The sequence below is a fragment of the Saccopteryx bilineata genome, chromosome 2, assembly GCF_036850765.1.
Source record: "Saccopteryx bilineata isolate mSacBil1 chromosome 2, mSacBil1_pri_phased_curated, whole genome shotgun sequence".
Classification (NCBI taxonomy): domain Eukaryota; kingdom Metazoa; phylum Chordata; class Mammalia; order Chiroptera; family Emballonuridae; genus Saccopteryx; species Saccopteryx bilineata.
The window spans coordinates 362,447,073-362,938,267 of NC_089491.1; the positions used below are offsets into that span (position 1 = coordinate 362,447,073).

Genomic DNA, 491,195 nt, shown 5'->3' on the forward strand with positions numbered 1-491,195 from the left:
CGAATATAATATTTGTTATCATTTATTAAGTTAACCTTTAGTTAACTTAATTCTCATGCTAGTGGTTAAAAAGGTAGTAGTCTACAAAAATTTGCCCCTCTTGCTGACTAAAATCCCATTTGTATTTACAGCAAACTCTTCATAAGCTTGTTCTGAAACCATCAGGATATGTGGCTGTCAGTTTATCTTCAAGAACATTGTTCATAGAAATGTTGTTGTAAATGCCCTGAAAAGCCCTCTTCCCAAAACAAAACAAAACAAAACAAAACAAAACAAAAAAAATGCGTATAGGTTAAAACTGGGCATGGGGTCATCCGAGAGACGAGGACTGGTAATAACACTGCCTCTTATCAGAAAGGTTGGAGAGGGACCTCAGATCTCAAATTATAAAATGTTCAGAGCACATCACATTTTGTCAACCAAATAAAGAAAATGAAGTTTAATTTCCCAAAATTTTATTAAAAAATGGACTCTGTCATCAGATATTTTATTGCAAAGATGAAATCTCACAGCGGAGCAGTGGTTTGCTGTAATAACAAGCTTTAAATAAATATAAATTATTTTTGTAGTTCTTGAACTTGAGAGATTTTTGTTATTTCTTTTTTAAAGATGCTTTCTTTTTTCCATGAGTCATGGACAACATTTTCCTTAACTTTTAAGTTGTTAAGGTGTCTGTGTGTATATGGGGGGGGGGTGAGGAAGGAGAATGGGTGGTACTCATACAAATCTTTGAAAAATTAGAAAAATAATTCCCAGTCCATATCTTAAAATCTTTATTATTTGGTATTCTTTTGATGTGAAAACAGCCATTTTTCTAAATCCTCAGTCTTTACTTTGTACTTTAAGAGAATTAAAATAACTATCCAATCAAATGTCATAGTCTTATGGCAGATGCAGAGAAAAACTAAAAGGAAACTTCTAAATATATTCTGTAATATGCATTTAGTTATGGTTACCTTAACTGGATATTCAAATTTCTCCTTGGGTAGCACTTTGGTTTTAGAAAGTGCTAAGGTAAATGTCTAGGAGCAGAATGTTTCTATGTGGCACTCCTTTCAGGTTGAAAAAATTTTATAGTTAACAAAATTGTACATAACAAAAATATCCTAAATACAGCACCAATTCCATTATCATTTACCTAGAGAGCTTCCACCTGGCATTTTTGCATACACACAAGAGGAGTCAATCTTGGAGGGCAATGGGGGTGTAAAAGCACTATTTTGTTTTTTGTTTAGCTCTGTGAGAGCTAAACAGATATGTGACCAATGGTATAAGTACTCGATGACAGTATTACCAAATTTCCATACGTCGATTCGGGAATGATCTGCACGAAAGGAAAAAAAAGTTAGTGTGGATAGTTAGTTTTGTACTTCTTAAATTAAAATGTATGTTCCACTATTATGATGCAAATTCACTAGATATGTTTGGAGTCAAAACCATAGCAGAATATTGTTTATATATCTAATTACAGGAAAATGGGTTGAAAATTTTGGGTATATTCAGCTAATGGAATACTACACAGTATTTAATAATTAAACAACTAGAGCTACATATATCATGTGGATAAATCTCAAAAACACTATTGCACACAAAATAGTTGTAGAATAATATGTTCTTTAGATACAACTTTTTTAAGTTAAAAAAATTTTTTTAAGCTTTCATTTATTCATTTTAGAGAAGAGAGAGAGAGAGAGAGACAGAGAGAGACAGAGAAGGAGGGAGGAGCAGGAAGCATCAACTCCCATATGTGCCTTGACCAGGTAAGCCCAGGGTTTCAAACTGGCAACCTCAGCATTCCAGGCCCACACTTTATTTACTGTGCCACCACAGGTCAGGCTAAAGTTTTATTTTTAGAAAAAAAATTTAATTTATTGATTGATTTTTAGAAAGGAAGGGGGAGAGAGAAGGGGGAACATTGATCTGTTCCTGTATGTGCTGTGACTGGGGAATGAACCAGCAACCTTTGTGCTTCAGGATGACACTAACCAACTGAGCTATTCAGCCAGGGCTTTTTCAAGTTTTTAAAACCTGCAAAATAATATTATATTGTGTATGGATCATAAGCACGTAGTAAAAGTAATAAATCATGCATAATAAACATGAAATTCATAATGGTATTATCTCTAGGGAGGAAGAAAAGAAAATAGGGTCAGGGAGGGGTAGAAAATTTCAACTGTTCCTATAATGTTTTATTTCTTTAAAAAATATGAATCATGAAAAAAAATATGAATCATGCATAATGTTAAGATTGGAAATAGAATATGGCTCTATAATGATGACACAAGTGTTAGTTTCAAATTTCTATGTTGGGAATATTTTCTAATTTAAAATTATTTTTAAATATATAATTACTGCACACCATTATGATTCATTTGTTAAATTGGTAACTATTAAATTGCTATTTATAAAAGTTACTTTTTCCCAGGAGTAAATGACTAGTATTTAGATAGAACTGTTCAATAGAAAGAGAATATATTGTAGTTGAACATATCTGCGTTCCAATCTTGACTCTCCCCCAACTAGTCTTGTGACCTCGAGCAGGTCACTTAATTGTTTTGAGCCTGTTTCTTCTTCCATAAGACAGGGATAATGCTTCAGAATTGTTAAGAGGACTAATGAGAAAAGATAAGCGAAAATCTGTCTTAGAATAGCTCAAAAAAATATTAATTACCTTCCTTCTTTCCAGTGCCTCTCACCCTCAAATATATGGTTTTTTTTTTAATTTTATTTTATTTATTCATTTTAGAAAGGAGAGAGAGAGAAGAGAGAGAGAGAGACAGAGAGAGAGAAGGGGGGAGGAGCAGGAAGCATCAGCTCCCATATGTGCCTTGACCAGGCAAGCCTAGGGTTTCGAACCAGCGACCTCAGCATTTTCAGGTCGACGTTTTATCCACTGTGCCACCACAGGTCAGTCAAGTATATGTTTTATTCATTTTTGTTACTTCTAGTGTCTAATGCAATGCCTAACTGAATAAATGTTTGCTGATATGAGTTGAATAAACCATAAATGATACTTATAATTCAATAAGAGGTTTTAAATATCATCTTCTATTCATAGCTCTTTAACAATGACAATTATGTCACTTATGGATATCTCATAAATGACATAACAGAACATATTTTGTTTCCCTATTTTCTATCAACATGAAGGCACATAAAGTGTGGAAAAACATTCACAGCCTCTATTTTATTTATTTACTAAATATATATATATATATATATTTTTTTTTTTTTTTTTGGTATTTTTCCAAAGTGAGAAGCGGGGAGGCAGTTGGATAAAGTCCTGCACGCGCCCAACCAGGATCCACTCAGCATGCCCACAAGAGGGCAATGCTCTGCCCATCTGGGGCATTGCTCCGTTTTGGCCAGAGTCATTCTAGCGCCTGAGGTAGAGGCCATGGAGCCGTCCTCAGCGCCCAGGCCAACTTTGCTTCAATGGAGCCTTGGCTGCGGGAGGGGAAGAGAGAGAGAGGAAGGAGAGGGGGAAGGGTGGAGAAGCAATTGGGTGCTTCTCCTGTGTGCTCTGGCCTGGAATCAAACCTGGGACTTCCACACGCTGGGCCGACACTCTACCACTGAGCCAACCGGCCAGGGCCTCAATTTTTAAAATACGGACACAATGTTCTAAAATTCTCTTTTAACACATACACACCCAGGCACATACACACAGGTACTGTCTTTTCTTCCAATTTTAAGTGTTCAATAAATGTTAAACTGAAACAACATTAAATTATGGAATAATTAAATTAGGTTTTTCAAATAACAAGTCTTTTCACATTATAACTCAGTAACTTTAATGACAATTATGAATAAAAAACAAAAACAAATGCTGGTTATGGGAAGCACATTAAATATACCTGATTGCCCTGGCCGGTTGGCTCAGCGGTAGAGCGTAGGCCTAGCGTGCGGAGGACCGGGGTTTGATTCCCGGCCAGGGCACACAGGAGAAGCGCCCATTTGCTTCTCCACCCCTCCGCCGCGCTTTCCTTTCTGTCTCTCTCTTCCCCTCCCGCAGCCAAGGCTCCATTGGAGCAAAGATGGCCCGGGTGCTGGGGATGGCTCTGTGGCCTCTGCCTCAGGCGCTAGAGTGGCTCTGGTCGCAACATGGCGACACCCAGGATGGGCAGAGCATTGCCCCCTGGTGGGCAGAGTGTCGCCCCATGGTGGGCATGCCAGGTGGATCGCGGTTGGGCGCATGCGGGAGTCTGTCTGACTGTCTCTCCCTGTTTCCAGCTTCAGAAAAATGAAAAAAAATATATATATATATATATATATGCCTGATTCATCTCATGTTATGGGTAATACTAGACCAATCGACATACATAAAATATTGAGGTGCATTTGTTATAATTGATCCCTTTTTGTATTTATTGATTCCTGGAACAAGGTAATGCTATAGGCTGCAAAGATTACTTTATCTTAATGTTATGAATCTAAATTAAATAAAAGTTCACCTTAAAACACTCTAAAACCAGTTCTGATTTTCTGAGATGTAGCAGCTCTTCGGCTCCCCAAAGCTTTTATTCTCTCCTTCTTAAATCCCTATTAAAAGCTCTGTTCCATTGATGCCTGTCACAGTGTACTTATCTGACATCCAAATGAATAGACCCCTATCTGCAACCATTATTAAGCCAGTCAGACATCTCCATGGTGATTCAAGGACACGAGAATGGGGAGCAAGGTCGCTCCCTTTCACTAGCCCCTGTTGCTTATTTCCTGTCTTCTTGTTGCCAGGGACAGAAGCGTGGAACCTGTCTGGGCCATAGTTCCTGTTTCCTGCCCTTTCCAATGCAAGATTGATGCATTAACATCTGCTCTGATGATTCCTCTAATGAAGCCTCCATTGCTCTGTGGCAGCAATTTTCAACCTTTTTATCTCATGGCACACATAAACTATCAATAATTACTGAAATTCTATAGCACACCAACAAAATATAGTTTTGCCGCTCTGACAAAAAAAGTAGATAAAATTTTGATTGATTTACAAAATAATAATAATAATAGTTCCCTACATTTTTTGCTCCAAAGTGACTTGTAAAATATCAGGTGCCTATACTTATATATAAGGATTTGTGGTACCAAGAATAAACTAATCAGACCTTATTATGCAAAATGACCAATTAGTTGCAACTCTGTTATTTGACCTATATATTTATGGTTCAAGACAGGGCATTCACACCTGACAGCTAGCTATTGTTATATTGGCTACTATCATTTTTTTATTTGACAATCTAAGGCAGTGGTAGTCAACCTGGTCCCTACCGCCTACTAGTGGGCATTCCAGCTTTCATGGTGGGCGGTAGCGGAGCAACCAAAGTATAAATAAAAAGATAGATTTAACTATAGTAAGTTGTTTTATAAAGATTTATCCTGCCAAACTTAGCAAAAATTCGACATAAAGTACTTGGTAAGTAATTATTATTATATGCTTTAACTTGCTGTAACTCTGCTTTATACATTTTGTAAAGTAAAGTTACTTCCCTACTTTATAAATCACCATTACTGTGGAACCAGTGGGTGATTAGAAAATTTTACTACTAACAGAGATACATAAGTGGGCGTTAGGTATAAAAAGGTTGACTACCCCGATCTAAGGGAAAAGGGGTTAGTGCCCTTGACTAAATAGTCAAGCATTGCGTGTTTTAAAAATTCTTGCCATGATATAGTGACATTTACAACAACATGGATGGACCTTGAGAATGTTATACTGAGTGAAATAAGTAAATCCGAGAAAGCTAAGAACTGTATGATTTCACACATAGGTGGGATATAAAACTGAGACTCAGGGACATAGATAAAAGTGAAGTGGTTATCAGGGGGAGGGGGACATGAGGATGTGGAGGAGGAAGGGAGGGAAGGGTGTAAAAAGGGACAAATATAAGGTGACGGAAAATGATTTGACTTTGGGTGATGGGTATACAACATAATCAACAGTTCAAATGCTATAGAAATGTTTACCTGAAACTTATGTACTCTTATTGATCAATGTCACCCTGTTAAATTTTTTTTTAATTATTTATTTATTTATTCATTTTAGAGAGGAGAGAGAAAGGGAGAGAGAGAGGAGAGAGAGAGACAGAAAGAGAAGGTGGGGAGGAGCTGGAAGCATCAACTCCCATATGTGCCTTGACCAGGCAAGCCCAGGGTTTTGAACCGGCGACCTCAGCATTTCCAGGTCGATGCTTTATCCACTGCGCCACCACAGGTCAGGCCCACCCTGTTAAATTTAATTTTAAAAAAAATTATTGCAGTACACCAGTGTGCAGTATATGGCACCTGGTTGAAAATTGCTCTTCTGTGGTTTTCCCATTAACAATAATTGAGCACCACTGCCCTCTTGTGGTAAATAGATGACAGCTCTTTGCAGTAGTTGGCACAGATTTTGTAATTCTTTATAATAGATATACTCCTTTTTTTTTCTTTTCTAACCATAAGAAATTATGCGTTTTTTGCTTTGTGTGGATAAAGGTTATAGTAAATCATTTGAAGACAGTGAGCTAAAATAATTGCTGAGTCAACCTATTGATTTTGAAACAGATCCAAGTTTAATCAAATTTTTTTTTATTATTCATTTTTTTTTTAATTTTTTATTTATTCCTTTTTAGAGAGGACAGAGAGAGAGAGAGAGAGAGAAGGGGGGAGGAGCTGGAAGCATCAACTCCCATATGTGCCTTGACCAGGCAAGCCCAGGGTTTCGAACCGGCGACCTCAGCATTTCCAGGTCGACATTTTATCCACTGCGCCACCACAGGTCAGGCTATTATTCATTTTTTTAGAGAGGAGAGAGAGAGACAGAGAGAGAGAAGGGGGAGGAAGCATCAACTTCCATATGTGTCTTGACCAGGCAAGCCCAGGGTTTCGAACCGGCGACCTCAGCATTTCCAGGTCGACCCTTTATCCACTGCACCACCACAGGTCAGCTAAACTTTTATCTACATAGGAAATTTATTTTGCTGAAAACATTAGGATACTATGGGATACTTCTAATTAAATTTCCAGTATGGATATATCCTTTAACACTAGATTAAATGAAATTAAAAAAAATTTTTTCAGCAATAGAGCATGAACCCAATATGTGGAAGTCCTGGGTTCGATTCCCAGTCCAGGCACACAGGAGAGGCGATCATCTGCTTCTTCCCTCCTCCCCTACCCTTTCTCTCTATCTCTCTGCCTCTCTCACAGCTATGGCTTGATTGATTTGAGCATGTCAGCCCCGATCCCTGAGGCCAGCTCCCTGGAGCCTCTGCCTCTGGTGCTAAAAAGTAGTTCAGTTGCACCTGACCTGTGGTGGCGCAGTGGATAAAGTGTCAACCTGGAAATGCTGAGGTTGCTTGTTCAAAACCCTGGGCTTACCTAGTCAAGGCACATATGGGAGTTGATGCTTCTTGCTCCTCCCCCTTCTCTTTTTCTCTCTCCCTCTCTCTCTCTCTCTCTCCCCTCTCTATAAGGAATAAATAAAATCTTAAAAAAAAAAAGTAGTTAAGTTGCAAGTGTGGCCTCATATGGACAGAGCATTGGCCCCAGATGGTGGTTGCTGAGTAGATCTTGGTTGGGGCACATGCTGGAATCTACCTCTCTATCTCCCCTACTCTCACTAAAAAAAATAAAAATAAAATTTCTTGAGTTACCAAAGCTTGGATGGAAGTTTATTCCAGGCTGAACATTGAGTTCTTGGAAGTATATTAATTTCATTCTCATGTTAAGCACAACTTTGTACAAAATCACATTGTATTGGCTTTTTAAAATGATGTAGCTATAAATCAAATTATGGCTCAGAGTCATGAGGCTAGAGTAGAAGCCATTCCAAATAAGAACTCTAATCTTTACTCACATCGCTAATAGTCCTCATTAATTCATGTTAACTTTTATTTGATTCTCATCTTCTCTCTTATTCTTTAGCACTCCCAAACTTCTGGGAGTATCTCGCCTTCCCAGGCCAGGATACCTCTTTGTCTTCCGTGCGCTCTGGCTTACTGCTCCATGCTTCCCCTCTACTGCTTGTGTCTACAGACACCTTGAGAAGTGCCTAAGGGTTGCCTTTCCCTGCCTTGTGCCTTAGAGTCTCTCTGATTCTGAGCCTCTGGGCCTAATATAGGTATCACAGGAGTCCAGAAACCCTTCCGACTTGATCCAGAGTTTCCACAGAGAGCAAGTGAAGGGAAAGGGGAAAAGGACAGACAGGTTTAGTGAGCAATTTCTACAGAGCCATTTTCCCAATTAATGATTAGTTTTTCATGAGTAACAAAAAGGAAAAAAAATTGAAATTTATTCCTTACTGTTCCATTCACATAAATGACCTGAGATATCAGGGGGTGAGTAGAAAGAAGGTAATGTGCTACATAGGCAGTCACTTTGGGCAACACAGTAGATTATAGACAGTGTTCCTCCTTTTAGAAGACTATAAGCAGATCTACTGTATTTTCCCATGTATAAGATGCTCCCATGTAAAAGACACACCTTAATTTTGGGGCCCAAAATTTGAAAAAACTGTATTACATAAAGTTATTGAAGTCAATTCATCATAAAATTCATACAACTCCTCATTGCTGTCAAAAATCCAAAACTCCCATCCATTAGCTTGTCCTCATCTGTGTCTGGTAATGAATCATTGTCCTCATATATTGCCTCATCCTCAGTTCCATCTGGCATTTGAAATGCCACACTTCTTAAATGACTTGACAACTATCTCAATCTTGATATTATTCCAGGATCTTTTCACCTAGGTACAAACTTCTTTTATAGTTGGATTCTTCACTCTTCCTGCTGGTGTCAAATTGTCCCCTGAAGACTTCATCCATTGGTTCCATTCATCTCTCATGGCAGCTTTGAAGGGTTTGTTAATGCTGATATCAAGTGGTTGAAGCTGGGATGTCAAGCCTCCAGGTATAGCGGCAACTTTTGTTTTTGGCTCTATAGCAGTCAATTCTTGTTTTTTGTTATGTATGCCCTGCACTGATCAAGCACCATCAGGGCAGGTTTGCATAAGAGCCCACCTGGTCTCCTTCTCTAAACTTTCTCAAATCAGATCTTCATCCCATCCTGATCCATCCAACCCTGGTCATGAACTCCTCGAGGAATGTCTTCTTTTGGCATTGTTTTGCATTTGAGAATCAGCATAGGAGGCAGCTTGGTTCTGTTGGCACAACAAGTTAGAACAACTATATAATGGCTCTTTTCATGTCCACTTGTTTTCACAGTTACAGTTTTCACCCCATTCTTATCAATAGTTCTGTTACTTGGGACATCAAATTGAAGGGGGACTTTGTCCATATTTGCAATCTGTCCCAACTCAAATTGATGTGTTTTCTGACACTGAATGACAAAATAATGAAATTCAAGGACCTTCTGCTCATAGCTTTCAGGCATCTTTTGGGCAAGTCTCGTGCATGTATACATGCTTAGTCCATTCCATTTCATGAACCTGAAGCACCAATTGTGTCCTCCTTGATATCAGTAACTTTTTTTCATCAGCAATTCTTTTGCCTCATGCTGTGAACCATCTTTGTGGATTCAGGAATTCCAGTTGCCCTTTGCTTTTCAATCCATATCTTCAATTCTGTCTCTAAATCAGGCCATTCTGCTGATTTGCCTCTCATGGCCTTCTTCTGCTGTGGCATTTTGAGTAGGGTTTCTTTTTCCCTTAAACAGTCTTGGATTGATTGCTCAGTTGGAGGAGGACCAAACTTACATTCAGCAGCACAATTTTCATTCACTTTTGCCAACTGAATCACTTTTAACTTGAATTCAGCACTGTACGAAAATATTTTTTGAGCCATTTCTGGGCAGAATATGGCAAAATGTAACCTACTGTAATATACCAGTAACAAGTGAGAAACAATGAGCGCAAAGAAAACAAGCGCAAAAAAGTGGGAAATACAAAAAAATCTACAACTATTGTATAAGACGCACCCAGTTTTTAGACCCCCAAATTTTTTGAAAAAGGGTGCATCTTATACATGGGGAAATACAGTATTTTCCCTAAAAATTGAATTTGTAAAGTACTTTATTCAAATATCTCTTCCAATTGTGTTTTATTGTTGTTAGTATGATTTAGACCATAATTAAGTAGAAATTTACCTCTGAGATATTCATTAATGAGCTTTAAATTAACTTTCACATGCTTAGCTGTTGGATCAAAAGCACAGATTCTCTCAACGAAGCTTCTGTTAACATACTGTGAACAAAGAACAAAAGTTATAAGATCACCAGTGAGTGGAACTTGAGTACCCAATTCACCAATTTCATTTACAGTGTGTCCGTCAAGTCATGGTGCACTTTTGACCGGTCACTGGAAAGCAACAAAAGACAATAGAAATGTGAAATCTGCACCAAATAAAAGGAAAACCCTCCCAGTTTCTGTAGGATGATGTGGCAGCATGTGCGCATGTGCAGATGATGACGTAACACCATGTATACAGCAGAGCAGCCCACAGCCATGCCAGTCAAGATGTGGACGGTACAGGGGAAAGTTCAGTGTGTTCTGTGGCTCACTAAATTCAAATTCGTGACCAAAGTGCAATGTGAATATCGGCGCATTTATAACGAAGCGCCACCACATAGGAATAACATTACTCAGTGGGATAAGCAGTTGAAGGAAACAGGCAGTTTGGTGGAGAAACCCCGTTCTGGTAGGCCATCAGTCAGTGACGAGTCTGTAGAGGCTATACGGGATAGCTACCTGAGGAGCCCCAAAAAATCTGTGCGTGAGCCCACATCGAACTGCACTGAATAGGTATGAAACTGGGAGAGTTTTCCTTTTATTTGGTGCAGATTTCACATTTCTATCGTCTTTTGTTGCTTTCCTGTGACCGGTCAAAAGTGCACCATGACTTTACAGACACACTGTATATACATTTGAAAACAGGCAAAATCAATCTATGGTGTTAGAATTCAGGCTTCTGGTTACCATTCTGGTGTGTGTGTGTGCATGCGTGTGTGTGTGTGCATGTGTCTGTGTGTGTGAGAGTGAGAGAGAGAGAGATGGGAGAGGGTAGTTACAAAAGAGGGCTTTTGGGATGTCACTAAGGATCTGTTTCTTGATGTAGGTGCTGGCTACAAATGTTCATTGTCTAAAAACTCTTGTATTTGTACATTTATGATTTGTGCAGTTATGATACCTAAACCTGTGTGGGTTATTTTTCAATAAAAAGAGTACTTAAAAAATGTTACCAGTTTACATTTATCCCAATTTTCTAAGTCACTTGAAAATTCCAACTCTGGATGAATGAACAAGATAACTCCTGTCAGGATGTCACGGATTAGTTTTATGTTGGCTTCCAACTCCTGGGACCGTCTGTGTGGCAGAGATTTTGGCTCATTCTCATAGAGCAACAGTGATACAAAGTTCATGGAGGTAAGCAGCTGGAGGCTTTCCTGCAGCTCTTGCAGCATGATTCGGAAGAAGAGAACTCCTGCTCGCTGGACTTCTCCCATTTTTTCAATCTCTGAAATAATAGAATGACATCCTACATGGGTTGTTCAGTACATACAGTACATTACTTTTTCATAGGACTCTGAGCATAATACAGTAAACTTTTCTTTTTTTTTTTTTTTAGGGAAAAGACCATATATTATGGTTTTAAACAATCTTTCTCTAGGCATGAAATCAAAAGGCAGAAATGAAATTACACCTGGTGAAACTCACAGCAAGAAGCTTTGAGAGGGAAGGTGAAAATTCATGTTTTGGAGTTCGACCTTAGCTTGAATACCTACATTGCCCCTTATTAATTCTGTTGTCTCTCTGAAACTCCTCTTTCTTTTCTGTGAGAATGAGACAGATTCCCACTTCCCTGATAAGCTGTGGACATGAAATGAGATAATATATCTAAAAATGTTTAGTCTCAGCCTTATACATAGTGAACACTCAAAAGACGTGAATTTTTTTTTTCTTCTTATCCCACCCCACCCTATGTAATGGCTGTAACTCTTTCAGCTTAATCACAACACATGTGTTACTTCTATAATTCCATTAGGTCCCTTCTAGGTAGCCAAATGTTTTCATGATTTTTTCTTCCCTCCCTTTGCCCAAACTAGTTTTGTGCTAAGAGTAGCCTAATGGATGTGGAATCACAAGCAATGAGGTCTGGTCTTGGCTCTGTCCCTAGCTTGCTATTGGACCTTTACTTTGATGGGCTCTAGCTTCTTTATCTGTAAAGTGAGATGTTCTAATGAATTAACACTATATAACAATGGAAAGAGCACCCAAACTGGAGTACAAATCCAGCCTTCACCACTTGTTAACTATGTGATTTGGTGCAAGTTGTTTTGTTTCTGTAAACTTTACTTTTCTCACCAATAAAATGAAGCATCACCATTAACATAGAGTTATGGTAAGGACTAATTGAAATAATACATTTAAAGTACTTGTTCTATTCCTGGTCAGAGCACACAGGAGAAGTGCCCATCTACTTCTCCACCCTTCCCTCTCTCACTTTTTTCTCTCTTTGCCTCCTGCAGCCATGGCTTGATTGGAGTGAGTAGGCCCCAGGCACTGAGGATGGCTCCATGGCCTCCACCCCAGGTGCTAAGAAGAGCTCAGTTGCTGAGCAACAGAGCATTGGCCCCAGATGGGCAGAGCATCGCCCCCTAGAGGGCTTGCAGGTGGATCCCGTGGGGGTGCATGCAGGAGTCTGTCTCTCTGCCTCCCCTCCTCTTGCTAAATATAAATAAATAAATGCTTGGTATATGATGGGGCATTAAATAAGTGCTAGTTCTATATTGCATTTGGAGTTCTGCCAGTCCTAAAATCATGTGATTCTAGCCAAGAAAATGTGATTTCTTACCCTTTAATTCATAGGCCATACTTATCAGTTCAAGGCTGCATGAGGGGATTTCATGTGGAAAATGTATATTGCAACAAATCATTTTAGAAAACACGTTTTAGATTGCATTGTCTGTGATTTCCCCAAAACTTATTAAACCAATAAATCCAGACTGTCACCATATTCACAATACCTAAGACATGCTTTTTCTCTATTTCTCCAGATAATTCGCCCAGTATTTCATAGCAGGCAGCTTGGATCACCTTCATCATTTTCTGTAGATCTTTAAAGTCTCGATATAACAACATCTTACTCCTGCCAATGTTAAAATCGAGAGCTCCCAAAGCCTCTCCCGTTCTCTCACGAAGTGGAATTACAATGTGGTTCTCTCCACAGACAGAGGCCAAAACAACTTCTGAACTGTCTGTACACTTAAAGAGGAAATCTCTGAAACCAAAAACAAATAAGCATAAGGATCTAAAACATCGGATCCAAACATTTTGACCCACTTTCTTCTGTATTTACTACACCCCAACCCACCAGCTCTTGCTACTGTTTCATGTGCCTGGACCATCCACCCCTTGATTTCACAAAGCCCTCTCCCTCAGCTCGCTCATCTCTTAGGGAAGCCTTCCCTGACCACGAAAAGTAGCAGCACCTGAGTCAGGTTCCATCATGCTACTCTGCTTTATTGTCTTTGTTATACTTAAACTTATCTGAAAGGTATTCATTTTGTTGTTTGTTTGTTTACATGTTGTCCAGTGATATTGATGGAATGCCTGAAGGAACGAAGAGTGTACTAGGTTCTCTAGAAGCAGAGCCTGAGATGGGGAAATGATTTCTTGAGGGAGTGATCTCGGGAGAAACTTGTGAGGTTCTGAGGAAAGCAGGAGAGGAAAGGGAGAAAAGCTATATAAGAATGTGATTACAGGCAAAGTCTAACCTCAGCTGGATCTGGGAGGCAAGTTGTATCAAAATCCGCCCCACCTTCCCTGACCTGTGGTGGCGTAGTGGATCAAATGTCAACCTGGAAACACTGAGGTTGCCAGTTCGAAACCCTGGAGCTGCCTGGTCAAGGCACATATGGGAGTTGTTTCCTGCTCCTCCCCACTTCTCTCTCTCTCTCTCCTCTCTTAAATAAATAAATAATATTTTTTAAAAAATCTGCCCCACCTTGACGCTAGGAAGAGGTCTTTTGCTAGCTGTTGGCTCTATGTTGCTCTGGGTGGCTGGGGAGGGTGTTTATACAACTCTTAGGCACCTCCTGGTGAGAGGCTCTCATTCTCAAAGGCTCTCTTCCAGAGAAAGCTAGGGCGGCAGCAGCTGGCAGAAGATACATGAGGGATCTGGGCCAGGCATTGACAGCATCTGCTTGAGGGACCTGAGGTTTTCATAGAAATGTAGTGGCTGCTCCTTTCTCAATTGAGGTGTGGAACATCTCTTTTTATCTCTTTTCCTCTTCCCCCATATACACTAATATTGAGATGTCACACCTTTGAGTCTTTGTAAAAATGTTGGTGCTTTGCATAGCCTCAAAAAGTGCATTTATTATTCATAATTTCAATCCTATAATGACAGGTAAGACTGTCTTTTGCTACTCCCACCATTTTGTGTCTTTATGATAGCTATAGTAATGATGCATCATGGTAAACACTCGAGGCATAAGGACAGAGCTCTTGGGTCAACAGAGTTCCTCAAAAGGCATCTGCTGAAAGTTACTAACATGAATCTAATGTTATGAGTCTGGGTGTTACAAGGACTCCTGCAAAACTCTTGAACATTACAAGGAATTCGTGGAAAAGAGCTACTGAATGAACGTTCTGGTATGAGGCTAAACTAAAATTTAATTAACTAGGTACTTAAATATTAATTTAGCCTACAGTCTAAGACAAGTTATTGGCTATTTAGGTACACTGACCCCCTAAGAAGCAGTCGGCCCCTTTTGCAATAGGTGTGTTCTCGGTTAAGACGATACCATCTGTCTGCACTTTAATAGTGTTCCTTGTATTCCGCACGTGAGAGGCATTCGAAGTAACCTAGAACTGTATACTTTTTTTTTTTAAGATTTTACTTATTGGCCCTGGCCGGTTTGCTCAGTGGTGGAGCGTCGGCCTGGCGTGCAGAAGTCCCGGGTTCGATTCCCCGCCAGGGCACACAGGAGAAGCGCCCATCTGCTTCTCCACCCTTCCCCCTCTCCTTCCTCTCTGTCTCTCTCTTCCCCTCTCGCAGCCGAGGCTCCATTGGAGCAAAGATGGCCCGGGCGCTGGGGATGGCTCCTTGGCCTCTGCCCCAGGCTAGAGTGGCTCTGGTCACGACAAAGCGACGCCCGGAGGGGCAGAGCATCGCCCCCTGGTGGGCAGAGCTTCGCCCCTGGTGGGTGTGCCGAGTGGATCCCAGTCTGGCGCATGCGGGAGTCTGTCTGACTGTCTCTCCCCGTTTCCAGCTTCAGAAAAATAAAAAAAATTAAAAAAGATTTTACTTATTGATTTTACAGAGAAAGAAGGGTGGAGTGAGAAGTATCAAGTCATAGTTGCTTTTTTTTTTAAGTTTAATTTTTATTTTATTTTTTTATTTTTTTATTTATTCATTTTAGAGAGGAGAGAGAGACAGAGACAGAGAGGAGAGAGAGACAGGGGGGAGGAGCTGGAAGCATCAACTCCCATATGTGCCTTGACTAGGCAAGCCCAGGGTTTCGAACCGGCGACCTCAGCATTTCCAGGTCGACGCTTTTATCCACTGCACCACCACAGGTCAGGCTTTTTTTTTTTTTTTTTTTGTAAATTTTTATTTTATTTTATTTATTCATTTTAGAAAGGAGAGAGAAAGGGAGAGAGACAGAGAGAGAAGAGGGGAGGAGCAGGAAGCATCAACTCTCATATGTGCCTTGACCAGGCAAGCCCAGGGTTTCGAACCAGTGACCTCAGCATTTCCAGGTCAACGCTTTATCCCACTGCACCACCACAGGTCAGGCCATAGTTGCTTTAATTGTTCATTGCTTGCTTGTTGTATGTGCCTTGACCAGGCAAGCCCAGGGTTTTGAACTGGTGACCTCAGCATTCCAGGTCAACACATTATCTACTGTACCATCTCAGGCCAGACTAGAACTGGTTACTTTTAAAGACAATATTCTCACTTGACCAGGCGGTGGCACAGTGGATAGAGCATCGGACTGGGATGTGGAGGACCCAGGTTCGAGACCCCGAGGTTGCCAGCTTAAGCACGGGCTCATCTGGTTTGAGCAAGGCTCACCAGCTTGAGCCCAAGGTCACTGGCTCAAGTAAGGGGTCACTCGGTCTGCTGTAGCCCCCTGGTCAAGGCACATATGAGAAATCAATCAATGAACAACTAAGGAACCACAACAAAGAATTGATGTTTTTCATCTCTCTCCCTTCCTGTCTGTCCCTATCTGTCTCTCTCTCTGACTCTCCCTGTCTCTGCCACACACACACACACACACACACACACACACACACACACAATCTCTGACTCCTCCCCATTTTTTTCCAGCCTGTTTTCTTTAAATAAAATATACTTGCTCACAAGGTAGCTAGTATCAAGATGTGAAGTTTTGGTAAGTGGTGTGGATATATTTCTCTTAATCATGGTGGGTTTTGTTAAATTCCTTATTTAGGCCCTGGCTGGTTGGCTCAGCGGTAGAGCATCGGCCTGGCGTGCGGGGGACCCGGGTTCGATTCCCGGCCAGGGCACATAGGAGAAGCGCCCATTTGCTTCTCCACCCCACCCCTCCTTCCTCTCTGTCTCTCTCTTCCCCTCCCACAGCCAAGGCTCCATTGGAGCAAAGATGGTCGGGCGCTGGGGATGGCTCCTTGGCCTCTGCCCCAGGCGCTAGAGTGGCTCTGGTCGCAGCAGAGCGACGCCCCAGAGGGGCAGAGCGTCGCCTCTGGTGGGCGTGCCGGGTGGATCCCGGTCGGGCGCATGCGGGAGTCTGTCTGACTGTCTCTCCCTGTTTCCAGCTTCAGAAAAATACAAAAAAAGAAAAAAAAATTCCTTATTTATAAGAAAATCAGGCCCTGGCCGGTTGGCTCAGTGGTAGAGTGTCGGCCTGGCGTGCGGAAGTCCTGGGTTCGATTCCCGGCCAGGGCACACAGGAGAGACGCCCATCTGCTTCTCCACCCCTCCCCCTCTCCTTCCTCTCTGTCTCTCTCTTCTCCTCCCGCAGCCGAGGCTCCATTGGAGCAAAAGATGGCCCAGACGCTGGGGATGGCTCCTTGGCCTCTGTCCCAGGCGCTAGAGTGGCTCTGGTCTCGACAGAGCGACGCCCAGGATGGGCAGAGCATCGCCCCCTGGTGGGCGTGCCAGGTGGATCCCGGTAGGGTGCATGCTGGAGTCTGTCTGACTGCCTCCCCGTTTCCAGCTTCAGAAAAATACAAAAAAAAAATCATAGAAAATAAAACATCATCATGCTTAAAAACATGCAGTTTTGGCCCTGACCGGTTGGCTCAGCGGTAGAGCGTCGGCCTAGCGTGCGGAGGACCCGGGTTCGATTCCCAGCCAGGGCACACAGGAGAAGCTCCCATTTGCTTCTCCACCCCTCCGCCGCACCTTCCTCTCTGTCTCTCTCTTCCCCTCCCGCAGCCAAGGCTCCATTTGAGCAAAGATGGCCTGGGCGCTGGGGATGGCTCTGTGGCCTCTGCCTCAGGTGCTAGAGTGGCTCTGGTCGCAACATGGCGACGCCCAGGATGGACAGAGCATCGCCCCCTGGTGGGCAGAGCGTCGCCCCTGGTGGGCGTGCCAGGTGGATCCCGGTCGGGCGCATGCGGGAGTCTGTCTGACTGTCTCTCCCTGTTTCCAGCTTCAGAAAAATGCAAACAAAACAAAACAAAAAAAACATGCAGTTTTTTAAAAGTGAGAGTAGAAGGGATACAGAAACAGACTCCCAGGTGCACCTGACCAGGATCCACCCAGCAACCCCTGTCTGGGGCCAATGTTCTGCCCATCTGGGGCCATGATCAGAACCAAACTATTTTTAGTGCCTGAGACAGAGGCTCCATGGAGCCATCCTCAGTGCCTGGGCCCGAATGCACTAGAATCAATTGAGCCATGGCTGTGGGAAGGGAAGAGAGAGAAAGAGAAAGAAAGAGAGAAGGGGGAAGGGGAGGGAGAGGGGTGAGAAGCAGATGGTCATCTATCCTGTGTGCCCTGATTGGGAATTGAACCCAAGACTTCCACTTACCAGGTCGATATTCCACCAATGATCCAACTGACCAGGGCCTAAAACATGCAATTTTAATATGAAATGCAAATTTAAAATTTTTAACTTTGTTTGAAACTAGCCCCATGCTATGGGTAGACTATACACACTGTGAGGCCAACTTTAGTATTACTTTTCTTCCTTTTACCAATGAAATTTGTTTTAAAAAGGACTTGAAAGGAAAGGAGTTATGACCCCTGCAGTCAGATTTTCTCTAAAACCCAATTAGAATGAGAGTTGGAATATACTGTAAGAGGCAAAGCTATGTCTTCAGATCTATCACATCAGGGTGTGTGCTCTGGCAACCAAACAAAATGGACACGAAGAAGCTTCTCATACCTGAAGATGCATGTCTTCCTGAAGATAATAGGGGGATTTTTGTGGATTTCTGTTAGACCCAGGGGTCCTGTGACCATCATATTGCGTAAAACATAGTCTGCACCCTTGAAAAGAGGAAGAGATTTCATTATGAAGAATAATTAGCTCTCATATTCTCATTAAAGCTTTTGGGGACAGAAAAATATGAAACCTTTCATGAAGGTTTAGTCATCTTTTCTGCAATCAAAGATTGTAATGTCCTTGGCATCTCTCATTTTTTATAGCTATTGTCTATATTTTTATTCTTTTTCCAGATGAAGATGAGAATAACTTGGTCAATTAAAAAATCATGTAGGGATTTTTCTTGGAATTTTGTTAAATTTTGTAATTGTGTTCTTCCCAAACAGAGGTGTCTTATCCCATTCCACTTCACCCATATGATTCCAGTGGAGGTTGCCAGTTACTATAAACCCATCCTGGCCGGGGGCAGGCATAACTCAAAACGGATCAAAATGAGTTTTCTTTCTTGAGTTTTCCCAATTAAAATGGACAGGAAAGTTTCTTTTCTAGCTGCTAACCATCTGGCTTGTCCTGTGGAGAAAGCTCATCTTTAGCTGGAAGTATAAAGCCAAAGTGCAGAGGGAAGCAGCCATGAGAACTGGGGAGAGAAGGAACATGAGAGCCTGATGGTATCGAATCCCTGGATCTGGTCATTTTGGAAACCAGCTTGACACCCACTCTTTCTTCATTTCGGTCACAGGAGTCAATCAGTCCCCCCTTTTGCCTAAGGCAGTTTTAGATGGATTCCTGCCACTCATAACCAAAGGTCTTGGGTTGGGGTCATAGGAAATATGTTTTCAGTTGGCCCAATAGCTAACTAAATAAGATTCTAAAATATCAGCAAAGACAATAACATCTAGAAACTCTGTTACGTTACCCTGGGAAGGTCTAACACTGCCCAGCCTTGCCTACCTGCTCTGGGCTAGGCTCAATGAAGTACGTAGTGATGTTGGTAATGTTTGGGGTGAGTTCATAGAGCCAGCTGATGCCAGTGATCACAATGTGCAGGATGTGCTCCCGGCTGTGGACATAGTGATAGGCAGTGCTAAAGACATTGGCAACACCCTGTAAGACAGAACATTTTAATTGCCTTTTATTTTTGAAATAGAAAAATAATTAATAATGCATCAACTGATTATCTTTTTCATTAATGATAACCTACTTAATACAAATTATTCATCAGTTCTCAAAAGGCAGTGTTCCAGCTTCCTCTATGAAAAAAAGAATCATTGAGAAATCAAAGGTGTAAGAAGAGATCTACCATAAAATACACATAATTTATTAGGTTTTTTGATAATCATCCAGTGAAATTTGTGATGATATGTACAATCAGAAAACAGTGTCAGAAGAACAAAATAAACTTTGAAATGAGAAAAAAATGCTTGAAAACCAAGAACTAATGCTGGTCGTGGGCAAATGGGTAGGAACTGCCCTGATCTGATGTAATATATTAATGTCTGTATCTTTGTATGGCTGCTATCATCAGATCAGTAGTATAGGATGTGCTGGGTTTCAGGCCTGCAACATGCTAGATTACGTAGTCTTCTTATGGCACAAAAAGATTGTGCTCTATAGAGTAGCAATGGGAAGTCCTTAGAACTCACCTGTGGTCTTATTGTCAAGAAACTCTAGAAATCACAAATTCTTAAAAAATAAATGTATTTTGTATTAGGACCCAAGGTAGCTAAGGGTAACACAAGAGCTTTTACCTCAAAGACTAGAGAATCAGTTTATAATTTATTTGACACATTCTCTAATATTGTTCACCTACTCATAACTCCATACTCCTCCTTTTTTTTTTTTTCGGTGAAAGGAGGGGAGATAGTGAGACAGACTCCCACATGTGCCTCAACTGGATCCACCCAGCAACCCCTGTCTGGGAAGGATGCTTGAATCAACCATGCTATTTTTAGTGCCTGAGGCTGACACACTAGGACCAACCAAGCTATCATTAACACCGAGGGCCAGCGCTCAAACCAGTTGAGCCACTGGCTGCAAGAGGGGGGAGAGGGAGAGAAGGTGGAGAGGGAGGGGGAGAGAAGCAGATGGTTACTTCTTATGTGTGTCCTGATAGGGTAACAAACCTGAGACATCCATATGCTGGGCCTACACTCTATCCACCCAGTCAACTGGCCAGGGACCATTTTTTTTGTTAATATCTTCACATCATTATGTGATGATAGTGAATGTTACTATTAAAGAGATGTCTAGAGAAAAAGATTCTACTACTTTCCAGTTATTCATCCAGTAAGTGGGAAGAGAAATTTCAAAATAACGGCAAATTAAAAAAAAATAAATAACGGTAAATATACATAGGAAGCCAGGGATTTACAGGGTAACAAGTTTTAATGGCATAGCAAATTCCTGATCACTGCTACATCCAGTCCATTGCTTCCATAAAGGCTTTCAATCTTTCTTCATTGCAGTTTCTATCATAAAATTAAATTTAAATGCTATAGAAATGACCCAGATATTACATAGTCTTAAAAATACTTACACTTTGGCCCTGGTCAGTTATCTTGGTTGGTTAAGAGCATGCTCAAACACCAAGGTTGCAGGTTCAATCCCTGTCAGGGACTGCACAACTAAGTGGAACAAATGAATGTTTCTCTCTCTATCTCTATCTCCCTTCCTCCCTCTGTTTCTTTAAAGTCAATCAATAATAGAGATGCCTAAAACTTAAGCTTTTTTCTTCATTCTTCATAAAAAATTGTAACACTGATATTAAGAGCTGTAGCAATGCATATCATATGTAGCAGTATTTGTGGAAAGAGTAAAGGATTTCTAGGTATCATCACAATTAATACAACATAAATATGTCCATTCTAAAAGTTCATTACTACTATGAGTCTTAGTGGCCTAAGAGTTGGATTTTGGTTCTTCAGCATATAATCTGTTTCTAGGATTGATGCAGTGGGACAGATTAGTAATCTTCCCAGGGAGTCTGAGGCATAGATGTGCAACTGAGGCTGAGAGTTCTTTCGAGTGTAATGGGGAACCTCTCCAAAGACTGACACGTACACACAGGGAACTTGAATCAGTATGATGACAATATCTACATACATAGCTCATCTATGTAGGTTTTACTTTTTAAAAAGTATAGGAGAGGTCATTCTACCTTTGCTATTGAAGAATTCTTCTCTGACTTACCTGATAGAATCTGATCTCATGGGGCAAAAAAATGTTTATTTTCTGAGGATCTCTTAGGGTGTCAACAGCCAGGACCCCAAAGATCCTCATATATGCATCCTGAAGAGGCAGAGCCAGGAATGACCCATTTTGATCAGTCTTCTTACGGGAATCGTTCCAGAAGAAAATGTTCCCATGGTGCTGAACTTGGGGGACATGTATTGGCTTCCCTTCATCCACTACTGTAAAGCTGAGGAATAGAAATATGAGGGTAGGAGAAAGGCACAGGAGGGGCTTTAGGTTAAACCATACAGGAAACTAGATCAATTCTCCATTTATAATCATTGGTATTATATGTCAGAAAAGTGGATTCATAAAATTACCAGGTTGGAGAGTCTGACTTGAAAGAAAAATTTGAAAAACAAGCTTAGATTATAACAGAGAAAACATATAAACAGGATGCAAAAGATATAATTTATAGAGCAGGCAGAAATAATTGAGCTGATGTTGTGAAGCAGAGTCCCTACATGACAAATCAATGCCTAAAGTGAGTTCTAGAAACAACCAGGTGAAATCATCACCTCCTCACTCTAGAAGCATTGGTCACCTGAGGCATTTCTTTCTTGGGGCAGTTCTAACTCTAGCATTGAACTGTAACTAGGAGTTCAATGCTAGATTACTTCAGGAAGGGAATTATTATGTTTTTAGAAGGGTGAAACCAACCTTTTCAAGAAATTCTTACCTGATTCCCTTCATGTCCCTGTAGAGCACTTTGTTCAGTACAAGTGGAGCATCATCTAAAGTACAAGCTACGTTCCTTAATAGAACAGTCCCTCTATAAGGCAATAGTTGGTTTTCTTCTAAGAGGGAAATGTGAGCACTGATCATCTTATTTCCATGGGCTTGAGCATCCTGTAGCAAAATGTTTCTGATCATGTATTTGCCAATAGCTATTCTCTTAATCATGTTTCCCTTCATTAGCCAGTTTGTGCCTCTGACACCAATAATTTCATTTTCATGAATAAGTAACAAAGATATTACCATTCACAAACAGTGAGAAAAAGGCTGACACCACAGCTGTTTCCCAAACTTGACTTGACTGGTTTACAAAAAAAAACAACACAACACAAAAAACAAAACTCAACGTCTACTCAAATTTAGAAGTTTAAAACTTGGATCCTAAAAAAACCCCAAAAAACAAAACTTGGATCCTGTCCCAGGCCAGTTGGCTCAGTGGTAGAGTGTCAACCTGGCATGTGGATGTCTCAGGTTCAATTCCCAGTCAGGGCACATAGGAGAAGTGACCATCTGCTTCTCCACCCCTACCCTTCCTCCTTCTCTCTGTCTCTGTCTCTCTCTCTCTTCTCCTCTCACAGCCATGGCTCGAATGATTTGAGCAAGTTGGCCCTGGGCACTAAGAATGGCTCCATGGAGCCTCCACCTCAGGTGCTAAAAATAGCTCGGTTGCAAGCATAGCCCCAGATGGGTAGAGCATTGGCCCCAGACGGGGGTTGCTGGGTGGATCTTGGTCAGGGCGCATGCAAGAGTCTGTCTCTCTATCTTCCCTCCCTTTGATCTATAGTCATATTGTCTGGGCTTTATCTAGAAGTATTTATTTTAGAGAGCCGGGGCAAAAAGATGGCTTCATTTCACTCATTTCTTAACCATCTACCATCTACTATGATGTGAACATGGAAAAAATGCTCTCAAGGAATTCTTAACGTAGATTGGCTATGACATTTATGTCATTTTAGGAAAGTATTTCTTGGGGCCCCAGATTGCAGACTTTATGCAATTACAATTTCTAATTGAAATGACTGAAAATTCTCTGTACCTAAAATATTATTATGTTACTTATAACATTATGTATTAACACATATATTGAACATGTTTATAAACTGGGGGACATTAGAGACACTTTCCTTGATATTTGTCTCCTCTTTCTACATATTTGGATTTGCTTTTCATGCCTTTTTCTTCTGCCTTTATTTCTCTTTTTCTACATAAAAGATCTAGATAGTCACTAATAAAAATGTAGTGAGCTTTATCTGAGGGTACTGCAGATCTCTGAAGCAAGTTGGAGTAATACTTCTATTTCTTAATTGGTCTCCTGTTCCTAGTCACATCATTTCAACCTGCATTAAAAACTTCAGCCATTTAGGAGATGATTCCAATAATTAAGTGTTCCTGTTTAGCTGAGCCGAATGACATAGATGCCTGGGTCAATGCACTCCATGATATGTGTAGATGATAGCCATGCTATTTTCATCTGGGAGGAGCAGCAAGCCAGGAGTCTCTGAGGGGGTGGCAAAGCTGTGGACAGTGGCCCGTCAGGCCATCTGTTTTAAGTGACAGGATTCTGTAATAGTCTCAGCTTGTTTCTAGGCAGTGCTATGAAAAATTGTGTGATGTTGGATTCCACTTTATAATAACTTTATGATTTAAACTTTTTTTTCTTTAGAGAGAGAGATGGAGAGACAGGAGACAGACAGGAATAGACAGAAAGGTAGAGAGATGAGAAGCATCAATTCATAGTTGTGGCACCTTAGTGCATTGCTTTCTCATATGTGCCTTGATTGGGGGACTCCAACTGAGCCAGTGACCCTTTGCTCAAGCCAGTGACCTTAGGCTCAAGCCAGGAACCTTGGGCTTCAAGCTAGCAACCTTGGGCTTCGAGCCAGCAACCTTTGGGCTCAAGCCAGAGACCATGGACCATGTCTATAATCCCATGCTCAAGCTGGTGACCCCACACTCAAGCTGGTGAGCCCACACTCAAGCTAGATGTACCCACGCTCAAGCTGGCAACCTCAGGGTTTCAAACCAGGGTCCTCAGTATCCCAGGCCAATGCTCAATCCACTGTGCCACCGCCTGTCAGGCTAAACAGTTCCTTTTTGAACTGACTCCCAAAACATCGTGCAAGGGAAATGTAACTTGATCTGCTTGCACATCTCCCTACTGGTATTTTTTTTTAAATCAGTATATTTTCTGTTCTAGGTTTATCTGAGTCTCAGCACAAATTAAATTAGAAATCCCAAAATGTAATTCAGTCTTTTATACCTTTCCTCTATGCTTCCACTTTGCCAACCTGCAATCATTCCAGTTGCATCTTCCTAGGCTTTGGGCCATTGTGATATATTAAAAAGACTAAAACATCTATAGCAATACCCAGTAAATTTTAAGAGACTTTAGTGTGCTCCTCCTTTGCAACCATTGAACATAGCCTACTGTGAGGAAATTTTTCTTCGTATGTATTATTTTAGAAAATATACCTGTGTGAGGGCTTTAAAGGTCTCAGTGTACACTGGCTTCAGGGATACCCCGCTTGTCTTTGCAGCACGTTGAATTTGGTGCAGCCACTTCCGTCTGGCACTATTCCTCAGGCACTCGATATGGGTCCTTTCTAAAGTAGTCATCAGAAACTCCACCAGGCTGTCCAGTACCTGATCCTCATGGCCCCTGAGTTCAGATACAACCAATTCTATGTATTTCTGAAATTGTTTTGAAGACAACTTCACTTCATGATCAGGCTGTGGCTTTGGAAATTGGATGTGTAGTTTAGCTAAAAGACATAAACACAAAACCAAGTACTAACCTAAAGCTCATTTATCTGTGGGGGAAATTTTTGTTCTCTTACAGTGAACTGAAGTCTCTGACAACTGCCCTCCATGGAAAACCAAGGACTGTATATCAAAAACATCTCACAGTGACTTCTATGCTAAGCTCAAGATGACTCCTATGTTATCTCTACTTTTTTTTTGCTTTGTTTAGTTCTTTTTTTTTAATTCTACCACTTAAGCAGGTAAAATTCCAGGGTCAAGTTTGATTCCTCCCTACCTTTTACCTTCCATTTCCAATAGACCACTTAAGTCTGTCCTGTTAGTCTTTGACAACGTACCTTGTGAACATTGTTCTCCATTCCTACTTTCATAATCTCAAGCCACTATTAATCACTTTATAATTGGATTACCAATGGTCAGGCTTAATACATATTTATAAAATTAAATTAAAACACATGTGTATTATGCAATTCCCTGGCTCAAAGTTTTTTTTTGGATCCAGTTTATTTTCCAATATTATATGCCCATAGTGCCATATAGAAGCTGTGTTTCAGTATCCCATTTTACTCAGGATCCCTGACCATACCTTGCACACTTCTGCACCTACATCTCTCTCTCATTTTTTTATAGTACAATCATGTCCTACCACCAAATCTAAACATTGCCAATAGCTTGTATCTTCCTCTATGCCCCTGCTGTTATTCCACTCCATGCCTCCCCACACCCCACACCAATAACCTGAAATTTTGCTTTTGCTTTATCTTTTTCTTCCTTTTATTTTCCTAATAGCATTATTCTGTGTGTGTGTGTGTGTGTGTACATGCATGTATGTGTGTGTACTTCTAAACAATATATGGTTTAGTTTTGTCTACTTGTATACCTTAGAAAAAGGACATCATACTATATGTAGTTTTTGGGAATTTGCTATTTTCTTCCATATTATGCTACCAAATATATTTGTGTAGTTCCTATGGCTGTGACTTATTTATTTTTAGCACTATATAATATTGCCATTCGGTAAGTATCCTGCCATCAATTTACTTATTCTCCTATCAGTGGGAAAGCAGATTGTTTCCAATATTTTTCTCTTATGAACAGTGCTATGAGCATTTTTGTACATCTCTTGGAGCACATGTATAAGTGTATTTGATATTTATTATAAATTAATAAGTCATACGTACCTTTCTTTTTTTTTTAACTTTTTTAAAAAAAATTTTTATTCATTTTTAGAGAGGAGAGAGAGACAGAGAGAGAGAAAGGGGGGAGGAGCTGGAAGCATCAACTCCCATATGTGCCTTGACCAGGCAAGCCCAGGGTTTCGAACCGGCGACCTCAGCATTTCCAGGTCGACGCTTTATCCACTGCGCCACCACAGGTCAGGCCCGTACCTTTCTTTCTTAAAGTTCAAAATCTGTCCTTCCTCAGGAGTGCTTTCACTTGAAAGATAATAGCATTCATTCTATATAAATTATTTGACAATTAAAAAATATTGCCTCGCCTGACCAGGTGGTGGTACAGTGGATAGAGCATCAACCTGGGACACTGAGGACCCAGTTTCGAAACCCTGAGGTTGCCAGCTTCAGCATGGGATTATAGACTTAACCCCATGGTCTCTGGCTTGAGCCCAAGGTCACTGGCTTGAGCAAGGGGTCACTAGCTTAGCTGGAGCTTCCCAGTCAAGGCATGTAAGAGAAAGCAATCAACAAACAACTAAGGAGCCTCAAATATGAGTTGATGCTTCTCATCTCTTTCCCTTCCTGTCTGTCTCTCTTGCTTAAAAAAAATTGCCTCTTCCCTGGCCGGTTGGCTCAGCGGTAGAGCATCGGCCTGGAGTGCGGGCGACCTGGGTTCGATTCCCGGCCAGGGCACATAGGAGAAGCGCCCATTTGCTTCTCCACCCCCCTACCCCGCCCTCCTTCCTCTCTGTCTCTCTCTTCCCCTCCCGCAACCAAGGCTCCATTGGAGCAAAGATGGCCCGGGCGCTGGGGATGGCTCCTTGGCCTCTGCCCCAGGCGCTAGAGTGGCTCTGGTCGCAACAGAGCGACGCCCCGGAGGGGCAGAGCATCACCCCCTGGTGGGCAGAGCTTCGTCCCTGGTGGGCGTGCCGGGTGGATCCCGGTCGGGCGCATGCGGGAGTCTGTCTGACTGTCTCTCCCCATTTCCAGCTTCAGAAAAATACAAAAAAATAAATAAATAAAAAATTGCCTCTTTTAGTCATCTTATTATGTGAAAGCATCTCATTTTTGGAGTTGGACTTTTGTTGATTTTTGCTCTTTAGCATCCACTCATCTTTCTCCTGGTAATTGTATCCTAAATTTTGTTTTGGGGAAACGACTCCAATCCCACCTCAGGTCATATGTTTGAGTGAGGTTTCACCTGTGGGTCTGTGGGTCTGGAGGTGGAGCCTGCACCTCAGATCTATGCCAGTCAGGCCATTCTAGTCCTCTAGTCAGAGTAGTGGGGTTAGTCCAGGCTAATACGAGACTCTTTACTTGAATTATTAGGAAAAAGACATTTTCCTTCTTAGTCTTACTGGACTTGAATAAACCTGTGAGGATATGAGATTGAGCCTGATCACCAAAAGGTGTGTGAAAATGGAATTAACACACAGAAGAGAACAGGGCCAGACTGAATGAAAGAGAAAGAAGCAGATACTTGTCCTAATGTCATTATTTGAATTCCCAAATCTATTTGTGCTCTGAACTAGCACTGGACTTTTCTATCACATGAAGCAATAAAGTCCTTTTTTGCTTAACCACTTGGTGCTGGCTTTTTTTTTTTTTTTAATTACTTGGACTCAAAGGGTTCTAACTCATATAGTCTCCAATTAGATTAAAAGTAACTTATGGGTTCTTCTGCTTTCAGTTTTTCTTCTTCTTCTCCTTTCATTCCTTTCTTCTTGAACAATATGGTCCTAAAGCCATTAGATGGGGCAGAGTAAGGTAAGTGTCTGTTCCTGGTCAAGGGAAGCCATGGTGGTTCAGAGTAGAGTATCAGAATCCAAGTGGGCTAGGAGGGTATGTGTGCAGGAAGTGGCTGGGCATGAGGCCCAACAGGGTGAGGACATTATCCATTCACCAGTGCAACCTTAAGCCCAATGAGCAAAGAGGGTGGCCCCGTGGAAAGGCTGTTTAGTTTAGGGTATCAGAACCCAAGCAGGATAAAAGGGGTGTCCACATGGGGTGGATGTCCAACATAGGGTATTTAAGCCTAAGCAGGGTGAGAAGGGAATCTAAATAGAGGAACAGCCTGGCTTGGAAAATCAGAACGTAAACAGGGTGAGGAGTGTGTCTATGAGAAAGGCAGCCTAGCAGGGGGAATCAGAGCCCAAGCAAAATGAGGACTTCCAGGTACAGAGTGTGCTCAGCATGAGGAAAGTCACAAGCCCAGGTAAACTGAGGAGGGCATCTGCATGAAAAGCCTTGTCATGGAACGCCAGAGCTTAAGGAGTTGTGTGAAGGGCGTCCACATGGCAGGGTAGTCTGGTGGTGTTGGATCTCAGAGCCTGAGGAGAGTGAGGAGGAAACTGTGTGGGAAGGACCAATTGATAGAGGGTATTGGAATTTAAGTGTAGTGATGATATCAATGTGGGGGGAGAGGACAGTGTGATAGAAGATTAGTTCTACATAGAGAGACTGATCAGATAAATAGTTATTTGCTTCTTTTTTTATATATATAATTTTTTTCTTTTTTCTTTTTGTATTTCTCTGAAGTTGGAAGTGGGGATGCAGTCAGACAGACTCCTGCATGCGCCCGACCGGGATCCACCCAGCATGCCCACCAGGGGGCGATGCTCTGCCCATCTTGGGGCCTCACTCTGCCACAATCAGAGCCATTCTAGCGCCTGAGGCAGAGGCCACAGAGCCATCCTCAGCACCGGGCAAACGCTGCTTCAATGGAGCCTTGGCTGTGGGAAGGGAAGAGAGAGACAGAGAGGAAGGAGAGGGGGAGGGGTGGAGAAGCAGATGGCGCTTCTCCTGTGTGCCCTGGCCGGGAATCGAACCTGGGACTCCCGCACGCCAGGCCGACGCTCTACCACTGAGCCAACCGCCAGGGCCCAGTTATTTGCTTCTTGATGGCAGCGATACATTCTGAGAAATGTGTTGTTAGGCAATTTTGTTGTGTGAGAACATTATAGAAGTGTACTTATACAAACCTAGATGGTATAGCCGGCTACATACCTAGGTTGTATGGTACTGCCTATTATTGCTTCTTACACAGCATGTGACAACCTGAGATTAAGTCAAGCACAAGAGAAACTAATGCAATCAAGAGACACAGTAAATATGAGATGTGTGAAACTGAAACTATAACAGGCATTGTGTTTTAGAGCAAACGTCTTTTATAAGTAGAAAGAGTACACTCTAAATTAACAATAAAAAGTATAGTAAATACATAAACCAGGAATTTTATTTATTATCATTATCCATATATAATGTACTATATATAATTGTATGTGCTACACTTTTTGTTTGTTTGTTTGTTTGTATTTTTCTGAAGTTGGAAACAGGGAGGCAGTCAGACAGACTACCACATGCGCCCGACCGGGATCTACCCGGCACGCCCACTAGGGGGTGATGTTCTGCCCATCTGGGGCATCGCTCTGTTGCAACCAGAGCCATTCTAGCGCCTAAGGCAGAGGCCATAGAGCCATCCTCAGTGCCTGGGCCAACTTTGCTCCAATGGAGCCTTGGCTGTGGGAGGGGAAGAGAGAGACAGAGAGGAAGGAGAGTGGGAGGGGTGAAGAAGCAGATGGGCGCTTCTCCTGTGTGCCCTGGCCAGGAATCGAACCCAGGACTCCTGCACGCCAGGCCGAGGCTCTACCACTTAGCCAACCGGCCAGGGCCTGTATGTGCTACACTTTTTTCTTTTTTTTCCTGAAGCTGGAAACGGGGAGAGACAGTCAGACAGACTCCCGCATGCGCCCGACCGGGATCCACCCGGCACGCCCACCAGGGGAGACGCTCTGCCCACCAGGGGGCGATGCTCTGCCCCTCCCGGGCGTCGCTCTGCTGCGACCAGAGCCACTCTAGCGCCTGGGGCAGAGGCCAAGGAGCCATCCCCAGCGCCCGGGCCATCTTTGCTCCAGTGGAGCCTTGGCTGTGGGAGGGGAAGAGAGAGACAGAGAGGAAGGAGGGGGTGGGGGTGGAGAAGCAAATGGGTGCTTCTCCTATGTGCCCTGGCTGGGAATCGAACCCGGGTCCCCCGCACGCCAGGCCGACGCTCTACTGCTGAGCCAACCGGCCAGGGCGTGTGCTACACTTTTATATAAAGGGTGGTGCAGTAGGTTTGTTTACACCAGATCACCACAAACATGCAAATAATATGCTGTGCTACAATGTGACAACAGCTCTGATGTCACTAGAAGATAGAAAATTTTCAGCTCCATTATAACCTCATGGGAACATTGTCATATATGCAGCCTGTCATTGACTGAAATGTCATTATGTGATGTATAATTATAAATATATTTAAGATAATATGAGCAAGATCAAAAGGAGCTACAAAACAGGAGAAAACCAGAATGAGCCCTGTGGTATTAAATTGGACTTGGAGGTATGGGTGTGAACTTACGTTTTTAATATTAATAGATACTTACAGAAATATGTACAAATGTAAATGTTTGTGCATACACACCACATACACAAACATACATATCCCTATGAGAAACTTGGATTAAGGACCTAGAAGCAATAAGCATGTGGAGAACCCTGATCTTAGCTTCTAAATACCACTTTCCACGAAAAGAAACCAGGGAGAAGTGATTTCTGGGAGCAGGGAAAGTATAAGATGAACCTAGAAAATGTCATTGTGTCAGAAAGCAAGGAGATTCTCATAGAATGGTGAGTACATCTTAAAAGGACACAAGAAACTGGCAGTTTCTTATAAAACTAAAGATATACCTATGCTAGGGGCCCAGAAATTCTACTCCTAGGTATTTTATTGAAAAGAAATAAAAACAAATATTCACAAAATAAGATGATTTATACATGATTATGCCTAGTGTCTTTATTCATAATAACCAAGAACTAGAAACAGGTGTCTATCAATTGGAGAATGGATTAACAAACTATAATATATTTATACAATGGAATACTACTCAGCAATAAAAAGAAACAAACTGTTGGTAATGCAGCAAGCAAGGATCTCCAAAAAATATATGCTGAGTGAAAAAAGCCTTACTCAAAAGAATATATATATAAATTATCTCATTTATATGAAGTTCTAGACAAGCTAAAACTAATCTGGTTGTGGAAAACAACCAGAAGGGTGATTGCCTTGGGGACTGGGTGGTTAAGATTGAATGAAAAAGAGGCACAAGGGAACTTTTTGCTCTGCGTCTTGATAGGGGTATGGGATACACAGGTTACACGTTTGCCAATACTCAGTGAATGTACACTTAAAATTTTGTGTATCTCATGTGTAAATTTTACTTCAAAAGAAAAAAAAACTGTTAGTATATATTGAACTCTAATTAATGATATGCATGCTGAAGTACTTGGGGAGGAGTGTATTGATGTCTGTAATTTAATGTGAAATGCATCCAGAAAAAAGAGAAATATAAGGAAAGACAGAGGGATGGAGAGATAAATAGACAATAAAAAGTAAAGCTCCAGTGGCGCAATCGGTTAGCGCGCGGTGCTTATACGATAGACAATAAAAAAGTGTAGTAAAATGTTAATGATAGAAATCTAGGTGGTGGGCATATAAATATTCACTGTAAAATTCTTTCAGTTTTGCTGTATGTCTTAAATGTTTCATAATAAAATATTAAGACGGGAGGGGAGGACACAGGGACAGATCGAAAAATAAATAATGATAGCGTTGTGTTACGACCCACTGAATAAAATAGTATACCATGAATACATACTGTTATAAATGAATAAACAAAAGGTTTGACTCGAAAGGGAATGTTTACATGGTTTCAAAGTACCCATGAAGTAGCTATTAATTACAAAGGGAAAGAAGTGTAACTTTAAAACAGAGGAGCCTAACAGATATCATTATCATGAGATTTCTGATAACATTCAATGAGAAGAACACAGCCTCACTTATATATTCTTGCCAAAAATGAACAACCTTCATTTAATCATGAGGAAATATTACACAAAACTAAAAGGACAAATTACAAACAACCTGCCTATACTCTTCAAAAATGTCAAAGTATTGCCTGACCAAGTGGTGGTGCAGTGGGATAGAGCGTCAGACTGGGATGCGGAGGTCCCAAGTTCGAGACCCCGAGGTTGCCAGCTTGAGCGCGGGTTCATCTGGGTTGAGCAAAAAGCTCACCAGCTTGGACCCAAGGTCACTGGCTCGAGCAAGGGGTCACTCGGTCTGCTGAAGGCCCGTGGTCAAGGTACATATGAGAAGGCAATCAATGAACAACTAAGGTCTCGCAAGGAGAAACTGATGATTGATGCTTCTCATCTCTCTCCGTTCCTGTCTGTCTATCCCTCTCACTGACTCTCTCTCTCTCCGTAAAAAAAAAAAAAAAAAAAAAAAAGTCAAGGTTTGGAAATCAAGGAAAGACAGAGGAGTTTCTTAGTTTCCTTGTTCAAGAATGAAGAAACAGGCCCTGGCGGGTTGGCTCAGCGGTAGAGCGTCGGCCTGGCGTGCGGGGAATTCGGGTTCGATTCCCGGCCAGGGCACATAGGAGAAGCGCCCATTTGCTTCTCCACCCTTCCTTCCTCTCTGTCTCTCTCTTCCCCTCACGCAGCCAAGGCTCCATTGGAACAAAGATGGCCCGGGCGCTGGGGATGGCTCCTTGGCCTCTGCCCCAGGCACTAGAGTGGCTCTGGTCGCAGCAGAGCGACCCCCGGAGGGGCAGAGCATCGCCCCCTGGTGGGCAGAGCGTCGCCCCTGTGGGCGTGCCGGGTGGATCCCGGTCGGGAGCATGCGGGAGTCTGTCTGGCTGTCTCTCCCCGGAAAAATACAAAAAAAAAGAATGAAGAAACAGCAGTAATTTTACACAGACTACTTGTCCAATTTTCAGTTTCTTTAAGAAACACTCTGAATATTTTAGTGAAACTTTCTAAACAATTAAGAGAATATAATGACAGAATGATTCACCAAAATATTGTAATTTTAAGAGAGTTAAATGTCCTACTTAAGTAGAAGCATATATTAAAGCAAATAGAAAAACTAAAGGACATATCCAATAAATATTAAGAGTTACTCCATGGGAGCCCTGGCCGGTTGGCTCAGCGGTAGAGCGACGGCCTAGCGTGCGGAGGACCCGGGTTCGATTCCCGGCCAGGGCACACAGGAGAAGCGCCCATTTGCTTCTCCACCCCTCCAACGCGCTTTCCCTCTCTCTTTCTTCCCCTCCTACATCCAAGGCTCCATTGGAGCAGAGATGGCCCGGGCGCTGGGGATGGCTCTGTGGCCTCTGCCTCAGGCGCTAGAGTGGCTCTGGTCGCAACATGGCGACGCCCAAGATGGGCAGAGCATCGCCCCCTGGTGGGCAGAGCGTTGCCCCTGGTGGGCGTGCCGGGTGGATCCCGGTCGGGCGCATGCGGGAGTCTGTCTGACTGTCTCTCCCTGTTTCCAGCTTCAGAAAAATGAAAAAAAAAAGAGTTACTCCATGGGAAATAATGGGACAAGAGCAATTTATTTCCTTAAATTCTACAGTGTAGACAGGTCACATGTTCCACAGGTTTTTTGGGTTTTTTTTTTGTTTTGTTTTGTTTTTTGGTATTTTTCTGAAGCTGGAAACGGAGAGAGACAGTCAGACAGACTCCCGCATGCGCCCGACCGGGATATACCCGGCACGCCCACCAGGGGGCTATGCTCTGCCCACCAGGGGGCGTCGCTCTGTCGCGACCAGAGCCACTCTAGCGCCTGGGGCAGAGGCCAAGGAGCCATCCCCAGCTCCCGGGCCATCTTTGCTCCAATGGAGCCTCGGCTGCAGGAGGGGAAGAGAGAGACAGAGAGGAAGGAGAGGGGGAGGGGTGGAGAAGCAGATGGGCGCTTCTCCTGTGTGCCCTGGCCAGGAATCGAACCCGGGACTTCTGCACGCCAGGCCGACGCTCTACCACTGAGCCACCGGCCAGGGCTCCACAACTTTTTATATGGGATATATCTCTGCTCAAAAGATTAGGCTATATTAGACAGGAAGATAAAAGGGAAATTACAGGCTAAAAGTCTCAAGTTGCTCCTTCCATATAGAAAACTTCCATTTCAAGAATGCCAGCAAAAACATTTCTAGAAATTTTTAATTCTGTGACTTTATCCTACTTAAACCCCAAGTTTACATCCTGGACACAAAAAAATGGATAAGAAGTGTCGGGCAAAACAACAACATACAAACAAATGAGCTATTTAAAGATTTGCCAATCTGTTATTAGCTAATGTTTGAATTTAAAATTTTCTTCCTTTTTAAAGAAACAAAATCTGCCTTTCTTCTTCCATTAGGCTTCAGTTTAGCAATGCTCCACAGGCCAGGTGGCTGCCTGTATGTGTTCGGAGAGTCATTTTGTTTGAGCCTACCCTTAGAGAGAGGGATTTGTTCTTCCTGCTTGCAGACATGTTCTTCTGGCAACAGATTCTGCCTCCTCGTTATTTTCTTCATTCTTATTTGCTGGGCTTAACCCATTACATTTTATGTTTTCTACCTCTCTCTACTGCTGTACTTTAATCATTTATATTAGAACATCCTTATAACATCATCCTCAGGTTTCTTAAATTCTAGAATTCATCATGTCTAATCCCTTCATTTTACAAAGGAGGGCCTACCTGGATCTACAGAAGTTCAATAATTTGCCCTTGCTCATGTGACCATTTAGTGAAAGATCCAGTATTAAAACCCAGCTCTCCTATTATGTAATGCTCTTTCCTCTGTAAAACATGGTTTTAATTTTTTAGAACTAATTGTGTGTTGTGAAATTTGCCCATATTATAAAGCCACCTCATTATGCCTTTTGAAACTTCATTAAGTAAATTTTTTTTGGATGCAGTCTAAGAAAGTAGAGTAGTATAATGTAAAGTTTGCAAAAGACAGTTAATAAAAAACACATGATGCCTGACCAGGCGGTGGTGCAGTGGATAGAGCATCAGACTGAGATGCAGAGGACCCAGGTTCAAGACCCCAAGGTTACCAGCTTGAGCGCGGGCTCATCTGGTTTGAGCAAAAGCTCACCAGCTTGGACCCAAGGTTGCTGACTTGAACAAGGGGTCACTCGGTCTGCTGTAGCCCCATGGTCAAGGCATATATGAGAAAGCAATCAATGAATAACTAAAGTGCCACAACGAAAAACTGATGATTGATGCTTCTCATCTCTCTGCATTCCTGTCTGTCTGTCCCTATCTATCCCTCTCTCTGACTCTCACTCTATCTCTGTAAAAAAACAAACAACAAAACAAAACACATGACAATTGATAAACTTAAGGCTGAAGAACTTAACTAACCCTGATAATTATTTCTATTGTGCATGATATACTTTATTTTTTAAAAAAATATTCATTGATTTTAGAGAGAGGAGAGAGAGAGAACAAGGGGACAGGAAGCGAGAAGCATCAACTTGTAGCAGCTGCCTCTCGTGTGTGCCTTGACCGGGCAAACCCAGGACTTCCAACCAGCAACCTCAGCATTCCAAGTCAGTGCTTTATCCACTGTGCCACCATAGGTCAGGCGAATTATATACTTTAAGAATTGGAAATCTGGTATGCCAAAGTCACCAGACAAAACCTTAAACCCAGTGAAGAGTACAACCGCTTATATTGGGATCTAATCAAATGAGGGAGGGAATTTATTATATTGGAATAAGAGTTTCAGTGGCTTTTGATTGAAAAGTATTGATCAGAAGAGAAAAATATAATATAGAAGAAGAAAAAGCCATTTAGGAGAATTAGTTGAATTAGTAATTTCAGAAGAAACTTGCAAGCTAGCCAGACTTGAGAAGCAAAACAGATCTTGTAGAAGCAAAGAGATACAACAAGAAGAGAATGTTTAGATTCTGTGGAATGGTTTGGATTCTTTTAAACCAAGATTGAGGGTAGCCAGGTACACAGAAGGAATCTAACCATGTAGAGTGGAGATTTTGGACAAAGCACTCTACAACGTATTCTATTCCTGATTGCTCTGATATTTTTTACATTCCCACCAGCAATGCACAAGGGTCTCAATTTCTACACAACTCTCTCTCTCTCTCTTTTTGAGAAAGAAAAAGGCAATAAGGGAGAGAGAGATGAGAAGCATCAACTTGTATTTGTGTCACTTTAGTTCATTGATTGCTTTTCATACATGCCTTGACTGTGGGGGAGCTCAAGCTGCGCCCCTGACCCCTTGCTCAACCCAGCAACCTTGGGAATCAAGCCAGCAACATTTGGACTCAAGCCAATGACCATGGGATCATGTTGATCCCACACTCAAGCCAATGACCCTACACTCAAGCTGGTGAGCCTGCACACAAGCAGGATGAGCCCGCTCTCAAGCTAGCAACCTCAGGGTTTTGAACCTGGGACTTTAGTGTCCCAGATCAATACTCTATCCATTGCACCACCACTGGTCAGGCCAGTTTCTCCACACATTTGCCAACACTTGTTATTTTCCATTACAATTTTTTGATTAAATTATTTTTATTTTAAATGCCATATTACATAAGCAACAAAAGCAAAAATAAATAGGTGGACAACATCAAACTAAAAAGTTTTCCCACAGCAAAAGAAACAATCAACAAGATTAAAAGGCAACCTATAGAATGGGAGAAAATATTTTCAAATCACATATCTAATAAGCGGTTAATATCTAGAATATATAGGGAATGCATACAACTTAATAACCAAAAAAAAATCTAATTAAAAAATGGGCAGAAGAGCTAAATAGACATTTTTCCAAAAAAGACATGAAAATGACCAAAAGGTGAAAAGAAAAAGATGCTCAACATCACTACTTGTCAGGGAAATGCAATTTAAAACCATAGTGAGATATTACATCACACCTGTTCAAATAGACATCATAAAAAAGACAAGAGATAACAAGCATTGGGAGGATGTGGAGAAGAGAGGAACCCTTGTGTACTTTAATGGGAGCATAAACTAATATAGTCATTATGGGAAACAGTATGGCAGTTCCTTAAAAAATTAAAAATAGAGCCTGACCAGGCTGTGGCTCAGTGGATAGAGCATCGGACTGGGACATGGAGGACCCAGGTTCAAAACCCTGAGGTCTCCAGTTTGAGTGCGGGCTTATCTGGTTTGAGCAAGGCTCACCAGCTTGAATCCAAGGTCGCTGGCTTGAGCAAGGGGTCACTTGGTCTGCTGTAGCCCCCCGGTCAAGGCACATATGAGAAAGCTATCACTAAGAAACTAAGGTGCAGCAACAAAGAATTGATGCTTCTCATCTCTCTCCCTTCCAGTCTGTCTGTTCCTTTCTCTGTCTCTCTCTGTCTCTGTCACACAAAAAAATTTAAAAATAGAAGTACCATATGATTCAGCAATTCCACTTCCAGGTAAATATCCCAAGGAAACAAAATCACTATCTCAAGGAAATATCTGCACCCCTATGTTCACTGCATAATCGTTCACAATAGTCAAGACATAGAAACAACTTAGGTGTCCATCAACAAATGAAGGGATAAAAAAATGTGGTATATACAACGGAATATTACTCAGCCATGAAAAAGAAGGAAATTCCACTATTTGCAATAACATGGATGGATCTTAAAGACATTATGCTAAGTGAAATAAGTCAGACAGAGAAAGACAAACACTGTATTCCACTTATATGTGAAATTTGAAGAAGCCAAATGCATAAAAACAGTGTATAATGGTGGTTGTCAGGAGCTGGGGAAATGGAGAAATATTAGTCAAAGGGTACAAACTTAAATTATAAGATGAATAATTTCTGAGGCTCAAATGTACAGTATAGAGACTATAGTTACTATATAAGGATACTGCACACATATATAAGTATCAAATCAACCTATTATACATTTAAATTTATATGTCAGTTATATCTCAATAAAACCAAACTATTCACAGCCATACTAGCAGTTGTGAGGGTGGTAGCTCATGGTTTTACAACAACCAGTATTTAATGGTATATATGTCCACAGTACTGGGAAACTTGAAGCCAAGTTGTTAGCAGGACTTAAGTCATATTTTTACCTGTCTTCATAGATTCTTTTTCCATTCCATCCTTGTATGTATACAAGAGTTCATCAACTTCCTTCAGATCCAGGAAGCCTGAGCTATCATAGTCCCACATCTGAAAGAGGGCTTCTAGGAGAAGTCCTCGTCGGACCCAGGAAGTATTTCGTCTAGCCTAGGTTGCAAATAGGATAACAAAGCACAGAAGACATGTTGCTTATTGTACTAGCTGGCATCGTATGTTTATTCCCCCCAAAAGTGCAGTACTTATTATAGAAACAGCTTTGCTTGGGGACTAAATATGATATTGATGGGGAAATGAAACATTTTATTTTAATCTCTAAATACTGTTTCTCTGTTTCATCTCTAGTCCAAAAGAACATGCATTCTCTGCATTGGATTAAAACACATTAATTTAAGAAGAGGACTACACTCTTCAGGAATCTCTAGTTCATTCCTTTCCATTCCCTTGTTAGTGGTTCAGAAATGTGATAAACACAGGGGGTGCTCTGCCTGGCTTATTGGTGGGATGTGTTTTGTAGTGAAAGGGAATGAATGGCAGTATTCAAACAATAAAAAACAACTGTGTTCAAAAATTATTTTTTACATTTAACATTGACCTAACTTGACATTAATTACTTTTTTCACTTTTTACTAGAATAATTACATCAATTGGACAGTAATTGAATTAATACCTAGAAAGATTTAATTGCTAAAGGGAAGTGAATATATACCATTTGGTTAAATAGGGGGAACTGCAATTGAGGAAACAAAAGGGATATCAACTCTGGAATTGAGTTGAGAAAACTCATAAAGCTGATGAGATTACTGAATATGCCTGGTGAATCTAGTTTACATATTTTATAGAAGAACACATAAATTGTTTGTATCAGCTAATGTATGTGCATTTACCTATCACCTAAATAAGTAGTAAGTTTTTATGACATGTACTACCTGGGTGCAGTGCACATGAATAAAAATATATATTCAAACAATGATAACACTAGGTATGTGCACTTTTAAATGTACTCACACGGCAAACAAATAATGCACACACTCACACACATATTTTTGCTTATACACATATCTGCCCCTTAGAACCTGCTTTTCAAGACTCTGAAGGAAAAATAAAGCTGTACAATAAATAAACCATCTCCTGCCACCATTAATCATATTATTCGGGGAATGAGTTCTCTGGAATGGGATCTTAGAACATTTGACCATTAAAAAACCCCAATTATTTAATGGTCATGTTCTTTGAAATAGTGATAAATTATATATAATAGTGTAAATTTATAAAGAAGAGCCACACTAGGAACTGAAGGAGAGGTTTACTTACAATAGCGACCTCATTTGTTTCATTGAAACAACCACCAGTATTACTCACCTCTTCTAAGTTATTCATTTTCTCTTCTTTTGTTTCAGCATAGCCCCTCTTAAAAAAGGAGGTGAGGGTCTCGCTGACACTCAAAGGGGCATCTTCACCAACAAATGTCTCCAGGAGTTGCACAAACTGGAGTAGATTGAAGGAAATTCCATTGAAGCCACTCCTACCTTTCATTTCTTTGTAAGACTGAATATTTCTGATAATTGAATGTAGCTCTATCAAGCAGGAAACATACAAAACAGTGAAGTGAACAATTTTCTCAAAGATTAAGAAAAATACATTTGAGCACTTATTATAATGGACATCTGCTACTATTTTCCTGTCAGAAATCCATGCTGACTTCATGAGGACAGCACCATTCTTTTTTGACAAAACATCTCTTCCCCATTGTCGGTTTATATGATATAAGTGAGGTGGTACTTAAACTCCCAATCCTTGCCCCAAGAATGGCTAGGTGATATAGGCCTGGCCAATGAGTCACATATAATAGCAATATAATCCCCAATAAACCAATGAGAATTAGACCCAGAACTTCTCAGGGAATTGCTGGGGGCAGAAACACTCTTTTTTTTTTTACTCTGATTCCTGAACTGGTAGAATATATGCTTAGATATAATCTCATGGATGTCTCTGTCATACTATGGAAGAAACAACCTAAAACTGAAAGTTACACACAGAAGAACAGGACCTGCTAATGTTGAGTCCTCAGACTCAGTTGTGCCTGAAGCCAGCTGCAATCTGGGCTTGCCAGTTAGAGATAAGTCTGTAAATACCACCATTACAACCTCTCCCCCAAAGAGTCTTTACTATATTTATCTTGAAGCGCAATGTTATAACATGAAGCATATTTCATAAAACTTTAACCCAGTAATTTATGATTGATTTTTTCATTGATTTAATCATTAATGCCCTTATGGCTTCCATATGAAATTTGACATAACAAAAATAATCACCCATGCAGTTTTTTTAAAAAACAGTAAAAACAAAATTGAAATAAAGAAGTAAGACTAGGAAAAGAAGAACATGAATTAGCAGGCCACAGGAGCTTGACTAATGCCATGCATTTTCACCAAAATATTTTGAGGATAGAAAGTATATTATTTGACCTAGACTTATATAAGAAAATATCTGAAGATAGGAAGAAAATAATTTGATCTAACTTGTTCTACTATCTGTCAATGAAAGGTAATAAAATGGTATTGTAGTAAAATATGAGTACTTGTTGGAACAATCACTACTAAATACATGGTTTATCTGAGAGCTAGCTACTCTGCTCTCTCTGTTAAGTAGATCGTTCTTCTTAGGTCTTCAAAAACAAACTGTATTCTCACCTGTCTCACATGTTTGGATGTGAAACTACAGAGAGAGAAATAGCTGAAATGATTTGTACTGAGTAGTAACATCGACTGTCTGATTCCCTTTGAATACCTAAATCGTAGCTTCAAAGCAGCTGTTGGGCCACGTAATGATAAAAACAAGAAACTATACTAATGCATATGTATATGCCTACTACCACCAAAAATATTCATCTTGGATATGTTTAGACCCATCAATTCAGGGACAAAATAATGCAAAGTTGTTCATCCTGCTATTGTGTCTTGGCTAAGTCCAGTCTTTAGAATGAGTTACCATAATAAATTAAATTCATCAATCAGACTACGATCTATCCTTTCTAATTTTACTGTTAACATGTACCTGTGAACCTGGAGTTACCATAGATCAAATTCGCCTGTTCCTCATCTTCATATTTGGCATTATTCTTCCAGTTACAAGTCCAAAGTTCACCTGTAAAACACACATTCCATATCATAGGCAATTTAACTTCACTTTCACAATGTTTTTGTCCTAGAGTATAAATAAAAGGAGGATTAAATAAGTCACCTGACCATGGCTTTCCCTCTATTTTTTGGGACTTGGGTTCACAGGCTTTGTCTTTCTGAACTTCCTTTTTTGCAGTTTCTAAAAGGTGCAAAAGAAAATGCCTATGAGTTAGACATTATGTATTCTTAAGATAATGAATAAGAGAAATGCCTTGCACATACAACACCAAAAACTTTCTTTCAGGTACTTTCCCATATATGTTTTGTCATACTCAAGCACAATTATATCACTTTATAACTCTAGTTATTGAGAGCAGTTCTGTCACACAAGCTATTTTTGTACCCCAGTTTGGTCATGCAAAATGAGGCTATGTTTCCTAGCTTCCCTCATGGCTAGGTGTTACTGTATGCTTAAATACTGACCAGTGATATGTAAAGAGAAGTGATGTGATGCTTTATCCATTTTCCTTTCTCCTTAGCAGCTGGTCAGAATGTACACATGGTGGTGAGCCATTTTGAACCATGTATTAATTGGAGGAGAAAACACAATATAGAAAGAGCTTGAGCCACTGCTGAGTTTATGGGACTGAACTATTACATAACTTTTGACTTTAATATGAAAAAGGAACTCCTGTCTTGTTTAGAAATTTGTTATTTTGTTTTGTCTTTGTTTATATATATATTTTTAGACATTGTCATTTTGGACCACTGTTACACGTAGCCAAAATTAAGTCCTCACTAACATAACATCTGATTGAACAGTAACTGCACTAATTTTTTTCAGCTGCATTCCTATGTAAGGAGAGCCATAAATTAGTAGCTCTGTTTTGTGAAGAAATAAACATAATGCTCAAAAATAAATAAATAAAAGATTTCAAATTAGGCCCTGGCCAGTTGGCTCAGTGGTAGAGCGTCGGCCTGGTGTGCAGAAGTCCCGGGTTCGATTCCCGGCCAGGGCACACAGGAGAGGTGCCCATTTGCTTCTCCACCCCTCCCCCTCTCCTTCCTCTCTGTCTCTCTCTTCTCCTCCCGCAGCTGAGCCTCCATTGGAGCAAAGATGGCCCGGGCGCTGGGGATGGTTTCTTGGCCTCTGCCCCAGACGCTAGAGTGCCTCTGGTCGCAACAGAGCGATGCCCCAGATGGGCAGAGCATCGCCCCCTGGTGGGCGTGCTGGGTGGATCCAGGTCAGGCGCATGCGGGAGTCTGTCTGACTGCCTCCCCATTTCCAGCTTCAGAAAAATACAAAAAAAAAAAAAAAAAGATTTCAAATTAGTTGATGATAGTGTAAAATCTGGAACATAGGTTACCCATCTCTTGAAGTTTTCTTTGGGACTACAGAATTAAAGAGCAGAACTTTAAAAAAACTTATGTCTAACTGAGATCTTCAGTAGTATTGAGATTGACTATCTGAAAGGTTAGAATTTCCAAAATAGTTCATAAATTGGCATAGGCAATTCAAAGGAAAAGTCTTCTTCAGAAAGTACATTTGAAATGCAGAGTGCCTTCTGTCTTAAATATGACTTGCAGCAACTTTTTAAGAACATATATCTTATATATAACTGAGAAAAGCAAAATCCATCTTATAGTTGAAATAAAATAAATTTTCAAAAGTAGTTTCTTATATCAGATACCATATTTAAAACAAAAGGGCTTCTACTGCCTTTGCAGAAGTCCAGTGTAAATTTCTATATGAAACATTACCAGATTTCTTCCTTACAAGTGGGTTTCTAGTACAAAAGGAATTCTGGGTATATAGACAATGGAGACTTTCTGGTTTCCTTTTCTTTTTTTCTTGGAACTCAGTCTTAGTCATCATTATACTGTTGTCTAGACTTGGTAAATAGCTTAAGGAGTCTAATAAGGTTTTCAAACCTAACATAGCTAAAAACAGGGTCCCAATTCCAGGCCTCCCAGTTCTCTCTCATTGTTCTGAGCAATTCTATTCTTCTCCCAGTCTTTCCTCTTTGTGGTAGATAGCATCATCATCCATCCAGTTGCTCAAGCTGCAAATCTGGCTGTCTCCTCTTTGACTCCTCTCTTTATGGTTTGCATTTAATTGATTGTTCAAGGTTTAGTCATGCTGAGCAGAAAAATACACCTGAAGTTTGCATGACCTGATAGGCTAGAAAAGATCATAATTGTAATGACTATTTTCTGAAAAAACTTTAGAAACTACTCCACAAAACAGAGACATAACATAAGAGAACTGCATTATTACCTGAAAGATTGTTTCTATTTGATAGTGGTTCTTCCTCTTGCTCTTCAGCAATCATGAATAGTTCCCCTTCAAATAGTTGCTCCTGAGTATCTTCTTCCTCTTCAATGCACTCAAAGGGAGTAGCCTCCCTAGATTTTTTAATCTCTCTTAAGATATTACCTTCCCTTGATTGTGAAGTTGAATCCATGTTCTGTTCCTCTGGAATTGTATTTTCAGGTGATTCTTCTGGAATAGTATTTTCAGGTGATTCTTGTTCTTCAGTTGACCCTTTATATGTTTCTTCTATTACTGATTCTTTGCGTGATCCTCTGCGTGATGTCAACTCTCTGCGTGATCCTTCTTCTGCAACTGACCCTCTGTGTGATTCTTGTTCTGCTACTGATTCCCTGCGTGATCCTCTTTCTCCGGTTGACCCTCTGCGAGATCCTTGTTCTACAATTGACCCTTTATATGTTTCTTCTATTACAGACTCTTTGCGTGATCCTCTGCGAGATCCTTTTCGTGAAGTCGACTCTCTGCGTGATCCTTCTTCTGCAATGGACCCTCTCTGTGATCCTTGGTCTATTACTGACCCTCTGCGTGACCCTTCTGCAACTGACCCTCTGTGTGAACTTCGTTCTGTAGTTGACCCTCTGTGTGTTCCTTGCCTCACTGTTGACTCTTTGCGATGTCCTTGTGCTGGTATCGATTCGCTGTACAGTCCTGGTTCTGCAGCTGGCTCTATATCTTGTTCTTCAGTTAAAATTTTATGTGGGTCTTGTTCTGCAGTTGTTCCTTTCTGCTGTTCCGGTGGGCTTGATTTTCTATGTTTATCATGTTTAGGTTGATCTTCTGAATTTTCTGAAAATTTACTTTGGGTTTTGCTAGCATGTTTTTCAGACAGTAATGTATTTGTCTCTAACAACAAATTGTCAAAGTCTTCATAAATGTGTTTCTGACTATCCATGTCTCCCCAGAACTCAGACAAGTCTATCTCTTCAAATTCAATGAATGGCCCTAGTGCATAAAACAAAACATTTACCTAAACAATTGATCTTATAATTCAGAATCAGTAGTAGTAAATTACTGCAAAAAAGCATTGAGCACTGTGATTATAATATAGGTCTATTGCTTTAAATAAATACCAGTAATCTTTCCCTGCAGCACAGTAAAAATCAAAAAGGTATCCAAATGAACATAAAAGATGCTCACTACTGTAAATTGGAAAGTATCCCTTCCTAAAAGGTGTGGTTTTGAAATGACCATAATTATTCTTTTGCTACTTGGAGAGTTACTTAAATTGCCAGGGCAAACACAACTTATTCTTTACTTTTGGTCCTCCCATAATATGGTGAGCATGGGATGAGGAAGGAGACACATATCTTCTACCTCAAATGCCTTTTCAGAATCTGCAATATCAAAATAAAAGTATGTCTCTGTCCATGACAATCTTTCACTGGGCTATTTTTTTCCAGTGTTAATTTTCTTTCTCTTCCTTCTCTACTTTTTTTTTTCTTCTTCATCCCTCAATTTCTTTCTTCCACAACTTATGTGGATACCTGGCTCAGAATTCTAGGGAAAGATTGAATAGCATTCACCAGAATCCCACTGTTAAATAAGAACAATAATAACACAACACTGGTGTCCTGGACTACAGAGAATGGGACCATGCCATAAGACTGCTTCCCTCCCTTCTAAATCATTTAATATTTAAGCTATAAAATTATGACTCCCACAGTTTTACTCTATGTACATCATCCACAGATTTTTAAGTACCCAGTATTAAATTTCTGTACAGAAATAAAATATTGACATTCTTTGGAAAATCCATCCATTCAATAACTTTCTCTCTAAAAAAATAAAAATAAAACCTGTAGTCCTATGTGTTTGGTAGTAATAAAAAAAAATCACTGTATAAATACAGTAAAGTTATAAAATTAAAAATGCTCGGGAGAAGAAAACATTTTCCTTCAGAATCTTAGAATTCCAAGCTGGACATTAAAACTGGAATTACCAGCTTAATTTTTGAAAAATTCAGACTGTTGCAAAGATCTTTTCTATTAAATAAACTTAAAGTTGAGTTCTAGTAGAGTTCTAGCTTGACAACTTTTAATATTGCACTGTAGTGAAAAATACATCTAGTTATAATAAATAAAAACATGAATTTATGGGGAATGAACAACTAGATATAGCTATCATTATCTAAGGGAGACGTTATGTGAAGAAATCCCACAGGGATAGAATGACTTTGTATTATTATATTAGTGTAGTTCATCATTTCAATTTGAACATACTCCCTCTGAGTGGAACTTACATTGTCTTGGGTTTCGGAGTAAACTTCTAAGCGTTTTTGAACTTTGGTCATAGAATATTTCCAGCAAACTCAATGTTCTCTGCCGATCCAAAAACCCTACCTAAACAGAAAGTTTGTAATTAGTTGTTACAGGAGATCTGAGATTTTTATGTAGATGGAATATGGCTTATTGAAACGTTCAACACCACCACCACCATCATGTAAATAAAAACAGCAATGTCAAAATCAGGAAAGCTATATTTTGTCTCCTTAGGCTTATACTCTACTTCTTCATTCTGTGGCATGTCAAAATGCCTTGCACTTAATAGATGCTTAACAAATAATTGTTACTGACATAATTGCTAAATCCAATGTACACTGTTCAGTTCTTATCTAATCTGACCCAAATCTGAAGCTTAGAACAGTTATCTGCTCCCTACTTATTTGTTTTCGGGGGTTTTTTTGTTTTGTTTTTTTCCGAAGTTAGAAGAGGGGAGGCAGTCAGATACACTCCCGCATGCGCCCGGCCAGGATCTACCCAGCATGCCCACCAGGGGGCAATGCTCTGCCCATCTGGGGCATTGCTTGTTTGCAACAGGAGTCATTATAGGGCCTGAGGCAGAGGCCGTGGAGCTGTCCTCAGCCCCCGGGCCAACTTTGCTCCAATAGAGCCTTGGCTGCAGGAGGGGAAGAGAGAGAGAGAGAGAGAGAGAGAGAGAGAGAAAGAGAGAGAGAAGCGAGAGGGGGAGGGGGAGGGTTTAAGAAGCAGATGGGCTCTTTTCCTGTGTGCCCTGACTAGGAATTTAACCTGGGACATCCACACACTGGGTCAATGCACTACCGCTGAGCCAACCGGCCAGGGCCCCAATTTACATTCTTACTATTCCTGAATAAAGATGTCATTTCTCCATACTCATCCAGTATTTGATATTGTTAGAATTTATCATTTCTTTCCAATCTATGGATAAAATATGTTATCCAATTATTTTAATTTGCATCTCTTTGATTATTAGTAATATTGAATATGGTTGTTTTGTATTGAGGTTTTCTCATCTATGAATGGCTTTTTCATATCCTTTTTCCTTTTTCAGTTGGGAAGAGTTATCAGCTTCTTATTAATTTGTAATTTTTTTGCTTTACAAAGATACTATTAGCATTACATTTTCACCAAGAATGTTTAAGAAAATATTTTTCCTCTAGCTCTACCAGCAATATGTATTATGATTTCAAAATACTTTTGCTTGCCTGACTGGTGGTGGCACAGTGGATAGAGTGTCAACCCAGAATGCTCAAGTCCCCACTTCAAAACCTCAGGGTTGCTGGCTTAAGTGCAGAATCATCAACATGATTCCAAGGTCACTGGCTTGAGCCCAAGGTCACTGACTTGAAGTCCAAGGTCACTGGCTTGAAGCCCAGGGTCACTGGCTTGAGCAAAGGGGTCCATGGCTCCATTTGAGCCCCCTGGTCAAGGCACATATGAGAAGCAATTAAAGTGAAGCAACTATGAGTTGATGCTGCTTATATCTCTCTCCTCTCTCTCTATCTCTCTCTTTATCTCTCAAATCAATAATAAATAAAGTTATTTTGCTCATCTGTTGAATATATAATGATTCTATGAATTGTGTGTTCATATCCTTTGACCAGTTTACTTTGGGGGCTTCTTGTATACTGTCCTACCACCAGAGAAAGGGGGGCATTTAGTTCTATGCCAGCCACAGTACTTACTGACTCTAACCATATAGAGTTTATCCTACTGAGTTATTTGGAAGTTTTATTTTGTTTATGCCCATGGTTTTTTGTTTATGACCATAGTTTTTCTTGTCCCCCAACTCCAGGTGTCTTCTTGGAGGTACACTGAGAGCTTTCACTGCCACCTTCTCTCCACACCTACTCCCCTTCACACACAGGTATTTGAGAACACTCATCACCTTTCCTCTAGCCAGAGGAGTGGGACTAACCTCAGGCCCCCCTACCCAGACTCCTCCTTCTACAGTGGTTACTCTCTCTCTTTAGAGTCATGTTGGATTCAGGCCTTCTCTATTGAGCTTGCAGTCTCTGAGCTAAACCCAGGGGGAAAAAGCATGAGCCCTGTTGTTCTTAAATTTCTCCTCAACTTCCTTAGAATTTCCTAGAGCAGTCAAGGCACAAATGAGAAAGCAGTCAATGAACAACTAAGATGTTGCAATGAAAAACTGATGATTGATGTTTCTCATCTCTCTCTGTTCCTGTTTTTCTGTCCCTATCTATCCCTCTCTCTGACTCTCTCTCTGTCTTTGTAAAAAAGAAAAAGAATAGAAAAGAGATTTAGAGACAAGTTGTATGCTGCAAAATACCATGCCATGCAAGGTGTGGTCTGTAAACTGGTACAAGTCTGCGATGAGAAAGATACAGAAATTGAAAATAGCATCTGAGCCTGACCAGGTTGTGGTGCGGTGGATAGAGCGTCAGCTTGGGATGCTGAGGACCCAGGTTCAAACCCCCCGAGGTCGCTGACTTGAGCATTGGCTCACCCAGCTTGAGTGCAGGCTCACTGGCTTGAGCAGGGGATCATGGACATCACCCCATGGTTGCTGGCTTGAGCCCAAAGGTCGCTGGCTTGATGCCCAAAGGTCACTGGCTTGAGCCAAAGGTCGCTGGCTTGAGCAAGGGATCACTGACTCAACTGGAGCCTCCCCCGCCCAGTCAAGGCACATATGAGAAAGCAATCAATGAATAACTAAAGTGCCACAACTACAAGTTGATGCTTCTCATCTCTCTCCCTTCTTGTCTGTCTTTCCCTGTCTGTCCCCCTCTCTCGCTAAAAAAGAAAAGAAAAGAAAGAAAGAAAATAGCATCTGAAAAATTTTGTAGCAATTTTAGACACTAACAGATATTAAGTCATATTTGAATCTGATAATAAAATATGTGGATTGTATTTTGTATGCTCCCCCCACAGTAATCCATTTTCACTGAGTATCAGTCCACAGCAGATTAGAAATTAAAAACATCACCATCAACAACAACCTAAAAACTGGTCCTTTACAATAATAATTTCAGAAGCATAGCTTTAGGGGTTTTACTCTACCTTCCCACGGTCACAATAGAGGAAGAGTTCAACAAACATCTGCCTTTTCATATCAGTTTTTATGACCTCCCGGAATTCATCCGCACAGTGGCAAAGATGCTTAAGGAGTTCCTCAAACATATCACTTTTAAAGTCTGCAATGTGTGAAGAGATGTACTGCAGGGAGAAAGAGAATAAATGATTGATTTAAAACCTTGCTCCAGATTTTCCCAAGGATTCAGTTAACATGCATTAAATTATGGGCGGCAATCCCCCCCCATGTCATTTGCTTGCCACTTAAATAAAGCTTTTCACGTTAGCGCTAGTCTACAGGCTGTGCAGCAGAGTGAGGTGATCAATATAGTCCCCCAAACCATACACCAGTGGCACTAAATATTTTTGGAGCAATTTCTCTCTAGATCACATCAGCACCATATAGGGCAGATTTTTTACCTTACTGTATGAAATAGCAGCAGTCATAGAATGTTGCCTGCAAATTATTAGCTCTAAAAATTGAATGCAGTTTTTCTTTTGATGTTGAGCATATAAGACCATCTGTTGTCCAAGACTGGCTACATTTAATTATTAGAGTATAAGGGATGGGGATTGTAGGTGGGGGTTTTGTTTTTGTTTTTGTCTTCTGATATTGCAATAAGGTATTCTTTATCTATGATTTTCTTTTTCTTTTGCAAGTTTAGAGTCTGAAACATCTATGATCCTGGGCTATTCTTCTGGATCCCTATTCAACAGATTCCTGGAGGTGGGGTTGCCAGCTTAAAAGGTAAATGCATCTGTATTTTCATAGGTTTTCATGTCAGGCTTGTACTCTTTTGTGCTCCCACCACTAAATGTCTAAGTGGCTATTTGTCCTCAGCCTCACCATTAGTGTGTATTGCCTCCCAGACTTCTGCTAATTTGATAAGTCAAAAACATTACATTCTTGGTCCACACCTGATTATAATATCTCATGAGACAGGGAAATGGATCAAGATCTGGAAGAGTTTCTAGTGGACTTCTCTTGAGGTTTTAGCCCAATTCAGTCAATGATTTCCTTCTCTGCCCCAAGCACAGCAGTATCCAAATTTGTACTGAATAAACCATACTTCCTTAGCCATAAATCATTGGATTAGAGGAGGATACTTAAGGTAAGCAAAGCCATTCAGCATTTCTCTACTGAGGATTGGGAATTAGGAGTGGGGAATGGCCATTTGGTCTCTGAGGGAAGCTGGATGCATAAATGTAAATTTAAGAATTGGTGGGTGGGCCCTGCCTGGTTGGCTCAGTGGTAGAGCTTTGGCCCGGCGTGTGGAAGTCCTGGGTTCGATTCCCGGCCAGGGCACACAGGAGTGGAGCCTATCTGCTTCTCCACCCTTCTCTCTCTCCTTTCTCTCTATTTCTCTCTTCCCTTCCCACAGCCAAGGCTCCATTGAAGCAAAGTTGGTCTGGGTGCTGAGGATGGCTCCGTAGCCTCCACCTCAGGTGCTAGGATGGCTCCTGTTGCAACAGAGCAACGGCCTGGATGGGCAGAGCATCACCCCCTGGTGGGCGTCCGGGTGGATCCTAGTCGGGTGCATGCAAGAGTCTGTCTGTCTGCCTCCCTGACTGTCACCTAATAAAAAAGAAAGAAAGAAAAATATCTAATTAATTAATTAAATCAGAGAAAGCTGAGAAACAGACTCCTGCATGCACTCGACCAGGATCCAACCAGCAAGCCCCCTATTGGGCAATGCCCATCTGGTCCGCTGCTTTGTTGCTCGACAACTGAGCTATTTTAGCTTCTGAGGCAAGTCCATGGAGCCATCCACAGTGCTCAGGGCCAACTTGCTTGAATCAATCTAGCTGAGAGAGAGAGAGAGAGACAGACAGACAGACAGACAGAAGGGAGAGAGGGAGGGATGGAGAAGCAGATGGTCACCTCACCTGTGTGCCCTGACCAGGAATCAAACCTGGGACATCTACACATCAGGCCAATACTCTACCACTGAACCAACTAATTAGGGCCTCCATATTGCTTCTTGATTGGCATTTTCACTTGCAATTTTTTTCACCTATGGATGGAATGAACATTACTACGGGCGCTTAGAATATGCTGTTGCACAGAGGAATGCTAAAAAAGAGTAAGGTATGTAAATTTGTGATTTCCACATTAGGTGGCTGCCCAGACTCTCTAAGGTACACATTAGGTGGGTACCTTAGAGAGAACCCTGATTACAAGTGCCATTTTAACAACCGGTTCACTAAACTCAACAAAAAATTCATTATCAGTTCTGCCGAACCAGTGCAAACCAGCTGAATCCCACCACAGGCTTTATATAACAAACTATCTCTGTCTTGTGCCATAGAAGGAATCGTGCAGCCTTGAGCTACCTGCAGCATCATTGCGTCTTCCCATCACCATTCCAGTGGGACAACTACACATAAAACTATATGGAGAGTTTTATTCTTTTTTTTTTTTCTTCATTTTTCCAAAGCTGGAAACGGGGAGGCAGTCAGACAGACTCCCGCATGTGTCCGACCGGGATCCACCCGGCATGCCCACCAGGGGGCGATGCTTTGCCCTTCTGGGGCATCGCTCTGTTGTGTCCAGAGCCATTCTAGTGCCTGAGGCAGAGGCCACAGAGCCATCCCCAGCGCCCGGGCCATCTTTGCTCCAATGAAGCCTCGCTGTGGGAGGGGAAGAGAGAGACAGAGAGGAAGGAGAGGGGGAGGGGTGGAGAAGCAGATGGGTGCCTCTCCTGTGTGCCCTGGCCGGGAATCGAACCTGGGGCTTCTGCACACCAGGCAGACGCTCTACCACTGAGCCAACCGGCCAGGGCCGAGAATTTTATTCTATGATATGTATTCACCCATTCTCAATTCATTTGCTTGTATTTATGTAATCGCAAGACAAAAAAAAAATCTAAATGTTTGTTATAGGTAACTGGGAATGCTGATCACTAATGACAATCTGAGTCAATATTCTAGAGCCTAGAGTGAGTAGAACTGATAAGAAAACCACACACGGGAATGTAAAGTAGTACAACCATTATGGAAGAAAGTATGGTGGTTCCTCAAAAAACTGAAAATAGAACTACCTTATGACCCAGCAATCCCTCTACTGGGTATATATCCCAAAAACTCAGAAACATTGATACGTAAAGACACATGCAGCCCCATGTTTATTGCAGCATTGTTCACAGTGGCCAGGACATGGAAACAACCAAAAAGCCCATCAATAGATGACTGGATAAAGAAGATGTGGCACATATACACTATGGAATACTACTCAGCCATAAGAAATGATGACATCGGAACATTTACAGCAAAATGGTGGGATCTTGATAACATGATACGAAGCGAAATAAGTAAGTCAGAAAAAAACAGGAACTGTATTATTCCATACGTAGGTGGGAAATAATAGTGAAACTAAGACATTGATAAGAGTGTGGTGGTTACGGGGGGGAGGGGGGAATGGGAGAGGGATAGGGGGTGGGGAGGGGCACAAAGAAAACAAGATAGAAGGTGACAGAGGACAATCTGACTTTGGGTGGTGGGTATGCAACATAATTGAACGACAAGATAACCTGGACTTGTTATCTTTGAATATATGTATCCTGATTTATTGATGTCACCCCATTAAAAAAATAAAATTATTAAAAAAAAAAAAAGAAAAGAAAACCACACACTCCTAGAGAATAACCCTTTTAAAGGATTCGCTCTTCTCTGAGAAAGCTGTACTTTGTGTTACTTTGGAGGCACGAGTTTAGGGGATTAACTGTGAACCCATATCAGCAAAGAATATAACCCACCCCAGAGACAACTGATAGTATCAGTGGAAAAGGAAGTGTGTCAGTTTCTGGAGCCTCCAGAGGGGGGGGAAGAGGAGCTGCATTGATAAGAGATCAGCCTCCCTCAGTTCCTTATTCTGGGGTCTTTGGGGGCTCTCCTTTACCCGAGATCATCCTTACCCCTTACTCTATGAATAGTTGTCATACTAAAGGTCTTTCTTATATGTAATCATCACCAATGGCTTAGAGATAGTTTCCTTTCTCTGGTAGTGTATGGTGATTCCATCTTTTTCAGGTAGCATTTTTCCCACAAAAATAGCCACTCTAATTAAAAATTCTATTTCAGGCACATTGAAACCAAGGACCCCACCCACTATATAAAATATTATTCCTACTTGGAAAATGGGTTCCAAGTTCCAAACAATCAGTCAATTTGCAGAAACGTTTTTTTTGAGAGGGGCATATAGGCTTTTGTAGGACTGTCATTTAAAAATATGGACACCTGCCCTGGCTGGGTTTCTCAATGGATAGAGCATCATCCCGGCACACTGAGGTCATGGCTTGGATCTCCAGTCAGGGCACATGTGAGAGACAACCAATGAGTACACAACTAGATGGAACAACGAGTTGATGGTTCTCTTTCTCTCTCTCTCTCTCCCCTTCTCCTTTCTCTCCCATCCTCTCTCTCTCAAATCAATCAAAAATTTTAAAAATAAAAATTAAATTAAAAATTAAAAAAAATTATGGACACTTGAACAACTCCAGGTAACCTTTACCTTAAGACATACCAAGAAAAATTTAGACATGCTTCTCTTAAAGCATATTACTAGGAAATTCTTTTTATTTTTTAAAGAGATTGTTTATTGATTTTACAGAAAGAGGAGAGGGCAAGGGGAGTGAGAAGTATCAACTCATAGTTGCCTCACTTCAGTTGTTCATTGGTTCTTTGTTTTATGTGCCTTGACCAGGCAAGCCCAGGGTTTTGAACCTGCTACCTCAGCATTCCAGGTCGATGATCTATGCACACGCTAGACTTAACTAGGAAATTCTTTACAAAAACAAAGGGAGGCTCTAGCTGGTTAGCTCAGTCAGAGAGTCATACAGAAATACTAAGGTTGTGGGTTCAATTCCTGGTCAGGGCACATATAGAAAGTGACCAATGAATACACAGCTAAATGGAACAACAAATGAATGCTTCCCTTTTACTCTCTCCCCCTTCCTCTATCACTCTAAAATCAATAAATTAAAAAACAGGGGTCTGTAAGGCTCAAAAAGTTCAGGAAATTAAAAAAGAGCCCTAAAAAGTTAACTAAGCCTGACCTGTGGTGGCGCAGTGGATAAAGTGTCAACCTGGAAACGCTGAGGTTGCCGGTTCAAAACCCTGGGCTTGCCTGGTCAAGGCACATATGGGAGTTGATGCTTTCTGCTCCTCCCCCCTTCTCTCTCTCTCTCTCTCTCTCCCCTCTCTATAATGAATAAATAAAATATTTTTAAAAAAGTTTACTAAATTTCTTTTTTTAATTTTTATTGATTTTAATTTATTGTGTTTACATAGATTCAAGTGTCCCACTGAATATATCTCCCCCACTCCCATGTTCCCCTCGACATCCCCTTTGCCCCCTCCCCCCAATGTCTTCCTCCCTTCCCTCCAGGATTTGCTTTCCTGCTCTCTATAATGCTGTGTTATATATATATAATTTCACCAATCTCTTTTCCTTCTCTGATCCCATCTTCTCCTCCCCTTTCCCTCTGACTGCTTTCCCTCTGGTCCCTTTGATCCCGCCTCTGCCTCTATTCCGCTCCTCAGTTCACATTGTTCATTAGATTTCTCAAATGAGTGAGGTCATATGATATTTTTCTTTCTCTGCCTGGCTTATTTCACTTAGCATAATAGTTTCCAGGTCCATCCATGTTGTCACAAAAGGTAAGATTTCCTTCTTTTTCATGGCCACGTAGTATTGTGTATATGTACCACTGCTTTTTAATCCACTCGTCCACTGATGGACACTTGGGCTGTTTCCAGATCTTGGCTATTGTAAACAATGCTGCAATAAACACAGGGGTGCATTTTTTCTTTTGAATCAGTGATTTGATATTCTTAGGATATATTCCTAAAAGTGGGATGGCTGGGTCAAAATGCAGTTCCATTTTTAATTTTTTGAGGAATCTCCATACTGTTTTCCACAGTGGCTGCACCAGTCTGCATTCCCACCAGCAGTGCAGGAGGGTTCCCTTTTCTCCACATCCTCGCCAGCACTTATTATGTGTTGTTTTGTTAATGAGCGCCATTTTGACAGGTGTGAGGTGGTATCTCATTGTGGTTTTAATTTGCATTTCTCTAATGATTGGTATGTTGAACATTTTTTCTTCTGCCTATTGGCCATCTGTATGTCCTCTTTGGAGAAATGTCTATTCATTTCTTTTGCCCATTTTTTTATCGGATTGTGTATCTTCCTGGTGTTGAGTTTTACAAGTTCTTTATAAATTTTGGTTATTAACCCCTTATCAGACTTATTGTCGAATATGTTCTCCCATTGTGTGGTTTGTCTTTTTATTTTGTTCATATTGTCTTTAGCTGTGCAAAAGCTTTTTAGTTTAATATACTTCCATTTGTTCATCCTGTCCTTTATTTCACTTGCCCGTGGAGATAAATCGGCAAATATATATATTGCTGCAAGAGATGTTGGAGAGCTTATTGCCTATGTTTTCTTCCAAGATGATCATGGTTTCACGACTTACATTTAAGTCTTTTATCCATTTCGAGTTTATTTTTGTGAATGGTGTAAGTTGGTGGTCTAGCTTCATTTTTTTGCAGGTAGCTGTCCAATTTTTCCAACACCATTTGTTGAAGAGGCTGTCTTTACTCCATTGTATGCTCTTACCTCCTTTGTCAAATATCAGTTGTCCATAATGGTGTGGATGTATTTCTGGGTTCTCTGTTCTGTTCCATTGTTCTACATGCCTGTTCTTATGCCAGTACCAAGCTGTGTTGAGTACAGGGCCTTGTAGTATAACTTGGTATTAGGAAGTGTGATACCACCCACGTTATTCTTCTTTTTCAAGATTGCTGAGGCTATTTGTGTTCTTTTATGGTTCTGTATAAATTTTTGGAATATTTTTCTATATCCATTGGTATTTTAATAGGAATTGCATTGAATTTATAAATTACTTTGGATAATATAGACATTTTAATGTTTATTCTTTCTATCCATAAACACAGTATATGCTTCCACTTGTTTGTATCTTCCTTGATTTCTTTTATCAATGTTTTACAATTTTCCAAGTACAAGTCTTTAACATTCTTGGTTAAATTTACTTCTAGGAACTTTATTTTGTTTTGTTGAAATGATGAAGGGGATTGTTTTCTTAATTTCTCTTTCAGACAGTTCATTTTGGTTTAATTAAATTTCTTATAACCAAATTAGTGATGTTTAGATAAAATAATTATACCTGAAATGGTTATCTGTTTAATAAACAATGAACCAAACAGATAGTGAAATGAAAGGGTAGGTCCTCTGTAGGATAGAAAACTAGGAACTTCAGGACTGATCTGCTTATGAGTGCCTACTTATTCCTGGCCTCAACACAAGGTAATGCAGTTAATTTTGTATTGGGATCCCACTGAAATCTAAGACTTCCAATCCTTTTCAAACTTGTACAAGGAGCATAATATCTACTTGAACAACTCAATACCAATGTTCAAATGATACAAATCAGAAGTTTTGCCTCTTGGAATGAGTTGTTTATTGGGAACGAGAATGTTCTGAGAATTTTTTTTTTTTTTTTTTTTTTTTAACAGAGGCAGAGATAGACAGGGACAGACAGACAGGAACAGAGAGAGATGAGAAGCATCAATCATCAGTTTCTCGTTGCGCGTTGCGACTTCTTAGTTGTTCATTGATTGCTTTCTCACATGTGCCTTGACCGTGGGCCTTCAGCAGACCGAGTAACCCCTTGCTGGAGCCAGCGACCTTGGGTCCAAGCTGGCGAGCTCTTTTTTTTTTTTTTTTTTTTTTTTTTCTGGCGAGCTCTTTGCTCAAGCCAGATGAGCCCATGCGCGACCTCGGAGTCTCGAACCTGGGTACTTCCGCATCCCAGTCTGACGCTCTATCCACTGCGCCACCGCCTGGTCAGGCTGTTCTGAGAATTTAAAACAAGCCTGACACTCTCCCAAAATGTATTTCTTATGTGCCTACATATTCAAGTTATAAAACAAAACAAATATCTCAAAGAAACCAATACACTATATATTTTAAATTGTTTCTGTCAATATATAAATGTTTAAAGCAATGATCTGAAGGTTCTTTTTAAAGTAAGGAGACACAAGTTATGGCAGGTGAAAGAAATTTAAAACTCATGAGCACCAGATGAGTTTCCTGAAAACTGCCCCCCTGAAGTCTCATTTTCTTTCACTGTGCATCCTTTGGCAATGATGAATATAATAATTTATAATGTTCTGCACCTGTCATCACTGTGTAATTGTCTTTTTGTGTTGTGTGTTCTTAATTTGCTTATATTTTGATCCTTCCATTCCTTGGGTCTTATTCCAGTTCCATCCAGCATGTGTATGTATGTATGCATGCATGAATACGCATGCACACACACACAGACACAAATGCCTGCATATACCCACAGGCACACTCCCCTACAACAATGCATTATTTGGTCCTTAATGGTAAGAAATACAACTTCTAAATTTCACATTTTTCCTAGCATAGAGAGTAAATATTCTGTATATACTTAATAACCAAGAGACTAGAAATAAATATTCTAAAATAGTTACTTTTGGCCTTCATTTACTAGAATAAAGCAAATGAACAGTGAGAGAGAAGTTATAGCCAGCAGAAACATCACCACTGCCTGACTAGGCGGTGGCGCAGTGGATAGAGCGTTGAACTGGGATGGAGAGGACCCAGGTTTGAAACCCCAATGTCGCTGGGTTGAGTGTGGGCTCACCAGCTTGAGCGCGAGGCCACTGGTTTGAGCATGGGATCATAGACATGACTCAATGGTCACTGGCTTAAGCCCAAAGGTCACTTGGCTTGAGCAGAGGGACACTCGCTCTGCTGTATCCCCCCAGTCAAGGCACATATGAGAAAGCAATCAATGAACAACTAAGGTGCTGCAACGAAGAACTGATGCTTCTCATTTCTCTCCCTTCCTGTCTGTTCCTGTCTGTCTCTCCCTGTCACCAAAAAAACAAACAAAAAACACATCACTTGTTCATGTATCCATCAGAAAAGAGATAACACTAGAAAAGCAATATGCATATAGAGTCATCTGTGACAATTTGTATCCATTTGTCTTTCTCTACATTAATAATTACTCAATGACTTTGTTTTCTCCAAACATGTTCCATCTTGAGTATTAATTACAATGCAGATTATAAACTATCAAGGGAGCAATTGCATGGCATAGTTTTTCCACTAGGTGGCATCTGTGTGTAATATCTTGACTTATAGCCTGACATTTCATTTTCTTCCAGTTTCATTAAAAGAGTTCTGACAAAATAGCCATAAAGCAAGTCTCTTTAAAAGAAAGTATCCTAAAAGGCCCTGGCCGGTTGGCTTAGTGGTAAAGCGTCGGCCTGGTGTACAGGAGTCCCGGGTTCAATTCCCGGCCAGGGCACACAGAAGAGCCCATCTGCTTCTCCACCCCTCCCCCTCTCTTTCTTCTCTGTCTCTCTTTTCCCCTTCCGCAGCCAAGGCTCCATTGGAGCAAAGTTGGCCTGGGCGCTGAGGATGGCTCTATTGCCTCTGCCTCAGGCGCTAGAATGGCTCTGGTAACAACAGAGCAACGCCTCAGATGGGCCCACACTCAACCCAGCGACATTGGGGTTTCAAACCTGGGTCCTCTCCATCCCAGTTCAACGCTCTATCCACTGCGCCACCGCCTAGTCAGGCAGTGGTGATGTTTCTGCTGGCTATAACTTCTCTCTCACTGTTCATTTGCTTTATTCTAGTAAATGAAGGCCAAAAGTAACTATTTTAGAATATTTATTTCTAGTCTCTTGGTTATTAAGTATATACAGAATATTTACTCTCTATGCTAGGAAAAATGTGAAATTTAGAAGTTGTATTTCTTACCATTAAGGACCAAATAATGCATTGTTGTAGGGGAGTGTGCCTGTGGGTATATGCAGGCATTTGTGTCTGTGTGTGTGTGCATGCGTATTCATGCATGCATACATACATACACATGCTGGATGGAACTGGAATAAGACCCAAGGAATGGAAGGATCAAAATATAAGCAAATTAAGAACACACAACACAAAAAGACAATTACACAGTGATGACAGGTGCAGAACATTATAAATTATTATATTCATCATTGCCAAAGGATGCACAGTGAAAGAAAATGAGACTTCAGGGGGGCAGTTTTCAGGAAACTCATCTGGTGCTCATGAGTTTTAAATTTCTTTCACAGGAGCATCGCCTCCTGTTGGGCATGCCAGGTGGATCCCAGTCAGGCACATGAGGGAGTCTGTCTTGACTGCCTCCCCGTTTCCAACTTCAGAAAAATACAAAAAAAAAAAAGGAAGTATCCTAAATATTACTTCTGTGTCATATATCATATAAGGTGGCTCAATAATTTATTGATTACATCATTAAAATTTTTTTGTAAATATTTCTATACAAGAAATACATTCTTGATTTCTAACTGATGTCACAGCTCTTCTCTATAATGGAAGTGCCTGAATATGTGCTGTTTGCATTTCAGGAAGAGAAGTTGGAAAATGTCAGGAAAACTATTATTAATAGCCCAATTTACCCATTAAAACAAAATTATGTATATAGGTAAATAGATATCCACAAAGGAATTATATTGAATGCTAATGAATTTGTATCAAGTATTCTTAAAAATAACTTCACCTTTACCCATTTTCTCCTTTAATTGTATGGATATACATACATGCATACATATACACATATTACATATGGACATATACATATATGTATTCAATATAATATGTATATGTATATATTTGTTGAATTAAGTAAAATGAATGAAAGGGATAAAAAGTAAAACTGGCATCACACTTCAATATCAGAAAACAAACAATGTCTATATTGCTTTGGTGTAAAAAAAATGTGACTCAGTTACAGTCTACTCATTCAAGGTATAATTTTAGAAGCAATATGCAGACATTTTCAACATAAAAGAACTATGGTATCCATATGACCTTCCTGAAAAACTTTTTTACAATAAATTGAGCTAATTAAGAGAGGAATCAAAATAAATTGCCTATGAATAGCAAAGCCATTATAAAAGGACAGAAAGTGAACCTTGAATTCATTTAAATATTGAACTAAGATTAATTAATGGAATTGTAATGGCCGAAAAGAAAGAAAATGATTTAAATTGGGATAATACTGAAATTATAAAATCAAGAACTGAAATTGGAAATACAAGAAAAAAGATAGAAAGATATGAAAAAATATTAAAGAACTTTAACTTTTATAAAAAGATGTCAACTGTTATTTCTACAATTAAACTATGAGATTAAAAAAATAATGACTGGCCCTGGCCGGTTGGCTCAGCGGTAGAGCGTCAGCCTGGCATGCAGGAGTCCCGGGTTCGATTCCTGTCCAGGGCACACAGGAGAGGCGCCCATTTGCTTCTCCACCCCTCCCCCTCTCCTTCCTCTCTGTCTCTCTCTTCCCCTCCCACAGTGAGGCTCCATCTGAGCAGAGATGGCCCGGGCGCTGGGGATGGCTCTGTGGCCTCTGCCTCAGGCACTAGAATGGCTCTGGATGCAACAGATTGACGCCCTAGAGGGGCAAAGCATCGCCCCCTGGTGGGCATGCTGGGTGGATCCTGGTCGGGCGCATGCGGGAGTCTGTCCGACTGCCTCCCAGTTTCCAGCTTCGGAAAAATACAAAAAAAAAAAAAAATTAAGAAAGTGAAAAGAGCTAAGAGCTGACCAGTGGTGGTGTAGTGGATAGATCATCACCTGAGATGCTGAGGTCCCAGGTTAGCCAGCTTGAGCACAGGTTCATCTAGTTTGAGTGTAGTTCACTAGCTTGAGCACAGAGTTGCCAACTTGAGTGTGGGATCATCAACATGATCCCATGGTCGCTGGCTAGAGCCCAAAAGTCACTGGCTTGAAGTCCAAGGTTGCTGGCTTGAGCCCAAAGGTCATTGTTTGGAAGCCCAAGGTCACTCACTTGAGCAAGGGATCACTAACTCGGCTGGATCCCCCAGTCAAGGCACATATGAGAAAGTAATCAATGAACAACTAAAGGTGCTGCAATGAAGAATTAGAGGGAGATGAAAGCAGAAAGAGAGAGAGACATTGATTTGTTATTCCACTTATTTATGCATTTACTGGTTGATGTTCTTGTATGTGCCCTGACTGAGGATCGAACCCATAACCTTGTCATATTGGGATGACACTCTCACCAACTGAGCTACCCAGCCAGGGCTCAATAGAATTTTTTTAAATATTCAATGATCTCTGAACTTTTTGTTGGCCTACTGCCCCCCTTTTCCAAGGGTGCCCCACTTTTACTGCCTTAAACGCCTCAGAACTTTGGTGTCATTGACTTTAAACACCATTTTGCCATCCACAATCCTGCAAGTAGTGTAATGGTCTTTTGGATGGATTGTATAGAGTTGTTGTCCAGAGCATCACTAAAATTGAAGCCTTCCCTTTCTTTCAGCAGACAGTAGTAGGTGGCAATCTCAGCTTCCAGCTCAACCTTGATGTTCATCAGGGTCTCCTACTACTGGGCCTGATGCTGCCCCTCTGTCTGGGTCTGACTCCAGGTGCAGCAGGATGCCATTGAGCTGTTTCACCTGCACAGCATATCATGTTTCCACCTTTCTCAGGCTGGTCTACAAATGCCTTCATATGGCTCACTGATTCCAGGTCAGTTTTCAAGGCCTGGACAATATGTCTCAGCTCCATGAGTGTCATCTCAGCAGCTCCTATCTCGGCAGTCTGCAAGATGACCACTGTGGTGCTGTCCTCAGTCTTCTGGGACCAATACTTATCTAAATCCTCTTGGTTCTTTCAAGCCAGCTTGTCATATCGGGCTTAGATGTCTGCCATGACCTTGCTGAGGTCCTGAGAATTAGGGGCATCAAGCTCCAGAGTTGACAGTCTGGTTTTGTGGACCATTTACTTCCTCCTCGTCGTTTTCCTTCATAATAGCAGCTCCTCCTTGAGAGACTCGATCTCTGTCACCAGCTGTAGCCAAGTGATATTAGTGTCATCAATGAGTTTTTGAAGCCAATGGATATCACTGTCCACAGACTAGCACATGGCCAGCTCTGTCTCATACTCGACTCTGAAGTCATCAGCAACATGAGGAGTACTGTCAACCATAATGAGGCAGGCACTGTCCACAGAACTTGCAAAAATCTTAGCTCTCAGGTCCTTGATGGTCTTGAAATAGTGCCCTCCAGTTTCTGAACTGGGGTTCTTTCTTCAGGTGTTCACTGGTTTTGCTCTCCAGTCTCTGAGTATCAGCCTGAAGGCTTCTTACCCTCTCCAGGAAGGAGGCTAGGCAGTCATTTAGGCATTGCATAGTCTTCTTCTCACTCTGGCTGCCCCCTATGCCTGCCAGACCCCTGGCTATCCCTGCAGTCAGGCCCCCGGGTCCCGCTGCCCCGCACACTGATGGAGTGGGACATGGAGATCCAGAAGCCCGAGCCTCCAGCACCTGCATAGACGCTGGCTGCACTGCTGGCTGGCTGGCCTGGTGGCTGGGTGACTGCACAGAGCCTAGGGTCTAGTAGTTTGTGGAGAATCTGGAGCAGGTGCTGAAGCTCACAGGAAGGAAGGCAAGAAACTAAGACTCAGGTTTAAGCAGCCTCAATAGATTTCTTTATATAAAAGTTAACAAACATATCAGTGAGTTAGAAAACACCTTTTAAAATATTTAAACAATTGAGAAACCTGGAAAAATATTGGCTTGGTGAGTTAGACTTAGATAAGGAGGTAGTTCAGAGCATGGACTCTGGATCATGGGGGAGATATAAACAATTTTGGCCATTAGTTTGGCCTTGTGACTAATGGATACCAAATAGACAAATATAGAGTTGAAGAAAACACAGAACATAACTAAGATAGGATTTCCAAATTCTTATCTATGTGCTAATCATTTCAAGAAAAATTTCAGAAACCCTTCACACAGAATCTTGAAACTGCCTAGTTACCACCTTCCATGGAGCAAGGGTATAGGAGAGCAGAAGGAGGAAGTTACCTTGACTCTGGGGCTCAGAGAAACAAGGGGAATTAGAATAAAGAAATGAAAAAAATATAAAAACAGGCTATAGAAGACTTAGGACTCTGGTACCATTAAAATGCTTCTTTTACTTATTCCATTACAATAGAATCATATTTCTCAGATGCAATATTATCCAGACTTTAAAATCAAACTGCCTAAATACAAATTTCCCCAGCTCTACCTTGTGCAAGCTACTTCAACATTCTGTACCTCAGTGTATTCATCTATGAAATTAGGAATCAGAATTGCTGAGATAATTACCTGAGTTGATATACAGAATGGGGCAAAAGTAGGTTTATAGTTGTTCGTATGGAAAATAATACAATAATTAATAAAATAATACAAAAATAAACTCTGTTTCACATACTCACAACTCTAAACTTACTTTTGTATGGATAGCTTAGGACAGTGCCTGGCCCATAGGTAAGTTTTAGATCCATTGTTAGTTGTGTAACCAGATATCATGGAATACAAGAAGATGGCTTTTCTTGATCTTACCCAAAGGTGTCAGTGGAAGCTTTTCACACTTTTACATCATGAGTACCACTATTTGAAAGAAATTATAAGATGTTTTTGATTATAAGATGTAACCTAATTTCAGAGGCATTAAAATATTTTTGTGTGCATCTTAGAACCGATGTTATTATGCTTTCATTTAATTTAATTTTAAGTTAATGGCTATGTGACATCCACCAAAAGACAATTGAAATTGGCAAAATAAATATGAATCAAATAATGAATAATGAAATGTCTTACTTCTATAAATTCCATTTTGTTCAGTCTTCCTTCCATTGAGTCAGTAATATTCAATTGCTTGCAACATTCTTCTAATTAGGGAATAAAGGTTATTTGCTAGTTAGCGTTGTTACAATACATTCATACATTATATTCATATTATAGTGCTTTAAAAAAGAAATAAAAGCATTTCTTAATTAATTCTATCAATATTAATACTAAAGTAAATGATATGTAGTTAGGTAACATTCCAATTATTATAAAATTATTATTTTTCCTGGCTTTTATCTAACCAAACAACCCAGACATTGAAAGAATTTGCGTACCTTTTTAATGACCAGGTTGAAAGAAAGCAGAAACAAATATGCACATCAATAGTATAAAAAACTACACACACATATCTTTTGTTGTTCTGTATATAAATGTGATCATATTGATCTGCCACTTGCTTTTTTTCACTTAACTACTCATCTTGTAGGTCTTTTCAAACAGAATCTGCAGCTCAGTGAGAAGGTTTGGGATGGGAGTATAGATGAGAGTCATTAGCTGAAGTCATGGGTCTGAATAAGAAAACCCAGGGAGTCTGAAGGTGTGTCAAGTGATAATCGAATCAAAGAGAAAACTCTGGAAAACAACATTTAAGGTGCAGAAAAAAGAAGAACCAAGAAATAAAAGTGCTAAAAGGTGATCAAAGATAGAAGAAAAGATCAAGAGAGAATGGTATCACAAAATCAAAGAAAAAACATTTCATGAATAACAGAGTGATAAATAATGGTGAATGTGGCAGTTAGTTTTAAAGATTTTTTTAAACTTCTATTTAATATGACAATTATGTGATCCTTATTAAGCTTCCCAAGACACAAAATCACAAATTGCATGAAAGCTCAAGATGAAAGAATTAATACACTGGCTACTTCTCCTACTTCTAACAGTAATTTCTCCTGCCAGTCATGGGCTGGTACATAAAAATATTCTTTAGTCACTCTTGATTAACTGCTTATTATGAGATTTCAGTTATTATCATAAAAGGACTGTATAAAATTTAGGAAAGCTTATGCATTAAATGCTGTTACCCCCATCCTAGACCTTACCCTAAACTCTGCAAGAGTATGCAAGCCAGACTGGTTTCTAATAACAGTTGTTACTGAGTATATGTGTCTGTCCCTGGCTGTTCTTTTATTTCCCCTTTATATTACATTTATGACAAATCTTTCTTTTAAAGTTCTATGTAATTAATATTTTCTAGGAATCTGATAGGATAATAAATGAGTATAACAGAATATTTGTAATAAAATGGGGCACTAGACTAAAAGAATTGAAAATCACTGATTGCTTCTCTGCTTTCCTACCAGCTCCATCTGGAAAGAGCAAAAAAGCTTAAGTACATCTCTAAGAGCTTTGAATAACAACTATCTCAATATTGACTCTTCATCTTAACTCAGCATCCCTCCTCTTCTCACAAAAAGAAAAAGAAACATAAATACTATGGTAATAGGCATGCTTACCAAGCTGGAAATCTGGATTTTGAAAAAATTCATGAAGAACATTCTGAATCTATAAGTCAAAGAGATGCTATATTACTTCTTACTTACCATACATTTAGTATTTTAGACTAAAGCCATCTATATTTTTCAGTTTAAGTCCTGAGTAATCTTCTTAACCCATGAACAGGAAGAGTAATAATTAACATTTAGTTTGTAGCATACTTCAAGGTGAGATGACATCAGAGTAATGGTCGTGTGAGAGATACTCCTGATCTCTCCCCTTGAAATGTCAACAAATTGAACAACTATAATTCAGCAGAGGAACCCCAGCTGGGCCTGCAGGCATGACTGAAAGATCCACTCACCAAATGGACTAAAGGTGGGATGGGGTGAAAAGGGGAGCAGAAGATAAAATGCATTTGTGGTGGGTTCTGGAGAGGAGAGAAACCCAGAGTAACTGGGTTTTTTTCTTTTTCTCTACCCAACTATGGGGAGGAGGGAAGCTCAGACTGTCTGTTTTGTCTGAGGGATACAGAACAGGAAACCCAAAATGACTGGGTCTCCTTCTGCCAGGAGGAGCAATGAGATAGGACAGAAGGGGACATAAACCAAAGCAGCCAGACTGCAGGAACACAGCCAGTGTTCCCATGGTATGCCTGCAGCCCACACCCAGCAGAGACAGAGAAAACTAAAGTGTGGCCCCCAGCTTCCCAGATCCTGTGTCCCTCAACTCATGGTATGGAGAGTGACAGAGACAAACCCCACAGCTAGCTCTCTAGAGCCACTCTCTCCCCTAAAGAACAGAGGTGTTCCATATCTGGTCCCTGGGTCTGTTGAGACTTGGGGAGGAATGCCTGGAGGCCTGAGATCGCCATTGCTAGAGCTAGAAAGCCAGAAAGCTGAAGCTGTAAAGCCCTCACAACACGCCCCACCCACAAATGCAACCGTTGCCCCACTTACATCATTGTGAAAGCATCATTTCAGCGGAGGACAGCCCAGGAACTTCACAGAGCTAAAATTTGTAATAAAGCAACACCTGGCCCTGGCCCGTTGGCTCAGAGGTAGAGCATCGGCCTGATGTGTGGAAGTCCCAGGTTCGATTCTGAATCAGGGAACACAGGAGAAGTGCCCATCTGCTTCTCCACCCTTTCCCCTCTCCTTCCTCTCTATCTCTCTCTCTTTTCCCTCCCGCAGCCAAGGCTCCATTGGAGCAAAGTTGGCCCAGGTACTGAGGATGGCTCCATGGCCTCTAGACTTTAGAATGGCTCCAGTTACAACAGAGCAACACCCCAGATGGGCAGAGCATCACCCCATAGTGGACATGCCGGGTGGATCCTGGTCGGGTACATGCAGGGTACCCGCCTCTCTGCCTCCACGCTTCTCAATTCAGAAAAATAAAAACTAAAAAAATAATAAAACTAAAGCAACACCTACTGGAAGAAACCTCTCAAAACCAAAATTTATTTTTCCTTTTTTTTTTATTTCTTCTTATTCTTTTTTCTCTTTTGAATTTCATTTTCTTTAATCTTTATGTTTTTGTTCTTATTTTTTAGTGGGTGTTTTGTTTTTGATCTGTTTGTTTTTGATAATTTCTTCTGTGGTTTTTCTTTTTGTCATAATTTTTTTTTCTGAAGCTGGAAATGGGGAGGCAGTCAGACAGACTCCCGCATGCGCCCGACCAGGATCCACCCGGCATGCCCACCAGGGGGCAATGCTCTGCCCATCCGGGGCATTGCTTCTGTTGCGACCAGAGCCACTCTAGCGCCTGAGGCAGAGTCCACAGAGCCATCCTCAGTGCCCGGGCCATCCTTGCTCCAATGGAGCCTTGGCTGCAGGAGGGGAAGAGAGAGACAGAGAGAAAGGAGAGGGGGAGGGGTGGAGAAGCAGATGGGTGCTTCTCCTGTGTGCCCTGGCCGGGAATCAAACCCAGGACTTCTGCACGCCAGGCCGACGCTCTACCACTGAGCCAACCGGCCAGGGCCTTTGTCATAATTTTTAAATTTTTTATATATTTTATTGTATTTTTTATTTTTTAGTTGTCTTTTTTTGTTACAGAAACAGAGAGAGAGAGACAGAGACAGACAGACAGGATGGAGAGAGATGAGAAGCATCAATTCTTCTTTGTGACTCCTTAGTTCATTGATTGCTTTCTCATATGTGCCTTGACGGGGAGGGGGGCACAGCAGAGTGAATGACCTCTTGCTCAAGCCAGCAAACTTTGGGCTCAAGCCAGTTATCATGGGGTCATGTCTATGATCCCATGCTCAAACCAGCAACCCTGCACTCAAGCTGGTGAGCCTGTGCTGAAGCTGATGACCTCAGAGTTTTGAACTTGAATCTTCTATGTCCCAGGCCAATGCTCTAACCATTGCACAACCACTTGGTCAGACTTTAGCTGCCTTTTTGTTAGAGTTCTTAACAATACCATTCTCAAATACCATCAAGGAAAAAGAAATAGAATACCATGGCTATGCAAGACAGAGACATAATTCAGAAATAAAACGAAAAATCTCCAGAAAAAAATCTCAATCAACTCAGAACCATGGAGTTGAATGATAAAGAATTCAAAATTGAAGTTCTGAAAATACTCAATGAGATGCAAGAGAATATCAATAGGCAGCTTAATGAGCTCAGAAAACAAATTAATGAACAAAACAAATACCCCACCAAGGAGAAGGAAACTTTAAAAACAGAGATGAAGAACTCAATACATGAATTGAAAACTGAAGTAGCAAATTTAGCTAATAGAACAAGGCAGATAGAGGAAAGAATCAATGACATCGAAGACAGGCAACTAGAGATGCTACACAGAGAGAGGTGAGAGATTCATGAATTAAAAAAACTGAGAGAGCTCTACAAGAATTGTCTAACTCCATCAGAAAAAGCAATATAAGAATAATGGGTATATCAGAAGAAGAAGAAATGGAGAAGAGAATGGAGAGCCTATTCAAGCAAATAATTGATGAGAGCTTGTCAAGCCTCTGGAAAGAGCTAGAGCCTCAAATCCAAAAAACAAACAAAATGCCAAGTTACCTCAACCCAAACAGACCTACTCCAAGGCACATCATAATAAAATTGTCAAAAATCAATGAGAAAGAAAGAATCTTCAAGGCAGCTAGGGAAAAGAAGAGCATAACATACAAAAGAAAGCCCATTAGGTTATCATCAGACTTCTCAGCAGAAACTCTACAAGCCAGAAGAGAGTAGACACAAACATTCAAAGTACTGAAAGGGAGGGATTACCAGTCAAGAATACTATATCCATCAAAGTTATCCTTCAAATATGAAGGAGAACTAAAAACTTTTACAGACATACTGAAGCTGAAGGGATTTATCACCAGAAAACCCCCACTGCAGGAAATACTCAAGGGGGTTATTCGACCAGAAACAAAGAACAAAACAAATCAAAACTACAAGTAAAAACTCCAACAAGGTCACAATAAAAACAAGATAATCTGTGAAAACAATAACATAAAAGGGGAGAGGATAAAGATCTGCAGTAGCAAAGGAGGATGGAGTGCAGAAGCACTCATAAGACAAAAGACTCTTGTACATATGAACATTTTTCTCTTAATAACCTAATGGTAACCACCCACGAAAAAGCCACTACTGAAATACACAGCTTAAAAAAAAAAGAAAAAAAGAAACAGGGGAAAGAAGTATGGAATACCACCAAACAAAAACAACTGATAGAAATACAAAAGAGAAGAACCAAACAAGACACAGAACTACCAGAAAACAAAACATAAAGTGGCTATAGGAAATCCTCAAGTGTCAATAATTACCCTAAATGTAAATGGACTGAACTCACCAATAAAGAAGCACAGAGTAACAAAATGGATCAAAAAGCAAAACCCAACCATATGCTGCCATCAAGAGACACATCTAAGCTGCAAGGACAAAAGTAGATTCAAAGTGAAAGGTTGGAAAACAATTCTCCAAGCAAATAATATCCAAAGAAAAGCAGGTGTAGCCATACTCATATCTGACAACCCTGACTTCAAGAAAACAATGGTAACCAGAGACAAAGATGAACATTTTATAATGATAAAAGTCACATTGAATCAAGAGGACATAACACTTCTTAATATATATGCACTGAACAAGGGAGCACCAAAATATATAAGACATCTACTAACTGATTTAAAAATAGAAGCAGACAAAAACACAATCATACTTGGAGATTTCAGTATACTGTTGATGGCTTTAGATAGATCATACAAACAGAAAATCAATAAAGAAATGTTGGCCTTAAACGAAGCATTGGACCAAATGGACATAATAGATATTTACAAGACATTTCATCCCAAAACATCATATTATGCATTCTTCTCCAGTGTGCATGGAACATTCTCAAGTCTAGAGCAAATGATGGACCACACAACTAAAATTAACAAATTCAGGTCAATTAAAAATATACCAAGCATATTTTCTCACCATAGTCTTTGATATTAGAATTCAAGTGTAAAAAGGAAGTGAAGAAACCCACAAAAATGTGGACATTAACAACATACTTCTAAAAAATGACTAAGTCAAAGAAGAAATAAAAGCAGAGCTCAAATGATATATACAGACAAATGAAAAGGACAACACAACATATCAAAATTTCTGGAATGCAGTGAAAGCAGTAATAAGAAGGAAGTTTTATAACATTTCAGGCTTATATCAAGAAACAAGAGAGATCCCAAGTAAACAATTTAATATCATGTCCTAAGAAACTAGGAAAAGAAGAAAAAAGGCAACCCAAAGTCAGCAGAAGAAAGGAAATAGTAAAAATTAGAGCAGAACTAAATGAAATAGAGAACAAAAAAACTATAGAAAAATTATTAAAATGAAGAGCTGGTTCTTTGTAAAGATCAATAAAATTGATAAACCACTGGCTAGACTCACTAAAGAAAAAAGAGGAAGGACTCATAAACAAAATCTGAAATGAAAGAAGGAAATTACCACAGACATCATAGATATACAAAGGATCATAGTAGAATATTATGATAGATTATATGCCACCAAATTCAACAAGCTAGAGAAAATGGATAAGTTCTTAGAACTATATTATATAATCTTCCTAGACTGAATCCTAAAGAAGTGGAAAACCTATATAGACCTATAATCAGGGAGGAAATAGAAACAACTATCAAAAACCTCCCAAAAAACAAAAGTCCAGGACCAGATGGATACACTAGTGAGTTCTACCAAACATTCAATATTTGGTAACTATCCTTCTCAAAGTCTTCCAAAAAATAGAAGAAGAAGCAATACTCTCTAACACATTTTATGAGGCCAACATAACCCTCATACCAAAACCTGGCCAGGACAACACAAAAAAGAAAACTACAGACCAATGTCTCTAATTAATACAGATGCAAACATCCTAAACAAAATACTAGCAAATTGAATACGACAACATATTAAAAAAATAATATACCACGATCAAGTGGGATTCATTCCAGCACAAGGATGGTTCAACATATGGAAATCAATCAATGTAATACACCACATCAACAAAAGAACAAAAATTATATGATCCTATCAATAGATGCAGAAAAGACATTCAATAAGATACAACATTCCTTTATGTTTAAAACACTCAATAAAATCGGTATAGAAGGAAAATACCTCGACATAAGAAAGGCAATATATGACAAACCATCAACTAATATCATACTAAATGGTGAAAAAATGAAAGTTTTTCCTCTAAAATCAGGAACAACACAAGGCTTCCCATTCTCACCACTCTTTTTTTTTTAATTTTTTTAAAATTCATTTTAGAGAGGAGAGAGAAAGGGAGAGAGAGACAGAGACAGAGAGAGAAGGTGGGGAGGAGCTGGAAGCATCAACTCCCATATGTGCCTTGACCAGGCAAGCCCAGGGTTTCGAACTGGTGACCTCAGCATTTCCAGGTCGACGCTTTATCCACTGCGCCACCACAGGTCAGGCTCACCACTCTTATTCAACATAATTCTGGAAGTTTTAGCCAGAGTGACCAGGCAAGAGAAAGAAATAAAAGGCATCCAGATCAGGAAAGAAGAAGTAAAGGTATCACTTTTTGCAGATGACATGATCCTGTATGTACAAAACCCCAAAGACTCCACCAAAAAACTATTAGAAACAGTAAACCCAATACAGTAAAGTTGCAGGCTACAAAATCAATATACAAAAATCGCTGCTTTTCTTTTCTTTTTATTAAATGAGAGATGGGAGGCAGAGACAGATCCTGGCATGCACCCCAGTTGGGATCCACCTGGCAAGCCCCCTACCAGGAGATGCTCTGCACATCTGGGGCTGCTGCTCTGTTGCTCAGCAATGGAGCCATTTTAGCATCTGAGGCGAGGCCACAGAGCCATCCTCAGCACCAGAGCCAACTTACTCAAACCTTTAGAGCCATGGCTGTGGGATGCGAAGAGAGAAAGAGAGGAATGTGGAGAGAGAGAAAAAGAGAAGGGGGAGGGCTGGAGAAGCACTGGTCACTTCTCCTGTGTTCTCTGACCAGGAATCAAACTCAGGACTTGCACACACTGGGCCAATGCTCTACTGCTACACCAGCTGCCTAGGGCCGCTATTGCTTTTCTATATGCCAATAATGAAACTTCGGAAAATGAACTTAAAAAAACAATTCCTTTTACAATTGCAACAACAACAACAAAAAAAAAAACACACACAAAAATGCCTGACCAGGCAGTGGCACAGTGGATGGAGCATCGGACTGGGATGTGGAAGGACCCAGGTTCTAGAACCTGAGGTCTCCAGCTTGAGCGTGGGCTCATCTGGCTTGAGCAAAAAGCTTGCCAGCTTGTGTTCAGGATTGCTGGCTTGAGCAAGAGGTTACTCGGTCTGCTGTAGCCTCCCAGTCAAGGCACATATGAGAAAGCAATCAATGAACAACTAAGGTGTCACAATGAGAAACTGATGATTGATGCCTCTCATCTCTCTCCATTCCTGTCTGTCTGTCCCTATCTATCCCTCTCTTTGACTCTCTCTCTGTTAGAGTAAAAATAAATTAATTAATTTAAAATTTTCCAACTAACATTAAAAAAAAAACCACACAAAATACCTAGGGATAAACTTAACAAAGGATACGAAGGACTTATATACTGAAAATTACAAAACATTATTGAAAGAAATTGAAAAAGACACAATGAAATGGAAAAATATTTCATGTTCATGAGTTGGAAGAATGAACATAGTTAAAATGGCCATTTTACCCAAAGCAATATACAAATTTAATGCAATCCCCATCAAAATTCCACTGTCATCTTTTAAAGAAATAGAACAAAAATTACCATGTTTGTATGGAACCATAAAAAACTCCAAATAGCCAAAGCAATCAGAAGAAAAAGAATGAAGCTGGAGGATCACACTACCTGACTCCAAATTATACTATAGAACCACGATAATCAAAACAGCATAATATTGGCATAAAAACAGACATACAGACCAATGGAACAAAATCAAGAGCCCAGAAATAAAATTAATATATATGGACAATCATCTTTGACAAAGGAGCCAAAAATAAAAAAATAAAACAAAAAACACAATGGAGAAAAGAAAGCCTCTTCAATAATGGTGCTGGAAAAATTGGAAAGCCACATGCAAAAAAATGAAAATTGACTACAGTTTGTTCCCCTACACAAAAATTAATTCAAAATGGATCAAAGACCTACATATAAGATCTGAAACAATAAATTACATAGAAGAAAATATAGGTACTAAACTCATGGACCTTGGCTATAGAGAACATTTATGAATTTGACTCCAAAGACAATGGAAGTAAAAGACAAAAATAAATGAATGGGACTATATCAAACTAAAAAGCTTCTGCACAGCAAAAGAAACTGACAACAAAACAAATAGCAGCCAACTAAATGGGAGGTGTTTGCAAACAACAGCTTCAATAAGGGGTTAATTTCCAAAATATATAAAAGAAACTTACAAAGCTCAGCAACAAATAAGCAAACAATCCAATTAAAAAATGGGTAGAGGACCCGATCAGACACTTCTAAGAGGACACACAAATGGCCATCTTCACTAGCTATTCGAGAAATGCAAATCAAAATTACAATGAGATACCACCTCACACCTATTAAATTGGCTATTATCAACAAGACAAGTAATAACAAGTGTTGGAGAGGCTGTGGAGAAAAAGGAACCCTCATTCACTGCTGGTGGGAATACAAATTAGTACAACCATTATAGAAGAAAGTATGGTGGTTCCTCAAAAAATTAAAAATAGAATTACCATATGACCCAGCAATCCCTCTACTGGGCATATACCCCAGAACACGAAAACATTGGTACATAAAGACACATGCACCCCTATGTTTGTTGCAGCATTATTCATGGTGACCAGGACATGGAAACAACCAAAGTGTCCCTTGATAGAGGATTGGATAAAGAAGATGTACATATATACAATGGAATACTACTCAGCTTTAAGAAATGATGACATAGAGACATTTATGACAACATGGATGGGCCTTGAGAATGTTACACTGGGTGAAATAAGAAAATTTAAAAAAGCTAAGAACTGTATGATTTCACACATAGGTGGGATATAAAACTCGGGAACATAGATAAAAGTGAAGTGGTTACCAGGGGGAGGGGGACATGGGGATGTGGAGGAGGAAGGGAGGGAAGGGTGTAAAAAGGGACAAATATAAGGTGTCAGAAAATGATTTGACTTTGGGTGATGGGTATACAACATAATCAACAGTTCAAATGCTATAGAAATGTTTGCCTAAAACCTATGTACTTTTATTGATCAATGTCACCTTGTTAAAGTTAATTTTCTAAATAAAGTTTTTTAAAAATAATACTTCAGGTATATAAAATGATTTCACATACATGTCCTCAATCATTCCCAACCTTTTTATGTAAAAACTAGGATGCCGCCTGACCTGTGGTGGTGCAGTGAATAAAGCGTCGACCTGGAAATGCTGAGGTTGCCAGTTCAAAACCCTGGGCTTGCCTGGTCAAGGCACATATGGGAGTTGATGCTTCCCAGCTCCTCCCCTCCTTCTCTCTCTCTGTCTCTCCTCTCTCTCTCTCTCTCTCTCTCTGTCTCTCCTTCTCCTCTCTAAAATGAATAAATAAATTAATTAATTAATTAAAAAAAAAACAACTAGGATGCCACTGTGTACCACAGTTTATCCGTTCACTTACAGAAGACATCTTGGTTGCTTCCAAATTTTGGCAAGTATTAAAAAAGCTGCTGTAAGCATCTATGTGCATGTTTTTGTGTGAACATAAGTTATTATTATTAATTTTTTTATTGAGAGAGAAAGGATGGAGGAGGAAGAGGGAAGGGAGTGAGAAAGAGAAGCATCAATTCATTGTTCCACTTAGTTGTTCTATTTAGCTATGCACTCATCGGGTGCTATTCATATGTTCCCTAACCAGAGATCGAACCTATGACCTTGACACACCAGGATGACACTGTATCAACTGAGCTACCTGGCCAGGACCTAAACATAAGTTTTTAACTCTTTTGTGTAAATACCTAGAAACATGGCTGGATCATATGGTAAAAGTATGTTTAGTTTTATAAGAACCTGCCAAACTATCATCCAAAGTGGCTGTACCATTTTGCATTCCCATAAACAATGAATGAAAGTATATCTTTGTCAGCATTTAGAGGTGTTAGTGTTCTATTTGGGCATTGTGATAGGTGAATAGTGGTATTCTGTTGTTTGAATTTGCATTTCCCTGATACTATATGTGAAGCATCTTTTAATATGTTTATTTGCCTCTGGATATCTTTGGAAAGTGTCTGTTTAGGTCTTTTACCCATTTTTCAATTTGTTGTTTGCTTTTTTATTGTTGAGTTTTAAGAGTTATTTGTATATTTTGGATAATAGTCCTTTATCAGATATGTGTTTTGCAAATATTTTCTCCCAGTCTGTGGCTTATCTTTCTTGATCTATTTTTAATAATTCTCTTGGACGGGGGTTGGACACTGAGTGGAAAAGGGGACAGGATTAAGAAAAAACTCAGACACAATGACAACAGTATGGTGATTACCAGATGGAAAGACGGGTGGCAGGAGGTAAAAGTGGGTAAGGGGAGGATAAATGGTGATGGGAGGAGAGTTGACTTGGGGTGGTGAAGACACAATACAATATACAGATGATATATGATAGAATTGTACGTCTGAAACCTATATAATTGTTTTACTGATGAGAGAAAGATAGGAAGGGAGAGAGAGAGGGAAGAGAAAGATGAGAAACCTTAACACATAGTTGCTTCACTCCTGCCATTCATTAATTGTTTCTCATACATGCCTTAACAGGAGCTGGGGGTGTGTGTGTTCAAGCCTAGCCAGTGACCCTCTGCTCAAGCCAGCGACCCTTGGGCTTCAAGTCCCTGACCCATGTTCAAGCTGGCAAGCCAACACCCAACCCAGTGACCTTGGGGATTTGAACTGGGGACCTCAGCATACCAGATCAGAGCCCTATCCACTGTGCCACCACCAGTCAGGCCGATGCCTATATAATTTTATTAACTAATGTCACCCCAATAAATTCAATAAATAATAATTCACTTTGAACCAAAAATATGCTTGTCATTTTATCTGAGCAGTACATATTCTCATATCTATTCAATATATATACCTAAGAGAAAACATTTAAATCTTAAAGATATCTTCTGGACTAAGATAGTCTCTTAGGGCTGGTTGGCTCAGTGGATAGATTGTTGGCCCAGTGTATAGATATCTGAGTTCAATTCCCAGTCAGGGCACACAGGAGAAGCAACCATCTGCTTCTCCACTCCTCTCCCTTCTCTCTCTCACTTCCCCTCCTGTAGCCATGACTCAAATGGTTCCAGCACATTGGCACAGGGTGCTGAGGATGGCTCCCTGGAACCTCTGCCTCAGGTGCTAAAAATAGCTCAGTTGCAAGCATGACCCCAAATGGGCAGTACATCAGCCCCAGAGGAGAGTTGCCAGGTGGATCCCGGTCAGGGCGCATGTAGGAGTCTGTCTATCTCCTCTCCTCTTACTTAGAAAAAAAAAAAAAGATAGTTTCTTAGCCCACAGAAGTAGTCATATGCATACAAAAAACAAACAAATGAAAGCTATGACTGTCTGTAATGAAGAGTTTAGGAACCTCAGCCAGAGTCAATATATTTTAGAACTATAGCTAGAATTTTTAAAAATACTCAAGAGAAAATTAGCCCTGGTTGGAATGCTCATTTGGTTAGAGCATCATGCCAAAGCACAGAGGTTGCTGTTTTGATCACAGGTAAGAGCACATACAGGAACAGATCTATGTTCCTGTCTCTTTTTCTCTCTTTCCCTCTCTCTCTCTGTCTTCCTCTCTCTCTAAAATTAACAAACAAACGAGAGAGAAAATTAAAGAAATCAACTCTCATGGACTAGATATGTCAAGAATTGAGTACTGTCTGACGTGGTGTAGTGGATACACTGAGGTCACTTGCCTGGTCAAGGCACATACAAGATATGAGTTGATACTTCCTGCTGCTCCCCCCTTCTTTTTCTCTCTTCTCTCTCTAAAATCAATAATTAGAATCTTAAAAAAAAAAAAAGGCCCTGGCTAGTGGCATAGTGGATAGAGCATTGGCCCAGAGTATGAACATCCTGGGTTCAAGTCCCAGTCAGGGCACCCAGGAAAAATAATCATCTGCTTCTTTTCCCCTCCCTATTCACCTTTACTCCTTCTTCCACTCCACAGCCAGTGGCTTGATTGGTTCAAGCATGGCCCAGGGCACTGAGATAGCTCTGTTGGTCTGAGCGTGTCAGCCTCAGGTGCTAAAAATAGCTTAGTACTCAAGCATCATCCCCAGATTATGTTGCTGGGTGGATCCCAGTCAGGGTGTATGTGGGAGTCTGTTTCACTATCTCCCCTCCTCTCACCTAAAATAAATAAATAAATAAGCAAATAGATAAATAAATAATAAAAAGAATTTAGTTACCTCAGCAGGACTGAAAATTTAGAGGGAGGTTTTTAGTATTCTATTCAGTATTCTAACAATCACCCTCTCATCTTCCACCCCACCTACCCCTCACAGACAACCTCTTTCTTACCACTACCAAAGGAATTGTTCCGTTGGGGTCTAGGATCCATTCATTGAACTGCTCCTGCAGAGCCTGTTTTCGTGTGTTGGCCACCTTGACTTTGACTTCATTTATGCTTTCTCTTTGTTTTTGTTTCTCTTTAACCTTCTCTTTCATCTTGGATATTCTGAAGGACGTAGAAATAGAAGACTTGTTGAGTTAAGACCATTGGATTGGATTCAGATTGTTCAAATGTCAGAATACAAGAGTCCAGAGCCTTGTAAAAATTTTGTGCCTGTCTTTTCTCCATGAAATTGTTCTTGATTCAAGCCTAACAGCACATTAATCATAGGCTGCCTTCTACTATTATTTGACTTTTTTTTATAGAGGTAGGCCTTATTTTACCAACTAAATACTATATTTAAGAAGTACTAAGAATAGCTCTAGAAGTTGCCACATGTACACTAAAAGCAAGGTTAAATGTACTAAGGCCTAAGGTGGTGGGTCTCTCTCTTCCCTGGATGCAGAAGTTATGTGGAAGGGCTCTGATTCAAGGTGTAAGTGGGAGCTTGAAAGATGCATTATAATGAGCATCTCAAGTAATTCTGATGCCTTGGACCAAACCTTTGATTTCTATCTAGGAATATATATTTCCTTTACCAGCCAGGGTTAAATATTTTGACAGCCTCTGAACATAATAATTACCCTTGTCCTCAGACAGTGCTATATTATCTGGCTAAAAAGTGAGAAAAGAATTATGATTTTAATTGTCCCTGTGTTCATTATCTTTATTAGGACTTTAAAACCCCCAAACTGGTTTGATTGAAACACCAAAATGGCTCAGAATAATATATGTAGCTGCTGGTTTGAAATATAATTTTTCAATAATGTTTGAAGGAGGTCTTCATCTTTCAAAGAAGAAAGACTAAGGTAATCTGACAAATACTGAAAAGCAGAGGAATTTTCAGTAAGAACTTACAATTTGTATATCCCTAATTTTAAAAAAAATCTAAAATCTAGGTCATTACTTAATGCTCATATAAGGTCTTCAGAATTCTCTAGGAAAATAAGCCTTCAAAAATAAACTGAAGTTTGAAACCCAAACAGGCAAGTGGTTTAATAATGTAGAAGGGCCTGTTTCTGAACTGCTGGAGAATTAATTAGTATTTTAAAGGAAATGCTAAGTTCCTCTTATACAACTGCTAAGCAGCCAAACCTCTACTATTTATCTCAGAGCCCCCAGTCTCTTCCTTAGCTGACTCTCCTTCTGCTCTTCCACTATTCTTTCTCCTTCTGCTATTTTGTCTATTTCCCTTTCTGTCTTTCTCTCTACTTCTCACTCTTTCCCCTTTCTCCCCGTCTCTATAAAGCATTATCCTAAATTCCTGTCTTCATTCCTACATGACTCTCTATTCTGTGTCTGTTTTTCTTCTAGCTTTTTTCTCATTTTCACTCACTAAGTCAGTCATTTATTCAGTCATTACACAAACATTTATTGAGCACCTACTATGGATTCTGCTATTATACAGCTTAGAGTCCAATGCAGATCAGTTAAGTAAGCAAAATTGTGTAATAAGTACTGGTATTTTCAGATTCTTATGCCTATTGATCACTGCAACACAATAATGAATTAACAAAATTGGGTTTCTGTCATATTTCTATCTGCCAGAAATATTTTTATCTCTTTCTTTGCTTTACTAGATCCTCCATATCTTTTAGGCCTCAGCTCAGACATCATTTCCTCCCACTTATTTAATAACCACATTTAGAAACAAAATCTAGTTTTGTGTTTCAGGGCCATTGTACATGAGACTCAAAATATAATCTAAATGGATTTTAAATTGATTATGTAACATTCAGTGAATGAATAGAAGTTCTCTTCTGTAGTCTGCATTATCTTAAGATGATATACACATCAACCAACAGAACTCCATAGCATCTAAAACTCTTAATTTGGGGCAGTGTAGAATAGACCTACCTGTAAACAGTATAAATGTAATTATAAATCCACATTTAAGAATACTAGAAAGAAGAAAAGAAACTACAGTGTGTTAAAATGCAAAAATGGTCACATTTTTCTCATTGCTATATGCATATCTGTATGCAATGTAACTTTGCAGCTCCTCCCACTAAGAGATGGAGCCTATTTCTGTAGTCTTGTGTCTGGCTGTGGCCATGTGATTTGCTTTGGCAAAGGACCATTAGCAAACATGGTGCAAGAAAAAAGTTGAAAAATGCTATCAATTATATCACAATAAAATTGAAAAAGAGAAGAAGAAAAGTGTTTGACTTTGGGGCTTGTCCTCTTATTGAACTTAGGATTCCTTCCACCACCACCTTGGAAATGAACCTAGCTAGACTAGTCCTCTGGATGATGATCCAGTTACCTTCATTGCTTTTGCAAACAGTCAGTCAACTAACAGACAAGTGATTAAGGTTATCAACTGACATCTTACTGCAATGCATGAGTAAGTCCAACTGATACCATGTGGAGCAGAAAAAAGCCATGAGCCCAGAATAAAGTTACCAACCTACAAAATGATGAACAAATAAATCATTGTTTTAAGTCACTAAGTTTTGAGCTACTTTGTTATTCAGCAAAAGCTATCTAATAAAAATCCCCCATCCTAAATTATATCAAAACTGAGTATTGTATTTCATTAAAACTGGTTCTAACCTGCTTAAGTGGATAACTGATCACGAACTTTGAGTGACCCCTGTACACTAGACCATTACTAGACCTAACTGAATGCTTTTTTTTTTTAATTAAAAAAAATTTAAATTTTTTTTTGTATTTTTCTGAAGTTGGAAACAGGGAGGTAGTCAGACAGACTCCCGTATGTGCCTGACCAGGATCCACCGGCATGCCCACCAGGGGGCGATGCTCTGCCCATCTTGGGGCGTAGCTCTGCCGCAATCAGAGCCATTCTAGCGCCTGAGGCAGAGGCCACAGAGCCATCCTCAGCGCCGGGCCAACTTTGCTCCAATGGAGCCTTGGCTGCGGGAGGGGAAGAGAGAGACAGAAAGGAAGGAGAGGGGGAGGGGTATAGAAGCAGATGGGTGCTTCTCCTGTGTGCCCTGGCCGGGAGTCGAACCTGGGACTCCCGCACGCCAGGCCAACGCTCTACCACTGAGCCAACCAGCCAGGGCCAAAAAAAATTTTTTTTTTTTTTTTCATTTTTCTGAAGCTGGAAACGGGGAGAGACAGTCAGACAGACTCCCGCATGCGCCCGACCGGGATCCACCCGGCACGCCCACCAGGGGCGACACTCTGCCCACCAGGGGGTGATGCTCTGCCCATCCTGGGCGTCGCCATATTGCGACCAGAGCCACTCTAGCGCCTGAGGCAGAGGCCACAGAGCCATCCCCAGCGCCCAGGCCATCTCTGCTCCAATGGAGCCTTGGCTGCGGGAGGGGAAGAGAGAGACAGAGAGGAAAGCGCGGCGGAGGGGTGGAGAAGCAAATGGGCGCTTCTCCTGTGTGCCCTGGCCGGGAATCGAACCCGGGTCCTCCGCACGCTAGGCCGACGCTCTACCGCTGAGCCAACCGGCCAGGGCCCAAAAAAAATTTTTTTAAGTGAGAAATACAGAGGCAGAGAGACAGACTCCTTCATGCACCCCGAATGGGATCCACTTGGCAAGTCCCCTATAGGGTGATGCTTTGCCTATCTGGGGCTGCTGCTCCATTGCTTGGCAACTGAGCTATTTTAGCACCGGAGGTGAGGCCATGGAGCCATCCTCAGTGCCCCAGGCCAACTTGCTCCAACCGTGCCATGACTGCAAAAGGGGAAGAGAGGGATAGAGAGAGAGAGAGAGATGTGAGAAGATGAGGGTTGGAGGAGCAGAAGGTTGCTTCTCCTTCTGCTTCTTTTCTCCTTCCTTTTGACTGGGAATCAAATCCAGGACATCCAAATGCAGAGCTGACACTCTACCACTGATTCAACTGGCCAGGGCTTGAATGCTCTTTCTTGACTGCTGAACAGTGGAACTTGTTTTAATTGATCACGTACATACTTATGGACTCACTCTGTCCTATACACTATGATACTTATCAACTGTTGTAAGTAAATATATACTATGGTGCTCCTTTCCTAATACTTAAAAACTCCTAAATTTTCCTCTACTGCAAACTATTCAGTGAAATATTCACTGTTCTATATACACTTGCTTGGCAAGTTAATAAACTGTTTTTAAGCTCTGGTGGTCTTAGTTTCACAAAGCTAAACTAGACTTCTTGGCATTCTTAGCGTATGTCCATAATTATTCCTGTGATGAGTATTCCTATAAAAATCCACATATGGAATGTGTCCACTTAATTATTATACTTAATTATTGTTTTCTTTTTGTTTATTCAACATAGATCTTCTTATGAAATTCCTAACATAAGGTGTAATGACTTCAGAAAAATCTAGGTTACTGGTTAATCATTGGTATTTGAACAAATAAATAATTAGGCCTGTTTGGAAGTTTATAAAATGATGAAGAACATTTATCACAGCCTCCCCATTAAATACTGATGATTAATTCCAGAGATTTCAACATTAGTTAATTACTCCAAATTAAGACATACCTCATAATTAGCTTATGTAAATACACACACACAAAACTTAAATGATGAGGGCAAAAGCTAGGTTAGAATAGGTTAGTTAACTCAAAAATGATGTAATATTTGAACTGAACTGAACTCTAAAGGATTGGTAGACTAGATTAAAGAGGAAGAAGAGTGATAACAGGCAGAGGAAATGGCATATTTAAATATCCTGAGGTGTGAAGAAGCAGAATATGTTAGAAGAATTAAAAGAAATCCTGCTTCCTTGGACTATAAAGAGTAAAAAAAAAGAGTAGGAGCCAAGGCAAGAAAGAAAGTTAGAAACTGGGTCGTACAAGGAAGGTCTTTGGAAGTAGTTAAAGATTTGGGTATTTATCCTAAGAGTAAAGATTGGAAAGTTTTCACATTGGAGAAAAACATGATTAAGATTAACATTTTAAAGAAATCATTTTATGCAGTGTCCAAGACATAGAGACAACCAACGTGTGCTTTGTTATAGGATTGGATAAATAAGATGTACATACTATTCAGCCCTAAGAAAAGATAAAAGACTGCCATTTGTGACAACATGGATGGACCTTGAGAATATTATGCTAAGCAAAATAAGTCAGTAAAAAAAAATTAAGAACTATATGATTTCACTTATGAATGGGATATAAAACTAAGACTCAGAGACATAGATAATAGGATGGTGGTTCCCAGAGGAAAGGGTAGTGGGCACACAATACAGTATAGAGATCATGTATCATAGAGGTGTACACCTAAAGCCTATACAATCCTATTAAACAATGTCACCCCATTAAATTTAACTTAAAAATTTTAGTCACTTCAGATACAGGTAAAGAATAGATTGGAAGAGAGCAAGAATGGGTGTAAATATACCAATTAGGAGACTGTTACAATACCTTAGACTAGGGTAGGCACAGTGGGGAAGGTCAGAAATTAACAGATTTGAGAGGAGGTAAAATCAACAGGACTTAATGATTAACTGGAAGTGAGCAGTAAGGAAGCAGACAGTGTCAGAGCTGATCTCTGGACTTTGGTCTTGAGAATCTGGATGGAGGACCAAATAAGACAATGACTTGAAATGAAGGTGCTTGTGAAACATCCAAGTGGAGATTTTGAATAGATAATGGCATATACTGGTCTGGAGCTCAAAAAAAAAAAGTTCAGTCTAGAGCTATAGATCTAAGATATAGGTGTACGGATGGTAACTGAAGTCATGTGCTGGAATAAGAGCACTCAGAGATGGATTATGGAGTGATAAGAGAGCAGGACCTAGCACCATTCCTTAAATGAACCTTGATCTTTGAAGGTTAGGTAGCAGAGAATAAGCCAGGTCTTTTTTTTTTTTTAATTAATTAATTTATTTTTTACAGAGACAGAGAGTGAGTCAGAGAGAGGGATAGACAGGGACAGACGGACAGGAACGGAGAGAGATGAGAAGCATCAATCATTAGTTTTTCATTGCACGTTGCAACACCTTAGTTGTTCATTGATTGCTTTCTCATATGTGCCTTGACCATGGGCCTTCAGCAGACTGAGTAACCCTTTGCTCGAGCCAGCGACGTTAGGTCCAAGCTGGTGAGCTTTTGCTAAAACCAGATGAGCCCGCGCTCAAGTTGGCGACCTCGGGGTCTCGAACCTGGGTCCTCTGCATCCCAGTCCGACGCTTTATCCACTGCGCCACCGCCTGGTCAGGTTAAGCCAGGTCTTATACTGAGAAGGACCAACCAGAGGTAGAAGGGAAACTGGTAATGAATGATGTCATGGAAGGGAGGAAGGAGTATTTCAAGGAGAAAATGGTCAACATTATTAAATATTGCTAAGAGGTCATGAAAGATGAGGACTGCATAATTTCCACTGGGCCTGGGATCATGGAGAACATTGTGACTTTGATAAGTGCAATTTATTGAAGAGAGCCTGGAGAAAAGGCCAGATAGAACATGTTGAGAAATATGTGGGAAGGGAGGAGAGTGCATATCGACAACTATTTTGATAAATTTAGCTGTGTTTTAGTTATATTTCTTCAACTATACTTTACAAGTTCCTCATGACAAAAACCAAATTTTGATTTTTCTTTCCTTATTAGGTATGGCTCAACAATAAGGACTCAGTAATTATGCAATAAACACTAATTGACTGCCTGACCAGTGGTGTCAGAATGACTAGAGCATTGACCTAGACACTGAGGTCCCAGATTCAAAAGCCCCAGGTCACCAGCTTGAGCATGGCTCATCCAGTTTGAGCGCAGGCTCACCAGCTTAAGCGTGTGGTCACCGACATGAGCATGGGATCATCAACATGATCCCATGGCCACTGGCTTGAGCCCAAGGTCACTGGCTTGAGCAAGGGGTCACTGGCCCAGCTGGAGCCCCCCAGTCAAGACACACATGAGAAGCAATAATAAACAACTAAAGTACCCCAACTATAAGTTGATGCTTCTTTTCTGTCTCCTTTTCTGTTTCTCTTTTCTCTCTCACTCACTAAAAAAAAAAAAAAAAAAAAAAAAGTACCGCCTGACCGGGTGGTGGCGCAGTGGATAGAGCATCAGACTGGGATGCGGAAGACCCAGGTTCGAGACCCCAAGGCCGCCAGCTTGAGCGAGAGCTCATCTGGTTTGAGCAAAAGCTCACCAGCTTGAGCCCAAGGTCACTGGCTCGAGCAAGGGGTTACTCGGTCTGCTGAAGGCCCGCGGTCAAGGCACGTATGAGAAGGCAATCAATGAACAATTAAGGTGTTGCAATGCGCAATGAAAAACTAATGATTGATGCTTCTTATCTCTTCGTTCCTGTCTGTCTGTCCCTGTCTATCCCTCTCTCTGACTCTCTGTCTCTGTAAAAAAAAAAAAGTACTTATTGACTGAGTGATGACTCCTCAGTAAATTCAAGTTATTAATTCATTCATCTAACAAACACTTATTATTATTTTGTGTGTGTGTGTGTGTGTGGCAGAGACAGAGAGGGAGTCAGAGAGGGACAGACAAACAGGAAGGGAGGGAGATGAGAAACATCAATTCTTTGTTGCAGTTCCTTAGTTGTTCATTGATTTCTCATATGTGCCTTGCCGGGGGGGGGGGGGGGCTACAGCAGACCAAGTGACCTCTTGCTCAAGCCAGCAACCTTGGGCTCAAGCTGGTGAGCCTTGCCAGCAACTTTGGGCTCAAGCTGGTGAGCCTTGCTCAATCCAGATGAGCCCGCGCTCAAGCTGGCGACCTCGGGGTCTCGAACATCGGTCCTCCACATCCCAGTTCGACGCTCTATCCACTGCGCCACCACCTGGTCAGGCTAACAAACACTTATTAAGCCCCAACTCATGCCAAATATTGTGCTCAGTATTGGAAATACAGGTGTGATAGAAAATAATTCCTGTCTTTGAAGAGATAATGAGGAGATATATCAACAATTACATTACAGTGTGCTAAAAGCTGACATGAGCCTATTGGTGATTCAGGAATATATAGCTAAGAGTAGCTAATCCATATTAGATGTTACAAAAGGTATCCCAGCAGTGATACTTGAGCTGATTCTTGAAGGACAAGGAGAAGTTAGCAATCTAGAGAAAATAGGGGAAGGATGTTCTAGACAAAGAAACTGGCACTCTAGATTTGAGGAGAGGACATTTGGCTGGTGGTTTTGATTAGTTGATATGCATAAACTGATGTGCATAAAGAATGCAGTCTATATGGCCCAGATAGACTAAGTCAAGACTTGGTGGTCTGAGCTTATATTCACTACACACTGGATACCTCTGATCTAGTGCCTCCAAACTTTGAAGCTAGCCTTGAGGTCAGCATTTCTTATGTCCAAATGAAATGGTTATGTTCCAATTTAATATTGGAAGGAGTAAGAATAATCCTCCCTGGAGGGCTAGGAAGCATTTGTTTTGATGGGGTAAGACTGAGCTAGGATAGAAGATATATAACCCAAGGCAGTTGCATGTAAGGTCTTTAGCCATTAGAAACTAAGAGGTGCATGTAGGGTCTTCAGTCTGTTCTTTTCTCTGAACAGAAAAAAATTTTATCTTGTTTTGAGGATATCAGTTACTGGACAGTTTAAAATGAATCAATAGAGCTGTTGGCAAATACTAGGAATTTCTAAACATTTTAGATAGTCTTAGATGTTTCTACTCTAGTACTAACATACCTTGTTAGACATTATGCCAGATATCCAGCCCTAGCTGACTCAGGAACTCTACCTCAGTCTTTTTTAACATTAGTAATATTTGATGCCATTGAAGTATGACTATAGCTTCATTCAACATCAAGTTGCAGGGGTGTGTGTGTGGGGGGTGTGTGTGTGTAAGATATTAGGATAGCATCCAGGGAGACTGGGATTTCTTGATCCCTAAGTACTTGAATTTCTAAGTAATTAAGAATGGAATATATCCATATGTAACAGTGTAGTTTAGAAATTAATGTGAAACTAGTCAGTGTATATATATTATTTTTGTGTTTCAGGTTGAACAAAAATAGAACCTGTTTTGGATAAAGTCCTATCACATACATTTGTGTACAATAGTTATTAAAATACTATTAAAAAAAACCAAAAACAGGACCTGGCTGGTTGATTCAGTGGTAGAGCATCAGCCTGGCATGTGGAAGTCCCGGATTCGATTCCCAGCCAGGGCACATAGGAGAAGCGCCCATCTGCTTCTCCACCCTTCCCTCTCTCCTTTCTATCTCTCTCTTCCCCTCTCGCAGCCAAGGCTCCATTGGAGCAAAGTTAGCCCGGGGGCTGAGTATGTCTCCATGGCCTCTGCCTCAGGTGCTAGACTGCTCCGGTGGCAACTGAGCAATGGCCAAGATGAGCAGATCATCACCTCCTGGTGGGCATGCTGGGTGGATCCCTGTCAGGTGCATATGGGAGTCTGTGTCTGCCTCCCTGCTTCTCACTTCAGAAAAAAAAAATCTAGATAAAAACAAAACAAAAACATTCCTCAACCTGGTCAGTTACTCAGTGAATAGAGCATCGGCCTGGTGTGTGGACACCCGGGTTTGATCCCCAGTCAGGGCACACATGAGAAACAACCACCTGCTTCTCCTCACTTCTCTCTGCCAGTGGCTCAGTTGGTTCAAGCATTGACCCTGGGAGCTGAGGATAGCCTGGTTGGTCCAACCATGTCGGCCTCAGGTGCTGAGGATAGCTTGGTTGATTCAAGCATTGACCTCAGATGGGGGTTGCTGGGTGGATTCCAGTCGGGGTGCATGCGGGAGTCTATCTCTCTATCTCCCCTTCTCTCACTTAAAAAACTTTTCATCTACCCGCTCACTTTTGGCATAATCTATTTTACTGGATTGATAACATATAATAATCAATATGGATTGACAAGATCATTAATATTAATATCACCTCAAGAGAAACATCTCTGGGATTTCCTAGCATAATGTAAGCACAGGGTTTGGCTCAGTAAAGAGATGGCAGCTGGGGCGGAGTATGGCAAACAGACATCAGTCTAGGACGTCACTGTCTCCTCACAATTGAGAAAGCTCCCTATCAAGGATGAAACATTCCCTCAGCCTTGCCAATTCCTTGTGCCGGCATCTTGTAAGGATGAGTTAGACATTTTAAGGTTTGGGTGGGGTTTTTTTAATACAAAAAGTAAGTACTTTGAAGTAAACTTTCAAACCCTTTGCAGATACCACATTCCAACAGAAACATACACAACAGATTTGTCACATAATCTGTGTAAATTCCTTGAACACTGTATATGAGTTAATTTGCAGGGAATTATTATAAGTAAAATAAAGGCATGTGTCTCTTTCCCTTTTAGTTTTCACTTTGTTTGTTTCCTTAAAGCTTGAGCATTTACACTGGCTTATTTATTCCTTTATGCAGCTGTGGCAGAGAAAGTAATTCTATGGAGTATTTCTTTGTGATTCTTTCTTTTCATTGATTAAGTGTCCTATTAATAGTCCAAAGGCTAATAAAGGAGAGTCACAGGAAAAATTCCAAAAAGATATCTCAAGTGATTATGAAATGAGCTACAGACATAGGGATCAGAGGTCATTACCAAGCCAGAACTGCATATGTGTCGCTATAACTGCCACACAGGAAAATATTCAATTTTTTGCTTTAGGTCCCTTAGATCTACTTCCTGATTCATTTATACTCTCATTCTAGGGTCAGGACTATATATCAGGACTGGTGGAGAAGAGAAAATTTATAGTATAATAGGCCCTACTTCTCTGGAATAGGGTGACAAACTAACATTAATAATCGTTCTCAATAATTTTTACTTTTACTGTTTAAATTTTTTTGCTTTTGAAAATAACATACGGTAAAGTTAACATTTTTGGTGCATGGCTGCACAAATTTCAACACATGTATAAATATATCTAACCATCACCTGAAAATAGCTCAGTTGCAAGCATGGCCCCAGATGGAAAAGAAGAAAAACAAGAAAACATGGTAGAATTCTTTTGATATCTTGAAATGTAACAATGACTCAAAATCTGGAAGCCGTAAAATAAAAGTAAATTAATTCAACCATGTAGAAATTTTAAAAAATTCATTTCATGACAAAAGATAAAAGGTAGGTGAAAACCAGAAGAAAAGAACTATTCAGATGCTTTTGTATAAAAGGATGAAAATCAAGTTCCCATATTTGCATTTGCTTATGTATGCATATAGTAACTTTGGAAGGATCCATTGAAAACTAAGAACAGAAGTTAGTATGGCAGAGGTGAAGTACTGGGTAATTGGAAGATAAGAATAGGAAACTGTTCACTGTATAACTATATATTTTGCTTAAATTTTTTTATTGATTGATTTTTTAGAGAGAGAGTAAAGGAAGGAGGTGGGAAGGGAGAGAGGGAGAAAGAAACATTGATTTATTGTTCCAGACTTATGCGCTCATTGCTTGATTCTTGTATATGTCCTAACCAGGGATCAAATCTGCAACCTTGGCATATCAGGACAATGCTGAGCTACCTTGCTAGGGTACTTTGACATTAAACATTTATTAATGAGGGGATGGTGAGCACGAAGCATAGTTGCTTCATTTTAGTTGTTCACTGCTTGCTTGTTGCTTCCTGTATGTGCCTTGACTGGGCAAGCCCAGGATTTTGAACCGACAACCTCAGCATTCTAGGTCAATGCTCTATATGCTGCTCTACTACAGGCCCAGAGTATTTTGGTTTTTGATCCAGGTGAATACGCTGCCTATCTGAAAAGTTAAATTTTGAAAAAGTCCCTACTCTCAACTCATACCGTTTATTTTCCAAAGCAGAGAGACAGACACTTGAGATCCTAGTGAGATAATTAAATCTGTAAATGCAACAAACTTATTTAATATAGTTCATTAGTCTTCATTAGTGCCTCATAAATAGTAAAGTACATAGTAGTAGCTCAATAAAATACTTTAAAAATAACTATAAAATTGCTTATGTCCTTTCCCCCCCAAATGATAAGAAAAAGTTTATTTAGAAAGTTACAGAGGTAGAAGTGAGCTATAGAGGAAGGAGAGGGGTTTGGGCGTTCTCTGAAGGGAGAGAGAGAGAGAGAGAGAGAGAGAGAGAGAGAGAGAGAAAGAGAAAGAAAGAGAGAACCTTGGGGAAAGAAGCGGTGGGAAAAGGTGCGGGCATGCTCCATAGAAAGAGATGCTTTATTTTTAGTCCAAGTTTGCATGAGTATATTACGGTTCTTTGTGCTTTTCAATGTAAGAAGCTTTATCATCAACTGAAAATATAACAAATTGTACCTGTTGCAGATAGTGTTAGTGACATGTATCTTCAAATCTTCTGTGACATCTCTCATCACCCTCTGATAACCAGACATTCCTGAGCCTTTGATATAATAAGGATTGTTTCTCATTAAGTATTCCCCCAAATAATTAATTGGATCAAATTTAGTTGGAATATCAGCTTCTGTCAAAAGCTTCTTTTTTTCCACTTGCATTAACATTTTTTCCATTCCAACAACTAAGGTAGGTAAAAGTTTGTCAAGCAAATATACACGAGTATTTAGTGTCATGTTTTCAGTATTAAACCATTCTTTTGCCAAATTATCCTTAGGGATTTTTTTTTCAGCCTTTTTTTCTAGTTCTTTCTTCTGATTATCCTTAGCTGTTATTTTCTGCTGCATCGCCTGAGCTCTTACTTCCAATATTTCAAAAAGATTTTTCTTCCATGGCTGTTCTATCTTTGAATCCAGTACAGTTTGATCTACATCAAAAAGCACTTTTGCAGGTTTTCTAACCACAATATTCTTTGAGCCTTCAATGTTAGATTCCTTTACTGAACCAGTTGAGATGCTTGGCTGCTCCTCTATGTTTAATTCTGAGGGGGAAAAATAAGTGAAATGTGTAAGAAATATTAGAAGTAGATTTTAATCTATGCTAGTTTAGAATAGCATTAAGAAAAAATAATCTCTCTTTACATGATGTATTCAAACAGCTGAAAGTAACAGAAAATCAGATATCGGTGACTTTAACTATAAAGACATTTATTGTTGACTTAATCAGAAGTTATTCAGCTCTCAGTATTTTTCAATTAAGTACCTCGCTGTTTCATTATTTTTTATTCGTTTTTTGTGCTTGTACCTCAGGATCACAAGATACCTATTGCAGGTCCAGGCATCACTTCTTTATGGGGATAAAAAAATGAGAACAAAGGATATTTCTCCTCTTGAGGTTCTATTTTATTATCTAAGAAGAGAAGACGGAGAGGCAGTCAGACAGACTCCCGCATGCGCCCGACCGGGATCCACCCGGCACGCCCACCAGGGGGCGATGCTCTGCCCATCTGGGATATTGCTCTACTGCAATCGGAACCATTCTAGTGCCTGAGGCGGAGGCCATGGAACCATCCTCAGCGCCCAGGCCAACTTTGCTCCAGTAGAGCCTTGGCTGTGGGAGGGGAAGAGAGAGACAGAGAGGAAGGAGAGGGGGAGGGGTGGAGAAGCAGATGGGCCCTTCTCCTGTGTGCCCTGGCCAGGAATTGAACCCAGGATATCCACATGCCGGGCCAACACTCTACCACTGAGCTAACCGGCCAGGGCCTGAATAATTTTGACCAATCATAATTTATTCCTTCATGTCAGGGTAGATCAAGTTCTCTGATATCAGGTGATTTTCATCTGCTATAATAATGAGGTTCAGTTGGCAGGCAAAAAGGTAGGGAAATGACTGTTGAGTGGACATTGAAGAGAGTCTGCCACACATATATATTTCTTACCACTCTCATATTTCCAGTCTCTTTCATATTTTCATTTTTTAAAATGCAGTATGGAAATTTTAGATCAAGAACCTGGATTAAAACAGGCACATATATTCCCTCCTTACCAAAATTTCTAGAAGTGACAAAAAAGGTTTTGTGTATGTGTGTGTTTTAATATAACCATAAGAATGCTGGCAATCACGAAGTAGGCCTTCAGTAGTCAGAAATTTTTGAAGGTCTCTGAAAAATGTAAGGTAGGCTGAAGTAGATGGATTGAAGAAAATATAATACTAAAAATATACAGGAGAAAAATCTACACTGTGAAATCTGGGAGCAGCTTTAAGGCACCCCAAGTTTAAAGAATGCAGATATGGGTAGCATGGGAATGATTGACTTTTTGTGTCTCTTCATCCCCAGCTATTCATCAGGCACCAGAGTCTTTCAGCCTTGCATTGGGACAAAGTGGTTTGGGACAGAGAGGCAGACAGCGAAAATAAATTGCTGACAGACTTCATTAGCTGTACATCTCTCACCCCTCATCTATTCTCACTGGCAGCAGGTACGGAAAACAAAAACACCATCCACAGAAGAAGAGCAACCAGGGATTTACAAATGCAAATGAGAGCACACACATATACCTATGAATTATGACTTTTTGTGTGTGTGTGTGTGTGTGTGACAGAGACAGAAAGAGACAGAGAGAGGGACAGAAGAGAAAGTTAGAACGGGAGAGAGATGAGAAGCATCAATCCTTCCTTGTGGCACCTTAGTTGTTCATTGATTGCTTTCTCATTTCTCTTATGTGCCTTGACTGGGGGACTACAGCAGAGCGAGTGACCCCTTGCTCAAGCCAGCGACCTTGGGCTCAAGCCAGCAACCATGGGGTCATGTCTATGATCCCACCCTCAAGCCAATGACCCTGCACTCAAGCTGGATGAGTCCATGTTCAAGCCCATAACCTCCAGGTTTCGAACCTGGGTCCTCTGGGTTCCATCCGATGCTGTAGCCACTGAGCCACCGCCTGGTCAGGCCAAATTATGGCTTTTTAAAGAAAACTATCTCTGTGACTAAATTCAACAAATGCAATAATTAATACTACCCAATGAAATACCATGAATAGAATAAGTGAAAACAGTCTCTAATGGAATTATAATTAATATTCTCAGAGCAGAAAATTAGAGAAAATAAGAAGAATGTTATAAATGTTTAAAAGCCCTGGCCAGGTAGCTCTGTTGGTTAGAGCGGTGGTCCCCAACCTTTTTTGGGCCACGGACTGGCTTAATGTCAGAAAATATTTTCACGGACCGGCCTTTAGGGTGAGACGGATAAATGTATTACGTGACCGAGACAAGCGTCAAGAGTGAGTCTTAGACAGATGTAACAAAGGGAATCTGGTCATTTTTTAAAAATAAAACATCGTTCAGACTTAAATATAAATAAAACAGAAATAATGTAAGTTATTTATTCTTTCTCTGCGGACCGGTACCAAATGGCCCACGGACTGGTACCAGTCTGCAGCCCGGAGGTTGGGGATCACTGGGTTAGAGGGTTGACCTGATACGCCAAGGCTTTGGGTTCAATCCCAGTCAGGGCACATATAAGATTCAACCAATGAGTGCATGAAGTGAAATCAGTGTTTCTCTCTCTCTCTCTCTCTCTCTCTCTCTCTTTTATTCTCTCTCTCCTGTTCTTCTTTCTCTAAAAATCAATAAATAAACCTTTAAAAATTAAATGTTATTAAAGACTATTAAGAAAGTTTGGATACCTAGTGCTCAGATCTTGGTTGCTAATATCACCATTCTCTCATTCTTAATCCATTTGGTTTAGATGGGGCTGACCTCACCTATTTAGATCCAGGGATGGGGGTTGATTCAAACCTGACCAGTCAAAGTCTTTAAACACAAGAAAATCTGTGAAACTGTCAGACCAAAAAAAAGTCTAATTGAGTAGTCTAAAAGAAAGCCTTGAAAAGCCAACATTTAAACTAAAGAATGTCTTAAATCCACAAGTAGATAGTATTTATGAACCTCCCTCCCAAGTTTTTATTTCCTCCTTGGCTAATTCTCTTATTCCAACATGGGGAAGTGAGGAGGGTAGAATAATGTGCTCCTTTACCTCTCAGTTGAATTTGGAAACAAACTAACTACTTTGTGGGAGGGAGGGATCCATTCTATTTTGTAACATTGCTCATTAATATACATTGTTCATATTTTGGCTTTAAATAAGTGTGAAAGAGCAATTCTTTTAAGCCTGCAGGTTCTAATGCACTCTCTTTGCTTCTAACCTTTCCAGCACAACCCAAGGCAGTTATTCCTTCAACTCCTGTACGAGTAGTGCTACAGCCCTGATCGGATGGCTTAGTTAGAGCATCGTTCCAATATGCAAGTTCGATCCTCAGGCAGCACAGAGACCGGAACAGCTTGATGTTTTTGTCTCTATCTATCTCTTCCTCTCTCTCTAAAATTAATTAATTATTTTTTTTTTAAAAAAAGAGTAGCGCTACAGATGTATAGTAAATTAATATCTACCCATCTGCCATGGATCATTAGTAAACTCCCACATGAACTAGGGTGTTCTCTGTCTTTGTTGCAGACTGTTAGTGCTCCTTTAATGTGTTTGGCTATTATAGGTTGCTAAGCAATAATCCTGGTACTTACATTGTCCTCTCTGATATGCAGAATAGATAAATGTGTGTTTGGTTACAACTCTGGTGAAACACTTCTCTCTTAGGGTCATAAAACCAAGAAAAGCAAAGGAGGTACAGCAATAGCAGGGCCAATAAATCAGGATTCTGAACAAGCCTATCTGCAGTTGTCTTTTAATGTAGTGACCTCTGAATTCAAGGATCATAAATTACAGCAGTGCCCCAAGGGCAAATTAATTCAGAGATTCAGTTAAATATAGTTTCAAACAGGTACTGAAGTTTGTTTGTTTGTTTGTTTTAGTGGGTCTGTGCTTGGGTATTCTTAAACTTTTTATAGCTAGATGGATTCATTTATACATTCACTCAAGAAGTTATTATTGTACCCAGTACTATGCTAAGTATTGAAATTCTTTTTCAGGATTGTTTTCCTAAACTCTTCATAGAATTAAAAGCCTTTCGAATTCTCCCCCAACACACACACCTTTACTCCTGTATTAATCCACCTTCTAACATACAAAGACCTATTCATTTATGCACTATGGGCATAAATGCTTTCAACTAAATAAGTAGGGACACAAAAGAATTCCTAATTCATAGTTTGAAAGGTCCAGCCTTAAGTGACTTTTATAATTTCCTGCACTTAGTGCATGGCTCACTGCTGGGCATGGCCATAGTACAATCCTACTTAAGGACCAAAATAGGAATGAATTATAATCCACATTATAATAAGCGTTAGTGGACTCATTCTTAAGGCATATAACATTAGTGGGACTGGCTCCTGATTAAACTGGTGAAAATTGACCCAGCAGGGCTATTCAACAAACTGTGTGATGTTCTCTTTAAACACAGGCCCTGTCTGAAATTCAGCTGGCTTGGTCTTATCAGGATTTCTTAACATTTCTCCGTAATGTAGAATGACTACTGTGACAGCAGAAGAAAAGAAGCACTACTAAATACTACTAGAATTAAATTCAGTAGCTATAGGGAAAGACGTTTTCCTACACAACTTTGTTAATCTTAGGCTGTGTAATGAGAACAGAGTTGAACAAATTTATAGCTTTTTATTTTTATTTTTTATTTTTTTTTAATTATTTTTCTTTCTTTCTTTATTTTTTTTTTTTTTTATTTTTTTTTTTTTTATTTTTTTCATTTTTCTGAAGCTGGAAACAGGGAGAGACAGTCAGACAGACTCCCGCATGCGCCCGACCGGGATCCACCCGGCCCGCCCACCAGGGGCGGTGCTCTGCCCCCCAGGGGGCGATGCTCTGCCCATCCTGGGCGTCGCCATATTGCGACCAGAGCCATTCTAGCGCCTGAGGCCGCGGCCACAGAGCCATGCCCAGCGCCCGGGCCATCTCTGCTCCAACGGAGCCCCGGCTGCGGGAGGGGAAGAGAGAGACAGAGAGGAAAGCGCGGCGGAGGGGTGGAGAAGCAAATGGGCGCTTCTCCTGTGTGCCCTGGCCGGGAATCGAACCCGGGTCCTCCGCACGCTAGGCCGACGCTCTACCGCTGTCTTTATTTATTTTAGAGGAGAGAGAGAGAAATTGAGAGGAGCAGGTAGCTTCAATTCCCATATGTGCCTTGACCGGGCAAGCCCAGGGTCCTGAACTGGCAATCTCAGTATTCCAGGTCAATGCTTTATCCACTGCACCACCACAGGTCAGGCAAATTTATAGCTTTAAAAAAATTTTTTTTCTCAAAATACAAGTTAAGTTCATGGTCTAAAAGTTAAAATAATTAGGGTAAAGAAATGAGAAATTCATGTGGTATATTTAACCACAATATATTCTTTGCAAAGATATGTATTTGAGCACATTCTGGGAGCTGCCTGGCAAGATAACATCATTTTGACAAATACATAAGAAGGATAAAGAAACCTCCTTTGACATGTTGAAACTATAATAACAGTTCCTCTTTCCACTTCTTATATATATACACACACACACACACACACACATGCACATTCACAAAGGGTGATTCGGAATATTAGCTTTAATTGTAATTGATCACTGAATAAACTAAGTACTTTGCATTGCATTTAATATTGCAACAAGGAATGCAATGTTTTCAGTGTATATCATATTCTAGGATGAATAGACTTACACAAACAAAACACACTTCCCTCTACTGTACGTGGAAAACAACAGAAATTGAAAGTACAAGAACAGGAAATTTCTTTTGGCATGTTTAAAGTAAGAGTTTATTCATAAACCTGGCCCAAGTGATTAAGGTAAAGGCAAAGTATGTATATGTCCGTGGCAGTGAGGAGGAAGCGAAATCAAGAAACTGGTATGGGGCAAAAGGGAGACAGGTGGAGAGGGACTTGCAAAGAAACTTTTTAAAAGTTAGTGATGCTGGGAAAATTGTACTAAGTTTACAATAATTACAGAATGAGTTTTGGGAAGTTTGGCTCTTTTTTTTTCTGGAAAGTTCGGTTCTTAATGTATACATATTAAAATGTGTATTAATAAGAAATAGTCAATTGTTGCTTTTAACTGGTTAAAAAGACAGAAAACATTTCAGGGAAAGGTAAGCACCTAAAAATTATAACTAGTATCTACACAGCAATTTATAGTTTAGAAGATGCTTCCTAATTGTTATTAGCCTGACCAGGCGGTGGTGCAGTGGATGCGGAAAACCCAGGTTTGAGACCCCGAGGTCGCCAGCTTTTTTTTTTTTTTTAATTTTATTCATTTTTAGAGAGGAGAGAGAGAGAGGGAGAGAGAGAAACAGAGAGAGAGAAGGGGGGAGGAGCTGGAAGCATCAACTCCCATATGTGCCTTGACCAGGCAAGCCTAGGGTTTCGAACCAGCGATCTCAGCATTTCCAGGTCAACGCTTTATCCACTGCATCACCACAGGTCAGGCAAGAGGTCACCAGCTTGAGCAAGGGCTCATCTGGTTTGAGCAAAAGCTCACCAGCTTGGACCCAAGGTCGCTGGCTTGAGCAAGGGGTTACTCAGTCTGCTGAAGGCTCGCGGTCAAAGCACATATGAGAAAGCAATCAATGAACAACTAAGGTGTCACAACGAAAAACTGACGATTGATGCTTCTCATCTCTCTCTGTTCCCGTCTGCCTGTCCCTATCTATCTCTCTCTCTGACTCTCTCTGTCTCTGTAAAAAAAAAATTAAATAAAAAAATTGTTATTAGAAATACTTCACTAATTATTATTGTAATTCAGCCTAGCACAGCCTATCACATATTAAACACTCGATACTTGTAAAACAAATTGAAAGGAACGGCAGTTACTTGAAATTGTTAAATTGTAAATATTGTAAAGAATTTCTGTTGTACAAGATTTCACTAAGTATCTAAAATTAGATGAACTAGTGAAAGGGATGAGTGTCTTGCCCACTTCTTTGTTGCCTTCTTGACTGTATCAATTTTCTTTCTTTCCTTCCTTCTTTCTTTCCTTCTTTCTTCCTTCCTTCCTTCCTTCCTTCCTTCCTTCCTTCCTTCCTTCCTTCCTTCCTTCTTTCTTTCTTTCTTTCTATTTATTTATTTTAGAGAGGAGAGAGAAAGAGAGAGAAAGAAGAGGAAGGAGCAGGAAGCATCAACTCCCATATGTGCCTTGACCGGATAAGCCCAGGGTTTTGAACTGGTGACCTCAGAGTTCTAGGTCGACACTTTACCCACTGCGCCACCACAGATCATCAGGCTTGGCTGTATAAATTTTCAATCTGCATAATTATGTGAGATTTTGATTAAGGATGGGGATAGAAGTCAAACAGAATAAATGTGTGGTCAAGAACAGGATAAAAAGAAGAAACAGAAAACCAATATGTGGGTCTAATCACTACAGTTCCTCATTTTACATTTGGATTAATGGATTGTCTCATATGTGTTAGTCAGCAGTCTTAGCTAATTTTCTGTATAAGTACAAAATGAAGTCATAAAATTGCCTCAAAAATATTAATAGAAGGTTAAGGCAACACATTTTAAATTATTTCCCAAACAGACAGAAACATCAACTCATTGTTCCATTCAATTGTGTAGCCATTGATTGCTTCTCATATGTGTCCTCACCACCACAGGATCATGGCAGTGGCCCTGGGAATCAGTGATCCCAGGTCAAGCTGGCAATCCCAGGCTCAAGCCGGCACCTTGAGATTCCAGGATGACACTTTATCCACTGAGCCACCAGCCAGAGTTAGAATTATATTTTTAAAGGGCAAATTTTGAGGACTATATACCTAATAAAAATGACACAATAGTTTTTATTTTATGTTTTATTTTGTTTCACATAATAGTTTTACATTCTATTATGTAGGGCCGCAATTTTCAGACTTTTTCATCTCATGGCACACATAAACTAGTTACTAAAATTTTGCAGCACATCTAAAGTATATATTTTTTGCCAACCTGACCAAAAAAAAAAAGTGTAATTTTGATTCATTCACACCAGATGGCTATTGTTATGTTGGCTGTTGTAATTTTTTTTATTTGACAATGTCACGCAGGGGTCCCCAAACTACAGCCCACTGGCTGCATGCGGCCCCCTGAGGCCATTTATCCAGCCCCCGCTGCACTTCCGGAAGAGGCACCTCTTTCATTGGTGGTCAGTGAGAGGAGCATAGTTCCCATTGAAATACTGGTCAGTTTGTTGATTTAAATTTACTTGTTCTTTATTTTAAATATTGTATTTGTTCCCGTTTTGTTTTTTTACTTTAAAATAAGATATATGCAGTGTACATAGGGATTTGTTCATAGTTTTTTTATAGTCCGGCCCTCCAACGGTCTGAGGGATAGTGAACTGGCCCCCTGTGTAAAAAGTTTGGGGACCCCTGATCTAAGGAAAAAGAGGTCAGTCCCCCTGACTAAATAATCAGGTATTTTATGTTTTAAAATTTCTTGCTAGTTCTCTACCTTGGGATTTGATTTTATTTGTTGCTTCCTCTGCCACGCTGTTGCTGGTATCTAATGCAGAACTGTCTTGTGATCCCTGTGGATTCTGAAAAGAAACACCAATTTCAAAATGAGTTGCTTTCCTTCCAAGTTGCATCAACTTTCCCAATTAAAGAATGTAGATTAATGCCTTGCAGAAGTTACCAAAAATTTTTTTATGTATATACATTCACAAGATAGAATTTATTGGCTCAATGTGTCATTACGTCTTCCTATTGCTAATAAAGTAATATGCTAAGACTATTATGCTAGATGTATATTAATCTTTGAATTATTCAAAACTTTCTAGAAACATAAGTTGAGGCCACAGCATAGTAAAATCAGACTTTTGAAAATGTTACTTTCCTTTACTATTAGAATCAACTTCCATATTTGTGATGGAAATCTTAATTGAATTTATCTTAATTGAAGAAATTAAAGGTTAGTTTAATGAATAAAAACAGTGGCAATATAGCTTTTTGTATTCATGACAATGTATTTTTAAAAGAATAATAATAGAATATTTGAAAGGCTCACATTATTCAACTTAACAGTGAATCTATAGAACTATCTTCAGTTGCCTCCTCTTTTCTGTAAAATGCTTTCTCATGTAAGTCTTGTATTTATTCAAACACAAAATTACTTAGATGATTAACATGAAATTACATTTTCAGAATGATAGTGAAATTACCCTAAAAACTGATGCTTATTATATTTAGGGTAATAGTACTGATTTTAGAAAGTAATATTTATTTATATATAACTCAATATCTCTTCACAAATAATTTATCTATGAAATCTGTCTGCAACTGATTCAAATGAGTCTGCTTAATGTTTCCATTTGCCGTTTTGTTTATCTGTTTGAATGCTCACATCATTTTCCCCTTCTTTCACAAGAAAATTAATTTGTCTAGCATTAACATCTGATTTTTCATGAAAAATCTACCTCAATAGACTCATTCACTTCAGTTGCTTCCGGTTTTCTTTCTTTGTCTTCTTTTTCATTTTCCTAAATGGAAACAGGTTTAGTAAGTAAAGTATCCCAAAGGAACTGGAGGTAAACTAGCATCTTTTAAAAATAATTTATTGATTGATTTTAGAGGGAGAAGAAAGGAGAGAGCAAGAAAGAGACAGAAACATCGATCTGTTTCTGTATGTGCCTTGACTGGGGATTGAACCAGCAACCTCTGTGCTTTGGGACGATGCTCCAACCAACCAAGCTATCTGGTCAGGGCAAAACTAACATCTTATACTCTAATATAGCAAGCCTTTTGTGTTAAAATTTTTCACATAATGAGTAAACATCATACCAAATAAAATCACACCAAGTAGTTGTATTAACAAAATCAAACAGTAACAGGCTCATTTATATATAAAAAACATCAACCAACTAGAAGCAGGCCACTGCTTCTTATCTGACCCCTTTTCACAGCATTTTTGTAAAAACCTGATGCAGAATACTTCAACTAAAAAGAGAAATCATTAAATGATAGAGTATGATATTTCATCTCAGTTCTTCCAAGAAAGTTGAATCTCAAATCCTCTCCTGGTTAAATAGTTAGGAACCTATTTAGGCCAAGTACCTGAGCAGGTTTGGGTTCCTCTTGAGATGCTGAATCACTCATCTGGACCACTAAAAAATATCACCAAATGGTAAGGGAAGTATTACTAGACCATTGTAAAGAACAAAACAAGGGAAAGAAAATATTAATAAACAACAGAAAGTACTCTGAAAGATGAAAATCTCCCCCAACCCCCATCATATCCCACCATTCTATTGAATAGTAACAAGTTCTCAACTGCTAGAAATTTTAAACTGTACTACTGTTATTACTGTTATTACTGTTATTACTGACCAAAACTAGATTAATACTAGGCTAGTGCTTGGGGAGACAGAAAAACTCACCCCAGTAATCATCACCTTGATAAGAAGGAAAAAAAGAAAGAAAGAAAGAAAGAAAGAAAGAAAGAAAGAAAGAAAGAAAGAAAGAAAGGATAATGCAATTGAATTTTTTAGAACATTGTTATCATCCTCATTATTTTTTGAAATAACAAGGTGAGGTGAAGTGAAACTTCGATGGTTACCTAATTCATGTGAAAAAGACTGACAGACAGAATAATAATCTCATTATCAAGCTTTTTAAAAAAAATAAAACAAAAAACCAACTGAGCTACCCGGCCAGGGCCATTTTATTATTTTTGGTGCCAAAACCTAGGATTATTCTTCTTACTTTCATTGTTATTTATTTTTTAAATCATTTTTTGTTTTTCAATTACAGTTGACATACAATATTATATTATGTAACACTTCTGACTGGTAATATTAGTTTCAGGTATACACTCCAGTGATAACCTTCTAAGTGATCATCCTAATAAATCTCATACTTATCTGACACCATACATAGTTATTAAAATATTACTGACTATATTCCCTATGCTGTATTTGATGTCCCCATGACTATTCTGTAACAATCCATCTGTACTTCTTTATCCCATCACCTATTTCACCCATCTCTTCAACCCCCTTCCCATCTGGCAATCATCAAAATGTTTTCTGTATCTATGAGTCTGTTTTTGTTCTATTTGTTCATTTATTTTGTTTTTTAGATTCAATTGTTCATAGCTATATATTTATTGCCATTTTATTGTTCATATTTTTTATCTTTTTTTTTTTCGTAAAGAAGACCTCTTAACATCTCATGTAATACTGGTTTGGTGGTGATGAACTCCTTTAGCTTTTTCTTGTCCGGGAAGCTCTTCATATGTCTTTTGGTTCTAAACAATACTTTGCTGGGTAGAGTAATTTTGATTGAGGTCGCTTTTCATCACTTTGAACATTTCTTGCCACTCCCTTCTGGCCTGCAAAGTTTCTATTGAAAAATCAGCTGACAGTCTTATGGGAGCTCCCTTGTAAGTAACTGCTTTTCCCTTGCTGCTTTTAAGATTGTCTTTAAACTTTGGCATTTTAATTATGATGTGTCTTGGTGTGGGACCCTTCGGGTTCACCTTGTTTGGGATTCTCTGTGCTTCCTGGACTTATATGTCTTGCCTTCACCAGGTTAGTGAAATTCTCTGTTATTTTTTGAAATAGGTTTTCAGTTTCCTACCCTCTCTCTCCTCTTTTCAGCATCCCGATAATGTGAATGCTGATACACTTTGGGACAATGCTCTAATGAACGGAGTTATCTGGCCAGAGCTGGATTCCTTTTCTTTTTTTGCTATGCTGATTAGGTGTTTTTTGCTTCCTTATATTCCAAAATGCTGATTTGATTCTTGGTTTCATGTACTCTACTGTTGATTCCCTGTAAATCATTTTTTCATTTCAGTTAGTGTAGCCTTCATTTCTGACTGGTTCTTTTTTATAGTTTCTATGTCCTTTTTCATGCTGTTAAAGTTCTATGTCCCTTGATCATCCTTACAGCCACTGTTTTGAACTCTGTATCTGGAAGTTTGTTTCCTTTCATTTCATTTTGTTCTTTTTCTGGAGATTTCTCCTTTCTTTAATTGGGGCCTGTTTCTTTGTCTCTGCATTTTGGATGCTTCCCTATGGTTGTTTCTGTATATTCGATAGAGCTGCTACATCTCCTGGACTTGGTAGAGTGGCCTTGTGCAGTAGGTGTCCTGCAGGGCCCAGTGGTGCAGCTTCCATCACCTGAGCTGGGTGCTCCACATGCTCCTCTGTGTGGGCTGAGTGCACTGTCCTGTTGTAGTTGAGCCTTGATTGCTGTTGGTATCACTGAGAGGGATTTGTACCCCACTCCAGGCTGATAAACTTTGAGGACTGGCTGCTACTACAGCAGAGGAACTGCTGTGCAGGAGTCGACTCTACGAAACAGGACTTGCTTCAGTGCTCATCAAATTCACCTCTTGAGTGTGTCACTTGTGTGGGTGGTAGGGTTGTAATCTGGTGTGGTCTAAAAGCTATCCACCAGATGCACTGGCTCTGAGGTCTCCCAGGAGGTGCAAGGTCAGCCACTGCTTGTGCCCTTCCGGGGGCTACCCAGCATGAACTATAGAGCAATCTGTAGATGGCTGCTACTTGAGCTGGGTTTAGAGGTGCTCAGCAGAGGCCAAGCTGAAAAACCAGGCCAGCTGCCACTAATGCCAGGTCTGGAGCCACTTAGCAAGATATATGGGGTATGCAGAGGCCAGATGCTGTTTGTTGGAGAGACTTTAGAAAAGTCCCAAAAAGCATTTTTTTTGGAAGGGGTGTTCTGAGAGGAATGTGATTTATCTGGTTTATTTATTCATATTAAGAAATTAAAATGGATTTAAAAAAGGATAATCACCAGGTCCCAACTTCATTGCAAATGACTATAGATTCCATCACAGATTATCAAAATCACTTCTGTGCCAAAACTAATTTAAAAGTTTATGTATCCTTAGGATAGATGTAAAAAGTAAAATTTATACTCATGGCCACTGCTTCTAGGGCAGTTACAATAGGGGACTCTTTAATCTGAAATGGTATGTTTATAATGTGCTAGAGTATTCACCTTTTAATCAACATAAAACATGTTCTAGTTGAGGAAACCAAAAGTACTATCTTTGGAGACAACAGATTCCAACACTTAAAAATAGCTGCCTCAAAGCCTTTTTGAAGCAATTCATAAATAAATTATATGAACTAGATTTCTTTGATGGGTTCCAATTGTACATTCTCACAGACTACTTTAAAAAATTATTGATTGGTTGATTTTAGAGAGAGAGAGGACAGGAGAGAGAAAGAGAAACATTGATTTGTTTTTCCACTTAGTTATGCATTCATTGGTAGATTCTTGTATGTGCCCCGACTGGGGTCAACCCACAACCTTGCTGCATCAGGATGATGCTCTTACCAACTAAAGTACCCAGCCAGTGCTCACAGACTGCTTTCTTTTTTTTTTTTTTTTATAATTTTATTTTTTTAATGGGGTGACATCAATAAATCAGGATACATATATTCAAAGATAACAAGTCCAGGTTATCTTGTCGTTCAATTATGTTGCATACCCACCACCCAAAGTCAGATTGTCCTCTGTCACCTTCTATCTTGTTTTCTTTGTGCCCCTCCCCACCCCCTATCCCTCTCCCATTCCCCCCTCCCCCCCGTAACCACCACACTCTTATCAATGTCTCTTAGTTTCACTATTATGTCCCACCTACGTATGGAATAATACAGTTCCTGTTTTTTTCTGATTTACTTATTTCGCTTTGTATCATGTTATCAAGATCCCACCATTTTGCTGTAAATGTTCCAATGTCATCATTTCTTATGGCTGAGTAGTATTCCATAGTGTATATGTGCCACATCTTCTTTATCCAGTCATCTATTGATGGACTTTTTGGTTGTTTCCATGTCCTGGCCACTGTGAACAATGCTGCAATAAACATGGGGCTGCATGTGTCTTTACGTATCAATGTTTCTGAGTTTTGGGGATATATACCCAGTAGAGGGATTGCTGGGTCATAAGGTAGTTCTATTTTCAGTTTTTTGAGGAACCACCATACTTTCTTCCATAATGGTTGTACTACTTTACATTCCCACCAACAGTGTATGAGGGTTCGTTTTTCTCCACAGCCTCTCCAACATTTGCTATTACCTGACTTGCTAATAACAGCTAATCGAACAGGTGTGAGGTGGTATCTCATTGCCGTTCTGATTTGCATTTCTCAAATAGCTAAAGAAGATGAACATCTTTTTTTTTTTTTTTAATAAATTTTTATTAATGGTAATGGGATGACATTAATAAATCAGGGTACATATATTCAAAGAAAACATGTCTAGGTTATTTTGTCATCAAATTATGTTGCAAACCCCTCGCCCAAAGTCAGATTGTCCTCCGTCACCCTCTATCTAGTTCTCTGTGCCCCTCCCCCTAACTCTCTCCCTCCCTCCCTCCCATGTCCTCCCTCCCCCCCCACCCTTGGTAACCACCACACTCTTGTCCATGTCTCTTAGTCTCATTTTTATGTTCCACCAATGTATGGAATCATGTAGTTCTTGTTTTTTTCTGATTTGCTTATTTCACTCCTTATAATGTTATCAAGATCCCACCATTTTGCTGTAAATGATCTGATGTCATCATTTCTTATGGCTGAGTAGTATTCCATAGTGTATATGTGCCACATCTTCTTTATCCAGTCTTCTATTGAAGGGCTTTTTGGTTGTTTCCATGTCTTGGCCACTGTGAACAGTGCTGCAATGAACATGGGGCTACATGTGTCTTCACGTATCAATGTTTCTGAGGTTTTGGGGTATATACCCAGTAGAGGGATTGCTGGGTCATAAGGTAGTTCTATTTTCAGTTTTTGAGGAACCACCATACTTTCCTCCATAATGGTTGTACTACTTTACAGTCCCACCAACAGTGAATGAGGGTTCCTTTTTCTCCACAGCCTCTCCAACATTTGCTATTACCCGTCTTGTTGATAATAGCTAATCTAACAGGAGTGAGGTGGTATCTCATTGTAGTTTTGATTTGCATTTCTCTAATAACTAATGAAGCTGAGCATCTTTTCATATATCTGTTGGCCATTTGTATCTCTTCCTGGGAGAAGTGTCTGTTCATGTCCTCTTCCCTTTTTTTTATTGGATTGTTTGTTTGTTTGTTGTTGAGTTTTATGAGTTCTTTGTAAATTTTGGATATTAGGCCCTTATCTGAGCTGTTGTTTGAAAATATCATTTCCCATTTAGTTGGCTTTCTGTTTATTTTGTTATCAGTTTCTCTTGCTGAGCAAAAACTTCTTAGTCTGATGTAGTCCCATTCATTAATTTTTGCCTTCACTTCTCTTGCCATTGGAGTCAAATTCATAAAATGCTTTTTAAAACCCAGGTCCATGAGTTGAGTACCTATGTCTTCTTCTATGTACTTAATTGTTTCAGGTCTTATGTTTAGATCTTTGATCCATTTTGAGTTAATTTTTGTACAGGGGGAAAGACTGTAGTCCAGTTTCATTCTTTTGCATGTGGCTTTTCAGTTTTCCCAGCACCATTTATTGAAGAGGCTTTCTTTTCTCCATTGTGTGTTGTTGGCCCCTTTATCAAAAATTATTTGACCATATATATGTGGTTTTATTTCTGGACTTTCTATTCTGTTCCATTGGTCTGAGTGTCTATTTTTCTGCCAATACCATGCTGTTTTGATTGTCGTGGCCCTATAATAGAGTTTGAAGTCAGGTATTGTAATGCCCCCAGCTTCATTCTTTTTCTTTAGGATTGCTTTGGCTATTCGGGGTTTTTTATAGTTCCATATAAATCTGATGATTTTTTGCTCTATTTCTTTAAAAAATGTCATTGGAAGTTTGATGGGAATTGCATTAAATTTGTATATTGCTTTGGGTAATATAGCCATCTTGATTATATTTATTCTTCCTAGCCAAGAACAAGGTATATTCTTCCATCTCATTATATCTTTTTCGATTTCCCTTAACAATGGTTTATAGTTTTCATTATATAAGTCCTTTACATTCTTTGTTATGTTTATTCCTAAGTATTTTATTTTTTTTGTTGCAATCGTGAAGGGGATTATTCTTTTGAGTTCCTTCTCGGTTGTTTCATTGTTGGCATATAGAAAGGCTATTGACTTCTGTATGTTAATTTTGTATCCTGCGACCTTACTGTATTGGCTTATTGTTTCTAGTAGTCTTTTTGTGGATTCTTTGGGGTTTTCGATGTATAGGATCATATCATCTGCAAAAAGTGATACCTTTACTTCTTCTTTTCCGATATGGATGCCTTTTATTTCTTTGTCTTGTCTGATTGCTCTGGCTAGAACCTCTAGTATCACATTAAATAAGAGTGGAGAGAGTGGACAACCCTGTCTTGTTCCTGATTTAAGGGGGAAAGCCTTCAGTTTAGAGCCATTTAATATGATATTAGCTGATGGTTTATCATATATGGCCTTTATCATGTTGAGATATTTTCCTTCTATACCCATTTTGTTGAGAGTCTTAAACATAAAATTGTGTTGTATTTTATCGAAAGCCTTTTCTGCATCTATTGATAAGATCATGTGGTTTTTGTTCTTTGTTTTGTTGATATGGTGTATTACATTAACCGTTTTACGTATGTTGAACCATCCTTGAGATTCTGGGATGAATCCCACTTGATCATGATGTATTATTTTTTTAATATGTTGTTGTATTCAATTTGCTAGTATTTTGTTTAGTATTTTAGCATCTGTATTCATTAGAGATATTGGTCTGTAGTTTTCTTTTTTTGTGCCATCCTTGCCTGGTTTTGGTATGAGGGTTATGTTGGCCTCATAAAATGTGTTTGGAAGTATTGCTTCTTCTTCAATTTTTTGGAAGACTTTGAGTAGAATAGGAACCAAGTCTTCTTTGAATGTTTGATAAAATTCGCTGGTATAGCCGTCAGGGCCTGGACTTTTATTTTTGGGGAGGTTTTTAATGTTTTTTTCTATTTCTTCTCTACTGATAGGTCTGTTTAGGCTTTCTGCTTCTTCTTGACTCAGTCTAGGAAGGTTGTATTTTTCTAGGAATTTATCCATTTCTTCTAGGTTGTTGAATTTAGTGGCATAAAGTTTTTCATAGTATTCTACAATAATTCTTTGTATATCTACGGTGTCCGTGGTGATTTCTCCTCTTTCATTTTGGATTTTGTTTATATGAGTTCTTTCTCTTTTTTCCTTGGTAAGTCTTGCCAAGGGTTTGTCAATTTTGTTGATCTTTTCAAAGAACCAGCTCCTTGTTCTATTAATTTTTTCTATAGTTTTTCTGTTCTCTAATTCATTTATTTCTGCTCTGATTTTTATTATCTCCTTTCTTTGGCTGGTTTTGGGTTGTCTTTGTTCTTCTTTTTCTAGTTCCTTAAGGTGGGAAGTTAAGTGGTTCACTTGGGCTCTCTCTTGTTTGTTCATATATGCCTGAAGCAATATGAACTTCCCTCTTATCACTGCTTTTGCTGCATCCCAGAGATTCTAATATGTCGTATTGTCATTTTCATTAGTCTGTATATATCTTTTGATCTCTGCACTTATTTCTTCTTTGACCCATTCATTTTTTAAAAGTATGTTGTTTAGTTTCCACATTTTTGTGGGCTTTTTTTCCTCTTTTTTGCAGTTGAATTCTAGTTTCAAGGCTTTATGATCAGAAAATATGCTTGGTACAACTTCAATTTTTCTGAATTTGCTGATGTTGTTTTTGTGGCCCAACATATGGTCAATTCTTGAGAATGATCCATGTACACTGGAGAAAAATGTATACTCAGTCACTTTGGGATGAAATGTCCTGTAGATGTCTATCATATCCAGGTGCTCTAGTGTTTTGTTTAAGGCCACTATGTCTTTGTTGATTCTCTGTTTGGATGACCGATCTAGAGCCGTCAGCGGTGTATTGAGGTCTCCAAGTATGATTGTGTTTTTGTCAGTTTTTGTTTTAAGATCAATAAGTAGCTGTCTTATATATTTTGGTGCTCCTTGGTTTGGTGCATATATATTAAGAATTGTTATGTCTTCTTGATTCAGTGTCCCCTTAGCCATTATGAAATGGCCATTTTTGTCTCTGAGTACTTTTCCTGTCTTGTAGTCAGCATTATCCGATATGAGTATTGCTACACCTGCTTTTTTTTGGATGTTATTTGCTTGGAGTATTGTTTTCCAGCCTTTCATTTTGAATTTGTTTTTATCCTTGTTACTTAGATGAGTTTCCTGTAGGCAGCATACAGTTGGATTTTCTTTTTTAATCCATTCTGCTACTCTGTGCCTTTTTATTGGTGAGTTTAATCCGTTTACATTTAGTGTAATTATTGATACTTGTGAGTTCCCTATTGCCATTTTATATCTTGCTTTCTGTTAGTTTTGTGTCTTGTTTGATCCTTCTCTTTTGTTTTTCTATCTTTTGTTTTTATTTGGTTGTATTCCATACATCTTTCCTCTGTTGCTATCTTTTTTATCTCATGTGCTTCTGTGGTGGTTTTTTCAATGGTGGTTACCTTTGAGTAATGAAAAGGGTCCCTACCCTGTTCATTGTAGCGAACTATTTTGTGAGTACTTTTGCACTCCATCGTCCTTTGCTACTTTTAATCTCCATCTTCTCCCCCTCTTTCTTTTTGTTGTTGTCACAGTTTAAATTTGGTTTTATTGTGTTCTTCTTGGAGCTTTTACTTGTGGCTCTGTTTTTTTTTGTTCTTTGTATCTGATTGGAGAACCCCCTTTAGTAATTCCTGGAGTGGGGGTTTTCTGATGATAAATTCCCTCATCTTTTCTGTATCTGTGAATGTTTTTATTTCTCCTTTGTATTTGAAGGATAGCTTTGATGGGTATAGTATTCGTGGCTGAAAGTTCCTCTCTTTCAGGACTTTAAATATTGGGGTCCACTCTCTTCTAGCTTGTAGAGTTTCTGCTGAGAAATCTGATGATAATCTAATGGGCCTTCCTTTATATGTTGTATTCTTCTTTTCCCTGGCTGCCTTGAGAATTTTTTCTTTGCTGTTGGTTTGTGTCAATTTCATTATGATATGCCTTGTAGTAGGTTTGTTGGGGTTAAGAAAACTTGGAGTTCTGTTTGCTTCTTGAACTTGAGGCTTTAGTTCTTCCCACAGGCTTGGGAAGTTCTCATCTATTATTTGTTTGAGTATGTTCTCCATTCCATTTTCTCTCTCTTCTCCCTCTGATATACCTATTATTCTTATGTTATTCTTTTTGATGGAGTCAGATAATTCTTGTAGGGCTATCTCATTTTTTTTTAATTTTTGAGTCTCTTTCTTCTTCTTCTCTCTGTTGTGCCTCAAGTTGCTTGTCTTCTATTTCACTAATCCTCTCTTCTATCTGACCTGTTCTATTAGCTAAGCTTGTTACTTCGTTTTTCAGCTTGTGAATTGAGTTTTTCATCTCTGTTTGATTTGTTTTTATAGTTTCAATTTCCTTGGACATATATTCTTTGTGTTCATTGAGTTGTTTTCTGAGCTCCCTAAATTGCCTTTCTGTGTTTTCTTGTATATCTCGGAGGATTTTTAGGATTTCTATCTTGAATTCTCTGTCATTTAGCTCCAAGGTTTCCAATATATTAAATTTTTTCTCCATAGATTTTTCCTCATCTAGCTGTGTTACCTCTCTTTCTTTTGTATCCATGATATTCGATTTTCTCTTCCTTAATGGCATCTGAAGGTGGTTTTGTTGATAGTATTAATGAGATTTAATAAAGAATAAAAAGTTAAAAAAAATAAAAAATCGAAAAGAGTTGTTTTTTTAAAAAAAATTAATAATGAAATAAAGAAAAATAAAATAAAATAAAAATTAAAAAAAAAGGAAACTATTCCCCCCCTCCTTTTTTCCTCTCCTCTCCTCTCCCCTCTTTCTTGAGAAAATCTTGTGGTGGACTGTGAATTATCACAAACAATGCCTGTGATGGAGGGCCTGAATTGGGGAAAAGTAATAAAGGGGCAAAAAAAAAAAAAAAAGAAAAAAAAAAGGAAAAAAAAAAGGAAAAAAAAAAGAAAAAAGACAAAAAAAGAGCGTATGGACCCACAAAAAGCAAATAAGGAAAAAATTTGGGTCAAGAATAAAATGATTTGCTTTTAGGTGTTGGTTGTCTAAGAGTTATGATGAGAGGAATAAGAGGAAAACGGAAAAATGGGGGGACAAATTAAAAAATTACTATTGTATTTAGTGGAACAAGAACTAGATAATATGGAGAGCCAGGGATGGGAGCACTGCTAGTGAGTTAAAAAGGTGAAGTAAAAACCCCCCAAAATGCCACAAACATAGGTTTGAGTCCCAGATAAGATAATTTGTTTGTTATTGAGGTTTGAATGAGAGGAGATGTAAAGGAGAAAGGAAGAAACTAATATAGAGGGAGAAAAGAAAGAGAGAGAGAGAAAAAAAGAGGGAACCACTAAAAGAAGAAAAAAGAAAGGAGAGAGAGAGATAAAAAGAGGGAACCACTAAAAGAAGAAAAAAGAAAGGAGAGAGAGAGAGAGAGTTAAGGGTTTTGGAGTGCAACCCTCATAGAGAGAAAGGAAGAGAAGAGAAAAGATAATGGGAGATGTAACACTTATGGGTAGTGTAGTTCAAAGAGAGGAGAGAGTAAGACTGGTAGAGAGTTAATCGGCCAAATTGGAGGAGGAAAAAAAAAGTATCAAGAATGAAGATAAGAGCCCTGGCCGGTTGGCTCAGCGGTAGAGCGTCGGCCTAGCGTGCGGAGGACCCGGGTTCGATTCCCGGCCAGGGCACACAGGAGAAGCGCCCATTTGCTTCTCCACCCCTCCGCCGCGCTTTCCTCTCTGTCTCTCTCCTCCCCTCCCGCAGTCAAGGCTCCATTGGAGCAAACATGGCCCGGGCGCTGGGGATGGCTCTGTCACCTCTACCTCAGGCGCTAGAGTGGCTCTGGTCGCAACATGGCGACGCCCAGGATGGGCAGAGCATCGCCCCCTGGTGGGCAGAGCGTCGCCCCATGGTGGGCGTGCCAGGTGGATCCCGGTTGGGCGCATGCGGGAGTCTGTCTGACTGTCTCTCCCTGTTTCCAGCTTCAGAAAAATGAAAAAAAAAAAAAAAAAAGAATGAAGATAAGAGAAACAAACGAACAAATATAATAAAATGGGATAGGTTATAAAGTCTGCAGATTATTCTTGATTTTGAGAGGTTATCTTCTTGCTTTTTCTTTTCTCTCCCTCTTCCTGGTCCGTGACTCTGTACCCCGGGTTCTGCCCCTTTGGCACGCTCAGGTAGAGGTTTGCAGTTGATAAGTCTCTATGGCAATGTCATGTTTTGTGCTTTAGTCTCGTTGGCAGTCGAAGCTCATTAGCATTTATAGGCTCCGACAGTGAGAGAGTCCGTGTTCCTGGAGCCTTTCTCCTAGTCTTTCCTTCCTCAATTAGTAGCCTGATAATCCAGCTATGGGGTTGCTGCTGCCTCTGCCTGGATAGTAAAAGGCTCAAAGAGCTGGCAACTCCCTACTCTATTTCCACTCAGCACAGGGCTCTGGGTAAGGCTCAGTCAGTCAGAGCTGCTAGCATAATCAGGCGGGTTTTCCGCCCACTCAAAGACCTCTGGCTCTGCCACTCTGTCCGGTAACACAAGCGGGCGCCCACTTCCGGGGCGCTTGGAGGAAACTCTCACTCACTGTCTGCGACCAGGATATCCGGTCAGCAGTCTCACGCTCTGAATGAAACCCCAACCGCAGGGAAAAGTTGCAGCGTTGGAATTGAGTCTCGCTCCGTCCCCGTGCGCGGCTTTTGCAAGGCGCTGAGGCGGCTCGAGATTCCGCTTTGGCCCACACAAAGGCCCCTGACTCTGCCCCTCTGTGCGATAACACGGGCGCGCACTGCCGAGGCACTCGGAGGAATTGCTCACTCCTTATCTGCGCGCGCAAACCAGGATATGAGGCCGGCCGCGTTTCCCTCTGAGTGAAACACCCTCCAGCACGGAAAATCTCCACCGTTGGAATTAGTTCTCACTCCCTCCCGTGCGTGGCTTTCCCAGGGCGCTGGGGCTGCCCAGAGACTCTACCCTCGGCCCACAGAAAGGCCTCTGACCCTGCCTCTCCATGGGGCAACACGGGCACTCACTCTCGGGGCCTAGGAAGAAATTCTCGCCCACTAACTGCGCACCGACCAGGAGACCGGGTAAAATGGCCGCTCCGCTTGTCTTTCTTTGTTTGGGTTTGGCGCGAATGTTAGCTTGTATTGCCCGGGTTGCCACAGGATCAGATTTTCCTTGGCTTGGATCTCCGTGCCACAGCCTGGTTCGGCCGTTTGTGCCGCGGCGGCCTGGATCTATTCACCCCCTTTGCCCACCTCAGTTTCTATATTCACAGTTACCAGAGAAAGCCGCCCTGTTTAGGTTAGTGAGGAAGGCGGAGCATTTCTTACTCCCTATTTCCTTCGGGGTTTGGTTATATATTTAGCCAATTTTTCACTCAATCATACCTTTGGGTGTATTGCGAAGCATCTGGAAGCTACAAGTATAGGTTTTTCTGTTTCTGGTTGAAGATCTTGTTGAGTTTTGGGGGAGATTTATTGGTATCGCTTCCTACCCCGCCATTACTCTGACGTCATCTCTCAGACTGCTTTCTTTGTTATGGTGTCCAGCTTTGAAATTCCTAAGAAGCAACCGTTCCTTTTCTTTAAAAATCTGTTTTGTGGAGAAGACAAGATGGCGCTGGAGTAGGCGGACGTACCAACATCCACCTCCCAGAACCAAAGTGGATTACAAACTAATTTTAAGAACTATCATCTGGAAAAACCAACTTTGGACTAAACTAAGAGGACTCTTAAACCAAGGGACACTGAAGAAGCCACACCGAGACTGGCAGAGGAGAACAGAAGCTCCATCTCCACACATGCTGCAGATGGCTTTTCCAGTCTACCTGAATCATTACCAGCTAGAAGCAGCGGTCATTGGGACTTGGACATGAGCTGCAAAGTATAGAATTGTGACAACAATTCCAGTGCCACGCGAACTTTTCCTGGATGTGGACTTTTCCTGGATGTGGACTTTTCCTGAATTCCTGCTCCTTGGGACAGCTCCTAACAGACTGAACAGGGGTTGGGTTGCATTTTTCAGGGATTTGGCATGGTGTTAGGGCCAACTTGGACTTGGTGAACATGTTAAGGACACTACTCTTTTATGGATTCTTGCTGTATTGGCCAAGAGTTTGCTTAAAGGCTTTAATCACTGTAAAAAAATTTTTATTTTTAAAAATAGAAGACTAGATAAAGAAGATGTGGCACATATACACCATGGTATACTATTCAGCCATAAGAAATGATGACATTGGATCACTTACAACAAAATGGTGGGATCTTGATAACATTATACAAAGTGAAATAAGTAAATCAGAAAAAAACAAGAATTGCAGGATTCCATACATTGGTGGGACATAAAAACGAGACTAAGAGACATGGACAAGAGTGTGGTGGTTACGGGGAGGGGGGCAGGGGGAGGGAAGGAGGGAGAGGGGGAGGGGGTGGGGGAGGGGCACAAAGAAAACTAGATAGAAGGTGACGGAGGACAATCTGACTTTGGGTGATGGGTATGCAACAGAATTGAATGACAAGATAAGCTTTGAATATATGTACCCTGATTTATTGATGTCACCCCATTAAAATAAAAATTTATTTTAAAAAAATCTGTTTTGTTTGGAGGCATCCAATAAGCTCAACTCAATAAACCTTTATTGAGTGCCTTCTGTATGCAGGTTAAAAATATGAATAAGACCTGCCCTTGAAGAGTTCCCAGGTTAATGGGGGAAAAAGAAACAAACAGGTGCAATTCAGTCTGCAAAGTGCAAAAGTAGAGGTACATACAAAATATTAAGGAACACAGAGGAATAAATAATATATTTTCCCAAAGAGATCAGGAAAGTTTTCATAGAAAAATAGATCTTCAAGTTGGATTCAAGGGACTAGTAAAACCCTTTTGTGTAAAGGAGTGGGGAAGATTGAGGCCAAAGGAACGATACGCAAGAGGATATGAAAGTTCAAAAAGTGTTTGAAGCATTCATGTAGCAGAGCATAGTTATATAAAAGAAAGAGGCAGAAAAATAGGCTAAAAAGTGTCAACCAATGGTCATTGGCACCAGTTCAATACCAGTAGGAAGCCCTAATTTGGGATGCAGTGCTGAAGGAAACTTTTATTCAGAGCAAAGCAGCTCAATTGTGATGCAGAACAGCTGTGAAAACAGTATAGCTGAAAAACAGCTCAATAGTGTTATAGCTCAATTATGAAGCATCACTTTGGTTGCGAAACAGCCTGGCTGTGAAGAGGCCCTGAGGCAAGGCGGCCCTGGGGAGAGGCCACTCTTTGGCTAAGCAGCTCTGCTCTGCTCCAGTCAGCCCCACCTCCCGGGTCCACTTTGCTCTGCGCCTGCACCAGTCTGCTCCACTCCGCTCGGCTCTGGTGAGACTCTTCCATGTTTCAGCTCAGGGAGTCTTCAGTCTTGGGTGGAAAGGGAAAGGGTTCCCAGAGACAGAGGGGAGGCTTACTTATGTAGACAGAAGGTCACTGGTTGATCCTTCTGCATGTAAATGAGGACTCTAATCTTCAAAGTTTGATTGGTCTAAAAAGCACTGTCCTGACTGATCAGAATGGAGCTGCTTTGATTTGTAGGTGAAGATGTGGATGGGGATATAGCTGTGCAGCACCAATTGAACAGGGAAGCCTCAGTCCTATTGGTTGAAACAGGATTCCAGGAAATCCTCTATAAGGGCTGGCTCAGATGGCAGAAACACAGTATAGGAAGGCAGTTCAGTACACGAGGCAAGCACCTAAATGGCAGGCTTCTCCATGAAGTGCTGTTTGCATGAGGTGCCTCTGTTTAGAAATGGCTACTACGGTGTGTGTGTGTGTGTGTGTGTGTGTGTGTGTGTGTGTGTGTGTGTGTGTGTGTGTTAAGCACAGTTAAGCCACCAGAAGCCCTTGTTAGTAGGTACCTTCTTTCTCAGGATCACAAAAGGTATCTTTTCAATCTATAGAGAGTTATTCATGTTAAATCAATAAATTTGGACTATATTTCAGCTGTGCTTTTTAAGTATAGTACAGATGTGATCAAATCGATGTTTTAAAAAAGTTAACTCCATTAGCAAATACTGGAATGTGAAGGACTGGGTGGGTGGGGGGGATGAATAAAAGTAAAATTTGCACCTTAAATGTTGCACCTGAGGTGAATGCCTCATTGCCTTTCGCTACACCCTAGCCCAGGCTCTGCCAGACAGTGTCAGTACCATAATCCCTTCAGCTTCATTTTTACAGTACATGCAGGTGGTTTCTGATTGCAAGCATGTGGAATTCTGTCAGAGGGCTTCCTATCAGTCCAACTGTGTGGGACAGCCAGAGGAGCTTGGAAGTTAATATCTGATAGAAGAAGCCCTCAGCTACCGATGAATAGGAAGTTGTGTATAATCCTACAGGTGAAGTATTTCTGAGGTATGTTCTATATACTGTCTCCCAGAGTTCACCAATGGGATTGAGCCTGCCAAATAATGCATCTGATACCTGCCCAATAACACAGGCTTCCTTCTCTTCCTGTATTACTCCCCTACTTTCTTCCCATTATTTTCTGGAACCACCTCCCAAATGAGCGTGCACTTGACAGTTTGGATCAGAGTCTGTTCTGAGGGAACCCAAAGAAAAACTACAATGATCTAGATTGGGGCAAAATTCAATCTAAAAAGTGAAAGGGGGGTTAGTTAAGACTTACTGAGCATTTTTTGTTTGTTTGTTTGTTTTTATATTTAGAAGGCTAAATTGATGGTGATGCCATTTAGTGAAATGAGAAAAGGAAAGGATAACAGGTTTGAGGAATGATACAAGTTTGAGTTTAGAGGTGTTACATTTAAGATACCTGCTTGATAGAAGTTTCCAATAAGAATCTGAATGCTGCTGAAATATATTATGATGCATTTGTAGGAAGTTATGCAGAATCAAGTCCACTGGAAAATGGAATCATTGTCCAGTCTGAACAGCACTAATTTGCATTTGAAATATTCAAAGTGTATAGCATTCTGCATACTTCACATTTCCACCCATGAGATTCTAGAGTCGTTCCACTTAGTTTGTTGGCTGTGAACTAGCTTTTATGAATCTAGTTAAGGACCCTCCACACACACTCCCAAAAGATTTGTAAATTGGTGAATTGCAGCATTTGGCATCTTGGTTGACAAGATTGTCAGTCATATATGAAAGAGTAGCCAATTATCCTTAAGGAGGGGGTTTCCCAGTATCAAGACGAAATCATACAGTATTCTGGTTATTCAGACTAATAAAAGACATGTCATTTACTTAAATTTCTTACGAGTCTTGATCCCCTGAGTAGTGACAGAAAGATATCTTTGTAGGAGAATGCTAGTGAAGCTTACCCAATAAAAATAGCTAGGAGAAGAAAAAATGGCTGAAGGTAAACCCTTGTTGATGTAACTTAATAGTGATGCTGAGAAAGAAGAGCCAGTGAAAGATATTGATAACTGCTGAAAACAGCAGAAGATTTCTGCAGCTCTATACCTGCACACCACTGGCCTGACTCTTATTAGAAGCTTCTACTGCTGTGCACACTCTTGCAACATGCCCTGACAGCCCCCACGAGTGTATTCCAATAGCCAATGCCCCCACAGCTGCTTTGTGGGTCCGAATTTTACCTTGATTCCTGTCACTGCCCCACATGGCTCTGCTCACCTGCAATTAACCCCACAGTTGTATACCCAACTGTGCCTGTGGGTATACCCAAGGCACAATACCCTGCCCAATTCCCATCACTAGCTTCCACTGCCCAGCATGTGCCTGTGGCTAGTCTCTATAGCCACGCAAGTACACAGTGACAGGGCCACTGCATCTACTTGTGCACCTGAAGTTGGCTCCTGTCCTCGCTGCTGGCTCTGGCCATCACTACTGCACATATGTCTGCAGCTGGCCCCTGTGCAGCCAGTCCCCACAAATGGCCCTTCAGCTAAGTATGTGTACACTACTGGTTCCATCCACTACCACCACCACCTAGTGTAGTCCCTAGACCAGGCATGGCCAACATACGGCCTGCGGGCCGAATCCGACCCGCGTAATGAGTTTATGCGGCCCGTGATTAAATTTTTAATATTCTTCACTACTTTAAAATCTCAGCTACTCAGAAGCGGAAGCATCTTTGATTATTGGAAATCGAGATATTTAAGAAGATAGTGATACACGGAAAAGAATTCCACATATGACTAATTTAGGGTTAACTTCCAATAATTGGTTAAATGGATTCGTGATGCTTATTAAAAAAAAATCCATTATAAAGATTTACAACTTTTGTACTTATCTGTATTCGATATGAACTGTTTGATGTTTAGTAGCAATGTGAAACCTACGTTCTTTTAGATGGAGTTTGCCAGTGCGCACCCAAGGTCAAACAATTTGTTATTTTTGTGGTCAAGTGTGCTGAATCAAGTGACATTGTAGCATAGACAATAGCTGCAGTTGATAACTGAAAAGGTGTCCAGGCTGTTTGTAAAATGAAATAATTGTATTATTTGTGATATAACCCCTTCAAGCTCATTCTATTAATTAAATATTGTTTCAATTGATTGCGATACAGTTTGGATATTTATATAGTATGTAATTATATTTTTATTAAAATAATATTGTATATTAAAATTTTTTCCACTCACATTTATTCATAAACAAATTACATAATAAAATTTTGTTTACTTAAACAAATTGTTTTTGTATTTAACATTTTTAAATTTTAATATTTCGTCCGGCCTGTGAAAAAAGTTTTCTTTCTAATCTGGCCCAGGGGCAAAAACTGTTGGCACCCCCCCTTGACACTGGACTGAAGGTATAATTAAAGCCCCCAACAGCCCTGCAGTCACTGTGAACTGCCCACAGCTTTTACCAATGATCATACAGTTGTTGATATCATGGACCCCAGCTTTCCTCAGGTGATTGGACACTATACCCCCCAATTCAGAGGCATTATATGCCCTCACACTTGGCTCCTGCACCACAATCATCACAGCATGTTCCAGCATGCCCATGCCCACAGTTGAAGGTCTTTCCTTATCAAAGTCACTTCATAATATCTGGTAGAACTGATTGCTTCTTCAAATGCACAGACACCTACAAAGTCTATAGGGATCACAAAGACTCAGAAAACCTGATATGACATAGGAACAGAGTATACTTCCAGTAATGGACCCCAAAGAAGTGATATTCACAAAATGCCTGACAAAGAATTAAAAATCATTGTTCTCAAATGCTCAGAGAAATCCAAGAAAACAAAGATAAATAATTTAATGAAATAAGAAAAACAACACAAGAATGAAATAATAAATTTCACAAAGAGATACAAAACATAAAAAAGAACCAAACAAATTTTTGAGCTGAAAAATACAATGACTGAAATGAATTCAATAGCAAGTTTCAACAACAGACTAGACTGAGCAGAAGAATCAGCGATCTCAAACACAGATCATTTTAATTATTCACTCAGAGAAAAATTATTTTTAAAATGAAGAGGAATAAAGAAAGCCTTTGGACTTAGAAAACACCATCAAGAGAAGCAAACTATATACATTATGACAATCTAAGAAGATAGAGAAAGGGGCAGGAAGCTTCTTTTTAAAAATAATGTCTGAGGGTCCTGGCCGGTTAGCTCAGTGGTAGAGCGTCAGCCTGGCGTGTAGAAGTCCCGGGTTTGATTCCTGGCCAGGGCACACAGGAGAAGCGCCCATCTGCTTCTCTACCCCTCCCCCTCTCCTTCCTCTCTATCTCTCTCTTCCCCTCCCACACACAGCCAAGGCTCCATTGGAGCAAGGTTGGCCCGGGCACTGAAGATGGCTCCATGGCCTCTGCCTCAGGTGCTAGAATGTCTCCAGTTGTAACAGAGCAACGACCCCTAGTGGGCATGCCAGGTGAATCCCGATCGGGTGCATGTGGGAGTCTATTTGTCTGCCTCCCTGTTTCTCACTGCAGAAAAATTCCAAGATGATAATAATAATAATAATAATAATAATGTCTGAGAACTTCCTAAATCTGAAGAGAGGTTTGGATATCCAAGTTCATTGGTCTGCAAACAAATTCAACCCAAAGAGATCTTCTGCAAGATACATTATAATTAAACAGTCAAAAATCAAAGACAAAGAAAGAATCTTAAAAACAGTAATAGAAAAGAAGGTTGTCCCTTACAAAGGAAGACCATAAGACTGTCAGCAGATTTCTCAGCAGAAGCCAGTAGAGAGTGGGATGTTACAAAATGCTCAAAGAAAAAACTTCCAACCAAAGTTATTCTCAGAAATAGAGATAAAGTCCCAGACAACAAAAAGCTGGGGGATTTTATTACCAGTAGAACTGCCTTATAAGAAATGCTGAAAGTTCTTCAAACTAAAGTGAAGGGACCCTAAATAGTAACATAATAACATATAAAAATATAAAACACACTGCTAAATATAAATATATAGTCAAATTCAGAATACTCCAATACTATAATATGGTGGTATATTTATCACTTAACTCTGGTACAAAGGTTAAAGGACACAAGTATTAAAAATAACAATAGCTACTATAATTTGCTAATGGATATACAATATAAAAAGATGTAAATTGTGGCATCAACATAAAATGTAGAGGGAGCTAGTAAAAGGATAGAGTTTTTGTATGTGACTGAAATTATCATCTTAAGTTATTGTATCTATGAGATATTTCATGCAATCCTCATGTTAACCACAAAGTGAAAATCTACAGTAGATGCACCAAAGATAAAGAGAAGGGAATTAAAGTACATCACTACGGAAAATCACCAATTCACAAAGGCAGGCAAAAAGAGAGGGAGAAAGGAACTATAAAACAACCAGAAAACAATTAAAAGATGACATTAGTAAGTCCTTGCTTATCTATCAATAATTACTCTAAATGAATTAAATTTTCCATCAAAATGCATAGAGTTGCTGGATGGGTTAAAAAAACAAGACCCAATTTATATGCTAACTACAAGAGACTTACATCACATTAAGGACACATATAGGCAAGAGTGAAGGGATGTAAAAATATATTCCATGCAAGTGGAAACCAAAAGAGAGAATAGGTAGCTATACTTATATTAGACAAAATAGACTATAAGCCAAAAACTATAACAAGAGATAAAGACATTATATGATTAATGATAAAGGGCTCTATTCATCAAGAATTATGGACTTCAAATTATAAATTGAATTCACAATCTAGCCAAGTTACTTATGAAAATTTGGAATGGGGACATTTTGTTGAACTAGAAGACTAATAATCTCAAACTCCTAAATCACTTTGAGATTTCTGCCAATGAAAGCAGTTTGTCCTCCTGTATTTTTGGAGACTAGCCTTCTCTTAATTAAAAAACCTTGTAACAGCCTGACCAGGTGGTGGTGCAGTAGATAGAGCATCGCAATGGGACCTGGAGGATCCAGGTTTGAAATCCCGAGGTCGCTGGCTTGAGCGTGGCATCAGACATGATCCCATGGTCGCTGGCTTGAAGCCTAAGGTCGCTGGTTTGAGCAAGGGGTCACTCACTCTGCCCCCCCCCCATGTGCCGTCAGGCACATATGAGAAAGCAATCAATGAACAACCAAGGAGACTAAGGAGCAGCAATGAAGAATTGATGCTTCTCATCTCTCTCTCCCTTATTGTCTGTCTATCCCTATTTGTCCCTCTCTCTGTCTATCTCTGTCACAAAAAAACAAAACACCTTGTAATAATAATCTCATCTGGGACTATAGCCCTGCAGGAGGATGCCCATTTTTTTAAGACTAACCACAAACACATCCTAATCTTGCTTCTAGTAAAATCGTAACTAAAATCAGATCTTAAAACGCTCCAGCAGGGCAAATACAAAGTCTGACCAGGAGGAAATAACTTTTATAGCAAAAGATTTTCACTGTTTGCTTATATGGTGGCAGAAACCCAGGGAATATGTGCAGACCAGCACAGTTTGTAATTCTGGGTCTTGAGTGAGAACCGCATGGAATTAAGAAAACAGACTCATTAATAAAAAAGGATGGGATCGGGAGGCCTCTTCAATGCTGATGGCGATATCCCAGTGCCCCATAGCCCCAGTTTGCTTTATTATATAGCCAAATGCAAATAAGGAAGTCTTTGATACAAAGTTACACATCTGAGGCAAAAACAAGAACTCTCCCAAGGCATAAACAGTAATCCCCCCACCATGCATAAGCGAAAGCAACCAACAGCTGAACAAACAAAGAGTGAGAGGAAGAGCATGTAAATTGCTTCCAGCAATTTAAGCAAGCAAGTGAAGTGGGTGCAAATACTCAGCATCATAGCCAATATGGAGGTGGAGGGGGGAGAACTTAGCCTTTTGCTAAGCCTTGAATTTACAAAGGCTTTTTGCCACTTGCAGTCTACAACAAATATATGTGAGAGTATATTATAAGGCAGTTAAAGCAAGGAGCACAGAACAGTACTGGGTTGATTAGAATTTCTTGATATGAGCACACTTATCAGAAATTAAGGATTTAATGTGTTAGCATCTATAGCTGAGAGTGACACTAACCATTTGGTAAGTTCACTGAAACATGGACTCCACAGTTTAATTAAGCTGAAACACCAGAACTTCCCTGGCATAATATAAGACAATCCAAAGTCTTCAGGAGATAGGAATGTTGGAGTAGATTTATCACATATGACCTGCACATATACTACCCCCAAGTACCTCTTCCTATAGAACTCTGGGGACATTACTAAGGCGCGTGTGTGTGTGTGTGTGTATGTGTGTGTGTGTATGTGAGAGAGAGAGAGAGAGAGAGAGAGAGAGAGGGGAAGGGAGAGAGATGAAAAGCATCAACTCATACTTGTGGCACCCTAGTTGTTCATTGCTTGCTTTCTCATATGTCCCTTGACTGAGGGCTCCAGCTGAGCCAGTGACCCCTTGATCAAGCCAGCAAACTTGGGCTTTAAGCCAGCAACCATAGGGTCATGTCTATGATCCCACACTCAAACTGGTGATCCTGTGCTCAAGCTGGCTGAGCCAGAGACCTTGGGATTTATAACCTGGGTCCTCAGTATCCCAGGCCAACACTCTAGCCACTGTGCCACTGCTTGGTCAGGTGGCACTTTCTTTAAGTGTGAGGAGGGGAGATAGTAAGACAGACTCCCACATGCACCCTGACTGGAATCCACCTGACAACCCCCATCTGATTTGAGGCGGACGCTCAAACCAATTGATCCACTGGATGCTAGAAGAGCAGACAGAGAGAAGGGGAGTAGGAAGAGAAGCCGATGGTCACTTCTCATATGTGCCCTGACCAGGGACCAAACCCGTGGGACATCTGCATGCTGGGCTGACTCTCTCTCCACTGAGCCAACCAGACAGGGCACTAAGGCATTTATATTAGAGAGTGGGAGTACCTTGAAAAGCACCCTTGGAAAGCTCTATGGTGGCTTTCTTCAGTAGGCTAGGAGTGATGGGATGATTCATTTCAAAGTAGCAGAGGCTAATGTCAATGTTTAACCACCAAAAGACAAGGTGGGCACATTTACCATAAAAAGTATAGATATAGTGGTAACCAGATATTTTGACCCTTAGTAATTTTTGTGGCTAAATGATTATGGTGGCCCTGGCCAGTTGGCTCAGTGGTAGAGCGTTGGCCTGGCGTGTAGAAGTCCCGGGTTCGATTCCTGGCCAGGGCACACAGGAGAGGCGCCATCTGCTTCTCCACCCCTCCCCCTCTCCTTCCTCTCTGTCTCTCTCTTCCCCTCCCGCAGCCGAGGCTCCACTGGAGCAAAGATGGCCCGGGCACTGGGGATGGCTCGGGCACTGGGGATGGCTCCTTGGCCTCTGCCCCAGGCGCTAGAGTGGCTCTGGTCGCAACAGAGAGACGCCCCGGAGGGGCAGAGCATTGCCCCCTGGTGGGCAGAGCATCGCCCCCTGGTGGGCAGAGCATCGCCCCCTGGTGGGCGTGCTGAGTGGATCCTGGTAGGGCGCATGTGGGAGTCTGTCTTTCCCCATTTCCAGCTTCAGAAAAATACAAAAAAAAAAAAAAAAAAAGATTACAGTGGTCCTAAGAATAAAATAGATGGCCAGCCTACTAAAATGTTGATCATCTACACATAATATTTAAAATCCATATATAGTGGCCAAAAATGTTACTACCAGCATGAAGAATTCTGACTTCCTACCCAGTTTCCAAACCTAAGCCCCTCAATTGAAAGGAAGGCTAGATGATAATCTTAAGGGAGAATTCTGCAACAGTGCCATTGATATATACTAAAAATCTTCCTTTAAGTCTTCTCCACAGGGATGTCTGGCCATATCCTAAAATGATTGTGTGCTAGGAAAAAAGAAATATCCAGGTTTTTCAGGGATTTCTAAACATTGGCAAAAATTGATGTTAATTCCTGGGGGCCCAAAATGCCATTGCAGTCAACCAGTTTAAGTGGGGGCTTGTGGTGGACAGGTGAAAGATGAAGTCTCTTTTTTTTTTTAAGTGGGAGGAGGGGAGATAGAACAATTACCGCATGTGCCCTGACTGGGATCCACTCAGCAACCTGGTCTGGGGCCATTAGCACCCTGGTGGACGCTCATACCAATTGAACCACGGGCTATGAGAGGGGAAAAGAGAGAGAAGCTGGAGGGTAAGAGAAGCAGATGGTCGCTTCTCGTGTGTGCCCTGACTGGGGATTGAACTGGGATGTCTCCACGCTGGGCCAACGCTCTAACCACTAAGCAAACTGGCCAGGGCTGAGAGACGGAACCTTAATTCAAGTTTGAATCACAGGGGGCTGAGTGGGCCCACAGAACCACTTTGTGGTGATTTCATTAGTTTCCGGATGTATAATTAAAAGGATACCTGGTATCTGGCAGAATTTCTATATTGGCTCTCTAATCCTGGAAGAATGGCCATTATGGTATCAAGGGCCAAGTTGAAGCCCCTAGAAATCCCATCCCCACATACACACATACCAGGGAAGTAAACAAAAATATTGCTTTCTTGAGAGCAGAATGGGGAATTACAGAGATTAATGAGACCTATAAAGATCTGAAAGAAGCAGGAGTGATGAAGTGTATCTTATGCCAATTTAACTTGCCTGTTTGGCCTATGAAGAAGGTAGATGGATCTTGGAGAATGACTGTAAATTATTATACATTTAATCACATGATGGCTTCAGTTACAGCTACTCTTCCTTATGTGGTATCTTTACTGAAGCAAAGCAACATAGCCCCTGCCATTTGGTATGCAGCTATTGACCTGTAAATCAGTGGTCCCCAACCCCTGGGCTGCGGACCGGTACCAGTCCGTGGGCCATTTGGTACCGGTCTACAGAGAAAGAATAAATAACTTACATTATTTCCGTTTTATTTATATTTAAGTCTGAACAATGTTTTATTTTTTAAAAATGACCAGATTTCCTCTGTTACATTTGTCTAAGACTTACTCTTGATGCTTGTGTCAGTCACGTGATACGTTTATCCGTCCCACCCTAAGGCCGGTCCATGAAAATATTTTCTGACATTAAACTGGTCCGTGGCCCAAAAAAGGTTGGGGATCACTGCTGTAAAAGCTTACTTCTACATACAAATTGGCAAGGAACACCAGAAGCAATTTACTTCTTAGCAGGGCCAACAATTTAACTTCACAGTCTTGCCCCAGGGCTACATCAATTCTCTGGCTCTGTGCCATAATTTAGCCCACAGAGATATTGAGCATCTCACCTTCCAATCAGCAATGAGTTGGTCCAGGACATTGATGACATTATACTGATTGGATCTGGGGAGCAGGAAGTAGCAGATGGGAAAAAAGAGCTATCAGAGTCAAATATAATTTATACTTGTAAATTTTGGATTGTTGTGAAATTGTTTTAAATTTATCACCTTCTTGTATAAAATAAGTTCTCATCAATAATGATAAACAAGTGATCATTGTTAAACTGTTTTATCGAGGGATTACATGCAGTTATACCAATAATAAAAGCTTACATAAAAAGGTTTATGTTTATAGATGCAATCTCAGGTTTTTCATTAAATTTTTGAGAATAATTTATTTGATAATATTTATTATCATCCTTAATATGTTTGTCTTCTTTTTCTCCATATATTAAATAACGAAAACAATTCTTTTTACCAAGCCCATATGGTTGCCTTCACATCCCCTTTAATTTATCCTAGTGTGCTCTACAAATATTATTTCTATGGATGTCATGATATGAAAAAAAGGTTGAGAAGCATTTTAGATCAGGATTCTTTTTTTTTCTTCTGCTTCTTTTTTCCAAGTGAGAGGTGGAGACTCAGAAAGACAGACTCCTGCATGCGCCCTGACCAGGATCCACCCGGCAACCCGTCTGGGTCCAATGATCTGCCCATTTGGGGCCATGCATGCAGCCAAACTATTTTTAGCACCTGAGGCAGAGGCTCCATGGAGCCATCCTCAACGCCTGGGGTGATGTGCTTGAACCAATCTAACCATAACTGTGGGAGGGAAAGAGAGAGAGAGAGGGAAGAAGGAGAGGAGTGGAGTGGAGAAGTAGATGGGTGCTTCTGTGTGCCCTGACCAGGAATGGAACCTAGGACATCCACATGCTTGGCTGATACTCTACCACTGAGCTAACTGGCCAGGGCCTAGATCAAGATTCTTAACCTGGGGTCCCTAGATGGATTTTAGTGAGTGTATGAAATATGCAAGTGTTATTTCTCTAGAGAAATGGTTAATATTTTTCATCAGGTTCTCAAAGCTTAAGAACCAACTGATCTCCGGAATTTCAGAAGTTCCCTTAAAATTTCACCCCTCAAATAAGTGAAGGTAGGGTTAATTGAACTCCAATGTCACAAATAGGCCTTTATTATCACAGTTCAGAATAAAGATGCTATAAATGGAACTAGGAGGACTTTTACCTCTTTGGCTCAGAGAGACAGACAGTCTTGTAGGAATCCTGCTCTTGGTCTTTCTCTTCTCGAATTCAACTAGCATAGTAAGAGGATTCTATGATTTTCTATTTGAAATAGATACCTCCTACCTCAGGTCACCAGAAAACCAAATAGGAACCAGGGTGGAACCCAGGGAAGAGAAGGTATAAATGGGGCAGAGAGCATAGATTTCAAATGCTCACATGTGATCCAGCTCAGTTCACAAAGCGGCTATATTGGGATCTACAGCCAAAGCTTGAAAGCTAATATCATAAAGCCTACATTTGCCCAGACCTTCTCCTCTTTGTTTCTAAAACACTGTATATATCTAGACTTCTATATATGTATCTCCCTTGGGGGCCTAGCAGTGGTGACTGAAGCCACAGTACCACGAGACCATACTGTCATTATCTGATGTGGTTTCTGCTTCTAACAGGCTATGACCCTGTTATGAAAGGTAGATAGACTCTTATTTATTGTTTAAAATGTTAAGCATATAATGCACAATCAATATTTTCTCAATTAAGGGTGAATAAATTAACATGCACCAATAAATCTGTTTCCTTAAAAACTCATATAACAGAAAGAGATATTTCCCATATAGATTAATAAATTAACTTCCTGATAAAAAACTTAATGTGAATTTGAGTATCTTATAATCCCAATTTTGACTAGGATTTTTATCACCTCAGATATGCTGAATAAAGATATGCTATGCTGCCTGACCTGTGGTGGCGCAGTGGATAAAGTGTTGACCTGGAACACTGAGGTCACTGATTCAAAACCCTGGGTTTATCTGGTCAGGCACATATGGAAGTTGATGCTTCCTGCTCCTCCCCCCTTTCTATCCCTCTATCTAAAATGAATAAATAAAATCTTAAAAAAATAAAAAAGATATGCTATGCCTACCACCTGACCAGTCAGTGGCATAGTGAATAGAGCATCGAACTGGGACATGGAGGATCCAGGTTCAAAACCCTGAGGTTGCCAGCTTGAGCCAAGGACGCCAGCTTGAGCACAGGCTCATTCAGCTTGAGCACGGGCTCACCACCTTGGGTGTGGGGTCACTGGCTGGAGCGTGGGATCATAGGCATGACCCCTTGGTCACTGGCTTGAGCCCAAAAGTCGCTGGCTTGAAGCCCAAGGTTGCTGGCTTGAGCAAGGGGTCACTCACTCTGCTGTAGCCTCCCAGTCAAGGCACATATGAGAAAGCAATCATTGAACAACTAAGGTACTGCAACGAAGAACTGATGCTTCTCATCTCTCTCTCTTCTTGTCTTTCTGTCCCTAGCTGTCCCTCTCTCTGACTTTCTCTGTCTGTCAAAAAAAAAAAAAAAAAAAAAAAAGAAGAAAAGATATGCTATGGCTACCTACAGATGAGACATATCTTAACCATTAATCTAATTCCACTACATTGCTCATAAAAATTAGGGGATTAGGGAATGTGCAGATACTCCAGTTCTTTCAGCCTTTTGTATAGTGAATTTTCATCAATTAAATAAAAGTTGGTTTTGTATCTTCTTTATTATATGCGGCTTAAGTGTCTGTTTGTCGCCGATAACTTATTGGTTGCTTGTGTAACTGTACTAGCCAATGGGGTGAAGTTGCATGGCATTCAAATAGTCCCGCCTTCTGGCATGCCACCTCACAAATTGAGGTTAAAGATTGGAGCAATTATTATGCTGTTAAGAAATCTTAACACCAGAAGGGGTCTTTGCAATGGTACAAGACTAGAGGTTCTCCAATTGAAAAATAATGTCATAATAGTTAAGTCTTTGACTGGCTCCTCTAAAGGTGAAATACATGTCATTCCAAGAATTGATTTGGCTCCATCTCAAACAGGGTTGCCATTTCAATTGAGACGTAGACAATTTCCTGTAAAACTTGCCTTTGCTATGACCATCAATAAGTCTCAGGGCCAAACACTTAAGCGTGTTGGCATTTTTTTACCTGAGCCTGCATTTGGACACGGTCAACTTTATGTTGCCTGTTCAAGAGTTTGTGAAAGAACGGACGTAAAATTAAAAATAATTGATGGTCCTCTGCAAGGTGAGCTTAAAAATGATGGAAAGATCTACACAAGAAATGTTGTGTACAAAGAGATCTTTGACATGAGAATTAACATTTTATTATTTAAATCACCTTTATTTATTGAGCTAGCGGTGGCTCTTAAGAAATGTACCACCAGTGGTTTCCTTCATTGCACTCTACTTTAAGCAATGAAGCAAGTAGAAGGGGGAAACCCTGTGGGGCAGTAAGCAAAGGGGTGTCCTTGCCGCCTGCCCTGGGTAATTCAGTTTGAATTAGCAGACACCTTTGCACAAATCATTTTAATTACAATTTATAATATCTATCTAGAACAGCGGTCATTTCGTATGACCGCCGGGCTTTCTAGTATTTGCATAATTGAACAACTTTCTTTGACATATCATTTGCTTTTCTGATGTTCTTGTTTAGTAAAAAATAAAAATGCTTTTTTTCTTATCGCTTGATATTCATTTTGAAATATCACCTAATTTTTGACAGCAGTATATTAAGAAAAGACATGAATCATCTTTTTAAAAAATCATCTTTATAGTTCTTTTTGTTTCCTTTATGCTTAATGCTATTTTCTACACATGGGGTACTCTCAGCAAAAGCTAACAGAACTTGGAACAAACTTTAGAAACTAATAATCTCAATGACATTCAAGGATTTACAGTTTATACTGCATTTTATAATTCATTTGATCACAGGAATCCACAAGAATCCTGTTAGTTAGAGCTTCATAGTAGAACTGAAGAAATTCAAAAAGTTTAGGCCATTTGCTTAAGGTTTTAGAGCAGGACTAGAAGGCAAGTCCTCTGACTCCTATGGTAGTGCTTTTTCCCACTGTAAGATTAAAGGAATTATTTCTCATCTTCAAAAAGAATTTAAAATTATATTGCTACACAGAAGTAGAGACTTAGTCTGGCCTGTGGTGGCGCAATGGATACAGCTTGGGACCTGGAAGGCTGAGGTCACTGGTTTGAAACCCTGGGCTTGCCAGGTCAAAGCAGGTATGACAAGTAAGCAATGAAGAGCTAAACTGAAGCAACTATGAGTTGATACTTCTTGTCCCCACCCCACCCCATCTGTAAAATCAATCAATAAGATCTTTTTATAAAAAAGTAGATAATTGGTGTTGCAATCCCTGAGTCAGTAAGAAAGTTAACATATGCCTGACCTGTGGTGGCGCAGTGGATAAAGCATCGACCTGGAAATGCTGAGGTCGCCGGTTCGAAACCCTGGGCTTGCCTGGTCAAGGCACATATGGGAGTTGATGCTTCCAGCTCCTCCCCCTTCTCTCTCTCTGTCTCTCCTCTCTCTCTCTCTCTCTCCTCTCTAAAATGAATAAATAAAAAAAAAAAAAAAAAGAAAGTTAACATATAAGTACATTTCTAAGACCTACTGATTTGAATAATACTTTTTCTAGAATGATACTTTGGTTTATAAACCATATATGTGTTTCATTTATTTGAGTTCATACAGCTTTCAGCTATATTTCTTGGCTGTGCATATAGCTTCCTGTTTGTTTTTTTAAGCATTGGTTCAAAGTTCTTACTTCTGAACTTTGTATACTCTTTTCCTGTTCACCAGGTAGCTCCGGGAAAAACTCAGTCAAGATGGTTTAGTCATGTTTAATTTTGTCTCACAGGCAGTCTTGACCACCACCAGGGGGCAAAAGCCTACCAGCTGAATTCTCTGTAATACATTTCTACGCAGGACAGTACAGTACAGTACAGGGACCCTCAGTGTCTGATTCATGATGGAACCTCCCTGCTAATTATTTCAACCACAGCGCCCCAGGGAGAGAACAAAGGCTCAGCACAGTGGGCTCTAGTGGCACTTAACCATATAGAAACCAGAAAGAGTTCATCAGCCCTGTCAGTTTAAAAGAAGCAATGAGATCTAAGAGAGTTTGAGTGACAAATAGAAGAAGGTGGACTTGAATAACTGCAACTCCTATATGTGTTTTCTACAGCTTTGATATGCATGGTGGTATTTACCAGATTCACCCAAACTGAGAAATTTGTAGCTTTGTCAATTCTCTTTCTCTGTCAATAATCAATTGTATTTGCACAATGCGATCTTTCCCCCCTTTTTAATCTTAGTTTTTCATTATCTTCTTGGCTTAATGTTCTGCTGACGGCTTATCTTTTAGACATTGATTCCTTCAAAATATTTAATATTCATTTCACACGTGTCTATGAAATAATGAAATCTAGAGACAAAGAGAAGAAACCTCAAGAAGCAAATCCTGCTTAAGAGAATTTCTTCTCAGCAGGAAGCAAGTGGGAGGTAAAAGAGCAGGTTGGACCCTCCGAACTCCGAGCCAGCTTTCTCGGCCGCCCGGGCTCACTCAGCCTTTCTGCGCCTCGGAAATAATGAATGAGTCCTTAGACAGAGGCCGGGGTAACAGAGCAAAAATGAGGGTAGAATGAAGAGTCCAGGGTATAAAATTAAAAATCTTTCGAAAAGTCTCGTCATTTTAATATGGACTCTGAGGCCGAAGGGTGGGAAAACTGAGAAAAAGCCCGAGGGCCGGGTCGAAGCGGGGATAAACACGTGTCCTGATCGCGTCAGAAGGCTTTCCAGCTCAGTGAGTCCCACCCACACTTAGAGCGTTTCCATCTCCGCGGAGCCCTTTCCCACCAGAGAACGTGTTTGCATCAGGTTTTCACCTCAGTTTCTTTCCACTAAGGTTGGTTAAGCTGTGTGCCCCACCTCATAAAATGGTTATCTATGAAGAGATGGGACTCCGGCACCCCCCCCCCACCCCCCCCACCCCCACACTCCCCACAGCCTGCACCCCACCCCTCGCGGGCGCACGGCGCGACTCCACCGCCAAGGAGGAAACCCGGCAGGGGGCGGCGGCCCGAGGCGCACACTTCCCGCCGGCTTCCGGCAACTCAAGGGTTACCGCGAGGCAGCGGCGCGCGCCGAGGGGAGAGGCGGTTGCTGACAGGTGGCGCCTGCGCACTGGGAACACTCATTGTGCCTCGCAGCTGCTGAACCGCCCGTCAGTCCGCCCGCCAGCCGCCGGTTCGGTGCGTCAGTCTGCGAGAGTCCGGTGGTGGGTGCGGAGCCTGCGGCTGTCCCCGCGGCCTCCTCCTAGTCCTCCCCGTCCCCCTCACCTCCAACCCACACTCCTTTCCCCATTCCGGCTCCGTCACCCTCCCGTCCCCCACACTCAGGACAAGAATGCCCTGCCCGGAACAACCCAGCAGCACCTAGATGGCTTTGGTCACGGTTCAGCGATCGCCTACTCCCAGCACCACCTCCAGCCCCTGCGCCTCGGTGAGTCCCTCCCGGCTGCCGCTCAGCTCGCTTCTGTCACTGCGGCTCCGCTTTGCCTCAGCGGGTCCCGCCGAGCGCCACTGCGCACGCGCCGCGCCGCTTCCCAGGCCTTGGCACTTGGCTGCCGCGAATTCTCCCCTCCCCATCTTAACGACGAGCTGCAGGAACTACGGGACGTTGATTTTTGCCCCCATCATTCTAAGCACCCAGCTCTCACAGCCCTCACCCGAACCCCCTGTGGCTATGGCTTGAGCACTTCCTTTCGGGAATGAGTCATTCTGGCTTTTCACCCTCCCCCTTCTTTTTCCCTCTGTTGCTTTGCTGCAGGGAGAGGACCATGGTACTGCTGCGTTGCCCCTTAGACCCACACACGTCCCCTTACCCACACCCATTTCATGGACCCGCTCAGTATTTGCACACTGCACACACTTCAGGCTTTCTCTCTGGGTGCCTTCCCCCAGTCAGTTGCTGTCTCTCTTGTGCTCCGTACTGTTCAGGCTTCAATGGACTGCTGCTGATCAGTAGTTACTCCTTGGTTTCTCCTCTGCTCCCCTCCCCCAAAGTGGCTGTGGCTTCTGCTTCTTGGACCGTTTACCTTTCCTCCACGATACCCCAAAGCATCTGTCTGGTGCTGCATGATGACCAATGCCAATTCATTTGCATCTTATAGACATTTATGGCTTACACTCATTGCTCATGATCATTCTTGTTCTTGGGTTGTGTTTGTATGCCTCGTTAGGTCAGATGCCTATGCCAGTGAAGCATGCTTCCAGCAGGAAAATACCCAGTAACCAGCCTTTTCCTGCTGGGCCCTTTGCCTTCTTTTCTCACCCCACCCCCCACTCCTGTATACTATTCTTATAGGTTTTATTTGTGAAAATAGTTATTTTTCAAAATAAAAGATTGCACCAGCGAGGCGAAATGGGATCTTAAAAAAAAAATCCAGATGTGTTAGAGGGAAATAGACCGAATGAAAAGATGGACAATTGGAAAAATCATCTTGAACTTCCTCCAGAATTGTAATTTTAAAAACTGCATTGGTGGATTTAGTGGTTTCAAGTTGCAAAAAGGTATTCAGTAAACACTGGTGCCACCTTCCACTGTAAAAAATCAGGTTAATCTTAATATATATATGTTAACTGGCTTGTAATTTCAACATAGTTTCCTGAATTTCAAAATTGTGTTGCGTATAGTGGTGGTTCCTTTCTCTTTTTTTCTGAGCTTTCTTTGCAGTTTGTGTGACCAAATTGACAAATATATCCTAATTCTAGAAGTGATTAGATTTCAGAGGTTAATTTACCTTGTGTGTTCCTGAGAGCAGAACTAGGATCCTTGGGTAGAAGTTTAGGGAGGCAGATTTCCAATGATTGTAAGGAAGAATTCTGTAACAATGGAGTGGACTGCCTTGCAAACTAGTGAGTGCCCATTGCTGAAAGTATTCAAGCAAAGGCTGGAGGCCTTTTGCCTAGGAGGTGATAGTATTCTTGTAATGGGGGACTTCTAAGGTATTTTCCAACTCTTAAGATTCAATGATTTGAGAATAATTGCCCTTCAAAGCTAGGAAACATTTTAAGGTCCTCTGAAGACAAGTATCATAGGGATAGAAATTCAATGTACAATACTTTATTCTTTTATGTGGTACTTTATACTAGTTTTTGGAAAGTCATTAATACTCCATAAGATTATTTTAATTCACTCCACTAGTAAACTCTTTGAGGACAATGCTTACCAGGATTGATTTTGTTTGAAAAGCAACTGTCGAGTCATATACTGACATAATTTTTCCTGGACATTGTTGAAAACTTTGATGTTATAATAATATATGTACATCAAGTTATAATAGTTTTCTTCAGGTGAATGATTAGTACACAGTAAGACCATATCTACTTTATATGACGTAATTTGCCAAACTTGGTTAGAGTCTTGAGGTATGTTAATATCACTTTTGACATAAGTAATTAAATTAATCATGTGGTAAGCTCAGTTGTTGAGCTATATGACTTATATTTCTATATCTACTTGCTATATACTAGCCTGGTTATTTCAATTGTTTATTTGTGGCCCAGAAGCAAAGGAATCCTGGGACTAGGGTGTGTGTATGAAACAATCAACATATTAACATGACTGACGAGCCTGTTACCTTTCCCTCTAAATTGTCTTCCTGTTTCGCTTCATCCAGAGCTGCATTCAGCTGAGTTGTCTCCTGGCCCTTGTGTTCCAGGATGCTGTCTGACTTGCATATATTTGTTGTTGCATTTTTTGCTGCATGAATAGATTGAATTGTTTGTTTTAAAAGAATGAGCAGAAAGAATCTAGAGAACCATGAAAGGAGAAATGTAATTTCATGAGGCTGGAAATTTAGATTTTTAATTAATTATTTAAGCATTTTATTATACTTTTTACCATAAGAATTATGACATTTTAATATCGTCAGTTTTTCACTATTCTTTCTTTAGGGATTAAACAAATCTGTTGATCATCTACTTGGTGTGAATGACTATTCTAGATACTAAGATGTATAATAGATATAATATTCTCTATCAAGATTATGTAATCTTGGGAGGGAGGTGGAGGGAATGGGAGGAAGAAAAAACACGAGAGGGTAAAGGAGAGTGAGAGGAGTGATACTATATATACATGAACAGTAAATTTGTAATGGCCATAAGTATTGTCTGAATTCAGGTTAAGATAAATTCACTAATGGCAAAAGTAATAATCTCTGAATCTCTTGGGTCTTTTTTATGCCAGACATCATGTTAAATGCTTTACATTGATTGACTTATTTATTCCTCCCAATATACCCCAGGGAAATTGCTATTATCCCCATTGTACAAGTGGAAGAAACTGAGGCAAAGTGCTATTAAGGAATGTGCCCAGAGACACTAAGTTGTTGAAGCTGTAATTCATACCCAAATGTGTCTAACTTTAGAATCTATCAACAGTTTGCTTTGTGGTAATCAAAAACTACAAAGTCGGTGGCTCTTGAACTAGGCATTGAAGGATGGGTTGAATTTCTATATGTTGAGATGGAAGCTGGGAAGTAGAGAGTATTGTAGGTGGAGAGAAGCTGTATTCACCGAGACTTAGAGACAGAAAAGTACAAGTCATAACTGAGGTCTTAAATAGACCAGTCGAGGAAAGATTTTGTTTGGAAAGAGTAGTAAGAGATAAAGGTGAGGAGGGAGGCATCTAGGGCTGAACAGGGACTGTTGAGCTTAAGGAGTGTGAACTTGATAGAGAAGGTACTGCAAGGTCCTCAGAGGATTTTGAGCAGAGCTGATCACAGTGGTGTTTTATGAGAATTAATGTAGCAACTGTGGGACACAAGGATTTGAGAGAGAAAGGCCATGAATGGAGCCAGTTAGAGGCTGTTATAGTAGCCAGGTCTGAGACAGTAAAGGCCTGAACTGGGAATGTGAAATGGTGATGGAAGGAAAGGGGCAGATATGTGGGATTGTGGAGAAGACACAAAGTACCTGGGGACTGATTGGGTAAAGGGAATGAGGAGTCATAGACACCAGCTCTAGGAATATATTGTTATTCCTAGATAATAGATGTTTCCTACTTAATTTGCAATTTAATAATTATCTCTCACTCTCTACTCCTTCTGGTATGAATTTTCAGATTGGATACCTATATTGATATAGGGTCATATAGACATAAAACACCTTAGTTTTCTGTAGTGCTTTATATTTCTCAGAATGTTTTGTGGTGTATTTTTGTTGTATTTTTCTGAAGTGAGAAGCAGGGAGGCAGAGAAACTGACTCCCAAATGTGCCCGACCAGGATCTACCCAGCATGCCCACTAAGGGGCTATGCTCTACCCATCTGGGGCATTGCTCTATTTCAACTGGAGCCATTCTAGTGCCTGAAGTGGAGGCATGGAGCCATCCTCAGCACCCCGGCCAACTTTGTTCCAGTGGAGTCTTGGCTGTGGGAGGGAAAGAGAGAGAAAGAGAAAGAGAGAAAGGAGAGCGGGAAGGGTAGAGAAGCAGATGAGTGCTTATCCTGTGTGCCCTGACCGGGAATCAAACCCGAGACTTTCACACTCTGGGCCAATGCTCTACCACTGAGCCAACTCTCCAGGGCCTCAGAATGTTTTTGTGATCATGATCTAGAGCTTTATAGAGCAGCCTCATAAGTCATGCAAGACTGGTTACCAAGGTTAAAATATTTGCTGGTGGTTGTAAAACTAGTTGGTGTAAGAACCTGAACTAGAACTAAGTTCCTTGGCTTCTGGTCACATCTCTTTCGATGGTGTGATAAGAGGAACAGCATACGGGTTTCTGATTCTGAGAACTTGACAGTATAAGGAAAGGAACCAAGACTTGAGATACAGTCAAGAATTCACACTCTCTTTGGAGTTCATTTATATTGTAACATTTATTTATATTGTAACCTAGAATCATCCAAGTCTGTGCAAATCATTTTTAGGTAATACTTTTATTCAAAGCCTATTATCACTTCATTCACACAGAATTCTCATAAACTTGGATATTTAGTTTCCTTACTCTTAGAAGATTATTACCAACAGCAAAATAGGAATGCAAAGTGGCAGGTGCTTCTAAAAGCAGGCTCCTTATAGTTCTGGGAAATGATAGCTGATGGTTTTACAGCAAGGAAGGGAGGAAGAAAACCTATAAATAGCTGGCCTGAGGAAAAAATAATAGCAGTTACAGACTATTTAATGTAAGGACAAATACCCACCTAAGGTTCGGTACTCCCTCAGAGCTACTATTATACGGTCATAATGATGACCCTGAATCATCATAAGAAAGCTTAATCTTGTTTTGTCTTGATTTAAGCAGTCAGGATCAAGCAAAGTATATTTTTAGATAGATGTTCATCCAAGTTTCACCAAAGTTTTGATGTTTAAGATGCACTTTTTTTTTTTTTTGGTATTTTTCCGAAGTTAGAAGCGGGTAGGCAGTCAGACAGACTCCCACATGTGCCCTGCCCGGATCCACGCAGCATGCCTAGTAGGGGGCGATGCTCTGCCCATCTGAGGCGTTGCTCTATTGCTACTGAAGCCATTCTAGCGCCTGAGGCCAAGGCCATGGAGCTGTCCTCAGTGCCTGAGCCAACTTTGCTCCACTGGAACCTTGGCTGCAGGAGGGGAAGAGAGAGATAGAGAGGAAGGATAGGGGGAAGAGTGGAGAAGCAGATGGGTGCTTCTCCTGTGTGCACTGACCAGGAATTGAACTCGGGACTTTATATGCCGGTCCAACGCTCTATCGCTGAGCCAACTGACTAGGGCCTAAGATGCACATTTTAATTAATTTATTTCCTAATGATGCTGGATAAATAAAATATTACTGAATTATATATATTCTTATATGACCACAACTCTGTCCCTAAGCAGAGAAAATAAAATCATAGCAAATATTAATTTGATTTATATGAATTATAAATACTTAAAAGTGATGCTTTTAAATATTTTTCTTAAAATTTTTTAATTTATTGATTTTAGAGAGAAAGGAAGAAAAAGAGAGAGAGATAGAAACATCAATTTGGTTTTTATTTATTTATTTATTGATTGATTGATTTTTTAGAGAGAGAGGAGTGAGAGAGAGAGACAGAGAGAGAGAGAAGGGGGAGGAGCAGGAAGCATCAACTACCATATGTGCCTTGACCAGGCAAGCCCAAGGTTTTGAACCGGCGACCTCAGTGTTCCAGGTCGACGCTTTATCCCACTGTGCCACCACAGGTCAGGCCTCAATTTGTTTTTTGTTATGTATTCATTGGTGGTTTCTTGTATGTGTCCTGACTGGGTATCGAACCTACAACCTTGGCATATTGGGACGACATCATGGCTCTTTCCTCTTTACTGTACTTGGTTGTTTGTTTTCCATTTTTGTTTGTTTTTATTTTATTTTGATGTACAGATACTTAAAATTTTTAATGACTGCAAAGTTATTTTTGTGTTTATTTTTCACATGGTTTTACTAGTTAAATTTTCTGTCAATTTTTACTACTTAGTTCAATTTTCCATCAAGAGTAGAAAAATATTCACCCTTATTTTCTGAAGTTGTCTTATAGTTTATTTTTATATTTAACTTTAATCACCTGAAATTAGTTTTACTACATGATATGAGGCAAATATTAAATTAACTTTGTTCCAAATAGTTAACAACTTGTCCCAGTTTATTTTATGAAATACTCTTTTTTTCTAATGTATAATTCCACCTCTGGAAAATACTACATTGGGGTATAAACTAGAGTGTGTTCCTTTGAAGTTTCATTGCTGTTCCCACAGGAGTTTAGTTAATTTAGCAGGTATTACTTAGTATTCATTAAATTGCATGGGCAGAAGATAAACTTAAACTAGCTTAGATTTTAAAAATTGACTGAAGTATCCGGGAAGTCCAGGGGAAAAGCAGACCTTTGGTAATCAAAGGGTATCTTCAGGTCTCTCATCCTTTCTATCTGGCTTTAGGTGAAAGGGAACAGATTCTAGATTACGCCCAGCCTGGAAAAGGCACTGTGCAGAGCCCATACTGCCTTACTCTGCAACACCAGTAAATCTCATTCCTGGTTCCAGCAGCTTGGGGCTTTACTGTTTTTCCATTAATTGCGTGCCGTCATTTTGGCTACATAGTACCTGACCTATTGTAGGTATTCACATATTCATGTTTTTCATTTATTTGTTTATTCATTCAAAAAAACCTAGTGATATGTGGTAGGGAAACTAAATTTTTTTTAAAAGGCAAAACAAAACAATATGATTATTGATAAGACTCTACCTAATTTGAAATTTGCTAGAGGCTTGTGCAAATGGGAGAGACCTAAGGAATCTTGTTAATTAGCATATTAAATGAATGCTATTTTGTGCAGGTAATCTCATCCATTCTCTTTCTCTGGTTCTCAGCACTGAGTCCTTTTCAGGTATTTTAACAACTAAACTGCTCTGCATTTTCTTGCCCAGCAGCACAGCTGCTGTTCACAGTGCCCCTTATTTTCCTGTTTGTCAAGAGAATGTCTGGTGAGGTGATCTTGGCTCTGAAATGTAGTGAAAGGTTCCATGGTTCCCTAGATTTCCTGAGAGACAGGAAATAGTTCACTTACCGAGTGGGAGAGGATATGCTTAGAAATAAATGGGGAGAAGTAGTATATCGTGTTCCAGCCTAGGTTTTATAGAGCTATGTAATTCAATTAAAAAATAATAATTTAGTACCTTGTTGTATCCAGTGTTATACTTGATTCTGAAGATACCTATTTATTTACTCATTCATGCCAGGATTGGGGATCAAACAGCCAGTTAGTCTCTGACTTGAGGAAATTTAGGGTAACAGTGGAAAGATTGGTATTAAATAAGTAATTAAAATACACTGTAGTAATCACAAATTATATAAGCCTTGAGGAAGAGAAAGTAGGCCAACAAGGACTTTTGAGTTGAGCCTTAAAGATGGAGTGGCAGCTAGTTTGCAAACAGAAGGTTAGGAGTGAGTAGCAGGGAGGAGGGAAACATTCTTAAGCGTGAACTTAAGGTACAGTGTTAGACACGATGTATGCTGGGAACCACAAGCAGTATAGTGCTGATGCCATGTAAAGTGCAGAAAAGGAGGCCGGAGAAGTAAAAATAATTCCCTCTGAATTATAACATCTAGGCACTAACTTTTACCTTTAATACAGTACAGTATATATATTCTCTTGGCTTTCCTTTTAATTGGATTTGTTAAAATTTGTGATTATAAATATATATAACTGTCCTAATAGCTACCATGCTTCATGTGTTTACTATGCTGTGTACATTGAGTTTGGCTCTAAATAGGTATCACAACCATTTGAAGGAGTACTATTATTGTTCCCATTTTACAGATGAAGAAACTGATTTTCAGAGAAGTGTCTAGACTCCCTCAGCTAGGAGTGGCAGAGCTGGGATTTAAACTTTGGTTGTCACACTCAGAGACTAAATTACATTCCAGGTGTTAGAATTAGTCTCTATGTCTAGGTGCTGTTTGATTGCTTCCGTTTTTTTAAATATTTTGCTTCATGTTTGCCCTGCTCTAGTTTGAAATCATTACAATTTGAGTCATTTTGCTGCTTACATCTTGGTACTTGATAAACTCAGTTCAGCAGGAGCTTGTTGAGAGCCTTAAGCACTGTGGGATTATATATAAGGCAGTACCCTTGCCTTATTTACAGGTCTAGTGGGAAAAGGCAGCTATAAACTAAGCATGTGTAGTCAAAAACCTGGTATGGTGAGTGCAATAAGGAATAATAGGGAATGTGGAACAGACTGATTGGAAAAGATGGAGGAGCAAAAGATTTTTGAAGCCAAGAAAGTGAAAGAAATGTTGTTTACTTCTAAATATTGATCCTTTTTATTTTCATTTACAATCAGAAGCCAGTGTTATCTACAGTGTGATTATTGTAAACTAGTGTGGTCTAAGGCAGTGGTCTGGCGGTTGGAAACCACTATTCTGAGGTATGGTAGCTAGATACTGGAGCTTCTGTCTTCGGAAAGTGTGTATCTGGAGGTATTACCTTGCCCCTCACCTTTCCCACATCCATACTTTCCCCTATTTTAAAAAACAAATAAACAAACAACAAAAAACAAAGCAAAACCCCTGGCTGAGTAGCTCAGTTGGTTAAAGCATTGTCCTGATACACCAGGGGTTGGGAACATTTTTGGCTGAGAGAGCCATGAACGCCACATATTTTAAAATGTAATTCCTGGCTCAGCGGTAGAGCGTCAGCCTGGCGTGCGGGGGACCCAGGTTCGATTCCTGGCCAGGGCACATAGGAGAAGCGCCCATTTGCTTCTCCACTCCTCCCCTCCTTCCTCTCTGTCTCTCTCTTCCCCTCCCGCAGCCAAGGCTCCATTGGAGCAAAGATGGCCCAGGCGCTGGGGATGGCTCCTTGGCCTCTGCCCCAGGTGCTAGAGTGGCTCTGGTCGCGGCAGAGTGACGCCCCGGAGGGGCAGAGCATCGCCCCCTGGTGGGCAGAGCTTCGCCCCTGGTGGGCGTGCCGGGTGGATCCCGGTCAGGCGCATGCGGGAGTCTGTCTGACTGTCTCTCCCCATTTCCAGCTTCAGAAAAAAAATGTAATTCCATGAGAGCCATAAAATATGTTTAACACTAAATACAAGTAACTGTGTGCATTTTATGTAAGACCAACACTTTTAAAGTACAATAAGTCTCTGAATTCTTTTTAATGACGTTGTTATGTTGTTACTAACCAATGATGTACTTCTTACTATTAAATGCGACTTCAGGTTCTGCATGGTTTTACTGATGGCTTTGTAGTCTGGTTGATACATGGTGAGGTTAAGCTTCATGCAGGTGTTGAGACTTCTATCTGTTAAACGTGATCGTAGGTTGGTCTTAACGTTCTTTAGATGTGAGAAAGACTGCTCACATGCATACGTAGAGCCAAACATTGTCAGTACAGCAATACTCACACGCTGCAGTGTGTGGTATGTGATGGGAAGCGCGTTCCAAGTTTTGACAATCAGCTGGTCCATGGGTTGAAGTTTTTTCATTTCTCCCCACTTGTGTTTGCTCGCCAACTCTGCTTGCTGTCGTGCAAGTCTTTCCAAATCTTCATTCAGTGACTTGAACTTATTCACCCACATGTCAGAGGCCTTCAGGTCAGCAGCTTGTAGCTCAAAATCTTTGACGGAGACACTGGGGATGTAACTCAGGTCACGCTGTCCACTGCACACTCGTGTGGATGGATGATGAACTTAAAAAGACGAGTGCACTCACAAAATTCTCCAAAGCACGCTTTGAATGACTGTAGGAGATTAGATGTGAACCCAGCTAGCTGATGGAGATCAAGATGTTGAGCAGGGTCACTTGCTGTGCGTGCATCAGTTTTTCAAAGTGTAGTAAACGACCTATTTCAGTGTTGTGATGAAGAGTTCCAGCTTGTTTTCAAATGCAAACACTGCTTGTTGAAGGGATAAGACTATTTCTAACGCCTTGCATTTTCACAGTGAGCTGGTTCAGCTGTTCAGTCATGTCCACGAGATAGTAGACCTTCAGGAGCCACTCAGTGTTAGCTAACTCAGGATGCTCGACGTTTTTCATTTCAAGAAAAGTCTGGATTTCGCTCAGACAAGTGCAAAACGGCTGAGCACCTTCCCTCTTGACAACCAACGCACATTGCTGTGCAGAAGCAGACCAGGATAATTATTCCCAACTTCATCCAGCAGTGTTTTAAACTGGCGATCATTTAAAGCTCGGGCAACAATAAAGTTGATCACCCAAATGACCAGTGACATCACCTCACCAAGCTGCTCGCCACACATCTGAGCACAAAGCGCCTCCTGATGTAGGATACAGTGAAAACTTAGGTTGGGTCTCTTTTCAGGTTCACGAAGAAGCGCTACGAATCCTCTGTTTTTCCCCACCATGCACGGAGCACCATCAGTACACACCGAAATAAGTTTATCCATCGGTAGATTTTTTTCTTTAGCGAACTCAGTGAAAGACTTGAATAAATCCTCCCCTCTTGTTGTCTCGTTCATAGGCAAAACAGCAAGACTTTCCTCACGTAGTGTGTAACCAACAGCATACCTTGCAATCACGCTGAATTGGGATAAATGGCTTATGTCTGTTGACTCATCCAAAGCGAGAGAAAAGAATGGTGCTGCATTTATGTCCTTCACTTGTGTTGCCTCAGTTTGATTTACCATCATGATGGTATGATCATGAACAGTTCTTGCCGACAGAGGCATGTCTTTTATTCGTTTGATTATCTTGTCTTTATCTGAAAAGTCGTCAAAAAGTTCATTGGCAACATCAAGCATGAATGTTTTGGCATACTTCCCATCTGTGAATGGCTTTCCTTTTCTCACAATTGCTAAAGCACCAGCAAAACTAGCCGAATTCCAGACACTTTGTTGGGTCCAAACACGGAGTGGCTGCTGACTAGCTTGCACTCTGCACAGTAGCTCTTGATATGCTTTCTTCCTGCTATTCCCCGCTGGATATTTCTTGCAAATGTAGTATGGCATGTGTCGAAGTGCTGCTTTATATTTGACTGTTTCATCGATGCAATTTTATCATTGCATATTAGACACACTGCAGAACCTGCTCTCTCTACAAAGGTGAATTCCTCTGTCCATTCTGCTGAAAAGTACGATACTCCTCATCTTTTGGCCATCTTCTTCATCAAAAGGGTTTCTGCAATTAGCTAGCTGACTACTTGATTAAAGGAGGGAAGTTTACTTCTCGACCTCACAATGACCCGTGTACGTTATGCATTATCCAATAAAAATCTTGTTGTCCCGGAGGACAGCTGTGATTGGCTCCAGCCACCCGCAACCATGAACATGAGTGGTAGGAAATGAATGGATTGTAATACATGAGAATGTTTTATATATATATATATATACACACACACACACACACACACACACACACATATATATATATTTTTTTTACAGAGACAGAGAATGAGTCAGAGAGAGGAATAGACAGGGACAGACAGACAGGAATGGAGAGAGATGAAAAGCATCAATCAGTTTTTTATTGCACGTTGCAACACCTTAGTTCATTGATTGCTTTCTCATATGTGCCTTGACCGCGGGCCCTCAGCAGACAAAGTAGCCCCTTGTTAGAGCCAGCAACCTTGGGTTCAAGCTGGTGGGCTTTTGCTCAAACCAGATGAGCCCGTGCTCAAGCCGGTGACCTCAGGGTCTTGAACCTGGGTCCTCTGCATCCCAGTCCGACACTCTTTCCACTGTGCCACCGCCTGGTCAGGCATATTTTTAATGTTATTATTGTTTTTATTAAAGATTTGTCTGCAAGCCAGATGCAACCATCAAAAGAGCCACATCTGGCTTGCGAGCCATAGGTTCCTGACCCCTGTGATACACCAAGGTTTTGGGTTGAATCCTCTGTCTGGGCACATACAAGAATCAATCAGTGAATGCATAAATAAATGGAACAACAAATTCATCCATCCATCTCTCTCTCTCTCTCTCTCTCTCAAATTAATAAATAAAAAAGGGAATAAACCCCATTTGTTTTACTGATTCAGACAAGGGAATGTACAAAATTATGTTTATAAAAGTTTAAGGGACGACATCTCTGTGCAACTTTCTCTTTGGAGCACTGATTCTCTCCTTGTTACATCAGAAGTAACAATTTGGGAGAGCCTTTTCTTCACAATTACAATATTTAGCATGTCTCAGGCAAGAATTAAACCACACATTAGCTTCTCATAAAATATTATCTTAATCTATTAAGGAAGCTTATTGATTCTTTGACGTTTGAGAAAGCTGTTGTGGTTTAGAATAAAAATAGTGTCTGCCAGTGATTCTAATATAGTCCACATGAGGGTGGGGAAGTGCTAACAGTATTTTCATTTCTTTCTTCTTAGGCTTTTAAAAATACCTATAGCAACATGGAGCATATAGCATAGTGATGGTTTGGAATCTGCAAGAAATCTGAATCCTAGCTTTATCCTAGCTTTACAATTTACTAGACTCAGACAACTCAATTCCTCTATACTTCAGTTTGCCTATCTGTGAAATAGAGGTAATAAATAGTACTTCTTTTATAGAAGTAAGCATTAAGTGAGAGAATGCTTTAGCACCATGCCTGGCACTAAGTAAGCATGCACTCATGACGTATTAGTCATTTTTATAATGATGGTGATTTAGGGTTGCTGTTTAGTTATTAAGCAATTTTTCATTTTAATACAAATTTGGTGGGGAAGATACTTACTTTATGACAATATAATTCAAATGAAGAGCCTATTTCAAGGGTTTCTCTTTTTTTTCTTAAAATAATTTTTTTTACTCAATAACTTCAGTGTTTTTTTTTTTAATTAGGGAATTTCTGCTCTAGTTGTTAACCTCTGTGGCAAAGTATGTTATTTATGGTTTTGTAATGACTCTAGAGTAACATACAGAATGATTAATGCAACTGTAATCTTTAAAAATCTCCATTCCTTGAGAATTTATCAATTTACTAGACCATGCTTAGCAGCATATTAATCTATTGGATGTTTTGCTGTATGGTACGACAGATCATTGCAAGTGATCTTAGTTTGTATAGTCAAATCAGACTGCATATGTTGGCATTTTTAGTGATCAAAGCTATAAATCATGTGGCAAAATAGAACAGAAATTGACAGATACTTTTTAAATACAGAGAATGAAGACACTGAATGTATTCATGGGTCCAAATACTATATCTTTGTGCAAGGAAACAATAGGTGAGAAGAATGATTTGTGTAATCTAGCTATACCAAACAGTTGGCAGTTGAAATTGAATGCAACTTTGAGAAGATGCATTTCCAAAGCAACTAAATGAACCTGCATATAACAAGAGGTTTTTGGTTCAGACTTTGGTTGCATTTTGATTACAGTTTTTACTAGTGAACGCCATCATAAAATAAGACAACTTATTTCTTCCTAGAGAGAGTACTGAAAAAAATTACACTAAACTCTTTTTTTTTTTTTTAAGTTAAGTGAGAGGCAAGGAGGCAGAGAGACACAGAATCCTGCATGTGCCCCAACTAGGATCCATCCAGCAAGCCCTGTAGTGGGTGATGCTTTGTCTATCTAGGGTGTTGCTCTGTTGCTCAGCAACCGAGTTATTTTAGCGCAGGGGTCCCCAAACTTTTTACACAGGGGGCCAGTTCACTTTCCCTCAGACCGTTGGAGGGCCGGACTATAAAAAAAACAACTATGAACAAATCCCTATGCACACTGCACATATCTTATTTTAAAGTAAAAAAACAAAACGGGAACAAATACAATATTTAAAATAAAGAACAAGTAAATTTAGGCCCTGGTCGGTTGGCTCAGTGGTAGAGCGTCGGCCTGGCATGCAGGAGTCCCGGGTTCAATTCCTGGCCAGGGCACACAGGAGAGGCACTCATCTGCTTCTCCACCCCTCCCCCTCTCCTACCTCTCTGTCTCTCTCTTCCCCTCCTGCAGCCAAGGCTCCATTGGAGCAAAGTTGGCCCGGGCGCTGAGGATGGCTCTATGGCCTCTGCCTCAGGCACTAGAATGGCTCTGGATGCAACAGAGCAACGCCCCAGATGGACAGAGCATCGCCCCCTGGTGGGCATGCCGGGTGGATCCCGGTTGGGCGCATGCGGGAGTCTGACTGCCTCCCTGTTTCCAACTTCAGAAAAATACAAAACAACAAAACAAAACAAAAAAACAAGTAAATTTAAATCAACAAACTGACCAGTATTTCAATGGGAACTATGCTCCTCTCACTGACCACCAACGAAAGAGGTGCCCCTTCTGGAAGTGCGCGGGGTGGATAAATGGCCTCAGGGGGCCTCATGTGGCCTGCGGGCCATAGTTTGGGGGCCCCTGTTTTAGTGTCTGAGGTGAGGCCGGGGAGCCATCTTCAGTGCCCCAGGCCAACTTGCTTGAACCATTCAAGCCGTGGCTGCGGGAGGGGAAGAGAGAGAGAGAGAGAGAGAGAGAGAGATGTGGAGAAGCAGATGGTCGCTTCTCCTATGTGCCCTCACTAGGAATCAAACCCGGGATTTCCACATGCCAGGCTGACGCTCTACCACTGAGCCAACTGGTCAGAGTAAACTCTCTGTAAGTACAATATTTTTATTCATCTTCTAGATCTGTCTTATATAAGAGGCAACTTTCTCAACTCTGAGCATTTTTATGTTGATTTTGTGGTTTTCAATTCAACTTCAAAGGAGCTGTAGACTGTAAAGGAAGTCTGGTTAGGCAAGGTGTGGCTGATAAATCCAGGAATTTCTCCGCTTACCTGCAAAATGTTCTTGCAGCATATGGAATCTTGAGGATTAAATATAGGGCTTTTAGTAGAAAGAAAATATTCTTAAGAAATTTTTCCATAACACCATTTTGTAGGATTTTAATCAATAAGATTTAAAAAATTAAGAGATTTTTAGTAAGCAAACAAGTGATTGAAAAGTCTTCTATGTTCTTGAAATTGCCTCATAGAAGAATATATATAGTGGTGGTGCAAAATGAAATCCTTAAAGCGGTGGTCCCCAACCTTTTTTGGGCAACGAACCGGTTTAATGTCAGAAAATATTTTCAAGGACTGGCCTTTAGGGTGGGACGGATAAGTGTATCACGTGACCAAGACAAGCGTCAAGAGTGAGTCTTAGACGGATGTAACAGAGGGAATCTGGTCATTAAAAAAAATAAAACATTGTTCAGACTTAAATATAAATAAAATGGAAATAATGTAAGTTATTTATTCTTTATCTGTGGACCAGTACCAAATGGCCCACGGACCGGTACTGGTCTGCGGCCCGGGGGATGGGTACCACTGCCTTAAAGGCATAAGGATGATTTGGACCTCTTTTTTGCATGAGCGTGTTGAGAATGCTAGTCTGCTGAAAGTTAGATGTTGCTCACCTAATTAGTCTTTGGTTTGCTTCTGTCCTTACAGGTGATTTGAGGCACGTAGAGGAAGACTGTTTTAAACAGGCCCACAGCTTACACTTGCTTTTTGTATACATTTTTTCCCCACTATATTGGATTGTGTTTGTTTGCAAACATTTATTAAATCCCTACTATGCACAAGACTGTATCATTTAAGCTGCTAGTACAATCTACTCTTTTTAAAACAAGTTGCTTTATCTAAACGTGATTTAGAAAATTGAATGATTGAAGTTCTGTGTTTTATTCTTTGTTCATTCTTCTGATATACTGAAATCTTTCATTTGATTTTTTACTTTTTTATTCTGTATTTTATTTCTGGCTCACAATTCTGAAATAACCATAATAATGATTCTTTGATTAGAAAAAAAATCTACAATAGTTGTGTGGATGCTAAAGTGAAATTTTATAGTACAGAATTAGCTTTTATATGGTCCTAAATTCAATGATGAAAGAAAAAATTATTATATGGACAGTTGTCTTTGGAAAAATTTGAATGCACAAGAATGTATTTGAAAATGTTTAGGTCAATAGTTGAGAAAATGTCTAATCAAACTGGTATTTCTTAACCCCTCCCTAAAATTAGAGTTCTCATTCCTCACTTTACTCTTTGCCTATTTCACTTGGTTTATTACTGACTTTCTAAAATACCCTTTTGGAAGTTGAGAGCAGAATTTAAGATCAGCAGACAATGCAATAGTGCTATTGAAATAACAATTTTTTAAAAATCCTGCTAAACCCTATTAAAGAAAAACTATTTTTCTACACTGGCCCCCAGTATAATTTTCTTCCTTGCCAAATCCAGACCCAAAAGGACAATTTACCTCTCTGGATAATTTAATAAAGATTTTATGTCTTAAGTACTTGTTTTCAAGAATATAAATAGGCTGCATCATAGCATAGTGGTTAAAGTGGCTTTGGCTTCTGGAGCCAGATTATGGAGTTAAAATTCCAGCTCTCTCCCACTTACTAAGCATAGACTTTGGACAAACTACCTTTCTAAGCTTCAGTTTCTTTATTTTACAGGATTATTGTTAATTTTCATGAAATAACTAAGTGAATGTTTAACATAGTGTCTAGCACTATAGCATAGTGCAGGGGTCCCCAAACTTTTTACACAGGGTGCCAGTTCACTGTCCCTCAGACCGTTGGAGGGCCGGACTACAAAAAAAACTATGAACAAATCCCTATGCACACTGCACATATCTTATTTTAAAGTAAAAAAAACACAACGGGAAGAAATACAATATTTAAAATAACAAACAAGTAAATTTAAATCAACAAACTGACCAGTATTTCAGTGGGAACTATGCTCCTCCACTGACCACCTATGAAAGAGGTGCCCCTTCCAGAAGTGCGGCGGGGGCCGGATAAATGGCCTCAGGGGGCTGCATGTGGCCCGCGGGCCATAGTTTGGGACCCCTGGCATGGTGTGTTCAGTGACTGCTAATGATTACTAATGATAAGTGGATTTAATTTGCTTCTTGCATAGTATTATTATACATACAGTACTTAATTTTAAAAGATTCTGGAAGTTTGGCTTCCAAAGCATTTTTATAATAGGTGATATATTTGAGTCTTTACTGAATTGTGTCACATATATATTACTCTCTGATGTGTTGCTTTATGAGTAGTTGTACTCTCTAGATTGAAATAGGCACAACCATCTTTGAATGGTAATGAAGTAATGTGTGGTGAAGTGCATCTACAGGTGCTGTTAAAGCTATTCAAATTCTTTTTAGGTAAAGATGCAGTGAACTTTTGCACTGAGCATATGAGTCTCAATTTGCTCAGTGGGCACAAGTGAGTAATATTTTAAATAATTTAGTCCTTCATTTTTATTATTTATCCAAAGAATTGACAAGAAGTAGTCTTTTAGCAGCTGAGATATGTCATTTCTTGAAAATGTTTCTAATGGAAGTCTAATGGAGTTAAATACTTGCTAACTAACAATAATCCTGTAAGATAAAGAAACTGAAGCTTAGAAAGGTAGTTTGTCCAAAGTCCACGCTTAGTAAGTGGGAGAGAGCTGGGATTTTAACTCCATTAGACTTCCATTAGACATCCAGATTGTTAATACAGCACAACTTTGTTTGATTAAAAAGAGGAAAAGGTGCAGTGCTAAAAAGTACAATTAGATGTACCTTTAATTAAGAAAGCAAAAGTTTCCCAGAAACCAATTCCCCATTCCTAATAGACTTCTCTTTATGTCTCTGGCCAGTGGATTGTTAGTGTGAAATCTGGTAGGCATAGACATTATTTAGCTATCCTAAGTGATAGCCTTCACCTGTGACATCTGAAGTTTTTGTGAAATTCTGGCTTAATGGTTTTGTATATCAGAACATTAAACCTTTCACCAGTAATGTAGAGAAGTGGTACAAGATTACCTTGCTAAGTCTACTGAATTACAACCTCAGTTTCTCATTTGGGCAATTTGGAATTCAGTGATTTTTATATTTCCTTGCTACTTCTATGTGAGAAATCTAGGTTTCTTGGGCCTTTAATTATTATTGACATATTGAAGTTTATCCATAAATATTGCTTCCTAGGGTTTCACAGAATTTTGGAACTTGAAAATGGATCATTCTAACTCCTCATTTTACTGTTAAATAGTTTATAGAGTTTGACTTCGGGAATAAAGAATAACTCATCTGTTGGGCAGTGTCAGGAAAATTTTTGCTATAATAAAACCTCATACTTCATCTTTAGTAGGAATTGATTGGAGGTTTTCTAGGTTGCTAGGCATACAAGTGGACACCTGGATTGTAGGCTGGACATACACCGAGGTATAATACAGAAGGTCACACATTTAAATGTGGTAATGAGATCAGGCAGCTGACCAAAATTAGTGAAACTGTCCAAATGGGCTTGTTGTAAATTACAGACTATGAACTATTGTTTATCATTAGCGGCTGTCAGTTGTGACCAAGCGAGAGTGAAGACCCAATATTGCCAGAAAAGTCTTCTATTTCAAGAAACACTAGTAATGCTGATTGTTAGTGTGAAATCTGATTTTTTAATGTTGGCAACTGAATTGGCTGGGATTTTGACTACAAGGAACAAGAGAACAAGTTTGACCAAAAGAATATTTTTGGTTTGTCTAGCAGGAAATCTAAAGATATAGTCCATGATTAACTCAACTGTTTAACAGTGCTATAAGGGTCAAAGTTCTTTATGTCTTTCTGTTCTGCCATGAATAGTGTATTGGATTCTCATTTTTATTCTTGTCTCCACATAAAAGATATCTGTTGTAGCTGCAGGCAGCACAACTTTGTTTGATTAAAAAGGGGAAAAGGTGCAGTGCTAGCAATTAGATGTACCTTTAATTAAGAAAGCAAAAGTTTCCCCAGAAACCAATTCCCCATTCCTAGTAGACTTCTCTTTATGTTTCTGGCCAGAATTAGGTTTCATGGTTACCTCCAGGAGCAAGAGAGCATGGGAAAGCAAGTATATGACTTTCCATCTTAATCACTGAGTGACAACAAAGGAGAATGATTTTTAGAATGGCTGTTGTCAACTATGTCCTAACAAGTAATGAGGATTCAAAGAAATATATATTGAGGCTCCAGATTTATCTTGTGAACCACCATTTTGTAAGCATGTTATATTAGTACCCCCCCCAATTTAGTACTCTATTACTCATTCCTGACTTCTATCAATTAGTTATTTTATTAGGTTTTCAGGGTAACCTAGTGGAAAAGAAACATCTTTTTATAATGTGGAAAGAAATTAGTAGATAACTTGAGTTTAAGTCCTGGTATAAAGACTTGCTAACAGTGTAATATTGAACAAGTATGCTTAATCTTTCTGAGACTCTCATTCTTCATCTGGAAAATGGGCATACGATACTGCAATATGGCATAGCAGTTAAGTGCAGAGGCTTTGGAGTCAGAAAGACCTAAGTTGTCAATAGTTACCTAACCCTCTGTGCATGACTACCATTATCTGTCCCTATTATTTTGGCCTCTGCTTCTAGCTGAACTTTCAGCTAGAAGTTCTCTGTTGAGAGCTTTTATTCTTTGGAAACATTATAATACCCCTAACATAGCTCAGGGTTCATTGCTGCTATGGACATAGCAGTGATCTTAAGGGCTAACAGTAAATAACAAACATGACAATAGATACAATATCATATGACAACTCAGGTCACAAAATCAGCCTTGCAACTAGAATTCTTTGGGACTTTGTAAAAAAATGGCAGTATGGGCTCTCTGCAAGCTTTTAAACAGGCCTGCGCAAGGTATTGCTGACATAGTCTGTGATGTGGTAGAAATACCTGGCTCTACAGACGACAAATGTATTAGGAAATGCTCTGGGCTTGGTACTGTAAATAGTAATAAAGATAAATTGAAAAAATAAAAAGACCTAAGTTAGAATCCTATTTCTGCCAAACTAGTAGGATAATCTCTCTGCATATTAATTCTTCTGTATGATGGGATTAATAGTTGAACCTATCTAACAGAATCTGACCAAATAAAATACAGTGAAATCCTATTTTAGTGGTTCTAAAGTTAGCATATAAGGCAAAAATCAGAGTTGAATTTATCCTTGAAAAAAATCTCTTAAGTTACATGTAAAGAACAATATGCATGGTTTTGGGTATACAACTCTATAAGGCTAAGGGGACACAGTTTTCCCATTTCACACTCTCTCTGTTATGTGTACTTTTGTTGCATGTAATGGTAGGTAAAATCGTGCTCTGTAACATATTTTCATTCACATTTATTTATTGTCTTCTGAGTAAATATTATCAAATTAGTGTAAATTAAATGTACATTAGCTGCAACTCCAGTTATTCTTTGTGAGATGCTTAGCATAGAACCTGGCCTTCAGAAAATGGTAGCTGTTATTACTGTAGGTATACCATATGATGTTTGAGAATGGAGAAATTTTTACCCTGTTGTCCAGGGTAAAAAAATTTTGCTTTCCTTCAAAGTTATGATGTAAGGTTGTTTTTTTTCTCTCTCGCTTCTTTTTTTAAGGTGAGTGGAGAAGAGATAGTGAGACAGACTCCTGCATGCACCCCGACTGGGATATACCTGGCAACCCCATCTAGGGCTGATGCTAGAGTACCAAGCTATTTTTTCTGCCTGAGGCAGACACACTTAGACCAACCAAGCTATCCTCAGCGCCCAGGGCCATGCTCAAACCAATTGACCTGGCTGTGGGAGGGGAAGAGGGTAAGAGAAGGGTAGAGAAGCAGATGGTCGCTTCTCTTGTGTGCCCTGAATGGGAATAGAATCCCAGACGTCCATACGCTGGGCCAATGCTCTATCCACTGATTCACCAGTCAGGGCCAGATGTAAAGGTTTTTTAAAGGCTGAAGTGATATTAAATGGAATGTGAGATGTCAGGAAGTCCTAATGATAAAATTCATCTGGGAGTCATTCATCAAGGATGTTAACCTTTTTCAACTAAACTTACACTGAGTCATAAACAGTTACAGGTGATCTGTTTTACAGTGTTGACACATGTCTAACAAGATCTTATACCAAGGACAAAAAGTACTTATGACAAATACAATAATATGATAATCTTTGTACACTTCCTCTCTGAATAACATGCATTTGTAGCTTAAAATACTTTGGGGCTTTAGTTCCTTGGGTCATAGTGTGGTACTCAAATATAATGAATCATACAAATATAGAGTAAGGCACAAATATAGCTTAAAAAATTTCTAGCCTGACTGGTGGTGGTGCAGTGGATAAAGTATAGACCTGTGACACTGAGGTCCCAGGTTCATGCCCTGAGGTTGCTGGCTTGAGCATGCGCAGGCTGATCTGGCTTGAGCACAGGCTCACCAGCTTAAGTGTGGGGTCACTGGTTTAAGTGTGGAATCATAGACATGATTCCATGGTTGCTAGCTTGAGTCTAAAGGTCTCTGGCTTGAGCCCAAAGGTTTCTGGCTTGAAACCCAAGGTTGGCTTGAGCAAGGGGTCACTGGCTTGGCTGGAGCCCCTTGGTCAAGGCACATATGAGAAGCAATGAACAACTAAAGTGCTGAAACTATGAATTGATGCTTCTCATCTCTCTCCCTTCCTGTCTTTTTCTTTCTCTTTCTTGAAAGAAAGAAAAAGAGAAAAGAAAGAGAAAGAAAGAAAGAGAGAGAGAGAGAGAAAGAAAAGGAAAGAAAGAAGGAGGGAGGGAGGGAGGAAGGAAAGAGAGAGAAAGAGAGAGAAAGATAGGAAAGAAGAAGGAAGGAAGAAAGGAAGGAAGGGAGGGAGGGAGCGAGGGAGGGAGGGAGGAAGGAAGGAAGGGCCATGTAGGAAGACACAGCACCCACCCCCCATTTTCTTTTTTTTTTTTAATCATCAGTCTAATATTTTATTGACAGTTTTGAATGTTGACTAATGTGTAAATGAGCTTGAAAGTTTTACTGAACAGAGATTCATTTTTTTTTATAATTTTATATTTTTAATGGGGCGACATCAATAAATCACCCCCCATTTTCTTAGAGGAAGTATTACAGATTACAGTGGATAGCGAAGCAACCTCTGAAAGTTTCCTTGAGGATTCAAAATTTAACAGTAAGAGTAACAGTGATAGAATAACTCTAAGGGCAATATTATGCTTTTTGTTCAAGTGCTGTCATGTATTTTCTACTGAAAGTAAAGTTGTCTAAACTTGTACCTTATCACTTGTTGCTTGGTATAGGATTGTCTTGTTTTCAAACAAGGAGGAAAATCTTGTTTTAAGGTGACTCATAGTGATGTAGTATGTTAGTAACGGGGTAGTGTTTTTTTGCTCAGTATGAGCACTGATAATAACAGATACTGGCAATTTTCCCATAAAATTTAACTCATCTTGAGAATTTTTAGGAATCTGTGTGTATTATAGGTACCTGGTTCCAGGAAGTTTAATAGTAAGAATGGTTAAATATCACTGCTATATGACCATGAGAATTTAAAGTGTGGCATTTTATGAGTTATAATTAGCTTATACTTTTAAGACTTTAAATATCTACTGTTTCTTTTATCTGTGTTTATTTTTCTCCTGTCTTTTTTTTTTGTATTTTTCTGAAGTTGGAAATAGGGAGGCAGTCAGACAGACTCCCACATGCGCCCAACTGGGATCCACCTGGCATGCCCACCAGGGGGTGATGCTCTGTCCATCTGGAGCGTTGCTCTGTTGCAACCAGAGCCATTCTAGCTCCTGAGGCAGAGGCCATAGAGCCATCCCCAGCGCCTGGGCCAACTTTGCTCCAATGGAGCCTTGGCTGCAGGAGGGGAAGAGAGAGACAGAGAGGAAGGAGGGGGGGGCGGGGTGGAGAAGCAGATGGGCGCCTCTCCTGTGTGCCCTGGCCAGAAATCGAACCTGGGACTCCTGCACGCCAGGCTGATGCTCTACCACTGAGCCAACTGGCCGGGGCCTTTTCTCCTGTCTTTTGAGATTCATTTATCTATGATTGGTTGATTTATCCATTTAAAGTTCATTGAATTCAGCTACTGAACCGTATTTTATGTTCTTTTTAAAAATCTTACTGTTGTTATGGAACTAGGTCTAATAGTACCTTGATTTTGGTATTACTGTAGCTGTACAGATATCACCATGACACCTCGAAGTATGGTTTGCTAGCAAAGAAAGGACAGGTACGGATAACGGGAATGATACATAGACATTTATTCTCCTAATTAGAGATTTAGAGATTTTTATAATTTTCTGTAAGAAAAGTTGTATCAAAACTTCAACTTAAGCCATTTTTACAGTAAGAAAGATGATAATTTTTAATAATAAATCAAAAGCTAAAGGAGGTTTGAAGAAACTTAATGAAAAACGTAGGGAAAGGATTAAAATGTGATAAGGTTTTGGCAGGGTTGATATATATATATATATATTTTTTTAATAATAGGGTTGATATATTTTGAATGATTGATTGGAAGTCTTATCTTGGAGAAAATTAGAGAGTTTTTCAAAGTAAGAAAATGTATAGAGCCAGATGTTGGTGAAGAGTAGCCTGTTTGACTCTGGACTTGAGTTTTTTCTTTATTTATTAGGATGATTTCAGTTAGTTAAGGAGTTCCAGGATATAGAGTAAAAAACTAGTTCTTTTTTTAATTAAGTTATTTATTGTTCTGAGAGAGACATAGATTTGTTGTTCCACTTATTTATACATTCCTTGGTTGTTTCTTGTGTGTGCCCTGTATGGGGATTGAACCCTCAACGCTGGCTTATTGGGACAATGCTCTCATCAACTGAGATACCTGGCTAATTCCTAAGGAAAGTAGAGGGTGTACCTGTGCAAATGATACAACGTTAATTTGGTATCCTTGGAGCTCTTTTATGGCATTGTCTTTTAATTCTTTTCAATATCTCTAAGGTTAGATCTTCCTTTAATGGTGAATTTGATACTTAGAAATAGCCAAGAATAATTTATATACATAGCTGATGAAAATTAAATAATTCAAAACATTGCCTTTTATATTTCAGGATCTAGGGGTTTAAGAATATTTAAAATGATCAGTCCTTACCCTCAAAGCTGTGGGACAATGGTGCATAACCATGGGGCAGATGGCACATCAAAATACCATCTTAGGGAATTGGCAGAGAGATGCAGAACAGAGAAGGAGCTCTAAGCCATCGAGCCATATTCATAAAATTAATAACTTTAGTAAAAGAAATAAAGAAAAGGAAAATAGGCTTGTCTATAAATTAGTGAGGTAAATTTTTGCGAGTCATGAGATACTCCAAAAATGTTCCAAGTAGTGGGATTGCAGAACCTTTCAAGAGGATTTGAAGAGAATATTCATTTTTTATTTTTATTTATTTATTTTCATTTTTTCAAAGCTGGAAACGGGGAGGCAGTCAGACAGACTCCCGCATGCGCCGACCTGGATCCACCCGGCATGCCCACCAGGGGGCGATGCTCTGCCCCTCTGGGGCGTTGCTCTGCCGCAATCAGAGCCATTCTAGCGCCTGAGGCAGAGGCCACAGAGCCATTCTCAGCACCCGGACCATCTTTGCTCCAATGGAGCCTTGGCTGTGGGAGGGGAAGAGAGAGACAGAGAGGAAGGAGAGAGGGAGGGATGGAGAAGCAGATGGGCCTTCTCCTGTGTGCCCTGGCCGGGAATCGAACCCGGGACTCCTGCACGCCAGGCCGACGCTCTACTGCTGAGCCAACTGGCCAGGGCCTATTTATTTATTTTTTATTTTGAGGATAAAGAAGGCAGTCTCTTTTCACAGCAAATACTGGGGGGAAAAGAAAGAAGGAAGTAGTAAAACTGAAGAATATTTTGAGCTGATCCATTTCAAAGACAGAATGGTTAAAATTAGATACTTTTTCCCCTACAGATATTAAATGACAGGAAAAAACCTTCAGATGAAAAGAATCAATTATTGAGATTGTTTTTTGTGGGCCAGGTAGTGTAGATGATAGAGAAGGTAATCTTATAATTTATTATCCATTTCAAAATAATAATGAGAATGACAGGAGGCGCTAGTAATGATTTCACTTGCAACAGATGTTAACTAGGATGTGCAAATTGGGAATATATGGTTAACCTAGCGGTGGAAGTCAAATTTATCTTGATATTTATTGGGTGAGTTTTAACTGAGGGGGGAAATAGATTGTTTTGAATTTGTTTTTATTATATTCATTTGAAACCACCTTATAAATTAATTATTTCTTCCTTTGTCTTCTCAGAAATTCTATACATATGCATGTCTTTATAGCATTATATTGAAGTTATTTTTTTTAAGAGTCAGACTCCCCCATTAGACTGTCAGGAACTTTCCTTGTTCAGTATTGTAATCCTCTTAGTGTCCAGAATATAATAAATATATGTTAATGAAAGGATGTTAGTCTCATTTAATTATAGATTTCAGTACTAAAATAAGAAGATTTTGGGGCTGATAAGCATATTGGATGAATTGGTTCTATTTTATAGTATTAAATAGGCTGAGAATGAATATTTAAATTTATAGACTTTTACATTTGCTAAAGGTAAAATGTAAAAGATAGGAATGAAATAGCATATAGTTAAATTAATAAAAAAGATCATTTGTAATTAACCAGAAATAAAGTAGGTGGGAGTGGGGTTGAATTGACTTTATGGACAGAAGAAGAGAATGTTAAAGACAGTATGACCATGTAGAAATACACATGATTTGATTTGACTAGAGTGGAAAGTGTATGTGAGAATAGGGTGGGAATGGAGGTGAAACTTAGGAGGACTGATCATGAGGGTCCCCTGATATGATATGTTAGGAGGTTGAATTTTATCCTGAGAACTATGAGGACATATTGAAGAATTTTAAGCAGAGAAGTGATGTGATTAGATTTTGCACATTAGAAAGGTAGTCATCTGGCCCTGGCTGGTTTGCTCAGTGGCAGAGTGTTGGCCCTGAGTGTGGAAGTCCCGGGTTTGATTCCTGATCAGGGCATACAGGAGAGGCTACCGTCTGCTTCTCTATCCCTCCCCCTTCTCCCCCCCCCCCCCTTGCTCCCACATCCATGGCTTGAATGGTTCAAGCAGTTTGGTCTAGACACTGAGGATGGCTCCATGGCCTCACCTCAGGCGATGAAATAGCTCTGTTCACAGCAATGGAGCAGCAGCCTCAGATGGGTAGAGCATTGCCCCTTAGTGGGCTTGCTGGGTGGATCCCGATCTGGGCACATGCAGGAGTCTGTTTCTCTGCCTCTCCCACCTCCCCTCCTCTCACTTAATAAAAAATAAAAAGAAAGAAAGAAATGAAAAGAAAGAGAAAGAAAGAGAAAGAAAAGAAAGATAGTCATCTGAAAATGCACTGGAGAAAAGCCAGATATACTTAGTTACTAAATTGGTGCACAGAGGTAAGGCTAGTAATTGAAAAGGATGAGTCTAGCCTGACCAGGAGGTGGTGCAGTGGATAGAGCATCAGACTGGGATGTGGAGGACCCAGGTTTGAAACCCCCAGGTCACCGCCTTAAGCTCAGGCTCACCAGTTTAAAACGCGGGGTTGCTGGTTTGAGCGTGGGATCATAGACATGACCCCATGGTTGCTGGTTTGAAGCCCAAGGTTGCTGGCTTGAGCAAGGGGTCACTTGCTCTGCTGTAACCCCCATGTCAAGGCACATATGAGAAAGCAATCAATGAATAACTAAGGTGCTGCAACAAAGAATTGATGCTTCTCATCTCTCTCCCTTCCTGTCTGTCTGTCCCTATCTGTCTCTCTCTCTCTGACTGACTCTCTGTCAGAAAAAAGAAAAGGAAGAGTCTAAAGCAGTGTTCTTAACTCCGGTTGTGGACTGGTGCCGGTGTACCAGAAATTTTGTGCCGGTCTACAAAAGAATTCACCACCCTGATGTTGTATGAAGATTATAGACCTATTGATCTTAGTCGAATTCACTTATGCTCAGGGTGATGATTGCCACTAATCAGCCTGTATCATCAATGAAAATACTAATAAGATTGTCTTAGATATCTTTGGAATTTTATTTAAATTACATATTGTTCTCTAGAAATTTCAGTTTTATTCTATTTAAAAAATATATATTTTTACTGTTCATCTGGTTGAGAAATTTTATTTTATAATATAATTAAAAGATAATGCACAAAATACTAATAATTGTTTTTATTTCTGCCTTAGTAGTCCCCAAGTGTAAAAAGGTTGAAAACCACTGGTTTAGAGTATGGTAGGTTTGGGCATCTAGGTGAAGAGTAGAGCTAGAAGTCACTGAGCTAGAGAGAGAGTACAGGGGCCAGATGGGTGAACATTTTGAGTTTGAGGATATATGAAGCAACAAAGGGAAAGTCCCAAATTAGATAGGACATTTACTGCTCAGCTAGCAGTAATAAATAAATGATTGTGACCATTTTTAAAGCTTTTGCTTAAATGTGTAAGTATGTTGTGGTAAATACTTTTATAAACATCATGCCGTTTAGTTTTTAAGAATTTATCATTGTTCCCATTTTATAAATGTGGAAGCAAAGATCCATAGTTACACAGTAAGTGTCAGAGTCAGTCAGTCACCATAAAGCAGGGTTGAAACCATGAGGATATGAATGAGCTCATTTATGGTGAATGTATAGGGGGCACAAGTGGAGCACTAAGGGGTGACTAAGAATGGAGAGGGGTGGAGCGCTGAAAGTGGACTTTTGAGGAACTTAGACATTTGAGAGGCTAGAAGAGGAAGAAGGTCCTACAGATAAGACTGAAAAAGAACATCAACAGTGATGTTACCCAAAATATGTTCCTCAATTTGTCATATAAAAATAGTTCTTTCAAAGGGAAGGAAAGGTTCTAGAGTCAAGTAAGTATGGGAAACACTGCAGAACCCTATCCTGTAGTCACAATGCGCATCAGTATTGATGTGAGAAATCTGAGAAATCCTGTAGTAAAGAAACTTGTTTGACTTTAATACCGTATTTCCCAAGTCTATTTGATCATGAACCCTCCTCCCCTTTTTTTGCATACATTCCATTGACATCCAGGACTGAAGAATCCAAGTGAGTGTGGCACCAAAGATTCTAAGCAAAGGGAATTTTCAAGAAGGAAGTTGGATCCGATGTCTCGGAGAGGTCAACAGAGGTAAGAGTAGAAAGTCAGTAGGTCGGCAGTTGTGAGGGCACTAATGACCTATGTGAGAGCAGCTGCAGTGGGGAGTCAGGAGACCATTGTGTTGCTGCAGCTTAGAAGATAAATGAGCGTTGAGGAAGGGAGCCAGCAAGTAGACACTGTTCTTTCCAAAACGTTGTCTCTGATGGAAAGGAGAAGGAATAACCAGAGGAGAGTGTTAGGGTGAAAGAAGGGTTCTTTGGCTTATTTGGAAGAGATTTGAGAATATTTTTCTGCTGAGGGGAGAGAGTCATTAGGCGAGAAAAGGGTAAAAATATGGTGGGGAAAAGAGATGATTCATGGAGCAAGATTCTGAGAAAATGGGAGGAGGTTGGAGAGGTTAGCTTTGGAAGGTGTGACCTGAAGGTCTAAAATGCAGGTGGCCCCATGTCCCCAAGGGATGGAGTTCTTAAGCTTTGTGAAATTTCTTTTCTGTACTTAGAATTCCTCTTTTTTAGGTGAGGTGGTAGAAGGGAGTTGCTTTGGAATTTCTACATTTTCCAAATAGATAGAAATGCCATATAAGGAACATCTTGAAGTTTTTAATTTATTTATATGTATTTACTATTGAAAACATCTACTATTCTATTTCTCTACTTTTTAAAATCCTAAGTGTCATTTTCATCATTTGGAAAAGCTTCTTGGTGGTATATATTCAAGCTGTATTTACTGTTCATACAGAATCTCTTCAGGTCAAAGATGGTTTTTAATCAGAATCTAGAAAAGTAATGGGATGGACAGGACCTAAGGTTCTGAATTAAAACCATTAACATGTGTGCAAGGGTGAATATTCTTCTGCTGGTAGTATCAAGTATTTGTGGTGTGGTCTATACCAAAGGCTTTTGATTTAAGCAATTCATTGTATAACGATGGAGTCCTGCTCTGTGTTTTTATGGCTATTTGTGGTTCTTTCGTCTAGAGCTGGATAGTCCTTTTGTTCAAATGAAAAGTTTGGAAATTGCATAGTTAGCTTTGGACTACTGTTGTAAGTTTGGAGGCTACTTTTAATTTTTCTGTAACTAGGGTATATGTTCAGCATTTTAGAATTTACTTAGAAATGTAGCTTAAATTTGGTGGGTTTCATGCAGACAGCAGGGTGCAGGCAAGGGTTTGTATTAAATGTGGTCACTAATCATCTGCACTGGACACATGTGGGAACCTAGCAGAGCAGATTCATGGGCCTCATCTCTGTCCCACCAAATCTCTCTTGATGGAGTCAAGGACTGTGTGTTGTTAACAAGCTCTTACGTGATTCTTATGAAACTGGTAGAGGGGATACAGCCTGTGATTAAGTCTGACCCAACCTGGTCTTTTGGGTGTCGCAAAAGGGTCCATGGTTACAATCTAAAACAGATGAGTACATGTCCAGATGCTTTCATAGGATGATCTTTAAAAACTTTTCAGACTTAATATTTTAACAGCTTTATTAAACTATAAATCATACTATACAATTAACACATTTAAAGAGAGAGACATGGATTTGTTGTTCCACTTAGTTATACATTTATTGGTTGATTCTTGTATGTGCCCTTACTGGGGATAAAACTAGCAACCTTGGTGTATTAGAAGGCACTCTAATCAACTGAGTATCCAATTAAGCTACCCCTGCAGAGCCTCATGGTATAGTTTTAAGTTTAAAAAGCAATTATAGCTAACACAATAAATTAAAAAATTTTAAAAAGCAATTATGGCAAGCAGTGAACAACTAAAGCGAAGCAAGTATGAGTTGATACTTCTCGCCCCTCCCCCCTCTGTAAAATCAAAAGAGGCAATGTGCAGAAAGTGTATATAAAGTGTTACCTTTTTGTAATAAAGAGGAGAAAATAAGAATATATGAACTTAGTTTTTTTTTTTGCCAAAAGAAGCAGGAAGTATAAACCAGAAACTAACAAATTTGATGACCTGTAATAAGGATGAGGGACAGGAAATGTCAGGCAGTGAGATTTCACTGACTATATCTTTTTGTATTATTTAAAATTTTAATGTGTCATTTTATCAATTTGTCCCATGAATAACTACTATTTAGTTATTTAGTATGTTATGTATAATTAGGTTGATACTAATCTCTTGCCTTGACTTCTGTACAGATTAACAAAGACCTTTCTGAAATAAGGTAGGGAAAGGCAATAACAAAAATACAGACTAAAATATAAAAGGTATTTATCATTCAAGTTTTACAGTCCTTGAACTTATTAACTGTACAAATGAACACCAAACTCAGTTTTTTTTTAAGTGAGAGGAGAGGGTATAGTGAGACTCCCACATGTGCCCCAACCGGGATCCATCTGGTAACCCTGCCTAGGGTCAATGCTGGAGTACCGAGCTACTTTTAGCACCATAGGCTGATGTGCTCAGACCAGCCGGGCCCTCCTCAGCACCAAGGGCAACGCTTGAACCATTCGAGCCACTGGCTATGGGAGGGGGAGACAGAGAGAAGGTGAAGACAAAGGGGTAGAGAAACAGATGGTTGCTTCTTCTGTGTTACCTGACCAGGAATTGAACCTGGGATGTCCATATGCCAGCTGACACTCTATTGAGCCACCAGCCAGGGCCCCCAAACTCAGTTTTTAATAGGTGCTTTTTGTTATATAACAAAAACTTGTCACTAGGCATAATTTAATTTGGCCGTTAAGAAAAAATACTATCTTTAATGATGGTAGACTTTGTAGACTTCTAGCCTGGAATATGTTTATTAAAATACATATATTGTAAAGTTCTATGGGAGAATAGAGTGCGACATTCAGGGGGGAAAACATCTAGGCAGTCTCTAGTATTTTAAGGCCAGTTATAAATCCTTGAAGATTTCAAATTAGTTATATTCTTTTTTTCTTTCTTTTTTTTTTTTCTTAGTGAGGGGGATACAGGGACAGACAGATAGGAAGGGAGAGAGATGAGAAGCATCAACTTGTTGTTGTAGCATTTTAGTTGTTCATTGATTGCTCTCTCATATGTGCCTTGACTGGGGGGCTACAGCAGAGCAAGTGACCCCTTGATCAAGCCAGTGACCTTGGGCTCAAGCCAATGACCATGGGTCATGTCTATGATCCCATGCTCAAGCTGGCAACCTGGCTTTCAAGCTGTATGAGCTGTGGTCAAGCTGGTGACCTCAGGGTTTTGAACCTGGGTCCTCAGCATCCCAGGTCAATGCTCTATCCACTGTACCACTGCCTATACAGGCTAGTTATATTCATTTAATGGTGATGATAGTAGGAGAAAGAACATGACATATCAAAATGGATGTATTAGAAAAAGGCAGTGAACTGTTATTTTCTTTCAATTTTATTATATATTGGTTTCGGTGTACATATTGTTCCTCTTGATATTTCTAGTACCCCAACTGGCATCACACATAGTTATCACAATATTATTGACTATATTCCCTATGCTTCACCTATATCCCTGGGACTTTTTTGTAACTAACAATATGTGCTTTTAATCCCTTCACCTTTTATTTATTAAAAAAAAATTTTTAGATTAATTTTAATGGGGTGACATTGATAAATCAGGGTACATGTGTTCAGAGAAAACATCTCTAGGTTATTATGCTGCATTCCCATCACCCAAAGTCCAATTGTCTTCCGTCACCTTCTAACTGATTTTCTTTGTGCCCATCCCCTCCCTCAACCCCCTCCCTCTCCTCCCCCCCAACCCCGTAACCCCCACACTCTTGTCCATGTCTCTGACTCTCATTTCTATGTCCCACCTATGTATGGAATCATATAGTTCTTAGTTTTTTCTGATTTACTTATTTCGCTCAGTATAATGTTATCAAGGTCCATCCATGTTGTTGTAAATGATCCGATGTCATCTCTTATGGCTGAGTAGTATTCCATAGTATATATGTACCAAAGCTTTTTAATCCACTCGTCCACTGACGGACACTTGGGCTGTTTCCAGATCTTCGCTATTGTGAACAATGCTGCCATAAACATGGGGGTACATTTCTCCTTTTCAAACAGTGCTATGGTGTTATTGGGGTATATTCCTAAAAGTGGTATAGCTGGGTCAAAAAGCAGTTCGATTTTTAATTTTTTCAGGAATCTCCATACTGTTTTCCACAGTGGCTCCCTTCACCTTTTTCACCCAGTCCACCAACCCAATTCCCCCTGGCAACTACCAGTTTGCTCTTTTTGTCTGTGAGTCTATTTCAATTTTTGTTTGTTTGCTTATTTTGTTCTTTTTTTTTTTTTTTTAATTTTTATAATTTTTTGTATTTTTCTGAAGCTAGAAGCCGGGAGAGACAGTCAGACAGACTCCCGCATGCGCCCACCCGGCACGCCCACCAAGGGGCGACGCTCTGCCCCTCCGGGGCATCACTCTGCCGCGACCAGAGCCACTCCAGCGCCTGGGGCAGAGGCCAAGGAGCCATCCCCAGCGCCCAGGCCATCTCTGCTCCAATGGAGCCTTGGCTGCGGGAGGGGAAGAGAGAGACAGAGAGGAAGGAGAGGGGGAGGGGTGGAGAAGCAAATGGGCGCTTCTCCTGTGTGCCCTGGCCGGGAATCGAACCTGGGACTTCTACACGCCAGGCCGACGCTCTACCACTGAGCCAACCAGCCAGGGCCTATTTTGTTCTTTAGATTCCACATAAAAGTGAAATCTTACGGTATTTGTCTTTCTTGACTGACTAACTTCGTTGAGCATAATACTCTCTAGGCCCATTTATGCTGTCACAAATGGTTAAGATTTCATTCTTTATTATGGCCAAGGAATATTCCATTGTATAGATCAGCGGTTCTCAACCTGCGGGTCGCGACCCCAGCGGCAGTCGAAGGACCAAAACACAGGGGTCGCCTAAAGGCGACTCCCGCCGGGGTCGCGACCCACAGGTTGAGAACCGCTGGTATAGATGGATCTCAGCTTTTTTATCCACTCATCTATTGATGGGCATTTGGGCTGCTTCCATATCTTGGCTATTGTAAATAATGCTGCAATGAACATAGGGGTGCATATATTCTTTTAAATTAGTGTATTGTGTTTCTTGGGATAAATCCCCAGAAGTAGAGTCAGTAGGTTATAAGGAAGATCCATTTTTAAGTTTTTGAGGAAACTTTATATTGTTTTTCATAGTGGCTGAACCAATCTGCATTCCTACCAACAGTGTACAAAGGTTCCCTTCAAAAAAAGGCAGTGAGCCCTAGCCAGATGCATCAGATGGTTACAGCATTGTCCTAAAAGCACAGAGGTTGCTGGTTCGATCCCTAATCAGGGCACATACAGGAAAAGATTGATGTTCCTGTCTCTCTCTCTCTCTCTCTCTCTCTCTCTCTCTTCCTTTCTCTCTCCCTCTCGCCCTTCATCTCTCTCTCCCTCTCTCCCTTCCTCTCTCTCTCTCTCTCGAAAAAAGACAGTGAACTTTGCAAAGGATTTTGGTAAGTGTGCCAAATTGCTTTCCAGAAAGGTTGTGTAAAGTTTACACTTCCACCAGTGAGTATGCCCCAAACATCATTTTCTAAAAATTTATAATTATATTCCCATTTTAGGAAAAGTTGGCATTGCACTATAACTGTAACAGGCAAAGTTGATAGCTATGTACCAATCAATGTATGTCTGAGAAGCCTCCAGCCATTGAGTTCTATAACCAAACTACTTCCTATACATATTGAGAAGCCTTATGCAGTCTGTTTTTTTAATTAATTTTTAAATTATATATTGTTTATTGATTTGAGAGAGAGAGGAAGGGGGGAGAAAGAGAGAGTGAGAGAGAGAGAGAGAGAGAGAGAGAGAGAAACAGAAACATATCAATCTGTTCCTGTATGTGCCCTGACTGGGAATTCAACTGGCGACCTCTGTGCTTTGGGACTATGCTCTAATGAACTGAGCTATCTGATCAGGGAGAAGTGTGTTTTGCAATGGAGATATATATTTTTTATTATTAATTTTTAGAGAGGAGAGAGAGTGAGAGAGAGAGAAAGGGGAGGGAGGAGCAGGAAGCATCAACTCCCATATGTGCCTTGACCAGGCAAGCCCAGGTTTTTTTTTTTGTTTTGTTTTGTTTTTTCATTTTTCTGAAGCTGGAAACAGGGAGAGACAGTCAGACTCCCGCATGCGCCCGACCGGGATCCACCCGGCACGCCCACCATGGGGCGACGCTCTGCCCACCAGGGGGCGATGCTCTGCCCATCCTGGGCGTCACCATGTTGCGACCAGAGCCACTCTAGCGCCTGGGGGAGAGGCCACAGAGCCATCCCCAGCGCCCGGGCCATGTTTGCTCCAATGGAGCCTTGGCTGCGGGAGGGGAAGAGAGAGACAGAGAGGAAAGCGCGGCGGAGGGGTGGAGAAGCAAATGTGCGCTTCTCCTGTGTGCCCTGGCCGGGAAAGCCCAGGGTTTTGAACCGGCAACCTCAGTGTTTCCAGGTCGACGCTTTATCCACTGCGCCACCACAGGTCAGGCTGCAGTGGAGATATTTAATATACTTTTCTTCTTGAAGAAAGTTGGTGCCTTTTATAGTTTTTAGGGAATTTTCAAGTTCTAATTTAATTTCTTAGGTGTAATTTTCATAATTATTTTCTTCTTAACAAAAAAATGGGAAAATGGGAACACCAGATGGTTTACAATTCCCTAATTACATTTACTATAAGGATTTTATTTCTCTTTTTCATTTTAAAACCATCCTACTTTGATGGCTGATTAATAATATATTTATAGCTACTATAACTAAGGTTTGGTAACTCTTCAGTACTGTCTATATGTGTAGATGTGGGAAGTGTATTATTAAATTCTAGTTTCTAGTCTTTAGTTCTTTAAAAAAATCTTTAGCCATTTAATACTTTGTTCACTTTGCATTCCATTTGGGGTTTTTTTCCTTTTTTTTTTTTGTATTTTTTTGAGTGAGAAAAGGGGAGATAGCGAGACAGACTCCTGCATGCACTTGGACTAGCATCCACCCAGCAAACCTTGTCTGGGGCCTGTGCTCCAATTGAGAGGTTTTTAGCATCTGAGGCTGATGTACTAGACCAACCAAGCTATCCTCAGAGCCTGAGGCCTACACTTGAACCATTCAAGCCACTGGTTGTGTGAGGGAAAGAGAGAGAGAAAGGGAAGAAAAAGGGGGAGAGAAGCAGATGGTCACTTCTCTTGTGTGCCCTGCCAAGAAATCAAATTGGGACAGCCACATGCCAGGCCAATGCTGTATCCACTGAGTCACTGGCCAGGGTCTGCATTCCATTTATGATCTTTGGTTATAACATTTGTATTTAAAAACATTAATCACAACTTGCAATATGTAATGAGCACATAGGCATTACTCTGTATCTTTTAGAGTCCCTATAGCTAGTGAAATATATCATTCACAGTACAGTATGTTCACTTTTAGTTTAATGTAAATTTTTTTCTGAAAAGAAGAAACTGAGCTATAGATGGATGTTTGTAAGATATGCTGTTTGGTCCCATGAGTTCAAGTCTTAATAAAAATATCGCTGAACTGAGCAAGGAATCCTATGGGCTAGACTTAGTCCTGTCACTAATTAGATTTGTCACCTTGAACATAAAACTTATTTCTGTGTTTTTATAAAATTTGTCCTATACAATTTATATTAAAGTATTACTCAAATAAGAGGTAATATTATTAGGGAGAAGAAGAAAAACTAGACATTTGAGATTTAGGATGGTAGGGAAATAATCTCAATTAAATCTAGCATGGACTACTAAAGAAAGCAGTAAGTACAGCATAAAACAGGGTAAGAACTCATTCTACCAGAGCCACGCAGGTAGTGTGAATATGTGAATTGGGACTATACTCATTAGACTTAGGGAATAGTTAGTCTGTGACAAATCAGTCTCTGTGTATCTCTTGCTTTAAAAATTCAGATTAATAAAAATATATACTGTGGAGGTTATACAAAAGAGTTCTGCAGGTGAGATTCTTCCTATGAGCCTCTGGTTTTTGACCTCTGGTTTAAAGAAAAGAATGCTAGACCAAAAATGTCAGTCCTAAGTCTGCTGTTAACTAGCTGGGCAATCTTGGGCAGGTCATTAATTGAGGTCAGCCTCAATTCCCTCATCTGTGTAAGTTGAACTGAATTCCTCTGTAGTGACCCTCCCAGTATCTGAGAATTATGTACAGTACTCCCTTTTACGTTAAGAAGGAGATGGTCTGGTGACAGCAAACTAATGCACTTGAGTATATTTTCTATCTCACTGTTTCGCCACCCAGGCAGTTGCTGTGTCTTACCTCACTAAGATTAGGACACAGATCCAAGAAGTCTAGAGAATTCTCTAATACTTGATTATCTTAGTTTTCATTCATTAATTGGCTAGAGAAAGTAACTATGGCTCAAATAAGACTTAGTAAGGAGAAACTAGGAAAGAAAATGTAATGTGTAAAATTATATTCTACTTTTTAAAGTTCAGGAAAAGAAGCTTCCTCTGGGAGTGTTACTCCTTTTGTAAGTATTAATTATTCCTCACTAAAGTCCCAGTCAAGGAGAAGGGTAATGTTAGCTCCATTTTACAGTTTAGAAGTGAGGAATATCTCAGCATTTATGAGTTAAGTGGGCTGAGTTAATAGGAGAATCAAAGACTCCAGTATGAGCCTGGATTTCATTTAGCCTCTCTACAGTTTTCAACCTGCTGCCTCCACCCAGACAGAACACTAAAGTGCACTCTCCTCACATTTCCATATGTGCATATCCTCTCTGTGTGTCAAGGCCCCATTTAGATACCTCTCTACGGCAAAGCCTTCCCTAATCCTTGAGCAGAGAGTAACCTCTCCTTTCTACCTTGCACTTACTTTTTCTTTTCAGTATTAAAGGCTATTAAGAGTAGAATCCATATTTGAATCCATTTTTATGTACTGTTCAGCAGTGTCCTGTGTAGCAGGCACTCAATGAGTTTGATGGCGAGCAAGTCAGAGGGATAATGGACAAAGGAATGGATGGCTGGATGACTGGATGGCTGGATGACTGAATGATCAAAAGGCTTTATCATAGCTGTATGCACATGTATATTAAGTGTGGTTTTGCACTTAGTTTCTGTCTTTTTTTTTTTTTTTTTTTTTTTTTTTTTTGGATTTTTCTGAAGCTGGAAACGGGGAGAGACAGTCAGACTCCCGCCCACCAGGCAGTGCCCGGGCCATCCTTGCTCCAATGGAGCCTCGCTGCGGGAGGGGAAGAGAGAGACAGAGAGGAAGGAGAGGGGGAGGGGTGGAGAAGCAGATGGGCGCCTCTCCTGTGTGCCCTGGCCGGCGAACCCGGAACCTCTGCACGCCAGGCCCACGCTCTACCACGGAGCCAACCGGCCAGGGCACTTAGTTTCTGTATTATTTATTAAAAAACATTTGTTTTTATCACAGCTTTATCTGTAATAACACCAAACTGGAAACAGTCCAAATGTTCACCAATGAGTGAATGTATAAATAGGCTATGGTACATCTATATGAGGGAATACTAATAAGAAAAAATAAAGAAAGGAATGAACTATTGATATCGATAAAACATGGATCAATATTAAAACAATTATGCTGAATAGTAGAAGCTGAAAAAAAATGAGTACACACTATCTATATAAAATTTCAGAAAATGTAAATCTTACAGTGACACAAAGTTGATTTGTGGTTTTCTCAAGGAGGGTGTGCTGAAAGTGGCAGTAAAAGAGATTACAGTGGTGTATGAGGAAACTCTTGGTGTTGATAGATGTGTTCATTATCTTGAATGTATTTGTGATTTCATGGATGTGCATTGTATTTTTTATTTGATTCTCAAGAACAAATTATTTTGAAGCATTAAGTTTTGAAAACAGTCTTCATTTTCTAACATTCTTTTCTCTTAAATGTTTAGGTGTCAAAACTTAGAATATCCAACATTATATTTATGGCATTGCTTTCACTAGCTTAATTTTCATGAGACTTGGCTGGGAATTGGAAACAATGCATTTTGTTTTGATGACTTTCTCATGGGCCAGAGGCTTCAAATGGATGGCACCTGACCTCTCTCTCTCTCTCTCTCTTGTTTTAGTTTGATTCTGGAAGTATTTATGAGCTTTAAAGAGGGGTTATAATTTCCTTTCTAATATCCATTTAATCACAATAGCGCCTAGTAGAAACTCAATTAATATTGGAGTAAACAAAAAAAAGAATAGCTGAAAAGCACTGTAGCAAAGAGGAAGAAGCATGAGCCTAGTTTGAATACTGGTTTTACTTCTTATCTTGTGTAAATTATTTGACTGAGTTCCTGTACCCTTATCTGTAATATGGAATGATATGATGATACTTAATTATGGATTTCCAATATTTTTAGTTTTAAATATTTGTCAAAGTATGTTCTGATATTTTTTTGGAAAGTATAGTTATCATATTTTAGTTAAACTTTTCACTATGGAATTTTAAAACTACTTCCGGACATATTCTTTAACATGTATAGACATGAGGTTCAGGGGAAGTTCATGTAATTTAGACATCAATTTGTACAATTATGAAAAATAATAACACCAAATGCTGTGTTTAAGATTTCTTGGACCTGGCTGGTTGGTTCAGTGATAGAGCATCGACACAGCGTATGAAAGTCCCAGGTTCAATTCATGGTCAGGGCACACAAGAGAAGCAACCATCTATTTCTTCCCCCGCCCCCTTCTCTTTCTCTTTCTCTCTTCTCCTCCGGTAGCCATGGCTCAATTTATTCAAGTGCATTGGACCCGGGTGCTGAGGATGGCTCTGTGTAGCCTCCACCTCAGGAGCTAAAAATAGCTCAGTTGTAAGCATCTGCTCCAGATGGGCAAAGCATCAGCCCCAGGCAGGGGTGCCCACGTGAATCCCAGTTGGGGCACATGCGGGAGTCTGCCTATCTCCCCTCCTCTCACTTAACTTAAAAAAATAAAGATTTCCTATGGCCTGACTGGTGGTGTGCACTGGAAAAGCTTTGACCTGGAATGCTGATGTCACTGGTTCAAAACCCCAAGGTCTCTGGCTCTGAGTGTGGGCTTGAGTGAGGGAATTGTCCACAGGACCCCCAAACTTGCCAGCTTGAACCCAAAGGTCACTGGCATGAAAAACCCAAGATCACTGGCTTGAGCGTGAAGACACTGGCAGGGTCCAGTCAAGGCACATATGAGAAACTCAATGTACAGCTAAAGTAAAAGCAGCTATGAGTTGATGCTTCTCACCCTCTCTCTCCCTTCCTGTCTCTCTCTCTCAAAATAAAGAAAGAAGAAAAAAGATTTTCTGTGATTGACATAAAAAATATCATCCAAGTCAGTTGTTCACTTGCTGCTTTGAGCTTATTTTTTGTCTATTCTTAATTTATGTAGCTCAGATAATTTTGAGATTACAAGTATCATTGTACCACTATCTTAAAGTTTACTAGTTACAATTGTAGCATAATATATTCAGTAGGATACAGCCAAATTTTATCTCATAATTTTTTGCATATGCCTTCACTGAAGCTTAAGACTAGTAACTCGATTATTTAATACGGAATACTATAGTAAAATCTGGAAGAAATGTGAATGTTGAGCATGATATGGAATGGTAGTATGGTTGATTTTTGCCTAGAGCTTCTTGATCTTCTGTTGGTTCCATATATTACTTCAATTGCTTTTTAAAAAATCATTAATTTATTAATTTTAAAAATATGTATTGAGTATCTACTATATCACATATTGAGCTATACAATTAGAATGCATTGATGAGTGCAGCAGATACGTTTCTTCTCTCATGAAGCTTACCTTGTATAGTAAAGATAGAATTAAGCATGTGCACACATATTTAATTACAAATTTTGATTGTTCTATGACTGAAACAAGGGAGCAGCGCTTAGATTGGAGGTTAGGAAAGGCCTCCCTGCAAAAGTCATACTTAGTGAGGTTTGAAGAATGAGTAGGGCCTGACCTGTGGTGGCATAGTGGATAAAGTGTTGACCTGGAATGCTGAGGTCACTGGTTCAAAGCCCTGGTCTTTGCCTGGTCAAGGCACATATGGAAGTTGATACTTTCTGCTCCTTGCCCTTTCTCTCTCTTTCTCTTTCTAGTCTCTCAAAAATGAATAAAGTCTTGAAGAAGAAGAAGCAGAATGAGTAGGAGCCAAGCATAGGAAAACGAGGAGAAGAGTAATCAAAGCAAAGACAGTAGCATGTGCAAAGGCCCTGAGGTACAGGGAGTTTGAAATTTGGGGTATTTAAAGGAAGGCCAGTGGCCCTGGCCGGTTGGCTCAGCGGTAGAGCGTTGGCCTGGCGTGCGGGGGACCTGGGTTCGATTCCCAGCCAGGGCACATAGGAGAAGCACCCATTTGCTTCTCCACCCCCCCCCCTTCTGCTCTGTCTCTCTCTTCCCCTCCCGCAGCCAAGGCTCCATTGGAGCAAAGATGGCCCGGGCACTGGGGATGGCTCCTTGGCCTCTGCCCCAGGTGCTAGAGTGGCTCTGGTCGCGGCAGAGCGTCGCCCCTGGTGGGCGTGCGGGGTGGATCCCGGTCGGGCGCATGCGGGAGTCTGTCTGACTGTCTCTCCCCCTTTCCAGCTTCAGAAAAAAAAAAAAGTAAAAAAAAAGTAAAGGAAGGCCAGTGTGGCTGGATCAACATGCAGTGGAGCTGAATGAAGAAACCAGAGAGATAGATAAGGACCAGATTATGTAAGGTTTTACAGTCCATAGTAAGAAGTTTGGATTTTTTTTTTCTAAGTGGAGTGGAGAAACCATTGAAGGGCTGCTCTGTGGAGAACAGATTATAGGAGATAAGGGTGGAAACAGACCTTTAGCGAGGCTATTACAAGTGAGACAAGAATTGGGTAGATTTGAGGTAGAACCTGCAGGGCTTACTGATAAAAGATTGAGGTGAAGTAATAAGTCATAGATGACTCCAGCTTTCTGATTAGAGCAGCAGAGGTGCATGTTTGCACCATTTTCTCAAATAAGGGATATTAGTAGGCCAGGGCAGATTTGGGGATGGGAATGGGAGTTGGGATGTGGAGTTTACAAGATGACTGTGAGACCTCCAGTGGAGATGGCAAAAAAGTTGAATATTAGTCTGGAGCTTAGAGAAGAGGTTTTGGGCTAGAAATATACATTTGGGAATCATCAGTGAATACTTAATATTTAAGGTTCTGTGACTGATGAGATCATTTAGGAAGGAGAGTTTTATAGAGAGAGTAAAGACCACGTCCTTTATCTTTTGAGATTCTGCAACATTCTCATTAACTTAATTTTCTGACCCAATTAGACATTATCTATCACAAAGAATTCTTCTCTATCTCCATGTTCCCTTTTCACACCCCAGTAAAGGCAATAAATAAAACAAACCCAACTGTGAATTTTTTTTATTTAGTTAAAAGTGTTAATCTGAAAACTGCTTTTAATTAAATGTCTTTCTTTAGTCTGTTTATAAACTTTCTTGAAAATCTTTTATTTTGAAAACTTATCTTTAAAGGGAGGACAGGTGTAGAAAGTGGAAGAAACTGGGCCATATATAAAATCTCTGATGAACTTTTCCTAGAAGATTGTTTATAAATTAGTCAATTTGTGTTCTTGTCAATAACCTCTCTTTAAAAAGAATATAAGGGGTGGGATGGGGGAGAACTCGACCTTGGATTGGTATTCCCAATTATTTTATTTATTTATTATTATTTTTTTACAGAGACAGAGTCAGATAGATAGGGACAGACAAACAGGAATGGAGAGAGATGAGAAGCATCAATCGTTAGTTTTTTGTTGCAATACCTTAGTTGTTCATTGGTTGCTTTCTCATATGTGCCTTGACCGTGGGCCTTCAGCAGACCGAGTGACCCCTTGCTAGAGCCAGCAACCTTGGGTCCAAGTTGGTGAGCTTTGCTCAAACCAGATGAGCCCGCACTCAAACTGGCAACCTTGGGGGTCTCGAACCTGGGTCCTCCGCATCCCAGTCCGACGCTGTATCCATTGCGCCACTGCCTGGTCAGGCAAGATATTCCCAATTATTTTAAATACACTTTATTCAGGTCATGTATCCTACAGTAATGGAAGTTGATTGATATTTGCCTTGGAAGGTAATGATGATAAAGTTCAACTTTTCTTCTGGATATGTGGCCTTTGTTTTTTTGGTTTTGTTTTTATATTTCTTGTGTTCATATGCTTGTCCCACATGTTTCTTTAGAGGTTTTTGGACCAGTTATATATTTAAAAGTCTCTTTATTTAAAAAATTATATTAAAAGCCATCCTACCCAATTTCACTCCTCTTGGGTTTTTTTTTTTCAGGTAACCCATTAGTAAGGATGGATATTTTGTTTTGTTTGCATGTTGTCTTGCTTGCTTGTTTTGTTAATTCTGAAGTCTAAACCTCATTATTTAAATTATTCTTTCAAACATGGAATTCAGAGTCTTTTAAAATTCAGTCTTGCTACTTGTACCTTAGTATGCCAAAAAGTAAGCCCTCTGTGCTCCATATCACCATGTTAAGAGAGCACTAGCCCACCTTTATCTTCTTTAGTTGTTTTCATACCCACCTACCCTTATGCAACTATAATGAAACTTTTTGGGGGGTTGGGGGTAGATTTGTCTTTTCTTTTATAATGTAGGCTCTAGGCATAGAGATACACACTGATTTTTATTGTTGCTATTGTATTGTTTCTTGGATAGAAGCCAAGACTTCATGCTAATGTTGTAATTGTGCAGTTATGTCCAGCAGGTACTAATAGTCACCAATTCCTATTATAAGATATTAAAACAAACTTAGAGCTGTAAATTCTCAGTTTTCAAGACTGAGAGCTGGAATTAGTCTAAAACCAATATGTACATAATGCAAAAGAAATCATTTTACCTTTCATAACTTTGAAAACCAAAAAGCAGGCAAGTTTAACACGCTTTTCATCACTTTCTTTTTCTAAAAAAATGAATTAGGATTTATTGAAGGATTTGTCTAAAATAAGAGTTTTCCTGTGTTTTACTAAGATACTCATTTCAATTTGCTATGATTTAACTACTTTTGTTGGACATTTGGGTTGCAATATAAATTTTGTAGAGAATTCTTTTTTTTTTTTTTTTTTTTTGTACTTTTCTGAAGCTGGAAACGGGGAGAGACAGACAGACTCCTGCATGCGCCTGACCGGGATCCACCCAGCATGCCCACCAGGGGCTATGCTCTGCCCACCAGGGGGCGATGCTCTGCCCCCCCCCCCCCCCCCCCCCGGCGTCACTCCACTGCGACCAGAGCCACTCTGGCACCTGGGGCAGAGGCCAAGGAGCCATCCCCAGCGCCCGGGCCATCTTTGCTCCAATGGAGCCTTGGCTGTGGGAGGGGGAGAGAGAGACAGAGAGGAAGGAGGGGGTAGGGGTGGAGAAGCAAATGGGCGCTTCTCCTATGTGCCCTGGCCGGGAATCGAACCCTGGTTCCCCGCACGCCTGGCCGACGCTCTACTGCTGAGCCAACTGGCCAGGGCCGAGAATTCTTGTACATTGATTATTTCTTTGTTTTTTATTTATTTATGTATTTGTTTGTTTAGGTCAGAGGAGGGGAGATAGACTCTCACATGAGCCCTGACTGGGATCCACTTGGGGCCAAGCTCGAATCAACCGAGCTACTCTTTTTTCTTTTCTTTTTTTTAGCACCTGGCGCTGATGCTAGGACCAGCGAACCATCCTCAGTGCCTGTGGCCCATCGCTCAAACCAATCAAGCCACTGGCTGCTGGAGGGGAAGAGAAGCAGCTGGCTGCTTCTCATGTATGCCCTGACCAGGAATTGAACCTGGGATGACCATACACTGGGCTGATGCTCTATCCACTGAGCCAGCCAGGCAGGGTATCTGATTATTTCTTTAAAATGAATTAAGGAATTTACTCAGTCCAAGATGTGAACATTTTTAAGGTTTTTTGATACAATGTTATATTACTTTTAAGAATTTTTTTTATCATTCTACACTCCAACCACTGGTGTGTGAGTTCTTCTTTCTCTTTTCCGTAGTAGTTTTGGACACAGTAATAGTCTCTTATCTTTGCTATTCTGAATGATAAAAACTGTATCTTGTTTTGCTTTGTAGTTTTGATTAACTAATGAAGTAGAATATATTTATTTTCTGATTTCTTTTTTAAAAACTCAAGTGAATTAGAAAACACTAATGTAAATAGAATAACATATCTTTATTTCACACTGCCATGAAAAGGATTTGCTCACAAATGGCTACAAGAGAGTATATTTTCAAATCTTGTTTCTTGAGAGACTAGAAGTAAAACTTTCAATTTAGCTTTGAATATCCCAAGCTTTAACCAGAGTTTAGTAGGGTATTAACATTCTGAATCCATTGCTCCAGAGCATAAATTTGCCAGTTCTCTAAAAACACTGGATAAATGGAAAATTCAACAGCCTGACTTAAGTAACTTGCTTGTGATCCACCAAAGGGCAAAAGGCAGGCGGGACTGCCAGCTGTTCTGCATCTGCAAGCATTTGTGCAGAACTAATTTTAATAGCAGATGTTGGAAATATTAAAAAAAAAAAAAAAAAAAAAAAAGCAGCCTCCCCTCTGAGAGTCAGACCTATCCCGTGACTTCTCAGATGCCCCATAACCCCGTTAGTCAGAGTTTCATTCCTAAAATTCCATATTTTGCTTCCTTCCTTCTCATTTGAGAAGTTTCAGAAATGCTTAAAGGAATCTTACAACTTCAGAAAGTTTTCATAACTGCTTTAATTGTCTCCCTATGATACTGTCATATTATCATAGGGACTCTGTACTATTTGAGTCCACATATGAAAGCTTCTATTTTGACCTTTGGGGATGCCCAGACTTCTTTTTTTTTTTTTTTTTTTTTTTTTTTTTAGAGCGGAGAGAGAGAGGGAGAGAGAAGACAGAGAGGGAGAGGAGAGAGAGACAGAGAGAGAGAAGGGGGGAGGAGCTGGAAGCATCAACTCCCATATGTGCCTTGACCAGGCAAGCCCAGGGTTTCGAAACGGCAACCTCAGCATTTCCAGGTCGACGCTTTATCCACTGCGCCACCACAGGTCAGGCCCAGACTTCTTATTCATCATAAGAAAACTTATTTCATCATTTTGTATTGAGGTAAAAGTTACAGGTAGTGAAGATAAACTTTGAAAATAAATTTTTTATTTTTGTTGAGCTAATGGATAATGCAAGTATGGTAATGCCCTTGGGACTTTGCTGACTCAGTGTCTGAATGATGACGTGTACAGATTTTGGGTTAGTGGTATCAGTATTTCAGGTCTCCAAAGGAGCTCACACGGGCCCAGATTGTACTTTGTCAGGCGTCTTTTGCAAATATTTCTCCCAGAGTAGCTTACATTTTGTTTTCTTAAGTGTATCTTTGAAAGATCAAAAGTTTTAAATTTTGTTAAAGTTCATTTTATAAATGTTTTATTTTATGATTTGTGTTTTTGTGTCATTAAGAAATCTTTGCCTAGCCTGACCAGGTGGTGGTGCAGTGGATGGAGCGTTGGAATGGGAGGCAGAGGACCCAGGTTTGAAACCCTGAGGTCGCCGGCTTGAGCATGGGCTCATCTGGTTTGAGCACAGCTCACTAGCTTGGACCCTTGGACTTGAGCAAGGGGTCACTCAGTCTGCTGCTGCTGTAGCTTCCTGGTCAAGGCACATATGAGAAAGCAATCAATGAACAACTAAGGTGCCTGTCTGTCCCTATCTCTCTCTCTGTCTCTCCCTGTCACAAAAAAAAAAAAAAAAAAAAAAAAAAAAAAAAAAAAGAAAGAAAGAAAAGAAAAAGAAAAGAAAAGAAGTCTTTGCCTAACCCAGTGCCACAAAGATATTCTCCTATATTTTCTTCTAGAAGTTACACTTATTACTTAGTTTGGTAATCATTTATATGGTTGTCACAACTGGTCTTCCCAATTGAGGAAATAGGCTTGGAGAGGTTAAAACAATTTGCTGCCTGACTGGTGGTGGTGAAATGGATAGAGTGTCAACCTGGGACGCTGTAGACTCAGATTCAAGTGTCCGAGGTTGCCAGCTTGAGCACGGACTCATCTGGCTTAAGTGCTTGCTGGCTCTCCAGCTTGAGCTCTGGGTCCTGAGCTTGAACACAGGATCATCAATATGATCCCAAGGTCAGTGGCTTGAGCAAGGGGTCACTGACTCAGCTTGAGCCACCCAACCCCAAGTCAAGGCACATATGAAAAGCAATCAATGAACAACTAAAGTGCATCAACTATGAGTTGCTGCTTCTCATCTCTCTCCGTCTCTCTCTTAGCAAAGAAACAAACCATTTGCTCATCAGTTGTCCCTTTGTTTTCTGAGTATCAAATCTGTGCTTTTTCTACTATACAAGTCTGTGCATATTTGTCAGAATAAGTACATAGTAAGATCATAGGCCCATGTTGGTCTGATATATCCTGGGAGTGATCATTTGGTTTGTCAGTTCCCAAGGCCTTTCCTTCCATCATTTCCTGCTGGGATCTATCATTTCTTTAGCATATCAGAGGGTAAGGGGGGAGGAATTGTTAAACTTACTGATCAAATGTTATATTTTTAGTGCTCTCATAAAAAATACTTGGTAATTACTTGGTTTCAATCCAAATTTTGATTTATGAAGCATAATATTAATAATATAAGAATATATATTGAATAGTCAGCCAACAAATATTTATTGAGTACCTGTTATAATTGCCAGATATACAGTAGCCAGTGAGTTAGATACACTTGTTCTTTTTCCTCATGAAACTTGTAGTCTAGAGAGTAGCTTTCAAATTCATGTGGCTGAAATCCATAGTCAGAAGAACATTTTACATTTTAACCTGATGTGCTTGTAAGGTGCTCCAGCAGGCACATATGTGTCAAAAACAAGTAACATGAAACAATTCTTCCTCTTCCTTCATGCAGTGTATTTTGATATTTTCAATTCTATTCAGTTGAAAAACAAAACAAAACTGTTGCTTCCTGATCAGGTGATGGTGCAGTGGATAGAGCATCAGCTTGGGATGCTGAGGACCCAGAGTCGAAATTCCAGGGTTGCTGGCTTGAGCACGAGCTCACCATCTTGAGCACTGGGTTGCCGGCTTGAGCATGGGATCATAGGTTGATCCCATGGTTGCTGGCTTATAGCCCAAGGTTGCTGGCTTGGGCAAGGGGTCGCTGGCTCAGCTGGAGCCCCCCAGTTAAGGCACATAAGAGAAAGCAATCAATGAACAACTAACAAGTTGATGCTTCTCGTCTCTCTCCCTTCCTGTCTGTCTCTCTCTTTTTCTCTTGCAAAAAAATAAACAAAACTATGTTGCTGTAAATTGATTTTGTAAGCTATTAATGGTTCTCAGCCTGAAATTAGAAAAATATTAGTAGAAGCTAGTTGATTACTAGATTTCAGGGGGATTTTCAAAGACTGGCTTGTTGGCAAGAGGCTTGAATACACTTCTGCCTCTTAAGATCCTCATTTGCCCACTGGTCAAGTAGGATGGAGAGTCTAACTACACGTTTCCCCCAAACACACTGCAATTTTCAACATTTCAAAGAAAGTGCTAACTTTCTTCATAAGATTCTATAGTGCTGGAAATGATAACACTTCATTATCTGTTCCTGAAATTACTAGCCTCATTATAGATTTAGGAGCAAGTGGGAAACAACTAGTTAAGGAAATTTTTCACTCAAACACTAATGCAGAGTCATACACAGAAACCTGAAAAAACTGTTTCACAAAGAAGATTAAAAAGTATCTTTTTTTCTTGATTGACTGTTTGGAATTGATCTCTGGGTATAACAAGTGGTGTTACTTGGCTGCATGTAAATTATGAACAGTCCTCGGAGAAGGGGGTTTTATGAGTCCTAACCACAAGTGACCTTTTTGTCAAAATATAAAACTGTTTCTTAGCTTTAAGCAGACAATTCAACTTCAAAACACGAGGGATTTATCCATTCATCTCAGTTTGCTGTTATGTATTTGAGGATTACAGAAGAAAGGACATTGATTCAGAAATTTGAAATTAGAGACTTTTAATCAGAGAAAATTTTATTCTTTGACAGTGTGTAGTCTGATATCTACCCAAATTGGACCTAAATATTGGTATTTGGGTAGTGACGGTTTTTGTTTTCTAATTGCCATGAGAGTGTAACTGACTACCTGTTAGGAGGGTGATTTTTACTTTGCATGTTTTTAACCACCTTCCGTTGACAAATCCACATGAGCTAATAATATTGAGCTGAGGACTTAAGAGAAAATGTGGTCCATATTTAAAGTTTATGGAGGGCGTAGTGTTCTATTGCATTTCCTGATGGGCTGGACTCCTTTGTAACAACTGTTTTATTGTGGCAAAGGGATGAGAGTAAATTATCATATTTTAAACAACAATTTTCTAAGATTCACAGGGCTTAGTTATCAACCAAGAGTACCATTATCGTTCTCATACCAATATTTGTTCTCCATCTAGACCGTGGGCATAGTGAGAATAACAAAATGGGCTTAGGACAACTCCCAAGTCAAAGTCGTCTCAGGTTTGTTGTTGATTCCGCAGGTAAATGAAACTAGCACATTTAGAAAGAATTTCCTTGGTTATGAAAAACAGGTCCTCACTTTCAGAGGATATGTTAACATGAGAACGAAGATTTTTCTTTTCATGAAATTAGAGAAATTACTCTTCTATGAGGGGATTTCTGCCAGGATATCCTGGTTTCTGATAATCCTGACCAAGTTCAGACAACTCTGGATCTCAGAACCAGACTCATGTCTGTAGGATATGGCACTTGTCACTTTGTTTTGCTTAGGGGCTTTCCCTGGTCCTGGACTTCTTCCTCATGCTAATATCCCCTGCAGAAGTCCATGCATATGCTCCAGGTTTTTCTCTAGACTCTTTACCGTAGCAGTCATCACTTTTATGCTTAGTATGGATCCCTGCTGCTCATGGTAAGAGCTCTGGTTTTACTGGGGCTGGGCTCTGTGCAGAGGCAGATTTGGACTTTGATATTTGCAGGGGACTTCCTTCTCTTTACCTCTCTGTTCTTGAGAAAAGGCCACTGTCAAAAGCAACTTACCTTTTTCTATAAGTTGCTTTGCAGAGAACTCCTTTCTCTAGCAGTGATAGAGGGTCTTATTCACAAGGGTCTCTGCTAAGCCCTTGGCCTGGGCAGGGTGACTCTTCTGAGTTTGCTGGTCCTGCCATCTCTTCTTGATTCTGTCCTCTTTTGGGTCTCTGGTCTAGTATCTTTGCTCTTGTTAGTTGGGGCTAAATCCTTGTTCTGGCTCTTTCCTTTGGCCTGAAGCTTAGGAACACATGGTGTTTCCCTGTGGCCTTCATAAGGGCACATAGCACCTAGAAAACTGCCATGGCCATGGTGGAAAAATTCTGGAGATGGGACTATGAAACCTTGGAAGCCAACCTAACTGTGTCTAGGAGCATTGCAGGGGGACACATTGTAGCTGGCCCTGAAGCCCGACTTTAAATTTGACTCATCAGCAAGCTCCTCTTGAAAGTATGGTTGGCTCAGATTTGGGGCAACCAACATTTTCTTGGTTGTAGGAGGCATTTCTTTGTCACTGGAACCCCTAGACTACTTTAGCTTTTGGGAGTTTTCTACCACAATGGCTTTTATGATATTTTCCAATTGTGGTTTAAGAGATAAGACCTCTTGGTATTGACCATTCCCTTGGAATCTCTGGCCCTTAAAGCAATTTCTGAATTCATATCCAAAATCATGTTCCTAGAATGGATACTATACTCAAGAAAAATGCTCCCTTTCTTTGATGGGTTATTCTCTTTAGACTCTCTTTTCTGTTCTCTGAAATCTCTCAATCTCTCTCTCTCTCTCTCTCTCTCTCTCTCTATATATATATATATATATATATATATATATATAAAATTAAGAGACAGACAGAGGGACAGATAAGAAGGATCAACTTGTAGTTGTGGTGCTTTAGGTGTTCATTGATTGCTTCTCATATGTGCCTTGACCTGGAGGGGCTTCAGTTGAGACAGTGACCCCTTCCTTAAGCTGGCAACCTTGGGGTTTCAAACTTGGGTCCTCAGCATCCTTGGCTGTTGCTCTGTTCACTGTGCCACCGCCTGGTCAGGCTGGAATCTCTTGAGACACTTCTACTTTCATCCTTTTGCTCATTTATTGACATTGCCCGATTTACAGACAGCTCTGGGCTGCTCTTAGCCCTCCATAAATTCCTACTTTTCTAGGTTATTTTCATTTTCTTTCTTATTCTTTTTTTAATTTTTTTTTTTATGACAGGCAGAGAGAGGGACAGACAGATAAGAAGGGAAAGAGATGAGAAGCATCAATTCTTTTTGCGGCACCTTAGTTGTTCAGTGATTGCTCTCTCCTATGTGCCTTGACTGGGGGCTACAGCAGAGTGAGTGAGCCTTGGCTCAAGCCAGCTAGCTTGAGTTCAAGCCAGTGACCTTGGGCTTCAAGCCAGTGACCTTTGGGCTCAAGCCAGCGACCCTGCGCTCAAGCTGATGAGCCTGTGCTCAAGCCAGATTAGCCCATGCTCAAGCCAGCAACATTGGAGTTTTGACCTTGGGTCTTCTGCATCCTAGTTAAATGCTCTATCCACTGCGCCACCACCTAGTCAGACTTCTTTTTTTTTCTTTTAGGAGGGAGGAGGGGAGATAGTTTGCCACACTCCTGCATCAACCTACCCAGCAACTCCGTCTGGGACCAATGCTCAAGTACTGAGCTATTTTTAGCACCTGAGTCTGACACACTTGCACCAACTGAGCTTCCTCAGTGTCTAAGGCTACGCTTGAACCAATTGAGCCATTGGCTGTGGGAGTAGAAGAAGAGGGAGAGAAGAAGAGGGAGAGAGGAGAAGCAGATGGTCATTTCTCCTGTGTGCCCTTACTGGGACTCAAACCCAGGACATTCATATGCCAGGCGATGCTCTATCCACTGAGTCACCAGCCAGGGCCTGTAGGTTATTTTCTATGATGCTAGATGAGAAGGCCCAAAAAGTCTGTTTCCCCCCAATGAGGAGAGCGGGGAGGACTCCATAGGCCCATGACTAACTAATATTTGATAAGGACCCATCTCAGAATTCTCTGGTGGAAACTGAATTTTGTTTGATCATGAGAATTTCCTCCAAGGAGTTTGGCTGTCTTACTATGATGTCAGTCCCTGAAATGTGGGTTACTAGGGAGAAAAAGGCAGAGTAGGGCAGAATTTGTAATTGGGCTTCTGTCACCTTTCAACAATTTTGTAAATTCAAGAATCTTGAAGGAGAGGCTCTACCTCTACCACACCCAGTACTGAATGTGATTTTTTTAAACACGTTGAGAGTTGAATCAGGGAAGGAGAGCTCTGGAGAGGCTTTCAGGTGCTGTTCCCTTAAGATATTTTTAATGGTTGGTGTAACTATTTACAACCCTTTAGTTCCTCTGGGAAGCTTCTTTCATCATAGTTCAGGTAATTATTAGAATACGAAAATGACCTTTCTGCAGTGTGAGGAGATCTTATGATCAGAATGCTATGTTACTCTTTAGTTTTAGGTAGCTCCAGGCTTCCTTGTTAATCAACCTAGATTCTTCCTCTAGTGCTGGAGGTAAATCTTTCAGTTCTTGTATTTATTGAAGAAGGAATCAAGTTCTTTATTTACTGGGAAATAGGCCTAACCCTTGGTTCTAAGTTAAAACTGTTCCTTTTCACCATCATCTGAAACCTGACTTGGTGTAATGTCTCAGGATTCTATCTCAGTAACAGCAATCTTTCTGCACTTGTCTTTCTTTCCTGGCACACATCCCCAGACAGTTGTCCAAGAGAGGCTTTTCTCTTTCTTGCTCTGTGTCTTCTTGTCTTTAAATTCCTCTTGTTTTCTGAATTCCCCTAGTTTCTCTAAAATAGCCTTCTCTTTGCTCTTCAAACGCTCCATTCCCCAAAGGGATAACAGAGCTTCACCTCTCTGCACACTCTACAGAAGCATAACGTGGTCATATTACATGGTATACACATTAGCATCTCTAAAACCCAATTCACTTTCTTTCTTTTTTTTTTCCAATTCACTTTTATAGTCAGGGTTCCAAATCAAGCTACACAGAAAATTTTTTCCAAGTGTTGGTGTGGCAGGAGTTGGAGGTAATTGATGGTTATGTTTAAGCCACAGATAGCTCTCATACATTGGTCTGAGGAAGGAAATAAAGAATTACAATTCTAAGGTTTTAAAGGCCATAAGTATGTGGGATTGACTTACCAAGTAAATGGGAATCAACAAGAATTGCATGCTTTCAGCACTTGTAGAATTAAGCTATCTCTACCTTCTTGTTTGGCTAGCCTGCTGTTCAGTGGTGGGATTCAAATAATTTAACAAGATCTCTGTCTTAATGACCATTTTAAGTATAAAAAAGTGATATACCGAAAGAGAGTTTATTATTTCATGCATTTCATACTTAAATAAGAACAATAAAAGAAATACACAAAACTAGATTATAAGAGTTTTAAAATACAGGTATTAATGAAAAAATATTAAGTAATACCTGACAAAAAACAATAAAACTTGTTATTTAAGATATTTCCATATTGCTTCTTGACTGGTATCTTTACTTGCAATTTTCTTCACTTTTATCCGATTATCATCAGCTGTGTGATTTATCCTTAACCATCTTTTCACTGTAGGAATAAGATCCCATTCCTTTACCTGTGGACAGAATGAACATTACTACGAGTGCTTAGAATGCACTGTTGCACAGATGAATTTTAAAAAACAGTAAGGAATGTAAATTTATGATTTTCCACATTGGCTAGCTGCCCACATACCCACCTTAGAGAGAACCCTTACTACAAGTGACATTTTAATAACCAATTCATCAAACTCAACAAAAAATTAGGTATCAGTTCTGGAGAACGAGTGCGAACCAGCTGAATCCCACCACTGCTGCTGTCAGCTTATGAAGTTGACAGAACAGATTTTGAAACAAACAAACAAAAACCTTACCTAGAACAGGAGGGAAGGTAAGTAGCTAACTTGTTAATAGCAGAAGCCTCACCAAAAAAGGAAAATAATAAGAGTATTTGGTTTGCCAGTTGAAACCAACTAGTTTCTTTATGAGTTGTATGTCAACTTTGAGCCACTTAATGAGCAACTAGAGACATAAATCCAAAGTTTTCTTTTGTATCTTGAGATTCCAGATCTAGTTGAATTGCTGCTATTTTATTCTCATTCTTTTTGGGGGCTTTCAGTGAGGGTCAAGCATGCACCATTGACTTCTTTGCTTTTCCTTGTTTATGACCTTGTTTATTGCTTGTTTATCAATTTGTTCTGTGGATGATTACTTTTCAGAATCCACCAGGGTACCTAGCTTAGTTGCCCTGTGTGGGCGTTCATGAAATATCTACCGTGTTTCCCCATGTATAAGGCGCACCTTTTCCAAAAAAATTGGGGTCTAAAAACTGAGTGCGTCTTATACAATGGTTGTAGGGTTTTTTTACTTGTATTTCCTGCTTTTTCGCACTTGTTTTTGTGCTCATTGTTGAAGACAGTGATTCGTCATCAGACACAGATGAGGACAAGCTAATGGATGGGATTTTGACAGTGATGAGGGGTTGTACAAATTTTATGATGAATAAAACTTGAGTAACTTTATGTAATACATTTTTTTTCCAAATTTCGGGCCCCAAAATTAAGGTGTGTCTTTACATGTGATCGTCTTATACATGGAGAAATACGGTGAATGCCCTTTATGTTGTATAACATGCATACAAATGACTACTTTTACATCTCACTGGCAGAGCACCCATTTCCTATGGTTGGTTTTGCTATCAAGGGCTAGTTTTGGGATGATATGATTCCATCCTTGTGGTTCTAAAGCAATGATTTAAGTGCTGTCTACACATGCAAATACTTTAGACTAGTGGCTCTCAAACTTTGCTGTATCAGAATCACCCGGAGGGCTTTTTATGTTGTTGTTTTAATTTTTTTTTGACAGAGACAGAGTCAGAGAGAGGGACAGACAGACAAAAAGGGAGAGGGATGAGAAGCATCAACTCTTCCTTGTGGTTCCTTAGTTGTTCATTGATTGCTTTCTCAGTGAGCTGGGCTTCAAGCCAGCGAGCTTGGGCTGCAAGCCAGTGAGCGACCTTTGGGCTTAAGCCAGCGACCATGGGGTCATGTCTATGATCCCATGCCCAACCGTGCTCAAGCCCTATGAGCCCACACTCAGGCTGGCAACCTCAGGGTTTCAAACCTGGGTCCTCCACGTCCCAGTCCGATGCTCTATCCACTGCGCCACTGCCTAGTCAGGCCTGGAGGGCTTGTTAAAAGCACATTTCTAAAATTTAATTTAAAAAAAATTAAAACAACAAAAAACAAAAACACATTTCTAGACATTATCCCCAGATATGGGAGATCCAAAGGTGGAGCCTAAGAATTTGCATTTTAAAGAAGTTTCCAAGTGATGTTGCTGCTGGTGGTCTGAGTACTATACTTTGAAAATCACTGCTTGGGGACTTTTCTCCTATTTCAGACACATGCCCTTGAAGGGCAGATGGTTATATCAGGAGAAGAATAAAAAAAAAAGAAGAAGAAAAAATACTTCAAGGAGATTACAGGGTTTGTTGGACTTTAATTTAAATATATATAATTATCTCTGTGAGGGTGTGAATTTGCTATTACAAGTACTGTAATGTGGTTTTTGTAGAGGATCTGAAATACTATCACAAGAGAACATTCAAAGAATTAAAAGCAGAACCTCTAAATGCACAAAATATTTATATATTAAATTATTATGTTGTAAACCTTAAATGAATATAATATTATATGTTAATTATACCTCAATAAAATGTGATGGGGGAACCCTCTAAATCTTCTCACTGTTAATTATAATTAAAGTCTTAGAAGAGAAAGGGGAGGTATAGTAGAAGAGTGTGAATGTTGTTATCTAAGAGACTTGAGTTAAAATTTTTGCTCCAAAAAATAAAAATTTTTGCTCTGCCACTTATATTTAGTGAAGGATTTTGGAGTGTATAACTTCACTGGGTTGTTTTAGTATTAAATGAGATAAATGTGAAATACTCTGATTATAACTATCCATCAGTTATTTTCATAAAAGTTGACCTCCTCAGTTGATTTTGTACACTTTGGAATCTTTTCAGACTCAGTAGGTGGTAAGTTTTATCGAGACTCATTACTTATAGAATAATTGATTGGATCCTAACATTTACAACTCTGGGAATGCTATAGAAATGTAGACATAGAAGATGGGTACCCTGTTCTGCATGTACATAAAATCTACTTAGGGAGTTAGAATTCTTTACATTAAAAGTACCAAAATACAATAGAAGTAGGGTAGACTTAAAAATAATAATAAATAAAAGAAGGGTAAGTGGTAACATATTTAACATAAGAAGCCTAGAGGAAACGCACTGTCAATGAAATTATCAAGGTTCTGGATTCTTTCATCTTCTCTGCTTTGTCATTCTTAGCATGTTGACATGTGTCCTTGGACCTCTCTTTACAAGGTTACAAAATGGCTGTCACACCTGTAGACAACATATCTTTGTACCACTGCATCCAAAGGCAGAGAAAGGGCAGTTTGCTCAATTTTCCTTGATCACGGTGGCAAATCTTTCCCACAAGTCCAGGGCAGATACGCCGTCTGGTCTTGTTGATCAGGATTAGGATATGTGACTGTGTTGGCCTTTAAGGAGGCTGAAAAGAAAGGTCTATGACACTTCAGCTTCATTGGTAGAACTGGTAGGCGAGAGAGGTGAGAAATGACTGTTGGGAGACAAAAGGAGACTCTACCACAGGCAGATAAGGCTATGATCTATACAAAGATTAGAGACAGTTCTAAGCAATTTGTCAGTGGGCTGAATTGTGTGTGCTATCTAGTCCAGGGATCAGCAAATTTTTTTTGTTAAAAGCCTGGTAGTAAATATTTTAGACTTTGAGCTGAAAAATGGGCTCTGTTCCATATTCTTGGGTTTTTTTAACACCCTTTAAAAATGTAAAAACCGTTCTTAGCTTGCTAGTCATATAAAAACAGGCTATAGTTTGCCAGCCCCTGCCTGGAATCCTCAGAGGACAGGGAGATTAGTGAGACTGAAGTAATCATTTTGAAGCTTCCTGAAATTCTGGGATTTGATTGGTGCTTTGAAGGATGGAGAAGATTTAGATTAAAAAGGACACTTAGGTGGTTTCTATATCTTGGCTATTGTGAATACTGCTGCAGTGATCATAGGGGTACAGTTTCTTTATAAATCAGTGTTTTCAAATTTTGGGGGTGGATACCTAAAAAACAAATGGCTGAGTTGTATGTTAACTCTACTCTCAGTTTTGGGGGGGAGTCTCCATACTGTTTTACACAGAAGCTGCACCAACCATTCCCAGCAGCAGTGTACAAGGGTTTTCTTTCCACATATTCTCCAACACTTGTTATTTTTTGTCTTATTGATAGTACCCATACAGTGGAATCCTCTTCAGCCATAAAAAATAATGAAATATTGCCATTTGTGACAATATGGATGATTTTGAAAATACCATACTAAGTGAACTAAGTCAGATGGAAAAGGACAAGAATCATATGATTTCACTCATATGTGAGATATAAAACAGAAAGCAACAAATGAACAAGCTCGTAGACACAGAGAACAGTATGGTGGTTACCAGAGGGGAGGGGGGTTAGGGGGAGAATGAAGAGGGTAAAGGGGGTCAAATATATAGTATTGGAAAGAGACTAAACTTTGGGTGGTGAGCACATAATGTAATATACAGATGATCTATTATGTAATTGCCTGAAACTTATGTAATGTTACTAACCAGTGTTATCACAATACCTCTAAATTTTAAAAAATAATAAGATTGAGAGATTATATTCTTTCTGAAGGGAGTAGTGAATGGAGAAACAAACCTGTGATACTATAAAACAGCTGTATGTCACATGCAAAGAGTGGAGAACAGCAGTACTTTTGCAGATGAAAAAGCTAATTGCAAGTTATAGTTAGGGAGTACTGTGGCATGAATACCTGCACTGCCTCAGCCACTGACAAGCCAGCCTGCTAAGTAGCTCTGAGAAATAAAGATGCTCATTTGGCAGTAAGCCTCCGTGTTGACTTGGAGTCCAAGGGAGGCAGTGTCTCATGTAACAATTGGCTCTTTAGTAGGAGCTGTTGCTGCTATGACTAATTAAAGGACAAACATCATGTGTTTAGGATAATGAAGACTATTGGTCTCTTAACTATACCTATACACAAAGATTGTAACTCATCTTCAATATGTGCTATTGTTAATAGCAAAGAGGAAGAATTGCAACAATTAATGCTAATGTTCACTGAACATTTGTTGAATGCCTTCTGTGTGCCAGGCCCTAGAGATAGAAGTTGAGAAGCTCACAGTCTAGAGCAGGGGTAGTCAACCTTTTTATACCTACCGCCAACTTTTGTATCTCTGTTAGTAGTAAAATTTTCTAACTGCCCACCGGTTCCACAGTAATGGCAATTTATAAAGTAGGGAAGTAACTTTACTTTATAAAATTTATAAAACAGAGTTACAGCAAGTTAAAGCATATAATAATAATTACTTACCAAGTACTTTATGTCGGATTTTCGCTAAGTTTGGCAGAATAAATCTTTATAAAACAACTTACTATAGTTAAATCTATCTTTTTATTTATACTTTGGTTGCTCCGCTACCGCCCACCATGAAAGCTGGAACGCCCACTAGTGGGTGGTAGGGACCAGGTTGACTACCACTGGTTTAGAGCGAGAGAAACAATATATAGACATAACTATAATAGAGTAAGATAAAGTTCAGAAAATATATGTACAAGGAACTGTGGATGCCTAAAAGAAGGAACCAACAATTTGTCTTAATTTAAACTTTCAAGTTGACTCAGTCTAGTTATTGCTATTCTTTAGTGCCACAGATTATATTCTTTTTAAAGTACTTTATTCCATTTTTTCTGAGGAAGGAGAGAGAGAGAGAGGAAAGGAGGGAGAGAAAGAGAGAGAGAGAAGGGAGAGGAGCAGGATGCATCAACTCCCATATGTGCCTTGACCAGGCAAGTCCAGGATTTCCAACCGGCGACCTCAGTGTTCGTGGTTGATGCTTTATCCCACTGCGCCACCACAGGTCAGGCTATATTCTTAATACTAGCCAATTATCTTACAGATCTGTACCACTGATTACAAAGAGGCCCATGTGCAATACTGTGGCTGGATGGAATCCAATTCATCATGTCTCCAGAAAAAAAAATTTCAAACATTCTGCTGCGGCCACTAAATCTTTAGGAACCTCTTTATGTGCAAGTATATATTTTTAGTGTTGCTTGGGCACTTAATTTTGTGCTTCCCACTATGCCGGTATGGATATTGGACTGGGTTGTAACAACCAATTGTTTTCTTTAGTAAAACTTGCAGAAAAGAGGATTCTGTGGTAGGCAGAATAATGATCCCCCCAAAAGAGACCTTATATTAGTCTCCTATGAACCTGTGAATATATTATTGCATTATGTAAATGGAGGGAATTGAAGTTACAGATGGAATTTAGGTTGCTAATCAGATTACTTTAAAATAGGGAGATTAGCCCTGGCCGGTTGGCTCAGCGGTAGAGCGTCGGCCTAGCGTGCGGAGGACCCGGGTTCGATTCCCGGCCAGGGCACACAGGAGAAGTGCCCATTTGCTTCTCCACCCCTCCACCGCACCTTCCTCTCTGTCTCTCTCTTCCCCTCCCGCAGCCAAGGCTCCATTGGAGCAAAGATGGCCTGGGCGCTGGGGATGGCTCTGTGGCCTCTGCCTCAGGCGCTAGAGTGGCTCTGGTCGCAACATGGCAATGCCCAGGATGGGCAGAGCATCGCCCCCTGGTGGGCAGAGCATCGCCCCCTGGTGGGCGTGCCGGGTGGATCCCGGTCGGGCGCATGCGGGAGTCTGTCTGACTGTCTCTCCCTGTTTCCAGCTTCAGGAAAAGAAAAAAAAATGCAAAAAATAAAATAAAATAGGGAGATTATTTTGGATTTGGAGTAGGAGCAATATAATCACAAGTGTCTTTAATTAAAAGTGGAAGAAGGAGACAGGATATTGGATTGATATGATATGAGAAAGATTCAATCTACTTCTGCTAACTTTACAGAGGTGGAAGGGTGCCACAAGCCAAAGAATGCAGGTAGCCTCTAGATGTTGGAAAAGGAAAGGAAACTGATTCTCCTTGTATTAGTTTATTAGGGCTGTCATAGCAAGTACCATAAACTGGTGGCTTAAACCACAGAAATTTATTTTCTCACAGTTCTGGAGGCGAAAAGTCAGAGGTCTAGGTGTTTGCAAGGTTGATTTCTGAGGCCTCTCTCCTTGGCTTGTAGAAGGAATTTCTGACACATGCTACAATATGGATGAACCTTGAGGACATTATGCAAAGTGAAAAAAAAAACAGTCACAAAAAGACAAATATTATTATTCCATTTGTATAGTATATAATGGGGTATTCTAGAGTAATTAAACTCATAGAAACACAAAGTAGAATAATAGTTGTTAAGGGCCGTGGGAGGAGGAAATTAATTTTTTAATGGGCATAGAGTTTTAGTTTTGCAAAGTGGAAAAGTTCTGGTGGTTGGTTGAACAGCAATGTGAATATACATAACACTAATGAACTTGACACTTGAAAATGGTTAAATTGGTACATTTTATATTATGTTATTTTACCACAATTAAAATTTTTTTAGTAGTGTAATGAAGATATTGCTTAAAAGGCAATGACAGAAAAATAGGTATAGTGCGACGTGCTTCCCATCATATATTTTAGAGAAAGGATATATACACATGTAATCCTTTATGCACACAGAATATCTCTGAAAAGATGTTCAAGAAACTGGCATAGTAATTACTTCTGGGAATGGGGTTGCAGAGAACTAGGAGGTAGGGGATAGGGATGGGAAGAAAAATTAAATGCTCTTTGACACCTTTTGAATCTTGTTTACCATGTACACATATTACATATTGAAATAATGATTTTTACCAAGCTCATAGACACAGAGACAGATTAATGTTTGCCAGGGTTCAGAGGTGAGCAAAATGGGTGAAGGGAGTCAAAAGGTACAAACTTCCAGATATAAAATATATGATATAGAGATGTAATAATTTAAAAAAACAAAACATGGTTTTAAATGTGTCACTTGGAGTTAGGGACTATAGAGAGTTTTCTCAGTTAGGTCATCCTTCGGCTATGAAATCATTTTGTCAATCCAGTTACACTTAAGTGTCAGAATAAATAAGACTTACTTCTTGTCTTTGCTTTTTTTTTTTTTTTTTTTTCATTTTTCCGAAGCTGGAAACGGGGGCGGGGGGCAGGCAGTCAGACAGACTCCCGCATGTGCCCAACCGGGATCCACCCGGCATGCCCACCAGGGGGCGATTCTCTGCCCCTCTGGGGCATTGCTCTGTTGCATCCAGAGCCATTCTAGCGCCTGAGGCAGAGGCCACAGAGCCATCCTCAGCGCCCTGACCATCTTTGCTCCAATGGTGCCTTGGCTGCGGGAGGGGAAGAGAGAGACAGAGAGGAAGGATGGGGGAGGGCTGGAGAAGCAAATGGGCGCTTCTCCTGTGTGCCCTGGCTGGGAATCGAACCCGGGACTCCTACACACCAGGCCTACGCTCTACCACTGAACCAACCGGCCAGGGCCTTGTCTTTGCTTTTAAAGGGCTAAAAAAATCTTAGTCCCTAAGTGGTAATTAGGCTTTAGGGTACATATGTATTTTATTGTTTGAGGTCTAATATATTTTCAAAATCTCTGATTTCTTTAAGAACAACTATTCACTTAGAACTCTCAAAAAAAGTTGTAGAGAGAAAAGATGGAAGAAAAAGGAAAAACAAAAGAAATATAATAGTCACTGTTTTCTGTTTCTTAAAATCATATAACCTAAAATAAGAAAATAAAAGATACTTAACAGTAACAACGGGTTTTGTTTGTTTGTTTGTTTGTTTGTCTTTATTCAGTGAGAAGTGAGGAGGCAGAGACAGATTGCCACTAGCACTCAACCAGGATACACACATTAATCCCCCTGGCTGGGGAGGGGGGAGCTCTGGCAATCTGGAGTGTTGCTCTGTTTTTTAGCAACCAAGCTTTTCTTAGTGTCTGAGGGAGAGGCCACAGAGCCATTCTCAGTGCCCAGAGCCAGCTCACTCCAATCAAGCCATGGCTGTGGGAGGGGAAAGAGAGAGAGAAAAAGAGAGAGAAGCAAGGGGAGGAGGGGGGAGAAGCAGTTGGTCACCTCTCCAAGTATACCCTGACTGGGGATTGAACCCAGGAAATCCATACGCTGGGCTGATGCTCTACCACTGAGCCAACTGGCCAGGGCCCCTAACAATAGGTTTTGACTCTTGTGGGATTATTGTTTAAGACTTCTGCTTGCAAATTATTAGGTAACTGCACAAATTAGATTTTAAAACTTTTCAAAGCATCCTTCTTAGTACATGAGTCCTTGTACCATATATTCCATATGAAGACTTCAATGTTTTATTACTATAATTGTTGCTTAGAAACTGTTCTTGAAACTTCTTGTTATATATGGATGTGTTTTCTGTACCAACAACCTTAGCCCATGTTTTTTTCCAAACAATATTTGGCCACAGAGCCATATCCTTATATTTGTGGGTTTTGGATAAACACAAAAAGCAAAAACAAAACATTATTTTTGGAACCTGTTCAGTTATCTTTCCCTTTGGTATGGAGTTTTACTGTAGCTAATTCAGCACCCAGAAAATTACTTAGTACACAGTAGGGATACAGTAAATTATAATGAATGACTCATTGTGAGCCCAGTACTTAAGGGTTATATAGGGAATACAAATTTGTCTCTGTTTAGACATGAAAAACTTATAATTTTATAGAAGCAAAATTTTTCTATATAGCAAGTTTCTATGAAAGAGAATTTAACCCAAATTTATAAGCCTTTTACATATAGGAAAGAAATTATTATTACTATAATAACATTTATTATTGTTGTTAGAAGCAGTAGTAATAGCAACATCAGTAGGTAAGTCATGCTAAGTGCTTTTCTTTCTTTTTTCTTTATTTTATTGGCAGCTACAAATAGTCATGGGACTGGGTGCTTTTCTTATATTATCTTTCATACCGTCTTCCCAGTGAACCTATTGGGTAGATGCTATTGTTGTGCCCATTTTTTATAGATGAGGAAATTGAGGTCAGAGAGGTTAGGCCAGGTGTTCAAACTCACATGGCTATTAAGTGGCAGAACCAGGATGTGGACTCAATTTAGTTTACTGAAGATTTGGGCTTTGTACTTCCAATGCAAGAATATGAGTTTACTTAATTCTCTTCAAAATTCCTACTGCAATACTGAAGGGACATGAAAAGAGTAAGGGAGGGAGGATAGGAAAGAAGAAAGAGAAAGAAAAGAGAATTGAAATATACATTTCAAACCGGGAATGATCACCATCCTCATGCACAATATGAAATTCAGACAAGACCAGGTTGAGGTAAAGGTCCACCAACCTGAAAAGTACTGTATATAAAAGCCCACATAGCTTACTAAAAATGTTTGAAACCAAAAATGAATGTTAATTTTATGTTGACAATAAAACAAAAATCGACTAGGCATTTCTTCACCAAAAAGTATTTATTTGGGGGAAAAGAAAGGATTATATTCCTGTGTGTGCAGACAAGGGGAGTTAAAGAAACTTAAGGGGAGGGGCTGTTACAACCATAGAGCTCCATTGTAAACCCAGAGTTCTCCTGTAGGGCTTTCATGTGGACAAGAGGGTATGAGAGCTCCTATAGGCCCTCCTGAGCCCTGTCTAGGTTAAGATCCCTGTCATAAATTTTGACATATAAAATACCTTTTAGTATCTATTTAGATAATCTTACGGTTTTTCTCACTGACTCAATAACATGCTAAATTATATTAATAAGAGTTCCTAAATATTAATTCTTGGAATAAGCCCTTTATAGTCATAAGCAAGATACTTCAAAACCCAGAAACAACTGAGGAACTGCAATTACCTAGTACCTCAGAAGGCAGAGGAAAGATCTTGCAATGTTCTTTGTCTTCCATTAGGATTCTTAGAATTTATTTTAGAACTAAATGTTAGTTGCATGAAGCAACTATTTTTATGTTTAATTTTTATTTTTAAATTCTTCAACCTTTTTTAAAGTCCTTTGAACATTAACATCAAGATCCAGTGAAGTGGGACCAGCTAATAACTCTTAAAAAGTTTGGATCAGGAAGAACACAGCTACTAGTAGGTAAAACCAACAAATGGCAGATGGTGGCCAGAGAAGCACTTATTTTTAATGCAACCAGCATACTTAAATTGATAACCTTGTATATTAATTAATTGGATTTCAATGAATAAGTATGCAGTAAAGTCTTAAAATAATTATAAGAATGGAAGTGTCATCACAGGACCTCTTTATTGAAAGATTATTTTTAAAAAGCTAGTATAAACATAAAATATTTATAAGACTGAAAGCTTTAAAGTCTTAACTAGTGTAATTTGGATAATTACTTTATACTTTTCTCTCTTTTCAGTTTGTATACACTATGTCAGTGACAAATTACTTTTGATCTACTTAATATTATGTATGTTATCATCTTTTGTGATATGAGAACTTGGGAGAATTGAAAGCAGCTTTAGAAGTCTTCAAGCCTTTGTTGGTGGCTCAGTGGATAGAGCGTTTGCCTGGCATATGGATGTCTGGGGTTCATTTTTCCAGTCAGGGCACACAGGAGGAGAAACAACCACTACTTCTCTCTGCCCCTCTCTCCCCTTTCTCTCCCTCCTCCCCTCCTGCAGCCAGTGGCTTGATAGGTTCAAGTGTGGCCCCAGGCACTGAGGATAGCTTGGATGGTCCAAGTGTCATCCTCAGGCGCTGAGGATAGCTCAGCTGATTTGAGCATCAGCCCCAAACTCAGTTGCAGGGTGGATCCTGGTTAAGGTGCATGTGGGAATCTGTTTCACAATCTCCCCTCTTCTCACTAAAAAAATAAAAAAATAAGAAATAAATAAATAAAGAAGTCTTCAAGTATTTCCTCAACTGATTTGAAAAAAAAAAAAAGACAAGTGGAGCATAAATATTTTTATTTTTCCTTCCTCCAAAATGCAAGGTAGTAAGAAATAGACTGCATTTGCAGGATTTAAAAAATGATTTTAAATATTTGGTTGTTTGTTTATTTTCTAAAAGAGGAAGAATGAGAGGTAATGGAAAATGAGACTTGGTTGTAAGAAGAAAAATTAAAGGTAGGCAAAGAATCACAGTAGGAAAAAAAGTAAGAAGGAAATAAACCATAGAAAGCAGTTAACAGGCATAGTAACTCTGAGCTTTATTTTATTTCATTTAGGTTCATTTGCACTCTCAAACTCAACCTCTGCAGGTATTCTGCAGGTTGAAACACAGCCCCAGCTTTGAAAATGTCAAAGTAGGAGTCAACTAGGATAGCCATAGAGTATTTATTATATGATTAAGCTTCAGCCATGGTAGTGAGATTTTGTTTTTTTGTTTAACAGCTTTATTGAAATGTAAATGATATACAAAACACTGCACCTAGTTAATGTATTCAATTTGATGAATTTAGACATACGCATACACCTGCAAAGCTATCATTATAATCAAGGTAATAAACATATCTATCACCTCCAAAAGTTTCCTTATGTTTTCTGTTTGTTTGTTTTGTGGTGAGAACATTTAACATAAGATCTATTCTTTTAATAAAAATTTTAAATGTACAATAGAGTATTGTTAACAGTAGGAACTATGTTGTATAGCATATCTCTAGAATTTATTCATCTTGGAAAACTGAAACTTTATACCCATTAAACAACTTCCCATTTCTTCTTCCCCCTCAGTCCCTGCAACAACCATTCTACCTGGTTACTATGAGTTTGATTATTTTAAATACCTTGAATAAGTGGAATCATGTAGTATTTGTCCTTCTATAACTGGCTTAATAATTTCACTGAGCATAATTTCCTCCAGGATCATTCATGTTCTCAGATATGACAGAACTTCCTTTTTTTTAAAGTCCAAATCATATTCCATTGTATGTATATACCACATGTTATTTATTCATTTGTCTGTCAGTAGGCATTTGGGTTATTTCCATATCATGGCTCTTGTGAAAAATGTTGTAACGAACATGGGAGTGTAGAGATCTCTGTGGGATACTGATTTCAATGCTTTTGGGATTATAACCAGAAGTGGGATTGCATCTACATCTCTATGTAGGGATAGCTGGGTTTCTAGCAGCTGTTACCTGAACAGCAAACATTTGAATGGAACTTACTGGGTCACATTTGGAGCTTTTTCTCTTCTCTTTGTTTGTGGTGTTGTTAGTTATAAAGGAAAAATACTTTTGTATTACCAGCTAATTGTTTCACTCCATTGTCCTTATAAATAATTGTTAGCAGAGGGCTAATGAGGCCAGGCTAGTGGTTAGATTCCCCCAATCATGTACTATGTTATGTTTTAAAGCCTGTCTCTAAAACAGTCATATCAAATATGTACCTTTGAATATGAGGATGAATGAACACAATCCTACGCATTCTGGGAAGAGTCCTTCATAGTACATACTATGAAGAGTTAGTGGCACCATCTTTACAGAAAAAGAATATCCCATTGCCTAAATTGGAAACCATAGAATGATTTCAGTTAATCAAATGTAAGCAACTTTCACCTAACCAATCACCTTTCAGTGACTTCTTCTTCCTCTCCCTTCTTTCTTCTTCTTCTTCTTCTTTTTCTTCTTCTTCTTCTTCTTCTTCTTCTTCTTCTTCTTCTTCCTTCTTCCTTCTTCCTTCTTCCTTCTTCCTTCTTCTTCTTCTTCCTTCTTCCTTCTTCTTCCTTCTTCTTCCTTCTTCTTCTTTCTTCTTTTCCAAAATAGCAATTTTTAATCAGAATTGCAGCTTCTCACCTATGAGCTAACACTGACTCAGTAATTTCTGTTGGCTTTTTCATCATGCCTGTGGCCGCATTCATCTGGATCTCTGAACCAATCTTATTTGTATTACAGAGTTCTCATTTGGATGACAGTGAATTAGCATCACTTTGCTGTGAATGTGAAGAATCTGAAATCTTTAGTGATTCCAATGTACATAGGTATATGATTTTATATAGTCTCTGGTGATTGAAGTGAAAGCTTTTTGGGTGAATTGGCTTTTAAGTGTAACTGGGATAGTGCCTCTTATTTCATCTGTTTGGCCTCACTCAGCCAAAAAGTCTGGGAAAGCAAATGAATGACTTAAAATGAATGTATACACAAATAGTATGGTATATTTGTATGCATAGTAATCTCTCCTCAAAGCATATCTCAGCTAGCTCTGTTTTCAACCACTGGTCCACCAAAAATTTCCACCAGAGTTAACTACCCTGATATTGTATGAAGATCATCTTTTTAAAATTAAAAAAATATATATTGATTTCAGCGAGATAGGAAAGGAGAGGGAGAGGGAGAAAGAGAGAGAGGGAGAGGAACATTGAGCTGCTCCTGCATGTGCCCTGACTGGGGATTGAACTGGCAACCTCTGCGCTTTGGGACAATGCTCTAACCAGCCAAGCTATCCAGCCAGGGCAAAGACCATCTTAAATGTAGAACTGTCTATGTTTTATGAAATAGTATTTATTATATTTATCTCATCTGGCCTCCAGCATAGTTGCTGAATTGTTGCAAATTACTTGTGGAATCAGGCTAAAGTTGGAGAGTGACTTAAATGGACTTGTTAAAAAATTAAATATCTCTTCCATAAGGATAACTGCCTTTGCTAGCCATGGATAAAACTAGGTTCTACAGACCTCGATGAGAAAATACTATCTCTGTCACCTTTAGAATGTTTATTGTGCATAGTAAGCACTCTATAAATATTGTTGAAGTTCACCAGTGGAAGTGCTCTCTCAAAGTAAACTATGGCTCTCAATTATATCACCATAGGACTGCCTGCTCCTTAACTGTCTTCTTTCTTTACCTTCATGGCACAGTGAAGGTGATAACTATTTTAAGACCTTATTTGACTATTTTGTTGATTTACCTGGTTGTACTTCATGCAGTATTGATGAAGGACTCTGGAATGGCATGAGGTAATTTATTGTGACTCACTAATAGCTGGAGTGGTGCTTATTTCCCTAGTTCTTGAAAACTTAACTGATGACTTCACATGAACATTCATTTGTTGTCAATACTTGCAGATGAGTGACTTAGGGTAGAAAGGTTATATTCTTTTCCCAGTGTTGTGTGATAAGCGGGGGCAGCACTGACATCAGATCTCAGCTGACAACCATCAGTGAGCTCATTATCAGCAGGCAGCTTCATCATTGATAGAATGTGTACCAGCTGCTTGCATAGAATCCTACAAGATTTATTTTGTTCAGTCTGCAGTGGAGTCCTCTGGACTTGGACTGACATTGTTTTGGCTGATTTTGTCTTAAAGAGACCAGTGAATGGCAATCTACATGAATAATATCTTTATGACGTTAACACATGTGAAAAATGAATCTGATTTAATGGTTTTCTTTTAGAAACAATTAACTAGGTGTGCATATTTGCAGATCATGTGGATTGCTTTATTGCCAGAGCTTTCATACATTAAAGTCATATTTGTTTTGTTTTTTCTCTTCAAGAGGCAGATGTGGTTACATGTACTTGGCTGGTTTTTTTCAAGGTATTGAGTCCTCCTGTTTTGTTTGCTCAGAGTATTTCCCACACTTTTTTTCTCTTTTCTCAGTTCCCCATTCCCACCCTCACATCAAAGGAGATTGAAGAGTTCCTTCCCAATTTGAAGGCTTACACTTGAAAACAAAATTATTTGTAGAGCAAACCGATTGAAATCCCCACTTTGAATTTTCTTCAAAGGAAGTGGTATGGGATCTTGATAACTATGTGAAGTATACGTTAACTGATGTAAAGAAGAGTAGAAGATAAAGTTAATCAGTGAAAAACTTTCTCTTTAATCTTGGGATAACAGGAATATGAAATTTGATTAGCTGTATTCATTCACTTATGTATGCACTCATTTATTCACAAAGCATTAATTGATTGTCATGTACAAATCATCAAGCTAGGGCTATGGGGGTTATACATAATATATAGAATCTACCCTAAGAACAAACCTTCAGCAATAAGAAAAAGTTTGAGGATCTAATGTAAAATATGGTGACTATGGTTGATAACACTGTGTTGTATAATTGCTAAATGAGCAGAACTTAAATGTTCTTACCAGAAAAAAAGGATAAATATGTGAAGTGATGGATATGTTAGCCATATGGGGGAATCTTTTATAATGGATATGTACATCAAATCACCATGCATGTACTTTAAATATTTTATACTTTTATTTGTTAATTATACCCCAGTAAAGCTGAAATTAAAAAAAAAAAAGCATCTGCCCTAGGAGAATATATAATCTGTGCTTCAAAACACTAGTTTTATGGATATTTGTGGAAAGCCATGAAGTGGAGAGAAGCAAATATTTGTGTGTAGCACGTGGGGAGAAGAGAAGAAATCTATGAAGAAATGGAAGGGAATTTGGCTGGATGCAAAGAATGAATGGCTCCTCTGAAAGAGGGCTGGCTGCCTTAGATCTTCTGGGGCTTTCGGAGAGGAGAGGAGAGGAGGGGAGGGGAGGGGAGGGGAGGGGAGGGGAGGGGAGGGGAGGGGAGGGGAGGGGAGGGGAGGGGAGGGGAGGGGAGGGGAGGGGAGAGGGGAGAGGAGTATATAGAGTTCTCTGCTCTTTCTTTGGTCCCACGCAGCCTTCAGGGAACCACATAAAGGATAGGAGTAACTATATATTTGTTCCTTCTGCTTGCACAGGGTTGTTGGAGTCCCCAGAGCAGGATGACAGTGTGACTGGGAAAGATCACAGAGGAAGAAGGGACTAGTCCTAGCTGCAGGAATTTGACTTTGGCTCGAGATAAGAAGAGTGTGGGCAGTAACTAGAGCAGATTGGGATACTAGTGTCTGCAGCAGCCTCCGAGATACCTGAGTGTCGTCTTCATTCCCCATACCTCTATACTTACTGCTATCCTAGCTTAAAGGAGAAGGAAAAGGCTCTACATGAGCTGAAATTCCAATTATAGGAGGTCCTCAGGTTACAACACAGTTCGGTTCCTACAACAATGACATAACCTGAATTTTGATGTAAGTCAAAACACACCCTAGCCTAAGTCACTTACCTATCCTAACACAGTTGTAAAATCATAATCTAGAACATAAAAACACAACTAAGATACAGAAAAAGGGAAAGGACATAAATATACTGTACTGTACTGTAATGTGGTAATAGAAAAAATGAGTGTAAAAAATATTCCTTACCTTTTTTCCTGTGGTTGGCTTGCACACTGGAAGGGACATTGCAAGGTGGGAGAGAGTGACGTATGGGAGGAGGAAGCTGGAGAGGCAGGAGAACCTGCAGAAGGTGCTGTTCCTCAGGATTGCCTGAGGAACATGCAGAAGACACTGGAGATGATTCTACCTGTACTACAGGTGTTTCAGCTCGAGAAGCAGCTGATGTAGGGAGTACAGGATGTGTTGCAGGCCTCTCTACCTTCTTAAAGAATTGTTCCAGGCTAGTCTGGAAGGTTGATGACTTTTTCTCTTCCAAAATCTGCCTATAGCATTGCAGGGCGTCCATAACAGCTCTGTAAACCTTACTGAATCTGTCATCCCCAGGGTCCTCAGCCTGAAATTTTGCCAACCCATCCTCTAACATAGGAAAACTTTCTGCCAAACCCTTGGTAGTAAATCTCTTGGGTTCTGGGGTTTCTATCTTTTCTCCAGCTGAATGAGGTCCTCAGCAGACAGCTCCTCTCCATGTGATACCAGTAGCTCTGTGACATCATCGTGATGGCCTTCCTCTTCTTCAGAGCACTACCATCTGAAGACCCTGACTTTTGTTTAGGAGCTATATAAGGGCCAAAACAAAGCAACACAAATAGAACATTTGCACCTTTAATAGTCCAAAATGGCGTAGGTGAGCGTATTAGGGGACGCCAACTCCCTCACTCATATTCCACATTACTGCATATTCTCTGCCATGCACAACCAAACTAGTTCATCCACGTAGTCTGTAAGTACAACGCTAACAGCGTAAGCCAATACACTCATGTCTCAATTTTTTAAAGTTTTTTTGGGAGTGAGGGTTGTAAACTCGAAATATTGTGTGTTGAGACTGTCGTAACCCAAGGACCTCCTGGACTGTATTGTGTTTGTGGTGGTTCAGCTGGAAACAACTGGATTCATTACCATTGAAGGGTTGTTTCTTCCCCAACCTGGAGATCAGGAAAATGCTGTTACATTAGTTTATTTCTTAAGAATACAACTAATTTATTTGTCTCCTTTCCATGCTCTTCTGACCCCACTCTTACCCTCTGTGGAAGGAGGGATGTGTATATAGCTGATTATACTTTTTTTTTTAATGGTCTATTCAGTTCTTTGCTTGGATATTATATCTTTGCAGGGAATGAATGCATTTTCCTTCTGCAATCAAAACTGCTTTTGTTTAAATAGCCCTGTGAAAGGAAGAGGTGTTAGCTTTTTATTATTAAAGAAGGAAAGAAAAGTCACCCTCTAGAATCAAATGTAGAGAAAGTAGACAAAAAGAAAATCTAAAATGTAAGAATTATTTAGTTTATAATACTTTATGAAACTAGATTTGCATTCTCTATTAGGGTAGGCTATATATCTCAGAATACAACAGTATCTTTCTAGATGGCAGCTTCTGGGGAGGTTTTTAGGGAGGTTTTTACATGTACTTATTTTGTGGAGTGGGAGAACAGCTTTGGAGAGAGAATATTTAATCAAATACTAAATTCACAATGAAGGATTTAAGAATTTAAAAAAAGTTACTAGCATTAAGATAAGCTGTAATTCAAGGCTGTTATGGAGTAAGCCTACCTGTGGAGTGAAGATAGAAAGGACTTAAGTCTTCAGGATTCTTCTGAAGCATCCTGTTTTTCTTGTATGTTTTAAGTTTTGGAATATGATATATGGAATGATAAAAACAATGAATGATTTGTTAGCTCAGAAAGTAAAGCTACACTTAGCCCTGGCTAGGTTGCTCACTTGATTAAAGCATCATCCTGATACACTAAGGTTGTGGATTCGATCCCCAGTGACTGGGGACATACTAGAATCAACCAATGACTTTATAAATACTGTATTTTTCACTCCATAAGACACACCTGACCATAAGACACACCTAGGGTTTTAAGGAGGAAAATAAGAAAAAAATATTCTGAACCAAATAGTGCATTAAAATATTTTTTAAAATACTGCATTTTTCGCTCCATAAGACGCAGAGGCATTTTCTCCTCCACTTTTGGGGGGGGGGAGTGCGTCTTATAGAGTGAAAAATATGGTAAGTAGAACAATATATTGATGTGTTTTTCTCTCTTTACCTCTTCCCCTTCCTCTTTCTCTCCCCTGCCCTCTCAAACCAATAAATTAAGAAAAAATTAAAAACAAGAAATTACCATGGTATACTATTCAGCTAGGAGAAAGGATGACATCGGATCACTTACAGCGGAATGGTGGAGTCTTGGTAGCATTGTGCAGGGTGAAATAAGCGAATCAGAAAAAAACAGGAACTGCAGGATTCCATACATTGGTGGGACATAAAAGTGAGACTAAGAGGCATGGACAGTAGTGTGGTGGTTATGGGGGGTGGGGGGAGGGAATGAGGGAGAAGGGGAGGGGGGAGGGGTACAGAGAGAACTGGATGGGGAGGGTGGCGAAGGACGATCTCTCTTCGGGTGATGGGTATGCAACAGAACTAAATGACAGGATAACCTGGAGATGTTTTCTTTGAATGTATGTACCCTGATTTATTGAGGTCACCCCATTAAAATAAAAATTTATTTACAAAAAAAAAACAAACAAAAAAACCCCAAGAAATTAAAACTATAGAATGGAAAACTGCTAGCATCATTAAATCTACTTTAGTAAGTCTCTAGAGATTATGAGCACAAATAAGATGTTTGTAGATAAACCTGATAAATACAATGATAAACTGATTGGCTGGAAGGTGGTGATGTAGGCTGACAGCATGTACATGCGGTCATTTCTGATGATTTGTGTTGACCCTCTTCCTTTCAGCTCTCTGTACTATGTACTTTTTTATTTCTTTTCTTTTTTTTACATTCATTTGCAGAGACACCGCTGCACTGGCCAGCTTACACAAATATAAAAAGGGAAAAAAAGGAAAATTTGTTACTAAAGAGATATGGATTTTTTTATGAATTTCAAATGGCCAGTGAGCCAGCAGCAAACAGTTGTCCCACCAGAGTTCAGGGTTATTTGAAATGTTTCTGCATTACCTCTCTGCATAGTACCAGAAAGATTGCTGATGAGGGCACCTGGTGAGAAAATGAGATAAAAGTGTTGCTGGTGACAAAAACATAGTTTTACCCTGAACAGTATTTCCATCTTTTCCTTTAGATGGGGGATCTGATCCAAATGACTATACTAGTAGAGATTGCCTGTGATGTTAACCTTATTTTTCTGTGTTCCAAAGACATAAAAGAATAGCTCAGCTATTTTATCCTAGAATAACAAATGAGAAATAATTTTCAACTTTTAAAAAAATTTTACCTTTTTTGGTGACTTGAGAAAAAAGATTTGTAATAATCTTGGGTATAAGGCTATTTTGAAATTCTGCTTTGTCATTTACTAAGTATTCTCATGGCTGCACATTAGAATCACCTGGTGACCTTTTAAAAATTATTTAATAAGAATGACACTCATTAACAAAACAACACATAATAAGTGCTGGCGAGGATGTGGAGAAAAGGAAACCCTCTTGCACTACTGGTGGGAATGCAAACTGGTGCAGCCACTGTGGAAAACAGTATGGAGATTCCTCAAAAAATTAAAAATGGAGGCCCTGGCCGATTGGCTCAGCGGTAGAGCGTCAGCCTGGCGTGCGGGGGACCCGGTTTTGATTCCCGGCCAGGGCACATAGGAGAAGCGCCCATTTGCTTCTCCACACCCCCCCCTCCTTCCTCTCTGTCTCTCTCTTCCCCTCCCACAGCCAAGGCTCCATTGGAGCAAAGATGGCCCAGGCACTGGGGATGGCTCCTTGGCCTCTGCCCCAGGAGCTAGAGTGGCTCTGGTCTCAGCAGAGTGACACCCCAGAGGGGCAGAGCATCGCCCCCTGGTGGGCAGAGCGTAGCCCCTGGTGGGCGTGCCGGGTGGATCCCGGTTGGGCGCATGCGGGAGTCTGACTGTCTCTCCTGTTTCCAGCTTCAGAAAAGTACCAAAAAAAAAAAAAAAATTAAAAATGGAACTGCCTTTTGACCCAGCCATCCCACTTTAAGGAATATATGCTAAGAATACCAAATCACTGATTCAAAAGAAGAAATGCACCCCCGTGTTTATTGCAGCATTGTTTACAATAGCCAAGATCTGGAAACAGCCCAAGTGTCCGTCAGTGGACGCAGTAGACAAGTGGATTAAAAAGCAGTGGTACATATGCACAATGGAATACTATGGGGCCATGAAAAAGAAGGAAATCCTACCTTTTGCAACAACATGAATGGACCTGGAAACTATTATGTTAAGTGAAATAAGCCAGGCAGAGAAAGAAAAATATCATATGACCTCACTCATTTGAGGAATCCAATGAACAATGTGAACTGAGGAACGGAATAGAGGCAGAGGGATCAAAGGGACCAGAGGGAAAGTGGATGATAGGATGGGATCAGAGAAGGGAAAGAGATTGGTGAAATTATATATATTATACATAACAGAGGGTTATAGAGAGCAGAAAAGCAAATCCTGGAGGGAAGTGGGGAGCGCATTGAGGGGAGGGGGCGAGGGGGATGTTGAGGGGAACACAGGGGTGGGGGGATGTATTCAGTGGGACACTTGAATCTATGTAAACACAATAAATTAAAATCAATAAAGTATACAATTCAAAAAAAATTATGTAATAAAAGAGTTGCATCCCAGTCCAGTTAAATCAGGATCTATGTGAGTGAGACCCAGGTATTGGTATTTTTAAAATACTTCCAGTATTGTTCTAATGTGAATAAAGGGTTAAGAACCATTGTTTTAACTGTAGCTATGCTAATTTTTGTACATCCAAATCAGAGCTTCAGTCTCCAACATTTGTAACATGTTTCCTTGAAGAACTGATAAAAGGTTGTATTGACTGGAATCATAAGAGTTGACTGAATGCATTTGATAACTCAGGTACAATACAATTAACTTCTATTCAGTGAAATTCCTTGGCTAGGCTTTTGTTACAAGAGTAGGATACTGAAATTAAGAGATCCAAATTTTTAGCAGTCCTGTGACATTGAAGGGTAAAGTTTTCTAGTAGGCTATTACTCTTCCTGTGTCAACAGTGCTGGGAGCTAGCGTAAAGACTAAGAATTAAAGAGCATTTTATACTTTGTATATTATATTCTTATTGAAATAAAATATACAGAAAAGTATTTTGCACTTTTATATATATCTTGGTGAGTCTTCACAGACACACATCAAGAAACTGTAACCTTTATCTAGATCAAGAAATGGAGTATTATCATTCCCCATCCACCAATCCCCCCTTCTACAAACTCCTCTGCCCTGTCCCCTTTCAGTCACTATTCACAGTGTCAGCCATCACCGCACAGAGATACCCTGTACCCTGACTTCTTGACCATATGATTTTGATGTGGGCATCAGGCTACATGCTAGAGGACCCTTTCTGACCTCCAGAATCGGGGCTCAGCATCATGGATGTAATAGTTAAAGAGCACATTCTCAAGGTTCAGACAGCTTGGGTCAGAGTCCTGCCGCAAACTGGCTTTGTCACTCCACTTCTCTAAGCCTCAATACCCCCATCTGTAAAATGGAGGTAGTAATAGTACTTGTCCATAGACTTGTTATAATTAAATGAGATAATTTATGTAAAGTATTTAAAGGGCCTGACACATTATCTGTGCTGAAAGCAGGGGCAGATATAGGATTCCACAGTGTCACCATCTCTTCAGTCAAGTCAGAACAATGCCACTGTTGTCTGTGGGTACAATTAAGTTCATGGTCCAGCTCTGGAGGGAGGGAGGAAGAAGTGGGCATCTGGACCATCTTTCTTTCCTTCTTCACCCTTGATTTGACTTGTTATAGCAACTTCTAAAATATACTATTTAAGTTCATAAAATGGCCATGAGGCTAGAAACTTTCTCTAACATCTTTGTATTTGCCGCAGTGCCTAGCACAGTAATTTGCAAATTGTACATAGTAAAGTAAATGCCTTGGCTAAAGGAATCTTAAAATGATGCTTCAGGCACACTGTACTCTTGTGTGCTAGATTTGTATTGGTCTGACTTATGGTCCTTCTTTTGACCAGAGACATATTCATGAGACATCTGGCATAAGGGGATACAGAATATAGCAGAGAAATAATTGCAGGCAGAAACCAGGAGCTTGGGCTGATTTACAAAGTCAACCAAATAACTGAGTTATCTTTCTTCGATAATCTAAGGTGGGCTTGCTCAGCTGTACTTATTCCTTATTTTGGTTTAGGAGAGCAAGGAAAACAGGAAATGGCAGGACTTGTAGGTTTTTTTCATCAATAAAATAGTACAGATTTTTTTTTTTTATTACTGCTTAGAAATAAGCCTTCGGAAGGTAATAAGCAAGATAATTATTGAGCACTTTCTATTGATAACTATTGAGCACTTTCCAGATGTGCTAAATCAGTGGTTCTCAACCTGTGGGTTGCGACCCTGGCGGGGGTCGAACGACCAAAACACAGGGGTCGCCTAAAGCCATGGGAACGCCTAAAGCCATTGGAAATACATATTTTATTTAAAAATGTATAATAAATATGTATTTTCCGATGGCTTTAGGCGACCCCTGTGTTTTGGTTGTTCGACCCCCGCCAGGGTCGTGACCCACAGGTTGAGAACCGCTGTGCTAAATGAATTTTATTCAATTTAGTATTGAATCCAAGTCTTCGAGGTTAAGTACTTTTAGTGTTTCTTGTTTAAAGCTGAAGAAATGGGGACTTGCCTAAAGTATGTGACCATGCTGGTAATGACAGCCACGTCTGCATGATACTTCCTGCTTGAGCTTTCAACTTTATGCTGGGTTGCCTTTGCCTTTGAAAATTGTCATTCTGGTACTAGGAGATCAGGAGCAAATGGAATAGTGGTTCTCAACTCTGGCCTTGCACCAAAGTAATCTGTGGATCTTTTTTTTTTTTTTTTTTTAGGTGAGAGGAGTAGAGGAGGGGATACAGTGAGGCAGGCAGACTCCTGCATGCGCCCTGATGGGGATCCACTTGGCAACCCTATCTAGGGCCGATGCTCGAGTACTGGGCTATTTTTAGTGCCTGAAGCCAACCACTCAAAGCAACCAAGCTGTTGAGCCACTGGCTTGGGAAGGAAAGAGGGAGAGAAAGGGGAAGGAAGGAGAAGCAGATGGTTGCTTCTCCTGTGTGCCCTGACGGGAATTGAACCTGGGAGATGCATATGCCTGGCTGATGCTCTATCCATTGAGCCACTGGCCAGGGCCTGTGGACCCTTTCAAAAACAGGCACTCAGATCTCACTTATGAAATTTCTCATTCAGTGCGTCGTGGATGAGGCTAAACATCTTGATCCTCCATAGGTGCTTCTTCATGAAGCCAGAGTTCAGAATCATGGTTCTTAGAAATTCCCTAGGGTGGAATTATAATATTTCAGATTTGTAAGATTACAGATTTAGGGGCATTTGAAGACTGAATTTGAAACATTGTAAAGATACATTGTTATTAGAAGTGTAGAGAAGGAGGAGGTAGTTTAAAAATAATCAAGTTCATGTTTCAGGTGGTGAGTAAGATAGTATTTATCACTGAAAATTGGATTTACCACTGGGCTGTTTTATAGCTAGATTAATGAACAACTAAGGTGCTGCAAAAGAATTGATGCTTCTCATCTCTCTCCCTTCCTGTCTGTCTGTCCCTCTCTCCAACTCTCTCTCTGTCTCCATCAAAGAGAAGAAAAAAGAAGAAAATGATAGCTTTTTTTCTGCTTAGATGCTCACAGCCTAGAGAGACAGATATATAAATAAAACTATTGAAATATAGTATGGTGCCTGGCCTGTGGTGGCGCAGTGGATAAAGCGTCGACCTGGAAATGCTGAGGTCGCCGGTTCGAAACCCTGGGCTTGCCTGGTCAAGGCACATATGGGAGTTGATGCTTCCAGCTCCTCCCCACTTCTCTCTCTCTGTCTCTCTCTCCCTCTCTGTCTCTCTCTCCTCTCTAAAAATGAATAAATAAAGTAAAAAAAAAAAAAAAAAAAAAGAAATATAGTATGGCAAGTGTGATAATGGAGAGGTATATCCTAGGTACAACTGTGGCACATGAAGAGCGTAATTCATTCTTTGCTTGATATGTTATTTTAAAATGAACAAAATTTGCATACATACTCTTATAACTACTTAAAAAACTGTACCAGGCCCTGGACTGTTAGTTCAGTCAGAGCAGTGTTTTTCAACCTCTGGTCCATGGACCGGTCTGTCAGAAATTGTGTACCAGTCTGAGAAAGCGTTAACCACCCTGTTGTTATATGAAGATCATAGGCCCAATGATCTTGGTCAAATTTGCTTATGCTCAGGGGGATTTTCGCCTCAGAGTCCTCAAAATAACACTCCTGTTTTCACCAGTCCCCAAGTGTAGAATGGTTGAAAACCACTGGGTTAGAGCATCCTCCCGAAACACCAAGGTTGCAGGTTCAGTCTCTGGTCAGGGCACACATGGGAAGCAGTCAGTGAATGCACAACTAAGTGGAACAACAAATGAATGCCTCTCTCTCTCTCTCTCTCTCTTTTTCTTCTTTCCTCCCTCCCTGCCTTCCTCCTTCCTCTCTCCCTCTTCCTTCTCTCTGTCTCTCTAAAGTCAGTCAATTAAAAAAAAACTATACAGGGTGGGCAAAAGTAGGTTTATAGTTGTGAAAAATGAAACAGTTTATTTTTATACTATTGTTTGTTATTATTTATTTGTATTATAGTAAACCTACTTTTGCCTGTCATGTAAATAAGTAGATAAATAACAAAAAGAATTGGAACTCACAGAAGAGGACTTAAATAAGAGTATCATTCAGATGGTGCAGCTCTGGAGGGCTTTTAGAGTATCCAAGTTGTCTTATTCATATTTTAGAGTCAAGTTTTCTTTCTTTTTTTTTTTTTTTGTATTTTTCCGAAGCTGGAAATGGGGAGGCAGTCAGACAGACTCCCACATGCGCCCAACCGGGATCCACCCAGCATGCCCACCAGGGGGCGATGCTCTGCCCATCTTGGGGCATCACTCTGCCGCAATCAGAGCCATTCTAGCGCCTGAGGCAGAGGCCACAGAGCCATCCTCAGCGCCGGGCAAACTTTGCTCCAGTGGAGCCTTGGCTTCCGGAGGGGAAGAGGGAGACAGAGAGGAAGGAGAGGGGGAGGGGTGGAGAAGCAGATGGGCGCTTCTCCTGTGTGCCCTGGCTGGGAATCGAACCCAGGACTCCCGCATGCCAGGCCAACGCTCTTCCACTGAGCCAATCGGCCAGGGCCGAGTCAAGTTTTCTTTTTAATGTACTTTAGATTTTTTTTAAAAAATAAAGCAATCCAGGATTCTGCAGGGTCTAAATTTGAGATTAGTATCCCTTACTTGTAGTCTTAAAGATGAGCATATAGGGCAGGGGTCGGGAACCTTTTTTGGCTGAGAGAGCCAAGAACGCCACATATTTTAAAATGTAATTCCGTGAGAGCTATACAATGTTTAACATTAAATATAAGTAAATGTGTGCATTTTATGTAAGACTAACACTTTTAAAGTACAATAAGTCTCTGAATTACTTTTAATAATGTTGTTATGCTGTTGCTAATCAATGATGAATAAAGTACTTCTTACCATTAATGCAACTTCAGGTGCTGCATGGTTTTGCTGATGGCTTTGTAGTCTGGTTGATATGTGGTGAAGTTAAGCTTCATGCAGGCGTTGAGACTTCCATTTGTTAAATGTGATCGTAGGTTGGTCTTAACGTTCTTTAGATGTGAGAAAGACTGCTCACATGCATACATAGAGCCAAACATTGTCAGTACAGCAATACTCACACGCTGCAGTGTGTGGTATATGACAGGAAGCGCATTCCAAGTTTTGACAATCAGCTGGTCCGTGGATTGAAGGGTTTTCATTTCTCCCCACTTGAGTTTGCTCACCAACTCTGCTTGCTGTCACACAAGTCTTTCCATATCTTTATTCATTGACTTGAACTTATTCACCCACATGTCTGAGGCCTTCAGGTCAGCAGCTTGTAGCTTAAAATCTCTGACAGAGACACCAGGGATGTAACTCAGGTCGGCGCTGTCCACTGCACATTCGTGTGGATGGGTGATGAACTTAAAAAGATGAGTGCGCTCACGAAATTCTCCAAAGCACGCTTTGAATGACTGCAGGAGATTAGATGTGAAGCCCACTAGCTGCTGGAGATCAAGATGTTGAGCAGGGTCACTTGCTGTGCATGCATCTTCAAACTCTCCCAGTTTTTCAAAGTGTAGAAAACGACCTGTTTCAGTGTCAGCAGTGAAGAGTTCCAGTTTGTTTTCAAATGCAAACATTGCTTGTTGAAGGGATAAGACTGTATTTCCAATGCCTTACATTTTCAAATTGAGCTGGTTCAGATGTTTAATCATGTCCACAAGATAGTAGAACTTCAGGAACCACTCAGTGTTAGCTAACTCAGGATGCTTGATGTTTTCCATTTCAAGAAAAGTCTGGATTTCGCTCAGACAAGCCGTGAAATGGCTGAGCACCTTCCCTCTTGACAACCAACGTACATTGCTGTGCAGAAGCAGACCAGGATAATTATTCCCAACTTCATCCAGCAGTGTTTTATTTTTTATTTTTTTTAGTTTTTTTTTTTTCTTTTTCTGAAGCTAGAAACGGGGAGAGATAGTCAGACAGACTCCCGTATGCGCCCGACCAGGATCCACCCGGCACGCCCACCAGGGGCGACGCTCTGCCCACCAGGAGGCGATGCTTTGCCCCTCCGGAGCATCGCTCTGCTGCGACCAGAGCCACTCTAGCGCCTGGGGCAGAGGCCAAGGAGCCATCCCCAGCGCCCGGGCCATCTTTGCTCCAATGGAGCCTTGGCTGCGGGAGGGGAAGAGAGAGACAGAGAGGAAGGAGGGGAGGGGGTGGAGAAGCAAATGGGCGCTTCTCCTATGTGCCCTGGCCGGGAATCGAACCCGGGTCCCCCGCACGCCAGGCCAACGCTCTTCCACTGAGCCAACCGGCCAGGGCCACCAGCAGTGTTTTAAACTGGCAATCTTTTAAAGCTCGGGCAACAATAAAGTTGACCACCAGAATGACCAGCGACATCACCTCACCAAGCTGCTCACCATACATCTGAGCACAAAGTGCCTCCTGATGTAGAATGCAGTGAAAACTTAGGATGGGTCTCTTTTTATGTTCGCGAAGAAGTGCTATGAGCCCTGGCCAGTTGGCTCAGCGGTAGAGCGTCGTCCTAGCGTGCGGAGGACCCGGGTTTGATTCCCGGCCAGGGCACACAGGAGAAGCGCCCATTTGCTTCTCCACCCCTCCGCCACGCTTTCCTCTCTGTCTCTCTCTTCCCCTCCTGCAGCCAAGGCTCCATTGGAGCAGGGATGGCCTGGGCGCTGGGGATGGCTCTGTGGCCTCTGCCTCAGACGCTAGAGTGGCTCTGGTCGCAACATGGCGACGCCCAGGATGGGCAGAGCATCACCCCCTGGTGGGCAGAGCGTCGCCCCATGGTGGGCATGCCAGGTGGATCCCGGTCAGGCGCATGCAGGAGTCTGTCTGACTGTCTCTCCCTGTTTCCAGCTTCAGAAAAAATGAAAAGAAAAAAAAAATATATATATATATATTAAAAAAAAGAAGTGCTATGAATCCTCTGTTTTTCCCCACCATGAACGGAGCACCATCAGTACACACTGAAATAAGTTTATCCATCAGTAGATTGTTTTCTTTAGTGAACACAGTGAAAGACTTAAATAAATCCTCCTCTCTTGTTGTCTCGTTCACAGGCAAAACAGCAAGACTTTCCTCACGTAGTGTGTAACCAACAGCATATCTTGCAATCACACTGAACTGGGATAAATGGCTTATGTCTGTTGACTCATCCAAAGCGAGAGAAAAGAATGGTGCTACATTTATGTCCTTCACTTGTGTTGCCTCAATTTGATTGCCATCATGATGGTATGATCGTGAACAGTTCTTGCTGACAGAGGCATGTCTTTTATTCGTTTGATTATCTTGTCTTTATCTGAAAAGTCGTCAAAAAGTACATTGGCAACATCAAGCATGAATGTTTTGGCATACTTCCCATCTGTGAATGGCTTTCCTTTTCTCACAATTGCTAAAGCACCAGCAAAGCTAGCCAAATTCCAGTCACCTTGTTGGGTCCAAACACGGAGTTGCTGCTGACTAGCTTGCACTCTGCACAGTAGCTCTTGACATGCTTTCTTCCTGCTGAACCCCGCTGGATATTTCAATGCAAATTTAGTATGATGTGTGTCGAAGTACCGCTTTATACCGTTTCATCAATGCAATTTTATCATTGCATATTAGACACACTGCAGAACCTGCTCTCTCCACAAAGGTGAATTCCTCTGTCCATTCCTGCTGAAAAGTACAATATGCCTCCTCTTTTTTTCTTTTAGCCATCTTCTTCATCAAAAGGGTTTCTGCAATTAGCTAGCTGACTACTTGATTAAAAGTAGGGAAGTTTACTTCCTGACCTCACAACGAACCGTGTAAGTTACATATTATCCAATAAAAATTTTATGTTGTCCCAGAGGGCAGCTGTGATTGGCTCCAGCCACCCACAACCATGAACAATGACCAGTAGGAAATGAATGGATTGTAATACATGAGAATGTTTTATATTTTTAACGTTATTATTTTTTTTTATTAAAGATTTGTCTGCAAGCCAGATGCAGCCATCAAAAGAACCACATCTGGCTCGCGAGCCATAGGTTCCCGACCCCTGATATAGGGAATACTGTATTTGCTTTAAGTTAATATTGGGGATAAAGAGACTCTTTATCACATACCTCTCTACTTTTCTCCACAGTTTGTCTGAATCTCTCCAAGCTACTCTGAATAGCCTTGGTTGGAACTGATTAGTGTTCAGAACAGTTATATCTGTAGAAGTATTAAGTGATCTTCAGAAGGAATTTCTTTTAAAAATTTTTTGGTATATAACTTTTTTTTTTTCTTTCAAGGAGCATTTTAAACACTAGCAGACCCTTACCAGGGCCATTTTTAGATTCCTTAAAGGTGAGCTGCAGAATAGCCAGGACTATATTAAGCAATTCTGGGCTCAGAATTTATGGCCTTTCTTGCTATGAGCTACATATAATAAGTAAGTAGCAATTAAAATCCACTAGCACATTAATCAAGTGTGATGTTGTTATGTCGTAGTACTTTAAATTCTACCATGCAAAGTTAGGTCCAGATCTTAGGATTCAGCTCTTTCTCTCATTAAGTCATACTTTAAAGTACTACTTCTTCACTTCCTTCTTCATTTCTGGATTCCAGTGGTCTGATTCTATGCCTCTCTCTTGAACTATTTAAACTGGCTCAGTCTAGAACAGCAGCACCAGGCACAAAACCAAAAATGGAGCAGAACTGGTACTTCCCTCACTTGCTATGGTCATACTTCCTTGCCTGATTCCTATTCTTAGGGCATGACCTTAGTTTTCATTTCTTGTGTTTATAGTTACCTTGCACTGAGTTATTCTATCAACAAACATATACAGAGTTCCTCGTTTTGTGCTAGATAGACACTGTGCTGGTTGTTGGTTGCTGGGGTATAGTTACTGTATATATATGCCAAACTGGTTCCTCCCTTTGAAACTTATGTTCTAATAAAGAAAACTGGCATTAAACAGCTAATTATGTGGTGAATTTTTAAATTATGATTCTAAAAAGAGGAAAGTACACCATACTATGAGAAAGTACACTAGGACCTGACCTGTTTAAGGGTTCATGGGCAAGGGAAGGCTTCCTTGGAGAACTGGTATTTTGAGTTGTGCCCTGAAATGGAGTCCAAGTCACCAGAGTTGTCTGGAGAGAGTGGGGAAAGAAATACTCACAGGTCAGGAAACTGATGGCATATTCAAGGAACTGAAAGAATACCAGAGAGGTTGGAACATAGAAAATAAGGGAGGAATGAATGCAAGATGATGCTGGCAAGGTGAACAAAGACCAGATGGTGCAGAGTCTTGTAAGCTGAATTAAGGATCTTGGACTTTATTCCTCAGGCAATAAGATGCAATTGAAGAGTTTTCAGCTGAAAGTGAATGTGCTAACATTTTTAAAAGATCTGTTGTGCTTTACTATGGAGAATGGACTTCTGATATGTTTATTTATATAAGCCATAAATAGTTGGGACTTTATTCTTCTGTGATTTGATTTGGTTAGCTCATTCGTTGGGGGATGGAGCTCTTAAGGAGGTTGATGGAAAGGCAATATAGTATGGTGGTAAAGAGTGTGTAGCCCCGGATAAGTTACTTTCCTTCTCTGAGTGTCAGTTTCCTGAACCAAAAAATGGATATAATAAACAGTATACCTGATTCATGTTCTTGTGAAGATTAAATGAGATAATGTCCTCAATACACTGTGATTAAGACCTGGGACATTGTAAACCTATAGTAAATGTTAGCCACTGTTACAGTCTAGGAATCTCAAGAAGGGTTTAGCACTCCTCTGAGAACTACCCATTCTTGGTGTCCCATGGAGTAGTTTTTATCCACAGGTCACATATGGACTTGTTGAGCCACCACCACTCAACTGTAGGAATCTAGCCTAGTCAACTGGAAGAGAAACATACTTAGGGTTTAATTTTACAAAGGCCTTTTGGAGAAGGAAATGGAAGCTGAGAAATTGTTACTTGCTTTAACCTTAGCTTTGGTTTTGCTCTAAAGCTCGTTTTTCACAAATACCAGTGAGAGGGTTCTGACACTTGCAGGGAACTCAACACAATGTAGTTATTGATAGTTGCTTCGAAATATCTCTTTGTCTCCTACAATACTAGGTAATTTATGTGTGTAATTATACTGCTGAGCAAAGTTTCAGGTTGATCAAGGTTTAATTGTTGACAGTATTTGAAATGTTAATAATATCTCCACATCAACTGTTTTTCCAAAACAGATTGTTCCAGCTTCTCAAAAGATTTAAATAGCATTGATTTTTTTTCCTTCAGTGAGATGTAATTCTAGGTCTGGAAACTGGGATCTTCCAATTTTAATTTTAATATTTTCTAAGAAATTAGTACACACACAGAAAATGTGTTTTTTCTTCTGCTATAAAATTTGCCACATTATATGCTTACAGAAATTCTCACTGCCTGGCTTTTGTTATCTATCCTGTTCTCTAAAATTATGCATTTTTGCCTTTGATTCATTTTGTGGAATGAGAGAGAGGGTCTAAAGTATACCATCTTTATATAAGAGTCCTGGGGAGTTTAGGGAAGGTAGGAATCTATTCTAAAGGTTTGAAGTGGGTTCAGATCCTGCCCAAGAAGTCTTTGTTCTGAGTTTAAATGGGTCTTCTAGCTTGAGAGCATAAGAAGGCAAGATTTTAAAACTAGTTTTGCCACCAAGTGCTACAAAGGGGAAAATTTCTTATATAGAGTCCTGCTGCAATCAAATTTACCTACTGAATTTGTCAGACACTTTTCCTGTGGTAAGATGGTTAACTGATGGTGAATAATTTCTTTTTTTTTAAGTGAGCTGTGTGTGTGTGTGTGTGTTTCTTGTTCAACATGATGGCTCCACCTGCATAGCTAAGCTGTCTTTTCTGTTACTCAGTATTCTAAGAGAAGACCCAAAAACATCAGCTAAATTGTTCTGGAAGTAGAAGGGGTGGTGGTTGAGAAAGGAGTTGGCCAAAAATAGGGCTTTACCCAGCTGTTGTAGGAAGATAAACAGAGGTTCTACCATCTGTAACTATCTGCTTTAAAATGGTTAAGTAATGCATTTCATAGCATTGCTACTAAAATTTAAGTGGTATGTGGTCTTATATTGGTTTAGAAAAATGTTCACACACAGATGCTATAGCTATGTAGGTTTTAGAATTTTTTTAAGTGAGAGGAGGGGAGATAGTAAGGCAGACTCCCACATGCACCCCAACAGGGATCTACCTGGCAACCCTTGTCTGGGGCTGATGCTCAAATCAACCAAGCTATCCTCGGCACCTGAGGCTGATGCTCCAACCAATTGAGGCTGCTGGAGAAGAAGGAGAGAAGGGGGCGGGGAGAGGGAAGTAGATGGTTGCTTCTTTTGTGTGTCCTGACCGGGCATTGAACCTGGGATGTGCATATGCCAGATTGATGCTGTATCCACTGAGCCAACTGGCTAGAGCCTATACATTTTTTTTTTCTTTCGTTGTTTTGTGTTTGCTCTGCCCAGCTTCAAGAAGCTATACTGAGGAAGGTACCAACTTACAGTGTGTGTCACCTGGAACTTCCTGGGAACTGTGCATTTGATTCTTGTAGAAATTTGTTCACCCTCATTTTAGAAGAATGACAACACAGAGAAAGCAAGTTTATTTTATTGCTGTTAAGTACACTGCTCACAAAAATCAAGGGATATTTTATTGCTTTGTATTCATTTTGAAATATCTCCTAATTTTTGTGAGCAGTATATTACTTAAAATGGGAATAGGAACTTAATCCTTGCACTTCATCAACCACACAGTATATGCCGTACACTGTTCTAGTTGCTTGAGATGCATCTGTGAACAAAACCAAAAAGCACTGCCCTATAAAGCTTATAGTTTGATCCTTGTTATCATTCCACCTTCTGCCTCTGCCAAGGGAAGTGCTGGTTTCAAGTCCTAGCATGACTATATGTTATCTGTGGCCATGGAAAGTCATTTCCCTACTTTGACCCTCATACTTACAATTATAAGCCCAGTAATAATGTTGTCATGTTATCATTTGTTTGGGTGTCTCAAAAATCATCCCTTGAATTAGTTCTGGAAGAGGAAATTTCTTTGTCAATGGCTTGGATTTGTATTCAGGGGAGCCTTATGCAAAATTACAAAGGAATTTTGTCCCAGGATTTACCTGTATATGTTCCCTGGTATGTTTTTACTGAGCTGGCTTAACATCAGCAACAATTTGTAGTATAAAAGCCAAGACCACGTGAGTTTATGTAGCTGCTATTTTTCTGGTTTAGTCTTTCTTTTTGGAAACCTATCTGTTCTACTCCATGTGATTGGGGGGAAGGGCTGACAATCACTTGGCCCTGCTTTTTCACCATTGGGATGGTCATATGTCCTTAGACCCATGTCTTTGTTTATTGCAGCCCATCTGGCTGATACATGTGTGAAAACATTTTTCTATGGTAAATCTTCCTAAATATTTCAGGTAAAAAATATTTTAGTATAAAGTCTAAAAGCATTAATCTGCACAGAATGAGATTATTAAAATATTTAGTATCTGTGGTTGTTCTAGTTCAGGATTAAGCTGTAAGCTGGAAATAAACAGCAGTATTTCCTGGTTCCACACAGGAACTCAACCTGGTTTTAGGGCTATAATCACTGACCAAATTATGGTTGCTTTGCTTCATATTATGTGGCAGGACAAAGTCTATAATGACAGGTGTTTATAACTCAGACACTATGTAAGCACTCTAGCCTTGCCCATGACAATTTATATTATGTTGCCAGGACAATAGTGGCATTTCCCTAAACTTGCTGTCTGAAAACAAACAAACAAAAAAAAAACCCAGACAGTTAGGAGTAAATGGATCAAGGATAGGTTAAACAAAAGTCTGATTTGCAGCCATGTAGTATCAGTATGGTAGTCTTGAAATTAACAGAGCTGTTGGGGGATAACCATCAAGTAAGGTGCCTGTAGTCTGCAGAGTGATTGTATGATATAGGCAGCAGTGAGCTCTGTGGGCATGGACATCTTCTTTGAGCCATGCTTACTTGAGGCAATGCCACATAAAACATCCTCTCTTCTCCCCCCAACCTTCCATCAATGACCTCAAAGGCAGATAGATGTATAAAATTTCTTCACTGAAATTTTAGGGACCATATTGCTTTAAAAAAACTATATATATTATAGTTTTATATATATAAGAGAGAGAGGCTTCAATATGTGTTGGACTTCCCAGCTTATGTGAGGTGCAACGTCATTTCATGGGCAGAGCTCCTTTGGATATTTTAGCTTTTCTACCTGTAAAATGGAAATGAAAATATTTTTCCTCTCTTACCTCTCTTTGTGTGCATGGGAAAATGTGGTGCATAATGTATTTATCAGGGCTCTTCTTAGAGGATAATAGAAACTGGCTTAAATAGGAAATTTTATTAGTTGTTTCGTATATCATCCAACCGGAGCCTGCCATCCCGTTGCCAGCAGTTGGTTTAAACATGAGCATGTGATCCAATTCAGAACACTGAGATGAGAAGGAACCTGGGGGGCTGGGGTGCAGGAGGTTTTTGGAACATTTTTCCTTTTACTTGAGAGACACTGGAGAAGAGCTGTTTAGTTCAGGGGAGTGCTTGTTGGATAAATATGTAATGGACCTTTACTATGGCCATCATCTTGCTACCATAGTAAGCCTGAGAGCAATGCTGACACATTCAGTATGGCAGAGCAAAAAGATGGGGAAAACTGCATTCTTGATAAAGTTCAGCTGCTGAATTAATCAAAATGATACTTTTCCTTATTGTTCAAGCCATTTTTTCGTGGATTATTGTTAATGCATCAGATGGAAAACATCCTGAGTAATATGTCGAGGTATTATGGTCTCCTCAGACAAGAGAAGGTCTTGGAGGGTTGCATAGTTCCACTGGACATAGCTGAAGCTCAGTAAATATTGGTTTGATAAATGTGGTTGTCTTTATTTGTACTTATAATTAAAGCACTGAAAAAATAAAACTCCTTTCTTTCCCTTCTCCAACAATTCAGGAGTCATTAGTTGGGACTAAGCATGATAGGAGTCTGTGGATGGGCACTGAGGCCCAGTGTGGGTGGGATATTGGAGCCCACACAGGGTAAGGAGGGCATCCACAGGGGAGAAGTGTCCAGAAGCCAATTGTTGGAACCTGAGTAGGGTGAGGATGGAGTCTCTGGGGGAAGCAGCAGTTGAGAGGCAGCCCAGGAGGGAGCAGTAGGGTCTTAGAAACATGAAGGAGGCATCCTCACAGAGGGACAGTGGCCCAGTGCAAGCTGTCAGATCCTGAGTGGGCTAAGAAGACATGCTTTTATTGGAAAACTTGACTGTAATTTTATAATCACTCATGCCCAAAATGTACCTCTATTTCATTTTTTAGAAATTTCACCAAGTTAACGTTCATAATGTGCCTTTTTAAAATATGAAATTATTGTGTATTTTTATATACCACATAAAATTCCTCAAAGACATGACATGACCATTTGATTAAAGCAACTTCACTTTCCCACCAAATTAGCTTATTTTCTATATTGCATAAATTTCATTATAATCTGTGTTTCATCTGTATAGAAAATATTTTTTATTTTAGTTTTCAGTAGAGTGGGACTAAAGTATTTCATTTTTTCACAATTGTACTATGGCACTTTTTAAAAATTTCAAAGGAAACCTGATAGAAATTGTCTTTTGAGGAAAAAAAGATTAGGCTCACTAATGTCCCAAACTTTGATTTTGTAAGCAAAAATTTCATCTCACGTTCATACCAATACCACAGCACAATATGGTTGTAATCACTTTGCAAATGTGATTAGGTAACTGAGATTAGCCCCATTTTATTAGTGACAAAGATGGTCAGCCTAAGTCCCACTGTGATATTCAGGCAGAAAGAAGTAGAGCCACGTTCATTTTCCCAAAGCCAAGAGCTATATATTGTATATTAAATGTGCTTTTATGGAAATAAGGTTTTGACCGAGGCATTTCCTGGGACATGGTGGTAAAATGGTTTTGAATTCTGAATGGACTTTTTAAGATGCTTGTAGATTTATAGGAGGAGAGAAAAAAGGGAAGTGTCAAGAGTTCTCAGGGTTGACAGTTACTTTAAGTAGAAGAGGTAGAAATTGCTGCACAACCCAAGGACTCCTGGGAAGAGAAAGGCAGCAAAGGGCTGAGTTCAATCTAATTTGAATTTCATTTGTATTGAAATCTCTTCTTATTTTTCTAGCTAGTTTTCCAATAGGTTTCTTTATCATTTAAAACCCAAAGTCTACATTAACAGCCTCTGGTTGCCCTTGTCTCCAGAGTCGCACTCATATCAGTAATTCAATGAAAATGTTTTATTCAGTAAACCAATGATGAGGAATGAAAGGAAGCCTTGAGGAATATTTCTAGAAGAGAGTTGGGGTTTTTACTGCACACAGCGTAATGGCTGGGATCTGGGGCATGCTGTCAATGTCTGTATGATGCTAACACCAGTAGTACTATTTATTTCTCAACTATTTGTAGTTGCAGTTTCACTTTTGTATATGTGATTGATTTCTTCCTTCATCAGACTGAAGCAGGAACTGGATCTGTTTTATTCCCAATTCCAGTGCCTGGAGATGAGTGACAAATAAATGGTCACATTTTATATTTCTGTGGATTCATTTTGAAGAATATAAGAGTGCTGAGTCAGAGAAACAGATGTTGCTTTTCTTAAACTTTTTTGAAGTGAAGTATGGAACAAACTTGACATCATTTGCATCACTATTGTCATTGGTTTTTATTTTAATAAATATGAGGCCAAAAACTATGTCTTTTGAATTAGTTTGCCCATACCCCTGGTATGAAAATATCATGAAACCAGTGGTGGGATTCAAATAATTTAACAACCGGTTCTCTGCTCTAATGACCGTTTTAAGTATAAAAAAATGTTATACCAAAAAGTAGTTTATTACTTCATGCATTTAATACTTAAATCAGAACAATAAAAGAGGCACACATATAAGAGTTTTAAAATATTAATGAAAAAATATTAAATAATACCTGACAAAAAAACAGTAAAACTATTATTTAAGATATTTCCATATTGCTGCTGCTTTTTTTTTTTTTTACAGAAACAGAGAGAGTCAGAGAGAGGGATAGACAGGGACAGAGAGAGATGAGAAGCATCAATCATTAGTTTTTCGTTGTGTGTTGCAACACCTTAATTGTTCATTGATTGCTTTCTCATATATGCCTTGACCGCGGGCCTTCAGCAGACCGAGTAACCCCTTGCTCAAGCCAGCGACCTTGGGCTCAATCAAGCTGGTGAGCTTTTGCTCAAACCAAATGAGCCCTTGCTCAAGCTGGTGACCTTGGGGTCTCGAACCTGGGTCTTCTGCATCCCAGTCTGACGCTCTATCCACTGCGCCACCGCCTGGTCAGGCTCCATATTGCTTCTTGATTGGCATCCTTACTTGCAATTTTCTTCACTTTTATCTGAGCATAATTGGCTGTGTGATTTATTCTTAACCATCTTATCACTGTAGGAGTAGGATCCAATTCCTTTAGAGATAGGCTGATTAGACTAATAGTCTAATTAAAATGTAGTATTTCATCAAAGGTATAATGAGTTTTATGAAATGGATAAATAAATATTACAAGCATAGTTCCGTGAAATTTTTTTCACCAGTAATGCCCATAGAAATAGCATTACTATGGGCGCTTAGAATATGCTGTTGTGCAAATGAACATTAAAAAATAGTAAGGAATATAAATTTGTGATTTCCACATTAGGCAGCTGCCCAGGTGCCCACCTTAGAGAGAACCCTGATTACAAGTGCCATTTTAATAACTGGCTCACTGAAGTCAACAAAAAATTAGGTTTTGGTTCTGCCGAACCGGTGCGAACCAGCTGAATCTCACCACTGCATGGGACCTAGTTTGTGTAAAGTGGAATGGCTTAAGAAGTAGATTTGTTTTACTTCATTAGAGAAATGTTTTTAATATTTCTTAGATTTTACTGCTGTGAAACTGTTTTAAACTCTTTACTTATATAGGCTAAGAAAAAAGTATTTATGATCCCAGCATTGATTATCAAGAGAAATGCAGAGGCTCTAAAGGTTGAAGATCAAATCTGAATATATTCCATAATTTTCATAATTGTCCCAGGTGACTGTCTTGCTTACTTACCATTTGGATTGTGTATACTGTATATTCAGTTTTGTGACTCCTCAAAGGTATAGAAATTGGAGATTATCACTTTATAAAAACTCAGTTTCATGATGCAAGTCTCTATGGAAGCACGCATTGAGACTAATAGTGACTATGCACGTGTTCACATAATACACGTAGAAATAACTGTAAGCTACCATTGATTTTCTTCAGAGCCTAGGTTTTTTTTTGTTTGTTTTTTTTTTCATTTTTCTGAAGCTGGAAACAGGGAGAGACAGTCAGACAGACTCCCGCATGCGCCCGACCGGGATCCACCCTGCACGCCCACCATGGGCGAAGCTCTGCCCACCAGGGGGCGGTGCTCTGCCATGTTGCGACCAGAGCCACTCTAGCGCCTGGGGCAGAGGCCACAGAGCCATCCCCAGCGCCCGGGCCATCTTTGCTCCAATGGAGCCTTGGTTGCGGGAGGGGAATAGAGAGACAGAGAGGAAAGCGCAGTGGAGGGGTGGAGAAGCAAATGGGCGCTTCTCCTGTGTGCCCTGGCCGGGAATCGAACCCGGGTCCTCCGCACGCTAGGCCGACGCTCTACCGCTGAGCCAACCGGCCAGGGCCAGAGCCTAGTTTTTAAATTGTTGGTCTTTTAGATCTTATAGAAAATATAACATGAAAGCATTTTGTGTGTCATCTCAATTCACTTTGATAGTTTGAAAGATTTTTTAATCTACAGTATACTTTATAGCTATTACTTTATTCCATAGTTTCAGTTGACTCTGTTTAAGTTATATGAAACAGTTCTCTGTAATGTTTCATTTTACCAACACTGAGTAGTCTTGGTTATTCTTTTTTTAAAAATTAATATATATATATTTAAATTTTCTCATTGCTTTGGGAGGGGGATGGGAGAGAGAGAGAAGCATCAACTCATTGCTCCACGTAGTTGTTCCATTTGGTTGTGCATTCATTAGTTGCTTCTTCTATGTGACCTGACCAGGAATTGAACTCATGATCTCTTCTCTCCAGGGTGATGCTCTATCCATTGAGCCACCCAGCCAAGGCTGGTTATTGTTCTCATGAGATATTAAAAGCATTGTTTATTAGGAAAATTATGTAGGAAATTAGGCAAGTAATAAATATTTCCTGGTAGTTAATCAAAGGAGTTTGCTGACCAGGATGTTGTCTGAGGAATGCCTTTTTCTATTTACTTTTGCTTCTAGGAATTGCATTTTTATGGAATATACTAGCTATACCCAGCCACATGTTGCTGTGGCTCAGTCTGGTTAAATGGAAAAGAAAGAAAAGAGAAAGTGCACGTTTCTAATATGTTTAATTTCACAATGCTTGTGGGTATACAATATTTTTTGTTGTTCCATTGTCTGTGCAGATATAGAGATTGTCTGGTTTGCCGACTCTAGAACATGCAGTATAATTATCCTTGTGAGAAGCATTCCATGTCTAGATCTAAACTGCACAATTCTAAAGATTGGCCCTGAGTTTTGTTGATGGTGATTGCAAACGCCAGTCGAATTGGGAATTTGGAAATCGTAAATGGATTGTAAATCAGAAACATTGAAATAGAATCATAAAATATTTAGTATAGCGTGTGTTGCTTTTATGCCCAACAGGTGGCACTGTTTTTCAAAAAAAGCATGTTCTTACCTGTCAGGTGTGACAACTATATAATAGTAGGTATATAAAAACACGCGCATATTCGAATACAATGCTGTGTCAAAATTTCAAAGCAATCGGTGAAGAACTTTTGGAGATTTAAGATTTTGAACAAACGTTTACATTTTTATTTATATAGATTTGTTCTTTGAATTTCTGCATACAAATAACTCCATGTTGGGGTTGTACTAGTTTCTCAAGCAGAAATATTTAATGGCAATAAGGCTGGATGTTTTTAAAGTTAAGCTTATTTATATTAGAATCTGTAAATCAAGTATACTCATCTTGCCTTTTATTATTTACCTTTTTTTCTCCCTTTTTCTCCCATTACTATTCAGTTTGAAGGAAAATGTAGATAAAAGAATATGTTCCTAATAGATCACATAGGATAATTAGCAAGATAATTTGACTATATTATCATAGGCTTTCTGTAATTATTTATCTTGATTATCAGAATTCTATTGAGTATAGGCATCCTTGAGGATGGCTAAAGAAAAAGATTGATTGAAAAGTTGGTTATAACAGTTTCTCCTATCCTAGAGGGAGTGTCAGGGAGAGATGCATTAATAATATTTTTTTCAGAGTTTAGAGCATAAATATTTTCCACAGTTATTTCAAGACATAAACTTCAAAGAAGACCAAGGGGAGAACTTTTTCAGGTTTGTGCAAAATGGCAGAGAAAGGTAGATAGGAGCCTTATGGAAGTAAAGATGAGGTTGGAGGAAAAAATGGGGAGATATTATGGAAATAGTTATGAAAACAATGGAGACTCTAAAAGAGTGAGCAGCTGAGGAGCTTCTGAGGTGGATTGGATAGTCCATAAATTGAAACGATTCTCAGCTAATTGGAGGGGAAATTCAGATGACCGAGTGCTTCTCTCTCATAAGATTTTACCTTTCTCTTAAACAGTATTTTGTATTCATGCAGTTCTAGTTAGATTTAGATTAGTGGGATGATGTTGTCTTGTTATATTAGAGTTGGTGGGTTTTCAAGGCTAATGGGGACTGTGAGTGTAATTAAAGTCTTCCTGCCTTAAGTTGCCAAATTTTTCATTTGTCATTTATTTCTTTTAATAAAGTTTGCAAGGAATATTTTAACTGTAGAAGACTATTAATAATGGGTCTCCTTATGATGTTCCGTGAGTTGGCAAGGATCACTAGCTAGGCGTAACTTATATTAGGACTTAGATCACATTCTGATTTATAACATTGCATTTTTTCCTCATTTCAGTATCTTATGTTGGAGACTTTGGGTTTGTTTATTTGTTTGAAGTTCTGAATCAACTTTTTCAGCACTTGTTTTTTAGTCTTTTGTTTATGGAAGCCAAATAAAGTTCAATGACATGCCTGTATTTTTAAAGGCAGATCAAGGAATTAGACCAAGTCATAAGCATTTGATCTTTTCCTCAAACATGTTAACCTATCATATCTCCTAGAATTTAACTTGTATCTTAATTGTTCAATATCAGGCAGAAGCTTAACTTTAAAGTTACATACAGCACCACCTGACCTGTAGTGGCACAGTGGATAAAGCATCCACCTAAAACACTGAGGTTGCCGGTTTGAAACCCTGGGCTTGCCAGGTCAAGGCACATATGGGAATTGATGCTTCCTGCTCCTCTCCCCCTTCTCTCTCTCTCTCTAAAAATATGAATAAATAAAATCTTTTAAAAAATAAAGTTACAGACAGCAGCCCTCTGCAGTGCTCCTAAAATCTTTCCACTGGAAGCTTCTCTAACAACAGAGGAGAGTAAATAGGGAACACCTGGCAGTCTAGGTATTTAGATTTTAAAGGAACCTATTACAAGGCTGAAATTTGGTTGAATTCTTATGGTTGACTTTAAATTTCATGCAAATGTTTATATATCTGTAGCCCTTTACAGCAAAAATATTACTTTCCATCAGGTAAAATTGATGCCCTGTGAATGTTTTATATTCATCGTCTGGTTCAATAATTTCTACCACACTAAGGCAGGACCTTGGGTACTTGTATCCCAGTTCAAAAAGCACGGCTCTATAGAAAAAAAAGAACATTGAATAGGATAAAAAAAAAGTTGTGAGCTTGAGCTGAGTCACCTGGTTATAGCAGGAGTTTAGGAGCTGCTATTCAAAGGGGGGGGGGGGAATGAGTGAGTCATTTATTCAGGTAGCTACCTGCCAACAGAGGCTTTTACTTGTTCATGATCTTCCAACTTATTCAGTTTGTCTCTTTTAAAGCAATGTTCAGATGACATGTGCAATCTTCTACCTAATGTCTCAGAAGACATCTAATTAAGAAAAGAAGAAGAACAGAAATTTTTATGTTACTCCCAGGTCTCTACTCCCCATTTCTTTTCCCTTCCTTTCCTTTTCCTTTTCCTTTCCTTTCCTTCTTCTCTTTTTTTCTCTCTCTCTCTCACTTTCTTTCTTTCTCTTTCTCTTTTCTTTTCTCTTCTTTTCTTTCTTTCAGCAGGAGGCAGAGAGACAGACTTCTGCATGCATCCTGACTGGTATCTAACCCGTCAAGCCCCTCATGGGGTGATGCTCTGCACATCTGGGGCTGCTGCTTCATTGCTCAGCAACCAAGCTATTTTAGCACCTGAGGCAAGGCCAAGGAGCCATCCTCAGTGCCCTGGTCCAACTTGCTCCAACCATTTGGGCCATGGCTGCAGAAGGGGAAGAGAGAGAGAGGGTGGGGAGAGATGGAGAAGCAGATGTTCGCTTCTCCTGTGTGCCCAGACCCAGAATCAAACCTGGGACATCCACACGCCAGGCCGACACTCTATCACTGAGCCAACTGGTCAGGGCCTCTACTCCACATTTTAAATGTTTTTTTCTGATTATAATATATGATCATTGTAATCATTATATTCTAATAATGCTCTTATTTTAAATAGACAACATAAACTAATGGCTTAATAAAATTCTCTTCTGTAGCAGTTTCTCTTCATTTACTAAGCTTTCCCTGTTTTTCTACATTAAGGTGGCTTACAACTTGTTTGCTATGATGGATAGTCTGCAATCAGTATTCTTGTACATAAATCTTTGGGGAGATCTTTGATCTTTTTGTACTAGAATGCTTTTCTCAATGTAAAATGATAAAGTAAAAAATATTACCCAATTCTAATGCTATTGATACAGATTACCAGAACGTATGCCCGTTTTTCTGATCCTTTGGCAATCAGTATTGCACATTACTTTTTTATCTGAAATAATTTCATAGAAAAAATATGGCACAGCATCTTTATTTGATTTTTTTTTAATTTCAAGCTAATCATATTTTACTTTCTTTTCAGCACATTTCTCTTTGTGAATTACCTGCTCTAGTCTTTGCCCATTTTTCTGTTGGGGTGTGTGCCTTCTTATTGATTCATTGGAATTCTTTATTTATTGAAACAATTCATTGTTTTATATATGGTAAAAATATTTTTCTCGGTTTATCATTGAACTTTAATTTTTTAACATTTCTCTTTCTCTCTGCATATACACTTTTATTTTTTAATATATGGCATGTTTTTAAAATATATGACTACCTACTTAATAACAAATACTCAACCTCGTGAAGATACTAAAAAGTAAATAGGTGAATTGTATCATATGTGAATTATATCTCAATAAAGATGTTTAAGAACAAATAAGAACACATACTGTGAGCCAATTGTTTGAATATAAATACAAAACACAGTCCCTGTCTTCGAAGCTCACAATTTAGTGTATCTTTCTATACTCTTTTCTACAAGTTAGAGAAGTATTATTACTCCATCTCTGACAACAGGAGTTATATTAGATATATGTCATTTCCTGTTTTATTTTAAAAAATCATAAATATATCTCAATGTAACTCAAGAGTCTAAATGGAAAGTGAATATTTGTATTTTATAGTACTTGGAATTATACATATCATTGGAGAATAGGTTGTGAAACTTGCACTAAATTATTTGTTTTAGATTCCATTTATAAATATTTTTATCTTATTTGTGAGTGGAAACACTATTAACCTTATTTTAACCAATAATTTCTTACATTTTTTATGCTTTGCAGAGTGATGCTTATAAAATAAAAATGTAAAAGAATTTTTAAAAGTTTAAGAAACCAGAAGTTAATAAAGATGTAGAATTTATAAATATACTTAATAAATTATATAGAAATGAGTAACTTTTATGTATTTCTAGCAATAACCAGTTCAAAATATAAGGTAAAAATAATCCCATGTAAAAATAGTAAATCAAAAAGACTTGTGCATCCATCTGCTCAGCACTGCTTTATTTACAGTAGCCAAGATATGGAAGCACCCTGTGTACATCAATAGATTAATGTATAAAAAAGAAGTGGTGCTTATATGCAATGAAATATGACTCAGCTATTAAAAATAAAAAAGGAATTTTGCCATCTACCACAGCATGGATAGACCTGAAGGGTGTTGTACTGAGTGAAATGAGTCAGAGAAAGACAAATACCACATGATTTCACTTATATGTGGAATCTAAAAACAAAATAAAACAAATGAACAAGCAGACCAGAAAGAGACTCATAGATACAGAGAACATTTTGACAGTTGCCAGATGGGAGAAAAAGATAAAGAGATTAAGAAGTACAAATTGGCAGTTACAGAATAGTCATGGGGATGTAAATTACAGCATAAGGAATGCAGTCAGTAATATTGTAATAATTATGTATGGTATCAGATGGGTACTTGATTTATTGGGGTGATCACTTCCTAAGTTATATAAATGTCAAGCAGTGTGTCGTACCACTGAAACTAATATAATATTGTACAGCAACTGTAATTGAAAAATTAAATTAAAATAAATAAAATATCCTATGTACAAAAGACAAAAAAAATGAGAAAAAAACCCCATGTACAATAGCAATAATAAAATACGTAGGCATACATGTAATAAATCACAAGACTGTGAGCCAATTGTTTGAATATAAGTACAAAACACAGTCCCTGCCTCCAAAGCTCACAATTTTTAAAAACTATAATATTTTATAAAGGGCAAAAGAAAAATTTGTGTGTGGTATATTGAAAAAGATACAGTGTCTTCCCAAGTTAACTTCCAAAATTTAATGCAATTCAGCCAAAATTCTAGAGACTTTTTGAATTGGAGAAACCTGACAAAACTATTCTAAAGGTCATTTGGAAGAATAAGTGGTTGAAATTGGACGCTCACTTTTAAAAATTAAAAGAAGGAGACTTTCACAGTCAGATATTGAAACTATTAAAAGCCCATAACAGCCCTGGCCGGTTGGCTCAGCGGTAGAGCGTCGGCCTAGCGTGCAGAGGATCCGGGTTCGATTCCCGGCCAGGGCACACAGGAGAAGCGCCCATTTGCTTCTCCACCCCTCCGCCGCGCTTTCCTCTCTGTCTCTCTCTTCCCCTCCCGCAGCCAAGGCTCCATTGGAGCAAAGATGATGGCCCGGGCGCTGGGGATGGCTCTGTGGCCTCTGCCCCAGGCGCTAAAGTGGCTCTGGTCGCAACATGGCGACACCCAGGATGGGCAGAGCGTCGCCCCTGGTGGGCGTGCTGGGTGGATCCCGGTCGGGCGCATGCGGGAGTCTGTCTGACTGTCTCTGTTTCCAGCTTCAGAAAAATGGAAAAAAAAAAAAAAAGCCCATAACAATTAGTTGTGATGCTAGTATAACAAAGAAATAGATCAACGATCAACATGGCAGTCTAGGAAGGTTAGAAATAGATCCAAGTACATGAACATATTAAATTTATGTTTAAGGTAGGATTTTAAGTCAGTGAGGGGAAATGAGCCAATTATCAGTTACTAAAATAACTGATAACTTTGGGAATAAATTAAGTTATAATGTTTCTTCTTAAAGCATATACCACAATAAATTATAAGTAAAATAATGAGCTAACTTTTTAGGAAACTTATTTAAATACTCAAGTGAAAAAAGAGAAATTATAAAGAAAAAGATGGCTAGATATGACTATCAAAAATAAAGTAGTAAATAGAACCTACACCTAAGAAGATGATTTAGTTCACTAATTTATGACTGTTATTGACAATGGTGCCCCATCCATCTTTTTTTTTAAATCAGAATTCTGTTGTACAAATCTCTAAAATGACCATATAAAAATGTGCAGTAAATATGGCTATGAATATTTTGTGCTAGAAATTATTACTATACGTTTACATTTAAATTATATATAGTTAATAATGCTTGAAGACTGAATCTACATTATCAAAATGGGACACCTTGGTTAAGGATCTGTTCCACTGTATTGATCTCTCTTTTACGTTATTCATTCGATATGTATTTATTGAGCATTGTTGAATGCTGAGGATGTTGTGGTGATTAAGATACAGTTCCTGTCTTCAAGCTTATGATGTAGAGACAAACTAGTAAACAGTCAGTGTGAGAATTTCTCCACTAGACAACTGTATGGTTGCACTTGGAAGGAGCATGGAACTCAGTTTTAGAGACATCAAGGAAGGTGTTGGGAGAAAGGGACACCTTAAACTACAATCTGAAGGATGAGTAGAAGTAGACAAGCAAAGAAGGGAAAGAAGTTTATTCTAAACCAGTGGTAGTCAACCTGGTCCCTACTGCCCAGTAGTGGGTGTCCCAGCTTTCATGGTGGGCGGTAGTGGAGCAACCAAAGTATAAATAAAAAGATAGATTTAACTATAGTAAGTTGTTTTATAAAGATTTATTCTGCCAAACAGCAAAAATCCGACATAAAATAAGTAATTATGGTAAGTAATGGTAAGTAATTATTATTATATGCTTTAACTTGCTGTAACTCTGCTTTATAAATTTTATAAAGTAAAGTTACTTCCCTACTTTATAAATCACCGTTACTGTGGAACCGGTGGACGGTTAGAAAATTTTACTAACAGAGATACAAAAGTGGGCGGTAGGTATAAAAAGGTTGACTACCCCTGTACAGAGATAACAACAGAGCAAAGTCTAAGAGACAAGATGCCCTGGCTTGTTGGAGATGCTACGAGAAGTTCAGGAGAGCAGAATTCACCTGCAGTTGAAGTACCTAATATCTGAAACTAAATGTTGTCATTTTCCAAAGAGAAATAAAATGCCTGTGATAATAGCATTGGTAAAGAGTGGAAGAAAACTACTTCCAGCTAATGACAGAAAATCAGCCTACTAAATAGGATTGTGCTTGCACCTTTAATGATATCAAAACAAAAAACTATTTATGGTACTTGGCAAAACCTAGCCTTAGCATCTAAAAAGTCTGGTGGAATTCTCAGCTGTTTTCTTTAGATGCTAAAATTCATGTTGTGTCCTAGTTACTGAGACCTGAGGACTCCCACCAATGCCTGGTAGCCTCACCTCACTCTGACTTTTAAGGGATGAGTCCTTAAAACCAAGCGCGGCCCCAGTTGACCAAAAGGAGAACTTAGATTGAAATCATGGTCCAGACAGTGTGCACACTGTGAGGCGTTGGCTTGTGTTGTGGTTAGGATGTGCCTGAGATGGGTGGAGATAATTGAGGTTAGGTAGCCAGTGATGATTGCTGCTGTTGGCATGCCGGGTATGCTTACCATGTATAAGCCCTGTGCCTGTCAGCTAAGCCAGATTCCTAAAGCATAACTTTTTTCACTGCTCCATTTTGCAATTAAGAAGCATTTTGTACTACAGAAAGCTAGTCTATGAAATATTTATATACTAGCCTAAGGCTCTGCCCAAGGTTGAAGGTACTGAAAATGGTCTTCAAACAATATGTGATGTTTTCTTAGGATTTTCTGTGGATGTAGTTTCTCCAGTTCAACTACAGTGTAAACTTTGACTTGTCTGCCCCCTAGTGGATATCTGTGATTAACCAGTGTCTTCTGGATTGAGGAAAAGTACCTAATTTTTCTTGGTTGTCTTTTTAAGTTTAAGCCGATGTTTCCTTAAGGAACATGTTATTGCCACCAAAGCAGCATATTTATAATTTTATTTCACTTTCTAAGATACTGATAAATACCATCTCTGGCTTCCCCATAGGATCAAGTCTAGATGGTCTGCCCTTAGCTAATAAGCCCACTGCCACACCAATTTATCAAACTTATTCCTGTTCTTTCCTTTTACTTAGGTCTCAAATGCCCTGTTAATCTCTATCTCTTCATATCTTTCTCCTTCTTCAAGATCAGACTCAAAGCTGATTTGTTCCTGTGGACACTGTACTCACAGTGATAGCTCTCTTCTGAATTCCTGTGAAATGTGTTTCCTGTGCCATACATATATTTATACTGTGCTTGTTGGATCAACTTTTCAAATACAACAGCATTTTCTCTTCAGGCAGCCAGATAAACTCGAGTATGGTACTGTTTCACATTTTGTGTCCCCTATGAAATAGCAGTTCTCAACCAATATGTTGATTATTTGTTTGTCATTCAAAGATATCCAAGTTCCAAGATGGCAGTGGAGTAAATGGAAGTTACATTCATTGCCTCCTAAATTTATACTGGAATTACAACTAAATTATAGAACAATCAATCAACCTGAATAATCAACTGAAAAGTAGCTGAACAGATGTCTTATAGCTAAGGATTTACAGAAGAAGACACTTTGAGACCAATAGGAGGGGCAGAGATGCAAAAAGGGTTGGACCCACACCCATATGTGTCAGTTAAGAATCTGGAAATCTCTTTCAGCTGCAAAGGTTCTCCCTGAGAAGAGTGGGATCTCAACCCCACATTGGGCTACCCAGCTCAAAGCATCCAGAGCCATATAACATTGGGTAAACTCAGGGTGTCAGAGACTGAATTGTGTGGCTATGGGGCAGGGGCCATTCTCTATCTTCCCCACGTGCTTGACCAGCAACTCCCCACCAATGGGAGATCTACCTTCCCAATTCCCAGTGGCCCGGCCCAGCCCTGCCCTGCCCTGCCCGGCCCTGCCCTGCCCTGCCGAGCTCATGCCCTGCAGAGTTCATTCTTTTGGTAGGCTCTCGAGGAGGGAGAGACTGAATGTGTGGCTCGAGGGCAGGGGCCATTTTCCTCTCATGTGGTTTTGGGAAAATTGGACATATACATGCAAAAATGAAATTACACAGCCTTCCTACTTCATATACAAGATTAAACTCAAAATAGATTAAAGACTTAAATGTAAACTCAAAATCATAAAACTCCTAGAAGAAAATATGGGTAGTAAAATCTCTGACATTTCTTAGTGATATTTCTGATATATCACTTCAGGCAAGAGAAACAAAAGGAAACATTAAACTAAAAAGTTTTTACACAGCAAGAGAAACCATCAACAAAACAAAAAGGCAACCTACTGAATGGAAGAAGATATTTGCCAATGATTCATTTGGTAAGCAGTTAATACCCAAAATTTATGAAGAATTCATACACTCAACACCAAAAAAATCCAATTAAGAAATGGGCAGACGGTGTAAATAAACATTTCTCCAAAGAGGAAATACAGATAGTCAATAGACATATGAAAAGATGCTTAATGCCACTAATCATCAAAGAAATGCAAATTAAAATCGCAATGAGATATCACCTCACACCTGTCAGAATGGCTAGCATCAATAAATCAAGAAACAAGTGTTAGCAAGGATATGGCAAAAAGGGAATCCTCATTCACTGTTGATGGGAATGCAGATTGGTATAGCCATTATGGAAATGAGTATGGAGATTCCTCAAAAAATTAAAACCGGCACTACCTTATGACACAGCAATTCCACTCTGGGTATATACATAAAACACTAATTTGAAAGACTATATTCTCCCCTAAGTTCATTGCATCATTATTTACAGTAGCCAAGATATGGAAGCAACCTAAGTGCTCATCAATAGACAAGTGGATAAAAAATGTGGTGGTATATTTACATGATGGAATACTACTCAGCCATCAAAAAGGAAATCTTACTTTTTGTGACAGTGTAGATGGACCTGGAGAATATTATGCTAAGTGAAATAAGCCAGTCAGAGAAAGACAAGTACCATATAATTTCCTTTATGTATAGAATGTAAAGAACAAAATAAACTAACAAACAAAATTGAAATAGACTCATAGATACAGAGAACTGACTGATAGTTACCAGAGGGGAGGAGGGCTGGGGGACTTGGTAAAAAAGGTGAAGGGATTAAGTAGTACAAATTGTCAGTTACAAAATAATCATGGGGATGTAAAGTACAGCACAGGGAATATAGTCAATAATATTGTAATAACTGTATGGTATTAGGTGGGTATTGGAAGTATCAGAGGGACACTTTGTAAAGCATATGATTGCCCAACCACTATGCTGTACACATGAAACTAATACAAAATAATACTGAATGTAAAGCATAATTGAAAAATTAAATTAAAAAATATAAATTACAACAGCCCTTGCCAGATAGCTCAGTTGATTAGAGCAGTGGTCCCCAACCTTTTTTGGGCCACAGACCAGTTTAATGTCAGAAAATATTTTCACGGACCAGCCTTTAGGGTGGGACAGAGAAATGTATCATATGACCGAGACAAGCGTCAAGAGTGAGTCTTAGATGGATGTAACAGAGGGAATCTGGTCATTTTTAAAAAATAAAACATCGTTCAGACTTAAATATAAATAAAACAAATAATATGTTATTTATTCTTTCTCTGCAGACCAGTACCAAATGGCCCACGGACTCATACTAGTCTGCAGCCTGGGGGTTGGGGACCACTGGGTTAGAGCATCCTACTGAAGCATAGAGGTTGCTTGGTTCAATTTCCAGTCAGGGCACATACAGGAACAGATTGATGTTCCTGCCTCTCTCTCTCCCCCTCTCCCTCCCTTCCTCTCTCCCTAAAATCAATAATTAAAAATTTTTTTAAATTATAACAGTAAAAAAGATATCTAGTATCATGACTCTGTGTTTTCCCCATTGGTGGCTGAAAAGCTAATTGTCTAGATTTAAGTACAAAGATTAGCAATATAGCAATGCATTCTCCCCTAGTCAAACCTGTCTTACCATATATCTGTGTCTTAAACATTCTAATTTCTTTGTGGTTAGGGCCATTAACTATATTTGTCAGCTCTTTAGTTTGAAAATTACCAGAAAACTTGAGAAATTATGCTGTTAGTTTAGTAATATTTGGTAAGTAATCAGTGTTGCTTCATTCCCCTTCTACATGTGTTCTTCAGCCTTATTTCTGAATAATATTCCAAGTTATAACTTTGGTGGGTCATAGTCTAATTTTTTATATCCATAAACAATTTAAATGTTTAATATTAAGAGAAACTTAAATGGATTTTACTTAGCTTCCCCCAGATGTTATCAGTGCTTTTAATGGTTTAAATTTCTTGTGGAAGCATGGTCATTATGTATAGCAGGGGATTGGTGCTAAAACCAGAAACGAGGCTAAGCAATTGAGTTGTAGCTAGTAGGACACACAAAGAAAAGAACAGATGATACAGGCACTATCTTCAGGATAAAGCTAAGATCAGATTCAAAATTTATTTATTTACTTAATTTTTTTTCCCATTATTGTGAGAGAGAGGAAGGGAGAGAAGGAAAACAGAGAGAGAGAGAGAGAGGAGCATCAACTCACTCATTCCATTTAGTTGTGTACTCATTGATTGCCCTGACCAGGGATCGAACCCACAACCTTGGTGTACCAGGGCCACACTTTATCCATTGTGAACAATTAGTGCAGTTGTACTACTATGTCCTGGCTGAACATAAGGCCGTATGTCCATATTGAAGGCTCAGGCTGCAATGTAGGAAATGGACCAAGTGTGGGGTCTTCAGAGAGTGGGATATGGAGTTTCACTTGGGCAGAAGGAAACAGAATCTGGACAAAGAGATCATTCAAAGGCAAGGCCTATGATCAGACCCCTATCAGTGTACCTGCATTATTCCTTTAATGCAAGAGGAGCAACTTGCTCTGGCAGAAGGTATATTTTACCTTACCAGACAGAATCCTGACTCTGCTGCTTACTCTTGGGTTACTTTGAGCAAATTATCTCACTTCCATGAGACAGTTTCTTCAGCTGAAAAATAAGTCTCTAATCATACCTGTGTCTCATTCATCTCAGAGTGATTCAAATAATAGTCATGAAAATACTTTAAATTATGTGCCAGTCTTATCTTATGATGAGTGCTGCTTGCTCTCTACCCCACCCTTAAGCACTCATCTTGAATTGATGAACCAGGGTTATGACCAATAATTTAATGGATATGAGGCACATGATATATTGAAATTAGCCTAAAGCAGTGTTTTTCCTGTCCCCCAGAAATTTCGTGCTGGTCCACAAGAGAGTTAACCACCCTGCTCTGGTTGTGTGGTTCAGTTGGTTAGAGCCTGATACCTGGTCAGGGCACATATAGAAACAGACTGCTATCTCTGTCTCTCTCTGTGTCTCTCCCTCTCTCTCTTAAAATCAATCAATAAATAAATTTTTAAATGTAAAATCCACTACAAATAAAACTATGTAACTTGGGGCAAGTTATTTTAAAAAAAGTTAATCACCCTGGTGTTGTATAAATATTATAGACCCAGTGATCTTAGTCAAATTTGCTTATGCTCAGGGTGATTTCTGCCTTAGCAGTTCTTAAATAATTCTCCTATTTTCACCAGTCCCCAAGTGTAAAAAAGTTGAGAACCACTGATTCCTAATTTTGCCACTTACTGATTATGATATTTTGAACAATATATATGTTAATTCATCTAATATCTACTGAGCATTTCTGTATGACTGCCATTATGCACAGTCCTGCCTTTACAGAGCTTATGGCCTAGGAAGGGAGACAATAGATCTTCATGGAGAGCTGAGTTCCCATCATCACTGAGCACAGTTACTCTGAGGGAGTAGTAGCTATGTATACTCTTGGCTTTTTGCTTTTTTCCAAACCATTAAGACAAAGGTTTTTTATGTTAATTCCTTATCAGTTATCTAATGGCACTTTTAAAATGTGCAAATTCTTGGGCCTATACCTCATGGTGGGCTGGTAAATGTTTAAAAATCTGTTCTCTAGGTGGGGGCTGATTTTGTAGCACTTGATAATTTCCCTGATAGATAGTTTCACCATGTCCAATTTTAAGCTACTAACAGTCTCACAAGATTCCTAAAACTCTAACACTTGACTCTCAGAGCCTGTATTAACCAGCTACAGTACACCATTGGCCCCCACTCAAGACTAAGAAAGCAAAATCTATAGGAATGAGACCTGGAGATTTTTGTTATTAAAAAAAGTTCTGCCTGACCAGGCAGTGGCGTAGTAGATAGAACGTCGGACTGGGATGTGGAGGACCCAGGTTCGAGACCCCAAGGTCGCCAGCTTGAGCGCAGGCTCATCTGGCTTGAGCAAAAAGCTCACCAGCTTGGACCCAAGGTCGTTGACTCCAGCAAGGGGTTACTCAGTCTGCTGATATGAGAAAGCGATCAATGAACAACTAAGGTGTCACAATGAAAAACTAATGATTGATGCTTCTCATCTCTCTCCATTCCTGTCTGTCTGTCCCTATCTATCCCTCTCTCTGACTCTCTCTCTCTGTCCCTGTGAAAAAAAAAAAAAAAAGTTCTGAGCTTTGGCCAGATAGCTTGGTTGGTTTGTCCCAAAGTACAGAGACTGCCAGTTTGATCCCCAGTCAGGGCACATACAGGAACAGATTGACGTTCCTATCACTCTCTCCCTTCATCTCTCTAAAATCAATAAAATAAATATAAGAAAAAGAAAAGTTCTGAAAGGACCCAGTTTTAAGAACTAGTGACGTGTGAAGTTTCCATATTGCATGTTTGTCAGATGTGACAGGTTCAGAACACAGTAAGACTTGTTGCTTTTTAAAACCAAGTATCCTCAAAGAACTGCATCTCTGGTTATAGAAAAGATGGTATGGTAACTCTGAAATTATCACAAGTGTGTGAGTTAAGTTGCATATATTAAATAAAAATTTTAAGTGGAATAAGGATTGTAGACATCCAGTGACAGCTCTCAGTTGTAACCCAGAAACAGAATGGGGTAGTGCCACAAAAAATATGTACAGTAACTGTCAGGTGTGGAGAGAGACATTCAGTTTATCAGGAAAGTGATAAAAAGAAATGTCATAAACTACTAGCTTTTAGAAAACTTTGAAGGCTGGGGAAGGATGTGAGAGGAGAGGGGCCTTCCTCGTGAATGAAACAACAAAGGAAGTAAACTATCTTTTAAGAATGATGAATGAGTCTACTTACAATGGAGCATATGGAAAATGTAAAGAATCTTGAACAATAAGGTTTGGGAAAGTATTACTGAACACGTATATATTAGCCCATTGTTTTTCAAGGCTGACAGCACTTCAGTCCCCAGTCCCCCCACCCCAGCCTACTTCTCAGCAAATATAGCTTAGGTGCTTACATTTTTCCAAACATCTTTTACTTAGTTAGCAACCTACTTTTAGGCTCAGGTATTACATTAGGTTAACAAGAATGCATTAATCTTTCAATTTACACTTATGGTTCCTGAATACCCTAATATTAAATGCATATTATAACCTCATAGTATACTGTTTATAGGTTAGATTTTTCTTAAGAACATCAAGAAGTAATTATACTCTTTAAATAAAAACTATTTAACAGTAGGACTCTGGAATATTTTTAAAAAGCCAGTCTTTTAATTCTCCTCCTTACCCATCAGAAATTACTCTGTTCACTATGAAGAAACTAAAAGCTATCTCTACACTTTCTCCTGATAATTTCTAATGTTCTGAGATCAACTTTTAGCATTTTTACTAATAGTGTGTGACGTTACTTGACAAAGTAGGTGGTTATATCTGGTGTATATACGTTAGAATAGAATGGTAAACATTCTATTTTAGCTACCATTTATTTAAATGCTACCATTCAAGCCTTTGCTGGGTAGCTCAATCGGCTAGAGCACTGTCCCCATACACCAAGGTTATGGGTTCCATCCCTGGTTGGGGCACATATAAGAATCAACCAATGCATGGATAAATGAGTTGAACAACAAATTGATGTTTCTCTCTCTCTCTCCCTTCTTCTCTTGTTAAAATCAATTTAAAATTTTTTTTAAATAAAATGCCACTATTCAAAATAACTATTACTTGGTAATTACTCTTATTAAATAAGCAGTGTTGTATCTTTGCATTTTTGGCAGTTCTATTGAAATGAATATAATTAAACATTTTCTTCATTCCTTTTAAATCCATTTACCTTAAATATGTAATGACTTAATATACTGAATTTTTAAAAAGTTTTTTTTCAAATAAGATGAAAGGGAAGCAAATCATTCATTGGTTTATTGTAATATTAATCTAAGAAAGAAAGAAAAAAGTCATTTGGGATCTTATGTTAGAAATACTCTCTGACTTGCTTTTAACCCCCTCTGGAATTTTCCACAGGAATTTTCCATTCTTTTGGGACATTTAAATTGTGCGAGTCATAGAAAGATGAAAAAGCATGTTGTTTTATTATAAGCCATGAAAACAAATATGCTTTCTTCTGTAGTTTCCTTTCTACCCACTATCTTGGGATACAAGTATCAAAGTCAGATTCTTAATTTAGAGGCAGCTGGTAATAGCAGAAAATAGACCTGAATTCAAATCCAGCTATACCAAAAATTGGCTATGTGACCTTGAGCAAGTCCATAGTGTTTTGGTGCACATTAAATAAAATAACATAAAGTTACTTGGCCCACAGTGATGTTCAATAAATATTAGTTCACCTGTGTAGATGTAACTGGTTTTGACTGTGCCCTCTAAGGAAGTATCAAGGGTGTTTTTGCTTTTTACTTTTCTACATACTCGCATCACAATTCTCATTGGTAGAGAGATCCACTAAAGAGCTGAACATAATTTGAATTATCCCTCTTTTGATCTTCTCATTTTTAAAATATCCCCTTTGGGGTCTTCTCATTTAGCTATGAGGGAAACGGTATGAAGCTAGTAATGGCCTATAAATATGTAAGAGGGTGCTCTTATTAGTAATCAAGGCAAAGCAAATTAAGACCATAATGAGATAAACACTATATTGGCAAAAATGAAAAAATCTGATGATTCCAAGTGTTGACTAGGGTTTAGATTAATTGAGCCTGACCAGGCAGTGGTGCAGTGGATAGAGCGTCAGACTGGGATGCAGAGGACCCAGGTTCGAGACCCCAAGGTCACCAGCTTGAGCGTGGGCTTATCTGGTTTGAGCAAAAGCTCACCAGCTTGGACCCAAGGTCGCTGGCTCAAGCAAGGGGTTACTCGGTCTGCTGAAGGCCCATTGTCAAGGCACATATGAGAAAGCAATCAATAAACAACTAAGGTGTCGCAATGCGCAACGAAAAACAAAAAAAAAAGATTAATGAAACTCTCCTTCCTAGTGGGAATATGAATCAGCACAACCACTTTGGAAAATAATTTGACACTATCTTGTAAATTCGAAACTTTATTGACTCTTCAACCTTCTAATTCCACTCCTAGGTATATATTCTGTTGACATTCTTGTACATTTAGACCAAAGGATATGTACAAGAATGTGTATAACAGCATGACTGATGACACCAAAAATTGGAAACAATCTCATCTATCTAAGTAGAATGGCTAAACTCTGATATAGTCATATAATCCAATCTTTTACCCCAGTAAAAATGAGTGAACTAGAGCTTTATATAATAAGTGCATGAATCTTGTTAGTATGTATATAATATTTAGTTTTTGAAAAGCTCAATGGGAACGCTATGTATAATATAATACAATTTAAAAACCCCAAAACAGGCCCTGGCTGGTTGGCTCAGTGGTAGAGCGTTGGCCTGGCGTGTGGGGGACCCGGGTTCGATTCCTGGCCAGGGTACATAGGAGAAGTGCCCATTTGCTTCTCCACCCCCCCTCCTTCCTCTCTGTCTCTCTCTTCCCCTCCCGCAGCCAAGGCTCCATTGGAGCAAAGATGGCCCGGGCACTGGGGATGGCTCCTTGGCCTCTGCCTCAGGCGTTAGGGTGGCTCTGGTTGCGGCAGAGCGACACCCCAGAGGGGCAGAGCATCGCCCCCTGGTGGGAAGAGCATCACCCCTGGTGGGCGTGCTGGGTGGATCCCGGTTGGGTGCATGCAGGAGTCTGACTGTCTCTCCCTGTTTCCAGATTCAGAAAAATACAAAAAAAAAAAAAAAAAGCCCTAAAACAATCAAAATTAAATGTCAGTGAACTAAACACTACAATTAAGAGGCAAAAGTAATAAGAATGGGTAAAATAAAGCAAGATCTAACTGTATTCTGTCTATAAAAGACATTCTTTAAAATATAGAGAGATTGCAGTTGACAAGACTACCACCGAGATAACTCAGAAGAAAACAAACAAATCAAGACTTCAAAGCAGTTCTACTAGAAAAGCCAAACCTGACAGTGGATTACTAACAATAGTTGATGCCAACCCAAGAAGACCTAGAAATAACACAACTGAAAATTGGAGACAGACAACACCAAACCTAGACTCAACCAGCCCTACAAACAACACACCCAAACACACAGACATAATGAGAAGACAGAGAAGTGCAATCCAAATGAAACCACAAGAGAAATCTCCAGAAAAGGAACTGAGTGATATGGAAAGAACCAAACTGCCGGATGTAGAGTTTAGAATAATGATTGTTCGGATGCTTAGGTATCTTAGAACAACAATGGATGGCCATTATGAACACCTAAATAATGAGATAGCAAGTATAAAAAAGAACACTGAAATATTAAAAAAAGAATCAGTCGGAGGTGACAAATAAAATATCAGAAATGAAGACCACAATGGAAGGAATTAAAAGCAGGACAGATGAAGCTGAGGATTGAATCAGCGAGTTGGAGGACAAGATGAAAAAAGGCATGGAAGCAGAGCAGAAAAAAGAAGAGAGACTCAAAAAGTCTGAGGAAACTCTGAGAGAGTTCTGTGACAACATGAAGAGAAATAACATCTGCATCATACGGGTTCCTGAAGAAGAAGAGAAAGAACAAGGGATAGAAACTATTTAATCAAATCATAGCTGAAAACTTCCCTAAATTGATGCAAGGAAGGGTCTCACAAGTTCAAGAAGCACAGAAAACTCCATTAAAGAGAAACCGAAAGAAATCTACACCAAGACACATCATAATTAAAATACCAAAGCTAAGCGATAAAGAGAAAATATTAAAAGCTGCTAGAGAAAAAAGGCTATCACCTACAAAAGAACCCCCATAAAGATGACATCCGACAGAAACACTTGAGGCTAGAAGGGAATGACAAGAAATATTCAAGTAATGCAGAACAAGAGCCTACAACCAAGACTACTTTATCCAGCAAGGCTATCATTTAAAATTGAAGGAGAAATAAAAAGCTTCCCAGACAAAAAAAACCTCAAGGAATTCATTACAACCAAACCAATGCTGCAGGAAACATTAAGGAGCTTGTTGTAAACAGATCAAAGTGGGAAAAGAATATAGCAAAAGAGGAATACAGCTTTAAAGAATAAAATGGCAATAAACAACTACATATCAATAATAACCTTAAATGTAAATGGATTAAATGATCCAGTCAAAAGACATAGGGTAGCTGCATGGATAAGAAAACAGGACCCGTACATATGCTGTCTACAAGAGACACACCTTAAAACAAAAGATGCACATAGGTAAAAGGATGGAAAAAAATACTTCACACGCAAATGGAAATGAAAAAAAAGCTGGGGTAGCAATACTTATATCAGACAAAATGGACTTTAAAACAAAGAATATAGTAAGAGATAAAGAAGGTAACTACATAATGATAAAGGGAGCAATCCAACAGGAAGATATAACCATCATAAATATCTACGCACCTAATATAGGAGCACCTAAATATATAAAGCAGACTTTGATGGATATAAAGGGCGAGATCAACAGCAATACTATAATAGTAGGAGATTTCAATACCCCACTAACATCACTAGATAGATCCTCAAGAAAGAAAATTAACAAAGAAACAGCAGACTTAAAGGACACACTAGATCAACTTGATTTAATAGATATCTTTAGAACCTTTCACCCTAAGGCAGCAAAATATACATTCTTTTCAAGTGCTTATGGTACATTCTCTAAGATAGACCACATGTTAGGACACAAAAGCAGTCTCAACAAATTTAAGAAGATTGAAATCATATCAAGCATTTTCAATAGCATGAAACTAGAAATCAACCACAACAGAAAAACTGAAAAATACTCAAACACATGGAAACTAAATAGCATGTTATTAAATAACAAATGGGTTAACAATGAAATCAAAGAAGAAATAAAAAAAATCCTAGAAACAAATGATAATGAGCAAACAACAACTCAAAATTTATGGGACACAGCAAAAGCAATACTGAGAGGGAAGTTCATAGCACTACAAGCATTCCTTAAAAAGCTTGAAAAAGCTCAAATAAACAACCTAACCCTTCATCTAAAAGAACTAGAAAAAGAACAGCAAGTAAGGCCCAGAGGTAGTAGAAGGAAGGAAATAATAAAGATCAGAGCGGAAATAAATGACATAGAAACTAAAGAAACAATACAAAGGATCAATGAAACCAAGAGCTGGTTCTTTGAAAGGGTAAACAAGATCGATGAACCTTTAACAAGACTCAACAAGAAAAGGAGAGGACTCAAATAAATAAAATTAGAAATGAGAGTGAAGAAATAACAACCGACACAACAGAAATACAAAATATTCTAAGAAAATACTATGAAGAACTGTATGCCAAAAAAATTAAACAACCTAGGTGAAATGGACAAATTCCTTGAAACATATAATCTTCCAAAAATCAATCTGGAAGAATCAGAAAACCTAAACAGACTGATTACAACAAAAGAGATCAAAACAGTTATCAAAAAGCTCCCAAAAAACAAATCCCTGGGTCCGATGGCTTCACTAGTGAATTCTACCAAATATTCAAAGAACTAACTCTTATCCTTCTCAAGCTATTTCAAAAAATTCAGGAGGAAGGAAGACTTCCAAGTTCCTTTTATGACGCGAGCATAATTCTGATTCCAAAACCAGGCAAAGACAACACAAAGAAAGAAAATTATAGGCCAATTTCCTGATGAATATAGATGCTAAAATCCTCAACAAAATATTAGCAAACCGGATCCAGCAATACATGAAAAAAAATCATACATCATAATCAAGTGGGATTTATTCTGGGGAGGCAAGGATGGTACAACATTCGTAAATCAATCACTGTCATTCACCACATAAACAAAAGGAAGGAGAAAAACCACATGATAATTTCAATAGATGCAGAAAAAGCACTTGATAAAATTCAGCACCCATTTATGATCAAAACTCTTAGAAAAGTGGGAATACAGGGAACATACCTCAACATGATAAAGGCCATCTATGACAAACACAAAGCTTGCCTGACCTGTGGTGGCGCAGTGGATAAAGCGTCGACCTGAAAATGCTGAGGTCGCCGGTTCGAAACCCTGGGTTTGCCTGGTCAAGACACATATGGGAGTTGATGCTTCCAGCTCCTCCCTCTGTCTCTCTCCTCTCTAAAAATGAATAAATAAAATTAAAAAAAATTAAAAACAAAAACAAAAAAACCCACAGCCAACATTATAATTAATGGACAAAAATTAAAAGCAATTCCCCTAAAATCAGGAACAAGCAGGGGTGCCCCCTTTCACCACTCTTATTCAACATAGTAGTGGAAGTCCTAGCTACAGCAATCAGACAAGAAGAAGAAATAAAAGGCATCCAAATTGGAAAAGAGAAAGTAAAACTATCATTATTTGCAGATGATATGATACTGTATATAGAAAACCCTAAAGCCTAAGTCAAAAAACTACTGGACCTAATAAATGAATTCAGCAAGGTGGCAGGATATAAAATTAATACACAGAAATCAGAGGCATTTTTATACACGAACAATGAACTGTCAGAAAGAGAAATTAAGGAAACAATTCCCTTCACTATTGCATCCAAAAAAATAAAGTACCTAGGAGTAAATTTAACCAAGGAGGTTAAAGACTTGTACTCAGAAAATTATAAAACATTGATAAAAGAAATCAAGGAAGACACAAACAAGTGGAAGCATATACCGTGCTCATGGTTAGGAAGAATAAACATCATTAAAATGTCTATATTACCCAAAGTAATTTATAAATTCAATGCAATACTAATTAAAATACCAATGACATACTTCAAAGATATAGAACACATATTCCAAAAATTTATATGGAACCAAAAAAAAGAACACGAATAGCCTCAGCAATCTTGAAAAAGAAGAATAAAGTGGGAGGTATCACACTTCCTGATATCAAGTTATACTACAAGGCCATTGTACTAAAAATAGCTTGGTACTAGCATAAGAACAGGCATATAGATCAATGGAACAGAACAGAAAACCGAGAAATAAACCCACATCTTTATGGACAATTGATATTTGACAAAGGAGGTAAGAGCATACAGTGGAGTAAAGACAGTCTCTTTAACAAATGGTGTTGGGAAAACTGGACAGCTACCTGCAAAAAAATGAAACTAGACCACCAACTTACACCATGCACAAAAATAAAATCAAAATGGATAAAGGACTTAAATGTAAATCGTGAAACCATAAGTATCCTAGAAGAAAACCTAGGCAGTAAGTTCACCGCCATCTATCACAGCAATATCTTTGCTGATTTATCTCCACAGACAAATGAAATAAAAGACAGAATAAACAAATGCGACTATATCAAACTAAAAAGCCTTTGCACAGCTAAAGACAGTAAGAACAGAATAAAAAGACAAACTACACAATGGGAGAACATATTCAACAATACATCTGATCAGGGATTAATAACCAAAATTTATAAAGAACTTGTAAAACTCAGCACCAGGAAGACAAACAATCCAATAAAAAAATGGGCACAAGAAATGAATAGACACTTCTCCAAAGAGGACATACAGATGGCCAATAGACAAATGAAAAAATGTTCAACATCACTAATCATTAGAGAAATGCAAATTAAAACCACAATGATATACCACCTCACACCAGTCAGAATGCGCTCATTAACAAAACACACGATAGGTGCTGGTGAGGATATGGAGAAAGGAGAACCCTCCTACACTGCTGGTGGGAATGCAGACTGGTGCAGCCACTGTGGAAAACAGTATGGGATTCCTCAAAAAATTAGAAATGGAACTGCCCTTTGACCTAGCCATCCCACTTATAGAAATATATCCCAAGGACACCATATCACTGACTGAAAAAAAGAAATGCACCCCCATGTTTATGGCAGCATTGTTCACAATAGGAAGATCTGGAAATAGCCCGTGTCCGTCAGTGGGAGTGGATTAAAAAGTTTTGGTACATATATACAATGGAATACTATGGGGCCATGAAAAAGAAGGAAATATTACCTTTTGCAACAATATGGAGGGACCTGGAAACTATTCTGTTGAGTAAAATAAGCCAGGCCGAGAAAGAAAAATATCATATGACCTCACTCATTTGAGGAATCCAAGGAATAATGAGAACTGAGAAATGGAATTGAGACAGAGGAGGGATCAAAGGGACCAGAGGAAAAGAGGACAGAGGGAAAGGGGATCATAGGATGGGATAAACCTGAAGGGAAGGGGAGAGGGTGCTGTAGGGAGGGAGGCAAGGGAGATGTTGAGAGTAATAGTGGGGAAGGGGGATGCATTTGGGGTGACCCTAGAATCTATGTAAACACAATTAATTAAATAAAAAAATAAAGAAGGGAAAAAAAATAAAGTTTAACTTGTTGGAGACCGGAAGTGACGTCAGAGAAATGGCGGCATGAGAGATACTCCTCATCTTTTCAAGGGGAGATTAATACTTTTCAAATATTATTTAAATGTGTTTTTATATTACACATTTGTGTAAGTTCTTTGAAAAGTTTATAGCACAAATCAAAGAATGGTTATTATTGGAATTAAATTCTACAATTCTGAATTCTTGAAATTTCAACAAATTCTACAATTATATGCAGAGAAAAAACCCAGATTAACCTGAAATATACACACACCAGATAGACAAAGGTATGATTGCACAAGAAGGCAGGCCAAAGCACAGAAGAAAAAATAATACCAAAGGACTGAGTCTTTCTCCTTCCTCACAGACCTGAGGCCAAGACATGGAAACAGCCAAAATGTCCTTCAATAGAAAATTGGATAAAAAAGATGTGGTGTGTATGTGTGTACACACACACACACATACACACACACACACACACACACAATGGAATACTACTCAGCCATAAGAAATGATGACATAGTATCATTTATAACAACATGGATGGACCTTGATAACATTATACTGAGCGAAATAAGTAAATCAGAGAAAGCTAAGAACTATAAGATTCCATATATAGGTGGGGCACAAAGTTGAGACTCATGGACATAGACAGGGATGCAGTTGTTACCAGGGGGAAAGGCGGGGTGAGAGGGAGGGAGATGGGGGAAGGGGAGGGGCTTAAAGAGAAACAAAATATAGGGTGACAGAAGATGATTTGACTTTGGGTGATGGGTATACAACATAATCAACTGTCCAAACAATGTGGAGATGTTTCCTCTAAATCTATGTACTCTGATTGACCGATGTCACCCTGTTAAATTTAATTGTCTAAATATAAAAAAGTTTAATTTATTAAAAAAAAAATAGAGATTGGCCTGACCAGGTGGTGGCGCAGTGGATAAAGCATCGCTCTGGTATGCAGAGGACCCAGGTTCAAAACCCTGAGGTCGCTGGCTTGAGTGCGGGCTCATCTGGTTCGAGCAAAGCTCACTAGCTTGAGCCCAAGGTCACTGGCTTAAGCAAGTGGTCACTCGATTTGCTGTAGCCCCCTAGTCAAGGCACATATGAGAAAGCAATCAATGAACAACTAAGGTGCCGCAACAAAGAATTGATGCTTCTCATCTCTCTCCCTTCCTGCCTGTCTGTCCCTATTTGTTCCTCTCTCTGCCTCTCTATCTCTGTCACAAAAAATATAAAAATAAAAAAATAAAATAAAATATAGAGAGATTGAAAAATGTACCTTGCAAATAAAGTCTGAAATGTCTATATTAATATCAGATAAAGTAGATTTTAAGACAAATAGTCTTACTAGAAGATAAAGCAATCTTGAAAAAGAAGAATCAAGTTAGAGGAATTGGCTTTTTTTGTTTTTATTTTTTAAGATTTTATTTATTGAATTTAGAGAGAGAGAGACAGATGGGGTAGGTGGCGTGGCATGGTGGGGGAAAAGCAGGAAGCATCAACTTGTAGTTGCTTTTGATATGTGCCTTAACCAGGCAAGCTTGGGGTTTTGAACTGGTGACAGAATTCCAGGTTGACACTTGACTGTGCCACCACTGGTCAGGAGTATAACATCTTAACATAATAATTGCTAACCTGGCTAGAGAGGGGTAAATGATATGCATTTTCAATGTGTTAGTAGGTAGTATTCTATCAGTTTTAATTCTGACTTGACCATAAGAGTTTCTTTAGGCAGCTTACTTTTCCTCTTTGCGAATGTCAGTTTCTTCATCTGTAAAATATTCATACTTTATTGAGTCTAAATTGCCATAAGTTATAATACTCTTGGTTATGTGCCTCTAAGGGAAAATAAATATTGCAATTAAACTGTGATTCAGTGATCTTTTTTAATCACACTGATTTAGCCTAAGTTACATTTATGTTAGAATCAGTGAAAAATATGCAACATCAACCTTCTGAGTTTATAAGGAATAAATAGGACAAAGTGTTGAGCAAGGTGCTTGACATGTTATAAATACTGAATAAATAGTAGCCATTATGTTGATGGAATCATTAATAGGTCATCTTGATGATATTTGCTGGTGGTAGTCAGAATGCCCACTCATTTTGGTTTTTTTGTTTGTTTGTTTGTTTTGTATTTTTCTGAAGCTGGAAACGGGGAGAGACAGACAGACTCCCGCATGCGCCCGACCGGGATCCACCCAGCACGCTCACCAGGTGTGACGCTCTGCCCACCAGGGGGCGATGCTCTGCCTCTCCGGGGCGTCGCTCTGCCGGAACCAGAGCCACTCTAGCGCCTGGGGCAGAGGCCAAGAAGCCATCCCCAGCACCCGGGCCATCTTTGCTCCAATGGAGCCTTGGCTGTGGGAGGGGAAGAGAGAGACAGAGAGGAAGGAGGGGGGGGGTGTGTGGAGAAGCAAACGGGTGCTTCTCCTATGTACCCTGGCCGGGAATCGAACCCGGGTCCCCCGCACGCCAGGCCGATGCTTTACCGCTGAGCCAACAGGCCAGAGCCCCACTCATTTTGAATTTGGAGTAACCTAACAATAATATGAAAATATATGTAACAATACTATAACATCTTCATTTGGTTTTTAGAGGTAATCCTTTAATTATTAGCACTTTGTTATCAATTAAATTTGTAGACTGTTACTGAAGTATCCTCTGGGAATAACCAGTGATGGGATTCAAATAATTGAACAACAGGGTCTCTGCTCTAATGACCATTTTTTAAGTATAAAAAAATGATATACCGAAAGGTAGTTTATTATTTCATGCATCTAATATTTAAATAAAAACAATAAAAGAAATACATAAAACTAGATTATGTTATAAGAAAGAGTTTTAAAATATTAATGAAAATATATTAAATAATACCTGACAAAAAACAATAAAACTGTTAAGATATTTCCGTGTTGCTTCTTGATTGGTATCCTTGCAGTTTTCTTTGCTTTTATCCGAGTGTCATTGGCTGTGTGATTTATCTTTAAACATCTTTTCACTGTAGGAGTAGAATCTCATTCCTTTACCTATGAACGGAACGAACATTACTACGGGTGCTTAGAATACACTGTTGCACAGATGAACAAAGAGTAAGGAATGTAAATTTGTGTTTCCACATTGGGCGCTGTCCAGGCGCCCACCTTAAAGAGAACCCTGATTACAAGTGCCATTTTAACAACAGGTTCACCGAATTAAAAAAAAAAATAGGTACTAGTTCTGCTGAACTGGTGCGAACTGGCTGAATCTCACCATTAGGAATAACTTCTATTGATATGTATCAACTTCCTGGGTTGGTTAAAGTCACTTTTTATAGAGAAATTAGTTCAAGTGCACAGCATGCTTAAGGTATTCCTACAGTAAAGCTTAGTAAAATGTCATTGATGATATTGTGATATGAGACCTCAGGTTGTAAATTATTTTTTTCATTTTCCTATACAGGAGGCAGACAGTGGGGAGGAAGAATGCCGGTCACAGCCCAGGAGGTATGTTTGTTTATTATATCCTATAGCATTTCTTTTTGTTGGTATTGTTTTTCTATTACAGTTTACATTTAATATTATTCTGTATTAGTTTCAGACATACAACATAATAGACAATCATGAACTTTATATAGAGTGGTCCCTCATTATTTCAAGTACCCACCTGGACCCATACATAGTTACTATGATATTGATTATATTTCATATGCTGTAGTTTACATCTCTGTGACTGTTCTTTACTGCCAATATGTACTACTTAATCCCTTCACCTTTTCACCCACCCCCAATGGCTCTCCCCTCTGTCAACTGTCAGTCTGTTCTCTGCATCTATGAGTCTGCTTCTATTTTGTTTGTCTTGTTCTTTAGATTTCACATATAAATGAAATCATATGGTGTTTGTTTTTGCCTGATTTATTTCATATCTATGGCCATATCCTGTAGCGTTTCTATAGTTAACATTTTTTTTCTCTAATTTTTCTTTAGTCTTTTCCTATAAGCTTATCCTGGTTTTCCAAAATGTTTAATTGGTCTCTCAAAATAGATGTGCTTTTTAAGAATTCAGTTACTGCTTCAGATTTAAAATGGTAGATTGTGACCTGTGGTGGCGCAGTGGATAAAGCGTCAACCTGGAAATGCTGAGGTCGCTGGTTCAAAACCCTGGGCTTCCCAAAGCACATATGGGAGTTGATGCTTCCTGCTCCTTCTCTCTCTCCTTTCTAAAATGAATAAATTTTAAAAAAGATAAAATGGTAGATTGTATTGGGCTGTATACCTGAAGCTGACATAATTTTTTATTTTATTATTATTAATTTTTTATTCAGTGAGAGGAGGGGAGGCAGAGACAGACTCCATCATGTGCCCGAACTGGGATCCACCCGGCAAGCCCACTAGGGAGTGACGCTTTGCCCATTTGGCGTGTCACTCCACTGCTCAGCAACTGAGCTCTTCTTAGTGTCCAAGACGGAGGCCACAGAGCCATCCTCAGCACCTGGGCCAACTCTCTCCAATTGAGCCATGCTGCAGGAGGGGAAGAGAGAGAGAAGCAAGAGGGGGAAGGGTAGAGAAGCAGATGGGCACTTCTTCTATGTGCCCTGACCGGGAATTGAACCCAGGACATACACAACCAGGCCGACACTCTACTACTGAGCCAACCGGCCAGGCCAACTGACATAATTTTGTATGTTATTTATGCCTCAATAAATAAAATAATAAATTTCTTTTTTAAAAATTCATAAGGGTCAATTTGGCCAAGTTTTGACCCAAGTCTCCAGAACTATCTTGGGTAATAAAAAAGCAAATTTTCCTTTCCTGTTAGGAAAATATCAACTGAAGAACATTTCAGCCTTCAGCTTTGTATTTACATTTGTCATTCATTTAGATAGATTTTGCAGTTCCTATAGACTGGTTAGTATTTCACTTCCTAAATACAAAGGATATATTGAGTAATGTACCCAGAATTTCAAACAAAATGACACTTTTTTTTTCTCCCTCTGGTAGAATAGTGAGCATGTTGTTATAAGAGTACCACTAACTGCCGCCATTTAAAAAGAAAATTATGACCCTGGGCAGGTATCTCAGTTGGTTAGAGTATTGTCCCAATATGCCAAGGTTTGCAGGCTCCCTCCCTGGCCAGGGCACATACAAGAATCAACCAATGAAAGCACAATAAGTGAAACAGCAAATTGATGTTTCTCTCTCTCTTCCTCTCTTTCTAAAATCAATAAATAAATTTTTAAATAATTTTAAAGTTATGTGACATCTAGGAAGTATATAATAATCTTTCTGTTATCTCCTCTAAGTGGTTTTTAAAATCAAAACCCTCCCACAAAAACAGTCCTGGTAAATTCTAGATGGTCATTTAAATGTTGCCAGACTTGTAACAGAAAGGATACAGTAAGCATGCTCATTGTGGAAAAGCTGGCTAAAGAAAATGCTTCCTTAACAACAAATTATCAGGAGTTTATTGCTATATACCTTACTCTTATAAACTACAATGTAATACAAAAAGTTCGTTTTTATCAATAACTAAGGTTATTGTCAATATTTTTCCTGTCTTGATTATCACAAAAACTTTGCCTTAAAGCTTAATGTCTCTTAGGGAAGATTTGATAATGAAATATCATTCTTTCGGATACGGTTAAGAAATATGTAGAAACCAGCAGAGCCTGACCAGGTGGTGGCACAGTGGATAGAGCATGGGCCTGGGATGCTGAGGACCAGGTCAAAACCCCGAGATCACCAGCTTGAGCACAGGCACATGAACGTGGTCTCACCAGCTTGAGCGAGGTGCCACCAACTTGAGTGTGGGATCAAAGACATGACCCCATGGTTGCTGGCATGAGCCCAAGGTTGCTGGCTTGAGCAAGGGGCCACTGGCTCAACTGGAGCCCCTGCTCTATCAAGGCACTTTTGAGAAAACAATCAAAGAACAACTAAGTTGCCACAACTATGAGTTGATGCTTCTTATCTCTCTCCCTTCTTGTCTGTCTGACTCTCTCTCTCACTAAAAAAAAAGAAAAAGAAACCAAAAGAAATTTTAGCTGAATTCTTACCAGAGGTATTATAACTTTATTTCCATTAAAATGAAAAAGAGGCCCTGGCTGGTTGGCTCAGCGGTAGAGTGTTGGCCTGGCGTGCGGGGGACCTGGGTTCAATTCCTGGCCAGGGCACATAGGAGGCCCATTTGCTTCTCCACCCCTCCCTCCTTCCTCTCTGTCTCTCTCTTCCCCTCCCGCAGCCGAGGCTCCATTGGAGCAAAGATGGACCAGGCGCTGGGAATGGCTCCTTGGCCTCTGCCCCAGGTGCTAGAGTGGTTCTGGTCGTGGCAGAGCGACACCCTGGAGGGGCAGAGCATCGCCCCCTGGTGGGCAGAGCTTCACCCCTGGTGGGCGTGCCGGGTGGATCCCGGTCGGGTGCGTTCCGGAGTCTGTCTGACTGTCTCTCCCCATTTACAGCTTCAGAAAAATAATTTAAAAAAAAAGAAAAAGAAAAAGAGCCGGACCAGGTGATGGCACAGTGGATAGAGCGTCTGACTGGGATGCAGAGGACCCAGGTTCGAGACCCCGAGGTTGCCAGCTTGAGCGCGGGCTCATCTGGTTTGAGCAAAAGCCCACCAGCTTGAACCCAAGGTCACTGGCTCCAGCAAGGGGTTACTCGGTCTGCTGAAGGCCCACGGTCAAGACACATATGAGAAAGCAATCAATGAACAACTAAGGTGTGGCAACACGCAATGAAAAACTAATGATTGATGCTTCTCATCTCTCTCCGTTCCTGTCTGTCTATCCCTCTCTCTGACTCACTCTCTGTCACTGGAAAAAAAAAAAAAAAGACATTACTTAAAAAAAAAAAAAAAAAGAAAAAGAATTCCAAAGGATTCTTAGATTTTCTAGTAGACCAGATTTAAAGATCTCTGAGTTAATATTAAGCTTTACATATTAACTTAGCATCTACATAATGATGAAGTAATGAAATCTATTCATTTATTCATAGCACTGAATGAACCCCTGTTTAAAAGTTGCTGGCAATAAACCATTAATATGACTAGCAAAGAGTATTTGTAGGTTTCTTCTAGTCACCAGAAAAGGTTTATGTATAAAAGTAAGAAATGAAGAAAAACTTGTACTCTTTTTTTTTTTTTAAGTGAGAGGAGGGGAGGCAGAGACAGACTTCCATATGCACCCTGACCAGGATCCGCCCGGCAAACCTACTAGGGGGCAATCCTCTGCCCATCTGGGGCCCTTGCTTTGTTGCAACCAGAACCATTTTAGTTCCTGAGGCCAAGGCCATGGAGCCATCCTCAGTGCCCTGAGCCAACACACTCTAATCGAGCCATGGCTGCAGGAAGGGAGAAGAGAGGGAGGGAAGCAAGAGGGTGGAGGGGTGAAGAAGCAGATGGTCGCTTCTCCTGTGTGCCCTGACTGAGAATCGAACTGGGAACAGCCACATGACAGGCCTATACTCTACCACTGAGCCAAACGGCCAGGGCCAGTACCCATTATTTAAAAATCAAAATTTACTTGCCTGTTGTAATTTTTTACATTGTGGGTTTCCTAGGCATTTTTTTCTTTTTTTTTTTCCCCCGAGAGAGAGACAGAGACAGAGTAGAGAGAGAGAGGAATAGACAGGAAGGGAGAGAGATGAGAAGCATCAACTGGTAGTTGCAGCACTTTTATTGTTCATTGATTGCTTTCTCATATGTGCCTTGACCATGAGGCTCCAGCTGAGCCAGTGACCCCTTGCTCAAGCCAGAGACCTTGGGCTCATGCCAGTGACTTTGGGCTTCAAGCTAGCAACCTTTGGGCTCAAGCCAGCAACTTTGGGCTTCAAGCCAGCGACCTTTGGGCTCGAGCCAGTAACCATGGGATCATGTCTATGATCCCACTCTGAAGCCCGTAAGCCCACGCTCAAGCCGGTGACCTTGGGTTTCGAACTTGGGTCCTCAGCATCCAGGTCAACGGTCTATGTACTGTGCCACCGCCTGGTCAGGCTCCCAGGCTGTTTCTAAATCTAACTGCTTTAGTTTGACTCAAAGCAAAGAAACTTCTCTCAAGTGCCAAATCAATGCCCCTTGTAGGTAAATGTTATGTAAGAGGTTGTTTTTTGTGTGCTTGGCTGCTATTCTGGCATTCTCCATTACTTAACACAGAATAAACCAGCAGTGAGTTAGTGTCTTTTGATTGAGCATGCCTAAACTCATCTTGTCAGTTTGTGTGTTCAATTGTGGTTTGTAGTAGGGAATTGAATAGTAAAGAGCATATCATTAAACTAATCCCAGTTCCAGTTAATAAAGACGTTGCATTAATGATCTTTAGTTTTAACCAAATGCCATTTATTGGAAAAGTCATAAGTTAAAAGTAATCTTTTAACATAATTAGCCCAAACCACGATGCCTTTAAAAACCAATAAAAAGGTTGGCCTGTGGTGATGCAATGGATAGTGTCTACCTGAAACGCTGTGGTTGCTAGTTCAAAACCCTGGGCTTGCCCAATCAAGGCACATATACCAAGCAGTCAATTAACAACTAAAGTGAAGCAACTATGAGTTGATTCTTCTCACTCCCCATCTGATCTTCTCTCTGTAAAATAAATAAAAAAAAAACAGTGAAAATGCAGCCCAGAGAATAGGAGAAAATATTTGAAAATCATATATAGAACTAATGTACAGAATATATATAAATTCTTATAACTCAACAACAGAAGATACATATATCCTGTCTTAGCTCAGGCTCTTTTATCCATTGTAAACTTTAAATAGCTATCTCATATGAGTCAATCTAATAAAATTGTATGGTAATAAATAAAGATAAACAAAAATATGCTAATGAAATATAATTTTGAAATCCCAAGATATCTCTTTTTAATTGAAGTTATTTGGGTGACATTGGTTAATAAAAATTATATAGGTTTCAGGGGTACAATTCTATAATACATCCCAAGAAATCTTTTTAAAGATGAATAGTTGGGCCTAACCAGGCAGTGGTGTAGTGGATAAAGCATCGTTCGAAACCTCAAGGTCGCCAGCTTGAGCACGGGCTCATCTGATTTGAGCAAGGTTCCCCAGCTTGAGCCCAAGGTCGCTGGCTTAAACAAGGGGTTACTCAGTCTGCTGCAGCCCCCTGGTCAGGGCACATATGAGAAAACAATCAATGAGAAACTAAGGTGCCACAGTGAAGAATTGATGCTTCTCATCTCTCTCTCTTCCCGTCTGTCTGTCTCTCTCTGTCTCTTTGTCGCTGTCACAAAAAAAAAAAAAGATGACTAGTTGGGGTTGGAAACCAAATACTTAGATCCAACATTAGAAAATATTTTAATTATAGCAAAATTCTCTTATTCCTATGTATACCAACTCTAACCTAAGAATTGTATAAGTGAAGAGAACGGAATGACCTTTAGGTAATTCTTTTTGGAGTCAGCAATATTTTTAATTATTTTTAGTTTTTGGGTTTTATTTCAATTACACTTCTCCTTCACCATTACTTTGTATTGGTCTCAGATGCCATGGACCAGCAATATTTTGTAAATTGTATTGTAAAATAACATAGTTTCAAATATCTGGGAGAAATGTTCTTTTTTTTCTTTTAAGACAAATGAATGTTTAAGCCATTAAGGACCAATTCTCTGTGCTTCGCCCCTCAGCTCCAGCAACACATATAATATTTGTTGCCAATTTTTATGTTTTTGAAAACTCAGTGTGAAGTTATTTTTCATGTTTAGCCCAAAACCTCTTCTGTTTTTAACCATAGTTTTCTTTCTCCTTAGTCTTTCATAGACATAAAGAATTACTCACCATTTATTGAAAAAGTTCTTCACTTTTCTTTTTTTTTTTTTTTTTTTCTGAAGCTGGAAACAGGGAGAGACAGTCAGACAGACTCCCGCATGCGCCCGACCGGGATCCACCCGGCACGCCCACCAGGGGCGACGCTCTGCCCACCAGGGGGCGATGCTCTGCCCATCCTGGGCGTCACCATGTTGCGACCAGAGCCACTCTAGCGCCTGAGGCAGAGGCCACAGAGCCATCCCCAGCGCCCGGGCCATCTTTGCTCCAATGGAGCCTTGGCTGCGGGAGGGGAAGAGAGAGACAGAGAGGAAAGCGCGGCGGAGGGGTGGAGAAGCAAATGGGCGCTTCTCCTGTGTGCCCTGGCCGGGAATCGAACCCGGGTCCTCCACACGCTAGGCCGACGCTCTACCGCTGAGCCAACCGGCCAGGGATTCACTTTTCATAACATAAGTAATTTCCCCAAGGTACTTCAAACCTAGCAATGAAAACAAAGTCTGCAGCAAATGGGGTAGCAAGAGAGCAATGTGGACCAATGACGTCTCAGAAAATCTCTTTGAAGAGCCAGGTTTTGAATGAATAGGATTTAGATAGCAGAACAGAAGAGCATTCCAAGTATAGAAAGATGGAGAGAGTGGAAGGAAATCCTCAGAAGTCTGGAAGTAAGTACTAGTGTGCTTCAGGGACAATAAGGAAATAATTGTCTATATCTTACAAGCAGAGAAGTTTTTATTTGATTGATCTTTGTCTAGAAGAATGACATGACTGCCAGATGAGTCTGGCAATATTACACAGTATGCGAGGAGGCAGGAAAACTCTCCAGAAAACTGTTACAGGCAAATGGCTAGAAGTGGACAATTACTTCCCCATCTGACAGCAGCATGAGGAGAGTGACTGTGTCTTTTATCTCAGTAGCCACAGCAATAAACATGTAATTAGCACGCAGTAAATTCTTGTGGAATGAATAAATGAGAATAGAAGAATGTTGATATATCTGCTAGAAATAATAGCTTTACTAGAAATGAATCAGTGTGTGTCTGTGTATGATGTAGTTTCACCATGGTATTGTGTTACTAATTCATTCAGTCTATGGGGAAAAAAATCTTTCCTCCAAGATCTTTCTCTCGGGTACCTCATCAGATTTCCTTTAGCTTGTATTTGTCTGTTTATTTTTTAGTTTTGAGATATGACTTCATTTAATTTCAGCCTTTTTGGTATAATAATTTGTGTGTGGATTTAAATATAAAGACAATAAATTGGACTATATTGTTCATCTTTTAGCTATGAAAAGAAGACAGATGTACTTCTACTTTAGTATATGTTCTAATTAATAACTATATTAACCTAGAGAATATTTTACTTACAAAACTGAAATTCTGTATCCATTACATAACTCCCCAACCTCTCATCGACCTCACTCCTGGCAACCAACAATTTACTTCCATCTCTGAGAATTTGACTACTGTAGGTACCTCATATTAAGTGGACTCATACAATGTGTTGTTTTGTGGCTGCCTTATTTCACTTAGCATAATGCATTCAGGGTTCATTCATGTTGAAGCATGTGTCAGAATTTTCTTTCTCTTAAGACTGAATCATATTCTGTTGTAAGCATATGCCATATTTTGTTTATCCATTCACTTGTGCATGGACATTTGGGTTGCTTCTACCTTTTGGCTATTGTGAATAATATGGCTGTGAACCTGAGTGTACAGATTTCTGTGACTCGGCTTTTAAATGTATATGTACCCAGAGTTATGGATCATATGGTAATTCTATTTTTAACTTTTGAGGACCCACTATACCATACTATTTTCTACTCCCACAAACAGTGCACAAGGGCTTTGATTCTTCACATACTCAAAACACGTTATTTTCTGGGTTTTTTGGATCATAGACATCCTAATTCATGTGAGGTGGTATCTCATTGTACCTTAACTTTTTAAAAAGTGGAAAAGAAGAAAAGTTCATTGTGAATAGGAGCTGAGATATATATAAATCAATCATGATATTACATATGTCTGATTTACAAAAGTATAGCTTTCCATGCATTAATAACTGTTTCTAACTGATTAAACTGAAACTGTGCATCTTTTGTTATAGACCCTTTTGAAATCTAAATCTCCACCTCCCACCATGTGGTTACTCTTCTGATCCAAAAACTATCAGCTATTTATAAACATTTGGGTGTGGCCACAGGGGGGGGTACTAAGCTGTCCTCTTGTCCTCCAGTTCTGCCACTGTATGAAATAACCTTTAAATTGGTAAGTGCACACTTATAAAAGCTCTTTTCCTAGCCATTTGAGTAAGAATTTTCATTTCACTAAAGTATTCTTTGTTTCAAAGAATGTATGTACAGACTCTTTTTATATTTATCTGGCATGTTCTGCTTCTGGTAGCTATGGAAGGCATTCTTAAATTTAATTTGAAAAATGAATCTAATTATTGCAGCCCTAATGAAATTAGGTATAGCTTTTAAAGCTAGGTAAATAATTTTACTTTTCCACCAGATATTATTGTTCATAGTATAAACAAACAAACAAAAAAGTAAATTTTTCCTCAATTCTTGACTTTGACAAACTAAGTTTTGGAAGACTTGTTTTTTGTGTATTATAAAAATACAAAGACTAATAAATATCAAATACTTATTACTGCTGACAGAGGATTCAGAGAAGACGGTGGAATAGGAAGCACCAAGAATCCATTTTCTACTTAAACAACAATTGCCCTGGCAGAATCTGTCTGATATAACTATTTTGGAACTCTGGAGTCTGTTGAGGGCTTGCAACTTCTAAGGGAAGATTTGGAAGGTAAATTGTGTCAATTTCAGGCCTTAGCAGATATCCATCCCCCACCCTCAGCCCATGACAGGCAGCTGTGTATGTGTTTCTGGAGCAGCTTGCAAACATCTTGTAGAAGACAGGGAGGGCAAAAGGGACCCTATCCTCTAGATATCAGGGATCTGTACTCTGATAGCTGATTGCTGCTTCTGATCACAGAGGTGCCAACAGAGAAGCAGGCATCCATTATTGCACCTACCCCCTTTGTTGCAAGACCCTCTCCCTCTAGCTAAAGTGACTTCAACAACTTAATGGGCTAGCAGTCTTTCTTTTCTTCCCCTTTATTTTTTGCTTTATCTCCTTTGGGGAGCCAGACATTAAAGAGTAGGACATTTAAAATCAACTACATATGAGGAGATAATTAGAAAGTAATCATACATGATCAGGGAAAGGCTCATAAACTGAGAAGACTATAAACTTACACCTCAGTCTGATCCATGGTACAGAGACAGCCTACAACAATTAATAATAATAATAATGCAAAAAATAATAAACCCTGAGGAAAATGGAGAATCTGATTTTCAAGCTTACCACATTATTACATTCTAATGTCCAATGTTCAACAAATAGTTGCTAGGCATATAAAGAAACAGGAAAGTATAAATATTAATGCATTCAAAGGGAAAAAATAAGTCAACAGAAGTCCCTGAAAATGACCTGATGGCAGATACACTATCTAAAGACTTTAAAGAAACTTTATTTTTTAACTTTTTTATTTATTCATTTTAGAGAGGAGAGAGAGAGAGAGAGAGAGAGTAGGGGGAGGAGCAGGAAGCATCAACTCCCATATGTGCCTTGACTAGACAAGTGCAGGGTTTCGAACTGGTGACCTCAGTGTTCCAGGTTGACGCTTTATTCACTGAACCACCCCTGGTCAGACTAAAGCAACTGTTTAAAGATGTTCATAAAACTAAAGGAAAATGTGGAGGAAGTCAAGAAAATGATATTTGAACAAAATGGAAATATTACTAACGCAAAAACTTAAGAAGAAACCAAAAAGAAATTCTGGAGCTGAAAAGGACAATAACTATAATGAAAAATTCCCTAGATGAATTCAAAGGCAGATTTGAGCATACAGGAGAAAGAATCATTAAACTTGAAGACAGGACAGTGGAAATGATCAAGTCTGAGGAACAGAAAGAAAAAAGATGAAGGAAAGCAAACCAAGCCAAAAGGACCTATATGACATTAATAAGAGAATCAATATACATATCATATGAATCCCAGAAAGGGGAGAGAGAAACAGAGAAACTGTTTGAATTAATAATGACTAAAAACATTCCAGATTTGATGAAAGATTTGAATATAAACATCCAAGAAGCTGGCCCTGGACAGTTGGCTCAGTGGTAGAGTATCAGCCCGGTGTGTGGAAGTCCTGGGTTTGATTCCCAGCCAGGGCACACAAGAGAAGCACCCATCTGCTTCTCCACCCTTCCCCCTCTCCTTTCTATCTTTCTCTTGGTTCCTCCCGCAGCCAAGGCTCCACTGAAGCAAAGCTGGCCCAGAAACTGAGGATGGCTTTATGGCCTCCACCTCAGGTGCTAGAATGGCTCCAGTTGCAATGGAGTAATGCCCCAGATGGGCAGAGCATCACCCCCTAGTGAGCTTGCCGGGTGGATGCCAGTCAGGCGCATGTGGGAGTCTGTCTCTATGCCTCCTTGCTTCTCATTTCAAAAAAATACAAAAAAAAAAAACAAAAACCAAGAAGCTCAATGATTCTGAATAAGGTGAACTAAAAGAGTCCCACACTAAGACACATCTTTCAAAAGTTAAAGAATCTTAAAAGCAGCAAAAGAGAAGCAAATTGTCACATACAAGGAATCCTCGATAATACTGATCAGATTTCACATGGAATTGGAGACCAAAAGACAGTGGCACAAGATATTCAAAGTACTAAAAGGGGGGAAAATGTCAAACAAGAATTCTATATCTGGCAAAATTGCCTTTTAAAAGTGAAAAAGAAATTAAAACGTTCCAGATAAACATAAGCTGAGGGAGTTGGTGACCACTAGACCTGCTCTATAAGAAAGAAATGCTCAAGGACTTCTTGCAAGGTGAAATGAAAGGACACCAGACAGTAACTGGAAGCCATATGGAGAACTAATGATCTTAATAAAGGTAAATACATGGGCAACTATAAAAACTAGTATTATTATAACAATGGTTTGTAATTGTACTTTTTTGTTTTCTACATGATTTAAGAAACAAATACATTTAAAGATAAAAGTTACTAGTATACTATAAATTTTTTTACTGAGAGAGAGACAGGCAGGATGGGAGAGAGATGAGAAGTATCAACTCATAGTAGTTACAGCACTTTATTAATTGCCTTCTCATAGTGGGGGTGGGGCTCCAACCGAGTGATCCCTTGCTTTAGCCAGTGACCTTGGGCTTCAAGCCGGCAACCTCAGGGTTTTGAACCTGGGTCCTCAGCCTCCCAGGTCAGTGCTCTATCCACTGTACTACCACCTAGTCAAGATAGTGTACTGTCATTTGATTTCTAACTCCAAATCTTGTCTTCTACATAATTTAAGAGACTAATCCTTTAAGATAATTACTAGTTTATTAGTTTTGGGATAAATTATTTGGGATTGATTATTAGTTTTGGGATACACAGTGTATAAAGAGAGAATGTTATGACATCAACAACTAAAAGGGTTTGTGGAGGTGGAGCTGTAAAGGAGCAGGGTTTTTGTTTGTTATTGAAGCTAAGCTGGTATAAGTTGAAATGAGAGTGTTTTAACTTTAGGTTAAATGTCATTTATATTATAATTACAAAGAAATTAGTTAAAAATATAAAGAAAAGGAAATGAGAAAGGAATTTAAACATTTCACTACAAAAAAAATCAACTAAATGCAAAAGAAAACAGTAATGCAGGAATTGAGAGAAAAAAATGCTAAATGGCATATATATAATACAAATAACACAATGACAGAAGTGAATTTCTCCTTGTCAGTAACTACTTTAAATGTGAATGAACTAGACTCTCTAATCAAAAGATAGAGATTGTCATAAGAGATATAAACACATGACCTAACTACAAGAGATTCATTTGGGATACAAAGACACAAACAAGGTGGAAAATATTTCCATGCAAATAGTAACCAAAAGAGAGCAAGAGACAATCCTGCAAGAACCCCTAAAGAGTCCAAGAATTCTAAATTTAACCTGGGCTCCCAGGTTGTCCCGAGGTGTTTTTGTCAAGATAAGGAAAACAATCCACGATTCATAGAGAGGTAAACAGACTTACCCAAATCATAAAACTCCCTTTTAGACCTGAAGATGGCAGCAGAGTAGGCAGACGCACAGACTCCCAGCTCACACCACCGAACTGGATTATAAACTAATTTATGAACAATCAGTGTGAAAAACCAAATCTGGACTACAAGAACAGCTCTCAAAAACCAAGGAGCTAAAAAGAAGCCACAACAAACCTGGTAGGGAGCACCTGAATCTCCCCTGCATACTGTAATGGGGTGGGGGTGAGGCTGGGCTCTCACTCTAAGGAAAAGAGCAGTAAATACTGCTCACAGCCACTTGCCTGGCGACCAGGGAACGAGGTGTGTTGAAAGGGCCTGCTTGTATTCCGAAAAGAAAGGGGAGAGAGAGAGAGACGGATGGTGAGGGGGAGAGGAATAAAGGTGATGACCTGAAAAGCTGACTCATTCAGTGCTAGAGGTGGCCATAACTGGGGGAGGGGCTGATCCTTCCACAAAGCAAAATACAAAAGTACTTCCAGGTCACAGAGATACAGACATCTCTCCAGCTCCAATCAGCACAACAAGACACAGCTGAAAACAAGAAGTGGGGAGGAGGGGCAGTAACTCAGGTCTCCATGGAGATCTGAGATACACCTCCCCCTACTGAAGCTGAGAAAGCAACCTGCCCCCAGAGATTAACTGGCAGAAGAGGACTTCAGAGCCTCAGGTCACACCCACCACATTCCTGGATACAGTTTCAAATAAGCCCCCTGCTGAGATCAGCAAACAATACAATCACCTGTTAAGAAAACAAACAAATCAAGACTTCAAAGCGGCCCAAATCCAAAAATGGATTACAAATAATAGCTGATGCCAACCCAAGAAGACTTAGAAACAACACAAGTGAAAACTGGAGGCAGACAACACCAAGCCTAGACTCAACCAGCTCTACAAAGAAAATACCCAAACACACAGACATAATGAGAAGACAAAGAAGTGCAATCCAAATGAAACCACAAGAGAAACCTTCAGGAGATGAACTGAGTGATATGGAAATAATCAAACTTCCAGATGCGGAGTTCAAAATAATGATTGTAAGGATGCTTAGGGATCTTAGAACAACAATGGATGGTCATCATGAACACCTAAATAAAGAAATAGCAAGTATAAAAAAGGATATTGAAATATTAAAAAAGAATCAGTCGGAGATGACAAATACAATATCAGAAATGAAGACCACAATGGAAGGAATTAAAAACAGGACGGATAGAGCTGAGGATCGAATCAGTGAGTTGGAGGACAACTGAAATGAAGGCATGAAAGCAGAGAAGAAAAAAGAAAAGAGACTCAAAAAGTCTGAGGAAACTCTTAGAGAGCTCTGTGACAACATGAAGAGAAATAACATCCGCATTACAAGGGTTCCTGAAGAAGAGAAAGAACAAGGGATAGAAACTTTATTCAATCATATCATAGCTGAAAACTTCCCTAAATTAATGCAGGAGAAATTCTCACAAGTTCAAGAAGCACAGAGAACTCCACTAAAGAGAAACCCAAAGAAACCTACACCAAGACACATCATAATTAAAATACCAAAGCTAAGCGATAAAGAGAAAATATTAAAAGCTGCTAGAGAAAAAAGGCTATCACCTACAAAGGAGCCCCCATAAGGATGACATCAGACTTCTCAACAGAAACACTTGAGGCTAGAAGGGAATGGCAAGAAATATTCAAAGTAATGCAGAACAAGAACCTACAACCAAGACTACTTTATCCAGCAAGGCTATCATTTAAAATTGAAGGAGAAATAAAAAGCTTCACAGACAAAAAAAAAACTCAAGGAATTCATTACAACCAAACCAATGCTGCAGGAAATGTTAAGGGGCATGGTGTAAACAGATCAAAGTGGGAAAAGAATATAGCAAAAGAGGAATACAGCTTTAAAGAATAAAATGGCAATAAACAACTACATATCAATAATAACCTTAAATGTAAATGGATTAAATGATCCAATCAAAAGACATAGGGTAGCTGCATGGATAAGAAAACAGGACCCGTATATATGCTGTCTACAAGAGACACACCTTAAAACAAAAGATGCACATAGGTAAAAGGATGGAAAAAATACTTCACACGCAAATGGAAATGAAAAAAAAGCTGGAGTAGCAATACTTATATCAGACAAAATGGACTTTAAAACAAAGAATATAGTAAGAGATAAAGAAGGTAACTACATAATGATAAAGGGAGCAATCCAACAGGAAGATATAACTATTATAAATATCTACGCACCTAATATAGGAGCACCTAAATATATAAAGCAGACTTTGATGGATATAAAGAGTGAGATCAACAGCAACACTATAATAGTAGGGATTTTAATACCCCATTAACATCACTAGATAGATCCTCAAGAAAGAAAATTAACAAAGAAACAGCAGACTTAAAGGACACACTAGGTCAACTTGATTTAATAGATATCTTAGAACCTTTCACCCTAAAGCAGCAGAATACACATTCTTTTCAAGTGCTCGTGGTCCATTCTCTAGGATAGACCACATGTTAGGGCACAAAAGTGCTCTCAACAAATTTAAGAAGATTGAAATCATATCAAGCACTTTCTCTGATCACAATGGCATGAAACTAGAAATCAACTACAACAGAAAAGCTCAAAAATTTTCAAACACATGGAAACTAAATAGCAGGTTGTTAAATAACGAATGGATTAAGAATGAGATCAAAGAAGAAATTAAAAAATTCCTAGAAACGAATGATAATGAACATACAACAACTAAAAATCTATGGGACACAGCAAAAGCAATACTGAGAGGGAAGTTCATAGCACTACAGGCACACTTTAAGAAGCTAGAAAAAGCTCACATAAACAACTTAACCCTGCATCTAAAAGAAGTAGAAAAAGAACAGCAAGAAAGCCCAAATGTAGTAGAAGGAAGGAAATAATAAAGATCAGAGCAGAAATAAATGACATAGAGACTAAAGAAATAATACAGAGGAGCAATGAAACTAGGAGCTGGTTCTTTGAAAAGGTAAACAAGATTGATGAACCTTTAACTAGACTCACCAAGAAAGAGAGAGAGAGGACTCAAATAAATAAAATTAGAAATGAGAGTGGAGAAATAACAACTGACACAACAAATAAATACAGAGGATTGTAAGAAAATACTATGAAGAACTGTATGCCAAAAAACTAGACAACCTAGATGAAATGGACAAATTCCTTAAAGCATACAATCTTCCAAAAATCAATCTGAAAGTATCAGAAAACCTAAACAGACCAATTATACCAAATGAGATCAAAACAGTAATCAAAAAACTCCCAACAAAGAGAAGTCCTGGGCCAGATGGCTTCACAAGTGATTTCTAGCAAATATTCAAAGAAGAACTAACTCCTATCCTTCTCAAGCTATTTCAAAAAATTCAAGAGGAAGGAAGACTTTCAAACTCCTTTTATGAGGCAAGCATAATTCTGACTCCAAAACCAGGCAAAGACAACACAAAGAAAGAAAATTATAGGCCAATATCCCTGATGAATATAGATGCTAAAATCCTCAACAAAATATTAGCAAACCAGATCCAACAATATATGGAAAAAATCATACACCATGATCAAGTGGGATTTATTCTGGGGAGGCAAGGCTGGTACAATATTCGTAAATCAATCAATGTGATTCATCACATAAACAAAAGAAAGGAGAAAAACCACATGATAATTTCAATAGATGCAGAAAAAGCATTTGATAAAATCCAGCACCCATTCATGATCAAAACTCTCAACAAAGTGGGAATACAGGGAACATACCTCAACATGATAAAAGCTATCTATGACAAACCCACAGCCAACATCATACTCAATGGGCAAAAATGAAAAGAAATCCTCTTAAGATCAGGAACAAGGCAGGGGTGCCCTCTTTCACCACTCTTATTCAACATAGTCCTGGAAGTCCTAGCCACAGCAATCAGACAAGAAGAAGAAATAAAAGGCATTCAAGTTGGAAAAGAAGAAGTAAAGCTATCATTATTTGCAGATGATATGATATTATCTTACATTTATTTTTTTGGTTGTAATAGTGAAGGGGATTGTTTCCTTAATTTCTCTTTCTGACTGTTCATTGTTGGTGTATAAAAATGCCTCTGATTTCTGAGTATTAATTTTATATCCTGGCAACCTTGCTGAATTCATTTATCAGGTCCAGTAGTTTTTTGGCTGTCCCTCTCTCAGACTATCTCTGTCACCAAAAAAAAAAGATTTCCCAGGTAAAAGTGAAAATTTATCCTAGAACAGCATCTGTTCTTTAAATTATGATTAAATAGGAAATGTATATAAATTATAGGCATACAAATATATTTTATTATACCTGTGTAATGGAAGGAAGTTGGATTATACTATTGTTCTTTCTGTTTTTATTGTAATATTACTCCTATAGATAAAAACTCAATTCTATTTTAGCTTTCCTGACTAGTTAGTGTTGATTTTCTTTTTATATATACGAAGAGGTCATCAAGGGAAGTATAGACAAGTAGCAGTGTAATAGAAGGAAAGAGAAATAAACTAAGAGCAAGAAGACCTGGTTTTAGTTTTGTCTCACCTCATAACTATGCTAAGCCTCAGCTTCCTCATCTGTCAAATAAGGATATCTGCCCATCTATCCTATAGGATTGTTTAAAAAGGAAGCAAAATAGTTCATAGGAAATCTTTGACAAATATTGAGCACCAAATATTATGTCAAGGTGTAAAGTAATGGTACTTTCACTTGTATTTGTCAAAGTTCTTCCCTATTTTCTTTCACAAGCTTATAGCCCAATTTCTCTAACTTTGCACTATGATTGACACCCTTTATATCATATAGTATTAAGATCATTTACTGAGGAAAAACAAGAAAAGAAATTGGCAGACTTTAGATACCAGTAAATTTCTTATTTAGTACAAATCTAGTATCAAATTAGAACTAAGAGCTTTCCATCTCTGCATCAGCCAGTCAAATGTGATTCAACCTGAATGATTACCTAGTCACAGCCATTGGGTATCATTTAGAAAACCCTGTTTAAAGGTACTGATCATCTTGTTTCATCCATCCAATGAATATTTATTAAGCAAAGACTCATATCCTTGCTTCTCTGATTCACTATTATTCTACCATCCTGAGGCAGAAAGAATGTGTTAATAAACATAACTGGCAGACTGTACTCGTGTTAATTATTCACTGGGAAATTTCCCTAAACTACACAGCCATTTGGCGAGAGAAGAAAGGACCTGTTATCAATGACCTAGCCCAGCCCTGAAACAGCTGTTCAACTGGAATACTAAACAAAAGGTCAGGAAATTTAGAAACTGTTTAAAACACAGAATTGGTTATGAGCCACCTTTGCTTACAACACTCCTTACTCTTCTGTGGAAAAATTCTCACCTTGTGTTCTAACAGAATTCTCTGCTTCCTTTGCATAATACGTCCAACCCTATCTACTATTACACAGTATTTGTTATCTGTTCTTGCCACTTACAACTCAATGAGGGCAGGGACAGTCTCTATCTTGTTCATGATTATATCCTTGAATTCTTGCATATAGAAGGTACTTCGTGACCTTCTGTAGAAGGAATGAATGAAGAACCATACTTTTCATCTATTTTCAGGCTTTGGGAAAAGATACTTAGCGTCTTTGAGCCCATTCCCTCAACTCTGTAATAGAAACAATATTTTACAATTTCTCATAAGGATTTGAGATATAAAAGTTAGCCTCATCAGGTGGTGGCACAGTGGATAGAGCCTAGGACTGGGACCTAGAGGACCCAGGTTCAAAACCTCAAGGTCTGCCTGACCTGTGGTGGCACAGTGGATAAAGCGTCAACCTGGAAATGCTGAGGTCTCCGGTTTGAAACCCTGGGCTTACCTGGTCAAGGCACATATGGGAGTTGATGCTTCCAGCTCCTCCCCCTTCTTTCTCTCCCTCTCTCTCCTCTCTAAAAATGAATAAATAAAATTTTAAAAAACAAAACCAAAAACCTCAAGGTCGCCTGCTTGGGCATGGGCTCATCTGGTTTGATCAAGGCTCATCAGCTTGAGCCCAAGGTCGCTGGCTTAAGCAAGGGGTCACTCAGTCTGCTGCAGCCCCCTGGTCAAGGTGCATATGAGAAAGCAATCAGTGAACAACTAAGATGCCACAATGAAGAATTGATGCTTCTCATCTCTCTCCTTTCCTGTCTGTCCCTATCCGTCCCTTTCTCTTTCTGTGTCACCAAAAAAAAAAAAAAAGTTAAATGCCTATCACATTAATAAGCACTCAACAAGCAGTAACTAGTATTAATATTTTTACTATTACCCCTTTTTATCAATATAAACTGTGTTCGCCCTGGCTGGTTGGCTCAGCGGTAGAGCGTCGGCCTGGCATGCAGGGGACCCGGGTTCGATTCCCGGCCAGGGCACATAGGAGAAGCGCCCATTTGCTTCTCCACCCCCACCCCCTCCTTCCTCTCTGTCTCTCTCTTCCCCTCCCGCAGCCAAGGCTCCATTGGAGCAAAGATGGCCCGGGCGCTGGGGATGGCTCCTTGGCCTCTGCCCCAGGCGCTAGAGTGGCTCTGGTCGCGGCAGAGCGACGTCCCGGAGGGGCAGAGCATGCCCCCTGGTGGGCAGAGCGTCGCCCCTGGTGGGCGTGCCGGGTGGATCCCAGTTGGGCGCATGCGGGAGTCTGTCTGACTGTCTCTCCCCGTTTCCAGCTTCAGAAAAATACAAAAAAAAAAAAAAAAAAATATATATATATATATATATATATATATATATATATATATATATATATATATAAACTGTGTTCTTCTCAAACTAGGATTCATAATTTTATGTCCATAATAAATCTTTTCCATATGTATGTCAGAAACCTTCAAAACCACTACAGCATATTCTTCACCACCACCTACAAAAGGCAAGTGCCATTTAGGTTAAAGCCCTTTTTAAATAAGTTGAAATATGCCTGGAAGGCTAATTTGTTTTGTTTTTTGTTTTGCTTCTTAACTATCCCTCTTCTTAAGAGCTAGAACATGTAATTAATGAAATCACTTTTAATATGCTCTGAATTAAAAGGTAATCATCTCAGATATGTTAGAATGTGAATTCCACAGAACACCAAATGATATAATTTTAAGAAAACCAAACTTTGGGCTTTCTTTCTTTTTTCTTAATTTTGAGCAGTTTATTCTCAAGCCATTTCAGTGTTCACCAGTTGGATATATAAAGATAACAGACATAAAAGCAAACATTGGGAAGCACACCTATATTCCTGTTCTGAAAGAAGACATGTTATATGTACAGAAAAAGAAATGGAGCAAATATTAAGGTTTTCAAAGTAATTTTTTGACAACTCATATGTGACATATTTATAAGAGTACGTTTTAAAGTAATTAGATAATTTCCATAGAATTATAAAAGTATTGACATAAATATTAAAGACTTTTAACAATCACCTATGTATTGAATGCAAGGGTAGTTCCATAAAAAGTCCCAAAATAGAGCTAGTATTTTGCCACTATGAAATATATCAAATTACCAATACCAACATATGTTAACATAAACATGTGATGTGGAAGCTATACCAAAGAAAATAGCATTTGGCTCCTGAATATCACAGACTGTCTATACAAGATTTCTTAGGTGTGTTCATGAAAAAGGAGCTTTCAAAAGAGCCATTATAATAGATAAAAAAGTGATAACTACTGCCTGACAGGTTGGTGGCACGGTGGATGTGCTGACTTTGGATGTTAAGGTCCCTGGTTTGAAATCCCAAGGTCGTTAGCTTAAGCATGGGCTTGCCAGCTTGAGGATGGAGTCACCGTCTTGAGTGCAGGATCATTGACGTGATCCCAAGGTCACTGCTTGAAACCCAAGGTCGCTGGCTTGATCAGGGGGTCAGTGGCTTGGCTTGACCCCCCCCCCAATCACGGCATGAGAAGGTATGAGAAGCAATCAATGAACTAACGTGCTGCAACTATGAGTTGATGCTTCTCATCTCTTTCTCTCAAAAACAAACAAACAAAAAATTTGTGTTTTAAAACATACCGCACAGGTAGTAGAATACCAGCATTCTGGCAACTCTACCATAAAATGATATATCTTTTACCACATTAAACTATGCTACTGAAAATAATTTTATCCCAGTCTTTAAAACCAATTATGTAGGGCCTTTGAGCACATTAACTAGATTAAAAACACAGGCACTTGAATATAAGTTGTTAGTGACAAAAAAGTAGAGGCCATGATAGCATGACTAAGGAAAGTGCATATATCTTTACATGTCAAATGAAGGTCTTTCACTGATCCAAATATAGAAATAAGAACTATGGACAGAGACTTGACTTGGGATGGTGAATATACAATACAGTGTACAAATGGTGTGTTGTAGAATTATGCACCTGAAACCTTTATAATTTTGTTAACCAGTATCACCACAATAAATTCAACTAAAAGGAAAAAGAAATAACTACATATAAAACTTTGATAAGAAAATCAGATTGCTCAGAAATTTCACACCAAATAATTTTCACTGAATAAAGCAATGACTACTGCAAGTCCTATTTAAGCTTTGTCAAACAAATGTCCAGGATACAGTTGTTTAAAATATAATTTTCCTCTTTTCATCACCCCATTACAACCCACAACCCTCACCAACAGTCCAATAATATTCTCTATGAAAACTTACCACTCCCCTTACAATCCAAGGGCACCACAGACATCATGAGTCTAGATAGATTATTCTGGTAATATATTCAATAATACTACCTGGTAAGAATGTGTAAATATTGATCATCTAACAGAAAGTCAGTGTAGCATTTTTTAAGTGACCAAAATAATTAATAAGCATTTTTAATGCTTTACAATTTTAAACATTTAAATTGTCAAATACACTAAGAAAACATATCACACACACATTTTCATCACCCAAATGAAAGCATAAAATACTTCAGACAGTTGATACTGAGATTCTTGGGGCTTTCTTTCTTTCTTTCTTTTAAAAAGAGATTGTATTTAGTTTGGCTCCTCCCTAAATCCTGTGTTTGCCAGGATCATCTGCGGGGCACGTATGATACTACAGGGCAGTTTAATATATGTATTAAAAACCATTTCGCCCCGGTCAGGTGTCTTAGTTGATAAAGCGTCATCCTGGCATGCCGAGGTAGTGGGTTTGACCCTGGTCAGGGCACATACGAGAAGCAGCCAATGAGTGTACAACTAAATGGAATGAGTTGATGGTTCTCTCTTTCTCTCTTTTCCTTTCCCCCTCCCTTCCTCTTTCTCCCTCTCTCTCTTTCTCTAATCAATGGAAAAAATTTTTTTTTAAACCTTTTCACCCTCTATCATCTTTGGCTAGAAGCATCATGAAAGGAAACTGAGGGGCTAATGAGGCAGATCAGTCTCCATGTGCTTCCATCTTACATGTCACTGACTGGAAGACTTGTCTCATCCAAGAACACTGGGTCACAATCTTTTTCTTGAGGGCCATTTTTACTTTGAAGTTTTAGCAGAGCTTGTTTAGTCACTTTAGAAGCTGGTGGTTCTCTTGGAGAGACAGCCTGGATCTTGTTCCCTAGCTTGACCTTGGCAAGAGATTCCTAAAATCCTCACTTCTCTGTGGTAAAGCTTGCAACCGAAAAGTTGCTGCGAGAGTCTGTGGAATGTGAGGTAGCTGTTGCTGTACTGGCAGGGTGGCAGGTATGTTTGGATTCTAGACATTTGGAATGCTCAGGAGATGCTGATCAGCGGGGTGTTGGCTGTGCTACAATGAATGGCACCAGAGACTTCTTTAAAAAACAAAACAAAAAAATTTTTTTAATTTAGAGAGAGAAAGAAAAGGGGAGAGAGAGAAAGATTGATTTGTTGTTCCTCTCATTTATGCATTCCCTGGTTGATTCTTTTTTTTTTTTTTTTTTTACAGAAAGAGAGAGAGATAGGGACAGACAGGAACGGAGAAAGATGAGAAGCATTAATCATCAGTTTTTCATTGCGACACCTTAGTTGTTCATTGATTGCTTTCTCATATGTGCCTTGACAGCGGGCCTTCAGCAGACCGAGTAACCCCTTGCTCGAGCCAACGACATTGGGTCCAAGCTGGTGAGCTTTGCTCAAACCAGACAAGCCCGCGCTCAAGCTGGCGACCTCGGGGTCTCGAACCTGGGTCTTCCGCATCCCAGTCCGACGCTCTATCCACTGCGCCAACTCCTGGTCAGGCCCTGGTTGATTCTTGTATGTGTCAGGACCGGGGATGAAACCCACAACCTTGGCATATCAGGACAATGCTCTAACACCAACTGAGCTACCCAGCCAGAGCCACCAGAGTCCACTTTAATCTAATAGTGTATCTCTTCAGGGCTATTGGCCTGCACATAGGAAGTTCCAGACGATGTTACAATTTCAAAGAGGTTGTGCCAAATTTTTATATAACTTGGCTTAGATTCCTTCTAAGTGGTATTACTGGAAAAGCTTCCTTTTCTAATTCAGATTTGAAGTACCCTACTCTTATTGTGCTATCTATTATCCAACTGAAAATATCTTCTTTTTCAGTCTTTCATCATTGCTCCTTGTTTTACACAATATCCAGCTTTGCTAACTGCACTAAAGGTGGGTGAGGGATAAAGTAAGACATTGGCTTTGTGACCAGTTCAAATTTTTTGTCAATACTTTCACCACAGACACTTAATTTCATTTTTAAAGAAATTATTGATTGAGCCTGACTAGGCAGTGGCTCAGTGGAGAGAGCGTTGAACTAGGATGCAGAGGACCCAGGTTCGAAGCCCTGAGGTTGTCAGCTTGAGCGTGGTCTTACCAGCTTGAAAGTGGGGTCACTGGCTTGAGCATGGGATCATAGACATGACCACATGGTCGCTGGCTTGAACCCAAGGTCTCTGGCTTGAGCAAGGGGTCACTCACTCTGCTGCAGCCCCCCAGTCAAGGCACATATGAGAAAGCAATCAATGAACAACTAAGGTGCCACAACGAAGAATAGATGTTTCTCATCTCTCTCCCTTTCTGCCTCTTTGTCCTTATCTGTCCCTTTCTCTGTCTCTGTTACATGCACACATGCACAAATGTATTGATTGATTTTAGAGAGAAAGAGGGATAGGAAGAGAGCGAGAAAGAAAGATTACTTTATTGTTCCACTTAATCATATGATACATACACTGTTGGTGGGATTGTAAACTGTTGCATTCACTATGGAGAACAGTATGAAAGTTCTCAGAAAACACAAAATAGAACTATCGTGTGACCCAGCAATTCTACTGGGATAGAAAGGTGTATTTGGGAAGGTTGAAAATAATTACATGTAAAAATATTGTGTCGTTAGGAAGTTCATGTGTATTACTATTTTTAGTTGGAGGGTTTTTATCTGTGGTCGAAAAGAAGAAATGGTTGTTTTATTTTAAACTTTTTAAAAATGTTTATTTTATTGGTTTTAGAGAGAGAGGAAGGGAGAGAGAGAGACAGGACATCAATCTGTTCCTATATGTGCCCTGACCAGGGATTGAACCAGCAACCTTTGTGCTCCATCTGGCCAGTTTTTAAAACTGTTGGCCAGAAGCTACATATGAAATTCTAAGATCCTTAACTGTGATAAGGTAAACTATGCAGGAGCTCAATATTTAGAGTACCAAATTCCAACATGTCAAGCTCATTAAGTGGATTCTTCCCCTCCCCCCATTTTTTTCATGTGCTGTAGTTTATTTTGGGGTGTATTGAAATGAACTCTAAAAGCCAGTAGCATGCCTGTAGTGATGTCAGTGGGAGTTTGGGAACTGGCCTGGAATTGAGAAGGTGAGGATCATTTAGAAGGATGGCAATGGGAGAGGGTTAGTCATTATTTTAACATATTTAGCTCTGATTTCACATCTGCTCTTAGAACATACAAGGGGGGGGGCACAGAAAATGACCTATACAGCTCTCTTCATATGTGTCAAGCATATATCAAGAATGGGAAATTAAATTATCCTTACAACACACACACACACAATTACATTTGTCACTCTAGAAATTTCTGGAAAATGGCTGACAAGCCAATTTGCTACGGATCTTTTAGGTTCTAGTATGTGAACGTATTTCAGAGGGTTATGAATTCTAAAGGTCTTATTGGCATATATATCTTTAGTGAAAATATTTCTATTTCTTAGAATTTAGACTCTTTAACTATTGCATCCTTTAACTTAAAAATGCTTGCAGAGCAAGATAAATTATTGAGACAATGTCCTCCTTTGCCGTTAGGTCAAATATATTTTTTACCTCTCTCTACTGGCTTGTTTTCCTCAGCTTATAAAAGTGTTCAGGTCTTTATTAGACTAAAATAAATTAAAATATCATTTTAAAATACTATTCCATAACCTTGTTTTTACCTCAAACTATTTTATTTTGATTTCTTGAAAAGACAGTCTGTGTTTACTACCTTCTTTTTTGACTACCATTCACTCTTCAACCTTTGAAATCTGACTTGCTCCGTCCACCACTCAAACTCTGCTCTTGTTAAGATTGCCAGAGAATACTTTTTGTCCCTTTTATTTTTTTTTGTGACAGAGACAGAAAGAGAGAGACAGAGAGAGGGACAGACAGACTGGAAAGGAGAGAGATAAGAAGCATCAATTCTTTTTTTTTTTTTAAGATTTTATTTATTCATTATAGAGAGGGGAGAGAGAGAGAGTGAGAAGGGGGGAGGAGCAGAAAGCATCAACTCCCATATGTGCCTTGACCAGGCAAGCCCAAGGTTTTGAACAGGCAACCTCAGCGTTTCCAGGTTGACGCTTTATCCACTGCGCCACCACAGGTCAGGCAAGAAGCATCAATTCTTTATTGCGGCACCTTAATTGTTTGTTGATTGCTTTCTCATATGTGCCTTGACGGGGGTGGGAGGAGGAGCTGCAGCAGACCAAGTGACCCCTTGCTCAAGCCAGCGACCTTGGGGTTTCAAACCTGGGTCCTCTGCGACCCAGTTCGACGCTCTCTCCACTGTGCCATCGCCTGGTCAGGTTTTGTCCCCATCTTAAATGACACTATTGACAATTCCTCTCTGCAATTCTTACCTCCTTTGGCTTTCTTATTATCATTCTTTGCTGGTTCTCCTTATACTCCCTGCGCATAGCCTCTCAGTTGGTTTCACCAGCAATTCTTCCCCTGTCCATTTTTAAAAAGTTATTTTTGCCCAGGAAACCATTCATGGCTCTCTTTTACTTTATAGTATAGAGGGAAGTTTTCAACCTTTTAGGGATCATGGAGTTGTTATAAAGTGTCACTAAAACGAAGATTTCTACTCCATTGTTCTCAGTTATGTGGAAAGAACACTGGTATTAGAGTCAGGAAACCTGTGTCTGTGTTGGTTGCAAGACCTTTAAAATGACATTCAGCCCTGTCTGGATAGCTGGGTTGGTGAACATCATCCCAATATGCAAAAGGTGTAGATCTGATTCTCAGTCAGGACACATATAGGAACAGATCGATGTCTCTCACTCTCTCTTTCTCATTCTCTCTCTCTAAAATTAATAAGTAAAATTTAAAAATAAATAAAAATAAAAGTACATTTATTCTCTTTTTCTGTGTGATTTATTTCACTTAGCCTAATACCCGCTAGGTCCATCCATGTTGTTGCAAATGGCAAGATTTAATCTTTTTTTATGGGAAATTTTCATTGTATTTATATATATATATGAACCACATCTTCTTTATCTACTCATCTATGGATGGACACTTAGGTTGTTTCCATATCTTTGCTAGTGTAAATAATGCTGCAGTGAACATAGGGGTACATATGTCTATATGATAGTTCTATTTTTAAATTTCCCGAGAACTGTCATACTGTTCTCCATAGTGGCTGAACCAATTTACAATCCTACCAACAGTGCATGAGAATTTCCCTTTCCCTATATCCTTACCAACATTCGTTGTTTCTTGATTTATTGAGTATAGCCATTCTGACATGTTTAAGGTGATATACCATATGATTTTACTTATATATGGAATCTAAAAAACAAAATAAGTAAATAAACAAAACAGAGACAAACACACAGATGCAGAGAACAAATTGATGGTTGCCAGATAGGAGTAGTGTTGGGGGAATGGGTGAACAAGGGGAAGGGATTATGATACACAAATTGCCAGATATAAAAACAGCCATGGGGATATAAAGTACAGCATAGGGATTAGAGTCAATAATATTGTAATAACTATGTATGGTGTCAGGCACTGGACGTATTGGGGTGATCACTTCAGAGGTTATATGGATATCTGATCACTGTGTTGTACACCTGAAACTTGTGTGGTATTGTGTGTCCACTGTAATTGGGGAAAATTTTTAAAAATTTAAAATACATTCATTGAGACTCACTTTACTCTTCCTTAAAAAAATTATGTTTATTGTGAGACATAAGTAACATATATGTCTGAAAATACCTCAAATCGTAGGCAGAGTACTATTGCATAATGTTAGTGGTATTTCATCAATAGTGAATGTCCTTTTAGTTCTTCTTCTGTTAGCTTGTAGCAGAGCATTTTCCTGAGATAAGGGAATTAAGGTTTGTGAGAGAGAGTATAAAACTCTTTAAAATTTTTTTAAAGTACTCCTCTTCTAATTATTTAATGTACTAATTTTCTTAAAGATACCTATCAACCATAAATAGTTTTCCAGCTTTGGGCTAATCATGATGAGAGGGGGGATTATAAACAGACCATTTTATGAACTCTCAAGAAAACAACGGAAAACTCAAAGCTGAAATAACTGCTTTACAAAAAGTGACTATGTAAAGGTAAATTTTAGAGGAAGCGGTCTTTTCTCTTTTTATTTGTTAGACACCATAAAGCAAGAGCTTAAATAGTAATTAGACTATCAAGACTAATTATTGTTTTCTGTAAGTATACTGCGTCCTTACGTATCTGAAACCAGTTGCTATTTTTCCTTACTGAGATTTCTTTTTTATTTGCTGAGAGATATAGACAGGAAGGGAGAGAGGTGAGAAGTGTCAACTTGTAGTTGCAGCACTTCAGTTGTTTATTGATTGCTTCTCATACATGCCTTGGCAGGGGGCTCTAGTCCAGCCGTGACCCCTTGCTCAAACCAGTGGCCTTGGGCTTCAAACCAGCAACCTTGGGATCATGTTGATGATCCTGCATTCAAACTGGTGGCCTCCGGGTTTCAAAACTGGTTCCTCAGCATCCCAGGTCAACACTCTATCCACTGTGCCACCACCAGTTAGGCATTCCTTACTGAGATTTTTAGAACTTAATGTTTTTGCTTTTTTTTCAATATTTTGTTATAAAAGAAGTAAACATGCTGATAAGTTGAAAGAATTTGTACAATAAACAACCAAATACACATCTCTCTTGGACTCACAATTAACATTTTGCTATACTATATTGACTTTATCAGAGAAGTTTTTAAGCAGCAAAAATGTTTTATTTACTCTTTTATATATATTTCATGTAGCAACCTTAAGAAATAAAAAAAGTTCAGTGCTTTACAAGCTATAATTTTCAGAATAAATTTAACATTAAATAAAAATGTATCATAGGTACATGAATGGAAAGATGAACGCCAAATTCAGAGGAGTAGTTGTTACATGTATAGAGAGCAGGGAAAGGGCTCATAAAAAATTTCACAGGGGGCTTCAACTGTAATGTTTTATTTCTTAAATTCTAAAGAGTAAAACGTTAGAATGTGATAGTGCATCTACTGAGTATCTGGCTGTTTGTTGTATGTTGGAAATATTTCACAATTAAAAATTAAGGGAAGATTTGCTACTTAGTTTCTTTTTCCCTGACAAAGTGCTTTTCACTTCACTTAAGATCCTTTGTCCAGTTGGCCTTCCAGCTGAGGTAGATTGAATAGTATCTGACAACACGGAATCTTTTCTCAGTCTGATGTACTAGCTAAAGAATGATACAAAGTGCCCCCTTTCTACTAAGGATTGAGGAGTACAGTATTACTTTTGCATACTTCTTGGTTTTGCCTAACTCAGAGAGAGAAAGAAAAAAAATTCCTATATTATAATTCCTTGAAGCTACTTTTTAGATGGCTGTTGAAAAGTCTATAATTGTGTTAAGTATGTAATTTTGCATGTTCACCTGATTTCAGAGAAGACATGGGAAGTGAAATATGGACAGGGAAGCTGGTACATGAAAACTTGGAGAGATAATAGTGCTGCTCAGCCAGGGCCTGGAAACTCAACCAGTCTAAACAAACTACATAGTACTAAATTGCTTGTGAAAGAGCTGAATCAGTCCTGCTGTGATTTGAACTTTTGGCTCCTGAAAGTCTAGGACAGGCTTGAAAATAAAAATAAAGCCTTTACCTACTGGGTTGTGTCCCAGGCCCTCTATTGGATGTATGAAGGAGACATCTATCCAAAGAGCAAGGGGCAGCAAGAGAAAGATGAGGGAGTGAAAATGAGTCTCAGGGACTTCTCCCTATTCCAGGTATGGAGTGAGCTCACAGGGAGAGAGAACATCCATCATTAACTAATGTATTGATTCCTCAGGAAATATTTATCTAGAGCCCTAAGAAAAATACAGTGGGGTTTGATATAAAGGCTCAACCAACCAACCAGAATATATTTAGTGCTCATGACTTGCTGAGCACTATGCTAGTCTCTATGAAGTCCACAAAAGAGAGTCACTGTGTCTGATTTGCTCCAGCAGAGAGTTAAGTTTTGTGGCATTCAAAAGAGAATAAGACCTTGAAAAACAATATAGATTATACATTCTAAGAGTTATAAATGTGTCACAGTATACTATAAACCAGGAATTGATCACTGGACTTAATCAGAAGACCTAAGTCCAAATCCTAGCTCTGACACTTGCTATGTAAACTTGAGCAGGTCCCTTATTTTCTGAGCCTCAGTTTCCTCATTTATAAATGAAACTCAGCCAGTCCTGCTTACACAGGATTGTACTGAGAATCAAGTAAGGATGGATGCAAAAACACTATAGAGTTGGTAATTTATTTATTTGTTTGTTTATTTTTCTGAAGTGAGAAGCAGGGAGGCAGAGAGACAGACTCCTACCTGCACCTGGACCAGGATCCATCCGGCAAGCCCCCTATGAGGAAATGCTCTGCCCATCTGGGGTCTTTGCTCTGTTACTTGGCAACCTCCTCAGTGCCAGAGGCTAACTTGCTCCAACCAAGCCATGCCTGCGGGAGGAGAAGAGACAGATTGAGAGAGAGAAGGAAGAGGGTGAGAGGTGGAGAAGCAGATGGTTGCTTCTCCTGTGTGCCCTGACCAGGAATCAAACCCGGGACATCCACACACTGGGCTGATGCTCTACTGCTGAGCCAACGGGCCAGGGCAGGTTGTAATTATTAAAAGAGTTAAGACTTGAACTAGGCCTTAAAAATGTTTTACATGGATAACCTTAAAGGGTAGATGAAAGTGGTCTCAGAGAGGGAACAACATAAACGGAGAGGGGAATGAGACTTAGCTATAAGAGGACAGGATAAAAACCACCTATTTATAACAAAGGTTTGTCTTGTGAGAGTAGGTTAAAAAAATAGTTACCTATGTAATAATGACTGGATTATGGTAGGATTTAAACTATGGAGGATCTGAAGGCTAGAAGGAAGAGTTTGGACTTGATCTCAAAGGGAATAAGGAACTATTTGGGGGTTTTGAGTAGGGACTTACTATAAAGGTATGTAAGTTGTATTCATTTTGATAATCAGCATCTAACAAAATTCTTGACATACAGGTATTCAGGATTAGTCCAAATGAATTTAGTTAATCTGTCAGTAATATAAAGGATGAATAGGACACATCTGAGCCTGGAGTCCAGCCTTCTTATTACCTACATAATAGTCTGCTTTATCTTTTTCCTTAACTATAATAAGGAATGATAATGCCTGCCTAGCTAATACAGTTATTTCAGACAACAAATAAGATGATGATGTCACTACTTTTATAAATACATCAAATGCCTCCTTCATGTAAGATGCTAAGTAAAAATAAAACGAGGAAAACAAAAAAAGCTATAGATATTAAGTGCTTTGAAAAATGCCTTGTGGTGAATATTAGTTTGAAATGCAGAGTTCTAAGGAATCTGCTAGTAAGAAGATGGTATACAACAGCCAAAAGATCATCTTACTGCTGTATTTAGTACGGGGTTTGGTCCCTGTTATTGTCAGGACCTGCCAGGCATAGCTAGAATCAAGTAGAGGAGAAATCACCAGGTGCAGTTAGGTAGGCATTTAAAGTCTCTGAGAGTTCTTCCTGTTGGCACTAGACCTTTTCAGACTTAGCTTATTCTGTAACGAACCTCTATATCATGGAGACAGTATAGAATACTGGTTAAAAAAACAGGTTCTGGGCCCCGGCCCATTGGCCCAGTGGTAGAGCGTTGGCCTGGTGTGTGGATGTCCTGGGTTCGATTCCTGGTCAAGGCACACAGGAAAAGCCACCATCTGCTTCTCCACCCCTCCCCCTTCTCCTCTCTTTTTCTTTCTTCCCCTCCTGCAGCCATGGCTCAATTTTTTCAAGCACTTAGGATGGCTCCATGGAGCCTTGCCTCAGGAGCTAAAAATAGCTTGGTTGCTAGCATGGCTCCAGATGCGTAGACATCGGCCCCAGATGGGGGATGCCAGCTGGATCCCAGTCAGGGTGCATGCAGGGGCCTGTCTCTCTATCTCCCCTCCTCACTTGGAAAAAGAAGGGAGGGGGGGACTAAAAGAAAACAGGTTCTGGAGCCAGAATAACTGGCTGGGTTTGAAATAATGCTGTATATATAACATTAGTCAAATTATTTAACCTCTCAGCCTCATAAAGATAATAATAGAGTCATAGGGCTGTTCATGAGAATTGAGATACTGCATGTAAACTCTTAATAGAGGATCTGATACATAGTAAATGTCAGCTCCACAAATGTCAGTTACTGTTCTCAGCTCCTCTAACCTCTATTTTTTGTTACTCCCAAATTCACTTTCCATTTTTCTACCTGTTTCATCCCATTCCAGGACATGAAGGCCACATTTGGATCATTCACCTGTAATATGTTGTGCAGCATTAGCATCAAACAAGATCTTAAAATATATTCTGAATTAAAAACTATATAATCTTCAAAGTAGTTTAAGTATTATGTATTTTAGTTTCTAAATGATTCTTGGAAATCCCTGGCTAGGTAAATCTTTTTTTTTTTTTTTAAAGAGCAAGTAATTTTTTTTTAAATTTTATTTATTCATTTTTAGAGAGGAGAGAGAGAGGGAGAGAGAGAGACAGAGAGAGAGAAGGGGGGAGGAGCTGGAAGCATCAACTCCCATATGTGCCTTGACCAGACAAGCCCAGGTTTTCGAACCGGCGACCTCAGCATTTCCAGGTCGACGCTTTATCCACTACGCCACCACAGGTCAGGCTAGGTAACTCTTGTTTAGAGCATTGTTCCAACATGACAAGGTTGCTGATTCAATTCCCAAGTCAGGGCACATACAGGAATCAGCCAATGAATGTATAAAAATAGATGGAGCAACAGGTCAATGTTTCTCTCTCTCCTCCTCTTCCTCTTTCTCTCTCTCTCTCTCTCTCTCTCAAATCAATAAAGAATTTTAAAGATACTGCTAAAAATAATTCTTGGAAATCAATAATCCATAATATAGTTCTTCATATACACGGCTCACAAAAATTAAGGGATATTTCAAAATAAATATTAAGCTATAAAATATTCCCTAATTTTTGTGAGTAGTATTTTTTCTCTAATATATTTTTCTAGTTTCTCTCTAAGCATATTTTACTATATATATAGTTTTTAATGAAGTATGTAAAAGATGGGGTGTAGAACAAGGTTCTTTGGGCCTTAAGATCACATGGGGAAATTAAAAACTAAACCTTTTAGGAGGGCAATTTTATATCTACCAGTTCCTAAGATGTTTAAAATATCTTAACTAACTGCCATTTACATCTCTAGGTATCCATTCAACAAATATACTCACATGTATGCACAAAGATTGTGTGAAAGCGTGATATTGTATATAACAGTAAAGCCTGGAAACAAGTATCCACCTGTAGAAGACCTTTTAAATAAGTTATATATAATTGTAAAATAGAATGTCATGCACTCTTTAAAAGAATGAGGTACCAGTAGGCTGCCTGACCGATGGTGATGCAGTGGATAGAGTGTGGACCTGGAAGGCTGATGTCCCAGGTCCGAAACCTCAAGGTGGCTGGCTTGAGCCCAGCGGTCGCTGGCTTGAGCAAGGGCTTACTGGATAGGCTGGAGGCCCCTTCCCATGCTAGCTCCCTGTCAAAGCACATATGAGAAGCAATCAATGAACAACTAAGGAGCCGCAACTGTGAGTTGATGGTTCTTATCTCTCTCCCTTTCTGTGTCTGTTTATCTCACTAAAAAGAAAAAAAAAAAAAGAACGAGATAAACTATATAAAAATGGGGAAATGTCCAAGGTATAGTGATAAGTGAATGGAAAAGCAAGAAGCAGAATAATATATATAATATAGTTCTGTACTTGTGTGCATGTGTTTTTCTTAAAAGACAGCAACTACATCAATATGTGCGTTTGCAAGGAAAATTTCTGGAAATATTTTAGACAAATCATCTCTGTGAGTAGGATGATTGAAGATGAGAAGAGTGACTTTTATTTTACCCTTCTGAATATTGGGGGGGAAATGTTTTAATAATTTAGCATGTGTTACTTTCCCTATTTTTTAAAACTAGTTTTAAAAAAGTAAACTATTTAATGAGATAAGAGTAGAGATTAAGTGGTTAAATGTGTTGTAAGGTGTGTTGGATGTGAAAAGTGATCTATAAATGCCTATTATTTTTACCAAACAATGGAGTGTGGGGCTTTTGTAACCTGAAGAAAGCAGCATTGCAGCATCTCTTCCTACTGGAGCATATGGTGGTTAAGACCATGGGGGATGGATTGAATGCCTTAGAGACTGCCTCTCATGGAGTTGATATGCAGATCTCTTTAGTATTCCCATTGCTCTTATAGTGGAAAGTTCCATGGAAAAGAGTGGAAGGGTTTAGTGACATTGTTCCATCCAGTGTTTAAAACTATTGTCAGGTATTCTTTGAAATAAAACTATTAGCCACATGGTGATTGTAAAACATGATTGCTTTTAAGAACTTTGTTTACTGAGTTGGGTTTATTGTATTGTATGAAGAGTGCTTTTGACTAGGTGTAGTGAGATATCCCTTGGTGCTGTCTGGACAATAAGTTTAAAAATTAGGTATTATCTTGAGAGTTTTATCCAGAGTTTTTTACAGATTAACAGGAGACAGAATGTTTTGCTACTTCAGGTAACAGTCCTTTTGTTTTGTAACTCTGTAAAGTGTTGATTTTCTCCCTTTTGACACTCAGGGGATTAATTTACTATTTATTTCTCTAGGTCACACCTTAGAGAAAACATAAAAATACAAATAGATCTTTCAATTAGTATAATAATTTTTTCTTATAAGTAGAAAAAATAAAGTTATTTAAGTTAATGCTATTATTTCAAAGCTTAAAAAGTACAAAAGTCCTGTTGAGCCCTGCAGATCTCACTAGTGTTATTGCAGATTGCAGTAGTGAGTTAATGTCATTAACTACTTGGAAAACAGTAATAGTACATAGAGGAAGTTTATATGTATTTTAATTTTCATTAATTCATCAATTTCTCATCCCAAATACAAACAAATATAACCAGGTTTCTGTTATTGGAAGCTGACTGGCCAATTTATGAATGATAATAATGAAAATTTGGTGCTATCTTGTTCATAATGCTTTTGTTTATGTGTTTTAATAAAACTGTGAGGTAAATATTATCATCCTTACTTTAAGGTTAAAGAAACTAGGGCTGGGATAGATTAAATTTTACCTATGAACAAAATGACTAGAATCTAGAACTTCTGATATCAGACCCATTGCCATTTTAATGTTGCCTGCTTTAGCTATTTGTTGGTCAATGGGAAAGAGTTTAGGGGATTATTTCTAGTTAGCATCTTCGTTTTCTCAATGAATAAACTAAAATACACCATGGTCTTTACCTTAAGACTGACAGACAGACTTCAGAGTCTACCTGCCCATCTTCCAAATCTCCTAACTCTTTTTCTCCACCTGTGTCTCTCCCTCTCTCCCTACTTCCCTCCTTTTCTCACTCTTTGTCTCCCTCTCCTTTCTCAGTGGCCTAAAGAAAAACACAGCCTGACCAGTGGTGGCACAGTGGATAGAGCGTCAACCTGGGACACCTGGGTCCCAGGTTTGAAACCCTAAGGTCGTGGGCTTGAGCCCAAGGTCACTGGTTTAAGTAAGAGGTCATTGACATGGCTTGAGCCTCCCCCCAAACCCCTGTCAAGGCATATATGAGAAGCAATCAATGACAACTAAAGTGCTACAGCTATGAGTTGATGCTTCTCATCTCCCTTCCCCTCTCTTTTTCTCTCTTTCTCTCCCCCCTCCCTCATACACAAACTAAATTAGAAAAAAAGAAAACACATAGGTCTTTTTTCCTGTTAAGAATTTTTACCTCAACCCTGGCTGGGTAGCTTGGTTGGAGCATTGTCCCTATCCACCAAAGTTGCGGTTTGATCCAAGGTCAGGGCACATGCAAAAATCAACCAATGAATGTATAAGTAAGTAGAACAGCAAGTCCATGTTCCTCTCTTTCTCCCTTCCTCACTCTAATATCAATAATAAAAAGAGTTTTTATTATTCAGAGTCTACCTGCCCATCTTCCAAATCTCCTAACTCCTTTTCTCCACCTGTCTCTCTCCCTCTCCCTACTTCCCTCCTTTTCTCACTCTCTGTCTCCCTCTTCTTTCTCAGAAATAGTTGAAGAGATATGCATATGAGAGTTAGAAAAGCAAAACAATTTTTAAATAAAATTCATTGCCATCTCATGCACTCTAAGATTCTTCACCAGAGACTGCAACTCTGATTTTATTTCTGAAGGGCAATCTTCTTGACCTTAGCTCTCTTTTTTAATTTATTTAATTTTTTTTCTTTTAGCTTTCTTAAGCTTACAAAGCCAGCCATTAGGTCCAGAGAGTAGATTGTTATGCCAGGCACTAATTAAGTACTTTACATGTATTAACTTAATTAATCCTTACAATAACTTCATAAATTAGGTACTAATACTGAGCCACAGATTAAATAACTATTCAAGTTCACAGCTAATGGTGGCACTAAGATTCAAACCCAACTTGTTAATTCCAAGGCTAGGTTTTTAACTGCTGGACTCTACTGCTTTGAACTAGATGACTGTTTATCTTAAGTGAATTAAATGCATTTTTTCAAGACCTCCAGACTGGATGAAATTCCTTTCCCAGGATTCTCAGTGTTCACAAAAACAGATTTGGGGACTTTTCTGCAAGGCTTATTATCCCATTTCACAGATGAAGTTAAGTGACTTGGTCAAACTCTTAGTTTACTAAGTGGCTGTGTTAGAACTAGGACTTAATTTCCTCTGGTTTCTAGCTCACTATTTTTGGCACTATAAACTAACACTCACTTTTTAGCTCATTAACTACCATCATTCAAGTGATAAACTCATTCTGGAATTTAAAAAAAATTTTAATTGAATTTATTGGGATGACTCTGGTTTAACATAACTATATGGAGTTCAGATGCCCAATTGAAATTTTGTTACAGTGGCAAAAACATGTGCAAATCCTTCACTTATATCTTATTACACCTCTTTGTCTGTCCTGGAATACAGTTAGGTCTCTGGTTTGACACAGTTTTAAAGTGTTTATAAAGGGACATGTGAAGTATCTTGTGGACATAAGAGATGTCTCTTATTTAAAAAATGTTTTAATGCTTTAACATATAATTCTATAAAAATTTAGTTTGGTCATAGCTAATGCTGTCAAGAGCCAAATTAACAGTTTAGCAATAGTCATACTTTTGAGCCTTGAAATAAATGGTCTGCAAATGACATGACAAAATTCATTTCAACTCTAACTCAAGTAACAGTATAAAGAAATGCAGCAATTTTTCTTCAGGGACCTTGTGCAGATTTGTTTTTTAAAAAACTCCTTCTGACTTCATGTGGAGTAGAAAACTAGCTTAGTTTATTTCATGCTGCTCAATCTAATTTGGAATCATTTTTGAAGTCCTAGATGCTTGGGTACAGAGAGCTTGCTCCCTAGAGCCTGTTTCCTGACAGCGGAGAGTAAAGGATTAAATTGAGCTGAAACTAAATTGATTGACATTTTGACACTCTGCAGATTGTGAAAAGAAAGGGAATTTGTTCAACTTTTTAAAACAAGCAGTAGCAGAAAGAACTATTTCCTTAAAGGTATCTCAGTTTGCAAAGATGATTTAATTCTTAAAAAACCAAGAGGCATGTACTAGCACTTTCCCAATTTCCTATATTACAGTTCAAAGTAAGCATTTAACTTTGAAAAGCTTTTGAAAAGGCCTGGACGGGGGTGTTAAAATAGTCTCCTTAGCTGAACACAGGCACTGACAGAGGTCTTTTGAGGGAAAACAAAGGACTATGCACTTCTGGGGTGTCACTGTAGGAACCTATTTATAAAAGGCAAGTATACATATTTATGAAATCCTTATCTCTAGTGTTTTTAAATGTGAGAGATATTAAGTGTGAATACAGTAAGATACATTTCCTGCTGACCTCTTTTTCAGACAGATACAGATGTTTACCACACCATCATCTTTCCTAATAGGCATCATTTGGTGTTGACTTCCATAAAATCTTACCTCTGTTGTGTCATGAAAGGAAATGGACTCACCTAAACAGTACTGTTCTAAAGAGCCTGCCTCCTCCTCCTCCTCCTCCTTCTTCTTCTTTCTTCTCTCTTTTCTTTTCTTTCTTCCTTCCTTTTTCTTTCTTTCTTTTTTCTTTTCTTTTCTTCTTCCTCTTCCTCTTCTCCTCCTCCTCCTCCTCTTCTTCTTCTTCTTCTTTTCTTTTTTTATCACTGTAGGAGGTTGTAATAAATTATAGCCTAGAAGAAATTTTAAACTGGCAACTTTGCCAGATATTTAAAGCAATTTATTTTGGGGTGTATCAGCAGATTTTTTTTCTTACATCACATTTGGGTGCCTGCTGACACAGCCTGAACAAATCTTTCAAACATTTTACTTCCTAGAGATAGATGAAGGGGATGATGCACTCACTCCAAGACCCAGACCTTTCATTAACTCTTCACTTGCCAGTCGGTTCCTTCCTATTACCAGATCTGTAGGAAACTTAGCTATCTATTTCCAGTATGTTTGCCATATTTCAAGCCCCTCAGTGCCTTGGCAGTAACTCTTAAGTTTTATAGAAGGATCCATTAACAAAAGAACGATTCTGGTTTTAGGCATTGAATTTATAGTTTAGATTCTTTCATTGTTAGTATTTCGAATATTGCCCAAACTTCCCAAAAGGAAAAGAGATCTGAAAATTTATATTAAAAAGACATTTCTTCTGATTCTAGCATATGTTGTGTCTTACAGTGACTTTTTTTCTAATTTTAGTCTCTTTCCTCTTGTAATTGGATAGTGAAATAATTTTTTTAATTATTATTTTTGGCTCTGGAATTACTAAGGCAGCTTTAATGATATACGTTTAGTCAAGTATTCAGAAAAGCTAAACATACTGGTGCCTGAAAATATTTGTCCTGATGAGATTAGAGGGGCAAGAGATAAGGGAGCTAACTTTTATTAAGTGCTTCACCAGCCAGCCTCTTTTATAATACAAACCACTACATAGCATGTGGGAGAGAGACAAGATTCTCATTTTACAAAGAGCTGGTTCCTAGTCAGGTGAAAGGCACGGCTCAGTGAGTTGTTGAACGCGATAAAGGATTAAACTCATGGAGGTATCACAGAATAGGGTTTAGTGGGAAAGGCCCTAGATCAGGAGTCATAAAACTGGAGTTCCTAAGGGACATCAAACTAGGCCATCTGGCCAGACCCTTAATTTTTACACAGCTGTAATATGAGGATATAATCTCTAGCCTGTCTTCCTCTCAAGATCATTTGGCACAATATAGTTCTCAAACATGGCTGCACATTCGAATCACCTGGGGAGTTTTGAAAAATATTGACGTCTAGATTCTAACCTCAAGAGATTATAATTTGGTCTCGAGTGCAACTGGATATTGGGATTTCTTAAATCTCTGCAGGTGATTCATGTGTGCAGCTAAGGCTGTGAATCCTTGGTTTGTTGGGTGGTTAGGAAAGCCCCTGGTAAATTTATTTACAAGGGTTAGCAGATACTATCTTAGCAGATATTATCAGCTGTGTCGCTAGTTTGTTTTTTCCATCCTAATTTCAACTGTTTTGCTTAAAAAAAAAATCCAGCTAATCTCCGAATTTCCCCAGACTTTAGCACATAGGAAGCCGTTGACAAATGTTTGTTGCATTTGTGAACGTACAGACATTTAAAGTTTTAAAGTCATTTTTAAAATGGGGTTTGCTTGAGGGTCAATGTATAGAGCCTGTTAAGAGGCAGGAACTTTCTGTTGAAACATTCCCAAGGAATGCGAGCCTTTCTTGCCCAAGCCACGGCAACTTCTGAGCGACCCTTGTCCCCGAAGCCCGGACGCACACAGCGGGATCGGTGGGTGCCACGAACTCCGGGGCGGGGCGCGGGCAGGGCCGACCCTCTGCGCCCGTCCGCCCACCCCGCCGCGGCGCCCCGCCCCGGACGCGGGTTGGGGCGGGCTGCTAGTGAGGTCGCCGGACTCCAGTCGAGCCTCAGGGCTGCGGCGGCTGCCTCCGCGCGACCCGGCGGGCCCAATTTGGCCGCCGGGAGCCGGCGCTGCCCGCGTCTCCGGCCCGGCGGATCCCAATACGGTCACCTCGAGCCCCAGTCGGGAGCGGGCCAGAATGCGGACCTGAGAGCCGTGAGCCGGCTCCATGACCCTGAGCACGTTGACTTGCGAAAGAAAGGCGCCTCCCGCCTGCACCTGCAGCCTCGGGCGCCCCGACATGATCCCCTACTTCTCTGCCAACGCGGTCATCTCGCAAAACGCCATCAACCAGCTGTGAGTGCACCGCGCGCCCTCTTGCCCTCTGCGAACGCTCGAAAAGTTTGCGTTTCAGCAGCCTCTTTCCCCAGCATCCTGGGGAGCAAGCAAAGCAGGCGAGGTCGAAATCGCATCCTGCCGTTCTTGGAGCTCTCTGGACGTCCGGGAGGATAGTGCGGTGGAAGTGTAGGGTAATTCTTGGGGTCGGAAAGTGTCCGGGACTTAGGGGGTGAACCGACAGAAGAATCCTTTGCGAGAATTTCTGGTAAACTTTGAGGTAATTTGAAAATGGGGTCGTCCCAGGGAAGTTGTCTGTGGTGACCTAGTGACAGCCGAGGCGTATGGCACTCAGGAGACTCTGAGGGTGGAGGGCGGTCTTTAGCTTCTGAACCGTCAGCCGGAAACGCTAGGACTCCCTTGCGGGTCCTGCTGGTGATCCAGCTCCTGTGTTTGTTGTTTTGGCTTTTGTTTCAAGTAAGTTCGCGTATAACCGCAGGTTTCTGTTGCAAACCGTTCACACAAAGAAAGGCAGTTCATTCTTCACTCCCGGCTGGCTGTAGTCTGGAATTATTTCAAACAACTAGATTTCAGTAGTTTGACTTTTTCTTTTTGTCTCCTGCTCTGGTAGTACGGGCACACAACCCAAGCCTGCAAGCATACCTTCATTGACTACTCTGCAAGATCCAGGCGCTTGTCAGTGTTTTTGAAGTCTTTAGAGTTGTTCTCCCTTTACACTTGTGGTTTAGCCATTTCTGAGAACTGTGTGCTGAGACTTGTGGTTAATCTCACTTCACAGTTATAGAGCACAAAGTAAAGGAAGTACCATCTACTGTATTCAAGTTGTATGTTAAACCAGTGGCGTAGTTTAGGGTTACTTTAGATAGCAGCAGTTTGGTCTTGGTGTAGTGGATTAGCACTCACTCCAGAGTGGCTTCAGGAGAGTCGCCTACTGAGGTTTTCACTTAAGCAAGGCTTCTGTCTTCCTTCCAGGTCACCGCAAAGAACTTTTTAATTGAATGTCCAACCACAGAAACTTTCCATTATCTCTTTTTAAAGGTCCCAACAATGGAATATGAAGTGATTTATAGATAATCTTACATCTAATTGATTACTTTAATTAATGGTTCGCACTCCTACCAAATCAAACTCATTTGAGTTTTAGCTTTTTTCCTTTTGTGTAGATTCGTGGTGGAGCCCCTAAAAAAAGCCCCCCCCTTTACAGTACAGAACAGATTTTACAGTACTGTAAACACTACAGAATTAAATTAACTACTTGGTTGCGTTTTTCTTTTCTTAAAAAATGGACATATGGAGTGAAGAAGAAAAGGAGTAAATCTGAAATTGAATAACCAATCTCAAAATAATAGTGTCAACAATACTTTAAAACTAAAAAAGGCAGTGGGAGCAACCCAAATGTTCATCAGTGGATAAACTAATGTGATGTATAATAAAACTAAATATTATTTAGCCTTAAAAAGGGAGGAAATTCTAACAGATACTATAACATGGATAAACTTTGAAGACATTATTCTAAGTAAAATAAGCCATAACAGAGGCCAAATGCAATATGATTCCACATACTTAAGGTACTTGGCGTAGTCTAATTGCCAGGGCATGGGGGATTGGGAATGGGAGGTTTGTGTTATATAGGTACAAAATTTGATTTGAGAAAAACGAAAAAGTTCTGGGGATGGTTGCACAACAATGTCAATTACAGAGTCCTTGGTTATGACACAGTTCCTACAACAGTGACGGAACCTGAATTTTGGTGTAAGTCAAAGCACACCCTAGCCTAAGTCACTTATCCTAACACAGTTGTAAAATCATAAAGATTTTACAAAAAAACATAAAAACACACTAAGCCACAGAAAAAGAACATAAATATACTGTACTGTACACTGTACTGTAGTAACCAAAAAAATGACAAAATTAGTGTAAAAAAAATAAGGCACTAACAGTGTAAGCTGAAACAGGTCTCAAGTTTTTAAAGTTTTTATGTGAGTGAGCGTCATAAACTTGAAATGTTGTATGTCAAGACTGTTGTAACCCAAGGACCCCGTATTTAATGCCACTGAACTGTATACTTAAAATGGTTGAAAGGCAAATTTTGGTACATATTTTTACAGTTTTAGAAGAAGACTAAACAGGTAGATCTCTTGAGCATGCCTGTGCCTTTTCCTTTTCTTCCCACAAGGCACATACCTTTGCCTTTTTTCTAAGCTCCAAGGGCCCTTCTTTTGCCTCTAACTTATTTCCTGAGCCCACACAGTCCAGCTGGCTCACTTCTTCTACCTGTGTGACTTTCTAAATAAACTTTTACTTGTATTTGACTCTTGGCTCTGAATTTTTTCTTAGCCAGAACTCAAGTACCAAAGTTGCTGAACCGAGGTCTAACATCTGGTGCTGTTTTACCTCTAACACATGTGGGCTCCACTGGCCTCCATCCTGCTGAATTCTCTGGGAGCCTGACCAGATTACATTGTCTGGACCTGCTGCAAGCTGCCTTTCAATTGGGTTCACCCAGTGGGAAGACCTGAATAATACAAATAAATTTAATTATATGTATATGTAATATATATGTAAACAAAATTTAAAAGGCTTAAAAGCTTTGGGGGGTGGAGTTTTGAATTTTGCTTCCTAATATAATCAAATAAATCCAGATTTCTTTGGGTAGGTCATCTGACTTCATTTTTTTCCACTGTGAAATGATGATCATAAGAAGTCAATATATCCAGTAACACTTTGCAAACTATAAATTCCTGCACACAAAAAATGAGTTAATTGAAATTAAACACTACTTAATAGCAGCCATTTATTGACTGTCACTATGCTAAGAGTTTAATGTATATCATCTCATTTAATCATCACAGTCAATAGCAATCCTCTGAACTTATTTGTTCTGTTTACAGATAATAAACCTGAGGGTTAAAGAAGTTAAATAATTGTTCAAGGCTATAAAGCTAGTAAATGACAAAACCATTCTTAGAATCCAGATGTTTCCTGGACAGGTGCAGTTAACCACTATAAAAATGATACTGTCTCATTAGTTCAAGATTACTTTTGAGACTTCCAGTCTTAGGAATTATCTTTAACTGCTGACATCTTCAATTTAATAGTGAAAAACATATTTGCTATATACTAAGAATTTTGCTGCTAAGGTAGACAGACTTTTTAAAGAATTTGTAGAATATTTCTCTTATTTTTGTCTCTCAATATTTTTTTCTTAAAAGAGACTTACTGAGCCTGACCAGGCGGTGGCGCAGTGGATAGAGCGTCGGACTGGGATGCAGAGGACTCAGGTTCAAGACCCTGAGGTCACCAGCTTGAGCGCGAGCTCATCTGGTTTGAGCAAAACTCACCAGCTTGGACCCAAGGTCGCTGGCTCGAGCAAGGGGTTACTTGGTCTGCTGAAGGCCCACGGTCAAGGCACATATGAGAAAGCATTCAGTGAACAACTAAGGTGTCGCAATACACAATGAAAAACTAATGATTGATGCTTCTCATCTCTCCATTCCTGTCTGTCTGTCCCTATCTATCCCTGTCTCTGACTCTCTCTTTCTCTGTAAAAAAAAAAAGAGAGAGAGACTTACTGATATCCTAATATTCACTTATTCTAAAATATATTTATTAGTTTTGTTTTAGCCATCATTTTTATTTAGCATTTATAGTGTTTCCCAGTTCATCATTTCAAAATCTTTAGGGATTATTCTGAATACAATCCTAAATTTTTTTAACATACACATTTTGACATTAATGCGAAAGTGCTAGAGAGAGAGAGAGAGAAATAAAGTCAGGGAGAGAGACAGGAAGGGAGAGAAATGAAAAGTATCAGCTCCTAGTGTGTCACTTTAGTTATTTATAGATTGTTTCTCAAAAGTGCCTTGATAGGGGTAGGGAGGGCTCCAGCCCAGCCAGTGACCCCTTGCTCAATCCAGCAACCTTGGGCTTCAGGCCAGAGACCTGTGGCATCAAGCCAGCGACCATGGGATCATGTCCAATGACCCTACGTTCAAGCTGGCAACCTTGCACTCAAGCCAGCGACCTTGTGGTTTCGAACCTGGGACCTCAGTGTGCCAGGTTGAGGCTCTGTCCATTGTGCCACCACCAGTCAAGCCAGAAGTTCTTAATTTGGGGTCCATGGTCACTTAGAGTTGTATGGACTGGCTTCAGAAGGTCAGTGAACTCCTTAAGATCACATGAAAATGTTGTATAGATAATTATATTTTTAAAATCAGATTGTCAAAATACAGGGGGTCCTCAGGTTATGACAGTCTCGACATACGACATTTCGAGTTTACAACACTCACTCCCATAAAAACTTTAAAAAATTGAAACATGAGTGTTTCAGCTTATGCTGTTAGCATCCTACTTATAGACTATGGGCGTGAACTAATTTGGTTGCACAGGGCAGAAGAATACGCAGTAGTAGTGTACAATACAGTATATTTATGTCCTTTCCTTTTTCTGTGGCTTAGTTGTGTTTTTGTGTTCTAGATTATGATTTTACAACTGTTTTAGGATAGGTAAGTGACTTAGGCTAGGGTGTGCTTCAACTTACCTTCTGTAATGTGATCTCATAAAAGGTTAAAAATTTCTTTCCTAAAGGGAAGTATTATTTCTAAGGCCTGAAACTGTAAAGCTCATTGGAGTGAGCATATCCCTGCGGTGTCAGATATATAAATAGTAATGACTAGTGGGAGCAACTAAAAGATTAATATTTAGGGTTCTAAGTGAAGACTGACTCAAAAAGTTTTAAGTGTACATGTGGGTAAAGGGATACCTTGACACTTGAGTACTCTTAGCCCTCTTGTCACTTCTAAGGACCTCCTCATAAGAGGTTTTTTCACTTCTCTAATTTGCTGCCTCAGATTTGCTGTGGGTTTGGAAACCATGTAACACCCTGGCTGATTGCTCAATGGATAAAGCGTCCACCTGATGTATAGACATCCCGAGCTTGATTCCTGGTCAGTGCACACAGGAGAACCAACCATCTGCTTCTCTCCACCTCTGTCTCCCCCATCTCTCCCTTTTCTCCTCTCTTGGCCAGTGGCTCAATTGTTTCTGGTGTGGCCCTAGGCACTGAGAATAGCTCTATTGGAGCACATTAGCCTCAGTCACTAAAAATAGCTTGGTACTCTTGCATGGGCTGGGCCCCTGATGGGTGGATCCCCCAGCATTCTGCCTCACTATCTCCCCTCCTCTCCCATTAGAAAAATAGAATGTAACAAATCCTATGAGAATTGTGTCACAGTAAAAAGGTCAGAATGAGCCCTCGAGGCTCTGCTATGGAGAAAGTTTATGACCTTCAGAATATGGCTTTTGGACACCTATTTTGGTGATTTCACGGACTCTTTCTAACTCCTTGACTTTTTTTTTAAGGGACACCTCAGTTTTAATAGGCTTTTTTATTTTTATTTTTTAAGACTTTATTCATTTTAGAGAGGAGAGAGAGAGAGAGGGAGAAAGGAAAAGAGAGACAGAGAGTGAGAGAGAGAAAGAGAGAGAGAGAGAGAGAGAGAGAGAAGGGAGGAGCAGGAAGCTTCAACTCCCATATGTGTCTTGACCAGGCAAGCCCAGGGTTTTGAACCGCTGACCTCAGCATTCCAGGCCGACACTTTATCCACTGCGCCACCACAGGTTACCTAACTCCTTGACTTTTAACTGTTATGTATTGTATAGTTGAAATTCGAGAATAGTTGGGGTTTTACTGTATTTTATTGGGAACTATATTGTCATTAGATTAATTTTTTTTTTTTGGTTTTTGTTTTTTTTTTGTATTGTGTTTTTTTTTCCTGAAGTTGGAAACGGGGAGGCAGTCTGACAGACTCCCGCATGTGCCCAACCGGGATCCACCTGGCACGCCCACCAGGGGGCGATGCTCTGCCCATCTGGGGCGTCGCTCTGTTGCAACCAGAGCCATTCTAGTGCCTGAGGCAGAGGCCATAGAGCCATCCCCAGTGCCTGGGCCAACTTTGCTCCAGTGGAGCCTTGGCTGCGGGAGGGGAAAAGAGAGACACAGAGGAAGGAAAGAGGGAGGGTTGGAGAAGCAGATGGGCGCTTCTCCTGTGCGCCCTGGCCGGGAATCAAACCCGGGACTCCTGCACGCCAGGCCGACGCTCTACCACTGAGCCAACCGGCCAGAGCAATGGTGTAATTTTTGATGTATCATTGAAAAACATTAAGTGATTGAATTTACTCCAGAAACAGAGTACTATAGTTAATCCCACTAGAAAAAAATTTGTGAGCAACCCAAAGCTTCATTTAATCAGACTCAAGGAGTCTTGAATCAGATGGCTCAAATGATCAGGAAAAATTTCATTCCCTTTAAGAGTCTATACATACTTTTTTTTTTAATGTTTATTGATTTTAGAGAGAGGAAGGGAAGGAAGAAGGGAGAGAGACAGACAGACAGACAGACAGACAGGAACATCGATCTGTTCCTCCATGTGCACCCACTGGGGATTGAACTGGCAACACCTGTGCCTCAGGCGAGGCTTCAACCAACAAACCAACTGAGCTATCGAGGCAGGTCGGGCATTGTTTTGAGCCCAGTGTGTATTATCTCATTCTCTCTTCTTAACAACCTTATGAGTTAGATATTAGCTTCTATTAGAGATGAGAGTCATAGAGATGTTGAGTAACTTGTCTAAAATTATAGTCAGGAATCCAGCACCCTTGCTCTTAAAAACTGTATTTGCAATTCCCTTATTACTATCGAAGTTTGGCATTCTTTTATATTTTTATTGGTCTTCATTTATCTGAAATGTTTTGTATTTTTTTCTATAACCTTTTTCTATTGGTATTTGTTTTTTGTTTCTTTTTTGTGTATATTTTCTGAATATGTGGAAAAAATACACTTTTATCAGTTTATTGCTTGTCTTTTAGCTTTGCATCTTAAGCAAGTTTTTTATTGTTATATAGTAAAATCTGTTAATATATCCTTTTATGATTCCAGTCTCGTATCTTACTTTAAAAAACTGTTCCTGCCTGATCAGGCAATGGTGCAGTGGATAGAGTGTCAGACTAGGATGTGGAGGACCCAGGTTCGAGAACCCGAGGTTGCCAGCTTGAGCGTGGGCTCATCTGGTTTGAGCAAAGCTCACCAGCTTGGACCCAATGTCGCTGGCTCAAGCAAGGGGTTACTCGGTCTGCTGAAGGCCCACGGTCAAGGCACATCTGAGAAAGCAATCAATGAACAACTAAGGTGGCCCAACGAAAAACTGATGATTGATGCTTCTCATCTCTCTCCGTTCCTGTCTGTCTGTCCCTGTCTATCCCTCTCTCTGACTCTCTGTCTCTGTAAAACAAAAACAAAACAAAACAAAAACTGTTCCCACCTACTCCAAGGATTATAAAAGTTTTCTTTTAGGTCTTTTCTAATATGTCTATACTTTTAAAATATATCACTCTTTAGAACTTCTGGAATTTTCAGGCATCTAACTACTTTTTTTTTCCAAATACATAATCAGTTATTCCAGTACCATTTATTCAGTCAATTCTCACCTGACTGATTTGTTTTTTGTTGTTGTTTTATTTATTTTGCTTTTGTTACTTCATTGATTTGAAATGCTACACATATTATATATTCTAATAAATAATTGGGGTCTTCTTCTGTACTATTAAGTCCTACTTATACGTTTCCTGTTTATATACCAATATTATACTTTATTATCATAAATTTAGTGGTTATTTTTATATCTTGTCTATCAAGGTCTACCTCATTATTTTTTCAATGTTTTGGCTATTCTTGCTTATTTTATTTTCTAGGTAAGTCTTAGAAACAGCTTGTCAATTTTCACTTTAAAAAATCCTACTGGGCCTGACCTGTGGTAGCACAGTAGATAGAGCATCCACCTGAAATGCTGAGGTCGCTAGTTCAAAATCCCGGGATTGCCAGTTCAAGGCACAAATGAGAAGCAACTACTATGAGTTAAGGCTTCCTTCTCCTTCCACCCCTTTCTCTCTCTCTCTCCTCTCTAAAAATAAAAATAAAAAATCCTTCTCGGATTTTGATTCAAATTGTACTGAATTAGTTCTGGAGAGAATTAACAGCTTTACAAAATGAGCCTTTCCAGTGAAGAATGTGGTGTGTATGTCTCCTTATTCATGGTTTTTAAAATGTCCTTCTTTTAAGTCTTACAGTTTTCCTCATATACTAGTTATACTTTTCTTATTAGGTATATTCATGGGTGTTTCATAAAATTTTTATTGCTCTTGTGAATCAGTTCATTCCGTGACTTTTTCTGGTTAGTCACTGTAGGTGTTTAATAAAACGATTGCTTTTTGGTTATTTTTATATCAGACCACCTTGCTGAACTTTTATTTGGTCCTAATTGCTAAAAGATTTTTAAGTTGATTTTCTTGACTTTTCTGGGTGGATGATTATGTCATCTGTAAATGAGTTTTGTCTCCTCTTTGTAACTCATTGATTTGGCTAGGACTTTAGTGTAATATTAAATAGTAATGCTAGTAGCCTTATCTTGTTTTCCCATTATAAAATGAATATTTCTTTTGTTTTTTAAGTAGGTGTATTGTGTATACTATATGTTCTGGTATAGACCATTTGTCAAGTTGAGAGCATTCTTACTATTCCAATTTTAAAAGATTTTTAAATTAGATATACTTACTGAATTTTATTGAATTTTTTTTGAAATCTATTGAAATGCTAATTTTTTTCCTCCCTTTACTTGGAACTCAGGGATTTTAGTGAGTTGCTTAAGTTGAATCATGCTTACTACAGTTTGCATTATTTAACATATTGCTTGATTTGGTGGTTTATTACTACTATATTTAAGATTTTTGAGGTTCTGGTGGGTAACTCAGTTGGTTAGAGCATCATCCCGAGGTACCAAGGTTGCAGGTTTGATCCTCATCAGGGCCCATACAGGAAGTGACCAATGAACACACAACTAAGGTAGAACAACAAATTAATGCTTCTCTCTCTCTCTCTCTCTCTCTCTCAATCTAAAATTAATTTAAAAATTTTTTTGGCCCTGGCCGGTTTGCTCAGTGATAGACTATGGGCTGGGCGTATGGAAGTCCCAGGCTCGATCACCAATCAGGGCAGACAGAAGAGACCTTCTGTTTCTTTACTGCTCCCCCCCCCTTCTCTTTCTCTTTCTCTTCTCCCACAGCCATGGCTTGATTGGTTCGAGTGCATTGGCCCTGGAGCTGACGAATGTTCCATGGAGCTTCCACCTCAGGTGTTAGAAATAGCTCAGTTGCGAGTATGGCCCCAGACGGGGGTTGCTGGGTAGATCCTGGTAGGGGTGCAGACAGGAGTCTGCTTCTCTGTCTCCCCTCCTCTCACTTGGAAAAGAAGAGGGGAAAAGTTTTTTTTGCATTCAAGTATTTGTTGAATTTTTGGTTCTATCTTGGTCCATCTTATGTCTTAATTTGTAGAATGATTTAGGTGTGGTGTTCCATCTTTTTCTAACTCTGAAGCAGTTGTTTAGCAGAAATTATCTGTATTTTAAAAGCCTGGAACCAAGAAGTCCAACTCAAAGTGTTATAATTTTAAGCATTTTTTTGCCTTTAAAATATTTTAATTTTCTTGTTTTTATTAAGCATTATTATTTATTGCCACGATACATCTATTATCTATATCTTGTCTTCTGCAGAAGTAGACAAACAAAAGTAGAATAATTGATAATTCAGTGATTAAAATCAGGCATTCATTTATGGTTTAAAGGCTTTTTCTGGTTGATAAAGAGATATTAAAAAGAGGCATGATATGTCTCTTTGATTTTAAGTTAATATTGACAGTTTTTGTGGTTATTTCTGATCCTTAAATAGAGAATATAGCCTCAAAATATGGAATATTTTTTAAAAGGTGATTAAATAAGTTTATATCTAAGTGAATCTTTTTAAAATATTTTTATTTTATTTATTCATTTTAGAAAGGAGAGAGAGAGAAAAAGAGAGAGAGAAGGGGGAGGAGCAGGAAGCATCAACTCCCATATGTGCCTTGACCAGGCAAGCCCAGGGTTTCGAACCGGCAACCTCAGCATTTCCTGGTCGACGCTTTATCCACTGCGCCACCACAGGTCAGGCATCTAAGTGAATCTTGTAGGTGTTATGGCCTTCAAATATAAAGGAAAGGTTAATGGTCCATTCATAGGGTATGAAGATGCATTTTCATTAGCAGAGGTGATAACTTGGTGTGACTTTATCCACACTTGTGCTTTGTCTGAAGTCAGAACAGTAATTGACTTGGAACTGCAGGGGTAGAAAGAAAACCCTCAACTTTGGCCTTATTGGAACCACCTTAACCAAGTTAACTTAAGAATAAATCTGCACAATGAAGGTTAACAGGAATGGTGAAGTTGTAATGTGCTGGTCAAATCTTCTTTCTGATAAATCTAGAGTAGAATTTTTAAAAAATTACTGCTTTTAGCCTGACCAGGCGGTGGTGCAGTGGATAGAGCATCAGACTGGGATGCGGAAAAATTACTGCTTTTGACATGTGTTCACCTGTAATTACACCAGAATTTGGGTAGTTTCTTTACGCTTACACTAAGAAACCACTGTCCAAAGTCAAATAGTTTAGGATGATGACTTTGTTTCTAACAGTTGTAGACCTTGGAGTAGTAGAGAGGCTCAAACTGCTACGGATTACCCTGCTCGCATTTCTTCTTAGGTCTCTCCAGTGAGTGAGTCTTCTTAATGATTAGATGTTAAATTCTGACTTTCGAAGGTGAAAGCAAAAAAAAAAAAAAAGTTGTTTTACTAACTACTTTAAGATAGGGTTAGTAGGTTTTGCACTGTTGAATGACACAGGATGTTGCTGCCACTAACTGTAATTGGGTTTAACTTGAAATGTACTAAAGAACATCACGGCCTTTTCAAGTGTTCCTGTGATTTGGAAAGGATGTAGCAAGTCATTTATAAATACATTTGGTAGTGTTGCACACCAAAGGGCAAATTTGGGCTAACTTCCTTTTTTTCCTGTTTGTGCAAATTGAGTAACTCTTGTTTTCTCCATTTATCTGTTTTTAGAGGGGTGTGACTCTTCTTTTAGTAACCTAAGGAGTTTGGCATTAGTTATGTCTATTAAAGCAACACTATCTAAAGGCTTGAATTGCTCAAATATAGATAAGCCTCAGTGTAAGTCTATTCTATCATGTTATTTTAAAAGTTGTAACAGTTTAATTTTCCAGATGTAGAGGATGTAGAATTATTTGATTTTTAATAATGGGCTAGCTGGTTCAATTGTTGCTTATGTTTGGTAATAATACCTGCCTCATTTCAGAGAAATGAGATAATTAGTGAAAAAAAGAACAACAAAAATTTCCAGTATAATTGTTACTTTTACCACCTATACTTAACATTTATTGATAAAGAGTCATGGATATTCCTAATCCATAATGGGACATTTTGGGACCTGAGAATTTTAATTGTGGACTTTATATTGCTTGTCTTCTGTGCTGTCTGTATACTTAAAAGGTTGATCAGATTTATGAACTCAGCATTTTGTCTGTCTCATCTCTGCTGTTATCTGAATTTTATATAATAAAAGTCAGTTGATAGTCATGAGGGATTAATTGAATGAGGATGTTTCTGATTTTTCTTCACTGGTTTTAAATAAGTATCCATTTTAGCAGAACGTTCTTAAGAGAGATGCTATTTCTTCGGGAATCTCCTCTGTCCCAGGTACCTTTAAGTACTGTTTCCCCTAAAGTAAATATCATGAACACCAAAAAAATTTTAATTTCCTATTATTATATCATCTTTATCTTTGTGAGGAGCTTTAGTTTGAGAAGTGGTGGCATTTATGAGGGAATGTAATTAAATTCTCAGTGTAAATTTTCAGTTCCTAGGAGATAAATAAAATAATACAAACAATGTGCAAAACTGTATTTTTTTGACATCCCTTTGACCAATTTGGTATACATCATTCTGTAAACCCTATCTCTGTGATGTTGTCCTCCCCAATAAAATCTGACACTCAGTTCTTTTCTTTTTCAAGTGAGAGTAGGTGAGATACAGAAACAGACTCCTGCATGCATCCCAGCTGGTATCCACCAACAACCCCCATCTGGGGCTGATGCTCTGCTTATCGGGGGTGCTGGCAGCCAAACTATTTTTAGCGCCCAAGGTGGAGGCTCCACAGAGCCATTCTCACTCAGCATCTAGGCTGACATGTTCAAATCAATTGAGCCATGGCTGCAGGAGAGGAAGGAAGAAACAGAAGGTGGGGGAGAGAAACAGATGGTTGAGTCTCCTGTGTGCCCTGGTCAGGAATTGAACCCAGAACTTCCATACGCCAGGTCAGTGCTCTACCACTGAGCCAATTGACCAGGGCCCACTCAATTGTTTTTTTGTTGTTGTTGTTTCTTTCTTTGTTGTTGTTTTTTGTATTTTTCTGAGTGAGAAGCAGGGAGGCAGAGAGGCAGTCTGCCGCATGCGCCCGACCAGGATCCACCTGGCATGCCCACTAGGGGGCATTGTTCCATTGCAACCTGAGCCATTCTAGCACCTGAGGAAGAGTCCATGGAGTCATCCTCAGCGCCCAGGCCAACTTTGCTCCAATGGAGCCTTGACTGCAGGAGGGGAAGAGAGAGAGAGGAAGGAGAGGGGGAAAGGTGGAGAAGCAGGTGTGCATCTCTCCTGTGTGCCCTGGCCAGGAATCGAACCCTGGACTTCCACAGGCCGGGTCGACACTCTAACACTGAGCCAGCTGGCCAGGGCCACTCAATTCTTAAAGTATCCTTTTTTTTAAAAATGAGATGAGGGGAGATAGATAGACTCTGGCATGGTGCCCTGATCAGGATCCACCCAGCAACCCCACTCAGGAGCCAATGCTCAAATCAACCAAACTATCCTCAGCGCCTAAGGCCAGTGCTCAGACCATCTGAGTCACTGGCTGCAAGAGAGGAAGAGAGAGAGAAGGGGGAAATGGAGGGGAAGAGAAGCAGATGATCGCTTCTCATGTATGCCCTGACCAGGGATCAAACCCAGGACATTAGCACATCCGGACAACGCTCTATCCACTGAGCCAACTGACCAGGGCAAAGTATCCTATTTCTTAAGTACTCTCTTTAAAAATTCATTTTTGGCCCTGGTCAGTTGGCTCAGCGATAGAGCATCGGCCCAGCGTGTGGATGTCCCAGGTTCAATTTCTGGTCAGAGAACACAGGAGAGGTGCCCACCTGCTTCTCCACCCCTCCCCCTCTCGTTTCTTTCTCTTTCATCTTCTCCTCTCCTGCAGCCATGGCTCAATTGGAGCATATTGGTCCTAGGTGCTGAGTATGGCTCCATGGCCTCTGCCTCAGGTGCTAAAAAAATGGCTCCGGTTGCAGTGGAGCAAGGGCCCCAGATGGGCAGAGCATCACCCCCTGGTGAGCTTGCCAGGTGGAATTCAGTCAGGGTGCATGTGGGAATCTGTCTCTGCCTCCCCTCCTCTCACTAAAAGAAATTTTTTTTTTAAATTTTTTAAGCAGGAGACAAAAAACAGGAATAGACAGACCGAAAGGGAGATAGATGAGAAGTATCAGTTCTTCATTGCAGCACCTTAGTTGTTCATTGATTGCTTTTTCATATGTGCCTTGATTAGGAGGCTCCACCCAAGCCAGTGATGCTTTGCTCTAGCCAGTGACCTTGGGCTTCAAGCCAGCGACCTTTGGGCTCAAGCCAGAGACCATGGGGTCATGTCTATGATCCCACACTCAAGCCAGCAACCCCCTACTCAAGCTGGTGAGCCCATGCTCAAGCTGTGACCTCGGGGTTTCCAACTTGGGTCCTCTGCATCCCAGGCTGATGTTCTGTCTACTGCTCCACTGCCTGGTCAGGCTTTAAAAATTCTTAAAAGGTATCTTGGGTCACATTCAAAATCTTGTCATTTGTTCTTATAGCCAATAGTCATAATCTGGTGTTTAGAATGAAACAGATATACTTGAGTTCCAATTAGAGTTTCACCACCTATAGACTATGCAACCTTGAATACATTATATAACCACTATAAGTGTTCTTCATCAAGAAAATGGAGCTAATAATTCCTGTGGTGTTAAATGTAATGTTTGTTAAGTACTAATAGTAAGCACTCAGTAAAGGTTAGCTAATATTTTTTACTCTTGCCATGAGCCAAAGTATAGCAGAAAGAATTAGTTTATGGACTGGTATGCCAGTCTGATTCGTTTGCATCATTGTCATATCATAATTGCATTCTAGGAAAAGGGTGGGAGATACAAAGAAATACAAGATGGTTCTGGCAGTTGGAATGCTCAGTCTGTTGAGGATATAAGTCAGGTCAATAAAAGGATAAATAAGAACATAATTTAGCACATGCTAAGTGCCAGAGGAAAGGTGTAGTTAGTGCTTTAAGTATTCAGAAGATGGAAAGGTATTGTACATGAGCCAATTAATGAAGGCTTTCTTAGGAGTCAGAGATGAGCTGGGACTCGAACCTTTATTTCCCTCTTAAATGCCTTGATTTGTGTAAACACAGGTAAAGGGTATTTCATTGGTGAGAGAAAAGGAAGGACTAATGTGGCGATGTTAATGACCATACTACCAACAATTAGTTTCTTTTTTTAAATTTTTTATTAATTTTAATGGGGTAACATCAATCAGGATACATAGGTTCAGAGAAAATATCTCCAAGTTATTTTGACATTTGATTATTGTGGCGTACCCATCACCCAAAGTCAAATTGTCTTCATCACCTTCTAACTGTTTTTTTTTTTAAGAATAGTGTGTGTGTATGTGTGTGTGTGTGTGTGTGTGTGTGAGAGAGAGAGAGAGAGAGAGACAGACAGAGACAGAGAGAGACAGAGACAGAGAGAGAGACAGATAGGGACAGACAGACAGGAAGGGAGAGAGATGAGAAACATCAATTCTTTGTTGCAGCTCCTTAGTTGTTCATTGATTGATTTCTCATATGTGCCTTGACCAGTGGCTACAGCAGACCGAGTGACCCCTTGCTCGAGCCAGCAACCTTAGGCTGAAGCTGGTGAACCTTGCTCAAACCAGATGAGCCCGCGCTCAAGCTAGCAACCTCAGGGTATCAAATCTGGGTCCTCCATATCCCAGTCTGACACTCTATCCACTGCGCCATCGCCTGGTCAGGCAACAATTAGTTTTTGATGAATGACTGCTATTAATCATTTGTGATAAGAAGAGACTCTAGAAAGGCTTTCATACGCACCAGTGATGTTCTTGAGGAAATTGCTATAAGCATATTTTTGATATATTATATGGGCAGGATTTTTATCAAGTTTTTATTGAGTACCCTTAGAGTACACAGCATAGTAACCAGCCTTTGCAGACTTTACATAGCTTATTTAGGAAGGCTGCCAATTTTTACAAGGCTGCTGTTATTGAATCGGAGGGGAGCACAATGTGAAATCCCCACAGGCAGTTTAAGAACAGAAATCATTAAACTATCTGCTAGTGGCTTTATGGTTAATAAAAGAAGGAAAGAAAGCACATTCAAGTAATCCAAAGCAAAACTTCTTACTCTGCTTCCTCCAGGTGCTTAGCTGTAGATATTATTACATCAGCATCGTGTGGCTAGGTGGTTCCCATGGTACAGAGGGCTTGTGATATTTACAGTAGAGTAAGCTAGAAGGGGAGGGGTGTGCCAATTGCTATTTTTCCTTGTTCTTATTGTTCACTGGCCTAGTTGCCAATTAATGGCTCAACTTATTTAGTGTTCTCTAAGCAATGTACAACTCCTTAATTTCTAAGTTAATATACATGGAATCCATCCTAGTGGACATGGGGATCTTTCATACCCATAGGAAGCCTACAACTATACATCAGTTAATAAAGAGTAAGAACTGTATAAATGCTATTTTACATTAAGCCCAAATGAAAGAGTTGCTGCAACTATTAAAAACCTCCTAGCAGATTGTACTTTATTATGCTCTACTACACTGAGAGCAATGGCAAGTTGAGACTACGTAAGAGAAACCGAATATTTTCATTTACTGAATCTAACTAAATGACTTTAAACCCAGTGCAATTTTTTTTTTTTTTTTTTTTTTTTGTGACAGAGACAGAGACAGACAGAGGAACAGACAGACAGGAAGGGAGAGAGACGAGAAGCATCAATTCTTTGTTGCGGCACCTTAGTTGTTCATTGATTGATTTCTCATATGTGCCTTGACCGGGAGACTACAGCGGACCGAGTGACTCCTTGCTCAAGCCAGTGACCTTGGATTTAAGCTGGTGAGCTTTGCTCAAACCAGATGAGCCCGCGCTCAAACTGGCGACCTCGGGGTCTCAAACCTGGGTCCTCTGTGTCCCAGTCCAATGCTCTATCCACTGCGCCACCGCCTGGTCAGGCCAATGCAATTTTTTTGATTGATTTTTAGAGAGACAGAGAGAAAGGGAGGGAGAGAGGGGGAAGTATTTGTTCACTTAGTCGTGCTTCATTGGTTGCTTCCTGTGTGTGCCCTGACAAGGGATCAAACCCACAACCTTGGCATTTCAGATGATGCACCAAATGACTGAACTAACTGGTTAGGGCTATAATTATTTTTTTCAAAATTAAAGAAAAAAATGAAGATTATAGACTGGTTAGTTATCATCTCTCTAATTTAAAAATTAAAAGCCGTTGTTTTAATCATACTTTCTTTTTACCTCCTGGGAAGTATTTGAGTATATCTGTTAAGAACCCACTTTAGTCCTCGCTCCTCAGTGGTCAGTCTCAGTTATCGTGGTAGTTAAGGATACCCACACTACTGGAATTCTCTTTGTTGTTTTTTTGGCATTTTAGAAGCTTGGAGAAATTCTTAGCAAGGCCTGTTTGTCAGAAAATGAGAATGTTTATTGTGCTTTTTTCTTCTTCTTTTTCCAAGGGAGAAGCAGGGAGACAGAGACAGACTCCTACATGCACCCAGACCAGGATCCACCCAGTATGCCCACCAGGGGGTGATGCTTTGCCCATCTGGGTCATTGCTCCATTGTAAGTGGAGCCATTCTAGCAGCTGAGGAGGAGGCCATGGAGCCATCCTTAGCGCCTGGGCCAACTTTGCTCCCATGGAGCCTTGGCTGCAGGAGGGGAGGAGAGAGATAGAGAGAAGGGAGAGGGGGAAGGGTGGAGAAACAGGTGGGCGCTTCTCCTGTGTGCCTTGGCTGGGAATCAAACCACACGCCAGGCCAACACTCTACCACTGAGCCAACCAGCCAGGGCTCCTGAGGCTACTTTTTAAAAAGCATTATAGGTCCTGGCTGGTTGGCTCAGTTTTTAAAAAAGTGTAATAGGACCTGGCTGGTTGGCTCAATGGTAGCACATAGGCCCAGCGTGTGGACGTCCTAGGTTCGATTCCTGGTCAGGGCACACAGGAAAGGCAACTATCTGCGTCTCTACCCCTTCTGCTCCCCCTTCTCTCTCTCTCTCTCTCTCCAACCCCCCAGCCCCTGCAGCCATGGCTCCATTGGTTCAAGGGCATTGGCCCAGGCACTGAGGATGGCTCCGTGGAGCCTCCACCTCAAGTGCTAAAAACAGCTCATTTGTGGGCATGGCCCTAGATGGGCAGAGCATTGGCCCCAAACGGGGGATGCCAGGTGGATCCTGGTCTGGGTGTATGTGGGAGTCTGTCTCTCTGTCTCCCCTCCTCTCACTTGGAAAAAGAAGAAGAAAAAGAAAAAAGAAAAAAAAAATAGCCTCTAGCCTGGCTGGCCTTTAGTGGCGCAGTAAATAAAATGTTGATCCGGAATGCTGAGGTTGCAGTTCGAAAACCCAGGATTACCCAGTCAAGGCACATGTGAGAAGCAACTACTACTAGTTGTTGCTTCCCACTCCTCCCCCTTCTCCCTCTCTCTCTCTCTTTCTTCTTTCTCTAAAAAATCAATAAAAATCTTTTTTAAAACAAACTCTTAGTCTTTCTCAGTTAAAATCAAAATCAACAAAGAAATATCGAATACCAGTGCTCTTCTTACGGCAATCTTACAAATCAGTTTGTAGGAAATTTCCAAATGGAAAATTTCTTTTGCTTTAAAAAGTTGTCTGCCTTATACACAATAAAGTTGATAATGTCTCATTCTTTTCTTTTCTTTTTTTGATTGACCTGAAAGAGAGAGAGAGAAACATCAATTTGTTGTTCCACTTATTTATACATTATCGGTTGATTCTTGTATGTGCCCTGACCAGGGATCAAACCTGCAGGCTTGAACTATAGGGATGATGCTCTAACCAACTAAGCTACCAGGCCAGAGCGATACTATCTTGTTTTTTATCACCCACTCAGCTTAAAAGTGAACTTGACCTGGATGATTTTTTTTTCATGGAACTGATTTTATTGGTAATTAAAAATCAGCAAAGCAAAAATGGTGGAGTTTTTTGTTTTGTTTTGTTTGTAGTATCTGAAGATAATACACATTTATTATAGCAAAACCAGAAAACAATGGAGCATTCTTTTCCTCCACCAAAAGCATTACTCTTATTCTTATCTCCCAAAGATATTTACTGAAACACCATCTGGAATTTTTCTGTGTTTATACCTTTAAGGTATAAAGGGGATTGTCTACTATCTACTGTTTTGTAATCTGATTTATTTATTTTTTATTTTATTTTTTTTTGCCTAGCATACTGGAACCACCCTGCCATTGTCCTCAAATACATTTCTTTTATATTCTTTTTAAGAGTTGCTTTCCACAGAACTGATTCAAATTCTGCCCTATAGTTGCAATTTTGATTGTGTCCAATATTCTGCAGTTAGAAACAAAGCCTCACTGAATGAATATCCTTGTGCCTAAATCTTTTTACATGTCCCTAAAAGAAATATCCTAAAGTTAAATTCTGGGATTGCTAGACCAAAAGGTATACATATTTCTAGGGCTTTTGATACAAGTTGCTAATTTGCTAACCAGAAATGTACCAATTTACATTCCCACCAGCAATTTCAATAATTCATTTCATAGTGCTCCTCAAATGAAAAAATTAAAATCAAGATAAATACGATTTTATGCTTCAATTAATCTGGACTACTTGGAGACCCAAAAAAGTTGTTTCTTATTTGTCTTTCCTATGAGGAACCTATTTCATATCTAAGCACTAATAGAAAATGCTTTCATTTGTAAGTTATTTGAATAGAACTGTGGAAAGATAAAAATAATAGTACATTGATATGATGAAACTAATTAGCCAGAGGTGGTGTTGAATATATATGTAGCACTTATGAATTTAGCTTTGTTCTCCATGTTTTCATTTTATTCCAAAATCATTACCGTTTTTGACTTAGAGAATTTTAGACCCAAAAGATAAGCAGGCAGATTTTTATTTGGGGTCCTGCAGCAAATTAATTTAGACCTCAAACAACATTTCATAGTTTTCTATTTAGGAAGCATTACACATTATTGAGATTTCTCAGAGGGCCATCTTACTAAGCATACTAAAATTTAAAAAGATGATCTAATACATTAATTCGTTAATGCTTGTGGCTGTACTTATGAAATTAGCATTTCCTAATCCTATTTATAGGAAGCAGTGAGTATATTTCTCAAAGTTGAAATGATTTAACTTTTTAGGGAATAAGCTATTTAAATTTTTGAAACAACACTTTTTATCTTTGAGTCTATGTGAGTATTAAATATAGGAGAAAGAAGAGTGTGTGTGTGTATTTTTTATAGCTTTTAAAGAATCTTACTTTGACTGTCACTAGTCAACAATATCCAGAGGAGCTTCCGGTGAACTTAAATTTAAAAAGGAAAAAAAAAATGGGAAGGAGAAAAGAGTGTTAAAGTGCAAGCTGTGGTTGCATGATTGATTGCCTTCTTCTATCTGAACCTGAGCTCAGGGGTGGGATTCAAATAATTTAACAACTGGGTTCCCTGCCCTAATGACCATTTGAAGTATTAAAAAAACAATATACAGAAAGATAGTTTATTATTTCATGCATTTCATACTTAAATAAGAACAATAAAAGAGGTACACAAAACTAGATTATGTTATAAGAATGGTTTTGGGGTTTTGTGTTTTTTTGTATTTTTCTGAAATGAGAAGCAGGGAGGCAGAGAAACAGGCTCCCACATGGGCCCGACCAGAATCCATCTGGCATGCCCACAAGGAACGATGTTCTGCCCATCAGGGGAGTTGCTCTGGAGCCATTCTAGTGCCTGAGGCAGAGGCCATGGAGCCATCCTCAGCACCTGGGCCAACTTTGCTCCAATGGAGCATTGGCTGCGGGAGGGGAAGAGAGAGAGAGAAAAAAAGGAGAGGGGGAAGGGTGGAGAAGCAGATGGGGGCTTCTCCTGTGTGCCCTGGCCGGGGATCATACCTGGGACATCCACATGCCAGACCGATGCTCTACCACTGAGCCAACCAGCCAGGGCCCATGTTATAAGAAAGTTTTAAAATAGTAATGAAAGAATATTAAATAATACCTGAAAAGAATCAAAACTTATTTAAGATATTTCCATATTGCTTCTTAACTGGCACCCACATTTGCATTTTTTTTCACGTATGGACAGAATGAACATTACTACAGGTGCTTAGAATACACTGTTGCACAGAACGTTAAAAAAGAGTAAGGAATGTAAAATTGTGATTTCCACACTGGACTGTTGCCCAGGTGCCCACCTTAGAGAGAACCCTGATTACAAGTGTCATTTTAACAACTGGTTCACCAAACTCAGCAAAAAATTAGATATCAGTTCTGCCTAATTGGTGTGAACTAGCTGAATCCCACCACTGCCTGCTTCCTTAATGAAGGTGTGTGTTTAAATCGTGGGCAGAGAAAGTGTTTTCGGGTGAGGTTTCACTTTTTGTAGTGGCAGCAGTCCTGGACATGTTGCTGGAACACAGAGGATGAGTTCAGCACCTTCTCTTCAGATCGTATCTCTGCTCACGGCTGATCTCTTTTACATAGCAAGCCTTTGTTCATTCGAGAGTGAACCTCTGTGGGTTGCCCTGTCCAGCTACTGACAAAGACTGAAGGTGACTGATAAGTAGTCCAAAGGTCAAAATGGACTAGTGTGGCTCAGTCTGACTTTAAGTGGAATAGGCATCTTTTTGGCCTGCAGACCTCAAAAACTGAATTGCTGCCTGGGAAATGTTCAATTTATCAGCTTCAGCCTTTCAGCTGCAGTCAGTGAAAATCCACCAGCTGTCTCTGCAGTCCACAGGAGCAGAAAAGAAACAAAACATTACTTAAAGGGTGTAATTTAATTGAATTGACTTGTTAGAGATTTCACTCCAGAGATTATTTCCCTGGCAGTGTCACTTTACATCCTTTGAGATAACAAATACCAAATCAAAAACCAAAGGTAATCCACAATTACTAGAGTCTTTTGTTGGGTTTCAAAATGGAAAGTCAATTAGATTTGATTCAGGTATTTTATTTACAGCATCACCTTTTGGCCTATTATTAGGATGTGATGGAACACAGATAGAAGAAAGCAAATAACATTTGCATTGCTTTCCTTCCCTTTTTTTTTTTTTTTTTTTTTTTAGGTGAAAGGAGGTGAGATAGTGAGACAGACTCCCACATGCACTCCTACCAGGATTCACCGGGCAACCCCATCTAGGGCTGATGCTTGAGTACCGAGCTATTTTTAGTGCCTGAGATTGACGCTCGGACCAACCAAGCTGAGGCCACACTCACACCAGTTGAGCCACTGGCTGCAGGAAGGGAGGAGGGAGAGAAGGGGGACAGACAGTAAGCAGGAGAGAGGTATATGGTCAATTCTCCTGTGTGCCCTGACCAGGAATTGATCCCGGGATGTCCATACACCAGGCTGATGCTCTATCCACTGAGCCACCAGCCAAGACCAACATTTGCATTTCTAATTTGGGCTACTGCTTTTTAATAAAATTGACTTTTACTAAGTATTGTGTTAACATTGGAATTCAAGTACTACAAATATGTGATCACCAACCTGATTAAAGTCTCCGTTTAGTGATTGTTCTTTAAGTTAGCAGTGGTCTTTGTATACAGAGTTATTGAAACTGTAAGCTATTCTCCTTGTCCTATAGTGGAATGATTGTGAGCAGGACCAGCTACATAATTTGCAGGGCCCAGTGCAAAATGAAAATGTGGGATCCCTTGTTAAAAAAAGAGTTTAAAATTTCAAAGGAGCAACAGCAGAGCCTTAAACCAAGTGTGAGAACTTTCTAACCACGATACATGGGGACTGCACAGATCACATGCATGTGAAGCTGGCCCTGACTGTGGCATGTGCAATTAAATAGACCTGGAGTCAATCAGAGCTTTGCTATTCACTCGTGTCTTTCTGAACCTCTGTTTTCTCTTTCCATTCCGTATCTTCCTATTCTCTTTTCTTGTTCTCTTCTATCCTCTCACTGAAGTTGGAGAATCTCAAGACTGGGAGTATGTGCACTTCTGCCCATAGTCCATTTGGTTGATGGAACAAACAAGCTTAGGATTTCTTTAAGGAAAAGTAATTACTGGTAATTGATATAACTAAAAATACAAATTCTGCATTATAGTTTAAAAGGTGCTTTCACAATTAATATAACATTTGATGCAAACATTTATGCTTTTTTTTTTTTTTTTTTTTTTTTTTTTTTTTTTTTAGCAAGAGAGAGGGACAGACAGGAAGGCTTGACTGGGGGGCTCCAAATGAGCCAGTGACCCCTTGCTCAAGCCAGCGACTTTTGGGCTCAAGCTAGTGACCTTGGGCTTCACAGCAACCTTTGGGTTCAAGCCATCGCCCAAGGGGCCATGTCTATGATTCCACAAGCCAGAGACCCCGTGATTTAGCCAGTGACCTCAGGGTTTCAAACCTGGGTCCTCAGCATTCCAAGACGATGCTTTAGCCACTGTGCCACCACCTGCTCAAGCTAAACATTTAGGCTCTTGAGATAGTATTGTTCCTTCCATTTATAGATAAGAAAATTAAGCATCAGAGAGGTTAAGAGATTTTCTTAATGTCAGCCAGCTAGTAATTGAAGTTTAAGCCCATCTCTTATAATATGGTGCTTTATTACTACTTAATTCTGCCACTGTGGTTCTGCAAGAACAAGGATAAGGTGACAGAATAACTTGCTTTCTAAAGATTGATCTGTTTTACAGAATTTCTGTGAATTTTACAAGAATAACAGCTGGGATATAATCAATATTTGCAACAAGTTTTTACTTCTATTATTTCCTGTAACTCTTACAGTAACACTGTGTAATACTAGCATTGTTTTAAAGGAAAAGAGATTGAGGTTCAGAGATTAAAGGACTTGTTCAAGGTTATGTAATAATAAGTTCATGAGCAGTGATTGAAAGCTAAACCCTCTTCATATTCCATGCTTTTGTACTATGCTATGTTTGCCTCTAATTTCATAACTCTACTTAGTAAATACCTATCCATTTATTTATTGATCATCAGTGTTCTAGACACAGGGATTGCATCCATGATTCTTAAAGAACAAGTCTCTTAGAACTTGCATTCCAAAATGTGAATAAATTATTATAAATAATCAGCTGATGATATAGTTATAAAGAAAAAAAAGACAAGACAAAAGGATGGAAAGTAAGCTGGGAGTGAGGGGGTACTATTTTAGAGAAAATGGTCAGGAAACTGATAAATTGTTGTTTGAACCACAAACTGAAGTGTGGACATTTGGTGTAAATGTGTAAGTCAATTTTTAAATATAAAATAATATAAACAATATGAGACCACTGCATTTATGGACATAATGGCAATAGATGAGGATTGTTAACTTATTAACCTTGATAATAACAATTATACCTTGCATTTAATCTCTTTTCCCGTATATGTAGCGTGGGTTATAAAATCATAAGATCATTAAAGCTCTAAATCTAGTCATTTCCTTCTTCCTGAATTACTTACCACATTAAGCAATGTTTAAAGTATTGTTCTCAGATTCTTACACTTTTAGAAAATAGATACTGTAATGGCATGGTACATGAAATGGTATGCTCTGGGTAGCTGTTAAAATTCTAGAGTACCCAACAAGTTTAGGAAATGTAAAATTTCACTTGCTGATGAGATTTAATGAATTTCAAAACCTTGTTCGAAATCCATTATTATACTGATATTCTGTTATATCTAGTATTGCAGGGCTTCAGTATGTAAACCTTCACTTAATCCTTGGAAATTTTATAATATGCGTAAACATGTTTATTTTAGAGAGGCTTTCAATTAAAAGAAGAAGATAAACAAGAGGTCCTCGCTGGTGGCTCAGTGGATAGAGTGTTGGCCTGATGTATAAACATCCTGGGTTCGATTCCTGGTCAGAGCCCACAGAAGCAACCATCTGCTTCTCCCTCCCTCCTTCTCTCCTTCTTGCTCTCCTGCAGCCCGTGGCTCGATTGGTTCCAGCATCAGCCCCAGATGCTGAGGATAGGTTGGTTGGTCCAAGCACGGCAGCTGAGAGAAAGAAGCAGCATGATGGGACAGTTAGAGATCTTTTCATAGGATTTGCCTGTTGTGTGCTTTAGAATGGCAGGAGTCCAAGTATTAATAGAAGATCCTTACAAAGTCCTAACCCTTATCTAATTCATGTGTGTGTTTCCTCTGTTTTCAAAGTTAAATCCAAGCATCAATCATTCAGTGTTGTTTACCTCTTGCTAAAGCTGCATTGTTATCTGCTAAAAGATGAGAGGGTAACTGTGGGGAGGCAGTTAATTCCCGAAAAAAGCTGCTGCTCTTTTCTATAGGACATTTACCAGGTTCCTTTAATCCCACAATTTTAGATTAAAGTTCATGAATGCAATGAAATCCTGTGCACAAGTGGGTCTTGATTAGTACCTTTTTTTTTTTTCTGGAGGAAAAGGTCATAGATTCTATGATTCTCAAAGAAATCTGGTGACTTTCCCCTCCTAAATTAAGAACCTGGAATAGACTGTTTTAGACATTTGACTTAGAATTTAAGTAAACACTTTTTAGGATTATTTGAGATTCATTTTTCTGCCTTTAAACAATCATTCATGATTTCCCCATGCTCAAACATTTCTCTCTATTCAGAAGAATTATACAGCCTTTGAATTCTCTCTCTTATAATAATCTTGGAATAGATATTCCAAGAATGATATTTGCTTAAAGAAAACTTGGACTATTACTGTAAAGCCTGAATATCTGTCCTTGGCAAATAGTCAGAACCTATGTGGTGAGTGCAAAAAGAAGCAATGTTGGGGTAAAGTATTTCCGGTGCTTTGAACCAGGAAGGTAAAAATGACTTAAAGTTGCTCCTTTGAAGAAAGGTCGTAACAGGAATTAGGAGAATTTTTAATTGCATTTAATTCAGATACTTACTAAATTAATTATAAAGTGCTTGTTGGAAGATTTGAGGACCACTGCCCTGGGCTTAGTGGAATGAGTTGTGCTATTTAACTCAGTTGTGCACGGAGGGTCAAGTATTCTTCAACTCATTAAAACCATTCTTTATTATTGAGATCAATTTCTGCAACCTACATCAGTGGTCCCAACCTTTTTTGGGCCACAAACCGGTTTAATGTCAGAAAATATTTTCACAGACCAGCCTTTAGGGTGGGATGGATAAATGTAACACATGACCGAGACAAGCGTCAAGAGTAAGTCTTAGACAGATGTAACAGAGGGAATCTGGTCATTTTTAAAAAATAAAACATTGTTCAGACTTAAACATAAATAAAATGGGAATAATGTAAGTTATTTATTCTTTCTCTGCGGACCGGTACCAAATGGCCCACGGACCGGTATCGGTCCGCGGCCGGGGGGTTGGGGACCACTGACCTACAGTGTATAGGTGTGAATTTTCAGAAGTGTGAGTAGTCAAGTTTTTTGTGCCTTTTTGCTTTCTTGCCATTTTACATTATTTATTTAGGCCTTACCCCAATGCCTGATTTCTCTGGAAAAAAGGAAATCCTGGTTTTACTGTTAATGCCTTGAGAAAACTCAGACCAGTTTATCTCTCTTATAAATATTAAACACTCTATTTAAAAAACAAACAAACTTATTTACTTACCTTAGAATTTTTTTTTCTCCAAGAGGATTATTTCAGTTTTTCAGTGTCAATTGAGAATATTTAGATATAGGTAATTTTGATTAAGTAGAGTTTTAACGCAGAGGGGAAAAAATGGGGTTTTTTGAAATTCACTCTTTTGAAAATACTGAATTATTTATGTAGCTTTTAGTTAAGAAGTATTGAAAAAGGAATATATAAATATAGTATATAAGCTATGTTTAGTTGTTTTCTTTCTGATAACTTGTTTAAATATGTCTCTGTAGAAATTTTAAAAGGTATTGTAACCATAAGAAACAAGATTCCAAATGGTGCCTTTTTAGCATTAACTGTTAATCTGAAAAATTGTAAAGGAGATTCCATAAGCTTCTTCAGTGAAACTAGAAAAACTTTGGGAAAATATCCGAGATCTGCTTATCTTTCCTGCAGTGGAAATGTTCATAATTGCAGTCTGCAGTTTCCTTTGAATGAAGATAAACAGATTTGTATTTGTTATACTTATGTTTCAAAAGTATGTTTACCACATTCTTTGAATGTATTTAATTTTTTATCCTGACAGTTGGGATGGTACCAAAGACATCTGATTCTTATTAGGGTTTTCTGAGCTGTCCTCTTGAGGGCAATTTGTATTTTTTAAAGACAATTTATTTTGATTCCGGATTTAAGGACCACTTAGAAAACAGGTCACCCACTCGGTTCAACACAATCTTTAATATAAAATTCATGTTCTGTACACCTTTTTTTTTTTCTTTTAATACTTAAGTCTGCTTTGTCCCGCTTTGGTTCCTCCTTTGCTGGATGCTGGGTCTGGAAACTGTTGGAGGACTCTGTCAAAGGACCCTGCCCAGTCAGACCTTGGTGTTTTCAATATAGTGGTGATTCCTGGGTTGAAAACCTGTTTGTTCCAGTTCCCAGGAGGCCAAACTATGGAACATTTCACCCTGTTTGCCTGGCAGCTCTTTGTTTCTGGCTAAGTCACGACAGGCAGTCCTGCCAAGTGAGTTCCCTAATAGATACTCATTGGTTTGTTTTAGTCATGACTGTGCTGGAGTTATGTGTGGTAGAGATTGTTCTATGCATACTAGCAGTTACGCATCTATTCAAAATGAAATGAAATTAAGCATTGATTGTTCTATTGGTTGCCAACGAAAGCATCAGTACATTTATTGTTAGTGTCTTTCCCCATCAGCAGAGTTATTACCCCCGTGCTGAGACCCTAAGCCTAGGCTTGAGTCTCCTATCTTTAATGAGGTATGCATACCTTGTCTAAATATAGCAAGGTGTAGAACTTGGCTAATATGGAGAGAGACAGTAGGATGACCTTAGCTGGTCTTCATTACTAGGGTTACAGTTATATTTAAAGGACTAGAAACTGTTCTTTCCAGCTGCTTAGCTTCCTTAGGTGAAAAGTTTTCTGCACTAAACCAAAAAATTGTTTTAAAAGCTAAAGCAAATCATTTCAGAAAGAAGCCAGGAGTTCATTCCATGTGGAAGCATGCCTAGAGGGTGATTTCTTTCTCTGTTTCATTGACCAAGTTAGCATTTATTCAGAATGTAAAAGGCAAAGCCAAAGCTTCATATACTTTAGAATAATCATTTGCATATATATAATCCTGATACTTGCTACTTTTTAGAAAGCTTCCACAAACTTTGTCTCCTAAGAGAAAGGGATAGTTTATCCCTAAGCATGTGAGAAAGGTAATGTAACCAATCCTGTTTTACAGATGAAGAAACTCAGATGAAGAGAGGTACAGTGACTTATCTAGAGAGCTGAATGAGTCAGTCATATGGCCAGTGCAGTTGACTGCAGTACGCCACCCTTTAGCCCAAGCAGCCACCTTTTACCCTCCTTTGTGGGTATAAAACACTTAAAGCAGCCTTCCTAGCCCTTTATTTTTCTTTTTTTTTCTTTTTTTTTTTTTTCTTTTTTCTGAAGCTGGAAACAGGGAGAGAGAGTCAGACAGACTCCCGCATGCGCCCGACCGGGATCCACCCAGCACGCCCACCAGGGGGCGATGCTCTGCCCATCCTGGGCGTCGCCATGTTGCGACCAGAGCCACTCTAGCGCCTGAGGTAGAGGCCACAGAGCCATCCCCAGCGCCCAGGCCATCTTTGCTCCAATGGAGCCTTGGCTGCGGGAGGGGAAGAGAGAGACAGAGAGGGAAAGCGCGGCGGAGGGATGGAGAAGCAAATGGGTGCTTCTCCTGTGTGCCCTGGCCGGGAATCGAACCCGGGTCCTCCGCACGCTAGGCCGATGCTCTACCGCTGAGCCAACCGGCCAGGGCCTTATTTTTCAATTGACCAAGACTGGGACGGGATTATTTTTTTCCAGAAAAAAAAATTTTCCATTGACAGTAGGATCCAGTGAACAAATTAATCATTTGGTTACCGAACATAAACCTTTAAAGATCAACAGTCACATTTGCAGAGTAGCCTGGCTCATTATAATAACATAACCTTTAGAGGCCTTGTTTGAAAGTTACCTCTTCTGCTATGAAAAACCTAATTGGTATTTTTTATTAATATTGTAGAAATATGGAGATCTCATCTTGAACCAATGGAGTGCTTTTAAGTTTCCTAGTAATAATCTTTTTATTTTATTTATTTACTTATTTATTTATTTATTGTATTTTTCCGAAGTGAGAAGCAGGGGGGAAGCAGACAGACTCCCACATGCGCCTGACCGGGATCCACCCAGCATGCCCACCAGGGGATGATGCTTGGCCCCTCTGGGGCGTTGCTCCCCTGCAATCGGAGCCATTCTAGCACCAGAGGCAGATGCCATGGAGCCATCCTCAGCGCCCAGGCCAACTTTGCTCCAGTGGAACCTTGGTTGCGAGAGGGGAAGAGAGAAAGGAGAGGGGGAGGGGTGGAGAAGCAGATGGGCGCTTCTCCTGTGTGCCCTGGCCTGGAATCAAACCCAGGACTTCCACATGCTGGGGCGACACTCTACCACTGAGCCAACCTACCAGGGCCAGTAATCTCCTTTTTAAAGCTTAAGAGTTTATAATGTTATATAAGGAAATTGAGATTCGATTCATTAGTGACTGAGCAAGAACTCCAGGTCATCTGACTGGCAGTCCCATGCTTTTTCCTTTCAACCTGTACATGTTTTCCTCCAGCAGGTGAGATACTAACCTTCTCTTTTATAAATATAGACTCTGTCTAAAGTGCTGAAACTGAATCAGAGTCACACAGGTAGGTATTGTGGGATTAGAAAACCCTGGTCAGTTGAGTCCTAGCCACATATGGACCTACTGTATACTGCCTCCCCCAAGTTAGTGAAAATGTGATCTGAGAACTGGAAATCTATTTGTGGAAAGGCTTGGTACAGACAGCCGCCTTATCATATTTTTTCAGTGTATTTCACTCTTAACATCTTGTTTAGTGTGTCCCATTTGTAGTAGAGAAGTACAAAGTGAAGTTTACTGTAATATATATATGTGTATTATGTATAATTTAATATAAAGACACGTCTTATGCTCCGGACATACTCCATTCCTTTCCTATATGGATAGCCTGTGGTTCATCTTTATTATAAATTTTTCAATTCTTTTCTAGCAGCTCTTTTACACAACCACTCATTATAGAGATGGGGAAATTATTTATGAGAACCATCTTATAGATATGCTTTAATATCTATAAGCATATAAATGAGTAACTCAATTTAATTGAGAGAGCATTTTAGCATTACCTGCTTAAGGAACTCCTCACTAATGTCCCATTCTAATGCAATACAGATGAATTTGTAAAATTCACTTGCCTTCTTTTGACTGAGGTTGGCCTTAGGTTTCTGATTCATCTTTTGCTAGTTACTATGTTCAGACAAGTAAGTTTGCTTTCTTCGTGACTTTAAAATAATGGTTTCAAAACTCAGTTGCATTATGTTTCATTGAACTTGAGCCTTGGCTATATCATCATTAATTGTAATATCCGTTGAGTATAGGGTAAGGAAGGAGGGAAGTCTTTTGTGTAAAAGCATTCTCTACAGCTGTTCTTCCTTGATGCTGGAAGTTTGGTGCCTGACAGGAAATGATACAGACATGTGTGATAACAAAGTGACATAGGAAGAACTGCCTGTAAGATTGACTAGCTTGTCCTGTAAAACTGGCTTCAGCTGGCACATAGGTTAAAGCAGATTGATGTCCAAATCTGAGGTTTAGCGAAGTATAATTTAGGAGAAAGTTTACATGGTAAAAAAAAAACTATATTGAGAAAAGTTTGGACAAAATCAAGTAGTATGAAAGTTAATAGCCATTAAATAGACTTCTTTTGACCCTCCTGCCTAAGAGTCTTAAAGCATTGGAATTGGTTAAAATGTGGGTCTGTCTGAAGAGTCAGGAGATTCAGAGTAAGCCATTCTTTGAGGGCAAGGAGTTTACACATATCAAGGCTTTTCTTGCTCAGGTTTTTCTTACAATTTAAATGTCTCTATGAAACAATTTCCATCTGTACCAGAAAGTAAACTAGACAGACATCCCCGAAGTATCCATCTTTTCTTTATTCCCATTAGTTCAGACCAGACCACCCTTTTCTCTTGCCTGGATTGCTAAGTAACATCTATCTCTCTAAGTCTCTGACCCTTTCAATATCCATTGTCCATTCTGTTGTTGGAGGACTCGTTCTGGAATTGTAGACTTTGGATCCCTGCTATCCCCAGGATAAAGTCCAATATCTTTAGCAAGTCATATAAGACCCTTGAGATCCATGTGCCCTGCTTACCTCTCCTTTTTTTTTTTTTTTACAAGTTTTATTTTTTTATAGAGACAGAGAGAGGAATAGACAGGGACAGATAGATAGATGAGAAGCATCAGTCATTAGTTTTTTGTTGCACGTTGCAACACCTTAGTTGTTCATTGATTGCTTTCTCATATGTGCCTTGACCACAGGCCTTCAGCAGACCGAGTAACCCCTTGCTCGAGCCAGCGACCTTGGGTCCAAGCTGGTGAGCTTTTGCTCAAACCAAATGAGCCCGTGCTCAAGCTGGCAACCTCAGGGTCTCGAACCTGGGTTCTCCGCATCCCAGTCTGACGCTCTATCCACTGCGCCACCGCCTGGTCAGGCACTCTCCTTATCTTTACTGTGACCCTTCCTTCACCCTTTGACCATATAGTAATATTAGCAGTTTGTATAGCTTTATCCTAACAAATTTATATAATTTACAGATTACCAGCTCCATTGTCATGTTAGTAATAAAAGAAGCTTACATAAGATCTCAAAGAGGCTAAGGTTTCTGAGCAAGAGGTTTCTAATATTTGTTGTAGTTGACTGGCTTAGAAGGCAGATGTAGGGCAGTAACCTGTACAACACACCCAACTTCTCAGAAAAAGGAAGTTCAAGTCAGAACACCAGATAGAACTTTGCAAGTAAGCTGCAAGTTCTTTTTTCAAGTAGAAGTTCCCCACTGGCATAAGGCACAATTGAAGGCTGCAAACAAGAACAACACAGTCTTGCCCTGGCTGGCTGGTTCAGTGGTAGAGCATCAGCCCAGCATGTGGATGTTCTGGGTTTGATTCCTGCTTGGTCAGGGCACACAGGAGAGGCGACCATCTACTTTTCCACTCCTTCCCTCCCCCCTCCCTCTGCTCACTCTCTTCTCCTCCCATAGCCATGGCTCAGTTAATTTCGGCCAGGGTGCTAAGGATGGCTCCTTGCAGCCTCTGCCTCGGGTGCTAAAAATAGCTTGGTTATGAGCATGGCCCCAAGATGGGCAGAGCATCAGCCCCAGATGGGGTTTGCTGGGCAGATCCCAGTCAGGGTACAAGCTAGAGTCTGTCTATCTTCCCTCCTCTCACTTGGAAAAGAAGGAGGAAAAAAATGAGTAAGACAGCCTCTCACTGTGGTTTATGTTGCAGACATATGAGTTTACACACCTGGCACGTGAACACCAGAGAATAGGTTTTATAGTGATTTTCATACTTGATTATCCTCTGAAGTGTGCTTGAGTCTTCAGCATCATCCCTGTTATTTTTGAATCACATTTATTAAACACTCGGTAAAAGGCTAGGCTGGGCACTATATAAAGCCCTGTGAGTGCTCTCTTACAAAAAAGCAAACAGTACAGACCTAGGAGTATTCAGAAATAAAGCTTAACATGCAGCAAAGCCAAATAGTAGAATAGATGAACAAATGCGTGTTATCTTTTACATGAATTTATTTCTGTTCATGATAAGCATTTTTATTTGGAATTGGAATAAAAAGGGAGGAGAAGGCCAGCTTGCTTCCCACTCAGATTTTTATACAGTAGGTTGTGCTCTGTCTTATCTTCCACAGAGATAGGCTGTCTCTGCAAAGAGCTGAGTGGCACTGCTGACAGTCACTTGAGTCAACCTCAGTCACTTGAGTGGAGACATTTGAGCAGCTTGTGTGAGTAGTGACCATTGCTGATGGCAAAACATTTTGGGCAGAGGTAGCTCATGAGGAACTTAATCTAAGAAACTGTTTGTAGGCCCTAAGGGCTCTGATTGTTGGTTTCTTCACAGCTCACTCTCTCAGGCCCCACCCTCACTTTGGAGAACTTGTTGACGACAGCTTTACTTTTTCAAGTCTTGCACAAAGGCAGATGTCTCTAAAAATGCAGCTTACGCAAAACATCTGTGTGTTTGACTCTGTTCCCACGGTGTGTTTTCCTGTACTGCATTTTTTTTAAATCCTTTCTAAAAATTGAAAACACAGTATAATATAACATCATGAAAACTTGCAAAAGGAGAAAAAAAATCGCCCACAATGCCACCTTTCTTACTAATAACCATTTTCTCTCCTGCCATATTACTTTTCCATTCTTCATGTGTATAGCTTTTTGCCTGATTATGTCCTTTTTCTTAAGCAGAAGTTCAGATACTTTATCATACATCCGCTTGCCTGTTTTTTTCCTGATTCTGACATCTTTTGGTTTTTGGTCTTGAGTTACTGAAAGGGCATTTTAGTTTATCAGCATTTTGTTAGTCTTTTTTTTTTTTTCATTTCCTAGACCCAAGTATTCTAGTTTTTAGAGTATGGCTGAGATGCAACCTTTATTTTTTAAAAGTAAGATAGATATATGACTATCTGTATGTGGGCTTTTAAATTTTCTTGACACTTCAAAACTGATGTTTTCAATTACATTGACTTTCAAAGTGTATTACTATCTCCACCCTCAGGGTAGCCACTTTTAGAAAAAACATGCCTGCAAAGTAAAAATATTGATTTTGCTGCCTGAAATATACTTATTAAAATTTAAGGTAAGCATGTAAAATAGAAATATAGTATACATTATTAATCCTAAAAGATGAAAAGAAATATATAAGAAAAATAAAAGCAAGATAAAGAGAAAACACAAATTAGTCCGTGTATCAGTATTATATTATAGTAAATATAAATAAACCTATCTATCATGCAGCCAAAAACAAAAAGAAAGAGAAAAACCACCGTCTACATTCTTTTGCCCTTTCTGTGTTGCATACCTCAGCACTCCCAGCATCTGACATGGGTAGCAGTGCTTCAGTTGTAACTGGTTGACTACTGATTTGAGCTATCTATACATCTCACATGTTGTCCTCTTTATAATGGTGAATAAGGCCACCTCCCTGTCTCTTGTTATTTTTTCTCTCTTGTTTTACTAAAAAGAACTAAATGGTAGCTTAATCAACAAACATTTATTTCTCACAGATCTGGAGACTGGGATGTCCAAGATGAAGGCGCCAGCAGATTTGGTGTCTGATGAGAACCTGCTTCCTGGTTCATAGATGGTCGTTTTCTTGCTGCGTCCTCACAGGACAAGATGGGGAGAGAGCATTATGGGGTCTGTTTTATAAGGGCACTAATCCTGTTCATAAGGGCTTCAGCCTCAAGACCTAATCACTTCCCAGAGACCATCACATTGGAGGTTAGAATTTCTTTTTTAGGCCCTGGCCGGTTGGCTCAGTGGTAGAGCTTTGGCCTGGCTTGCGGGAGTCCCGGGTTCAATTCCCGACCAGGGCACACAGGAGAAGTGCCCATCTGTTTCTCCACCCCTTCCCCTCTCCTTCCTCTCTATCTCTCTCTTCCCCTCCTGCAGCCAAGGCTCCATTGGAGCAAAGTTGGCCCAGGCGCTGAGGATGGCTCTATGGCCTCTGCCTTGGGCGCTAGAATGGCTCTGGTTGCAGCAGAGCGACGCCCCAGATGGGCAGAGCATCGCCCTCTGGTGGGCATGCCTGGTGGATCCCGGTCGGGTGCATGTGGGAGTCTGTCTGACTGCCTCCCCATTTCCAAACTTCAGAATAATAGAAAAGAAAAAAAAAAGAATTTATTTTTTAATTGAATTTAGGGGGGGTGACATTGGTTAATAATATAAAATTATATAGGTTTCAGGTGTAAAAAAAAAGACAAATGGACCATGTTGTCTTGTTTTAGTAGAATAGTTGGATGCTGAATATCTTTAGCCAGCCACCTTCTTTTCAGAAACCATGGTCCACTGTGGTTAGACATTTAAAGGGTGGAACTCTGTGGTGTGGAGGGTTTCCTGATGATTAAGGAACTCTGTAAGACTTATGTTCAGACTCACTAGCTGCCGGTTGCCATGTGAGAAGGTGAAAGACTCTCCTTAGGATTGCAGCTTTCCTTCTTACCATTGTACAAAAATTTTGCCTTTAACAGTTAAAATAATTTCTTTTTGTTCCTTATGTTTTTCTGTGTCCTGAGTTGCCATTTGGGGTGGTCTATATACCTAGCTCAAAAATTGTTTTGTATCTTCAAACAATTCAGGCAGCAGGTGTGGGATTGGACTGCAATGTTTGTTTCTACACTGAAGCAAATATGGAATGTTTTAACATTTTCCTCCAACACATTTAAAATTTATATAGAATTTAAATTTACTTTTGGATCATTTTGATTTGAATATTTTCTTCTTTTTTACAAATCCCAACTAAAATGTTCGGAATTTTTATTGCTTCACATTATACTAGGATATTGCAAAATACTACCTGTGATCTCTTTGTCCCTAGCTGTCTGATTTATAAATACTGTCTGGAAAATAGGGGGAAAGTGTTATGGGTCATTGCTATTTCATAAATTTATCTAAAATTGTACATTTAGTGAATTTGAAAAATAAATTAACTCTTAAACATTAATTTTGATGTCAGGAAAGCCCAATAAATTAAATTTGCAATGAACCAATGGAGAAATTTTCATTTGTATTAGTGGTGCAATTCTGAAATGATTGTGTAAGGGGGAAGAGAGTAGGAAGCAAGGAACTTTGAATTGGCTTTTTTAAAAAGTGAGCTAATTAAGGCCTGCAACTGCCACTTGCTTCCTCTTCTCCCGTTTCTTTGACAATTCATTAAATTGTCCTTTGAACTTTGCCTTTTGATACTTGTTTTTCTCTTTCTCCTCCTCCTCCTCCTCCTCCTCCTCCTCCTCATCATCATCATCACTATTTAACAAAAGTTAACTGCTGCTGCCTGACCAGGTGGTGGTGCAGTGGATAGAGCATCAGCCTGAGACACAGAGGATCCAAGTTTGAAACTCCAAGGTCTCTGGCTTGAGCAAGGAGTCACTGGCTTGGCTGGAGCACCGCCCACCCCCAGTCAAGGCACATATGATAAATCAATCAATGAACTAGGGTGCCTCAACATAGAATTGATGCTTCTCATCTGTCTCCCTTCCTGTCTGTCTGTCCCTATCTGTCTCTCTCTCTCTCTCTCTTGCTAAAAAAAGGTTAACTGCCTTTTTTAAGTCAGAACCTAAGCACTGGCAACAGTATTCCTACTGGATTTCGTTGTGCATCAGTACAGGGCCAAGAGGATCTGTAATATGTGTTATAACAGCTATGAAAATAGAGGTTCAACCTACTTTGTCATGTCTTTCTGTATTCCCCTTGGTGTGATATTTGAGAATTAGTATATTTGAGGGAATTAATTGTAAGAGTGCCTGTTGGCAAATTATTTCATTTTCTTAGCCTGATAAAGTAGAGAACGACTATAAAGGAAATGGTTTGATGAGGAAAATTGATAGACTGGTGTTTTACAGACTGGATTAAATTTTCGTAGCCAGTAAATTTTGAGAATTACTTGTAAGGTTACAGTAAAGTCACGCTGAACTGACCCAATTTAAAAAACAAAACAAACAAACAAGGAAAATCTTAGTTTTCTGATATTTGAGAATTTCCTTTGAAATCTGGTGGGTAGGCTACAATGGGACTGCATTGTACAGATCAGGCAAAGAACCAAAATAAAACTTGAAAATAGGCCTAAAATTTGATCCCTGCTCTGTCATACTAGTTGTGTAATTGGTAAGCTTAGGCAAGTTATTCTCAAAACCTTTGTTACCCTTAAAAAATACAAAAACAAACAAAAATAATCTTAGTTTCCTCATCTATGAAATGGGAAGACTTCTGTTTGTAGAGTTGTTGTGAGACAGCAATTGTAAAGTGCCAGACTACATATTTGAAAGGTTGGCAAAAGAATTGGTGCCCACAAATGAGAACGTGAAGGAACAGAACTATAAAAGAAATACTAAGAAAGTAAGAATACTAACAAGGTAGGCGGTTGTCAGCAATACTAAATACTTAAGAAAGATTAGGATTAAAAAATGGCCCTGGCCTGACCTGTGGTGGCGCAATGGGATAAAGCCGTCGACCCGGAACACTGAGGTCGCCAGTTCGAAACCTTGGGCTTGCCTGGTCAAGGCACATATGGGAGTTGATGCTTCCTGCTCCTCCCCCTTCTCTATCTCTCCCCTCTCTCTAAAAATCAATAAATAAAATATTAAAAAAAAAAATGGCCCTGGCCGGTTGGCTCAGCGGTAGAACATCGGCCTGGCGTGCGGGGGACCCAGGTTCGATTCCCGGCCAGGGCACACAGGAGAAGCGCCCATTTGCTTCTCCATCCCCTCCCCTCCTTCTTCTCTGTCTCTCTCTTCCCCTCCCGCAGCCAAGGCTCCATTGGAGCAAAGATGGCCCGGGCGCTGGGGATGGCTCCTTGGCCTCTGCCCCAGGCGCTAGAGTGACTCTGGTCGCGGCAGAGCGACGCCCCAGAGGGGCAGAGCATCGCCCCTGGTGAGCGTGCCGGGTGGATCCCGGTTGGGCGCATGCGGGAGTCTGTCTGACTGTCTCTCCCCATTTCCAGCTTCAGAAAAACACACACCAAAAAAAATGTCCATTGGGCTTGAAAACTAGAAGAAAATCCCAGTTGTATTACATTGTAGTGAATTACAGAACAGAAGTAGAGACATTGCCTATACCTCTTGTCCTTCCCTGTCTCTTTGACCTCATCTTCTGCTACACGTTGCTAGCTTGTACAACACTTTAGTGCTGTACTGTTTCCCAAACCAGCTAAGCACAGAGCCTTTGAATGTACTGCTCCCTCTGTCTTTGATGTTCTTTTCCCAAACAGTCACATGGCTCTCTTCCTTAATTCCTGCAGGTATCTGCTCACATATCACCTTAATCAGAGATTATCCATGAGCATACCCTATGACACAAATATACATAGCAGCACTCTGTCACTCGATCGTTTTTTCTCCATTGCACTACCACCATGTGATACCTAAAAGCACAGCTACTGCTCAGCTCTGGTCAGTTGTTCCTAAGTGTGAATGTGGATATATGTGTTCATCTTTTCTTATCTTTCAAGAGAAGCTGAACATTCTGATTTTTAAGTACAGTTAGTTGTGAGTTTCAAAGCACTGTGAAGGCCAGATAATCTGTTTTAAGAGTAGTGAGTAGGGTACAGTATCTGGCTAAGGATATCAATCTGGGATGCTTAGAGAGGTACCAAATAGACTCAGTGTCTTAGAAGCTAAGTAGGGGAGAGTCTCAAAAAAAAAGAAAGTGACTTGCCCCAGTGCACATTAAGAGTACTACTAAATGAAGAGAAGAAATTTGTGTTAAGCTAAGACTGAAGGCTCTTTGTCCATTAGATCTATCCTTTGGGATATCATTGGCAAACTTAGGATGGGGAGGCGTTTCAAAGGCATGGTGGGACAGAAGCAACATAGGAGTGAATAGAAAATGACTGGCAAGGGACGAAAATTGGGACAGCAAATATAGACTTCCTGTTAAGAAATTTCAGAAGTAAAAGAGAATTTAGAAGGAAACATAGGGTCAAGTAAGGGTTTTGTTTAAAGGATGTGCGACAACAGGCGCATGTTTCTAGGCTGAGGAGGGCTAATTGTAGAGAGGGATGACTAATTGATACAACTAAAAGACCAGGGAATGGTGTCAATGACACAAATCAAAGGGTTGACTTTTGACAGTTGGATGCATCATCATCTCTCAAATTAGAGAAGGGAAATAAGTCTGAATGTGAGAGAAAGTAGTTGGGAGAAACCATACCAGCTAACCTCCATTATCTTGATGTTTTAGAGAGCACCAGGTTAACTAGAGAATTGGAGGAAGCAGGCGTTGTGATGGGACTTGGAAGTAGGGAGAGTTTGGAATAACAAGGGAAGGGAACGAGGGTTAGGGACTGTTTTTTTATTTTTTATTTTTTATTTTTTTATTTTTTATTTTTTTCATTTTTCTGAAGCTGGAAACAGGGAGAGACAGTCAGACAGACTCCCGCATGCGCCCGACCGGGATCCACCCGGCACGCCCACCATGGGGCGACGCTCTGCCCACCAGGGGGCGATGCTCTGCCCATCCTGGGCGTCGCCATGTTGCGACCAGAGCCACTCTAGCGCCTGGGGCAGAGGCCACAGAGCCATCCCCAGCGCCCGGGCCATCTTTTGCTCCAATGGAGCCTTGGCTGCGGGAGGGGAAGAGAGAGACAGAGAGGAAGGCGCGGCGGAGGGGTGGAGAAGCAAATGGACGCTTCTCCTGTGTGCCCTGGCCGGGAATCGAACCCGGGTCCTCCGCACGCTAGGCCGACGCTCTATACCGCTGAGCCAACCGGCCAGGGCCTAGGGACTGTTTTAAGATTATAGTAGGGCCTGACCAGGCGGTGGCGCAGTGGATAGAGCATCAGACTGGGACGTGGAGGACTCAGGTTTGAAACCCCAAGGTTGCCAGCTTGAGCACAGGCTCATCTGGTTTGAGCACAGCTCACCAGCTTGAGCCCAAGGTCACTGGCTTAAGCAAGGGATCACTCAGTCTGCTGTAGCCCCGGGTCAAGGCAAATATGAGAAAGCAATCAATGAACAACTAAAGTGCCACAACAAAGAATTGATGCTTCTCATCTCTCTCCCTTCCTATCTGTCTCTCTCTCTCTCTCTCTCTCTCTGTCACACACACACACACACACACACATACACACACACACACACACACGATTATATTAGGAATGAGAGTGAAAGAGAAGATTGATCAAGAAAAGGGGAAATAGGCCCTGGCCAGTGGTTCAGTGGGTAGAGCCTTGGCCTGGCGTATGGATGTCCTGGGTTCTATTCCCAGTCAGGGCACACAGGAGAGGCGACCATCTCCTTCTCCCACCTCTGGCCCTCTTCCCTTCCCACAGCTAGTGACTCAATTGGTTAGAGCAGTGGTAGTCAACCTAGTCCCTACTGCCCAGTAGTGGGTGTTCCAGCTTTCATGGTGGGCGGTAGCGGAGAAACCAAAGTATAAATAAAAAAATAGATTTAACTATAGTAAGTTGTTTTATAAAGATTTATTCTGCCAAACTTAGTGAAAATCCGACATAAAGTACTCGGTATTAATTATGATATTATTATATGCTTTAACTTTCTGTAACTCTGCTTTATAAATTTTATAAAGTAAAGTTACTTCCTTACTTTATAAATCACCATTACTGTGGAACTGGTGAGTGGTTAGAAAATCTTACTACTAACAGAGATACAAAAGTGGACAGTAGGTATAAAAAGGTTGACTATCCCTGGCTTAGAGCGTGGCCCCAGGCACTAAGGATAGTTCCGTTGGATTGTATCAGCCTCAGGCACTAAAAATAGCTCGGTACTGGAGCATTGATCCCCATACAGGGGTGCTAAGTGGATCCTGGCTGAGGTACATGTGAGAGTCTGTCTCAGTATCTCTCCTCCTTTCACCTTAAAAGGGGGTAATAAATGATAGTGAGAAGCCATGGCTGGGTAGCTCAGTCGGTTCAAATGTTGTCCTTCTAGACCAGCGGTTCTCAACCTGTGGGTCGCGACCCCAGTGGGGTCACCTAACGCCATCGGAAAATACATAATGCATATCAGGTATTTACATTCCAAATCATAACTGTAGCAAAATTACAGTTATGAAGTAGCCACCAAAATTCTTTTTTGGTTTGGGGTCACCGCAACATGAGGAACTGTATTGCGGGGTCACGGCATTAGAAAGGTTGAGAACCACTGTTCTAGACCAAGGTTGCTAGACCACTGTTCTAGACCAAGGATCCCAGTCAAGGCATACACAAGAATCAACCGATGAATACATAAATAAGTGGAACAAGCACATCAATGTTTCTCTCTCTCTCTCTCTCTCTCTCTCTCTCTTTAAGATCAATAAATAAAAATGAAAAAAAAAGTGACAAGGATGTCAGAAGATGACAGCAACAAAGAAGAGACATTAACATGAGTGCCACAAGTAGTTTTGCATAAGGGTAAAGGAGGAATGGTTTGAAAGCAGGGTTTGACATTTTGGCCAAGTACTTAAAAGCCCAACTTGCATTCCTTTTGCAGGTGTGTTTCAAATACCTGGAAAGGCGTTTGTTGAATCATGCAAACAAAATGATTTTTCAAATGCTGAACGGTTTTTCTGAGTTAATCTGCTTTTGTTTTGTTTATTCCAACCAACTATTTTAAATCAGGTGCCAAATCATATTAGTCTTGTATCTTGGTAACCAATACATCCAGCATTTTAAATGCTCAGAAAGAACTGTTCAGGTCATTTATGTTTTGGTCCAAACAACTTTTAAGTTTTATATTTTTGAAATAAAAGTATTTAAGTCTAGAATTTAGGGCGCCAGGACTGAGAAGCTGTGTTAATTCAGCCTGTAAAGAAAATAGGCTCCTTTGGGCTGAGGCAATTCCTCCTCTCTTTGGAGGAGGACCTTCTTGAAAACACTCCCACCACTGTCACTCACCAGGAGGACCAGCATCAGTTGTGTTTGCAAGTTACCTGAGACCAAGTCCATTCATGGGCACCTAGTTTTTTCGTGGGAGAGAGGGGGAACGGTAGGTTGTTTTTAGGGGGAGAGGTGAATGGGGTATTTTGAGGTGGCTGCTAGTGACAAGGCTGAGGCTTGCTGGGGCAGCTGCAAAGGGGCAGAGACTAGAAGAAGGCAGCAGTGGTATCAGAAGGTTTGCACCCTGAGAGTCTAGGCCAAACTCAAAAATGCTTTGGGTCCAGGCTGCTGGTACAAGTTCTGGAGGATCAGGAGTGTGTGTGCCCTTTTCATGGGTATTCAGAAATTAAAATGATTTTACATCTGTGCTGTTCTCACGAAATGTGCTGAACTAGGCCCACCTGCTATATAGTAGGAGCCCTGGTCTAGAGCCTCCCTGAGGGCCCTCTAGTGCTGACCTTTCATTATTTGGTAGTATTTTTAAAACCCAAATCAAAAGCCAAAAACCTTAAATTCCTGAAAGGAGATCAGGTGGATGTGTGTCCAGACAACATCAGAAGGAAACGTTGCTCTTGGAGAAGATGGAAGAGGAGCCGAGGACTGGGCAGGCACTGACTTCTCCCAGAGAGGTGTTTCTGCCCTACTCTCTAGGCCCATGGTCTTCTTAACTTTTTGCTTTGGCATCTAGTTTTTGATATTTTTTAAAGCAATGTTTAATATCAAACAGACTTATTAAAGAAACAAAAAAGCAACTTAAGGAAACAGTATGAGAGTATTTGCCTTGTGGGAATATGTCTAAATCTTTCCCCACTCAGACCAAAATTTAGTCCTCAGGATGCTGTGAAAAATAGAACAAACATCACACCAGGCTTTGCAGTGAAATCCTGCCTTTGTTCTCTTTAGATGAACTGACCAGATGTGTTTTTAACCATTGGGTGCTTCAAATTATTAGCGATATGTCCTATTGTAGTAACAGCTGATTCAGAATAAAGGGATAGATGACATGGGGCCGAGTCTAAGCTCCACTACAAGCTATGCAACATGGGGCAAGGAATTAAATTCTCTAAATTTCAGTTGATGTATCAGATTCTCTGTTGCAAGCTCAGAAGTAAATTTTAACTATCTTAAGCAAAATATTTGTTAGCAGGATATCAGAGCTCACCTAATAGACAGGAGGCTAACAGGCCAAGCTTAGAGAACAGGCAGGGTTCAAAGGCATTAAAGAAAGCCAGGGAGCAGGGCAGACTGGTCTATACTTTGCCATTCTCCCCACTGTGAATGTGACTATCCCCCACTTTTCCTACTCCTTTGGGTACTTAAGATTCAGAGGAGAGTTTCCAACTGGACAGACCTAAACCATATACCAGCTTCCTCCAAGGCCCCTTGTAGTTCCAAAGTTGGAAGCCACCAAAATCATGTACATTTATTTAGGGGCAGTTCCCCAAAAGGTGACTAGGATAAGATTTAGAAGAAGAGATCTATTGCTAGACAGCTGAAACAGTAAATTCAACTCAGATGTGTCCTCGTCTGTAGAAATTGAAAGGTTGAATTGTGTGGCCATTGGTAAAAATTATGATCCTAGATTATGCTTCTTTCTGAACATTCCTAAAATGCACATGTTTGAGGCAAAACATGCTTGAATACATATATGTAGTTTATAAGATCTTATTAGTAAGGGAACATTCAAAATGAACAAAAAGTTTGTTTTACTTCCCATTTATGGTCTATAGGGAAAAGACCAGGAGAGATTCATTCTGATGAAATTTGTACTTCAGCCTTGAACAAACAGACCTTTTTTTTTTCTTTCTAATATTGTAGGAAAGGAGAAAAACAAATATACTGCTCACAAAAATTAGGAGATGTTTCAAAATGAATATGAAATGATAAAGTATCCCCTGATCTTTGTGATCAGTGTAGCTGCATCTGAGGGTAGTTGTTCTGGGTATTGTGCATCAGGTTTACGTGGAAGATTAGCTGAAACTAAAATAGTCTGTGGTTCAAGTTAATGAGTAAGAGCTGAAGTCCTAAGCTCTTCTCTACCTTGCCAGTCATTGATCTACTAATGCATCCCAGCCTCTACTTGTCAGCTGGTCAAGAGACAATTCTGCCTGGATTCATAGGCATGTATCCAGGAGTTTGTGCCCTGGGGAAGAGGGTTCCAGGTAACAGTTGCCATTCTAATATTGTCACTTGAACGTATGGCCAGGTATCTTGGAGGTGTGGGGGTTTGTTTAATTACAGATAACAGTATCTGCATCATTTGGGTTTGAATTGTCTCCCATTGTAATCTAAGTTTCTTTAGGATTACAGACTCATACTTTTCTTATTATCTGGTAGTGCACTTTTGACTTCTGCAGCTATGTTTCATATATCAAGGCACGATGACTTTTTCCTTCCTGTATTGTTGGACTTAGCCAGACCTTTGCCGTAGGCACTAGTATTGATAGTTCTGTAGTCCTTTGGTCTCAGATGTGATATCTGAAGCTTTTTATTATGAAATTCCTCTTTTGTCTGTTAATGGTCACACAAAGTGAGGACATGACCTTCTTTCCACCTAGTGAGGTTGGCAGAAGCTTCCTTAGTGCCTTTAATCTGAAAATTAAACAACTAAATAAGCAGAGAAAGCTTATCAGGAATGGGGAAATGTTTGGAGGGTAGAATGAATTTGAAAGTTTCCCCTGAATTTGAAAGTTTCCCCTTGATGAATATTCTTCAAAACAAAACTATAATAGTTTAGATTATATGTATTTGAAATTTACATAAATGCCAACCAATTCACCTTACATAAATGCCAACCAATTCACCTTACATAAATGCCAACCAATTCACCTTGTGCAATTAAATTGTATGTGATCAGTATTGCTTAATAATTTACTTTAAATTCTGGCTTCAGACGGAAATACCAAATAAACTCAAGAGTTTGGCATTACAAACATTATAAACATTAAAATCTACTTTCATTTCACTGTTGAAACAAAAGTATTATACCTACTTTCTGAAATTTGATTTCCCACAGTAAATAATCCATTTCTTCTTGTGTGTTGCATGTAAAACAGAAGAATGTCTATCCAGCTGGTATTTAGCAGTTTGGCCAGTTGTGTTGTTGCTTTGTTTTGCTTCCTTGGCCTGCCTGCTGGTCATGGATGATCACCCTGGCCACATTTCTCAAAGATTGTTCCAGTGTCAGAATAGTTAAATATTTTCTTCCCTTAATTGACCTTTTTTTCTACACTTTGCCTGAGAAGAAACTGCCAATTAACAAATTTCATGCTTTAGGAAGTGATTTTGATTGGGAGGGATTGGCACAGAGTGCTTCCCTATATTTATTTAAAGCAGAGTACTCCTTCTTCCATTTTTTTTTCCTTCTTTTCCAAGTAAGAAGAATGGAGGTAGAGGCAGACTCCCACATATGTCCCGACCGGAATCACCCAGCAATCCCCATCTAGGGCTGATGCTCTGCCCATCTGAGGCCATGCTCACAACCGAGCTATTTTCAGCACCTGAGGCAGAGGCTGCATGGAGCCATCCTTGGTGCCCTGGGGCCAACACACTCAAACCAGTCCAGCCATGGCTATGGGAAGGGGGGGGGGATAAAGAGAGAGGAAGGAAGGAAGGGGATGGGTGGGGAAGCAGATGGTCGCTTCTCCTGTGTGCCCTGACCAGGAATCAAACCCAGGACATCCACACGCCAGACCAATGCTTTACCACTGACCCAACTGGCCAGGGCCTCTTTCTACCATTTTTGAGAATAAAATGCTACTATTGCTCCTAACAGAAGTTATAGTTCTTTTCTCTACTGTCTAGCCCATGTAGATTCATCTCTCAGCCAGATGTTCTTCATTCCCCTCAATATAGTCTTTCTGTTCACAGCCCTGTTAGAGGGAACAAAAAAGGAATGAAAAGGGTTGAGATCTGTATGGATTTCAGCTCTCTTCTCTCACTACTCTGCCCTATTTTTTTTTTTTTTTTTGTATTTTTCTGAAGTTGGAAACGGGGAGGCAGTCAGACAGACTCCTGCATGTGCCCAACCAGGATCCACCCCGCATGCCCACCAGGAGGCGATGCTCCACCCATCCGGGGCGCTGCTCTGTTGCAACCAGAGCCACTTTAGCGCCTGAGGCAGAGGCCATAGAGCCATCCCCAGCACCTGGGCCAACTTTGCTCCAATGGAGCCTTGGCTGCGGGAGGGGAAGAGAGAGACAGAGAAGAAGGAGAGGGGGAAGGTTGGAGAAGCAGATGGGCGCTTCTCCTCTGTGCCCTGGCCGGGAATCAAACCCGAGACTCCTGCACGCCAGGCCGACGCTCTACCACTGAGCCAACCGGCCAGGGCACTCTCTGCTCTATTTTTAAATTCTGTTGAAAAGCTCTGTAGGGAGACATTGTATTTCAACTTCCATAAAACTATATCATGAAACTAGAACAGCAAAGTAATACTACAAACTTTCAAGTCAAACCTTGGTTTGAATCCTTGCACTAAGAATTACTAGCTGTATGTATGATCTTGGACAAATAACTTACAATCTCTGAGCCCCTCAATCGCTTGTAAGTTTGGGGTAAAAAAAAATACCTGCTTCATAGGACTGTTGTGAAAATTAATTGAAATAATGTAAAGTGCTTAGCTCAGTGCCTAGCACCTAGTTAAGTTAGCTGTTATTACTCATTTCATATATCTAACAGTGGATATGTTTCTTGTTGAGTAAATGATCTTATGGCAAGAGAGGAATAGATGTTCTTCAGCTGTATTTTGATAAAGATGAGAAATTATGACCCTGTGTCATTGTCTTATCAAGGAACTAATTACTCTCAACTTTTAGATCGAGAGTAGTAATATTCATTTTTTTTCTTTTTCTTAATATAGGGGTTTAAGTCCTTCTGCATTTGTGTTTAACTTAGACCAGCGGTTCTCAACCTGTGGGTCCGATGGATTTCCGATGGCTTTAGGCAGCCCCTGTGTTTTGGTCGTTCGACCCCCGCCAGGGTCGCAACCCACAGGTTGAGAACCGCTGACTTAGACATTTGCAATCATATATGGATGGTTCCAAAGAACTTACAGGAGAACTCCTGTTTCTGAACCAGAATCTACAGAACTGGTCAATAAAGGAAATGTGTAAAAGTTTTCTCCTGCCTTTCTAAATTTATAATTAGAGAATAACTCCATATATAGTCAGGCAGCTCTTTCAGAAAGAATAATATTTACATATATTAATCTCTTAATATTCTAGCAAGATATACTAGGCTTTTTACCTTACACCAAAGTACATGTGATTAAATTTGTATATAATTTTCTTCATATGCAAATGAAGCATTTAATTTTCAAGTTGAAATTGATCCACCTAAACTCTGGTGGGGTTGCAAATTTTATTTTTTACTTACATGCCCCTGTGCTGTCATCACATCTTTGATAGCATTTATAGAGCTTTAACTTTTTATCCATAATGATAAGGGATTTTTGTAATCAGCCACACTTCCATTCCTTGTGACCAACAATATATGCCACTTTTGTGAGAACTGGGGAGTCATAATCTGGGGTTACAAAATAAAGAAAATTGTACCATCTAGAGTGTGTCTGCCAGGACTCTGGGGTCCTGTACTATACCCAGCTAAAGCTGCTGTGTATTTTGTTCTATCAGAAAAGTTTATTGAGATTTATGTAAAGTGAAAGGCATCTTTTCCCTTATGCCATATATAAGTTTGACTTCTATTCTTTTTTTTATGATCATAACTTTGCCAGCTAGCTCTGAGTTAAACAAAGGGTGCTTGTCCCCCGCCTACCCCTCTCTTTGTGAAAGCACTACATACATTTTAAAGAATACACTTAGATATGCTTTAAAGCATAAGCAACAAATTAATCTAAGAACAATATTACCGAACTCCAAAAACTAGGAAGTTAGTTCTTAAACTAGTGTTTATCAAAGAAATTACTTCTGTCTCACAAAAAGAATGACTAAAGTATACTTCGTTGTCTTAAGCTCATAACAAATCTACTTCTTTATAGATGTAGAGACTGCTTTGTTTACAGGAAACCAAAGTGCCCACAGTTGTAACTTTGTCTGGTAATAGGTAGATTATTTAGTCTTTATTTTTATTTACTCATTCATTCATTCATTCATTCTTCTTTTCCAAATGAGAAGAGGGGAGATAGACTCTCACATGCACCTCGACTGGGATCCTCCCAGCAACCCCCAGTGTAGGGCCGATGCTCTGCCCATCTGGGCCATGCTAACAGCTGAGCTATTTTAAACACCTGAGGTGGAGGCTCCATGGAGCCATCCTCAGCATCCAGGGCCAATGCTCTGGAACCAGTCAAGGCATGGCTGTAGGAGGCAGAGAGAGAAAAAGCGAAGGACGAAAGGGAGGGGTGGAGAAACAGTCACTTCTCCTGTGTGCCCTGACAGGGAATTGAACCCGGGACATCAACACACACCAGGCCAGTGGTCTATCGCTGAGCCAACTGGCCAGAGCATAGTCTTTATTTTGAAAATATTTTCATTTACTAAAGCAGACAGTTGCTGTGTTGGCAGAAGTGTGAATTTCATTTCCTGTCTGTGGTGTACCCCACTCATCCTGTCACTCAGACATTTTGTTTCAGGTTGTTCCCGTAATATGAGTGACCCGCAGCAGGGTGACATGTGCATACCACGAATGTAACAAGAGACAAGACTTGTGCAACAGACCACAGGAGCGCAATGCTTTATTTAAAGATGAAAACAAAACACAATAAAGGCGGCCCCTCCCAGCCAGCATGCAAATTTTAAAGTGGTATCTGTGGATTCACATTTGTTTTTAGAAGACATGTTCCAATCTAGTTAGCAAGTAAACTCAAAAGTATGTCAGCTTTGTGCCACTCGATTAAAAGATAAAATTGAGTCAATAGCTTTATAGAGGTAATTTAATTTCATTTGCCAGTTTATTATCAAACACTTTTATTTTATAGCCCATTAATCTGCTATATATATTGAGCTCTGTAGCAATTATCTTTTACATGCGAGACTACACAATTTCTGTTTTCTTGTTTTAAGATACAATTTCTGCTTCATTGATAGGACAGTTATAACAGTGTGGAAGAAACCATGGGATGAATTAATTCACCCGTCAAACATATACTGAACACCTAATAGTACTTAGCATTATTTCCAATGTTGAAGATACATTGTTGAACAAAATAAAATCCTGGCTCTTTGTGGAGCGTATGTTCTATTATAGGGAGATAACCTCAATCAACTCTACAATGAATAAATATAATATTAGTGTATGATAAACACCCTGAAGGAAACAAAACAGAACAGGATAGAGTATCATTGTGATGGGGGAGAGGAAGATGAAGATGCTGGAGCTATGACTTAGTGACAAGCTAGGAAAAATGTGTCCCAAGTAGAAAACAAAAAGCACAAAGGCCCTAGGAAGGGGCCTGAAATATAGAAAAAACAGAGGGCAGTACAACTAAATCATAGCTAACAAAAGGGGCCTGACCAGGCAGTGACTCAGTGGCTGGAGTGTCAGCCTAGGACGCAGAGGAGCCAGGTTCATAACCCCGAAGTCACCAGCTTGAGTGCCGGATCGCTGGCTTGAGTGTGGGATCACAACATGACCCCATGGTCTCTAGCTTGAACCTAAGGTCGCTGGCTTGAGCAAGGGGTCACTGGCTCAGCTGGAGCCCCCCCCCCCATCAAGGCACATATGAGAAAGCAATCAATGAACAATTAAGGTACTACAATGAAAAATTGATGCCTCTCATCTCTCTGCTTTCCTGTCTGTCTGTCCCTGTCTGTCCCTTTCTCAGTCACTCTCTGACTCTGTCACTCTCACTAAAAAAAGGGGAGGGGGAGATAAAACAAGATCAGAGAAGTCATTTATCCGATGTTACAGGGCCTTTGAAGTCCAAGCAAACTAAAGACTTCGGCTTTTATTTATAAGTATAAAGTGAAGCCATTGGAATATTTTAACCAGGAAAGTGACATTGTATGGTATATACCTATAAATTTATATAGATCTACATACGGATTTGTATATTTTAAAAATCACTCTGGTTACTCTTTGGTTAACAGAAAGTAGAGGGCAGAAGTGGTTGCAAACAGACCAGTTAAGAGGCTTTATGCTGATACAGTGTCTGGGATTAGTTTCACTTCACAGATAAGGAGAATATAAAAGAAACAAGGTTGGCCATAAATTAAAGCTGAAATATATGAGAACGTGGGGGTTCATTTAATACTATTCCATCTGATTTTGTACATGGTTGACATTTTCTATAATAAAAGTTTTTTTTTAAAAACTCTTTTTTACAGTAGACTAAGTAAAAAAATGATCGTTCCACGGACCATTCATTGTTAGAATGGTAATGGAATTAAGTGGGTAGATTCAAGTAAAGCTCATAGGTTTTTCTGATGGAGTGTGTGTGTGTGTATATATATATATGTATGTATATATATATATGTATATATATATGTATAGATCCGAGAAAAGGTAAACCAAAGGTAAACCAATGATGACTGTTATATATTTGGCCTAAACAACTTGGGTGGGTGAGACTAGTAATCAGGTTTACAGGAGGCTTAAGATTAGCTTTGACAGTATAAATTTGAGTTACCAATTCGTTTTCTAAGTGGAAATGTTGAGTAGGCAGTGTAATGTGCAATACATTAGCTAACCCTGAATAGCATATATACTTACCAGCAAATTTGGAACCCTCCATTATGTGTTTCTAAATCTTACCATTAGTGATTTAAAGGTTCGATCCTTGCCTGACCAGGCAGTGGTGCAGTGGAATAGAGCGTCGGACTGGGACATGAAGGACCCAGGTTTGAAACCCTGAGGTTGCTGGCTTGAGCAAGGAGTAACTTGGTCTGCTGTAGTAGTTAAGGCACATATGAGAAAGCAATCAATGCACAACTAAGGTGCCACAACGAAGAATTGGTGCTTCACATCTCTCTCCCTTCCTGCCTGTCTGTCCCTCTCTCTGTCTGTTATAGTCAATAAATAATCACTATGTATGGTATCAGATGGGTACTAAACTTAAACAAAAACAAAAAAATAAAAACGATCCTTTTCAGATTCTGTTGATAAGAAGTGATTTAGGTATATTTTCTGTTTTCTGTGGCTATCCACTAGCAATTGTATTTTTTTTTTTTTTTGTATTTTTCTGAAGCTGGAAACGGGGAGAGACAGTCAGACAGACTCCCGCATGCGCCCGACTGGGATCCACCCGGCACGCTCACCAGGGGCGACGCTCTGCCCCTCGGGGCATCGCTCTGTTGCGACCAGAGCCACTCTAGCGCCTGGGGCAGAGGCCAAGGAGCCATCCCCAGCGCCCGGGCCATCTTTGCTCCAATGGAGCCTCGGCTGCGGGAGGGGAAGAGAGAGACAGAGAGGAAGGAGAGGGGAAGGGGTGGAGAAGCAAATGGGCACTTCTCCTGTGTGCCCTGGCCGGGAATCAAACCCAGGACTTCTGCACGCCAGGCCAACACTCTACCACTGAGCCAACCGGCCAGGGCCAGCAATTGTATTTTGAACAGCTTCCATCCTGAGGAGTAATTCTGCACTTCTTTTGAGCTGTCATTCACATGAAAGATGAAGTTAACACAGAGGCAAACTCCATGGGTTAGACACGCTTCCTTTTCACTGCTTCTCTGTGTAGGAATGCAAGTTGGTGAAAGTAAAATTCTGATTAACTCTTTAGTGTGCTGTGTATTTCAAACAGATTTTTTTGCAAATTTTGGATTTAGTATTAGTAACATTCACGTCTGATTAGGACACCATTGAAATACCATGATTGATAACCATAGATCTAATCATAATAACATATTTACTAAAGCCACCACTCTTAACAAGCTATATTCTTTTTTTTTCTTTTTCTTTTCTTTTTTTTTTATTTATTCATTTTAGAGAGGAGACAGAGAGGGACAGAGAGAGACAGAGAGAGACAGAGGGAGACAGAGGGGAGGAGCTGGAAGCATCAACTCCCATATGTTCCTTGACCAGGCAAGCCCAGGGTTTCGAACCAGTTCTTTTTCTTTTTTTTACTTTATTGGGATGACATGGTTCGCCAAACTATATAGGTTTCAAGTGTATAACTCAGTATAACATCATCTACAAGTCATATCTTGCACCCTTTGCCAAGAAGCTATTTGCTTATTGACTCTTCACAACCACCTCATTTTATTTTCCCTGTTTTATGGATAAGGGAATTTAGGCCCACAAAATTCACTCAGTGAAAAGAAGCAGAGCCAGGATTCAAACCCAAGTACTTTGGTTCCAAAACCTTTTCCTTTAGTTTTTGTTTCCACGGTATTCACTCTTAATAGCTGCCATGTAATGCATATAGAATATATTAAGTTTTGTTTCATAAAAATTGTCTAGAGTAGACAGGACTGTATAAGTAACTGTGGTCTTTTTTACTTTATTTTTACTTCATCCTGTGGATTTAGCACTTTAGAAGAGAGAAGAATCCCAAAGTGTGTCTCCTTTTTAGTCTTTGATTTTCATTCTTAAATAATTTATTTTCTTTTGACTTACCTGTTTTCTTTTTTCTTTTTGTAGCATTAGCGAGAGTTTTCTAACTGTCAAAGGTGCTGCCCTTTTTCTGCCACGGGGAAATGGCTCATCCACACCAAGAATCAGCCACAGACGCAACAAACATGCAGGTAAAGTTCAATATAATCCATTGCGTTCTTGGTTTCTTTGTTTGTGTTCTAAAAGGCTGGCTAGAGAAGTCCATATCCCAAGGAAATCTCCAGCTAAATGCTTAAAATATAAAACACTGAGCTGAGATTTGCGAAGAACAGCAGAATGGATGGGTTTATGACCAGCAATGCCTTATGAGATCACCAATAATCAGCATGGGAGAAACGAACAAATGTCAGGAAAAGAAAATTCATTAACAGAGATCTAGCTCATGATTCAGAAGAACTCTTTCAAGATCTAAGTCAATTACAGGAAATGTGGCTTGCAGAAGCTCAGATCCCTGACAGTGATGAGCAGTTTGTGCTAGACTATCAGGCTTAAAGTTTGGCTTTGCATGGCCTACCACTGAAAGTCAAGAAAGAACCCCACAGTTCCTGTTCAGAACTAAGCTCTGCCTGCAGTCAAGAACAGCCCTTTAAATTTATCTATGGAGAAAAGGGCCTATACAATGTCAGTGCCTATGATCAGAAGCCACAAGTGGTAATGAGGCCTCCAACCCCCCAGCCCTATCCAGCACTCCAGTGTCCCCAATATATCATGCATCTCCAAACTCAGCTCACACTCCAAAACCTGACCGTGCCTTCCCAGCTCACCTCTCTCCATCACAGCCCATGCAAGACAGCAGATACCCCATGGACCATAGATTTTGCCACCAGCTTTCTGAACCCTGTAATTCCTTTCCTCCTTGTCTGACAATGCCAAGGGAAGGACATCCTATGTAGCAATGGCCGCTGTCTGAGCCCAGCATGACCTTTCTACCTCAAGGCTTTAAGCAGGAGTACCACGACCCAGTGTATGAACACAATACCATGATTGGTGGTGCCCTGGCCAAAGCTTCCCCCTCCTCATGATTAAACAGGAACTCAGAGATTTTACATATGATTCAGAAGTGCCTACCTGCCGCTCAATTTACACGAAGCAAAAAGGCTTCCTGGCTCATCCCAGCAGAACAGAAGACTATGTTTGAAAAGGGCCCCAGGCAATTTTATGATGACACCTATGTTGCAGAAAAATTCGATGGTGACATCAGACAAGAGCCAAGAATGTATCAGGAAGGACCCACATACAGAGCTGAAGGCTATTTTTGGTAGCTCTTCTGGACGACCCCTCAGATTCTCACTTCATTGCCTGGACAGGGCAAGGCATGGAATTTAAACTGATTGAGCCTGAAGAGGTGGCACGGTGTTGGGGCATTCAGAAAAACAGGCTGGCTATAAACTATGATAAACTTAGCCGTTCACTCTGCTATTATGAGAAAGGAATCATGCAAAAGGTGGCTGGAGAGAGAAATGTCTACAAATTTGTGTGTAATCCCAAAGCCCTCTTCTCTATGGCCTTTCCCGATAATCAGCACCCACTGCTGAAGATGGACATGGAACATCACATCATCAAAGAGGACATAGTGCCTCTGTCTCACTTTGATGAGAGCATGGCCTACATTCCAGAAGGGAGCTGCTGCCACCCGCACACCTACGGAGGGTGCTGTGTGTACTAACACATGTGACAAACAGGGCCTCTCTGCATTCTTCCTCTTTTTGGAAGATACAGAGAAATCTCTGAATTCTCTTCCATCTTTGTTTGGTTTTAATGTTTGTATTTTATTTTTAAATAATAATACACAAAAAGGGACTTTTCTTGTTGCATTATTCTATGGTCTGCTATGGATTGCACACTTTATTTGTGGGTAGGTGGGAGTAATCTAAACATTTATTCTGTGTAACAGGAAGATAATGGATGAATGGGTGGGAGGAGTGTGGGATGACTTTTAGGCTTGGGATGGGGTCCTACAGGTTTTAAGTATGATGAAGCTATATCATGTCTATTTGATTTTATAACATAAGGAAATGTTCAGTTTCTCTGGGTATCTGTGGTACAGTTAATTCACATTGTGTAAATATCCACTTAGAGCAGCAGTTCTCAACCTGTGGGTCGCGACCCTGGCGGGGGTCGAACGACCAAAACACAGGGGTCGCCTAAAGGCATCAGAAATACATATTTATTATACAATACATTTTTAAATAAAATATGTATTTCCGATGGCTTTAGGCGTTCCGATGGCTTTAGGCGACCCCTGTGTTTTGGTCGTTTGACCCCCGCTGGGATCACGACCCACAGGTTGAGAACCGCTGACTTAGAGACTGTTTGCCTTGGGCATCTTCCCCTATCACTTCTGAGTGTCTGCAAGGTGTACAAAAAAATCTGTAAATGGCAGTATAAGCGTTAGAAATGACTGTTTTTGCACCTCTTGTAGAAAAGTATTATATTTAGAGATTGCATTTACTGTTTCGTTTTGTTTTAGGTATGACTCACAGAATAACCCTAATATGAGTAATTCTCTCTGAGATTGATTAATAACCATGACTGTAAATAAGGGGTACAATTTTGGACTCTGGCTCCAAACTGAGTCACAGGCCAGTAGCATTATGTATTTCTGATTTCGCCTTGGTATTTAGACAAATCATACTATTGTTTCAATATGTTGAAGCCCATTTAATGATACGTCATGGTCCTTGAGATCTTCATTTAAATGTTAAATCTGGGATCACAATGAAACAAAAAATAATCTGCCTTTTCACTTCTTTCTGTACTTAAAAACATTATTTAATCAGTAAGAATTAAATAATGTACAAACCGGGGGGAAGGCGTTGCAGGGAGGAGGGCAAGGGCGATGTGGTGGGGAACAAGGGGGTGGGGGGAGGTATTCGGGGGGACACTAGAATCTATGTATAACCAATAAATTAAAGTTTAAAAAAAAGAACTGTATTTAACCACATATCATGCTGTTCTAAATACAGCAGGCAAACACTCCTTAAGAAAAATATTTAGTACACTAAATAGGTACCCTAGTAATTTTTAGGGATGGTACTCATTGATATGCATTAAACCTTTTTTATTGCTATTACATTAATAACATATACATATAAAAATTAGATAATGCTAATGCTGTTGCTGCTGTCTTTTCTGTAATCTCTTTCATGCTGAATTTACTATGACCATTTAGAAGCAATGCAGTTAACTACAGATAGCATTTCAGAACAAAATAGATGACTCAAACCATTTATGGCTTAAAAAATAGCTAACACCATGCTATGCTATAAGCAGCTTTTATGCATATTGACAAATGAAGAGTAAGCTTTGGCCTGCTAAGGGAAACTGTGGAAACTTTTGTAACTTTTGGTGAAATGGAAAATTATTTATAAACTTTCAAAGTATATGAGGAAGTTGCTGTGTGACATGGTGCTGGCACTTACACTATCTGCCCTCATCTTGTTTTGAACACTCATGTAAATGTCATTGGATTGTTTGAAAGAAGATTTAAAGATTTAGTTTCAAAGGTATTGTTTTGTTCTTGTCTTGCATTAGGAGAAAATATTGAAAGCAGGATGTGTTGTACCATTCACCTTGAAAAAAACATAAGTAAATGGTTTTATAGAATCTCTGAATAGCTTGCTAAACAACTCAAGCAAGAAACATGATAAGAAGAGTTATATCACATTATTGAATACCATTTCTTAATTGCTAAAGTGTACTTCTTAATTATGTTTGTACTAAAAAGACTGGAAATTTAACTCAGAGAACTTTTATAGAAACAAGAAGTCAAAGTTCACCTAGAAATGAATATAAGACTCTGATTTTTAGCAACTTGCTAATATTCTGCATCCTATACCAATATGAGGGTTTCCCCACACACACATCCAAACAATTCTCAGACACCAGCTGATGTCTGCAAACTCAAGTGAATTCTGATGCTGTCTACCTGGAGATAGTGTCAGATCCCACAGGTTAAAGGCTCAGTTGCCCAAGACTCCCACTCCCCACTTCATATGTCAATCATAAGTCCAGAATGTCCATGTATTGGAGTTTCCAATGACCCCCTTCTTGGGTTCAATTAATTTGCTAGAGCAGCTTGCATAACTCAGAGAAACTTATAAAACAGTGTATGACTCAAGAATAGCCAGATGGAAGAGGTGTATATGGGGAAGGGTATGTGGGAAGGAGTACAAGGCTTCTAAGCTCTCTCCAGATGTGCCAGTCACCCCGAATCTCCAAGGTTCACCCACCTGGAAGCTCTCTAAATCCAGTCCTTTGAGTTTTTATGGAGGCTTTATAACATAGGCATGGTTGATATAATTATTGGCTATTCATCACTAGTCAGCCTTTAGCCTGTCAAACCCCTCCCCACTTCCCTATCCCCTCCATCCTTAGGTGCTTTCCAAAAGTTAGGTCATGCCATGGCCAGGTCGCTCAGTTGGTTAGATTGTTGTGTGGATACACCAAGGTTGCGGGTTTGATCCCCAGTCGGGGCACATACAAGACTCAGCCAGTGATTGCATAGGCATAGAAAGATGGAGCAACATATTGATCTCTCTCTTTCTCTCTCCCCCTTTCTCTCCCCTCCTTTTTCTCCCCTCCCTCCCTTCCTCCTCTCAAATCAGTTTAAAAAATAAATAAATAAATAAATAAAGTGACCCCAAGTTTTTTGTTTGTTTAAGTTATGTCATTGCTCTCAACCTCAGAAATTCCAAGGGTTTTGGGAGCTCTGTGCCAGGAACAGGATGAAGACCAAATGTGTATTTCTTATAAATTACAATATCATACACTAATAGTGGTGTACACATTTATATTTCTGTATGTTGGATTTCTCTAAAGTCAGGTGCAAATGTGCTGATAGAGGTAAAAGACATCAGAGAAAGTATGTCTAGGGAAAGGGGTCTCTAGGTACTGGATATCTCTAATTCAGTGGTTGGCAAACTCAGTCAAACAGCCAAATATCAATACAATTGAAATTTCTTTTGAGAGCCAAATTTTTTAAACTTAAACTATATAGGTAGGTATGTTGTTATTAACTTAATTAGGGTACTCCTAAGCTGGGCTTTGTGCCCTCACGTGATATTTTGTGGAAGAGCCACACTCAATGGGCCAAAGAGCCGCATGTGGCTCACGAGCTGCGGTTTGCCAACCAGGGATCTAGGTTTAGGATGACAATCAGTCTATGCCTGTCTTCCTTCTAACAGCAAGCGTGGTTTGTATCATTTGGGGGAGAAAATAAGTCAACCTGAGGACAGTAATAAAAGAAATCCTGATCCGTGCTATGCAAAAAGTGGTTGCTTATTGTTATAAATGTGCCACTTTGATAGGATACCTCCAGGAGAAAAATAAATAGAAATTACTAGGAAGAGAACAAAGAAGACTGCAAACCTTGAGTGTGTAGGTCAGAAGTGAAAGCCAGAAATACTGGATCCCATTTAGCCAATAGTTGTGTTTAACTCCAGTCCAGATAATCTCAGCTATTTTAGTGGCTGTCCTACTTATTTGGACCTTCATTTAGTTACAAATGTGGCAGCTCAGAATTATAATTCATCTCATTGGACAGTATTATCCTCCTACCACAATTCTCCAGCGTGGAAAGTTTTTAAAAGAGTAACGGGAAAAAAAGCTCTTTTGAAAAATTAGCTTTGGATTACACTTTCTAAAACCTTCCTCTTCAGTGCCTACCACCAGAGGGGAGGGACACTTCCCCCAAACTTGAATGCACAGAGGAAGTAGACCCAGCTAAGCTTTGTATTTCTGTTTGGTGTGGATATTTATCACTTACAATAAAAAGAAGACAAATTGTTGGTTTAAATCCAGCTTGTCTGACTAAAATGTTAGGCAGATTGCTCTGGGGCATGTAGTAGTAAGTGGTCCGTAGCTTTCAAAGCTCCTAACCCTGGCTGACCTTTCTCTTTGATCAGACTTCCACACTTGACTGTCACCCAGGTTTCTACTTGACCTTGTTCACTTAGCTTTCCACATACTAAAAAGAAAAGCAGATTTAACACAAACTAATGGATGAGCTCACAGTGACTTGGAAGATGGCAAAATTGAGAGTAGATCAAGGGCTTATTTTATATATATATATATATATATATATATATATATATATATATATATATTTTTTTTTTTTTTTTTTTTTTTTTTTTTTTTAAGAGAGAGACTATAGACAGGAAGGGAGAGGGAGAGAGATGAGAAACATCAACTTGAAGTTGTGTCACTTTAGTTGTTCATTGATTGCTTCTTTTTTTTGGGGGGGGGGCTCTTCCGGGATATGAATGATTGCTTCTCATATCTGCCTTGACCCGAGGGCTCCAACCAAGCCAGTGACCCCTTTCTCAAACTTGGGCTTCAGGCCATTGACATTTGGGCTCAAGCTAATGACAGTGGGATTATGTCGCATGCAAGCCCGCAGCCCCACGCTCAAGCTAGTGAACCTGTTCTCAAGCCGGATGGGCTCACATTCCAGCTGGCGACCTCAGGTTTTGAACCTGGGACCTCAGTGTCTCAGATCAGCTCTCTATCAACTGTGCCACCACTGGTCAGGCTAATTTTATTTTCTTAGGCATGTTTCTTGGACTAGTTAGAATTTCTTATCTGGGCTTCATTTAAAATATCAACACTTTTTTTTTAAGTGACAGGGAAACAGAGACTCCCGCATGTGCTCCTACAGGGATCCACCCAGCAAGCCCAGTAGGGGGCAATGCTCTGCCCTTCTGGGGTGTTGCTCCGTTGCAACCAGAGCCATTTCAGCACCTGAGGTGGAGGCCATGAATCCATCCTCAGCACCCAGGGCCAAATTGCTCAAACAATTGGGAGCCATAGCTGTAAGAGAAGAGGGGTGAAGAGAGAGAGAGAGAAGGTGGGAGGGGTGGAGAAGCAGATGGTTGCTTCTCCTGTGTGCCCCAACCAGGAATTGAACCTGGGACTTACACATGCTGGGTAGATGCTCTACCACTGAGCCAACCAACCATGGCCATCAAAACTTTTTTTGAAATCAGAAGTGCTATTATGAGTGCATGTCTGCTAACATTTTAAAGGGAAATAGCAAAAAGTCTTTAAAAGAAAATTGAAATCTGAAACAGCTACTACCATTGAAATATATAGAAAATCTAAGGGAGGGATCTTATAGTATATATTGCCTCTCAGTCTCTGTGGAGAAGTTTCCCAGTAGAAAGTATTCACTTTTTTTTTTCTGAAGTGAGAAGCAGGGGTGCAGAGAGACTGACTCTCACATGTGCCTGACTGGGGTCCACCTGGCAACCCCACTAGGGAGCATAGCTCTGCCCACCTGGGGCATTGATCCATTGTGGCCGGAGCCATTCTAGCACCTGAGGCAGAAGCCATGGAGCCATCCTCAGCACCCAGGCCAACTTTGCTCGAATGGAGCCTTGGCTGCAGGAGGGGAAGAGAGAGAGAAAAAGTAAAGAGAGAAGGGTGGAGAAGCAGATGGGCACCTCTCCTGTGTGCCCTGGCCTGGAATCGAACCTGGGACTTTCATACACCAGGCCAACAATCTACCACTGAGCCAACCGTGGCATTACTTTTCACAACTAACAAACCTGAGCTTCCACATACTAGATCTAATGAGAAGCCTTACCAGAGGGGAACGCTCGCTGACTCCTGTCTGACCTTCACAGAATGCAGCTGGATCTTTGGGCCAGTAGTGCTTGGAATGGGGACTTAGAGCTACCATTTTCCCAGAAATAGTTCCCCAGAAGTTCTCCATCCTGATTCTTTGTAATGATAGAAGAAAAGGAAACTTAGTTTTTATAACCCTCAGCTGCTAACTCAGTTGTAATTTACAATTCTTGTCACTCTTTACTATTTATACCAAATACTTTGTCTCCTCACACTGGTTTTTTTTAACAGCTTTTTTGAGATATAATTCACCCAGTGTACCCATTTTCTAAATTATTCATTCAGTCATCTATTTAGTATAGTTGCAGAATTTAGTATATTCACAGTAAAATATGTAACCATCATCACAATCTAATTTTAGAACATTTTTATCACCCCCAAAAGAAACACAGTATCTATTAATGCCACCATTCCTTATGTCCCCTACTCCTTCTCCCAGCCCTAAACAACCAGTAATCTTTCTGTCTCTGTAGATTTGCCTATTCTGGATTTTGTATATGAATGGAACCATATAAACAATCTTTTGAGACAGGCTTTTTTCCCTTAACATGTTTTATAGGGCCATACATGTTATAGTATATATCAGTACTACATTCCTTTTTATGACCAAATAATATTCCAGTGTGTGAAAATACATACCACATTTTATTTATTTATTTATTCATCAATTGATAGAAATTTGAGTTCTTATTTTTTGGGTAGTATAAATATGAACATTTGTGTACAAGTTTTTGTGCTCAACTATGTTTTCATTTCTCTTGGTTTTATAGCTATGAGCTCACACTGGTTCTTGCATGAGACATTGTGTGTCTGGGTTTGAAATACAGTAGAATAGATACAGCCAAATGCAATAACTTTCCTAATTTTGTAAGTTGAAAGATCCTGCAATAATGGAAATGGTCAGAAGCTAGCAGTAAAATTGGGGGGAGGGGAATTATTTTTTTAAGAGAAGAAAAGGGAAAAAAAAAAAGGAAAGGCTTTCAGACTTGCTGACCTTTTAGACAAACACACCTGTTTGCAAACCTACTTTTTTCTTCCTGTTTTTTTCCACTCTTGCACGTTTTGTATTTTATCTCATAACTAACAGCTATGAAGTTACCTGGAAGAAAATTACGTGTGTAGATTCCAAGACCAATGTGTGAGACTAGGTTACACTGGCATTGGTGATTAAGTGGCTGTGGCAGTCACTTTAGACTTACAGAAGGGCCGGACCTGGATGGGCAGGAATGAAAGTTTTTTTTCTCTCTGATTGCCTTTGTTTACGATAGCACTATATTGAATTATCTTATACTAGCTAAAGCCTCAGGTTTCCTAGTGCAGAATAGAGAATATGAGGAAATCAATAGTAGTTTAATACAAAGAAATGATATCTTTGTTTTGTAGAATATACGAAAAAAAATGAGGCCTGACCGGTGGTGGTGCAGTGGATAGAGTGTCGACCTGGGATGCTGAGGACCCAGGCTTGAAATCTCAAGGTCGCTGGCTTCAGCTCAGGCTCATATAGCTGAGCGTGGGATTATTGACATGATCCCATGGTCGCTGGTTTGAGCAAGGGGTCACTTGCTTGGCTGGGGCCCCTGGTCAGGGCATGTATGAGAAGCAGTCAGTGAACAACTAAAGTGCTGCAACCATGAATTGATGCTTCTCTCCCTCTCCCTTATTGTCTGTCTGTCTGTCAAGGACAAGTGAGGATTTAAATAGTGGTTGGCCATTTTAAAACACCTAATATATTCTGTAGAATATATATATATATCCTTAGGATCTGCTCTATTTAATACTTTCATTTTAATATCTGCCACTAATTTGAAAATCATTTTAAACTGTTGACATTGTTCTAGGGGGAATCTAAAAACTTCTTAGATTTAGTGCAGCTGAAGATTACAGGTGCAGAAATAAGAATGGCAGGACTCGTTCACCGGTGCCTGCTCTGGCCTGAAAGCACAGCCGTGCTGCCTCTGCACAGATCTCCCTGCCACTCTCCTCAGCATCCTCCTCATACAGCACTGAGATTGGCTTCAAGAGTCCCTTCCATAGGACAAGCACAAAGCAAATGTTACCGCAATGTAGACTAAAAGTGAATGTATAGAATCTGTCTATTTTGTCTTTCCATTTAAAAAGAAGTCAATAATCACACTGAAACAATTTCTGTGTCTGATTAGAGTCCTTCGGTGAACCAAAACTTACTTTTATACAAGTCAGTAAGGTAGAAAGAATTCTCTCTGTCGATATTACAATGAAGAATAATTATTTTTGTTTTGTTTTATAAATTTCACCAGGTGATCTCCAACAGCATCTCCAAGCAATGTTTATATTACTCCGCCCAGAAGACAACATCAGGCTGGTAAGTTAGTGGTATCCTTATAACTCTCTTCCTCAAAAGGCTAATACAACAAACTTTATGCTTTCATTTATGTCCCAACACAGTACTAGGAACTCTGGGGAATAGGAAAGAAGAATGAGATGTCCCTATGATAAGAGAGCGCCTTAGACTATGATTGAGAATATGAGCTAATATGAAGTGATGTGAAATAATTTGATAGTTCAAGACTGTTGGTGGGCACCAGTTTGTAAGTTATTGACCGTTACAGCAATTGAATTTCAGAAAAGAGGAAACTTAGAGACTTAACCTCATTGAGGAAGGTTTACGTTGACAGTAGAGCTTGATCTGGGCCTTGATTTAGATTGGCAGAAAGAAAGGAGACTGTCATTCTACATGAGGGCATTACTGAAGCAAAAGCAAACATAGGGAAGGGTCAAGGCTTTGTGTTTGTCTCAAAGTTGGGAGGCCTGGGCTTCAGTTTTTACTACTCATCTGATGTTGGACAAGTTACTTTGCCTGTCTGTGCCTGCTTTCTCATCTCTTTTCTGCCTCTCACAGTGTAGAGAATCAAATGGACTGAACATAAAGTGCTATTGAAATATGGGACTTATCATTACTATAGGGAAGGTAAGATACCAGAAAACTAGGCAGGCAGATAGGGACTTCGTGCTCCAAACTAGAGATTTCAAACTGGCAGTCCATAGGCCAGATATGTGTTTTGTTTGGACCACACAGTGTTTTTGTTTTTGTTTTTTAATCTCAGCCAGAATTTTAAAAGTTGGGTGATTTCACATAAAAATCCAGACTTGGGCTTTTCTTCAAAAATAAAAAATACTAGCATCCCTGGGACCTTGTTCTTATGCGCCAAACTTGGCTAGACTTGGTGGAGGGGAGAACACTGGTGTGGCCTGGGTTCTTAATTTACCATGATCCCCACATATCATATTGTCTCCTGGACACTAAAGCTAAGTGTCACCATTTGTACTCATTCCTTCAATGTTAGTTTCCTTATAGTAAAACATTTAATAAAAGTAGGAAAATGGCCCTGGCCAGTGGCTCAGTGGATAGAGCATCATTGCCTGGCCTATGGTGGCACAGTGGATAAAGTGTTGATCTGGATAGAGCGTCAGCCCAGTGTATAGACGTCCTGGATTCTATTTCCAGTCAGCACACACAGGAGAAGTGACCATCTCCTTCTGCCCCCTCTCCCATACCCCTTTCTCTCCCTCTTCCCCTCCTATAGCCAGTGGCTGGATTGATTCGAGTATGGCTCCGGGTGCTGAGGATAGCTCTGTTGGAGCCCATCAGTCTCAGGTGCTAAAAATAGCTCAGTTACTTGAGCATCTTCCCAAGATTGGGTTTCCGGGTAGATCCCAGTCAGGGTGCATGTGAGAGTCTGCCTCATTATCTCCCTCCTCTCACCTAAAAAAAAAAGTAGGAAAACAAAAATGAGATGGGTGTGTTTCTTTGTGGAAAGTGAACTGTTTTTCTGTATTCACATGGCCTACTTGACTCATTTATTTTCCCTATCTGAACCTCTAGATTAATACTTGGAGATAGTACCTCTACCTCTTCAGTAAGCATTAGGAAAGCATTACAGGTTTCTGAGCCAAGAAATTATTAGGTAGCCACAGTGTTTAAGAAAAATGGCTCAAAAGCTAATACAGAATAGAGGGAAAGAGGTGGCCATCTTAAACTGGGGAGGCCTGCTGGGTAGTTATTGCAATAATCCAGGTGTGTGGTGATGAACCCTTCTGTGTTAGACAGGTAACTTGTTAATTGGGTTTTCATAGACATGTTAAGTTCAAGTACTAGATCTCTGCTTTCTCTCTAGAAAGAGAAATAATGAGTAGAATACAATAATGACTAGAAAGTTGATCAGGCCTCTGAACTCTGGTAACTACTGATTCTTCATTCACTTAATTATTCTTTGTTTAAATTCTATCATTTCTTGTCTCTCAAATGCTGCCTTTATCACCTTGACATAACCACTAATTTTTGTTGAGAAGCTCACTTGGAAATTTAAAGGAATTAAAAGAAGAAATCCTGTAATAGTTACTTTTATATTCTAATCCTAACGTATTATTATTATTTTTTTTTTTTTTTTTTTTTTTTGGTATTTTTCTGAAGCTGGAAACGGGGAGAGACAGACTCCCGCATGCCCCGGACCGGGATCCACCCGGCACGCCCACCAGGGGGCGACGCTCTGCCGCGACCAGAGCCACTCTAGCGCCTGGGGCAGAGGCCAAGGAGCCATCCCCAGTGCCCGGGCCATCTTTGCTCCAATGGAGCCTTGGCTATGGGAGGGGAAGAGAGAGACAGAGAGGAAGGAGGGGGAGGGTGGAGAAGCAAATGGGCGCTTCTCCTATGTGCCCTGGCCGGGAGTCGAACCCGGTCCCCCGTACGCCAGGCTGATGCTCTACCGCTGAGCCAACCGGCCAGGGCCCTAACGTATTATTTATATAAATCTTGTCTATATTTCTTGACGTACTTCTAAAACACTTCTTTATAAGCGAACAAAGTAGGGTATAGTTCCTAGAGCATTAATATTCCCAAATAGTGATATTACAACTTTAAAGTATATCAGAACCACCTGTAGAGCTTTGTTACTGCCATTTGCTGGACTCCATCTGAAGTTTGACTTTGGAAGGGGGAGGCAGTGATAATTTGCATTTTTAACAAGTTTCCAAAATAATGCTGATACTACTCTACTGGTCCAGGAGTCACACTTGAGAACAACTCCCCTAAAGCCCCTAATGATTACTTGTTATACATAACATATGTACAATAGATATTTGTTGATAGTTTCCAAAAATTGTGTGGTTTAGTAGAGCTAAAGCTGATGTCTATCGCTCACTCATTTGATCTTTTTCTCACTGGTAACCTGTGGAGTTTGGATTGCACCTCCAAATGTTAAGTTTAACCACAGGTGACATGGGAGAGCATTACGGAAGCAATTAGGCAAGTAGAATTGGCAATTAAATTTTTTCTTGCCTACTAAAGTACACAGCTTTAGCTGCTCTACATTTATAAAGCGTAAATTCAGAAAATGTAACTGACCCTTCTAAATTAATTCAGAGTTCAAAGAACAAGCCATTTTACAGTTGTTTGAATTGTTACAAACACATAGTCATTATGTTTCAGATTACTGTGTGAGTCATCTTCAAGAAAATGAGTAAATACATTGTGTGCTTTGGACAAATTAGCACTTTTCCAACTGAAAGGAGCGTTTATAAACTCAAAGCAAAGCCTTTTGTTTTGAGTTAAATTTGGAATGCTAAAACTCTCATTCTGGGGCTCATGCATAAGGTTGATAGTTTGATAGTCAACTGAAAGTCCTGCCTTTAATTTTTTAATAACTCACTAACAAGAGTTACCAAATCCCACAATTTGCTTCAGCATTAAAAATAGGACTAAATCAATTTTTTCTCCAGAGAACCCTGCGTTCAAATGGTCTCAGACATTAACTTTAGTACTTAGGGAAACCGTAGCTGGTACAGTGAAGACAGTGGTTTTATAGTACTGGTGCACATTATCAAAGACCAATTGATTTAATAAAAAAAAATAGAGGAGGAAATTAAGAACTTTCCTGACATTTGAAGTAGCATCAACTAAGGTTCTTAACTAGATAGAGCTGAGGTGCTAATAAGGTCCAAGGAGGTGTTTTTGAGTACTTTGCAGGAGAGTTTAAGAAAATGATTTTTTGTGAATAAAACTTTTAAAATGGCTACACAGCATATGTCAGGTTTTTTTATTCAAGAATTTCATGAAGATAGATTTAAAAAATTAAATCCAGAGTCTCCCTCAAGCTTTATTTCTTTTGAAGACAGTGTTTAGTTAAGTGTCACACGAAGTCTCCTTTAATTTTTAGATATTGACTTTGCTTTGTTCTTTTGGCTAGAATTTAATATTTACATACTTTTGAAACCTTTCTCTGATGGATTGGGTGAGCTGCCTGTCTAGACATTGTAACTTTATAATATGGCTTCCCTGTGGATAAACATTGCATGCAGGGACATGATGTTAGACTCTAGTGGAAAAAAAAATTAAAGGCAAAGGTACAGTGTGAGCTTAGGGAGGAGTACCGTATTTTTCATTCCATAAGACACACCTAGGGTTTTAAGGAGGAAAATAAGAAAAAAAATATTCTGAACCAAATGGTGTGTTAAAATATTTAATAAAATATACCACAATAATATTTCAACAATGTAAACTCAACAGCAGTATTAACAACCATTAGTAGTGTTATTAACAAATGAGAAGAGACTTTAATGTTCAAATACTCTTCTAGTTTTCCGGGAACCCGAAGCAGCTAAAAAAAAATGAACATTCACTCCATAAGATGCACAGGCATTTTCCCCTCCACTTTTTTGGGGGGAAAAGTGCTTCTTATGGAGCGAAAAATACGATACTTCCTGATGTGAAATTGTGCTGAGGAATGAAGTTATTGGATCAGAGGGTATTTGTGAACTGCTTATAATCAAATGCATTTAAATTAGTTACTGAGGGAAGTTTAACATCACTCTTTGGTAGATAAATTTTGAAAATGGGTTGGGTTCTTACCTCAGAAATAAAGCAGGCAAGGGATAACTCCTTAAACCTACTTAGTCCTAGGATTGCTGGATCCAGTTCACCGGAAACTTGTACTCAGATTTCAGATTTAGGCAGTAAATGGTCTTTCTTGGGACATTTTTCTCAGTTACTATTGCAGCCACGTCTTAAAATCTAAAATATTGTTTTGTGTGGACAATTAGAATAAACTGCAATTAGTATCCTTTTCGATGAGAACTTCAGTTAATTGAATGCATTGGAGTCATTGTCTTACTCCAGTCATTTATACCATGTAAGTTCTGGGGACTAGAAACATTGGAATTGCTATCAATTCTAATATTAGGGTATTATGTACAAACTACCCCTTTAAATTCCATTTCTCTAATTGGTTTGATGAATTAAATTAGATTATTAGATTTCGTTACTCTTCTCCCCAAAAGGGGAATGTGGAGTGAACTTCAAACCAGGGTGGGTATTCAGAATTTCTTTATGCTATGGCTCATAAAATTTTGTTTAATTCTTTAACCTAGAATCCTGAAGCTTAAAAGAATTTTGGAGCCTGAGGTCAGTCCCCTGATATTGCAGAATTTTTTCTATAAAAAAAAGTGTCATCTCATTTTTCTAATTAGGATGTAGGAGTTGAATTAACGGTGTGGCTCCTGACTGCCTGATTAAATAAAGCTCCACATCCTGTTAGTAAGACTTTAGTAATTATTATAGGTACCATCTAGAGATTCAAGTAAAATCCCAAGACCTCAGTGCTTTTCTTCCATCTAATAAGCTTAAAATTCACTGAATATAAGATGTGCAGTTAGTTACTCAAGCCTAAGTCAGCATGAGATGTCTGGGGCCTTTCCCATTCGGTTTGGGATATTCTGTTGAGATTAGATTATTCAGGGGAGGGCCAAACGTTTGAAATGCTTTTGGTATTATAAACAGACCAGTAAATTGATTAAATGCATACACCACACTTTTTAAAAGGAGACAAGCGGTGTTTGCTCTGAATATTACAAAGAAACTCTTGGCTGGCCACCTGCTAACTTGGCCTGATAACTTGCGTGATAGTTTATACTTATGGAGGTTATTTTCTTTCCTTTTATCAGTTTCAGCTTAGCCAATCAGTTGCCGCTAGTTGGTGTAGAAGCTGTGGATAAATTATCAGGAGTACAGTTCAGTTGTTCCCATGCCATTTATATTTGAGCCTTGCCAGAGACTCTCAGAGCCTTGACAGAGGATAAAAGAGACTCTAACATATTCAGGAAACTGAACAGTTGGCTCAAAGCTTGCCAAGGCAAGCCCAAGTTTAGATATGTAATAGTATCTGAGATCTTATTTATAAGAAACTCTATCTAGTTTACCTGCACTGGGTTTCTGGTTAGTTTAATATTTTGCGGAGCACTTCTAGAACAGAGGGTCAGTGCTGCCTTTCAGTCTTCCTCATGTACATATGCGCCTATCCATTGTTCTGTGTGTGCAGTACTTATTCACTTGGTCCCAGCCCACTAGGACTAGACCTTCATCAACTGAAATATTATTTCCTCTTAGCTTCTCACAAGTGAATTTGGATTGAAATGCTCTATTACTTAATGGAACATAAAGCCAGCAGCACAGCTCTCTATCTTGTATACTTGGAATCAGAATGATGAGCATTACCTTCTTCTTGAATCACCTCTTAATAGAAACAAGCTTTGATGTAGCCATTTCTGCTGTTCGTGTTTCCCTGGCTTTTCGTAGGAGTATCAGAATAGAGACAAAAAGAGAGCCATGGAAATCTCACCTCTGCCTTAAGGCATGAGCCATTTGAGCTATGTAGCTATGTCTCTTTTTCACTCTGCTTGGCCACTTTTAGAATTGTGATGGAGTTAGGGGAAGGAGGTCCCAAGAAGAGCAGCCCTGAAAGAATTCCAAATAGAAATTTTTGTCAATTTTCTGACAAATATCTTGAGCCACTTACTTGGTTTAGAACACTGTTTCCCTTCTGAGACAAGGAATGAGGAGGGGGGTGTTTTATACAGAAGAGATTGCCCCTAGTATACATTTTCCTGGCTTTTTGTTAATAGATAAAAAGAAGAATGGGTTAAACTGTACACCCAATGAGGTCAGGGACCATATCTCTTTCTCTTCCACCCTTGAATCCTTAGCACTTCTGCTCTGATTGTATACGCAATAGAGTATAGTAATATTTGAATGAATATTGAGTGGAAGCCATTTTACTTTATTTTTAAGGTTTATAAAGTAACTTTTTGAGTTTCTCATTAAGAAAATTCCCAAACATATAAAGTATAAAATATATATCCAGGCCCTGGCCGGCTGGCTCAGTGGTAGAGCATCAGCCTGATGTGCAGGAGTCCCGGGTTCGATTCCCGGCCAGGGCACACAGGAGAAGCGCCCATCTGCTTCTCCACCCATCCCCCTCTCCTTCCTCTCTGTCTCTCTCTTCCCCTCCAGCATCCCAGGCTCCATTGAAGCAAAGTTGGCCCGGGCACTGAGGATGGCTCCATGGCCTCTGCTTTAGGCGCTAGAATGGCTCTGGTTGGAACAGAGCAACGCCCCAGATGGGCAGAGCATTGCCCCCTGGTGGGCATGCTGGGTGGATCCCAGTCGGGCGCATGCGGGAGTCTGACTGCCTCCCCGTTTCCAACTTCAGAAAAATACAACAACAAAAAAATTATATATATATATCCTCATGAACCCATTACCCAGCTTTAATATGCCATCATCATTTTGCCAGATTTCTTTCATCTATACCCCCTTTATTTTCTTTATTGGAAAAAATTTGTAACTGCTTTATTGAGATATAATTGACATACAAAAAGTTAATATGTACAACTTGATAAGTTTGGAGATAAGTAAATACCCATCTATGCCATGAACATATATCCCTCACCTCCAAAAGTTCATTCCAACCTGTCCTGTCTGATAGTGGTGGTGGTGGTGGTGATAATAATGATTAGAACACTTAACAGAAGATCTATCAACTAAGGAAAAATTTTTAAATAGATTATTTTTAAAGCAGTTTTAGGTTCACAGAAGAATTAAGCAGAAGGTACAGCAGATCCTCAAATAACATAATTTTATTCAACTTTGTTTTATTATGATGAGATGTGATAAGAATGTAACTCTTGTTTTTATCAGTTAGCCTATGGTAAAATTGTTTTTGTTATGTCGTTTCGCTTAAAATCGCAGAACCTAATCAATAATGTTAAGTGAGAACTTCCTGTACGGAGATTACCCATACACCTCCCCACTCATGCATAACCTCCCCCATTATCTTCCTCCCCCTCCAGAGTTGTACATTCGTTATAATTGATAGACCTATATTGACACATCTTTATTAACTCAGAGTTTGTAGTGTACATTAGGGTTTACTCTTGGTGTTGTACATCCTATATGTTTTAATAATGAATAGTTTCATTGCCCTAAAAATCCTCTAACCCCTGGAAACTATGATTATTTTACTGACTCTAGAGTTTTGCCTTTTCCAAATTGTCACAATTGGAATCATACATTATCTACCTTCTTCAGATTGGCTTCTTTCAGTTAGTATGCATTTAAGATTCCTCCATGTCTTTTCTTGACTTGATAGCTTATGTCTTTTTAGTGCTGAATAATATTCTGTTATTTGGATGTACCACAGATTATTCATTCAGCTACTGAAGAACATCTTAGTTGCTTTCCATTACTGGAATATTTTAAAGTGAAACCTGGACACCATGTCATTTCACTTCAGATATGTAAGAAAAAAGCATTACCACAATGCCATTATCACACTAACAATCCTTAATATCATCAAAGAGCTTGTCTATATTAAAATTTTCTGAAGCCTCTTTTAAAATATCATAAATAAGCAATAAAAATTTTCTGGTAAAAAATAATATAAGCTTTAGAAAAAAATATTTCTTTGTTGTTGAAACTAAAGAAGAAAATTTTGTAGTGTATAATCTGTAAGAATTCAATAGAACAACTCCTCTTAGATATTAGTATTTTGCCTTATGTTACAGTTGTTTATGGGACTTTGATCTGTGAGTTCGATGATCCCATTCATAAAACCTCACATTCCCCTCTTTTTTTTTTTTTTTTTTTTGTATTTTTCTGAAGCTGGAAACAGGGAGAGACAGTCAGACAGACTCCCGCATGCGCCCGACCGGGATCCACCCGGCACGCCCACCAGGGGTGATGATCTGCCCCTCCGGGGCGTCGCTCTGCCGTGACCAGAGCCACTCTAGCACCTGGGGCAGAGGCCAAGGAGCCATCCCCAGCGCCCGGGCCATCTTTGCTCCAATGGAGCCTTGGCTGCGGGAGGGGAAGAGAGAGACAGAGAGGAAGGAGGGGGAGGGGTGGAGAAGCAGATGGGCGCTTCTCCTGTGTGCCCTGGCCGGGAATCGAACCCGGGTCCCCCGCACGCCAGGCCGACGCTCTACCGCTGAGCCAACCGGCCAGGGCCACATTCCCCTCTTTGATCTTTAGAATATGACCTGGTTATTGTTATTATAAATTGTGCTAATTATAAACATTTATTGAGCATTTATTTACTGTATGCCAAGCCCTGTGCTTTATATGATTCTTACAGTCCTATGGGATAAGTATTATTGTACCTCCCTCCAGTTAATTTGATAATTTTTAAAGGTTTTGTAGTTAATACATGAGCTGGGATTTGAATTTAGCCCTCTTAACTACTGGCTCTGCTGTCTCCCTGAGTATGCTTTAAGATGTAAAAGGGTTGAATGATCTAAAATTGACCTAAATTTTTAAATTTCTCTGTTGTCTGTTAAACTCCAGGCTGTAAGACTAGAAAGTACTTACCAGAATCGAACACGCTACATGGTAGTTGTTTCAACTAATGGTAGACAAGACACTGAAGAAAGCATCGTTCTAGGAATGGATTTCTCCTCTAATGACAGGTATGGTATCCATAAAAGGGACGATGAGAAGACTCCTTTTTAGATAACTTATTCCAGTTGCCTTTTGAATTATCACAAAAACATCTTACACAGTTCTACTTTTAAGGTTAAATGTCTAAAACTAGATAACACAAAAGCTTCTTAGTCACACAGTCTTAGAGATGAAAATGTTTAATGAATGTCTTTGATAGTGTTTCTAACTTACACCATTCCTTACCTTCCTCTCATCTTTAGGTGGTGATATAAAGCAAAGAGTTAAAGTTTGTATCTCTGGTGGAAGGGATTTTCTTGAAGCAGTAACTATTCACTTTGGTGATTCTAGGGCACACACCCTTTGTGATAGTGCACCAATGGCTGGGTTTAAAGAGAGCCTGCTTTAACTCCACAGTCTCCTGTATTTACCCATGGCCTTATACCTTGCTTTTGTCAAATGTTTTGCTTCCTTTTGTCCTTAAACTCAAAACAGAAACTTATAATCATTCACCATTGGCTTTAGTGGCACTTTACATCCTATGATTAAAGATATCAGACATTACACAAAACCTGGCTTTTATTGTGTCCCTGAGGTTTGTTGCCCCTCCCCCTTTTTCTGGAGAAACTTTAGGAAGACAGTGGAATGTGGCTGCTAAGCAGATCTTTGCACTCTAGATAATAAGCCTCAGGAAATCCTGCCAGATGTCTCAAAGCATTGACTTCCTGGCTCAGGACTAGAATGGAACTGTGGAGTAGCTAGGGGTGTGACCCAGGCCTGGGAGAATTTAGCCACAAAGGAAAGAGAAGACTGAGAGTGATCTAATTGTCCTGTGGGGGGGGGGGGGGGGTGTCACATTGTCACAAGAAAGTTTCCCAAACTAGTGTTTACCTGAGCTTGTACATAGCAGTCAACCTACAAATGATCTATGGGTTCACAGTGATCACAAGGCTAGAGTTGTTACCTTGTATACAATTTACAGCCTTTAATTGTATGCTCTGAAATTACACAAGCTAGTAAGCCACATTTAGGAAGCTGTTCCTCTTGCATGGTTTTAACCTCTCATGTTAGCTAAGCAACAGACCTTTCTGTAAACACTCATCCTGTGAGAACACCTACCTTGCCTACATTCATTAGTATTTTAAGACCTGTGATTAGGGTTTTTATATCTAGGTCTGTACTGTCCAGTATGGTAGACACTAACCATGTGTGACTATTTAAATTAAATAAAATTAAAATTTCAGTCCTCAGTTATAACTAGCCCATTTCAAGTACTCAGGCTATTGTGAATTTTCATATATCCTCATATATCCTCTGTTTGAATAAGTTCCTTGAACAGTTAAGAGAAATGCTGCCTATTTTGAGAATAATGGTGCTCAGATAATCTAGTATCATTTTTATCTCAATTGCTATTGAAAGAATTTGTATCATTTTGTATCTGACAACAGAAAAAGTTAATGTTTCAGTACAGTACTAAACCAAAGTAGAACACAGATTGCTTATGACATACTCTTCCCAAGTAATTCTCAAGAAATGTTACAGCAATTCTTTTAGCCTGCTTACAAGTTCTTTGAGTATTGTGTTATTGTAATTTTTAAATATATAGCAAAACCTTGATTTCCAAATTGCATTGGATATATTTCAGGTTATAAAATAATAGAGCTTTATGTGTTGTTATATTATTTTCTTTGCACCCTCCCCCAGCACTTTGAAATGTTTGGTACATGTAGACCCTTAGTATATATTTGTTGAATGAGTGAGTATCTAATAAAATAAGTTAACCATAATGGAGAAAAAAATTCATGAGATTCAAACCTGGATAAAAATGTAGGTGTGCCTAATTCAGGCCTTTCTTCCCTGTTGTGTGAAAAAGCTATTTCCTATTGTAAAAATAACATACTAGCCTGACCTGTGGTGGCGCAGTGGATAAAGCGACCTGGATATGCTGAGGTCGCCGGTTCAAAACCCTGGGCTTGCCTGGTCAAGGCACATATGGGAGTTGATGCTTCCAGTTCCTCCCTCCTTCTTTCTCTCTGTCTCTCTCTCCTCTATCTCTATCTCTCTCTGTCTCTCTCTCTCCCTCTCCCTCTCCTCTCTAAAAATGAATAAATAAAATAAAAATTAAAATAACATACTGTAAGAATACAAACTGAAAGTGTGATGTTTGGTTTCTGTATTATCATTGTCATCTGTCCAAAATTTAACTGGTCTGGTCACAAGCTCACCTTCTGTATCTTCTTCTTCTGTAATTGCTTAATTTCTAATTTTGTTACTAGGTCATCAACCCTTCATATTTATAACCAAATTGTAGTTGTTGCTAGGAACCTGGCTAAGCACTTACCAAAAACAAAAACAAAAGCCTAAAAATAATTGCACTCCACCTTGGGAAATGATTTTTAAAGCAGATTTTCCTTGTACTCATCTACTCAACAAATATAGTGGTGGAGCTGTCTTTCTCCCTCCCAAACTCTGGCGTGATGACTGCATCTGGAGTACAGGCCCAGGGATCCAATGTGGATAAGCTGTTTTCATCTTGATTTGGATCTCTTCTGAACTCTGGAATCACTGGTGGAGTGTTGAGTAACACAGGCCAGCAAGTGCAGTGGAAATCATTAGACACAGTTCAACTAGGGCATGGCCTTCATTAGCCCTGCAGTGACTCCAGCTGTTAAAGCTTGGTATTCCTCATGTTGTTTTTAATACATTTTCTTAAGTCCCCTCCACCCCAAAGTCACCCACTACAGCTTCATGGTCAACATTTGTTTTATATCTCAGTACATTAATATATATTGTTTCACTTTAAATATTTTAGATTTCCATGATAACTTTGGGAGGGTATATTTTGTTACCTGCATATTAAGATGAAGAAATTAAGGCTGAGAGAGGTTTGCCAAAGGGAATGGAAATACTGCAGGAGAGCAACTGCAGCTCTTTTGGCAGAGTGTAACTGCTCAATGACTAGTAGTGATTACTCATTTTTCGTGTGTTACTTAATTTAATCTTCAAAACAGCCCAATATAGAAGTTATTTGTTATCTCAGTTTTACAGATGAGGAAACTCAAGCACAAAGCAATCAAATAATTTACCTAAGATTATAACACAGTTAGTGCAAGAACTCAGGTTCCAGAACCCATCTGACTCCAGAGCCCATGCTCTAACCATACTTCGCTGTTCTGCCCTCACATCCAAGGCTCTTTCTACTATAATACTCTACTTTTCTAGATAGATAGATTGGCCAAGAGAGGGTATAGGAGACTTTGGGAGACTGGATAGAGAGGGGAAATGGTTTATGACAGACTTATGGAGAAAAAGTAGCAGAGGTCTGGGGTAGATTACACCATGCCACTGAGAAGTGGCGTGATAGAGCACACAATTGAGTCTGGCTTCCTATCTCTACCTGTTTCCTTAACTTAAAGCTAATTTCCTTCTTGTATGACTTAAATAATATATTTTTAAAGATTTTATTTATTCATTTTATAGAGATTGGGGGGGGTAGGAGGAAGCATCAATTTGTATTTGCTTCCTGTTTGTGCTTTAACATGGAAAGCCTGGGGTTTCGAAGTGGCAGCCTCAGCGTTCCAGGTCGACTTTTTATCCACTGCATCACCACAGGTCAGGCTAAATCATATTTTAATACATCATACTAGGTCTACCCTTTTGTTGGTTGACATTCCTATTCACTCTGCATATATATATATATATATATATATATATATATATTTTTTTTTTTTTTAGGTGGGACACCTGGACCACTCTGCATTTCAGCAGTGCTAGGTCATTGTAGTCACAAGCACTGTTATATTTATTTGAGTTAATGTAAACACAAGCTATTACCAATTACTTTTTGCATATTTTAATTACCTTTCCAATTTAGACTATTGAGTGTATTCTGGGGTTCAACAAATCTATGTAAACCTCAGAATTAGAATTGAGCAAGTCACACAGTCAGAGGTCTTCAGCAACCAGCAATGGTTTTCGGCTTTAGAAATAATTCTTGAAATTGAGTTGGGTGCTGTGATTTGGAGCAGAGACCTGCCAATTGCAAGTCAGTAGCAACCACCAGGTTTTTTTTAGACAGTGACTATTTACAAGACAGTGATACAGGGAGCTCAGTCAGTGTTTTCTTTGTTAACTGTTTAAGGATCTAACTAACCATCTGTTTGAAACAATTTCTGAACCACATATATTGGATTAATAGTAATATGATAAAAATTTCTCCACTCTAACATTTATGCTAGAATTTAGAGCTTAGGGGTTCACTTACGCTTTGTGCTAAAAAAGTTAATAACAGAACTGCTAGAATAACAAAAAATAACTTGACTATTTCTTGTCTTGCAGTAGCATTTGTACCATGGGCTTAGTCCTGCCTCTCTGGAGTGACACCCTAATCCATTTGGATGGTGATGGGTAAGAGCTTCCCCTTTTTATCTTCCTACAGAAAACCAGAGGGTGGGGTTCCATCTTAGTGCCCATTCATTCAGCTGAATGGGAGGCCCACTGTGCCCAACTGAACTGTCATGTCAGCAGCTCAATGAGTCCTTTTAAATTTCTGTTTTGTAAAGTGGAGTGAAAATGCAACTTGCCAATGCCTCTCACTTCTGTTCTTCTAGGCCAACTATGGTAAGAATCCAAACAAAGAAGAACTAGTTTGTTGGCTCACTCTTTAATCTGAGCATGTGGGACTGTTGCAATGCTCTCCCAGAGGATGATATGTTCTGTTTCAAATAACCTCTTGCTGCCTCTGCCAGCTGTCAGCCTACAGTATAACCCCTTTTCTGTGCCAGTTCCTTCCAGTGACCCTCCACCCCTACCCCTGGTGTTTTTAGAATGTGTCCCCAAGAGACCAAGATGTTTGCTCCAGTTTATAAAACCAGAGTCACGTTTGCTACAAACCCACAAGACTTCCAAATAGGAATATACAGCAGAACAGTTTGTCCGTAGCTATAGCTGAGAACTGTGTGTAATTCCCTAACTCCAGTATGGGAGTCCCTTCATTCTGCTTAGTAGATAAAATCAGACAATTTGTTGAAGCTTTTCAGTCACGTCCAATACTCTAGTTAACATCTACGTGAAGTGTCTCATGATTCCTTCCACTGAGCCAGTAGTTAACTAGCCTGGGAAACAACCTCAAAAATTCACAACTGAAAAACCTACTCTCATCTGTGGATTTTTGCCTCTTTTTTTTTCCCTAGTGGGTTCAGCGTGTCAACAGATAACAGAGTTCACATATTCAAACCTGTATCTGTGCAGGCAATGTGGTAAGAGGACTTTTAATATTTCTGTGGAAGTATTTTATTAAAACAATACTTTGTGAGAAGTAGTATTTGAAATGGTACTTAACTTTGACAAAGTTATATAAATTTTACTACAGTTCTCTATGAAAATGCTTATCTGTTTGTGTGTATAGGATTTTGTGTGTTCTGTTTGTGTGGGCGTCATAGTTAAAGATGACTTAGAAGTTTCATTTTCAAATTATCACAATGAAGACCTTCAGCTCTGCTTAACAAGTAAAGTTCAGAGGTATTCTTAGACTCTAGACGATACTTAATGAATCAGATAGCCAGTTGGAACTGAGTTTTATAGGGACACATTGCCTAGATTTGTAGCAGTGTAGAGCGAAGTCTAAACATCACACTACCACTATACATTAGTTTTCAATTTCTTAAGGTAATCAGGTATAGCTTTGATGGAGTTAGCTTATATATAGATAAGTTTTCCTTTAAATTGCTGGCAACTATTTACCAAACTGTTTGCATGGTGCAGGTAAAGCCTAGAAAAAATATTATAGTTGTTATAGCCAGCAGCAGTTATATCGACTTTGGGGTTACACATTGTGTGTAAGGCATTGTGCCTAATGATTGGATCAACTCCCCAAAAGAGTATTATTAGCTCCTTGTTATGGATGAGAAAACTGAGGTTTTAGAGGTTACATAACTGGTCTTCAAGTATCTCATATAGTTAAACAAATAGACTCTTACTCTTTCTCTAGATTAGAAAAATGATCTAATATAACCAGTGAATGATGTCTGTTCTCCAGTGAGGGATTTGAATTTTAGTTCCTCATTCAGTTGCCTGTTTTGTAGTAAAAGTCCCCGTGTGGAACAGAATGGACAGAACACAAGCCAAACAAGAAATAAAGGAGCCTGTAAAAGACTCCAGGGAGATAATTTACCCCTGAATAACAGGATTGATAGGCTTGAGTGGGTGGGGTCCTAAAACAGAGTCAACTGAACAATTAACAGTCTTATCATTTCATGCAGTAATTGAGGTAAGACAGAGTTTCAGGTCATGTGTTTAGACCAGATTTTTAGATTTAGGGCATATTTCACAGATAAATTTCTCATGGAAAACTTATGTCTGCCTTTGACTAAGGCTCAGTTAAAGGAAACTGACCTTTCTAGTCCCAGGTACCAAGTAAACCAATGTAAGTCCCATAAGTGACAGTATTTTCAGTTGTATTTGGGTGCAAAGTACAAAACAGACTTAATGCTTAAAACAGCAAAAATTTAGTAATCTTAGTTCAAGCCCTGGTGTTTTAAAGTAGACTGAGTAGTCCTAGCTCTCTTAACTTATTGTAGAATAAAAGTTTTTTGGTATACCACCTAGGAGAAGTGAACTGAACATCACAGAAAAAAAAAGTAGATGATGTGTGATCAAAGCAGCATTTAAACCAGGTGTTTCCTTCACAGGAAGGTAGTCACTGCAGCCTCCCACTACTGTAGGCAGCCGTAGTATCCTTGAGTGTATTTTAGGGCACTTGCACCAGGTGTTTGTGGCATGTGTGTTTGAAGCATGTGTTTCCCTGATGAAGAAAACATGTGTTAAATATCTAGTACATTGAACTAAGCTGGTCCTTACCTTTGAATCTGTGTAATGAAACTGAAATTCACTGAGAATTTCCTGAATTTGACTTAATTCTCTAAGAATTTGGCTTACTTTGAATAATAGAAAACATTTTTAAAGATTCTGCAACTTCATTTTTAAAGAAAAGTGTGTTTTCCTGATAAAAATAGACTAGCATGGCCCTGGCCAGTTGGCTCAGTGGTAGAGCATCGGCCTGGCGTGCAGAAGTCCCGGGTTCGATTTCCGGCCAGGGCACACAGGAGAAGCACCCATCTGCTTCTCCACCCCTCCCCCTCTCCTTCTTCTCTGTCTCTCTCTTCCCGTCCTGCAGCGAGGCTCCATTGGAGCAAAGATGGCCCGGGCGCTGGGGATGGCTCCTTGGCCTCTGACCCAGGCGCTGGAGTGGCTCTGGTCGCAACAGAGCGATGCCCCAGAGGGGCAGAGCATCGCCCCCTGGTGGGCAGAGCGTCGCCCCCTGGTGGGCGTGCCGGGTGGATCCCGGTCGGGCGCATGCAGGAATCTGTCGGACTGTCTCTCCCCGTTTCCAGCTTCAGAAAAATACCAAAAAAAAAAAAAATACACTAGCATGTTTCTTTCTTTATCAAATTGGTAATGATATTTTTTTAATTTACATTATATGGGGTTGACCAAGGATTAATGGAACAGAAATTGTTATTTCTATTGATGGAAGAATAAACTGACACAACCAATATGCCTTATCATTTCACATGCCCTTTGACTTAGTAATTCTATTTCTAAGGATATACCCTAAGGTAATAATCATGGTTGTGGGCAAAAATTTAACTGTGTTTATCAGTGTTCTACTAACAGCAGAAAATAAAAAACAATTTAAATGTCTGAAAAATAGGAATCAGATTATGATATATCCATGTTACTAAGTATGCAGCCATTAAAAATTAACTAGTTGAAGAATATTTATTGACATGGGAAAATGTTGATGACGAGGTATAAAATAAAAGAGAAAGTTAACCCTGGCTGGTTGGCTCAGCAGTAGAGCCTCGGCCCAGCATGTGAAAGTCCCAGGTTCAATTACCGGCCAGGGCACATAGAAGCGCCCATCTTCTCCACCCTTCCCCTCTCCTTCCCCTCTATCTCTCTCTTCCCCTCCTGCAGCCAAGGCTCCATTGGAGCAAAGTTGGCCTGGGCGCTGAGGATGGCGCCATGGCCTCCGCCTCAAGCGCTAGAATGGCTTCGGCCGCAATGGAGCAACACCCCAGATGGGGAGAGCATCATCACCTGGTGGGCACCCTGGGTGGGTCCTGGTATGACACATGCAGGAGTCTGTCTGACTGCCTCCCCACTTCTCACTTTAGAAAATTGGGAAAAAAAGGAGAAAGCTAAAATAGTATGCAGAATATGGTCATATCTTTATTATGTATCTATGCATAGACAAAAAGACTAGAAAGGTGTATACTAAAACCGTACCAGTGGTTATTTCTGGGCAGTTGGATTACAGTGCCTAAAAGAATGCCTCGTTTATAGTTGGAGCACAGTTAGTATTTGTTGAATGAAAAGTCTTACTTGATATAAATTTCTCTCTCTTAGCTGAGATCTCTGAATTTTCTAAAGTGAGCATGGATCACTTTTGTTATGAAAGAAAAAATTAAAAGGCATTTTTAATAAAAAGATGTAAATGGATTGGCCACAAAATTCTGTCATACAGTTAGTTCTTTTCTCTTAGGAAAGACATCAGTTTATAGCTAATAAGACATTTCATTCAACAAATACTAACTGTGCTGCAACTAGGCATTCTTTTAGGCACTTAAACTACATCAGTAAACAAAATATAAAAAGATCCCTGTTCTTGTGTAGCTAACTTTCTAGAATTTCTGGCTTTAGCTTTTCTCACAAAACAACCAAAAAGGTCCTTTTCAGTTTTGTTTACCTTTCTTGGGTTCCTGAGTTTAGAGTCAGAGATATGATTAATCTAAGAATAATCAGAGCTGTTCTTAGAAAGTAACTCAAGTGTATGAATAAATGGTTTAAAGAAAGTGGGAGACTTAGGCAGCAAGAATTTTAAACATCATTAGATCAGTACTTCCTGGACATTAAAGGACATGTCTCAAGGCTTAGGGACATCTATCTATGTGATCTTTGGGGAGCTTCCAGGAATCATAGGGAATGTGTGCTGTAACATGATTCTACGCCAAGGGAAACAAATCTTTATGTATTGTAAATGGTTGCCATCTTTAGTTTGCTACGCCATGGTTCAAACTATGGGGTCATGAGTTCTATAGGTTATCCAGATCTATTTTTCACTGTTGGATTGTCAATTCTCCTGTTCCCCTCTACCCCCAACTTAATAACGCCTCATATCTTTCATCAAGAACTGTCTAATCGATAGCTATGAATGGATAATTCAAGAGAGTCTTGAATTCCAGGGAGTAGATTCACCAGAGGCCAAATTCTGTAGGATTTAAAAATTGGAAGAATCTGGAGTACACATGGAGCCTTTTAGTACCCCGTTATTTCACAGTGCTCATTTCCCTGCATATCTTTCAGGTCTGCACTACAGAGTTTACACAAGGCTTGTGAAGTGGCCAGAATGCATAACTACTACCCCGGCAGTCTGTTTCTCACCTGGGTGAGTTATTACGAGAGCCATATCAACTCAGATCAATCATCCGTCAATGAGTGGAATGCTATGCAAGATGTGCAATCCCACCGGCCTGATTCCCCAGCTCTCTTCACTGACATGTAAGTCAGCTTGCTGAAGATCACGGAAGTCTTCTCTATTATGTCTGAGGATCTCTCCTCTTGGGGAATTAATCTTAATCAGCAGCATGAGTCTATACTCCAAAACTACCACAGAAAGAACCCTGTTCTTTCAGTTGTCTGGGAAGGCCTGAGTTTCGCTCCTGGGCGCAGTGCAATCTCCATAGATAGATAAGAACTGCAGTACCATAAAATCCCATTAATTCAGATTCCACTAATTTGAAATGAGTTTAAAGGAATTAAGCTGACATCTGCTTTTGCATTATCTGTGAAAGAAATATTTAATAAAATTTATGACAAACAAGCCTTAGGAAGGATGTTTTCAATACTTAAAGAAAAGATGTTTCTAGTCAGTTTAAAAGATTGCCTAATTCTGAACTGATTTCTGTTCAGATTTGTTAAAATATATTTTATAATTCACATGTCTTACTCAGCCCCAACTTTGCCTTGTTAATAAATCTGTCTCAGTAGGGTTTTATTTAATCTCCCTGGTGTACTGTGAGTTAAATAAAGACTCAAGGTGGAGCTGATGTTTATTTCCTTTTTAGATCTATGTGTTGAAACTTCTCTGACTATTTTAGAAATTTTTGCATACTTAGTTCCTGCTTTGGAAATTAATCAGGATGTTTGTTTTGCTCTAAATTGATCCTTCTGTACTTTCAAGGAATTCTATAGCTGGGAAAGAATAGTAGCTACTTAGATTATCTAACTATAAACCTGTGTTTACAAATTCCTAAAGTGATACCAAAATAGTTCATGATTTTAAAAAAAAAGGCTTAATTTAGATCAGTGATTTTCAACCTTTTTTTTTCATGGCACAAACACACACTAATTACTAAGGTCAGTGGCCGTGACTAAATACAACCATTTTCATCTCATGGCACAAATAAATTAGTTACTAAAGAAGAAGAGGTCAGGGCCCCTTTTTCTTTAGTAATTAGTTTATGAGTGCCTGAGAAACAAAGGTTGAAAATCACTGATTTAAATAATGTTATAAATAATTTTTGTACTAGAAAAGGTGAAACTTCCAAGAATAGTCAGAAAAGCAATGGAAGCATTTTTGCATAGGGTGTTACTGGTACTAGGACCTCTTTTTCATTAGCCTTAGTCCTTTCAAGATCCCATAGTAACAAAAAAGGTAAGGATTAGTTTGGCTTTGAGAATCTTGGGAAACATTACTGGTTTCCTGCGTTAGAGATGGTTGGTTAGGATCGGAGGGACAGATGTCGCAGGTGGCTCAAAAATGGGCATTTCTGAACCAGACTTACACGAAGGAGAGAAAACCCATCTGATTTTTCATGATTTTATTAGAGAAAACTTAGAAATTACAGTACAAAAAAAGAAAGTGAAATTGACCACAATTTCTCCATATTCCTAAGCAAAAGAAGTAATGTAAAATGTAGTCCCTGGCACATGGTAGAGGCTCATTAAATGTTAGTTCTTAGCATGTACACTATAACTGCAGTTTTAAGATAATGTAATAAACAAATGTTAATCTGTTCACAGAATAAGACTGAAAGCTGTCAGTCACCATATTAATAATGATAGAAAGATTTTCAGTGATTTTTATTTTCTTGTGTTTTTATGTCTTTTCCAAGTTTTTCTCCAGTGAGATTGAGAGAAAATGTGTTTGTGTTGTAATGCTTTTTCCATTTCTGTTTCCTCCCTAAATTGACTAGAAAAGCCTTACAAAGTATGCTGAGAACACGGGAAGAATGTGTGCCAAAATGGACTTAAATGCTCTACTGTGAATAAAGTTTATATTCTAAAATCCAAGGGAAGGGGGGGAGAAGGGAACATATGGATACGGTGCACCCGTTTATGTCAAATGCTATGCCAGGCACTTCACAGGGTAGCTCATTTAATCCTCATAAGAACCTCATGAGGCAGATATTGTCACTGTCCTTATTTTATATAAAAGGAAAGAGGCTCAGAGAGAGGAAGGAATTTGTTCAAGTTCACATCACTAGTAAGAAACAGGACTATGAATTAAAACCTAAATGTGTCTGCTCCCAAACCACTCTGCCTCAAGCAAGTATGAAGGATTTGGATAAAGATTACTAAAACTAGGGAAGCCAAACCATGCACACAGGTGCTAATATTTGTTTGTACCAATATTTCTTTTTTTTTTTTTTTTTTTTTTTTTTCCATTTTTCTGAAGCTGGAAACGGGGAGAGACAGTCAGACAGACTCCCGCATGCGCCCGACCGGGATCCACCCGGCACGCCCACCAGGGGCGATGCTCTGCCCATCCTGGGCGTCGCCATGTTGCGACCAGAGCCACTCTAGCGCCTGAGGCAGAGGCCACAGAGCCATCCCCAGCGCCCGGGCCATCTTTGCTCCAATGGAGCCTTGGCTGCGGGAGGGGAAGAGAGGAAAGCGCGGCGGAGGGGTGGAGAAGCAAATGGGCGCTTCTCCTATATGCCCTGGCCGGGAATCGAACCCGGGTCCTCCGCACGCTAGGCCGACGCTCTACCGCTGAGCCAACCCGGCCAGGGCCCAATATTTCTTTTTAATTGAAGACTGAAGTATAATTTTGAACCATTAGCTATGTCCAGGAAAAATGGTGGAGAACATGATTATTAATTCTAGTCAAGATCGGGAGGCCTTGGCTGATTGACAGGGAAATGGCACAGGTATTAGCTGTATTCTGCAAGGTTCATGAGAAACTAGAAGCCCAAGTGGTAGGAGCCCCAAGGTTGTGGGGTCGGAACATCCATCTTTGGAGATTACTGAGGCTATTTTTGCAGCCAGTGATAAGGCTGTAGGCAGCAAGGGCAGGCAAGATGCCTGAAGGCTTAGTCCCTTTCCATCTCCAAATAAGGAGGTACAGAGCAGACACCTTTCTTGAGTAGGTAGGAGGGGAAAGATGGGACAGCCTCGCTCAAATTCTGCGTAATATGAAATAATGCTTTTAAAGAGAAGCATCCAGTTACATTGAACCAATACCTGTCTAGTAATTGAAGGATCAGCTTCCTAGTTTGATTTCATATTAAAGTTCCAAGGGTAATTTTATTTTTAAAAGTCAGAAGACTAAAGGAAGCAACATAATCCTGCAGGTAGAATGTTATGCTGGACTGAGTGTTCTGGTTCTCCTGCCAGTGTATGTGATCGTTGGCATGTCATTTAACCCTTCAGCTGTTTATTTCCTTTATCTGTAAAATGGGGATAACAATTTCACAGAGATATTGGGAGAGCCTTTGTGAAAAGGAAAGCATTTGGATGGAAGTACTCCAGGTATAATATTTTTAATCCTTAAAACTCATTTTGGGTCTACAGCCAATCCACCCTGAACAGGCCTGATCTCACCTGATCTCGGTAACCCATATTAGAAAAGAATTTGCCTCACTGAAAAGGGCAGAAATCACTCTTTCCTCTTTCCCATTTTTCTAGAACCATGACAATGAATGAAGGAAGAGCATTAGATGGCATTTTATGCTACAGAAGACCCAATTCTGTAGTGGGTCATACCACTGGTTTACCCTGTTTAGCAAGTGGTACTCAAGGGTACTTGATGGGAAAATATGGATTATGGTCCTCCATTAAAGTATTACACTCAGTATAGTCTATTTGTCTTTATTTCTTCATGGATATATATATCCATATATATATGAATACATTTAAGGGCTTTTAGACACGTACAACCTCTTCAAATAATAATTTCTACATGTTTACATTCTGTATATTCTGAAAAGAAACTTTTAACAATTATCATTTTCCTTTGGCCATTTCTCCAGGATATAAATTTGAGGGTAATAGAGGCAAAGCCTGCCAATTTGGAAGCATAATCAAATGGCACATTCATTAACTTAAATTCCTTCCTAAGAAAAATCACCATTTCTCTCTTCTCAGACCAACTGAACGTGAACGAACAGAAAGACTAATTAAAACCAAATTAAGGGAGATTATGATGCAGAAGGATTTGGAGAATATTACATCCAAAGAGGTAAGAGACCTTACGCCCTCATTGTTTCTAGTCTAGGTAGGAGTTGGATGGGTTTGATCTAGAAATGGTAAGTGCTTGAAAGTACAAAAGTAATTACAGAGTTTAGAATACTGTGTCATCTTTGTTTCAGATACGAACTGAGTTGGAAATGCAAATGGTGTGCAACCTGAGAGAATTCAAGGAATTTATAGATAATGAAATGATAGTGATCCTTGGTCAGATGGACAGCCCTACACAGATATTTGAGCATGTGTTCTTGGTAAGTTTGGGGGCTACTTTAAGTGGCATGCCAACAGTAGTCCATACCAATTCATGGGGAGGAGGCAACCATTAAATTTCACTTAACAATTGGAAAGAATTTTTGTATTATATATAGAATATTTAAATAAGATATAACTTACATTAAAAACAAAGGTAATAAATACCACCTCATCAGTTTCTAATTTTCTTTACTGTTATCTGTGCTCTTAAGTTTATTTGCTAAGTCTTTTGCATGGTAGAAAAGTTATGTAAGGTGAGCTTCTCATCTGTTTCCAATTTCTCATTCAGTGACATCATAAAATTGACTATGGTGGGAAAATTTACACCAAGGAAATAGGCAAATGCTACAAATCAGGCTCTTTTCCCCATGAGTTATTAAATATCTCATCTGTTCTTCATAATAGTCAAAGTAAAAAACAGATGAGTCCATAATAGTTTTCTCAGTCTACCCTAATGAGATGATCCTTTAAGGTATCTTAAGGTCTGATATATCTGAGCAGAGCAAGTGGGATTCTTATAACTGAGAATCTATTGGACTTTTAAACATTTTGAAACTTGTAGCTATATTTTGAGTCCCCCAAATACTTTTGAGATTACCAAAAATTTGGTAACTTAAAATTGTTCTTATTCTATTAACCAATGTCACCCCGATTAAAATAAATAAATAAATAAATAAAAATTTTCCTCATGGTTCCTGAACGTTCAACAATATGTAATTAGCCCAAGGATACCTCTCTGACAAATAGATTAGGAAAGCTAAAATCCTAAGACACATTTCCCTCCCAAATGTTAAAGAGTTCTAGTTTTCATCTGTATGTAGTAGTGAAAACAAGGTTCACAAGGACAATTAAAATTGGGGGTGGGAGTGGAAAGATGCCAAAACCTTGTTTTTGTTTCCACTTCCCACACACTTTGACCAAAAATGCTAACAAGGAACTAAATTCGATTGGTTTGAATTTCACTTCCGTTCTCTGGTGAGGACATTTGTGAGCTGGTGAAATGATTAGAAGCTGGGAAACAGGAAAGAAGAAGAATAAATTGCACAGGAACTGACTAAACTGAGTCATCTCACCCTGAATATTCCAGAGTTTATTTCACCAAGCAGTCAGACTGTGTCATAGAAGGCTTGTGCCCTGAATTAATCTGTTGACACTAGAGTATGTATGCTTATAGTGTGATTCATAATGGTGTACAGCTATTAAATTACTCATGAAAAACTGAGCTGGGAGGGGAGCTTCTTTTCCATTACTTTAACTTGGCCAGTGTGTGTTGCCATTTCTGAATGTAGATCATACTAGAAAGCTGTCATTGACCTTTCTATTTGTAAAGCACTTGCCTTTGTTGTCTTTTATGTATACTTCCACAAGGATTCATGTATTCCCTGCTCTTGTATTGTTGGGAAGAATTTTTGTGTTATCTATGGAAAACATATGAGTCACTCATTCAAATGGACCCTGTTCCAAACTGATTCCATGTAGCATGACATTTTTATGAAGGCAAATGCCCATAGCCAGCAATAGCTCATGTTTGAAAGTGACTAACTTAACTTTTTCATTGAGCTTGGATTTTATTTTTATTTTGGGGGTTTTGTTTTGTTTTTTACAGAAGAAGAAAAAGAGAAACATTGATTTGTTATTTATGCATTCCTTGGTTGATTCTTGTATGTGCCCTAAGTATTAAACCTATAATCTTGGTGTATCAGGACAGCACTCGAACCAATTGAGTACCACCAGCCAGGGCCATTGAGCTAGGATTTTAATACCTAAAAGAATATAGACATGAATATAAAATGCATTCAATATCTGACTGGTCAAACTATTTATTGCAGTCATCTTTCCCGGTGTCTCTGATGCCATTCCTTCAAGAACTTTCTTCTTTTTAACCCCCTCTTTAAACGGTATATTTTAGGAATATACACAAATATTAATATACTACTCACAAAAATTAGGGGATATTTCAAAATGAATATGAAGCGATAAAAAAAAAACATTTGATTTTTTCTTTATTAAACAGGAACATCAGAAAAGCAAACAAGTCAGAGAAAGTTGTTCAATTATGCTAATGAGATGTAAAACCAATTTTTATTTCATTGGTGAAAATGCACTCTACAAAAAGCTGAAAGTACTAGAGTATCTGCAATGTTCCCTGATCCCCTAATTTATGTGAGCAGTGTAGTACTCTTAAGCAGAAAGAACAATTCAGTTCTTCCCAAATTATAGTCCGTAATCAATGATAAATGCATTTGAGTGTTTGTACCATCGATTCATAGTATTATTTCGTGATTATTGGCATATTCATGTTTTGAGTTTTCTCTTTTTTTTTTAATTTTTCTGAAGTGAGAAGCAGGGAGGCAGAGAGACAGACTCCCACATGTACCCAACTGGGATCCACCCAGCAAGCCCACTAGGAGGCGATGCTCTGCCCATCTGGGGTGTTACTCTTTTGCAGCCAGAGCCATTCTAGTGCCTGAGGCAGAGGTCCTCAGCCCCCAAGCCAACTTTGCTCCAATGGAGCCTTGGCTGCAGAAGGGGAAGAGAGAGAGAGAGAGAGAGGACAGGGGAGGGTGGAGAGACAGATGGGCGCTTCTCCTTTGTACCCTGGCTGGGAATCGAACCCAGGATTCCCAAACACTGGGCCGAGGATCTACCACTGAGCCAAACAGCCAGGGCCTATTTTTCAACGCCCCACCCAGAAGTTAGAAGCGGGGAGGCAGTCAGACAGACTCCTGCATGCACCCAACTGGGATCCACCCAGAATGCCCACCAGGGGCAATGCTCTGCCCATCTTGGTGTCGCTCTGTTGCGGCTGAAGCCATTCTAGCGCCTGAGGCAGAGGCCATGGAGCCATCCTGAGTGCCTGGGCCAACCTTGCTCTAATGGAGTCTTGGCTGCGGGAGGGGAAGAGAGATAGAAAGGAAGGAGAGGGGGAAGGGTGCAGAAGCAGATGGGCGCATCTCCTGTGTGCCCTGGCCAGGAATCAAACCCAGGACTTCCACAAACTGGGCCAATGCTGTACTGCTGAGCCAACCGGCCAAGGCTGGGCCTATTTTTATTATTATAAAAATAATTCATATTCATTGTAGAAAACTTTAAAAAATTTAGAAAACAATAAATAACACTTAATCGTCACTAAGAGAGGTAAGTTCCATTATCTTTTATTATACAGTGTGTCCGTTAAGTAATGGTGTACTTTTGACCAGTCACAGGAAAGCAATAAAAGACGATAAAAATGTGAAATCTGCACCAAATAAAAGGAAAACTCTCCCAGTTTCATACCTATTCAGTACAGTTCGATGTGGGCTCATGCACAGATTTTTTAGGTAGCTATCCCGTATATCCTGTACAGACTCGTTACTGACTGATGGCCTACCAGAATGGGGTTTCTCCACCAAACTGCTGGTTTCCTTCAACTGCTTATCCTACCGAGTAATGTTATTCCTATGTGGTGGCGCTTCATTATAAACGCGCCGATATTCACGTTGCACTTTGGTCATGGATTCAAATTTAGTGAGCCACAGAACACACTGAACTTTCCTCTGTACTGTCCACATCTCGACTGGCATGGCCGTGGGCTGCTCCGCTGTATACACGGTGTTATGTCATCATCTGCGCATACGCACATGCTGCCACATCATCCTACAGAAACTGGGAGGGTTTTCCTTTTATTTGGTGCAGATTTCACATTTCTATCGTCTTTTGTTGCATTCCTGTGACCAGTCAAAAGTGCACCATTACCTTACGGACACACTGTATAAAACTGTTTTCCAGTCTTTTTAATTTGTTTGGTATGTATCTATGTTCTTTTTTTTAGCAAGCAAGAGAAACAGGAAGGGAGAGAGATGAGAAGCATCAACTCAATAGTTGCATCACTTTTAGTTTTTAATTGATTGTTTCTTATACATGCCTTGACCAGGGGGCTCAAGCCAAGCCAGTGACCCCTTGCCCCAAGCCAGTGACTTTTGGGCTCAAGCCAGCAACCATAGGATCATTTTAATGATCCTGCACTCAAGCTGGCAACCCTCTGCTCAAGTCGACGACCTCAGGGTTTCAAACCTGAGTCCTCAGCATCCTAGGTCAGTGCACTACCAATGGTCAGGCTCTATGTTCATATTTTTGAAAAAGGAAAATCTATTCTGCTTTAGATTCAGTTCTGTGTTAAAAGACATTTTTTCCACTGTGAATATTTTTCTTATTTGAGAACAAACTTTCAAATTGGAGAATTCTGAAATTTAACTCTTACCTAACAAAATAAGTAGATGAACAGGTTGTCTAAACATCTTGTACTTTTTTTATGACTTCCTCCTTTTGTGTCCACTACCATGTCCTGTGTCCAAACCCCTGTCTTCTCCAGTGAGTGCTCTGGCTTTCCCAGCAATTGACACAGAAAATGAGGTCTTATCCAGGCTGCAAATGGTGGTGTTAATTTTTTGCAAAGTCATTTCATCTTGTGCATAGCTGCCATGCCTGGAGCGCAACTCTACTGTGTGAAGCGAGGCAGCAGGATTTCTCCCCTCCGTCTGTAAGAACGCTCAGCTCTGCAGGGCTCTACAGTGTTCTGCACAGAGATATTTATTTGGAAAGGTGTCCAGCTGGTATGGAGAAGAAAGTCTAGAGCATAATTTAAAGAAAATCTGTAGCAAGAAGAGAGGATTTATTGGTTGGAAGCCAGGGTATTTCCAGAAAAAATTCTTCCACACCCATAAGAGTGTACTATTTCTCTGAGCTGGAAGCCTGTGCCCAACCAGATCTCAATATCAACAGCTCTCCTGGAGGCTGTCCGATTTGGCTGAGAAAAAGCTAAATATGAACACAGACCCTTTGCAGAAAGGCAAGCAGCTTTGTTAGTTAAACAAAGCAAACACAGGATTATTGTACACACAACTAATAATTCTGTTCCTGGTGCTTGCTTCAGCAGCCCATGTACAATAATTTTGTTCATGACAGAGCTAGTCAAAATTTTTACTGCTGATATCTTTTTCAAGATTTGGCATTACACATCCTTTTAGAATAGTGTTTATTTTTCAAAGAATAATTAAGCCTCAAATTGGTGGTTGCTTTTTTACAATAGGTGCAGAGAAATGGAGAATATGTGAATAGATGATGCAATAATCAAATGGGCTATTTTCATTCTATTCATGATTTTTGCTCCTCTACTAGAAATGTATAGGATAAAGTTAAAAGAGATCTTGTGCCTGGTTACCACAGTAATGTGACTTAACCATTGAGGCTGTAGGTATGACGAAGAAGATATGGGGAAGGGGCCCTGGCCAGTCAGTTCAGTTGATTAGTGTTTTCCCGGGGCACTGAGGTTGCAGGTTTATCCCCAGTAGGGGCACATATGGGAAGCAACCAATGAATGAATGCACAACTAAGTGGAACAACAAATGAATGCTTCTCTCTCTCTCTCTCTCTCTCTCTCTCTCTCTTACTCTCTCTCTACCCCCTTTCCTCTCTCTGTCTCTCTAAGAATTAATCATTAAATAATTTAAAAAGATAGCGGCAGGGATACCAATTCTTGGAGATTATGTCAAGTTGCATTAATTTCAGCAGAACCCCAGTACACTTCTTATTTGCCATAAATGTGCTGTCCTCATCTATTTTGCTTGGGACATTTGGACCCCAACAAGGTTATTTCCTGAGGATAAAACTGAAAATAAATCAGTCACTTGGGTCTTTGGGCCAGAGTACAGTGTATCGGAACCACAGTGAAAAGATGTTAATGAACTTACTTAAAAATATATTATAGTCCCAAGATTTCATTTTACATTTCAGGAAAATTAGAAAATGCTTTGCATAATTACATAGAACAGAGTGAAAATCCTCCATGGAATTAAGTCATTGTAAGCCTGAGATGCAGAGAGGGGAAAAAAAACATTGATTCTGTGGAAGACCCCAAGGGGCTAATGTGAATGGCATTTGTATTGAGGGCAGAAAAGTAATTACACCACATTGACTCCAGTTGTTTTTTTTTCAAGTTGAACTTGAAGCAGCTCTAACCACAGTCCAAGTCATTTACACAGGCTTCATTGAGCCAGTAGCCAGGGCTTTTAATTTATTTTGTTTCTGGATATGTGTCATTTCAGATTGTCAGGTTGAATTTTCTCTGGACACGTAGATAAAAACCATGAACTTCCTCATCGTGTCAGGGTTATTTCTATCGAGCTGGACAGAGTTCGTCAAAGGATTTCTAAATTAAGAGTTGGTGGTCACATTTCCCTGGCTCCAATTTAAGCCGCTCAACACTGTATTGTATGGCTTCTGTCTCCTTGAAGTCCTTTGTAGTTCTTGCCTCTTTCTTTGGTGTGGGAGCTAGTTTTCTAAGGTTGAACATAGAGCCTTTAGAACTTCCCATAATTTTTTAAAGCAAGTCAGCTGAGCCTAGTCTGTAGAAAAGATCAGTTGTCTTATCGCTTACGGGAGCTTCAGTACGATATCCTTCAGATCTTCCAGTTAAATGGCTAAATTACATTTCACTTGTAAAATGGTGATAGCGCTTACATAACACTTAACAATTTTCAGAGTGCTTTATTTACTTTTTTCATTTGATCTTTCAGCAAATATTTGTTGATCCTCTTTACTGTGCCAGGCATGAAACTATTGATATTTGTGGAGTGTGATCTAATTCCATAAAGAGGGAATGATGAACCATTTCAGATACATATGGAAGACTAATGGAGTAAGGATACAAAGGTGACCCTTGGATTAGAGAATTAGGAAAGGTCATTAATAACATTACAAGAGGTCTGAAGGCAGGAGCCACAGTCCTGTGGGTTGGGACGCATGGGAAATGAGGAATTAGAGAAAGTGTTAGATTGTGTTTCTGTGAATCCTGGCTATAAAGGGAAAGAAAAAAGGACAGTGTAGAGGAGGATTTAGAATGCAGAAATGGTTTTTCCACTTTAATATAGAGAAACTGATTTTTTTGTTTGTTGCTTATAAATAGCAGAATTTTGCCCTGGTTGGTTGGCTCAGAGGTGGAGCATCAGTCTGGCGTGTGGATGTCCCAGGTTCGATTCCCAGGGCACACAGGAGAAAGGACCATCTGTTTCTCCACCCCTCTTTTCCCCCTTCTGTTTCTCTCTCTCTGTCTCTCTCTCCCCCCCTCCCTCTCCCTCCTTCCCTCCCTCCCTCCCTCCCTTTCTCTTGCAGCATGGCTCAGTTGGTTCAAGAGCTTCAGCCATGGGCACTGAGGATGGCTCCATGGAGCCTCTGTCTCAGGCACTAAAAATATCTCTGTTGCAAGCATGGCCACAGATGGGCAGAGCATCAGCCCCAGACGGGGGTTGTTGGGTGGAACCAGTGCTTGTGGGAGTCTGTCTCTATCTACCCTCCTCTCACTTGAAAGAAGAATGAATGAATGAGTGAGTGAGTGAGTAAGTGAGTGAATGAATGAATGAATGAATGAATGAATAGCTAGCTAGCAGAATTTATTTCTCACAGTTTCAGAGGCTGAAAATCTAAGATCAAGGTGCCTGCATGGTCAAGTGGGGGCCTTCTTCCAGGTTACAGACTTCTCTTTGTATTCTCACATGGCAGAAGGAATTGAGAGAAACTTGATATTTGTAATCTGAGGGGAAGGTACCCATTAGAGATATAGGATTAGAGTGGGAGGAGTGATCCATTTTATGGATAAGGAAAATGAAGACAGGTTAAGCAGTTTGTCCAGTACCCCAAGGTCAGAGGTAGAGTTGAGACTTGAACCCAAATCTAATGCTAAATTCCATTTAATGCATAATTCTGAAATAGGTAAATTCTTATTTTTAAATGTTTGTCTTTTCAAACATGAACAGATAGCTCAAATATAGAAATGGACCTGCAATGTTGAAAAATAACTCACTTTAACTCTTAAGAGAAATTCAAATTGAAATTACACTGAGATAACATTTCACACCTATCAGATTGGCAAAAGTTCAAAAGCTTAAACACACATTTTGTTGGCGAGGCTATGGGAGAAGTGGCACTCTCATACATTGCTGATGGGAATGCAGAATTGTTTCAAACTCTGTGAAGGGGCGTTTAGTAGTGGCTGACTAAACTATACATTACTAACCCTGGCCAGTTTGCTCAGTGGTGAGTGTCAACCCCATCGATTGAAGTCCTGGGTTCAATTCCTGGTCAGAGCACACAGGAGAAGTGACCATCTGCTTCTCCACTGCTTCTCCTTCCCCTTCTCTCTCTCTTTTTCTCTGTTCCCCTCCCTTAGGCAGATATGGCTTGATTGGTTTGAGCACATCGTCCCCAGGCACTGAGGATGACTCCATGGAGCCTCTGTCTCAGGTGCTAAAAATAGCTCAGTTGCGAGCACAGCCCCTGATGGGCAGAGCATTAGACCCAGACCGGGAGTTGCTGGGTGGATTCCAGTCGGTGCATATGGGAGTCTCTCTCTCTATCTCCCCTCCTCTCACTTGGAAAAGAAGAAAAAATAAATAAATAAGTAAACTATACATTTACCTTGACCCAGAAATCTTGCCTCCACAAATATGAAACATCATTCACAGGAAAGTGCCTGAATAAACTATTATATTTATAGTATAGTTGAATAAACTATACTACCCAATGACGTACTATGCAAATGTAAGAAAGAATAAGGAAGATCTCTATGAACTATGATGTGGAGTGATTTGTATATTTTAAAGTAAAGAGTAAAAAGTATGTAGTATAATATTTTTGTAGGATATAGTAATAAGTATATATTTGCTTATATATGTTTTATAAAATAAAACAAAGGTAGAATAAACCAGAAACCAATAAAAATGGTTATCTATTGGGATTGAAGAGTTAGGGGTGGGAGGTGAGACTTCAAGTTTACTTTTAAGTAAATTTGGTTTTCAACCATGTGAAAGTTTTGCATATTCAGAAACTTCAAATCAAAAGTAATGGAATTGAAAAATTAAAAATTATATTTAGCCTGACCAGGCAGTGGCGCAGTGGATAGAGCGTCGGACTGGGATGCAGAGGACCTGGGTTCGAGACCCCGAGGTCGCCAGCTTGAGTGTGGGCTCATCTGGTTTGAGGAAAAAGCCCACCAGCTTGAACCCAAGGTCACTGGCTCCAGCAAGGGGTTACTCGGTCTGCTGAAGGCCTGTGGTCAAGGCACATATGAGAAAGCAATCAATGAACAACTAAGGTGTTGCAACGCGAAATGAAAAACTAATGATAGATGCTTCTCATCTCTCCCCGTTCCTGTCTGTCTGTCCCTGTCTATCCCTCTCTCTGACTCACTCTCTGTCTCTGTAAAAATATTTTTTTAATGGAAAAATTAAATACAAACAGGAACAAATGAACCCAAATATAGATCAAATTGATAACTTCACAGAAAGAAATTAATTCAGGTAACTTTAATGCATAATGCTCTGTGGGGTATAATAAGAAAAAAAAAGAACTGCAAAGAAAATTTGAACTTAGCAGGTTTCTTTCTTATTGATTGTGGTATTGATGTAATGTCGAAACTCCTTTGTAAGTAGACGGAGATTCTCACTATGGAACAGGGAAATATAAACGATGGGGAGGGAGCAGGGAGAAAGGGAAGAGTCTTGCAGTGTTGAATTTGAATCAGAGGTACCAGTGTAAACCAATTATATTTTTGGAAATATTTCCCAGATCTGTACTGAAAAATTTTAGAAGCATTAATCATGAGCATACCTAATTAATGCTCAGATCTTGATTCGAAAATACCATTCTTCACTAAAAGAAGCCAGGGATCCTTGGAGAAATGTTGGATTTCACTCACAAAGTGAACCGGGAACAATTTTTTTTGTACCAGAAAGTAAGGAATTGCTAAAGACTAATGGGGTTAATATCAAAACAAGCCTGCTTGATAAGATTCCCACTGGCCAAATTCAGGACAGTTTGAATGTCTAAAAAAAATGATAATAATACAGTGTGTCTGTAAAGTCATGGTGCACTTTTGATCAGTCACAGGAAAGCAACAAAAGCGATAGAAATGTGAAATCTGCACCAAATAAAAGGAAAACTCTCCCAGTTTCATACCTATTCAGTGCAGTTCTATGTGGGCTCACACACAGATTTTTTAGGGCTCCTTAAGTAGCTATCCCGTATAGCCTCTACAGACTCGTCACTGACTGATGGCCTACCAGAACGGGGTTTCTCCACCAAACTGCCCATTTCCTTCAACTGCTTATCCCACCAAGTAATGTTATTCCTATGTGGTGGCGCTTCGTTATAAATGCGCCAATATTCACGTTGCACTTTGGTCACGGATTCAAATTTAGTGAGCCACAGAACACACTGAACTTTCCTCTGTACCGTCCACATCTTGACTGGCATGGCCGTGGGCTGCTCCGCTATATACACAGTGTTACGTCATCATCTGTACATGCACACATGCTTCCACATTATCCTACAGAAACTGGGAGGGTTTACCTTTTATTTGGTGCAGATTTCACATTTCTATTGTCTTTTGTTGCTTTCTTGTGACCAGTCAAAAGTGCACCATGACTTTACGGACACACTGTAGATTATAACACTAAATACAAAAATAATTCAAGAGCCTGACCAGTGGTGGCTCAGTGGATAGAGCGTTGACCTGGGACACTAAGGACCCAGGTTTAAAATCTCAAGGTTGCCAGCTTGAGTCCAAAGGTCGCTGGGTTGGAGCCCAAGGTTGCGGGCTGAGGAAAGGATTACTGGCTTGGCTAGAGCCCCTCTTTCTTCCAGTCAAGGCACATATGAGAAGCAATCAATCAACAACTAAAGTGATGCAACTACGAGTAGATGGCTTCTAATTTTTCTCCCTTCCTGCCTGTCTGTATCTTGCTTTAAAAAAAAAAAAGAATTCAAGAATTCATACTGACACACAAATAAAGGGTGGGAACATTGATTAGATGAAGGTCACTTTTACAGAAAAATGCCAGCTAACATGCATAAGGAATGATGGAATTAGAAAATCACCATTTTGTAGTCTCCAGTAAAATAATTGATTTGGGCAAGATGAGCAGCTGATGCTGAAACCTTAAAGTAAAAGATTATTATGAAACAGGATATTTACATGGCTTCAAAGATTACTTATACCTAAAGATGACTAATGATTTGTAAAGGAACCTTTACAATTGAAGGATGTAGCAGGCACAAATGTACTACCAAGAACTCAAAGTCAGCATGACAAATAATAGAACAAGCTGACATCATGTGCCTCGGGATTTGGTGCAGTAGGAAGTACACACATCACCATTGTAATATTCTCACCAAGAACGCTGACCTTAATCTAGTCATCAGGAAACAGACAAATCTAGGTTGTGGGGAGTTCTCCCAAGATTAAAGACCTGTAGTCTACAAAAATGTCAGTATCATGAAAGATAAAGTAAAGGTAAGAGTGGACTGGTCTAGATTAAAGAAGTAGAGACATGGCAACTAAATGCAAAGTATGATCCTTGATTGAGCGAATATAAAGTACATTTTGAGGGCAATGTTTGAAATTCAAATATGGATGATAGATTGTTACTATGTTGATGTTATTTTTCTTGGTTGTAAAAATGGAATTATGTAGGAGAATGTTTTTCTTAAAATATACATGATGGAGCCTGACCAGGCGGTGGCGCAGTAGATAGAGCTTCGGACTGGGATGTGGAAGGACCCAGGTTCGAGACCCCAAGGTCGCCAGCTTGAGCGCGGGCTCATCTGGTTTGAGCAAAAAGCTCACCAGGTTGGAACTAAGGTCCCTGGCTGAAGAAAGGGGTTACTCGGTGTGCTGAAGGCCCGCGGTCAAGGCACATATGAGAAAGCAATCAATGAACAACTAAGGTGTCACAATGCGCAACGAAAAACTAATGATTGATGCTTCTCATCTCTCCGTTCCTGTCTGTCTGTCCCCGTCTATCCCTCTCTCTGACTCTCTCTCTGTCTCTGTTTAAAAAAAAAAATACACACACACACACACACACACACACGATGGAGTATTAAAGTGAAGTATCGTGGTGCTCAAATTACTTTTAAATGGTTCAGGGAAGAAAGTAAGATATACATTGAAAGAAAAGGAAGAAAAAAGAGAAAATGTGTCAAAATATTAAATATTGATGTATCTTTTAGATAATCTGTAGAAGCTCCTTAAATTTTATATGTCATATTTCCCTCTTTTTTTTTTTTTTTTTTTTTAAGCAAGAGAGACAGACAGGGGCAGTGAGACAGGAAGGGAGAGAGATGAGAAGCATCAGAGCAATTCTTCATTATGGCACTTTAGTTGTTCATTGATTGCTTTCTCACATGTGCCTTAACTGGGGGGCTCCAGCAGAGCTAGTGACCCTTGCTCAAGCCAGCGACCATAAGGTCATGTCTGTGATCCCACGCTCAAGCTGGTGAGCCCACACTCAAGCTGGCAACCTCGGGGTTTCGAACCTGGGTCCTCAGCATCCCAGGCCAATGCTCTATCCACTGCACCACCAACTGGTCAGGCTCCTTCATTTGTTTGACAGAAGCTGTTGTTTCCCTCTTTACACATACAGACACACTACTCTCTGACCTTAACTCCTTACATGCAATATAATGCGTTAGAAATAGTATGGGCTTTAGAATGAAATCTAAGTTTAATTCATAATAATGTCACTTTGTTTATTCGACAAATGTTTATTGAATACCTGCAAGGTATCTGGCAGTATACCGTACAGGGGTTACCATAGAGAACAAAAGCATTGTACTGGGGGGAAGAGTAGTAAATAAGCATATAAACAAATACATAAATCAAAATTGTGATAATATTTTGAAAAAAATCAGTACTATAAACAAGAATACAGACATTTAACTTAGATTGAAGGATAGTCAAAGATACCTTTCCAACAATGGGATCTTTAACAGAAATTATCTGAATTCTATGAGAGTTGGTATTCTTATCTGTAAAAATGAAGTTAACTTTATTACTCTTATCATTTGTGAAAACTAATCATGATATCATACAAAGCACCTGGCACATAGAGAGGAAACTCAGTGATGATATCAGTGTTCTTTTTAGAAACTCTGCATCTTCCCTTACAGGATTCCTGTTCAGATATTGTATTGGGCTCATTTGCTAATTCTCCCTAATCTTGTCTTTTTGGTTCCACAGGGCTCCGAATGGAATGCCTCTAACTTAGAGGATTTGCAGAACCGAGGGTAAGCATCACTGTTATATCTTTACAGTTTTGCAGTCAAAGAGGTGTCAGTCAGTTACTTTAAGCTTTGAGGTGCAATCTAGTAAGAATTAAAGCTGCTGTGATCCCACTGTTTGATCCTTCTACCTACCAAGAAAGATCAACTCTTTTAGTGATGTCTTTCAGAAACAAATATGTAAGCCAGTGCTGTTTAAAACTAAATGCAGTTATTGGTTCCATTTTGTTTAACTTTGTGTTTTTTAGAGTAACAGGTTCACAGCAAAACTAAGGGGAAGGTACAGAGATTAGCCATCTACCCTTGCCCCAACATATGTTAGCTTCCGCCATTATCAATATCCCCCACCAGTGTGGTGCATTTGTTACAATTGATGGCCCACATTCAGGCATCATAATCACCCAAAGTCCATAGCTTACACTTCACTCTTAGTGTTATACACATTCTTTGGCTTTTGACAGAATATTTTTATTGCCCTAAAAATCTATGCTCCCATCAATTTATCCCCTCACTTCCAACCCCAGCAACCGCTGATCTTTTTTCTGTCTCTATAGTTTTGCCTTTGGTTCCTAGTTTTATGTAAGAGTATGCAGAACTGCATATGTTGAGTTCACGGCTGTTCATTCAATATTTATTGAACATCTTCTGTGAGCTAAACACCTAGCTAGGTGCTAGGGATCCAGATATTAATGAAACTCAGTAAGGTGCTTGAAGACTAAGTAGGTTATGAATGTAAAATGCACGAACTTCTGAAATTGAACAAGAAGACTTATCTTGTATTAAGAAGTGTGCTCTTGCCTGACCTGTGGTGGCGCAGTGGGTAAAGCATCCACCTGGAACACTGAGGTCACAGGTTCAAAACCCTGGGCTTGCCTGGTCAAGGCGCATATGGAAGTTAATGCTTCCTGCTCCTCCCCCCTTTCTCTCTCTCTCTCTCTCTCTCTCATTCTCTCCCCTCTCTAAAAGGAATAAAAAAAAAAAAGAAGTGTACTCTTAAACAGCATGGTTATTGAGTCTTATTGTAGCAATTGAGACCACAGGGAACATTCAGTGAGCAAAAGCTGCCATTCTTTCCTTTTTACTACTTAGCTAATGCCTAAATTTTTTTTATTAAACTTGGCCTTAGGAGGTCAGATCATCCCAACAAGAGAAGAGAAAATCCTGTCTGGGAATTGGCCGTGTTAACTCTTCATTGTAGGTAGAGCTTAGACCTACTAAGACCCACAGATACTGATGGCTGCCTGGCTGGGGTGAGCTGCCTGCTTTCTCAGCAACAAGGCAGCCCTTTAGTTATCTTGAACACGATTAGATGTATACTCCCTACTTTTCCCCCAAAAGAAAGGTATGTCATAATTGCTGAAATGAACTCTGAGCAGGACGTAAGCCAAATAATTATAAAAAGAGTTCCATGGGAGGAAATCTGGTTACTTAATTTAAGATAGCAAAATAAATAAAACTTGGTAAGTTTAAATTGATAAGGATTAAGTCTAGCATTCTTAAAAGCAGAGACAGTTTCTTAGTTTTGTGTAAAACATACATGTATATCTCAGAGCTTTATAAGGGTGCTCATTAAATGTAAAGGAGTGAAAAAAGTGAAGGAATAATAGAGAAATTGGCAGACTTTGTGGGAAACTAGCAGCTAGAAACAGAGCTTAATCTGAAATCTGAGATTTGACATAGCAGAGGTTGCTGAGTGCATTGGACTCACATCACACATACAAACACTTTAACTTTATAATACACCTTGACTTATAACCCCAGCCAGAGATGTTCATCTCATTTACTTCTTATAAGGCTAAATTATAAAATGTGGATATAGCTATTTGTTTCTCTTAAGAGAGTATGGTTAGATATTCAGATATCAATTTAGATCTTATTTCTTAAATTTACTCATTCTTAAACTTCAGTGGGTAAAGTATTACAGTTTGGGTATCTACCAGAAAACAGGTTCCTGAGGATGATCTAAGGCAGGGGTCTCAAACTCGCGGCCCGCGGGCTGCATGCAGCCCGCCGAACAATTTTGTGCAGCCCGCAGACTAATCCACGAAGTTCAAAATTTTGGATAAAATTAAGTAAGCCTAGGGGCCTACTTGTATTTTTCATTTCTCTAGCATCCTAGCTAGATATTAGCTTAGTTAACAGCAGTTGTGATGCGAACTACAGTTTCTGGTTGTTTTGTGACACTAAGTAAACTGCATGTACAATTGTGCTTGTTGTACTGATTTTTTTTTGTTTTCAACTGCAGTGAGAAAAGTGTTGCATAACAGTTGCCTTTTGTAGACCTAGTGCGGCCCGCCGAACGGCTGTGATCTTGCTCTGCGGCCCACATGCTGCGTTGAGTTTGAGACCCCTGATCTAAGGGATTTTAAAGTGTAATTTTGACATTAGGGCTATTTTCACCAATCTACTAACTTTAGAACCCCAAGTAAAGTGCTAGTCCATATAGAGATTGCAAAGAAATTTCTCAGAGTGCCAGTTCAAATTGGTGATGGCTGCCTAGAGTTCTGTAATAAAAAGGATTGGCCCGATGGGTGGCGGTACAGTGGATGGAGCGATGACTAGGTCCTCGGTTCAAAACCCCGACGTTGCCGGCGTGAGCAGGGGCTCATCTAGCTTAACAGCTTGATCCACAGGGTTGCCGGCGTGAGCATGGGATCATCGACATGATCCCGCAGTCTCTGGTTTGAGCCCAGGGATCACTGGCTAGAAGCCCAAGGCCACTGTCTTGAGCGAGAGGTCACTGAGTCGGCTGGGATCTCCCAGTCAAGGCACATAGATGAAAGCAATCAGTGAACAACTAAGGTGCTGCAACTACAAATTGATGCTGCTCATCTCTTTTCCTTCCTGTCTCTTTCTCTCTTAAAAAAAAAAAAAGATTGGGAAATTCTGTTCTGCCACAATCTATTTTTGAAGTATGGAATTGGAGGTGGGAGGTGGTTCATTTTTATTTTAAATAAGAGAAATATGCTTGCCTTTTTCTGAGAGTTTTATTGAGATATAATGCATGTCCTATATACAGTTCACCCATTTAAGATGTATACTTTAATGGTTTTTAGTGTATTCACAGTTGTGCAGTAAGCAATTTAAAACATTTTTTCAACCCAAAAAGAAAGCCTATACTCTTTATCAATTATCTCCATTCCTTTCTTTCCTTTAGCTCCTAGAACCTGCTAATATATTTTCTGTCTCTATAAATTCACCTATTCTGGACATTTCGTACTATAAATGGAGTCATATAATATGTGGTCTTTTAAGAATTTTTTTTAAATTTATATTTCAAGACTTACTAATTTTGTAGCATGTATTATTAGTACTTTGTTCCATTTTCATTGCCAAATAATGTTCCATAATACATCACACTTTGTTTATCCATTTATCAGTTGATGGGCATTTAGGTTGTTGCTGCTTTTTGGCTATTGTGACTACTGCTATGACCATGTACAAATGTTTAGACAGACTTATGGTTTATTTGTCTTTTTAAGATTTTTTTATTGATTTTACAGCGAGGAGGCAGTGAGAAGAATTAACTCATAGTTTCTTCACTTTAGTTGTTCATTGCTTGCTGTATATGCCTTGACCAGGCAAGCCCAGGGTTTTGAACTGGGGACCACAGTGTTCCAGGTTGAAGCCCTAGTCACTGCACCACCACAGGCCAGGCTAGGTGGACTTATGTTTTCATTTCTCTTGGGTTTCTGTCTAGGAGAGGAATTGCTGAGTCATATAGTAATTCTATGTTTAACCTTTTGGGGAACTGCTAGACTGTTGTGTGTGCTTGCTTTTTAAATTAAAAAGAAAAAATATCCTTTGTAGTAATGGACTTTGATGCAAAGTTAAAAACAGATTCAAATCATGTCCCAGAAAAATTTTGGTCTCTTCACCTTAACCATTGAGTTGGTTAGTGACGGCTCTCTCTGTCTGTAGCCATTTCTCTGACTTTGGAGATTGGGTTGTAGAACCCTACCTGTGGTTCTGAGAAGACAGTGACTTCTGCAGAAAAATGAGGGAGCCTGTATTGTGTTGTTGGAGTCAATCCCGGTGATATCTCAGTCCACACAGCATTGAGAAAAGATAAGCCATTGGCAAATTAAACTCAAGTATTTGTTGAGATTGTGCAATGAGAGAGATAGAAAAAAAATTTGGTACAGAAACCCTTTTCTGCAGGCCTCTCAGTATGCAGGAGCTCTCAGACACAGCTGCTGCCATAGCAGCCAGGAATGCAGCCTCGAGAGCTCAGAGAGTTTTAGGTCCAACTTTCCTGTGACCTTCCCAGCCCTGGCCTCATTCACATTTCACGTAGTTTAGAAAGAGGGAGTAAAATCAGACAATCTGGCATTTAGGAAGATAGGAGGAAATTTTTCCCTTTTCTGTTTTTTTTTTTCCTTGAGATACATGATTTAATACAAATGACTTCCAAAGAATAAAGTATGTTGCTGGTAACTTGAGTGACTAAAGAATTGTCACATCATGGGCCTCAGGTTGATTCTTTGGAGTAAAATACAAGGCATGTTTTTGAAAGGCTATAAAAGATAGGATTGTGTAACTACATAAACTGAACATGGAATTTAGATGTTGAACTTGGGAGACAGCTTTTCTCCTGGTAACTCCCTGGTGCGCAGGTATGCCCGGGGCCCTGTTACATAGTTGCTATACTAAGTCAGTCTAACCTTTTAGGTTTTTAGCTTTCTTCATCATTTTTTGCCTAGGTAGCAAACAAGTTTTAAATAAGAAAAACAGTGCTGGAAATGGGATTTAGCTTGAGTAGTAGAGCTGATACTTTCCCTTGGTTTCCTTACAGGGTACGGTATATTTTGAATGTCACTCGAGAGATAGATAACTTCTTCCCAGGAGTCTTTGAGTATCACAACATTCGAGTATATGATGAAGAGGCAACGGATCTCCTGGCTTACTGGAACGACACTTACAAATTCATCTCTAAAGCAAAGTGAGTACTGGGTCACCAACACATTCTTACCCTGTATCTTGTGCACTGCACATGTTTGGGGACTGAAAGCTGTGGATAACTTACTGAGGGTGCTCGGGAAAAAGGAAGGAAAGAAAAAAGAAGTCTGAGGTTTAATCCTAGGGGAAAGATGGTTTGTGACTTAACACTCTTCTTTTAAGTAGGTGAAGCCCCGAGAAGATGATGACCTCATGTTGGCTATTTCCATTTGAGCCCAAAATTAGAGTAAATAAACTTAAGCTGCAGCAAAAGAAATAGAAATGAGAGCGGGGAGAAATTCTGAGTGGAATGCTTAAGATACCAATGGAGACATTTTAAAGTTATATAATAGAAATTATCCGAGATAGGTAGACTTTTGGGTCTTCCTCTTTGTAAACAAGGAGATAAACATAGTGAACTTTGGAAATCTTTTCTCACTTTTTTATTCTACTTTTATGATACTGTAAATAGTGAAATTTTTCTCTGGCCTTTCTGTTGTCTTTTTTAAATTAACTGGTCTTTCTCTTCACATTTTTAATTGGGCCTTTTAGTGAAGTTATTTGATGGTATTAATACATTTAGTGTTTAGTATTAATTTGTATTAGTATGTCAACACTCTTTTTTTTTTTAAGTCCCTGGAGATTTACTTGCCAATCCTATTTATGCCTTTAATAGAAGGAACCATAAAAGAGCTTGTCCATACTCCCCCTTCAGTTGGGACCACATTCAAATCATCCCTGGCAGATGACAAGCACTTCTGTTTTTAAAGTCTTCCTTTAATAATGATTCCATACTTCTCTTAAGGACCTTGATGATCAGGAAATTCTTCCTTTTAGTTACCTGAATTCCCATACTCCAGCTTTTTTTTTTTTGTAAGCTTGTTTTTTTTTTTACAGGGACAGAGAGAGGGATAGATAGGGACAGATAGGCAGAAACAGAGAGAGATGAGAAGCATCAATCATTAGTTTTTGGTTGCAACACTCTAGTTGTTCATTGATTACTTTCTCATATGTGCCTTGACTGCGGGCCTACAGCAGACTAAGTAACCCCTTTCTCGAGCCAGCGACCTTGAGCCCAAGCTGGTGAGCTTTGCTCAAACCAGATGAGCCCGCGCTCAAACTGGTGACCTCGGGGTCTCGAGCCTGGGTCCTCCGCATCCCATTTCCAAGCTCTCCACTGTGCTACCGCCTGGTCAGGCCCATACTCCAGCTTTGAGCTCATTTTCTCAGTCTCTAGCCAACACTTAAAAGAACCTTTTATATTCTTTGAGAGCATTTAATATTCTATTATTAAATTATTCCCAGTAATAATACCACTCATGGCACACTTACTATATGCAGTTACTTTACATGTATTCTCTCATGTAATATTTTCCAAAACTCAGGCATGTATAGATCCTTCTGTACAAATGTGGACAGAATGTAGAGCTATGGTTCAGAGAGGTTAAGTAACAAGTGGTGAAGATAGAACTTAAACCTAATTCACGTCTCATTTCCGAGTCCATCATGTATATAGGCAGAGTCTAGTCCCTTAAGGAAAGAAGGGGACTGGAAGAGACTAGAGAATTGTCAGGGTCACAGCTAAAGAGGCTAGATTTCAAGGTGAGGCCTGAGTCCCAGTGAAAAGAAAGGCTGATTTCAGCAGGGCCAGGATTAGGTAGGATGCTTGAGGTGCCCAGGTTACATTTAAGCAAGCTGTCCTGGCCAGGTTGGCTCAGCGGTAGAGCGTCGGCCTGGCGTGCGGGGGACCTGGGTTCGATTCCCGGCCAGGGCACATAGGAGAAGCAAGCACTTACTCGCCCTTGGGCTCCTACAAGTACAGGTCAGCATCTAAGAGTCAGCGCCACCTGAATGGCACACTGGGCACCTCATGTGTTTAACCCCAATCAGGGCCCTGGATTCCAAACTCTATACACAAATGGGTAGGTTTGGGATTACTAAAGAGATACCAGATTTAATTTGGACGATCCAGCATGAGGGGGCAGAACAGGGAGAAAATGGGGTTAAACCGAAAAGGTGAAATTGAGTTAGGTGAGAACTGACTTCAGATCCTTCATTACATGAGTTAGAAGACATCCACTGAAAAAGCTTAGGTCAGTATGAATGAATATTTTCATGGGAGTAGATTTTATAATTGTATTGTTCTTAGGATTGTCCCAGTTTGAGCACCTGCCATGCTGCAGGTATAGACCTGAAATTGTATGTATTAAAGTTGTCAGAGCTTGATGGGAAAATATTGAACACATGTCTGAACTTCCATCTGAGTCACTGTACACTGTCTTCCAAACTGGAGTGTAGATGAAAGCCCTGTGGTGCCGTAAACAAAACAAGTGTTTCCTAGTCATTTGGGATAATCTAAGCACACAGACACCACACCAACCTTAGGACATCAAAATTTTGCATTTAATTGACAGATAAGAGGTTCACCTTACCTTCCTTTTGAGACTGTTTCAATTATACCAGATGATTCTCTACATTCCTATTGCTTCCTTGGCTCACTCATTCCAGCACTTAAATTCATGCCTCCTTGCATTGGTACTTAACTCTTTCATGTGTCTCCATCTCCAGCAGGAGGATTAGAAGCTTCCAAAGGAAGCTTATCTACTGTAATACAGTGACTGAATGAATAGATTTTTCCCTTTGAGGATGACAGATGCATTTTTAAACTTATTGAAATAGCCACTTGGGAAGAATCAGCGCATGTATACTAGTGATAAGAGTAACCATTCTTTTTTCAGATTTAAAAAAGTTGTTTTTACTTATAACTGGCAGACCTAATCAGCAGATCCATAAGTTTGTTCACGCATTTAGAAAGTATTTAAAGGCTTATTCTGTGCCATACACTGTGTCATTAGTATTAGCATAACTGAGTAATGCTCACATTCACAGTAATAAACTCTGGCATGTTAAGACTCGGAGGGTTTTGTTTTTTTTGTTTGTTTGTTTGTTTGTTTTTTCTTCTGTATTTTTCTGAAGCCGGAAATGGGGAAAGACAGACAGACTCCCGCATGCGCCCGACCCGGATCCACCCGGCATGCCCACCAGGGGGCGACGCTCTGCCCACCAGGGGATGATGCTCTGCCCCTCCGGGGCGTCGCTCTGTTGCGACCAGAGCCACTCTAGCACCTGGGGCAGAGGCCAAGGAGCCATCCCCAGCGCCTGGGCCATCCTTGCTCCAGTGGAGCCTCGCTGCGGGAGGGGAAGAGAGAGACAGAGAGGAAGGAGAGGGGGAGGGGTGGAGAAGCAGATGGGCGCTTCTCCTGTGTGCCCTGGCCGGGAATCGAACCCGGGACTTCTGCACGCCAGGCCGACGCTCTACCACTGAGCCAACCGGCCAGGGCTCGGAGGGTTTTTGTTTTGTTTGTTTTTTAGCATCACCTTATGGTAGCTTTTTTTTTTAAGAAAATTAAATTTAACACCTTATAGTAACTTTGTTTTCTTGTTTTACCCCATTTAAAAAGGGGGAGGGTAGTTATTCATATCACCATCCTCATTGACAAAGCCACGTGGTGCATCTCATGGTCGCAACCAGCTCCACGGGTTGTACAGCCAGTCCCTAGACAGAGCACGGGTCGTGGTGTTGTGAAAAGTAATACCCAGGGCTGCATCTGAGTAAAGAGGAGGATTAGTTTCATTTGGTTTGTGCTCTTCTCCAGGGACAGAACCCTTACTGGAACTTGAACTGGAAGCAATTTAGAACATTTGGATAAATTAGATGAATCACTGCCACACCTGTAACTCAAGAGTGTGCCAGCCATGAAACATGCCCCTGGGGTTGTGAAGGGCCTGGCCTCCAGCCACACCCAAAACGGGGCCAGTTTCTAAATTTAAAATTCTCTTCTGACACTCTGTGACCAACTGTCATTGCAATTACCATTTTGAACTTCCTCTGCTTCTCCCACTGAATCCTCCCCATTAGGGAAAACTGTTACTTGTCTTTGCCTTGCAGCCTTGCATGATGTCTTACACATGGTAGATGCCTGATGAATGTTTGCTGAATGAATTAAAGAAGCTTAATGTTAACATTGAATCGTTGAATAGTGTTAGAGTACACTCGAATTGCCCACTCTCCCTGCACATTTGATTATAGATGTCTACAAGTGCATTGCAGTGGGATGGATTCCCTAGCAAGAAAATGGAAGGGCAGGACAGGAGGCTTGGAAACCTTTAGAACCCAGCTTTTAAAGTGTACTCACCATTAAGTTTTCCTCCTTACTTCAATCCCCCAAACTAGGAAACACGGATCTAAATGCCTTGTGCACTGCAAAATGGGAGTGAGTCGCTCAGCCTCTACTGTGATTGCCTATGCAATGAAGGAATATGGCTGGAACCTGGACCAAGCCTATGACTATGTGAAGGAAAGACGAACAGTGACTAAGCCCAACCCCAGCTTCATGAGACAACTGGAAGAGTACCAGGGGATCTTGCTGGCAAGGTGAGTCCTTAAGTGTGACTCTCTCAGCCTTTCTGCCCTTTATGTTCCCTAGGACAAGGTGAAATGTCCTTCTCTGCAGCTGGTTCTCAGCCTAAGTTGGATGTGTCATATGCTTTGAAAATTGAAATCTCTGTCCAATTTTTCAAAAAATAAGTATAAGCATTTGAGATTAGCGTGGTGCTAATTTCAGTTTTCATCAAGGTGTAGATTTTTTTAAATACTTGTCAGCATCTTCTAACGCCAGATGCAGCTAGCTGCCTTATCAAAATGGATACTGATTGCTCCCAAGGACATTCTAGACAGAGCTAAAATTCTTAGAAATTTTTTGGCCCATTTGTTTAAAAAAATAAAAGTACTTGCTGCTGCTTTGGACATTTTTTTTTCATTGCTTGGATTCACTGAGCTGCTCCAGTCGTTTTGGTCATGTGATAAGTCAGCAGAATTGAGATATATATAACCCCTTTGAGGTATGAAAGTGCATCCCAATAATAGTTCTCTTGTTTCCTTTTTTAAAATCTTGTAATCCAATTTTATATACAGGGTGTGGCAAAAGGTAGATTTACAGCTGTTGGTACATGAAAGTGTTTATTCTTGTATTATTATTTAATGTATTATTTTCCATATGAATAACTGGAAACCTACATCTACCCCACCCTGTAAATGTAAATGCTTTGTAAAAATGCAAAAAGTTACAAAGGGGAGAGTTGTGGGGGGGGGGGGTTGTTTTGTTTTTTTCCATTGATTTGGCGCAGGGGAGAGAGAAGAGAAAAGCATCAATTCTTGTTCTGGTTAGTCGTTCCATCTAGTTGTGCACTCATTGGTTGCCTCTTGTACTTGCCCGGACCGGGGATCAACCCTGCAACCTTCGTGGGATGATGCTTTATTCACTGAGCCACCAGCAAGGGCAAAGGGGACCCACAGAGAGCAGTGACATCATCTTACCTATTTCAACTGTGACAAAACTAAATGAGCACTTACACTGCACTTGCCATCACTATTCCTTTCCCCCCAGCTTTATTAAGATATAATTGACATACAGTTATTGTGTAAGTTTAAGGTGTACAATGTGTTGATTTGATACTCTTATACATTGCAAACAGCTTGCCACCACAGCATTAGCTAACATCTCCATCCCTTTACACATTTCTCTTTTGTGATGAGAATATTTAAGATTTTTCTTAATGTTCAGGTATACAATCCAATATTAACTGTAATCACCAGGCTTTACATTAGATTCTCCAGAACCTATTCATCTTATAACTGGAAGTTTGTACCCTTTGTCCAGTATCTCCCTATTTCTCCTAACCCTCACCCCTGGTAACCAGAACCAATACTCTACTCTGTTTCTCCAAGATCAGCTTTTTAATTTTTTTTTTAGAGACAGGAAAGGACAAAGATGAGAAGTATCAGCTTGTAGTTGCGTCCCTTTACTTGTACATTGATTGCTTCTCATACATGCCTTGACTGGGGGGGAGGGGTGCCAGCCAAGCTGGCGACCTTGGGGTTTCAAACCTGGGACCTCAGTGTCCCAGGTCGACACTCTGTCCACTGCACCACCACTGGTCAGGCTGAGATCAGCTTTTATAGATTCCACATATAAGTGACACCATACAATATTTATCTTTTTCTGTCTGCCCAGTACTACTAGGTCTTGAATATCTTCCTGTATCAATCAGAACTAGCTATGTCAACAATAATTTGGTAATTGGTTATAAAGTGAGTAATTAATTTCACTACATTATTTCTTATCCCTTTGGTGATGAGAGCTACCTTCAGCTCTCATCACCTGCTCTGGGGAAAAGATTCAGGTACTAGTTGGATTAGTGATCAGTTTTCTGAGATGCCACATGCTGAAGTTCTGTGGAGTGCTGGATTTTGCTTGGTTATTTCCGTGTAGGCATGTTCTTGGTGCTTTTGTTAGTGTGAAGGCACAGCTGTCTAGAAGCAGTTGGGGCTGGTGCCAGAGTTTGACTCCAGTGAGTCTCATGACTTGGTCTTGACTCTTGAATCTGGGCTGTGTTTCCCCTGAACAAAATAGCCTTCCAGGCAGAGGGACCACCCTCCCACCCCGAAGTATTATGAAAGTGTGGTCACAGCATAGCATTATGGTTTCCACTAAAAAACCCCTCCCATTTACTCAGTACTTGGCATGATTTCATCTTAGCTGTTTCCTAAGGAGGCTGGGAGGATACAAAAGTCTCCTCCACTTAGAAAGAATTTATGGGTCTTTAGGGCCAGATATTGATGACATTTTTAGATTAGATCACAAGGTAGGTCACAACAATTCTTTTTGGCACAAGAAAGAGGCACCTGAGGCTTGGCTAAGACATAAATATTATATATTTCCAGATTCACACAAGGAATGTTAGGTAGTGTCCTCACATGACCCATTGAGAGGAAGGATACTATATGTCCTGCCAATTTCAGTATTTATTCTGGAATCGCAGGCTACTGCACTACTGCAAGCAGTTGGATTGGGTTTTTTTAGGATATGTGGTTTTTCTTAGATGTTAAAGGAATTTCAGTAAAAAAAATGAGGATAAGAAGGGTAGCATCAACCCACAAATCATCCTGCCTCTTCCTTTTCAGTTCTCTGCCTTCCTGGGCTGAACTCATGCAGGGAGACACAAGCCCTGAGGAGTCACAAAAACACAAAATTTGAGTCAGTAGATCTGGTTTTGATTCCTGGTTTAGCCCCTTGCTGCACCCCTGAGAAGTTACTACACAATTCTGATCCTCATCTGACCCCATCTGTAAAATGAAAATCAAGAGACCTGCCTTATAGGGTTATTTTAAATTAAAATGTGGACAACTGCACAATATGTACTATTAAGGGTATTCAGGTGTGATTCTCATCATCTCCTTCCTCCAGCAAACATATACATGCATGTACCATTTATTTCTCCCTCCTTGATATAGGTACATGCCGTTTATTACCTCCTTTCTCCAGCTGCTTCCTCCCACCGCCCAGACACACCAACTCCGTTAGAAACTGGAGTGGGAAGTGGTACAGAATCTCCTGTATCTCAGTGTCTCCTGGATTTTAAGAACTAGAATTCAGTGCTGGGTATCACTTAGGGTGCTTTCAGCTGCAAGTAACAAAATACCTCCATCCATCGAGATCTCAGTAAGGAAGTGCATGCTCAAATTAGGATTATTTGAGGAGGGTTTTATAAAGAAACTATTTACAAAGATGTGGGATTGAAGTGGAGTCAAGGGATTTTTGTCAACAGAACTGTTTGGTAATAGCACCAAGGTCCAAAGAGGGAAGCTGCAGTTACTAGAACCTAGAAGACTTCTGGAGAGAAAGGTACCTTCAGTTAAGGGACATAGCCAACCGGGGTGACCCTGCAGAAAGGTGCTAGGGAAATACATGGTCTGCCTTCACTCTCCTCCCTCCAGTCTCCTGCTGAGGCTGTCCATGAGCCCAACCCTGTAGAAGTCAGAAGGCAAAGGGGCCTGCTGATGTGGTCCATAGGTCAGACTCAGGGGCAGAGAGGAGGGTCAAAAGCTGGAAAGTGGATCAGGAGGGGCAAACAGAAAATACCTGGCACAACACCCAGCTATGGGTGGTTTAAAAAGTTGGACCATTTAATATCACTTGTAAAGAAGCACAGAAGTAGACTCTGATGGCTCAGTGCTGTCAGTAGGGACTTGGGTACTCTTCCTTGTTCTGTTCTACCTCCCCGGTTAATGGCTCGGCCCTGGAACTTGTCTCTTCCTGATTGCCTGGTGTCCCACATTTCTAGGCACCGACATTTAAATCCCACAGCATCTGGCTGAGTGAATGGGCATTGCAGTTACAGAGGGGAAGGTCTTTTCTGGAAGCTCCCCAATAGACTTCCCCCACAAGCCAAGACTAGGCCATGCGCTTAAAACTAATCACTGGCCTAGAAAGTAGAACTTCCTGTGCTGGCTAAAACAAAGTCATGTTCACCCTCTGGTGGTAGGGAAGTGCTACATTCCCTGAACCTATGGGACACTGAATACCCCAACCAAATCGGGTCTCTACCAGTGAGGAAAAAGAGTGAGAGTACCTGCTGGATGGGCAGCCATTGGGGTGCAGTCTATGCTGTGTTGTCGTAAAATGGCACTGATGCCTGACCATTGGTCGTGCAGTGGATAAAGTGTTGACCTAGGATGCTGAGGTCCCTGGTTTAAAACCCCAAAATTGCCAGCTTGAACATGGATCATCAACATGATCCCAAGGTCACTGGCTCGAGCAAGGGGTCATTGGCTCAGCTTAAGCTCCCCCCCACCCCATCAAGGCATGTATGAGAGGCAATCAATGAACAACTAAAGTGAAGCAACCACAAGTTGATGCTTGTCATCTCTCTCCTCCCCCTCTTTCTCCCCTCCTGTCTCTCTCTCAAAAAAAATAAATTTTTAAAAAACGTTATTTAAAAAAATGGCACTTATAGGCTACTTGCCAAGGCAACTGCCAAGTGACCTGGGCCCAGTAGACTCTTACCCAATCCTAGAGTGCTGCTGTAGTAACTGCCTTGTGTGTGTGTGTGTGTGTGTGTGTGTGTGTGTGTGTGTGTGTGTGTGAGACTGAGAGGGAGAGACACAGATAAGGACAGACACACAGGGAGGGAGAGAGATGAGAGGCATCAGTTCTTCATTGCGGCACTTTAGTTGTTCATTGATTGCTTTCTCGTGTGTGCCTTGACCAGGGGGCTCCAGCAGACCGAGTGACCCCTTGCTCAAGCTGGTGAGCCTGGCTCAAACCAGATGAGCTCGCACTCAAGCTGGTGACCTTGGGGTTTCGAACCTGGCTCCTCAGCGTCCCAGTCCAACGCTCTATCCATTGCACTACCACCCTGTCAGGTGGAACCGCCTGCTTAGAAGAGCAAAGGAGGAGAAGCCATGGATGCCTGTGATTAACTGGAGCTCTGTCTAGCTTTGCAGCTTAGGTAGCCGGAAGAGGAGAGTCCTTATAAAATTCCCACTCATTGTTTGCAGAGAAATTCCATTTCCTACCCAGCTGCTAAGACTTTGTGTTTTATATCTTCTCCCAGGAAGCGTGTAGTGGTTTTCCCAAAGAGATAGAGCTTTGATCCTAGTACTCTCTAGCTCCATGGTTGTCCAGGGTGGCACTAGGTACTTAATTTGAGGTGGCAGACTCTGTTTGAGTCTCTTAGCTTGGTACTTGGACCTCTTGGTGGAAGAGAAGTTTAGCAAATTGACACCAGGTCCCTGTAGTGATTTTTGAATTGGTCACAGTCTCTTCATCAGAACGCGAGGCAGTAGGCCAGACAGTGATAACCCCTCTGAAATACAGGGACTTTGTGCATATTTCAGTATGTCCTCAGGAGTCTGGCAGGGAAGGCTAATATTCTCCCTTAGACCTAAAGCCACTGATTTTGTTAATATCTTTTTTTTTTTAATATAACTGGGAGATAAGAGTGAGGCAGGAGGAAGGGTACGAGAGAGAGAGAGAGAGAGAGAGAGAGAGTGTGTGTGTGTGTGTGTGTGTGTGTGTGTGTGTGTTTTGAAACCATCCATTAAACTGCCAGCAGCCCTGTTTGTTATTCTGCGCTCTGATCATGCAGGTATCTGGCAGATTGATGTTCCATTAGGCAAGTTCAGATTTCAGGCTTTTGCAAGCTGACCATGTGTCTGTGATATTAGGTTCCAGTGTATAAGGCAAGGAAGAAAAACTGGGTGGTAGCCAGGGAGACTTTGTGCCACATGTCCTCATAGATGTCAGTTTTGATTCTTTGAACACCCCCTGTCACCAGGGCCAGAGGAGGCAGAGTTGTCTTTTACCCTGGCTTTAGTGGTAGAGACACCGAATCTAGTTTCCTGGTGCACAGTGGTCAGCCAGCAGGAGCAGGAGGGAACCACAAGTGAGGGGAGAGGGATTCCTGGTCAGGTGACAGCCAATCACAATTAACATTTAAAGGATTTTCTTAAATAGCTTTTCAGAAAAGTAATATTAAAGCACAGCACACAGAAAATGCTCAATTGAAGAAGTTTTTTCTCTTCTTTTTTCTGCAGGCTGCCTAATGCCCTAAGAAGTAACCGTAAACAATTTGATTTTGCTATAGCTGATACCCCATTTTTAGCCGTATTTTCCTCTGTGTAACTTTTCTCAAACAGATTTAGTGCTTTTACCAAGCATATAACAATAAGAAAGAAAAAGTCAAGACAAGAGAATGGGTTATCATGTATATCCTGTTGTTTAGATTTTCTTCTTGTTCATTTACTAAGTAAAAGGCCAAATTCTTACCCAGAATGGCCCAATCATCTCATGTGTGTCAGTGTGTTTGTGTGAATCCAAATTTAGGTCAGAGGCCACTCCAGGCGGATAAGAACCTGAGCTGGTTGCATCATCCAGGCCATAAACCAGCTCTGAAGTTCTTTCTGGCAACTTGTTTACTTGCTACCTACCTGGAACCACGTGGGGGAAGTCAGCTGAATTTAAACATTAACAGTTTAAAATAATATATATGATCTGATACTTGACATCTATTCCGACCAGTGAGGGCGCATTAAAATAAACTTACTTGGGAAAAAACTTCCCTAGGGAAACAGTTTGGTCTTGCTGAGTAAAACATGATTTAACATGCCCTGTGACCCACCTTTTCCGCTCCTGTATTTAAAACACCTTTGAGGCCCTGGCCAGTTGGCTCAGCGGTAGAGCATCGGCCTGGCGTGCGGGGGACCCAGGTTCGATTCCCAGCCAGGGCACATAGGAGAGGCGCCCATTTGCTTCTCCACCCCCCCCTCCTTCCTCTCTGTCTCTCTCTTCCCCTCCCGCAGCCAAGGCTCCATTGGAGCGGAGATGGCCCGGGCACTGGGGATGGCTCCTTGGCCTCTGCCCCAGGCGCTGGAGTGGCTCTGGTCGAGGCGGAGCGATGCCCCAGAGGGGCAGAGTGTCGCCCCCTGGTGGGCAGAGCGTCGCCCCTGGTGGGCAGAGCGTCGCCCCTGGTGGGCGTGCCGGGTGGATCCCGGTCGGGCGCATGTGGGAGTCTGTCTGACTGTCTCTCCCCATTTCCAGCTTCAGAAAAATATAAATAAATAAATAAATAAATAAATAAATAAATAAATAAATAAATAAAACACCTTTGAGAAGCCAAAGTGTGCACCACACACAACGGCCATGGCAGTGCTGTTTGTAATAGCCAGACTATTCATCAGCAGATGGACAAATAAATTTCACTCTGTGGAATCACAGTTACACATCTTGATGAATCTTAAAAACATAATGTTAGGCAACAAAACAGTTGTACAATACATACAAGTATTTCATTTACATAAAGCTCAAAACATGCAAAACTGAGCAGTATATTATTAAGAACAAACTATGATGAGTATAAAGAAAAGGGAATGATAAGCACAAAATTCAGAACAGAGGTTACTAACCCCTGGGGCAGGGGAGCAGAAGGTCCCTGTGGAATAGCAGTGCTTCAAAGGCCACGGTAATGAGTATCTTGACTCTTATCAGAGAGCTGCCTAACACTCACCTGTAGGTCCTATTGCAAAACTGAAAAAAACAGCAGAATCAGACCTATCCGCAGATTGGGGTTTTTCTTTCTCCTTTACAAGTAGGTTAATTTAATTCCAGAGCGGTGACTCAATAATTTCTGATGATTATCTCTTCCAGGAAGAGAAGGGAATCCCTGCTGGGCAAAGCAGCTGTGGTGTCAGCCACTTCCTCTGAAACATGCACTGGTTATGCCTTATTAACATAACTAGTTTCTCATTCCCTCTTGATTGGTTAGTGATTTGCAGACAGTTTAAAAAAATCATACTTCCCAGAGTTCTTAGGAATTATGAAAACATCCCATTTACCTGTTCTCTTACATTATTAGAGACGTGAGAACAACTCCCTGAGATGTTTTCCTAGTTAGTCATTTACAATGCAGGAATTGTTCTGCCATGGTGACTGAGAGGAGTTGGTGCAGGTTTGAACATGCTAATATTTAGGGATAGAAATTGGAGAACACAGTCATGTTTAGATCAGAAAAGACTCTCACTCTCACTCTCCTCTTTAAAATAAAAAGAAGAAAAAAAAGGCCTGACCTGTGGTGGCGCAGTGGATAAAGCGTCGACCTGGAATGCTGAGGTCGCCGGTTCGAAACCCTGCACTTGTCTGGTCCAGGCACATATGGGAGTTGATGTTTCCTGCTCCTCCCCCCTTTCTCTCTCTCTCTCTCTCTCTCTCTCTCTCTCTCTCTCTCTCTCTCTCTCTCTCTCTCCTCTCAAAAAAAAACAAATGAATAAATCAATAGATCAGGAAAGAAGGATGTCTATCTATGAAAGAAGAAACTTTAAAGGGAAACACATTGGCAGTGGTTGGTTCCAGTGTTTAGGCCTCGCCTATCCAAGCAGTCAGCTTGCCCCTCCACACAGCCACTCTCTGGTTGAGATGTGTGATATGTTGTCTCCTCCTAGGGGTGGCTGCAGTTTGTGCAGCTTGGAAAAAGTGAAAACCCTACCTTACACTCAGCTAATTGATTCTAGCTTGTCTTAGTGAACGGATTGACCTGTTCCCTGCACTGAAAAGCATCCTTTCGCTGTGCAGGCCTGAGTCAGAGAGAGCCCCACCCAAGCAGCAGACAGGCAGGGGGAGCTGCGAGCAGGTGCAGAGTTGAGAACAAACAGGGGTTCACATTAGTGCAGGCACATGACTCAGCAGAGATTTACAGGCCTCCAGGCAGGCATGGCCCGGAGCCCAGGGCAAGTTGTTTTGGGCCATTTCCCATTCTACCCTGCGGTTAGGTCACTCTTCATCGGCTTGTAAGTCCTGGAAACCATATCCAAACCATTTAGTGACCTATTCCCTGGGCAGGTGATCCTGACCAGTCACAGGGCCTCCTTTCTCTCTGTGGCTAGGACTTTGGGAACTGTGTTTCTTTATTAGACAAGGTTGTCTGAAATGAAATCTCATCCCCTCATCAGACCTTCCCTCCATAAAATAAGCCAGAGGATGGGTGTGTGGGGGGGGTCTTCCTTTGGCCCACCTGCTTTTCCAGTTGTCACCTTAGTTTGATGGTTTTTATCCAGAAATCCTTATGAAGGGGGCCTGTACTTCTTGCTCATCCTCTTCCATTCTCTTACCAACATTGTCCACCAGGTTTATTAGCTTTGTCTTTGTTTTCTAACTCAAAAAAGATAACCGCCCTCCTCACACTTCCACATCAGTGATTAATGCTATGTCAGCTCTTCATCCCAATTATGAGGATTTGTAATGGGCTCCCATAGACTGTTTCTTTTGCAATTACTTGAATGCCATTTTGTTTTAGGTGTGGTTTTTTTCCTGGTTATTAACGTTAAACATGTTCATTATTTTAAAAATTCAAAATTATAGAAATACAGAGTATAGAAAGTAAAACCCTTCCTGAAAGTATTTTTGCCTTCCTTGAAAGAACTGTACAAATTTGGTGATGTTCCTCCAGACGTTTTCCTGTACTTAACTCCAACATGATAGCGGACCGTTCAAATGTTCTGCATGCTTTTTCACTTAACAGTATGCTTTGGACATCATCCCACTAAAATGTCTGACTTATTTTTAACAGCCTCATAGTATATATATAGTTGTATGGACTGTAATTGTTTTAATCCTTTTTTACTTTTTTGGTGTCTAATATTTTAGGACCACATTATTACAATGAACATCCTTTTTGTACTTGTAGTATTTCTCCAAGAAAAAGTCTTGAAGAAAAGATTGCTAGTTAAAGGCTTAAAGTTTGAGAGCTATTGCCAGAGATCACTCTTAAAATTTTGAGAGCTGCAGGCCCTGGCCAGTTGGCTCAGTGGTAGAGCGTCGGCCTGGTGTGCAGGGGTCCCGGGTTCAATTCCCGGCCAGGGCACACAGGAGAAGCGCCCATCTGCTTCTCCACCCCTCCCCCTCTCCTTCCTCTCTGTCTCTCTCTTCCCCTCCCGCAGCGAGGCTCCATTGGAGCAAAGATGGCCCGGGCGCTGGGGATGGCTCCTTGGCCTCTGCCCCAGGCGCTAGAGTGGCTCTGGTTGCCACAGAGCGACACCCCGGAGGGGCAGAGCATCGCCCCCTGGTGGGCAGAGCATTGCCCCTGGTGGGCGTGCCGGGTGGATCCCGGTCGGGCGCATGTGGGAGTCTGTCTGACTGTCTCTCCCCGTTTCCAGCTTCGGAAAAATACAAAAAAAAAATAAAATTGAGAGCTGCAACTCTCAACTCTAGTATATGAGAGGGCTTGTTTGGTCATGCCACCATCAACACTGGCTTTAGCAACCATGTTAGCTCTTGTCAGTCTGATAGGTTAAAAAAATCAGATCTCATATTTATTTGTTTTTGTTGTTTTGGTTTGTTTTCATTTTTTTTTTTTTTTTTTTTTTGCTGTTAGTTAAATTAAGCAACTTTTCAAATGTTCATTGCCTACTTTTCGCTGGACGTTACCAAAGCATTTTGCAGGTTAAGATTTAAGTTGATCTAGGAGCAGTTTCCTGGGAGGGTGTTGATTATTTTCACAGACCGGAGTAAGGCTTATCTTGTGTATGTCCTCTACAGCAAACAGCGGCATAACAAGCTCTGGAGATCTCATTCAGACAGCGACCTCTCAGACCACCACGAACCCATCCGCAAACCAGGGCTAGAACTCAACAAGAAGGAGATCACCACCTCAGCAGACCAGATTGCCGAGGTGAAGACCATTGAAGGTCACCCACCCATACCTCCTGTCTTTGTGGAACATGTCGTCCCACAGGATGAAAATCAGAAAGGCCTGTGTACCAAAGAAAGAATGATCTGCTTGGAGTTTACATCTAGGGAATTTCATGCTGGACAGATTGAAGATGAGTTAAACCTAAATGACATCAATGGATGCACTTCAGGGTGTTGTCTCAATGAATCAAAATTCCCTCTTGACAACTGCCATGCATCCAAAGCCTTAATCCAACCTGGACAGGCCCCAGAAATGCCCAACAAGTTCCCAGACTTAACAGTCGAAGATTTGGAGACAGATGCACTGAAAGCAGACATAAATGTTCACTTACTGCCTATGGAAGAATTGACATCTCGCCTGAAAGATCTCCCCATGTCCCCTGATCCTGAGTCACCAAGCCCCCAGCCTAGCTGCCAGGCCGAAGTCTCCGATTTCAGTACCGATCGCATTGACTTTTTTAGTGCCCTAGAGAAGTTTGTAGAGCTTTCTCAAGAAACCCGGTCACGCTGTTTTTCCCACTCAAGGATGGAGGAACTGGGCGGAGGGAGGAATGAGAGCTGTCGACTGTCAGTGGTAGAAGTTTCCCCTTCTGATGTGACAGCTGACGACCAGAGAAGCAGCTCTTTGAGTAATACTCCCCATGCGTCAGAAGAATCTTCAATAGATGAGGAACAGTCAAAGGTAAAAACTATCTTTCTCCACCTAATGAAGTCCTGTTCAAAGAGACTTAGGAAGGCAGTATGAGAGAGCGCGAGTCTGGCTTAGAATTTCACTGGAAACTTAGGATTTAAATATTTGTTAAACCCGTTTCCTTTGGAGGAATTTATCCTTTCAGGTTTTTGGTGTCATGGGAAGCACTTCTGAGAGGGGGTGAGGGATTAGCCGAAACAAGTGTCCTGGCTGAACCAAGAGCGGTCCCCTCCTGAGCCCTCCGCAGCTCAGATCAGTGCTCACTAGTCATGGAGCACCAGGGGCTCATAAGCTTCTGCCTGAGGGAGACCTGTGTCTCTCCGAGAAGATGGGTGTGTTGGGGAAACTCTTCCTGTCTCAGAAAATTCAAAGACTAGACATGGGGTAAACAGGTGTTGGAGTAGCACTTGATTTCCATGCTGAGTTCTTGCTTGTAATAATGTTTCTGAATCATTCCTCAGCTCAGACCCTATGGTGTTCAAGGCTCAAGGGATAGTTTGGGTAAATTATTTGAGAGCAGACAGAACCCGGGATTCTTCTCAGCAGCAAATGAGCTCGTAAGAGCAATCTCAGATCAGAGAAAGAATTCCTGTTTATCACTATTTAAGACTCATGCTTATTCTCATTTTGACATCTCTGAAATTGGGATGCATTTTAATCAACTTGCTGCATCAATATAATACAGCAGTTGGGAAGTAAATGGTGACAGATTTACTCTAACTACCAAACCTCACTGAATGAATTCAGTGGAGCTGAGGAGATGCTTGGCATCTCCTGATGTCTGTTTACTTACATTTACCTCTTTGTCCATTACTCAGTCTTCTCCCTTTTTAACTACCCGCAGACAGTCATGGCCTCTGCTTCTGTCTTCTCTCCCCAAAGGCTATGCCTCTGTTTTGTTTTTACCGGGAAATCTAAATGCTTGATCTCTCTCTCCTTTGGACCAGTGGGAAATAGCTTTTTTTCAAAGTCCCTGGTTATATGAGCACGCTTGCCACAGCCCGCACACATGCCAGGCCACCGTGGCTTCGCTCCCAGTCTCGGCAAGTTTGCCTCTGCCTGACGTCCCAGCAGAGCTCTCCCAAAGGCAACACTGACCTTATTAGTTTGTCCTAGCTCTGACTCTCTTTTGAAGGGGAAAGACCAGAACAGTTCCTAGGGAAGTAATTGTACTTTGAAGGTTTATAAAAATGTTAAAGTAGGCCCTGGCCGGTTGGCTCAGCGGTAGAGCGTCGGCCTAGCGTGCGGAGGACCCGGGTTCGATTCCCGGCCAGGGCACACAGGAGAAGCGCCCATTTGCTTCTCCACCCCTCTGTGGCGCTTTCCTCTCTGTCTCTCTCTTCCCCTCCCGCAGCCAAGGCTCCATTGGAGCAAAGATGGCCCGGGCGCTGGGGATGGCTCTGTGACCTCTGCCTCAGGCGCTAGAGTGGCTCTAGTCGCAACATGGCGACGCCCAGGATGGGCAGAGCATCGCCCCCTGGTGGGCAGAGCGTGCCCCTGGTGGGCGTGCCGGGTGGATCCTGGTCGGGCGCATGCGAGAGTCTGTCAGACTGTCTCTCCCTGTTTCCAGCTTCAGAAAAATGAAAAAAAAAATGTTAAAGTAGATTGATGGTCATAATGATGTCACAAAGAAGTGTCCAGGACCATTTCCAGATTTTGAAATTCTTATTTTTTACAATAGGACTTGACTTTGCATTGACCAATTTTCTTTGGCCTTGTTCTAAATACACCTGGGAATTCATAACTAGTAAAATGTCAGAGTCAACAGTTGTAAGTTTGCTCAGGCACATGGCTGCATAAACCAGGCAAACCTTTCCCAGAAGGTGCTTTATGAAACTTGGAAAGAAGAGAGATGCGTCTCCAGATCAGACATCAGATGATGGCCTTCATCCTTGCCTTTTCTAACACTGGGCATGTTTAAGGTGGCCACTGAACCCTTGCGTGGAACTCTTCCCCTCAAGCTAGGTTAGAATCTAGTTCAAAGTTAATATAGGCCAGGGAGGAAAGATTTCGCTTATCCCAGGATGACCTAAGTTCTAAAGGCTTATGGTCTTAGGAAAATTAGGAGCCTCCAACACTATTTGCTGTTCATTTTTGGAGCAAGATATTAGATTAGCATCCTGTTTGAGTAAACAGAACAGAAAGTTCAGTAGACAGTGATATAACCTGGAACTAATTTTGTATCTCTGCCTTTGATGAATCTGTTTTTTTCTTGTATGACAAACAGATGGTCAGAGTACAGGCCTCAGCCGAGGACGGTCCCAGGCACTCATGCTTTGTGTACTCATAGCCAGAAGGTTCTCCTGGATCAAAGAATTAGTAAGCAAAAAATCTGGCATTTTCAATTAGACTACAATTTGCTATAACCATCTCACTGTTTTCTCTTCTTAGGCAATCTCAGAACTGGTCAGCCCAGACATCTTCATGCAATCTCACTCAGAAAATTCTATTTCAGTCAAAGAAATTGTCACTGAGATCGAATCTATAAGTCAGGGAGTTGGACAGCTTCAATTAAAAGGAGACATTGTATCCAACCCATGCCACACACCAAAGAACACCGTCCATGAGATGCCCCTTGAGAGGACCCAGGCCCCGGAGAACAAACCTGGAAATCTGGAGCAAAACGGAGGTTCCTGCTCAGTCCAGCCTGAACTAGCCAAAGACTCAGGGGGGTGGGACCCAGAAGGCTGCCTAACTGTACACTCAGCCACCACGGACTTGGAAGAGGAACCAGCTGAGGGGGAACAAGAGCTCTGGGGTCCAGGGATGCACCCAGGTGCCAAGTGGTGCCCTGGGTCCGTGAGACGAGCCACCTTGGAGTTTGAGGAGCGCTTGCGGCAGGAGCAAGAGCACCATGGTGCTACCCCTGCTTGTACCTCATTGTCCACTCGCAAGAATTCCAAGAATGATTCCTCTGTGGCAGACCTCGCACTGAAAGGGAAGAATGAAGAAACCACCCTAGAATATTTATTTGCCCCCAAGGAGCCAGAGACCAACAAGGACAAAGGGAAATGCAGTGGGTCCGAGGCTGGCTCACTGTCCCATTGTGAGCAAGATGTCCTTGTTCTTGCTCCCAGGCTGCTGGGTTTGCACCCCTTGCCTGCCCCCCAGGAGTGCTCAGAGTCAGACACTAGAGCCAAGCAGCAAGGAGTCCTGAAGGAGCGGAGGACTCTGGTTTCCTGCCAGGGACCTGAGACACAGGCGGTCCCTCTTCCCAAGAAGATAGAAGTCATTGAGTATACCCACACAGTTCCATCACCCGGCCACGCTGGGCTGGGGGCTGAAACAGCCACCAGTGAAGAGAGTGGGGAGCAAGGACTGAGGAAAGTGAGGAAGTCCATCACTGTCCTCTGTGCACTGGATGAAAATCTGAACAGGACACTGGGCCCCAACCAGGCTTCTCTGCACCCCAAAGTGCTACCTCTTCCTCATTCTTCCTCTCCTGAGCACAACAGGCCCGCCAACCCGACCTCCACCCCAAACAGCCCTGAAGACTGGGGCAACAGCCCACCAGCAGCCCTGGGCACAGCAGCGCCTTTTGTCAGTCACACAACACACGTACCATCTGCCAGCTTGGACTACCTGCATCCCCAGACTGTGGTTCACCTGGAAGGCTTCACGGAGCAGAGCAGCACCACAGACAGTGAGCCTTGTGCTGGGTGGGGTAGCTGGGAAGAAAGTCAGGAGGGCCCCCTCTCCAGCGGCAGTGAAGTGCCATATAAGGGCTCCCAGTTAAATAGTGAAGACTTAAGTTTAATTAGCAAACTCAGTGATGACATTGGGAAGTTACAAGAAAAACTGGACCCATCACCTGTAGCCTGGAGACTCTCACATAGCTCGAGTAGTGATGACATCAGGGGTCTTAGCCACAGCCCCAATGTGCTGAAAGAGCACGCTAAAGAAATCAGGCCCCAGGCAGCTTGCCAGGTAGGGCTCACCAGACCATCCCAAATGAGGCGCGCAGCATCCCTCGCCAAGCTAGGTTACTTGGACCTTTGTAAAGACTGTTTACTGGAAAGGGAGCCTGTGTTCTCCGAGTCCCCTCATCTCAAACTGCTTCAACCCTTTATCAAAACAGACTCAGGCATGCATGCCATGGAGGCCCAGGAGCCCCCAGAAAACCCAGATGCCCCCCATAACCCAGAGCCCACCAAGTATTTTATAGAGCAACTTAAAACAACAGAGTGTATCGCACAGAGCAAGCCAGTGGAGAAGCCCCTTATACAGTATGCCAAAGAGTTTGGTTACAGTCAGCAGTGTTTGCTCCCCAAGGCAGGACCTGAATTGACTAGTTCTGAAGGAGGCCTTCCTCTTGGACAGACCCAGGGGCTGCAGTGTGCAGGCGTGGCCCCAGGGCTGGCGTGGGCTCCCCGCCAACAGCACGGCCGAACTCACCCCCTTAGGAAACTGAAAAAAGCAAATGATAAAAGACGGACAACCAACCCCTTCTATAATACCATGTGATTCTGAGCCTATACATGTGACTTTCTGTAAAAGGGGCAGGTGTAATATGTAAGGAACATGCACTTTATTGGTTAATTTTTATAATGTTTTGGTCATTTTACTGTTCCTGGCTCATGCAGGGTTTGGGGTATTTTTCCTCTGTGTATGTGTGAGATAGAGATTGATTTGGACGGCAAGACCATTTTATCATTTTTTTTTAAATATTCAAACCTCAGAATATACTCATTTTCAAAGAACACCTTTATCAAAGGCAAATTGCTGTTTTTCAATCAACTGCCACCTGCTCCACATTTTGCCGTCTGAGAAAAGGCATGCTCGCTTGATTGAGGAAGGAAGCAGATGGGAGGGGAGTGAAGTTGAAATTGGAAATGCTCCCCCACACCCATCCCGCCCCGGGCCTGTGTGACGGGTGCTTTTCCAACTCTGAGGCATCAGCTGAAAGGGCTGACAGGCAGCCGGACAGGAGCGTGCTCTCAGCCTGGGTGCCCAGCCCACTGGAGTTTCTGAAACGAACAGGTTCTACTCCGTTTGCAGCGAGGATCTTCCAGAATCCATTGCTTCTGGTATTCCAGCGTGGATCATTACAGCAAGGCATAATGGCTGGCTTTGTAAACCTGTCAAGCAAATAGGGTTTTTAAATTAAATTAAAAGTCAGCCCCAAATGAAATCCAAGAGGTCCTCCATAGAGGAAAACAGGAGGAGGAGGAAGTGAAGTGGGGGTGGGCACTGCCTTCAGGGTGACGGGCCCCACGCAGGTCGTCCTGGCCCTCCCTGCCGGAGCGGGCTCTGCACCTCCCAACTGAGTGAGACACAATAGGGACAAGTTTGAAAAACAGCAGTTGAAAGTCAGTGTGTTCTTGTAAAATGAATACATATGTAGGGTTTTAACCCTTCCATTACTTGAATAATTCTGTGGGCCCCTGAGTTTAATGGCCATATATTTTTTTTCAATTTATTTTCCTCCTTCATGCTGTTTCTCCCAGTGCCGCCTATTTTTTTAAATTTCATAGATATTTGAATTGTTACATTACGTTTGTATAACCTCCATTGAATGCAAAGTTTTCTTTTTGATATTATCACTGTTAACACTTGACATTAGTTTTTTTCCCTTTCTTTTCCTGGAAGATTTGTCATTGTTCTAGTTTTTACACAGTATTTATGTACATAATGTCATTTTCTTACAGTGTTTGTTGTTGATGTCAGAGGGCCTTTTTGATTTATCCTTTTCAAGGAGTGAAACTGCAACTGGAAAACAGACACCACAGAAATAAAACTGATGGGTGTCCGTAGAACTCTGCAGAGTACATTGACAGTGGTTTTCATTGTTTAAATGGAGACTAAAAATTGCCAGCTCCTGCCAAATTATGCGTTAGGAACTCCCTCCTCAGAGAAACCTCTGTAGGTTCCCATTAGATCACAGTTCGACTGAAGGCTGAGTCCTCTTCAAGACTGAAATCCCAGAAAGTGGTTTGCCAGTAGTGGAACCACACCAGGGAGTGTATGGGAGTGTTAACTGCTTCCCAGGGCGGAAGCTCTAATGGATTAGGCAGAGGCTGCAGGGAGGCCTCAGCCCTAATGACTCCATTTAGAATACTGTTGCTTTGCTGCTATTGTGGAGATCCTTGACACAGGAGCATCTGCCATAACGGGCCTATTTCAGCTTCTTACAGAAAACGTATTTAGCCTGGAATGAAGCACCCTCATCAAAACTAAAGAGATTTGCAAATTTGCTTCCTGTTTGCTTTGGTTGATGTCCACATTGCTGAGAGATTGGCCAAATACAGACTTGAGATTTAGGTTTTTGGTTCATCACAGTGCTGAGAGGGAAAGACAGGTGCACAGACTGTCAAGGTGATGTCAGAGGCCAGTGTTTGGTGGGGCAGGTAGTAGGGTATCAAAAGGAGAGAGAAACGGACTGAGGCCACTTCCTAGGTGCTCAAGGAGCTGCAGAAGCCATGGCTGCATCTGACATCACTGCCAGGAGGCAGATTAGACAGAAACCTGCTCTGTGACTTTATGATGTAGTAATTATATATACATGTGCTGTTCTAAATAGTTTCCTTAAATGCTCAGATGTATCATCCACACAACTTTGTGATCCCTGGATATTGAATGTGTTGTGAAGTGGTTTTGTTAGGTGGTTATATACAGTGTGAGGAGGCTTGCAAAACAGGGTTATGAATTACCAGAACTCATCCATCTAAACTGCCCTGTCTTTTTGAGCACTTCTACCACCACTGAGATGGGGAAGGGAAGGAGATTTGGGCAGGGCTGGGAAAAGGAGGATTTGCCTGGAGGTTAAGAGTGTCCATTCCTGTTAATCTCTTGAGATGGTAACATCTCTCTCGTGTAAAAAAGTAGAAGCAGTATAGATAAGACTGTACTGTTCTCTCTTCTCCCCCCACCCCAGCCCCACCCCCGTCCTCCTATGTTTGATGCTCACTCTCACTGCATTAAATAACAACAAAGACGGGGAGCAAACCCTCTAATGCTGAGAGTAGAGCAGCAATTTGCAAATTTTTTCACCTCATGGCACTCAAACTAATTACTGAAATTCTGTGGCACAACAAAAAATATACTTTTTGCCAATCTGGTTTTAAAAATAGGTATAATTTTGATTGATTTACAAAAAAAAGAAAGAAAGAAAACCCAGTAATTACCCTTTTTGCTCCAGAGTGACTTTTTTTTTTTTTTTTTTTTTGGTATTTTTCTGAAGCTAGAAACCGGGAGAGACAGTCAGACAGACTCCCGCATGCGCCCGACCGGGATCCACCCGGCACGCCCACCAGGGGACGACGCTCTGCCCCTCCAGGGCTTCGCTCTGCCACGACCATAGCCACTCTAGCGCCTGGGCAGAGGCCAAGGAGCCATTCCCAGCGCCCGGGCCATCTTTGCTCCAATGGAGCCTCGGCTGCGGGAGAGGAAGAGAGAGACAGAGAGGAAGGAGAGGGGGAGGGGTGGAGAAGCAGATGGGTGCCTCTCCTGTGTGCCCTGGCCGGGAATCGAACCCGGGACTTCTGCACGCCAGGCCGACGCTCTACCACTGAGCCAACCGGCCAGGGCCAGAGTGACTTTTTAGAAAATCAGGTATACTTATGTATGAGGATTTCTGGTACCAAAAATTAACCAATCAGATGCAACCTTGCTATATGATGTGACCAATAAGATGCAAGTATTATATGAACTATTATTGGTTCAAGATAGGGCATTCATACCAGATAGCCATGTGTTGGCTGTTGTCATTTTTTTATTTGACAATTAAAAGAAAAAGAGCTCGGTGTTCCTGACTAGTCGGGTATTGAGTGTTTTTAAAAATTCCTGCGGCTTGCCAGTGTGCCTACTGCAGCACACTGATTGAGAATCACTGGAGTAAAGGAAATGTTCTTGCTCTGCTTTCCATTTTAAAAAATATTTTTATCATTTAATTTACCTGCCTAAATCAATGTCCTCCTCACAGGGTCTGTAATTCAGCCAGTGCCACAGGGTTTTGCCAGTTCTCTCAAACTTTCACAGCTGGGTTCTCGAGTTATTTACATAGCTGAGCAATGTCCAGAGAAAGAACACGATGAGCTATCCAGGACTTTTCAGACTCGTTTCTCTTCAAACTTTTCATAATCTTGGGTTGTCTCCTTCCCTTTCCTGTTCATGGAAAACCCAGCCCTGGAACAACATCCAGTGGATTGACAGATGAGTAGGAAAGGCCTTGACCTTTTGCTCAGTGCCTTTCTTTATTTCGAAAACCACCATAGTCTGATTCTCAGTTACTCTGGAGGACGGCGCGTGTGGGTGTTAAAGTAACATTTTGGTGCGGGGGGCAGGAGGGGTATAAGCCCCAAGAGCACACAGATTCGGAGCTGTAATCTGGATGGTTACCTGGTCGGTAGGAAGGAGAGAAACCCCTACCCTTTCTTCCTTTTAGAAACACTTAGGAGTAGTATATATTATAGTAGGCGTGCAGTGCTGTAGTGTTGTGATCCTCCTCTCTCGCTTTGGTTGCCTTTCAGATTCAGAATGTTTGGGATTATTCCTAATTCCTAGCATCTTGGCCTCTTCCAGCTCTATCTAGCACTATCCTGGTTCTGTACCTTTATCCTTACTGTGTTTCTTCTTTCTCATTTTGGGAATTACCAAGAGCTCCAAGGACAACCTGAGGATGATAGCCTAGGTTCTGGGGTCTCCGTCTGCTGAAGGGCCACAGGCAGATGCTGTTGGATAGACCTGAAGCCTCTGAGATATGGCAGCTCACGGAGATGTGCACCTGTTCCATCTGAGGGTTTCAGTTCTGAAGTGATCTAGGCATGTTTGGTAAAGATGTTTTTGTGGGACTTTTTTTTTTATGAGCATTATGCAAAAAGGGTCACTTTTAAGGGCATTTTAAAATAAAGCCATTCTTTGGCTTTTTTGGACTATTTGTGGATACTTTGTTTACATTGTGTGAGTATTACAACGTGCATCATCTTGACGGCAGCTCAGTCTCCTCCTCCTGGGACCCGCCCCTGGCTGTCCTGTGTGTCCTGGCACAGAGCGGGGCTGTCATGGTCAGCCCTCACGTGTGGGTAAGGAAATCTGGAGCTGACTTCCATCTGTCCTGCACTCCCATCTAACACTCTGGAAATAGTTGTTTCCTTAGTGATGGTGTGTCTTATAGTGATGGTTGTATTGGTGAATGGCTAGTGTCATTTTTGTTTAATTTTGTTTTGCATTTTGATGGTAAATGAGATGAACTGTTAGCTCTTTCAGCACCAATCCAACTTAAATTATCTTGAACTTTGTTTTCCCTTTCAAATGAAAAGAACAAGGCATGTATTAAACAAATGTATTTGGTGTCTCAACTCATCTGATCCCCCATATTAGGAAAAAGCCTGCCACCCAAGCACTAAGCTGTGTACTCCTAACCTTTCTCCCAGGGTTTGGGGTCCCTTGATGCCATGGAGAGTGGTTGCAAGGTGCTTCTATACTTTTCCAGCCTGGACATGGAGGGTGACTCGGCCTGACTCCTGCTACGAAAAGAGAACCAGCCTCATTTTCTTAGTGCCCCAGAGTTCTAGGACAGGATTTCTAAACTGGAAGCATCCCTCATGGGCCTAAAGATGCCCCAAGGGGTATATGACTAGTGCTGCCATCTGTGTTCTCACCGTGACACTGGTGGCAGTGTCTTGTATACACATGCAGAGCTGGTGCCCAGGACTTAACCCGAGCTGATGATCCAATCTGAAAACTGGGTAACTGGCCCTGAAGTGTTTCCCAATCAGTAAGCCCACAGGGAGTTGTTTGGTTTTATGTTTTATTGGGTTTTGGTTTGTTTGGTGTAGCTTAAGGTGCCTTTTTTTTTCTTTCTACATTATTTTGTAGGACTTGTTCTAAATGTGGAAAACAAGTCTAAAAGACTGTTACCTTTGCTCCAGGTCACCCCAAACTTTTATGCTCACATTTTATTAAAGCAGGTGCTCCCTGGAATCTCTGGGACCTTTTGAGGCATTTGAAGCAGAATATAAAGAGTGGTCTCATCTCCTTCCTTAATCTTCACAGCGGTTGGGATGTTCCACTTGTATCATAGATTTTTTTATTACTGATGTGCTCTGCTGTTTTTAAATGTGAACTTGTGCGCAAATGTGCAGATTCAATGTTCTTGTTACAGACTCAATAAATTTTTATTTTGAAGATGAAAGATGTGTACTTAATCAATTGTAACAAAGGGGATGGGTGTCAGAGAAGTAGGGCTTGGAAGAGAATGATGATAAACGTGAAGCAATTCTCATTGATTAATCTCCATCGAGCACATCCCTAAGGGATAGCTGAGCTCTGCCTCCACAAAATAAAGACTGCATTGAAAATAGGATCACTAAAGATTATTTCCAGTATTGTGGAATCAAGTGACTAAGCTGGGAATTTACCTGGTTAAAGAGGCTCTTGCCAAAGCCACCACCTGAATATTAGGAGAATGAATAAGCAAAGAGACCAAAATTCCTTCACTATCTGTGGTGCAAAGTGACTGCTCTGGGGGAGCTGCGGTGACCTGCCCAGCAAGGACTGGAATTCTTGGGTGAGTGACCTCTCTGGACATTGGTGAGAGAGCTCACAAGCTTATAACACCTCAGCTCACTCAAAGGTTTCTTGAAATGGGGCATGACTCTTCAAAGAAGTAAAAATGAACCCTCTCCCACCATTAGAAGAGAAGCTTCTGATGTCGATGGTGGAGGAAGGAAGGTAGGGCTAAAGGGCGCAATTCTCTAGAAGAGGCTGGGAGTGGAGAAAGGTTTCCCACTTCTCCCCTCCCTCCACAGACCATTATAAGAGATGCACCGTTCATCACATTACAAGGCAGCACTACTATGTAGGGAAAGCTCAGTTTCCAGTTTCCAAATTGCTAACAAAATTCAAAATTTACAGAGAGAACACTGCCTTGAACTAAAATTGTCAGCCTGCCTCATTCGGATCCATCCATATCAAGTGAGAGGGGCATACCTCTGGTCTCTGGCTGCATGATGGTGAAGGCAGGAGTACTTCACAAAATACTCTAAGGGTGACCAGAGTCCCAGCCAATATAGATAAGTTCCGTCTTGGCTTTCTAGCCAAAGCAAATAGACCAAGTCATGTCTTGTTGCCAGGACATGACATAGAGAAAATGGCTTTATGAAAGATGAAATCCATTCCTGTCTTCTATGGATTGCAGTTCAGGTCTCAACTAACAGTTGAAATGGGTAACAAGAAGGGAAAGCACCAAGCTCAAGAGGCCTCTTAATCAGATTGGCTCTTTGTGTCTTGTCGGCTTGGCAACAAGAAGGCCAGAGGGCAGGGCTGAGCCGTGCCAGGTCCAAGCAATACAGTACCTATGAATCCTGGCTCCTATGGGCAAGCACCCTCCCTTTTCCAGCTGATGGAACTCTAGGCAGGTTGGATTGGAAGTTTCCTGCTTCCTAGTCCCAGACTCCCTTCTAGGATGGACAGAAAATATGCCCTTTCAGGGTAGGAGGCAGCATGTCAAACTCCTCTGCCAACAAGTGGTGCAGAGTTGGAAAGAACCTGACCTAACCCTCTTCATTCTACATCCCAGAGAGCTGCAAAAATAGGGTGACTGAACCCAGAGAGCTGCAAAAATAGGGTGACTGAACCAGGACTTGAACTCCAGTGTTCTAGTTAGTCCAGGCTTCCTTTCCTCTATGCCACAAAGCATAACTCTCAGTATCAGCTCTTGTGAGATCAAGTTTCACTGTCCTTCAACGAGAAGCGGAAATTCATGGTGCTGAAAAACACGGACCTAGACATCAGACCACTTGGATAAGAATCTCAGCATCACCATCTACCAGATCAGTCATGGGTAAGCTACTTAACCTCTTTGTGCCTCAATTTTCTCATCTTTAAAATAGAGATGATAACAACACCCACCTCAGAAAACTGTTAGAATGGAATTAATATGTGTAAAACCTGCAGGACAGTGTCTGACACATAAGTGTGATCTGTTGTTACTAAGGAGCAACTGAGTCACTCAGGTCTTTTCCTCCTAATTTTCTGCCTGGAATCTTTAGATTAACGGGAGACTCCTCATCTACCCTTATGACCCCCACTCACACACACTCAACATGAATTATTTCTGGAGCACCTGTAACAGTTTCTGATTGTTCCCCTCTGAGTGCTTGGACTCTCCCTGAGAAACAAAGTAGCCTTGTGGGGTCCTTCAAGGTTTCTACTACCTTACTTACTTCCCCTTTACCCAGTGCTGATCTCTGACCCCTGGAAAGCTGTGCTCCGTAAATTCCCATCCATGCCCTGGAGAATGAGAAGTAATAACTGGCCATACAATGCTGCCCTCCAGGGGAGGGCAAAGAAATATATCCAGGCAGGGGGTGGGCACTGGGTAGACTGCAGCTACAGGGACTATATTTCCTTCACTGGCTTTTGACTAGGTTTCTTTTTTTTTTTTTTTTTTTGTATTTTTCTGAAGCTGGAAACCTGGAGGCAGACAGACTCCCACATGCGCCCCACCAGGATCCACCTGGCACGCCCGCAAGGGGGCGATGCTCTGCCCATCCGGGGCGTCACTCTGTTACATCCAGAGCCATCCTAGCGCCTGAGGCTGAGGCCACAGAGCCATCCTCAGCGCCAGGGCCCAACCCTGCTGCAATGGAGCCCTGAAAGCGGGAGGGGAAGAGAGAGACAGAGAGGAAGGAGAGGGGGAGAGGTGGAGAAGCAGATGGATGGGCGCCTCTCTTGTGTGCCCTGGCCAGGAATCGAACCCGGGACTTCCGCACGCCAGGCCGACGCTCTACCACTGAGCCAACTGGCCAGGGCCCTCTTTTTTGTTTTTGTTTGTTTGTTTGGTTTGGTTTTTTTATTTTTATTTTTTTTTGTATTTTTCTGAAGCTGGAAATGGGGAGAGACAGTCAGACAGACTCCCGCATGAGCCTGACCGGGATCCACCCGGCACGCCCACCAGGGGCGACGCTCTGCCCCTCCGGGGCGTTGCTCTGCTGCGACCAGAGCCACTCTAGCGCTTGGGGCAGAGGCCAAGGAGCCATCCCCAGCGCCCGGGCCATCTTTGCTCCAATGGAGCCTTGGCTGTGGGAGGGGAAGAGAGAGACAGAGAGGAAGGAGGGGGTGGGGGTGGAGAAGCAAATGGGCACTTCTCCTATGTGCCCTGGCCGGGAATCGAACCCAGGTCCCCCGCACGCCAGGCCGATGCTCTACCGCTGAGCCAACTGGCCAGGGCTCTTTTTTGTTTTTTTAAGTGAGAGGAGGAGTGACAGATTCCCTCATGAGCCCCAACCAGGATCTACTCGGCAAGCCCACTAAGGGGCAATGCTCTATCCATCTGGGGTCATTGCTCCATTGCTCAGGAACTAAGCCATTTTTAGCACCTGAGGTGGAGGCCCTGGAGCCATCCTCAGCACCCGAAGCCAACTTGCTTGAACCAATTGAACCATAGCTGCGGAAGGGGAAGAGGATGGGTGGGGGAGGGGTGAAGAAGTAGATGGTCGCCACTCCTGTGTGCCCTGACTAGGAATTGAACCAGGACATCCACACACCTGGCTGACGCTCTACCACTGAGCCATCCGGCCAGGGCCCAAGTTTCTTTTTATCTCCTCCTTAACCTTGGTCAATACTAAGATCCCTGGATCCTGAGCAGGTTGAGAAGAAGCAGTCTTTCCTGGAACAGAGGTCTGCACCAATTCAAACAAGACCCAGAAGACGTTAGGAGTCAGACTGGTTGTCTAAAATTTGCTTGGCAACCCTGGTCGGTTGGCTCAGTGGTAAAGCATTGGCCAATGTATGGGCTTACTGGTTGGAATCCAGTCAGGGCACAAAGAAGAAGCAACCATCTGCTTCTCCACCTCTCCCGCTCTCCCTTTTCTCTCTCTATCTCTCTCTTCCTTTCCAGCAGCCGTGGCTAGGTTGGAGCAAGTTGGCCCTGGCTGCTGAGGATGGCTCTATGGCCTTGTCTCAAGTGCTAGAATAGCACTGTTATGGAGCAACCGAGCAACGGCCCATGATGGGCAGAGCATCCCCCGGAAGGGGCTTGCCTGGTGGAGGTGCATGAGGAAGTCTGTCACTACCTCTTTGCTTCTCATTTAAGAAAAAATAAAAAATAAAATAAAATTTGCTTGACCAAAGACCTGTGCCAGCCACTTCCCCTTCAACTGGTGTTCCCAGGAGTCAAGATGCAGTCACTTTATTTACCCAGAGCAGGGGTCCCCAAACTTTTTACAGAGGGGGCCAGTTCACTGTCCCTCAGACCATTGGAGGGCCGGACTATAAAAAAGTATAGTCCCTATGCACACTGCACATATCTTATTTTAAAGTAAAAAAACAAAACGGGAACAAATACAATATTTAAAATAAAGAACAAGTAAATTTAAATCAACAAACTGACCAGTATTTCAGTGGGAACTATGCTCCTCTCACTGACCACCAATGAAAGAGGTGCCCCTTCCTGAAGTGTGGAGGGGGCCGCGCAGGCCGTAGTTTGGGGACCCCCGACCCAGAGCGTCTTCCGGGACCTCTCCCCAAGAGGATAGGGAGGTTCAGTCCCGCAACCCGGCCCCTGGGGTCGGCTAAATTGGAAATACAATCGCAGCAGGAATGCGGCAGGAAGGCACCTGATCTAGCGCGGCTGCGGGTTCAGAGAGGAGCGCGCCCCGTCGTCCCACGCTCCCTCCCTCAGCGCCCTGGTTTGGGAGCATGGACCTCCACATCACACCCGGGAGGAGCCGGGGTACGGCAAAGAGCGCGCGCGCACGCAGGGTTACCTCTGAGGCTTTTCCCAGGCGGGTGGGCTGGCCGCTCCGAGGCCGCAGCGCTCGCCTTTCCCGCCGTCGGAGGGAGTGGGACACCTCTGGTTCCGCCCCCTGTCTAGGCTCCGCCTTCGTAGGTTGATGGCAGCAGCAGCTGGGACTGCAGCGGCGCCCAGCCTCGGACGGCCTCAAGCAGCGGCTGGAGCCGCAGCCTAACAGCCGGGCCCCAAACGCCGCGGACACCCGGAGAGGCGGTTCCGGCGCCCTGACGCCTACCTCGGCCCCCGCGCGCTCCCAGCCCACTCCGCAGAGGAGTTGCAGCGTGAGCGCCCCTCCGCCCGCTCAGGATCAGGTACCCCCCCAACCCCCGCCGCCACCGTAGACAGTGGAGCGGGCAGGGTCGCTGGTGGGGGCACAGGTCTGCGCCCCCTCCCCCCGGCTGCTAGAATCGGTCCCGCGCCGGGCAGACTTGGTGTCTATATTTGGACGGACAGCGGCCCGCGCGCCCGCAGGGTACAGACACCTCGTCTCACAAGAACGCAGTGCTGGGGCAGGAGGCCGGAGGAGGGTGCCGGGATGCCAGGCCTTAGGCCCCCGGGGGGGCGGGGCAGAAGCAGCTTGAAGGGCACAGGGATGCCCCGGGCTGGGGAGGAAGCAGGAGTCAGTGGCTAGGGCTTTGGAAGAGCTCCTTGTGCCCCTGGGGAAGAGCGTAGGGTAGGCCCCGGCTAGAGAAAAGGCACCTCACCCTCCTCACTCCTGGACATCTGGCCCTGACCCCCAACCCCGAGATGGAGCGCCCCACCCCCAGAAGAGTTTAGTTGGAGACAGCCAGAAGACTATGGTTAGGGCTTTTTAGAGAAGCCAGTGTATGGAGTGGAAGGAACAGAGATAATTCATGTTACACTGTGTTTCCAAAACATTGTAAAGAAATTGATGAAAACAGTAGCAAGAAGGACTGATTAGTTGACAGGAGGAACTTATCTCCTTGGCAAATTTTTATAAAAAAGTCAAAAACCCCATCTGCCTGAACTATGCCAGAGATGAGGAGGATCTTAGGGGGCTGCAGGTCTATCCCACAGTTGGCTTTGAGCCAAGGTCTCTGATTCTGTACAGGGTGCTTCTAGGAGAGAAACCACTTCTGTAAAGAGCTGCTCATCCAATGCTGGCAGTGGGAGGGCAGCCTGGCCTTGAGGCTCCTCCCCAAACCACTTCAACTTCCAGGAAGCTTTTGGGCCCAGCGCCCCATCATTCTGGGTCTCTAAGAAGTCAGGCTCCACTCAAATCCTAGCCCCTTGCATTAAGCAGCATTTTATAGGTGGCAAAGAACTTTCCCATACTTGAATCACCTTGGAAAAAGCTCCCTGCTTCTAGGGCCAGACTCTGTATAAATTTATACCCAACTCCTGGCCTTCTCACTTGCTACCCGCCAACACACACACACTCTTCCTCCTTCCCACAGCTCACAGGACTAAGGACCAAAGGCATTTCTGGGCACTGAGATCCTTCATCTCTGCCCCCAGCCATGAGCCGGCGCGTGGTTCGGCAGAGCAAGTTCCGCCATGTGTTTGGGCAGGCAGCAAAGGCTGACCAGGCCTACGAGGACATCCGTGTGTCCAAGGTCACATGGGACAGCTCCTTCTGTGCCGTCAACCCCAAATTCCTGGCCATTATTACAGAGGCTGGAGGTGGAGGTGCCTTCATCGTCCTGCCTCTGGCCAAGGTGAGGGATGAGGGGAAGCTGGTGGGAGGAACTGGCTGTGGCCCCTGAGGACTCCTGGCAGCCGCCCCTGTTCTCACCCAGTTCCATTCCTCAGTCAGGAGGGCTCTTTGTTTGGGCTGGCTGCTCTCTGTTCCCCAAGGACTCACAGACCCACTGGGCGGCTCACTAACCCCTCCCAAAGCAGCAGCATCACAGTGGCCTGCACCCACTCACAGCCTGGCACCCTGTTCCAGCAGGGACCACAAGGTGTGATAGAAGCGAAGGAGTGGAATCAGGGTCTAGCCAGACTCTCTTCCTATCTATTCTAATGCCATACCTTCTCATGTTTTGGGTGTGGGGATCTTTCTCTCCATGATTAAATCACATCCCACAGCATTACACTGAGGACTGAGTCAGGCTCTACCCAGAGTCCCTGGCCACCTCCCCAGTCTGATTTTTACAGTGAGGTAGAATGAGAGCAAAGGTCAGGGGGACATTGACACATAAGGCCAGAGCCCTCCTTCCCCAGGGATGGGGGCCAGGCAGTGACTGCCACCTTTGGCCATCTCAAGCTCATTGGCCATCTCTACCCCAAACATGACCTTGACCTGGATTCTGCCCCCAACACCTTGTTTGGGGAGGCCTCACAGGTGGCAGGAAGAGGCCTGACAATAGCCTGTGACTCAGTGCAGGATAATGCAGACACCATCCAAGGACACCATCCCCAAGGCTCGAGTTTCAGCTGGAGCCACCTCCTCCCCCAGTTACAACTGCCATTCTAATGCCACACAGCCACCCTTCTACCCTACTGTCTGGGCCAATGCCAGCCCCTGCAAAGGCCACAGAGCCCCCACAAACAGCCCATAAAGACCAAGGAGTAGATGGCCCCCAGCTCAGGTTGAAGGCTAACAGGCACCAGGAGTGCCAGCTGCTGTGGTTCCAAGGTAAACCAGTGGCAAGGTAGAGCTCTGCCAAGGGTGGCTAGGAAAGAGCTGTTGGGCACTGCACTATGTAGTATCTCACCTTGACGTCTTCCACCAGGGGCTTCCCATAGACATCCCCCCTGGGGGAACAGACTCAAGAACATCTTCCCGTAAACATCCCACCTCAAGGAACAGGCTCAAAACACCAAGTAGGTGTTTTGGAAGAGCACTGGACTAAGAGTTCAAGTCTTGGCTCTACCAGTGTCTTTCTGTATGTCCTTGGATAAGTCATCTGACCTTTCTGTGTCTGATTCCCTGATATTTAATGACTTCAACTCTGTCTTCCTTCAGTGAAGTACAGGAAATAGGCTGGATGAGATTGGAGGTGTAGAGAGAGGTCTGCAAAGAGAAAATGGAGGAAAGAGAATTGAGATGTAAACAGGTCCACTGCCCACCCCCCAAAAACACACAGGAGAGTGGCCCCACATCTCCCTCTCTGACTCCTCCAGACAGGGCGAGTGGATAAGAACTACCCACTGGTCACTGGGCACACTGCCCCTGTGCTGGACATCGACTGGTGCCCACACAATGACAATGTCATCGCCAGTGCCTCAGACGACACCACCATCATGGTAGGAGCCAGTTGGAAGCCTCTGGGTAATTAGGCAAGGGAAGCCGGGAGGGCTGCCTCACCTGTACTGAAGAAGGTGATAAGGGAGGTGCTGGGTCCCAGAGCCCTGTCCTACCCAGCGCCCAGGCTATTTTTAACTACATGACCACCCCCTCCCAGATGCACTGCTTAGGACTAATTATAGCCATGGCCAAATTTGGGGCCTGAAGGAGCAGGGGGTAATGCCCTGATGTCTCCCTGCTGGGGTGGATAAGGAGGTCTCTGGAGAGCTGTCGGTGCCCCCTCCTGGCTCCCAGCCGCTTCTGACCTAGGCAGGCACCATCACATCTTGTTCTACTTTTGATACCACTCAAGAAACCCAGTAGGGGCCTGACCTGTGGTGGCTTAGTAGATAAATCATTGACCTGGAATACTGGGGTTGCTGGTTCAAAACCTGGGACTTGCTGGATTAGAGCACATACAGGATGCAACTGCTGCCAGTTGATGCTTCTTTTCTATCTAAAAATCAATAAATAAAAATTTTAAAAATATATATCCAGTAGGGTTGGAGTGGTGGGAAGGGAAGTAAGGGAGGAATGGAGGAACTTCAACTCACCCACCCTCTGCCTTTTCCTCCTACCCAGGTGTGGCAGATTCCAGACTATGTCCCTATGCGTAACATTACAGAACCCATCATCACACTAGAAGGACACTCCAAGCGTGTGGGCATCCTCTCCTGGCACCCCACTGCCCGGAATGTCCTGCTCAGTGCAGGTCTGCAGGCCTAGAGAGGATTCCCTACCATAGAGCTGGGGTTGGTGGTGGCAAAGGCTGGGCCCAAGTAATGGTGCCTGGCCACTCTGGACAGGTGGTGACAATGTGATCATCATCTGGAACGTGGGCACTGGGGAGGTGCTCCTCAGCTTGGACGACATGCACCCGGACATCATCCACAGTGTGTGCTGGAACAGCAATGGTAGCCTGCTAGCCACCACCTGCAAGGACAAGACCCTACGCATTGTCGACCCCCGCAAGGGCCAGGTTGTGGCGGTGAGTGCCTGGCCTGGCCACTCCCCTAGCCCCTAACCCAGGGACCAATTGCCAGACCTCTGTACCCGAAATTATCTGAGCTCCTGGTCCCAGCTCTCACCTCCCCCACCCGAACTGCAGAGACCCTGCTCCCACCACAGCTCCCTGCCCCTAGGAAGCCTGGAGCCCGCAATTCTCTGCCCCATTCCTCTTCCCTCCTCTCCCCTCCATCTCAGACGCTCAGCGGAGGGCTCCTGGGTTTGTGATTGAGAAGGGGAGAAGCTGCAAACGATCTTTCCACTTGAACCTGCGTGAAACCCGAGCTCCCAGACCCCTCTCCTCTCAGCCCGCACCCAGCGCCACCTTCCAGGGGCCAGGGTCTGACACACTCACGGCCCGGTCCTTTCCACTCTAGTTGACTTGCTATAGGGGGAAAGGGGCAAACCTCTCGCGCATTGCTGGTCTCAGCTGGGTGCTCTGGGAGGGCGGCGGCACCTGCCTCACCAGCCTCAGACTAACGCGGGGTGCGCGGGCCACGTGCATGTATGTCTGCGCCTAGTGCGCGCCAACGGCGGGCCCTGTCTAACCCACTAACCCCGCGAGCAGGAGCGAGCCCGGCCTCACGAGGGCGCCCGACCCCTGCGGGCCGTCTTCACCGCAGACGGGAAGCTACTCAGCACCGGCTTCAGCAGGATGAGTGAGCGGCAACTCGCGCTCTGGGACCTGGTAGGCCGCGCCGGGCGCGTGCGCTCGCTACTTCGCTAGGTTAACTCGGAGCGCCCTCCCAGGCCGTGGCCGGTGGCCGGTGCCCAAGAGGGCTGAAGCGGAGCGGGAAGCTACGGTCTGGGAACAGCCTCGCTGCGTCCCCGGGAAACCAGCAGACATTCCCTGCTCTAAGGGATCAACCTCCGAGGGCGCTTAGGGGCGCACCATCTGCTGAGAGATGCACGCCTCCAGCTCTCTCAGGGCCCAGACCCTCCTCAGGCCCGGAGCCAGCCAGGGCCCCCAGAAGCTGAGTACTTAGGTGCCCTTTTGTCTCTGATTCCCCCCACACACATACACACACCCAAGTCTGCAAGCTGGTTGCTCGGTTGTCCAGGATTCCCCAGGGCAGGCAGCTGGGTAATGTCTCTCTATCTCGCCCCTATCCCCAGGAGAGGTTTGCGGCCCACGAGGGGATGAGACCCATGCGGGCCATCTTCACGCGCCAGGGTCATATCTTCACCACGGGCTTCACCCGCATGAGCCAGCGAGAGCTGGGCCTGTGGGACCCGGTAACGCAGCTGGAAGCTTGGGGGTGTGTGCCCCGGGTACTGGCATCACGGGAGAGGGGCCAGGCGCCCCCCACCTGCAAGGCAATGCCCACCTGGACAGGGCTGGGGGCTGCTGCCCTCTTTGCAGCGCCTACCAACCCCACACCCACCCTCTGCCCAGTTTTGCTGTGTCGCCTGAAGGAGCCCACGCTGGCGCCCCCACCTGGTGATGCCGAGTCCCTGGGGGTGGTTTGCGGTGATTGCATGCCACGAGGGGTATGTGTGCTGAGGACTGAGGATGGTGTGTGTCCGGGGTGGGGGCCTGCTGCTCGGTTCACCAGAACTGTGGTGGGAACGCATGGGGTTTGGGGCAATCAGGAAGCATACAAGGGCTTCAGTGGAGCCAGAAGTAGAACAGAAGACGGGACAGGACTGGTCACACCTCTTGTACTCGGACAGAACAACTTTGAGGAGCCAGTGGCACTGCAAGAGATGGACACAAGCAACGGAGTCCTACTGCCCTTCTACGATCCGGACTCCAGCATCGTCTATTTATGTGGCAAGGTGCTCGCGGCCGGGAGGGGAGAACATGAGGCTGGGCAGAGATGTGGAAGGCCCCTTCCGGGTGTATCTCTGAACCAACTGGCTTTGCAGGGCGACAGCAGCATTCGATACTTTGAGATTACCGATGAGCCACCTTTCGTACACTACCTGAACACGTTCAGCAGCAAGGAGCCGCAGAGGGGCATGGGTTTCATGCCCAAGCGGGGGCTGGATGTCAGCAAATGCGAGATCGCCCGGTCAGCAGCCTCCACCCTTCCCGCTTGCCTGCCTCTGTCCTCGCTTCCCCAATAGTGTAGTCTTTGGGAAAAAGTGGGGAGGAGGGTGTCAAACAACCTGGTTTCCAGTGCTAACTAGCTTGACATTCTCTGAACTTCAGTTTCCTCATCTGTAAAATTATAAACACCTGATCAGAGGTGTTTTACCAGTTGGACCAACAATGTGTTTCAAGTCCAATTCCTGGTAGGCACTCAGCAAGTGTTGGCCTCTAACCCGTTGGTCCTAGATAGACGTTAAGGGTTTAGGAGCCTGCAGGGGTGCTGAACCCCACTCCCTTATAGGTTCTACAAGTTGCACGAAAGAAAGTGTGAGCCCATCATCATGACTGTGCCCCGCAAGGTGAGGGGTCCGGAGAGGGGTTGGACAGGACTCCAAGTTGGAAGGGAGATGAGCAGGCTGGGCACCCTGCCAACACTCGTGCTTTTTTCTCCCACCCCCGCAGTCAGACTTGTTCCAGGACGACCTATACCCAGATACGCCGGGCCCTGAGCCGGCCCTAGAAGCGGACGAATGGCTGTCAGGCCAGGACGCCGAACCTGTGCTCATCTCGCTGAGGGACGGTTACGTGCCCCCCAAGCACCGAGAGCTCCGAGTCACCAAGCGCAACATCCTGGACGTGCGCCCGCCCTCCAGCCCCCGCCGCAGCCAGTCAGCCAGTGACGCCCCCTTTTCGGTAAGATCCGGCCCAGCTCCACCCACATCGTCTTACACGGCCCCCTTAACGCCCCCTGCCCAACACTGCCTCTTCTGTCCTCCGGGCCTCAACAGCAGCACACGCTGGAGACGCTGCTGGAGGAGATCAAGGCTCTGCGTGAACAGGTGCAGGCCCAGGAGCAGCGCATCACGTCTCTGGAGAACATGCTTTGCGAGCTGGTGGACGGCACGGACTAGCGCAGCGCTCCGGGGGACTCCGAGCCTTGAGGGCGAGGCCAGGCCGGGCCGGATGCATGGACTCGGCTTGCCCAGGCTTTTAGTCTGAAACTTGGGATCCCGCCTCTTTGGGCTGGGGACCGGGCTGGGAATGGAACTCCTCCCTTTGCAGGAGGCCTGGCCAAACGGTGCATCACGGAGACGCACATCCGTCTGGCAGTCGCCAGGCTGTGCCTCGTCCAGGACTCAGCAGGAGCTGGCCTTGGGAGGTCCGGAGTGACAGGGCCTCCGCAATGGTGCTGCACAGGGAGACGGTTTCCCCTCTGTCCCCAGCTCAGGGCAGAGGTAGTACTTAGTTATTAGGGCTATGCTTGAGGATACTGGGAAACTTGGGTTTAACCTTAAAGGGGTTGTGATTCAACAGGTGTCCCCAGACTAACTGGGGGAAATTACAACGCTACTCCCTCTAATCAGCTCACTTGACTCCACCAACATGAGTGGTAAACGAGCCAGGCGTCACCCCACTTCTAGAGACAGATACAACCCGTTGGCTGTAGAGCTGGACCCACTGGACTACACCCAGCAGAGGGCTCTCTTCCTTCCCACCCGCAGGGGAGAAGGAAGAGACTAGCGCAGCGCTCCGGGGGACTCCGAGCGCTCGCCTGGCCCGGTTTCCTCCTCCGGAGAGCTAACAGAACTCGCCTGAGGAAGCAGGTTCAGCATCCCCCACCCTCCCACCCCCATCCCCACCCCACCCCCACACACTGCCCCCAGCCTTCTGCAGTGGCCTTGACTCTAGGAGGAAAACAAGACATAGGAATGAAATGTTTTACTAAGTGTTGAGTCTGTATGGCCCACGTGGGTGGGGGTATGGGCAAGTAGGGCGAGACCCCCCAGCCTCTACAAATGCTACCCCCAGGTTCCTGGGGACCATGACACATGCAACCATGCTGGGCTCAGGACCCACCAGGATTCCTCTTACTTCAGAGCCCTTCCCACACTGAAGTTCAGAAGGAACCCCCAGTTCGCAGGTAGGCGTCCCTTCCCCAGTAAAGGCAGATAGGAAAAGCCTCAGGTTTGAAGCCTCTTTAATTTGTGCCTCAGAATCAATCTGGTGCCCCTGGCATCAGGGAAGGGGTAAGAGGAACAGTTTCTCTTTGTTCTTCTATTCCTTTGTGTCCCTTCTGAGCCTCACTGGCTGAGCCAGGAAAGCCAGAGAGAACCCAGACAAGGGGGTTCCTTGGGTCCCTACTCCTGGTGGGGTCTGTGCTTCTCTAGGGGGTTGGGGTGGGGCAGGGGAGAGCCGGGGATTAGCACCATTGGATGAAGGGTTTTAGAATCAGCCCCTGGGTGGGGGCAAGTGGGACGCACAACCACAGAGGGCTAGCAGCAGCTGGAAGGGAGGGGGCGGGTGGTGGTGCCAGGGCACTGGGCAACCCCTCTGTGTCCGGTCTAGTGAAATTAAGTGCTTGCCCCAGCCCAATATGCACCTCCAGTTGCCAAGACAACATATGGGAGCCAGGCCTTGCCCAGGTCTGGGGGGCCGCCTTGTGCACCCTCACTGATCACAAAAGAAAATGTCTTGGAGAAGGGGTCTCCAACCTCTGGCCGCCCAAACTGAAGCTGGGACCACCCTGAGACCTGGGAGGGGTGTGGGGGCTAGGGGAGCTGGGCACCCCGCTAAGTGCACTTGACGCTGAAATGTCGGGGTGGGTGGAGGAGAGGCTGTACCCTTGACGCGCTGGTTTGTGTCTGGAACAAAGCAGCAACACAGCACATGGAGAATTCAGCTGCCCCCCAGGGGTGAAGAGCGGAAGTGCAAAGGCTTCACGGGCAGTGTCCTGGAGTGGGGTCAGGGAGCAGAAAGTAGGGCCAGCCAAAAGGAGCAAGAATGGGGACACTGCTCCTCTAAGGTCTGGTCTCCCACTCAGGTCTACCTGGCTCTGCCTTTAGACAGGCCTGGACCGAGGGGAGAGGCCTGGAGGTCAGGATACAGCAAAGCAGGGGGACCGGGCTGTGCCAGCTGCCTCCAGAGCCTGGCCCGGAAAGATGCCCAGTGGCCATGCCAAACCCCTCCCGGTCTGGTGCCTGCTGCGCCCCTACGCCCCTGAGGCGGTGGCTTTGGTCTCCAGCCACAGTACCCGGGTGCATGGGCTGGGGCGTGTCTCCCTCCAGGGCAGGGCTCGCGCAGGGTGGCCAAAAGCCAGGCAGTGGCACTACTGCTCGGTCAGTGAGAGCCGTAGAATTCGTTCCAGTTCTTCCTCCTCCTGGCGTGCGCGCCGCCGCCGCTCCTCCTGCTCCTGCGCGGACAGCTCCATGGCCAGCCGCAGCTGCTCGTCGTAGCTTCGGAACACGCGACTACCAGAGCCAGGGCTGGGCTGAGGGCTGGGAACCGACGTGGGGGTGATAGGCTGGTGCTGTGGCGTGGGTGGGGCACTCCTGGGGGCGAGGAAGACACATACAGGGTTCCCGGTACAACTGCTGGTAAGCAGACAGGAAGCCAGAGTGGAGGCCCCTCTTGAGGCCACCAGCCAGTCCCACATTTCTCTGGCTCCCACGCAGTTGTGGCAGATCCCAGCCCCTACAAGCTCACCCTCCCAGTGTACAGCAGCCAGGGCATGTGGACATCTTCTAGAAACCTGGCACCGCCTGACCAGGCGGTGGCGCAGTGAGTAGAGCGTCGGACTGGGATGCAGAAAGACCCAGGTTTGAGACCCCCAAGGTCTCCAGCTTGAGCACGGGCTCATCTGGTTTGAGCAAAAGTTCACCAGCTTGGACCTAAAGTCGCTGGCTTGAGCACGGGGTTACTCGGTCTGCTGAAGGCCCACAGTCAAGGCATATATGAGAAAGCAATCAATGAACAACTAAGGAGTCCCAACGAAAAACTGATGATTGATGCTTCTCATCTCTCTCCGTTCCTGTCTGTCTGTCCCTATCTATCCCTCTCTCTAACTCTCGGTCTCTGTTAAAAAAAAACAAAAAAAAAACTGGCGCCTACAGCCTGCCTGGTGAGGGTCTGGAGGTCATGAGGCCTGGCCCCTACAAGGGGACCGTTTTTGGAGTACCGCTCACACACACCGGAGTCAGGAAAGGTTATGGTAAAAACCATCTTGATTCCAGTAGGGTCCCTGCTGAGGGTACGCAGTTTCTCTGGGCCAACAGGGGCCGCTTAGTGATCTGTGTTCTAATCCATTATGACAAGGTACTGGGGTCATCTGTGCATGGGAGGGAGGCACATAGGCATCTCCAAATCCTAGCAGACACTGACCTGTCCTGCCGGCGACCCTCACAGGACATGGGGTGAGTGCCCGGCTTGCTGTTGGTTAGTGCCTCCCAGATGGTGACCTGGAGGGAAAGGGCATGGGCCAGTTAGCTATGGTGGCACTGCAGTCCGGTGGCCTAGTGTGGCCACGGGGGACGCACCTGATCATACTCACTGCCCGCTTCAAGCAGGCTCTGCTGTATGGCAAACTGTAGAAGGTCGTCATCGTCGTCGCGGGTAACCGCCTCACGCTGGCCGCCCAGCACACTGTAGCCTCGCGGGGCTTCAAACAAGGTGGGGGAGATCTCACATCCACGGCAGGAGGCTGAGGGCAGGCTGAAATCAGAGTGGCTCCCCAGGAAGGGGCAGCAAGGGCTCCGGGAGGGGGCTGGGAGGGCGTGCTCAGAGGGGGGCAGGGCTCACTTGTGGAACTGGAGCTGCTGACACTGGAGGAGTCGCTGCCCGGGGAAGGGGTCTCACTGCTGGGGCTGCCGTGCACCAGAGGCACCGGCTCGTCACAGCCATTGAGGTTCCCAAAGGTGATGCGGGCATTGAGGATGTGGAAGATTGGAATTTCTGAGGACGAGGAAACCATCAGATGCTACCCTCCCCCCACCCCCGTTTCATCCCTTGGGCCCCTCCCCTCTTTACTTCATCTAAGCCCCATCCCACCCCCGCAACAGCAGCCATGGGGAAATGGGGGTGCTGGTCTTACCAATCTTGACAGGGAAGCCAGGAGGAAGGCGCAGGGTAATGAAATCCCGGAGCTTGGCAAAAAGCGCATTGCTGACAGCCATGAGGTCAATGATGGGGGCCACCTGCTCACACAGGGACAGGGGGTGCCCCTCACACAGCCACAGCTTGGCCTTGAACCTGCCCCACCCGGGATCCCAAGGGGTGAGGGACATTGTAGAAGGGAAGGCCTCCCAGAACCTCTGGAGCCCCTGCCCCACCCACCCCTTCCCAGCACCAGGAGGGGCCTCACTTCTGTGTCTTGGTGGTTAATTCCATGGGGCGGCCCATGTCACGGTTGCCAAGCTCAAAGTTGGGGTTGAAGTATTCTTCTGCGGTGATGGCAGTGGGGTTGGCTTGGCTCAGAGTCTGAGTGATCAGGGTCTGTACCACATGGGGAAGGGCCCATGAGCCCTTCTCAGTCTCTTATGCCAGGCCAGCCATTTGTATTATGGGTCCAGAGCCATCCCCCCTGCCCCTGTGGAGCTGACATGCTTTTGGGCATTATAGAAAAGAGGTCCACACAGGCCATGGTAATCAGGACACCTCCCCGGCCTTCTCCTGAGCCACATCCATACCCTTCTACAGAAGGGCACCCATGGCTCACACTCACCCCATTCTGGGGGCCTCCGTGCTGCTCAGCAATTCCCAGGAAGGACTGAAGAGGTGTCTTGCAACCTATAACAAGTGTGGCATCTCAGAGGACACTGTAGCCCTCAGAAGTGACAGCACCCAAGACCTAGGGAGCAGGCTGGTTCAAGGGGACTAGAAGGAATGCTTGTCCACACCACATACCCAGGCACCTTCATCTGAAGGTGACTGAGGACACCAGGGGCAGAGACCACTCTAAGTATGTCTGGAATAAAAAGTAGGCCTGGAGCTCAGGGTCAACTTCCAAAAGTGTCACTCTCCATGTTGATGACACTAGACAAAAAATACCTGCATTTGGTGAGCAGTTTGGGGGTACACATGTGTATGAATGTGTGTTTCTTTCAGGCACTTGTATATTCATTTGTTCTCCTGTGAGATGGGAATCATGTCTCTCCACTTTAGAGGGACTAAATGATGCCCAGAAAGTCAGATGTAGTATCAGTGAGCACAGAGACTCAGTGGCAGCACCCCCTGACTTTCTGCCTAGGACATGTCTCCCTAGCACAGAACAGGGGTTAGTAGATTAGAATAGCCAACAAAGAGCATACATGACATTTCTCTCCCTTCCCAAACCGAATGCAGACATTAGTAATCAATTCCTTCCCAGTGAGCCCAAATGTTGCCTTAGAATCACCTTGGCAGCACTCTGGGTAGTCACTACCAGCCATTAGGACTTGGCACTTGAACTAAAACCTCTTTGCCTAAATAAATGATCCTGGTTTTTGCTAATAGAGAGAATACTTGATGGAGACGTTCAAGTGGGAGCTGGTTCCTCACCCCCACCCCCACATGCCTCTGCCTCATTACCTTTGACCTTGCCCTTGTGCTGTTCTGAAAGATGCTCTGTCCGTGTCCGGGTGATGAGTTCCACATTGGATGCCCCATATACCTAGGGAAAGATGAAGAAAGAGCTCAAAGACAGCTCTAGTACCCCTTCCCCTGGCCTCCAAGGGCTTTCTGAATACGTCCTACAAGGAAGGGTCTGGGACAAGGGAAGGGGGGAGCTATCTGTTCTAATTTCCAGGCCTTTGGGCAAGTAAATATATGAATTCATTCATTCTTTTATTCATTCAACCAACATTTTGCAAGGAGCCTTTATGTGCCAAGCACTGAGGCAGGCATCAGGGACACACTGGTGAACAAGCACAGCCAGGCATGACCCCTGCCCTCTTGAGGCTCATATTTATCTGAGACAAGACAATGGACATTAATTATAACACAGTATGAGATACACATGCTCTGGTATGGAGAGCACAGGGGGCTGTGGGAACAGAGTAGAGATTCTGACCCGGCCTACAGAAGCAGGGAAGGCTCGCAGGAGAAGACAATACAAGCCCTGCAGCATCTGTTAGTCCCTTCATTCAGTGGTGGCACCATGTGGCCTGGTGGGTGATGTAGGGGTCCCAGGGAGACCAACACAATCTACTTAAGGGTAAGGCCTGGCTTTGGAGTTGTCTGAACTTCAGCTGTCACTTACAGTTGTGTGACCTCGTACAGGTCATTTAACCACCCCAAGCCTCCATTTCTTCCTCATAAAATGGGCCAATATCCTACTTCATAGAGTTGTTGTGAAGATTAAATGGGATACCATGGAAAGGGTTCAATAAACATCTGTAAAATGAGAATAATTATAGCACCAACCCAAAAGGGTTGCTATGAGCATTAAAGGAGTACATGTTTGTGTGATATATATGCATAAATATGTATGTATTCCATGTATAGATATATATACTTATAAAATATCAGAACAGTGCCTTGAACATGAATATGATAAGCACTCAATAAACTCTGGCCATTCTCATCAGTTGCCTATTGTCTAGTGCCCTTTGCTCAATGCGCCGTGGCCTTTGCACCTCCCAGGGTAAGAGAGGGTGGTCAGGAACCCCAGCCCAGCTCCCTATAGGCAAGATTGTGGTAGGCTCCAGCACCAGGGAGCTATGGCCTCACCTTAGCTTCGTATCCATTCACCATTTCAGTCTTCTCACTGCGCCAGCCCAGGATGCCTGTCTTGTTCCTAAGAAAGCAGAGTGGTCCAGATGAGGGGGCACCCACCAAGCTGGCCCCAGGCCACCAAAGCCGTGCCCACTCACCTCTCAAAGGAGATGTTCTTGGTGTCAAGCTGTGTGGTGACAACAGGTGCAGTGAGCCGGCTCAGCACCTGCTCCTCTGTGGGCTGGGCAGCAGCCAATAGCAGCTCACGGTCCTGCCGGGCCAGCGCCAGAGTCTCCATGTACACCACTTGGCGGTCATGGTCAATCTCCATGACTACGGCGCTTGTATCTGCCAGTCATGGAGCAGCACAGGGGTCAGGGGTGGCAGGGAGATGTCTCCAGCCTCTCCACCCTGCCTCACTTCCCGCTTGCCTGACCTTGGCCCCTGAAGACAAAGCTGCGGTTCCCTCGCTGCCACGTCATATGGTCAAAGCCCAGGAGTGTGGTGTCTACCCGCAAGTTCTGCCCGCTCTTCCATACTTTGTAGGTGTCACTAGGGCAGATCTTGGACACCAGGGGCACTAGGGAAGGGAAGGTCAGAGGTGGCTTCCATGTGCCTGGCACACCCAACCTGGGCCACCTCAGGGCCTGGGGGTCAGGGGTGTGGCCAGGAACAAGTGGGAACTGGCAGGGAATAAGACACCCCCCCAATTCCCCCTGAACATAGACCATAGTCACTCAGATATGAGCGATCAGAAGTTGGGGGCAGGCACGTCTCAGCCACCATCAAGTCCCTAATGTCTACCATCTGTTAATTCATTCACTCAGTCTTTTACCCAATCTTCCAACAAACATTTATTAAAAACCTACTGTGTGCGAGGCACTATTCCAGTTACTGGGGATACAACATTGAACAAGACAGGACTCCTCCCCTCTTGAAGCTTACCTTCAAGCAAGGAGTGACAGGTAACAAACAAGCAAATGATTACAAAAAGAAGAAAATAATAATGGAATTGAAACAGTGTCTGAGGCAGTGTGTAAAGGCCTAGCTGGTGGCATTGAGCTGAGAACTAAAAGATGAGGAGCCACAGTAAGAGCTATGGGAACAGTGCTCTAGGCAGGGGAACAGCATGTGCAAAAGCCCTGAGGTCCAGAGAGGCCCGCATCAGCCCCTCTTACCCCAGCTAGTGAACTCCCATTTCATCTCCACATAGAAGTCCTGGGCCTAGAGGAGGACAAGGAGAGTGGCTAAGTCTGTGCTACAGACAGGGTTCATAGGCTACAGTGGGGAGGCTGAGAGGCTGGCCCTCACCTTGCGCAGCTTTTCCAGGAGCACAGGGATGCCTGCCAGCCGCTTCACCACCCGCTGGTAGTCCCGGTACCATAGCACCAGCTGCACCAGTTCCAGGTCCCGGGTACTCACAGCCTCCTGAAGCACTGGCAGAGGGGGAGGCAATGTCACAGGACCAGTGAGGATGTAATGCTGGGGAAACCCTGGCTGTGGGGTTGGGGTGAGCAGGGACACCCACCTGTCCAGCCACTGCGATTCTCCCTGCCCACGTCAGCACCATGTGCCAGGAGCACACGGGCACACTCGAGGTGCCCCAGTGTGGTGGCCAGGTGCAAGGGCGTCCGCCCACGGGGATCCAGTTGCTCGATGTCCACCTGGAGAAGGAGGCGAAGACAGAGCCCTCGTCACTTCTGAAGCAGCCCATCTGAGCCCAATAGCCTCTAAGCAGGCAACAACCACCTGGCAGCCCTGCCTTGCCCATCTCTCAAGGCAGCGGAAAAGACAGAGACAATTAGCTGCGGTCAGGCAAGTGAGACGGGCTTGGGCGACAGGGCAGGCAGTAACTCTGAGAAAGGAAGGGCCTTCTTCCTTTCCTGTCTACCTCGGTGCCCCGACTAAGTCTACTCCACAGCCCAGTGGGCTGCCTATGAAGAGTAAGCCTGGGGCTGACAGGTGGTCTAGAGAGACTGCTAGCCAACTGAGACAGGACCTATCCTAGGGTCCAAGACGACCTTCAGGAAGGGCCACCTATTTAGGTCATTGACAGAATCACTGAGTGAGATTTAGCGAACAGTTACAGTAATACAGTATAGGAATGAAATCATATGTTCATGATACAACTTCAAATCCATGTCCTGTGTCTGGTGGGGCACACGTATTAACATTTTTATAAATCCTTTTATTGTTTTATGAAAAGCACAATTACATAGCATGAGATTTTTGTTTGTTAATAAAAGCATATATTTGTTAAACATAAATATTTTTACTTCAGGAGTCTAGAACTTCTAATTAAGTACAGTGAACTGACCACAAGCATGTAACTCCTCTCCTTCCCAAAACCTGATTAAAATGCCAGTAAAAGGCTTCTACCACAGCCATGATGAATAACTAAAATTACCCTCCCACTATAAACAGAGAAAACTATTTCTTCAAAATATGTGAAATACCTGCTTTCAGATATTAGACAGCAAGAACTGTAATCCTTGAGTAAGAGAAACATTCCAGGCAGCAATTCAGGGAAGGGGATCCCCAGCAGAGCATGGTATTCTCACTCAGGAGTTGAGGAGACAAAGACAGGAGGAGTTCAGGGAGCCCAATGTAGCTAGAAGCTGCAGGGCAGAGTTCCAGGGAAAAGCAAGCTATGCAACAAAAGAGCTCCAGAAAGCTGCACGGGGTCCCTTTGAGTCTCTGCTAAATACTAAATTTCACATGTGTAGAGTGAAAGTCAACAAGACCAGGCAGAAAAGGAACAAACAATAAGTTGGTAAATTCTCAGAGCTCAGCCAGGGCAGGGAGATATTCAAGCTTCAACCTGCTAGAGTCCTTGTTCATTACCCAAGGAGGCTGAAGAAAGGTTATGCCTTAGTAGTAGGGCTAAACTACCTCTACCTAAAACGCTCAACCAATCAACTAAAGATTAAAAATAAGAGCAAAAGGATAAGTCTGCCAGAAGAAAGCCACACAGGAAGACAACAAAATCCAGATGCTTAACATCACAATATTTACACTGTCCAACACCCAGTTAAAATTACTAGATATATAAGGAAGTAGGAAAATACGATACATAATTAAAAGAAAAATCATTTCATAGAAACACAGAAATTAATAAAGATGATGAATTACTCATTATACTCAAGAATTTAAAGAAAAACATGAGCCCTGGCCAGTTAGCTCGGTTGATTAGAGCATTGTCCTGAAGTGCAGAGGTTGCCAGTTCAACTCCCAGTGAGGGTACATACAGGAACAGAGCAATGTTCCTTTCTCTCTCTCTCTCTCTCTCTCTCTCTCTCTCCCCCTTCCTCTCTTGCTAAATTCAACAAATTAAAAAAAAAGAATTGCTTGATCTGTGGTGGCGCAGTGGATAAAATGTTAACCTGGAATGCTGAGGTTGGTAGTTCAAAACCCTGGGCTTGCCCAGTCAATGCACATATGGAGTTGATGCTTCCCACTTCTTCCCCCATCTTTCTCTCTCTCTCTAAAAATTAATTTAAAAAAATTTTAAGTAGTCTGACTAGGCGGTGGCACAGTGGATAGAGCATCGGACTGGGATGCGGAAGGACCCAGGTTCGAGACCCCGAGCTCGCCAGCTTGAGCACGGGCTCATCTGGCTTGAGCAAAAAAAAGCTCACCAGCTTGGACCCAAGATCACTGGCTCCAGCAAGGGGTTACTCGGTCTGCTGAAGGCCTGTGCTCAAGGCACATATGAGAAAGCAATCAATGAACAACTAAGGTGCCACAACGAAAAACTGATGATTGATGCTTCTCATCTCTCTCCCTTCCTGTCTGTCTGTCCCAATCTATCCCTCTCTCTGACTCTCTCTCTGTCCCTGTAAAAAAAAAAAAATTAAGTAAAACATGAACACAACATTCATGAAGAAAAATAGAAGATAACAAGTATAATATCTTAAATGAAAAATTCACTGGGTAAAATTAACAGTAGATTAGATACTACAGAATAAAAAAAATAGGTGAACTTGAAGATATAGCAATAAAACTACACAAACTAAAGCACAAAGGAGAAAAACATACTAAAACACATTCAAAGAGCCTCAGCAATCTGTGAGACACTATACGGCATTTTTTTAATTGAATTTATTGGGGTGACACAGGTTTCAGGTGTCCAATTCTACAACACATCTCTTTACACCATATTGTGTATTCACCCCCTCCAAGTCAAGTCTTTGTCCATCACCACTATAAGGCATTCTAACATACATGTAATTGAAGTCTCAGAGGATAGGATAAGGAAATGGGGTAAATAAGACCAATTTAAATAAATAATAGTCAAAAATTTTCCAAATTTTTTATTGATTTGAGAAAGAGGGAGAGACATCAATTTGTTGTTCTACTTATCTATGCATTCATTGATTAATTCTTTTCCTGTATGTGCCTTGACCAGGCAAGCCCAGAGTTTCGAACCAGCAACCTCAGTATTCTAGGTCAACGCTTTATCCACTGCATCACCACAGGCCACGCCATTGGTTGATTCTTGTATGCCCTGACCAGGGATTGAACCCACAACTGAGCTACCTGGTCAGGACCTCCAAATTGATTTTTAAAAAACTACTGGCTCTGGCCGATTGGCTCAGTGGTAAAGTGTCGGCAAGGTGTGTGGAAGTCCCAGGTTCAATTCCCGGTCAGGTCACACAGGAGAAACGACCATCTGCTTCTCCTCTTTTCTCTCTCTTCTCCTCCTGCAGCCATGGCTCGAATGGTTTGAGCATGTTGGCCCCAGGCACTGAGGATGGCTCCATGGCCTCACCTCAAGTGATAAAATAGCTTGGTTGCTGAGCAATGGAGCAGCAACCCCAGATGGGCATAGCATTGCCTGGTAGGGGGCTTGCTGCGTGGATTCTGATCAGGGTGTATGCAGGAGTCTGTCTCTCTGCCTCCCCTGCTCTCACTTAATAAAAAAAACCCAGCCCTGGCCGGTTGGCTCAGCGGTAGAGCGTCGGCCTAGCGTGTGGAGGACCCGGGTTCGATTCCCGGCCAGGGCACACAGGAGAAGCGCCCATTTGCTTCTCCACCCCTCCGCCGCGCTTTCCTCTCTGTCTCTCTCTTCCCCTCCCGCAGCCAAGGCTCCATTGGAGCAAGGATGGCCCGGGCGCTGGGGATGGCTCTGTGGACTCTGCCTCAGGCGCTAGAGTGGCTCTGGTCGCAACATGGCGATGCCCAGGATGGGCAGAGCATCGCCCCCTGGTGGGCAGAGTGTCGCCCCATGGTGGGCGTGCCGAGTGGATCCCGGTCGGGCGCATGCGGGAGTCTAACTGTCTCTCCCTGTTTCCAGCTTCAGAAAAATGAGAAAAAAAAAAACAAACAAACCAAAACACTACTATAGTAGGTTGAATGGTGGTGCCCCCTCCAAAACATATGTCTGTATACTAAACCCCATATCCTATGACTATGGCCTTATTCAGAAAAAGGATCTTTGCAGATATAATTAAGTTTAGGATCTCAAAATAAAATCAGCCTAGATTATCCAGGTGGGCCCGAAATCCAATGATATGTCTTTATAAGACACATAAGGAAAGATACACAGAGAGAAGTTCCATGTGGAGATGGAGACAGGAGCTGGAGTGATGCAGCCACACCCAAGGCATGCTTAGAGCTCCCAGGAGCTGGAAGAAGAATTCTCTCCTCCTACAGCCTTTGGAGGGAGTAGGGTCTTACTGACACCTTCAGTTTGAATTTTCAACCTCCAAAATTATAAGAGAATTAATTTTTGTTTTAACCCATCCAGTCTGTGGTAATTTGTGGCAGAAACTAATACAATGATAAATTCAGAGAATCAAGAAACTCAGTGAATCCCAAGACAAACATCAAGAAAACTATACCAAAAGACAGAGAAGAAAGAAAAGGAAAGGAAAGGAGGGAGAAAGGGAGGGAGGGAGGGAGAAAGGAAGGAAGAAAATTATGTTAAGGCCCATCAAAATCAAATACTGAAAACTGGTGATAAAAAGGAAATCTTAAAAGCATTTTGAAAAATGAGACACACTGTATATGGAAGAACAAATATAGGAAACATTACATATTTCTCATTAGAAACCAAGCAAGCTAGAAAACAATAGCATAATCATTAAAGTGCTAGGGGAAAAAATATCAAACTGGGATTCCATATCCTGTAAAAAATAAAAATAAAAATATAATAAATATATATATATGGTCTACCGGAAAGTTCTGTTTTTGGAATAAAACAAAATATAAATTTTTCTTATCATCAATAAACTTTATTAAATAATATAATTGCCATTATTATTAATGATTTCTTGCCAGCATAAGGGCAATTTGTATATCCCATTTTTGAAAAATGTTTTATCTTTTGATGCAAAAAATTGAACCAGTGCTTGTTTGATATCGTCTTCATTTTTGAATTTTTTGCCCTTCAAAAAATTTTATAAAAGTGATAGTTGGAAGGTGCTAAGTCCAGAGAATATGGTGGATGCGACAGAATTTCCCAGCCTAGTTCTGCAATTTTTTGACGAGTCCCCAAAATACAGTGGCGTAAATGAACTTTATCACTATTGCTTCACACATAAGACTAATGTGAATCAACTTTGTTTTAGTTAATTTGCTACATCAGTATGTATACATTAAGTGATAAAAATAGAGAGGCACACATGCACCAAATAAACATGTGCTTACCTGTCGAAACTTGTTGTGATAGAAACGGACAGAACTTTCCGGTAGACCATATATATATATTTATTATATTTTTATTTTTATTTTTTACAGGATATGGAATCCCAGTTTGATATTTTTTCCCCTAGCACTTTAATGATTATGCTATTGTTTTCTAGCTTGCTTGGTTTCATATATATATATATATATATATATATATATATATATATATATATCCTTCAAAAATAAAGGGGAAATAAGGAGTTTGTAGACAGCACTGGCCAGTTAGCTCACTTAGAGCCTGGTCTGGATGTGGAATGGCTGCAGGTTTGATCCCTGATCAGGGCCCATAGAAGAGGCAACCATGAATGCATATATATTGGAACAACAAATCACTGTTTCTTATTCTCCTTCTCTCTCCCCACCCTTCTTCTTCTTCTCTCTCTCTCTCTAAAAAAGAGACTTTCTTTTTTGTTGTGTGTGTAACAGAGACAGAGAGAGACAAAGAGAGAGACAGACAGGGACAGACAGCCAGGAAGGAGAGAGATGAAAAGCATCAATTCTTCGTTGCAGCACCTTCGTTGTTCATTGATTGTTTTCTCATATGTGCCTTGACTGGGGGGCTACAGCAGAGCCAGTGACCCCTTGCTCAAGCCAGCGACCTTGGGCTTAAAAGCTGGTGAGCCTTGTTCAAACCAGATGAGCCCACGCTCAAGCTGGCAACCTTGGGGTTTCGAACCTGGGTCCTCTGTGTCCCAGTCCGATGCTCTGTCCACTGCGCCACTGCCTAGTCAGGTGAGAGACAGTTTCATAGACAAACAAAAACTAAGAGAATTTGTCACCAAAAGGTGGTCAGAGAAAGTTATTCAGGCCCTGGCTGGGTGGCTAGGTGGACAGAGCATCATCTGGCAAGCGGAGGTCACAGGTTCAATCCCTAGTCAGGGCATGCAAGAAGCAACCAATGAGTGCACAGCTAAGTAGATCAACTAGTTGATGCTTCTACTCCCCCCCAAGTCAATGGGAAATTTTTTTAATTAAAAAAGAAAAACATATTCGGTGGGACACTTGAATCTATGTAAACACAATAAATTAAAATCATAAATAAAAATATTTTAAAAAAGAAAAAGAAAGTTATTCAAGTGACAGGGAAATAATACCATATGAAAACTTAGATCTATACAAAGAAATGAAGAGTGCCCCAAATGGTAAATTTGTAACTAAGTATAAGAATGTCAATAAAATATTTAATTTTTTTATTTATTTATTTTATTTTATTTATTAATTTTTAGAGAGGAGAGAGAGACAGAGAGGGAGAGAGAGACAGAGAGAGAGAGAAGGGGGGAGGAGCTGGAAGCACCAACCCCCACATGTGCTTTAACCAGGCAAGCCCAGGGTTTCGAACCAGCAATCCCAGCATTTCCAGGTCGACGCCTTATCCACTGCGCCACCACAGGTCAGGCTGTCAATAAAATATTTAAAACCTACAAAAATAAAGAAAAGCCTGACTAGGCAGTGGCGAGATGGATACAGCATCAGACTGGGATGCTGAGGACCCAGGTTCAAAACCCCAGAAGAGCTCGCTCTCGGCCTCATTCGGCTTGAAGGTGGGCTCACCAGCTTGAGTGTAGAGTCAACAGCTTGAGTGTGGGATCACAGACGTGACCACATGGTCACTGGCTTGAGCCCAAAGGTTGCTGGCTTGAAGCCCAAGGTCGCTGGCTTGAGCAGGGGTCATTCGCTCTGCTGGAGGCGCCCCCCCCCCCCATCGTTAAGGCACATATGAGAAAGCAATAAAAAAACAACTAAGGTGCCACAATGAGGAATTGATGCTTCTCATCTCTCTCCCTTTTAGCCTGTCTGTCCCCCTGCCCCACCCCCCACTTTCTCTCGCTAAAAAAAAAAAAAAAAAAAGAAAGAAAGAATAAAGAGAAGAGCCTGACCTGTGGTGGTGCAGTGGATAGAGTGCTGACCTGGAATGCTGAGGTCATCAGTTCTAAACCCCAGCTGGCCTAGTCAAGGCACATAACGAGAAACAACTACTATACGATACAAGAAGCAATGATTACAAGTTGATGCTTCCCACTCCCTCTGCCTGCCTTTCTCTCTCTCTCTCTCTCTCCCTCCTCTCTAAAATCAATAAATAAAATCTTTAAAAAAAAAGAATAAAGAGAAAAATTTCAGCAGATGAGAAATTTCAACATCTTCAAAACATGGAAAGTGGCTGGGGCATTACTGACTTAGGGAAGCAGAGGGTACCAACCCAAACCCTCTTGGAGGGAACCCCAGTGCGTAGCAGGCCAGATCACCTTCTAGCACTTAAGAATGGTTCAGAACATGCAGGCAGTGGAAACAGCAAAGGTAGGAGTGACTCAGAGGTGACTAGAGGTGGTCTGATTAAAATTCAGAACCCCTGGCCCCTTTTCCAATCTTGTAATGCAGGGAGATGCCCCGAGTCCCCTCCCCAGGATGCCAGAGGGTTTTTTTCCTCTGTAGAAATTGAGCCTGAGATGCAATGGACTCTGGGACATTGGCGTGGGGATGAGGCCATGAGGCTGAAAACTGGTGAGCAGTGAACGCCCAGTCCCTTCTCTGCCTCAGGTCCTGACCCACTGGCAGCCAGATTGCTCCATCCACCCCTAGCAGGAGACTGGAGAAACTAGAGGCATCAAAAACCTCTGGGAATACCCTACAGTAAGTAGGCCAGCTTGCCACTCAATCTTATGACAGTCGCACCCAAGCATCAGTAAACTCCACACCCCCCTTTGTAACTATGCCCCAACAGCCAGGGAACTGCCAACATAAGAGACCAAACCATGCAAATGGATTCTAAAAACTCAGAAGAAACATTGTCAATACAGGAAACAGAAGAAAACTTTTTGTAGGAAAATAGTAATTTACATCCTCAGAAAAATATGAAGAAAGCATTGTATTGATGAAACAGAATGTGCCATCCTGACCTCCCATGACTTCTCTTCCCTTCCTTGCTTTCCTCACTGCAGCCATTCCTGGACAGCTGCACCAGTTCTTCCATCACAGGGAATAGTACTTCAGTCCACTCCCTTTTCAGGTTAAAAAACTTTGGAACTGTCTTTATCTCTTCCCCTTCCCTTATCTTCCATATCTAATTCGTTAACAAAACCTGACCCTATAGGCTCTATCTTCAAAACCAATCCAGGGGCCCTGGCCGGTTGGCTCAGTGGTAGAGCGTCGGCCTGGCGTGTGGAAGTCCCGGGTTTGATTCCTGGCCAGAGCACACAGGAGAAGCGCCCATCTGCTTCTCCACCCCTCCCCCTCTCCTTCCTCTCTGTCTCTCTCTTCCCCTCCCGCAGCCGAGGCTCCATTGGAGCAAAGAAGGCCCGGGCACTGGAGATGGCTCCATGGCCTCTGCCTCAGGCGCTAGAGTGGCTCTGGTTGCAACAGAGCAACGCCCCAGATGGGCAAAGCATCCCGGTCGGGCGCATGCGGGAGTCTGTCTGACTGCCTCCCCGTTTCCAGCTTCAGAAAAATACACACACAAAAAAAACCAATCCAGGGACTTCTCAGATTCATCACCTCCAGCTTCCCTTCTGTCACAGGCACCCCATGTCTCCCCCGGTGACCTAGATGCCAGTCACTCCTCCCCTGACTCCCTGGGCCTGTTTTCCACACAGCGCAGTGGCCACCATGCTGTGAAATGTTCCCCAGGTCCATTAGCTCAAAACCTGCCCATGGCTTCCCATCCAACAGCCCTGGGCGTGCCCTTGAATGCATGTGCTCTCCCACCTCTCCTCCAAACTCCACTCCCGCACCCTGGCCTTCCCCGCAACCATCTTCTCGGGATACCCTATAGCCACCACTTCACTCAGGTTGCCGCTCAAATGTCACCTCCCTAGAAAGGCCTGCCCTGACAACCCCTCTCAAATGACAGTTGCTAGTCATCTAGCAACTGCCTCTTACCCTGCTTCAGTTCTCTTTCAACATTAAATTGCTTGTTTGTGTTTCCCTCATCTCCCTCACCTACACTGTAGCTCCACGTTGGGAGGCTCTCTCTCTGTTCTGTTCAATGCCAGATCCCCAGTCCCTAGACAGAGCCTGGCACATAACTTGTGCTCAATAAATATTTGTTAAACAAATGTATAGGTGACTATATTTAAGGGACATGGGAAGGGGAAAGCAATAAAGTATGAAACTGACAAACCACAAAATAGTCGTATTAGTATGTTGTTTATAATTATAGAAGTAAATAACAAGACAGCCCAAAGAGTTTAAAGTAGTTGCCTCTGAGAATGAGAGGGAGAAGTGGAGTGAGGACTGCTGCTTTTCATTATAAGCCTTCTAGCGACAGTTAAATATTTTAAAACATGAGTATGAACTCCTTTACCAAAAAGGAAGCATTTTAAATAATTTAAATTATTTATATAACTTTTATAACCCTATTTGGCATTTCTTCATTTTATCATATATCAAGAGCCCCCCCCCCTCAAAAAAAAAAGTGTACCCAGCCCCTGTGGCCCTCTGAGCTGTCACTTAGAGATCTGAGGGGACCTCCTGCAGCTCCTCCACACCAGCTCCCTACAGCGGAGGGAGAGTGCTATTTATGCTTTGCCTATCAGGGTTGGGCTGGGCCTCTGGCCCTGGGTGGGGTCCTGAGCTCTGGGGTGGGAGTGATGGAGGACCCACAGACCCTGAGCTAGCCAGGGCAGTCAGGAGGCCTTCCCACGGGGCTGCAGCTGAGCCGTCCCACCAGTCAAGGCCCCAGGGAGCTGGCAGGGCACCCTGCCTGGCCCCAGGACTCCAGATGCTGCCTGCCACCCGCCCCTCAGGTGCCTCAGCTCCAGGCTCCAGAGAGAGGACGAGGACGAGGACGGCACTGCCTGAAGGGCATGGGTGGCTTCTCTACCCCTACTCCATAATCCTCCTCAGGGCCCCAGGGCACAGCTGCTTTCCAGGGCCAACGTGGGCCCTGCCCTACCCCCAAGAAGCTCCCCTACCTGCCCAAAGCAAGGCCTGCTGTGGAAGTGGCACCTTGCCCTGGCCCCAGGTGGGAGAATTCATTCATTTCCTCAGCAAAGGCCAGCAGCTATTTAATTGCTGGAATGAAAAAGTTTCCCATGAAACACAACACCCAGTCCTCTCCACCAAGAGAATGGAAACTGCAACCCAGCAGGCCTCAGACAGAGTCAAAAGCAAGGGTCTTTCCAGCTTAAGAGCTGGGGCTCCCTGAGAGGCTCCATGCTTATACTCAGGCACACAGCTGCATACATACACATGCGTGCATGTGCCATACGGATACACACCTCATACTCCTGCCTACACACTCACAGTACTTGTGCGCCCAAACTGTGCATTCACATGCGTGCCCAGCTGCCCTCTGGCTCTGCAGGTGGCTACTCATGTGCCTCACACCCACATGCACTGGCAGGGTATATTTTCAAACTTGTTTAGCATGAGCAGAATCCTTTTGTTAGGTGAAATCTTATAAGGACACACTAAATGTATAGACTGAACAGAGATGCTGGAGAAGAAGGGAGAGGGTCCCAGAGTGTGAGGCCTTGCCTCCTTAGTCTTTGTCTCTTTTCCCTGGCCCCCTCCCTCCTCCAGCCCCAGGGGAGACAGAGAGAGTCCAGTGTGGTGTGGTCACACCTCAGCTCTCCCACCTGACCAGGAGGTGCAAAACCAGGTATGCCTGAAGCACTCAAAGGGGAGGGAGGCAGGATGCTTCCTCAAGCTCAGCTAAGCAGGTGGGGGTGGCACCTGCTAACTCTGCCACCACCTTGCCTCCTCCATCCTGTCCCACGCAGCCCCTCCCCTCCACCCAGAGACATTGATTTTTGGTTTCTGGGGTTTGTGGCTCCCTTCTCTGAACTTCCCAACCCACCAGCTGTGGTGACAGCCCACACCTGAATTACTCACTTTAGGGGGAAGGGGAATTACAGGTGCTCTAAACACAAGAACCTTGGGTGGGGCAGCTTCTGTCTGAGCACCCAGGGGGCCCCACAATCCCATCTTGCCTGCCCCTAGGTCAGAAGGATGAACTAGAGAAAACGGGAAGGAAGAGCATGGTGGAGGCAGCCTCAGGAAGAAAGCTGTTCCCCGAGAACCACAGTCTGGCCTCCTCCAGAGTGCCTGGCGCCAGGGAAGAGTCCTGCTCCTCCCAACCCTCCTGCAGGGAGCTATACAATCTATCCTCCACCCCCACCCCCAGGGAACACCAGAGCCTTGTGACTCCAGAACCAGGGCCATAGCCAACTGGTCGTGCCAACTTCAGGGCTTTGCCAGCCAAGAGGGAACTGGTGCACTCACTGGTCTATAACTCCAGTCCCCTCCCAAACTGGCAGGGCATATACAAGACAGGAAACAGGGCACCCAGCAACCACGTACTGCTGGGAACCAGCTAGGGGTGGTCATGAACCCTTCCCTTCACCAAAAAATACCCATTTAGCACCTCCCATCTACCTACCACATCTTACTTCCAGCCCCCAAAAAAGCCATGAACCTGCTCTGAAGTCTGCCATGCCATCCCCCTCCTTGAGCAGACAGCACTGCCAAGACTGCCCACAGGAGGCCCTCTGCGGGGCTTTCTTGGAGTGAAGAAGAGGCAGCTGCGCCAAGTGAAGACCAGGGAAACCCAGCTGCTGTGCTAGAGGAAAGCCTGGCTGTTTTCTGTGATGGTGCCAGGAAAACCAGAGGTCAGGGACCCCCAGCTGGAACACCAGGGGTCTAAGGTAGCTTTATGATGTAAGGTGACTGCCCCCAGGTGCGTCATCTGCAGGAAATGGCTGGACTGTGCACTTGGAGCTCTCCCTGGGAGCCCGAGGCCCTGGAACTGAACAGTGCACATTTGGATGCAAATATCATTCTGGGTCAGTCCTGGAGTTAAGATACAGCCAGAGGCGGTGTCTCCCACCCAGTCTGATTGGCACTCCCCTTCTTGGCATACCCAGAGAGAAGGAGCAGAATGGTCAGATTCCTTTGTAGCTGAACAAGGGTTAAACTCAACCTGTGCCCTATATTCCTCCTGGCCTGGGTCAGGGCTAGCGGTGTCCATTTCAAGGAGACACTAACTCATTAGGGCAGGGTGAGGGATGGGGCAGTGGGAGAGGGGGGATGGCGTGAGCCTGGTGCCTGGTTTCTGTGGCAGTTGGAGGGGAGAAAAAGAAGAATACACTCAGCAGCCCCAAACCAGCCCTACCGACAGCAGGTTCCAGTGCTCACCACCCAACCTCACCCCAGTAAGATGGCTGCTGACCTGGGGACCATCAATCAGAAAGGCCTGGGTGAAAGAGCCAGGGCATTTTACCTCTCTCCAGTCTCTGCAAAAAATAAGACCACCCATCCCTCCACAAAGGAGTGCCACTGAGGCATTCTGTAGACTCGGCCACTAGCCCTCTGTCCTTCATCCCACCATCCCTCAACCATTCCTCAACCATCCCATCAGGAAGTTCCTTTCAGACATCAGCCTTAATCCTGCCAACTGGCCTGACCTGTGGTGGCGCAGTGGATAAAGCGTCGACCTGGAAATGCTGAGGTCACTGGTTCAAAACCCTGGGCTTGCCTGGTCAAGGCACATATGGGAGTTGATGCTTCCAGCTCCTCCCCCCCCCTTCTCTCTCTCTGTCTCTCTCTCTGTCTCTCTCTCTCTGTCTGTCTCTCCCTCTCCTCTCTAAAATGAATAAATAAAAATAAATAAAAATTAAAAAAAAAAAAAAAATCCTGCCAACTGTAACCTCTGTCAGTGACTTGTCCTCTTTTGCCCTCAGGAGACGAAAGTAGAGAAGAGCCAGAAGAAACTGGACTGCCTGTGTCTCAGCACCCTGCACATCACACTGGACTTTCCTGTTCGTACTCGCATCACCAGAATGGGGTCTCCTTGAAGGCAGGGGCTGTTCATCTTTGTTCCCTTCCTTTACCAGGTCTCTATGACTGAAAACCACTTCCTTGATGATGGACAAATAGAGACACGGTCTGTGTAAGCAGCGGGAGAATGAATGTGGACACCCCAACCAGTCCAGACACTTGGAGGCTCAGTCACCTCAACATTTCCTGGGACTGCTATGCAGAGATAGCTCTATGCTAGCCTGGTGGGAGACTTCAGAGACACACTTTGATCCTTGCCTGGTTCACTTCCCTTGGGAAGCAGACAACTGTTCAGACTGAACTTCCTGCAATTCAGGAAGTGGCCTGAAAGCGGGCAAACTCCTGAGCGACCAGTCTAGTCTTCAGGCTGGAACCTGAGGCAGCCCAGGGCAGGCTGGGCCCCTCTCTGGCTCCTGCTTCCCCACCCTGGAGGGTAACTCACCCATGCCACCAGTGCCTACCTGTGGCCTGGGGGCCATGGGCTGAGTTGAGAACTACCTGTAACCTGTGCCTGCCTTGTTCCTGAAGAATGGCCAGGAGATCCCATCCTCTTGGAGGCTACTGTCTGGCCAAAGCTGGCTGACCCATCTGTTCTCATTAACTAGCAGGAACCAGGGAGCCTGCTGTGTGTGCAGACCCTCAGATCTTTCGTGTGGCCAGTGGCTCCTAGCTTTCTCAGAGCCTAGAAGCCAGGCCCCAGCACCAGATGGCAGGAGAGCGCCTTTCAGCACCTGGACAAGGCCCGCAGGGCTTCCCCCAGAGGGTCTCTCTCCACTGCCATTCCTGAGTTGGCTGGGAATCTGACGGATCCAGGGGTTCTGCCCATTCTGAGAAAACATAAGCACTCATTAGGGGGGAGGGGCACGGAGGTAGGGCACTGGGTGGGGCTGGGATGCCTGGGAGTGTCAGACAGTCTATTCTCCAATTCTTGACTTGTGACACCCTCCCCCTAACCACTCAGGCCTTGCCCACCTCCGCATACTCAAGCGGGAAGTGTCGCTTGGCTGAGTGGGGCGGACTCCCCACCACATGGAACACAGACTGAGCCGGCAGCCCCTCCCCAAAGCCTTCACTGCCCAGGCGAAGGCAGTGTCTTCTACCCCAATCTGAGAGGGTCTGGGACACGCGTGGAACGCCTGTCCCGGCCGAAGGGGAGCGGGCGGGGGCCGTTCCCATCACCCTCTCCCGGTCAACAAGCACAAACGCTGCAGCTCAAACAAAGAAGCGCTGCAAACTAGCCGGGGAGGCGGGACAGCCCGCGCCGCGCTCCCTCCCCACGCCAGGCGTGTGTGCCCGGCCGTGGGGTCCTCGCCGCGTCCCGACGGCGCTCTTACCTGGCCGGTGCGAACCTCTTTCTCCAGCTCCCGGTGGCGGTTGTGCCACACCAGGTAGTGCAGCGGGTACTTGCCCTCGGGCCCCTTTCTGGCGGAGGCGTTGGCGGGGATCATCGCCTGCTCCTCATGCCGGGGCCGCGGCGCCCGGCCCAGGACAAGGGACGGCGCCGGAGCCGGGGCCCGGAGCCGCGGGGCTGGGGACCGGCGCTGCCTGCTCGCAAGGCTGCGGCTCCGGCATGTGCGAGCGACGCCGACGGGCGGGGGCGGCGCGCCCCGCGCGAGGTGAGCCGCGCTGGCCGCGAGCGTCCTCGCGAGGCGGCGGCGGCGGCGGCGGCGGGCAGCGCGAAGAGGCTCCCACCCGCCGGGAGAAGGAGCAGGCCGGGAGAAGGAGACTCGCGCTTCGCCACCCACACCTCCGCACACAAAGATGCCGTTTGGCTGAGGATGCAGGCGCCCGCAGCAGGCTCGGGGGCGCTCGGGGCGCGGAGCCCCGGGGACGCCGCCGCCCTCGCAGGGACGCGCGCCCGCAGCCCCCGGCTACCCGCAGCCGCATAGCCCGGCCCTCAGCCCCAGCGGCCGGCGAGGGTTGCGGGGATGCCGAAGAGAGGAGGAGGACCAAGGTGCCCCAGGCGGAGCACGTTATAGCTCGGCCCCGCGGCATTATGGGTCTTGTAGTCCTCGTGGAACTGGGAGTGGCGAGAGACCTGAGAGCATCCTGCACTGTCCCCTGATCCCATGAAAGCGTGAGGAGCGAGTTAGGCCAGGCTGAAACAGAGGCAGGTGGGTTGGGACGCAACCCAACCCACTGGCATTGTGCCTTTTGCTGGGGATGGAAAGGGCTAGAGGCCTAGCTTCAGCATTGGAGGGGGCAGGATGGTGTGGCTTTCAGGATTGAGTTTGGGTCCTAGTGGAACATGAAAAGGAATCCATATTCCCAGAAGAGTGACTGATGGGGGACTCCTGAGAAAGGTGAGGGGCATTAGTACCAAGGGTCAATGGAGCAACCAAGGGTCTGGCATCTGAATTATTACATAGGAGTCTTCCCTCCCCTTATATAAAATTATTTCCTGCCCTTATATAAAATTAAACTCCCTCTTTCACACTTGACAGGGTTCTTAGTGGAAAGATAATATCCACTAAGATTGGGAAGACATCCCCCTCTCCCCATACATGGCCCTCTGCAAGGACTGGAGTAGGACTAGGCAGAGAAGGCAGCAGGTGGCAGCTCCCCACCTCTACCCCGGTGTGGTCCCCTCAGGATAGGAAGTGACTCATTCCAAAGACTGTCTTCTTCCTAATCCCAGGGCAGAGAGATCCTTTCAGAGGGGTCCCAGCAGATGCTGTTGGTAACAGTGGATTTGGCTTCTATAGTCACCTAATGCAAGGACCGGAAGGACCTGGAGCCTTGGTCCAGCCCCTGGAGGGAGGGAGGGCTGGGATGTTAGAGAGACCTGAGTTAGAATTTCTTCTTACTAATTGCCTGACCTTAAATTAAGCAAATTGCCTAAATATCCTGGTTTCTCAGACCACTCACCTCTAAAATGAGACTGGAAACTACCTCTTGGGGTAAGCTAAGGATAGTAACTGCCCTGGAAATGGCACACCCCTCCTCCAACCAGGCGGACTGAGACAGGTTGCGGGGACCAGGCATAATGAATACGTGAGCCCACCTAGGAACAAGACAGAAAGGAGTAAGGAATTCCACACCAGCCCTACTTAGAGCAATCCAAGAAGTGTTTGTGTGGGAGGTGCTAGCAAATGCTTGCAAACTATCCGCGCCTCTCTCAGGTTTCTTTGTGTGGTCTTCTCTCCTTCCTCCTCCACACCCTGCGGTGCCAGGCCCGGGCGGAGAAAGATGAAGGATGAGTGGACGGCCTCGCCCCTTTCTCCAGCCTGGGAGGAGCCAGTTGGCGTCTCTGGCAGCGGGGGACCACTGCCCAGCTCTACCACAAGGGGTCAGCAGAATGTCCTGGCTGCAGCCCGAGTTGAGGAAGGGGCTGGAGAGGGTGAGGGACCGCTAGGAGTGGCGGGGAGTGTGCCTGTACATTTCCTTATTAAATTGGTTTTGGAACCTCGAGTGTTATTTATTTTTAACTGTTCTGCTTCCTGAGGTGAAGACATCTGCAAAGGGAAATTCTAAAACCCTTTTATTCTCTAGCCGCAGGTCCAGGCTGTGGCGGGGCCAGGGGCTTCCGAAACAAAGTTTGGAAAGTAGATCGATGCCTGAGCCATTCCCCGGTAGTCCTGGGCCAACTAGGAGATGGGGCTGAGGAACAGGGCGAATCGTCCTTTTTCCCCTGAAAAATCTTGGAGCTCAAGAAAGGGAGAGCTCAGCCTGAATTGGGGGACCTATCCCCTGGGCAGCCGGCTCTGTTTCTGCCAGGCGGCCATACATAGATAGACTAAACCCAGGTCGCTTTTGCTCTGGCCTGCGCGCTCCAGCTGCCACGTGCTCCAGACGCGCCCACACAGCAAAGAAACAAAGAAAACCAAGCGATGGGTTGCCAGCAGTCGCCTCGATATTTAATAAATGAAATTCCATAGCTGGGGGTCGATCGCTGATGGGCTGTGCGCCCGGTTTGGGGGGGGGGGCGCAAGCTACTCCCCTTGTTGCCTGGGCGGGGGTCATCGAGCCCTTGGACTGACTTCTCTCGGTGCGGGTGCAACACCCAACGGCAGGTGGTGTCACACACCCCACCCCCATCCCTCGAGGTATCCTTGATTACAGAAACTCCGCCAGGCAGTGGCTGGCAGTGGGGAAAAGGGAGGCCTGTAAGATTTTTTAAAATGGTGTGATTATAAAAATATCCTGTGGATCGCTATTTCAAACAAACTTGTCAATCCGGGCTGTAGTGAAAGGCGATGGAGGCAGCTTTGCGTGTATTTCGAGTGGTGTGACTCATGAGCATTACTGTCTCCCCCAGGGAAGCAGCCTGTCCACCCACTGCTGCTCTGGCACCACTGGAATAAAATCAACCAACTCCGGCACCCCTGACAAGGACTCTCCCCTACCCCCACCCCTTACCCCGGTTACTGAGCAGGATTCCCTGCCGATTGGGAAATCTCCCTTAATCGTGTCACCACTGACCTGACCCCCAGGCGTGGTTCTGGGCAAACCTGCGCCCTCCCCCACAAGCAGAGTGCTCTGGCCTTCCGCTGCTGCAGGGATGGGGGCTGGGTGCACGCGAGGCACACGTGTTTTGGGGAGCATGCTCAGTGCACTGGTGCACCCACGTGCAGCCTGCGCCTGTCCCCCCAGCCCCGCGGTCTCCGTGTGAAGTCCAGAAAGACTGCCACGAAAATAAAAGTCTCTGTATGTTATATGCACACCCCCTGGACACACACACCTCTGGTGGCCCAGAAACACAGTGGATGTGAAGAAGATGACAAGTGAATATTACTGCACACAGGCCCAGTGATCACTCCTGGGGAGGTCTTTAAAAATTGCAGAGATTTTTTTCCTTTTTGGAGGCAAGCACGGAGGAAGGATAGATGTATTCTTAGGCCGGAGGTAGGCAGTACACTGCATGACTTCCTTGGCACCTGGGCGTCCATATTGTTGGCAGTGTGCATAGTCAGCAAGAATGTGACCACACACATACCTGGTCACACAGGTGTGGACATATGGGGGACCAGGACACACACCTCACCCCAACCAGAGACAGACGGGTACCCCAAACCACAGACCACTGAGAGGAAGGGCAGCCCTGGGTATCCAGTTCCTTATTCTTGTCCCTGATTCCCAGAGTCCACTATCCTATGGCTCGAGCACGGGAACATCTTCCATCTCGAAAGTGGAGGGGATAGGGCTGACTCACACTGCCTCCGGGCCAGGGCAACGCCAGAGCAGGGACCAGGGACGCAGGCGACACTGTCCGCTCGAGCCAGGCAGCAGCCGCGGTCCCTTTAAGCGCCCCCGCCCTCTCCCACCCGCGCTCCCGGCTTCCTTTCTCCGGGAGGCGCGGCCAGCAGGGCCGGTCGGCGGGGCGGGTGTGCGGGCTGCCCCTCCCCGGGTGGGCAGGGCCTGAGCCGCTTCCTGCAGGAGCGGCCGGGAGCCGCGCAAGGGGCGGGGAGAGCGAGCGGCGAGTGGCGGCGGGGCGGCGCGGGGCGGCGCGGGGCGGAGGGCGCCCGAGGGCGAGCAGGCAGGCGGGCACGGCGGGTTCCGGGCCAGCCCAGGGGGCGGTCGATTGGCCGGCCGCGCGGAGCCTAGCCGGGGACTTGCCGGAGCCGGGCCGGGCAGCAGGGGCCGCCGCCAACCGGGCCCGCCGCCCGCGCCCCCCACGCTGGCCCAGAGGGCTGTGGCCGCGTCGCCGCTGAGGATGTCCCGGAAGGGGCCGCGAACGGAGGTGTGTGCGGACTGCAGCGCCCCGGGTAAGCTGAGCCTGGCCGGGGGCGGGACCGCGCACCGAGGCCGCGGCGGAGCGGGCGGCGGGGCCTGGCGAGAGCGCCGTGCGGGGCCCGAGGGTGGGGTGGGGCTGGGGGCTGCGGCCTCCGGCTTCGGCCCCCGCCCGGGCCACTGCAGAGCCGCGTCCTTGGCGGGATGGCCTGCCTGGGGGGCCCCTGTTCCCTCGCGTCCGCGGACAAGCGAGGAAGGACATTCCCGGCGTCGCCTCCCACCCCTCAGTCAGAGGTAGGCGGGTAGCTAGCTGCCCCCCTCCCCGCCCCCATCTCAATATCCAAACGGAAGCGCCAGCCTGGGGTGGCGGGAGGGCTGTGGCGGAGGCCGGCAGGGTTTAGGGGGTGGGGGCGAGTGTGGTTTTGTGTCATCTTAATGCCACCCCCGCGTCTTGCACCTGCTGCTCGCATGGTCTGCTGGCCCGTTGGGGTGGCGGAGGGCAAGGGGCAGAGAGCTGGGCAGATGGGCCGGGGGTGGGGGGATTGGATACTATTTCCTCATGAGCAGATAAGGAGGTGGCCACTCCTAGAACTCCCTGCCCCTTGCTCCCAAGGCTGGGGCTCTTTGCAGGGCCTGGTGTACAGGGCCAGTATGAGCCTGGGCATCATACCCTCACACCCACCCAAGGCATCCCCTAACCTCCTGGTGACTGGGAGCAACTGGACTGGGCTTTTCCTGTGCCCCAGTAAAGCCTGCTTGAAAGGTTAGAATGGCATTGCCCAAGCTTGGGCACAGACCCTTCGTGGTCCCCTAGCCAAGTCTAGCCAGAAATGGGTAGTGAACAGTGCTGGGGATGTCTAGATTTCCCGGGATCCCGCTGGCTTCCTGGCCCTCCTCTTAGCTGTATTTACCGTGGTGTTTCCCTTCTTCCCAGCAGAGTCAGCTCCAGGCTGATGTGAAACCCCCTGACCTGCTGAGGAAGTGAGGATCAGTGACCCAAGAGGCTGCTCCTTTCTGATGTGGGAGGACACTGCCAGTGATGGGGCCCAGCAGCTGGCCTGGGGAAGGAAGCCCTGGCCCTAGTCCATCCTTTCTTTAGAAAAAGAGCTATCTGGGCAGGAACCGGGGGTCTGTGAACTCTAGGAGGACCGTGGTCAGACTTGAATGTGAGAGTATGGAGTGCTGTTTTGTGGGCCGGTAATTATCAGCCAATCGTTGGACAGGCCCAGGACCTCAACAGGATGAGACCCCACAGATGCTCTGGTGGCTCCGATGGCTCCAAGCTAGAGTATTTGGGAAGGAACTGTGGATGCCTGGCAGAGTCATAGTGGTTATGACCCAGAGGCCTCCTCTCAGGGCATGCTACCGTCTAGAGGGCTCTGAAGAAGCTGTCTGGGGGTATGTGTACCTACCCCCAATTAGCTGGAAACTACGATCCCCTTATCCCAACCGCAGGCAGGTCTAGGGGTGGAAGGGCTAAGAGGAGAGTTTGTCTTCTATATATCTGTTCTACATTTCTATTGTGCTGATATAGCATGGGGGAATGTGTGGGGGGGGGCAGTTAGAGCTGGGAGGAGGTGTATAGCAGACACTTTCAGGGGAGCTTGGATTTTAGTGCTGCCTATGTTTCCAGCTTACTCTGTGACCCATGACAAGACTTGGCTCACTCTGGGCCCCAGTTTCCTCAACTGTGAGACAAAGGAGTTGAAGTAAAAATGGTTTCTGAGGAGTATCCCATCTCCAGATCTGTAGTCCTAATTCTGGGCTTGAGGGACATAGGGCAGCATCAGAAGGCAGTTGTCCTTTCTCCATTTCATTTGCCTGTTTGGCTAAAGCCTCTCAATGCCCATTGGGCTTGGAAAGGAGGTGTGTATCTGATATGTTGTACTGCCCATCTTCTGTCCCCAGACTTTGTTCTACAGAAGCATTTGTGCCCTGGGTACCTCCTTTCCCTTGATCCAGAGTACAGGCCAGGAAGAGGCAAATGATGAGGTGAGGTTGGTGAGGTGGGCAGAGTGATGACAGGCTTTTATTCATCACTCCAGCCCAGCACCTAGCTTGGTGTGTGGCTCATAGCAGGCACTCCCCGAGTGTTTGGATGCTTGTCAGGACCCTGCTGGCTACTTGGGTCTACCCCATGCCCCACCAGATGATGCATAGAGCCATGTTCTCAGTCTGAGAACTGTAGCAGCCCAGGTAAAAGGCTTGTGGGTAACCACCTGTCTGGAGCCCAGACTCAGAGCCACCTTCCTGGTATGTATGTGCCTCCTACCCAGAGTCAAAGGCTTACTGTGATAGGAACCCTGCAGTCCCAGCTCTAGAAATGGGGCCATGGCTTTTTGTAGTTGGTTAATTGATGGGGGACGGTCATGGAGGTAAAAGGTGACATGCAGCCTGAACCCAAAGGCCTCTGTGCTACCTCTGCTCCCAGACCTGGGCACACAGGGGATAAGTGTATGTTGTGAGGCTGCTGTGGCAGCTGGTCAGGCACCACCTGTATCCCTGCCTGCCTTGGGAGTCCAAGAGAGGAGCAGGGGTCAAGAAACCTGGAGACTGTGTGTTCCCTCCTTCCTTCCTCTTCATTCACCCTGCCAGACGGTCCTGGCCCAGTTCTCAAGGCTCTGATGGCCTTCCTGTGGGCCTCACCTCCATCTCAGCTCCCGACACTGGAGTGGAGACCTACGAACACCTTGGATGAGCAAGGCTGGCCACAGGCTAGGGACATTTGGGAACCTGCAGGCTCATTTGTCTCTTCATACTGTAATATTATCAGGTAGGGTGAGGGGTGGCGATGTAATTTATGTACGCCAAAGTGCCCGCACCTTGCTGCTTTTACCTGATGCGTTTTCACATGTGTAAATAGCTGTGTAACCACCATTTCAGTGGAGAGGAAGAGCGTTTCCATCACTCTGCGGGGTTTTCTTGTGCCACCTCCTAGTCAATGTCCCTCAAAGGTAACTGCCATTCTGACCTTTCACCCTATGGATTAAGCTTCCTGCTTTCAAGATAGTGGGCTCCTCCCTCCTCTCTAGTGAGGCTGGCCCTAACAGCAGACCTACTGGCCCCAGAGGCCACTATTGGCTTTAAGTGGTGACGTGAATTCGTGAATTTACCTTAGTAGAGGCCTCCATGGGTTTGGCACTGGTTAACATTATCCCAGGACCCCTCCTGCCACTTGTCCACACATGTCAGACCCCCACCCTGACTGGAAGCAGAAGATAGGCAGGATGCTAAGGAGGTCACCACATCCCCTAGCTCTTATGTTCCCTGTCTCTTCTGCCCCAAGTTTTGTCCAGGCTTTAGGATAAGGATCCCTTTAACGTAAAACTTCAGTAGCCATTTGACTTTCAAAATCCCTTCCTGGCCTTTCTGCTTAAGAGCTGGCCTGTGTTCGGCTTGGGGGCTTCTGCTTGGGTATGCCCAGTGCTCCCTGGGTATAAAGCGTAGGTAGTACGGTAAGGATGGGCTTCTCATCTGTGTCAGTCCAAACTGAGCTGGCACCAGTTGTGTCTCAGATCAGGACAGTGTCCCCTGCCCCAGCCTACCTATTTCAGGTCACTGTGGAGAGAGGGAAGACCCCTCCCCCAGCCTAGGAGAGTGCCAGGCACAGTCTTGGACCACATTCCCTAGATCCTGGTCTCTTGGTCACTGCCATATTCAGGGACTTGCCATGTCTGGCCTGGCCCTGACTGGCCAGTCCTCCTAGGCCTGGCTTCTCTGGTAGGGCCATGCGCTTGGGGTGGGGGTGGAGGACTCAGGGAGGCCCATTTATGATTCTGGTCTGGGCGGCTCCCCACTTACAGGAAACCCCACCATTTCAACAAGAGGAATTTAGGCTGCGTCATTTCCAGCTTCCTGCCTGGTCTGCCGGAGGTGGCTGGAGGGCAGACCCCTGACCCAGTGGTGTTTGGGAGTGGGGGGAGGGATCTTCCATACCTGGAGTGCCTTACTGCTTGCTTGCGTAAAGCCAACATTAAAGTGTGCCTTAGGGCTCCCTATCTTGGCACAGATAGTGGCTTCCTTCCTCTTGGGCCCCTGGAATTAGCCCCTCAAGATGGTATATGGCGAGTACCTTGTGTATTCCTGTTGCCTTATTTTGGAGGGAATCCCTAAAGAAGCCTTGACCCAAAATGCTGAGCCCCCCCCCCCCGTCTTTCACTTTCTGTTTCATGCTATGAGGGGACACTTGCTGTGGGCAGAGCTCATGCTGCACTGTGACTCAGTTTCCTCACAGTTCTCCTGGGAACTTTGATGGATGTCCTTTCAGGGAAGGGTCTGGGAATCACCTGGTTGGAGAGGCTTTCATTACCCCTGAGCACAACAGGCAAGGCGGAGAGCCAGCCCCCCCCCCCCCCCAGGACAGGGCTTCCTGAGACGGGGCGGGGGCCCGGGCAGAGCACAGTGTCCTGGGAGACAGGCTCCCTGCCCCCACTCTCCAGTGGCACACAATGGCTGCTTTCTCCCCCGTGACCTTTCCACAGCCTGAGCCGTAGGCAGCTGTCTCCTCCCCCTCTCCCAAGGGGCCTGGGATGGGTGGCATCTCCCTTGCCCTTGAGAAGGATCCCAGGGGCTCCCACTCTGTTCTGGTCTCCTTCTTGTTTCCAAAGTTCACTGTTCCCCAAGGAATAGAGAGTGAATCTCAAAACCCTCGCCTACTGGAGGCTGTCCCCTTCAGGGCAGAGGTTATGACCATGGCAAGGTTTCTGGCATCTAAGTGCCTGGGTTGACATCCTAGCAATCCCTCATTAGCTCTGTGACCTTGAGCAAGTGCTCTAACCTCTTTTGAGCCACTGTTTCCTAGTTAGTAAAGCAGGGGTAGCATTTCCTACCTTGCCTGACAGTTGTGGGAGGCGTCATACATACAGCACCCAGTGGTACACAGTGGGTCCTCAATCAATGCTAATTCCTTTGTTCTCTCCATCGCCCTTAAGAGAGGGACTCCATCACTGATGGTGACAGGAGGCTCAGGCATGAAAAGGCTTCTTTCCTGGCAGGATAAGGGCAGAGTCAGGAGCCCATGGAGGGGCGCAGTGGATCAGGCAGGTGAGCCAGTGGCTCCAACAGAAGTCTGAGGGCAAGAGAGATATGGCACTGACTCAGACACAGGAGGAATGCCTAGGGATGTGTGGTGTGTATGCATCTGGGTTACATCCCCTAGGGCATTCCTGCCTCCCCGGGGAAGGGCCAGGATAGCAGTCTTGTTCCCTGGGGAAAGGCTGTTGGACTGGGAGTGGTGACTGCAGGATAGGAAACCATGCCTGCTGAGTAAGCCCTGGGGACCACACCTTCCCAGAGGGGCAAATATGTGTAGGGAAGGGCTTGGCTGTGTCAGTTGCCAGCTGAGAGCCTTTCGAGAAAACCCTCCCACTGCCTTAGCTAGCTTCCTCATCAGGAACCTGTCCCAGCTCTCAGACCTCTGGGAGACAGAGTGAGTATGTGTGAAATACTACGCTTAGTGCTGGCCTGGGCCAGGTGCCTATGGGGTCTTGTCCGCGCCTGGCTAAAGCTGACCCTTACCTCCGTCCCGGCAGACCCTGGCTGGGCCTCCATCAGCAGGGGTGTGCTGGTGTGTGACGAGTGCTGCAGTGTGCACCGGAGCCTGGGACGTCACATCTCCATAGTCAAGCACCTCCGCCACAGTGCCTGGCCTCCCACACTACTGCAGGTATGGAGCCTGGCCTGTGGTTCCTCCTTCCCCACAGGGTGCTGAGCGCCTTTCCCTCATGCTGACATACACACCTGCTTGGATTCAGCAGCTCCCGGTGGGGGAGGGGGCAGCACCCACTTGGGGAAGAGCCTTAGCCTGACCCTTCCCAACCATCCACTCGTCTAAGAGAGGAGGCATCCAGGACTAGAGTCAGACCTGGGCTTTCACCTCAGCTCTGCCACTTACTAGCTTGACTGTGTATCTTTGAGCAGATTGCTTAAGCTCTCTAAGCTTTGGCATGCTGGCCATGTGACCTGAAGTTCTAAACAGGATTCACATCCTTGGGTTGCCTGACTGGATGGCGGTGCAGCAGTGACAGGCACACAGTAGGCCCTTTGGTACTCTGCAGTGGCACTGGCTATGGCCGGAGCCCAGCACTCAGTGGGCTCTCTCACTTGGCATCTCCTCCCCGCAGATGGTGCACACGCTCGCCAGCAATGGGGCCAACTCCATCTGGGAGCATTCCCTGCTGGACCCTGCGCAAGTGCAGAGCGGCCGGCGCAAAGCCAACCCCCAAGACAAAGTTCAGTGAGTCAGGCTGGAGGGGTGGTGGTAAGGGCTGCACCATCTGGGACATGGGCCCGGGAGATGCCAGGTACCCAGCCTCTCTCACTTTGCTCCCATTTCCTCCTTTGTGACCCACACAGTCCCATCAAGTCAGAGTTCATCAGGGCCAAGTACCAGATGCTGGCATTTGTGCACAAGCTTCCCTGCCGGGATGATGACGGGGTCACCGCCAAAGACCTCAGCAAGGTTTGAGGGGCCCCATAATGGATGGGTGGGCCTCTCTCCTTACACATAATGCCCTTGAAGGCCTCTCCTTCATCACCTCTCAGCCCTAGGCCCCAAAGGCAGCCAGGTCAGGCAAGAACAGTGAGCATGGTGGAGTTACGAACTTGCTTGGTTAGGCTGCATGTTGTCCAAGCCCCTCATTCCCAGGTGGACACAAAAGGTTAGAATCCTCCAGTTGCCACTCAAAAGCCAGGAAAACCTGGGGCAGTTTCTTAGCTTCTCAGAGCCTTAGTTTCCTTATCTGTAAAATGGGAAAGAAAAAACAAGCATCTATCTCATAGATAAGATCTGTTCCAAGCAGAGCGCACAGCACATGATAGATAGTGACTGACAACAGCTATTATTAATTAGTATTAACTGATGGTGGGAAGCCCTCTGTCCTCCCTGACAAACCAACTCCAGCTGGGCCCTTGGAGCTGTAGGAGCCCAGGTGCTGCCTGTGCTAGATGCAGCCCCTGAGGGGGGAGGGGCTCGTGCACACACATTTGGTGCACACGCCTGCTCCTTGCAGCAACTGCATTCGAGCGTGCGGACAGGCAACTTGGAGACATGTCTACGCCTGCTGTCCCTGGGTGCCCAGGCCAACTTCTTCCACCCAGAGAAGGGCACCACGCCTCTGCACGTGGCTGCCAAGGCGGGACAGACGCTACAGGCCGAGCTACTTGTAGTATATGGGGCTGACCCTGGCTCCCCTGACGTTAATGGCCGAACACCCATTGACTATGCCAGGTGAGGGTCAGCTGAAGGGTGAGGCTTGGGTGGTTGGGGAGTGAGCTGCTGCTGCAGGCTGAACCGTGCCCCCACCCTACAGGCAGGCGGGGCACCATGAGCTGGCGGAAAGGCTAGTTGAGTGCCAATATGAGCTCACTGACCGGTTGGCCTTCTATCTCTGTGGACGAAAGCCTGGTGAGCAGAGTGTGGGGCAGGCCTGGCTGGACCAGGCAGGTGGGACCCAGACACACCTCAGCAGCAGGTGCCATGGTGACAAAGCCGGCTGGGGAACAGCGTTGCTAGGCAACTGACTCCTGTGAAATTGCTGCAAGCTCTGGGCTGCAGCACATTGGGGTAGGGAGTGGGGGTGGGCATAACTTCCAGGCAGCTCCCTGGCTGTTAGTGGTGGCCTGCCCTCCTCCCTTTCCCCTAACACTCCTGGGTGCCAAGCCCTGCTCCTGCCAGTGAGGTGGGCTTCCAGTTGCTAACGCCATTCAGCACCAGTGACTTGGCATTTTTATTTTTGTTCAGATCACAAGAATGGGCATTACATCATCCCACAGATGGCTGACAGGTGAGTGACCACCTGATATCCTTTCCCAGAGGCTGTTAGAGGCTGTGTGGGTGCCTGATCCTCAGAACCCCCACCTCCTCAACTCCCCAGGCTTTAGGGGCCTGGGACCCCTCTACCTTCCCCACTCACCTATGGGCTGGAAGCACAAACGTTTCCCAGTCTAGTTCTTACTCCCTAATGCTGGGCCCCAAGGCAGGTAAGAAGTGTCAACTTAGCACATGGCCAGCATAGCCTTAGCCCCCTCCTGTCAAGAACAGAGTGCTTGAGTACAAGGAGCACTCCCAGGAGCAGTGGATCACTGGGTTCTATTCCCAGTGGCACTGACCCCACTGAATTCTTTAGATACACCTCTGCTCTTCAGTGAAAAAAGGTGGTGGGCTCCAAGGATTTAACTAACTTTGGGACCACTGGCCAGGCCTCTCTGATGTGCTCATAAATTGGGCAGAGGCTGGAGGGCAGGGCATGGCACAACCCAGGTGTTTCTGCCTCTAATCTAAGAGTCCCCAGGTGCCTAGGCTGTGGGGGATCTCCTCCAACCCTTCACCCAGCGTACAAGATGGATGCTTGCGCCACCTGGTGGCTGCCTTTGATGGCCAAGTCTTCAGGCCAACCTGTGCCTGCTGGCCTGGACTGGAGAGAGGAGGAGGCTCTCTCCTCCAAAAGCCAGTGTAGGCAGATGGGGATTGTCAGGTCTGGGCACCCCGGATTCCTGAACCCAGACCGCCTCTGTTCTGAAATCCCAAGACATCCCCCTACTTCTTTGGTCTGATTCTGCCTGGTGCGTGTGCTTGCGTGGCAGGGGGTTATTGTAAACACTTAGGGGCATGTGCCCACTGAAATGTTAACTGATCACCTTTTCAGTGCCAACTGCTGTTCTTGGCACTAGGACACAGAGGTAACTCAGAAACGATCCCTGCCTTTAAGTAGCTCACAGTTTTTAGAAAGGGAGGCAGCCTCATCAGACAGTTGTAGTTCAGTGTAGGAAGTGCAGCAAGAGAAACAGAGGCACAGTCATTAGAAATGCTGTGCCAGGAACTGCAAGCAGATGGTGAGACTGAGGCATATGTGAGAGGCTGGGAACACCAGGAGCAGCACTGGAGTAGGATGGAGTGAGAGAGTGGCCAGTCCTGTGAGCTTTGACAAGAGCTGTGACCACCCCAAGGGCAGAGAGGTTCCAGGCATGGATATGCGGGGCCAGCTCTGCTGTTTACTGGCTTTGTGACTTCAGGCAAAGGGTACGTAACCTCTCTGAGCCTTCGTTGTCTGTTCTGGAAATGGAAGGAACAGTACTTTTCTTTCCGGGCTGTTGAGAGGATTAAATAAGATAATGCATGCAAAGCATTATCTATTATCTATTATCCTATTTTTTTAAGTGAGCTTTTTGTTGAAGTATGCCATACATACCTGTTATTATTGAGATGCTTCTGTGACCGGGGGCAGTGCAGCCAGATGTCAAAAGATCACCCTGGGTGCCGTGTAGAATAAAGAATTATAGGGACAAGACTGGAAAGGGTAGATGGATTAAGAAATTATTGCAAATGCCTAGGCAAGAGGAAATGATGGCAGAACCTGGGAAAAGTCTAGCAAAGGCTTGAGGGTGAAGGAGTTTTCAGGAGAATCCTAGGAGCTGCCATTGGTGCTGGGTGAGTGGGTCACGGAGGGGAGCCAGCCAGGAGCAGGATTGGGGAGGAAGATACCTTCAGTTTTGTACACACTGAGTCTGGCATGCACACGAAGATAGGTCTGAGCTTGACGTGGAAATGCGTGTGCTCCTGGGTAATTGCTGCCTCTGTCCTGTTCTTCCCTCTGCTGCCTTCCTCTGGACTTAGATCTCGGCAAAAGTGCATGTCTCAGAGGTATCTGGTGTCTGCCATGGGAGCAGGCTCGGAGGTTGGGTGGGGCAGGGTGGCGCTTGGTGTGTGGCATCTGGGGTCTTATCTCCCTGGAATCCCTGCATGTTTGGGAGGTCATTGGCAGGGGCCTGTCCACCTCTCATGTCTGGCCTCTCCCTTCTTCCCCATTCCCATCTCCCTCCTTGTCCACAGCCTGGACTTGTCCGAGTTGGCCAAAGCTGCCAAGAAGAAGCTGCAGGCGGTGAGTCTGCTGAGACAGGTCCCCTAATATTGGAGCTGTTCCCATTTCTACCCCTGACCCCTGTGATTGCTACCCCTTCCTCTGACCTGGTTCCCTTTTCTGAGTCTTTGTCCTAGCCTTTCAACCTCCTCTTGCCTACTTCTCCAGCCTTTGTCTTTGACCCTGGCTCTGCCTTCCAAAGGCTCCCAGGGCCCTCGCTCCACCTCAGACCTACAACGACATTCGCTGGTCCAGTCTGGTCTCCTTTTTGTCTTCTCCTACCCTGGAGCTTGGCAGGCAGACTTCCTACCCCCGTTTCCAGTTCTGAGACTCTTGGGCTGAGTAGCATAAGGGACACAAGCCTTTTCCCACCTCTTAAGACATCTGGTGAGCTGGCCATGTTGTCACTGGGGGCCAGTTGATCTGACAAAGCCTGTGTCCCCCTCTGTGCCTCCAGCTCAGCAACCGGCTTTTTGAGGAACTTGCCATGGACGTGTATGATGAGGTGGATCGAAGAGAAAATGATGCTGGTGAGCTGAGAGGACACTGGAGGTTTTGGGCAGATGGCACAGAGCACCTACCTATTAAGGAAGGGCTAGGACCTGGTGTGCCTCTCGGGTACTTTTACTGAAACTAAGCAGGGGTGCCTCAGTTGGTCTGCTCAGCAGGTCTGCATATAAGTCCCTGCCAGCTCTAAGCCCGCCTGGGCAGCTTCCCCAGCTGGGCAGAGTGCTGAGCTGGAGGCAGCCAGTCTACTCCTCCCACCCCACCCCCAGTCTGGGGCTCATCTCTACTTTGGCTCCCTCCCACTTTGGCTCTCTCCCCAGCTCCCCAGTCCTGTTCCCCGCCCCATCACTCCTTCCTGGCCACAGCCAGATTCCAACCCAAACTAGGCTGGGCCTGGCTTGAGGGACTCACCTTGTCTGTCAGTCCCCAGCTGTCCTTGCCCAGTGCCTATCTGAAGTCCACCCTGTCTTGGTCACCAAGCTCGGTGGGCACGGGGAGGAGCTAGGAGAGCTGTGCTCAGCATTCCCCACCCCTACCCCACCCATGGGCCTGGCCACCGTGGACAGTGTGCTCCCTGCTCCTCCCCCACAGTGTGGCTGGCTACCCAGAACCACAGTACCCTGGTGACGGAGCGTAGTGCTGTGCCCTTCCTGCCTGTTAACCCTGAATACTCAGCCACACGGAATCAGGTGAGGAGGCTTGGTGGGGGGCCTGGGGGTGTTTCCTCCCTTCCTGGGGTCGCCTGCTCTATGGACCCTGCCCTTCTTCACCAGCTGTTGTCTGGGACGGGGCCTGGCCCAGGCCTGTTTTTCTCCACCCCTGGCCAAGGCCTCCCGGCCTGGCTGGCACTGGGATTTGGGACTGGAGAAGAGGCTGTTCTTTTGAGCATTTGGTGAGCAGCCTCAGGGCGGGGGGCTCCAGCCTCTTCCTGAGAGCTCCCCTAGGCACCGTGAATGTGCCTCCCTCACTCCCTGGCCCTGGCCAGATGAGCTGAGCTGTGGTTTTAGCTGTGGTTGAAGCAGATAGATGATAGCACATAGCATAGGTCCCCTCATGCCAGCCTGGCCCTTTCTGCCTGGCAGGGGCGACAGAAGTTGGCCCGCTTTAATGCCCGAGAGTTTGCCACCTTGATCATCGACATTCTCAGCGAGGCCAAGAGGAGACAGCAGGGCAAAAGCCTGAGCAGCCCCACAGGTGGGCAGGACAAGGATGGAGGTGTGGGTTGGGGGCACCGTTCTAGGATATTCTCTTTCATGGCTCCCTTTCGGGGGTAGCGTGATAGACAGTTGTGTGGCTGAGCCCTGAGTGACAGGCCTGTGCCCCCAGACAACCTCGAGCTATCTGCGCGGAGCCAGAGTGACCTCGACGACCAGCACGACTACGACAGTGTGGCTTCGGACGAGGACACAGACCAGGAGCCCCTGCGCAGTGCCAGTGCCACGCGGAACAACCGTGCCCGGGTCTGAGCGCTGCCCCTCCCCGGGCTCTGTCAGGGCCCAGCTCTATCCTCCTGTAGCCCAGGGCCTGGGGGACGAGTGGGCTGGTCGGGGCTTTGAGAGCATTCATCCCTGGCCCCTGGTGGCTGACTGGCTTATGTCTGACCCTGCAGAGCATGGATTCCTCAGACCTGTCCGATGGGGCCGTGACGCTGCAGGAGTACCTGGAGCTGAAGAAGGCCCTAGCTACCTCTGAGGCAAAGGTGCAGCAGCTCATGAAGGTCAACAGTAGCTTGAGTGACGAGCTCCGAAGGCTGCAGCGGGAGGTGAGGGCTGTAGCCTTAGTGGGAGTGGGAGCTTCCAGGCCCCCGGTGGAGATGTGGGGTTGCTGCCTGAACTCTGTGGAGTTTCTGACACCATTCCACCCTCAGATCCACAAGCTCCAGGCGGAGAACTTGCAGATCCGGCAGCCGCCTGGGCCGGTGCCCACGCCCTCACTCCCCAGCGAACGGGCAGAACACACACCCCTGGGGCCTGGTGGGAGTGCCCACCGCAGGGACCGCCAGGCCTTCTCCATGTATGAACCAGGCTCCGCCCTAAAGCCTTTTGGGGGCCCACCTGGGGATGAGCTCACCACCCGGCTACAGCCTTTCCATAGCACTGTGAGTTGCCAACTCAAGGTTGTGGGGAAACGGCTGGGTCCACCCCAGGGCCCCCTTGTGACCTTACACTGTGCTAACCCCCAGGATCTGGAGGATGATGCCATGTATTCAATGCATGTCCCTGCTGGCCTTTACCGGGTAAGTCGGGCCTGAGGCAGGCGGGTCTGTTTCTGCAGCTAGCTTCTGAGCCCCAGTCAGTACCAGCCTTGTGCTGGAGGCTGGCACAGGGAGGACTAGACATACACGGCTTCCACCCTCAGTGCAGGGAAGCTGGGCGGTGGGTGATGGGGAGGAGGAAAGACTGACTCCAGCCCTTCTGGGTTTCAGATCCGGAAGGGGGTTTCAGCCTCAGCTGTGCCCTTCAGTCCCCCCTCCCCACTGCTGTCGTGCTCCCAGGAAGGAAGCCGCCACACGGTAACGTCCCATCCCCTGTGGCTCAGGGAGGGGCTGCATGGGATGTGTGTAGGGGAGGTGATGGGGGTCGTCTGAGACTGTGCATGTGTACACCTCACTTACTCTCCTTTCCTGGACCCTCCAGAGCAAGCTTTCCCGCCACGGCAGCGGTGCCGACAGCGACTATGAGAACACACAAAGTGGGGACCCCCTGCTTGGGTGAGGCACCCTGGCAGAGGGAGGTCAGGTGGGCCCTGGAGTGTCTAGAGGGTGCAGGCAAGAGGCCTCATGGCTGGAATATCTCTTTCTAACCCTGGGCCTCAGACTGGAAGGGAAAAGGTTTCTAGAGCTGGGCAAGGAGGAGGACTTCCACCCTGAGCTGGAAAGCCTGGATGGAGACTTGGATCCTGGGCTTCCCAGCACAGAAGACGTCATCCTGAAGACGGAGCAGGTCACCAAAAACATTCAAGAATTGTTGCGGGCTGCCCAGGAATTTAAGCATGACAGGTATGGAGGTGGGGTACAAATTCATATGGCCTGTGAGTATTGCGTGGGGCAAGAGAGGAGCCAGTGTTCCACTGTCCCTGGGAACCTTCCCTGAGAGCCCCCTAATTTATACCCTCTTCTCCCACAGCTTTGTGCCCTGTTCAGAGAAGATCCATTTGGCTGTGACAGAAATGGCCTCTCTCTTCCCAAAGGTACAGGAGACAGAGAAGGAGGATTGGGAGGGCCTCAGGCTGGGCAGGCATAGAGAATCTGACTGCTACCTGGGTGGAGATATAGACACACTGGGCCATGATGGCTCATGGTTTGAAGTCCATGGCACAACTCCCTCCTTTCGCCCTCCAGAGACCAGCCCTGGAGCCTGTGCGCAGCTCTCTGCGGCTGCTCAACGCCAGCGCCTACCGGCTGCAGAGTGAGTGCCGGAAGACAGTGCCTCCGGAGCCTGGCGCCCCTGTGGACTTCCAGCTGCTGACTCAGCAGGTGATCCAGTGCGCCTATGACATTGCCAAGGCTGCCAAGCAGCTGGTCACCATCACCACTCGAGAAAAGAAGCAGTGACCACTCTCCCTGTACCCTCACCTACACCCTGGGACCTCACTGGCCATGGGAGCTGGGCCACTCCACATACCAACCCCCACCCCAGCAGAGCCTCTGGCACAAGTGCCCTTAGTGCTGCCACTCTCTCCTGGCAGCCAGGCGCCCTGGTGCCCGCTCCCCTCAAGGCCCCAAGGATGGGGAGGTGGGGTGGCAGGAGCTCTGTCCCCCACATTCCATGCACCTCCTCCTGTACATAGCATCCCCTCCCCTTCTAGAGTGCAGGGGCCTGTAAGGCATTACTCCCAGCCCCTTGCCCTCCAGGGCACCTTCAGCAAAGGGTCGGGTGGGGACACTCCAAGTGGGGCAGTTCCCTCTACATGCATCCCACCCCCATGAGCCAGTTCAGCCCTGTTGGGGGCTGAGTGGGGGCATCCCCCTCCTTTGTACATAATCTCTGTGGATGTCCCCCCCCCCTGTAGCCACCAGCCCCTGTGCTGCTCTCCTTTAATGGCAAATGGCCCCTGCCTAGGGCACAGGCCCCAACCTGTGTTCTGGGGTCCCCAGCAGCAAACACTGGAAAATTTTTTTCCCTCCTCTCCTCTCTTCTCTCCCTTAATTTTAACGTTGTGGTAACTGAGCATCCCTGTGTGCCTGCGTGTGAGTGCGGGGCGGCAGTGCCGTCCCAGAGGCCTGGGCCATCTGGGGTTTTGTGAGGGGCGAGGGGACCAGAGCAGCAGGACCAGTACTGAAAGGCAGGCCCCTCGCACCTGTCCTGGGGCCGAGGACTGCCAGCATAACCACCTGGGGTTTTGCCCACTGCCTCCCCTCATCACTCCCACCACTCAAACCCCTCTCAATGAACTTAAAATGAAAACCACTTTCCTCCATCTCTCCTCCCCTCCCTTGTGGAGGGGGAGTGTGCTGGCTGGGGCAGAGGACTGAGCACCTGAGCCTGGGGCTGGCTCCCCGGGGTCCCTAACTCAGCTGAGAGGCCCGTCCCTATAACCTCTGAGAGGCTAGCACCTGTGCCTGTGGTATCTGGGTACCTGGAACCTGGGCTGCAGCCCGGGAAGGCTGGAGAGGCAAACAGCACTGTCGCCAGCTCTTCCCCGCTTCCTGCCTCTGGCCCAGGGGCCAGGCCCTACCTGTGTGGTGGTGGGTGGGCTGTCAAGATGTGTATCATGTACATTTGTATCAAAAATAAATAAGTGACCATGTGCTGTTTCTGATGCTTAGAGACTTGAGGGGAGGGAGACCGGGCCTGGCAAACAGAGAAAGACAATCTGTCAAGAATGTGAAGGAAATGAATACAACTGCTCCAGACTGAACTGACTGAGGGAAGGGAAGCCCTCCTGTTGTCCTCTAGAGAAGGAGCTTGGAAATAATGTTTTCAGTAACACCACTGTTTCCCCCTACACGCCCATGCACACTGGTGGGAGGGGTTTCCTCTCCTAAAACTCTGCTTCTAAGGCCAGGTAGGCAGTGCCCAACTTGATTTTATAAATTCCCTACCTCACACAACCTAAATGGCCTAGCTAGGACAGTGTCCTGGGTGGGAGTGAGTGTCTCTGTGTAGCAGGTATACAAACCCAACGCCAGATTCTACTAAAATAATTTAATTAAAAATACACAGTATTCGCAAGGGAGATTTAAACAGCTCCTTTTCCTCCCCTCGCCTCCGCTCCACTCCCCGCAAACAACACATTCAAGACCAACCCCTCTGCAAACGCTTAGGCAGGACTGCTCAATTAGGCCACCAGGGGGCGGCCCTGAGCACGGTCCACGTGGCGGCCGCCTCCCCAAGGGCGGAGCAGAACCTGCCACAGTGGCAGGGCTGGGGCAGGTCAGTCAGAGCTATCACCATCCCCGCCGCTGTCTGGCGTGGGCGGGAGGAGGGGTCTCCGGCGTGAGCGCTTGACCCGACGTGGGGGCATCAGCAGTCTCCTCTTCAGCACAGCTGTGGGCAAGGTGGAAACCAGTCTTGAGCAGGAAAGCCATGGGGGACAGGGGAGGGCTGGGGGTGGGTGAGGAAGGGAACTTCTCACCAGCCACTGTGTCCTGACTGTCCGCTATAGGCCCCCAGTAGATGCTCTCCCCCCGTCGGAAGTTTCGGTGCAGTCGAGTGCAGAGTGTGGCCAGGGTGAGCAACACCAACAGGAAGGTGAGAGCCATGGCCGCCCAGGCAGCCTCCTCTGTCCGTGGGGTAGGGCCCCGCGCTTCCCGTGGAGGGGCTGCTGCCCGAGGGGCAGGAGAAGCCTGGTTTGGACAGGCACAGCCACCTAGGCTGCTTTGCCCTTTGTCAGAGGCCAGAGGCTGAGCCTCTATCCCGGAGCTGGCACTGCCTCCAGGCCCCCCAGGCAGCAGGGGGGCAGTGGCCACAGAAGGGGCATTACTCCCCTCACCTGGGGTTCCTAACATGGGCTGTCTGGTCTCCCAGCTCCATGAGGAAGCAGAGGGGAACCTCAGGGTTGAGGGAGTGGGCTGGAGACCAAGGGCAGCCCGCAGCCCACGCCTCTTGGCACCACCAGGATAGTGATGCCTGGGCCCTCTAGATGCCACCTCTGTGCCTGGGGGCCACCAGCTCCGCGGAGTAAAGGCCAAAGCCAGGCCCTAAGGAGAGAAAAGACAGCACTCACCCTTTCTCTGCCCAGATAATCCAATGACACCACCAACCAAGCCTGGCCCCAGTACCCCTTACCTGCATACACACCCTCTCTGGCATAGCCTCCCTCTGCCCGGCATTGGCATCAAGGGAAAGGGCCCAGAAAGGCTGTCAGAGAGGAACCATACCTTCTTCCTCTGCTTCTTCCGCCGCCTCCTCTTTAGCCAGTGGGCAGCCCAGGCTGGCTCCACCCATGCCATCTCCAGTACCACCCCCCATGCTTCCAACACCAGGGGCTATGGAAGGAGGGAATGGTTAGCGCTAAGATGAAAGTAGGGAAAGAGCAAGAGGAAGCCCCTGAATTTTCCTTTCCCTGCTCTTGGGGCCACAGCCTTTGCCAGTGCCAACCAACTTGCACCACCACTTACCCGAGCCTGAGTGAGGGTGGAGTCAGGCACCAATGAGGGCTGAGCCACATAACTGTGGGCCAGGAGGGCAAGCTGGAGCTTCAGCCAGGGGTGGGCACAGGGGTGGTAGAGGAAGCTGACATCCTCAGCCTGGAGGAAAGGCACAGAGACATCAAGCCAGGCCTGGTCATTCTCAAGTTCTCCCATTCTGGGGGTCAGGTTAAAGGGACTCCCAGGATGGCCACATGACCCTTCCACCATCAGGGCTCAGGAAAGGACAAAGGACAACAGGTACTGGCATGTACCCCCTCTTGTCTCTGAGTGTGCCTTTCACCTCTCCTTCAGCAAGTGTCACACCTCAAAGCTCACAACTTCCATGACAGTTCCTGGTTATCCCTGTCAGGCTCCAACCACATTCTTTTTTTTTTCTTTTTTTAAAAATTTTTCTGCCCTGGCCGGTTGGCTCAGTGGTAGAGCGTCGGCATAGCGTGCGGAGGACCCGGGTTTGATTCCCGGCCAGGGCACACAGGAGAAGCGCCCATTTGCTTCTCCACCCCTCCGCCGCGCTTTCCTCTCTGTCTCTCTCTTCCCCTCCCGCAGCCAAGGCTCCATTGGAGCAAAGATGGCCCGGGCACTGGGGATGGCTCTGTGGCCTCTGCCTCAGGCGCTAGAGTGGCTCTGGTCGCAACATGGCGACACCCAGGAGGGGCAGAGCATCGCCCCCTGGTGGGCAGAGCGTTTCCCCATGGTAGGCGTGCCGGGTGGATCCCGGTTGGGCGCATGCGGGAGTCTGTCTGACTGTCTCTCCCTGTTTCCAGCTTCAGAAAAATGAAAAAAAAAATATTTTTTTTCTGAAGTGAGAAGTGGGGAGGCAGACAGACTCCCGCATGCACCCAACTGGGATCCACCCGGCATACCCACTAGGGGGTGATGCTCTACCCATCTGGGGCATTGCTCCATTGCAACAGGAGCCATTCTAGTGCCTGAGGCATTGGAGCCATCTTCAGCGCCTGGGCCAACTTGGCTCCAATGGAGACTTGGCTGCGGGAGGAGAAGAGAGAGACAGAGGAGAAGGAGAGGGGGCAGGATGGAGAAGCAAATAGGTTCTTCTCCTGTGTGCCCTGGCTGGGAATTGAACCTGGGACTTTCATACGCTGGGCTGACGCTCTACCGCTGAGCCAACTGGCCAGGGCCTTCCAAACACACTCTTTAGCTGTACTTTTCTGCACCTGTAATGATGGCTCTACAGGTCACCAGTCTAGACTGTATGTATCCCCTATATGGAGACCAGGTCTTCTTTTCACTGATCTTATCTCTACAGTCAGTCTCCCAAAAGCATCCAAATACAGGACACACAAGCAGCAGGTACACAATCCCAGAATGGAAACACTTCATCAATTATTAATATTCTTTGATTGAGCTGACCTGATGCTCAGCACTGTGCCAGATGCTGTAGGAGATGCCAGAAGCGAACTAGACTCCACTTACAGAGAATGTAAAGGAAACTCAGGGAAATAGAATTAATGCAAATGAGCCTGACCTGTGGTGGCGCAGTGGATAAAGCATCAACCTGGAAATGCTGAGGTCACCGGTTCAAAACCCTGGGCTTGCCTGGTCAAGGCACATATGGGAGTTGATGCTTCCAGCTCCTCCCCCCTTCTGTCTCTCCTCTCTCTCTCTCTGTCCCTCTCTTTGTCTCTCCCTCTCCTCTCTATAATGAATAAATAAATAAATAAATAAGAAAATTAAAAAGAATTAATGCAAATGAAAGCGCAAACTACTAAAACTCTAATTAGTTGTTAAATTATAAGAGAAAAGTTATAAGCATTATACAAATTTGGAGGTAATGAATAAGGGCTGATGTGATCAGGCAAAGTCTCAGAGAAGAACTGATTCCTGCACTGGGCTTTGAAAATGGATAGGTATGTCCTGGCTGGATAGCTCAGTTGGTTCGACCCCCGGTCAGGGCACATACAGGAACAGATAAGTGTTCCTCCCTCTCTCCCTCTCTCTCTCCCCCTTCCCCTCACTAAAATCAATAAATAAATTTTGTTTTTTAAATGAATACGTGTGGATGGCAGGTGGTGAAGAAACTGCCTGCCTCAGCTTCAGGTCAGGACAAGACAGGACAGGACCACTGTGGAGAACACATAGGAGCAAAGGTACAGCAGTGAGAATGAACCTGGCGCTCGATGTGTAACAAGTGAACAGATCAACACAACTGGAGAGGAACCACAGATCTGTAAAAAATGTTTAATTTATTGATTTTTAGAGAGAGAGGAAGGAAGAGAGACACAGAGAGAAATACTGATTTGCTGTTCCACTTATTGAAGCATTCATTCGTTGATTCTAGTATGTGCCCTGACTGGGGATCAAACCTGCAGGCTTGGCATTTGGGGACTAACCAACTGAGCTACCCGGCCAGAGCTGGAACTACAGATTTGGAGAGTTCAGACAAGGCTTATTTAACTAGGGAGAGTCTAGAAAGCCAGGCAAGGGGAGTATGACCATGATAAGGTGGGAAATAAGGAGCTATTGAAAGTTTCTGAACAGTGAAATGATTTAATGAAAGGGCTGTTTGAGGAAAGGAATCAGGTAGGTGGAATGAGGTCTCTTGGCCTGGAAATCTAGTGATATATTTCAAAAGGAAAACCAAAGGGACATGGAAGCTATCTGGCCAATGGCAGAAACAGAGAAGCAGCCATAGAGGAAAACCCACAGTGTGGAGCCTGGCGATGTAAGGCACACTCCTCACACCATACAGCCTGGTGCATTCCTAAGTGCTGTCACACACTTCGTTTACTCCTCATGGGCAGGGGCATTCCCAATATCCTCTCTTACACAAAACAGGCCCAGAGGAGTCAGGAGACTTCCCACGGTCACACAGCAGAGCTCCAGCTACTCAAGAGCAATCCCGACAGGGCACCGCAGAGGACAGAGGCCTCTGTTCCCTCTCGGGAAATAGGAACATTGCCTCTTCCGAGAAAAGTGGTGGAGAATGGAGCTGATGGGCGGAAAAGGCGGAGAAAGCCTGCAACTGCAGACACCAAGGATGGGTCCTGCTGGTACTCACCTGCCGTGGGCTCCTCCGTGTGTAGGTCACTCTTGGTGACATCTATACGTGGGGAAAGAAGAGAGCTTAAAGCCGCTGGGAGACTCTGTGTGGGGCACGGGGAGGGGACGGCAGGCTCACGCCTCCAGCTGGGGATGAAGACGTTGGCGACTGAGGGACTGAGGAACCGGCAGAGGTCCTCAGAGAGTGGCCGCAGCGGGCGCGGAGGGACCGGAGCGGGACCGGGCGACTCCTTCACACCCTCTCTCGCAGCGCCCTCCAGGCTCCTACCTGTTGGGGCAGAGGCCACGGGCCCTCCGGACAACGGGCTCCCGCCTCCTCCGCCGGCTCAGCCGTCACCTGTGGGTCCAAGGCGCAGAAGAGCTCGGGCGCTGGCCTCGGCGAGGGCCCTGCCCTTTCCCAACCCAGGCCCGGCCTGCCGGACGGGGACTCCTAGTCCTGTCTCCGCGGGCCACTCTTTCCAGGACGAACTTTCGGCCAAGCTCTGAGGCCCCCGGCCCAAGCCCTCTCAGCAGCGGGTTTCCTTACCTCAGTGGGACTCAGGAGTCCCGCCAGGGTTCCCAGGAGAAGCAGCTGAGACCAAGGCGGAGGAGGCGCCATCCCCTGCAGGGCCGACCTCCCCGCACCCGCGGGAGGGAGCGCGCACCGCCCTGCCCAGCCCAGCCGGATCCCGCCCCCGCGCGCCCACGTAGACCCCGGGCTCGCGCGCGCCGTTCCGTCCCAGCATCAGACCTCGCGCCGAGACACCCCAGGCCCGCACGCCCCTCGCCTCGCCTGGCTCCGCCCCCCCAGATCCGCGCGGCTGTCGCTCCGCCTCCGCCTCCGCCTCCACCCAGCCCCAGTGACCGCCTACAGCCCAGGACTCGGCGCGCACGCGTCCAGAACCCCAAACCGGAAAAGTTTTGTGTGGGAGCCCGGCCCTAGAAGCGCGCTGCTAGGCAATCCCGGAGCCACCTCCTCCTCCCAGCATTCGTCCCAGCGTGTCTCTGCGGCCTGCAGAGTGCAGCTGCAGCGCTTGGGTGGGATCGTGGAGCGGGGCGAAGGGCGGGAATTGGGTCCCTGTGGGCTGGGTGGCCAAGGAGGGGATACGGGTACGCTCCTCCGGCAGACTCGCTTCAGAACCGTCAACGAGAAAAGGTGCAGAATCAGGAAGTCCGAGCTGCGGAAGGAAGAGATTCCCCGCTCTACAGCCTCACCTTCAGCCCATCCCACTCCTGCCCTAGCAAATAGGGCCCGAACCCGGAGGAGCTTCGGGGATCTCAGACTTCCACCCTCCCCAGACCCAGAAGCTCTGGGGGACCGGAGCCGGGCTGGGTACAGCTTCGTTCCCCACCTCCGCCTCCGCCTCCCCCTCCGCTCTCGTTAGCCAGCATGTGTCCACGGAGACCTAGGTCACCGTGAGGTGGAGGAACCACAGGCCTCGCCCCAGGAGGGAGCAGTGGACAGACCTTTCCTGCAGCGGGGCGCCGCCCCTGCCGCCCTCTCCCCAGTCCCCTTCTCCTTGGCCCCACTCAGAATTTTGAGGAAAGACGGGAACGTGGGTGAAAATTTTGAGGGTTGAGATGCCTAGTCCCAAATTTCCAAATAGAGCAAGACGTGTTATATCAATCATCTCTCACACACCTGTGACTTACAAAGGGGTTTCTAACCCTTTCCCGTCCCCCGACCCCCAGTAATTGCCAGCTATTGAGCTGATGAAGAGACTCCAACCTGCCCTCTGCCACAGCCCCATCATAGGGTGACAGGCATCCACCTCACCCAGCACCCGAGTGCAGCCTCCACCCACCCCACCCCCAGCTTATTCTTGGAGGTGTGGGGCTGTTTCTTCTGGGCAAGTCCTTCCTGGGGAGCGGTTTTAAAGATTTCCTATTTGAAGCCAGGCTCCCGAGGGGATAGGGACAACGCACTGGTGCATGCAGGGGAACGAACAGCCCACCGCAAACCTGCCCGCCTTAGTCGTCGAAGGCCCTGAGCCAGAACACCCGCCCGGCTGGGGTATTGGGCAGTTGCCGGCGTCGAGCGGGCCGAGAGAAATACCAAGGTCAGAGAGCACGGCCGAGCCCGGGGGCGTGGCTGGTGGCTTCGGTCGCGGCTCCTAGAGCCCAGGATCCCGCGCCGGGAGCTGAGGTTTATTCACTTCTCTCTTTTGCAACTTCTCAACAGCGGCCCCTGAAGGCGCAGCGATACAAGGGCTCCCCCGCAGCTACACATCGCGCGGGGTGGAAGAGCGGGGATAGAGGACTGACTCATGCACATCCCGGTCCCCCAAGTTTCGGTCTTGGAGTCTCCCCACTTCTCTGCTGCCAACAGCCCACTCTTCGTCTCGCTGCCCTCCCCACTCCCTTCCGGATCGCCAGCGCGTCTACGCTCCCTCTCCGTGGCCTCGGTTCCTTTCACCCTCTGCTCCTGCTTGTCGCAATCGCTGTACAAAGGGCTGGGGGCGGGAGGGGGGCGGGCGAGGGGAGTCGAGCCCGAACTGGCTGCCTCTGAGGGGCCGCGGCCAATCCGGAGGGTGCCCCCCCCGCACCGCGCGGGAGGGCCCTAGGCAGCCGCCCGCGGCCGGGCGGAGCCGCGGGCAGAGCGGGGAACTAGCCGAGGGGACGTCCCCATCGCCTGCCGCTTGCCGTCTGCCACCCGCCACCCACCCGGGGCTCTCCTGCCTCGCCATGCCGCCGTGGAGCGCCGCCCTCGCCCTGCTTCTGGCCGCGCTAGCCCTGCTTGGCCTGCTCGCCCCAAGGCTTCGGCGCCTCGGGAGGCGCGCCGTCGGAGCCAGGACCCTGCTTGGAGCCGAGGGCCGGGACGACGACGAGGAGGCGGACAGCGGAGGCCCTGCGGACCAGTTCAGCAACGGGCGAGAGCCGCTGCCCGGCGGGTGCAGGCTCATCTGTAAGCCGTCGGCGCTGGCGCAGTGCCTGCTGCGCGCCTTGCGACGCTCGGCGGCGCTGGAGCGGGGCCCGCGCTCCTGGCTCTCTGGGCCCCACCTGCAGACCCTCTGCCACTTTGTGTTACCCGTGGGGCCGGGGCCTGAGCTTGCTCGGGAGTACCTGCAGTTAGCGGACGACGGACTGGTGGCCCTGGACTGGGTCGTGGGACCATGCGCCAGGGGCCGCCGAGTCACGAACGCGGGGGGCCTTCCCGCGGTGTTGCTGGTGATCCCTAATGCGTGGGGGCGCCTCACCCGCAACGTTCTCGGCCTCTGTCTGCTCGCCCTGGAGCGCGGCTACTACCCGGTCATCTTTCACCGTCGCGGCCACCACGGCTGCCCGCTGGTCAGCCCCCGGCTGCAGTCTTTCGGGGACCCGTCCGATCTCAAGGAGGCGGTCACTTACATCCGCTTCCGACACCCCGCGGCCCCGCTGTTCGCGGTGAGCGAAGGCTCTGGCTCGGCACTACTGCTGTCCTACCTGGGCGAGTGTGGCTCCTCCAGCTACATGACGGGAGCCGCCTGCATCTCGCCGGTGCTGCGCTGCCGCGAATGGTTTGAGGCCGGTCTGCCCTGGCTCTACGAGCGGGGCTTTCTGCTCCACCAGAAGATCGCCTTCAGCAGGTGCGTAAACGGAGGCCGCAGACCAGTAAGGGGGGGAGGGAATAGTGGTCTTGGGTTGACGAAGACACAGTCTACTTGGCATGGACTCAAACAGGTCTAGGGCAATTGGGGCACTGTTCTCCTCACACACAGTCTGAAGCTGTCCAAACCTTAGACAGAACCAGGGAAGCTAGTTTAAAATCCATAGAGTCTAGCATCATCAGGCTAAGTCAGCATCATCAGGCTAAGCAGGGCCTCCTGCCCTGGGCCCCCTGGCCTCACTTCGGCCTCACGGTGTCCAAGCAACCTGAGCACCTGCCCCACCGCAGCAGAGGCAGTGCCTGACATTTGCCATTTAGTCCGGAATTTGTCAAGTCAGCAAAGAAGGCTCTGGAAGCAATTGCAACTGATTATCTCTCCAGAATGTTCCCTTATATTGAGACTAGAGGTGACAGGAATAAAAAATTTAGACCTGACAAGTGTTTTTGCATATTTCTAGGTATGTATGTACTCACTGTTGAAAAAAAAAAAATCTCCAAAAAGAGAACAATTCCCACAGCACACAACCAGGCTCCAGCTTGCACTGCCGCTTTCCTCAGAGATGGAAGAATGAGGTCAAAGACACTATGGCAACAGTGTGGTGTGGCAGAAAGACCTGGTATGTGGGGTCAGGCCACTTGAGTTCAAATCCTGAATTTCCAACAAGTTAGTGAACTCCCTGAAGCCTCTTTTCTTTCTTCAGTTAAATGCAGTTAATAATAACTACCTTCCAAGGTAGTTATACATGCGAAGTGAGATCATGGAAGTGAGGGGTTGGCACTAGGTAGCTGCTGAATAAATGGTGGCAACTGTAATTTCTCTTTCTTTTCTTGCCCCATTTTGCCTCCTGTTCTGAGATCAAACCCTGAGCTCAACAGCAGCCCTTTGCTATGGCAACCGAGAGCCTCTAGTTTCCATCCCCAAATGACCACCACTAGTGTGACCCCTACACCAGCGTGAGGATAAGGTGAGGAAAGTGGAGAGGAAACCTGAGCCTTCAGTCACTTCCCTGCCTACAGAAGTGTGGGGTTAAAAACTCAGGATGAGCCTGACCAGGCGGTGGTGCAGTGGATAGAGCATCAGACTGGGATGCGGAGGACCCAGGTTCGAGACCTCGAGGTCGCCAGTGTGAGTGCAGGCTCATCTGGTTTAAGCAAAGCTCACCAGCTTGGACCCAAGGTTACTGGCTTAAGCAAGGGGTTACTCAGTCTGCTGTACCCCTATGGTCAGAGCACATATGAGAAAGCAGTCAATGAACAACTAAGGTGTTGCACCGAAAAACTGATGATTGATGCTTCTTATCTCTCCGTTCCTGTCTGTCTGTCCCTGTCTATCCCTCTCTCTGACTCTCTCTCTGTCTCTCTGTAAAAAAAACACAAAAAACAAACAAAAAAAAACCCACCTCGGGACAAGCCTCTGAATATTTTCAGAAGACACACATCCAAGTTCAACGGTTAATGCTGGATTGATCCACTCAAACGTCTGAGCTGCCCGGGCTGGCCTCCTCACCAGGGTCCCAGGCTCTCTCCAGGAAGTTGGCAACAGCAAAGTTGTCTCCTTTCCTAGAACGGTTGCTCTTAGACTCCAATTTGGTAATTCACCTTGTAAATTAATTAGTCAACTCTTCTGCCACCCAGTCCTCTCTAGGAATACCTTTTTTGCAAACTCATTTTTCATTATCTGGATAATATATTAGCTTTTAAAACACAAATAAACTAATACAACCTAAAGTAAAATGTTAATCATGGTGGGAGGAGGGGGTGACACCTGCAGGTCTGGATAGTCTGAGCCAATGAGTTCTAGGAGGGGTTCAGGAGGTGACAGCTCATAGCAGTTTCCCCACAGAGGATCACAAGTTGAGGTTAGGAGAACTGTCACTGTAGTCTGGCGGCTGTAAAGTCAAATGTTGCCTCAGCGCTGAGCAGGTAATGCCATGAATGACACACCTGGTAAGAACTGTGACAAAGGAAGGAGAGAGGATATACCCTGATTGTTGTCCTCGGGAAGGCCAGCCCATGTCTCCAGATATTCTCATTGGAGCCAGATAGCTGCATCTTATGAGAAACCTCCTGATTTTAAATGATGACAATGAAATAAAAGTTAAAAATAACCCACATTATATAGCCAAAGAAAACCTCTGTTGCCAGAATTCGGCCTGTGCACTGCTACTCTAGTTTCTGCTGTCAATTTGTTTTCTAATTCTCCCCTCTCTTCTCTATCTTCCCTATTCAATTTCTTGCTGCCAGGTATGCCACAGCCTTGGAGGACACAGTGGACACCCGCAAACTGTTCAGGAGCCGCTCCCTGCGAGAGTTTGAAGAGACCCTCTTCTGCCATACCAAGAGTTTTCCCATCAGCTGGGACACCTACTGGGACCACAACGACCCCCTCCGGGATGTGGATGAGGCAGCTGTACCTGTGCTGTGTATCTGTAGTGCTGATGACCCTGTGTGTGGGCCCCCAGACCACTTTCTACCCACTGAGCTCTTTTACAACAACCCCTACTTCTTCCTCCTGCTCAGTCGCCATGGAGGCCACTGTGGCTTCCTGCGCCAGGAGCCCTTGCCAGCATGGAGCCACGAGATCATCTTGGAGTACTTCCGGGCCTTGACTGACTTCTTCCGAACAGAAGAGAGGCTGAAAGGGCTGAGCAGGCACCGAGCTTCATTCCTAGGGGGCCGGCGTCGCTGGGGAACCCTGCAGAAGCGGGAGGTCTCTCCCTCCTCCAGTCTGGAGGAGATCTTTAGCTGGAAGCGATCATATACAAGGTGAGACCTGGCGGGAGAATCCTGTGTAACAGAGCTAAGCATGGCACAGTCCTGAAAAGGCAATGCGGACTGAACGCAGCCAGCGGCTCTAGTTCCTGGCCACTGATTCAGCCCCCTTTTCTCTTCTGATCTGTGGGAAAAGACAGAACTTCCAGCTCACTGCCATTTACTTTACCCCAAGCAGAACTCCTGCCCAGGCTGTCTGCTCAGCACATTTCTGCTTATCATGGTCACTCTCTCCTGTCATCGACCTCATCAGCCAAAGATTAGCACCATTTGAACCCATGGACTCGAGATAAAATGCTGTCTCCCTAGCAGTGACTACAGAGAAGATGAGTTTATGTGCGTCATTGGGCAGCTCTGTTCCACATAAATAATCAGCTCTCTGATCCTAACTCTCAAGCTGGAGCCACTCGGTGTAGTGAGGACAGGATGTTTGTGTCTCGGTCCCACTTCCCTCATTTTGTTCTGCGGTTGTGGCACTCTGCAGACTACACGCAGCAGCGGCTGTGGAAGTGGGCTTGCGGAGCTACGGGGCTGCGTCTGTTTCGCGTGAGGTTGAGAAGGGCGGCAGAGGCAGTATGGGCAGCCCTGAGACCCGCCAAGAGCCACAGGGTCGCGATTGTGAATGCCTGTATCTGCAGTAAGGTCCAGCCTCTCAGACATCTTGTGCAAGTCTCCGTTGGGAACCGGGCTGATCTACGGCGTCTGCCTAGGACCTCAAGCCTCACTAGGCAGATACCAAGGATGATTTTAGGAACAGGAAGTCCTTGAACCCAGTCTGTTAGACCATGACTCAAGGCAGTGATGGGATTCAAATAATTTAACAACCGTTTGTCTGCCCTAATGACCGTTTTAAGTATAAAAAATGATACACCGAAAGGTAGTTTATTATTTCATGCATTTAATACTTAAATAAGAACAATAAAAGAGGTACACAAAACTAGATGATAAGAGTGAATTTAAACTATGAATAAAATATTTCTTCTTAATGAAGAAATATTAAATAATACCTGACAAAAACAATAAAACTGTTATTTAAGATATTTCCATATTGCTTCTTAATTGGTGTCCTCACTTTCAATTTTTTTCACCTATGGATAGGAATGACCTTTACTATGGGCACTCAGAATATGCTATTGTGTAGATGAACATTAAAAAAAGAGTAAAGATGCCTGACCAGGTGGTGGCGCAGTGGATAGAGCATCAGACTGGGACGTGGAGGACCCAGGTTCAAAACCCTAAATTCCCCAGCTTGAGCGGGTTCACCAGCTGGAGTGCAGGGTCGCTGGCTGGAGCGTGGGATCATAGACATGACCCCGTGGTTGCTGGCTTGTACCCAAGGTCACTGGCTTGAGCAAGGTGTCACTTGCTCTGCTGTAGCCAGGCCCTGGTCAAGGCACGTATAAGAAAGCAGTTAGTGAACAACTAAGGTGCAGCAAAGAAGAATCCCACCACTGTCTCAAGAAGACAGACTTTCAGGCACTCTAGCTGCTGTCTCTGGGACTATTTCTGGGGATTATTACTCCAGTGAGCTCTGGCCAGAGCTGCTTTTCTCCTGCAATGGTGGGTTTTCTCTAAGTGTTGAACAGTATAAACCTCATTTCTTAGGGGTTTTCTGGGTAGGGCCCTCTTTTCTGACACTACTACTAGTCTCTCTCTTTCCAGAGAGAAACATCTGGGACCAGGGAAAACAAAAAGTTCCAAGAGGTTGTCTAGAACTGACTCAGTAATTTATTTATTTCACATTACTACGCTTTTTCTGCTCAATTGTTCAAAAAGCCATTCATGTAGACACAGAAAAAGCTTTTTCCTGGATCTGGTCACTCAATAACTGAGTAGTGAATGTTTGGTTTTATGAGGAATAATGCTGAAGACCAGCGTAAAATAAGGCATTATACACTTTGATTTACATGTCCTGGTTGGGATTAGGCCACTAAACAATACAATAGGACATTTGATTCCATGGGCTGCTAAGAGCTTTGTCCTGAAGTTTTAACTTGTCATTGAGAAAGACGGCACCTGTTTTGACTGAAAGCTTCATCCTAGCCTCACAAACAGCAAAGTAATTTAAAGAGGAGAGATGTTTACTGAAGCCATGTCTTAAGGCTTGGTACAAGGACTTTGGGGGCCATGATTTCCAGTTTGGATAATCTTAAGCCTTGTTCTTCTATCTCAAATAAATAAGAAGAAACGCTGAACTATCCCAGAATCTAAACTGAAATGCAGACAGCACATAATTGTCTAGGCCCATTGTCCTGTCATGAAAAAACAATGACCTCCCTCCTTTCCCACTTCTTGCTCCTTCTCCTCCACACTCCTCATCTAAAGGTCTTTCACCATTCCTGAGCAGGAGAAATAACAAGGAACTGAAAGCTAAAGAAGCCATTCTACTGGTGGTTAAGAACCTCTGTGTAAGGCTTGATGCGGGAGAATTACTGACATTAGGCCACCTCTCTCCTGCAGCATCAGGTACAGCAGGAATTTCAGTTCATTAGGGTCCTGCATATGGGACCATATACACAACCCTAGGATCATTGAGAACTGACTGCAAAATGGGAAGCAGCCCACTGGTTTTTAAACATCCCTGTTTCTGGCTTAAATGGCCCCCAAAGGCTATTGTTTATCTAGGCCGGATACCCTGGGACTCTGGTTCTTTAAGATAATAGCTTTTTGAGAAATCATGGTTGGTTTCCCTTTTCTTTTATAGGAAAGAAAGCCTGCACTGTGGTGCATGCACGCATGCGCGCGCGCACACACACACGCGCGCACACACACACACACACACACACACACACAGGTATAGTCTTAAAGCCCTTAAATAGACAGGACAGCTCTTGTCCAGGGTCCATTAATTCCCTTGGATACACAATCCTAATGACCTAAATCAGTGATTTTCAATTTTTTCTATCTCATGGCACACATCAACTAATTACTCAAATTCTGCAGCATACCAAAAAATATATTTTTTGCTGATCTGACAAAAAACTGGTATTTTGATTGATTTACAAAAAAAGTAATTACCTACCCTTTTTGCTCCAAACTGACTTAAAAAAAAATCAGATGCTTATACTTATATATATAGATTTCTGGTACCAAAAATTAACCAATCAGAGACAACTTTTTTATTTTATTTTAATTTTTTATTTATTAATTTTAGAGAGGAGAGGGAGAGAGAGAGAGAGGAGAGGCAGAGAGAGAGAAGGGGGGGGAGGAGCTGGAAGCATCAACTCCCATATGTGCCTTGACCAGGCAAGCCCAGGGTTTCGAACCGGCGAACTCAGCATGTCCAGGTCTATGCTTTATCCACTGCGCCACCACAGGTCAGGCAATCAGAGACTTTATAATATGACATGACCAATAAGGGCAGTCACACGAGACAGCTATTGTTGTGTTGCTGTTGTCATTTAAATTTTATTATTTTTATTTTTTATTAGAGAGAGAGAGAGGGACAGATAGCCAGGAAGGGGGAGAGATGAAAAACATCAACTCATATTTGTGGCACTTCAGTTCATTGATTGCTTTCTCATATGTGCCTTGATGTGGGGGAAGGGGCGCTCCAGCCAAGCCAACAACCCCTTGCTCAAGCCAGTGACCTTTGCGTTCAAGCCAGCGACCATGGGGTCATGTCTATGATTCCACGCTCAAGGTGGCGACCTTGCACTCATGCTGGTGAACCCACACTCAAGCCAGTGACCTTAGGTTTTGAACCTGGGTCCTCTGAGTCCTAGGCTGATGTTCTATCAGTGGATAGAGCCAGCTCCTGGTCAGGCTGTCATTTTTTTTTGACAATCTAAGAGAAAAGAGGTCAGCGCCCCTGACTGAATAGTCAAGTATTGCACATTTTAGAAATTCTTATGGCTCACCAATTGAAAGTCACTGACTGAAACCCACTCGTATTTCTCCTCCATGCCCCTTGTGCCAGATGTGCTCATAGCCTATCTCAGGAAGCTACTTGTTAGGTCCAAGTTCAGAGGCAGGGGATGGAAAGCTGCAGGGGGCTAAGAGTTGAAAGAAAACATGTGGAGCTGTAGGTAGATAGGACATGCAGCCACAACCACAGCAGGCAGCAGCAGCAGCCTGACACAGTGCGCAGGCATTTTATAGTAAAATCATACAAAAGTGGCACCAAGCCATAATTACAGAGAGGTTACATTAGTGAAGGTCACATATGATGCATGCGCATGTGTACTGTCCCTGCCTGTTTCCCTTAGTCGTGCATGGCCAGGTCTGATGTAGTGGACCTGTCCACACTGATTGCATCTTGTACAGGCTGTTTACCAATTCTGAGAACAGCTTCCCCACACTACTTCTCTCTCATCTGCCCCTTACTGCTTGATGACATCACTGCTTTTCAGCTCACCTTTGCCAAGGAAGTGTAGTTCCTGTTCAAACATGTTTGGGTGACCCTGTCCTTCAGTCTAATGATGAAGGAATCACCCAAATGGTTCTGCTTTGGTTAGTAGGTGATGATATGAAGTCAACTTGAGGAACACCAGACACACTCTTCTGACAGGATGTGTGGCCCTTGATCAAAACGACAAGTTATGAGTTTGAGGAAACAAGAAACACAAAACCAAACCCAAAGAAGTACCACTGAGTGGGAGGTAGCAAAGGTCTAGCAATCCTCTCAGGCCTCATTCATTTGTTTGACACCCTTTTGTTTTCTTCATTATTTATGAACACCTACAAATGATAAGAAAAAAATACAACCCAATATTTAAAGGAGGCATTATCTCAGAAGTAGAGACTGAGTCTTCTGTATCCACTCATTGGATCAAAATGCAGGAAGCAAACAAGCCTCTGAAGGTTTGAGATCAAAGTTCTGACCTATGGTACCAAAGACTGTGCTAAGCTATAATTAATTCTCTTAAAGATTTAGTATTTCGGGCCCTGGCCGGTTGGCTCAGTGGTAGAGCGTCGGCCTGGCGTGCGGAAGTCCCAGGTTCGATTCCCGGCCAGGGCACACAGGAGAAGTGCCCATCTGCTTCTCCACCCCTCCCCCTCTCCTTCCTCTCTCTCTCTTCCCCTCCCGCAGCCGAGGCTCCATTAGAGCAAAGATGGCCCGAGCGCTGGGGATGGCTCTTTGGCCTCTGCCCCAGGCGCTAGAGTGGCTCTGGTCGCGGCAGAGCGACGCCCTGGAGGGGCAGAGCGTGGCCCCCTGGTGGGCATGCCGGGTGGATCCCAGTCAGGCGCATGCGGGAGTCTGTCTGACTGTCTCTCCCTGTTTCTAGCTTCAGCCTGACCTGTGGTGGCGCAGTGGATAAAGTGTCGACCTGGAAATGCTGAGGTCACCGGTTCAAAACCCTGGGCTTGCCTGGTCAAGGCATATATGGGAGTTGATGCTTCCTGCTCCTCTCTCCTTTCTCTCTCTCTCTCTCTCTCTCTCTCTCTCTCTCTCTCTCTCTCTCTCTCTTCCCCCCCTCTCCTTTCTTAAATGAATAAAAAAATATTTAGTATTTTATGTATTTGTACATGGGTTTCCAAGGTGGCTTAATTGGATCAACAGTATGAAACACAAAGCACCAATTCCTTACTCTGAGAAGACATCTCTGTTCTGAGTGAAGATATCCTTTCTAAAACAAGTACTGTTAGAAAAGTACTTGGCACAGGAAGTGTTATCTTACCTTTTATATATAAAAGCAAACCACAAAACCATCCCTGAGTCAGAAGCTTCTCTGTACTCATCTTCTAGCCAGACCACAAGGTCCTTTGTGTCAGTCACCTTTAGTAGTGCCAAGGTCTCTTCCTTTACAAACGAACTTAAGCATGAATTCCTCTCCTTGCTTAAACAAGCAGATACACTTAGCCACTTAGGGCTTGGTAACAATGCCAATAGGAGTATTTGTGATTCTTCAGCCAAGCCACAAAGGATGGCATTGGAACTTGTTTTCATTTGTTACCACAACTGGCAAAGGTGAAATTGAAAAGTCATAACTAGGGCGTATCCGAGTGCCCAGATATGGAACAAATGCCTCAGGAAGCAGTAAATTCCACATCATATGTGGAATAGGAAAGCTAGATTGCCACTTGGCACACATCATGGAGGAAACATGTGCCAAGAAATAAGGTGGCCTAGATTACATATAAGCTCTCTTCTCATCTGATAATCAGTGAATTAAAATAATGCTCACGAGTTCAGTGGTTTGTAAAGATTTCTGGTTGATTTATGGGCTTGAGGATCAAGAGATCACAGACCTGACCCGGATTCTAGGAGTTGGGAGAAGGCATAAAGATTTTAATGAAAATAACTCTGCCAAAATGTTTTTTTAAGATATCCAATAATTGCCTGACCAGGCGGTGGCACAATGGATAGAGCGTTGGACTGGGATGAAAAGGATCCAGGTTTGAAACCCCAAGATTGCTGGCTTGAGTGAAGGCTCATCCAGCTTGAGCGTGAGATCATAGACATGACTCCATGGTCACTGGCTTGAGCCCAAAGTCACTGGCTTGAACCCAAAGTTGTTGGCTTGAGAAAGGGGTCACTGACTCTGCTGGAGCCCCCCAGTCAAGGCACGTGTGAGAAAGCAATCAATGAACAATTAAGGTGCCTCAATGAAGAATTGTTTCTTATCTCTCTCCCTTTCTGTTTGTCTGTTCCCCCTTCTCTCTCACTTAAAAAAACAAAACAAACAAAAAAACAAACAAACCAGAGCCTGACCTGTGGTGGCACAGTGGGTAAAGCGTTGACCTGGAACGCTGAGGTTGCCGGTTCAAAACCCTGGGCTTGCCTGGTCAAGGCACATATGGGAGTTGATGCTTCCTGCTCTTTCCCCACCCTTCTCTCTCTCTCTCTCACTCTCTTTTCTCTAAAATGAATAAATAAAAAAAAAGATATCCAATAATTATGCTCTAAAGTGTCCAGGAAGAGTTATAAGTTGAAGAAAAAGTGGAATGTCATTAAAACAATATATTAGGCACTAATATAAAAAACAAAGGTCTCAAGCCCCTCCAAGCCCTCCTATGTAATGAAGTAATACCTTGCCATAGTGTTTATTACTAGTATGATTTAACAATAACTTCTCCATCTTGTTTGCTTCTGAATAGTAAATTGCAGTCTCCCTGCAACAATGGAATGTCATTATTTTTTAAATCTCCAGAAACAATGTGCTGTTTATCTTCTGAAGTCCTCTGTGTACTGAGCCATGCTTACCTACCTGTGGAGTTAACAGAACCTCCTGCACATTCTCTATTCATTGGTTGTTGCTTCACTTCTGTAGATAAAGCCTTGTGTCCCTTAACACTAACCAGTAGCAGCTGTTTAATCAACAACCAGGCCTCCTGCTCTAGGCTAATAATCTCCCCGCAGGCTCAGAATTCCCTGATCATCAAAGACACCTATATAGATATTTTCCGATTAGAAATTTGGGTAATTAGTAATTTGTGTGTTGACGAGAGTACTGAAGTAGTAGTTTGGAGAGATGGGTTCTAGTTTGTACTTCATCAGTGATTCCTATGTCCTTGGAAAAACTATTTTGAGGTGTTCCGTATGAAAAGAGTGAATGTGAATAGGCCTCAATTTAGGAGTTTTGATAGGATATGAGATAGCAGGTAAATCTCATTCTCTCTCTCTTTTTTTTTTTTAAATCTCCTTTTTTTTCATTAAATCTCATTCTCCAAGTCCATTTAAATCCTCAACTGGAACGCAAAGACCTCTCTGATGAGGTGACATCTGCTTTCAGAACAGATTCTATTCTCTAATTTTTTTTTTTTTTTTTTAACAGAGACAGAAAGAGTCAGAGAGAGGGACAGGAAGGGAGAGAGATGAAAAGCATCAATTCTTTGTTGCGGCACCTTGGTTGTTCATTGATTGCTTTCTCATGTGCCTTGACGGGGAGGTGGGGCTACAGCAGAGTGAGTGACCCCTTGCTCAAGCCAGCAACCTTTGAGCTCAAGCCAGTGACCATGGAGTCACGTCTATTATCCCAACCTCAAGCCAGAGACCCTGTGCTCAAGCCGGCGACCTCAGGGTTTTGAACCTGGGTCCTCTGCATCCCACTTCGACGCTCTATCCACTGGGCCACTGCCTGGTCAGACTATTCTCTAATTTTTAAAAGGCCAAGAAGTTCTATGCCTTTGTCGGATAGCTCAGTTGGTTAGAGCAGTGGTCCCCAACCCCTGGGCCACGGACCAGTACCGGTCCATGGGCCATTTGGTACTGGTCCGCAGAGAAAGAATAAATAACTTACATTATTTCCATTTTATTTATATTTAAGTCTGAACAATGTTTTATTTTTAAAAAAATGACCAGATTCCCTCTGTTACATCCGTCTAAGACTCACTCTTGACACTTGTCTCATAAGTTCGACAATTATATTTAAAAATACCAGTTTTTACGCTGGTCGCATAATTTTATTTTGTGCATTTATCCATCCCATCCTAAAGGCCGGTCCATGAAAATATTTTCTGACATTAAGCCAGTCTGTGGCCCAAAAAAGGGGACCACTGGGTTAGAGCATTGTTCTGAAGCACAGAAGTTGCGTTTGATCCCCAGTCAGGGCACATACGGGAACATATTGATGTTCCTGTCTCTCTCTCAAATCAGTAAACAAAAAAATTTAAAGATTATAATAATAAAAAGGCCAAGAATTCCAGTTATTAATTTCACTGAAAAGCTGAGAAGGACCTGGGAGACAGCACTTTTTGAGGCTCAGAGGCCAGGTCCTCCTGGGTTGCCCAGTTGAGAGCAAAATCTCCTCATCCCTACCCAAACACATACATGTACTCTGATAACCAGGTTTACAATGGTTCATTTGTTCTGGCCAAAAACCATCTGTTTGCCTACTTCCCATAGATGAAGTTTCAGAGATGTGCCTTTCAAGATTGCACAATTAGTATGGTGGGGCTAAAGACCAGAGCCCAAGGCAGTGCTCTGTATGCTATACTTTGCCTTTTCCTAGTCAGGCACTGGCCGAGATGAAAGTAAAATAGTCCATGTTAGACTTCATAATGTAAAGGATAACAAAAGGGGAAAGAATGTGTCTTTATTTTTTCTATTTATTTTTATTTTTTATTGAATTCAGAGGAAGGGGGAGAGGAAAAAAACATCAATCTGTGTCTTTAAGTGCCCCCACCAAGGATTGAACCAGCCACCTCTGCATCTCAGGACAATGCTCCGACCAGCCAAGCCAACCAGCCAGGGCAGAATGTGTCTTTTAGAGCTGCTGAGGGAGAACCATATACATTATAAATGACACCCAGAAACTTATAGCTTGCATAGCCTTAACCCCCCAGCAACCTTGTCTCCTTCTATCCATTAAGAACAAGTATCTGAAAATATAGTTGCAATAAAAGTCACTAATTGCTCATGATGTGTACAGAGAACCCTGGTTCTGCAGTTGGCATCAACTGACTGAAATGTAGTTGATAGCACTAGATTATAACCACCAGGG

General features: G+C 42.0%; 7 protein-coding genes, 1 non-coding gene and 3 pseudogenes across 21 annotated transcripts; 6 read left to right on the top strand and 5 right to left on the bottom strand.

The window, feature by feature from the left end:
- Positions 1–1,130: 1,130 nt before the first annotated feature.
- Positions 1,131–130,928, bottom strand: EFCAB5 (EF-hand calcium binding domain 5). The gene is made up of 25 exons (XM_066258326.1): positions 130,886–130,928; positions 99,917–99,966; positions 99,280–99,342; positions 98,316–98,400; positions 89,349–89,925; positions 77,130–77,286; positions 65,090–65,159; positions 63,627–63,694; positions 48,889–49,044; positions 45,846–45,945; positions 44,065–44,548; positions 43,553–43,968; positions 41,396–41,473; positions 41,210–41,299; positions 39,515–39,729; positions 38,146–38,302; positions 24,751–25,040; positions 22,223–22,392; positions 21,502–21,730; positions 19,264–19,416; positions 18,313–18,416; positions 12,955–13,208; positions 11,170–11,444; positions 10,078–10,174; positions 1,131–1,324 (listed from the first exon to the last, which is right to left on the bottom strand). Exons 2-25 carry the CDS (start codon positions 99,956–99,958, stop codon positions 1,131–1,133), a joined length of 4,524 nt encoding a protein of 1,507 aa, XP_066114423.1. The 5' UTR covers positions 99,959–99,966; positions 130,886–130,928.
- LOC136324873 (keratin, type I cytoskeletal 18 pseudogene) lies at positions 61,144–63,408 on the bottom strand (annotated as a pseudogene).
- Positions 130,688–416,990, top strand: SSH2 (slingshot protein phosphatase 2). 2 transcript variants are annotated; one of them, XM_066263132.1, is made up of 15 exons: positions 130,688–130,952; positions 249,305–249,348; positions 339,932–340,035; positions 349,807–349,871; positions 359,181–359,302; positions 363,612–363,680; positions 364,466–364,531; positions 368,640–368,834; positions 372,705–372,798; positions 372,929–373,057; positions 386,113–386,159; positions 390,949–391,095; positions 395,326–395,526; positions 406,022–406,856; positions 409,257–416,990. In XM_066263132.1, exons 1-15 carry the CDS (start codon positions 130,890–130,892, stop codon positions 411,327–411,329), a joined length of 4,254 nt encoding a protein of 1,417 aa, XP_066119229.1. In that variant the 5' UTR covers positions 130,688–130,889; the 3' UTR covers positions 411,330–416,990. The 2 variants fall into 2 exon arrangements, with proteins under 2 accessions (XP_066119229.1, XP_066119228.1); XM_066263131.1 differs by lacking the exons at positions 130,688–130,952; positions 249,305–249,348 and adding an exon at positions 288,297–288,598.
- On the bottom strand, positions 271,090–272,300 carry LOC136324879 (pleckstrin homology domain-containing family A member 1 pseudogene; annotated as a pseudogene).
- LOC136324889 (ETS translocation variant 1 pseudogene) lies at positions 340,203–341,570 on the top strand (annotated as a pseudogene).
- On the top strand, positions 356,701–356,776 carry TRNAI-GAU (transfer RNA isoleucine (anticodon GAU)). Its single transcript has one exon. It is a non-coding gene; the product is annotated as a tRNA-Ile (tRNA).
- A 4,704-nt stretch (positions 416,991–421,694) lies between the features above and the next one.
- Positions 421,695–429,522, top strand: CORO6 (coronin 6). Of its 3 annotated transcripts, XM_066263139.1 has the most exons (12): positions 421,695–421,910; positions 423,018–423,278; positions 424,690–424,812; positions 425,435–425,564; positions 425,659–425,840; positions 426,426–426,545; positions 426,974–427,093; positions 427,532–427,636; positions 427,727–427,872; positions 428,194–428,251; positions 428,355–428,585; positions 428,681–429,522. In XM_066263139.1, exons 2-12 carry the CDS (start codon positions 423,081–423,083, stop codon positions 428,801–428,803), a joined length of 1,536 nt encoding a protein of 511 aa, XP_066119236.1. In that variant the 5' UTR covers positions 421,695–421,910; positions 423,018–423,080; the 3' UTR covers positions 428,804–429,522. The 3 variants fall into 3 exon arrangements, with proteins under 3 accessions (XP_066119236.1, XP_066119235.1, XP_066119237.1); XM_066263138.1 differs by lacking the exon at positions 426,426–426,545 and having other exon boundaries at positions 421,703–421,910; XM_066263140.1 differs by lacking the exons at positions 421,695–421,910; positions 423,018–423,278; positions 424,690–424,812; ... (2 more) ...; positions 426,426–426,545; positions 426,974–427,093 and adding an exon at positions 427,205–427,352.
- Positions 429,523–429,853: 331 nt separating this feature from the next.
- ANKRD13B (ankyrin repeat domain 13B) lies at positions 429,854–451,726 on the bottom strand. 4 transcript variants are annotated; one of them, XM_066263133.1, is made up of 15 exons: positions 451,157–451,723; positions 436,888–437,023; positions 436,671–436,795; positions 436,538–436,583; positions 435,796–435,939; positions 435,518–435,707; positions 435,375–435,441; positions 434,235–434,316; positions 433,390–433,454; positions 433,030–433,160; positions 432,760–432,917; positions 432,468–432,620; positions 432,206–432,369; positions 432,051–432,127; positions 429,854–431,221 (listed from the first exon to the last, which is right to left on the bottom strand). In XM_066263133.1, the coding sequence occupies exons 1-15, from the start codon at positions 451,268–451,270 to the stop codon at positions 430,999–431,001; spliced, it is 1,875 nt and encodes a 624-aa protein (XP_066119230.1). In that variant the 5' UTR covers positions 451,271–451,723; the 3' UTR covers positions 429,854–430,998. The 4 variants fall into 4 exon arrangements, 2 of the variants coding, with proteins under 2 accessions (XP_066119230.1, XP_066119231.1); XR_010729513.1 differs by having other exon boundaries at positions 431,088–431,221; positions 432,760–432,862; XR_010729512.1 differs by having other exon boundaries at positions 431,088–431,221; positions 432,051–432,369; positions 432,760–432,862; positions 451,157–451,726.
- Positions 451,727–455,210: 3,484 nt separating this feature from the next.
- Positions 455,211–470,605, top strand: GIT1 (GIT ArfGAP 1). Of its 4 annotated transcripts, none has more exons than XM_066263146.1 (22): positions 455,388–455,527; positions 456,427–456,473; positions 461,024–461,157; positions 461,615–461,727; positions 461,847–461,952; positions 462,503–462,720; positions 462,803–462,897; positions 463,234–463,276; positions 465,106–465,132; positions 465,322–465,370; positions 465,807–465,879; positions 466,448–466,545; positions 466,939–467,050; positions 467,183–467,316; positions 467,466–467,618; positions 467,724–467,954; positions 468,039–468,092; positions 468,282–468,368; positions 468,493–468,566; positions 468,672–468,854; positions 468,982–469,045; positions 469,197–470,605. In XM_066263146.1, the coding sequence occupies exons 4-22, from the start codon at positions 461,615–461,617 to the stop codon at positions 469,407–469,409; spliced, it is 2,127 nt and encodes a 708-aa protein (XP_066119243.1). In that variant the 5' UTR covers positions 455,388–455,527; positions 456,427–456,473; positions 461,024–461,157; the 3' UTR covers positions 469,410–470,605. The 4 variants fall into 4 exon arrangements, with proteins under 4 accessions (XP_066119245.1, XP_066119242.1, XP_066119243.1 ...); XM_066263147.1 differs by having other exon boundaries at positions 455,402–455,527; positions 456,430–456,473; XM_066263148.1 differs by lacking the exon at positions 456,427–456,473 and having other exon boundaries at positions 455,211–455,527.
- Positions 470,606–470,988: 383 nt separating this feature from the next.
- On the bottom strand, positions 470,989–476,287 carry TP53I13 (tumor protein p53 inducible protein 13). Of its 5 annotated transcripts, none has more exons than XM_066263153.1 (8): positions 475,999–476,287; positions 475,741–475,809; positions 475,471–475,512; positions 472,419–472,547; positions 472,179–472,286; positions 471,791–471,998; positions 471,434–471,619; positions 470,989–471,345 (listed from the first exon to the last, which is right to left on the bottom strand). In XM_066263153.1, exons 1-8 carry the CDS (start codon positions 476,068–476,070, stop codon positions 471,233–471,235), a joined length of 927 nt encoding a protein of 308 aa, XP_066119250.1. In that variant the 5' UTR covers positions 476,071–476,287; the 3' UTR covers positions 470,989–471,232. The 5 variants fall into 5 exon arrangements, with proteins under 5 accessions (XP_066119250.1, XP_066119249.1, XP_066119248.1 ...); XM_066263152.1 differs by having other exon boundaries at positions 471,434–471,622; XM_066263151.1 differs by having other exon boundaries at positions 471,434–471,644.
- Positions 476,288–478,017: 1,730 nt separating this feature from the next.
- Positions 478,018–482,829, top strand: ABHD15 (abhydrolase domain containing 15). The gene is made up of 2 exons (XM_066263154.1): positions 478,018–479,017; positions 481,282–482,829. Exons 1-2 carry the CDS (start codon positions 478,137–478,139, stop codon positions 481,805–481,807), a joined length of 1,407 nt encoding a protein of 468 aa, XP_066119251.1. The 5' UTR covers positions 478,018–478,136; the 3' UTR covers positions 481,808–482,829.
- The last annotated feature ends 8,366 nt before the right edge of the window (positions 482,830–491,195 follow it).

Excerpts from the sequence above, each read along its gene's own strand:
- EFCAB5 (XM_066258326.1), bottom strand. The coding sequence starts at position 99,958 with ATGAGTGATTCAGCATCTCAAGAGGAACCCAAACCTGCTCAG. Across the intron at positions 77,287-89,348 it reads ACTAACACTATCTGCAACAG|AATATCCAAGATGAAAGAGA; the intron begins GTACAATTTGTT and ends TACGTCCTTCAG. Across the intron at positions 19,417-21,501 it reads ATGAGATCAGATTCTATCAG|GGTGTTGCCAATGTCTTTAG; the intron begins GTAAGTCAGAGA and ends TCTGTCTTACAG.
- SSH2 (XM_066263131.1), top strand. The coding sequence starts at position 288,471 with ATGACCCTGAGCACGTTGACTTGCGAAAGAAAGGCGCCTCCCGCCTGC. Across the intron at positions 368,835-372,704 it reads CCAGCTCTCTTCACTGACAT|ACCAACTGAACGTGAACGAA; the intron begins GTAAGTCAGCTT and ends CTCTCTTCTCAG. Across the intron at positions 395,527-406,021 it reads CAGGGGATCTTGCTGGCAAG|CAAACAGCGGCATAACAAGC; the intron begins GTGAGTCCTTAA and ends TGTCCTCTACAG.
- CORO6 (XM_066263139.1), top strand. The coding sequence starts at position 423,081 with ATGAGCCGGCGCGTGGTTCGGCAGAGCAAGTTCCGCCATGTGTTTGGG. Across the intron at positions 427,637-427,726 it reads TCGTCTATTTATGTGGCAAG|GGCGACAGCAGCATTCGATA; the intron begins GTGCTCGCGGCC and ends CTGGCTTTGCAG. Across the intron at positions 428,586-428,680 it reads CCAGTGACGCCCCCTTTTCG|CAGCACACGCTGGAGACGCT; the intron begins GTAAGATCCGGC and ends GGGCCTCAACAG.
- ANKRD13B (XM_066263133.1), bottom strand. The coding sequence starts at position 451,270 with ATGATCCCCGCCAACGCCTCCGCCAGAAAGGGGCCCGAGGGCAAGTAC. Across the intron at positions 437,024-451,156 it reads AAGAGGTTCGCACCGGCCAG|GTGGACATCGAGCAACTGGA; the intron begins GTAAGAGCGCCG and ends CTCCTTCTCCAG. Across the intron at positions 434,317-435,374 it reads TGAATGGATACGAAGCTAAG|GTATATGGGGCATCCAATGT; the intron begins GTGAGGCCATAG and ends ATCTTTCCCTAG.
- GIT1 (XM_066263148.1), top strand. The coding sequence starts at position 455,476 with ATGTCCCGGAAGGGGCCGCGAACGGAGGTGTGTGCGGACTGCAGCGCC. Across the intron at positions 462,721-462,802 it reads ACACCCATTGACTATGCCAG|GCAGGCGGGGCACCATGAGC; the intron begins GTGAGGGTCAGC and ends CCCACCCTACAG. Across the intron at positions 467,317-467,465 it reads CGCGGAACAACCGTGCCCGG|AGCATGGATTCCTCAGACCT; the intron begins GTCTGAGCGCTG and ends CTGACCCTGCAG.
- TP53I13 (XM_066263149.1), bottom strand. The coding sequence starts at position 476,070 with ATGGCGCCTCCTCCGCCTTGGTCTCAGCTGCTTCTCCTGGGAACCCTG. Across the intron at positions 472,287-472,418 it reads CCACCCTCACTCAGGCTCGG|CCCCTGGTGTTGGAAGCATG; the intron begins GTAAGTGGTGGT and ends CTCCTTCCATAG. Across the intron at positions 471,999-472,178 it reads GGAAGAAGCAGAGGAAGAAG|GGCCTGGCTTTGGCCTTTAC; the intron begins GTATGGTTCCTC and ends TTCTCTCCTTAG.
- ABHD15 (XM_066263154.1), top strand. The coding sequence starts at position 478,137 with ATGCCGCCGTGGAGCGCCGCCCTCGCCCTGCTTCTGGCCGCGCTAGCC. Across the intron at positions 479,018-481,281 it reads CAGAAGATCGCCTTCAGCAG|GTATGCCACAGCCTTGGAGG; the intron begins GTGCGTAAACGG and ends TCTTGCTGCCAG.